Source organism: Prionailurus viverrinus, unplaced genomic scaffold, assembly GCF_022837055.1.
Source record: "Prionailurus viverrinus isolate Anna unplaced genomic scaffold, UM_Priviv_1.0 scaffold_35, whole genome shotgun sequence".
NCBI classification, from domain to species: domain Eukaryota; kingdom Metazoa; phylum Chordata; class Mammalia; order Carnivora; family Felidae; genus Prionailurus; species Prionailurus viverrinus.
The window spans coordinates 2,574,888-3,128,888 of NW_025927605.1; the positions used below are offsets into that span (position 1 = coordinate 2,574,888).

At 50.4% G+C, this 554,001-nt stretch overlaps 26 protein-coding genes and 1 non-coding gene across 58 annotated transcripts; 19 read left to right on the plus strand and 8 right to left on the minus strand.

Annotated features, from left to right (window-relative positions):
* Positions 1-4,500: 4,500 nt before the first annotated feature.
* Positions 4,501-17,424, plus strand: CAVIN1 (caveolae associated protein 1). Its single transcript, XM_047845950.1, has 2 exons — positions 4,501-5,140; positions 14,914-17,424. The coding sequence occupies exons 1-2, from the start codon at positions 4,670-4,672 to the stop codon at positions 15,613-15,615; spliced, it is 1,173 nt and encodes a 390-aa protein (XP_047701906.1). The 5' UTR covers positions 4,501-4,669; the 3' UTR covers positions 15,616-17,424.
* Positions 17,425-28,874: 11,450 nt separating this feature from the next.
* On the plus strand, positions 28,875-97,035 carry STAT3 (signal transducer and activator of transcription 3). 5 transcript variants are annotated; one of them, XM_047845512.1, is made up of 24 exons: positions 28,875-29,118; positions 65,097-65,247; positions 66,164-66,308; positions 67,411-67,509; positions 73,808-73,903; positions 74,091-74,172; positions 74,396-74,490; positions 74,642-74,793; positions 77,894-78,052; positions 78,183-78,275; positions 79,137-79,196; positions 83,685-83,714; positions 83,814-83,907; positions 84,019-84,066; positions 86,689-86,772; positions 87,601-87,699; positions 88,043-88,178; positions 89,463-89,515; positions 89,745-89,839; positions 89,956-90,095; positions 90,596-90,805; positions 93,799-93,841; positions 94,177-94,239; positions 94,912-97,035. In XM_047845512.1, the coding sequence occupies exons 2-23, from the start codon at positions 65,120-65,122 to the stop codon at positions 94,199-94,201; spliced, it is 2,166 nt and encodes a 721-aa protein (XP_047701468.1). In that variant the 5' UTR covers positions 28,875-29,118; positions 65,097-65,119; the 3' UTR covers positions 94,202-94,239; positions 94,912-97,035. The 5 variants fall into 5 exon arrangements, with proteins under 5 accessions (XP_047701468.1, XP_047701469.1, XP_047701467.1 ...); XM_047845511.1 differs by having other exon boundaries at positions 28,876-29,118; positions 90,596-90,808; XM_047845510.1 differs by having other exon boundaries at positions 28,877-29,118; positions 94,127-94,239.
* On the plus strand, positions 84,815-84,887 carry TRNAK-CUU (transfer RNA lysine (anticodon CUU)). Its single transcript has one exon. It is a non-coding gene; the product is annotated as a tRNA-Lys (tRNA).
* Positions 95,883-119,837, minus strand: STAT5A (signal transducer and activator of transcription 5A). Of its 3 annotated transcripts, none has more exons than XM_047845503.1 (21): positions 119,697-119,837; positions 118,734-118,871; positions 118,234-118,390; positions 116,839-116,928; positions 113,627-113,801; positions 108,391-108,521; positions 107,981-108,132; positions 107,352-107,507; positions 106,746-106,925; positions 104,837-104,924; positions 104,613-104,735; positions 104,159-104,251; positions 103,469-103,675; positions 102,792-102,886; positions 102,566-102,696; positions 101,929-102,084; positions 101,159-101,210; positions 100,715-100,822; positions 99,589-99,686; positions 96,460-96,535; positions 95,883-96,020 (listed from the first exon to the last, which is right to left on the minus strand). In XM_047845503.1, exons 2-20 carry the CDS (start codon positions 118,859-118,861, stop codon positions 96,471-96,473), a joined length of 2,385 nt encoding a protein of 794 aa, XP_047701459.1. In that variant the 5' UTR covers positions 118,862-118,871; positions 119,697-119,837; the 3' UTR covers positions 95,883-96,020; positions 96,460-96,470. The 3 variants fall into 3 exon arrangements, 2 of the variants coding, with proteins under 2 accessions (XP_047701459.1, XP_047701458.1); XR_007149407.1 differs by having other exon boundaries at positions 95,958-96,020; positions 99,164-99,686; positions 119,697-119,835; XM_047845502.1 differs by lacking the exon at positions 95,883-96,020 and having other exon boundaries at positions 96,338-96,535.
* Positions 119,838-126,995: 7,158 nt separating this feature from the next.
* Positions 126,996-195,038, plus strand: LOC125158439 (signal transducer and activator of transcription 5B). 4 transcript variants are annotated; one of them, XM_047845505.1, is made up of 19 exons: positions 126,996-127,093; positions 167,562-167,699; positions 171,147-171,303; positions 172,432-172,521; positions 173,715-173,889; positions 177,395-177,525; positions 177,784-177,935; positions 178,409-178,564; positions 178,991-179,170; positions 179,554-179,641; positions 179,720-179,842; positions 181,343-181,435; positions 183,977-184,183; positions 185,232-185,326; positions 185,427-185,557; positions 186,410-186,580; positions 191,363-191,414; positions 191,746-191,853; positions 192,384-195,038. In XM_047845505.1, the coding sequence occupies exons 2-19, from the start codon at positions 167,572-167,574 to the stop codon at positions 192,508-192,510; spliced, it is 2,364 nt and encodes a 787-aa protein (XP_047701461.1). In that variant the 5' UTR covers positions 126,996-127,093; positions 167,562-167,571; the 3' UTR covers positions 192,511-195,038. The 4 variants fall into 4 exon arrangements, with proteins under 4 accessions (XP_047701461.1, XP_047701460.1, XP_047701462.1 ...); XM_047845504.1 differs by lacking the exon at positions 126,996-127,093 and adding an exon at positions 129,261-129,410; XM_047845506.1 differs by lacking the exons at positions 126,996-127,093; positions 192,384-195,038 and adding an exon at positions 129,261-129,410 and having other exon boundaries at positions 186,410-186,588.
* Positions 195,039-201,136: 6,098 nt separating this feature from the next.
* On the plus strand, positions 201,137-207,592 carry GHDC (GH3 domain containing). 6 transcript variants are annotated; one of them, XM_047845518.1, is made up of 9 exons: positions 201,137-201,251; positions 201,444-201,528; positions 201,683-201,994; positions 202,317-202,438; positions 202,586-203,087; positions 203,488-203,680; positions 203,781-204,058; positions 204,677-204,762; positions 205,025-205,785. In XM_047845518.1, the coding sequence occupies exons 3-9, from the start codon at positions 201,727-201,729 to the stop codon at positions 205,241-205,243; spliced, it is 1,668 nt and encodes a 555-aa protein (XP_047701474.1). In that variant the 5' UTR covers positions 201,137-201,251; positions 201,444-201,528; positions 201,683-201,726; the 3' UTR covers positions 205,244-205,785. The 6 variants fall into 6 exon arrangements, with proteins under 6 accessions (XP_047701474.1, XP_047701473.1, XP_047701471.1 ...); XM_047845517.1 differs by having other exon boundaries at positions 201,714-201,994; XM_047845515.1 differs by having other exon boundaries at positions 201,161-201,528; positions 203,781-203,852; positions 203,925-204,058.
* On the plus strand, positions 207,513-208,941 carry HCRT (hypocretin neuropeptide precursor). The gene is made up of 2 exons (XM_047845521.1): positions 207,513-207,648; positions 208,487-208,941. Exons 1-2 carry the CDS (start codon positions 207,628-207,630, stop codon positions 208,859-208,861), a joined length of 396 nt encoding a protein of 131 aa, XP_047701477.1. The 5' UTR covers positions 207,513-207,627; the 3' UTR covers positions 208,862-208,941.
* Positions 208,942-211,162: 2,221 nt separating this feature from the next.
* On the plus strand, positions 211,163-228,535 carry KCNH4 (potassium voltage-gated channel subfamily H member 4). Of its 2 annotated transcripts, XR_007149406.1 has the most exons (17): positions 211,163-211,415; positions 213,310-213,543; positions 213,878-214,024; positions 214,150-214,283; positions 215,112-215,355; positions 215,700-215,857; positions 218,597-218,804; positions 219,805-219,999; positions 220,394-220,593; positions 222,225-222,474; positions 223,050-223,294; positions 223,944-223,982; positions 224,184-224,536; positions 224,811-224,917; positions 225,529-225,602; positions 226,837-227,544; positions 228,335-228,535. XR_007149406.1 is itself a non-coding variant. In XM_047845501.1 (16 exons), exons 1-16 carry the CDS (start codon positions 211,340-211,342, stop codon positions 227,230-227,232), a joined length of 3,060 nt encoding a protein of 1,019 aa, XP_047701457.1. In that variant the 5' UTR covers positions 211,163-211,339; the 3' UTR covers positions 227,233-228,535. The 2 variants fall into 2 exon arrangements, 1 of the variants encoding a protein (XP_047701457.1); XM_047845501.1 differs by having other exon boundaries at positions 226,837-228,535.
* Positions 228,536-230,229: 1,694 nt separating this feature from the next.
* Positions 230,230-253,747, plus strand: RAB5C (RAB5C, member RAS oncogene family). 2 transcript variants are annotated; one of them, XM_047845807.1, is made up of 7 exons: positions 230,249-230,357; positions 231,157-231,181; positions 248,959-249,213; positions 250,732-250,883; positions 251,090-251,212; positions 252,129-252,222; positions 252,960-253,747. In XM_047845807.1, the coding sequence occupies exons 3-7, from the start codon at positions 249,048-249,050 to the stop codon at positions 253,073-253,075; spliced, it is 651 nt and encodes a 216-aa protein (XP_047701763.1). In that variant the 5' UTR covers positions 230,249-230,357; positions 231,157-231,181; positions 248,959-249,047; the 3' UTR covers positions 253,076-253,747. The 2 variants fall into 2 exon arrangements, with proteins under 2 accessions (XP_047701762.1, XP_047701763.1); XM_047845806.1 differs by lacking the exon at positions 231,157-231,181 and having other exon boundaries at positions 230,230-230,357.
* Positions 253,748-254,591: 844 nt separating this feature from the next.
* HSPB9 (heat shock protein family B (small) member 9) lies at positions 254,592-255,338 on the minus strand. Its single transcript, XM_047845808.1, has one exon. It carries the CDS (start codon positions 255,101-255,103, stop codon positions 254,615-254,617), a length of 489 nt encoding a protein of 162 aa, XP_047701764.1. The 5' UTR covers positions 255,104-255,338; the 3' UTR covers positions 254,592-254,614.
* Positions 255,339-256,351: 1,013 nt separating this feature from the next.
* KAT2A (lysine acetyltransferase 2A) lies at positions 256,352-263,951 on the plus strand. The gene is made up of 18 exons (XM_047845805.1): positions 256,352-256,762; positions 256,902-257,025; positions 257,360-257,505; positions 257,612-257,701; positions 257,991-258,172; positions 258,268-258,459; positions 259,352-259,458; positions 259,663-259,773; positions 259,857-259,993; positions 260,080-260,288; positions 260,499-260,625; positions 261,496-261,606; positions 262,072-262,215; positions 262,479-262,593; positions 262,689-262,725; positions 262,805-262,868; positions 263,005-263,089; positions 263,224-263,951. Exons 1-18 carry the CDS (start codon positions 256,424-256,426, stop codon positions 263,415-263,417), a joined length of 2,514 nt encoding a protein of 837 aa, XP_047701761.1. The 5' UTR covers positions 256,352-256,423; the 3' UTR covers positions 263,418-263,951.
* Positions 263,952-264,371: 420 nt separating this feature from the next.
* Positions 264,372-272,667, plus strand: DHX58 (DExH-box helicase 58). The gene is made up of 13 exons (XM_047846050.1): positions 264,372-264,540; positions 264,670-264,838; positions 265,044-265,245; positions 265,632-265,822; positions 266,570-266,686; positions 267,297-267,423; positions 267,581-267,772; positions 268,445-268,698; positions 269,215-269,364; positions 269,452-269,613; positions 270,346-270,536; positions 271,600-271,696; positions 271,992-272,667. Exons 1-13 carry the CDS (start codon positions 264,521-264,523, stop codon positions 272,175-272,177), a joined length of 2,058 nt encoding a protein of 685 aa, XP_047702006.1. The 5' UTR covers positions 264,372-264,520; the 3' UTR covers positions 272,178-272,667.
* A 31,296-nt stretch (positions 272,668-303,963) lies between these two features.
* CUNH17orf113 (chromosome unknown C17orf113 homolog) lies at positions 303,964-313,750 on the plus strand. The gene is made up of 4 exons (XM_047845951.1): positions 303,964-303,977; positions 305,741-305,791; positions 310,235-310,967; positions 312,256-313,750. The coding sequence occupies exons 3-4, from the start codon at positions 310,425-310,427 to the stop codon at positions 313,738-313,740; spliced, it is 2,028 nt and encodes a 675-aa protein (XP_047701907.1). The 5' UTR covers positions 303,964-303,977; positions 305,741-305,791; positions 310,235-310,424; the 3' UTR covers positions 313,741-313,750.
* Positions 313,751-314,452: 702 nt separating this feature from the next.
* ZNF385C (zinc finger protein 385C) lies at positions 314,453-323,555 on the plus strand. Its single transcript, XM_047845952.1, has 8 exons — positions 314,453-314,856; positions 315,133-315,281; positions 317,157-317,267; positions 318,681-318,846; positions 320,926-321,219; positions 321,772-321,965; positions 322,238-322,348; positions 322,827-323,555. The coding sequence occupies exons 1-8, from the start codon at positions 314,463-314,465 to the stop codon at positions 323,061-323,063; spliced, it is 1,656 nt and encodes a 551-aa protein (XP_047701908.1). The 5' UTR covers positions 314,453-314,462; the 3' UTR covers positions 323,064-323,555.
* A 647-nt stretch (positions 323,556-324,202) lies between these two features.
* Positions 324,203-328,436, minus strand: NKIRAS2 (NFKB inhibitor interacting Ras like 2). 3 transcript variants are annotated; one of them, XM_047845953.1, is made up of 4 exons: positions 328,309-328,436; positions 327,236-327,343; positions 326,594-326,835; positions 324,203-325,918 (listed from the first exon to the last, which is right to left on the minus strand). In XM_047845953.1, the coding sequence occupies exons 2-4, from the start codon at positions 327,327-327,329 to the stop codon at positions 325,679-325,681; spliced, it is 576 nt and encodes a 191-aa protein (XP_047701909.1). In that variant the 5' UTR covers positions 327,330-327,343; positions 328,309-328,436; the 3' UTR covers positions 324,203-325,678. The 3 variants fall into 3 exon arrangements, with proteins under 3 accessions (XP_047701909.1, XP_047701910.1, XP_047701911.1); XM_047845954.1 differs by having other exon boundaries at positions 327,236-327,339; positions 328,309-328,433; XM_047845955.1 differs by having other exon boundaries at positions 327,236-327,339; positions 328,288-328,424.
* A 2,313-nt stretch (positions 328,437-330,749) lies between these two features.
* Positions 330,750-379,053, plus strand: DNAJC7 (DnaJ heat shock protein family (Hsp40) member C7). Of its 7 annotated transcripts, XR_007149422.1 has the most exons (17): positions 330,757-331,012; positions 342,259-342,347; positions 343,098-343,222; positions 343,699-343,812; positions 344,463-344,537; positions 348,832-348,950; positions 349,450-349,603; positions 350,135-350,299; positions 351,120-351,211; positions 354,290-354,363; positions 354,757-354,903; positions 355,379-355,531; positions 357,067-357,129; positions 357,569-357,748; positions 357,926-358,090; positions 358,541-358,627; positions 359,003-360,070. XR_007149422.1 is itself a non-coding variant. In XM_047845625.1 (14 exons), the coding sequence occupies exons 1-14, from the start codon at positions 330,936-330,938 to the stop codon at positions 357,604-357,606; spliced, it is 1,485 nt and encodes a 494-aa protein (XP_047701581.1). In that variant the 5' UTR covers positions 330,757-330,935; the 3' UTR covers positions 357,607-357,805. The 7 variants fall into 7 exon arrangements, 4 of the variants coding, with proteins under 4 accessions (XP_047701582.1, XP_047701581.1, XP_047701583.1 ...); XR_007149423.1 differs by lacking the exons at positions 357,926-358,090; positions 358,541-358,627; positions 359,003-360,070 and adding exons at positions 375,748-375,753; positions 379,043-379,053; XR_007149421.1 differs by having other exon boundaries at positions 358,541-360,070.
* CNP (2',3'-cyclic nucleotide 3' phosphodiesterase) lies at positions 359,170-365,932 on the minus strand. Of its 2 annotated transcripts, none has more exons than XM_047845629.1 (4): positions 365,779-365,932; positions 363,926-364,595; positions 362,063-362,202; positions 359,170-360,689 (listed from the first exon to the last, which is right to left on the minus strand). In XM_047845629.1, exons 1-4 carry the CDS (start codon positions 365,779-365,781, stop codon positions 360,240-360,242), a joined length of 1,263 nt encoding a protein of 420 aa, XP_047701585.1. In that variant the 5' UTR covers positions 365,782-365,932; the 3' UTR covers positions 359,170-360,239. The 2 variants fall into 2 exon arrangements, with proteins under 2 accessions (XP_047701585.1, XP_047701586.1); XM_047845630.1 differs by lacking the exon at positions 365,779-365,932 and adding an exon at positions 365,611-365,741.
* On the minus strand, positions 367,238-390,435 carry ODAD4 (outer dynein arm docking complex subunit 4). The gene is made up of 12 exons (XM_047845623.1): positions 390,246-390,435; positions 388,503-388,634; positions 388,150-388,300; positions 387,397-387,458; positions 386,930-387,098; positions 385,384-385,608; positions 385,004-385,211; positions 378,518-378,604; positions 376,529-376,725; positions 374,135-374,235; positions 370,374-370,458; positions 367,238-367,950 (listed from the first exon to the last, which is right to left on the minus strand). The coding sequence occupies exons 1-12, from the start codon at positions 390,357-390,359 to the stop codon at positions 367,415-367,417; spliced, it is 2,067 nt and encodes a 688-aa protein (XP_047701579.1). The 5' UTR covers positions 390,360-390,435; the 3' UTR covers positions 367,238-367,414.
* Positions 390,436-396,560: 6,125 nt separating this feature from the next.
* On the plus strand, positions 396,561-445,276 carry ACLY (ATP citrate lyase). 3 transcript variants are annotated; one of them, XM_047845432.1, is made up of 29 exons: positions 396,561-396,687; positions 405,128-405,309; positions 406,429-406,551; positions 408,482-408,544; positions 409,139-409,329; positions 409,813-409,892; positions 411,053-411,183; positions 411,959-412,077; positions 413,360-413,496; positions 414,195-414,256; positions 415,435-415,552; positions 417,059-417,213; positions 417,818-417,908; positions 419,238-419,267; positions 421,838-421,979; positions 422,277-422,445; positions 424,537-424,641; positions 425,681-425,877; positions 430,265-430,346; positions 431,735-431,845; positions 436,377-436,504; positions 437,155-437,248; positions 439,436-439,590; positions 440,856-441,006; positions 441,206-441,349; positions 442,483-442,596; positions 442,955-443,037; positions 443,578-443,654; positions 444,297-445,276. In XM_047845432.1, the coding sequence occupies exons 1-29, from the start codon at positions 396,669-396,671 to the stop codon at positions 444,389-444,391; spliced, it is 3,348 nt and encodes a 1,115-aa protein (XP_047701388.1). In that variant the 5' UTR covers positions 396,561-396,668; the 3' UTR covers positions 444,392-445,276. The 3 variants fall into 3 exon arrangements, with proteins under 3 accessions (XP_047701388.1, XP_047701389.1, XP_047701390.1); XM_047845434.1 differs by lacking the exon at positions 396,561-396,687 and adding an exon at positions 400,087-400,234; XM_047845433.1 differs by lacking the exon at positions 419,238-419,267.
* A 978-nt stretch (positions 445,277-446,254) lies between these two features.
* KLHL11 (kelch like family member 11) lies at positions 446,255-457,698 on the plus strand. Its single transcript, XM_047845435.1, has 2 exons — positions 446,255-446,949; positions 452,229-457,698. Exons 1-2 carry the CDS (start codon positions 446,405-446,407, stop codon positions 453,808-453,810), a joined length of 2,127 nt encoding a protein of 708 aa, XP_047701391.1. The 5' UTR covers positions 446,255-446,404; the 3' UTR covers positions 453,811-457,698.
* A 182-nt stretch (positions 457,699-457,880) lies between these two features.
* Positions 457,881-463,525, minus strand: KLHL10 (kelch like family member 10). The gene is made up of 5 exons (XM_047845436.1): positions 463,148-463,525; positions 460,536-461,025; positions 459,205-459,822; positions 458,542-458,691; positions 457,881-458,295 (listed from the first exon to the last, which is right to left on the minus strand). The coding sequence occupies exons 1-5, from the start codon at positions 463,339-463,341 to the stop codon at positions 457,921-457,923; spliced, it is 1,827 nt and encodes a 608-aa protein (XP_047701392.1). The 5' UTR covers positions 463,342-463,525; the 3' UTR covers positions 457,881-457,920.
* A 654-nt stretch (positions 463,526-464,179) lies between these two features.
* NT5C3B (5'-nucleotidase, cytosolic IIIB) lies at positions 464,180-472,610 on the plus strand. 2 transcript variants are annotated; one of them, XM_047845439.1, is made up of 9 exons: positions 464,180-464,263; positions 464,512-464,610; positions 465,183-465,252; positions 465,339-465,385; positions 467,678-467,763; positions 468,253-468,342; positions 469,276-469,438; positions 470,561-470,761; positions 471,877-472,610. In XM_047845439.1, the coding sequence occupies exons 1-9, from the start codon at positions 464,252-464,254 to the stop codon at positions 472,009-472,011; spliced, it is 903 nt and encodes a 300-aa protein (XP_047701395.1). In that variant the 5' UTR covers positions 464,180-464,251; the 3' UTR covers positions 472,012-472,610. The 2 variants fall into 2 exon arrangements, with proteins under 2 accessions (XP_047701395.1, XP_047701394.1); XM_047845438.1 differs by having other exon boundaries at positions 464,194-464,263; positions 470,573-470,761.
* A 1,757-nt stretch (positions 472,611-474,367) lies between these two features.
* FKBP10 (FKBP prolyl isomerase 10) lies at positions 474,368-484,005 on the minus strand. The gene is made up of 10 exons (XM_047845900.1): positions 483,673-484,005; positions 479,397-479,542; positions 478,768-478,957; positions 478,503-478,648; positions 477,923-478,112; positions 477,622-477,767; positions 476,700-476,892; positions 476,144-476,286; positions 475,780-475,943; positions 474,368-475,430 (listed from the first exon to the last, which is right to left on the minus strand). The coding sequence occupies exons 1-10, from the start codon at positions 483,915-483,917 to the stop codon at positions 475,245-475,247; spliced, it is 1,749 nt and encodes a 582-aa protein (XP_047701856.1). The 5' UTR covers positions 483,918-484,005; the 3' UTR covers positions 474,368-475,244.
* A 1,033-nt stretch (positions 484,006-485,038) lies between these two features.
* On the plus strand, positions 485,039-491,372 carry P3H4 (prolyl 3-hydroxylase family member 4 (inactive)). The gene is made up of 8 exons (XM_047845901.1): positions 485,039-485,584; positions 485,941-486,093; positions 486,220-486,391; positions 487,064-487,192; positions 488,123-488,268; positions 488,916-488,999; positions 490,470-490,614; positions 490,929-491,372. The coding sequence occupies exons 1-8, from the start codon at positions 485,105-485,107 to the stop codon at positions 490,949-490,951; spliced, it is 1,332 nt and encodes a 443-aa protein (XP_047701857.1). The 5' UTR covers positions 485,039-485,104; the 3' UTR covers positions 490,952-491,372.
* An 11,214-nt stretch (positions 491,373-502,586) lies between these two features.
* Positions 502,587-527,267, plus strand: JUP (junction plakoglobin). Of its 4 annotated transcripts, none has more exons than XM_047845918.1 (15): positions 502,587-502,718; positions 513,490-513,702; positions 515,335-515,594; positions 515,807-516,045; positions 516,805-517,006; positions 517,817-517,961; positions 518,072-518,175; positions 519,604-519,942; positions 521,123-521,278; positions 521,465-521,584; positions 524,473-524,623; positions 524,735-524,856; positions 525,691-525,730; positions 525,978-526,143; positions 526,467-527,267. In XM_047845918.1, the coding sequence occupies exons 2-14, from the start codon at positions 513,498-513,500 to the stop codon at positions 526,127-526,129; spliced, it is 2,235 nt and encodes a 744-aa protein (XP_047701874.1). In that variant the 5' UTR covers positions 502,587-502,718; positions 513,490-513,497; the 3' UTR covers positions 526,130-526,143; positions 526,467-527,267. The 4 variants fall into 4 exon arrangements, with proteins under 4 accessions (XP_047701874.1, XP_047701875.1, XP_047701873.1 ...); XM_047845919.1 differs by having other exon boundaries at positions 502,589-502,718; positions 513,493-513,702; XM_047845917.1 differs by having other exon boundaries at positions 502,664-502,802.
* On the minus strand, positions 502,688-504,033 carry LOC125158621 (uncharacterized). Its single transcript, XM_047845921.1, has 2 exons — positions 503,349-504,033; positions 502,688-503,081 (listed from the first exon to the last, which is right to left on the minus strand). Exons 1-2 carry the CDS (start codon positions 503,802-503,804, stop codon positions 502,689-502,691), a joined length of 849 nt encoding a protein of 282 aa, XP_047701877.1. The 5' UTR covers positions 503,805-504,033; the 3' UTR covers position 502,688.
* Positions 527,268-541,643: 14,376 nt separating the features above from the next.
* Positions 541,644-551,776, plus strand: HAP1 (huntingtin associated protein 1). Its single transcript, XM_047846019.1, has 10 exons — positions 541,644-541,656; positions 543,198-543,428; positions 544,030-544,097; positions 545,192-545,337; positions 545,540-545,645; positions 547,566-547,640; positions 547,952-548,086; positions 548,221-548,309; positions 548,572-548,613; positions 549,365-551,776. Exons 1-10 carry the CDS (start codon positions 541,644-541,646, stop codon positions 549,828-549,830), a joined length of 1,371 nt encoding a protein of 456 aa, XP_047701975.1. The 3' UTR covers positions 549,831-551,776.
* Positions 551,777-554,001: the final 2,225 nt, after the last annotated feature.

Sequence of the window (554,001 nt, forward strand, 5' to 3'; positions counted from 1 at the left end):
AGACTCGTAACCGACTAAGCCAGCCAGGCGCCCCCTGAATTGTACACTTTAAATAGGTGAATTATGCAGTGTGAATTGTGTCTCAATAAAGCTGGTTTTTTGTTTTGTTTTGTTTTTACTTTTTCTTGGAGCAGTTTAAAAACTGTGTTTTTTTAAAGAAAAAAATGAAAGGAAGAAAAAATAGCAAATGGGACAAGGCACAAGTTAATGAACAAAATCTCACAAGGGTCAGGAGGGAGAGTTGCAAGGACAAACTGGTCAGTGGTGCTAAATGCTGCAGGGTTCAAATAAAATTAGAAAAGGAGAGGTAATAGGTAGAATATGGAGTTCATTAGTGACTTTTAAGTGCTCTTGTAGTAGAGAGGAAGCCATACTTTTGGATAAATAGCAAAAGTTTAAGAACTGAATTGGGGGTGAGGGATCTGTAGCAGCAGTTCTAGAAAACACAGAAATTTGAACAGTAGAAAACAGATGGACCCAAACTTGAGGAGACAGGAAGGTAAAACCAATTAAGACTGCAGTTTTTGTTTGTTTGTGTGTTTTTGTTTTTTATTTTTAGGATAAGAGACCAGTGCATGATGAAGGCAGAGAAGGAGGAGAGGTTTTAGGGCATTTCCATTAATTTATTTTCTTGATGTTTATTAGGCCGCATCACTGCTTCCTTGAGACTAAAAACTCTCCCCCCACAGCAAATTTGCCGTGTCCTTTCAATGGTTTCTCGCACTAAACTATGCATAAATTAGCACTTAAAAATAATTTTGACTGTTTTCTGGCTCAGGAAAGCTACCCTATACATTAATGTTTGAAGGAGAAGAAAGGAAGGAATTTTTGAGGCAGAGAAATATACAAATACTATAGGCATTTTTTGTTTATGTCGGAGGGACAAGAATAGTGCCTATAAATCCCGGGAGAAAAACATCGCTGCTGTCTGTGGCAGCTGCGAGCCAGCTCCTGAAGACACATTCATCCCAACCACTTATTATTAACAAAACATACTGTCTACCCAGGATCGCTCCCAGGAGGGATCCAAAACTGAATGGAACATACTGCACACTGTGCCCCTCACACCTTACTGGATCTCCCTAAGTATATACTCATAAGACCTATGGCAGCACCACAGTAAGAGATGAACAATGCCTGGTTATCTCTCGCCCCAGCCCCACACTTTCACAATAAGCGTAGTTGCTGCAGGGTGAGGTGGGGAGGGTGTACCCTTTCTCCTTTCCACCTACAGACTCTCCCCTCTGTGAACCTCTCCCCCCTCTCCCAGAAAGTGGTGGCAATACTCCTTGAACTGCTGGAGCATTTTCCACTTTGTATAAGAAATTATTTATGCATATATCGCCCTTATTACACTTTGAGCTTCTCAACAGGAAGGACTGGGCTTTATTAAATCTCCTTAAAGTCCCCAGTCTGGTAGCTGGCTCCTGTGAAGTAGTCACACTTTCTGAACAAATGAATGGATGGAGGAATATGACAGAGCTCTGTGAGATTACAGTGGCTGACGTGGTTGTTATCCCCGTGTTCTTTTTCTGGGCCAAAGGGTTGTTTGTTTCCATCTCTCCATCCCTTTTACAGACTGCCTCAGCAGCTGAAAGTACACAATGGAACAGCATGCCTTTCAGCAAGTAGAGACAGCAGTGGAAAATGCAAAGCATCAACCCTGAATGCAAGCGATGGCATACTGAACACAATTGCAAATGAAGAGAAAGTGATTATTTTCACTGAAATGGAGTGAAGCCCTCTGGTAAGGCTCTTCTTGGGCTCCATTTCTTGGCCTCAGGATTGATAAAGCCAAGGCAAGAAGGCTCAGCACGCCCCCTGTTGGATTTAGCTGACATCTAGTAGGAAGAAGAGCAGAGAAACTTGTTGATGCACACGTTTCTTGGAGGTAGGAATGCAGGGGTAGGGCCCTTTCTGCAAAATTCTCTGTTAAGGCGTCAGATGAGTCAGAGATGTATTCACTGGACTATCCCGGGACATAATTTGACTCATCCACAAACACTGACATTCCTTTTTGAAGAACAGAAATATTTTCCTAATGTGAGAGCCAGAATGGCATGGACTTAATTCCTTTTAGCAAGCATACAACCACAAAATCAACCACTAAAACTCCTCTTCAGTGTCTCCCTCATCTGCTGTGAGGTTTAAATCGTAATGTCTGAATCTTCTTTGATACAGAATTGGCGAAATTAGTACATCCATACATTGGAAAACAAGTCAGTTCTACACGCTACATGGAACAATCTTCCAGGTATGTTATTAACTGAAAAAAGCAAAGTGCTGAGCATACATATGTAGCAGTATATTTAAATATGTATTTCTATAGACGGTTCCACAAGAAAATAGTAACAGTTTGTCTCTTGGGAGAGAAATTAGTTGTGCAGACAAGAGTAGAAAGAAAAGTTCTTTTCACTCCATTTCTTTGTGTCCTATTCAAAATCTGTATCTTGTATGTCACCTGTGAAAATAATCTAACCAATTAAAAAAAAAATAAGAAACTGGGCCACTAGGCTGGCTCAGTCGGAAGAGCATGTAACTCGGGGTTGTGAGTTCAAGTCCCACATTGGGGGGTAGAGATTACTTAAAAAAAATAAGAACCTTATGAAGGGCTATAAGGTTTTCTACTGTCACTCTTCTTTTTTCTAGAAGTCTTATCAATCCTCAACAGAAGCAACTTAAACTGCTATAATACATTTTCTCTTAAATTCTAAAATAAGTTGGTAATCTGTCAGTTCTTGCAGATATATATCTGCTAGTCATTGGGGCTATCTTGGACTGTCCCAGATACACTGAACTCTTCAGCTCCTTTCTGGCTTGGTGGGTTCTCTGAATGGATTGTTGTGGTCTAAGGCCCCCACTGGGCAGTTTTTCACTCTTCCTAATGATAATGCATGCCAGACTAGAAGTGACCTTTTGCCAAGGCCATCATCTATCCAGCTGGGGAAACCCAAGCTTGGTTTCCTAACCAGGGAAAAGGTTTGTAGCTTTTCTGGGGGAAAGAGGGCTGGTGTCACTCCAGGGAACTCATAGTCCAGTGCTGTGCTGGAGAGCAAAATGGGGGAGCACGGGCAGCCTCTTTTTCTCTAGACTTCTGAGTCCTCCTTGGTTCTGGTCCTTGGTACCCATCACGGTTGAAAATATATCTGTAGTCAATACTCAGGACTGCGTGCTCAAAACCAGCATGCGTGGGTGGCCATGTCTGCCTATCCCTGTCTCAAAGAAAGGTAGAGTGTTAAGGTAGAAAAAGCAAGAGAGGAGTCCAGGGGCCTGATTAGAGCACCAAGCACCAAGCCAAGGCTAACCCGTGGGTACTTCTGGCAAGTCACTTGCCCTCTCTAGGCCCTCGTGTTCCTGTCTGTCAAATGAGGAGGTGGGATTTGATGATCTCTCTTATTGCTAAGGGCCAGTCTCTGGGATCAGAGAGGTAGATAAACTCCTAGGTCCTGCTCTCTGAAGTTAATGTCAGGCCTCTGGCAGGGAGAAACACAGGAAAAGGTGATTATTTTTAATATTTGTTTATTTGGGGGAGGGGGGGCAGAGAGAGCAGGACAGAGGATCCAAAGCAGGCTCCGAGCTGACAGCAGAGAGACAAATGCAAAGCTCAAATCCATAAACCATGAGATCATGACCCGAGCCAAGGTCCCATGCTCAACCCACTGAGCCACCCAGGTGCCCCGGAAAAGTGGTTTTTAAAGAGAGTGAGAGGTTGGTAAAAGGCTTTACTTCCTATTTTACTGTCCATCTCACTCCTACTCTGTTAGCATATTTCTAAGAGAAACATAGAGGAACTTCACAGCCCCTCACCACCTAATCTAAGTTCTCCCTTCCCCAAACCACCCCTCAAGCTTTTATTATTATTATTTTTTAAGATTTTATTTTTAGGTAATTCCTACACCCAAAGTGGGTCTTGAACTCACAATCCCAAGATCAAGAGTCCCAAGATCTGAGCCAGCCAGACACCCCAGAACCCTTCAAACTTTTAGAACACTGGGTGGTAACTTGGTCGTGAGGGAGGTATTGGCACCTTGGAAAATACTGTGAAAGCCATGGATTTTTTTCCCTCTCAAAAACTGTGCACAGGCAAATATGATATTCTCCACACGATTTTAGGATCTCAAGTTCCATTTGACTCCCCGCTCTAGAACTTCAAAGGCTGAGGTGGGTTTGTGGGTAAGCAAAAAAAAAAAAAAAAAAAAAAAAAAAAAGCGGGAGGGAAAAGGAGAGGCCCACTCTAGGACCTGTTTCCCTTTCCAGCTCACATTCCTCCGCCCCAGTCCCGCTGCGCGGCCTCCGCTGGCAGCCGAGGCCCTAGTCTCCGCTCCAACTATTCCAACCATCCTGGGAAGGGTGGGGCGCTCGGCTCTTGGGTCCCCCTCGGTCGCCCCCCTTCCCCACCATCGGTCTCCCCTTCTGCCCCGGTCCCTCCCTTTCTGGGGTGGGGCCAGCCAATGGGCGACGAGATTCCGGGGTTTGGCCCGGGAGCCCGGGAGCTCACCGATTCCCCGCCCCACAGTTCTGGCCACTGTCCCGGTGCGCACGGACGTGGCTCGAGTTTCCTCGGCTCTCCGCTCTTTCTCACTTTTCCCCCTCCCGCTCTTCTTCCTCTCCTGGGCTCGGGCTCCAGCTCTAGCTCCACCCGGCCGGCCCCGCACGGCTCCGGGTAGTCATGGAGGACACCCAGCTCCATATCATCGAGCAGCCGCTTCCCGGGTACCCCGAAGTCGGGGACCCGGGGTCCTCCCCTACGGGGGCGCCAGCGGCGGAGGAGCCGTCAGGGGCCGGTTCCGAGGAGCTGATCAAGTCAGACCAGGTGAACGGCGTACTGGTGCTGAGCCTTCTGGACAAAATCATTGGCGCCGTCGACCAGATCCAGCTGACCCAAGCCCAGTTGGAGGAACGGCAGGCGGAGATGGAGGGCGCCGTGCAGAGCATCCAGGGCGAGTTGAGCAAGCTGGGCAAGGCACACGCCACCACCAGCAACACCGTGAGCAAGTTGCTGGAGAAGGTGCGCAAGGTCAGCGTCAACGTGAAGACCGTGCGCGGCAGCCTGGAGCGCCAGGCAGGCCAGATCAAGAAGCTGGAGGTCAACGAGGCGGAGCTGCTTCGGCGCCGCAACTTTAAAGTCATGATCTACCAGGTGAGCTGGCGGGAAGGACCGCGCCCGGCCCAGCGTCTCCGGGGCTTGGGGTGGGGGGACCTGCCCGCGGTGCTGCGCTCCCGCCAGCCTGGCCTGGCCCGGAGGACCCACCCTCCTTCCGGCGAGCGCCGCTAGAGAGGGGTGGGGTGGGTGGCGGATTTCTGTGGAGCGCGGAGGGGCGCGCTGTGCACCCCGTGCCTGATCACCTAACCCCCTCCTTCGGGTGACAAACTCGCAACCGAGTTAGGGGGCTGGACTCGGGGACGCTCCCCATCACAGACCGCTCCCAGCTCGGCTCTGTCAAGTCTACCTACTTGGCGGAGGTTTTGGGAAAAGCCAGGGGTCCCTGGCGGCCGGTGGGCCCGCTGTAAACGGACACTGGCGACGCGGCCCGGGTTTGGGGCCTCCGGCGCTGTTCGCCCGATATAGCGGGTGATTCAGGGCTCAGGCACGCACCGGCGGGGGCTGCGCCAGGCGAGGGACGCGACCGCCAGCACACGCCCCCGGACCCCGCGCCCTCGCGTGGGCCTCGGCTACCGCCGCGTCCCCTCGCTGCGATCTGCCCCTGGCCCTCCCGGCACTTTCAGGACCTTGAGGATGCTGGCAGCGCGCCCGAACCCTTTGCCGGATGGAAGCAGGCGCGAGGGGAGGGGAAGCGGGGTGCGTTGTGAGAAGTGCAAGAGGGCCCCGGCCGGTCCCGCAATCTAGGCGCGAAGAATCACCCCGCTTGCCTCCCTGACCGCGTAGCAGCAGGCAGACGTGCGGGAGGAGGCTGGCGCGCCCCAGGCCCCGCCCAGGCCGCTTGTTGCTTCCTATGCAACCTCTCCTGGTTTCTCCCGCCCTGTTAAAAAAAAATTTTTTTTTTTTTTATCATAACCCCAAATAAACCTGGAAATCTCAGTGTTGCTGGTCCTCTCCGCTTATCTCTCCCCGATCCCATTAGAAGTGGGTTTGAGCTAAGGGCTTGGTGATCTTTGGTGGGGTGGGAATGTGCCCAGTGTCGCCTGCTCTGCTTCCTGCAGGCCTGGTTGCTGTTCCCACCCCAAGGAGGTGAGACCAAGGGGGTGAAGGGGTTAGTCTATGCTCCCTCTGCCCCTTCCTCTCCCTACAGAAGGAATGTAAGGAAAAGGAAGGCTAGATTTCCCACACCCCCTAGGAGAGAAAACCTGTCAGGGATCTGTGGTTTCACTGACCGCACCAGGGCCTGGTCAACCAGGTTCTGAGTAAACCTCTGGGATTCAGTGAGGTCCTTGCCTTGGTCTCTCTAGGAGGAACTAAGAGAGATGCAGTGTTTGAGACCAGTAGACACAGGGAGAATGGCGAACTGGCACCTGAGGAGGTGGTGTTGGGACAGAGACAGAAGTGGTGCTCTCCCCCTCCTTCCAATGCCCAGGGACTCCTCCCAAGTGGTTCAAGAAGTGAGCCTCCCCCCCCCCCCCCCCCATATAGCACCATCTGGTAGAAAATGTTTGTCTAGAGCTGTTTCCACTTACTCTAACTGCTGCAAGGAATGTGTGTGTGAAAGATTCTTAAAAGAGATCGGATTAGCACGGAGGGGGGGGGGGGGGCACTAAGGAAAGGAAAGAACACCCAGGGGTCCGGGACAGCCAGCCAGCTCTTTTCTCCAGAGCCTTGTGTGCTAGAAGGTTGCCACGAAGGGCTTGGATAGGTTACCCTCCTCACTCTAAATATCCCAGACTGCAGAACCTGGAAAAGTTCTCAGCCTTGAGGTAAACCTGTCAAAGGTTGAGATGCTGAGAGAAGGGCGGGTACTGAGGAGAAAAACTCCTGTGCAGGGGCCAGTGGCATCTCCATGACTCCCTTTAGCAGCTGGCAGGGTTCTATACACCTTGTGTCTGTGGGGGTGGGGGAAGGGGGTCTAATCACAGGGTGGCTTTGACTGCATCTGGACTAAACCAGGGCCAGTGGGAGGCAGAAGGCTGAGGTAGAAAGAATGGCACAAGCCGGGGACCTAAGCCCCCAAACCACAGGAGAGATGGCTAAGAAATAACATGGTTCCAACCTGGAGAGGAGCTCAGAGGTAAGGAAAAGATTCCAGCAACAGGGGTGGGGCTTCCCTGAAACAGCACTTCCCTGAGCTGCAGAGCAGATGTCCCAGGTAGGGGTGAGGGTGTAGGGTACTGTGCTGCTAAAGGAAAAGCAGAGGCTGCTCCTCCCTGAGTCTGGAGGCCTGGGAAGAGAATGAGGTAAAAATAGCTTTGCGCCTTGGCAGACCTAATAGGGAAGACTGGGGGCGGCGGCATTTATGGTAGTCAGGCTGAGGGGTAGGATGCTTGGGTGGCCAAGCTGAGAGAGAGGCTTGGAGAAAGGCCTGGGAGAGTGTGAGTTCTCCAGAGTGGCGACAGGGGAGGCGATGCTGTATTCCCCACTGCAGATGTAGGAGGTGATGATGTGGCACTGGGGGCAGGGTGGAGGGGAGAATGAAAGGAGGGAGAAGGCCCCCGCTGTGGGATCAGGTCATCTGGCCTCCTATATTTTCTTCCTGGGGGATAAAGAAAGGAATGACTTATGTGGCTTCACCCCATATTCAAGGAACTGCTAGGTGCAATGAGTTCATAAGTTAAGTTTATGTTTGATCCCCCCACCCCGCCACCATGAAATTCAGCACCCTCCATCCCAGGATATCAGAGCCTCCACCCTGAACCCACTTCTGAGTCATTACTGTCCTCTGGCATTTCCCTATCTCCCTAACAAAAACTAGCAGTTTGGCATCCCTACCTATCAGGTGACACCTGGCTAGGCAACAGCCAGTGAATGCAAAGAGCAAATTCTACCAGTGGCTAGGGGTCAGCGGACTGAGAACTAACTGCTGGGAAGATCAGGCAGATTGTGGGCACACCACAAACAGGAGGGGTAGTGATCATTAAAGAACCAACTCTTCCTGACAATGATTTGGATACCATTAGTGTTTAGAGCACAGAAAAGGGGGCTAAAATGGAAAGAAACATTTTCTGGAGCAGTTTTGATGGGACAGTGACCTACACATGGACCCATCAGACCTGCTCCAAGGGCTTGAGGATAGAACCAGGAAGCACTTAAGGGATTAAAGCCTCATGGGCTTTAAAGGCGAGGGCACCAAGGCTGGAATGTGGGCTTGTTGGCTTTTCCTCCCAAATCCTAACCTAACTTCTAGCTTCTTCCTGGACTTGAAGCAAATCAGGGCTCCCTCGTTCCAGAAGAACTCATAAGCTTTGTCCCCAAATATTCCAATGTGGGGCTCTTGTCCCTCTCATCCCTCTAAGCCTAGTGGCCACGGAAAGAGTGCTTACCACATTCTTCCTCAAAAAAGCGGAGTTTTTCCTGGTCACTGGCTCCAAAGCAGGAGGGTATTTTGGGAAGCATTCCTAAGACCAAAGGAAAATAATTTTCCTCCCTCTGTTTTTTTCCCTTTCTTTTCTTTCTCTCTCTCTCTCTCTCTCTTTTTTTTTTTTTTTAGTAAGTAAAATGTGACTATTGTAAAGGTCAAAATCAAAAAGGGATGCAATGGCACAGAGTAAGCAACTGATAGAAATGAGAGGATACTGTTGCTAGGCAACCTACCTCAGAGATGAGGGGTGGTTTGTTCCATTTTATTGAACCATACTATTGTGAATATTTCATTATTCTGTCATTACAGACTTTTAAGGTGGAAGATACTTCAGAGATCATCAATTTCTGCTCTTTCATTTTGTAGCTGGGGAAGTGGAGGCCCAGAGAGGGGAAGTCACTTGCCTACTGTCGCTGAAGTTAGTGAGGGTCAAAGCGGGGGCAAGAATCCAAGTGTACCCCTTCTTCTGCTATATTCTCTATTCCCCAATTCCTCCTTCCGTTCCCGGGCTCTGCAGCAGAAGTCAGGGTGCAGGTTATTCCAACAGAAGATTAGTTCTGGCTCCCTTCATTCTGTAAGGGAGATAGCTGCAGGGTTCTGGCACTCAGGCTACTGTGTGTGTGTGTAGATCCACATGTGCACACATATGCAATATTGGCTGAGTGGCTAACGTTGGTGGCCATTAGCTGCTCAGCCTCATAGTGCCGAAGTAGAGGCAATGACCAATGACAGTGGCCCAATGACAGTGGGAGGGGAGGGGTGCAGAGGACAAGGTATGGAGCTCCCTGGCCAGTATGGGGGTGTCCCCTGGCATGGACTCTGCATCTAGTTATGACAGGACCAAGCTGGCTTTCTCCTTGGCCTCCCTGTCACTTGCCCCTTCTCCTTGTACTCCACAGGGGTGGGCTGGCATCTGCTGCTTTGTGTTTTTGTGGCTGTAGGCCCCTACCCTGTCACTGGAGTCTGGTGATGCCCCTAACTGTCCCTCTCCCTGACTTCTGATGGTCCAAAGCAAGAGTGGCAGCTCAGCCCCTCAGAAGGGAGAATAGGAGCTAACACTAGCTACATCCCCAGGATGTAGGACCTACATAGGTTCCCACCTGTCATAAAAATAGCTTGGTTTTTTTCCTGATTTCTCTGTGCATTTTGGGCTTTGATATCCCAGGCGTGGGGAGGGGGAGGGGTGGCAAGGGAGGCAAGAGGTGGGGATGTGGCCAAAGGGAAATAGCCAGAACATCCCTCTTCCAAGCCCCTCCCTCTCCTTATCCGGGGTGGCACCCAGTGCCCACCCTGCCCCACGGGAATAACAAGAACTGGGATCAGCAGCATAGGACTCTGAAGACAGTGGAGTTGTTCCCCTACTCGCCTTCTTTTTCACTCATCAGAGCCTCCACAGCTAGAGTCAATAACTGGCCTCTTAGAGAACTCCTTTTCCACCCCCAGCAGCCTCTTACCCCCTCACGCCAGCCTTCAATAACATCATCCCAAGACCACAGCTGGGTAGGGATAGAAGGTAGGAGGCCAAGAATGGGACTGGGGAAGATTCTAGAGGGAGGGAGAGAGGCATCTGTTTAAATTGTGTTTATTAATCATGGGCTTGAGTGTGTCCCACTTTCAACCCCAGGGCCCTTGTGATGAAGCATTTAAAACGTGGTTCCTTTCCATCCTCATATATGTTGTACTCCCCTCCCCCTACTCACTAGCTCCAACTCCGCATGCCCACTAAGGCCTCTTTCTCTCAACCCCATCTGCACCCATCTCAAGCCCCATTTAAACCCCTTTTCCTCATCTTAGCCCAAGAAGAAGCTGAAAGCACCCTCTGACCCGGCCACACCCAAGATCGTGCCTTTTGACCTTCTGCCTGAGACTGAGCCCTTTGACCTGAAGCCTGAGACAGTGCCTGAACTCCCACCCTTTGACCAGACGCCTAGGACTCTACCCTATTACCCAGAGCCTGTGCCTCTGCCCACCCCAGAGGAGCCAGCAGCCGGTGGGGGCACTTAGGGTCTCCGGGGTGATGTGGGCATGGGGGGTCACTCCAGTCCACCATCAGCTCACTGCTTAGCGGTGGTCAGTGTCCGGATGGCAGGCCTCTTCCAAGCATGGGTGGGTGGCGGGCATGTGAAAACACTCTCGCATTATGCAGAGTTCAGGGGAACGTGTTGTGTGCAATGGGGTGGGAGGTGAAGGGACGGGGCCCTCCCCTACCTCTTGGTTTCTGTCTTAATAGCAGACACTCCGAACACCATCCTTGAGCTGCATCCAGTGTTGCCCTGCATGAAATTGCATGAAACTGTGCCATGGCATCTGATTCTCCTTCCCACTCCCCTTCTGACTCCTCCTCTGGGACAGGCCAGCTTGGCTCAAAGCTTCTCTGGAGAGGGCCCTCATGAGGCCCAGGCCTGGGGTCTGTTCTGTGCCCTGTCCACCCCCTCCCTGTAGTTGAGGAAAACATTTACACTGATTTTTTCCATTTTTTTTAGAAAATGTTTTGCAAAGGGATCCCTTATGTTTGCCAGATCCTGCCTTGGGTGGGGCACCCAAAAGCTGCCAACTCCAAGAGGCCGGATGGAGGGGCATTTTAGCTGCCTCTGGCTTGGATCCTTTGGCTTCCCTATAGCACAAGAGTGTTTCCTCAACTTTTTCTTTCTTTCTTCTTCTTTTTTTTCCTCCCATAACCATCCTTCTAAGGAGTCTTTTTAGACGTTCTTTTCCCCCGGTCTCCTCCTCCACGAAATCTTAATACTACAGATATGCTACGTATCTGTGTATGCACCGGGACTCTGAGCACTACAAACTATTGCACTGAAATCCCCCCTCCCCTCAATAATCCATTTCCACCCTCTTGGGGGCAATATTACCCCTGTTGAGAATCCTACTCTAACAGAAAGGACCCTTTGCCTTTGGTTTCGCTCACCCCTTGTCTCAGCAATCTAAAGTAATGATCCTGAGTTTTTACAACTTTCCCTCTCTTCCACCTCTCCCCAAGTCTAGTACCCTCTTCTAACTTAGTCTCTGAGCAGATCCTAGATCTCTGAATTACCTCTCCAAAGTCGTCTTCTCTGGCCATTCCCGGGCAGAAGTTGGGGACAGAGCTCTAAGCTAAGAAAGGCTCCTGGGGCGCTTGGCTGGCTCAGTCAGTAGAGGATGTGACTCTTGATTTTGGGGTTGTGAGTTCAAGCCCCATGCTGGGTGTAAAGCTTACTTAAAAATTTTTTTTTTTTTTTTTAAGAAAGAAAGAAAAAAGAAAGGCTCCTACTTATATCCATATGACATTGTCCCCTTTTCCCTGACAAATGTGAATGCCTGGATCAGGCACATAATAGGTGCTCGATTAAATTATAATCATATTACAGTCTTCTTCCTAAGCCAGAGGATCTTCAGTTTATACAGCAGGGTTGGAGAGAGGAGTAGAAGGGGCGGGGAGCCTCCCTGGGGCTCCTGAAACTCACCCTGCACTGGTGCCTTCCTGGGTTGGAGAGCTACGTGTGCTTGGTGGGGGGCAAAGGGATCTATGCATGCTTTTGCTCAGACCTGGTCATTAAAGGTAACTCTGGAAACCAATCCTGTTGGGAGTGGTGGTTTTGTTTAATAAAAACGTGAAAACAGAACACACAGAGACCTCCTCCCCCTGCCTGAGGCCCTTCCTTTGGTGAAGGAGCTCTGCCAGAGAAGTAGGGGTGGGACAAGGATGCCTGGCCAGTGTGTGGCCCAGGGTGAGGGGAGGTGCTTTAGAATTGTGCTGGTAGTTGTTGTAGCAACAGGCAGGCTGGGTGGGCCCAAGACAGCACTCCAAGGCTGTGAGTCATAGGGGAAACCTGGCTTGGAAAGGGGGAGAAAAGAGAAAATCCATTAATGGAGGAGAAAAGCTGAAGTCATGGTGGTATACCCTTTCCAGAGCCAGTCTTCTGGACACTGTCCAGGGACTTAGGTCGAGTTGTCTCTTCCCTCATCCCCAGGGACGTTCCACCAAGAAGGCAGCTCCTCCGGTGTAAACCATCACTCTGGAGGAGACCTACAATGAATGGGGTTATTATATTCCCACATACGTTTCTGGACTGGGGGAGACACCTCCAAATCCAAGAATAAACCTCCTTTCACTGGGAATACTCCCTGATGTTATATTTGAGACTTTTCATCAGAAACGAGGAAGATGGAATTGGCTACAAGAAGCCTGCAACGCTGTCCCTAGCCCTGTTCACTTCCAAGTTCAGCTGGCAAACACCTTTAATCTAGGAAGCCAGAGGCCAGGAAAACCAGTCAGCTCAGCCTTTAGGGGGTGGGGAGGGACAGGAGTGGGTGTGGGAGGGGGGTATCAGGGATGCTAGGAGTGGGGCAGGGAAACAATGTTGATTTGTTTTCCAGCAGCTGGGACTGTTTCCTGATTATTCCCCGCCCATCACCCTAATCCTTCCCTACCCCATCCACATTGTCTGAGCTTAGTGAAAGGCGGGGTTCTCCACTACCCTTTGGTGGAGCGTGTGTGGGGTTTTAGTCAGACAGGCTTGTGAAGGAGAGATCAGAGCTGAAATGTTTTTGATAGTGGAGCTGCAGGTAAATGCTGGGTGGAGAGGGATGAAGACGTAGCCCGGAGTTTCGATCATGGAGAGTCGTAGAATGGTGTGTAAAAGACAGGACTCAAATAGCAGGCAGAGAGACGTGACTGTAAAGAGGGCACCCAAAGGGTACAACTGCAAATTAGAAGGAATGTTAAGACAGGTTGGGACACCCTTATACTGAGATCAAGGAAAACACCCTTCAATGCCTCTGTGAATGATAAGAGGCAGAGGGATGGACAGAATGACTATACCAAGCCAGCTATGGCAGGTGGAGACTACAAGTCCCAGCATGCCCTGAGCCCAGATCACCTTGCCTGCTGGGAGGTGTAGTTGAGTAAGGAGAGCTTGAGGTGGCTTGATGCCCAGCAGTGCTGTGCCCAGTTTGGGAGAAGAGGTGGAGCTAGCTTTCTGTCTTTGTCCTTGCTAATGCTATTGACAGGGAGGGAAGGAAGTTGGGAGGGGGTGTTCCTAGTTTTCAGTGTAAACCAGGAAACTGGCGGGGATGTGGATGGGAGGGAAGAGGAAAGAGGTTGGGGGCTGGGGAAGGAATTTCTGTAGCAGGTGGCTCTGAGATACCAAGTGGCGTGTGTGTGTGTGTGTGTGTGTGTGTGTGTGTGTGTGTGTTATGAGAGGGGTCAACTCATGTTGCGTCATTTTTCTCAGATGGGATTTCCTTACAATTCTGGGAAACAATCTTCAGAAAACCCTTTGCAAAACGACTGTCTCTCATTCCTTCATCTGAAGTCCCTAAAAAGAGTCTGGGCCAAAGATATCTGGGTTTATGTTTATGTTCTGGGTTGTGCCCTCTTTCCCTTTCTATAATCAGCCTCCCCTACCTTCTTGTGGGGGATGATCCTGGGATTCTGAAATGTTGGCCCAGAGTCAAGACCTTGGAAAATCTTCCCAGAATGGAAAACAGTGTTGGTGCTAGGTACTCCCAGGGGAAGAGGGAAGAACTGGCTCTGAACTCCAGATCTCAGGGAATCTGGGACCACTACCCTATTCCTGTCTCCTTGAGCTCCAGTCTGGGGGAAAAAGAAACAAGAATGGAAAAAGTAATGCTTCCCTTCCATTCTAAGGCTGGGAAGTCAGAACCATTAATGTCCATGTTGGGGAGAAAACATGCTCTTGGCTGCCAGCCAGCCAGCTTCCTCCTCTTTCCTCCTTCAATTTCTACATGGGGGGGGGGGGCGGGGAAGGGGGTGAATGACCACTGCTGGAGCAAATCAGTATGTGGAGGTCAAGGGTGGGGAGCATGGGCGCAGCACAGCTCTCCTTCCCTACAACTGGTTCTGAAATTATCTGAGGCCTGGGAAACGCACTCCCTTTATCTTGCCTTCAAGCTACCCTACCTGGGGGTCACCTGACACTGGCTGTGAACTCACCCCCTCCTACCTCCACCCCTCAACCGCGTCCCAAACCCCTTTGCGTTTTGGCTTGGCCAGAGCAGTGTGGGACTCCGTGCGCCAGAGGGCGCTCTGCCCATTCCCAAAGTTAAAAGTTGTGTTCCCTGGGACGCAATTGGTAAGGAGTGGTTTTCCTATAAGGTGGGGGGATGTAGGGCATAGGACAGGGTTGGAGGGTTGCAGAGTTAATCAGCCCCAGCGCAATTACACTACAAGCCAATCTCTGACCGGCAGCTCGGTTCCCTCCTCGCCCTGTCTGCATAGTTAACATTCATTCAACACATTTTATTGGACACCGACACAGTGTGTCCAGCTCAGGGTCGAGGCTCTGGGGTTACACCGACGAAGGAGTCAGGCCGATTTCACGGCTACCAGGCCACAGGAGCACCCCCACCCTGCCTCCGGTTCGTCCAGTGTCCCCCACGTCCCTGCCCAACCCTCCGCTCTGCCCCTCACCTCTCCGCTCCGCTCTCCTTTTAGGATGAAGTGAAACTGCCGGCCAAGGTGAGCATCAGCAAGTCGCTGAAAGAAGCGGAGGCGCTGCCCGAGAAGGAGGGCGACGAGCTGGGCGAAGGCGAGCGGCCCGAGGAGGACGCGGCGGCGCTCGAGCTGTCCTCCGACGAGGCGGTGGAGGTGGAGGAGGTCATCGAGGAGTCGCGTGCCGAGCGCATCAAGCGCAGCGGCCTGCGGCGCGTGGACGACTTCAAGAAGGCCTTCTCCAAGGAGAAGATGGAGAAGACGAAGGTGCGCACCCGCGAAAACCTGGAGAAGACCCGCCTCAAGACCAAGGAGAACCTGGAGAAGACGCGGCACACGCTGGAGAAGCGCATGAACAAGCTGGGCACGCGCCTCGTCCCCGCCGAGCGGCGCGAGAAGCTCAAGACCTCGCGAGACAAGCTGCGCAAGTCCTTCACGCCCGACCACGTGGTCTACGCGCGCTCCAAGACGGCCGTGTACAAGGTGCCGCCCTTCACCTTCCACGTCAAGAAGATCCGCGAGGGCGAGGTGGAGGTGCTGAAGGCCACCGAGATGGTGGAGGTGGGTGCCGATGACGACGAGGGCGGCGCGGAACGCGGCGAGGCGGCCGACCTGCTGCGCGGGAGCAGCCCCGACGTGCACACGCTGCTGGAGATCACCGAGGAGTCGGACGCCGTGCTGGTGGACAAGAGCGACAGCGACTGAGCTGACGCGGGGCTCTGCCCAGGAGGCCGCGCCACCCCGCCCCGCCTCTCCCTGCCCCCTTCCCACGCCTTTCCTCTCCCGGCCCCCGCCCCCCGCCCGGAACTTTCTCTATCGCATTCTCTGTCGGCCCCAAACGAGCTGAGATACTTCTAAATTGACAACGCCGCCCCTCCAGGTGCACCCCTCCAAGTCTTAAAGCTGTTAAGATGGGAGAGGGAGGCAGCCTCTTCTACGAACAGCCCCAATTTGGGCATAGTCTGGGTGGGAAGGGAGAGGGGGAGTGATCCGTGTCCTGGTCGTCCAAGTCAGGGATCTTAAAGGAAATTGCTGTCATTTCCATGGTTGCCCCCCCCCCCCTTTGGGGTAGGCTGCCTTCCCCCTAACCTCCACCTCACACTCACAGCCAACTGCTGTCATTCCTGCTCACTGAGCTCTTTTTTCCTCATCCTGATCCCTGGAGACTTCAAAGCCAAAGTTACCATAAAAGGAAAGAGTGAATCTCAAAGAGGACCCTTGCCCACACGGAAGCCCCATACTGGAAGGACTTAAAAGCAGCTTTTGGGAGAACCTGGGGCAGTGGGGGAAAAAGGCAGAGTGAGCTGTGATTCTGGAAAGAGAGTCTAGCACAGGCGGTATCTGTAAAGCGTCCCAACAAGGAAGCCTGGAGCTAAGTACCACCCTGGGGAAGGAGGGCGCTGGTGTGGAGAACACTTACATGTTTATGCATCCGCAGCAGCAGCAGCACATGGCTATGGCTTTAGGAAGGAGAATGGGAAATGGTAGAAAGTGGAAATGGGTGAAGAGAGGAGAATTCTCCTCATTAGCAGCCTGAGAAACACAGGACGAGAATCCCATCTTAGAGGGGTTCTCAGAGGACAGCAGGACAATTTTCAGAATAAGGAGGGAGGACAGTTATGAGAAAGCAATGATCCAAAGGGAAGAGAGAGGGAAGCCTCACCTTTGTCCCTTAAATGAGATGTGAATGGTGGCGCCCCTTGTGGCAGCCCATGTCTCAAAGCCCAGAAAAGGAGGGTCCCAGAAGGGGGCAGCACCAGACTGTGGAGAGCTGGGAGTTAGGAGGGAGGCAGCCAGGAAAAGAGAGCAAGGTGCAAACCGCCAGGGCACCAAGCTGAGAGCTGGAGGGGGGAAGGGGAGGAGAGTGTATGGAGCAACCGAGCCTTGGCTCACTCCTGGCAGTTTCTTCTCAAGATCCTTCCCTAGAGCTAGTATCGGAGCTGCAAAACTTGTCAAGCCCTCCTTACCCTTGTGGGTGCCTCTCCTGAATCGGTGGTGGTGACAGGGATGCTACTTCCAGTCCGAAGGCCTGATTTCTGTAGTCCACTGACAGGTTCTTCTCTGGACACTTCAGTACTCCCTGTTCCTCCCCAGTAAAGGTAGCTTGTCAGAAGGTAGGACAACTCCCTTCCCCCTCAAGCCCAGCCCAGAGAGAGCTGAGGGCTTCCTTCTCCCCCACCTCCTCTGCCTCCTCTTCCCTGCTCTGCTTTTTAGAATTGCAGCTAATTGTTTTAAGGGGTGGAGGGAGGGAGCCTGGGGACACAAACTTTTTTTTTTTACAATACAAAGCTTTGCTTCTCTCCCCTCGTTTTCTTGGTTCCCTTCTCTCTTCTGGACGGTTGGAGACTCTTCAGCTGAGGGAGGATGGGGATTGTGGGACAAGGTCCCTTGGTGCTGATGGGCTGAGGGGCCTGAGTTGTGGGCAGATACAGTTTCCTGTGGGCTCTGGGGAGCCTGTCATGTTGCTGTGTCCTGGTGAGCAGCCCGACCAATAAACCTGCTTTTCTAAAAGGATCTGTGTTGGATTATATTCTCTGAAGGCAGTTACATAGGCTCAGTTGCAGAGGACAGGAGGGGGCCAGGGAGGGGAAAGGGAGACGACTGTTGGTTTAAAGTTATTTATTTATTTACCTGTTTAGGTGGAGGCGGGGGAGGGAGAAAGAGAATCCCAAGGAGGCTCCGCACTGTCAGTGCAGAGCAAGACACTGGGCTTGAGCTCACCAACGTGAGATAGTGACCTGAGCCAAAATCAAGAGGTGGATGCTTAACTGACTGTGCCACCCACGTGCCCCATAGACAATTGGTTTAAAGCTGCCTCATTTGCTTGGGTGGGGAGTGGGAGTGGGTGTTACCATCATCCCTGTTTTTAGAGATGAAGAAACACAGGGTGACTCGTCTAAAGTCAAGTACCCGGTAAAGTCAAGTCCCCGGTAAGTGGCAGAGCTGGGATTATAAACCAGGCAGCCTGGTTCCACAGTCTGACTGATAAGAATCTATAACCCTGTACTGTCTAGATAGATCCACTTCCCTGATGTCAAGGCATTAGCCCTCCAGACACACTCACTCTACTCAGTTTGAGCTTCCTCCCAAATGTACATTTCCAGATCATAGGCCTAGAGGAGGCAGTCTGGGGAGGGGAAAAATCAGAGGCCCTGACTCAGAGGGCTGACTGTCCTAGAGAAAGGATTCCAGTCCGTGTTATATGTGCCAGTCATAGTCACACAGCATATTTAATTCTCCCCCAAATCCTGGGATGGGCACCGATTTCACTGTGCAGCCTCTCTTCCCCATGAGCAAGCAGCCTGCTCTACCTTGTCCACAAGTTATGGGTTTCCTAGAGCAATGGACTCAAATCATCACGTGGGTTCTGCCCGCATCAGAATCACCCTAATGAAAATACCGTCATTCCTGGGGCTCCAACCCAGCCTTCTGCCACTACCTCAAACAAGCTGGGTCTTTCCTCATGAGCCATGCATTTGACTCCCCTGCCCCTGCCCCCAGCAACAAGCACAGTGGAGTCTGGAGTTCTAAATCTCCCAGAAAGGGTTGGCTTCCCACCAAAAGAAATGAAAACTGATGCTGAAAATTCAGAGCACGGGAGCCTGGAAACTTCCCTCTTGCCAGGAGAGGGTCCTTCTTCCTCTGGGATCCAGATGTACAGCTGTGAGAAGCAGGGAATGATGTCAGGACCCCAGCTATGGAATAATAAGGACAAGGGAAACCAGAAAAGCCCTGGGGTAGTGGGGCCATCGTTTACTTCTCCTACCTACAGTAAAGCACCTGACACACACAAACCCCTTTCCTTCTAGAAGCCATGCCCCTCACTGGTCCACCAGCAGCAGAATGACTCGGCTATACCTTCCCTACCCAGTGTTATTCCGGGCACCACTTTGTTAAGAGCAGTCCTAACTCTCTGAACAGCCACATTTCTGCTGGCTCCTGCTCCATGGCATTCCTTCTTTACATAACAGTGTGGGGCCGAAACTTCCTTGAATCAGAATTTACTCCTTTTCCTCTTCCCTTGCTGCTGAGGGGAGGAGGAGGGCTGGTTTCAGGCACTGATGAGAGAGTCAACTGCCTACCAATCGGATTTTATGGAATTCCAAGGTCCCACAGCTACAAAGCCCTTTTTCCCCCAACCAGTCATGAAGTTGCCCACCCATCATTAGCAGTATTTCCATGGGTTAGAAGCAGACAATAAACTAGGGGTATTGTCTCTCGAAGGATCCCATCAAATGTGACTCAGGATCAAAGGGAGTTCCTGTACAGTCTCAGATTGAGTTATCAGGTCTCTAAATGGTACCTTCAAAGTCCTATTCCAAAGAGGTAACTTTTCATTGGGGTCAGAAGGAAACAGCTGTAGTCAGTCTTAGACTGGTCCAGACCTTCATCTGCTCCCACCCAGAGTATTTGAAATGACTTTAGATTCTCTTTCCAGGGCACCTGGGTGGCTCAGTCAGTTGATCTTCTGACTCTTGATTTTTGGCTCAGGTCATTATCCCAGGGTGGTGGGATTGAGCCCACGTCATGCTCTACTCTGAGTGTGGAGCCTGCTTAAGAATCTCTCTCCCTCTGCCCCTCTTCCCTGCTTATGCATGCACTCTCTCTCTCTCAAATAATAATTTAAAAATAGATTATTTTTCCAATCCATTCTCCACACTACTGCCAGACAGAGATAGAATAAGTAAAGATAGAGGAATATATATTTTTCCCTTTATTTTAGAGAGAGAGAGAGAAAGAGCAGGGGAGAGGGGCAGGGGAGAGAGAGAGAAAGAGAGAGAATCTTAAGCAGGCTTCATGTTCAGCACAGAGACTGATGCTGGGCTCGATCCCATGAGCCTGGGATCATGACCTAAACCAAAACCAAGAGTCGGATGCTCAAAAACTGAGCCACCCAGGCACTCCAAGAAATATAAACATATAAATATATATATGTATATATTTGTATATATAAAAATACATATATACATTTTTTAACGTTTATTTATTTTTGAGAGAGACAGAATGCAAACCAGGGAGGGGCAGAGAGGGAGATAGAATCCAAAGCAGGTTCCAGGTTCTGAGGTGTCAGCATGGAGCCCAATTCGGGGCACAGACTGAGAGAGAGGGAGAGAGAGAGGGAAGCAGGGCTCACCCGAGGTAGGGCTGAAGCTCACCTGATGCGGAACTCGAACTCATGAATCATGAGATGATGACCTGAGCCAAAGTCAGATACTTAACAACCGAGCCACCCAGGTGCCCTGTTTTGTTTTGTTTTGTTTTAAGTTTATTTTTATTTATTTCGAGAGATAGAGAGAGAGCAAGCAGAGCGGGCAGAGAAAGAGGGAGACAGAATCCCAAGCAGGCTCTGCACTGTCAGCACAGAGCCCGATACGGGGCTCAAACTCACAAACGGTGAGATCACGGCCTGACTTGAAACCAGCAGTCAGACGTTTAACTGACTGAACCACCCAGGTGCCCCTCCACTGTGTTTGTTTTATTAATAATCAGATTTTCCCCATGTGCTGGTAAAGATGGTCATCAATAACTTCAGGCTTGTGGCTTAACAGCTAAACAACCCTAGTTAAGAGGGTTTCTTTCCAAATCCTTCTGGCCAGAATCACAGATATGATGTCCATTGGCCCTGTTAGGTCATAGATCCAGACCACTGTGCCTCTGACCAAATCTAGGGTATGTATCACTTCTAGAACCGTAGAATAGAGAGTGAGAAAGGCTGATTTCCCAAATGAAAATTGGGTTGCTGTTATCAACAGACAGGGGAGAGGATGATAGGCCGACAAAACAACAGATGTTCTCTCCCAGTGATCTGTTTGTGATACTGTGCTAGGAGCCAAGAACTAAAAAAAAACAACACATCTAGCTCTTGATTTTAAAGGGTTTGCAATTAGTGGGAAAGGCAGATGTACAAAAGAGCTCAAAGAGAAGACTGTAAGAGAGGTAAAGCAAAATGCAATGGCAATACACTGGCAAGGGACTAATCCTGCTTGGGGAATATGGGGACATTTAAAGTAGGAAGGTAGCTTCTAAGCTGCTATCCTAAAAATGGGTAGGATTTCAAACAGATGTTGCTAGAGAGCTGAGGCAGTGTTTTAGATGATTTTTGTGTCACCAGAGCCTAACAGTGTCTCAAATACAATCACAGTGGTTAATGGTTCTTTGGTTGAAAATATAAGAAAAAAAAAAGACATTGGCCAAATGGGAAAAAGGAGCTTACGTTGGAAGGCTGCCAAGATATCCTGTGGACGCCAAGGAATCACTGAATGGCTAGGTTAGGAAGAATAGGCATCAGGGCATCTCCAGGGACTTCTGAGAGGGAGTTGATGGATAGCCTTCTCTAACATGCTGACATTAATGGAACTCCGCTCTAAGGGCTTCCAGGTTCTATGCCTCTCAGTTTCAAATTCCAGATTCCTGGCAAAGAAAATCTGATTAAGGCAATTAACATCCGTGTTCATCCTGGATTTAATAATCTATGGCCAGGAGGAAAGGATCATGTAATACAGACGTGGCTGAAAGGACCCGTTTCAGTATATGATTGCAAGTGGGGAGAGGAGCAAGCCCCAGGAAAGGAGGACTTGTTGAGAGCCAGGCAGGACCCAAGAGATAACCATTAACATTGTAGGTACTCAGAAAGTGGTAATTAAGTGAAAGCAGTGATGTGGGACAGGGAAAGTTCTCCAGGCAAAGGGAACAGTGTGCAGAAAGGCAAAGAGGGCAGGAAAGCAGAAGGCATAACCAAAGAACAGTTAATAGAATTATGGAATGTTGGAACTGAAAGAGGTTTTGTTTTATAGATGAGGCAACAGTAAGAATCATTTTACAGAGGAAGTTTCTGCAGACCCAGGAGATAAAGTAATTTATCTGCACCTAATAAGACTCAGCACAAAAGAGTTGTCAGAAGAGAGGTGTTCCTTTGAGGTGCTAGGAATAGATGAGTTTGCCAAGGGAGGGGGGTCAGAGGGAGAAAAGGATGGAATTTAGAATTAAAAGCAGGAGTGCTGGGTGGCTCAGGTGGTTAAGCGTCCAGCTCTTGATTTCGTCTCAGGTCATGATCTCACGGTTCATGGGTTCAAGCCCCGTGTAGGGCTCCGCACTAACAGCATGGTGACTGCTTGGGATTCTCTCCCTCTCTCTCTCTGCCCCTCCCATGCTTTCTCTCTCTCTCTCTCTCTCTCTCTCTCTCTCTCTCTCTCTCTCACACACACACACACACACACACACACACACTAAATAAATAAATAAATTTAAAAAAAAGTTAAAGGCAGAAGTGTCCAACCTTAGGAAGTCGTGGGGATGGTGGGGTGGGGGCAGCAAAGTCGACCATGGATGTTCAGAGAGGGAAAAGGACATCTTTCTGGGTAAGGCACTTCCATAAACATTATCTCAGGTAATTCTGATGGGTATTGGATGTCCCTCTGCTCAGAAAAGTCCCTGCCCTTTTCTCCAGGGCTGTGTCTCTGCTGGGTGACCAGGACCCTTGCCCCTGTTCACAGCTGCCTTGTCAAGATGGATATCTGGTCCTTTCTGGGCCAATGAAATCCTCTATGCCATCAACTTAGAATTTTGAACCAACAGCCACAGAGACTGAACATTTTCAGCAGCAGCCTCAGGTCATAATAAAGGAAAGGTAGAGCTTTAGTGAGATGTTCTACAAAACCCCTCTCTGGTGAGGTTCCTGAAATTGCTCTTCCCAAGGTGTGGCTGTTCAACTCTTTATTGAAATTTGGGAGCCATCTTAGTTTCTTTCTGATAAGTCTCTCCAATTTTGTGATTTTTTTATTTTGCGTAAGATAATAATAGCTAACATAAATTGAAGGGGTGCAGTGAGCCGGACGCTATATTGAATGCTTTGCTTGTTACTTCATCTAATCGTCATAACAACCTATGAGGAAGATGCTCTCATAGTTCCTATTTCATTGATGAGGATACTCATCAACTTCTCTAATGAGTCTCAGAGAGGTTAAACAGCCAGCCCAGGGGCACATTGCTGCATAGGCGGGGTGCCCAAGCAGTGGACCCTGCCAGGATCTGGGTTTTACCTGCCATGCTTCACAGTTAACTTGAGAGTATCTTCCAATCAAAAACATTTTATTCTTTTATTTAAAAATATTTTAGGGGCGCCTGGGTGGCTTGGTCGGTTAAGCGGCCGACTTCAGCTCAGGTCATGATCTCGCGGTCCGTGAGTTCGAGCCCCGCGTCTGGCTCTGTGCTGACAGCTCAGAGCCTGGAGCCTGTTGCAGATTCTGTGTCTCCCTCTCTCTTTGCCCCTCCCCTGTTCATGCTCTGTCTCTCTCTGTCTCAAAAAAAGAAAAAAAAAACATTAAAAAAATTTTTATTTTTTCTGAAGTAATCTCTACACCCAATGTGGGGCTCAAACCCACAACCCCGAGATCAAGAGTCGCATGCTCCACCAACTGAGCGAGCCAGGAGCCCCATCAAAAACATCTTAACGCAAACTAACCAAGGTCAGAATCATGTTCTGTATTTGAAGATGTGGGTGCTGAGGCTCGGAGAGGGTAAGGAACGTGCCCAGGGCTCCACAGTTTATTCTGTGTCAAAGCCAGGATTCAAACCCAGTGTGTCTCACTTTAGCTCCATTAGCTTTCTAGTTAATGCAATGGCTTCTATGGACTGCTGCAATGGTCAAGGGAGGAAAATATGTCGAGGAGAGAGGAGGGGAAACAGTTGATAGTGCCACATTCTGTAGCAAAGTTAAATAAAATGACAAAAAGAAGACATTAGCTTTGATTAAGAGGAGATTCTTGGTGGCCCTCAAGAGCACAGTCCTATGGAGAAAGAGGGCAGAAGCCACTTTGGTAGCACAAGCGGGGGTGGGGACCTGGGGAACATGATGGGAAAGAGGGATAACTTGAGGGTCGAGATAGGAAGGAAGGAATATCTTCAGAGACAGAAGTGAAGAATAAGTGGAGAAGGTCAGGAGGCAGAGGGGAATTAATAAAACTCAGAGAGGGGAAGAGTGGGACCAAGAGCATTTCCATTTGTTCAGTAAGTCTTTATTGAGCACCTAGTATATGCCCAGCACTGAGGAGGCAAGGGAGCAGCAAACAGGTAAGATCTGTTTTCCTGGAACTGACAGATAAGAGACTGTATACAGGTAAATAAAATGACGAGTATGATAAGAGTTCCACAGGAAATAGCACATAGTGATTAGCACTCTGGGAGCAACTGTAGGTGGGAGTAGTTAGACAAGGCTTCTCTAAGCAAGTGAGACCAGTAGGGTGAGGAGGAACTAGTTGTGCCAAAGCTGGAGAAGGAACAAGAATGGGATGTGCAAAGGCCCTGAGGTGGGAAATGGACTAGCTGGAATTTAGTGGGCAGGAGGCAGGTTGGTGGGATAGGCAGGGCCTTGACAGGAATGAGAAAAAGCAGAACTCCTTTATCCTAAACCCTATGGGAAGCCACTGAAGGGACAGAATGACATGAATGATGTTTTAAGCAGCACAGGGAAAGAGCTTAGCCTTGAAAATATTGAGGAGGGAGGACTGTTCTTCAGACAGGAGGAAAAAGAGATGCTCTTTTCTCTTATTTGAGTGAGGGGGAGTTGGGCAGTCCTGGTGAGCCCTTCTGTTGCCGAGCCCCACGGGGGTCCTATCACATACACACATTGCCCCGTGCCTCCTTTGGTCACTGCAGTGACTCGCCACCCATTTACCACCCCCGAGATTCTTGTCTAAATCTCTTCTTTGCCATGCCTTCTTCTTGATTTAGAGTTCAACTGCTAATTCCTCCAGGGAAGAGGGAGTAAATAAAGTTTCTAGAACTTTACAAAGTCTGATCAGTCTCAGTTCCTGATCTTGCTTATAGTTCCTGAGTCTCTCTGAAGAGATCAATGGAAACTTATCCTCCCTACCCATCGCTGTGTAACAAACCACCCAAAAACTTACTGGCTTAAAACAATGACAACATTTATTTTGCTTATGAATTTGTAATCTGTGTAAGGTTCAGTAAAGATGACTCACCTCTGCTTCACTTGGCCTCTGTTGGGGTGGCTTGAAAGATGGGGGGCTGGAATCATCTGGAGGCTGCTTGCATTCATGGCTGATGCCTGCCGTCGGCTGGGCCTTAGCTAGACTGTTGGCCAGAACACCTTCATGTGGCCTCTACGCGTAGCCTGGGCTTCCTCACAACACTTCCAAGGGCGAGTGTCCCAGGGAAAGAGTCAGGTGAAAGCTATATCGTGTTTTATGGCCAAAACTCAGAAGTCACGCAGCATCATTTCCACTGTGTTCTATTTATTAGAAGTAAGTTACTGAGGGAGTGGAAGCAGACTCTTCCTTTAAATGGGAGAAGGATCAAGGAATTTGCAGACATGTTTATAAACCACCGTATGCTTGAACGAGCTGGGGCTGAGATTCTGCCTTTATTCATTTGTTGGGTGGAGGGTGGGAGTCTCACTTTTCCTCTCCTTTAAACTCTTCCTTGGGGATCCAGGAGGAGGGTTAAGCCTGGGGATATAATCAAGAAAGAGCAGATATTCACGTTCTTGAATCAGACTCACGTAGATTTCAATCCTGTCTCTGCCATTTACCAGCTTGATGTTTTTGGGTAAGTCACTTCACCTTGGGTAAGCCTCATCTTCTTAATCTGTAAAATCACAGTATCCTCCTCATGGGGTCATTATAAGGATTGAGTTAATAGATGGGTTACATAATACATGTTCAGAGCAGTGGCTAGTTCATAGTAAATACTCCATGGCTAGCTATTACTGATATGATTATTCAAAATATGTTTATTAATATTTAATTCATGCTTCGGTGAGTTCTAGCCCAGAACTGGGCTAGATGCTAGCTGCTGGAATTATGAAAATGAGCACGAAGGGGGTTCAAGCTTCTAGGAACCTACAGCTCAGGGGGGATATGTTTGTTTTGTTTTTGTTTTTAAGAAATATCTACACCCAACATGGGGTTTGAACCCATGACCTCGAGATCAAGCGTTGCACACTCACGGACTGAGCCAGCCAGGCACCCCTGGGATATGTTTTAAGCATGTAGGCAGAGTCCAGGCTTTGGAGTCAGCCAGACCTGGTTCTCATTCTGAGTTCGTCCATAGTTTCTAGCTGTGGGACTTTGGACCAGTCTTTCACTTTCTCAGCCATAGTTTTCTCAGTTGAAAATGAGAATTACAAAAGTACCTGCCTCACTGGGGTTCTGGTGAGGATCAAATACAATAATCTACATAATTAGCATAATTCTTGGAACATGGTAATTACTTAATACATGTTAATTATTACTTTTGTGTATCAGGAAGTAGTCTAATGAAGTACAAGGTGAAGAATGCTGTACTAAATGGGGCATACAACCTGTTAAAGGAGTCCAGAAGAAGAGATTAACTTTGCCAGGAAGAATCTCGGAAAGCCCTGAAGAGGTAATGTTGGAACTGCACTTTGAAGAGTTTCCCGGTTGTGAATGAGGAAAGAGGAGGTATTCCAGGAGGAGGGAAGCAGATCTACAAAAGCATGAGGTAACAGAAGGTGTTGACATGTTTGGAGGAAGGAGATAAATTCAGTTTGGGAGTTTAAGGTGTTGTTATGGAGGGAAGGAGGCTGGAAAAGAAAGTTCAGGTCAAAGCATTGGCTTACGTGGGAGAAACTGCCATCTGTAAGCTGGGGGGATTCCGTAGAGGGTGGAGAAAAGCCAGTGGCTGGGCTGGAGAGAGGTTTTATAGGTGGAACAGATAGGCTTAGGGGTAGATTTTATGTGTGCATGTGGGGGAGGGCAGTGAGGGAAACAATGGCCATCTGCTGAGGAGTCAGGGGAAGAGGCCAGGGTTTGAGTGGGTGGAACAAAGCTATGGGATGGGGAGTCCAAACACCTGGCTCCAAACCCACCTGGTATACCTCTGAGTATCTCTGTGACCTTGAGAACATCACACTATTTTGTCCTCAGTTTCCTATTGGTAAATAATATGGCTTCTTCTATTTGCTACACATAATTATTGTGAAAAAGAAGAGAAGTAATGAGTCCGTAGGTGCTTTGTATGCAGTAAATAATGCAACAAATATCAGACCCATCAGTCAACTGCATGGAATAGTACAGCTAAAGCAGAGTTTAGGTGAGATGGAAAGTAGGGGTATCTGTTCTGTGGCGAAATAAACACAGTGATTGATAACACACACAAACATGCACATCAGATAAATTCAGTAATTTCCATACTAGGCTGGGTCTATAGGAGGGCAACGGGTAACTCAATTCCACCATCAGCAACTTTACCACTTGTGCTTGTAGATGTTCTCACCTCTCACTTGGATTATTTAAGGTGGTCCTAAGATCCAAATCGGGAGTCTTTGGCTGGGCTTCAGGTATCTGGGCAGCCATCAGAATTTGTGCGTAAAAGTCATGCTGTGTATTTTGGGGGCTAGAATCCATAGTCTCCAGCAGACTCTCAGAAGGATCTGTAATGCTCCCCCCTTCCCCAAAGGTTAAGAGTCATGGATTTTCTCATCAGAAATTAAGAATAACCATTCTTGGGGTGAAGAACTGGTAGCAGAAGGCAACAGATATTCATTTTTAATTTTTGAATTTCCTGAACTGTATGATTTTTTGAACCATGAACATGTTTCATTAAAACACGAAATGAAAAGTTTCACTGAAAAAAACTTATCGGGGGTTATCTTATCTGGATGGTGCCATAACCATCTTTCATCTTTATACCTTTTTGTATTAAACACAATAAGTACGAATATTAATAGCTGTGATTTAAAAAAATCCTGATAGGGGAGTCTGGGTGGCTCAGTCAATTAAGCATCCTCCTTCAGCTCATGTCATGATCTCACAGCTGGTGAGTTCAAGCCCCGCATCGGGCTCTGTGCTGACAGCTCAGAGCCTGGAGCCTGCTTCAGATTCTGTCTCCTTCTCTCTCTGCCCCTTCCTTGCTCGCGCTCTCTCTCTCAAAAATAAATGAACACTAAAAAAAATTTTTTTTTAAGGAAAAAACCCTGATAGTGACAGCACGTGCGCATGGGCACACACGCGCGCGCGCGCGCGCACACACACACACACACACACACACACACACACACACACACCATTCCATTATGCAAAGTACATCCCCTATTTTGTAAGATAAAATGTCTGTATTTCCTATAAACTACTGGCTTCGATGCAGTAAAACTTGGATTTGAAATAGACGGGACGAAAAAGAAAAAGACAGGCAATTTCAAGTATTTCAGCTCAGACCCATAAAAATAATGTGTATATGTGTCAATCCTCTTATGCACTGTCGTCTGCCTTCTTGTGAACCCGCCAATGTGCGAGCCGTTGGCGTTTGATGCTTGAAGCGGCGGAACGGAGGACAGGGTTAAATCCACTACCCTCTCCCCACGCACTCTAGTAATTACTCTATTTCCACGTCATGTTTCCGGGTGTGTGTGTCCCGACTCACGCAGAAACTGAAGTTCAAAGCAGGCGGGAGTCACCCATGTTCTTTTTGCTGTCCCCAGAAACCCAGTTCAGGCGTTGGGCCCCCTGAGGATCTGGCGATACCTGGGGATTGTCTAACTGGTTGATTCCCACGTGGTAAGTGGCTCGCAACCTCGCCCCCACGTGGAGGCAAGAGCTGGGAAAAGGGAGAGCGGGCAGATGAGAGCCGCATCAGGGGCATTTAAAGTGTCCTGACGTCACGCATTGCCAGGAACTCAGCTGAGTTTTCAGCAGGACATTCCGGTCATTTTCCCTCCCTCCCTCCGGGTTTCTGTGCCCAAGGCCGCGGCTCCCTCTCCGCTGTAGCGGAGGGAGGAGCACTAAGCGCTCGGAACAGCCAGCACTGGGGCGTTCCCAGTCTACTCTTGGCTCCGCCCTTCCCCCAGAGGCTCTCCTCATTGGTTAGCGGGTGGGGCTTCGGGTGTACTGTACTTGCACCAGTGCCTCTGGGTGGCCGGGAAAACTGGCCGTCTCATGAATTATGCAGAAGCGGCGTGTCTGTGCCAGGCTGGGGCTAGGCGGGGATTGGTTGGAGAGGCTGTAATTCAGCGGTTTCCGGAGCTGCGGCGGCGTAGACGGGGAGGGGGAGTTTGGGGTTCCGACGTCGCCGCGGAGCGAGCAAGCCCGAACCGGATCCTTGACGAGCACCCCAGCTCGGCGCTGTCTCTCCACGTCTGCTAGGAGAGGCCCGGCGGCCTGAGTGAGCCTCGCGACCCACATTCCGGCGCAAGCGCAGCCCCGGCCTATCGGGCCTGAGCCCGAGAAACAGGTGAAGGGGGTGAAGGGTGGGGCCGCCCCCCCGACGGCCCCCAGGTCTGGGAATCCCGGAGGGCGCCGGAGGGGCCGGAGCCTCTGCAGTGTTTGGGGGAGTTGTGGATGCGAACTTCAGTGGGGCGGGGGGAAATACGTGGAGATTCGAGGGTCGCTCAGAAGGGACAACTCCCGGGATGACAGGAGCGGGCCTCTGAAAGGACAGGGGGCGCTGGGAGGAAGTTTCGTTCTTTGGAGAAAGGGCTGACGCCGAGGAAGAGAATGGGCTCGAGGGGAGAACAGTGGGGCGAGGGCACTCTAGGGTGGGGGTGGCAGAAGTGAGGGACAGCCCCCCGACTTCCTGCTCCCTGGGGCTCTGGGGACGTTCCGGCCACAGGAGCAACTGTCACGCCTGCAGAGATCACGGGCGGGGGCGGGGGGGCTGTTGGAAAGAGCTTTCTCCCCGCTCCCCTGCGCGCCCGGTGGCTCCCAGCTGAGCCAATTCCTCGGCCTTGCCCTGTTCCCTCTCCTCTGGGAACCAGCTGTACCCCTCTAGAGGTACAAATAGGTGTCTTCCCCCCACGGCCCCGCTGGCTGTGGGTAACATTATTGCATAAGAATCAAGTTTCCTGTAGGGAAATTGACAGTCTTGTACTCTTTTTAAATTCCCTCCCGTCTTTTTTTCTAGGTTAAACCCTGCTTCCCTCCTCCCCTTCTAAAAACAAAGTCCCTATCAAGCCAGTTCTAGAAAGAAATAAACCTCTTTCCTTCTTGACATTGTTCTTTTATAAACACCTGGTAAACTTGGCCAGAAGATAAATAATTGAGCCCTTGCGTTTACTGGATTGTGGTGTTGCTTAATTGCATAGGACAGAATGAACCAATCGAGAGTGGGAGTTTTCTGTCTTAGAGCCAAGATCTTGGGTAAACGCAGAGGGAAACAAAGACAGGCTGGACTTGGCAAAGCCATGTGTGCAAACTTTACCTGTGATTGGGAGGTGTGGTTGGGCTTAAGTTAGCAAAATTCAAACCGTCATCCAAGTTGCTTTTTCCATGTTTAGCGTACATCTCTCTGTGTTATATCAAGTGGGTGTATGGTATTGACACACTTTTTTTTTAATTAAAAATGTGCATAATGTATACCTGCTGGTTTTTATCATGTGTGCATCTGCAGGCTATGTTCTGGGTATGGGTTGTAACTTTTTGGCTTGGCTGTGCTGGTAAACCATTGGTTTGAATAAATCAGAACTATAAATCATCTCAGTCTTTTATATGTGGATTTAGACTGTGTTATGACTTGATTCAGCCAAGTTTCTGTTTTATTTTATATTAAATATGTCTGTGTTCCCTGAGTCAACACATTTATTTCCTTGTTACATGTGCCAGACTGGAATACTAGCAGAATTTTTGCTCAGACATTTGCATAGTGGGATGGGAGAAAGAAGTCTGGAATACAAAAAAAAAAAAAATGTTGTAGATATTGGAGGGTTGATCTTAAAGTCACTATATTTGTTAGCATATCCGGCACAGGGAACCACCAGCAAATTCATGAATCTTCTATTTCTGTATATAGTACTTTTGGGGAGAGTACTTAGAACTATCCACAGCTATGACTTGCCATGCAAGGGGTAGGTTGTTCACCTGACAATCTCATTTTATAGATAAGGAAACTGAGGCTAAAGGAACAAGGTGGGTGCCCAAGGCAGCAGAGTGCCATAGTGGTAGAACTTGTCCTTAAGTATATTTTGTATTATTTTGATTATCTATGTTAAGTATTAGGTCTTTTTTGTTTTATTGCACCCCTATGTTTATTGCAGCACTATTTATAATAGCCAAGATATGGGAAGCAGCCCAAGTGTCCATTGACAGATGAACTGACAAGATGTGTTACAGTTGTACACAATGGAATATTAGTCAACCATAAAAGAGAAAGTATTAGGTCTTAATTTATAGTGATTGTAGGCCCTGCTGGGAAAAGTGTCACTGAAATGCTAACATATATCTGGACAGGGAAATACCACGAATAGGCTATAAGACTCCAAGGGAGATAGCCAACAAACAGGTGGAAAAAGAAGTACAGGTAGGTTTTGTTTAGGTTATTTTTCCGTCTGCTGCATCTGAGTCTGACTTGGGAAGTAACTTTTTAGTTAGCATAATTATCATCAGAATTTAGCTATTTGCTAATGGAAAGAGATCCTTATTTAGGCAAGTTTGTAGGTAAAGGATAGTGGTGACCTACAATGCCGTTTGATCCAGAGTGCCTTGTGGCTTGATCAGTGATCATTTGTGTCTCCAGAAAGTTGCTTTCTCCCCCTTCCCGCCTCTGCTTGACTTTCAGATACGAGATGGGGCAGAGGTAGTGCATTCCAGATGCTGAGTCTATAGCACCTTTTTACCTTATAGTTTCCTCAGAGGTGGAGTACAGATTCACCAGATATTTACTTTTTGGAATGCAAAGTTGCTATGAAGAATCAGAGGCTTTGTTCACAGAACTTGCAGTCCGCTGAGGGGATGTGATAAATGCTTTATCCAGACAGTGCAGCATGTCCTCAAAGAGCTGGTGAGACATTAAGCCTGTACTGTCCAACAAGGTAGCTATTATGTATTTAAAAAAATGTGTGTATATATGTGTGTGTGTGTGTGTGTGTGTGTATACATATATATATGGCACAGCTAGAGAATATTTCCATTATCTTGGAAAGTTCTATTGAACAGTGCTGCACTAAGCACTACAGGTCTTCAGAGGAAGGAAAGATTATGAGGCCTGGAGTGGTCTGGGAAGTCTTCTTGCCAAAGGAGAGATTTGATCTGGGTCCCAAATAATGGTTGGAATTTGATAGGGATAAAGAATTTAGGGTGAAGAGGTATGGTGATACAACACCAACAAAATCCTGATAGATGAGTAAGGTAAGTAGGGGAGGAGTATCTACTCACCAGAGGCCTTGAATGCCAGACCATGGAAGTTGTTTTCGTCCTTTAAAGATTTTTGAGGCCAACTATTGGTGTTTAATTGTGGAGTGCCTACTATGTGTCAAGCACATGCCTGGCATTGGTTAATTTGTACAAAGTATATCAGCACACACAGCTTCTGCCCTGGGGGAGCTGTCGTTGGGCCTGACCTTATAAATTGGGCCAGCTCCCAAAGAGAGGTGTTCTGACTTACCAGATTCATGTTCTTCAGTGCAGAAGTGTCTTTTAGGGTTTTTAATTGGCTGCAAATGACCATTCACATTTTATGTCTTCCATAAGACATAAAACATTCCATATAATGTCCATAAGACATTCCATATTTACTATACAATTTTACTGTAACTTTTAAGTCATTCATAAAAACTGCCAGAAGAACACTTAGGGACATCCCCAGATCTTGAAGAAGTCCTGGTGTCCTGGAGCAGCCTTGGTGAGGTCCAGCAGGATGACATTGCTGGGTTGTTTCAGTCTTTGTTGGTTATGATGAAAAGAACGAATCTCATGGTTACACATCTGTCAGTACGAACCTTGGCTTGCTAGGGCACATTTCAGGATGGTCAGATGGGACTTTAGTGGTCAGCTGTTTGAAGTCTCTAGTTTTCAAAAGGAATAGCATATGGAAGAATGAATTTCTGTTCTGCTCAGTTCTCATTTATCACGTTAGGATTACTGCAGATTTTAGGTGAGATTGGCAAACGGTTCTGTTTTATTTTAATTAATTTATTATCGGCAAGTATTTTATATTGAGAGCCAATTATTGTGCTAGGCGGCATCCAAGGGTAATGAAATACAGTTTCACAGAACTGGAGGTGTTGTGTGGACCAGGGTGTGTGCTGCTTCAGTGTGGACTCAGGGCAGGGGAGATGGCAGGGTAGTGGTTCAAGGCACGTGCTCTGGAGCCAAACAGGTCTGGGATCAGATCCCAGACCTGCTACATCCTAGTCAGAACCTGAGTCTCAGTGGTCTTAGGTGTAAAAGTAGAGAACAATGCCTATCTCCCAGGCCTGTTGAAGATTCGATGAGATAATGTAGGTAAAATGCTTAGCGTAATGCTTGGCACGTTGTAAGAACTCCATAAATCTTTTTTTTTTCCTCTTTTTTTAAAAGTAATCTCTATGCCCAGCATGGTGCTTGAACTCACGACCCTGAGATCAAGAGTTTCCTGTTCTACCAACTGAGCCAGCCAGGTGCCCCAGGAACTCCATAAATCTAAGTCCTTATTAAATGTCCCAGAAGAGAGATTAATTCTCTTCAGGGATGAGAAAAAGGCTCTATCACAGAGGGGCTCTGTCAGGTTGGAATACCTATGAATAGGGTTTTGTAGGATGAATAGGAATTCTCCTGACAAAGTTGAGTAATGAACAGTTGTATTCAAGGCCAGGGAACGAGAATGGGCAGAAGCTTAAAACAGCATAGAGTGTCCAGGGAGCTACAAGTGGAAGTTATTAATTTAGGAGAACAGAACGGAGGGGAAAGGAAGCTGTTACCCCTTCTCTTCTGTTCATTATTGGGTTCATGTTTCATTAAACTAAATTGTTTTGTCCTGCTTACAAAAGAACAGTATGCTATTATAAGCAATTTAAATTTGTAGAAAAATAAACTATGTGTATTTTATATATATCCTGTTAATAGTTTGGTCTGTATTTCTCCCGGTTTTTTCTTTTTCTACTTACCAGTATATCTTGGACATATTTATTGCAAATTTCTTTTTAATCACCTAATGAAAGAACAATAAGGAAGGCAATCTGCCCCCCCCCCCCTCCCAGTACAATAAGTAAAACGCATCATCTGGCTTTTCTGTCTGCTACACTCATCCATAAGAATAAGTGTCTTTTCTAATCACTGAACTTTTACCTGACCTTTGATTTTTCAACTACATTGGACAAGGAACTTCTATTTTGAGCAGTCCTAAGGTAACTAACTGTTCTTATAAGTGTAGAAATGCTTGGGCTGTGTGTTTCAGGGTTTCGTGGTCCAAAGTTGCTATAGGAGGTGAAAGAATGGGCTATGAGGTCAGACTCCTTGGGCTTCAATCCCAAATCCAGCACCTCTTAGACCATGGGTCAGTTGCTTTAACTTCTGTGGGCTTCAGTTTCTCTAGCCATAAAATACAGATACCAGGTTCCATTGTAGAGCAGTTGTGAGGATTAAGTAAGATAATGTATAGAAAGTACTTTGCACAGTGCCTGGCAGATAGCTAAAATGTGAGTGCTAATAATTAATATTATTAAAAACTGCAGTATCTACCTACAAAGTCGGGCAAGTTATGATTCATGGTAGCCATTAATAACCCAAAGGAAAGAAGGAGTAATTAGGAGATTCTAAGCTAATAGGAAAGAAACTAAATGAATAGGGACCAGGGGGATTTACATTGTGGTGGAGGAGATGGAGTCTGTCACGTAAAAGGAATAGGCAAACTGTAAATTTCTGTTTACACGAATGCCCCTGTGATAGGTCTCTTTGAGTCTTCCAAAGCCTATGATTGTGGTCCATTTATTTTAAGTAATACTCAACACATTAAAAATGTATTACCACTTAGGAATTTTAACAGTCCCTTGGAGTTCTTCCTAACACCAAAAGTACAGATAATGTTGAAGGTTTGAGGGGTAGAGGAGTCGGACAAGGAAGGTGGGGCAGCCCATGGTTTGGGGATGTGGCGGAATCCCAAGTGGAATGAATGATCTGTCTGAGGCTGGGAGGTGATTTGTCCCTTCGCGTGCATGTGTGTGTGTGTGTGTGTGTGTGTGTGTGTGTGCACGCGCAAATGTAGTGTATGTGTGTGAGTGCGTATGTTTTCACGGGAGGAGTAGAGCTTTGTTTTCTTGTAACTTTCCTTTGCAAACGCATCTGTATTCAGAATAGCCTTGCGGTTAAGAAGAACCACTCAGCTTCTCCTTGAAACTGGTTTTCTCACACTAGCTCTCCAGTTTGGGATCCGAGAAGTCAGGAAAGAAAGGCCGCCCCGTTGCTTCTGGCCCGAATGTGGGGCAGGAGGAAGCCAGCAGAGCCTGAAAGAGAAAGTAAACTTTCTGGTAAATAAATGGCTTCCCTATTGTGGAGGAGGAGCACAAATTATTAGGGGGATATTTGGGTAGTTTTTGTAGAAGCCGTTTCTGAAAACTGATTTAGATTAGCGAAGGTGAGCTCAATTTAGGAAAACCCTGCCCGGTCTGGTGTTAACCACCTGTTTTCCCGCTTTGTCGATTGATTTTATTAGTTTTCGGTATCCTGACCTCCTGACCACTCATTCTGGTTATGAGAAATGGAGGATTTGAGTCTGAACTTGAGCACCTGCTTAGGTGAAATCTTCCTAAAATGCATGTTTTTTTCACATCTTTTCTAATGTTAATTTTGTTTTTGCTGTTTAGCAAACACTTTTTCTGACCAAACGGAAAGCATCCTTTCCTTTGTTCTCCCTTTTTCTCCCCACCAGTGTAATCCTCAAAACCCCAAAGCCCAGATGTTAGCCGAGTAATTACCTCTCCGGTAAACCAAACAAAGTGCAATATTGCATCAGGTTAGCATTAAAATAGTCGGCCTTTGAATTTTTTTTTCTACTTGTGGTTTAGACACGATAAATATTTAATCTGATTTTGTCTGACAAATCAGTTTTGTATTTGGGCCCCGTTTTATCAATATGTTTAGGGAAAGCGAATTTATTGGAACTTTAACACAAATAAAGCATAGTTAGGGTGGTAACTGTCTTATGGATAGGGGCAGGTGGAATAATTGAAGCATTCTGAAGCCATATCAATATTTATTCTAAATTCTGTGTGTTATTTCCTTTTGTGTTTAAGTGCATAAATAAGGGTGGACTGTAAGTGGTTAGAAGCACGTGGGACACTTTAGGGTCCTAATAACTGTGTTGGAGAATACTGGGTTCATGGAGCCATCTAAAATCCCTGCTTCTCGGTGTACCACTGTGGTGCCACATGTCGATAGTGGGGGAGGATGTACCTGTTGGGGGACAGGAGGTTTATGGGAACTCTTCATTTTCTTTTTTTTTTTTAATTTTTTTTTTCAACGTTTATTTATTTTTGGGACAGAGAGAGACAGAGCATGAACGGGGGAGGGGCAGAGAGAGAGGGAGACACAGAATCGGAAACAAGCTCCAGGCTCTGAGCCATCAGCCCAGAGCCTGACGCGGGGCTCGAACTCCCGGACCGCGAGATCGTGACCTGGCTGAAGTCGGACGCTCAACCGACTGCGCCACCCAGGCGCCCCGGAACTCTTCATTTTCTGCTCAGTTTTGCTTTGAATAAAATTGCTCAAAAAAGTAAAGCTTATTAATTTTTATTTATTTATTTATTTTTTAATTTTTTAATGCTTCTTTATTTTGAGGGAGAGAGAGACAGTGTTGCGAGCAGGGGAGGGGCAGAGAGTGAAGGAGATACAAAATCGGAAGAAGGCTCCAGGCTCCGAGCTGTCAGCACAGAGCCCGATGCCGGGCTCAAACTCGGCAACTGCAAGATCATGACCTGAGCTGAAGTCGAACCCTTAACCGACTGAGCCACCCCAGGTGCCCCAGAGCTTATTAATTAAAAAAAAATCCTATTTCTGCAGAAATATCCCAAGGATCAGAAGTGCCCTCTATACAGCTGTGTGATGCCATAGACTCCTGCCTCAGTTTACCTTAAGATTTACAATGAGAGTACCATTCTTATATACCCAGTGAGAATATCTTCCAAGCAAGGGAGAATGAGGCTGCAGGTGGGGCAGAGAGAAGACCCACACACCATCCAGTCCGTGGATTTAACCACTTCCCCTTTCCCTAGGAAAGATGAATGCTAGTCTTAACCACAGATTTGCAGCAAGAATATATCAGTCTTGTTTTTCGGTGCCCAGACTGCAGGTTTCTTTATGGTAAAAGCAATATTTTAGGGAAAAAAAGTTTAATCAGTATGAAAAGGTTTGTAGTTAGTGGAATTTTCTTTTCACCGTATCCTCTGAAATCTCTTTCCCAGGGACAGCTAGTTACCCACATCTAATTTTTCCACAGTAGCACATTATACACATAACTCTGTTTCTTACTTTTTGTCACTTTATCAAACACTGCATGTGAATGTGTTTATGTCTGCCTCATGTTTTTAAGACCTGCATAGTAGTATTCAGGCTGTGGATGTCATAATTTATTTAGTTTTTTTTTTTTTTTTTTATTTTTAAGGACAGTCTGCCCCTCAACATGGGACTCAAACTTAGGACACCAAGATCAAAAGTCACATGCTTTACAGGCTGAGCCAGCCAGGTGCTCCCCCCCCTCCTTTTTAAAATATTTTTTTATTTTAATAATTTGTTTAATCTAATGATAGTCATAGATTGCAAAATATAAAGACAGAAAACCATATTGTGGGGGCACCTGGGTGGCTCAGTTGGTTAAGCATCTGACTTCGGCTGTGGTCACGATCTCATGGTTCCTGAGTTCGACTCCCACATTGGGCTATCTGCTCTCAGCACAGAGCCCATTTCAGATCCTGTCTCCCTCTCTCTCTGCCCCTCATCTGTTTACACACACACACTCTCTCTCTCTCGCTCAAAAATAAATAAACATATAAAAAAAGAAAAAACAATATTGTAAATATCCTCATATTTGTCTTCAGGCACATATGAATAAATCTGTACATCTGTACTTTAAACGTTTTAATCATCGTACGCATACTGTTTAGAATGTGCCTTTTCTGTTAACAGAATGCACATTCTTCTTCTGAAGCATTAATTCTATCTAGGGAGAAGCCTAGCTGTGTCACTAAATGAAACTCCAGTCTGTCACTTGGGCAGGTAGGAATATTGCAACTCCCCCACCCTCACGTGGTGCCTGCTGCCCACTCAATTTTTTTGAAAGCGTGTTGTTCATATACCTGTGATGCCAGAGCCCAGCTTCCATTAATTTCTACCACGCCAGGCCTAAAACACAACACACTCTTTTGTGTCCTTGGGGAAATGGGGACAGGAGCCGTTTTTTTAGTTTTTGTATTGTTCCCTTGCAGGAGCTGCTCATTGATGTTTTTGTTTGAGTTGTCTATAGGGGCACTTCTCAGAGTGTGGTCCACAGATCTCCACAGATCTCCCGAGGGCGCCCGGCGGGTGATGGTGGGGAGGTGTCTTTGAGTTCAATTTCAAAGCCATTTACATAATGTTACTTGTGCCTTTTATTTAGTTGGCATTTACACTAGTTATTGTACTTAGTGCGCTCTCAGAAAGAAAAACTGACTTCACTTAAGAATGTCCATGATAGGGGCGCCTGGGTGGCGCAGTCGGTTAAGCGTCCGACTTCAGCCAGGTCATGATCTCGCAGTCCGTGAGTTCAAGCCCTGCGTCAGGCTCTGGGCTGATGGCTCAGAGCCTGGAGCCTGTTTCCGATTCTGTGTCTCCCTCTCTCTGACCCTCTCCCGTTCATGCTCTGTCTCTCTCTGTCCCAAAAATAAATAAACGTTGAAAAAAAAAATTAAAAAAAAAAAAAGAATGTCCATGATACAACAGTAAACAATATTAATTTCATTATCTTTCAACTGTGGAGAATGTGCCTTTTTGATACTCTGTGATGAAATGGGAGGCATGTATAAAAAACACTTCTGCTGGGTAAGGAAGTATGATGGTTGTCTCAAGGAAGAGCTCTTGTGGAAACATTTCAATTACACTCTCCAACTAGCTGCTTTTTTCATTTTTTCTTTGAAAGAATGACAGACCAACTGGGATATTGTTAGACATTTTCTCAAAAAAGAAAGAAAAGAAGCTGTCTCTTCAAGGAAAACAACCGATAATGTTTGTTGCCAATGACAAAGTTTAAGCTTTCGAATGAAAATCAGAATTTGAGAAAATTTGCAAGAAAAATTGTGAGTTTGACGGCTTTCCCACATTAACGAATGTAATTTTTTTATGGTAAAACAAATGTGACTTTTTTTTTTTTTTTAATTTTTTTTTTCAACGTTTATTTATTTTTGGGACAGAGAAAGACAGAGCATGAACGGGGGAGGGGCAGAGAGAGAGGGAGACACAGAATCGGAAACAGGCTCCAGGCTCTGACCCGTCAGCCCAGAGCCTGACGCAGGGCTCGAACTCACGGACCTCGAGATCGTGACCTGGCTGAAGTCGGACACTTAACTGACTGCGCCACCCAGGCGCCCCCAAATGTGACTTTTTAATAGTTTTATTATAATGAAATGTGTTGACATCTGGAAAGTCTATGTGTCTCTGAAATAGTGTTTTCCAAATGATTAATGCAGTACATTACTAAATCATGCTTGGGAAAACATTCTATTCAAAATGCAGGATAGACCAATGGCTCTCAATGCAGCTGAGTATGAAAAGTTCATTGAAATCCAACAGAATGCAATCCACATTGCATCAAATCTTTAAGAAACTACCGTTTGCTGGGGCACATGGGTGGGTTCAGTTGTTAAGCATCCAACTTTGGCTCAGATCATGATCTTGCAGTCCATGAGTTCAAGCCCTGCGTCAGGCTGTGCTGACAGCTCAGAGCCTGGAGCCTGCTTCAGATTCTGTGTCTCCCTCTCTCTCTGCCCCTCCCCTGCTTATGCTCTTTCTCTCCCTCTCCCCAAAATAAATAAACATTAAAAAGAAGGAAAGAAAGAAAGAAGGAAACTAACACTTGTTGGGGCACCTGAGTGGCTCGGCTGGTTGAGCGTCTAACTTTGGCTCAAGTTTGTATGATCTCACAGTTCATGGGTTCAAGCCCCAAGTTGGGCTTTGCATTGATAGGGCAGAGCCTGCTTCTGGTTATCTTCCTTCCTCTCTCTCTGCCCCTCCCCTGCTAGCCTGTGCTCCTCGTTCTCTCTCTCTCTCTCTCTCAAAAATAAGTATACATTAAAAAAAAAAAAGAAAAGACACTACACTTGTTGAATTTGGGTGTGGTGTTAAGGAATATCCAAAATTATCTGAAAGGGCTATTAAGATACTCTCCTCCCTCTTCCAACTAGCGTGACGTCACATTTTCTCCATGTGCTTCAAAGCCACATACTGCAACCGATTGCATGCAATAGCAGATATGAGAATCCATCTGTCTTCTATTAAGCCAGGCATTAGAGAAATTTCCAAAACTTTTACAGTGTCACTCTTTCCACTAATTTTTTTTGTTGTTGTGTTGGAAAATAAAGTTATTTTTCATAGAAATGTTACTTATGTTAACATAGGTTTATTATTTTTAAAATGAGTTAATAAATATTTTTTAAATTTCTGTTTTAATTTCAAATACAGTAAATACAGATAGGTGCAACCTTTGGGGTCCTTATTTTTAAGGATATAAAGGGGTCCTGAGAGCAAAAAGTTTGAAAACTGCTGGTCTAAAGATTTTAGCACAAGAACCCCCACCGTACTTGTAAAAAAGAAAGAAGACTCTATGATTTTGCCCCAGGGAGTCTGATTTACTAGATTTAAGGTCATTTTAACAGGCAGTCAGATATTCTAATGCAGGTGGTCCTTAGTTTGAGAAACGCCGCTTTAAAGGCCGATAAGCTGTAAAGTGTTCTTTCAGATTGGTGAAGTCATGTTACAGGGTTTAGAAATCGTTGTTGTTTTAGAGAGAAAGATAAACGATAGAACTGTAGTTTACTAAGAAAAAAAAAGATTTCTTTCTTTCTTTTTACTTGTTTCTCTTCTTAAAGATTTTAAGTAATCTGTACACCCCATCCCCAAATCGAGTCCCATACTCTTGGTGCCTGGCTGGCTCAGTGGGAGGAGCATACCACCCTGGTTGTGAGTTTAAGCCCCATGCTGGGTATAGAGATTACATACATATATACATAAACAAACAAACAACAAACTTAAAAAAAGAGTCACACGCTTCACCAGTTGAGCTATCCAGGTGCCCCTGGAGATTTCTTTTAATTCTGTTTACTCTTCTTGGTATTTATGGACCTTAATATTAATCAGTGGTGGATTATGGTTACCGAAAGAATCATGACCCTTACCAGATTAATGTTTAGTCTTGTTTTACTGATGGGCCATATATATTAAGACAGTTTCTGGCTGCTTTAATTATTTTCAGACACGTCTTTATAATACATTTCAGACGTATCTGTTAAAGACGTGTCTTTATAATGAAGTTAACTTTGATTTATTGCATGTAATGTAAATAAAATTCTCATGTTCCTTTCTTGTAATTGTTTGTATAACCAATTAGAGGAGGAATTTTCGTGTCAGAGATCACACAGTAGAGATAAGACTTAGAAACAGATAATTTGATTCCACTAGCCTGGGAATTTGAAGACTCCCAAGTTTGTGTTCTGCTTGTATAATTATCTTTGTGGTCACTTAACATTTCTGTCCTTATCTGTAAAATGGGAACAAAGTCTACTTGACAGGATTGTTACATTATCTTAGCCACCTCCGGGTTCTCTTTGGCTGAGTGATTGACTGGAAAATCCCACCTGAATTCATGCTTCAGGTCAGGTTCTGCATGAGTGTGATGATCCATCCATCCATCCATCCATCCCTGTGTGGTTTTTAGAATTTAGATCATGAACTGCCCCCGATGCAGTGATGTTTCTAAATTCTTCATTTTTTTCTTTCTCTTTTTAAACCATGTCCACTACCTCACATTGTTGAATTATAATTTCATGAGTAATTGAGCCTTTTCATAACCTCTTATGTGGATGCGATAAGATCATCTTTTCTGAGTGCTTACATCATGCAAAACTATGATGTACATGAGGTGACTTATTTTTCCAAGTATATTATTCATTTTGAGAAGACTCAATAGAACATTTTTATTTATGGGGAGATAGCTCATATTCTATCTTGAATATAATTTGAACTTTGTGGGCCAGATTTTGTTAAAAAATTTTTTTTGATGTTTATTTTTGAAAGAGAGAGAGAAAGAGAGTGCACAAGCAGGGGAGGGGCAGAGAGAGAGGGAGCAAAGGATCCAAAGAGGGCTCTGTGCTGACAGCAGACAGCCCGATGTGGAGCTCAAACTCAACGGACTGAGAGATCATGGCCCGAGTCGAAGTCAGACGCTTAACTGACTGAGCCACCTAGGCACCCCCATGGGTCAGATTTATCTTTAAAGATATTTTTCATAAAGCTCAACTCATACATTTTATTTTATTTTGTTTTTTTAATTTTTTCTTTAAGATTATTATTATTTTTTAATTCTTAGCATTTATTTATTTTTGAGAGAGAGACAGAGACAGAGTGTGAGTGAAGGAAGGGCAGAAAGAAAGGGAGACACAGAATCTGAAGCAGTTCCAGGTTCTGAGCTGTCAGCACAGAGCCTGACATGGGGCTTGAACTCACAAACCATGAGATCATGACCTGAGCCAAAGTCGGATGTTTAACCAACTGAGCCACCCAGGTGTCCCATAAGATTTTTTAAGTATAAGTAATCTCTATAGCCAACGTGGGGCTCAAACTTATAACCCTGAGACCAAGAGTTGCATGCTTCACTGACTGAGCTAACCAGGCGCCCCATCAACTCATACATTTTTTTTGTTTGTTTTATTTATTTTGAGAGAGAGAGTACAAGCATGTACTCAGGGGATGGCCAGAGAGAGTGGGAGAGAGAGAATCGCAAGCAATCTCTGCACTAATTTAGTGCAGAGCCCAATGTGGGGCTTGATCTCATGAACCATGAGATTATGACCTGAGCCAAAACCGAAAGAGGGATGCTTAACTCAGACATTTTAAAAATTAATAGACTATATATATATATATATATATATATATATTCATATATTTTTTAGAGCCATTTTAGGTTTATAGAAAAATAGAGCAGAAAGTACAGAGTTCCCATATACCCTCTCCTCTCTCTCCCCCAAAGATTCTTCAGTTATGAACATCCTGCATTAGTGTGCTGTACATTTGTTATTATTGATGAGCCAGTATATATATGTTTTTAAATACAATTTTTTAAAGTTCATTTATTTTTAAGAGAGAGAGACAGAGACAGAGAGAGACAGAGCATGAGTGGGGGAGGGGCAGAGAGAGAGGGAGACCAGAATCTGAAGCAGGCCCCAGGCTCTGAGCTGTCAGCACAGAGCCTGACGTGGGGCTTGAACCCATGAACCGTGAGATCATGACCCTGGCCGAAGTCAGACACTTAACTGACTGAGCCACCCAGGTGCCCCAATCTCTATACCATATATGGGGCTTGAACTCACAACCCCAAGATCAAGAGTCCCAAGCTCCACTGACTGAGCCAGCCAGGTGCCCCTTGAGCCAATATTGATACTTTATTAACGGGAAGCCTACAGTTAACATTAGAGTTCACTTTGTTACACGTTCTGTGGATTTTGACAAATGGATGAAGACTGGTATCCTCCATTACAGTGTCACATAAAGTAATCTCACTGCCCAAAAAATCCCGTGCTCCCAAACCGTCTCATCCCTCTCCCAAACCACTGGCAGCCAGATCGTTTTTACTGTCTCCATAGTTTTGTCTTTTCCAGAATGCCATATAGATGGAATTAGACAGCGTGTACCAATTTCAGAGTGCCTTCCTTCGCTTAGCAACACTCCCTGTCTTTTTGTGGCTTGATAGTCTCGTTTCTTTGTATTGCTGATTAATACTCCATTGTCTCTGTGTACCACAGTTTGTTTATCCACTCACCTATTGAAGGACATCTTGATTGATTCCAAGTTTGGGCAATTATGAATAAAGCTGCTATAAATATTCACGTGCAGGTTTTTGTGTAGATACACATTTTCAGCTAATTTGGTTAAATACCAAGGATCACAATTGCTAGATCATATGTTAAGAGTATGTTTAGTTTTATAAGAAACTGCTAAACTATCTTCCTAAGTGTCTGTACCGTTTTGCATTCTCGCCAACAATGAATGAGCATTTGCTGTTGTCAGTATTTTGGATTCCGACCATTTTTTTTTTAAGTTTTTAAAGTTTTTTATTTATTTTTGAGAGAGAGAGAAAGAGAGGTAGTGAACGCAGGTGCGAGCACAAGCAAGGGAGGGGCAGAGAGAAGGAGAGACAATCCCAAGCAGGCTCCACACCATCAGCCCAGAGCCCGATGCGGGGCTCGAACTCACAAACTGTGAGATCATGACCTGAGCTGAGATCAAGAGTTGTATGCTTAACTTACTGCACCACCCAGGTGCCCCAGATTTTGACCATTCTAATAAGGGTGTAGTGGTATCATTGTTTTAATTTGCAGTTCCCTATGGGTGTATGATGAAGAGCATCTTTTCATATGCATATTTGCCATGGGTATTTCTTTGGTGAGATGCCTGTTCAGATGTTTTGCCCATTTTTAAGTTGGGTTGTTTTTTTGAGAGAGTTTTAAGAGTTCTGTGTATATTTTGGATGTATTTAATTTTTCTTCCTTAAAACGTTTTTAACTGGCATAAATATCTCTTCTGGAATTCAAGCTCATACAGAAACAAATTTGGGGATGCTTATGGTTAGTGTACTGAGGACAATGAAAGGAAGTACTTGCCTCCCTCCTCCCCCTAAATTTAATTTTCAGAACCTCCTGGGTCTAGGGCTGGCCAGAGGGCCATAGTCCAGAGTACAGATTTAAATACTGATCTTTATGGTTAGAGTAATCTCTCTGCTGTTACATGTAATACGTTGGATAGTGTTGATTCCTTCTTAAGACCTGAACATTTCTGACCCTAGGTAGATTGGAATAGTGGAGAAATTCTGGAGATTTCTAAATCTCTTGAGGGAGAATAATCACTATCTCTAGAGGTCATTCTTCTTGGGCCCTTTTAAATTACTTATTGGGATGCCTGTGTGGCTCAGTTGGTTGAGCGTCCGACTTCGGTTCAGGTTATGATCTCATGGTTTGTGAGTTCAAGCCCCACGTCAGGCTCTGTGCTGACAGTTCACAGCCTGGAGCCTGCTTTGGATCCCGTGTCTCTCTCTCTCTGCCCCTCCCCTGCTCATGCTCTGTCTCTCTCTCTCTCTCAAAAATAAATAAAAACATTTTAAAAATTTAAAAAAATTACTTTGTGTGTGTCAGATTAAGTGACAAAAGTGAAAAAATAGTCTTCCAGTGGGACTTTTCTTTTAGGAAGAAAAGTAACAAGAGTGGGTTGAGTACCTTTGTGATCTTGATGAATTTGTCTTGGGGTTCAGAAACATTAACCTAATTGATGGAAAGACTAGGTATGGTGGGCTGGAGTATTACCAGAGACTTCTGCAGTACCACATTGGATGGGTTCTGTCACCATTTTGTTCACCCTTTTAGTGATACTGGACACAAGTGAATACCTTTTTTCTTTAATTTTTTTTAAATGTTTATTCTTGAGAGACAGAGACATGGCACGAATGGAGGAGGGGCAGAGAGAGAGGGAGACACAGAATCCGAAGCAGGCTCCAGGCTCTGAGCTGTCAGCACAGAGCCCGACACAGGGCTGGAACTCATGAGCTGTGAGATCATGATCTGAGCCGAAGTCGGACACCGACTGGGTGGCCAACTGAGCCACCCAGGAGCCCCAAATAACCTTTTTTCTTTCAACACTGTGGGGGTGCCTGGGTGGCTGAGTTGGTTGAGCAGCTGCCCATATTTCTCAAATGTCTAAATGTATCTCTCTCTCTCTCTCTCTCTCTCCCCCTCCCTCTCCCTCCCTCTGCCCCTCTCCCCTGCTCTCACTCTCTCTCTCTCACAAAACGAAATGAAATGGCTTCTGTGACAGCCTATTCCTCTGGTTTTTTTTGTCTTACTGGGCTTTCCCAGCTTCCTTTCCTGGTTCATCCTCTACCTGAACACTCATGTTTGAAGGACTTGAGGCCTCTGTCTGGGGCTTTCTTTTCCTTCCTTCTTCTATATTCTGTCCCCAGGTTATCTCATCCATTATTTTAGCTTTAAACATCATCTCCATTCTGATGATTACCAGGGGTGTACTCCCAACCTGGGCCTCTCCAGGCTCCCGATCCCTGTGTCCTGCTGCCTACCTGACATTTCCCCTCAGACAGCTTGGTGTTGTCTCCCGTGCATCTTGCCTAAAACACAACTCTTAAAGTTTCTTGTCACAAGCTTGTGCTGTCCTCCCCACTCAGTTTTCCCCAGTCGAAGTAAATGGCATCATCACATACCCCGTTGTGCAAACCCCAAATCTGGGAATCTCTTTCATTTCCCTGTTTCCTCATACCCCTGCTTCTCTTCAAGTCATCTGCAAATCCTGTCAGCGTTACCTCTGAAGTTTTCTTAAATTCCTGTTCTTGTCTCATCCTGACTTCTGTTCCAGCTCTGTGGTAGACTGGATACCCTGAAAACCCTGTTGTCCAAAACACCAAGAGATGCTGGATAAACTGAGCATTCAAAAAAAACTGGGGAAACCTACAGAGGCAAAAAGCAAATGGAACCTTACCAAAAAAAGGGAGAAGACAACGGCTTAACATGGGGTTGGGAGTGTGGCATTTATCTATGTCTTTACCAAGGAGTTTTAGTTTAAAGGCCACTCTGGGCAGGAGACCAGGTCTTTGGTCTTGGTGAGGGGTTGGAGCAGCCAAGTCTCCTAAGGGATGCCTGGGTGGCTCAGTTGGTTAAGCCACACTTCGGCTCAGGTCGTGATCTCACGATTCATGGTTCGGGAGTTCGAGCACTGCATGGGGCTCTGTGCTGACAGCTCAGAGTCTGGAGCCTGCTTCGGATTCTGTCTCCCTCTCCACCTGCCCCTCCCCCGCATGCACTTTGTCTCTCAAAAATAAATAAACATTAAAAAAAAAAAAGAATTCCTATGCATACGCCTGCCATTTTAACATTTGAATTTACACTGTCTTTTTGGTCCTGGAAACTCGAAGCTAAGGTTTTAACATCAAGAGGTCTGTTTTCCTTTAGAAGCCAGGACAAATAGTTACTTCCTCCAAGATGCCTTCCCTGACTATCTACAGCATGCCAGCCTGACCCCAGTCACTCACTATCCTGTCATCTGACTGCTCTTATCACAAGTGGTAATTACTTCCTTATTTACTTGTCTGTCTTCCTCCATCTCAAGGAGGGCAGAGACCTGTTTCGTTCGTCACTCCATACCTGGCTCTTGGTTCCTGACTGGTATGTTTTTCTTTTCTGAATGAACAGATGGATGAATGAGTCAAGTAAGGAGGTTCCTTCCGAGGGACGATTTTATCTTGGCATTAAGCATTTCACTTGAAAACAGAATTATGATTCTTACCCAAAAATGCATATCAATAATTTAGAAATTGAAGACGTTGACTTACATCACAAACAACAGTCCTCTGTCCCACTCCTCCTTACTTCTAAGCAGAGTGCTTCCCAGATTGCCACTTTCCAAGTATTGGGCTTTTTCTGCTCATATTTACTTTCATGCTTTTCAGTAATATGCTTACACTGCCGTTTTTGACCTATCAAAATTTTAGATACTGTTTAACTTCCTGTTGTCATTGGTGAGGATGTATTTCTTTCGCCACCACTGTTCCTTCCCATCCCTTATAGTAGAGTGGTCATAAGTTTTAATCCACTTGGGCTAAACTGCCAACGATGTGTATTATTTTGACTAAATATTGCTCACTGGTAAGCCAAGCAGCATATTATGATTGCGTTTCCTTTCATATACAAATATTTGTTTTTTTCCTGGAGTTAATATTTTTATTTTTAAAACTTGCTTAGTTTTCTTTATATCTACTGCCAACTTCCCCCAAATGCTCTGGCAGGTTTCTCAAATGCCTGGCAGTTTACTTCAAATGCTTAAACACACTGGCCATCTAGTCTTTATTTTCTTGGCAATCACCCCCACCCCCATCCCTGTCCTGCTACAGTCAGGGTCTCCTATGTTGGATTCCCTTTTTCCCAGGTCCCCTGTCTTCTTCATTTGCTGAAGCACACATTCCAGTAACACGCTATCAAGAAAAGGTGTGTGGAAAGTCAGTTTTTTGAGTACCTGAGTTATCTGAAAGATCTTTTATTTTTCTTCGCACTTGAATGATTATTTAGGCGTCACATCATTTGCTCATCATTCTGAAGGCCTTGTTGGCTCAGTTGGCTTTGAATCTTTCAGTGTTTGTGCCGAAAGTCGATGCTGTTCTGATTTCTGATCTTCTCCAAGAGACCCGGTTCTTTTCTCTGGAAGCTTGTATAACTTATTTCCTGTGTTGAAATCTCCCTGGATGTGCCTTAGTGTGGGTCAGTTTTCATTCATTGGACTGGGTAGTAGATGGGCCCCTTTCCGTCTGGAAAGGGAAATTCTTATTCTTTCTTTTGATAATTCCTACCTTACCATTTTTCCCTTCTCTTTTTCTGGGAATCCTCTTGGTCAGATATTGGATCATCAGAGTTTTGTTTTGTCTCCCCTCTGCTTCTGTATTCCATCTTTTTTGTTTTAGAGTATCTTCTAGGATGTTTCCTTGGCTCTATCTTTCAAGCCATCTACTTAATTTTAAGTTTGGCTGTAATTTTCAATTTCCAGAGTCCTTTTTCAGTTATCATTGTCTTTTTCATCTTTATTTTCATCCTAATCCTGTTTAATGTGTATAACTTGTCTCTCTGAAGGTTTCATAGTTTTGTGAAATGTTTATATGCTCCTAGTATTCTCCGATTCTTGGGTTCCTCTTGTGTTCATCTCTCTCTCCCTTCCCCCCTCTCTCTGTCTCTCTGTCTCGCTGTCTTTCTCTCTCACGTTGGGGGTTTTCTTCAAAAGTGTGGTAGTTCTTAGAGTCACCTGGCTGGCTTAGTCAGTAGAGCATGTGACTCTTGATCTCGGGGTTGTGAGTTCAAGTCCCATGTTGGACTTAGAGCTTACTTGAAACAAAAAGTGTAGTACTTTTTAGTTCTCAGTTCAAGTTGAATGGTCTTATGTGCTTGTCGAGCTTCACTGTGGAGTGATTGGGGAAAGCCCTGGCTGCCGGGATTCTGGGACCTGATGTATGTAGCTTCTCACCTAATCTCTGTTGTTTTAGTTCAGTGAACGTCTCGCCCTCATCTGTGTCTGGTGTCCCCAGGTCTGTACTTGGCTTTCTCCAGACAGTAAGTACTCTGTCTCTTGCTGGGTTCAGAGAGAGGTAATTATTTGGGGGAGTTTCAATAATACAGATTTTTCAATGAGTTCTCTTATTTTCAGCTAAACGTTTCATCCCTGCCATCAACCATACCTACCCTCTCCAACTTTGAACTTTTGGGGGGGGTCATACAGTGTACCTCTGGTTAGAAATCCCTTCTGCAGGCACTTACTATTTAGTTTTCTCAGCTGTTCTAGGTCAGTGATCATGTCTCCACTTTCTGGATTCCAGAACTTTATTGATAGCTTTTGTCCACTGTTACGTCATTTCCCATTCTTTGTCCTTGTGGGTTTATACCCACTGCCCCTGCTTTACTACCACTTTCGTGAGGTTTTGGATCATGGTGAACCAAGAGACCTATGTCATGTTCTCTGGAGCACTTGTGTGTTTGCACATGCTAATTCCCAGTGCCGAGACTGGTTACCCCTTCCTCTCTAGCGTTACCATTTCTCCTGGAGAGACTCTATACCTTGTAAAGTATCTGCCTTCTCATGTCCATTTACATGTAATTTCCATTTACATGTAATTATCTTGTTACATGTCTGCTCTTCTTTCAAAACCATATCTTCTTTGACGGTCCGGACCAGATCGTACAACTCCCACGAGCACTATTTGCCTTGTTTTAGAGTTGTGTGGCCCCCGACGTTGTACATTCCTCTTGCTCTGCTGGGGACTATGAATTCTCCAGTTTTCTGTCCCTCGTGGCTTGGCAGAGGCACTCAAGTGTTTAGTGAGCCAGTGACACCTTTACATGTGTCCTCTTAAATGTCACAGATGGGCCAGAAAACCTGTGAGATGGTATAATATATACCAGGGTGGCCATAGTTAATAATACTGTATTGTATTATTAAGAGAATAGATCTTAAACGTTCTCATCTCAAGAAAAAACATTAGCTGAGCTTCTGGTGGTCATTTCACAATATCAAACCATTAGTTCGTGTACCTAAAAGTAGCATGATGTGATGTGTCAATTATATCTCAGTACCACTGAGCAACAAGGAAAGAAAACCTCTGAGAAATGATGCATTTTGTTTCTGTGCATTTTTCTCTGGTGAGGTCACACTTATGTGGTCAACTTTTTTTTTTTTTTTTTTTTTTAAGCCCAAAAACAAAATACCTCTTCAAGAGAATAACAACTATGACCCTCATTTTCTGCCTGGGTAGATGATTTTCTCTTTGCAGTCAGTCGTCTTTTCCTCTCTAACCACATTTTTTCCAGTTATAAAGTTTAAGGCTCCATCCACTCCTTGCCTCTTAAGTCATAGTGTGGTGGAAAGAACCGGAAACTAAGTCAAGAGGCTGCCTGCCGGATTTTGTTCCCGACGCTCACGTCAATGGTCTGTTTCCATGTCTGTAAAGTGAGCAGGTTGGATTTTATATATTTTAAGAGCTCTTGAACAACAATAGTAGAAATGTTTTTTTTGTTATTGAGTTGGAGCCCAAGTGTCTTGAGGGCAAAGCATTGAAGAGCAGGCAATTGATTTACTGTGTAAAGCAGTTTACTATGACTGTAGGTTGGGTCTTAGACCTTTTACTTTGGGAATATCTCAAAATAAACTTACTCATCCAAGTGTTTTTCTGTTTTCTAGGATGCCTTGTTTCAGTGTCTGTATGTCAATATTAAGTTAGGCTGTAATTTCTTAGATTCCCAGGTAACTACCACCAGACACATGCCGTGAAATATACCCTCTTTTAGATGATATCAGGGTGCTAAAGTCTCATTATTGCATTTAAGGAGAAACGACGATATCCGTTTAACTTTATTATATTTTATTTTTTTAAGGTTTTTTCAAATTTTATTTTATTTTTGTTTCCTTAAGTAATCTCTAAGACCAACACAGGGCTTGAACTCACAATCCCGAGATCAAAGAGTCCCATGTTCCACCAACCGAGCCAGCCAGGTGTCCCTAGCTTTGTATTTCAAACATTTTTCTTCTGAGGCTTGCGTTTTAATATAAGCTCTTCTTTTGGGAAATTTTGTCATTTGCTTGTCTCTTCTGGTAAATCTGCATGAATCATTGCACCTATTAGCTCATGCTGAAGGAAGACCAGTGTATGTTCTTCCATGAAGTTCATTAGCTTTTTAAGGCATTTCAGTCTTCTCTGTGCTAGAAGAATGTTGCAGATTAAACACACACACACACACACACACACACACACACACACTTATATAATTTTCATTCATTTAGTCAACAAATGTTTGAACATCCTGTAGGTACTGGGGAAGTAGCAGTGAGCAAAAGAGAGTCTTTGCTCTTGTGCAGCTTACATCCCCTAGCAGGCGGTGGCGGAAGGAGATAAAAAATACGTGGTATGTTGGAGGCTGTCGAGTACCGTGAAGAAAAACTCAGCCGGGGTAGATGTGCTCTCTTCCATGGAGTGGTGTGAAGGGATATTTTGTGCAGAGGTGTGAGTGAGGTCAGAGAGCGAGCCACATAGTAGTCCAGGGAAAGAGCTTTCCAGGCAGGCATGGTATGTTCCAGAAGTAGAAAGGGGACCAGTGTGGGCAAAGGGGAGAGCAGTGGGAAAGGAGGTCAGAGAGGCCTTCAGGAGCAAAATGGGTAGTCTGGTGGGCTGAGGTAGGGGTTTGGATTTTTTTCTGAGTGGGCTTTGAACAGAAGAATGGAATGATAGGACTTCTCTCTTGAAAGGATCTGTAATGTGGAGATTAGACTGCGGAGGGACAAGGGTGAGCACACCAAGACCAGTTAGGAATTTAGCACATGGTGGCAGCGAGGTAGGAGGTGGGCTAGGTGAGAAGTGACACTGGCTCAGATTAAGATTGTAGCAGCAGAGGAGATGGTGAGAGGTGCTCACATTCTAGATACATTCTGAAAGTAGAGCCAACAGGATTTGTTAATGGATTGGATGTTGGAAGGAAGAGGAAGAGGAGAGAGGTTGGAATCGAGGCTTCTTTTCTTTTTCTTTTTTTTTTTAAACGTTTATTTATTTATTTTGAGAGAGAAAGAGAGAGCACAGGACAGGCAGTGAGAGAGAGAAAGAGAATCCGAAGCAGGCTCCACACTAGTGGTGCAGAGCCCGATGCGGGGCTCGAACTCGCAAACTGTGAGATCATGACCCGAGCTGAAACCAAGAGTCAGATGCTTAACCGACTGAGCCACCCCAGCGCCCCAAGGCTTATTTTCAAGGTTTGTGGCCTGAGCCCATGCAAAAATGGAGTTGTCATTTGCGAAAATGGGGAAGTTGGCCGGGAGAGGTCTTTAATGAGGAGGTTGGTTTGGGGTGCTCTTTAGATATCCAAGTGGAGATGCTGAATAGGCAGTCAGGTATAAGACTGGAGCTCGTGAGAGAGGATAGGGCTGGGGATGTAAACTTGGGGATTGTCAATTTGTAGATGGAGAGTGAGTGCACAGAGAGAGAAGGGGTTTACTATTAAACCAGTTTTAACAGTGAAGCCTTTTACTTTAACACTGCAGACTCTTTGCCTTGTAAATATGGAGAACAAACTGAGGGCTACTGGAGGGGTTGGGGGAGGGGGGATGGGCTAAATGGGTAAGGGGCACTAAGGAATCTACTGCTGAAATCATTGTTGTACCATATGCTAACTAATTTGGATGTAAATTATATATTTTAAAAAATTAGAATAAAAAAACCTGCAAACTCTTTTTCTCGTGGAAGATAGACTCCGTAAACATGGATTCTATCACTGTGTTAGTAAAGATGTTGCTGTAGTTATCAAATGCAATAACCCCCTTCAGATTCAGTGGCACAAAGCCCCGACCGTTTTGTTACGTCCACGGATGCCGTGGGCAGAAATTCAGATAGGCACAGCAGGGGTGGCTGTCTTTGCTGCACAGTGTCTGGGCCCACAGCTGCCTTGAACGTCCAGGGCAGCCATCGTCCGGAGGCTGCTTCACCCACAGATCTGATGCCCAGGCTGGGATGAGTCAAAGGCTCATCTCAGCTGGGACTGCAGACCAAGTGCCTTCACATGGCCTCTCCTGCCTTGGGCTTCTCACAGGGTGTTGGCTGGGTTCTGGGGAACGAGCCTTCTAAGAGAATCGGACGGGAGGCTTGGAAGTTGCACATCGACACTTCTGTTGTACTCTGTTGGTTGGAGCAGTCGTGGCCTTGGCCAGATTCAAGGGGAGGGGACAAAGACCCCTTGTCTCAATTGGAGGAGTATTAAAGAAGTTAGGGCCGTGTTTTATAACCACCACAAATGCCCTTTGAATTTGAGGTTCTGCCCTAAACCACAGTAACTTTGAAGGAAGGAGTTCCAACGCAGGATCCATGGATGTGTGTTGTCAGCCCCAGTTGTGCATTGCTGCGTACTAAGTGACCAGGATTACCTTAATATCTCTTTAGGGGAAAGTGGCCTGAATAAACTTGGGAAAAGGTTCTTGCTTCTCTCCAGTAAGTAGTGAGCTATATTATGGGTCTGTGATACCGAGATTCAGAAATTTAAGCTCCCTTTCTCTGGCTTATTTCAATTTCCTGTCTTTGAAGAATATTAATAACTTACATAGCATTCCAGATCAGTGGATGCTTTTCTGACTTTGTAATTGGGGCTTTGTCCAAAGATACAATACCCACAGGCTTCTACCAGCCTCTTGCGCTTCTTCTCCCTTCAGTTGCCCTCAAGCCTGGAAATTTTGACATGACACTTTGCTTGCCCAATCCAGTTGTTTCTCAAGGACTATACTCTTTCTGTTTTAAAGAGTTGGCAAAGGCCTCCTGGCTGGCTCAGTCGGTAGAGCATCCAACTCTTGATCTCGGGGTTTTGAGTTCAAGCCCCACATTGGGCGTGGAGCCTACTTTAAATAAAATATATAATAGGGGCACCTGGGCGGCTCAGTTGGTTAAGCGTCCGGCTTCAGCTCAGGTCATGATCTCATGGTTCGTGGGTTCGAGCCCAGCATCGGGCTCTGTGCTGACAGCTCAGAGCCTGGACTCTACTTCAGATTCTGTGTCTCCCTCCCCCTCTTCCCTTCCCCACTCATGCTCGCGCTCTCTCTCACTCTCTCTCTCTCTCTCAAAAATAAAACATTCAAAAACTTTTTAAAAAAAAAATAAAAATGAAAATTGGGGTGCCTGACTGGCTCAGTCAGTAAAGCACGCGACTTTTGATCTTGAGGTTGGTTGGCCTGGCCCTCAGAAGAACTCTTCCTAGATGCAGTGTCCTCGCCTGGGAGAATCTGGCTGATTCAATAGAGGGATAATATCCCCGCGGTTTATTCGTTCGGTGCGTGTTTTTGGAGTACCTGTCACGAGCCGGGCACTGTGCTGGATGCTGGGGGGTGAGGGGGAGAAGACGCTACTGGGCAGCAGCCAAGGCTCTTCCTGCTCTCGTGGAGCTGGCATCCAGCGGTGGTGGTTACGCGTCCGTTATGGAGTCCTGGTGTTCGGGTCCCCGGCGGCGGCAGGGATAGAAGGAGGGTCCGGTGGGGGGTGAGGGGCGTCTTGGTGTTTTTGAGCAGCTACAAGAAGAGCAGAGCGAGCGCCGGGAGCTCAGCCAGCAGGCTGGGGCCAGCCGAGGCAAGAAAGACAGGGCTCACCAGGCCATCGGTCACATTAATAACACAGACACTTAACATGTTGTGCCAGCTGTGTCTTAAGTGCCTCTACACATTGAGTCATTTAGTCCTTACGGTGATCCTGTGACGTCCTGTTCTCACAGGTGAGGAAACTGAAGCACAGGGAGGCTAACTGGCTGCCACTTGCTCCCACACACCTAAGTGGGGGCACCTGGATCCGTGCCGGAAGCACAACGCTGGTCTGCTTTGATTTTACATATTTTGTTTTTCGGCCCAAGAACAATGCAAAGTCATCAGAGGGATTTAACATAGGGGAGTATTAAGATCAAATGTGGAAAATGGACTGGTGGCAAGCAAGCACATGCAGGGAGACAGTCAGAAGCTCTCATCATGGCCCATGTGTGTTTTGGCTCTGAGCTTTCAGGCTGATTTTCTTTTCCCTTCCTGACTCCTTTTCTGGGCGGGGAATGGGAGAGTTTGTGCCAGAGTACAAGCCCCAGACCCTTTCTGTTAAATAGCAATGTGCTACTTCCCCCAAAGCATTTACTCTTGGGTTGCAGCAATCTTAATGTCTTGAGGGGATGGAGCCTGATTGTAATTTACAGACCGAATAGTCTTTGGAGGCCACCCAGCCCCGCGGCTCTCCCAGCATCAGAGTTACTGCTGCGACATTTCTCAGGGTGAACATTTAACCTGCATTTGAACACCAAAGGCCGCAGGAACCTGGAAGGTTGTCCCTTACTCCTCCCTTTGTCTGGGTCACCTTTGCCCTTGAGACAGTCACCAAGCCCCCTCCCACCTCCCTCTTTAATATCTCTGGAAGACGTCCACCTCAAAACAGCTTTGAGGCTGCTGCCCCGGTTCAGGCCACTGCCAAATCTCACCTTGATTATGGCAGCCTGAGGGATCTTTCTGAAATATAAATCAAATTGTCACCAGTCTGCCTAAAACTTTTCAGACTTCCTTATTGCCCCTGGACAAGGGTTCATATTTCTCCAACCTCATCTCATGCCATAGGCTTTATACAGTCACTGCAGTGTTCTGCTTCATTACAACTGCCTGGATCCCAGGCCTGGAGATAATTATTCAGTACATCCAGAGTAAGGGCCAGCATCTGGCTTCTGAAAGGATCCCTGCTCTCACTCCAGGGTTCTCAAAGTGGCCACACGTTAGCATCATCCGAGAGATGTTAAATAGCAAAACGTGGATCCCTGCCTCAGTGATTCCACTTTGACAAATCTGGTTTGATTTCCCAGGCACCTCTACTTTCAAAGAAAAAAAAAAATTGCTCTTGTAATTCTGATCTGCAGCCAGGGTCGGGAACCTCTGTTGGCAGAGGGCATACTCCAGAGGGCAGGATCTGGGGTAGGTGTTAACGAGGAAGCAGATTGGCTCTGAAGTGTTTCACCCTTTCACGTACAGATCTCCACGTATCGAAGAGCCAAACTTCTGTAATTGTCTTACCCTCTTGGAACCCCACTTCCTGTTCCCCAAGTCTTCTTACTGGGCAAAACATTCAAGTTCTCGGACTCCCCACACTGATTGCTTGCTCTGAATGTGCTTGTTTTTTAGTGCACCGTTTAAATTGTGGTGTAATTAGAGATTCATTCTAGATGTGGGCCACTTACAATGGGACGGATAGATTCTTTCATTCAAACACTGTATGTGCCTGTTTAAAATACCATAAGATGGGGGTACCTGGCTGGCTCAGTTGGTAGATCACGTGACTCCTGATCTCAGGGTTTTGAGTTCAAGTCCCGTGTTGGGCAGACAGCTTACTTAAAACAAAACCATAGGATCACATTGGCTTGATATCATGATTGACTCATGGGTTACTTAAAAATCAATGAAAACTCCCACTCTGGGCTGATGGTGAAGAGCAGGAATTCTGAAAACGGACTATGTGGATTAGGGTTCCAGCTCTGTGCCATGACTACCTGTATGATCTTGGGTAAATCACTTAAAATTCTGTACCTAGTTTCCTCCTCTATAAAATGGGGATACAAATATATCTAGGTCACAGAGCTGTCGTGAGGATGAAATGAGTAAATAAATAGATGGCAAGTGCTTAAAACAGTGCCTGGAACATAGTAAGTGCCATATAAATTTAGTGATAGTCATTGGTTATTTGGCCTGCTCTTAAACCAAGGTTCTTACTTTCCATCTTTTTCTTTCATTTGGATATCACATAGTTGTTTTCACCTTTAGTCTTTTTAGGACCTGGAGCTATCCTTAGGTGAACTATGTAAGGAGATAACTTGATCAAAGAACCACTGGACCCTCTCTTTTCTCCTGTTACATACTTAAACTAAATCACAGTGTTACAAACTCCCTCCCTCAGCATAGGACACAAAGACCCATTAAAATGCACGCATTTGACATGGCAAGGTAAACTGACTTTATTATTTAACATGGCTAATCTGATACATTAATCTGTTCCCCAGGGCATGGAGGAAGTGGATTTAGCATAAGAAGTACCCATGAAAGGAATGTTGTGGGAGGAAGGAAAAAGCCAGCACTACTGTGCCCCCAGCAACGCATGGGGGACATGCTTTAAAGCCATTGTTATTTATTCGTTTTTCTTTTTTTTTTTTTTAACTTTTATAAGTCTTCCAAAAGAGCGGTCCTTCCCCATTTTACTGAAGAAAAAGCCTGTTCAGTAGTCAAGTAATGTCTTTAAAAGAAATAGCTGATAAAATGGCAGGCAGGGTTTGCACCCAGGCCCATCCAGTGTCAGAGCCTCCCGTTGTGCTTGACCTCACACCACCCTGCCTCGGAGGAGTCTGTCTGGTTGGGGGAGTGGAAGTGTCACCAAGTGACGCACACATTTGGTCTGTTTTGTGGTTTTTATCCAGAGCTCAGACCTGTGATCGGGCAACCTCAACCATAAACTGAGTACTGAGTAATTGATGAAGCTTGTCTAATTGTGTTACTTTCAGTTTAGAGGGAATTATGTTTATATTGTTGCGCCTTTCATCTGAGATATTTGTGATCAAATATGGTGCCGATCCCAAATCAAGTATGGAGAATACGTCCATTTTTAAAAAATTCTTTGACACTGGGGCACCTGGGTGGCACGTTTGGTTGAGCTTCTGACTCTTGGTTTTGGCTCAGATCATGATCTGGAGGTTCATGGGTTCAAGCCCTGTGTTTGGCTCCATGCTGGCAGCATGGAGCCTGCTTGGGATTCTCTCTCTCTGACCCTTCCTTGCTTGTGCTGTCTTTGTCTTTCAAAATAGATAAATAAACTTAAAAAAAAAAAGAAAAGAGGGGTGCCTGGGTGGCTCAGTTGGTTGAGCGACTAACTTCGGCCCAGGTAGTGATCTCACGGTTTGTGAGTTTGAGCCTCGCATCGGGGTCTGTGCTGACAGCTTGGAGCCTGGAGCCTACTTCTGATTCTGTGTTTCCCTGTCTCTCTGCCCCTCCCCCGCTTATACTCTGTCTCTCTCTGTCTCAGAAATAAATAGAAACATCAAAAAAAAAAAAAAAAGAAATTCCTTGACACTTACTAGATCTGAAATAACTGGAGACCTTGGTAATTCATAGTTCTCGGAATCCTTTTGTCAAAGATGACTGGATGATATAGGGCAGCTGGGTGGCTCAGTCTGTTGAGAGTCTGACTGTGGCTCAGGTCATGATCTCACGGTCTGTGAGTTCGAGCCCCACGTCAGGCTCTGTGCTGACAGCTTGGAGCCTGGAGCCTGCTTCAGATTCTGTGTCTCCCTCTCTCTCTGCCCCTGTCCTGCTCATGCTCTGTCTCTCTCTCAAAAATAAATAAATATTAAAAAAATTTTTTAATAAAAAAATTGTCCTTTTTCTCACTTTTCTGAGTTCTACTCCCCAGTAATTTAGTACTTCTTCTATATACTCAAATTTGTCACGTTAGTAGGGAACTATAATTCACGTTCTTTTAGATCTCAGTGTCCATTTTTACAAGGAAGAGTTGGTTTCTGACTTTAAAGCAAATCCTATTATTTGTAACTAAATATATTTGAATATTACAATAGGTGTAGTTGGATTGGGCACTCAGCTGTTAATATTTTGTCTTTTAAGGAAATTAAAATTAGATTTATATATAAACTTATTATTAAGGCAAACACTTGATCTTCTACCTTATAAAGGTACTATTTGGATTTGTAAGCAACGATATTATATGTTTACTATACAAGCATACTTATTTTGAATTATCTTTTTCTAATTTGAAATTCCAGAGTCTTAATGTCTAAGGTAATTATGAATAGTTAAATTACAAATGGTTAAATAGGTAAAGCTGTAATATTAAAAAAAAATTTAACATTCATTTATTTTTGAGAGACAGAGAGACAGAGTGTGACCAGGGGAAGGGCAGAGAGAGAGGGAGACACAGAATCTGAAGCAGGCTCCAGGCTCTGAGCTTTCAGCACAGAGCCCGATGCAAGGCTTGAACCCACAAATGGCGAGAACATGACCTGAGCCGAAGTTGAACGCTTAAATGACTGAGCCACCCACGTACCCTAAAGTTGTAATATTTAAATGTAGGCTCTGTGGGGTGCCTGGGTGTCTCAGCTGGTTGAGTGTCTGACTCTAGATTTTGGGCTCAGGTCATGATATCGCAGTTGTGAGATTGAGCCCTTTGTCAGTCTCTGTGCTAAGCATGGAGCCTGCTTGGGATTCTCTCTGTCTCTGTCTCTGTCTCTCTCTCTCTCTCTGTCCCTCTCCGTCTCCCTCCCTCCCTCCCTCCCTCCCTCTCTCCCTCCCTCCCTCTTTCCCTCTTCCCCTCCCCTTCCCTTTTTCCCTCTCTCCCTCTCCCTCTGCCCCCTCCCCCACTCACAGGCTCTCTCTCTCTATATATATATATAAATTAAAAAAAATTAAAAGTGAATATAAAGCTGTAAAATTACAATGGTCCTAATGTTTTAAGATTTATTTTTAAGTAATCTCTAGCCCAATGTGGGGCTCGAATTTACAACCTCGAGATCAAGAGTTGCATGCTCCACCGACTAAGCCAGCTAGGTACCCCTTATATTTTAATTAATTAGTTAATTAATTAATTTTCAAAGTAGGCTTCATGCCCAGTGTGGAGTCTAATGCAGGGCTTAAACTGATGACCCTGAGATCAAGATCTGAGCTGAGATCAAGAGTTGGATATTTAACCTACTGAGCCACCTAGGCACCCCACCCCTAATATTTTAGAAGAGAGAAAATATATACACACTCTGAGTAGGTTAAAAGGTATTACATGAACATGGCAATTGTAGTTCTGGAGAGTGGGATGGTAGGATATGGGTGATTTTATCTTTTTTTTTCCCCTTAAGTTTTTTTTTAAATGTTTATTTTATTTATTTTAGAGAGGGAGAGGGAGAGACAATCCCAAGCAGGCTCTGCACTGTCAGTGTGGGGCCCGACACAGGGCTTAAACCCATGAACCATGAGATCATGACCTGAACCCAAACCCAAGAGTTGGATGAGCCACCCAGGCACCCCTGGGTGATTTTATCTGTTGGATTTCTGTTACTTTACACTTTGGTTGCCTTAGTCACTGGCCTTTTCTAACAGCAAAGAGGATGCTAGAATAGGCAACCAATAAAATATGTCTATGCTCTATTTATAATATAGGTATTTCGAACATAGATTGTGGCTAACACCCAAAGGAGAATCTTGTGACACATTGCAAGGTGGAACAGAAATTATCTTTAGATCACTTTCTGTTTTGGATTGTTGTATGCCCCTGGGTTTTGTCTCTCTCCTCACTTTGGCCCCTCACTCCACTGCCCCTGTCATAAACGCACTGGTGCATGGATGTGAACTGCAAATCTGAATTTAAAATGAAGTTTTATGTAGTGATGTAATGAATCCCTTTCGTAAGCAGTCCTGATTTGTGTTTCTCAACACATCTCTTGGTTTCCTTAGAATGCAGTACATAAATGGGAACTGTGACTTTGGATAAACTTTTTAGTGATCTTTACAGTAATAAGTTCCCCGTTAGACAATAGCTGTTTGCTTTATGACTTGTTGGTAAGTTATCCCCAAGGGGTTGAGAAATTCCTGTTTTGAAAAGTCCGGAAAGTCTTTGGTGACTTACTGTTTCATTTTTATTTTTCTTTTCTGTAAAGTTGTAGAGAACACGATCACACTGAGGTTCCCCTCCTATGCTGGCACCTCCTGTCTGCTAACCTAAACTTAGTACTTACACCTTGAGAGAATGACGCTCGATGTCATGCCCTAAGCCAGCCCCTGTATGGAATGAACTCATTTCTCTCCTGTGCACCCAGAATGATACTTGGCATTCAAATTGTGCAAATCATTTTCTGTGTGTCCTGCTGTTCAGTGAAAGTGGTTATTAAATCACAGGCTTCCCCCTATTCTGCAGATGAGAAACACTTTAGTTACACCTTACATGGAGCTCTTTAGATTAATTTGTGATTTGAAAAACCAGAACTGAGATTGTGAAATAAAGTAGGCTCTTGTAAAACTTTTTCCAGTAAAACAGTTGCCACAAGCTAGTTGGCAATGGTTTTCATAGACAATCTGGCTAGTGATCTCTTAAGGAGATGCAATTCTTATGAAGAGCATGTGGGCTGATTGCCCTGTAGCTGCTGTTAATGAAATAGGGTTTGCAGCTAAGCAGCCTGTAAGGAGATCAGCACTATTTGACTCTTTGCCCATGTTCTCCTTAAAAATACTACCTGCTCTCTGCCTTCAATTTACATTGATTAAAAAAAAAATAGGATAGCTATTACGATATTACCTAGAGTGATTAGGCTAAGAAGCAGAGCATAACGTCAGTCATTTTTGCTTCAATTTTATGGGAAAAAACTAGTAACTGGTTTCTGGTCTAAGTAATGACATAATTATTGTACTACTTAACTATATCCCATTTGTGTTGTCTCCCCACTAAAACCAAAACCTCAACAACAAAAACCCCTCTGAGTTGTGGACTTGAAATGAATTGGGCAATTTTCAAGAACTTGTAATTTTTTTAATGGTTTGAAAATGCAGACATTCATGTGCGACCTCAACATTCATCTCTAATTGAGCAGGTGTGATGGGATGTTGCTTTGTGGCTCTAACATGGAACATCAGGGAATAGACTGTGATGGCTCTACATTTGTATCCAAGATAAGCAATTAAATAATTAGTCTCTTTTTTGTCAATTTATAACACTGAATTTTATAAAAAGTGAGTGTCTAGGGGTCCCTGGCTGGCTCAGTCTGTAGAGCAGGCAACTCTTGATCTCAGTGTTGGGAGTTCAAGTCTCACATTGGGATAGAGTGTACTTAAAAAAAAAAAAAATGTTGTCTATTTCTTTAAATCCTTTATTAGGAAAACTATAGCTTTTTGGTTACACAAGAGCAGCAGTATCCAATAAAAAAAGAATGCAAGTCACATATGTAATGTTAAATTTTCTTTTTAATTAAAAAATTTTTTTTAATGTTTATTTTTGAGAGAGAGACAGAACATGAGTGGGGGAGGGGCAGAGAGAGAAGGAGACAGAATCTGAAGCAGGCTCCAGGCTCTGAGCTGTCAGCACAGAGCCTGGTGCGGGGCTCGAACTCACAAACTGTGAGATCATGACCTGAGACGAAGTCGGCCACTTAACAGACTGAGCCACCCAGGTGCCCCTGTAATGTTGAATTTTCTAGTAGCCACGTTAGAAGTAGAAAGATTTAGTGAAATTAATTTTAATAATATATTTTATTTAACCCAGTACATCCAAGATATTATCATTTCAACATTAGTGAGATATTTTTTTTAATTTTTTTTTTAATTTTTTTTTTTCAACGTTTATTTATTTTTGGGACAGAGAGAGACAGAGCTTGAACGGGGGAGGGGCAGAGAGAGAGAGAGACACAGAATCGGAAACAGGCTCCAGGCTCCGAGCCATCAGCCCAGAGCCCGACGTGGGGCTCGAACTCCCGGACCGCGAGATCGTGACCTGGCTGAAGTCGGACGCTTAACCGACTGCGCCACCCAGGCGCCCCTTTAATTTTTTTTTTAACGTTTATTTATTTTGAGACAGAGAGAGACAGAGTATGAATGGGGGAGGGGCAGAGAGAGAGGGAGACACAGAATTGGAAGCAGGCTCCAGGCTCTGAGCTGTCAGCACAGAGCCCGACGCAGGGCTCGAATCCACGGACCGTGAGATCGTGACCTGAGCTGAAGTCGGACACTTAACCGACTGAGCCACCCAGGCGCCCCAACATTAGTGAGATGTTTTACATTCTTTTTTTTTTGTATTAAGTCTTCAAAACCCACTGTACATTTTACACTTACAGTATATATCTCAGTTTGAACTAGCCACATTTTGAGTGCTCAGTAGCCACATGTGGCTAGTGACCACCATATTGAATTAATGTAAATCTAGAGTTTCAACACATTTGTGTGCAGTAGACTCTACATAAATTGACATATTATACAGATTTCTATGCAGATCACATCCTGAGAAACATAAGGCAGATCTTGACACTTTTAGTTCTGAGGCAGATTTTAACTCGGCCCTAACGTGAATATTGGAAGAGAATTCTAATGGCCTTTGATTTCTTATTGAGGGTGACACACGCCACGGTTATAATGCCTCAGCTACCCCTTTCATTCCAGCCAGTGTTTGGTATACATGTACCACTGCCCAAGCAGCATCTGTCCTGTGGCAGGTTGGTCTTGGGGGTGGCCAGGAGAGGGGCAACCTCAAAGGCATGGTAGATGAACGTGTTTGGGAGGTTCCTAAGAGGATAGAAGACATCGTTTAGAAAAAAAAAAAATTCCCAAGCACCCAGGAAACTTACTTAATTCCCCTCTAATGCTGTTGGAAAATTGAACTTATTTGTGGAAACGTATTGGTCTGATTGGGGCAAATATCTCATTCTGAAATTCTCATCTCTTTGCTTTATTGAATTTTTTCATCAGTGGAATTTAGGCCCTTGGTACATGAGGAGGGAAATACCTCAGGTCTGTGCTATAAGTGTAAAGTACACAACGGATTTAGAGAAGTCAGTACCAAAGGAAGAATGTAAAGTATCTCTTTCATTTTTGTGCAGTTATATGTTGAAGTGATAGCATTTTATACTCTATGTAGATAGATATGTATGTCTATGTATATCTACGTAGATATATATACCTATGTATATATCTACATAGATATGTATATATATACTATATATTTTTAAGTGTTTTTAATTTTATTATTTATTCTTTTTTTAAGTAAGCCTGTGCCCCACACGAGGCTTGAACTCACAAGCCTGAGATCAAGAGTTTCATGCTCTCGTGGGGCGCCTGGGGTGCCTCAGTTGGTTAAGTGTCCAGCTTCAGCTCAGGTCATGATCTCACTCTCTGTGAGTTTGAGCCCCACATTGGGCTCTGTGCTGACAGCTCAGAGCCTGGAGCCTGCTTCGGATTCCATGTCTCTCCCTCTCTTTGCCCCTCCCCCACTTGCGTTCTGTCTCTCTCTCAAAAAAAAAAAATAACTAAACAATTTAAAAAATTTAATTTACTTGTTTCTTTTTAGTTTTTTAATATGGCTACTAGAAAATCCAAGATTCTGTATGTGGCTTGCATTACATCTCTTTTGGATGGTGTTCCTTAGATTGTTCATTGTTCAGTATAAAAGACCACTGCGGGGGGCGCCTGGGTGGCTCAGTCGGTTAAGCGTCCGACTTTGGCTCAGGTCATGATCTCGCGGTCCGTGAGTTCGAGCCCCACGTCGGGCTCTGTGCTGACAGCTCAGAGCCTGGAGCCTGTTTCGGATTCTGTGTCTCCCTCTCTCTGACCCTTCCCCGTCATGCTCTGTCTCTCTCTGTCTCAAAAATGAATACAAACATTAAACATTTTTTTGAAAAAAAAGATATTTCTGTGACCCAAGCTATTCAGAAAGAGGACTAAAGGTGATTAGCCAGGTTGGTTTCTCATACCTGAGCATTTCCCTGGTGTACTCATGAGCTTGTATGCCTGGGGACAAAACTTGTATGCCTGGTATTTAGCATCTCTTCTTTCTCATCCCGGAATGAGAACTTGCAAAACAAAATTACTTTTCATTGAGTGGGAGAATCCCAGGCAGGTCCTTGCTTATACTTTTAAACCTGTATTCCTTGAGTTTTGCTCTCCATCCTCCCTGAGCAGCCACATTCCACATTTTGGTTTTAGTTTAGGGTTTGGTGTATATTCCTTCCAGTTCACCCACTGAAAAGGGGGGACTGGGTGGAAAGGAAGGAGCTAACATCTGTTCAGCATCTGTTGTGTGCCAGGCACTGGGCTGGGTTCTTTGGAAATATCTCAACAACCATGAGAAATAGAAATTATGATCTCTTCCTCTGATGAGGAATTGGAAACCTGGAAGTTATGTAATTTTTCAGCTTCACATACTTCTGGTAGATAATGGATTCTGGAACTTGGCAGAGGCCATGCTGACCTTGACATCCTAGCCAATAAGAAGTTGCGACGTGGTTCCAGAGTTAGAGACTGTGAATGTGTACGTATTGTTGTACACGGGGAGAAACACGCAGGGTCCTTTCCAAAGCATCTTTTATTCCTAAGCGCAGACCTGATGCCTGTGTTGGGTAGGTGGGGTGTTTCTAGATTTTTGACTCCTACTTGGGCTTGCAGTGACCGTATGAACACTTTGGTTTACAGCTGGGACCCCTGACTCCCGCAGGATGGCCCAATGGAATCAGCTACAGCAGCTCGACACACGGTACCTGGAGCAGCTTCATCAGCTGTACAGTGACAGCTTCCCAATGGAGCTGCGGCAGTTTCTGGCCCCTTGGATTGAGAGTCAAGATTGGTAAGTCCTTCCTGAGAAACTCCCCAAGTTGTCAGGTTTTGGTTTGAGTCAAGAGACGTAACGTGCTGTAGCTTCATTCTGTGCTACCTATTTCATCAAAAAACTTAGGGGTGTAGGTGGTGGGGTGAAAGAGATCAGGAGATAAAGAGGTACTCTCGGTCTTGTAAAAACGTTTTCTGTATTAGAAGTGTGTGCGGGCAACTGTCTCTTGGCACACTGAAGCAGCCTGCTTGGTGGTGGATGTTTTGAAGGCTGATTTGGATCTCATTGACTTGGTGAGATCCTCTGTGTGTTCTGACACTCCAGGCATGTGCTACAAATATTTTTTATCTCAATGAAAGTTCTGGCATGGGTAGAGATTCGGGCCCATAATTCTGATTCCCTTTTAGTTATAGGAAGAGACACAGATAAGAGAAATAGACTCTTTCATAGAGGAGATAATGGCACAGATCTCCAATGACTGTTTCCTTCATTTTAATGTGTTCAGATCCACCTATTAATTTTCATTTAATTCCGGCCTGTGACCTAGTTTTTCTAGAGTTTGGTGAGGGGCCAGGGAGATGATGCAGAGAGGATGGAGATAGACCGTGCCAGCCTGGGATTGCTTATTAGCTACTACTAATCTGACCTCAGAGCTAAGAATTTAAAAGCACAACAGCATATCTGTCCACTTCACCTGAATATTTTTATAAGTATAGACTCTGACAGTGGCTACTGGGATCTGGAATAATTGTTAATAATCATCGAATTCATAATATTTCTTGTTGCTCAACAAGGTGAATCTAAGTGATGAGTGGGTTAAAGCATCGGCTTTGCCTTGTTTTCTACCCTCCTTGATGGTGGTTTCCATGTGTGTGCATGCACATGTGTGTGTGTAGGTTTCAGAATCATTCTGTATCCTTCTTCCTTTTCCTAGGGCATATGCGGCCAGCAAAGAATCACATGCTACTTTGGTGTTTCATAATCTCTTGGGTGAGATTGACCAGCAGTACAGCCGTTTCCTACAGGAATCGAATGTTCTCTATCAGCACAATCTGCGAAGAATCAAGCAGTTCCTTCAGGTGTGATGAGAAACTTGACCCCGCAGAGTAGGGTGTTCACTTTCTGTCCAGGAAGTATTTCTTTTCTCATTTGGCTAAGTATTGAGATCCTATCTTGTACTTTCAAAGGAGAAGCTAGTAGCCCTTTCTCAAACCTCTGTATACCCACCCTTGAGCATCTTTATCTGAAATCTACTTCTTTTGTCTGTGGAGGTAATGCTAGGATTGTTATGTTAATTATATTGTGTTAGCATGTTAATAACATGATCAGTAACTAGTGGTTTTGTAGGAAGATGAGTTATTTTTATTTTTTAATTTTTATTCATTTTTAAAGAAACTTAAAAAAAATGTTTATTTTTGAGAGAGAGAGAGAGAGAGAGAGAGCGCACAAGCAGGGGAGGGACAGAGAGAGAGACACACAGAATCTGAAGCAGGCTCCAGGCTCTGAGCTGTCAGCACAGAGCCTGGTACAGGGCTTGAACCCATGAACCGTGAGATCGTGACCTGAGCCGAAGTCGGATGCTCAACCGACTGAGCCACCCCAGTGCTCCAGTGACTTATTTTTAAATGTTAAATGTTTGACCATAACTGGATACTCTTAGACAAAGTCTGTTGCCTTTGACCAGGATAACATACTGTCCAAAGACTCAGACTAACATGTCTTCAGTCACAGGTGTACGGCTCATTGTGACAATCTTTTTCCTGTTCGCCCCTTCATCTCCCGCTGGTGGGGGTCAGGCTCTGAGGCCCTCGTTTTATTGTTTCATATAGTAGATGTAATGCTCATCAATCTGTGAGGAAGTTAGCTTTTTTTTTTTTTTTTAATTTTTTAAAAAATTTATTTATTTTTGAGACAGAGAGAGACAGAGCATGAATGGGGGAGGGGCAGAGAGAGAGGGAGACACAGAATTGGAAGCAGGCTCTAGGCTTTGAGCCATCAGCCCAGAGCCTGACGCGGGGCTCGAACTCACGGACCGCGAGATCGTGACCTGAGCTGAAGTCGGACGCTCAACCAACTGAGCCACCCAGGCGCCCCAGGAAGTTAGCTTTAAGTTAGCAAAATTGGATCCACATTTCCTTAGTCTGCTGCTACTACTTTTCATTCTCTCTCTCCCACCTACAGAGCAGGTATCTGGAGAAGCCAATGGAGATTGCCCGAATTGTGGCCCGGTGCCTGTGGGAAGAGTCCCGCCTGCTCCAGACTGCAGCCACTGCAGCCCAGGTGAGCCGTGGGAAGAAGCAAAGCACTATTGAAGATGTGCTTTCCTTCTGACGTTCAAAGATGTGCTTGCTCTTACCCAGTTGTTAGGGCATGCACCGACCTCCATGGTAGAAGTGGGTGTTTTGGTGTTTTTTCTTCTATCCAACGAAAAGAATTCATTTTTTTTTTCTTGAGTATATAATGCACTCTCCTTTAAAAAAAAATTTTTTTTTAACATTACACAATGGTACAGGGAAGAAAGTTTTACAAAAATCTGCAATGTCACTCCCTTCCTTTATTATCTCTTCCCAGGAAACCAACATTAGTAGTGTGGTATATATGGTTTCATACCTTTCTCCAGACTCATATAGATTACAGAAAATACACACACACACACACACACACACACACACACACACACACATCATATTTAAATGGGTTTACTTCTCTGCCTCTTGCTTTTTTCATTTAATATTATGTCATATAAATCCTTCTAAGTCCAGTAGTGTAAAGTTAACTCATTTTCTTTATTTGCTCTATAATATTCTGTGGTATAGATTTGCTATACTTTATTCAATTATTCTTTCTTTGACATTTGCTTCATCCTGGTTTCCCCCCCCCCCCCATTATAAACACTACTGCAATGTCTCCCTATACAACTTTATGTTTGCACTTTGATTTCTCTATGATAAATTTCCAGGCATGGAATTGCTGGGTCAAAGGGTATATATATTTTAGTTTTATGGATCTAGATTCCCTTCTCTAAAGACTGTACCAGTTCACGTTTGCACGAGTGGGGTATGATAAGGTACTGTTCCTGGGTGCCACCTTGGATATTATTTGAGACTGAATCATTCAGGTTCATGTGCATTTCTCTTTTGTGCTTAAGTTGGAGAATATCCTCACTAGAGCTACAGATGTGGTTAGCCTAGGGGATAGAGAGAACATGACACTAACTTCCACTGGGAAACAGTTCCATGCCACTGGCCCCATCACTTCTGTTGTTATATGACAGACATATCACTTATATTGATATATGATAGACATATCTATCTAGAACATCTAATATATTATCTATGTAGAATATCTAAAATATCTATAACATCCAATCTATTATGTGTGTATGTGTGGATATATCTTACTGTGTTGTGCTAGTTATCATGACCCCTTGCTTTAGAGGAGGTTGTGGTCTGGGAGAAACAGAAAAATCAAACAATTTTATAATGCAATAAAATATAAAATTAAAATATACTAAAAAAGAAGAACGAAACTTAAATAGATCAGTGACCATAAATATATATTGAAAAAGACTTTTAAAAAACTGTACACTCCCTTTCCCACCAAAAAAAAAGCCAATAGGCCCGATGGTTTAAAAGTTTTATTTTAACGGACTTTCATGGTATGGATTGTTCTGTTATCATTCAAACTCTTCCAAAGTCTAGAAAGAAGAGAGATGTTTCCAACTTATTTTATGAGGCTGGAATAATCCTAATATCAAAACCCAAAAAAGACAGTGTAAGTAAAGAAAATGATTACGATTTTGGTATCCTAGTTAGTGTACCAACCATGGTTTATATTCTAGGAGTGCAAGGATGGCTCAACATTAGGAATTCTATTCATGTAATTCATTAAATTAGTAAGATAAAGAAGAAAAACCTTCATTTTTGTTACACAACAAATGTAGTGTCCATTCTAGATAAGAAGTAAGAAACTTTCTTAACCCAGTAAATAATATTTGTCAGAACTTTAGCACAATAAAGAATATTTGTCAGAAATCAAACGGAACAGTATGCACATGATGGAACACTAAACTATTCTCATTAAAAGCAGTTACAAGATTGAGGATGCCTCTTGCCATTAATGTTTTTCTGAAGGATTCAGCCAATACAGTAAGACAGAAAAAAGGAATGAAGGCATAAATGTTGGAAAGCTAGAGACAAAATTGTCATTATTGATAGATGGATAGGGCTTCCTACAAGATCCAAGGGAAATAATTAAAAAGAAACAAAAAACAAAAACACCACTATTGGAGGGGCACCTGGGTGGTTCAGTTGGTTAAAGTGTCTGACTCTTGATTTTGGCTCGGGTCATGATCCCACGGTTCCTGGGTTCGAGCCCTGCATACACCTCTGTGCTGACAGGAGCCTGCTTGCGATTCTCCCTCCTTCTGTCTCTCCCCCTCCCCTGCTCACGCTCTTTCTCTCTCTCTCTCAAAATAAATAAGCTAAGAAAAAAAAAAAAGAAAAATAAATAAACTATTGGAACTAACAAGAGTTTAGGAAGATGAATGCATTCAGGATAAATATTTTAAGAATTTTATCTAGTTTTATTTATTTATTTATTTATTTATTTATTTATTTATTTATGATTTTTATTTTATATTTTTGAGAGAGACAGAGTGCGGGGGAGGAGCAGAGAGAGAGGGAGACACAGAACCCGAAGCAGGCTCCAGGCTCTGAGCTGTCAGCGCAGAGCCCAGCATGGGGCTCAAACCCACGAACCGTGACATCATGAGCTGAGCTGAAGTCGGATGCTCAACTGACTGAGCCACCCAGGCATCCCTATTTATTTCTTTCTGAGAGAAAGAGAGAGAATCCCATGAGGTTCAGAGAGAGAAGGAGAGAGAGTCAGAGCCCGGAGCGGGGCTAGAGCTCACCCGATGTGGGGCTCAAACTCATGAACCGTGAGATCATGACCTGAGCCAAAACCAAGAGTCAGACGTTCAACCGACTGAGCCAGCCGGGTGCCCCACCATCGTAACCATTTTTAAGCGTATAGTTCAGTAGTGTTAAGTTCAATAACATTATTGTGCAACCTGTCTCCAGAATGCTTTTCATCTTGCAAAAGTAAAATTCTGTACCCGTTAAACAGTCGCTCTTTTTCATTCCCCTTTTATTCTAGTCACTGGCAACCACCATTCTACTCTCTGTCTCTGTGAATTTGACTACTCTGGGGACCTTATTAGAAGTGGAATCATAACACTGTTTGTATTTTTGTGACTGGTTTATTTTGCTTACCGTAATTCCTCACAGTTCATCCTCGTTATATCACATGTCAGAATTTCCTTCCTTTCAAAGACTGAATAATGTTCCACTGTACGTATACCCCATTTTGTTTATCCATTTGTCTGTTGAGGGACACGTGGGTGACATCCACCTTTTGGCTCTTGTGAATAATGCCGTTATGAACATAAGTGTACCATTTTTTTCTCTTACAAGACAAAGATGTAGCAGGAACATAGAAGAAAGGACATCTAAGTCTAACTGAGGGAGTCAGGGAAGGTATCACGGAGAGAGAGATTGTGTTTGAGCCAAGACGTAAGGCTGATTACATGTGCACCAGGCTGATGAGGAGAGAGCCCTCCAGGCAGAGAGAAGATCGTGTTCAGACAGGGAAACCTTAACGTGTGTATTCTTGGGAGGAGTGCGGAAAATTCAGCATCTGGTTGGATGAGGAATGATCAGCTAGTCAAGGGCCATATTGTGAACTTCTCTTTAGTCATGCCCAACAGCTGGGCTTTGGAAGAGCAGTTTGCTGCAGGGGTCCTGTGGCCAGACTGCCTGGGTTTGAGCCCCATAGCTATGCCACTTGCTGTGGAGCCTCAGGCAATGGGGGTGTTCCTCTAGTAGGAATGACTATAGTTCCTACTTCATGGAGCTAAATTAATTCATGCCTGTAAAATGCTTAGAACGGTGCCTGACACATGTGAAATGAGCATTAACTGCTTTCTGCTGCTGCCGTCACAATCACTGTCACCATCATGATCACTGTCACCACTCCTGTAAGAAACGGGAACCCACGGAAGAACTTTAAGCGGAAACTGCCGTGCTCCGATATGGGTGAAAGGGTAACTGATAACACTCACTGTTCGAGACACTGGAGATAGGGAGGTTGTCCAGGCATCACTAGAGCTTTCTGTTGGGGAGAACCTTTATGTTTGCATCCTGTCCCATAAGATAAAAGTATTCGATTTAAGCCAATTTGGGTAGAGGCTCCAACTTTATTTATCATGAGAGGTAAGTGCCCTAAGGATGTTCCCAATCTTAGAGATCAGGTGTTGGCAAACTATGCCCGTGGCTCAAATCCAGCCTGCCATGCCTGATTTTGCAAACGAAATTTGGGGGAACACAGCACACCCATTTACGTATGCCTTGTCCATGGTTGCCTTCGTGCTGCGGTGACAAGGCTGAGTATTTACAACAGAGCCTGTATGACCCACAAAGCCAAAAATATTTACCACCTGGCCTTTTTAGAAAAAGTTGCAGCCCTTGATCTAGAACTACAAGTTGGATATTTGAGGCTTCAGCCCAGGCCCTACTGTTATTTTCTCTGTTGTCATCATCTGGCATATTTTGAAGTGTCTCTTATGGGCAAAGCACCAGGAGATAGGAAGACGAGTAGATGTGATCCCTGCTAATTATTGCTCTCAGTCTAGTTGGGATTGAAGGTATACAGACAGTCAAAGTGAGAGAAACATAGAGGAAGATGTGAGTAATCTTGCCTACAGTAGTTGAATAAGGTTTTACAGGAGAGCAAATGGTGGCACTGAGTTTGAAGGTGAATAAGTTCAGGTGTGCTTGTGCAGAAGCACATGTCAGGCAGAGCAGACAGCGTGTGGGGAGGTAGAGTGTGAAAAACATGCTGTATGTGGGGAAGAGTGGGTAGTTTGGGGTGACCGACAGGGAGGGAAGGTTTAACTTGTTACCAGATTATGTGAAACGTCTGTCTGTGCTGGGCTGAGATGATATACCTGGAATCAGTGGGGAGCCAGTAGTTCTTACAAGGGTACTAGAGGCAGGCTTCTGTGGGTGGTAATCAATCACATCCTTTCCCCTTTAAGTGCAATGGCAATTTAGAAATAGACGTGGCAGTCAAACACAGACTAAAATATCCGCTGTGCTGTTGGTCAAATGAGACTGGAAAACATAGTTTGGGTAGGTAACCATGAGGGATTTCAGATGCCTGCCCCTGTGTTAGATGTTGGGATGGAGAGATTGGGTTTGCAGAGCAGTATACATCCATGTGGAGTTTCAGAGACCATAGACTAATACCCACTTAACACTGAGAGATGGATCTCTAGAACCACTTCTAGAAACCAGGCCCTTGCTCCTGCCCTGGGGGTGCCCCAGGAAGGCAGAGGTGGAGGAGAGAGGCACCAGCTAACATGCTGGGTTCTTCGAAGATCTGTGAGTGCAGAGTGTTTCTCTTAATCTCACCGATCAGATGAGTCACTCCCCCTATGAAGAGAATAAATAGGGGTGGAGGTTGCCTTCCCTAAACTTCTCAGGGAAGTTTGTGTTCTCTGGATTTGGATGGGGGCCGTGGGAGAGGGAGAGAATGGATGCCTCTAGAACTGGCATGTTTGGATCACTTTTGAAGACTCCTGGTAGCAGTATAGAGAACAGATTAGAAGTCAGAGAGATCAGTAGTTGGGGCTTGACATGAGCCAGCGGCACAAATAGAGATCTGTTTGCAAGATTACAGAACCTAAAGCCAGGAGAATCCAGTGACTCAGTGTGAAGTCTGTCTTTGCAAATTTCTGCTTTGAAAAACTGGGTCTATAAGGTCTTTCCTAGACTCTCAATTCCGTTCTGTTGATGGATTCCTCAGTCCTATGCCAGCACAGACTGTCTTGATCACTGCAGCTTTTATGTGGTCTTTTAAAATTTTTTTCATTTATTTGTCTTAAGTAATCTCTACACCCAACATGGGGCTCAAATTCACCACCCTGAGATCAAGTGCTACATGCTCCTTTGACTGAGCCAGCCAGGAGCCCAGATTTTCTGTTACTTTGACAGAATTTACCATGTTTATATTCCAGGGGCTCTCCGACCTTTTCAAGGCACCACCCTTCCCTTCTCCCCTGAGGTATTCTCTCTTCATGTAGCATTTCGCCTCTGGAACAGTGGTTTTTTATTATCCCGCAAAAACGTGTCGGGCACCACCTACACTAAATGGGCATCGAAAATCTGCTGTCATAATTGTTCTGAATTTTTTAACATACGTTACCTAGAATGAAGTTTTTGCAGGTAGGGACCATGTCTTAGCTCAACATGTGGTCTCCTAGGGCGACACAGAGTGGCTTTTTAGTGTGGCCTGGGGCAAAAAAAGGCCAGGACACGGGCAAAACTACGGGAGAGCCTCCTGGGCACCGTGCTGATGACGCCCGGCACGCTGCCTCGGTTTCCCTTCCCCTCACGGCGGCAGCAGCACCTCGGCCAGACGGGAAGGGTGTGGGTGGGATGGAGACTGGACAGAGGTGCTTTTTTTCCCCCACGTTTCCTGCATTCACACGGGTGTTCGCTCCCTTATTTGGCAGCAAGGGGGCCAGGCCAACCACCCCACGGCCGCCGTGGTGACGGAGAAGCAGCAGATGCTGGAGCAGCACCTGCAAGATGTTCGGAAGCGAGTACAGGTGAAGCAAGTCGTGGGCAGGAAGCTTTTCCTTGGGGACATTGCCTGTGGGTCCTGCGTGTGTCTCTGTTGAGGTTTTGGCTTCATTTTAATTCTCAGAAACTTTCTTTTCCCTCTTCCCCCGGGAAAATCTTTTTTTTTTTTTTTTTTTTTACTTCTATTTTTCTTTTTTGTTTTGTCTTAAACAGGACCTAGAACAGAAAATGAAAGTGGTAGAGAACCTCCAGGATGACTTTGACTTCAACTATAAAACCCTCAAGAGTCAAGGAGGCAAGTGACTATTAGAGACGTTAAAATCTGCTGTAGAAAGTGAGTGACTTGAGTTTCAGGACTTCTGTGTCTGGCGTCCCGTTCAGACTTTGTGGCAGGGGCGGGGGCGGGCGCTGGCACACGGGGGTGGGGGGATGAGGGGGGGGTAACCGGTGCCTCCGGGAGCCAGATGCGAAGCGTGCCAGTATCCCGTCAGGTCAAGGAGGTTTTCCTTCATCCGCAGACATGCAGGATCTGAATGGAAACAACCAGTCCGTGACCAGGCAGAAGATGCAGCAGCTGGAACAGATGCTCACGGCGCTGGACCAGATGCGGCGCGTAAGAGCATCCCCCTCACCTGCGCGGCCGCCCCGCCTTGTGGCAGACCTTGCCTGGTTTCTAATAAGCTCCTTTTCTGGAAGTGACTAAAGAGTGTGGTTAGAGACGGTCTGAGGAAATGTTTTCTGACTTTGTTTGGGTTTCCGACCAGAGCATCGTGAGTGAGTTGGCGGGGCTGTTGTCAGCCATGGAGTATGTGCAGAAGACGCTCACGGATGAAGAGCTGGCTGACTGGAAGAGGCGGCAGCAGATTGCGTGCATCGGGGGCCCACCCAACATCTGCCTCGACCGCCTAGAAAACTGGTAAGAGATGACAGAGACGTTTTCCCTTTCTTTCAGCTGTGCTGAAATCCTGGTCGTAACTGCAGGCCTCCCGGGCTGGTGCTCCGTCTCCAAGGTGGAGACTTTTTTATATTCAAATCGAGTCTGAGAGTCTAAAGAGTTTCACCTTTTTGGACACCTTTTTTTTTTTTTTTTTAATTTTTTAAATGTTTATTTTTTTGAGAGACAGAGACAGAGCGTGAGCAGGGGAGAGACAGAGAGAGAGAGGGAGACACAGAATCCGAAGCAGGCTCCAGGCTCTGAGCTGTCAGCGCAGAGCCCGATGTGGTGCTTGAACTCACGTGAGATCGTGACCTGAGCCTAAGTCGGATGCTTAACTGACTGAGCCACCCAGGCATCCCTGGACACCTTTTTGATAAAAATGTGTTTATGTTACTATATTTTAAGTATATATGTATGTATGTGTGTATATATATATATATATATGTGTGTATATATATATATATATATATACACACATACATATATATATTTTTTAATTTATTTTCAAGTTAGTTAACATACAGTGTAGTATTGGCTTCAGGAGTAGAACCCAGTGATTCGTCTCTTACATATAAGCATGTTTTATTTAATAGCTTAAATAAAGCTTTTGGTGTAACTATGTGGCACAGACTAAAGTTTGAGTTTTAGTTATTTTAATGATCTAAAATAATACATGCTCTTTATAAAGGAAAAAAATTCAAATACAAAAAATTAATAGAAAGAGGAAAAGTCTTTTAAAAAACCAATCATTCAGGGGCGCCTGGGTGGCCCAGTCGGTTAAGCGTCCGACTTCAGCCAGGTCACGATCTCGCGGTCCGTGAGTTCGAGCCCCGCGTCAGGCTCTGGGCTGATGGCTTAGAGCCTGGAACCTGTTTCCGATTCTGTGTCTCCCTCTCTCTCTGCCCCTCCCCCGTTCATGCTCTGTCTCTCTCTGTCCCAAAAATAAATAAACGTTGAAAAAAAAAACATTAAAAAAAAAAAATAAAAAACCAATCATTCAGAGGTACCTATAGTTAGAATTTCGATGACCATTCCTCTGGACGTTTGTTACTGTACATATATATGTAAAGAGAGTCATCTACGTTTTCTTTCTTTTTTTTTTAATGTTTTTATTGATTCTTGAGACAGAAAGAGACAAAGCATGAGCAGGGTAGGGGCAGAGAAAGGGGGAGACACAGAATCTGAAGCGGGCTCCAGGCTCTGAGCTGTCAGCACAGAGCCCGATGCAGAGCTCGAACTCACAAACTGTGAGATCATGACCTGAGCCAAAGTCAGACGCTTAACCGACTGAGCCACCCAGGCACCCATCTTTTTTATTTAATTTTGGTTATCTTTTTAAAATTTTTAAATAAAAAAAAATTTTTTTATTTATTTATTTTGAGAGGGAGAGAGAGGAAGAGAGAGAATCCCGAGCAGTTTCCACACCATCAGCACAGAGCCCTATGTGGAGCTCGATCTCACAAACTGTGAGAGCACAACTTGAGCTGAAATCAAGAGTCAGACACTCAACCAACTGAGCCACCCAGGCGCCCCTTGGTTACCTTTTTTTTAAATGTTTGTTTGTTTATTTTGAGATGGTTGCAGAGAGAGAGGTAGAGAGGGAATCCCAAGCAGGCTCTGTGCTGTCAGCACAGAGTCCGACACAGGACTCAGGACTCTCATGAACGCTGAGATCATGACCCAAGCCGAGATAAAAAGTCAGACGCTTAACTCACTGAGCCACCCAGGCGCCCCAGTGGGATCATTCTTTATCTGCTCTTCTGCTTTCATTCATGCAGCAGGTCTTGGTGAATATCCTTGATGTGCAAGGCCCAACAGTGAACATGATGCACCAGCTTAAATTATGAGAAACTTGACATAAAGGGGAACCACCAGACACGTAGAGCATGAAATTGGAAATTTAGGACAGCTCTGCCTGAGAAAGCCTGTTTGTCCATATCCTCAGTAACCCTGAGTTTTGTCAACTTACTGAAAGCTGTTTTAAGTGCTTTCTGATCAGGGAACCAAAAAGCTTGAGTTCTGGAAATAGGAGAATGGAAGTGCCAGAAGAGAGTCAGGAAGCCCAGAAATCCCAGCAGCTGCCCTGTTCCTTACCACCCCCAACCCTAAAATCTTTCACTTTCTCTCTTTGAGGTCTTTTAGTCTTTATTAATCATGTAGTTCAACCCCTTCTTTCATGCAAGGGGACATCGAGGTCCGCATGGTGAAGGGACCTGGCCAGGATTGCTCAGACAGTGAGCGGCAGAACGAGCTCAAACCCATCTTCTTGGGCCACCTAATTGTCAGCCTTTCCCCAGTCCCCACATTTTGGTCCAAAGACAGGTTAGGATGAAGACAGTGCCAAATTTCATATTTCGCATTCTCCATTGCTGGGTTCTAATGCTTGTTACCTCCTGATGATAACTCCATTCATGCTTCTTAGGGGTATGTTTTAACACTTCTTCCTTATGCCTAGCTCCCTCTCTGAAATGTTAAATTTGAGGAAGGTATTATTTAAAATAATAATAAAAATAAAAGAAATTCCCTTTTGCTTATTTTCGTTTTATTTTATTTTTTAAACATTTTTTTAATGTTAGTTACTTTTGAGAGAGAGACAGAGACAGAGAGAGACAGAGCGCAAGCAAGGAAGGGGCAGAGAGAGAGGGAGACACTATCCAAAGCAGGCTCCAGGCTCTGAGCTGTCAGCACAGAGCCCGACGCGGGGCTCAAACTCATGAACCATGAAATCATGACCTGAGCCAAAGTCAGACGCTCAACCGACTGAGCCACCCAGGTGTCCCTATTTTATTTTTCAGTAAGCTCTATGCCCAGCGTGGGGCTTGAACTCAGGGCTTGACCCGGAGATCAGCTATCACATGCTCTACCGCCTGAGCCAGCCAGGCTCCCCCCACCCACCTCCACTTTTCCTTATTTAATGCCAATGATTTATGCTATGTATATTTTACCACAGTAAAAAAAAAAAAAAAAATGACCCTTTCTTATTTTAGGGGACCGCATGGTGGTGGGATTCCCTTCCCCTTCTCTAACCCTCACTGGTGCTGCACTCAGGTGACTGGTAGCTTTCTTATTTTATTGGCAGGATAACCTCGTTAGCGGAATCTCAACTTCAGACGCGCCAACAAATTAAGAAACTGGAGGAGTTGCAGCAAAAAGTGTCCTACAAAGGGGATCCCATTGTCCAGCACCGGCCAATGCTGGAGGAGAGGATTGTGGAGCTGTTTAGAAACTTAATGAAAAGGTAACTTAGAATTCTTTCTCTCATCACGGCCCCTCCCCCGCCACATACACCTCCTTCACTTTGGAGGCACAGGACAAAGACCGTTTCACCAGGAAGCTTATGGACTGCCGTCCTTCTCTGTGCCTTTCAGTGCCTTTGTGGTTGAGCGGCAGCCCTGCATGCCCATGCATCCCGACCGGCCATTGGTCATCAAGACTGGCGTCCAGTTCACTACCAAAGTCAGGTGGGCCCTGTCCTTCCTCTTCTGGTAGATACATCACTGAGAGATGCTCTTAGGATGAAAGAGAGTTGGTGGCCAGGGTTGTTCTTTCCAGGCATCACAGGCGATAGTATGGTGGGTATGGAATTTGTTGGCATAATATCAACTTGCTCTTTGACTCCTCTGTCAGAAGTGAAGGAACGGTTACCTCTTTTCGAGGTTACGTGGGCATCTTCCTGAAATGTCAAGCCCACGGTCTTAGTTCGTTGTGTCTCCTTCTGCCCTGCAAGGGAGGCAAAATAATGCTGGTTATTTTCTGTTCTCTGAGCCTACTTTTCCCTGAGGATTTTAAGAGAAAGAGAAAGGCTTAGTGATCTAGAAGCTAAGAGGTAATTAGAGCAGGTGGGTGGTGAGCCTGGAGGGTGGGGTGTGACTTTCACACCCAAGTCAGAACAGGTGCTTTGGGGTTTGCCCTTCCGTAGTGAAATTTCCCTCTTCAGAAGCTTGGTGTATGGCGTTAGGTTTCAGGTTTAATAGAAGGAATACCAGCTGTAGAGCACGTATTCCCGTAATATTTCTCATGAAATGGCTTTTATTATCCTTCGCTGAATCTCTCACAACCTTGTCCAGGTTCGGATTTCTTAGGCTTTCTTTTCAGGAGCTCTTGACCTGAAGGGGTGATACTCAACATAAGGTCAAAGACGGCACTAAGCAGGAAGAGGGATTTGGGATTGTGCTTCATTCACCTTTTGGAAATAAAGCGTTGTGAATTTTATATTCCTTCAAGTAGACGTTGCTGGGGGAGCGCACTGACTTTTCTTTGAAACTGATTTTTTTTTTTTCCTTTACTCAGAAACTTTTTTTTCCCCCTCTTTTTTGAAATAGATTGCTGGTCAAATTCCCTGAGTTAAATTATCAGCTTAAAATTAAAGTGTGCATTGACAAGTAAGTACTCCGTATCTTTGCTCTTTTTTTCTCTTTTTTTCAAATGAGAGACAGAGAAATGAGAACTTTAACAGATACCATGTGAACTTAGAGATTATTTCCATTCAAGGAGCTTCATTTATTGAACAAAAATTGTCGGAAGCCTTGCCCTGACCAAAACCACAAAGCTAGTGGTACAGATATGAGTTTCAATTGCTATTGTGACTCTGGGTCCCTCTTTTTCTTTAATTTTTTACTTGTAAGTGTAATTTATGCATGTCATATAAAACCCTGACTATATGGGGAAAAGTTGACGGTTTTTATTGTTCCACACTTCACCACGCAATGGAATACATCCTTTTCTTTCTTTTTTTTTTCTTTTTTTAACGTTTGTTTATTTTTGAGAGAGAGACAGAACGTGAGCAGGGGAAGGGCAGGGAGGGAGACAGAATCCAAAGCTGGCTCCAGGTTCTAAGCTGTCAGCACAGAGCCTGACGTGGGGATCGAACGAACCCGTGAACCGCGAGATCATCACCTAAGCCGAAGTCAGATGTTTAACCAATTGAGTCACCCAGGCACCCCTCGGGCACATACTTTTCAAAATTTGGCAATACCTTTCAAAAATTAAAATGCACATATACTTTGAAGAGGTTTGAAAAAGGAAAATGTATCCTTAATTTTTGGTGACGTAATTATTTATCTGGAAATCATGAAGAGAATGAACTGGAAAATAATTACTAATGAAATAAGGGACTTGAGGAAGGTGGTGGTCTTTTTTTTTTTTTTTTTTTTTTACATTTATTTATTTTTGAGCGATAGAGAACAGAGCACAAGTGGGGGAGGGGCAGAGAGACAAGGAGACGCAGAATCAGAAACAGTCTCCAGGTTCTGAGCTGTCAGCACAGGGGCTCGACGTGAGGCCCAAACTCACAAGCCATGATATGACCTGAGCTGAAGTCGGACGCTCAACCAACTGAGCCACCCAGGCGCCCAGGAAGGTGGTAGTCTTAATAAAAATAAACAAAAATTAATAACTTCAACCACGTATTAGCATAATCTCACAATAAGCAACAAAAGTAAAAAATATATTGTGATAAACATAACAGAAATGTGTAAGATCTATTTGAAGAAAATTATGAAATTTTATCAGGAGGGGATATTGTAAAAAGTGATAAGACAGATCATATTCCTGGACTGTGGATTTTTATCATAAAGATGTTAATTCTTCTCAGTTAATATGACACCAAGCAAAATGTGAATAGAATTTTTTAAACCTTTGACTTGCTTTTCAAGTTGTATCTTAGATGAGAAAAATAAGCAAAGAAACGTTTTTTAATTTTTTTTTAACATTTATTTTTGAGAGAGAGAGAGACAGAGTGCAAGTGGGGGGAGGGGCAGAGAGAGAGGGAGCTAATCCAAAGCAGGCTCCATAGCACAGAGCCCAATGCTGGGCTCGAACTCAGGAACTGTGAGATCATGACCTGAGCCGAAGTCAGACACTTGACTGATTGAGCCACCCAGGTGCCCCTGTTTTGTTTTGTTTGTTTGTTTTTTTAAAGGATGTATTTGGGGGTATCTGGGTGGCTTAATAGGTTAAACATCAGACTCTTGGTTTTGGCTCAGGTCATGATCTCACAGTTCGTAAAATGGAGCCCAGCATAGAGCTTCGCGCTGGGTGTGGAGCCTGCTTAGGATTCTCTCTCCCCCTCTCTCTGCCCTTTCCCCATTCACGTATGTGTGCGCTCTTTCTCTCTCTCAAAATAAATAAACTTAAAAAAAAATATTTATAAACATAAATAAACATAAAATAATGAAAATAAAAAAGGGTGTGTTATTTTTAATTATGATAAAAAATTAATATATAAAATTTACCTTATTGATTATTTTTAAATGTATGGCATTGTGTATATTCACACTGCTGTGCAGCAGATTTCCGGAACTACTTCCTTGTGCGACATGGAAACTTTACATCCATTGAACAACAAATCCCCATTTCCCTATCCTCCTAGCCCCCCGGGCAACCACCATTTCACTTTCAAAAACATTTTTTTAGTGACTAAAAATAATGGGAAGCTGCTTTGCCAGACATTAAAATGTATCACAGAGTTTCAGTTACTAAATGTGTGTGTTACTAGGGCAGGAATAAACTGATCATGGCAGCAAAATCTTGAGTCCAGAAATGGGCTTCAAGTTTATATAAATAATTAATATACGTTAAAAATGACATGTCAAATCAGTTAGTAAAGGATGGAGTATTCAGGAAGTAGTTTTGGGACAACCTGATATTGGGGGCAGGGGGGATTTGAATGAGAAATTAGAGTCTTATGTTTTGCTGTCCATCAGATGTATTTATATGTTTCAGCTAATGTATCTTAAAAGCATAGGTGAACGTATAACATAATGATGGTAAAATGGCAAAATGGTACAACCATTCTGGGAAAAGAGCTCGGCAGTTTCCTACAAAGTTAAACATGTACCTACCCTATAAGCCTACCATTCCACTCTTCAGTATTAACCCAAGAGAAACGAAAGCATATGTGCACGCAAAGGGCTGTACGTAAATGTCCATTAACAGGCGAGTGAATAGACCCCTTGCGGCATATCTGTAAGTAGCTTGCGCTGACCGATTGCTCCACTGTTGCTTCGTAATTTGTGGTCTATCCGTAAATGAAATATCACTTCCCAATAAAGAGGACTGAACGTTGATACCAGCCACACATGAGAAATCTCAAAATAATTACACTGAGTGAAGGAAGCCAGACCAAGAAAAAAGAATACATACTTCCATTCGTATAGAATCCTAGAAATACGAATGCACCTATAGTGACTGAAAGCAGACCAGTGATTGCCTGGGGACAAAGGTGGGGTGGAGTGTGGGATTGGGAAATGGATTACAAATGGGCTTGGGGAAACTTTGGGGATGTTGGATATGTTCATCACCTTGTTTGGGCTGATGATTTCATAGGTGTGTGTAGTATATATAGGTGTGTGTCAAATCTTATCCAAATACATTTTCAATAGTGTACTTTATTATTCATCAATTACATGTCAAAGCTGTGATGCAAAAAAAAGTTTAAAAAAAAGGCTATATAGGTTAAACATGAGAGAGAATTTCCTGGTAACATGGGCTCCTAAGTTATAAACTGTGATATATGGGGGGGGGGGGGGGGGCGCCTGGGTGTCTCAGTCGGTTGAGTGTCCAACTTCGGCTCAGGTCATGATCTCACCACTCCTGAGTTCGAGCCCCACGTTGGACTCTGCTGACAGCTCAGCGCAGAGTCTGAAGCCTGCTGCAGATTCTGTGTCTCCCTCTCTCTCTCTGCCCCCTCCCCTGCTCATGCTGTGTGTGTGTGTGTGTGTGTGTGTGTCTCAAAACGTAAATAAACATTAATAAAAAAATTTTTTTTAACCTGTGATATATGGAAAGATATCTTCTGAATGGTTTAAAATTTGACCAATTTTAATCTGTAAACCGACACGAAATACTCTATTTAATAAATAGTAGCTATATTCATGAATATGTAGCAATGGAGAAGCACTTTTAAAAGAGTGCTAAAATAATAGGGGCACCTGGGTGCCTCAGTCAGTTGAATGTCCAACTCATGGTCATGGGATCAAGTCTCACGTCGGGCTTTTCACTGAGTGTGGAGCCTGCTTGGTATTCTCTCTCTCTCTACCCCTTTGCCCCTCTTCCCCGCTTACTCGCTCTCACTCTCGCTCTCTCAAAAAAAAAAAAAAAACGTTAAAAAGTAATAAAATACTAAGAAAGGAAAAGACTGAGAAATGTGACTATATAAAAAGCTGTATGTTCAAACACATAGAGCTGAAAGACCAGACAGGCTCGGAAGATTGTTTCCAGCTAATACGAAATGGGACGATTTGAGTTACAGGGAGTAGTAAACCTTTACAGAAAACCCAGTGTGGCTTAAATAATAAGGAAATTTACAGCCCAGTATAACTGGAAATGCAGAGTTAGGGCAAGTTCCTGACAGATCAGTGACTCACTTATGTCATCCTGGACCCAGAATCTTCCGTGTGCCTTCCCCGCCATCATAAGTATCACTGGCTTTGTGAGGTTCCCTTCTGAGCTGCAGTATAAGTAAGGTCATATGCTTCCTTGCTCATGTTCAGTTGAAGCTATGGAAAATAAATCCAGCCCGTGTTGTAATTCCTTCCCAGTCTGAGACAGTGTAGGTCATGTCCTCGCCCTGGGACCACCACACCGTGGAGTGCTATGTTCTGATGTACTTAATGAACAATCAGGATCCCCTGGAGGCGGGGACTGGAAGGATACCTGAGCAGATGCAAGGGTCTATTGGGAGGGGGAAATTGATATTGGGCAGGCTTGTACAGGGTTGTCGTATTTCACGTACAAAATGTAATTGAATCGTTTACAGAAATTCCCAGGAGAACAGTGGTTTTTTTTTCCAGCAGAGTACATTACGGATAGAGTAGACTTTGTGAAGAAACGGGGCCAGTCTTATTAACACCAGTTTATATTCTTAACAGAGACTCCGGGGATGTTGCAGCTCTCAGAGGGTGAGTTCAGCCTAAAGGCTTCCTTTTGATCTGTTTAATCTGACTTTGTCCTCTGGCTGCTCCATCACCTGTGTGGTTGGTTTTTCTCCTGTGATTCAGATCCCGGAAATTTAACATTCTGGGCACAAACACGAAAGTGATGAACATGGAAGAGTCCAACAACGGCAGCCTCTCTGCAGAATTCAAACATCTGGTACATGGAGAAGCCTGGATCCCCTTCTCCAAGGGCACCTGGCGGAGGGAGAGGGGGGTGGGGGTGGGGGGGAGCCTCACGTGACCCACGTGCTCTCTGCTTTTCCCACAGACCCTGAGAGAGCAAAGATGTGGTAACGGGGGCCGAGCCAATTGTGATGTAAGTTTTTTGGGGGACGAAACCAACTGGGAGGGTTTTCTTTAATGGGGAGAGAAAAAGAGCCTTCTTACTGGCCTGAATTAGAGACCCCAACCTGTGGTTAAGCTGTAGTCATTTGGAAAAGTCACCATGTGTCAAAAATGACATGGTCCGAAGTCACTCTGCCGTGGAGTTCTCTGGCTTGGAGCATTTTCTTGATTGTCCTGGGAGTTGGCTCATCTTTAAGGAGGGGTGGAAAGTCCCTGGCTGACTTACCCACACCCATTTAGTGGAAAAGAAGCTTCCACCTTGCCTGGGGCTTTCCAAATTCCCCTTCCAACTCCTGCCCGCTGAGACTGCCTGGCTTCATTTTTGGTGTCCTGATTTTCTCACTGAGGTGGGATAGAAGGTTGTAATAAATCTGAATTAAACATTTAAGAAAAAGAGTAAAACCTGTTCCCCTTATTTCCATTATTCTCTTCCTCCATTTGATTCAGATTACGGGATTCTCAGTGTCAAGAATAAACTTAAATAAAATAGGCAAATGTGACCAAAACTAGTTTTTAATTATTTTAAAAGATTGTGATAGTCTATTCTTTTTCTGGTATTTGTGCCCTGCCCATTCTTTCCTCTTCTCTAAAATGTAGCAGGCCTTTAGCGAGAAAAAGTGCATTTGTAATGCTTGACTGTAAAGAGTGAAGGAGTCTATATACAACAACATAGAAAAATGTATGTGGCATATTTGTTTAGAAAAAGCAAGATGTGGGGTGCCTGGCTGGCTCAGTCGGTAAAGTGTGTGACTCTTGATCTCAAGGTTGTGAGTTCAAGCCCCATGTTGGGCATAGAGCGTACTTAAAAAAAAAAGAAAGAACAAGCAAGATGCAAAATAATTCGAGTAGAATATTAGCATATTTGCTTAAAAAGTGTACTATACTGTTTTTGTTCTATTCACATATGCAAAAAAAATTCTCCAGGTGGGGAGGTGGGGTGCCTGGTTGGCTCTGCAGTTAAGCTTCTGACTCTTGATTTTGGCTCAGGTCATGATCTCAGTTTGTGAGTTCAAGTCCCACGTTGGCGCAGAGCCTCCTTGGGATTCTTGGTCTCTCTCTCTCCACCTCTCCCCCACTCACAAGTGTAACTCCTCTTCCCCCCCCAAAATAAAGAAATAAGCTTTATTTTATTTATTTTTTAATGTTTCTTTTTGAGAGAGAGAGAGAGCTCACGCGTGTGTACGCGCGCAAGTGAGGGAGGGACAGGGAGAGAGAGAGGGAGACAGAATCTGAAGTGGGCTCCAGGCTCTGAGCTGTCAACACAGAATTCAACTTGGGGCTCGAACTCATGAACCATGAGATCATGACCTGAGCCGAAGTCAGATGCTTAACCCACTAAGCCACCGGTTGCCCCAATAAATAAACTTAAAAAAAAGAACATTCTCGAGGAATGTATACCAAACAATGCTTGTGTATTTTGCTGTTAGTATCTTAGACTATGCTGTCTGTGTAATATTTGCATTCTAAAGTTGATTTATTTTTTTTTTAAGTTTATTTATTTTAAGGGAGAGAGAGAATGCCAAGCAGGCTCTGCACTGTCAGCACAGAGCCCAACACAGAGCTCGAATTCACGAACTGTGAGATCATGACCTGAGTCAAAATCAAGAGTCGGGATGCTTAAGCGACTGAGCCACCCAGGCGCCCTGTGATATTTGCATTTTAAACTGAACATATGTTATTTCTATAGTTAGGAAAAAGATAGTGTTTTAAAAACGAATTGAAATTGCGTCTCTGAGAATTCATTGAGAAGTCTTACCGAAAATAAGGTTGCCATATTGCTGGTGGCAGTATAAATTGTCACTTCAGAAAACAACTGGACGTAATAAAAAAATGAACGTACTCTACAAACCAGCAGTGCCACTCCCAGGATTTAACAATAGAGAAATCTTTGCACATGTGCACCAGGGGACATGTACAAAATGTCACAGCAGCCTGATTGTAAACCCTAAATATAACCCAGATACCATCGCTGCTAGAGTAGATAAAGGATTCGTGGTAGAGTCATATGATGGAATACTCTAGAGCTGTGAAAATGAACAACAGAAAATTCATACAACCCCAGGGATGCAAAAAGCGAGTCCTAAAGAATATATAGGGTATGATTTGTGTAAGGTTCACAGACCTCTAAAACTGAACGATGCATACAGTATTTAGAGATATAAATACAGTAAAACCCTAAAGGAAAACTGGGAAGCGATAAACCCAAAAGACAAAATAGCGGTTACATCTGAGGGAGGAAGGACCAGGGAAGGGCATGGGGAAGGGCATCCTGAGCATCTCCGTGGTGATGATCTTTCGCTTAAACTGGGTAGTGGGTACAGGTGTTCATTGTTTTGATTTTCTGTGCACCTTACCCATTTGGTAAATAACCTATTGGGTCTATAGTATTGTAATAAAACCAGTAAAAGATGAGGTTGAAGATCGTAGCACTGAAGAGGGCGTGTTCTCAGTGTTGTGTCCCTGCTGTGTCCATGGCCTCCCGGTGGATCACCCTTCCTGGTGCAATGAGGCTGTGGCATTCACTCTCCTCAGCTACGGCTGTTAGTATCCAAGGCCATTCTCTCTGAGGAAGAGGGTGCCCTTCTCGTTGTAGGCCTCCCTGATTGTCACCGAGGAGCTGCACCTGATCACCTTTGAGACCGAGGTGTATCACCAGGGCCTCAAGATTGACCTTGAGGTGAGTTTTGCCACAGAGTTGGGACAGGGCTGCACGCAGGGGTGATTCCGGACAAGAACTTCTAGTTGGGATTTTTTCTACAGAAGGTAGAATGATGTATATGCTGTATATATTGTGTTCTTACAATAAAGTAAGCTAGAGAAAAGATAATGTTGCCAAGAAAATTGTAAGAGAAAATACGTTTATAGGACAGTACTCTAGATCAAGATAAAGCATCCATGTATAAGCGGACCCATGCCGTTCAAACCCATGCTGTTCAAGGGTCAACTGTATACTCAGCTTTCAGTATATGAAAGTACTGAAATTGTAATTAATTAATATATTATTAATCTGTGCATAGAAATTATAATGGACTCTATAAAGTTTGGGCAAAATAGGCTTTTTAGACAGCCACTGTTTTTAGTGTACAGGAAATCATGGCATTTGCATTCTCTTCTATCAACTTTCTTCATCTTTAAATTAAAGCTATACCCGGAAAAGCAAGAATCCTAGTCTTTGCCTACTGGGACCTGTCTGTTTAACGGGCAGATACAGCTTCAATTCTCGGAGAGTGCCTCCCAGGTTTTATAAACGGGGAGTCTGTGGACTGTGAGTCCAGCTTTGAGCACGTCAGATTTTTTAAGTTCCTGGTTGTGTCCTGTGACCCGCACTTGGCATTCTCTCCACTCTGGGCGTTGAGCTGACTCAGCCGAGTTCCTCCCTAAGGGCTGGCAGCAGGTGTGATTTAAGGCACATTCTTTTATTCGAAACCTGCAGGTCTGACTAAAGAGACATTTGAAGCTGTGAGGGCCCTCTGCCTCCCCAGCTTATTCCCCACTCTCTCCACAGACCCACTCCTTGCCGGTTGTGGTGATCTCCAACATCTGTCAGATGCCTAATGCCTGGGCATCTATCCTGTGGTATAACATGCTGACCAACAACCCCAAGGTAAGCGCCCATCCTTCGGAAACCATTGTCGCGGTCCTAGCGTGGGTCACCAAGCACCACCGTCTCCATCTAAACGAGCAAATGTGTTGGGGCGCCTGGGTGGCTCAGTCGGTTGGGCGTCCAACTTCGGCTCAGGTCATGATCTCGCGGTCCGTGAGTTCGAGCCCCACGTCGGGCTCTGGGCTGACAGCTCAGAGCCTGGAGCCTGCTTCACATTCTGTGTCTCCCTCTCTCTCTCTGACCCTCCCCCGTTCATGCTCTGTCTCTCTGTCTCAAAAATAAATAAACGTTAAAAAAAAAAGTTAAAAAAAAAATAAATGAGCAAATGTGTCGTTTTCAACAGAACGTGAACTTTTTCACCAAGCCCCCGATTGGAACCTGGGATCAAGTGGCTGAGGTGCTGAGCTGGCAGTTCTCCTCCACCACAAAGCGAGGCCTGAGCATCGAGCAGTTGACGACGCTGGCAGAGAAGCTCTTAGGTCAGCATTTCCCCCTTTTCCCTGTTGCCCTCTTCAGAGAAGGAGTCTGGCCTGTGGGGCTATTCATTCAGGAAAATTTGCTGAGCCAGACACTGTCCTGGGGCCTGAAAACATGTGCTCCAGCAGTTGGGGAGGTGGGGTGGAGTAGAGATGCCTCCTGGTGATCATTTCTGAGGTGGGAGGCAGATTTCTTTTCTCTCGGTGGCTGGACCCCTCACCCTTCCAGAGCACTACTTTGGCTAACCTTAGGAAGCTATTTAAATTAAAAAAAATTTTTTTAAGTTATTTTAAGTTATTTTTCATATTTGTGAGAGAGACAGAGATGGAACACGAGCAGAGGAGGAGCAGAGAAATGGAGACAGAATCTGAAGCAGGCTCCAGGCTCTGAGCTGTCAGCACAGAGCCCGACGCGGGGCTCGAACTCATGAGCCGTGAGATCATGACCTGAGCTGAAGTCGGACGCTCAACCGACTGAGCCGCCCAGGCCCCCCAGGAAGCTATTTTTTAAGTGCGTGTTAGAAGACAGAGGCAAAAGCTTGACGTCCATGTCCATTTCTTCAATAAACTGTAGGCTTGTTTTTATTTTTTCCTGTGGGAAAAAAAAATTTAGTGGACTGTTTTATTTTACATGCTACCTGGACTGTAAGTAGCCTTATCCTGTGCCACCGCCAAATGTGACCCTCTAACACTGTCAGTTTATTACTGTGTGCTGCTGGTCCCTGAGCACCAGCTGCCACCACATGAGGCTAGGAAGAGTCGCGGGGGGTGGGGGGACGGACCCTCGATACGTCATCCACCACCTCTGCTAGTCTAAACAACAACACAGGTGATCACACGATGGGATTATGTACATCTGTGTACGTGTGTGTACCTGTGTGTGCACACATACATGGACACAACGGTGGGAACCTTTAAATACGTGAAAACCGATGGTGACTTGGCCCACTGTGGGACAGATGTGCATGAATGTATGTTCTGTCTTAAGAAATAAAATCCTAGGGGCGCCTGGGTGGCGCAGTCGGTTGAGCGTCCGACTTCAGCCAGGTCACGATCTCGCGGTCCGGGAGTTCGAGCCCCGCGTCGGGCTCTGGGCTGATGGCTCAGAGCCTGGAGCCTGTTTCTGATTCTGTGTCTCTCTCTCTCTCTGCCCCTCCCCCGTTCATGCTCTGTCTCTCTCTGTCCCAAAAATAAATAAACGTTGAAAAAAAAAATTAAAAAAAAAAAAAGAAATAAAATCCTTGATTTGAAGCTGGAAGTTACACTGCTTTATTCTTTTTCTTGCAGGACCTGGTGTGAACTATTCAGGGTGTCAGATTACGTGGGCTAAATTTTGCAAAGTAAGCCATCTTGTTAAATCCTTGTCGCTGCCGAGTGGGGAGCGGGAGGGACGCCCACCCGTGAGGTTGTCGGGGACGGCACTGGGCCTGAAGGCTGTAGACTCATGGTCTAGCGGCCCGTAGGCCCTACTTGAGGGTAGATGGGCCTGGGGATTTTGGTGGCACTGTGTCCCTAAGAAGGAAAAGGCTGGGATAGTAGACTTGGCTTTCTCGTTATTCTTCTCTTCAGGAAAACATGGCCGGCAAAGGCTTCTCCTTCTGGGTCTGGCTAGACAATATCATTGATCTTGTGAAAAAGTACATCCTGGCTCTTTGGAATGAAGGGTAGGTTGAAGCTCTTGTGTCCGGCAGAGTGCACATGTGTAACACGTCACCTGCTCTCAGCAGGCCAGGGGCGGGACCCCATCAGCCCAGATCTTGTTGCTGTTCTTTGGCTCCAGGTACATAATGGGTTTTATCAGTAAGGAGCGGGAGCGGGCCATCTTGAGCACCAAGCCCCCAGGCACCTTCCTGCTAAGATTCAGTGAAAGCAGCAAAGAAGGAGGTGTCACCTTCACTTGGGTGGAGAAGGACATCAGCGGTAAGTTTGACTCTCACCCGCCCCACCTGGTGGCAGTTGCTGCTTCCGCTGTGGCCACTACTAGTTTCAAGTACCTATTGCCCCCTAGTGGGCAAAGATGGGCTTCGCACTCCCCTGCCTTGGACTTGTAAAAACATTTTTCAGTGACTTCTTCCAAATTCTTTCAGCTGGAGGATTGTTTGGCAATTTTGTTTTGCTTTCTTCAGGAGCTAATATTTGCCTACAAATTTCCGATTTAAATCTCATTCTTCATCTCCTTTCTAATTTATCCTGTTAATCTAGCTCATGCAAGTAGTTATTCAGGTATATTGCTGACGACCCAACTGGGTAACCTCTCCAGACGCCAGCTGAGCACTTTTATAGTGCCAGGTGACTGGGCAGGATATTTGAGGCTCAAGAACTAGGTTGGCATAAGCCATTCCTTTTCAAGGAAAAATAAATCAGGTAGTTTTCTCTAAGATTACCTGGCCATTATCCTCCCTTCCCATATCCGATGACAGGCAAGACTCAGATCCAGTCCGTGGAACCATATACCAAGCAGCAGCTGAACAACATGTCGTTTGCTGAAATCATCATGGGCTATAAGATCATGGATGCTACCAACATCCTCGTGTCTCCGCTGGTTTATCTCTACCCGGACATTCCTAAGGAGGAGGCGTTTGGAAAGTATTGTCGACCAGAAAGCCAGGAGCATCCTGAAGCTGACCCAGGTAGTTGTTGATTTTCCGCGTTGGGCACTTTTTCTGGGAAAAAATGGGAAATTGCAGGATTCTTGGAGGATAGGTAGGTCACTGCCCAAAGAGCCTGGTGACCTTTATTCCTCTTATGGGAAATAAGCACTCAGTAGTGAGTGCTTTTTGGTCGTGGCTGTTAGGGTTGGAGAGAGGAGGGGCATCAAAGTCACTTGTCTCTGTCCTACAGAGAACCCAGCAGGCTAAACGGGGAAATAGACACACACACTCAACTCACCCCAAACATCTAAAATACTGCCGAGAGAGCGCGAGGACAGAATTCTTAAGTAACAGGATGCCCTGCCAGCACACCGCTTCTTACACTGGAAGGTTGGCGACTCAGCCTTGAGTCTAGCATGTTTCCTTTTCCCCATCGCTGAACAATGTGAGCAGTGTCGAGCGGGATGGAGAAAGGCTTTCTGGAGGAAATGAGTGTTAGCAGCACTGGAACGTGGTTTACGAGCAGAGCGGGGAGGGGTGGGGGGCGTGGTGATTGAAGAGGAGCCTGCAAACGGTGGGAGGGCGCGGAATTGGGATTGAGAACATGCAGCTATTGAAATAAAGCGGTTGTTTAATGTGCAAGAGCACAGGTGTAAGTCGTATAGCAAATGTTTCATAGTAAGCTTGTAACCATTAGTCCTCCGCAAGGAGGAGCAGCCCCTCTGGTCTGTGCCTTTGGCACTTGCTGGTTTGGCTCTCTGGATTCTTCTCTGTCCAGATCCTGTTGGGGAGTCTGTGATTTGCCATTCTTTGTTTTTATTTAACTTCCCTTAGTTGGAGAGCTCTTTGAAGTGATCCTTTGAGGGTAGCTTCCACCCCAGTTGCTTTTGGAAAAATTGTCTTTGTGCAAAGAGCTCACACGCACATTCCCACCTGTTCACAGAGATCCCTGTTCACAGAGATCCCGTGCGAGGAATTTCTTGGATGGGGAAGACTGGGACTTGGAAGAAGGAACTTGAGTTACTTGGCAATTGACTTTCCTCTTCCCTTTGTTCTGGTGTTGGGTTTTATTCATACTGTAGAAGAGCTAACTCTCACTTCCTGTCTGCTACTTATCTTTCTTTCCAGCTGGGCTTCAGTTGGGAGATCTGTTTATCAGCCCTGACACTCTACTCTTTGTTCCTTCTGCTGAGGACATTTAGGTCCAAGTGCTGGTCCCTTTGGCTCATTTTGCTTTCAAGATCCAAGTTCCCAATTGAGGCTGTGTCCTCTGTTATCATCACCCATCCTGTGTGACCGGGAAGCAAGGTCCTTTCTTGCTTGGAGTCACTAGTGTTTTCTCAGGGGCAAGACCCCCCCACCCCCACCCCACCCCGGCACAAGAGAGAGGAACTAGTGACTTGAGTGCTTTGCCAGCCTCCCAGGGAGGCAGGTGTATGCAGTGGGCACTGAGGGGCTTGGGGTGGCAGGAACAAGGTGATGGGGGGGGGGGCGCCCTGCCAGTGGAGCCCCTGCATTAAAGTGGGAGTCCTCGGGGACGTGGATCTGTGCCTGTTTCCTCCCATTTTCCATCATGAAAATATTTTTGTCCCCAGGGATAGATGATCTTCCCAGGACCCTTCCTTCCTCCTTACTTCTCCACCAGACCCCACACAGTATTTCCCGATGGCTTGAGGGAGAGAGTCCCTTTTTAGAAATGACAACCCCCTTACCTTACAAATTGGATGAAGTATATGTACAACCTTGTACACAGCCAGAGCTCGGCGTTTAGTCCTGTTTCTCCTTTGCTTCTGCTCTTGCTGAATCTGAGGCTGAAGCTAGTTTTCTCAGCTACCTTGATCACTGGGGAACTAAATCCTTTTCTGTCTGAGATGTCAGCTCCCCACAGGTCTGCGTCACAGTGGATTTAGAAGACACCAGAACCCTGCCTGGGTACATCTTTGGATTCTGCACCGTATGAATCTATTTCTTGGCCAAAAATAACCTTGGTTGGCAGTCCAACGACCCCCTGACAATGCCTTTTCTCAGATTGTCACCATACTTTCTGATCCCTTGGTCTGTCTATAAACCTCAAACTTTTTAACTGTGCTTCTCTCGGCCCACCCACCGGGCCCCATGCCCCCCAAGTGATTTGTTCACCTGACTCTCCCAGATGTCGTGCCAGTATCTCCAAGTCTCCTGGACCTCTTGGTGTAAACATTGAGCACCTGAAATTCATTTATTCCAGTCCTCACATTTCTAAGTATGGAACAAGAATTACAAATGACGGAGATGGATGCCTCCCTCTTCCGCCTCCCTCTTGGTGTAGAAAGTGCTTTGCTCCAGGTCTCCTAGCTGCCGAAGACATAACGAGGCCTGGGCCTCCTGTTTTCCAGCCCAGAGTCGACGGTGCTGCAATACCAGCCAGCCTCCCTTTATAAAGCGGCCGCTTTTTGTGCGGTGTAGTTACCCAACTGGGGGGTTACTCCTATACTCACCTAAAAATGTGGGAGAGGCAGATCAGTGCCGTAGGAATGGAAGGTGTGACCCTGGGCTTTGGAACTGCATTAGCAATCTGCATATTCTCTTCAAGACTTGGTGGCTTTGGTGTCCCAGCAGGACGGGGGTGTTGGAGCCCAGACTGCATAGGCTCCGTTCCTGCATGCAGAGAAGTTACCTAAGAGAGTCGACCAGGCCAGAATACGATCCTCAGACCACACACGGGCAGTTAAATGTTCACATCATCTAGGGAGAGAATGAACACACAAAGGTGGCATTGGTCTAGGCTCAGGTGGGACAAGGGTGTGTGCTCAGAAGTCTCTGCAGCTCTGGAAGGCATAGCAGCAAGAACTGAACTACCCAGCTGCAAGCACCCAGAACATCAGATAGTACATAGTGGTGGAGGGGGCAGCCCTGAGGGGAGACAGGTTCAAAACGATCTCCGCTCAAGGATGGAGGGAGGGGCAAGTCTGCCCTGATGAGGCGGCCGGCTTCCACCTGCCCTCTACCCACAGTGGGGTCACCATAGTAAGCCCCAGTTTTCTTCTTCCCAGGTGCTGCCCCATACCTGAAGACCAAGTTTATCTGTGTGACACCGTAAGTGGCTTCCCTTCTAAATTTGGCCTTCATTTCTGGTGTCCTCAGTTATTCCGGGAGTAGGACACTGGGTGAGAGCTACCCTGAGAGGGGCTGGAATGCCCTGGGCTACGCGTAGTACTCAGAGTGACCCTGTGTGTTTAAAAAGCTTGAGCTTTTATTTTTCTGTTGGAGACCAGAGTTTGATGGCTTGTGTGTGTGTGTTTTGTTCTTTTTTTTTTTTTTTCTCCATTGTGTCTTGTCAACCCGGCCCTTTCCCCTCCTGCTGCTCCCCATTTCCTACAGAACGACCTGCAGCAATACCATTGACCTGCCGATGTCCCCCCGCACTTTAGATTCATTGATGCAGTTTGGAAATAATGGTGAAGGTGCTGAACCCTCAGCAGGAGGGCAGTTTGGTGAGTATTTGGTCGACAGACCTTGCCCTTGGGAGGGAAGTGTGCCCCCTTTGTGTGCCGGGCCCACGGTCCCACGCACAGAGCCCAGAGCTGGCCACGTAGACCGGTAGAGGGAGGTCCTAGAGCCGCGCTGTCCCTTGGAAACCAAACGTGCACCACGCACGTAAGTGCGACTTTTTTAATAACCATATTAAAACCAGTGAAAAGAAACAAGGGAGGTTAACGTTAATGATACATTTTCTGTAACCCAATAAATCCCAAACGCTAGCGTTTTAACACGTAAGAAAACGTTGATGAGATTTTTGTTTTTGTGCTAAGTCTCTGAAACGTGCTAGGTGTTTCACAGCTACACCCACCTCGACTGGGACTGGCCATATTTTGATGCTCGGTAGCCACCTGTGTTTCCAGGCGGCCACATTCAACGGGACAGCCTTAGATCTTCTTTACATGTGGACGGTTGGGAACGAGTTAAGGGAAGAAGGGGACTGAGCCCTTCCAGAAGGCAAGACTTTGTAGGGAGGAGTGTAAATCTGGACGATCCGACCCTGTCTTGGCCGTGGGGGCAGTGGGCTGAGCCTCTGTCCTTTGAAGGGCTCGGGCGGGGGACGGGGGTGCCCTGCCAGCTGTTGGGGCTCAGGCAACTGAACTGGCTCTCCCGGTCTTCCCCCCCAGAATCCCTCACGTTCGACATGGAGTTGACCTCGGAGTGCGCCACCTCCCCAATGTGAGGAGCGGCGGGCTGAGGCTGCAGACAGAGATGACGGAGGCACCTCCCTATGTCCCACCACCCCTTAAACAGCCAACCCCCAGATCGTCTGAAACTCCTCTAACTCTGTGCTTCCAGATTTTGTTTGTTTTGTTGGGTTTTTTGTTTTGTTTTTGTTGTTTTTTTTTTTTTTAAATCTCCTACTCCTGCTACCTTTGAGCGACCTGGGCACTTTTCACAATAGAGAAATGAATGAATGTGAGTGATACGCTTTGACCTAAATGCAAATAAGAAACGTGTTCTCTGAGACCGCCATCAGGGGATGCGGAAGGGGTGGCAAGAGGGGGAGAAAGGAAACGTTCTTGTCTTTTCTTGCTCCCCCGCCCTCCTTTCTCAGCGGCTTGCCTTGTTAGACAAGTGCCTCCCGGTGCCCGCACAGCCCTCCGCCTGCTCCTGCGAGCGGCCGCCACAGGCTGCCTGTAGCTGTGCTACTGCTGACATTGCACTTTTAACCTTGCTAACATCCAAATAGAAGATAGGACTTTCACAGCCCCGAGGTTTCTTTTTAAATTAAAAAAAAAAAAAAATTTTTTTTTCAAGGGCAAAAAAAACACTGTATCGGCATAGCCTTTTCTGTATTTAAGAAAACTCAGTCAGTAGCCTTCTTGGTGCTTTAGGCATTCAGCTTTCTTCAGGCTGATAATTTATAGAAATCCGGAAATGGGCTTCAGATCCAGCTCTTTAAAAGACATCTGAAGCTGTGGCTTGGCCTTTGGTTTTGACATAGGAAGGTTGAAGGACAACCGGAACATTCTAGACTTTTTTTAATAAACAAAGTTTTTATTTTCCCCTTTAATGTGTCGGCCTGTTAGTAGGTAAGGCTGCGCAGAGGAGTGCTTACAACCTGTCCCCCGTCTGCCTGGACTTGTGCTCCTGTTCCAGAGCCCGGGTTGTTCCTGTGGGTGCCTTATAAGGGATGGGATGATCCTTCCTTCCTCCTTCTCCACCTGACCCCCCTTGTGTGTGGCTCCTTCCAGTGTCTGAAGGCCCCCTTGTCCTGTTTGCTTTAGGAATCCTGGAATAAGAAGGTGAGAGTTAGAGATCGAACATGACTCAGACTGTGGGGCCCCAGCCAAGGGTCTAGTTGAGCTCAGGGAATATGGTTTTTATCCTGGTTTCTTGGTGGTTTCCCGAGGCACCTTTAATCACTTCACGTGGTTAACCCAGGGGCAAAGGCTTAGTGATAAACTCGAAGTCTGTCCCTCGTGTGAGGGTGTGCACCTCGGCCTCCCCCCAGTGCTGGTGACCATCTCCTCCCCATTGAGGCCCCGTGGATGAGGGAGAACAGCTCCCATTTACTGTGCATTTCGAAACACTTCATGGTCTCTGATATTTGGTCCACCCCCCCCCCCCCGCCCCAATCCAGAGGCCCGACTAGCTTGGGTGGTCCCAGACCACCTTATCTCAGTCGGTCAGAGTTTCTGTGGAGCGCTATTTGTTTTACCCACACTCACCAGTTTCAGAATTAAGGGGATGAGGACCTTCTCTCCAAGACAAACAGGTTGCGCTCGGCCATCCCTGTCGTCCTGCCTAGAAACAGTTGGGAGGTAGTACAGAGCTCTCCCTTCTCCAGCAACACTCTTCAGTTTATAATAAGCTTAACTCAGAAATTGAGAGATTTAGATCAGAGGGACCTGGGGCAAGGATCCAGGCTCCCCTGGAGCAGATATTGTAACGTTCATGGCTTTGAGGTAGCATGTGTATCAGGTTTTAACTCTGATAGTAGCAAGAGTTCTGAGAGGGGCAGAGACTGGCCCCTCCCTAAAAGAACGGAGCCCTCCAGGACCTGCCCACTTTCTCTCCACTGTCTCCCCCTGCCCGTCCCCCGCCCAGCCAAGGGGTTCCCATAGATGGCTCAACCTGCCGGCGCAGTGGTTTGTATGCCACTGGCCCGGTCACTGCGTCAAATTCCAATGTATACTTCATAGTGTAAAAATTTATATTATTGTGGAGTTTTTGTTTTTGTTTTTGTTTTGTATATTGCTGTATCTACTTTAACTTCCAGAAATAAAAGTTATATAGGAACTGTCTGAGGGCGTGGCAGCGCTGCCTCTGGCTGCTGGCGAGTCCCCTTCCCCTGCCTGAGTTCTGGGGGGGGGGGGGGGCCTCACACCCAGGCCGAGCCTGCTCCCAGGTTGCCCCTGCTCCCAGGCTGCTACCTTAGCCCACGCCCTGGGGCCCAGCTCTGGGGCACGGTGCCACCCCCATCTCAGGTCGGCCGGCAGCTTCCAGGTAAAGGGGTGGCAGGAGGAGCCAGGTTTGTACTCTTTCTGCACAAAGGTCTCCGCGGAGGCCTCCTTGCTCCCTCTTCCTTCCCCCCACTCTCTCCTCAGGCCTTTGCAAGCTGCACCAACCTGTCTGGGGTCAGATAAGCTACCAAAGGGGGCTTGGGGTGTAGATACTCCCACCCCACCCAGGGCCTCCCCTCCACAGTTGTTCCATTATCGCTTTCTCTTCAGTTCTCTCAGTGGGGATGGATGTAAGCACTTAACTGGCTGCCTCCGACGGCATGGCAGCCGGTGGTGATAATTCACAGACATCAACGCGCCCACTCGGCTGTCTCCCCACCCCCTCCCCTTGTGCCGAGTGCCATGGAGACCGCCGCTGGGTGAGATAGCAGCCAGCCGCCTCCCCCTGCAGAGATGGAAGGGGAGATTAGCGGCTGCTTTCCCTGCCTCCTCACCCCCGCCAGCCCCCTTGCTGGGCCCCTGCGCCTCCTTCGGGCAGGCTGCAAACCCCTCTTCTCTTGCTTTGAGCTCTGAAGAAACCTCACCAGCAGGTCCTGGCTCCCCAGCCCGCTCCCCCAAGGGCCTCAGTGACCTCCCCTGGACCGGCAGCGTGCCAGGGGGTCCAAATGGGGAGACCATCCTCCTGGCCCAACTTCCTTCCCTCCCGGTCGGCCGCCGGTTGGCCGGTTGAAAAACGCTGGTGGCAACGGGATGGTGCCACCTGCTGGTGTTCGGGAAGAGGCCCGGGGAGAAGGGAACACGGTGAGGTTCTCTGCTGCCCCTGGCACTGGCCTGGCCCTGGGCCAAAGACTTCAGGATTGCTTATAGCAGCAGCTGATAAGGCGAGCCCCAAGCACGGTTTTGCCTCCACCCCAGAATTCCTGCCCCACCTTTCCCCAGGCCTCAAACCCTAGTTTTGTCTCCTGAGAAGCACAGACGGCGTTCCAGGGGTGGTGGGCACCCTTGACACACAGAAAAGGGAGCAGGGTACAGGTTACGGCATCAGCCACGCGGGAGGGAAGAAAATAACTGGCTCCAGTGACCGCCCCCCACGCTACCCAAGGCTGCCCAACTAAGAGCCACACCAGCAAATTTATGAAAAAAATACTTTACTCAAAAACACTGGTGGCCTATGTACAAAGTACACAAGAATCCCTCTTCTCGTCCCCACCTTCCTTCAGAGATGTTTAAACCTGAGACTCGACCTTCCGCCACCTGCTGCCCCAGAGGGAGGAGCTCGTGAGGTTGGGAGCAAGGCCTTCTCAGACCTCAACGTTCTGCAACTGTGACAAGGCCTGTTCCAGGCAGAGGGGGAACGAGATCAGCTTTTACCCCTCACTCCAGGCTCCACAGGCAGGCAGCGTGCGGCTGGTCTGCGGCTGTCTCTTGCGGCAGGTTTTTTTCCAGGAGGGGAGGGGATCCACCCTGCAAAGTCCCTGGCCCCCTGTTTGCCCGCCATGGCCTAGACCAGTCCCTGCCCCTCTCCCACCTCTCCTGCAACCAAGGTTGCAGAAAGTCGGGGAAAGAAGGTTGGGGCCGGGTGCATGGGAGGGGATAGCGGTTGAAAAGAGATAGCAGGACCGGGCAACAGCACCACAGATGGGACGCCCAAGTCCCCTGGCTGGACGCCAGGAGGCTAAGAAGCTACGTACTCAGAGCAGCTCTGACAGACCCAGACTCAAATGACCCATCTGCGCTGTGTGAGGGCCGTGGTCTAGATAAGCTCTCCATTCACAAAAAGTCTCGAGTCCATATTCATTATGTGAAGTATAAAATATTACACAAAACTGAACCCCAGCCTCCCGAGCGAAAGAATCAATAGACCAACACACGTGCATGAGAATAGATGCACGTACATAAAAGCGTATGCGCGCATTTGGGAGGCAAAGCTTCTAACTCAGGAGCAAAACTTAAGCTTAGAGGCAGTTACCTGTCTCCGTGCCCCTTCTTGACTAATTTCATTCAAACAGCTGCTAGGCAGTAAAGGCCCCGGCGGCGGAATAGGTTTGCCTGCATTGAGCAGAGGAAGCTGAGCGCCCTTCCACAACAGAGATGCGCCCGGCGGGCTGTTGGGATGCCTTGATCTGAAGAGAAAGGTGGTGGTGCCGCCGCAACCACGTACCCAGAGGGCAAAGGCAAGGCAGGCCCACCTCGTGCGCCCATGCGCACACACACGTGCACATGTGCTGCCAGCAGAGGCATCAGTATGCACAGCAATGCTAACATCACAATTCATATGAACCCCTCACACTGAGCGTTGTTCCCAAAGAGAAGTGGGGGATTCAAGCATTCACGAGAGCGAGCCTCGGGCAGAGGTGAAAAGACCAGCAGGCGGGGAGAGGCGGGGGTCCAGACCGTCCATCGGGCGGCGTAAGAGTTCCTCCACATGCCTGGCTACATCCATGGTCTCATCCAGGTCAAATTCTCCATCCTGGTCAAGGACGGGGTCAGGGCTGGTAGAGAGAGAGAGCGGGAGGTCGGAGGGAGCTGGCATGCGTCACAGGCCCTGGCCCGCTCCCCGCTCAGACCACAGCCTCATGGGAATAGGACCGGCTCTGGCTGGACACCACCACCATTTCCAAGTTGAAAATGTCAGTCACTGGCTCACCGGGAGACACTCAAGCGCTAGTCTCAACTTTTGTTGGCTCATTGAGTGGGCTCAGAGAGTTCATCTCCCCTGTCCCTGTCCCTCCCCTCCTCTGCACAACGAGGCGGTTGGGTCAGGGAGTTCTGCCCACCACAACGCCATTCCATTCAGTCATAGGCTGTCTACAGTGGCCTTTTAACCACGTTGCCCCAATCCCTGTAAGATGGGTATTTAGTCCACTTTACAGAGGGGAAAACTGAGGCTCGGCCAGGGTAGGAAACTTGCTCAGGGCCCCCTGGCTGGGAAACGGAGTCAGGATTGGCACTGCAGTCTTTGTGACCCTCAAGCCTACGGCCATCATCCCACTGTAGCTGGTATTTCCCAGGTACCTAGACATCCAGCTGGGGCCACCCACAGCCCAGAAGAGAATTAATTCTCTACCTTGGGAACTCCAGAGAGAAGCAATTAATACCCTGTTAACACTCAACTCCTAAGAACAACCATCCCGTCTGTAGCCGTCCTTACAACAGCCTCACCTGAGCTAAATGCTTTACCTCGATCCTGACCCCAATCCCATGTGAAAGGTATTCTTGCCCCCATTTTAAAGATGAGGAAACAGAGCATCTGGGAGGTTCAATAATTTTCCCAAGGTCACACAGCTAGTCAGCACCAGGAGTGAGGACCTTGCTATATACAGCTTATGCTCTATGCTTTTTACCAGCTGATCTCCCTCCCTGTACCGGGGCATATGCTGGTGCCTGGCCTGGGTGGTCTCAGACCTACAGGAGCTCTGGGTCCCTTTGTCCACCAGCCCCCCGGGGCCCAGCCTGAGCCCCAGAGAACACAGCCCCAGCCCCAGCTCCTCCCTGCGGAGCCCCAGGGAACACAACCTACTTCTGTGGGTACATGTTATAATGAGCCTGGGGGCACACGGCTGGGGAGGGGGCCTGGTCCATGTAGGTGGCGCTGGCCCCGGCAGAGTCTGCAGACGCATTCACAAACCTGTAGGAGGAACAGGAGAAGCCTCAGTGACCTCAGGGCAGCGGCTGACTTGGGGAGGGCTCAGGGGGGCATGTTTACATCTCTTTGGGGTGTGGAAGCACAAAGCGACCCCTGGGCCTGGGGGTCCGGCTGCGGGAGTGGGGTCCTGGGTCCTGGTCCCATTGAGACTAAGCTCAGTTCCCTCTCCAGGGCCGAGCCAGGTTTCAGAGGGCCAGGGGGTGCTGGGCCCCACCGGGCCTGTGAGCGGGAGGGGCAGCAGTGAACGGTGAGGGGAACCTTGGCGGGGGGAAGAGAGAGGAGACAGCAGGAGACCAGGGCTGGACCCTGGACACTTACTCAGGGACCACTTGCTTGATCTGTGGCTTCACGTATCCGTCCACCGCTTTAGCTGCCGGGGTGGGGGGAGTGGCGGGGGTGGTGCGTGATGAGAACCAAAGTGTCTGGGCGCTCCCAGGAAGGGGAACCTACCCCATGAAGTCGGTCTCCCACACGCACCACTGCGGGGCCTCAGCGGGGATGGGATTTCCCACAGATTCCCATAAACACCTGCCGGTGGACCCAGCCTGACAGCCACCCAGAACTCTGGCTTCAATCTCATCCCTTCTCCTGCTTCATTTTCTGGTCCTTTGCTTTCTCTCTCCCCGCCCCACCCCTGTCGAGGAAACTGAATCAACACAAAGCAGCAAACCCAACAGTGGACTGGGGACAGGTTGAAGGAGAAAAACCTGTCCATTTTGCTTCCTACTCTCCCCTTACAGGTAGGTTTGAGGGTGGGGAGCCGTGAGAGCAGCTGATTAAGATGGGAGTTGTGCACTATCTGTGGTATGATTATCCCCCCTTCCTTTGCCAGTGGGGCAGCCTCCTCCTTCAGGGGTGCAGACGTGAGAATCCACCCAGCTGGGGAGAAAGCCGGGTCAGAAGCTTTGTTTGCCCTCTTCAGTTGTGAGCCCCGATACCCTCTCCACGTGCTCGGCACCAAACCATGGGCCCAGCCCCCCTGGGGGAAATGGCCCCTGGCTTCTTCTGAGGAGTCACGGCTGCCTAAGCCCCCGAGAGCTCTGTCCACGGGCTGAGGAAGGGCTCGGGAGTATCAGGGCAGGACGCACCGAGCACAGGGGTGTAATACTTGGAGAAGACCTCATCCTTGGGTCGGTCGGGAAATACATAGATGAGATAGCTCAGGTCCCCCAGCCGGTCAGCCAGGGACCGGATGGAGAAGTCCCGCGTGGTGAACGGCTTCAGGTTCCAAAGGTTGCGGTCAGCTGTGAAAAGGACAAGCTCGTTCCCACCACTCACCGCCCTCAAGAGGAGGGTCAGGGGGATGGGGTTTGAGATCTGACTTGCAGAGACATTTGGGCCTTTACTAGCCTGCTCTGCGACCCTCCCCCCTTGTCTTGTGCTCCTGGGCATAAGGCGAGTAAGTGACGGCAAGAACATTCTACCCGGCAAACCAAGCAAGTCGATACCAGCAAGACTAGGGCAGGGCAGAGAAGGGAGAACTCAGAACTGCTGAAGAAGTCCCCTGGCAACTCCAGAGGCTATGGGGCCAGTGATCTTAGGTTCTTCGCAATGGAAAACAGTAGAAAGGGAATGTATTTCTGAGCAACACTCTTCTACTCTGAGGTCTGTTTTGATCTTTCCCCTGGGGAACCCTCCAAGGATGCAGGCCTGGTGGAGGATGGGAAGCAAGGAAATGGTCGTCAGGGCTCCTGGGCTGGAGTGTGGGCAAAGTAGGGCACTCACGAGAGTCAAACTTCCAGGCAATGGTGATGCCCCCGATTTCAGAGTCGCTAAAGCGCAATAAAAAGGTTCCATCGGGTTTGTTGATGAGCAGGTCATGGGCCTGTTGCTTATTCACAAAACCTAGGATGGCCCTAGAAATACGGAGCATACAGTGTCACTCCCGGGCCAGCAGCCCGTGTCCCCTGAGCCCATGCCCTCCCAACCCCCAGGCCCCTCCGCTTCTCACCCGTCATTCCAATGAGGCTTGTGATGCTTCTTCAGCACCTCCATGACCCCATCGAACCACTGCCAGAAGGTGTAGTTCCAGCCCGGCAAGTTCTCCTGAGAGCCCCCAGGATACCCCAAGTCAGGGTATGTGGCCCCGCTGTCACAGGTGGCCCAGGAAACAGTGCCCTCTTGTCCTCACAATTACCCTCTCCCAGTTCCTCATCCTACCAGCCCAGCACTCCAGCGGTCCATAAATGGACATGGCCCCCAACCCGTAGCTTAGGGACGAGAGGGGAAACTGCCTCTTGCCTTTCAGACACAGGGGTGCGGGTAGGAGGGGCCTAGAATTGTCCAAGCTGGGCAAGACCTCCGAAGTCATTTCTGCCCAAAGGTTTAGATGGGGAAACTGAGGCACAGAGAAGGGAAGGGCCTGGCCACTTAGTTAACATATCTAGGACAGGGACTCAAGGATCCTGACTCCCAGCTCCCCAGCTCTTCCATTATTCTGCTTTGGCTCTCAGAGCTGAGTGCGTTTTTCTTGCTGCCCCCTGCCTCCATTCCTTGGGGTACTAGCCCTCGTCTCTCCCGGTTGTAGGAGAGGGCAGTTGGGGGTGAAGGATGGGGTGCTGGCCAAAGCCAATAACCTGTCTGTGAGGTGGGGAAAGACTGGTCCCAGTCTGGCGGCGCGTCCCTCACCCTGTTGAACTGGGACCAGGACACGGACATGCCATTATAGTCTTCAAGGTGGCTGCTGCTGCTGTTGAACAGTTTCTGTGCCAGGAACACGAGGTTCTCCTTGGTCAGGCCCCGGTTGCTCTGCACTTCGGCCTTGAATTTCATGTTGAGCGCCTCACACAGCTGCGGCCACAGCACTTTGTCAGGCACGGCAAATGGCACCCTGCCCTGCGAGGGAGAGAAGAAAAGGCAGACTGAAGGCGTAGGAAATACTTACACAAACACACTCAGATACACAGATACCACGAGATGCAAGAAGGGACTGAGACAGACTCGGAAAAGGCGACACAAACACAAGCAAAAAAAAGGCAGAGGGGCTAGACACGCAGTGATAGAGACCCAGACCAGGTGTCCGGGACAGAGATCAGGGACCCAAAACACAAGCCAAAGGAAGATCAGAGACCAGAGCCCAAAGGCTGAGTAAGCTCACAGACCCGGGAGATCCCAGTCCCGAGTCCCGGGAGCCCAGATGGAGCCGAGGACATGCCACGGGCAGTGCACTCACACCAGCTGCCCGTCACCTCAACTCAGCTCTGGTGTGGCCCTGGGGTTGGCGGGGGACCACCCAGCAGGGCCCAAGTGGTTGGGGCTGATGCAGGGAGACTCCTAGGGCCTGGAGGGGGCAGAAGTGGCGGTCCCACGAGTACTCACCGGCTCGGCGAAGGCGTTGTCCCACAGCACAGTGGCAGTAGCGTTGTGGTCCTGGCTGCCATGAACGATGACAACCACGGGAAGGGACAGAGTCTATGGCAAAGGAGTGAACGTAGAAGGCACACGACCACCACCTTGCCCTCACGTAGGCAAGACTCCCAGCCCTCGCTCCTCACCCACAATCCCACCCACAGGCCCTCCTAACAAAACCAAAGCAAAAACAAACAAACAAAAAAACCCAGAACACATTTCTTCTTGGTCCATGGCCTAAGTTCTGTGGCTGGTGCCAGCTTATAACCTAGCGAGCAGGCTTTCTGACAGCCTCACGGCTAAATGGTCCGTGACCGTGTGAGGATCCAGAGCTCTCTGGCTTTCCCCAAACCAGCCAGGTGGCCTCAGGTGGGTCTTCACCTTTCTGGGTGACCCGAGGGGGTTGGCAGAAGCGGGGCCTCACCTTTACTTGGAACACAAGCTCATTGCTGCCGACACTGAACTGAGACTCAAACAGGACTGTGAACTTCTCCTCCGTCACAGACTCTGCGCCCCTCCGGTCAGCACGCTTAATTCTCTTTAGTGACTGCAGAGTGGGAGGTCAGAGGGGGACGAGGAGGAAGCAGCTGGTTATGAGGACTCAGCCCTGGGCAGACCCTCCCTCCAGGGCTCAGGCCCTGTCCTCACCATGTTCCTGAAGTGCGCGCTCAGGGTGCCGGTGGCTTGGTGGTATTCCATCACACAGCAGTTGTTCAGGATCTCTCCACTGTAGTCGCTGTGAAGGACAGGGGAGCCCCATCGCCACATGGGCCCCAGGCCAGGAGCACGGCTCTGTGCGCTCCCTCAGCCAGATGTTCATGCCAGAAAGCCCTGCCAGCAGCCCCTGCCCCATCAACTGAGAGTGTTCCTCGCCGTGTCTCGGGCTTACTTTCTCATTAACCTGAGGGTACAGCAAAGTCTCCAAAGTCTACCCAAAGTCTGGGTCTCTGTCATTAGGTTAAAAATTCCCTCAGCATTGGAACTGACGTGGGGGTCTTCAGGGCCCTCTGGCAGCTTCTAGTGCACTTAAAATAAAAACCATGGGACACCTGGGTGACTCAGTCGGGTAAGCATCCAACTCTTGGTTTCGGTTCAGGTCATGATCTCACAGTTCGTGAGATCGAGCCCAGAATCGGGCTCTGTGCTGACAGTGCAGAGCCTGCACGGGATTTTCTCTCTCTCTCTCTCTCTCTCTCTCTCTCTCTCTGCCCCTCCCCAACTCGTGCACTCTCTCTTTTTCAAGATAAACATTAAAAAAAAAAAAAAAAAAAGAACAGAGGCGCCTCACTGGCTCAATTGGTTAAGCATCAGATGGGCTCAGGTCACGATCTTAGGGTTGGTGAGTTCAAGCCCTGCATCAGGTAAGCTCGAGCCCCGCTTTGGGTGAGCCCTGCTTCTCTCTCTCCCTCTCTCTGCCCCTTGCTCGCTTGTGCCCTCTCTCTCTAAAAAACAAACAAACAAAAAAACCCAAAAAAACCCAACAACCATGACCATAGCCCACAAGGATCCCCATGGTCATGGTCAAACCCTGCCCAGCTCCCTGGCCTCAGTGGGTTCCTCTCCCCTCACTCAGGACCGAGCCATGCTGCCTATTTGTTTGCTGAACATGCAAACTTGTTGCTACCTCGAGACTTGTGCACCTGCTCTTCCCGTTGCCCAGAAACACTTGACCTTCTGGTTTAGGTCTCAACTCAAACATCTCCTCAGAAAGGCCTTCCTTGACCACCCGAGTGGTGATGGCACATCTATCCAGACACTATGATATCACTCTGTTTTCATTATCTTTCAAGAATCTATCACGTTTTGACATCACCGTATTTCGAAAAGCATATAACTGTCTCCCTCCCCAGCCAAACTGTAAGCTCTAAGAAAGTGAGAACCTCTTCACTTTCTTTATCATCCCATTCCCAGAACCCACAATAGACATTCAACGCACGGGACCAGGTCTCCCACTTGACTCATTCACTCCCTCATTCATTCATTCGTCAGTTCATTCATTCCCTGAATCCTTTGTGGGGGGCCGGCCCTCATCCCTGGACTCCAGGTTCTCCAGCCATGCCGACCTGCTCTATGCTCTCCTTCCAGACAAGGCCCATGTTCTCTGTGTCTGAAGGTATTCCCTCTCCTTTCTCCACACTCTCTCACTAGCCACCCTCACTGGTCCTGCGTCCAGAGACTATCATTCTGCCCCACAACTACCAATCTCACTTCCACAGAGCCCTACATCTCTCCTGTCCAACGCACTACATTTCTCATGACTGAGGCCTGCTCTGCTGGCTTGGGTGACCACAGAGCCAAACTCTGCACGGATTGCAGCTACGTCCCAGTGATCAGCCCAAGAACTTGAACAACCCAACAGTGCAACCCACGTTGACCTACTATATGTCAAAGCAGAACAAAGTATACAACAGGACAGACGGGATGAACTGGAGAGACACTGGTCCATGGCTGCAGTGAGGGAGGCTGTCCCCAATGTCCAGGACCCTAGCTGTAGAGTAGATCTGAGATCCCAGTCCAGAGCCTGGGGAGGGGAAGGTAGGGAAGGGGTCACACGTACTTGCGGGTATTCTCATTCTTGAGCAGTGACTTGGCCTGCTGCTCACTGATGATGGTGGCCTTCACCTGGGGGGGGTTCATGTGCACGTTCAGCTTCCCGCCCACCAGCAGGCGCACCGTCGCTGCAAACTTGGTCTGGGTCTTCAGGACCTGAGGGGGCTGCTTCTCGATGATGAATGTGCTGCGGGGACACAAGGACCACACCAGACATGATGCCGGCTCAGGGCACAGGGTCTGGTTCCCCTGTGGAGGGAGGCTGCCGGGGCTCAGCAGGCAAATGAAGGCACATGGCACCGTCCCTGTTCCCAGGGAGGCCACTGAGAGTCAGAGGAGATGGCTGGAGGGGAGGCAGTGAAACGACTCAGCAGCTGGCATGGGCTGCGGGGGACAAGGGCAGTCCACATGGTGTCCACAACAGAAACTGGGCAAGGTCAACACCAAGCAGCTAAAGCAACTGAGGACAGAGCGGGGACGGGGACCCGAGGCAAACAGAGACAAGGACTCAAGCAAGAGCCCACCCACCCCCACCCCCACCATCAGCAAAGCACCGCCTGCCTCCCCCATGCCAACCGCACGGGGGCTGGGTGTGGCCCGAGGCAGGAATTACCTGGTCACCAGGGCTGAGATGATGTCTGTGATGGTGGCATTGACCTCAGCTAGCATCTCCTCCACTGGGCCAGGGATGGGCAGCTGCTGGCAGAGGTGCTCAGCTCTGCGGATCTGCTGCCGGTTCTGCCAGATGATCTCGGCCAACTTCTCGCACCTGCAAGGGAGCCCCAGGCCAACGGGAGGACAATGGCATCACGCCATCCCCCAGGCTCGAGGCTGGGAGGCTCCAGTCTGAGGAGAACGCCCCAAGACCCAGTGCCAGCCTCACCCAGGAAGGCTTTGCGCCTAAGCCGCCACTCCCGACCACGGAGCGGAGCAGAGCAGAGCGCCCGCCTTCCAGAAACACAGAGAAATACACAGAGGCAGCAAGCCTGAAGTGGGTCCAATCGGCCCGAGCGTCACTCTGCACACCCAGCCCTGCCCCACTCCCCAGCACGGTGACTCCCTTCCTGGGCAGGGGGCACAGACGGGGGCCCCAAAGTCCGCATCAGGAACCAGAACCCCTAGTGAACTAAGTCTTGCCGCAGGACAGAGGGAGCCGGCTGCTCATGGAAACGCAGCTGGTTGCACCACTCCCAGCCCCTGCCGCCCCCTCCTGCCCCCCCGCCACCCCCCACACACCATTACCAGGACTGCAGCACATCCAGGCTGCCCTCGGGGGGCCCTCCATTCCCCGCCAGCTGCTGCCGCCGCTTCCACTGGATCAGTTCATCATCCAGAATGATGGTCTGCTGCTTCCGCAGCAGCTGCAAGGTCTTCTGGTGCTTCTCGGCCAGCTCCTGAAGGCAAGTGGGGAGAACACGCCAACTGCAGGCCTCGGGAGGCAGGGCTGGGGGCCAGGGACCAGGCCCCAGGCCCAGGCCTTCCCCTCTTCCCAACCTGCTCTGCCTCACATGCCCCCCACGGGAGAGAACGATCTGGCCTCCAGCTCTGCTGGGTCCTGCTCTCTTCCTGGCTCTAGCCCTCTCTCGGCTTCCCCGCGCCCCTTGGGATGTGCACCTCAAGGCTTGGGAGGAGAGGACGCGGATCCCACTCACCACACGGTACTGCTGCAGCGTCTGGGCCTCCCGCTGCAGCCAGGCCTCCAGGGACACCTGCTTCTGCTGGAGGGCCGTCTCCCGGCTCAGGCGCTCCTGCGGATTCAGCTGGGCCAGCTGGGCAAACTGAGCTAGAGGAGGGGACAGGACACCTGTGACCATCATCTCCCAGCTTCCTGCAGGAAGCCCAGGGGAACGCACACACCTGTTCTGGAGGCCAGACCCTCAAGGGACACATCTGACCGATGGCAAGCTGGGCTTCTGGCAGCCAAGGGTGCCAGAGATGAGCAGGCTCTTCTCTGGCCGCTCGCCTTTGATCTCCCCTCCTGGGGGTGTGTAGGTGGAAACCTGAGGGTATAGCTGAGGAGGATCCTACCCCACGGCCTCCCCTCCCACCTCAGTCTACACAGCTGGCTGCCCACACCTCCTCACGCCACACAGGGTCCAGCTTGGAGCCTCACTGCCTGGTTTGATGTGTGCCTTCACCGTTCACTAACTGGGTGAACTCGTGCATCACGCTTCTGTGCCTCAGTTTGCCCATGTGCAAAGTGGGAGAATCCTGGCCCCTGTCTCGGTGGCTGGCTGAGGATGAAATATGTGGGAACACAGAACACGTTCAAGGAACTGCCCGGCACGCACACGCTGCAGGGATGAGTGTGTCCTTACTGGTTAGGGGGTCCCAGGGCAGGCTTAAAGGGTGACAGAGACCAGTAGCCGCTCAGCCCCACCCCACACATCAGAGCCCCCTCAGGGCAGCCCCTGCCTGCTGGCTTTGTCCCATCTCCAGCTTTGTCCCATCCCCGGGAGCACAGCAGTCTCTCCTAGGGAAGAAGGCATTTCTCTAGGTGCTGGGAGGTGCCTAACGTGTTTGTTTGTCCAGGTCGGGTCACTGTGAGCTCAGCTGACCAACTGGAAGGAGACAGAGAGGGAGAGAGGGAGAGACGGAAAGAGGGAGGAGTGGGGAGAGGGAGAGGGAGGGAGAGGGAGAGGGAGGGAGAGGGACAGAAACAGAAGGGGCGAAAGGGAAAAGGCGAGGGAGACGGGGAGACAGAATGTCCAGGGCCCACTGGCAACACGAAAGCAGCAAGATCCTCTCAGGAGAGGGAAGGTTCTAGCACCCAAGGGTGCCAGAGAGGGAGGCAGGTTCTCTCCACACTAGCTGCTGGGAAGCTCATCCATGGCAGGAAAGGGGAGTCGGTGAGGCCTCAGTACCCTCTTACAAAACATCTATTATGAAATTCTCAAGACCCAAGGAAGGCAGAAAGAACGATGCAAGGAACACCTGTCTTTCAGTAACCCGGCTTAAAGAAATCAAACATTTCTCGGGGTGCCTGGGTGGCTCAGTCGTTTAAACGTTCGACTTTGGCTCAGCTCTTGATCTCATGGTTTGTGAGTTCTAGCCCCACATCGGGCTGTCTGCTGTCAGCACAGAGCCCACTTTGGAAACTCTGCCCCCCTCTCTCTGCTCCATCCCCGCTTGCATGCACATGCATGCTCTCTCTCTCACAAATATAAACAAAACATTAAAAAAAAAAAAAGAAATCAAACATTTCCACATTGAAAACTCCCTGTACATCCTTCCCTGCTTGCACATCCGTCCCTGCCTCCAAAGGTAACCACTATCCTAAATGCTGGGGTTATTACGCCTTGCCGATCACCTATTTGAATATCCCAGTGTCGGGGTGCCTGGCTGTCTCAGTCCATAGAGCATGCAACTCTTGATCTCAGGGTTGTGAGTTCAAGCTCCATGTTGGGTGTGGGGTCTATCTAATTTTTTAAAAAAACAATATTCCAGTGTCCTTACTTGGGCCTGAGTCAAGAGGAGGTGAACATCACCACATCTTGGGCAAGTTCCTGGCAGGCCGCTGAGGGCCCTCTCACACGGACCTAGGTCCTGCCTCTTGGACACACAAGCTGGGGCAGACAGACTAAAGCAATTCTAGACAGCCAGGAAAAGCCCAGAGCTAGAAGACAACTGGAAATACGGTTTGGAGTCCACTCTCGGGGACTGAGAGAGAAGAATACTGTCCAGGCCTGGAACACAGCAGAGCAGTCTGGAGCCACCTCGGAAATCCTGGCCCCACCCCCAGGGAGGTGGTGGTGAGCCCCACACCTGGGCCCAACCTCCCTATGCAGGTGACTCACTTAGGTCTCTCCTGGCACTTTGCAGAAGCTTCTGGGAGGGAGGCCAGCAGACATGAGGCAATTTCTGCTCCACTGGAGGGAGCTGAGCCTCCCCTTGCACAAACAGATGATAGCCTGTGTTTCCCATAGGTGAACTTGATACATGAGACTGAACTGACATGGCATGATGGGTACAAACCCAAACCAGAGTCAAACCCAAATCCATAAATAGGAAACAGAAAACCCAAGAATAGGATTGGAAGTACTACCAACCAGTCAAAGGCTTTGGGTAGAACTAATAGCCTGAATTCTCCCGTTCCCTAATCTAGGAAGAGGGCCACCCTTTCTCTTGCGTCAGTCTGAGATGGATTCAGATGGAAGAAAACATGCTAGAATCATCCCACCAACTTTTACTCAACATCTACTTTGATTTAGGCAATCAGTTGAGGAACCCAGAGTATTGAAAAAACTAACAGGGCATGGAAAGGAGGAGAGCTTAAATAGTATTTAAATAGTTTTTAAATAGTTTTTCTTTGTGTATTTTGAAGCATTGTTATTAGATGCATAGAAATTTATTATCTTTTTAATACCTTAATAGTTATTAAGTGTCCTTCTTCATCTCTGATAATACTTTTTGTCTTGAAGTACACTTTGTGAGGTATTAATATGACTACCCTAGACTTCTTATTCTATTTTGGCACAGCATATCTTTATACGTGTTTTTTTTTAATTTAAGGGGCACCTGGGTGGCTCAGTCGGTTAAGTGGCCAACTTCTGCTCAGGTCATGATCTCACAGTCTGTGAGCTTGAACCCCATGTCAGGTTCTGTGCTGACAGCTCAGAGCCTGGAGCCTGCTTCAGATTCTGTCTCCCTCTCTCTCTGTCCCTGCCCTGCTTGTGCTCTGTCTCTCTGTCTCTCTCTCAAAAATAAATAAACATTTAAAACATTTTAATGTAGGAACACCTGAATGGTTCAGTGGGTAGAGTATGTGACTCTTGATCTTGGGGTTGTGAGTTCGAACCCCATGTTGGGTATAGAAAGTACTTAAAAATTTAAAAAATAATAATTTTTTAATTAAAATTTAAAATGTAGATAGCATATAGTTGAGTCTTGCTTTCATGTGCTTTCTGACAATCTCTGCTTTTAAATGAGGTGTTTAGTCCACTAATATTAAATATAATATATTTTTTAAGTTTACTTATTTTGAGAGAGAGAAAGAGAAAGAGCACAGGTGCACAGGGGAGGGACAGGAAGAAAAGGAGAGAGAGAATCTCAGGTTCCACACTATCAGCTTGGTGGGGCTTGAACTCAGGAACCTTGAGCGGAAAACCAAGAGCCAGATGCTTAAGGATTGAGCCACCCAGACGCCCCTAAAATTGCCACTTTTTAATGAAACAACCTGTGAGACATACATTCTTTTGAAGCCCAAAAGATACGTTCACCAAGCTAGAGTATAAGCTGTGCCATAAAACAAGTCTCGTTACATTTAAAAGAATTGACATCATACAGAGTATGTTCTCTGACAATCGTGGAATTCAATGATAAAAAGCAAATGAAATCAATGATATGACATCTAGAAAAGGAACCCCAAATATATACTTCTAAGAGACAATACACTTCTAAATAATGTGTGGGTAAAATAATTATTCAGAAAAGAAATTAGAAAATATTTCAAACTGGGCATCTGGCTGGCTCAGTGGAGCATGTGACTCTCGATTTTGAGGTTGTGAGTTTGAGCCCCACGTCGGGTGTAGACATTACTTAAAAATAAAATCTCTTAGAAAAAGAGAGAAAATACTTCAAACTGAATAATTATGAATGTACAGCGTATCTAAACTCATGAGATGTAGCTAAAGCATTGCTTAGAGGGAAATTTAAAGCTGTAAATATACCTATCAGAAAAGAAGAAAGGTCTAAAGTCAATGACCTAAAGTTTTATCTTAAGAAGGTACAGGGGCGTCTGGGTGGCGCAGTCGGTTAAGCGTCCGACTTCAGCCAGGTCACGATCTCGCGGTCCGGGAGTTCGAGCCCCGCGTCAGGCTCTGGGCTGATGGCTCAGAGCCTGGAGCCTGTTTCCGATTCTGTGTCTCCCTCTCTCTCTCTGCCCCTCCCCCGTTCATGCTCTGTCTCTCTCTGTCCCCAAAATAAATAAACGTTGAAAAAAAAAATTTAAAGAAGGTACAGAAAGAGGAACAAAAGCAAAGGCCACTTGATACTTTCCTATTCTCGCTAGGTTGGGATGGAACAGCTCTGGGGTCAGTCTGGAATTGGGGGAAGATGGGCCCTGTCTCAAGTCTTCTCAAATTATACCGGAAGTTAATTGGCTCTGAGTTAAATTTTGTTTCCCCACATGCTTATCATGACAGCCGTTGGCAAACTACAGCCCTAGGAGACAGGAGAATTTTCCACTGTAATCTCTTCCCTCCAGCTCCATCTCCTATCAGGGAGGCTCAAGAAAGGGCATTTCTGGAGTTCTGCCTGTCCCCAGCCTGGTTCAACGAGGAGACTCCCAACCTAAGTCCTGCCCTGAATGGGAAACACTTTGTCCACATTCATTCATTCACTGAGGTAGTCACTGAATACCGACAATTAGGGAGAGAATATTATTTAGTAAAGTGCAGGGATTTCATGACATATCTGTAATTGAGATCCAGTTCTGCAACTTATTATTATTATTATTTTTTAGTTTATTTATTTAAGTAGAGTCTACAGCCAACATGGGGCTCAAACTCATAACCCTGAGATTAAGAGTTGCGCGCTCTTCCCACTAAGCCAGCCAGGCACCCCCCAATTCTGCAACTTATAAGCAATCTGGGCCAAATTTCTTGTTCTCTTGGAACCTCAGTTTTATCATCTGCAAAATAGGGATAATACAGCTACCTACTTCCTGGGGCTGTTGTAAAGGTAGGATTGAAAAATGCACGCAAAGGGCTTGGCCCAAAGCCTGGCCCATAGCACGGGCTCAGTCACAGGGGCCATTACTTTTCTAAAGCTTTGGGTAAGGTTTCTATGGAGACAGACGCTGACACTGCCCCAACCCTGCAGGAGCTCACAAAGTGGTTGTCACTCCTGTCCTCACGACACACACCGCCCAGGCGGCCCTGGCCTCACCCTGGATCCTCAGGCTCTCCTGATACTGGATGATGAAGTACTCTTGAGTCTGCTGCAGCTTCTTCAGCTCATTCTCTGTGTCCTGTGTGACCAGTCGCAGCTCCTCAAACGTCTGGTTGATCTGGAGGTGTTTCTGGGACATGGCGTCCACCAGGATCCCAGCTGGAGAACTACCCTGGGGACATCAGGGGGAGAGCGTGGGCAGCAGTGAGCTGGGCTGTGAGGATGGCAGAAAACCTCAGGCCCTGGGGAGCGCTAATACTTCGGACTGCAAAGTTCAAATCTAGGGTAAGAGGTAAGGGTAATTTGAGTCGGAAGGATAGTCATTTGCCTGAATTGGTGTGGAGTTGGAAAGGAGGGAAGCAGGTGACCTGGCAGATTATGGCAACTTCATAAAGCACAGAGAAATTTCTAGTGTGGTCCTGGCCTCCACCAGACTTGCCCAAACAGGGTCCACCTAAACTCTCTTTGGAGAGACTAAAACTCAGTATGTCCCAGGAGCAAGAAACCTGGGGTTTTCCTACTGATGATGATGACCCCTCATTCCACATTCACTCACTGATCCAATGCCATGGACCATGTGAGATGCTGGGGACACAGTGGGGAACAAAGCTGTGTGAACACACATCATCTGTGTCCTCACTCAAGACGTTCTTGTAACTGAGGGGAGTTACAGGGAAGGTATCAATAACACTTTCTTGGATCTGGCCATGTGGGTGACCTAGTCTGATCTATTCCTTGAACATCTGGCTGAGAGGAGACGGTTTTCAGGGTCTTTCCAGTAAACTATTCGCAGAATAAAATTCAAACTCCTTCCACAGCCGCCACTGCGCTAGCTGATGGCCTCTGCCTACTCCACTCCCAGTTCCACTGCTGCCCAAGCACACCGGCTACTTTCTGTTCCTAAATACACAAACACGTTCCTGCTTCAGGGCCTTTGCACTTGTTGTTCCATTACTCTGGGACATCTGGGCACCAAAGCTTCCCGAGGGGGGCATTTCAACTGGCACCCTTTCAGAGTGACTTTCCCTGATGGGCCAATTTAAAATAATACCACTCTTATCTGAAAGTGTCTTGATTTTACATGTGTTTCTTTCTTTCGTGTCTGCCCCCATGCACTAGGATGTAAGCTCCCCAGGTGCTAGGACCTTGTCTATTTTGTGTACCACAAAATCCCCAAGGGGTAGGTGGAACCAAAATCAAAGGTTCTCAAGAACAGCCTGATGGTTGGGAGAAGGAATCATTTCCCCCTGCCCATGACAACACCTGTACATAGACAGGTAGTTCTTAATTGGAGCTAAATTCATTCATATGTTTACAGATAGCTCGGTGGTGGCAATAAGTCAATAAGGGACACAATAGTTTTCCCAGAAGACTCTGTGACCTGCCTTCTGCCTCTTCTCTGGCTTTACCCACTGGGGTTCCCCAGGTGGCCCCCTTCTCCCCAGGATGACGGGGCGGGGTGGGGGGGTTCCTGCAATCCTTCAAATGTGTTAAGATGGTTCCTGCCTTCCTGCCCACACATATACTTTGTGACTTTTGCTCCTGTCTCTTTCTTCTTCCCCTTCCCTCCCCCACCCCCATAGCTTAGACGTCCCTGTCCTCAGGACATCCCCCTGCCAGGCTGCCCCAGTCAGAGTTAGGTACTTTTTCCATATGTGCCTCCTTAGTACCCAGCTTACCCCTAGAGGATCTATCATTTCTTGAATTCCTTTTAGGTGGGAACTGGGCCTTCGTCTGTTTCTCTAGTCCTAGCCAGGACCTCCATAAATGTTTACTGGATGAACTGGAAAATTCCTGAAATCGGTGTCCGCCACAACAAATAAATAAGCTCCAGGCACTATTCTCTGGTCTTTACCAAGTGATGTCATTTTGTGAAAGTCATCTGGCTTTACTGCAGATAATAAAATGTTTGCCCTGTTGTCCGAGCAGGTGTTCAATGCCTTCATGATTGCAGAGTTTGGGGGGTGAGGCCCTTTCTGCCTCTCTGGGCCTCGCCTCTCTGAGCTTGCCAGGGTTAGCTCTTCTGACACAGAACTCAGTCCCATGTCTCCTCCCAGGCACCACCGGAGAACATTTCTAATTTTGACCCCAGCACCATTTTTTTTTTTTTAATGTTTATTTGCTTTTTGAGAGAGAGAGAGAGAGAGAGACCGGGGGAGGGGCACTGAGAGAGAGGGAGAGAGAAAATCCCAAGCAGGCCCTGCACTGTCAGCGCGGAGCCCAACACCAGGCTCGATCTCACAAACCTGTGAGATCATGGCCTGCGCTGAAATCAAGAATTGGATGGTTAACAAACTGAGCCACCCAGGAGCACCACCCCCAGCACCATTTATTAAATGACAAATCTTGGGGCACCTGGGTGGCTCAGTCGGTTGAACATCTGACTTTGGCTCAGGTCATGATTTCATGGTTCTTGCGTTCAAGCAAGATCGGGTTCTCTGCTGTCAGTGCAGAGCCTGCTTCAGATCCTCTGTCCCCCACTCTCTCTCTGCCCCTTCCCTGCTCATGCTCTCTCTTTCTCAAAAATAAACATTAAAAAAAATGATAAATCTTTTCCCTTGTGGTTTGTGATGCCATCTATAACGTGGGTTGAATTTCCAGGTGTGTGTGTGTGTGTGTGTGTGTGTGTGTGTGTGTGTGTAGGGCTTCCTCTTCTGTTTCACTGGTCTGTCTATCCCTGGCCCACACAGTATCTCATTTAATCCTGACACTAACTCTACAAGGTAGATACTATTACTAACCCCATTTATAATTGAAAAAACAGAGGCTCAAGTCACACAGCTAGTAAGTGGCCAACCTGGGGCATGAAGCCAGGGACTGTACCTACATGCACTGCTGCTTCTCACACTTGTCCATGTCCCTTATTTCCCTGGTGCTGTCTTGTCAGCGTTTATAAAACATAGTCGTGTTGGGGCACCTGGGTGGCTCAGTTGGTTAAGCATCTGACTTCGGCTCAGGTCGTGATCTCACCGGCCGTGAGTTTAGGCCCCGTGTCGGGCTCTGTGCTGACAGCTCAAAGCCTGGGGCCTGCTTTGCATTCTGGGTCTCCCTCTATCTCTGCTCCTCCCCTGTTCTCTCTCTCTCTCTCTCTCTCTCTCTCTCTCAAAAATAAACATTAAAAAAAAAAAAACCCCACACAGCTGTGTCTAGAGAAAAAGGCGTGTGGAAGGACTTCCCAGCTCCTCTCCCCACACCCATGGGGCACTCACATTGTTGGCTTCTCGGACCAGCCTCTGTTCGTTGTACAGAATATGCCGGATGCAGCGGACCAGCTCCATGGGGCAGCGGTCATACGTGTTCTGAAAGAACCCAATGGCAGTTACCACTGGCTACCCGCCACTCCCACTACGCCATCACAGTGCCACGTGCTCCCCATCACCTTCCTCTCCTCCAGCCTCTGCCTTGGCTTTTCCTGAGAAACCTCAGGAGCCGTCAACAGACATCTTTATCTCTCCTTGACTCGATTTCCCCTCCCAGATCTTCACATTTGGTTTAGAAACCCACAGTTTACAAAGCACTTCCAATCTGCCATCTCCTTTGACTATATAGACAGTATGACACACACAGAAACTATTATCCGCATTTTGCAGATGAGAAAACTGATGCTCAGAGAGGTTAAGTACTTGCCCAGAGGCAAACGGGTTTGCAGATGACTCAAGACTTGCGGCATCCAATGCCAAGGTCAATGTACTTTCTACCATACCCCTGGCCCTGGGTTCCTATTTTGCTTTCCTCTTCCAGCTTTCTCCTGTTTCCTCCCTCTTCTGGCATGGACTTTTTATTTCCCTGGCACCCTGCTGCTTGCATTTAAGAAGAGCTCTCTAAGAAATACAAGTTAACTTCCAATAAATGCTTGACTGTGACTATTTTATCACCTACACCTTTTTCCTGCTTCCACAGAAACTTTCTCTCTCCTCTATACTCCTCCCCCTTTCTCCCCTAGACCCCCAGTGAAGGAGGAGGTACCTCTTACATCTAAATCCTTCATTAAAGCTTCCTTTATCCAGCTCTTGCCTCCAGGGCAACTCTGTTCCTCTCCTACCCAACTACAGACTTCAGTGGCCCTCCCACCTTTAAAAGAGTCCTAGGAGGGGGTGCCTGGGTGGCTCAGTCGGTTCAGCTTAAGCGTCCTACTTCAGCTCAGGTCATGATCTCACAGTTCATGGGTTCGAGCCCTGCATGGGGCTCTGTGCTGACAGCTCAGAGCCTGGAGCCTGCTTCAGATTCTGTGTCTCCCTCTCTCTCTGCCCCTCCCCCACTCACTCATTCCCTCATTTCTAGGAGCTGTCAGTCTTCTTTTCGCCAGCAAAGGAACTTGGACTCAGTCCACCTCCATCCCTTTTGCTCCATCTGTTTAGAATGCCCATCTTCCTCTTCTTGGGGACAAACACACCCTACCCCTTGCTTTGTCGTATGGTAAGGGAATCTGACAGGTCTGATTTAGAAAGAGGAGGTGGGGGAAATTGAAGAGCAGAAAAGTTGCCGATTAGCTCAGGGTCACATGGTGAGTCAGTGACCAGGCCAGGAAAAAACCCAGGGGTTCTGAGGCTGGAAAGAGAAGGCAGACACTGCTTCCCTGCTGAGGACCCAGCCTTCACACCCACCTGGAGCTGCGTGGCATAGTGCCCCAGTTTGATCTTCAGTAAGAACCCATCTTCCCCCACTTGGTGCTCCGCCTTCTTCTGCAGCTCCTGCACCAGGCCCTCCAGGAGCTGGGTGGCCTGGGCTCGGTCCTGGGGATTGTCCAGGTCGATGGCATCCCTTGGGGCAGGGCAGAGGAGAGAAGCCTACTGTTGTGCTTCCTTGGGCAGAGAGGTCAGGCACCAAGAGGTACTGGGAAATCCCAGGCTCCAGGCTAAGGGCACTCCAGAACCCACAAGCCTTGTTCCCAGCAACTCCATAAGCATCAGAGTCCAGAATCACCCCCTCTCCCCTCCCAGGGTCCCATTTCCTTGTTCCCCTTTCCCAGGGACACCACCCCTTCTGCACGGAGGGACAGACGGGACTAGAATCACTCGAAACCACAAAGAGGAGAGCTAAAGGTCAAGGGGCCTGGGTGGGTGGTAGGGACCCGCAGAGCATGGCGCAGGGGAGGAGCACCTACCACGGCTGGCTCTCGATCCAATGCGCTAAGTAGTGCCGAACCTCGATGGGGAAGTGCTGCCCGTACAGCACCTGCATCTGGCGCAGCGCATCTCCCTGCAGCTGCTGGGCTTGGATCCAGCCCGCCATGTCCGTTCACCTAGGGTGAGCGGAGGGCTGCAGAGGCGTCTCCACGACCGAGGCAAGGGCTGGGCCTGTCTCTGGCCCTGCCATGCCCACCCGTCCCTGGACCGCGGTCAGGCCAGGCCCCTCCCCTCCCACAGACAAGCTTTCCTGTGCGGGAAGAAAGACGGTGAGGAGGGGAAGGCCGCTCTGCCCTCCAACAAGGAACCCGCGGAGGCTTGGGGAGGGGCTCTCGAAAGTCAGGTGCCCTCCCCCTCTTCCTCTCCCCTCGCCCCACCGGGGCTTCCCCAGAGGGGGACAGCTAGAAAACTGAAAGAGAAACTTGACGCGGAGGCCCACGGGCCCTCTGGGTAGGGCTGCAAGAACCCCCCCACCCTGCCTCGAACCCCGAGTCCCCATTTCTGGCGGGAGGGGTGTGTATTATTCCAGACCAAAGTTAGGGCAACGGCACCGACGGCTCCCACTGAACGGCTCGGTCCCCGCGGGCACGTGGCTGGGGTGGTTAAGAAGGGAGAGCTGCGGTGACAGACGCCGCCTTGACCGCCCCCCCAAACCCCAAGCTTGCCTCACGGTCTCCCACTGTCCAGCGCGACAGCGCCCCCTGCCCTCTGCGGGCGGGAACGGCGCCCACCCTCGGCCCCCTCCCTCGGTCCGCGGCCAGCGTCCCGCGTCCGCGCCCGCGCCGGCGCCCGCGCCCAGGCTCCCTCTCGGTCCGGGACAGCGGTTCCCGCGCCCCGGCCGGCCGTCGGGTTCCGGCTCCGGGGTCGCGGAGGGGCCGGGGCGGGAGTCGAGCGTCCCATCTCCGCGTGGGCCGCTCGGGACGCGCTGCCGGGCCACCCACCTGGTGGCGCCGAGCCGTCCGGCGGCGGGGCCGGCTGTCAGCCCCGCGGCTCTCGCTCGCGGCCCGGGCTCCCGGCGGCGGCGGCGGCGGCGGCTGTTACTACAGGAAGGAGCAGAGAGCAGCGATTTCCTCCTCGAAGGTCAGCTGCCTCCGATAGACCATACACAGCGCGCGAGCTCTCGCCAACACCCCTCCCAGCCTCTGTCGCTCCCTCCCTGCCTCCGCCCTCGGTCGCTGGCTCCCCCGCGAGTGCGCAGCGGCGGCCGCGGCCGGGCCCCTGGAGGCGAGGCTGGGCGGCGCCGCGCCTGGGGGCTGCCCCGACGGCGGGGTCCCCCGGGAGTCCCAGGCAGCTCTAGCCGGCGGCCCCGGACCGGCGGGCAGCAGGCTCTGGAGTGGCCGGGGATGGGGGTGGGAGTGCCGGGAAACCCCGGGCTCTGGAAATCCCAAACCAGGGCCTCAGTTTTCTCACCTGTAAAAAGGGAGGAGGGAAGGGGTGGACTAGCTGGAGATGCCTTCTGGCTCTGCCTTTGTCATCTTTTGAGACTCTAGATTAAAAAAGTAAATGTAAATGTGGGTGTGCGTGTGTATGTGTGTTTACGTGGGTTGGGGACACAGCTTTTTGTGACCTCAGCGGCAAAGCCGTAGGGAGGGGAAAGACTGGGGATTCCAGAGAAGGCGGCTCACCACCAGGGCCCTGCCCTCCCCTCCTTCCATTACTCCCACCACCCTGCACTCGCCCCTGCAGTGGAAACAGGAAAGAACCTTGGCAGTCATATGTTTCGAACCCCTCCCCCCAATTTTGCAGATAAGAAATGGAAGTCGGGAGAGGGGAAGGGGCTTGCCCAGGGTCACAGAGTGGGCATATGGCCTAGTTGGCAGACTGTGATCCATAAATGATCCTGCCCCTCTGCTCACCCCGCCCAGTCACATCTGAGGTTGGTCCTACCTTCAGAAAGGTTTGGGAAGTCCGGGAGGGCTGTTTTGAATCCTCACAATCTCACAACTGCCTGTAGGCCTTGCCAGAGCAGGGAACAGCCTCCCTGAGCCTTGCATGGGTCACAGCCCCCTCCCTGAGAGCCCCTGCAGAGTTGGGCAAGGCTGGGCTGGAAGCCTTCCATCACCTTTGCCCAGCTTTCCTCTCCTCTGGTCCTCCCCTCGGCCTGGCAGCCGGCACTGGCAGCACCAAGGGAGGACCCAGCTGGGCCAAGACCATGTGTCCTGGAGGGAATCATTCTCATCTATCTCCCTCCCTCCCTACGCCTTCTTGGATCTGCCCTTTTCTCTCCATTCCCTCCCTCCTCCCCCCCACCCCACCTTCTTGCCCCTCAGTAAACCTCCCCCCCTCCACTTTCATTCTTTGTACTTCAGGGAAAAGGCCAAGTTTCAAGCTGCAGAAGCTGGGATGTCTGGGTCTCACACACACGTTTCCATGTGTGGCTGCAGCCTCTTAGTCTCATGGAGGAGGAAGCACATGGCCTCTGCCTGCTTCTTGCCTCCCTCCGGACCGATTCATTTGGCAGAGGAGGGCCAGACACACAGAGCTAGGAGACCACCTGGAATGAGAGTCAAGTGTCAGAGCTGGGAAGACCTGTAAAGATGATTTTACAAATGGGGAAACAGAGGCTGGAGAGAGGAAGAGACTTGGTCAATGTCACACAACCTGTTAGCGGCAGATCCAAACCTACTGCCACACGGAGGGTGGGCCCACCTTGGCCTCTGTGCCCTCCAGCCTCTGGCTTCCAGAAGATGGGTAAGCCAGTTGTTGGGAGGAGATTCCTTGGGTTCCAAGTCCTCTGAGCCACATCTGGAGGACAGAGGACCACCCTTGCCATGCACCCACTTCTAGGCATCTGGAGAAGGTGCTATTGGGGTGCCAAATCCAGAGTGGGAGCTCTGCCTGCCCACTTCCAGGCAGCTGCCTGTCCAGCCAGCTCCCCAGGGCCTGCAGAGGCCTGCTGCTCCAGCTGGCAGCTGCCCCCACCAAACATCTGGCTATATTGGGCTGGGCTGGACTGGAAGGAGGGTGGTCCTGGGTCCTTAAAAACCAGGACTGAGGTGCCAGCGAACAAAACTGGAAGGGTTGGCCTAAGTGGAGATGCCCTAGCACCTTCTGTGAGCTCACATGCTGTGCCCCCACCTTGTGTCCAGTGGCTGCAGCTGTCCCCCCTCTCCCCCCCCCACCCTGCTGACTCTGACTCTCTCCCCATTTGGCCTCTGCCTTTGAGGCCCTGCATCCCAATGTCCTTCACTGCATGTTGCCTCCTCTTGCTTTTTGATTCTCCTCCTTTTGATTCTTTCTCTCTAGGTGTCTGTTCTGTCTCTGGTTCTTTGATTCTGTCTGGGTTTCTCTCCGTTTCCTTGTGCCTCTGTCCTCCCTTTGCAACACAGTGGGGGAGGAGGAGGAGCTTTGGAGCTTTCCCAGGATGGGCAAAGGCCACCCAAGGGAGTGAAGGAGAGAAGGGTGTCAAAGTTGGGTTGGGGGCAGAGGTGATTGTGGTCGTGGCTCCGGATAACACAACTACCCGGAAATGTCAAATTTGGGGTTTCTTTTTGCTTTCAATCCTCTGCTTTGGTCTCTGCTATTTCCCACCACAAAGCACCCTAGTGGTTTTAGGGGCCCAGACTATAGAGGAGAAAACTGAGGCCTCCGGGATGGGGTTCAGGAAGATCAGAAACTTTCTAAGGTCTGGACTGAGTTGGGATCCCAGGCCTCTGCTAATTGCCTCTCATTCCCAATTCCAAGACATAGCATTACATGGGCAGTGAGGAAGGATTTTTAAAAATCACACGGAATACATTCCCTAAAGGAAGACTGACCATAAAATATTATTAGGAATGACGATAATCCCTAGCCTCGTTTGTAGTTTGCACCCCACGCATACAGCCTGAACTGAATCGTGGCACGTTGATGTGCAAACATCGTTGTACTGATCTTTGCAGCAACCTCAAAGGGAGGCAGAGTCACATTCATCCCCTTGGATTAGTCCAGAAAGGAGACCTGTCCACAGCTGTCTGGCCAGTAAGTGTACAGCTGACACCGGGACCCAAGTGGACGGCCCCACGGAGAGGTCTCGGGATAGCCTTCCTCAACTGCCGGCAACCCCAGCACACGCCACAGAGGGAGGACGTCTCCTTTGGCTGGGCTAGTCCATCACGGTTCTGTGGCACGGAGTGAGGCACACCGTCTCCATGCCAGTCCGTTCCCCTGCTCTGTTGACCTGTGCGTTATATGAAGATGGGTTTAAGTTTATGGAGGAAGGGAAGAGTCATCCCGAGTCCCGTTTCTAGCCTGCCCTTGGAAACAAGGTTAGCCCAGAAGGCTGAGCTCATGCCCCCTTCCCTGGGGAGAACAGATCAAGGTCACCTTGACCTAACTGGCCCTGGGGGTGGAGGGAGGCGGTACAGAGATGTCTTTGTTTCCTCTGCTCCAAGTCCCTTCTTCAAGGAGAGTTCCCATCTTGTGGGAGCCAGAGGGGAGGCAGAGTGGGGGTGAAGAGCCTTCCCAAGAAAGCTGGAGGCATTCCAGGAAGTATCTCTGTGCCGGCAGAAGGGAGCTGAAGCCTTGGGCTTAAACCTCCGGCTTCTCCCACCGCCCCCACCCCCACCCCCACCTTGCCTCTGCTGGGATTGTCTGCTTTCTCTCCAGCCCCGCCCCCAAAGCTCCTGGAAAGGGCGGGGGCACAGGCCCACACTCAGCATATACAGCACCCCTAAGACCACTGTCCCTGCCTCTCCCGTCTCCATATCCTGGTACCTCCCTGTAGAAATGCTGTCCCCAGCTGTTCCCATTCTCATCCCTGGAGACACAGCAGGACCGAGGGTAAGTAATTCTGTGTGAATCTGGGGGAGAGGAAGGAGTTGCTGGGTCCTGGGTGAAGCCTGTCTGCCCTTCCTGCCTCTGTCCCTTGTCCTCTACCCCTCTTCAGGGAAGTCAGTTTACAGTGAAGTTACCAGAGAACACAAGGCCATCCTGCCTGAGGCACAGCGACTCTGCTCTGTTTCTGAGAATAGGGGCGGGAGGGGTTCAGGACTCACTGGGTGGGTGGGAGGGAGAGCCTGTCCAGCTGCCCGGGCCACCTGCCCAGGGAGAGCCACCTGTGGGACAAGGAGAAGAGGGGGTGCGACGTCTGTGCTTAGCACACATTTCCTCCCCAGTCGGGAGAACAGGATGGAACCCAGCCTTTGCTGTTCCTTCTCACTACACAGAAGGGTCCTGGAGCCCTGGAGCCTGGGGGGTGGAGAGAGGAGAGGTGGGCACAGAGCTGGGTCCCCTAGCAGGGCTGCCAGCTGTCTTGAGCAGAGCCCTGGCTGGAATCTGGCTCCCATCCTGTTCCACGAAGACCACCAGGTCTCTCTTCTCACTCATCTCATTTCTCCTCCTTCCGGGCCAACAAGAAATCTCCTGTGCCTTAGCCAGCCCAGTAGCCGACCTCAAGCCCTTGGAGGGACATTCGGGAGAGGACTCCTTCCCTGCTACCCCCACCACTTGGCCACTTTCCTTAGTTATGACTAGAGGGGCTTCCTTTCTCCCTGTCCCTGGTTCTCATTGTTCCCTGGTGTATTATGTCACAAACCCACCCACATCTTCACTGCCGACTCCCCTGCTCCCAGCCTCCAAAATTGGCTCCCAAATGATGTCCAGGCCAATGCTCCATCCCTGCCTCGCTGGCTACTGGCCTGCTCTTCTTTTGGTGCTGAAATCCACCCTACGCATGGGCCTTCCCTTTACTCCTGCTCCAGTCATGCAGTCCCCTAGTGCACTGGCCTCTCTCACTCCAAGCTATGCCCCCCCTCGCCCCCGCCATTCCACCTACCTGGAATGCCATCCTCCCTTGGCCATCGGGTAACATCCTCCCCCCTTTTCATGGGGGTCAGTGTGGTGTAGAGAAAAATGCAAAGGCTTTGGACCTGGTACAAAGCCTGCTCTGCTGTGTGACTTTGGGCAGGTTAGTCCGCCTCTCTGGGCCGAGCCACCTCCTTTGTAAAAGAGGAACAGCAAGACCCATCTCGTAGGATTGCTGTGAAGGATTGTCAGTCACAGCGATGAGCACCTAAGAGGTGTTCAGGGACCCTGGCCAGTGGAGGTAATAGGCATTTTCTCCTCTGCTGTCCTGCAGCTCTCAATCCTGTACCTCAGGCCGCTTCTTGTGGCTCTTAACTAGTTGCTGAAAGGGCTGTGTTCCACTGCTTGGTTCCTAGTAGAGGCTTCACAGATATTTGTTGGCTTAGTGAAGTTCCCTCAAACAGGACAGGGCTTCTCCACGCTCCGACACCTCCAGGGTTCCCTTACACTAGTACAGACCCCTGTTTCCCTTTCACACATCCTGACCCACAGCACCCGAAAGGCTCTCTCCTCTCTCATCCTGGCCTCTGCCAGCTCTACTCCCACTTGACCTGCTTTCCTGCCCATGGCAGCAGCAGCCGCCGCCTTATCCTTGTCTGGTGCTGGGCTGACTTTTGAGTTCTTTTCTTTTTTTTTTTTTTTAAGTTTATTTATTTTTGAGAGAGAGAGAGGCAGAAGATGAGCAGGGAGGGGCAGAGAGACACAGAATCCGAAGAAAGCCCTGGGCTCCGAGCTGTCAGCCCAGAGCCCGTTGCGGGGCTCGAACCCACGAACCATGAGATCGTGACCTGAGCCGAAGTCAGCCGCCTAACCGACTGAGCCACCCAGGCGCCCCTTGAGTTCTTAATCCTACCCAGCGAGCCAGCAAGATATTGCCTGGGGTGACGCTCTCTTCTCTCCTCTGTGTCAGCCCTGCCATCTCCGGATAATGCAGCATTGCCCTGGAGCTCTGGATGGAGAGGGAAGGCTGACCCTGTCCCAGAAGCCAGGTGGGAGCCCCTTCGGCTTTCCAGAGAGCCAGCCACCCCTTTAGTTCTGGCTGGAAGGGAGCCCAGGTAAGTGAGGGGCACAAGGGCAAGACAGAGAGTAAGTGAGAATCCCCAGGCGAGTCTAAGCACCTGCGCCTCCATTGCTCACATCCCATCTCCCCACCCTCACCTCACCCCTGTCCCAGGCCCTCCTGGCCCAGCAAGCTGGCTGGGGTTGGGCTGAAGGAAGGAAAGAGAAACACACATTTATCAAATGCCTTTTCTGCAAGCCAGCCATGACGCTTAGTTACTTTCACAAACATTGTCTCTCCACTTTCTTCACTAAAAGAAAGTTCATTTTCCTAATGTTTTAGTTATTTCTTTAAGTTTTATTTATTTAGGTAATCTCTACACCCAATATGGGGCTTGAACTCATGACCCCGAGATCAAGAGTTGCATGCTTTTCCAACTGAGCCAGCCAGGGGCCCCTTCCTAATATTTTAATAGGTAGTATAGCGCATGATATAAAACTCAGACGATTCAAAATGGTGAAGAATTAGTCTTTCTCCTTTCCTGTCCCCTAGATCCCCTCTGCAGGAACAACCACTATTACTCCAGTCTTGTATGCATCCCAGAAAGATTCTATGCATTTGCAAATGTCTATTATACTTTACTTCCCATGACTCACACATGAGGGAAAATGAGGCCCTCAGAGAAGTGAAGTACTTTGACTAAGGTCACACAGCTGGTAAGTTGGCAGAGCTGGGATTTGGAAGCAGATCTAACTGAAGAACTCAGCTCCTTTCACCGCCCACGCTCTGGCAGAGGTAAGCCCTGGCATTGACAAAGCCTCTCCTGAACCACTGGCTGTGACAAATCTCCATTCTAAGGCCCTGGAGATCTGCCTTCCTGTCCGTTGAATGTCCAATGCCTGTATTGACTTAATAAGGAGGAGTCATGCCCCTATGAAAGAAAAGTTCCCACAAGGGTCCTTCCTTCTGTGTGGCTGGTGGTTCCCAGGGACAGCCTGATTCCCAGGGTTCAGAGCATTCTGGAGAAGGAAACCACACGAGCACGGGTCTCTAACTAGAGGGGGTTGTGGCTGTGGTTTCAATGATGTTTCCAGAAAATGGCCTACGTTCTCCCTGGGGGCAGGCTGGGCTGAGGGAGGTGTGAAGCAGGGAGCTGTTTTCTGTGGTAGCCACATGCTTGTCCTCCAGAGCAAGGGAAGGAGGCTGAAGTCCGTCCCCGGTTGAGAGTAGGCTGGACATATGGACAAGGGCTACCCACCAGACTTCCAGGCTCTCCCCAAGCGTCGTTCTCTCCTGGGTCAGGACAGGGTTGGCTAAGAGATGACCAACTCTCTCTCCAGTGGATGTCACTACATCTCTGGGTATGTCTCTGAGAACTTTCTATATGGGCTCTCTGTAGGGCTTTCTGGATCCTAGCTTCCTGTTCAGTTTCTTTCTTTCTAGGACTCCTTCTGTGTTACGTCTCAGTCTGGTGTCTCCTCCACGTAGGGGACTATGTCCCTGAGGCCCAAGAGAAGAAGCTCTCACCTCATCCGGATTGGCAAGTAGGGAGAGGTAGGTGTTAGACCTTCCTTCCTCTCAGGTTGACAATGTTCTTGTTTTGCTGAGGTAGTCACTCAGAACGTTCTGTCCTTCGTGTCTGTGCACACAGCCAGCCAGATCTAGCTTTGTGCATAGTGGTCAGTCAGAGATGGGTTATGAGACGAAGGAATAAAGAGGTGTACCTGCCCCACCCTCCAGGGCACCCTGCGGCTATCTGTCAAGGCAGCTGGATCCAGTCCTAGACCTGACCAGTCCTAGGAAGAGAGGTGTAAATCTTAGCCTTTACTGAAAACAGTAATAGTAGTTAACAGCTGTATAGTGCTTTAAGGCATTTGAAGCCCTATACACATATTACCTCACTTAATTCCTACAACAATGCTACAAGGTAAGTCCTATTACTATTACCACATTACAATGAGGAAATTGAGGCCAAAAACTTGCTTAAGATCACACAGCTCGAGGAGTTGACAGCAAGTCTGCTTTTAGATTCTTTGCTCTTAATTACTACACAGTCCTCCTGGTTTCCATTTCTACTCCTAGAGTGGAGAGTTTGTTCCTCAAATGTTTATTGGGTGTCTGCTCTGCGCTGGGCAGGGGGTGGATTTAAAGGTACATGGGATATCGTGTGCTGGCAGGGGTAGAGAGACATATAAACAAGAGATTGTCCTTCAACACTAGAGGTGCCATAATAGGGGCATGAACATCAGGGAAACAGGGGGAGAGAGGTTCTCACTGCCTGGACCAACTGTCACCGAAGGCAGGAGGTACATTCCAGGCAGAGGAACAGCACGCGTGCAGGTGCAAAAACTTTCGAGAGAAATGCAGTGTGCTCAAGTGTTGAAACATCTCGCACAGTGACTGCCAGAGAGGTGCCAGAATGCTCAGTGCTGGTGCTTCCATCCAGCTTCCTGCTCCAGCCTGTCCTCCTGCTCCAGCCTCCAAATGCCCTGCACCAACTCTGGGCAAAGCACTGTGCCAGGTGTTGGCCCAGAGTGTGGGATAGAAGCAGTTGCCTGGGTGGGGGAGAAGGACTTTGTGATCGGCTACAGACACAAAGATCTTTGTGGCTGGTGTTATTCTGGAGGGGAAGGGAAGGCTGCTGGGAAGAGCTGCCAAAGGAGGATTATGGGAGAACTTGGGGCCTTGCAGATCTTGGTCATCTCTGGACATGAAGATTTGCAGACTGTAGGGAAGGGAAGCTCTGGGTGTATGTGTGGAGTCCTTCTCCTTCTGCCCCTGCAGCTAGGTTTCTGGAGATCTGACATGCCTTGCTTTGGTGCTGGCCCTTGGCGGGTTGCCAGGGAAACGGTTGGCCAGCTCCAGAGACGTAGCCAGAGGAGAGTGGGTGACTCAGGCTGCCTTCTCAGATACCACACCCCCTCCCCATTACATGGAAAAGGCTCTCAGAGACCCCTTTCCCTGGATCTTACAAAGGTGATGGTGCTTATTCTTCCTTCTCTTGATAACGCAGCCAGTCCCTCCCCCAAGCTCTAACTGGCAGGAGCGAGCAAAAGTCCCCAAGGAAGGAGATGGTGTCAGACGCCCCATCCCCCCGCCGCCCCCCCCTCCCCCATTCACTCTGGAACAGTGGACCTATCCAGTTGACTTGGGCGAGTGTAAACTCCCGCTGTGTCCATTCAGGCTTTCCGCCCGGATGGTAAGCGGCAGTTCTGGCTGAAACGCCCTCCAGGGAGCAAACCCGGGATAATTATTGATGGGGCAGCGGTGGACTTCTGACCTGGGCCTGGGAGGGATAGGACCCGGAACGTGGGCCTCAGCCCGGGGGAAGGGCGGGTGGCGGGCCGCGGAGGGGGGTGCCAATCAACGCGACCACAACAGTCTGGCCCGAGCCCTGCTCGTGGTGGTCGAGTCGACCCAAACAAAGCAGCATGTGCTCGTGGCCCCGGGGGACCCGGCTCGGGAGCCGAGAGGGGACGCCACCCGTCTGAGCGACAAGGGGCTGCGCGTGGCGCCAGCGCCTCCCCCCCCCCCCAACCCCTCCGCTCCCAGCCCGGCGCGCCGAGGGGTTCCGGGTCCTTCCAGGGCGGCCGCGGACCCGGTGCGAGGGACCACGGGGCTCGCGATCGCGCGCCGGGCGGAACCAGGAAGCGGCGCGCGCCGGCGCGGGGCGCGCTCGGGCCTCGGTGCGCGAGCGGCGCGCGCGCCCCCGCGGGTCCCGGCGTGAGGAGACTCGGCGGCTGGAGCCGTCACCCCGGGCGGGGACCCTGCGCAGGCGACTACGCGCGGCGGCCCGGCCGAGGGAGGGAGCGAGCGAGCGGGCGGGCGGCGGCGGCGGCGGCGGCGGCTGGCGCCCGAGGGGCCGAGCGAGGTAGGAGCTGCGGGGCGACTCCCGGGCTCGGGGCCGGAGAGCGAGGCCGGGGAGCCCGCCCGGGCGGGGCCCCGCGCCCCGGCCGCCCAGACGCCCGGCAGGGCCGCGCCGCCGCCATCGCTCCGCGGGCCGGGAGGCGGCCTCGGTGACTGCGCGCCGGGGGCTGGGGGCTCAGGGGGCGAGGGCGCTGGGCGCGCGCGAGGGGCGTCGTGCCGCGGCGGTGGCGGGCCGAGGGTGTGGAGTGTGGGGACCGTGCGGGCGCGTGTGTCGGGGTGGGCGTGTGAAGGGCCCCGGCGCCGACCCCCGCCAGCGGAGGGGGCTGCTGTGGGCCACCTCACACCTCCGGGTTGCAGTGCCAAGTAGCCGCTGGCGTCCCCTTGCTTTTTCTCCTTTTTCGAAAGAAGGATCTGCGACTCCCGGGGGTGGGATGAGCTCGGGGGGTGCCCGGTGGGGTGGGAGGTGTTCGCCTAGCCTCGAGGAACAGTGCCTTATAAGGAGTCAAGACAACAAATACGAGTGTTTCCATACGGCTCTGGGGTGCGGGATCCCACATCAGGACCCGCCAAGGCCCGGGCTGGTGCGTGTGGCGGTGGGATGTGGCGTGCCCTTTTTTTTTTTTTTTTTTTTTTTGCTAGCCAGGGCTAAAGAGTAAAAAAGTGCGCCTGGTGTCGGGGTAGATATGGAGAGTCGGAAGGGCAGTCGTGGTGTCACAAAAGCTGGTCTGAGGCTGAAGGAATCTGGCAAGATGGTCACGCTGATCAAAGAGGAAAGAACTTGTGTGGAGCAAGAGGCGTTTGCAAACACTTGTAGCCAGCAGTGATGGAAAAGGCGAGGAAGAAAAACAAGTGTCAGCTTTTAGGAAGATGAGATTAGTGAAAACCACAAGAATGTTAAAGGCAAAAAGAGATAGCGATCCTCTCTTTCCCGGAGAACCATGCCCAGTTCTTTTTCTTCTTGTCCCCCATGCTCCTGTCAGACCTTTATATCAAACAGATAGTACTGAAAGTGGGTCATGGAATGTTAAGAGCTGGAAAGGACCCTGGCAATGATGGCGCTCTCTTTTATTGTACAAATGAGGAAACTGAGGCCCCTGGTAGATGGAGAAGGTGATCTGCTCGGTTCACGCAGCTGTGCAGTCGTCCTGGGACTGAAATGTCGGTCTGAGGACTCTTAGATCAGTGCTCTGCCCCAAACCCTATGGAGTAGTGGATTTTTGCCTAAATACAGTTCCATTAATTGTCTCTGGAATGTCCTTGGGAAATGCCCCTTGAAAGGGCCATGTGTCACCAAATTATTAAACTGAGCTTTATGTCATTTTCTCAGTCTTCAAATGATGTTTATCATCCACTGATATCTTAGGTTTCCAAAGTGGTTGGATAGCTGCCTGGGCCATAATAAGCTTTCAGCTGTTGTGTATATTACCTCAAATAATTCTGTTATTGTTCGATGACGATAATATAATTTTGCCTCTTTCTTCAACATTTTTCTGTTATGGTTCATTTGTTTATATTGTATTGTTTATATTTAATGGCTGTTAGAAAACAATGTATTTTATTTTGTGTACCTTTCACATTTTTCTAATTTTATGTCGTAACACCGTGAACATTGGATCAGTTCTGATCATTTCACATGGTGGAATCCTATTGACTGACTTTATATCAAGGCTTTGGGTTTTTTATTTGTTTTGGTACCAATTTCCATCTCATGGAAGATTACAGTTGTTAGAATTGATAGTATAAATGGGAGAAGGGGCTGCCAATTTTAAGAAAAATTTACCATGAGACAATTTGTGATGTCTGTCACGTTCAATTAAAACACCACCACACCTTTGGTCAGGTAAGCGTTATCTAGTAGATTGCTTGTGTTCCGTAGCCTTTGGAAGATGAAAATTTCAAGCACCTGGTTGAGATACAGGGAAGGAATGGAGAGATCTTTTTTCAAAAAAGCAAAACCTCAGAAGCAAAAAAAAAAAAAAAAAAAAAAGAGTTGATTTCTATCACTAGCAGTTTGGTTATTGCATAACTTGGAGCTGAACTACATAAAATCTTTGCTGTATACCCAACTCAGTAAATTATCCCACCTTCTCCCTAGTCCTGGCCTTTTCAGCATTCATGTTTTTGCCAACAGGATATTAATATGGATTGTATTAAGAAATTTAAGGTGGATGTATTTCTTCAATGGGTACTCCGTGATATATGTGATAGAAGGTGGGGGGGGGGGAAGTGCTATCATTGTTTGAAGTGTTACAACATAAATATTTTGGTCAGCACTTCCTATTGTGCCCCAACTTCTCATTTCATCTTCATTTGCTTGCTCTCAATTGATTTTTTAAAATGTTCTTTACATATACAAAAACAACATCAAGACTAGCAAAGGGTGTCATTATTGCTCTTTTGGTACTTATGTCAAGTTTTTCAAGTTATATTAGTGTTGGTTTTCAAGTTATTTGTGATTTGTGTTAGGTTTATATTTATGAACGTGCGTGTGGTGGTTCATTTGGCTTGTTTTTATGTAGGTAGGTGATAGAAGCAGTCTTGTAAAAGGAATATGTTATAAATAGGTAAATAGCACATGCAAGATTAGATTGCAGGTTGAAGGTAGAATCAAAGGAATCTTACTACTGCCCTGTAAACATGTATGTATCTCATAAAAGTATTCACAGATCTCTGGATGTGCTACCTGCCAAGTGAGACATTTTTTTCCCCTTCTATTAGAGTGTAGTAGATTACCGCATTATTCCTACAAAAAAAGGAAGCAAAAAACTTCCAGTTTTTATTAACTTGTTTTGAGTATTTGAAACTTATTCTTTTAACAAGTTAATTTGACAGTTCCAGGTTACTGAGTTCATAATAAAGTGGCAGAATACTTTGACTCCGGAACTTAATAAAAATTATCTTGAAAAGTTAGCTCTCAAGTGTCACTGTCCCCAATTTTGTGTAGTGGTTAAAGGAAAAAAAAAAAATTCTTTAAGTCTTGGCTTTGTTAATAGAAATGTTCTAAAATCAGAAGTATTTTTTCCCCTGCAATGTTGGAAACACAACAGTTTTATGCTTATTTCTGGGAATAAGAAAGTCAAATTTAACAGTCTAGTTTCCATTGATCAGACAGTTTTCTGTACATTTAAGTCATGAGTATCACAGTGATAAAAACTTTTTTAAAAAATTATATTCATTTTTAATAATTCTGTCTTTATTTTAAGTAGAATATTGACATCGGATGTTTTCTTCTTATGATGATCCTGTTACTGAAACACTTAAGCCAGTTTGGAGAAGACTTTATGTATGTAAATCTATGCTATTTTTACTGATCAAAGAGAGGAGTACTTTACAGGAGTTAGATTTTTAGGTGGTTAAATACCCTCACTTTTGGTGTTTTCAGGGTTTTAGATGACGTTTATTACTTTTGTTAGTTTTGGTCACACCCATGACTTCCTTGGAAGGTATCTTTGAGGTTTGGTTTCCTTTTTTTTTTTTTTTTTTTAATGGTAATATTGGGGTGGGGGTGCTTCCTGTTTGTATTTTCAAAATTAGGTCCACATATTAAATTTCTTGTAGTGTCACATTTTTATTTTAAACATATAAAGCATCAGATGCCATGTGGTTTATCTTTGTCCATTGTACTGCTTTATGACTCCCTTACCGAACTCAGACTAAATACCCAGTTGGGAAGGCAGGACGTTCCTGAATCTTTTCCCAACTGAAGGACTCTTACAACAACAAAGGTGCAACGAACAGAAAAATGGGGCTGTAGCTATCCGTTTCCTTCCAGGTACCTACATAATGTATAGTACTAAGAGTTGAAATGTGTTCTGTGGAGTCTTGAAGGTCAGAGTTTTAAAGAGGGGTTGCCTTGGGCTTATGTAATATAGAACCCGCCTATTAACTAGTGACTATAGCAGTTTTTCTGACCAACTTAAGTCGTACAAAATGTCATGGAGAATTTAAATAAGAATTAGGACAAATTTACGGTATGGTAGTAGAACTTAGGAGAAATCACCCTCAGCCATAAAACTCTTCCTTGACCCTCCCAGATAATTTTTACACAGTATGTCACCTTTAATATAAATGTTGGAATACAAGTTATGTGGAGCCTTGAGAAGTACATCCTTGAAAGAAGTACATATAGTATTGTTCCAGTGATTAAAGCAAGTGGCCTTTTCCTGACCCTCAACTAACTTTATTCTAAGAAGTATAAATGACTAAATAGATTCCTAATTAAATTGGGATTCAAACATGTTTGCAGTTTAGGGACAGCTTATCTCTCCTAAATTTTATTTTGGATCACATTACTGAAGGCAGTACTGCATTAGCATGTTGCACAGTTATGCATAGTGCACTTTGTAGTCGAGTTTAATACAGAGTGTCTTGACCTCCCACTCCTCCCCCCCCCCACATTCAGTAAAGGAGAGTAATAATTTGTCACACACTGTATATTTTCTTCCCTGGATTTATTTGTAACAATTACATCTATTTCCCATGTATTATAATACTTTTAAGATGAAAAATACATATATTGATTCATAACATTTATCTTTTGGAAGCTAGCTTGCAAGATCTATTCCGACACTCACCCTCCATTTATTCTTCCATTGCTTTTGGCACTCTAACTCTTTTTTTAAAAAAATGTTTTACAGATTTCTGTTATGAAGAGAAATATCTCCACATTCTATGCCCTGCTAGTTTTTTGAGGTGCTTGTGCTGACTCATTTTTTAAATTCTACTAAGATATAGAGTATGGTTTGAGAGCAGTAATGAGATTCTCAGAAAATATGAAAACTTTCCTTTCTGACTAGTTAGAGAAAGGTTGGGGAAGACAAGGGGAAATACATCAATGAGCCAATCAATTATTGTTATTTGTTGGGATTAATTTGATGACTAATATTTTCTTTTTTTTTTCTTCTTTTTATGTTTTATTTATTTTTGAGAGAGAGAGAGGCAGAGAGAGAGAGAGGCAGAGAGAGAGAGAGAGAGAGAGAGAGAGAGAGGCAGAGAGAGAGGGAGACACAAATTCCAAAGCAGACTCTAAGCTCTGAGCTCTCAGCACAGAGCCCCCCACACAGGGCTCGAACTCATGAACCGTGAGATCATGACCTGAGCCAAAGTCGGATGTTTAACCAACTGAGCCACCCAGGCGCTCCGATGACTAATATTTTCAATGTCCATCAGGCTAGTAAAGTGAATTTGGCTTTACCCTGCAATGGTGTAGGACAAACCCAAGTATTTTCTAATACTGCTTGTTTTCCCCTTGTAGGGGATTTTTTCTGCATATGGGAGATCAAGCCAGAGTTACTAATAACAGCCACATCCATGGTTTGTATTAAAAACAACTATTTACCACTGTGGGCTATAGCTCTACCTACCATGGGCTCATCTGGGAAGATGTACTAGTTATCTATATAATAATCATGCCCTCTTTCAAAAAGTGATCAGAAAATTAGTTAAAAAGTACTTCACATTAGGTCTAAAACTTAAAAGTAGAAAGATAATAAAAATGATACCTAACATTGTCCACTTACAGTGTGCCAAGCAGAGACTATTATAAGCTCTTGCCATGTTTTAACTCATGATCTTCAGAGGGTGGGTATTATTTTCAGATGAAAGATGAAGAAGTGGCAACAGAGAAGTTGAGTAACTTGTCCAAGGTCACATTGCTAGTAATAATGGCAGAGCTGGATCCAGACCCAGACCAAGCTGATTCCAGAGACTGTGTTCCTGACCACTGCACTGCAAAAGGACATTTGGTTTCTTTGAGACTTCTGTTTCTTGATTTGTGTTCCCAAATGGACTCTTGTTTGTTTTTAATAGAAAAAAAATTATATGTATTTAGAAATTTTTAAAGTTTATGAAGGTAATTGTAAGTATTTTTCCAACTAATGTATATAATCCTAGTGGAAATTATGTAAAAACAGAGAAGGTCTTAATTCTAACTATAAATTTCCTTTGTTGTTCTTCCACTAACATTACCATATACATCATGGGAGAAGAGCTATAAGCTATCTCCTTGGCCTCTCATTACAAACAAAAGGATCATTTATGCCAGTTTAGCATGTAACATGTGTTTGTTGACTGAAAATGCAAGTATCCAGCTCATTTTATTTACAACTTTGTTTTGAAGGGGTTTGCAGCCCTCTTCCTGTTTTATTGAAGCTTTTTAGAGTTACTGATTGTGATTTCTGAGATAGAAGGACTAAAGAGTTTTAATTTGGGAAGTTAATTTTTAAGGCAACCAAAGCAATTATTCTGTGTTTTAGAGCTATGCAAAGGCCATTGGAAACTAGTCTCAGAAATGTATTCCATTTTATATGTGATGGTCTCAGCATTTTTCGTTGGAGGTAGATTGTAAAGTTAAATCTTGGGGCCAAAATTTATTACCCTAAAGTGTGCTGATTTGAATTTGAGAGGTCAAGTCAGGGAGGAGAAAAACTTCAATTCCCTGAGCAGAGAGTATAAACTTGTTCAAATAAACAGAGGATGTTGTCTTCCAGGATTGTCAAACTGTCACCTTTGACCAGGGTTGAATTTTCTTTGAATGTTGACAGAAGTTACAATGTCAGTGGAAAAAGCTTAATGTGAAGTATCTATAACTCAGAATTTCCTTGTGTTTGTGTCAGTGAGATCCTACAATTAAAGCAGTTTTTTTTTCTTTATGTCTGATGAGTTTTTAAAAACCTTCAGTGGGGTTTTCCAGCCTTTAGGTGAGAGTAAATTAGAAAGTTTGTGAAAAAACTATTTTGTGTTGTCTAAAATTCAGAGCCTGTAACCTGTGCAGTTCGTTACGTTTTTATGAAGAATGGGACTTAAAAATTCAACCTGGGGAAAATGTTTTAAATAAGCTACATTCACAAATGTCATTGTAACATTTATAAATAGAAACTGTTGAGCCCTTAATCTGTTAAAGTACTAAAAATTAGAATTTATCAGGTTTGTAATACAGCATTCTATAATAGTCACTTGTAGTTTGAACTAGGTAAACCATTCTCTCAGAAATAATGTTAATTCTATGTTTTTGTTTTGCTTCATGTATCTAAAATATTTTGGTAATCTTTTAGGCTTGAGAAAAATAGCAAACTAGAGATCTACAGCATTATACAGCTCTTTATAAAATGAGACGATCCACCTTGTGGATTTATGTTTTCACAATTTATGATCTGTTTCTGGTAGAAAGTGAGGGAGAATTATAGTGAAAATTGGACATAATGGAGCCTTATTCCAAAAGGTATGGAAGGTCTAATACCTAGAGATGCAACACACATATTCCTTCTTTTCGTGTTGTTGTTACTGTTTCCATTTTGTAATGATATATGGAAACCCTGAAACATATATATCCTAAGCATATTTTAAGGATGAGTTTATCTTGTAACGAGTTTAAATACCAAGTTAAAACACTAAATTCATTGTCATGTGTATAGATTTACCTTCCTCCTTAACTGTTGAAGGTATTAAAACAAAATAGAAAATATTTGGCTTCCTGAATGACATGGCTACAACTTACATGCTGAGTTGGTGATGAAGCATGATTTCTTGATTTTGCAATACCAGAGCAGAGCACATAATTTGAAAGGAATGGGTCCTTAAGTAAGTTATTACCTTAAGCACACATTTTAAATTTTGTCCTAGAAATGTGACATTGTCAAAATTTATGGTTTTGAATTTTTATTACCCAAATGTGAGAGATCTAGTTTGAAAAGAACTTAGCATTATGTTCCTGTTCTATTGGTAAATTTGAAAAAGACAAACATAAGAAATACCAACCTTGTGGCTTTTATGGAATAACTCATGAAAGGAAAAAAATACATAAGTGCATAAATATTAAAAACTTTCTTATATGAAAAAAAAATGCCAGAAGCCAAAGATAAATGACAAAATAAGAAAAACACTGTAAACATATATGACAAAAGGTTGTGAGTTAATATTATTATATATAAAGACTGTATACCAAAAGTAAGAAAAAAAGTTGGGATGCCGGGTTGGTTCAGTTGGTTGAGCGTCCGACTTCAGCTCAGGTCACCATCTCATGGTTCGTGAGTTCGAGCCCCACATTGAGCTCTGTGCTGACAGCTCAGAGCCTGGAGCCTGCTTTGGATTCTATGTCTCCCTCTCTCTCTGCCCCTCCCTAGCTCACACTCTGTCTGTCTGTCTCTCTTTCAAAAATAAATTTTTTTTAAATACTATAAAAAAAATAAGAAAAAAGATGATCTCCCAAAGAGAAAATGAAAAAAGAAGAGATACAAATGGTCAATGTTCATATAGAATTATGTTCTGCACTAGAGATCAAGAAATGCAAATAAAAACAATGACATGACTTTTCCAGTTAACAGATTTACAAAACTAAAATATCGAAGAAATAAAAGCCATGTTGGTTGGGAATGTGGAGAAACTGGTACCTTCATATTCGTTGGTCAGATGTAAATTGGTGCTTTTTTTGAAGAGCAGTTTGATATATATACATGTATTGAAAGCCTTAAAAGTGTACATATCCTTTGACCTAACAGTTCCATTTAGATAACATAATCTGAAATATGTGCAAAGATTACTATATAAGGATGTTCCTCGTAGTGTTATTGAAAATGACAACAAATTGGAAACAACTACAGTGTTCAGCATTAGAGGATTAATTAACTAAATTGAAGGATATCTTATATAATGAAATACTATTTAGCTATTTCAAGTCATGTTATACAACAATATTTAATGACTTAGGTAAAGTTGACAATATATTACTAAATGAAAAGGCAAATTGCAAAACAATCGCATACAAGTTGTACTTGGAAAAAAGTGTAGGCATTAAAAAATTATTCTGGGTTCTAGGATTCTGAGTGTGTGTATGTGTGGTTTCTAGTATCTTCCCGTTTTTCTGTAATAAACAATAATGAACAGAGAATACTTTGTAGTCAAGAAAAAATGTTAGTTTTAATGAATGGTAAAGAAAATATGAGAGAAATATGTATAATGAAATATTATTTGGCCACAAAAAAAGAAGGAAATCTTTCATTGCCATTCATGACAACATGGATGAATCTAGAGAACATTACGCTAAGTGAAATAAGTCAGACAAAGACAAATGCTGTATGTTCTCCCTGATCTGTGGAATCTAAAAATATCAAACTCATAAAAAAAAAAAAAAAAAAAAAAGCAGATGGGTGGTTGCCAGAGGCAGGGGGCAGAGGACTATGTGAAAGTGGCCAAAGGGTACAAACTTCCAGTTATAAGATGAGTAAGTTCTGAGTATGTAATGTACAGCATGATGGCTATAGTTAACTGTATTGTGTATTTTAAAGTTGCTAAGAGAGATTTTAAAAGTTCTTACCACACAGGCACACATATACAAGTTGTAACTATGTGAGGTGTTGGATCGGTTAACCAACCTTATTTTGACAATCGTTTTGCAATATATATGTGTATCACATTATTACATTGCGTACCTTAAACTTACATGACGTTTTATGTCAGTTATATCTCAATAAAGCTAGGGGAAAAAGTTATTTTTAAAATGAATTTTGTGTGTTGATTTAGAATGAGAAACTTGTTTTATTTTCAGTTAGTATTTCCTTTTTAGGAGCAGAAAATACGTAGTTTGTGATGTTTGTGTTAAATATTTGGCATAGTATACTTATTTGGTATGGTTTATGACATCTTTTGTTGAAGAACTGTATTAAAATCATTCTAATTACATTTAATGTTTTCAGAGTTAAAATAATTTGACTTGAGGACTGAGTTATTTCCTATACTTTGGAATGGTCCATATTTTTATATATAAGCTGATGGTGAATTATATTGTTTTATAAATGTGATAAAGAGATTATATTGCTTTACCTGTGTATGAGCTCTACTAAGTTACCACTCATTTCATATTGAAGATGTGTTTGTTTTTTTTCAACATTTGAAAAAAAAATTTAGGTCTAGTTTATTTTAAGTTCTGGTGACCCTAAACATTGTATTATTTCAGTATATTTTCTGTATTTGCTTTTGTGTTGCTTTTTCTGTCATGATGATACCTACAAAGATTGCTAGGTTTATGGATTTTTGTCCTTGTAATTCCATTAGTCATGCTTAATGACTTCTCTAAATGTTTATTATGTATTCATTTGGGAGTATCTGGTAAAGGAAATCTCTAGTGAAAGATACTTTCTCTTGGGTATATGTCATTGCTAATACAAGAGACTTGTGTTCTGCCTTAATTAAATTCACATCAAGTAGTTTCTTTGTAATTAAATTTAGTGTTTAAAAGCATTTTAACATTTTAAGAAGTTTAAAGAAGAAAGATGAAAATAAGTTACAACTTGATGTTTTAGGAGAATTCTGGAGCACAAGTATGTAGGTCTTAGCACTTTTGCAGCAAATAATATTACAATCTTAAAAAATTATATATATGTACATATATATAATTTTTAAGGTTATATATGATTGTATATGTACATATATATGCACATATATATGATTTTTAAAGATTATATATGATTTTTAAGACTATGTATACATATATGTACATATATGAATGTATATACAATAGGTATGTGTGTGTATATGTGTATATATTATACATATATATGTATAATATATACACATATACACACACATACATATACATATATATGTATATATATACATTCTAGGCTTATATATAATAAGCCTAGAAGATGACCTACTTATTTTTTTATTTTTTTAATTAAAAAAATTTTTTTAAAGTAATCTCTACATCCAACGTGGGGCTTGAACTCACAATCTCAATTTCAAGAGTTGCACACTCTACCAACTGAGCCAGCCAGGTGCCCCCAACTTACTTACTTTATGTATAATACAACTTGGTAAAAATCTTACTTCACCTGGATTGTGCCTTGTAATTTATCATAATGGAACTTGCTGTGACAGAACTTTAAGTCAGTTTTAGGAAAACTAAAACATAAAAGAAATCATATAGTACTTTTTAGTGCGTTTTAAACCTAAATCCATAAGTGGTTAGTTCAAATGTATAAAGACAAATAAATATTTTTGTGTATTAAAGATAAAACCATAAACATATTGCTCAATATGCCTTCATAAATAGATCCTGTTGATATTATGGTTCCTTTTTGCTTATTCTTACCTCCTCTGCCTCCTGAAAATGTGATCAATCTTATTTAACCCAAAACTATGTTTTCCTTTGGCTTCAGTTCATTTATCATTGCTGATTTTCTCTGTAATCTGTTTTATCACTATGATATTATTATGACCAGTTAGAATAATTCTCTTTCTTCTTTTATGTACCTGAATCACTTTTACCAAATCATGAGATATTTTGAAAATCCTATAAATTTAGGGCCTCAAATTTAGCATATATATTTTATAATATGGCATCAGTAAATTGTAGAATATATTTGAATATTAATATACAAAATGATTCATTGCTTTCTTCATTTAGAACTAGATACTTGATTGTGTTCTAGTCTTTATCTGATTTTGAGAGCTTGGTTATCCTCACAAAGACTTCTTTTCCAAGTCTATAAGTCTTACGGTTACCTCTTTAATGGAGTTCAAATATATGTAAGATTCAAAAGTCTGTAGAAAAATTATTTCCTTCAGAAGTTAACATTATAATTTTGTTTGAAACTCTGTAATCTGCTTTTTGTCTCTTAGCTGCCAGAGGGCTTTTTTTTAAATCAATAACTTATTTTTTAATTTACATCCAAGTTAGCATATGGTGCAACAATGATTTCAGGAGCAGATTCCTTAATGCCTCTTACCCATTTAGCCCATCCCCTCCCACAACCCCTCTAGCAACCCTGTTTGTTCTCTATATTTAAGTCTCTTATGTTTTGTCCCCTTCCCTGTTTTTATATTATTTTTACTTCCCTTCCCTTATGTTCATCTGTTTTGTATCTTAAAGTCCTCATGAGTGAAGTCATAGGATATTTGTCTTTCTCAGACTAATGTCACTTAGCATAGTACCCTCCAATTCCATCCATGTAGTTGCAAATGGCAAGATTTCATTCCTTTTGATTGCTGAGTAATACTCCATTGTATGTATATATACCACATCTTCTTTATCCATTCATCCATCAATGGACATTTGGGCTCTTTCCACACTTTGGCTATCGTTGATAGTGCTGCTGTAAACATTGAGGTGCATGTGCCCCTTCGAAACAGCACACCTGTATCCCTTGGATAAATGCCTAGTAGTGCAATTGCTGGGTTGTAGGGTAGTTCTATTTTTAATTTTTTGAAGAACCTCCATACTGTTTTCCAGAGTGGCTGCACCAGTTTGCATTCCCACAGAGGGCTTTTTGAGGTTGTGTACATCTGTGTATTTAAAAACACTTCTGGGGCGACTGGCGTAGCTAGCTCAGTCAGTTGAGTATCTGACTGTTTATTTCAGCTCAGGTCATAATCCCAGGGTCTTGGGATCGAGCCCTGCATCAGGCTCTGTGTTGAGCATAGAGTCTGTTTAGGATTCTCTCTGTATATTTGTCTCTCTCCCTCCTCCTCTCCCTCCCCCTTTCCCCCCTCCCCTGTTCATGCATACTCTCTCTCTCTAAAATAAAATAAATAAAAATAGGGGCGCCTGGGTGGCGCAGTCGGTTAAGCGTCCGACTTCAGCCAGGTCACGATCTCGCGGTCCGGGAGTTCGAGCCCCGCGTCAGGCTCTGGGCTGATGGCTCAGAGCCTGGAGCCTGTTTCCGATTCTGTGTCTCCCTCTCTCTCTGCCCCTCCCCCGTTCATGCTTTGTCTCTCTCTGTCCCCCCAAAAAATAAATAAAACGTTGAAAAAAAAAATTTTTTTTAATAAATAAATAAATAAATAAATAAATAAAAATAAATACACTTCCAAAGTGAGTAAAGAAATTTATTCCAAAATTTTCCAGTAATTGGGCTACCAATCAGGATAAAACTTAGTGAATATTTGTTGACTGGTAAATGAATGGGCTGTATAATCACATATGCTTTTAAGGCAAAATTAGACAAGATACCCCATTAAACTATATTTGCCAGAGATTCTTAACCATTTGGGGATTAGGGGACCTTTTGAGACTCTAATGCAACCATTGACTCTCTTCCCAGTAAAATACACATAAACATAAAATTTTGCATACATTTCAAGAGGTCCATGGACTTAGGCTACAAGCCCCTAATATAAACAAACAACCAGCCCTCCATTAACACAGGTGGTGGAGGTGGGCACATATGGAGAAGAGATAGATGATCTAAATTTATAAAATGTGGACTGACTTAGAAACCTCTAGTCTGATCTTGTTACCTGGGGACTCAAGAGGGACTTATTTTCCCCCAGGAACTCAATAAATATCAATCTACTTCAACATTCTAAAGGTCTGTATTCCATTGGATAGCCCCAGCATAATTTAGTTAATCCACTAATATCTACTCATGGATATTTAAGTTGGGGACACCTGGGTGGCTGAGTTGGTTAAGCGTTGGACTCTTGATTTTGGCTCAGGCCATGATCACAGGGTCATGAGATCAAGCCCATGTCAGGCTCTGTGCTGGTCATGGAGCCTGCTGGAGATTCTCTGTCTCTCCCTCTGACTCTCCCCTGCTTGCTTGCATGCATTCTCATTCTCTCTCTCTCTCTCTCTCTCTCAAAAAAAAAAAAAAAAAAGATACTTAAGTTGTTTCCAGTTTTTCTCTTTTATAGACAACAGTGTGGTGCAGATTCTTAGTCTGAGTGTGTTTTCTGCATTTACTGTACCATCCTCTTAATGTAAGTTCTACAAGTGGAGTTGCTGAGCTCTCTGCATAGATAGTGCCAAACCACCCTCCCAAAAGACCACCCCAGTCAACATGCCTAACAAAAACTAGTTCATGAAGGGGATGGCCATTTCCCTACATCTTCCATAACTGAGCGTTGGTAACCTTCATATCTTTGCTAGTCTCTCATATTTGTATTTCTTTGACTTCCAGCAAGGTTAGATAGTGCTTCACATGTTTATTGGCCATTTTGTTTCTTTGTGATTTGCCTTTTTTTTTTAACGTTTATTTAGGGGGGGGAGGGGCAGAGAGAGGAGAGAGAATCCCAAACAGGCTCTGTGCTGTCAGCATAAATCCCAACATAGGCCTCAATCCCACAAACCATGAGATCATTACCTGAGCCAAAACCAAGAGTCAGATGCCCAACAGACTGAGCCACCCAAGAGCCCCTGTGATTTGCCCTTGTATATAATTAGCCTGTTTTTCTATATAGCTGTTTGAGTTTTCCCACAGATCTTTCTGTCTTGCATATTACAAATAATTTCCTCCCAGTTTTTTCTCTTCTTGGCTTTCAACTTTGTATAGTAGTTTTTGCAGTACAAAATGTTAAATTTTTATGTTGTCTAACAGTTTTTTCTTCTCTGATCTGGTTATTAAGACATGCTTAGAAAAACCATCTCTACTGAGAGATTATAAAATTTTCATTTGTATTTTCTTTTAGAATGTTGTGTGGTTCTGGGTTTGGTTTTTGTTTTTTTTTTTTTTTTTTTTTTTTTTTTGCATAAAGTTTCTCCATCCATCTGGAATCTATTTCTCTGTAAGAAGTGAGGTGGGAATTGTAGCTTTGTTTTCCTGAAAACAGTATATTTAGTGGTCACTCACCATGTGCCAAGCACTGAGCTAAATGTTTTACATGTATTAACAATTTTAACCCAAATCAGTTCCAAATATCTGGCCAATTATCAAAAGAGAAAAATCCACCATTTCCCATCAGCTCCTTCTTTCTCTACTGATAAAGCACATGCTTATCATATATTCTAAGTTCTTATATCTGTTCAGATCCATTGCTTCTCTCTCCTGTTCCAGAGATCAGTTTGTCTCTGCATACAGCACATTGTTGTAATTATTGGACATTTTATTTGGATCATTACATTTTTTTTCAGAGAAGTCAGGTGAGAATTTTCATGGACTTCTTTGTTCTTTTTTTTTTTTACTTTTTTTTTTTTTTTAATGTTTATTTATTTTTAGAGAGAGAATGCGAGAATGCGGGGGAGGGGCAGAGAGAGACTCCCATGCAGGCTCCACACTGTCGGTGCAGGCCCAACGTGGGGTTCTGTCCCATGAACCGTGAGATCATGACCTGAGCTAAAATCAAGAATCGGATGCTTAGCCAACTGAGCCACCCAGGTGCCCCTGGACTTCCTTTAAAATATGCATTAGGACAGATTTTTAATCTGACTCAAAGTGAATTTCACATTCTTTGAGTAGATGGTAGATAATCACCAGTAGTTCCATTAAAGATAACACTAGATTTAGTCTTAAACCTGTCTTCCTACAGAGATGGTAACAGAAAAGTAATTTTTTAAAAACAATACTTTGTCCACTCAACTCAAATAGTGTAATTTCATTCTGACATTTCAGTAAGTATAGTAAAACTTTATTTTTTTAATTTAACTTAAAAGCTTAGGTTTGCTGGGGCGCCTGGGTGGCTCAGATGGTTAAGTGTCTGACGACTTCAGCTCAGGTCATGATCTCACAGTTTGTGAATTCAAGCCCCACACCAGCCCTCTGCTGTCAGTGCAGACCCCGCTTCGGATCCTCTGTGCCCTCTTTCTCTGCTTCTCCCCCACTTGCACACACTCTCCCTCTCAAAAATAAACGTTAAAAAAAAGAAATTGGGGCACCTGGATGGCACAGTCGGTTAAGCATCTGACTTCAGCTCAGGTCATGATCTCACAGTTTGTGAATTCAAACCCCACATCGGGCTGTGTGCTGACAGCTCAGATCCTGGAGCCTGCTTCGGATTCTGTGTCTCCCCCTCTCTCTGCCCCTCCCCACCTCTTGCTCTGTCTCTGTCTCTCTCAAAAATAAATAAACTTTAAAAAAACTAAAAAACAAAAACAAATAGGATCTCTTGCCCTCTGGGAACTGAAGCTATTGCTCTATAAAGGGAACAGAAGCTATTCTTACCTGAAGAAGATGGTATTCCTAAAACTTCCTACCAGACCCCCACTCCAAAGTACACAGAAACATACACATATGCACTTCCTTTTTGTTAAACTGCTACCCTGAGGCATGGTTGAAGCATTATCTACCTCCTGGAAATTCTTCTCTTTTTTTGAGAACAGGAGACTAGTCTGTGCTGTGTGGTAGCTGGGCTGGAGAATAGACAGGGGTAGAGGAATTATTTTGTTACTTAATGGTATTCCTGACTAGAAATTTTAACATCTTTTCCTTCAGAAACAAAATTATAAAGGCTAACTAAGTTTTCTAAGATTGTAGATCAACTGAGGTTTTGGGGTTTACCTAGGTATTTTTGATCTCTCTATAACTTTGTTCCTATGGGAAAATGTTCCATGTTCCAAACAACACATGTACAAATGAGTTTTGGAACATGAGTCCATTTGTAAGGTGATCAGGAAGAGGATATGGGGAAGATGTTGGGAGTTGCCTGTTGTTTTTATTACAGAAAGGTGTAAGGGCCTGAGTATTGAACTTTGATGCGTTGACCTAAATTGTCTTGTCACCTCTATGACCCTACAAACCTGGAACTAAAACATAAAACAGCTCATCCTGTTGTAGGTATAACTCAGCTATCAAATCACTTTTAGGTAGAGTTTTTTGTTATTTTGTTTTCTGTGTGTGTGTGTGTGTGTGTGTGTGTGTGTGTGTGTGTGTGTGTTGTTGTTGTTGTTGTTGTTTAAACTGAATTTTCCTAGAAAAGAAAATTTTTTGATCTTAGCTACTATTCATTTTTATGGTGTACATAAAGTTGGTGCTTGGAATTTGAGATCTTCTGGTTACAGATGAAATTTTTTCCTTTCAAAAGAGAGTTCTCCTCCAATGTTAGTTTAATCTTTGGCGATAACCTAAGGAGGGGAGTAATTTTTTGTACTCTGGAGATGAGATGATAACTCCAACTGTGTGTGAAAGACTGAACAAACAGAGCTTCAGAAGGCTGACTTGATAGATTCTAGAACCTAGTAATGCCTAAGCCCCGCTTCCTTCCATTCTTCAGTCTTTTCTACTTAGTTTATCTTAATGATCTTTTTAGATTTCTGATTGTAGAAGGAACCTTTGAAGAAATGGATGGAACTTCTATGTTGCTTTGAATATTGGCTGACCTCAAAGGCATATTAATTGGCTTCTTAATGTTCAATAAAACATTCTAGCTCTTACTACTAGGTAGGCCTTAGGAACCCCTTTATTTTAGTTTGGTGTCTAAATACGTTAGTTATATTAAATATATATATTTTAAACATCCTGATAAAGTCTACTGAATATAAATTATTCCTCAATAAAATTGAGGATTATTTCCATAAAGAAAAAAATCCTTTTTTCCAAGTATGACAGCCTATTTTAGAATATTTAAGATATTTCCTTAAAAATGAAAGTTTTAAAAAATTGTTATGCTTCAGGGAGTCTGATTCTTTTGTTTTAAAATTCATTCTACTCATTATGTTGCACAAAAGATTGTTGTGTTGAATTGAGAAACAGGTGGGGCATTTTCAAGTATTTCAAAATACTTTTGTTATACCTAGGTTTTCACCCTAATGGTACTTGTTATTTTAGTAGAATGTGACCTATATTTTATTCTATGGGAAAAAGAAGAAACGAAGTGTTTGCTAGTCACCTACCATCTTGTGCTGCTATGCATTGATAGGTAGAAACTTGAGTCCTATGGAGTTTTTAACTCTCTGCCCTATATTTTTAGTACCTTGTAGAGATGGAATCTGCAAATCATCTTTGAAAGGTAAATGATTTGATTTGATTGTATCAGGCAGGAAAGCTATCCTCTATATCAAACTGAGTATCTTGAAAAAAAGCTAGACTAATACCACACTGAAATGATCTTAACTGTGGAATCCTTTACTAGACCTGATTTGTTTTGCATGTACTACATAGCTCCGTAGAGATGACCAGCTTTCAACAGGGATGAACAGATGTCCTGGTTTTATCAGAAATTGCTTTCACATTGCCAGGCCTTTCACAAAAGCCAGTCCTCAACCTCCGTCTGATTTTGTGGAGGTGCTTTTCAAACTTTTCCCCAAATGTTGGTTTGAATACACAGACTTTTAGTGTTTACTTGTAAGATTTTGTAATAGTCAGGTGGTATCCTTTACACCCAACGGAAAAAAAAAAAAAAAAAAAGGAAAGAAAATTAAAAGCCAAAATTAGGAAGTATAGCATAGTGTGTGTTTATTTGAATTTTCAAGTGTTTAATATCTGATACTAGAGTCTAAGTTTAATAAAAATCATGTCTGTTTTTTTCACTGCTGTATCCTCAGTACCTAGAACAGAACCTGGCATCTAACAGGTGCTCTTTATAAATACTTACTGTTTCTGTGAGGGAGTTTGATCCACTTTTGTTTACAGTAGACAGATACAGTAGACAGCCAAAAACACTGGCTGGTGTTGAAGATACCTTAATTCCATTTCATTTATTCCCCTTTAATCTCAATGGACAGGGTGTGTATCCAGAGACCGCTTCAGCCCTCAGTAGGGCTGAAAGTGTATGCCTTTTACTGTGGAAGAAAAACAAGAGAGGGGAAAGCCAATTCCCTATATTTCCTTTGGATTTCATTTACCGGTTTAACTAGTTCAGTTCCATTAAGTACATTTACATTGTCTTGCAACAATTGTCATGCACCTATCACTGTCTATCTCCAGAACTTTTTCATCATCCCAAACTGAAACTGTATCCATTAAACAGTAACTCTCCATTCCCTTCTCCTGCAGTCCCCAGTATCCACCATTCTACCTACTTTCTTTAGAAGTTTGACTATTCTAGGTACCTCATATAAGTGGAATCATATAACATTTGTCCCTTTGTGTCTTTTTTTTTTTTTTTGTCTTTCCCCTGAGTTTTTAGTTTTTGCCTTGTACCTAGACCTAGCCAGTGATGCATACAAAATAAGTATCCAGACACCTTAATTCAGCAGCTTGTTGCATACCACTAGGGGGTTATTAAAGCTTTGAAAATGTGATTCCTAATCTTTATGTCTGTAGGCTTATCTCCTCCAGGGCTTGCTGATAAACCTGCACTGACAGTAATAGCAGAGATTAGTCTTTCTTCATGTTTCATAAAGCAAAGTGTTCTCTTCTTATAGCCTGATGATGAACTGGAAAATTACTGGTACATTGTTGTAATTGTTTATACCGACATTAAGACAAACTCTAAAGGACAGCAGCTCTGAGAGAGGTTTAATTGTTGCTTCATTAAAAAATCATGTTCATAACTTGTTTCTTTTCTGTTTTCTATTCTCATTATATCTTCTCGTTCCTTCCCTCCCTTTCCTTTCCATGCCTTCCTTCCTCCTTCCTCCTTTCCTCCTTTCCTCCTTTCCTTCCTTCCTTCCTTCCTTCCTTTCTTCTTTCTTTTTCATTATTATTTTCCTGAGTAGTTGCTGCAGAGACAAGCAGATGCTATGGCCCAAATATAAAAAAAAAAAAAAAACAGTCCACGGCTTTCTATCATTCTACCTGGAAGGAGAGGGAGAAAGAGAGTAAGAGAACTAAACTGAAGGAGGAAATATCCCTAAGTTTTTTAAAGGACAGAACCTGGTGTGTTGAGAGAAAAGAGAAATGTACTGCTCCCAGTATATCTATATGTGTCTGATGGGTAAAGAACGAAAGAGAGAGGAGGGATAGCCTTGGAGAATGATTTGAAAAGCAACCTGTGCAATTTCTTTATTTATTTTTAAAATTTTTAACGTGTATTTATTATTGAGAGACAGAGAGAGACAGAGCATGAGCATGGGAGGGGGAGACACAGAATCTGAAGCAAGCTCCAGGCTCCAAGCTGTCAGCACAGAGCCTGATGTGGGGCTCGAACTCACCAACCTCGAGATCATGACCTGAGCCAGAGTCGGATGCTTAACCAACTGAGCCAACCAGGTGCCCCGCAACCTGTGCAATTTAAATTTTAAGTAGGATCTTAATCTTAATGTATGTACTGTTTTAGAGCCTCCTAAACAGAACATAGAACATAGAGCCAGTAAAGGGATTTTCTACCACTGTATGCCTTGCTCACTGAGTCTAGGCAGATCTTTTCTGCTATCCTTGACTCCGTTTTCTCGACTTGTAAAATAGAGGGTCACCAGTTAGGTTCATAACCTTCGGAGTTTGGCCCGAAGCCATTAGAATATGAAAGCCATTTTGATTATTTATTTACTTTAAAATTTTTATTTTTAAGTAATCTCTATACCCAACATGGGGCTTGAACTCACAACCCTGCGATCAAGAGTTGTATGCTCTACTGACTGAGCCAGCCAGGTGCCCCTGGAAGGTATTTTTTAAGTTCAACTTTTTTTTTTAATCTGCAAATGCAAGTGTTACTATGCCAGAGACAGAAGTATTGACAATGAGAAATTATCCAAAACCAAGATTAGTTCCTGTTAGAAAGGTGGAAATAGTTGTCATGGAATTCAATAACTGTCTTCTGGGATTTCTGTGACTTTCAGGATGTTGGGGGAATATTCCAGTTCTTGTTTAAATATTAATGAATATAGAGGCCCCTGGGTGGCCCAGTCAGTTGAGCATTCGACTCTGGCTCAGGTCATGATCTCACAGTTCACGAGTTCGAGCCCTGCATCGGGTTCGCTGCTGTCAGTGCAAAGCCCACTTTGGATCCTCTGTCCCCCTCTCTCTCTGCCCTTCCTCTGTGTGCCCTCTCTCTCTGTCTCTTGTAAATAAATAAACATTTAAAGAAGTATTAATGGTTATATGTTGCCATTATTGCCCTGCCCCCACTTCTCCCAAATTTAGATTGCCAGTATTTCTAGTTTACTGGTCATAAGTAGATTTTTGCATTTCCTACTTCTTGTCATAGGGCCCTCTTGCAGTTCAATATGCTTTCATTGGCCTTACTTTGGTTTTCTTTACAGCAGCAGCTGCTAATTAGTGACAGCTTTTGAGCAAGCAGCTTGTCATTTTTGGCAGGGGTAGGGGACATCCATAGCAATTCAAGACTATATTTTCACTTACTAAATTTACTTTGCTCCATGGAAATACATCTTAAATAAAAAATAGTCTGTAGCCAAAGGTGGCTGTATTTACAGAAATATCTTCCTGAGTTGGCATTCGGTCCTATAGTTGAAGAATTCTCAGGAGATTGAAAAATAGGTTCAGTGTCTATCAGACCGATGCCATTAGTCCTGAGTCATCCTTCTAACGTTAATCTACATTCTGGATGTAGAGCCTCATCATCTCGTTTTGGCATAATAATAAAACCTTTCTGGATTGTCTTTGGTAGTATGCATGGTAACCGAAGGAACGAATTGTTGATAAACGTTGTGCCTTCCGTTTATACTCAACTTCTTTCTTGACACATAATTAAAGGAAAGAAATGGTTTGGTTTGCATAAAGGAGAAGCTTTCTTTGGAATTTCAGCTTAATATTAGCACCATCATATTTCATGTAATTCTCTTTGAAATTGCTGCAATGAGGTGTTGGCTCTATTTTACAAACTTGTCACGATATTTATGGAATGGTACATTGCGATTATATTTACCTTGATTAGCACCAATGATGAGTCAAAACCTCCATCACAGTTTCTATAAAGTGTGATTCAGTCCCATTATTCCCGTAATAAGGATTCAAGTTAATGACTTCCACAGTGTTAAAAATAACGTCTGAAGGAAATAACTGACCTACTATTCATTTCCCCCAATTTAGGGTTTTTCTGGTAACACAGAATTCTACAAAAATTATATTTAACACGCAATTATTGATTACTATGCACCATGTACTGTATTGAGGAGATCAAAATGAATGAGACATGGTTCCTGCCCTGGGATAACATATAGTCTAGTAGTTGAACAACAGATAACTCAAAGTTGCCTTGGTTCTTATGTCCAGAGTATAAGGTAAATTCTAATTCTAGAGAGATAAAGCATCGCCTCTTTTTAAAAATAGGATGATCAAAATGATAAAAGGCATAGGATACAAGTATTATGTTGATTCTCTTTTCAGCTAGAGTTATTGAAGACTGTATGGGGCACCTTTCATAAGAGTATGGAATTGCCAGGTGTCCTTGTCCCAGATTTTCCCTTGACTTATTGCACAGCACTATTAAATTCAGAAGTTGTCTTTCACATCAGAGTAACTACTACTGATGGCGTGGCTTAGTGAACCCACATGATCTCCTAACATTGAATTAATATTTATTGTGCACTGTGCACACTCACATAATTGTTTCTGTATTTGTCATATTAGCATGTATCAACTATTGCAGGAATTTATCATTTGTACCTTGTTTGTAACTTCATGTGTGCATCAGTGTTAGGTAAGTCGATGTTTAATTATTGATATAATATAAACAGTTACCAAGATAACTGACTTCAGTAGCTTTTAAGATCCTGTCTTACCTCCTAGAACATTTCACTAGTTGTTGTCTCGTTTGTATTAATGATATTGTCCCTTTCATGAGAAATGTTTTCTTCCAGCAGAAAAACCTGAGTTTAGGATGATCTCTGGTAAATATTGATGATGGATGGTGACGTAGCTAAGGGAAACCCAACTGAGGAATTCAGGAACAAATGTAACAAATGTAACCACTCTGCTGCTTATAGGAAATGTCACAGTGCTAATTTCTGACCACAGGTGGTCAGGATCTAGGTTTTGGCCTTTTTGGAAAGTTACTCACCTCCAGAACAGTTCTCGTTATTCTCCTCCCACTCCATTTTACAATCTGAAGCTTTTAGCTGATTTCTGATTGAGTTAGAGGGGTGAAGGTGAGCCCCCAAACACCTAACATGGCTTCTTTTGATTTGTTTGAAGGTTTGTCATCTCGATGTTCTCTGACCTTTAGGAAAGGGGAGTCCCATTTAAAGCATTTTTGGATTGTCAAATAATTTTTCACACCTACTTGTGAGTTGTACTTTTTATTAATTCATTTTGTAGTGTTTATCATAAAGCAGTCTTGGGCCACAGGTATCATGTCAGGAGCTAGGTGTGGACCATTGAGAGCATGAGCCCCGAAGGTGGGCAGCCTAGGTGCTAATCCCTGCACCTTCACTTGCTTGACGCAGGACTTTGGGCAAATTCCCTCTTGAGCCTGTTTCATCTATAGGAGGGGGATACTAATCATACTGCCTCATATGTTTGTCATGAGTATGTGATATGCATACAGCAGTGTATAATGTAGTAGGAGCTCCTTGAATGTTAGCCATTACTATTGTTAATTATTCTTATTACTCCTATGGCTTGGACCCTCTTTTTTCTCCTTTCCCAAGCTAATTCCTTTGTTATTATTTAAGTTTTGATGATTAAGTATAGGAAAGGCTTGGGAATTTAATAGTTTATTTTGGTTGCAACACGAAACAGTTTTTGTTTCCAACATGAAACAGTTTTATAACCTAACTGTAGTTAGGTTATAGCGTATGTAACAAACTAATAAGTTTTTCCTTAAACCCCAAATTGTCTTCGTTTCAAGCGAGGTATTGTCAAGAGTGGGTTACATTCTCTTCATCATCAAAGCCTAGAATCTTTAGAACAAGTTTGTCTCAGAAAAAGCCTCCTGTCTCCGTTGCCACCACAATCTGAAACTAACGAGGTAGAAACCACATAGAGACCTATGACATGCTGTAGGAGCCCTTGCGAAGGACCCGTCACATTTTCTTCTAGGCTGTACGTAGGTAGTTAAGCCAGGAATCCATCTGGTTGAGAAAACTTAAAGAAGTTTTCATTTTTCCTTCCTTCTCCTTCACTTTTATTCTCAAAAGGGTCTAATTTTGTTGCCTTTAGGAAGATTGAAAGTATGGATGCTTGCTTAATTTAAAGAAGCCTACATGAGAATGCTGTGTTGTTTCTTTGGGAGTGGGAAGACTTCAGTCTTATTATTCCATTAATATTAATTATTCAGTAATTAATTACAGAATTAATATTCAGTCTTACTCCATAACTGCTAGGGGTTACTACCTAAAGAGGATTTAAAATCATATTTTCTGTCCTCTTCCCCTTTTTGTTATTAGTCGTATAGCCTTTCCTCCCCCCATGTCTGATCTAAGAAACTATATAATCATATATGCGCTTCTGCTGATTGTCAGCATTGAACCTGGCCATTGCCTTAGCATGTTTGGCAACTGATGTGACTTCAGTTTGAGAAAAGGAAAGCTAAAGATTTATTTTTATATCAATCAACTAGGGAGCTTATATGTTGTCACATTTATTGTAGCCAAAATACTATTTTATTTTTAGGTGGAGAACTCTGGAGCATTGGTATAAAATCTGGGATGGTTCCAAGTCTGTTCTTTTCCTCATATTAAGTCCACATTAAATCTGGTAGTTCTTAACAGTTCCATTGCCGTTTAAAAAGTGTAGCTCTGTGTGATCTTATTGTCTTTAATTTAGTCAAGTGAGACACTTTACATTGCCTCAGTTCTGGGTGTCACATTTGCTTTGTTTTTCTTTGGAGCTTTACTGGAAACCAAATGCTCTTGCGTACTAGCTGCAGAAGCAGGAGGGGAAGTTGGCAAGAATTAACTGCTTTCTGTTTGGTCTGTCTGAGGCAGCTGACCTTTTGGAAGGAAATCGCTGCTCTTTGCTTCTTCCTGTAACAGTGCAGCCTGTAAAAGAACATATATGCACAGGAGGGTTCTGCCGTTATCCTGGCTGATGTCTTGGGCCATAAGCTGTTATGCTTTCACTGCCTCTGTTCTGTGCACTCAAGTTCACGGTGCTAAGTTGTGTAGAAATATCCTCCTCAGTACATAGCGAGAGAGAATGCTTTTCCAGAAAAAGTAGTCTGTTTTAGCAAAAGTAATTGTATTGCAGAGACCCAATGTTAATGCTGTGGTATACGTGGACAATTACTTGGTGCACAATTTTAACTCATCTTAGTGTTGAACGTTCTGATATCAGTATTACCTCTTATACCAGACAACCTTTTTTCCTGAGAGAACAAATGTTTTGCATTTTAATTTTCTGAGATGTGAGCATTTATTTATATACTTACTTATTTCAGTTTATTTATTTATTTTGAGAGAGAGAGCTTGAGCAGGGGAAGGCAGAGAGAGGGAGAGGGAAAGAGAATCCCAAGCAGGCCCCGCACTGTCAGCACAGAGCCTGATGTGGGGCTCAAACACACAAACTGTGAGATCATGGCCTGAGCTGAAACCAAGAGTCGGACACTCAGCCAACTGAGACACCCGGGTGCCCCAGTGTGAGCTTTTATTTAAATGTCATTTTATCTCAGAATTAGAATTAGCTTCTTAACATACCTGCTATCCATTGTGGGACCACCTTTCCTACAGAACTTGTTTTACTTAAACACAGTGAGCATTTTACCCCACATACTGACATCATTTTCCAAAAGCTGCAGTCGGGCTTCATAAATGGGTTATCAGCCAGTGAGTAACAAAGGAACCAACTGATGGGGCATTTCTCTCTTAAAGAGCAGGTTTTAGTCTTCCCTTATTTTAACCAAAGCATATTTAATTTTTTTTAATGTTTATTTATTTTTGAGACGGAGAGAGACAGAGCATGAACAGGGGAGGGGCAGAAAGAGAGGGAGACACAGAATCCGAAACAGGCTCCAGGCTCTGAGCTGTCAGCACAGAGCCCGAGGCGGGGCTCGAACTCACGGACCGTGAGATCATGACCTGAGCCGAAGTCGGATGCTTAACCGACCAAGCCACCCAGGCGCCCCAAACCAAAGCATATTTAGGTTCATTGTTTTGTTTTGTTTTTTGAAATGATTTATATTTAAGTAACTGTAAGCAAAAATGAAGTTGATTATGATTATTGGTAAATGCAAAGAATACAGCTACATGGAAAGAGGGCAGAATATGGTGTTCTCCATTTAGTTGGGGTTCACTGGATAGGTGTGCTTTTCCAACATATTATTGGTTTCTCTCCTAGTGTTTACTGTTGATAGTAAAGATACTGTTGATAGGTGAGCATTAGTGTTGATGTGCAGAAAAGGTGTAGGGAGGGAGAATTAGCTCAGGGCTTCCTTAGCAGGATTTCCCTACAGTGCTTCTTTTCTGTTCTTGGAAACTGGTCTGATCTGTTCAACCTTCCTGAGATAGTGAAGAATCCCAGAGGGAGTGCAAACCTTGCTTAGGCTTTGGGTGTAGGTTCTTGACACAAAGTCAGTCAATATCAACATAATAGGAAGACTTTCCCCCAGTTCTGTTGGCCTAGGAGCGCAGTGAGGAACTGATGGCTAAGGCCTTCCGGGATCTGATCTTGTAAGTATAATCTATAGCCTTGAATTGTTACCTTTGAACTATCAAGGGCCTTCACCTAGGCCAGTTGTGTTCAGGTGCATCATTAGGGATAATAGAAGTGTAGTTTTTGAAAGGGAAATCTTGCACTGCTGTGAGTAGTTTTCTGTGTATTCCATTCTGTTTAATAATTGGTACAAGTTTGCAGGGACATTTAGTCATATCGTGGATGAAAAATCATTCAAACATGAAGCTAAGTCTGTAGTATTTCTTGTCTTGAAATATGACTTTCCCATTCTTTTTTTTTTTTTCTTTCAATTTTCCATGTTTCTTTCAGAAGTCACAATAAAGCCTTCTAAATTCAAACTCCATTACCCCTGAGACCACTAATAGTCAACCTGATCTAAGTTCTGGTTTACCCATTTTTTGCCCTTTTGGTACTTTGAACTTTTTGGTATGAACATTTTCAAACATACACAAAATAAGAGAATAGTATATAATGAATATCCATAAATTCATCCCTCAAGTTCAAAAATTACCAAAGTGTTCTTAACCTTCTTTCTTCTACTCTCCACAAACACACTGTTTGGTTTCTTCTGGACTTGAAATAAATACTTCAAAGTATATTTTTGTGCCATTTACTTTTATACCATTTTTAAAAGAAGGGTTTGTTAAGCGAAAGAATAACATTAATAAAGTTATTGAATGCAAGGCAATTTAGGGGATTTAAATAAAATATAAATAGATGTCAAAATTACAAATTAATCTTAGCCATTAATAGTCTTGAACTACTACTTGAAAACACGTTGTGTTGCTGTGTATTTGAAAGTGATAGAATTGTGCTTCTTTTGAAAGAATTGCAATTCTGAATTTTTATTATTTCATGCCCTACTTAAATCAAGTCTACCTAACTTGTAAGAAAGTGCCATAACCTGGATATTGTCATGTAGGAAGTATTTGTTTCTATGTCTTTTGTGTGTCCCTTTGTGGTTGGTTCTTGTGGGATGAGTAGTACCAATCGCTCATGCTCATTAAATTTATATTTCAAATTTACATTTTAAACAAAATGTAATAAATCAAAAACTTTATTTAAAAAATTGTACCAAAATGCCTTCACCTAAATGGAACAACTGTTTATAGTTCTCTTTGACCTTGCTCTGTTATTTGTTCTTTAGCATACACATTGTGTATACTTTTCATTTAATATTCTTTTCTTTATATTTAAAAAATATATGTACATTGCCTTATATCTCAATATTGTCTTCATACTTTATTTAAATTGTCACACAATACTCTATCAGATTAATATATTATAGTTTAACCATCCTCCTATGTTGAATTTAGGTTGTTTCCAGTTTCTTACTGTTGTATATTATCTAATTTAACTAATGCTTGTCCCTGGGAATTGCCCTAGTGTAAGGTGCTCTTCAGAGCAAACTTTGTTAAATGGAAACTTAATGCTACTGTAATTCTCAATGGTAAGAGGGAAGATGTGAACTTTAATGAGGAAAATATTGGGAACATATATAGATTTATTAATAAATTGCCCTTTTTGAATCAAAACAAGAAGGAAGGGATTATCTTTCATTTAAATGGTACAGAAACTGAGTATATTGCGGTAGGAATTTTTATTTCCTGAACTAATCCAAACTATACAAAAGCCACATTCTAAGATGAGTTGGTCTTGATTAACAGTATAAAATGGGTACAGCTATAAACATTTATTAGAAATTCTGAGGCTAACATAGGGCTACATGGCAGTCTTACATCATTTCTTACTTTCCATAATGCAGAAGGTCATTATTTGTGGGCTACAGAAAATGTTTTTAGTTATCTGGAAAATGGCATTGATGTAGCTTCTTCCCAAATGGGTTGTTCAGGTTGCTTAATGGATTTCAACACAGATGATAATGCACGTGTATTCGAGCCGTAGGCCAGCGTGGCATGAAGGAGTCCAGTTTGTATAACAGTGTCCTACCAGCTTCAGCACAATGTCTCAGAAGTCCAGACTTTTATGTGCTGCCAGGGACAATTTCAAGATGACAGTCAAACCTTTGCTCTGTTTTTTGTTTTTCTTTCTTGCAATTTTTGCCCTTAATTTTGATTTTGAAAAACTTCTAAATTACTGAAAAATGGAAAGGACAGAACAATGAACGAACGCTCATGTACACTTTGCCTACATTGATCAATTATTACCTTCCCTTTATCACCCTTCCTACCACCACCTTCCTTTCCCTCTTTGCTTTGAAAGCCCGCTGCAGCCATCACGACCATTTTTTATCCTTAAATGCTTGAGTATGTATCCACTAAGAGCAAGTCCAGTATCACCTCAATGCCATTATCGGTCTCAAGAAATTTAATATTGACAGAGTAATATCCAATCTATAGGCTATATTTAAATTCAATTTGAATTTAAAATTTTAATTTTTAATTGTCCCAGTAATGTCCTTTAGAGATGTGGTTTGTTTTGTTTATTTTTAAAATTATGCCCTAGGTAGTTATCATGTCCCTTAGTCTCCTTTAATCTAAAATTTTTTAATGTTTATTTATTTTTGAGAGAGAAGGAGACATAGACTTCAAAGCAGGCTCCAGGCTCTGAGCTATCAGCACAGAGCCTGATGCGCGGCTAACTCAGGAACTGTAAGATCATGACCTGAGCCAAAGTTGGACACTCAACCGACTGAGCCACCCAGTCACTCCTAGTCTCCTTTACCATTTTTCTGTCTTTCATAAGAGTCTTACAATTTGGATTTGTCTGACTGTTACATGAGTAGAAGTGAAACATTAATTTGTGTATTCTTTTCAGTAGATCACATTTGGAGGCATATGCAACAGCCCCCCTTATCCACAGTTTCACTTTCTACAGTTTCAGTTACCCACGGTCTTTCTGACATATTGTCAGAAGGTTAATAGTAGCCTAATGCTACATCACCTTGCCTACGTCATTCACCTCAGTTCATCTCATGTAGGCATTAACATCACAGGATGGATGGGTGTGGTACAATAAGATACTTAGACCACGTTCGTATAACTTTTATTATACTACATTGTCACAATTTTTCAGTTTTATTTTTAGCTATTTTTAATCTCTTACTGTGCCTGATCTATAAATTAATCTTTATCATAGATATGTATGTATAGGAAAAACATAGTATATATAGGGTTCTGTGCTATCTGTAGTTTCAGGCATCCACCGAGGGGTCTTAGAATATATGCCCTGCGTGTAAGCGGGGGGGACTACTCTAATGTCAGTTTGTTCCATGATTGAGGATATTTGATTATTTGGTTGTTCGTCATTTTCTTCCACTGAAAATGTACTTTTCCCTTTGTGAATAATAAGTAATAGGTAAGGTAACACTTTGAGACTGTGAATATCCTATTCCCCAACAAGTACCACCTAATGGTTTTAGTTGCTATGATATGATCCTTGTCTGAGTCCACTCTCTTTATTTTTGAGGTTGCGTTTTTCACTAAGATGCCTTATATTTAGGTGAGCATTTTAAATATATGATAATCCACTAAGACTTGATCTGTATATTTCACAGATAGCTCCCTCTCTCTACCTTTCCTCTGCTTCTCCATCACCCCCTTTCCTCTCACTCTTCTTCCCAGAGTAGTACGTAATGATTTGGCTGTAACATGAAGATTTATGACTGATTGTCTTCCCAGAATATTATCATCTCTATGTTGCCTGGGCAAATTTTTCCTTGTTTGCTTCTTTGTGAGCCAAATGCTTTGATTCTTTCTGTTCTCTTCCCATCTGTTTAATAATCTGATTTTGTTAGAGAATTGCCTTCCTGATTGCTTATAAAGTAGTGTTTAGAAATTTTTTTAAAGAGCAGATGGCTCTGGTATTGACCTACTTTTAGATGGGATCATTTTACTCAAACCTTACTTGATATTCAGTTTAATATGAGTAAAGTTTTAATCCACTGTTACTGCTATTTCACATTTTTCTGTCCCTCCAAGTTTCTACTACTAGGTTAGGTGACTACCACCACTTAGTATATGTAATAATGTTGGTATTGACAGTAATGCAGTAAACATAACTAAGGAACTGCTCTTTATATTCTGTCCAAAGTCTTTAAGTATTAAATGGTGCTGATATAGTTAACAGTTTTGAATCCTGATTCCTTGCCTTAGACTTTTCAGATCAGAAGCAATGTTTATGTATCTCTTATTTCATCTGCCAACTAGTCCAAGCCTTTGCCCAAATCAGAGCCTTATCATATTAGGTTTCTTACTCTAATTTCTTTTTCTTTTAAGTTATGAAATATAATAATAAACATACAGAAAAAGTACAAACCACGACAAGTTCTCAGGGCAAAGGCCACCCGATAAAGCGGTAGACTCCCCAGATCCAACACAGACCAGTGGTGTGGGACCTGGAGCAAATTTTTCATCCCCAAAAGAAATACATACTCATTAAGAGTCACTTCCCATGACTGCAGCCCTTGGTAACCACCAACTTTCTTTGTGTCTATGGGTTTGTCTGTTTGGGACATTTCATATAATGGAATTTATAATAGGTAGCTTTTTGTGTCTAGCTTCATTTAGCGTAATGTTTTAAGGTGCATCCATGTTGTAGCATGTGTCAGTATTTCATTCCTTTTTATGTCTGAATAATATTCCATTTTATCCATTTTATTTTTCCACTTATATCCATATCATCCATCCCTTCGTTGATGGACATTTGGGTTGTTTCCTCTTCTTCGCCATTATGAGTAATGCTGCTTTGAATATTTGTGTACAGATTTTTTTGGACATAATGCTTTCAGTTCCCTTGGGCATTTACCTAGGAGCTGAACTACTAGGTCATATAATAACTCCATACTCAACCTTTGAAGAACTGCCAGATTGTTTTCCAAAGTTGTTATGCCATTTTACAATCCTGTTTAATTTGTTGAGCCTTGATTTCCTCATCTGTAAACTGGGGATAATAATAGTGCCTACCTCCTAATATTTGTGTGAGGATTAAATGAGTAGATTCATAAAAGTATTTACTGTTATAAAATATAATTTTTTTAATGTTTATTTATTTTTGAGACAGAGAGAAACAGAGCATGAACGGGGGAGGGGCAGAGAGAGAGGGAGACACAGAATTGGAAGCAGGCTCCAGGCTCTGAGCCATTAGCCCAGAGCCCGACGCGGGGCTTGAACTCACGGACTGTGAGATCGTGACCTGAGCTGAAGTCGGACGCTTAACCGACTGAGCCACCCAGGTGCCCCTGTTATAAATAATATAGTAGATATCCAGTAAATTATAGTAAATGATAAATCTGGATGGTGGATAATAACAGCAGTAAATGTTATTTTAATTCATTTTTTGATCTGATTTCTGAAATTTATTTTTTATTTATTAGGTGAATCAAAATATTTGTTGCTAACAATTCATACTTTAATTAGTAGGGGTCAGGTGTGTCCTTGGAAAAGGCACAACTTCCTGCTGGCTTGGTCTTCTCTGTCAGAAAAGCACATTGGAATGGATGTTCTTTCCTTCTTTCTTTCTTTTTTGAGTTTATTATACTCAGTCTTGCTCTTGTTACACTACCCTTCACAATTCTTGGGGTTCTAATCCAGTGGTGGGAGAACAGCCCTCTCAGTGTGCTCACTCACTCTTAAAATAAATAAATAAACATTAAAAAACTGGACACAGGGAGAAGGAAGCCAACTTTGTAAGTTTAAGGTTGTAAAGTCAGAATAATAATTGAGAACTTATGATGAACCAGGCACTATTTTAAGCATTTATACATACTAACTTATTTTTACAACTCCCCAAGGGATGTATTATTAGCACTGTCTTATAAATAAGGAAACTGAGGCACAGAGAGGTACAAGAAGTTGAATCTCACAGAACTCTATTTAGGTGAATTTGCCATGATCTGCAAAACTCTAACTCCCATTTTAGAGACTTTAGTCCTGGGATATGATGTGATGGGGTGGTGGTTGTGGTGGGATGGAGAGTAGGAATTACAAAATGCTTTAAGGGGGGCGCCTGGGTGGCTCAGTCAGTTAAGCGACTGGCTTCGACTCAGGTCATGATCTCACACTTCGTGAGTTCGAGCCCCACATCGGGCTCTGTGCTGACAGCTCAGAGCCTGGAGCCTGCTTCCGATTCTGTGTCTTCCCCTCTCTCTGCATCTCCCCTGCTCATGCTCTGTCTCTCTCTGTCTCTCAAAAAATAAATAAGTGTTCAAAAAAAATTTTTTAAATGCTTTAAGGTACACATGAGGGGCACCTGTGTGGCTCGGTTGAGCGTCCGACTCTTGATTTCAGCTCAGGTCATGATCCCAAGGTCGTGGGATCAAGTCTGCATTGGGCTCTGCACTGAGCATGGAGACTACTTAAGATTCTCTTTCTCTCTCCCTCTCTGCCCTTCCTTGGCTTGCATACAGGCCCGTGCTCTCTCTTCCTCTCTTAAAAAAAAAAACAAAAATTATGCACACAAGCCCAGTGCAACAGATCCCTACACACATTTTAACTCCTCCCACTCCCACCCCAAACTAGAATATATTCACTCAGTTGGCGTATATGCATTGGGAGCCTTCAACTGTCATGTACTCTATACTTCTCTTCCTCCACAGTTTAGCTTGGAGGACCTTGGCACCATGACCTTGGCCACAGTGTTCTAGAAGTCTTCAGAGAGAGTGATGTTTTTCTTCTTCTTTTTTTTTTTTTTTTTTTAAAGGTTTTTTTTTCAACGTTTATTTATTTTTGGGACAGAGAGAGACAGAGCATGAATGGGGAAGGGGCAGCGAGAGAGGGAGACACAGAATCAGAAGCAGGCTCCAGGCTCCGAGCCATCAGCCCAGAGCCCGACGTGGGGCTCGAACTCACGGACCGCGAGATCGTGACCTGGCTGAAGTCGGACGCTTAACCGACTGCGCCACCCAGGCGCCCCTTCTTCTTCTTTTTTAAACGTTTATTTATTTTTTGAGAGACAGAGGGAGCATGAGCAGGGGAGGGGCAGAGAAGAGAGAGAGTCACAGAATCCGAAGCAGGCTCCAGGCTGTAAGCTGCCAGCACAGAGCCCAACATGGGGTTCGAACTCATGAACCACGAGATCATGACCTGAGCCAGAGTCGGATGCTTAACTGACTGAGCCACCCAGGCGCCCCTAGAGTGATATTTTTCTTGACAAAGGTTTATATTTTACTTTTAAAAGGGAAGGCATCTAATAAGAGTGTATTTATTATTGAGACAAGATTATTCCTAAATCCCACTCACACATACCATTTTTTAGTGGACATTCATTTTTATGGTTTTCAGTAAGACTGTAACATGATGAGCTATTAGACTTTGAACTTTTTTTAAACAAGTGCCTGACAGTCTGCTTTATTTGAGACTCCTAGGATATATCCAAATATATAAGGTTGATTTCCGCACGTTAGGCTTTTGGAAAGTATGACATTCTGCATCCAAGGCTAATTTGGGTTGTTTGGAATGCTTATGAACACTAAGAATGCAACTAAGCAAGACTCAACTGATTCTCGTCTTTGGCTAAAAATAAGATTGTGAATCCATTTCCCAGTCTTTAGAGAAGCCCCTGTGATGATTTACCAAAGATACAAACCACTTCCTTGTCAGAACATCACACGTTGAAGACAGAGCTGCCTGTAAATAAGCAAAAGAAAGCCTGTATTGAGGACAGTTACTGCATATGTAGAGTAGTATTTGGTGGCAGAATGAATACTGGTGACAAAGGACAGGGTCTCGGCTCATGCCAGGGGCAGGCATAGCTTAATGATGGGTGTGAAGAGTTTGGGCATGTACGAGGGAAAGCGCTACTTAGGTTCTAGGTTCTACTGATACAGTGGGGGTGGGGTGGGTTTTTTCTCCAAATTGTATATTTTAAATTGTTACATGACAATGGCAGTAATTCATCTTCTATTCCATGCATATATAACTCTTAGTTAAAAAGTAAAATGAAAATGATGCTGTACTATTTATTGTACCTTTATTTTATATGTTTTTGATTAGTAGGCAAAATCTACTCTCCAGCTCTATCAAAGCATTTTTATGTAGTGAAATTAAAAGTATTTTGTACTTATCAAAATAAGGTGGTTACCACCTTATATTTACCAGCTATTCTTCAAATAGCATTTTAGAAAATATTACAACATGTTCATATTTAGAACCATAAAAAAATTCTGACAGATTCTAAGAGTTCAGCATTCTGCTCTTTGATAATAAGTGAAAACTAATATAAAACTTAAGACACAATGGCATGATATTTATATAGTACCCCTATATATATGGCATATTACCATTGTACTTCTTTCTTAAAGCAATAATGGATACTTGGAATATGCTCAACCAGCAGGATATGTGAAATATTTACCACGTATGTATTTATTCACTAGCAAATGTGTCTTGATTACTTCCTTACAATGGCAGCCATTATACTTAGGCATTAGGGAACACAGTAGTAAATAAATGTGCTCCCTTCACTCACTGTTTTTTTTTTTTTTAATGTTTATTTTCGAGAGAGAGATTGAGAGAGACAGAGCGTGAGCAGAGGAGGGACAGAGAGAGAGGGAGACACAGAATCTGAAGCAGACTCCAGGCTCTGAGTTGTCAGCACAGCCTGATGTGGAGCTCAAACCCACGAACTGTGAGATCATGAACGTGAGCCAAAGTTGGACGCTTAACCAACTGAGCCACCCAGGCCCCCCTCCCTTTACTCACTGTTCTTAGACTTCAGTGGGGAAGATAAACAAAAATAAGTTAACAAAAACTAAAAAGTAAAATTACACATTGTGGCATATGTTATTAAGGAACAAATAGAGTATTGTTAATACAGACTCATCTGAGTTGTAAAATCTGTTCCCTTTTCTGGCCTTGGTACTGTATTTCTTTCCTTTTTTTTTTTTCTTCAATTTTTTAATGTTTATTTTGAGAGTGAAAGTGAGAGCAAGCATGAGTGTGGTGGGGAGAGGCAGAGGGAGAGAGAATCCCAAGCAGATTCCATGCTGTCATCATAGAGCTGGATGCAGGGCTTGATCCCACGAACCACGAGATCATGACCTGAGCCGAAATCAAGAGTCAGATGCTTAACCAACTGAGCCACCCAGGTGCCCCACCTTGGTATTTTATACTGATACCTTGTTCCACAATAACTTTAAAAAGACCTGATGTATTTGACCAAATTGTGTGTATACATTTATTTGTTCACCAACAACAGAAACTTACGGAATGCTTATGTGCCAGGCACAGTTCTAGGCCCAAGAGAAACAGTGAACAAAACAAAGTCATTGTGTTCATGGTGATTTCACCGTAGTGAGAAGGCAGTAAACAAATATATGATAAATGTCGGGAATGCTGAATCATGTGAAGAAAAGTCAAGTAGACCAAGAGGATACAATGGACCAGAAAATACTACGTTCTTTCAGTGGCCTAAGGGGCCTCTGAGGAGATCAATGTTTCCCCCCAGTTTTTGTTCTTTTGTCTCTTGGGTCAGTTCAGCTAATGAATGGAAGATTCAAGAAAATTTTTGTATCTGTTGGTATTGTTCACATACTCATTAAGACTGCTATAGTGAGCTCCTACTTCTTTCCAGTTCCTTACCACCAAAAGAGATGAGTGCCTGAATTATGTTCTTCATTCCTTCTTTGTTCTTCCATACACTTCAGTGCCTAAGAACCTCCACCCAACCCATCCATCCTTCACCTTTTATCCAAAAAACAAGCCTTTGATATCTTTTCCAATTTTCCAAAATCTTGGGATATGATTCATTTAATTAAAAATTATATTGTACAATTAAATGTCTTCCAGATGTTGGATTATAACATGGGATTGCTTCTGGAGAGAGCTCTTTTATCCGAGTCTTTCTCCTAGTAAACTCCCAGCCATTGAAATTTGATGTCTTGGATGATCTTACAGTGATCCCAGCTTTAATGCCCAAAGCCCTAAATAAAATTGTACACTGCTCAAGTGTTCTATAGCACTGCACAAGTCTAAAATAGGTAACTGGCATCCACCCCACACCTCATTGTTGGCTAACTGACTTGTCCCATAAATAGCTCAGTGTTATACGATCGCGTAACTACAACTAACAGAGAAGGGATTTTTGTTTCCTAACACACATGTGTAGTCTCTGGTACTCAACAAAATCAAGATTTGATTTACTGCACCCTAACCGTAATATACTTAAGAGAATTGTGCAAATCAGTAGCCAAATCATTTTGGATGGATTTCAAGTTAGCCTTGCCTGACATCAAATTCTACACTGTGGATCATAGTATTAGAGCAAGATTCAGTTTTACTACCTTGTGTACATGAAAGTGATGTTGCTGCCGCAATCAGGTTGATCCCAGAGAGTTTCTGCCAAATGAATTAAAAATTCTCTGGTAAGTGGCCAAAATGAACAAATCAGGAGACTGTAGATGCTGGAGAGGATGTGGATAAACGGGAACCCTCTTGCTCTGTTGGTGGGAATGCAAATTGGTGCAGCCACTCTGGAAAACAGTGTGGAGGTTCCCCCCCAAATTAAAAATAGACCTACCCTATGACCCAGCAATAGCACTGCTAGGAGTTTACCCAAGGGATACAGGAGTGCTGATGCATAGGGGCACTTGTACCCCAATGTTTTTATAGCAGCACTCTCAACAATAGCCAAATTATGGAAAGCCTAAATGTCCATCAACTGATGAATGGATAAAGAAATTGTGGTTTATATACACAATGGAGTACTACGTGGCAATGAGAAAGAATGAAATATGGCCCTTTGTAGCAACGTGGATGGAACTGGAGAGTGTGATGCTAAGTGAAATAAGCCATACAGAGAAAGACAGATACCATATGTTTTCACTCTTATGTGGATCCTGAGAAACTTAACAGAAACCCATGGGGGAGGGGAAGGAAAAAACAAAAAGAGGTTAGAGTGGGAGGAGAGAGCCAAAGCATAAGAGACTCTTAAAAAGTGAGAACAAACTGAGGGTTGATGGGGGATGGGAGGAGAGGAGGGTGGGTGATGGGTTTTGAGGAGGGCACCTTTTGGGATGAGCACTGGGTGTTGTATGGAAACCAATTTGACAATAAATTTCATATATTGAAAAAAAATTCTCTGGTAAATCTGAGAAGGCATCTTGGTAGTTTTATAAAACCTTTTCTAGAGTCAAGAGCATGTTTTAAAAATCTACCTACTATTGGAATACAATGGTTCTTGTTTTTAACTCTTAGCTGGAATGTATTGTTTTCATGTCAGAGAGATTTTTAAATACTATAACAGAAGATTGTTTCATAAATTCCTTCACAGTAACTCAGAAAGTGACACTTGGGGCGTTTTTCCAGATAAATCTGTGCCCTTTATGTGTAAAGCATTGCAGCTTAGGTAACTAGTAATAACACATAGGGTTCAATTCATGCTTTAGATATTTTCACTCTTCTTTTACTGGGTCTTTTTCAAAATAGCACATTTATTATATTTCTTAAAAGTCAGAATACCAGATCCAAAACAAGTGATTCTTTTAAAAAATCCCTTTGCTAATTATTTATCCTGTTGAAATGCTGCTTATTATTATTTTTATAATGTTTCTTTATTTTTGAGAGGGAGAGAGAGGGTGGCGGAGGGGCAGAGAGAGAGGGAGACACAGAATCCAAAACTGCCTCCAGGCTCTGAGCTGTCAGCACCAACCCCGATGTGGGGCTTGAACTCATGAACCGTGAGATCATGACCTGAGCCAAAGTCGGACACTTAACCGACTGAGCCACCCAGGTGCCCCAGAAATACTGCTTATTATTACTTCAAGTTTGGAACAAAAGTAAAGAATATGTGATATCAAAGCTATAGGCAGTTCTTCCCCTAATGTTGGCTTTGTACTTTTACTTGTAGGACTTCAGTTTGTTTTACAGTCAGAGCTTCATAGACCCAGTTATATACCTTCCCACGGCCACATTGAATGTGTACATTTTGAAACATTTTTAAAGCTAAAATTCAGTTCAAAAATACTGATCTACCAAGAAGGGCTTAAAAGCATTTGTCTCTAGGTTTTATAACTGTGAATATTTAGTCTAGTGGATTTAAAAGCTGAAGGGAAAAAAACCCAAAAACCCCACCCAAACCACTTATTGTTTGTTTAACAGGTTTCAAACCATGGCTGTGTGGATACAAGCCCAGCAGCTCCAAGGCGATGCCCTTCATCAGATGCAAGCATTATATGGTCAACATTTCCCCATTGAGGTGCGACATTATTTATCCCAGTGGATTGAAAGCCAAGCTTGGTAAGTGAACAGAGTTTTTTTCTATCAGATTTAGTGAAACATGGGCATATGGGAAGGAAAACATGATGGAGACTTTAAAAGTTGTACATTTTTAAAAAAACGACCTGGGGGCGCCTGGGTGGCTCAGTCGGTTGAGCGTCTGACTTTGGCTCAGGTCATGATCTCACAGTCTGTGAGTTTGAGCCCCGCATCCGGTTCTGTGCTGACGGCTGAGAGCCTGGAGCCTGCTTCCGATTCTGTGTCTCCCTCTCTCTCTCTGCCCCTTCCCTGCTCATGCTCTGTCTCTCTCTGTCTCAAAAATAAATAAAAACATTAAGAAAAAAAATTAAAAAAACAACAAAACGACATGACCCATAAGAAGGTATTTAAACCTAGCTTAGATTTTAAGCAGGTGGAATAACTCTTAGGATTTTTAAAATAGGATTTCCCCCCTTTAGTAAACTCTGGCTAACAGCATTAGAGTATTGCTGCTAATAAACAACAGTTAACAAATATGTTTTGAGTGCCTCTAGGGTGTAAGATAGGAACAGATAAAGCCCTTGTCCACAGGGATGCCTGGGTGGCTCAGTTGGACGTCCGGTTCTTGGTTTTGGCTCAGGGTCATGGCCTTGCGGTCCATGGGGTTGAGCCCTGTGTTCAGGCTCTGCGCTGACAGTGAGGAGCCTGCTTGGGATCCTCTCTCTCCCTGTCTCTCTCTCCTATCATTTCTGGCGTGCACTCGTGCACACACTCTCTCTCTCTCTCTCTTAAAACAAATAAATAAATAAACTTAAAAAAAAAGTGAAAAGCCCATGTCCACAAAGAATTTAGTGCTTAATGGGGCAGCTAAGGTATGCATATGCATATCACTTAATAAAATGTATTGATAACAAATTAACAATGGAGATGTTGGTGTTTTTAAAATTTTTTTTAAATGTTTATTTTGAAACAGAGAGACAGAGTGTGAGTGGGGGAGGGGCAGAGAGCGCGTGAGACACAGAACCCGAAGCAGGCTCCAGGCTCTCAGCTGTCAGCACAGAGCCCGACGCAGGGCTCGAACCCACCGACTGGGAGATCATGATCCAAGCCAAAGTCGGACAATTAACTGACTGAGCCACCCATGTGCCCCTATGTTTTAAAGTTTATGCATACCCATAAAGGCTAAAAGCCAGTACACCAAAATATTAACAATAGTCATGTCTTGGTGGCAGATTTAACAAGCGTGTTTATTTTTATTTTCCGAATTCCTGCTTATATGCGCAGAGAGAAAATTGTTTTTAAATTCTTTCAGAATTAGTATAATGTAGTAGATTGACAACATTATTGCAGGCTGTTGCTGCTCTGCTCAGGGTCTGGGAGCATGTTGGGAGGCCACCAGCCTGTCTGTCTGATCTGACGTGCTCATCAGCTACTTCAGGCCCCCCACCATCATGGCGGGGTGGGGTCCTCTCTGGCAGAGCCCAGGAGAAGCTGGCCACTATGCGACTGTCTGGGGAGAGCTGGGTACCTGTCAGTAATGCTGCCTTGGAATAATTGAGGTTATGTGTTAGTAACAGATTTCTGTTTAAAAACTAGAGAGCACCAAAGGAAGGCAATTTTCTGGGCAATTTAAAAAATCTCAGTCTCGTGTAATGAAGTGATAAGAAAAAAAAAGAGCTAAATATAAGCATGTCGGCTGCACCTTGCTTAGTGCTTTTCCATTTCCTTTTCATTTTCTTTTCTGTTTTAATGATTTGGAGAGTTCAGAAAACTGTTAGTAGAAAGTTTCTGGTGATTTAAAATTTCATTTAGTAGATCTCCCATGTAGTTTCTCACCGAATGAATGTTAAAAGACTTGTGTTGCTATGAAGGAAAGCCTGAATTTTATTTATTTTGGTTTTCTTAAGAACATAAAGATTTCAATAAAAAAATGTTCAGTTCTTCATGTTTAAGCTAAGAAAGGCGCTTTTTTTTCCTTTCTTTTCTTTTTTCTTTTAAGCAGAGAATTGGGTTTTTTAATTTTTTTTTCATTTATTTATTTTTTGAGAGACATAACAGAGCACAAGTTGGGGAGGGGCAGAGAGAGAAGGGGACACGGAATCTGAAGCAGGTTCCAGGCTCCGAGCTGTCAGCACAGAGCCTGACGTGGGGCTCGAATTCACAAACTGTGAGATCATGACCTGAGCCGAAGTCGGATGCCCAAACGACTGAGCCACCCAGGCGCCCCGAGAATTAAGTTTTTAAGTACCAGAACCAGTACTTGATTTCCATGAGTTTTGCTCAGAGACAGGATCTTCTCAAGAGTGGGTTCCTCAGACAAGGAGCATTATTGCCAACCAAAACAGAGGTGCAGCTGCCCTCCATTCCTCCCAGCTTTTATTTAGTACATATTTTATTTAGTTCAGAGAGCACACGTATTTAAAATTTGGTTTTCTCTACTGTCTTTGCTTAGAGTGCAGATTTGGGCGTATTACGTGATGAACTACATTATCAGTGTTGTGGCACACCTGTTTGTGCCTTTGTTTGAAATTACTTGCTAACTGACTTCAGGGGTTTCAAGGTGACGGAGCCTTTTAGCTACCTCTAGATCTCTTGCTTGGCTCCAGACCTGGTCAGCAGTAATTGAATGTTATTTCAATCTGACAGCTGTTCAGTTTCTTCAGTGAGCTGAGTTAAGCGATTTCGTACTGCCCAGTAGCAATTGTTGCCTAAATTGTTTTAAAAAATCAAGAGTTGGAGAAGGGAGTGGGGAAAAGAGGGAAGGCAGGAAGGGAGAGAAGCCATCCAACCCCTGTCACCAGTTCAGTGCCTCTGAATGAATACAAAGTCCATGGAATGGTTTCTCTGCCTCACGAGAAGAGTTAGCACTGCCTGCAGGTCCCAGATCTGCAACTGGTAATAGATAGAAATGTCTGATTTGTGTACATAGTTGCAGGCACTTTCTGTCCTAATATCTCATTTCCAGGGCTCTTTAGAAATAGTAGTGTTGTTTCACCTGCCTTTACTTAAGAAATACTATATGTGGAATTAGCACATAGAACTAGTCAAGGCTGGAAAAAGCATGTAGAACATTCTTGACCTTGTGCCCCCTTACACCCTTAAGGGGTAACTATAAATAGGAAGTTATCAGAGCCCTTATTTCCTTCAGAGTACACGAAGCACTTTCCTTTTCCCTTCATTTCTAGAAGCAGATAGCATAAGCACCAGAGAAGTCAGTAGGAGGAAGGAGGAAGGGCAGTACATTGTTTAGAAAAAAAGAAGAAAAGAAAAGAAAATATCTAGTCCACTAAGCTAATTAGTGGATCAGGGATAGATTAACATAGTCGATTAGGCATCTAGTCGATTTGAATTGAACTGCTTCCTAAAATTTGCAGTGAGCATTATGAAGAAATCACTTTAGCTAAAGAAAAGGCATGATGCGTTGAGGCTGCATTTATACAGGCTCATGTGCATGTATGTATACATATGTATGTAATTTTTTTCCCCTAGGGACTCAATAGATCTTGATAATCCACAGGAGAACATTAAGGCCACCCAGCTCCTGGAGGGCCTGGTGCAGGAGCTGCAGAAGAAGGCGGAGCACCAAGTGGGGGAAGATGGGTTCTTACTGAAGATCAAGCTGGGGCACTATGCCACGCAGCTCCAGGTGGGTGTGAAGGCTGGATCACACTTAATCCTCTCCTTCATTCAGTGCTTCCCGTAGAGATTTTCTTTCTCCTCTGGAACCCAGTGTTGTGGACTTACATGTTCGCCGTATAAAGTTCTTACTGTTTGGCTTTGTGGTTGTAGCCTTTTGTTTTTAAACTTTTTATTTGAAAACAATTTCAAATTTATAGGAAGTTGCAGGATTGATACGAAGAACCCGTACATATGCCCAGATCCACCTGCTGTTAACATTTGCTTTGTCATATTCTGTCTCTACACACACATACACACACATTTTTTTTGTCACTCGAGAGTAAGTTGCATACGTCGTGTCCCTTTGCCCCTGAGTACTTTAGTGTGCGTTTTCTATACATAGTTATAGTGCAGTTATCATCTTTAGTACATTTAACATTGATAGAACACTTTTCAGTAATCTTGTATCTGTGTTTCCATTTTGTCAACAGTCAGTTGAGTCACAATAAAGTCCTCTAGGACATTTTTTTCCCACCAGCCCAGGACCATATATTGCATCTGGTTGTCATGTTTCTTTAATCTACTTTAATCTGGAATTGTTCTCAACCTTCTTTGCCTTTTCTTACATTGACATTTTAAAATAATTCAACTCATCTGTTTTTTAAAGATAAAATGAACATCTTTTTGGGTCTGTGTCATGTCTCCTTCTGATTAGATTCAGGTTACACATCCCTGATGCGAATCCTGAGTAAGTGATGTTGTGTCCTTCCCGGGGTATCATATCTGAAGACATACACCGTCCATCTTCCTTGCACTGGGGGTAGTAATTTTGACTGCTCGGTCGAGGTGGTGTCATTTCTCCTCTTACGTGGCCTTTTCGAAATTTATGTATCCTGTTTCCAAGAATGACACCCTAGTACTTTAGGCAAATTAGGAGGCAAGAAATAAAATAACCTTACCTTCTCACTGTAATTGGGTTTCCTATGATGTGCTTTTCTTGTCCCCCATTAGTATTGGAGGAGCCACATTGCTCATGATTATGTCATCATGTCTCCAGGAGTCCCCTCATCATAAAATCTTACCCCTGCTCTGAGATGGGGTTAGGCCCCATAGCACAGAGTGGAACAAAGTGATGTCTGCTATTGGGTTCTTTCAGAACACATATGACCGCTGCCCCATGGAGCTGGTCCGCTGCATCCGGCATATTCTGTACAACGAGCAGAGGCTGGTCCGCGAAGCCAACAATGTGAGTGTCCCATGGGTGTGGGGAGAAGAGCTGGGAAGTCCTTCCTTGCCCCCCTCTCTCTGGACCCAGATCTCTCAAGACAACTCAGTGTGCATCTGTTGATGTTTCTATAAACAGAGCATTGTCCTAAGGGGCACAAAAGAAATAGAACACTAGTCTCTGATCTTAATTGATTCATGACCTTGGTGAGATTACCACCACAAAACAATGTGAACAAGTGCAAAATAATTTAACCCCAACTGAACAGTTTTTGAGTAAAGGCATGCTCATGTTCAGGTGAGATTACTTAAGAGGGATTTCTGCTGAGCCCTCTCTTAGTCAAGCATAGAGGGAATGGCTCAGACCAGGTCACTTAAATGGCTGGATCCATAAAATCCTTGCTGTGCCTGCCCTAGAACTTTGGGGTCTCCATGATACCATGTGTGAGAGATTCAGCCTCTTCCCTCAGTTAGAATAAGGTCTTGAGTGAAGACACAGATGATGTACGTTCACACAGCCTTCTTCCCCACTGTGTCCCCAGCACCTCACACGGTCCATAGCCCTGGATCAGTGCGTGAATATGGAATGAGGCGTCATCATCATTAGTAGAAAAACCCAGGTATATCCTGGATGTGTTCACTTCTAGTCTCTCTGAAGGGAATTAGATGGACCCTGTTTGGGCAACTCTGATGGAGGCCAGACTGTGAAAGAACTTTCTATTATGGCATATGAAGGTGCCACAGTTGGTCAGGTCACCTATTTCCCCCTCCTTTTATCTTCCCTCCACACCAGTTCTCACAAATGATGTTTGCAATTCCTTTGACTCACAATTTTGCTTTTGGGGTTTTCGCTAGGTTATAGGTGCTAGCATTGGCTTTTTCTTCAGTTTAAGGCCTGAGGTTTTCTTTCTCTCTCTCTCTCTCTCTCTTTTTTTTTTTTTTTTAACATTTATTCATTTTTGAGAAACAGAGTGTGAGTGGGGGAGGGGCAGGGAGAGAGGGAGACACAGAACCTGAAGCAGGCTCCAGGCTCTGAGCTGTCAGCACAGAGCCCGATGCAGGGCCCGAACTCATGGATGACAAGATCATGACCTGAGCTGAAGTCGGATCCTTAACCGACTGAGCTACCCAGGGGCCCCAAGGCCTGAGGTTTTCTACCATCCTCACTGCCCAGCTCACTTCCGCCCACACTCTCCTCCCCTGATATGTCCTCAGGGTACTTCTCCAGTTGGAAGTCTTGCTGACACCATGTCCCAGAAACACCTCCAGATCAACCAGACGTTTGAGGAGCTGCGACTGGTCACACAGGACACAGAGAATGAGCTGAAGAAGCTGCAGCAGACTCAAGAGTACTTCATCATCCAGTATCAAGAGAGCCTGAGGATCCAGGGTGAGGCCAGGGCCGCCTGGGCGGTGTGTGTCGTGAGGGCTACAAGGAAGTTCAGGTCAAATTGGAAGAGAATGGGGTTTCTGTTCAGAGGCACTCCCCTTTCTGTGGAGTAGCCGGGAACCATGTGCACTAAAGATCTGGCAGGGAGGATGAGACTTAGGAAGGGGAGGAGTCACGAGCTTGCCTTTGGAGACTGTGGGTCTCACTCAGGCTTCCCACACCCAGGGAGCTCCTGGTCTGCTGGGGAAGAATTTCCTCCTGTGGAAAGAAGCTCACAGTCTAGTAAACAGTACTTTTGTATATAATTGGTGTTTCATAAATGCTGCTTTGCTGAACTGTTAAATTCTCCAAGCAGGAAAAGTATAAGGGCTAAGGGCTGTGTTTGTAGTGACAAACCTTTAATGTTTTGTGCAGTTATTCAGAGAGGCTGTCCTGACACAGAGCCTGCTAATGCACCTCAGTTAGCCTTGATAAGCAAAGGGTCCCTTTCCTGGTATAAATCCTGCTAGGTACTTAAGTACTGAAAACGGCAGTCTTGAGGCTGACGCTTGGAGCCCCACCAGCGCCCCCTATTGGCCTTGTTAAGAATTTGGCAGAGTGACTTTTTTTTTTTTTTTTTTTTTCCAACGTTTATTTATTTTTGGGACAGAGAGAGATAGAGCATGAACAGGGGAGGGGCAGAGAGAGAGGGAGACAGAGCATCTGAAACAGGCTCCAGGCTCTGAGCCATCAGCCCAGAGCCTGACGCGGGGCTCGAACTCCCGGACCGGGAGATCGTGACCTGGCTGAAGTCGGACGCTTAACCGACTGCGCCACCCAGGCGCCCCTGGCAGAGTGACTTTAATGCTAATTTTGTCTCCCTGCAAGCATGCCCAGCTGAGAATCTCAGAAAAGCCTCTGCTGACCAGCTGTACAGACACATACCCATCTATGTAGCATGTGCGCCTCTAATACCGTGCTTGTGGGCTCAATTTTGTGGCGATATTGCTATTATTATTAACTCAGTCTTCCATACTAATTATAAATTTTTTGAGAAGGGATTGTGTCTTATCTCTGTACCCTGAGGTTGGCACATTGGCTGAATCATAGTAGGTATGAATAAGTGTTGATGAGATGATTCTAGCATGTTTTCTTCCATCTGAATCCATCTCAGACTGACGCAAGAGAAAGGGTGGCCCTCTTCCTAGATTAGGGAACGGGAGAATTCAGGCTATTAGTTCTACCCAAAGCCTTTGACTGGTTGGTAGTACTTCCAATCCTATTCTTGGGTTTTCTGTTTCCTATTTATGGATTTGGGTTTGACTCTGGTTTGGGTTTGTACCCATCATGCCATGTCAGTTCAGTCTCATGTATCAAGTTCACCTATGGGAAACACAGGCTATCATCTGTTTGTGCAAGGGGAGGCTCAGCTCCCTCCAGTGGAGCAGAAATTGCCTCATGTCTGCTGGCCTCCCTCCCAGAAGCTTCTGCAAAGTGCCAGGAGAGACCTAAGTGAGTCACCTGCATAGGGAGGTTGGGCCCAGGTGTGGGGCTCACCACCACCTCCCTGGGGGTGGGGCCAGGATTTCCGAGGTGGCTCCAGACTGCTCTGCTGTGTTCCAGGCCTGGACAGTATTCTTCTCTCTCAGTCCCCGAGAGTGGACTCCAAACCGTATTTCCAGTTGTCTTCTAGCTCTGGGCTTTTCCTGGCTGTCTAGAATTGCTTTAGTCTGTCTGCCCCAGCTTGTGTGTCCAAGAGGCAGGACCTAGGTCCGTGTGAGAGGGCCCTCAGCGGCCTGCCAGGAACTTGCCCAAGATGTGGTGATGTTCACCTCCTCTTGACTCAGGCCCAAGTAAGGACACTGGAATATTGTTTTTTTAAAAAATTAGATAGACCCCACACCCAACATGGAGCTTGAACTCACAACCCTGAGATCAAGAGTTGCATGCTCTATGGACTGAGACAGCCAGGCACCCCGACACTGGGATATTCAAATAGGTGATCGGCAAGGCGTAATAACCCCAGCATTTAGGATAGTGGTTACCTTTGGAGGCAGGGACGGATGTGCAAGCAGGGAAGGATGTACAGGGAGTTTTCAATGTGGAAATGTTTGATTTCTTTTTTTTTTTTTAATGTTTTGTTTATATTTGTGAGAGAGAGAGCATGCATGTGCATGCAAGCGGGGATGGAGCAGAGAGAGGGGGGCAGAGTTTCCAAAGTGGGCTCTGTGCTGACAGCAGACAGCCCGATGTGGGGCTAGAACTCACAAACCATGAGATCAAGAGCTGAGCCAAAGTCGAACGTTTAAACGACTGAGCCACCCAGGCACCCCGAGAAATGTTTGATTTCTTTAAGCCGGGTTACTGAAAGACAGGTGTTCCTTGCATCGTTCTTTCTGCCTTCCTTGGGTCTTGAGAATTTCATAATAGATGTTTTGTAAGAGGGTACTGAGGCCTCACCGACTCCCCTTTCCTGCCATGGATGAGCTTCCCAGCAGCTAGTGTGGAGAGAACCTGCCTCCCTCTCTGGCACCCTTGGGTGCTAGAACCTTCCCTCTCCTGAGAGGATCTTGCTGCTTTCGTGTTGCCAGTGGGCCCTGGACATTCTGTCTCCCCGTCTCCCTCGCCTTTTCCCTTTCGCCCCTTCTGTTTCTGTCCCTCTCCCTCCCTCTCCCTCTCCCTCCCTCTCCCTCTCCCCACTCCTCCCTCTTTCCGTCTCTCCCTCTCTCCCTCTCTGTCTCCTTCCAGTTGGTCAGCTGAGCTCACAGTGACCCGACCTGGACAAACAAACACGTTAGGCACCTCCCAGCACCTAGAGAAATGCCTTCTTCCCTAGGAGAGACTGCTGTGCTCCCGGGGATGGGACAAAGCTGGAGATGGGACAAAGCCAGCAGGCAGGGGCTGCCCTGAGGGGGCTCTGATGTGTGGGGTGGGGCTGAGCGGCTACTGGTCTCTGTCACCCTTTAAGCCTGCCCTGGGACCCCCTAACCAGTAAGGACACACTCATCCCTGCAGCGTGTGCGTGCCGGGCAGTTCCTTGAACGTGTTCTGTGTTCCCACATATTTCATCCTCAGCCAGCCACCGAGACAGGGGCCAGGATTCTCCCACTTTGCACATGGGCAAACTGAGGCACAGAAGCGTGATGCACGAGTTCACCCAGTTAGTGAACGGTGAAGGCACACATCAAACCAGGCAGTGAGGCTCCAAGCTGGACCCTGTGTGGCGTGAGGAGGTGTGGGCAGCCAGCTGTGTAGACTGAGGTGGGAGGGGAGGCCGTGGGGTAGGATCCTCCTCAGCTATACCCTCAGGTTTCCACCTACACACCCCCAGGAGGGGAGATCAAAGGCGAGCGGCCAGAGAAGAGCCTGCTCATCTCTGGCACCCTTGGCTGCCAGAAGCCCAGCTTGCCATCGGTCAGATGTGTCCCTTGAGGGTCTGGCCTCCAGAACAGGTGTGTGCGTTCCCCTGGGCTTCCTGCAGGAAGCTGGGAGATGATGGTCACAGGTGTCCTGTCCCCTCCTCTAGCTCAGTTTGCCCAGCTGGCCCAGCTGAATCCGCAGGAGCGCCTGAGCCGGGAGACGGCCCTCCAGCAGAAGCAGGTGTCCCTGGAGGCCTGGCTGCAGCGGGAGGCCCAGACGCTGCAGCAGTACCGTGTGGTGAGTGGGATCCGCGTCCTCTCCTCCCAAGCCTTGAGGTGCACATCCCAAGGGGCGCGGGGAAGCCGAGAGAGGGCTAGAGCCAGGAAGAGAGCAGGACCCAGCAGAGCTGGAGGCCAGATCGTTCTCTCCCGTGGGGGGCATGTGAGGCAGAGCAGGTTGGGAAGAGGGGAAGGCCTGGGCCTGGGGCCTGGTCCCTGGCCCCCAGCCCTGCCTCCCGAGGCCTGCAGTTGGCGTGTTCTCCCCACTTGCCTTCAGGAGCTGGCCGAGAAGCACCAGAAGACCTTGCAGCTGCTGCGGAAGCAGCAGACCATCATTCTGGATGATGAACTGATCCAGTGGAAGCGGCGGCAGCAGCTGGCGGGGAATGGAGGGCCCCCCGAGGGCAGCCTGGATGTGCTGCAGTCCTGGTAATGGTGTGTGGGGGGTGGCGGGGGGGCAGGAGGGGGCGGCAGGGGCTGGGAGTGGTGCAACCAGCTGCGTTTCCATGAGCAGCCGGCTCCCTCTGTCCTGCGGCAAGACTTAGTTCACTAGGGGTTCTGGTTCCTGATGCGGACTTTGGGGCCCCCGTCTGTGCCCCCTGCCCAGGAAGGGAGTCACCGTGCTGGGGAGTGGGGCAGGGCTGGGTGTGCAGAGTGACGCTCGGGCCGATTGGACCCACTTCAGGCTTGCTGCCTCTGTGTATTTCTCTGTGTTTCTGGAAGGCGGGCGCTCTGCTCTGCTCCGCTCCGTGGTCGGGAGTGGCGGCTTAGGCGCAAAGCCTTCCTGGGTGAGGCTGGCACTGGGTCTTGGGGCGTTCTCCTCAGACTGGAGCCTCCCAGCCTCGAGCCTGGGGGATGGCGTGATGCCATTGTCCTCCCGTTGGCCTGGGGCTCCCGTGCAGGTGCGAGAAGTTGGCCGAGATCATCTGGCAGAACCGGCAGCAGATCCGCAGAGCTGAGCACCTCTGCCAGCAGCTGCCCATCCCTGGCCCAGTGGAGGAGATGCTAGCTGAGGTCAATGCCACCATCACAGACATCATCTCAGCCCTGGTGACCAGGTAATTCCTGCCTCGGGCCACACCCAGCCCCCGTGCGGTTGGCATGGGGGAGGCAGGCGGTGCTTTGCTGATGGTGGGGGTGGGGGTGGGTGGGCTCTTGCTTGAGTCCTTGTCTCTGTTTGCCTCGGGTCCCCGTCCCCGCTCTGTCCTCAGTTGCTTTAGCTGCTTGGTGTTGACCTTGCCCAGTTTCTGTTGTGGACACCATGTGGACTGCCCTTGTCCCCCGCAGCCCATGCCAGCTGCTGAGTCGTTTCACTGCCTCCCCTCCAGCCATCTCCTCTGACTCTCAGTGGCCTCCCTGGGAACAGGGGCGGTGCCATGTGCCTTCATTTGCCTGCTGAGCCCCGGCAGCCTCCCTCCACAGGGGAACCAGACCCTGTGCCCTGAGCCGGCATCATGTCTGGTGTGGTCCTTGTGTCCCCGCAGCACATTCATCATCGAGAAGCAGCCCCCTCAGGTCCTGAAGACCCAGACCAAGTTTGCAGCGACGGTGCGCCTGCTGGTGGGCGGGAAGCTGAACGTGCACATGAACCCCCCCCAGGTGAAGGCCACCATCATCAGTGAGCAGCAGGCCAAGTCACTGCTCAAGAATGAGAACACCCGCAAGTACGTGTGCCCTTCCCCCGGTCTGCTTCTTTTCTCCATCCTTACTACAGGAAGAAGTGCTCGGGCCTCCTAGCCCACACGCTGGACTCCGCCATTCATTATACGAGCCCCATTAGCCCCACTGTCCCCTTCCGGCTCTCAGAGAAACAGTGTAAGGAGTTTCTTCTGTGAAAAGAAACATGATTATCTTCCATTTACTAGGGATAAATCAAGAAAATTTCTTTATGTTAATGTATATTTATTTCTTGTATATTTCAGCAGCTATCATTTCCTCTAAATGACGTCGGTTTTTACAACGTTCTTTATTGCCCCCCCTGTATAATTTCTACCCCACGTTTACCGAGATGCATGAGTTTAGAGTCGAGTGTCTCTCTTCTCTGCAGCGACTACAGTGGAGAGATCCTGAACAACTGCTGTGTGATGGAATACCACCAAGCCACCGGCACCCTGAGCGCGCACTTCAGGAACATGGTGAGGATGGGAGAAGAGGAAGAACACATTTTCCCTGGTTGTTTGAGGGCTTTGTCCTCTTATTTCTTTCCTTTGCAGTCCCTGAAGCGAATTAAGAGGTCTGACCGTCGTGGAGCAGAGTCAGTGACTGAAGAAAAATTTACAATCCTGTTCGAATCACAGTTCAGTGTTGGTGGAAATGAGCTGGTTTTTCAGGTCAAGGTAAAGGCCTCCCTCAGCTGTGGGGTGTGTGTGTGTGTGTGTGTGTGTGTGTGTGTGTGCGTGTGTGTGCATGTGTGTGTACTTTATATAAGAAAAAAGTTTTGATCACATAGTGTCTTTACTGTTAATGAACAGAAACTGGGGAGACTTCATCCTTAAAACTGTATCTCTTAGATTCTCTTAGGAGCTACAGTAATAAACTAAAATAGCTGGAGAAATAGGTAGGAATGAATCTAGAGAAACATCACTACAGATGAATTTGAGTAACAGTTTGTAATAAGTTTTAGACATTTGTTACTTGCTCTTTTTTCCTAGAAATGTCTCTATCTTCTTTCTCTTTTCTCTTGTTCTCCATTTGAGAAACTTAGTGTATCCTTCAGAAATATCCAAGCAACATCTTATTTATTTATTTATTTATTTATTTATTTATTTATTTATTTATTTTTAATATTTATTTATTGTTTAATTTAGCATATGGTGCAACAATGATTTCAGGAGTAGATTCCTTAATGCCCCTTACCCATTTAGACCATCCCCCCTCCCACCACCCCTCCAGCAACCCTCTGTTCTCTATATTTAAGAGTCTTTTAAGTTTTGTCCCTTTCCCTGTTTTTATATTATTTTTGCTTCCTTTCCCTTATGTTCATCTATTTTGTATCTTAAATTTCTCATATGAGTGAAGTCGTAGCAACATCTCTTTTAAAGTATCTAAAATCTGGGGATGCCTGGGTGGACTCAGTCAGCTAAACATCCGACTTCAGCTCAGGTCATGATCTCCGGGTTTGTGAGTTCACCCCCCACATCAGGCTCTCTGCTATCAGCCCAGAGCCCACTTCAGATCCTCTGTCTCCCTCTCTCTGCCCTTTCCCTGCTTGTACAGGGAAAAATAAATAAACATTGGTGTGCCTGGGTGGCTCAGCTGGTTAAGTGTCCAACTCTTGATTTCAGCTCAGGACATGATCTCCCAGTTCGTGAGTTCGAACCCTATGTCAGGCTCTGCGCTGACAGTGTAGAGCCTGCTTGGGATTCCCTCTCTCCCTCTCTCTGCCTCTCCCCTGCTTGTGTTCTCTCTTTTTCTCTCCGAAAATAAATAAGTAAACTTAAGGGGCGCGTGGGTGGCTCAGTCAGTTAAGTGTCTGACTTCGGCTCAGGTCATGATCTCACAGTTCGTGAGTTTGAGCCTCACGTCAGGCTCTGTGCTGACAGCTCAGAGCCTGGAGCCCGCTTCAGATTCTGTGTTTCCATCTGTCTTCCCCGCTCTCATTCATGCTCTGTCTCTCTCAAAAATAAACATTAAAAAAATAAATAAAATATCAAAAATCTCTAAGATTGCACCATTGTGTAAAGTCCTGTGATTCTTGGAGCCATTGAGATTCTGTGTTCACGGGTGACATTTACTGAAACTTGAAGAGAGAATGAATATGTTGTGATAGAGGAAAACAAAAGCAAGACAGGAATGTGCCGCTCTGGGTGCTCAGCCCTTTTCCTTTGTCTTTCTAGACTCTCTCCCTCCCGGTGGTGGTGATTGTCCATGGCAGCCAGGACAACAATGCGACGGCCACTGTTCTTTGGGACAATGCTTTTGCAGAGCCTGTGAGTCAATCCCTCGAACTTATGGGTCTCAAGATCTTGATGCTGGTGTCCTGAATCTCTTTTATGTGTTCTTCCCCAGGAAAGCATAGAAAACTGTAGTTTTCTACAGTGGGCGGTAGAGAGTATGTGGAGAATGGAAAGAGCATAGGCTTGGAGTCTGGCCGAGGGCTGAACTCACGCCTTACCGTTTCCTCATGTTTGACCATGGGGAGTTCACTTTCCCTCTTTGAGCCTAAGTTTCCCTAAGTGTCTGCACCACAGGGATAATAATGCTTCATAGTGCTGTTAGGAAGATGAAATTAGGTAACATTCAGGGGCTCCTAGCTGGCTCAGTCAGTAGAACATGTAAATCTTGATCTTGGGATCATGAGTTCAAGCCCCATGTTGGGCATAGAGTTTACTTAAGAAAAAAAGAAAGAGGGGCACCTGGGTGGCTCAGTCGGTTGAGCGTCCGACTTCAGCTCAGGTCACGATCTCGCGGTCCGTGAGTTCGAGCCCCGCGTCGGGCTCTGGGCTGATGGCTCAGAGCCTGGAGCCTGTTTCTGATTCTGTGTCTCCCTCTCTCTCTGCCCCTCCCCCATTCATGCTCTGTCTCTCTCTGTCTCAAAAATAAATAAAAATGTTTAAAAAAATAATAAAAAAAAAAAAGAAAGAAAGAAATGAAATGTAACATACAAAATACAAAATGCTTGTCATATAGTCGATACTTAGTAAATATTAATTTGAATCTTTGGGTGAGACCATGAATGGAATTTGGGACTCCCAGTTTCCTTCCAGAAGTGAGACCTCTCAGGAGGTTACTTTAGCTTAGCAGTTGCTTCCTGTCAACTTCCCTCCAATAAATGAGGGTGCCATTCAATGTGCTCCAAATTTTAGGTTATGTGATTCATCCCACGTCTCTCCAAGAACGAGATGTTTTGTCTGAGGGAATGAATATGGTTTTGTTGACTTATACATCAAATCCTATCAGAAAATCACTAGTGTGTGCTTGTTGAGCATTTTCAGAACATTTCATCAGGAAAAGTTGTAGATGTTGTACATTTACAGTGGAGAGTAGTCCATATGGTAGGTATTCAGGACATAAAAGTTACTGCTTGTCTAACGTGACTCTAACGTGAAGAGTCTAACCGAGTTATCTCAATGGTCCTCTTTAGAGAACAATATTTTGGCTGCAAAAGGAGAGGTTTTTAGCAGAAATCCTACTGTGCCCATTCTACAAATCTTGAGCTTGAGTCTCCTCTCAAAACTCTCTGCCTGCGTTGCTTCCTAATAAGCCTCCTGGATAGAAGTGCCCCTCTTCTCTCATTCCCTTCCCTGCCTGCCCGCCAAGCTCGCTCCCCATGTGACTTCGACATCTCCTGCAGCATGCCATTACTGAATAAATTGCCTAAGTTTATTTAGGCCTGGCCTAAATAAATAAGCATTTTTAACATTTTCAGTTGTGTTAATGACTGGCGTACATCTCACACTGTTTTAAAATAAATACATGCTTGTGGGGATTTATTCTACAGATATATTTGCATATGTGTCAGATGACTTACGTGCATCGCAGCATTGTCTGTCATAGCTGAAGATTGCTAGGCTGACACACAGATGTCTGTCTACGGAGGCCTGGTTAAATATCGTATTGTTCTTCCAGACTGTGGAGTATTTAGCAGCCACAAAAAGAAATTTCTTGAATGTGCTGCTATAAGTAAGGTCTTGCAGAGATAGAATTAAGTGAGCAAAAGGAAGATGCAGAACATGTGGGTTTTATGCTACTACTTATAATTTTTGAAAGGAAAAATGTGTGTTTCTTGGTAAGCATTGAATACCTGTGGAGGCATACACGGTCAACTAGATTACATGCTCTGGGCCTGCTGGGTGGGACACAGGTTTAAGAAAGTGACTCCATCAGATACCCTCCCATGCTTTTTAAATTTTATATCATGTGAAGGAATTGCCTATTCCAAAACAATTTTTTGTAATAATGAAAAAAGAAGAGGAGGAACTATGGCCAAATAGGATGAAAAAAACAGTTTATTAAAAATTAATGTTGTAAACTGTTTCTGAATAAAGTGGTCCAACTCACAGTTTCCACTCTTCTGCATGAAATTTTTTCAGTTTGAGCTGGAGTTCAAGGGCAAAGATCACACCTGTGCACATACGTACGTGAGCACACACCCATTCTTTCTGCCTGCCCTTAGAGAACCAATCTTTCAGATTTCTGTTCCCATGGGGTTTACGGCGTAAACCAGACCTTTGGTCACGTTTTGTTTCTGCGGCCTTTCGAACGTAGGCTCAAACTGTACGTTCAGCAGCTCATTTACAAAACACCATAGACAGTGTGAGGTTACCTTCTAGGCTGTGTGTAAAGAAGGCAAAATGGGACCTTCTGCATCTCACAGAGCTGCATATGCCATAAAAGTCAGAATCTATCCTCAGGCTCAGCAAGACAAATGTGTGTGACTACATTGAGCCATCACTGTTTTTGTTTTGTGGGTGGAATGAATAAATCATGCAACTGTTTTCTCCTAAGATCCTGGCTTCTCTCCCTCGCAGGGCAGGGTGCCATTTGCCGTGCCCGACAAAGTGCTGTGGCCGCAGCTGTGTGAGGCGCTCAACATGAAATTCAAGGCCGAAGTGCAGAGCAACCGGGGCCTGACCAAGGAGAACCTCGTGTTCCTGGCACAGAAACTGTTCAACAGCAGCAGCAGCCACCTTGAAGACTATAATGGCATGTCCGTGTCCTGGTCCCAGTTCAACAGGGTGAGGGACCTGCCGCCAGCTGCCATTAGATCAGTCCTTCCAAACCAGATGCCTTCCAGAGTCTTCCTGCCCCAGGGCACTTGTTCTTCATGATGCTAATAAAATGTGCCCAGCGTAATCACCAGTTTCTGAATAGATGGATAAGCACATAGCTTTTCTTATGTAGAAAACTAGATCTTTGAATATTTAAGTAAGCTGGGCTTTGTGTGCAGCTAGTGCATTTTTTTCCTTTATAAAGGAGACAGAGCAAAGCAAAAGGTAACATATCTCAAAAGAAGTAAAGCTTTTGTGGCCAGAAGTCCATGGCTGTTTCCCATGGACTCGCTGGTGCTCGCTGCTGTGTGACCCTGCAAAACCAGACTCCCCCCAAGACTCTCAGCCCACAAAAGGGAATGCTGGTAGAGGAAACTTCTCCTCTAGCATCGGGGAATTCAGATGTCACCTATCACATCTTTGACTTTGTGTGTGTGTGTGTGTGTGTGTGTGTGTGTGTGTGTGTGTGTATACTTTAAGCATTTTATTTTTGAGAGAGTGCAAGCAAGGGTGGGAAAGAGAGGGGGTGGGACAGTATCCAAAGCAGGCTCTGCACTGACAGCTGTGAGCCCGACGCGGGGCTTGAACTCACAGACCGTGAGATCGTGACCTGAGCTGAAGTCGGACGCTCAAATGACTGAGCCACCCAGGTGCCCCACATCTTTGACTTTAAATCCAACTTTTGTTTCTTTGCTTACGGCCCCCACCCCCCAGGTGTTTTACATGACCTAACTCAAAAACAGCAAAGAAAGCTCAGATCCAGGTGGAGGTGTTTATAGCAGGGGTCCACTGGGTGTTGGTAATCGTTGTCGTTTTTTCCCTTCTTTCCTCCTCTCTCTTCAGCTTTTTGATTGTAGGACCATTTGGTAAAACTCGGACAGGCATGTATGTTTGTACGATTCTGACAGTGTAGATGTTTGTTTTCCATTTGATTTTTTTCAGTTAAATCATATGCAGGCAATATTCCAAGTGTTACTCTTGGCCTTCTTGTGTTCACTGTTGTATCTCCAACCAGGAGAATTTGCCAGGACGAAATTACACTTTCTGGCAGTGGTTTGATGGTGTGATGGAAGTGTTAAAAAAACATCTCAAGCCTCATTGGAATGATGGGTGAGAATCCTTATTTCCTAAGTCAATAGAGGTTGAAGCTCTTCTTTCCTCTGTTAAAACATCACACTCTGCCTCTGCTCCTTTGGCCTTTGCAATCCAGGGCCATTTTGGGTTTCGTGAACAAGCAACAGGCCCATGACCTACTTATTAACAAGCCTGATGGGACCTTCTTGCTGAGATTCAGCGACTCTGAAATCGGTGGCATCACCATTGCTTGGAAGTTTGATTCTCGTGAGTTCCTCCCTTTTTAAAACATATCTCGGCTCTAGTTAGCTGCTTCTGTTGCAAAATTACTTTGACAAATGACTTACTGAATATTTGTGATGCGGTCAGCTCTGAGGAAGGGAGTGCAAAGGTGTCACCAGGACCCAGTTGCTGCTGCTAAGGCAGCCCTTGTAGAATCACATCACGGGAAACACAGTTAACGGATTTTGAGAAACGGAACTGTGTAACCCTGACATGGCTACCTGTAATGCAGCATTGTGTCCACAATCTCAGCTGCTTCCCTTTTGAAATGTCTGCCTCCGTATTCGACCCTGAGCTTATTTCAATGAAGAAATACTTGGATGAGTTGGAGTCATTTTAATTATTCCTTTCTCCTAATCCACATAAAGGCATGGCCACAGATTCTTTCCATCCAAGAACCGTTTTTTCCTCTGATCCTCAACATAAGAGTAGCTTGCTAGTTTTTTTGCAACTTAAAGATATTCCCAGCCTTTCACAGCTCTCTGCAGCCTCTGGCTGTCGGCAGGCTTCCTGTCTCACTCAGATCACTCACTCACACAGCAATCAAGGATTGGAGTCCATAAGAACTATTTCTTCTACAGAGGGACCGAAAAACCATTTGAACTTGAAACTACCTGAGATCGTTGGCTCTCTAGGGAAGTGCCATATGCATTACCTGCTTTTTCCCCCCTGGCTTTGATAAATGACTTGAACTACAACCTGTGGTTAATTTTAAATGGAGATCTTTATTGGGACAGTTTTAACGGAGAGTCTTTAATTTGTAGCATGTTTGGATTTTTTAACATTTCCTGTTCAGAAATCATGTTTAGAATACGATTATTCTGTTTATCGCTCTAGAGGAAAGGATGTTTTGGAATCTGATGCCTTTTACCACCAGAGACTTCTCCATCCGGTCCCTGGCTGACCGCTTAGGGGACCTGAATTACCTTATCTACGTGTTTCCTGATCGGCCAAAAGATGAAGTGTACTCCAAATACTACACACCAGTCCCATGCGAGCCTGCCACTGGTAACAATGTTCGCATTCTGATCTGGTTTTGTTGCGATTTGAGTTTTCTTTTGGTTTTTGTGTGTGTGCGCGCGCGCGTGTGTGTGTGTGTGTGTGTGTGTGTGTGTGTGTGTGTATCTGTCTGTCTGTCTGTCTGTCTTGCATGAAAACCTACACAATCAGGATTTAGTTATTGCTGTTTGAGTATTATTCAAGGCAGTTGTAAATCCTTGGCTATATTCTTCAGTCATATAGAAAACATATCTGCTGCTGACCCCAAACATCAAATTGAAGGGAACAAATTTATTATCTTTTTTCACATTGCTTTTATTTATTCATTTTTTAATGTTTTATTTATTTTGAGAGAGAGAGAGAGAGAGAGAGAGAGAGAGCGCACACAGGTGGAAGGAGGGGAAGGGAGAGAGGAGACAGAGAGTACCAAGCAGGCTCCATGCTGCCAATGTGAAGCCCAGCTCAGGGCTTGATCTCACAAACCCACGAGATCATGACTTGAGCCAAAATCAGGAGTCCAACACTTAACCGACTTGAGCCACCAAGGCACCCCTCAAATTGCTTTTTTTTTTTTAATTTTTTTTTTTTCAACGTTTATTTATTTTTGGGACAGAGAGAGACAGAGCATGAACAGGGGAGGGGCAGAGAGAGAGAGGGAGACACAGAATCGGAAACAGGCTCCAGGCTCTGAGCCATCAGCCCAGAGCCCGACGCGGGGCTCGAACTCACGGACCACGAGATCGTGACCTGGCTGAAGCCGGACGCTTAACCGACTGCGCCACCCAGGCGCCCCTCAAATTGCTTTTAAAACAAGTTTAGATCAAATAAAACTAGAGAGGTGAAATTTGTTCTTCAAAACAGAGATGGTTTTATTGTTTTCTGAGTGTAAAAGTATTCTGTATTAATTGTAAAATTTCCAGAAAAGTATGGAGAAGAAAACAGATAAGCATCTCTCATTCAGAGATTGACCACCAAAAAAAAAGTGTAGCAAATATTCTCCCTGTCTGTGCAGATATGTATTCTTCAGTCAGTCACAAGATGCTTGTTGGGGACTTCCTGTGTGGAGGTTACAACCTAGTAGTGGAAGGACAACAAACAAACAAACACATGTATTTAGTGATGGATGCTGTGAAGACAAGAAAGCACAGTCAAGGGGTAGAGACGGGTTAGGGAGGAGGATGGGGGTAGCATTTCAGTGGAGTGGTCAGGCAAGGTCTCTCTGAGAAGGTGCCGTCAGCGCAGAGCTGAATGAAATGAGGAAGCTAGCCATACAATGATCTAGACCAAAACCCGAGAAGAAGTGCAAAAACCCTGAGGTGGGAGTAAGACTGGTGTATTTGAAAAACCCCACGAGGGGGGCCCAGTAGGCCAGAGCTGAATGAGCAGGAAAGTGTGGGAGGTTAGGGCAGAGCAGTAGGGGTGCCAGATCATGTCAGGCTTGGAGTTCAGTAAACGGTTTGGGTCGTATTATCCATCATCTTTTGTGATCTGATTTTTTTTCCACTCAAAAATGTACCATAGGGAGGGGCACCTGGGTGGCTCAGTCTGTTAATCGTCCAACTTTGGCTCAGGTCATGATCTTGCAGTTCATGAGTTCAGGCCCCGCATTGGGCTCAGAACCCAGAGCCCAGAGCCTGCTTCAGATTCTATGTCTCCCTCCCTCTCTCTCTCTCTCTCTCTGCCCCTCCCCTGCTTGTACGCTTTCTCTCTCTCAAAAATAAATAAAACATTTAAATAAATTAAAAATTATATATACCATAGGCAGAGTTGCAGGTCTGTAAGTATAATCTTACAACATCACTATAATGATTGCATGGAATTCCATGTACAGTGAGTGATTCGATGTCACTGATTTGAGAGACTGACAATTTTTTTTCTTTTTCTATAATTTATTTTTTATAATTTACATCCAAGTTAGCACATGGTGCAACAATGATTTCAGGAGTAGAATCCTTAAGCCCTTTACCCATTTAGCCCATCCCCCCTCCCAAAACCCCTCCAGCAACGCTCTGTTTGTTCTCTATATTTAAGAGTCTCTTATGTTTTGTCCCCCTCCCTATTTTTATATTATTTTTGCTTCCCTTTCCTTATATTTATCTGTTTTGTATCTTAAAGTCCTCCTATGAGTGAGGTCATAGGATATTTGAGACCGACAATTTAAGTTATTCACAGTTTTCTGTTGTGAATTAATATTGAGATAAGCTGGGGACGCCTGGCTGGCTCTGTTGGTGGAGCATGTGACTCTTGATCTCGAGCCCATGAGTGCAAGCTCCGTGTTCAGTGTAGAGCTGACTTAAAAACTAATAATAATAAAAATAAAGAAATAAAAAATATTGAGATAACCTGGTACGTTAATCTTGTTCAACTATTACCCTGGGATAAACTCCTAAAGTAGAATTTGTATCAAAGGATATACATGCTTTTTATTTATTTTTTTTTTAATTTTTTTTTTTTCAACGTTTATTTATTTTTGGGACAGAGAGAGACAGAGCATGAACGGGGGAGGGGCAGAGCGAGAGGGAGACACAGAATCGGAAACAGGCTCCAGGCTCCGAGCCGTCAGCCCAGAGCCTGACACGGGGCTCGAACTCTCGGACCGCGAGATCGTGACCTGGCTGAAGTCCGATGCTTAACCGACTGCGCCACCCAGGCGCCCCTATACATGCTTTTTAAGCATTTTGACAGATCTTTGCAGAATCACCCTCCAGAATGGGGAATCCGTTCTCACTCCCACCGATGTCTGTTGGACCACCTGCTCCTCCATATCCCCTGCCAGTCATAGATTCTGTTCACTGGCTTCATTCTTGCCAGTCTGACTGGCATAAAAATGGTGTCTTGGTTCTTATTTTCATGTCTTTGATTCTAAGCAAGATCAAATGTCTTTTCGCATAATGATAATAGCAAAATTGTAACTAGAGTAATAACAGCTGACATTTGTTGAGTACTTCCTGTGCACTGGGCCCTTCCTGGGCAGCTTTCATATAGTATCTCATCTAATCCTCAGAACAGGTCTGGGAGGTACGTCTGTTACTCTCCTCACTTTACATAGGAGCACTTGAGGCACAGAGAAGTAACATAATTTGCCAAAGTCCACACAGCTAGAAAGTGACCAAACCAGGGTTTGAGCTCACAGAGGCTAGCTCCAGAGTCTATTTCTTCACTTCCACGTTACTGGCTGTTTCTATTTTTTCTGTGAAGTGTGTTTCTATTCCTTGTCCATTTTTCTTTTGGGGTTCCATCTTTTCCTAATAAGGTGTAAGAACTTTTATATAGTAAATAAGCCTTTTATTATATATAGCAAATATTTTTCTCAGTATGTCATTGTTCTTTTAACATTTAAGTTTTATTTTGCTGAAGTGCAAAACTTGTATTTTCTATACAGCCTAATCATTCATCAACCTATTTCCTGTATAGAGCCTTTTATATCATGCCTTCCCACCCTGCAAGGATGATTCTATTTCTAGGTGGGAATATAAGCCAAAATTTTTCAGATTTATGCGGTATTTTGGATTAAATCTACCATGGTTTCTTTTTCTGTTAGCACAGCTAGTTTAGGTTTTTAAATCCTATTTTTTACAGCATTTCTCTGGGTTTTATCTTTTTTGCCAATCCATAAAATTCTTTAGAAACTGTAAAGCACAAAAAGCGTGCAGTATTATAAAAAGGCAGCTCCTGACATTTGAAGGCTTAGAAGAAGCAGGTTAGGGTAACAAGCAACTTGTGCCCCGTGTGCCGTTTCGTTATCTTGGACTGTTTCACTGACAAACTTTTTATCCTCTTGACCTTAGTGTCGTCTTCATTGTCTGACATCATTAGGATTATATGTATTCCCATACTCACATACCCAAGAAATGAGACTTCATTCACCGACTTCAGACTATCACATTCCTACTACTCACTTAACTGGGTTTCTACAGTCAGCCTCTTAAAAAGGTAACTATGGCTGACCAGACCACTCTCCGATCTGTCCCCTAGCTTCCCACATCCCAGTGGGGATTCTGGGGAGAGTGAAAGAGAGACACACGGACATTTTTGTTAACCAGCCACGGGGCGTGGACAGCACTCACCCGGATGAGTGACCATCAGATTACCCGCAAATGTAGAAAGCCCACAGACACAAAAGAGCACACAGACACCTGCGTGACACTCCCTTTCCTAAAAGAGGAGATTCTCAGAGTCAGAGTAACTCCAGGGGCCACCAAGTCAAATTCATTCCTTTCTTTGAGTTCTCTGTGCAGCCCCTGACAAGTGTTTGTACTCCTTCCATTTGAAGATCTCCAGGGGTCGGGAAGTCAGTTTTTCCCAAGACAACCCGTTTCTTTTGTGCGCAGTTCTAATTACGACAGTGTTCTTCTCTCTGTGATTGACAATGTGTTCCCTTTTGTGTTCTCTTCCGATCTCCTCCCAGTGTTGTTGCCTGGGATACAAAGCAAATCCTGCCACTCTGCCACATCTGTAACTTTAAACTTTTAAGATATTTTTTCTTTTTACACTTAGTGTGCAATTAATGTTTGGTTTAGATTTGTCCTGGAGCATACATTTTCTGTGGCTTGAAGAATTTATCAACATATCCAAGCCAACTCGGAAGATACCTTAACTTGCAGTTTTAATATTAAGGCTTCTCCTACACCAGGTCCCCCTAACAGATTCAAATATTAAGTGCTTGTATCAGATCCTAAGATAGAATTAGGTGCTTGTGTCCTGTCATGAGAAAAGCTGTGATTCTTAAGGGAGATTGCATTTTCATTTCTTTGAGAACTTTGGTTCTCATCACCATCCCCCCCTCGGCAGCTAAAGCGGTGGACGGATACGTGAAGCCACAGATCAAGCAAGTGGTCCCTGAGTAAGTGTCCAGGGTCCAGCCCTGGTCTTCTGCTGCCTCCTTTCCCTTCCCCCCGCCCCCCCTCCCCCCCTCACCGCTGCCCCTCCCGCTTATAGGCCCTGTAGGGCCCAGCACCCCCTGGCCCCCTGAAACCTGGCTCAGCCCTGGAGAGGGAACTGAGCTTAGTCTCCATGGGACCAGGACCCAGGACCCCACTCCCATAGCCGGACCCCCAGGCCCAGGGGGCGCTTTGTGCTTCCACACCCCAAAGAGATGTAAACATGCCCCCTGAGCTCTCCCCAGGTCAGCCGCTGCCCTGAGGTCACTGAGGCTTCTCCTGTTCCTCCTGCAGGTTTGTGAATGCGTCTGCAGACTCTGCCGGGGCCAGCGCCACCTACATGGACCAGGCCCCCTCCCCAGCCGTGTGCCCCCAGGCTCATTATAACATGTACCCACAGAAGTAGGTTGTGTTCTCTGGGGCTCCGCAGGGAGGAGCTGGGGCTGGGGCTGTGTTCTCTGGGGCTCAGGCTGGGCCCCGGGGGGCTGGTGGACAAAGGGACCCAGAGCTCCTGTAGGTCTGAGACCACCCAGGCCAGGCACCGGCATATGCCCAGGTGGGAGACAGAGATTTGAACAGAAGGTATTGGTAGTTTAGAATGGGGTTGGGCAAACGTCAACTACTCTTCTCTCTCCAAATGTAGATTTTTCTTGCTTTGTATAAGGAGCACATGGGCTTTACATGTGTGGACAGCCAGGGTTAGGGACAGCTGGGTGGGTGTTCTAGCCTGAGCCTCTCCGTCCAGATAGCAAAGGACTCTACTCCCCACCGTCCAGATCAGGAACATCTTTCCCCTGAAGCCTAGGCCAAGGGCACAGGCCATCTTGGGCTGTTCACCCAGTGGGGTGTGGGGCTTGGGGTGGTCTCTGTGGCTCATCATTGGCCTTGGGCAACCTTCCCCTTCCCTTTATCTCTTATCTTTTTCTCCCAAGCCCTGACCCCGTCCTTGACAATGATGGGGACTTTGATCTGGATGACACAATGGATGTGGCGCGGCGTGTGGAAGAGCTCTTGGGCCGACCTATGGACAGTCAGTGGATCCCTCACGCGCAGTCATGACGCCCCCATCTCCATCTTTAGCTTCTTCGTCCTCGCCAGAGGAGTTACTCTTGTGGATGTTTTAATTCCATGAATCGCTTCTCTTTGGAAACAATACTCATAATGTGAAGTGTTAATACTAGTTGTGACTTTAGTGTTTCTGTGCATGGTGGCACCAGTGAAGGGAACGTGTGTGAGTGTGTGAGTGTGAGGGTGTGTGGGTGTGTGTGTGTGTGAGTTTTCACATTGGGCTGTTTCTCCCCCTTGCTGTCCAGAGTTTAGTTGCAGCACTGGGGCCATAAACAGTGGCTGTGGTTGTTTTAACCTTGTGTAAAAGGCAGTAGTTCCATGAACCCTGGAACTTGGCCATGTGTTCAGAGGGTGGCTGAACTTTGACATGTGGCTGTTCAAGTCAGAGAAGGACAAAGGGAGGAGAAAGCACCTCTCCTGTGAGATTTGTCACTGTGTCTGCCAAGCAATTGATATATAACCGTGATTGTCTCTGCTTTCCTCTGAAATGTACAAATTGCCTTTTGAAAAAGAAAGCCATCCTCCCTCCTTCCCTCTCCCTGACTCCCGTTTTCCTGGGTAGGGATGGGAAAAAGCGGGGACATACAGTGATTGCTGGGGCAAGGGAAGTCACGGGTTGTCTGACGGGTAGTTGCTTTTTAAGTAACACTGAACCCATGTTTTCTCATTCCCTCTCCTTCCATCCACTGTGTGAATTGCCCCTCAGTTCTGTGTGTGTGCACGTGTGCAGACACGTTTGATGAACCAGAGAAAAGAAAAGAGGGTCACATAACCGCAGCTTACAGTGCTGATGTCCTTTGTGTCGCAGCCAGAGTGGAAGGCCAGGCCGTGACCCACAGGCGCTGAGAAAGCTGCCTTGCCACCCGGGGCAGCTGCCCTCTGGTCTGCCCGTCCTTCTGCCCGAGCGCGGCTACCCCGCGGCTTACTGATGGTGGCCACTAGCACAGGCTGACTGGTGTTTTGTTTCTAAATCGGGACTTCTTGTTTTGCTCTTCCCACCCTGATCTGATATCACAGCCCTTTCTTCCTGTGGCAGGTCCTGTGCCATTCACACCCAGGTCACCTCGATTCCCTTCACTGTCCACACGGGCCATCTCAGGGAGGGGCCAGTGGGGGTGCAGTTCGAACCCAGGGCCAGCGTGCTCAGCGACGTTGTTGCCCACTTGGTACGGGCCACTGGGGGTCAGCGTTGGTAATCTGGGGCAACACAGTCAGTGGGTTTCCTAGGAAGTTTGGTAAGCTGCAGAAACCAAACAAAACAGCTTCAGTACAACGTCCACGATTTCTTCCGTAGCTTTACCCCAGAAGGAAGGAACGGTCTATCGCATTCAGGTGGGAAGAGGGGGAAGCAGGTATAGCTTTCCGGGTAGGCCTAAAGGTCACTCACCCCCGGCCCCCTTCTCCAAAAGAAGGAATGACCACACCAGGAGAGAATGGCCCTAAAAACCTTATTTTTATACATGTGAGTAAATAAACATATTTTTTTTACAAAAATGACTTCTGAATTTATCAGTGTTTTGATGTTAAAGGAAAATATTCCTCTGTAGTAAATTATTTATTGGAAGATGACTTTTTAAAAGCTGCTGTTTGCCCTGGCTTGGTTTCATACACTGATTTATTTTTCTATGCCAGGCAGTAGAATCTCTCTGCCTCTGAGGAGCAGGCCGACCCTTCCATGATACCAGCAGTGACATAGGATGTCGCTAAGCCCTTTACATACCCCTCAAGATTTGATTAAAATTCCACCCATGAGGATGAGTGTTGGGGAAGCGGGAGGAGGAGGCCTGACCGCTCTCGGACCCAGTCATAAAGAGCCCTTCCCTGCCTGCCCATTGGACTTCACCAGCACCGGCCCCTGAGTGTCCTGAGTGCCCTGAGTGCCCTGAGTGCCGTGGCAGGCCGGCCGGGAGCTCAGCAGCCCCGACGGGGCGGGACTGACACACTTTCACGTTGGCAGGGACCCAGCCCCAGGGTGTGCTGTGGGCAGAGCTTGCCCTTGACGGTTGGCACTGGAGATTGGGGGGACAGGAGCCAAAGAGCGTGGCTGCCCCGAGCAGAGGGGTCCCATGCTGGTACGGTCGCTGACCTGTCCTCCGTTTTCCTGAGGCTGCGCTGATAGATGGGAGAGATGTTTGACTGAAAGGTATGCTCGCTATCTGCATTGTGTTTTCTCTTTTCTCCCTGTTCCTGCAAACCACAAAAGAGGCAGTGGCAAGTCTTGACCTCCTCTGCCTCTCACTCGCCCCCAGACACGCACACACATAAGTCATCAAATGTTTCAATGTGTGGTATGTGCCGGGTTTTTGTAGGGGGGTGGGGAGACTAAAAGTGAATAGAACTTAAAGTGGAAGTATACTTTTTATAATTTTTCTTTTTAAAACTTTGTGAAATTATTTCAGATACATATTTTAGTGTTGAGGCAGATTAGTATGTAGCCACCAAAAAAGTATTGTGTACAATCTGGGGCAGTCACAAAATTGTGTATTTTATGTTACAATAAAGGCTTCCTCTGAAGGGACCATATTGAGTTCTGTTTTTCTTTCCATCGAGGTGGTGAGGGAGGGTGGCTTTGATAGGGAAATATTTGCGATCATCAGTGTGACTGTGAAAAACGGAACTGGTGGCCTCAGAGAGTGTGTCCTAGCTTTGATGGCAGAGGGGGCATTTCTTACCTTCCTGTTCATATGATGTTTTAAAAATTAGAGTGATCGTCTGTACCCCCTAGCCTCCTGATTCCACACTGTTCCCATTACAAAGCTTACCCTTAAATTTCAAGCACATTTCGAGTTGCCTGCTCTGAGCTGGGCATTGTGAGTGGGAGGAGAAATTGTTCTGCCCTCAAGAGGATCGTGACCCAGGAAAGATGACAAACATAACCAAACATGATAGGAGATCGGCTCGCGCTGCAATAAAGCTGTCCTGAGGCCGTAAGGGAATACAAGAGAACATGGAAGAAGGGCACCAGTTAGCTTGAGCTGACCCCTAAAGAACACATGGGAGTTGGGAGAGGCGCTCAGGTGGAGAGACCAGCGCAGGCAGAGGCTGGAGATGCAGGAGGGCCAGATACGGCTGGATAGAGGGTGACATCTGCTTCTCAGCTCAGGCCTGCATCACAATCTCCTGGAAAACTGGCTAAAGTGCAGATCGCTGGGCGACTCTCCAGAGTGTCCCAGCCAGTAGGCCTGGGGTTGAGCCTCAGAATTTGCATTTTTTTAAAAAAATTTATTTTGAGAGAGAAAGTGAGCAAGAAAGGAGCAGAGAGAGGGGGAGAGAGAGGATCCAAAGCGGGCTCTGTACTGACAGCAGAAAGCCCTTTGGGGGCTCAAACTCACGAACCATTGTTATGCCCAGAATTCGTGATCCCCAAAGACCACCAGGGAGCCGAGTCCGATGCAAAAGCAAAGAGCCTTTATTCGAGCTAGCTCGAGCTCAATCCCCTACCTGCACCGACGCAGCGGTGAGATACCAGGGAAAGAGAGCGAGTTTCAAAAGGACAAAGGTTTTATTGGGGCCTGGGGGCAGTTGGTGAGGTAATGGCTATGGTCTCAGCCGATTGGCTGGGGAGGGGTCCTGGGGAAGGGTCCAGCAGGTGAGGGAGGGTTTACTCAAGGGGAGGAGGTGTGGTCAAGGTGAAGGACACAGAACAAGATGGAGTCGGCTGGCCTAGGCCCGCCCTTTCACCATGAGATCATGGCCTGAGCCGAAATCAGACATTGAACCTCCTGAGCCACCCACGTGCCCCAGAATTTGCATTTCTAACAAGTTGTCAGGTGATACGGGGGCAAGGACCACACTTTGAGAACTGTGGCCAGTGATGAAGCCTAGTGTGCCAGGCTAAGAGTTTAAACTTCACCTGAGCATGATGGCAAGTGAAACCTTACCAGACTTCAAGCAAAGGAATGGCCAGAGTCTCATTTTAGGAAATACTATAGCGACACTGTGTATGATGGATTGAAGGGAGGCAAAAGAGGAAGGCAGGGATCCGGGGAGGCTGTTTCAACAGTGTGGGTCAGAGGAGAGGAGGTTCTAGATGAGGATACCACAGCAGTGGCCCTGAGGCCTACTATGCAGACATTGTGACCAATGCTGGAGAGCAGGATTGGAGTCTAGAGTAATTCCAGGTTTCTGGCTTGGGAAGTAATTGATAGAGATGCTCCTCAGTGAGATGGGGAGGGGAAGATGTGGGAGAGGAGCAGGTTGGGAGGAAGATTGAGTACAAATCCGGATATGTTGGAATGTCCAAGGAGACGTGGGTGTGCAGCTTAAGAATGATCAGGGCTAAGAGATACGGAGGAGGGGAGGGGGGCGGGACAGAGAGGCAGGCTCTGACACAGAAAAATTCGAATCTCTCCTCAAAAGAACGGACTTCATTTGCAAGGGAAGTTCAAGCTTAAGGGTGCTCTCTGAAACCTCGGAGGTTGTGAAAGGCAAGTGGCAGGAGAATGATAGCTTTATCGGAGGTAGAGGTTGAGCTGGGCTAGCGAGTGTGCTAGAGAAAGATGGGGAAAGAGACAGCCGGGAGGAGCTCTCGGGGTCAGAACAAATCTCAAACACTGGCCGTGAAACTGTCCCTTCAAAGAAACCTGAATTTGATTGGATCAGTTTGTGGAGCCATTTCTTCCCCCAAAGCATTGTTGGAAAATATATAGCAATTAGCCAACAATTCGTGTAGCTTAACAGCTGGGTGTGGTCAGGGAAAGAGACAGGTGAAAATCACTGTCATGCTAGGGTGACTGGGCATACTCAAGTCTGCACCCCCTGAATGAGCAATAGCAGAGGCTTTGCACTGTAGGGAGGTGGGGGGGTGGGAAGTATATGGACTCACTAAAATGATCAGCCACTCACTACCCAAATAACAATAACAAGACAAGCCCCGGAAAATTCACAAATATATGGAAGTTAAACAATATACTCCTAAATAACCAACTAAAAAAGAATAAAGTTGAAGTAGTCACATGTCACAGTAGGTCAAAACTTAGTACAAAGCAACAATAATCAACATAGTGTGATACTGGCATAAGGATAGATGTATGGATCCATAGAATAGAATTCAGAGTCCAGAAGGAAACCCATGTGTCCATGGTCAACTGATTTTTCACAGGAGTGCCAAAACTATGCAATGGGGAAAGAATAGTCTTTTCAACAAGTGGTGCTGGGACAACTGGATAGCCACATGCCAAAGAATAAAGTTGGGGGGGGGGGGTGGAGAGGGACGCCTGGGTGGCTCAGTCAGTTGAGTGTCCGACTTTGGGTCAGGTTGTGATCTCACAGTTGGGGAGTTCGAGCCCTGCATCGGGCTGCTGCTGTCAGCCTATCAGCCTGTCAGCGTGGAGCCCGCTTTGTATCCTTCTGTCCTCCTCTTTCTCTGCCCCTCTCCTGAGCATGCACGTGGGCATACTCTTTCTCTCAAAAAAATAAAAACATTAAAAAAAAAAGAATAAAGTTGGAGCCTTATGTTACATCACGTACAAAAATTAAAATGGATCAAAGACCTAAATGTAAGAGATAAAACTATAAAAATCTTAGAAGAAACCATAGAAAACTTCATGACATTGGATTTGGCAATGATTTCTTGGCCATGACACCACAGGCAACACAAAATAAATTGGACCTCATCGGGGTGTCTGGGTGGCTCAGTCGGTTAAGCGTCCGACTTTGGCTCAGGTCATGATCTCATGGTTGGTTGGGTCCTTCATTGGGCTCTGCCCTGGTGCAAAGTCTGCTTGGGATTCTTGCTCTCTCCTCTCTGTCTGCCCCAACCCCATTCGTGCTCTCTCTCTCACTCAAAATAAATAAATAAATAAATAAATAAATAAACTTTTTAAAAAAAGTAGACCTCATCAAAACAAAAATTTTTGTGCATCAAAGGACACTGTTAGAGTGAATAGACAACCCACAGATTGGGAGAAAATATGTGCAAATTATATGTCTGATAAGGTATTAATATCCAGAATATATAAAGAATTCCTACAAGTCAACAACAATTTTAAAAAAATTAATGTTTACTTATTTTTGAGAGAAAGAGAGAGCACAAGCTAGGGAGGGGCAGAGAGAGGGAGACAGAGAATCCAAAGCAGGCTCCAGGCTCCGAGCTGTCAGCACAGAGCCCGATGCAGGGCTAGAACTCACGAACTGCAAGATCATGACTCGAACCAAAGTCAGACGCTTAACCGACTGAGCCACCCAGGTGCCCCATTTTTAAATGGAAAGGATGTGAGTAGACATTTCTCTAAAGATATACAGGTGGACAATAAATACACAAGAAATGCTCAGTCGTTAGAAATGCAAATCATGGGGTACCTGGGTGGCTTAGTCAGTTAAGCATCTGACTTGATTTTGGCTCAGGTCATGATCTCACCGTTTGTGAGTTGGAGCCCCGAGTTGAGCCCTATGCTGACAGCCCGGAGCCTGGAGCTTGCTTCAGATTCTATGTCTCCATCTCTCTCTGCCCCTCCCCGCTTGCTCTCTGTATCTCTCCCAAAATAAATAAAAAGAAACTTAAAAATTTTTTCTAAGAAAAAAAAAATGCAAATCACAACTACAATGAAATACTTCTTACCCATTAGATTGGCTGTTATCAAAACAAAACAAAAAAACAACTGTTGTAGGGGATGCGGGAAAATTGGAACCCATGTGCGTTGCAGGTAGGCATGTAAAGTAGCAGCTGCTTTGAAAATACCATGGGGATTGCTCAAAAAGTTAAACATGTGATCCAGCACTTCTGGGTATATACTCAAAAGAATTGAAAGCGGGACTCAAACAGTTATTTGTACACCCGTGTTCGTAGCAGCGTTATTCACAAAAGCCAAAAGGTGAAAATAACACAAGTGTCCATCGGTGGGTGAATGGGTAAACTAAATGTGGTCTAGACATACAAGGGAATATCATTCAGCTTTAAAAAGGAAGGGAATTCTGACACATGCCACAACATGGGTGAATCTTGAAGACATTATGCTGAATGAATAAGACAGACATAAAAGGACAGACATTGTATGGATGCCCCTATGTTAGCTACCTGGAGTAGTCAAATTCATGAAGACAGAAAATAGAATCATGGTCATCAGAGGCTGGGGAGAGGAGGAATGGGGAGTTAGTGTTTCATGAGTCACACTTCAGTGTAGGAAGAAGAAAAAGTTCTGGAAATGGATGGTGGTGATGGTTGCACGATGGCGTGAATGTACTTAATGCCACTGAAGTGGATACCTGATCAGGTTAAAATGGTAAATCTTAGGCACATTTTACCACAAGAAAAAACAAATCAAAGACCTAAATGTAAGAGCTAATTTTATGGAAGTATTGGAAGAAAACATAGGAGTAAATCTTCATGACCTTGGACTTGACGATGGGTCCCTAGATATGACACCAAAAGCACAAGCAACAAAAGGAAAAGTAGACAATTAGACTTCATCAAAATTTAAAATTTTTGTGCTTCAAAGGACACTATCAAGAAAATGAAGAGACAACCCACAGAATGGAAGAATCCATTTGCAAATCATCTATCTGACAGGGGACTTGACTGCAAAATATATAAAGAACTCTTACAGCTTAATAATAAAAAGACAAATTGCCCAATAAAAAATGGGTAAAGGATCTGAAAAGACATTTCTCCATAGAAGTGTATAAATGGCCAATAGATACATGAAAAGATGCTTGGTCATTGGTCATCGGGGACCATGCAAATTAAAACAGACTCAAGTCACTTCACACCCCACTACGATAGCTGTGATCAAAACGTCGGATAATAACAAGTGTTTGCAAGGATGTAGAGAATTTGAAACCCTCATATACTGCTGGTGGGGATGTAAAATGGTGCAGCCACTATGGAAACCAGTTTAACAGTTCCTTACACAGTTAAACAGAGCTACTATGCAACCCAGCTATTCTATTCATTGGAATGCAGTAAATCCCTTGCATTCATCACATTTTTATGCAAGAAAATAAAAACATATATCCACAGAAAAACTTGTACACAAATATCCGTAATAGCGTTATACATAGTAGCCAAAGAACGGAAATGACCCCAAATGCCCATCAACTGATGAACGGATAAGTAAATGTGGTGTGGTATATCCATACCATGAAATACATTTGGCAATAAAAAGAAATGAACTACTGCTACACGGTACGACGTGGAAGAACCTTGAAAACATGCTAAGTGAAAGGAGCCAGCACAAAAGACCACGTGTTCTGATTCCATTTATATGAAATGTCCAGAACAGACAAATTATATGGAGAGCAACTAGATTTGTGGTTGCTTATGCCAGGGGTGGGGATTTATTTCTCTACCACCTTTGTGAGAGAAAGCTGGTAGATCTTTGTGGACATGGTTTCTGGATTGGGAGAAAAAAAAAAATTTTTTTTAACAGTTCTCCAGCTTGAACCTGCTCTCCTGGGGTGCGCCCTTCTCCCAACTCAAGCTGCTTCCTGAACTCTTTCCCACACCCAGCTTTCTCTTCCTTCACCTGCAGGAGTTTGAAGACAGCAGGAGTTTGAAGTCTCCCGCGGTAGCTTCCTCCCACCTGCCAGCTTGGGCTTGGGCCCTTAGGCAAGCTGCCCCTTTAAGAGCACCCCCCCCCAGCTCCTCCCTCAGGCCCGTGACCGGATTTCCCCATCAGGGCCCCTCCCTTTAAAGCCACGGCTCCATCTTTCTGACTGGCTGTGTACAGAGACCCAAGTACCCACCGCCGAGGGGGCCCTGGGTGCTGAGAGTCTGCGCAAGTGGGCTATGACAGGTGCACGTGGGACATGGAACCACTTCCCTGGGGCTTAGGAGGGACCCGGAGCGGGGACAGGGTGGATCCTGGGATGCAGCAGAGCCACCCAGGAGTGGGCAGGACATGTCATTGAGCAGCCGCTGTGTGCCAGGCACTGTGTCAAACCCTGTCTATATCTTCTGCGAAGCTGTTATTATTCCCATTTTACAGACAGGGGATCGGAGCCCAGAGCAGCTGGCTGACTTACCCAGGGCCCTACGGCTAACCAAGTGTCAGAGCCAGGGTCCGACCTCAGGTCAGTGTGACTCCAAGGCCTTGATGTTGTCTGCTCTGCATCATCTGCCTGACGGGTCCTGGCTTCTTCCCAGACTTCCTTTTTCCTGGGTTTCTTGTGCGGTAGAGGGGGCTTAAGGTGAGGGAGAAATGGGTTATCCTCTCCTCCCCCCCAGGACCAGAACTTGGGTCCCTTCCTCCTCCCAGGAGCTGCTTGGAGATGCTGCTGCTGCTGCTGTTCCTTCTCCTGCTGCTGCTGCTGCCACTGCTGGCCGTGCTCTGGCAGCGGCAGCCCCAAGATGCCAGGCTGTCCTGGCTTGCTGGCCTCCAGCACCGTGTGGCAGCAGGGACCCTGTGCTGGGCGGCCGCCTGGCAGCAGCGGAGACTAGAACAGAGCACACTGCACGCGGGCCAGAGCCAGCAGCAGGCCCTGAAGTGGTGTCTGCAGGGAGCCCAGGGGCCCCGCGGTCCCCTCAGGGGGAACACAGGTGTGTTTCCAAGGGGCTGGGGAGGTGGCCCCAAACAGATAGAAACCCCACAGGATAGTCAGATTTCAGAACCCAAGGATTCCCTCTCACTTTCTACCGCCAGCACAGAGGGGCCCAACGCAAAGACCCTACCCAGGCTCAGGATTGTTCAAGATGAATTTTCCATTCCTGGGCGCCAGTAGTCCCCCCTTGCCCTAGGCCCCAGTAGCCCCGCTCAGCCTAAGCCTATGCTGGGTTCCTTATTAAGGGTCTCACCCATCTTGCCTGAAACTCTTGGGAAACTGTGGCTTCAGGACGAGTTTATGATGTCTTTGGGCTACAGATATAAGCACCTTCCGGAACCATCTCCCACTGACCAAGGCCAGCCAGGCCCAAGAGGAAGAAAGTGAGGGGCAGCTCTCGCCTCCTACCTCAACCCAGTACTACGGGGAGGCCTCTCTGCAGGTAAACGGAGAAGGCTGGAGCCTAGCCCCATTAGAGACCCCTACTTGCAGCCAAACCCTCCCAGCAGGGTGGGCAAAGAACCCCCAAACTGGGGGCTCAGGGACTGGCTCAGGCCCAGGGCCAACACCCTCTCGTGTCTCCCTCCAGGCCACCTTGCTGGGTCTGGCAGCCCTAAACAAGGCCTATCCAGAAGTGCTGGCTCCAGGAGGCACCGCCTGTGTGACCCCTACGTCCCCCTGGCCCTGCCCTCTCCCCTGGCCTTGGCGTGCCTTGGGCCAGGTTAGCGCCCCTGGAGCCAAGCACCCTGGGGCCCTGCTGCTGAAGGCACTGAGGTCCCCAGGGCTGCGGGCACTGGAAGGTGGGACAGCAGCCGAACTCCTGGACGTCTTTGTGGGCCTGGAGGCGGATGGCGAAGAGCTAGCTGAGACAATAGCTGCCGGGAACCCGGGGGTGCCTCTCCCCAGACGGGCAGCTGAGTTGCGGGAGGCCCTAGAGCAGGGGCCCCGAGGACTGGCCCTTCGGCTCTGGCCGAAGCTACAGGTGGTGGTGACTCTGGACGCAGGAGGCCAGGCCGAGGCTGTGGCTGCCCTGGAGGCATTGTGGTGCCAAGGGCTAGCCTTCTTCTCCCCGGCTTACTCTGCCTCTGGAGGTCAGCAGGACTCAAGGCTAGTGAGCTGGGGCAGGGGGCAGAGGTCACACGGCTAGCTGCCAAACACTGAGCCCTACCTAATCATTTAATCCCCCCAACACCAACAGCTCCGTTTATACACATGCAGAAACTGAGGCTCATAGAGGTTATTAAGAAACTTGCACAAATTCACACAGCGCCAGCATTTGGCGCCAGGTCTGCCACCCCCCGAACCACCACCTCCTCCCAACTAGGGCCTCAGAGGCGGCACACTGAGCCTGGGGGAGCCAGGAAGGAGGGGTGGGAGGGCAGCAGTGGGAACAGCTGCTCCGAGAACTGGGGCCTGGGAGCCCGGGGGAGGGGCTACTGCCTAGCAGAAAGCAAGGGCACCGGCCACTGAAGGGCTGCTTGCTCCCCTCAGGGGCGGTGGGCCTGAACCTGTGGCCAGAGCAGCCCCGCGGGCTCTACCTTCTGCCCCCTGGAGCTCCTTTTATTGAGCTGCTCCCAGTCAACAAAGGAGCCCAGGAAGAGGCTGCCTCTACCATCCTGCTGGCCGAGGCCCAGAAGGGCAAGGAGTATGAGCTGGTGCTGACCGACCACATCAGCCTTACCAGGTGATCGCCTGCCCACCCCTCTGGGACCCTATCGAAGGCCAGGGATATGAGCGAATGGGCCCCTGGGGCTGATATCGCCCCCCACTCCTCCACCTGTCAGGTGCTGCCTGGGTGATGTGGTACAGGTGGTTGGTGCCTACAATCGGTGTCCAGTCGTCAGGTTCGTCTGCAGGTACGTGACCCCCTGGGGAGCTGAGGGGCGTCCTTGTGCCCTAGGCTCCTCTGTCTCCTTCCTCCTCCCCAGGCTGGGCCAGACCCTGAGTGTGAGAGGAGAAGACATTCGAGAGGATGTGTTCTCTGAGGCCCTGGGCCGGGCTGTCGGGCAGTGGCCAGGGGCGAAACTGTTAGACCACAGCTGTGTGGAGAGCAGCATTCTGGGTAAGCTTCTCCATCAGCTCCTGCCCCCCATTCTTGAGTTGGCTGCCCCCCCTGCCATTCCATGCGGATGGAAGAACTTTAGAAAAGAGGTCAAAAGACGTGGCCTCTTTGGTTGCTCCTTTTTTTTTTTTTTTTTAATTTTTTTTTTCAACATTTTTAATTTATTTTTGGGACAGAGAGAGACAGAGCATGAACGGGGGAGGGGCAGAGAGAGAGGGAGACACAGAATCGGAAACAGGCTCCAGGCTCTGAGCCATCAGCCCAGAGCCTGACGCGGGGCTCGAACTCACGGACCGCGAGATCGTGACCTGGCTGAAGTCGGACGCTTAACCGACTGCGCCACCCAGGCGCCCCTCTTTGGTTGCTCCTAACACAAGCCCTAGCTCACTCAGGTCTAACTCCCATCCCTCCTGCTGCAGTCTCTCCCCCTTTCCCTTCCCGGCCTGCTTCATATTTACGATTAGGTTTTGGGTTCCTCTCCGTTTACCCTCCTCTCTACCAAGGGATTCCTCTTCTCCCATGAACCTCAGAGTAAGGTGGAACAGGTAGGAGCACCGGCATTGGCGTTGGGAGCTGCCCTGTTGACAAAAGTGTGTGAACATGGGGGTTTGTCTGCAGATTCCTCCGAGGGCTCGGCTCCCCACTATGAGGTGTTTGTGGCGCTGAGGGGCCTGAGAAACCTGTCAGAGGAAAATCGAGACAAGGTAAACAAGACAGGGATAGGATGGGACTGCGTGTCTCCTTTACCCTGCATGACTCCGGGTGCCCTGGGCGCAGTGGAGTGATGGGGAGGAGGGGGGCGGGGAGGAGAGCTTCCCTGAGGCTCTGGGAAGGGAGAGATGAATTCCACAGACACATATGGACACATGAAACACCTACCACACATACCCTGGGCACCATCAGGCATCCCTCATCCACATGCCACACAGCTACACACCAGCCTCACTCAGGCCGTTCTGTTTCCAGCTTGACCACTGCCTTCAGGAAGTCTCTCCCCGCTACAAGTCCTTGCGGTTCTGGGGCAGCGTGGGCCCTGCCAGAGTCCACCTGGTGGGGCAAGGGGCCTTCAGAGAACTCCGGGTGGCCCTTGCAGCCTGCCCTTCGTCCCCCTATCCTCCTGAGATACCCCGGGTCCTTAGGCACAGGCACCTGGCCCAGTGTCTGCAGAAAAGGGTGGTGTCCTGAGCTGAGAGGCCTGCCCACTGCCCCATCCCCCTCATAGGCCACTTGGTACATTCCTCTGTGGCCTCTCTGGATGGGAAGTCTTGGCCAGGGTCTTCGACTCTGTGTCACATGACAGTTGCCCATCAGAACCCCAGGCCTGAGGGAGGTCTAAGCTGTTCAGCCCGTTCTGAGGAGCCCACGTCAACTGGCCCCTGCAGTGCCCTCCCTGAAGTCCCGTGGCGCCCTCCGGAGGACACTGCTAGAGTTCCCACATACTGCCGATGTCTCCTGTGTCTCCAGGCCCAGTCACTGGGCAGGCTGGACGTGTTAACCGTTAATGTTCCCCAGGAGCGACCCTCAGTCAATAAGACACAGGAGTCAGAGAAAGAGACCTCAGCGTCACTGTCCCTGAGTACAATTCTCAAGTGTCTTCTGCACCGGTTGCCTGTAGTGGTAACCCTCTGATTAACACAACTCTTACTGGTTTTCCTTCCACCCTGCCCATCTCCATGTTCTCATGTGCTTTGTAGGATTACCTCCCAAATAAACCACTTGCACCCAGATTCTGGACTCAGGGTCTGCTTATGGCGAAACTGTAGTAGTCTCATTCGTCCTGCTCTTGCTGCAGGCTGGCTTCCCCCACCTTCAGCTCTGGACACCAAGGCTTTCCCCCCATGCTCCACTCCAGGTTGGGGTAGGTCTTGGGGACCCCTACCATGGCCTAGGTCAACCCAGAAGACCCAGAGCCCACTCCTCCTCCCTCTCTCCACTCCAAGCTTACCGTAAATGGGGAAGGACTGCTCCTCAACTTAGCTGGCTTAGCACAGGTGCCTGTCTGGCCCAATACCCACAAATCACCTCCATGGGCAGGGGCTATACTGCAAGTCAGGAAGTATCACAACAGGAAGCAATCTCAGAGACCATTTGAGTTAACTGTCCATCTTAGCAGTGGGGAAACTGAGGCTTCCTGAGGCTGTGAGGCTTGCCCAAGGCCCCACAAGCTCCTCTTAAGTAACACAGTCCCTGTTCCTGATCAGTTGCCAAGTCACCAGTTCTACCTCTGAATTACTGCTGGATTCCATGCCCCACATCCAGGCCACCCAACCCCCCATCAACCCCACAACTTCTTCCTGGTAAAACCCTCCTGTGGCTCCCCAGTGGCCACAGGATTCAGACCAATCAGCTTAGTCTGCAAGACCCTTTGACCCACCCTGGCCCTCACTTACCTGTCCAGCCACCTCTCCCCTGAGAAGGAAGCCGCAGCTACGATGACCACACCCTACTATCCTGCATGAGCTAAGCACTGTCACCTCCAGGTCTCTGCTCAAGCTGTGCCTTCTGTGGAATGCCTCCTCCCCAATCTTAGCTGATGGAAATCTACTTGGCATGCAAGGCCTTTTTGGGGTCCTTTCTCCCACGAAGCTATCATTATGCTAGGTTGCCTCCCCACCTGGACTTTGGAGCTCCTGGGAAATTGGGCCATGTCTGATGCACACTGTCCCTCCAGTGCTGTGCAGGGCCTGGCTGAGAGCAGGTGCATAATGGACATGCCCAGAATAAAAGAGACTCTGGCTTGGAGATGGCGCGGTCCTCCCCACCCCGGGTCGTTCACTCTCTCCTATGGTGGGATTGGGACTCTATCCCCTACTCCAGGCCACCTGAACAGGAGGAAAACTGGGCAGGTCCAAGAACAACACCAGGTTTGGCTGTTTCCTCCCCCTACCCAGGTTGAGTTTTCAAGCTTTTCCCCCTCGGAGGTTTGTGGAAGGGGCAGAGGGAAGGAGAGAACTGGGGGAAGGGAGAGGTGTAAGAAGACTTTTCCATTAAGGAAGAGGGCCGTGGAGCCTGACAGACCCCAGGGAGAGCAACAAGGAGCTAGGCCTGCTGCCTAGCTGCCCTCCCCCCACCACATACACCATGTGGAGAGTGGGTCTCACAGCTGCCTTCTCTCCTGCCCTAATTAGCAGTTGCCCCCCCCCACCCGCCCCAAACACACATACATTGTCCCAGGCCAGCGCCCCAGCCAGGGCCTCTTTTGTGCTCCCAGATTCCTGGGTGCAAGGTGGCCTCATTAATGCCCGGAGACCGCCCCATCTCCAGGGAGCAGGCAGACAGACAAGGGGGGGACCCTGGGCACAGTGATCGAACTCCCGCTTCTGAGAGCCTTGGCGGCCATTCTTTGGGCCCAACCTGGAGACGGCTGCCCTGTGGGAAGCTAATCTTAGACTTGCCTTTGTCTGGCCCCAGAGTAGACGCAAGTACCCGTCTGTCCTGCACCACCTCAGAGCACTATAAACCCCAGGCCCTTGATCAGTGGTCACAGTCAACGGCCTCAAAGTTCCTGGCTATTTGGACCACTGCAGACAACACCTCTCTTGGCTACCCCACTCTGAGCAACAGACGCCATGAACCCTCCCTCTACAAAGGTAAAGATACCTGGGGATGGAGGGGTAACTCATCATCCCAGGGGGGCAATGAGACTGCTTACTCAGCAGGCTGGAAAGAAGTCTGAGATGTCTCTACTCTTGGTCTTTTCCCGGCAGTGGGGGCTCTGAGGCAGGGGACTGGGTGGGGCCTTGGCGGAGGGTCGGCCTCTGCTAGCATGGGACTGTGCCCAGCTCCTGAGAGCTCTTGTATCAGGTGCTGTTTGCAGTCTCTCATGTCCTCCTCCTGGCAGCCTGCACTAGAGGAATTACTTAACCCGTTTACAAGTGAGGAAGTTGTGCCCATAAGAGGGTAGGAAACTGGTGCAGAAGCCACAGAATGCAGTTTCCCCTGTGAGGGAGCAGGCAGACAAGACAACCTGGATCCTGCCGGTCCTTGACTGCACCCCAGTCCTTGGTTTGCCCATGTTGGGGCTATACTGGGTCTGTTTCCCTGAGTGAACAAACTTCCGGTGCAGACTCACACACCCTGTTTTCAGGTGGAGTGGTAAGCGCTCTAATGGGGGTAACGAGAGACTTAAGGGTACCCAGAAAAGAGGGAATCACTCTGCCCAGGAGTCTCAAAGGGCTTCCTGGAGGAGATGGTGTGCTGGGGCTTGAGAGATGAGTAGGTAAAAGAGCCAGAGAGGAGCCCTCTAATACAGTCTTGCAGACAGAGGCCGGGGAAACTAGGGGATGCAGAGTGTTAGGACCGCAGGAGGGAGGGGGCGCAGAACCAAGTGGGCGGGGCCTGGGCCAGGGGGCTGAAGGTGGGCGCGGCGGGAAACCCTCCGCCCCCCTGCCCTCCCCCACCCCAGCGCCTGGCCTCGCGTCTCCCTAGGTCCCCTGGGCCGCCGTGACGCTGCTGCTGCTGCTGCTTTTGCTACCGCCCGCGCTCCTGTCGCCGGGAGCGGCAGCGCAGCCCCTGCCCGACTGTTGCCGCCAGAAGACGTGCTCCTGCCGCCTCTACGAGCTGCTGCACGGCGCGGGCAACCACGCGGCCGGCATCCTCACGCTGGGCAAGCGGCGGCCGGGACCCCCTGGCCTCCAGGGCCGGCTGCAGCGCCTCCTGCAGGCCAGCGGCAACCACGCAGCCGGCATCCTGACCATGGGCCGCCGCGCAGGCGCAGAGCCAGCGCCGCGCCCCTGCCCCGGGCGTAGATGTCCCGCCCTGGCCGCTCCCTCTGCGGCGCCTGGGGGAAGGTCTGGAGTCTGAGCCATTGCTCTGGCCGGGTTCTGACCCTGCCCTCTCCTCGCTGCCCGCCGGGTGTCAGCCCTCAGAAAAAGGGCAATAAAGACGAGTCTCTGTTAGTGAAGCTGGTCTCTGTTCCTTTGCTGTCGCATCCCTTCCTGCAGGGGGCGTGAGAGTCTGTAAAGAGCCCGAGGGCCTGGCAGCCCGGCCCTGGAGCACCTCAGTTCTGGCTGGTAGAACACAAAACAGAGCAAGGAACTGTGCTAGGCCCAGTGGTACGGAGAGAAACGCACGTGTGCACGCTTGGAGGGGGAGGAGGGGGGGGCAGACTCATCTCTAAATGCTCTCTCCTCGTCATTCTGTATCTCGACCTTTACAGACAGACAGGGATGGGAGGTAGCTAGGAATGTTGCACAGAGGAGCGGAGTCTGGCTGGGAAAGGGAGAGGAGCCAAGCTTGCCCAAAAGACCGAGAATTTGAGATTCAACATGAATTTTCCCGAGTGGCTGCAGCACGGGGTTGATGGTGTGGGGCGCGGGGAGACGCTGGAGGGGAGGCTCTTAGGTTCCTGCAGCCTGGACTGTGAAGGCTTTATACTTCATTCTGTAGGTACCTGGGAGTCAGGAGTTCTTCATCAGAAATGGGGCAAGATTTTCCTGCAACTTTAGCCGAATGCACCTCCCCACCCCCAATTCATATGTTGAAGTCCTAACCCCCAGCACTTCATAATATGACCTCATATAGAAATAGTAGATATAATTAAGATGAGGTCATACTGGAGTAGAGTGGACCTCTAATCCAATATGACCAGTGTCCTTGTAAAAAGGGGGAATGTGGACTTACAGAAACACACACAGGGGGAACCCATGTGAACATGAAGACAGAGGTGGAGTGATGTATCTACAAGCCAAGGAACACCAAAGATTGTCAGCAACCCACCAGAAGCTAGAAGAGAGGCATGGAACAGATTCTCCCTCACAGCCTTCAGAAGGAACCAGCCCTGCCTTCTCTTGATCTTGGACTTCTAGCCTCCAGACATAAATTTCTCATAAACTGAGACATAAATTTATGTTGTTTAAGCCAGTTTGTGGTACTTTGTTATAGTAGCCCTAGGAAACTAATATAACATCCAAAAGTAGAGACACAGAAGGATGTGGGACTTTTAAGCAATCTAACATTCCAGATAATGCCCAGGTCAGACTTGGGGATGAGGAGCACTGGTGAGGGCCTGAGATGACCACCAGCCTATCTTCCCATTCTCACTGGCTTTAGCTGCTTTGTTCTGGAAAGCAGCCACCCTAAGCCACCACCCTCAGCTGCCCCCCACCCCCCCGCCCGGTGATTTTCTGCTTTTGTAGTGAAAAAGTCCGATGTCTGGTCTCATCTGGGTCCTTCTTGCTGCTGCACTGGTTCCCTCTTGGAGAAGATGGAGCTCAAAGACCACCAATACACCTTTAAAGATTTGCAAACTGACTCTGCCTAACTTGAAACTATCTTTCTCAGCCCCCAACTTGCCTCCAGCCTCTCTTCCACTTGAATGGCAGCTGAGAGAAGGAAGGTTAAATCAAGACTACAGGAAGAGAGAGACAATTGCTCTCCAGCACACTTATTGTGTACCAAAAACATGCATTATGCTATTAAATTCTCACAACCGCACGAGGTGAAAATTATTAGCTGAATTTTACAGATAAGGAAAGAGAGGCTTGACGAGGCTAAATCACACAATCAGTGAGTAGCAAAGCTGGGATTCTACCCCATGGACTCCAAAGCTCTTTTCATCCGCCAGGCTGCACTCAGAGATAGAGCTCGCCAAGGTTCCCTACCTAAACTGGGGCGCGAGTGAGGGTTAAGCTATTCTAGAAGTTCATTTCCAGCCGTCCCGTCGACCCCCCACCGGCCAAACGAATCTCTTTAACCTTGCTATCACACTTTGGAGCGCAGGGAACTGAAATATCCCAATTCCAGCAGGCGGCACTGCGAACCAAACACCATCCGCAGCGTGGGCGGCTCGCGGGGAAACCCGTAGGGCGGAGCCACAAGGAGTCGCCTGGGAACCACGCGTGGGGGCGTGGTCACCCCGGAAAGGGGAGTGTCTGCCAACCAAGCCCCGCCCCACCTCCGTGGTCTCTGCTCCAGGTGGGCGTGTCCCGAAATCTCTCTGGGAGAGACACGCGTGGGCCGCTCCCCCCTGGGAGGAGCAACGCGGAGAAGGGTGAGGGTGTCGCTGGCGGCCCCTCCCCGTACCGGCCACGTGGCGGGTGCGGGCCGAGCCCGGGGGAAAGAACTTGGCCCGTGGGGAGGTGGGGGGACAGAGGCGGCGCCAAGCCTAGCCGAGAGCTGCAAGGTTCGGAACCGAGAGGCAGCGGCGGCGGCGGCGCTGAGAGGAGGGGAGGAGGCAGGCGGGCGCATGGGGCGCCCCGGCTCCGCCGGCAGCGCGCCCCCTCCGGCCCCGCCGCGCTGAACGCCCCCCAGCGCCGCGCCTCGAACCCCCGCCCCGAGGCCATGCCGGTCATGAAGGGGTTGCTGGCCCCGCAAAACACCTTTCTGGACACCATCGCCACCCGCTTCGACGGCACTCGTGAGTGGGGCGAGGCTGGGGCTGGGTGTTGGAGCTGGGGCCAAGTCGGCTTCGGCGCCGGCGCCGGGTCTCCTGGATATGGTGACACCCGAGGCGGGGAGAGTGGACTTGACGGTCTAGGAACTCCCGAAGTCGCCGGGAAAGGAACAGGACTGGCAGTGTCCTGTGAGGGGAGGCGAGGAAAGGGCCAAGAGTGCAGGGGGCTAAGACTGGGAGTGTGACTGAGTCAGGAAATGCTTTTTGTGCCGCAAAACGGAGGAGGGGGCCGTGGGAGCCTCCCGCTGCGGGGCAGAGCTCTGCTGGGGACGTATGGGGGGGTATCCGAGACGCAGAGGTGGGACGAAGCGGTCAGGCGGTCTGGAGTCTACTTCCAGAAGGCTCCAGCATCTCCTTCCCCAGGAAAAAAAAAAAGAAAAAAGAAAGAGAAAAGATCAGACTTAGGCAGCACCTTGCTTGGATTAAGGTCACGCGCCCCCAAATCTTGGCGCGTCTGCATCTGAGGGAGGTGAGGCAGGAGGAGGGGGTGGTCCCTGTGACGGAGGGAACTCTCTGCTCACCCACCCCCAGCTTGGATTCCAGGTTCAGCACCTTGGACAGCCACATTCCTCCTTCTCTGCCACTTCTCCCGCCTTTCCCTTTTCCTACTTTGGAGCTGAGAGATCTCCCCCTGCCCCCTTGGGGTACCCTAGCCAGTATCTGGAAGGTAGCGGGAGCGGTACCCGCGGGCGGAAACCGAGCCGCCGGGGCCTTAGCCGCCTCCCCACTCTCCCCCCACAGACACCTCCCTTGTTTCCATAGCTCCCATCACCCGGGCAACGGGCCCTGGGATGGAAGAGGGAGGCTGCTGCCCAGGGCCCAAAGCCTCCCAGGCACCTTCAGCCCCCATCAGCCACTCCACCCCCAGACAGTCACCCCTCTTAGCTCCCAGTACTGGTTGTGTCTCAGGCCCCTTCCCTCAGTGGAGACTCTGCCCCTGGATGGCCCACAGAGCCCCTCTTCGACCTCCACACATTGGAGCCATAGGGAGCCAGCTCAGGTTCTGCTGCTGGGGTTGCTGGACTAAACTTCAGCGCCCAATCCTGTCTGACTTTGAGCACTGGGACAGACCCCCTGAAATTACCTAAAGAGATGCTAAAAAGAGGACCTTTCCTGGAAGGCAGAGAATGAGGACACTACTCATCACTGTCTCTCTCCCCCAACAAAGGAGATTTGTGAGTTTGGATAATCCCCATCTTTTGGTTTCCTATCAATACAATGGGTGTGATATCACCAGAATCCCTGCCCTGTCCACTCTCTAATAGGATGACAGGGTAGCAGCTATGCATGTGTCTTGCAGGCTGTGGGAATGTGGCGGGCGGTGGGGGGTGGGGTGTGGGGGGGGGGTATTGTCGTACCTTGTCAGTGTAGCACTTAGTGAGTGCTAGGATCTGTTTTCCCCAGGTAACTCATATAACTCTCACGACAACCATGTGAACAAGATATATTACCTCCCACTTTGCAGATACGAAAGCTGAGGCACAGAAGAGAGTTCATTAACTTGTCCAAGGTTATGGTTGGAAAGCGGCAGGGGTGTGGTGCTGGAGCCCATGCTCTTACTACTATAGGTCCTCTGTATAAGCTCACCAGCCTGAATGCAGGCAGAAGGACTGCATGACCTTCTCCAACCCCCCAGTGATCCCTGTGCCAGTCCTGGGCCACCCTTACGTCCTTGTCCTTTAGTTCTATCTCTTCGCACTCTCATTTCAGAATATCCCAAAGGGGACCCAGGAATCAAATGAAGCCTGGGAAGTTTCTGGCTCTGACTTCTGACCACAGCCTGGGGGAGGTACTTACCCACCTTGAGGCTAAGCTCCCCTCCTGGCCTTGACCTAACCTTGAGCTCTTCTTCCCACAGACAGCAACTTCCTGCTGGCCAACGCACAGGGCCCACGGGGCTTTCCCATTGTGTACTGCTCTGACGGATTCTGTGAGCTCACAGGCTACGGCCGTACCGAGGTCATGCAGAAAACCTGCAGCTGCCGCTTCCTCTACGGTCCGGAGACCAGCGAGCCAGCACTGCAGAGGCTGCACAAGGCCCTGGAGGGCCATCAGGAGCACCGGGCTGAAATCTGCTTCTATCGAAAGGATGGTAAGGAGGCCTGGCCTGCCCTGCAGTCCTGCAGCCCCGCAGCCCTGCCTAGGTGCCTTACCCAGAATTTGCCTGGCATGGCAGAAGTCTGGGTGCTGGTCCACCCACTGCCACAGGCTGACTAGGTGACGCCAAGTACATCCCTGATCCTCTCGAGGACTTTGTTCTCCCATCTGGAAGAGAAGGAGTCAGCTAACATAATCTCTGGGGTTCTTTCCAGATCTAAACCTTTGCCAAGCCCTTTGACTATGCTCAGGAACCATGGGAGGTTAAGGGGAAAGGGGTGCCATGGACTGACTGCTCACCCTCCCATTCCACCTCTCCACATCTCCAGGCTCAGCCTTTTGGTGCCTCTTGGACATGATGCCCATCAAGAATGAGATGGGAGAGGTCGTGCTTTTCCTCTTTTCCTTCAAGGACATCACTCAGAGTGGAGGCCCAGGACTTGGCCCCTCAGGAGGCCATGGTGACAGTAATCATGGTAACTGCAGGCCTGGGGAGGAGGCATCAATGGTCAGAGGTCCTTGCTGAAGGTCACACAAGACCTCTCCCTACCGGGCCTCATGGGATGCGCCCCCATTTATCTTGCACCCTTCTTCCCAATAGAAAACTCGGGCGGTTTTGGTAGGAGGGGAGCCGGCTCAAGACTTCGATCTGCCAGGAGGCAGAGCCGTACTGTCCTACACCGGCTGACTGGCCATTTTGGCCGCCGGGGCCAGGGAGGCATGAAAACCAATAATGTGAGTCCTGCACCCCAACGTCTCTCAGCTGTGATTCTGAGACAGCCTTGCTACTGTCTCCCCGTCTCCCTGCCTATCTGATCTCCCTCCCGTGGCTTATTCCTCTGCCTACCCGTTTCTCATGTATGACTCTCTGCTGTGTCCCATCATGTCCCCTCACATCTTCCAACCCCATTTCCCTTGCTTCCTTCTGATTGACGTTACTCTACTATGATGATATCATAAGGGCAGGGACCTAGCAGCAATTACATCACCTACCTCTGGATGATAGAGTTACCTTTGCGGGGGGGGGGGGGGGGAGTGAAATCACAAGCTGTGGTCCTAGGGAGAGAGCCCCCAGTGGGGTCCTGCTGTCTAGCCCTAAGACCCTGATAAAGCCTTGGGATCAGTTGTCCAGCCCTCTGTGTTGTTTTGAGGGCTACAGGGAATGGGGTGCGCCGTGCCAGCCTCCCCTCATCTCTGGGATATCCCCGTCCCCCACAGGGCCCCCAAATACCAAGAGAAACTTAAGGGAGATGTTAATGACCCCTCAAGCTAAGGCGTGTGCCTGATTTGTCGTAATCTCCCTCTCAAGTAGGGGAAAGGCCCATCCTTATAAAACCCCCCTCTCAAAACATGATTGATCAACAGGGGGCCTGAGCAGTTGCTTGGCAGAGGAACGAAGTGTTAGGTGCCAGCCCCTGACCCCCTCCCCTGCACCTTCTATCTCCTTTCGTGGTCATGTCTGCAGCACCGACTCCCCCCTTCCCCATCCGCTGCCTCTCCCTTCCCCAAGCCTCGGCTCCTCTTTCCCTTAAATGTCCCCAACCGCCACCCCTCTCCCCCTAGAACGTGTTTGAGCCAAAGCCATCAGTGCCCGAGTACAAGGTGGCCTCCGTGGGGGGGTCCCGCTGCCTCCTCCTCCACTACAGCGTCCCCAAGGCCGTGTGGGACGGCCTCATCCTCCTCGCCACCTTCTACGTTGCGGTCACCGTTCCCTACAATGTCTGCTTCTTGGGCGATGATGACACCCCCATCACTTCCCGACACACCCTTGTCAGCGACATCGCCGTGGAGATGCTCTTCATCCTGGGTTAGACCTTCTGCCCCACATACCCTGGTGGGTGGGCTGGAGGGACCCACTCCTCCAACCTTTGCACGATCCTGGGCCTGCAGTACCCAGGCATTCAGAGCCCAACCATTTCTGGGTCTTTAAGTCCTAATGGTCCATGTGCCCTGACCTCTGACCCCTTCAGCCTTCAACCTTTAGACCACTCCTCCCTGGAGACCAGCCAGAAGCCCGAGCTCTCTTCCTCTTCCCTGCCCCCCCTCCATTCTGGGCCTCAGGCTTGTTCCCAGCTACTCATTTCCTTGGCCCCTCGGCCTGAGTTTCTGGGCACAAAGCCCCTAGTAACCAACAGCCTCTTGCACCCCCAGATATCATCCTGAACTTCCGCACCACCTATGTGTCCCAGTCCGGCCAGGTGGTCTCTGCTCCTCGTTCCATCGGTCTTCACTACCTGGCCACCTGGTTCTTCGTTGACCTTATTGCTGCTCTGCCTTTTGACCTGCTTTATGTCTTCAACATCACCGTGGTGAGTGACCCCCAGGCCACCCTGCAGCCCAGCCTCCCAAGTTAGCCCAGCATCTCCTATGAAGGCACCGACCCCAACTCAGACTCAGTCCTTCCCATCCATCCATCTGCATGTAGTTGTCAGGCACCTGCCGTGGGCTGCTCAGAAGGAGCTGGGAGGGTCTGCGCTCTCGGGGAGCTCAGCTCACAATCACTGAGGGAAGCTGAGACAAATGAAAAGCTAACTAGGGCTACCAAGGCGGCATTGGTCTGATGCCAAATGAGTGGTACTTTTCACATTTTTATTTAACAAACAACCGATGAGCATTTAGCTGTCTGCAAAGCACTGTGTGGAGCATGGTCACGGTGGGGAAAAGGGACAAGGATTCAGCCTCCAGGCAGCTAAGCTGGTGAGGGGGCAGGACTGGTGGAGGGGACAGCAGGAACAGAAGAGGTGAATGGAGAGGAAGATGGGGCCCAGGTGTTGCTGGCAGCTGGGCAGGAGCTAGCCGACCTTGGAGTTCCAGGCAGGAAAGTGGGCGTGCGTACAAATGATCTGAAATCTAGCCAGCACCTGGGAGGCCAAAGCACTGCAGTTGGAAAAAGGCCAGGGGTGGTCTGGGAAGGATTCCTGCAGGAGACAGAGCAGAGCTAGACCCTTGACAGAGAGCAGGATTTGGCTGGCAGAAGATGGGGAGAGAGCATCTGGGGGGAGCGTTGTAAGCCAAGACAAGGAGGCAGAGGCTGTGGGGTGGATTTGGAGGCAGACAGTGCCAGGTCCTGGGCCCTCTCAGCTCCCCGGGGACCGCCTGGAGGTGCCCTGAGTGGTCAGCTCTGCACCCAGCCAGCAGATAGCAGGTGCTCTCGAGTCCAGGGTGAGGGAGTCCCACCCTGTGTCCCCAGACCCCCTTGGCTGTTGGGTGGGGAGGTGGAGAGCAGTTTCCCTGTGCGCTCCTCTCTCTGCCACACTCAGCTATAGTGGGAAACCACCTACACGCAGCCGGATTTAACTAGCCGCCAACGGGCTGTGGGCCTCTTCTCCTGGCTGGGTACACGTGTGTGCACACTCCCACACACGTGCATGTGTGTATGTCTGCCCTGAGGCTCCGGCCACTCCGAGCAGAGCTCCCCACCCCTCCCTGTGACTGCACTCTCCCATCCCGTGCCCACCAGGCTGTGTCAGCCAGCCGGACAGCTGTCCTGGGGAGAGCTACAGAGAATCCCCTGTCTCTCCTCCCAGGCAGTCCCCTCCTCTGATACCTTAAGGAGCATCTTACATTTACTAAGTCCTTTCGTCCACATCATCACATAGGAGCCTCACAGTAACCCTTCAGGGCAGATTCTCTTTTTCAGAGGTAGCTGCAAAGGCTCAGAGAGGTTAAGTGACTTGCCGCAGGTCACACAGCTAGCAGCGGCAGGCAGGAGATTGGAACCAGGCCTCCAGACTCCTAGTCTATTCCTCTTTCTAACGTACCACCCCGGTTCTCAGGAACCCCATGCACCCAACTCGATGATGTGGCAGAAGGGGGGAGGAGGAGCAGTGTGGGGCTGGAGGGAGACAGAGCAAAGACAGAGGATGAGTAGGCACTGGCAGAGCTGTGGACTTGAAGGAGCCAGGCCTGGGACACTCTGGTCCAAGGAGAAGGAGAGGAGGGCCCCAAGGGAGTGGGGCTCAGAGGCAGGTGACTAGGAGAAACTCTGAAGGACTCAAGTTTGGAAGCAGAAGCTCTGGGAGCTGGAGGCAGGCGTTAAGCCCTGGAGACGGTCCATGTGGAGGAAGCAGGGCCACCTCCTTTCCAGCTCCTTCACCTAAAATTAGAGAAAAGGACAGGAGGTGGCTCAGGAGCCGTGCCGGGCCAGGGCTGTGGGGGATGCTGGCGGAGGCTTCTGAGAGGGTCTTCATACCAAGTTCCCCCGGCGCTGCCCCAGAGCCCCCAGCCCTAGCTTCCAAGCTGCCCCCTCCCAGAGTAGTGAGAGGATAAGTTTCCGTACCTGCTCCTCGTCTCCAAGATTTGGAGGGCTAATTGAAGCACTGGTGACCACAATGACAACAGTCGTGGTGGTAATATTAGCTAACACAGGATGCTTACGAGGTGCCACCAGCTCCATAACCCCCACCTAAGCCCCACAATGGCTAAGACCTTGAAACCCAGGCTCCTTCACTTTCTGCTCTCCTTCCCCCAGCACTTCGGTATGCGCCTCTCATCAGCAGCTCACCCACCATGGCCATGGCCCCTAACCTCCCCCTGTCCCCAAGCCTCTTGCCTGTTCGCGCCTTACCTTGCTACTCTGTGGGTTGAGGACGGCTCCCATCACAACTGCTGTCATCGCCAACAACCAGCTCTTGTCCACAGCTGGTTGTGCCTAAGACTTTGAGGGCTTCAGGCAGGGGCCAGAGATCATTGTGTCTGTTCCCCTGCCTCTGAGCCTTAGTTTACTCATCTGCAAACTGGAACAATGATGATAACTGAACTGAAGGCATGAGTGTGTCATGAGGATCGTAAGTGCTTAGCCCAGAGCCTGACACACATATAGTAAGTACTTACATAAGTAAGCAAGTACACATATAGTAAGTGTTAGCCTTTATTGGTTTTAGTATTATTCTCTCCTGGCCACATTCCCTGGTCACTTTCTCAGGACAGCAGGGACGGTTTCCCCTGCTGCAGCTTCCCCTGGCTCCAGGGCATCTGGGAGGGGACACAGGGGCTCCGAGGAGGCGGAGGCGTGCCTGCTCCCAGCCTCCCCCACCACACTCCTGCAGACATCGCTGGTGCACCTTCTGAAGACGGTGCGGCTGCTGCGGCTGCTGCGGCTGCTGCAGAAGCTGGAGCGATACTCACAGTGCAGCGCCGTGGTCCTCACACTGCTCATGTCCGTCTTCGCGCTCCTCGCCCACTGGATGGCCTGCATCTGGTACGTCATCGGGCGCCGGGAGATGGAGGCCAATGACCCGCTGCTTTGGGACATCGGTGAGCCACCGACCCCAGGCTTTCGCTGACATTCGTCCGCCTGTCTTGTCCACTCAGGCCCCCGGGCTGATGCCTCCTCTGGCACCACACCCACCACCCCACATTCTTCCCTCTGGGTCAGGCACGGGGGTACTGAAGTGAAGACCAGGGGTCTGCCTGGGCAGACCTCACAGCCTAGCAGGGGAGCAAGACCGGTGACAGGCAATCAAAGCAGTACAGGAAACACTCTCATGGTCAGGAGGGTGTTTGGGGCAGAGGTAGTGCTCCTTCTCCCCCCGACCCTTTCAGTGGCTCTCCACTGCCCTCAAAATAAAGTCCACGCTCAAGAAAAAAAAAAAAAAGTCCTCACTCAATCCACACCCTGCATAGCCCTGCTGCCTTCTCTCTCCCCACTTGGTTTCCCTTTCTTCCCTGTGCCCTGTGCTGCAGCCACGCTGGCCTCCTTCCAGCCCCCCGGGATGCACTGCTTTCTCACAACGGCCTTGAACCTGTTTTCCTCTCGGGAATCTTCTCCCTTTTTCTTCCCTCCCTTCTTCCCCTAAGTGACTTTTCTATTCCTTGCAATCACCACTAAGCTAACTCTCCCTAACCCATCATGGCTCCTAGGACGCCCCGTACTTCCCTTTTAGTAGCTCACTGCCCACCTGTCATTTATTTCATGTGTCTTTCCCCTCCAGATGGTAGGTTCCATCAGGGCAGGGAGAATGGTGGGGTCAAGTGTCAGCACCCTGTACACAGGGGTGCTCAGTAAACTGTTAGAGTGAGGAGGGTCCCCCAAACATTCAGGAGCTTAGGAAGTTTGCAGCTGTAACCAGTTCACTGTGGGGAGTCCCAGGCCCAGACCACCGGGGACATTTTCTGTCCCTGCGGGTGCAAACCTCCCCTCGCCTCTGTAAACACTTGCCCAAAGTCAAGCGCAGGCAGCTCAGGGAAGGCCAGCTCTCCACTGCCTGGGCCGCCGCTCCTTGCCTCCCTCCACTCCCCCCCCCCCCCCCCCCAGGCTGGTTGCACGAGCTGGGCAAGCGGCTGGAGGAGCCCTACGTCAATGGCTCGGCGGGCGGCCCGTCACGGCGCAGTGCCTACATCGCTGCCCTCTACTTCACGCTGAGCAGCCTTACCAGCGTGGGCTTCGGCAACGTGTGCGCCAACACCGACGCGGAGAAGATCTTTTCCATCTGCACCATGCTCATAGGCGGTGAGGCCGGGCCCGCCATGCCCCAGGGTGGCCCCGCTAAGCCCAGCGTGCAGATGGGGAAACAGGCTCAGAGAAGGCAAGATGCCCACCCACGTCCAGACAGTCGTGCATTCATTCATAGCCGTTTCCTCAGCATCTACTACATGCTGGTCCCCGGGGGGGGCCGTGCTGGCCTTCTGCCAAGGGAATGGGAAACCCAAGTTCATGACCTAGCTGGAGGGCAGGAGAGGAACATCAGGTCTGGCTATTCCCTGCGCCAACCCAAGCCCCCTGGCTCTCCTGCGCCTCCCTCCCCAGGCGCCCAGAGCCGTCCACCGGCAGGGTGGGTCCTGGGGCGGGGGAGGAGGCGGGAGGGGTGGCCGTCCCTAACCCGCTGCCGCTGCCGCTGCTGCAGCGCTGATGCACGCCGTGGTGTTCGGGAACGTGACGGCCATCATCCAGCGCATGTACTCGCGCCGTTCACTCTACCACCGCCGCATGAAGGACCTCAAGGACTTCATCCGTGTGCACCGCCTGCCGCGGCCGCTCAAGCAGCGCATGCTCGAGTCCTTCCAGACCACGTGGGCTGTCAACAGCGGCATCGACGCCAACGAGGTAGTGTGCCCGGACCCCGGCGCGTGGCGTCAGAGTGGGAGAGGGGTCGCCGTCTCTCTGGGGTTGGGATGGAGACACCTGGGGTCCCGGGAGGCGAAGCCCTGCTCAAAGGGGCACGGCACCGACCCCCATCCACATCCCTTTTCCTTGGCACTAGAACACGGGAGCTGAGAGGGAGCTCAGGCCTTAGCTAATGCCATCCCCCACCCCCACGCCCCTCAGCCAGCCTTTCCTGAGCGCTCGCTTTGGGCCAGCCTCTGTGCGGGACACAGGGAGCTCAGAGATGATGACACTCAGCCCTTGTCCTGAGGGAGACACCAGTTGGGTGAAGGAGGCAGACAGGTAAACAAATAATTACGCAGTGAATAGGACTCTGCTGGAGGGATGGCAGAGCAATTAGGGGACGTTGTGCCTGGGCCTAGAGGAGTCAGGGAAGGTGGCACGGAAGAGGGGACATCGTGAGGGGCAAGAAGGAAATCAGCCTGCTACCAGAGGCCATTCCAGGCAGAAAGAGGAGTAGGAACACAGACCCGGAAATGTTGACACAAAAGAGCAGGGGAGTTCAGGGAACTGAAAGTCAAGTCAGTGAGCCTTCAGGACTGGGTGTGTGAGTGCTGTGGAGGGGAGGAGGGAGACCGGAGTGCAAGAGACAGGGCTGGGGAGGCGGGTCAGGCCAGCTCATGGGTGGTCTTGAATTTATATTGTATTCTGCAAAACTTTTAGGCTGGTCAGTGACCTGAGGATCTAGGAGGTATCTCTGAGAGCTGGAGCCAGAGGACCTGGTGGTCGGCTGGTTGCAGGAGAGGAGCTCAGAATGGGCCCCAGGTCCCTGGTTTGGGCAAAGGGGCATGATGGGGGCATCACAGGAGGAAGGTGTGAAAATGAAAGTCCAGGATTAGGCCATGATGAGGGTGTGGTGCCTGTGGGAGATCCAGGTGGAGGCTGTTCCATCAGTAGTTGAAAATACAGGTCTAGACCCATAGGTAGGGCTCCAGGCTCACAGGGAGTAGGGAAGTCATGGAGCTGGCTGCCATGATGCGGGCAGAGTGTGGAAAGTTAGAAGAGGAGCCTGGGGAGGAAATGGGGACAAGAGGGAGAGGTCAGCAAGCCCAAGTGGCCTAGGGGCTCCATAAGATGAGGATAGAACTATGAACATTGTTTGGCTCCTCAGAGATCATTGGTAATGTTCAAGGTCTTGTGTAACCCTGCGTTTTACAGATGGGGATATTGAGGCCCAGAGAGAGCAAATGGATTGCCCAAGGTTCACAAGGACTTAGGGGCAGAGCTGACTTCTAGTTTCCTGACTCCCGGTTGAAAGCTGACCCACCAGGGCCGATCCTTGTACGGGGTTGAGTAACCAAGGACATGTGTGAGTGACCACCGTGTGTAGTCACAGGCAGTGGACACATAGGAAAAGGCCTAGTCTCTGCTCCTGAACTTGGGTTGAGAGGTCCACACACAAGCAAAATTGAGGTTTGATACACAGAGGTCTTCTTGAAGGTCAAACACAGGTAACTTCAAAGCAAAAGGCAAGTTTTGGAGTTCTCTCCTTGGAGACAGCTCAGCACATTTATAGAACTCAAGTAGCAGCTGCAGGGGGATGGCCAGAATGACCTATGCCCCTTATGCAGTTACTGCGTGACTTCCCAGACGAGCTGAGAGCTGACATCGCTATGCACCTGAATCGGGAGATCCTGCAGCTGCCGCTGTTTGCAGCAGCGAGCAGAGGCTGCCTGCGGGCCCTCTCCCTGCACATCAAGACCTCGTTCTGCGCTCCAGGCGAGTACCTGTTGCGCCGTGGGGACGCCCTGCAGGCACACTACTACGTCTGCTCCGGCTCGCTTGAGGTGCTTCGAGACAACATGGTGCTGGCCATCCTGGGTGAGGATCCCACCACCACCTACTACCTACCCCCAGAGGCATTGGGTGTGGCCAGGAATCTAGGGCCTGGGATACCCTAGTGGATATGTGGAATTCCTGCTGAGGGGGTCCTCTTTCCTGGTGTCTTCACCTTACTACCATCCCCTTTTGACCATACGCTCAGATTCTCCCCTAATCCTATGGGCCATCAACCCGTCAACCCTTCCCCAGTGACTCTCCCCCAACTCCACTGATCCTTTCCTGCTGCACCATCTCCCAACTCCATTGACTCTTCCCCACTGACCCTCAACTCCATTGACCTTTACCCTTTAGCTGACCCCTCTGGCCATTCTTTACTGATCATCTAGTTCCATTGATTATACTGACATTTCCCATTGACTGTCTCCCAACTTCATCAGTCACTCTCCACTGACTTTTTCCCAACTCCATTGATTATTTCCACCAATCCTATTGATTGATCCTTCTCTGACCGCCCTTCAAACACACTAACCATCCCCCAGCTCCACTGACCACTTCCCGCTGATATCCTCTTGGTCCCTCTGCCCCAGCTGACTATCCCCATCCCTTACCCACAGGGAAGGGGGACCTGATTGGGGCAGATATCCCTGAGCCGGGGCAGGAGCCTGGGTCAGGGGCAGTCCCAAGCTGCGTGCTGAAGACCAGCGCTGACGTGAAGGCACTGACCTACTGTGGCCTGCAGCAGCTGAGCAGCAGAGGGCTGGCTGAGGTCCTGAGACTCTATCCTGAGTACGGGGCTGCCTTCCGGGCTGGCCTGCCCCGGGACCTCACCTTCAACCTGCGCCAGGGCTCTGACACCAATGTATGTAGACCCCCTATGGCCTCCACCTCCCCCGAGGTCCCCTCCTTCAGGGCAGACCTCCCCATCCCAAGAGAGAGTCTCATGCATCTCCTTCCACCTGGAGAACATCATTTCTCAATCCCCGGCACCCCCTTCCATTGTCCCTTCCACGCTTAACATCTTCCACCCCCACCTGACCCTTCTTCATTGGCCATCACCCAACCCCATGGACCATCTCTCACCACTTCTACTTCCGACTCCTCTGACCCATCATTTCCTGTTGGCCACCCCTCAGCACCCCCCTCAGACCCCTCAGAGGGACCTCACTTTGGAAAGAGTCCCCCTCGCGTGCTCCTCCTCCAAGTCCGTCTCTGAACTGGGCATCATCCCCTGGGTTTCCTCTCCGGCACTCACCAAATATTTCCTGACCCCATTTTGGCTTAGCCTCTGGGCCAGGTCTACAGTTTACACCCTAGGCCTTTGTCTTTCACTGCTTTTCAGACTTACTTTGCCACTCAGACATCTCTGAGTTGGAGTTGGAAGTATCTCTGACTCAGTTCCACAAAAAGGCCCCACATTCTCAAAGCCCACAGCACTGATGGGGAGGAAGAGCTGCACCAGGAGAGGGGGGAGGTGTGAGTCAGCTTGAATCCCCCCTATGTCCCCGCAGGGCCTCAGCCGCTTTTCCAGATCTCCTCGCCTCTCCCAGGTAACACCATCTTCCTGGGAGGTGTGGGGTGGGGTTTGAGGTTGCATGGGGGAGTCTGGGAGCTGGAGGCACCTTTCCGTGGCTCCTCTGCTGCAGGGAGAAGGGGGGGGGGATGGGTGTCTGCATCTGCCAGTGAAGGCTGTTGCTTAATGAAGGGGCCTATTGTTCACTGTCCTGACATCAGCTGCCCTCTGCCCACAGCCCCACTCTGAAAGCCTTGGCTCCTCCTCAGACAAGACCCTACCATCCATCACAGAGGCCGAGACTGGGGTGGAGTCTGGGGGTGGTTCCAGGCCCCGCCGGCCCCTCCTGCTGCCCAACCTCAGCCCAGCGCGGCCCCGGGGCTCCCTGGTCAGCCTCTTGGGCGAGGAGATGCCCCCATTCTCAGCCCTTGTCTCCTCCCCTTCCCTGTCCCCATTCCCTTCCCCTGCCCTGGCTGGCCGGGGCCACAGCCCCTCCCCTCATGGCCCCCCCAGGGGTTCTGCTGCCTGGAAGCCCCCCCAGCTTCTCATTCCCCCACTGGGAACCTTTGGACCTCCGGACCTCAGTCCCCGGTGAGACGCCAGCCTCCCCTGCCTTCCCCATACCCCTGCTGGCTTCCAGAACCTTCTCTGGGCTCCGTCCCCAGCCTTCCAACCAGTGCTCTTCCTATCTCTGCTCCATCTGCCCACCCGCCCGTCCTGATCCACCACACTTGCAACCCCACCCCTCTTTGACTGCTGCTCCTCCCCAGCTCCCTGGCACTGCTGTCCCCAGTTACCCTCCGCCTGCTCTGCTCTGGCCCTTGCCCTCTCCGCATGGGACTGATGATCACTGCCCCCATCCCAGGATAGTGGATGGCATTGAGGACTCTGGCAGCACAGCGGAGGCCCCTACCTTTCGGTTCAGCAGGAGGCATGAGCACGCTAGGCCCTGCTCACAGGCCCCTCCTTCAGGTAAGGGCCAGCCCTAGACCTCACTCTCCGTCACCCATTCACCCACCATCCGTCCACCCGTCCGTCCCTTCCGCCGTGCATCCCACGTGTAGTAAGGGCTGACCACGTGCCGGACTCTGTGCTGGGAAAGCATAGATGTGTCAGACCTGGCCTGCACTCTCAGTGAGCTTCCAGTCTAGTGGGGGACACACCTGTGTCCTCAGATAAACGCTTCCAGAACAGGGTGTCAAGTGCCACAACCGAGACAGGAACAAGGCTCTGAGGTAGGAGGGGAGGGCACCCCTAACTGTCCTTCTTAGAGGAGGGGACCCTTGTAGGGGGTCTTAAGGGTTGGGTAGGAGTTTGAGGGGTGGAGCAAGGCAGTTGTTGGGATAAAGGCAGGAGAGAAGAGCATGTTGTGTTCAGATGCTAAAGAGAAGCTTTTGCATGTACAGCTGGGGCAGGGGTCAGGGGAAGGGGCAGGGAAGAGTCTGCCTTTCCCATCATCCTGAGCCCAGAGCTGCTTCTCCGCTCTTCTCTGCCTGCCCAGCAAGAGGAGGGGACCCAGCCCAAGCCGTAGACTCCCGCTCCTTGCACTCACCCTGCACCCTTCCACCCCATTCTGGCTGCAGGGACCAGGCCCAGCCAGGAACTGGCCACTGAGGCTGAGGAGATGAAGGAAAAGGTCTGCAGGCTAAACCAGGAGGTAGGTTGGGGTTGACTCCTTCCCTCCAACCTTGGCAGATAGCATCTTGGGATCAGCGATGTGCCTCGTATGTAAGAGCGTTTGAGGGTTTGGAGCCAGAGTCCTGAGTTCAGTCATTCACACTAGCCGGGTGACCTTGGGCAAGTCCCACAACCACCCCAAACTTCAATTTCCTCATCGAAAAATGGGAAAAATAACCTGTTTTTGCCAGAGTTGTTGAGCATGATATAAGAGTGCTCACATGCCTGGCCCAGCCCCTGGCACAGGTAAGCACTCAGTGCCTGCTGCCTCCACCCTTTCCCGGCTGGCTCAGGCTATCTAGCCCGCAAAGACAGCCTCTCCTCCCTCCTCCACTGTGGGGTTCTCTCCTTTAGGGACCTGCCCCCTACCAAGTCCTTTTCCTTCCCCAGCCCTGGGAAGGGAATGCTCAGCAAACTTAGGGGTCAGAGGACAGGGAGGCTGAGAGGCCTTCAACCCTGGGAGACCTGGATCCTCATGTCTAAACCCTGGTCAGGAAGAGCCCAGATCTTGTATGCCAAGGCTCTGTGTCTGCCTCCTCCCAGGGGATCTCTGAGCTGTCATCAGGGCACAGTCAGGCCCAACCCTTAGGGAGTGGGCCTTCCCTGGGTTCTGATAAACATCATCTGCATCCCAGGAGGGCAGCCCCTGGGGCTGGGGGGCGGGACCAGGCCCTGTTGGGCCAGATGGAGGGCCAGTCCTGCTTGGGCTCACTGTTCTAGGTGGTGTTTCCCACACTTGAGTGTCTGTCAGCACCATTAAGATGCAGACTCCTGAGCCTCACCCAATTTGGAATGGCTGGGGCGGGGCCCAGGAATCTGCATTTTGACAAGTTTCTCAGTTGATTCGCATTCCCTGAAGTTTGCAAAACACTGAATAGATGCTTGAGCTTGTGTGCGGAGGTGGGGGGGGGGTCACCTGAGAGTAAGGCTGCTGTGTCTGTCACTTCCAGCTTTGTGGCCTCTTTGAGCCTATTTTTCTGCCTCTTGTAAAAGTGAAGGAGAGGGGATAGCAATACCTGCTGTCCCAAAGCCTTTTTGGAAACAAGCTGAGTGTTTACATCTAGACAAAGATAACCCCTGCCCTGCCTTTTTCTCCCAGTGGCCGTGAGCAGGAGTGGCTGGGAAAGAGTTTTGTACACAGTGGAGGGGGGGCGCACCCGGGAGATCGGTGATTGTTGTGGCATCTGGGAAACGATTTGTTGTGTTTTCAACAGATCTCCCGCCTCAACCAGGAAGTATCTCAGCTGAGCCGGGAGCTTCGACACATCATGGGCCTGCTACAGGCTAGGCTGGGTCCCCCAGTCCACCCAGTAGTCTCGGCTCGGCTCCCAGACCCTCCTGGTCCCCAGCTGAGGCCTCCACGCATCTCACCCTGTCTATCTGGACCACCGCCCAGCCTCCAGGATACTACTTTTGCTGAGGTCCACTGCCCAGCCAGTGTGGGGACAGCAGAGATGGGGGCCGCCCCCTCCAACCTGAGGCTCTCCGTGCTGTCCCCCTTCCCCTCAGAGCCTGAGCCTCTGGGACCTTCCCCAGTGCCAGAGGCCCCATCCCCGACCCCAAGCCTCATGCAGCACAGCTTTCGGTCCAGGTCAGACACGTTCCACTGACCCTGGCCCTGGGCCCAGGCCCGTCTGGGGTGGGCACTGCTGCTTGCCATCCAGGGAGGGACTGGGCCCCTTGGCCTCCTGCCTCCGGTCAACAGCCACCGGCTGGTCTGGTTGGCTCTGCATTCTCTGGACTTTTTAACAAAGCCTGGTTACTTCGGACCCTCTTCCCTTTTCTAAACCTTCCTGTATCCTTCCCCTCTGTGAGGGGGAGCCACCTGAGGCTGTGGAACCCAACAGGCATGAGACAGAATGCAGTGCCGATCCGGCTGGGCAGATGACATGTCCTGCTTTCTCCCCAGGATCTGGAGGCAGGTAGATACCAGGGAGCACCGGGGGTTGGGGAAGGGTCCCAGATCAAGCCCACGAAGACTGAGGCAAGAGCAGGCAGGATCTTGGTGTCTAAGGCAAGAGGGACAGATTGCAGATTCTGCAGCAGAGATAGCTTAGTGATATTGTGAGGCCTTCTATCCCAGCCCCTGGATTCTGCTGGACACCTTGGAAGCGATGTCACCTTGAGACAGGTAGGTTTGAGATCGCAGCTGGCATCTGAGGAACCCAAGACTCCTTAGACCTCCCCCTACCAGCCCAGGCTGGAGAAGCTTACCCCATCCCTCAACCCACACAAGAAACAAACGGGTGGCCCGCAGATATGTATTCTTCGGTTCTCGCAGATTTGTGTGTGTGTGTGTGTGTGTGTGTGTGGTAAAATACGAATGAGTTGCTGACACTAAAAATCAGAGTTCACACAAATATCCAGATATTCCAGTTTCTCTAAAAAACTTGGGGCATTCTGGCAACCCTGGGCCAACATTCCACTGGCAATAATCCACTGGTGTTGAGTGGCCACAGTCCCCTTGAGATGGGGCCTGTGCTCGCCACTTTTTCACAGTCGCCACATTTCTGGATCATCTCCTGACACTTAGCTGGCTTCCCTCCTTTGACTTCTTTGTCTGGTCTCTGTAGGTATTTGGATTTGCAGTTCCTGCCTTAGAGTGTCCTCTCCGGGTTCCTGTGCTCCAGAGAGTGCTTTCTGGGCCCAGAAATGTCAGCTTCTACCCCTGGGCCTGGGCCTGTCAACATCTCTGTTTCTGTGTTTCTGCAGGCTGTCCCTGAAGGTGGTCTTTTCTGCTGCCAGCAACTTGAAACAGTCCCCACGGCACTCCCTACCCCTCCCCTCACCAGACCTCTTCCGAGCCTGTTCTCCCCACACCCAACACGGTCTCACTCAGGGCCCTGACTTCTCACAAATCCACCCTGTTCTCCAGTTCTCCTTTGCCACCCAACACCCAAGGCTCACTTTTGGATAGGAAATAAATGCTTTATTTTTGTAGTTGTTGGCTCTGGCTGTTTCTGGGGGTTGGTCTTGAGAGCTCCAGGGCTTTGGAGGAGCCTACAGGGCAGTCACTCCCCACCGCACCCCAGGGCCCTGTTGCTGTCTCTAGGAAGGGCAAAGGCGCCGAGCAATCCACTTGGCACCACATTCACGCCACCAGAAGCCCCAGGGATGAGGTAGAAACCTTAATGAGTCACTGCGGGCCCGTTATACCCCTCCTCCTCCCACCCATGACAGCCACAGATTCAGACAGTGTGTGAGAGGCACAGAGTCCTGACTCAGACCCACCTCCAGCTCTGGAAAGGTAGCCAGTGGGACGCCCCACTGATCTTGTATAACCAATCCTGTACCTGTTACAGGCTAGGTACAGCAGGGTCTGGGGGGAAAAGCTTGTCACTAGCCAAGAACCTGCTAGGAATTCCACTCTGCCCGTCTCCTTTGCTCTCTTAAGTCCTCTCTTCCCTCTTAGCTTTCACTTCTCAGATGATCACTGCAGGGATGCAGGGGTGGGGAGATGGGGGTTACGGCTATTGTTAGAAAGCAGCGCTCTGGTGACCAGATGGAACTAGGTGTGGGCAGTTTTGCGGCAGGCGGTCCCAGACAGGTTGATTCTTCAGCTCGGGCTCCAAAGCATGACTGGTGTCAGCAGGTGTCACAGGAACAACGCCCACAGCTGTCTCTGGACTGAGCTTTGATTCCATACAAGTTTTGAGTAGTATTACTGGGAGTGGGATGCAAACGCAGAGGAGATACCGGTCCGTGTTGGGGGAGGGGGGTGGGCGGAGACAGAAGTGGTCCTAATCCACATTAAGGGAAGCAAAGAAAGAAAGAAAGAAGAAAAGAAAGAAAGAGAGAAGAAAAGAAAAAAGAAAAATAGAAATAGTCCTGATCCATATGGAGGTCAAGGTGGGGGAGGCAAACAGAAATGGTTCTAATCTGTGTTTATGGATGGGGAGAGCCAAAGCAGAAGTAGTCCGGCTCCATATTTGGCATCAGAGACAGGAGCTGGTTCGGGGTCGGGGTCGGGGTCGGGGGAGGCAGAGGTAGAGGTGATCCTGGTGTGTCTTGATGTTCAGCCAAAGGAGGAGGGTCCTGGCTTACGGCTGAGCAGTGGCAGGAGCTCTCATTTTGATCTCTCTGGTTCACCTCCAGAGAACCCTTCCTATAACACTTCCGTCACCTTCCTCATTACAGAATGTCCCCAACAGTCGGGCTCCCAGAGCTGACTTGGCAGCTCTGTGCAGACAGAGGCTTCTCCGGTTTAGCCAGTGCTCAGGACTGCGGCCTCATGTGCATTATTCATTCACACCATATTTTTCCTTTCCCAATTCTGCTCACACAGTCGTCTGCCCTCTTCCAGCGCTCTGCCACCCGCCTCCCCTCGGGGCTCCTGGAACCCAGGGTGACGCGTTTGGCAGCCCTGGCTTTAAAATTTTCCCGGCCGGGCTCCGCCTCGCCGGCAGCGGGCTCCACCCTAACCCTAAGTCCCAGGCGGCCACCGGCTCCTCCCAGTTGTCTGAACTACAAGTCCCGCCGTCCCTCGCGCGCGCTCTCCCGCCTCGCCCGTGCCCCCCACAGGCGTCGCCTGTAAATCGGTCAAGAGTGCCTCCCATTGGTCTCTCCGCCCTGTCAGTCACCTGGGAGTATTGAGGGGCGGGTCTGAGGTGGAGATCCGGATCCGGAGCGGCTGAAAGGCGGAAGTGGAGGCCGGAGCCTGGGACACCGCCGGGGGGAGAGGAGCGGAGCCTGTCCGAGCCCCGGCCCCAAGTAACGCCGCCGCCCCGGAGCCGCCGTGAGTGTGCCTGTCCCGCGACCCAGTGTCTCGTTCGCGTTGAACCCTCTTCGGGGCAGCACTTCCTCCCGCCCAACCCCGGCTTAGGGGGATAGTGACCCCTCCCCCGACCCGTAGCCCCCTCTTAAGGGGCTCCCCAGGCGTCGGGCCAAAGGGGGGCCCTTCTTACCCACTCTAACCGGCTCTTTATGAGCCTTGGGACACCCCCAGGGCTCTCCTCTGGCCTGTCCAGTCCAGTTGTGGGAGAGAGAGACCCCAAATTCTGCTCCCTCTGCTCCCAGAACTGGAGGAATCTTTGCTAGGTATGAAGGAGGCGGTCTTCCTTCTCTATAGAGGTGGCGAGGAGTGCTGTCTGTCGCGGTTTTCCTCCCCGCCGGCCCACACCGTCCCACAAAAACAGTTGTCCCCTCCAGCCCTAGGGAAATTTTATCTCGATTTCCTGGGGGGGGGGGGGAGGGCGGAGGGGTCCTGGGTGACAGCGTTCCACTCTCACAGGCTCCCATAGCTCCTCCCTTCCCCTCTTTCCTCGAGCCAGGGAGCCAGCCAGGATCTCAGCAGAATTTGAAGTCTTGGCCACTTTTTAGGGATGAACTGCCTTCTTGTCTTGCCCCCTCCACCCCCATATCTGTCCTCTAGTTATATTGTTCCCTAGTTGTGTTTTCTGAGTGTATTTCTCTTCCTGCCTCTGAAAAATTTAGCTGAGGTTTGCTTAATCCTAGCTACAGATCACAGATCAGGGTGGATCTGCCCATTCATTATCTTCTTTCTCTCCCCCCTCTCCCCCTCCCCCTTGCTCCAGGCTCAGCCCTGTCCTCCCAGAGCACGTGAGTGGTTTCCAAGCTGCTTCAGAGGGACTGCTCCTCCTAGGACTGCTGTCTGTTGGTCTTTAGGGCGGAGGGAAAAGACCAAAAATTAGGAATCTGGAATCAAAGGGTCCTGGCTCATCTCTTTCCCACTCTCAAACACACACACATCTCCTTGATCAACAGGTCTATGCCACTTCTAGTCCTAGGGCCTCTCCAGTCCCTTCTGGGCTTGGACAAATTGTAGATTATAGAGGAGCAAGGTGAGAGCACAGTGGCACCTCTGGCTTCTTGATGTGCTGATTTTTGTAGCCCAAGGGATTCCCATACATGCCAGAAAGGGCTGATTCCCCCCAGCCTTTCCAAGAGGCAGCCTGCACTGACATCTGATCCTTGTCTAGTGCTTGGGACTTAGGTGTGTGAAATGGCTGTTGTCTCAGACCAGCCTGGGAGGTTCTTTGTTATGTGGCCAAAGTACAGGCCAAGACTGTACCTTAACGAGAGTAGCCTGACTCTTTGAGGCCATGACCGACCCTTGCTATCACATCCGAGGAAGGGAGGAAAGGCCATGCAGTCTTTGGGAATTTCTGTAGCTCTTCAGTGTTCTGCACCGTCTTTACTGCCCTTACAGGTGCTAAACGTTTTTTTTTTTTTTTTTTTTTTTTTTTTTTTGCCTTGAGACCTTTCTGACTTCTTCTGGATAGTCAGTCACCAGTGTCTCACTCCTACAAACTTTTGAGCTAGACCTGGGATGCACTCATTTCGTTTTTTATTGGACAACAAAAAAGCCTACCTTATTGGGGTCAACAGTTGGACCACTAGTGTGGTCTTCTTTGGAAGGTTATTGGAGACTTCTGTGGCCAGTCTAGTTTCTCTAATCTGGTCAGCCTGTGCCTCTGAGGGGCAGGGCTGGAGAGGCCTGACTGCTCACTGGCCATCGGTCTCTGACCAAACTTATCTCGCCTGTCGAGGGTTGTGGTTTCTGGAACTCTTTGAGAGTCACAGGATGAGGCTGCCAGCCTTCTGAGGGGACCCTCTTTGTCTAGACATGCTCTCCCGGCCAGAATTCTGAAACAGGTTTTTGAAGGCGAAGCTCTCCCTTTCAGAGAGATGTGGAAGGCATCAGTGCCCCCGGTAGTCAGGCAGCCGCTTCCGGTATCCAGGGATTGTAGAGTCCAAGCAGAGATCTGACATTGCTTGGCAAAAAGAGGAAGGGCTCTGTGTGCCACAGAAGCCTCTCCTCTCTTGCCTCTTCCAACTAGTTGGCCTTTTCTGCCTTCATGCAATAGAGAGGTGGTAACGATGGATTTTTAGAAATCATTTTAAAGCTGCAGGGTTTTTTCACACATGATCCTCCCAAGAAACAAAGTTCTTTTCATACCTGTTCCTTACAAGAGTCCTGGGAGATCATGAGATTTTGTATCTCCATTTTAGAGATGATGCTGAAGGAATTTAAAGTAGCTAGCCTTAGGTCATCTGGTTAGAAGGTGGTAGAACCGGGGCTTGGGATTTAGGAATCCACGTGCCTCTTTTTCCCTAAGAGTGGGCCCTTCTTCGGGCTGCTTCAAGGAACGGGCACGCAGGGTGAGCAGGCAGGGGCCCCACTGCAGACCCTTTAGCGTCCGTGTCATTGATGCCCTCCTCTGCTTCTGTTTTTTTCCCCACCCCCACACCACCTTCCTATCCTCCATGACCCCCATCTCCTCTGCCTCTGGGGACCATGGTAGTTATGAGTCCCAAGTCAGTACTCTTCGGGGCGGGAGTTTGCTGACATCTGTAGCATTCACTTCTGGGAAAGTCGTGATGGCTAGAAAATGAAAGTAAAAGTGAGTGGGCTCAGGGGTCTCTCTGGGCCGGGTTATGGGTGTTGGGAGCCAGCAGCGCGGCTTCTGCTTCACCCCCTGATTCCCCTTGCTGCTCGCGGGTGGGAAGACTGTGGCTGTCCACCAGTAGCTCCTTTCACTAGAATTTACGTGGAAACAGCAAGGTCAAAATTCAAATTCAGCCCCACGAAGCAAGTCCTTCTTAGAGACGTCCTTCTTCTGAGCCTTGCCCAGTAAACAGAGAGGTAGTACGGTAGGGTGGAAAGCACAGCTTTATAGAGTCAGCCAGAGCTGAGTTGTTGTCTGGACTCCCCCACTTACCAGTCGCCTGGCCTTGGACTTGTGACTCGATCTTGTTGAGCCTCTGTTTCTTCCAGTAAAATGGGGATACGAAATATTTTGCAGAATTAGAAACAGGGTAAAGGAGCTAGTCCGGTGCCTGGCACAGGATAGCCAGATACCCACAAATAGCAATTTTATGGATCAGTGGGGTTTCGAAGGCACATTATAATTCATCCCGAAGATTCTGCTTCAGCATTTGTACCACAGCATAAGTGTTGCTGTGTCGCCTGGTGCTCTGCTTCATGGTTTCACATGTTGTCTCATCTCACCGATACCAGTCAGAATCGGTGTGGGTTGTATTCCCATTTTGCAGAAGAGAATGCTAAGGCCATGACTGTGCTTCTTCATCTGGGGTTCTTGGACCCTGTGGGGGTCCTGTGCTGTGGGTGGTCCAAGCCACCGACTAAGAGGGGTCTTTGCATCTTCTAGGCACTTCCATCTTATTTTAAGCATTTTTGTATTAAAAGAGTCATGGATCTATTACAGATTGGAATGCAAAGTTTACATGAGTTTAAGCTAACACAAGAAACTTAAAGACAATATTTTGTTTGTGGCAGGCTGCTTTGGGTTCGATTCCCAGATTCCTGGAGTTTTGCATTTCCTCTCCCCTGACTTTAATCAGGGGTGCTTTTGTTGGGGCTATTTGAGAAGCACTGCTTCAGGTAGGATTTATAATACTTTTTTTTTTTTTAAGTTTATTTATTTTGAGAAAGAGAGAGAGAAAGAAAGAACATGAGTGGGGGAGGGGCAGAGAGGGAGAGAGAACCACAAGCAGGCTCCATGCCATCAACACAGAGCCTGACGCAGGGATCCAACTCATAACCTTGAGATCATGACCTGAGATCATGACCTGAGGCGCCCTGTAGGGTAGGGTTTATAAACTGGGATGTCACCAAGTCCAGGTAATAGTGCTTCCAAGAGTCATGGCAGAGAATTGGAATATATCTTAAGGAGTCTTCCACATTAATAGCCTGGTATTTTAAGAGAGTAGTTCTCAGATTAAATACCCCGTCTCCTGTATATTGGAATAATAATACAAGTAAAAACGCAACTTTTTGAGCTTTGCTACGCCCTTCTTAGCCATTCATATGTCCTGACTCCTTAATCCTCCTGACAACCCCAGGAGGGTGGTACTGTGTTTAATCCCCTCGTTATGGTGGGGAACTCCCAGTCCGGTCAGAATCGAGTCTGTGCTTGGATTCCCCTCTTGTCCCATTTCTGGGCTGTGTGCTCCTCCCTTTGCCTCCAAGGCTCTTCTCCGCCTCACCTGCCTCCGAGGCACATTTCCTGACTTTTCCTCTTAAAGCGCAGTTGGCTGTTGGAACATCACTTCCTCTGTGAAGCCTTCCCTTCCTCTAAGTAGGCTGAGGGCTTTTCCCCTCCCTGCACTTTGGTCTTAGTACCCCTTGTCTAGTGCCTGAGCCCTGGAGGGGTCATGTCCTGTTTTATCTGTGTGTCCAGGCCTCCCATGGTCCCCATCATGGAAGGCCCCCTGCTGGGGTTGTTAAAGAAGAGGGCAGACATTCATAGGTGCCCTTGAAGCACATGTCTGCCCACGTCTTTTAACACACACTTTCTGAGCTCACACAGTGTGGATCCCGAAGCCTGGCCCATATCTTTGGCCTGTCCTCCAACAAGTTGCTCACACGCAGGAGAGCAAACAGGTGAACGGGATGAATGTTACAGTGCAGATGACATGGGGGTGGGGACAGGTCACAGACTAAATTTCCAGAGGGTTGCCGTCTCCCAGTCTCCAATCTTTCCAGTGAAGGGTTTCATGGGGAAAGGCGGCCATGGCTTTGGCCATCCACAGTTCCGCTGGCCACCTTCTGCAGCACGTGTACCCAGTAGCTGTGCTTCGGTGGCTGCTTGTGGCGAGGTGGCACCAATGGCAGGCTGGGACTCAGCAAGATCACTGGGGGTGACTTCACCTCTGATGCGGGGCTGCTGCTTTGCACATCTGCATGGGCTCATTCGTGAAGGGGGGAGATCTTAAGAAAGTGGCACCAGCAGCTGTGTGGACAGAAGTGGTGAGAGCAGCCTTCCCTCTGTGACCTACTCCCATGGCCTTCAAACTCTCAGGCCCTGTGCCTGTGGGGTGGGGCACCTCGGGACCACTGATGCGGCTCCTGCCACCCCTCTTCCCACACACCCCTCAGTGTGGCTCCGTGGAGAGTTCACTTGTCTTAGGAACATGAGTTCATGGTCACTGGTGTCCTTGGATCTCATTTTGCCACAAGATGAGCCACTGCCTTTTTTTTTTTTTAATTAACTTTATTTCAGAATAGTTTTAGAAAAACTCCATAGGTAGCACAGCTTTCAGTTTTCTCATCTGCTCACTTTCTGCTACTATTAACCTCTTACATCAGTATTGCACATTTGTCACACTGAGTGAACCAATTTTGATACGTAATTATTCGTGAAAGGTCCGCACCTCACTCAGATTCCTTTCGCTTTTATCTAAGGTCCTTTCTCTGTTCCAAGATCCCAACCGGACACCACATTGCATTTAGTTGGCGTGTCTTCTTAGGCTCCTCTTGGCTGAGCCAGTTTCTTAGGCTTTCCTTGTTTTTGATGAGCTTGACCATCTTGAGGAATACTGCTCAGGTATTTTTTAGTGTGTTTTCGGTTGGGATTCGTCTAACGTTTTCTTCGTTATGAGTCAGGGGAAGGAAGACCACACAGGTAAAGTGCTGCTTTCATCACACATCGAGAGTACATGCAGTTAACGTGACTTATCTCTGTTGATGTCAGCCTCGGTCACCTGGCTGAGGTGATGTTCGTCAGGTCTCTCCACTGGAAAGTCGCTGTCTCCCCTCCCCTTTCTGCACTGTCCTCTTTGGAAGGAGGCCATTATGTATAGCGCACACTTGAGTGGGGGACTGTGCTTCTCTCCTCGAGGGCAGTGTATCTACGTGAATTATTTGGAATTCTGGAATAGGAGAGATTTGTTTGCTGTCCCTCAGTTCTTTGTTCTTTTTTTAAAATTTAATTAATTTACTTATTTTGAGAGAGAGTGAGCAGGAGAGGGGCAGAGAGAGAGTAATGGAGAGGAAGAATCCCAAGCAGTCTCTGCACTTAAGCACAGAGCCCGATGCAGGGCTCGATCCCACAAACCGTGAGATCATGACCTGAGCTGAGATTAAGAGTTGGATGCTTAACCGACTGAGCCACCCAGGCGCCCCGATTTATTCATTTATTTATAACAGTATGGACTCATGGATATTTATATTTTGGTTTGTAATCCAGTACTACTTTATTTTATTGCTCAGATTGTTCCAGGTCTGGTCACTGGGAGGTCTCTCAGGTCCCTTTGACCCACCCCATCATTGGGGTGGGGGGGTTCATTTTTTGAGCACTTTTTTTTTTTTTTTAATGTTTATTTTTGAGAGAGACAAACGGAGCGGGAGTCGGGGAGGGGCAGAGAGAGAGGGAGACACAGAATCCGAAGCAGGCTCCAGGCTCCGGGCTGTCAGCACGGAACCAGATGTGGGGCTCGAACTCATGAACCTCGAGATCATGACTGGAGCCGAAGTCAGACACTTAACCACAGAGCCACCCAGGTGCCCCTTTTGAGCACTTCTTTATTTTTCGTCACTACTAGATGCTCCAGGCTCACCTTGCGTATTTCCTGCCCCAGTCCTAGAATCGGCTGTCTCTTCAAGACCACTGCCTTTTTTTTTTAGCAACTGTTTCCTCTAAGTATGTTGATATGGACCTGTGTGGCTGGGTTCAATTAGTTTCTTGTCTTGCTGGTTAGTCACTGAAGACACCAGAGTTCAACAAGGTGAAGATGCCCCTGGGAAATGTGTGTGGGAGACTTCTGGCAGTTGACCCCAGGAGCAGGCTGTTGCTTCTCGACTCACCCATTCATACTTCTTGTACCCCTGCCTGATGTTTTGACTGATCCAACAACTCGACTGATCCCCGAATGGTCAGATTTGGTGTTTGCCTCGGAGTTCACTATCCATTTAGGAAGATACGATACATGACTGTCCTCTATTTCAGGTGCCAAGTGCTCCAGCCAGACCTTCCAGAACTCGGCCTTAGAAGGGAGTCCCTGTGGCCTGGGCCAGCGTTGTTTTGCTGCCATTCAAGAACAGACCTCCCCTTTGGGAGGGTTTGTGGCTCTAGGCAGGCCCAGGGCAGGCTGTCACTTTGAGCTGTGATCCTGAATCATTGAATAGCTTAAATCCTTCCGTTGTACTGTCAGCCCTCTGAAGATGTGTAACTTGAGCCCTTCTGGCAACACTAACTTGGGATCTTAACAGGAGTTGGTTTACAAGCCTCTAGTCTTCTATTCCTAGCTGCCTGTGTGTCCTCTTCAGGTGGCTCTGTCAGAGCATCCCGGGAGTGGGGCAGGGCGTGGGTGGCCTTCCTCACCCTGGCTGCTCTCCTAGTCATCACATTGCTCTCTGAGCTGCTCAGAGGCTGTGGTGATTAATGACGCCAATTTCCAAACCTCTAGCATTTCCAGCCTGGTTCTTTAAAAGGAACTCTGGTTTCTTTGTCAGCTGTCCTGGTCCTGCCCCCTCCCCCCCCTCCACAACTGAACTACTTCTTCCCTTTCCTGAAAGAGGCTTTGAAATGGAAGGAAGGGCATTGGGCTTTGAGATGCTTTCTCTTGTGGGGCTTTTTCTTTCTTTTCTTTTTTTTTTAAGGGGTTATTGTTTACCTGTTTGAGGGTTCAACCCTGCTGATTTTTCCGGATAGTGGTGGTCCCCTCTCCATTCTTGTGGCTTTGGAAGCCAGTCTCCAGAGAATACAGGGTGAGGGTTATTGACAGGACACAGGACATCAAGGGTGAACTGGTCCTTTTTCTAGGACACTGTTAAAAGTCGCCGTCTTAGTCTGTTCAGGCTGCCATACCCAAATGCCACAGACCGCCCGGCTTATAAACAAGGACATTTATTTCTCACAGTTCTAGAGGCCGGAAGTCCAAGATTAGAGGGGCAGCCAGCGTGGTCGGGCTGTGGTGAAGGCCCTTTTCCAGGCCAGCTTCTCTCCATGTCCTCACATGGCGGGAGGGGCAAGGGAGCTCTCTGGAGCCTCCTTTAAAAGGGCACTAATCCCAATCATGAGCGTGCTGCCCGCATGGCTTAGTCACCTCCAGATACCATCACGTTGGGGTTAGGATTTCAAGGTATGAACGCGGTGGTGGGAGGGGGGGCGGGGCACAGACTTTCAGACCGTAGTCGGTGTGTTCAGCATTCTCTCCAAATGAGGGACATTGAAGAATGGGGTCCAAGGAGACTGCAAGCAGAAGGAACGTGTGAACAGGGAGTGAACATACTGATTGAGAATCTCCTTCCTTCGTAGGGACCTCCAGGGTCGGGGCTTCCCCGCCCCAGGAACATTTATGAAGGGCTTGCTCGGAGCCAGGCCCTCTGCCAAGTCTCACGTGTATCCTCTTCCCAGCAGCCTTGGGAGATGGGCGTTAGTCTTTCTATCTTATGTATCGGAAAATGGGTCCAGTGACAACACCAGGTCACCCCAGTACGTGGTGGCTCCGGGACTTGAACTGGAGTTGGTCTGACTCCAAGACTTGTGCTCTTAGCCCCTATGCAGAAGGAACCTAAGAGGTCCTGTCTGAGGTAGTGAAGAGGTTCCTTGGCTGGGCTGGGCTGGGCTGTGGCTTGTGATGGGGTGTGAGCAGCCTGGCAGGTGGATGTGGATTTAAGCCTTCGACTGCCGCATCACTTGCCAGACCCAACCAGGCCTGTGTTGCAGCTCCGTTCACCACCTACTGTGTGTGTATTGCAGACTCTGTTTACGAGCACCTACTGTGTGTCTGGCTTGATATCATGTGCTGTTAAAACAAAGGAAACCCATAGTGCAGCCTTGGAGAATGTTGTGTGCTCCTTTTCATCTGTAACAGTGCCCTTAATTTCTCTACCCTCTTCACTCATCTCAAGCCCCCAAGTTCTCCAACCTCTTGCCACCTGTACCAGTCTTATGATAATTTGGGGCCATGGAAGTAGAAGTAGGACTCATTCATTGAAACTTGTTTAGACGCATTCATTGCTTGGTTTCTTCACCTGGCACTCTTTCTGCATTTTGTTCAGCAAAGATTAGGGAAGAAAAAGTCAGGGGCGCCTGGGTGGCTCAGTGGGTTGAGTGTCCGACTTTGGCTCAGGTCATGATCTCGGGTTCCTGAGTTTGAGCCTCGCATCAGGCTCGCTCCCGTCAGCACAGAGCCTGCTTGGGATCCTCTCTACCCCCCCTTTTCTGCCCCTCTCCCGCTCTCTCTCTCTCTCTCTCTCTCTCTCTCAAAAATAATAAACGTTTACAAAAAGAAAGAAAAAGCCCGCCTAAAATACTGTGCTTTGTATCCAGGCTCTTGAGAGTTGCCTTCGTCCCTCAGCTCTCACAGTGGGAACTTTGACCTTGTTTCTTGTTAGTTGGGCGGCCTCTGAACCACAGTGTATGTGGTGTCTGAGCAAGAGGAATTTGGTCTGCTGGTGTCTGATACCTGATTCTCTTTTCCCCATTCACTACTCAAACACGGTCTCTGCCCTCTGCTCTCTATTTAGGAGCTGAGGGCAGTGAATTCACTTGGCTTTCTTTTGTTTTCATTTTTTTGGTAAAGACAGGAAGGGTTTGTGAGGGATGTCAGTTGCTGGTCACTTGTTGGTATGAGTAGCCCAACAAGCAGGTGTGGCTGATGACCCTGACATTCAGCAGAGGTTCTTGGCATCTTTCTGGGCATGTGGCAGGAGCAGAAGTGGCAGCTGGCCCGGCTGGTGCTCCTGGCCCCCGCAGAGACCCTCCAGAGCCAGAGGGGAAGACGGGCTCTGCGTTGCTGAGATCCCAGCTAGAACTGTCCTAAGTAAATAGTAACTGCATGAGGGCGCCTGGGTGGCTCAGTCAGTTAAGCATCCAACTTTGGTTCAGGTCATGATCTCATGGTTCGTGAGTTTGAGCCCCGTGTCAGGCTCTGTGCGGACAGCTTGGAGCCTGGAGCCTACTTCGGGTCTGTGTCTCCCTCTGTCTCTGCCCCTCCCCTGCTCAATCTCAAAAATAAACACTAAAAAAAATTTTTTTTAATAATTAATAAGTAAGTTAATTAATTAATTAATTGATTAATTAAGTAACTGCATCAGCAGAACAAATACAGGGTAGTTGTGAGGCTTGTGGGTCAGCAGGGCTCCCATGTCTGAACTCACTGGCTTTCACGTAACTCGCACTCTGTCCTGGGATCACAGCAGGGAAGAACCTGTGCCTTGGCCGGCTCTCTTCGCATCCTCTCTCTGGCACTAGCAAGTGAAGAGCTGGGTGGTGGCCCGTGAGCCACTGCTCTGCTTCAGTCCTGTTCCCACCACATCTTGTAGCTAGCTGCGTGTGGATTTGTGTCGCAGAAGGTACCAAACTTCAATCCAGCTTTTGCTTGAGACTTCTTAGCTGCCCCGTTGGGGCCAGGGGGTCCACCGCAACCCTGCCGACTGGGGTGTGCTGAGTCGGGAGATTGGGTCCCCTTAGGGAGAATAGTCTCTTAGGAGTGTCAGTGTCAGCACCTAGGGCCCCTAGTGCCTCTTAGAGTCAGGAGACAGGACGAGTTTTGCCTGGTGCAGCCGCAGGTGGTCCCCTGTCTGTCTGGCCTTCCTCACTACCTGCCGCCCGAACGTCTGGCTCTGTTGGCCAGCACGACCAGTGAATGAGGTTCTCAGAGCTACCCATGACTCCTGGGACCCTTCTGTGGACAGTACAGGCAGCCCACAGTGACCAAGCTGTGTCAGCAGATATGTGATGTTCCCCCCACCGGCCCGGCCCCCATCAGTCATCCTCCCTATAGGCACAGGGGCTGGAGGTTTCCATCCTCTGCCTGAAAGTTAGCGCTGAGTCTGCTTCTGTCAGCTTCTCAGGATCGTCTGTTGTCGAGAGCCAAGAAAGCAGCGCGAAGCTCAGGGAAGGCTTTCTTGATGTTCTTAATGGGGCAGGGCTCTAGGAAGCTGGGGATCTGTTCATCAAGGGTGGCTTCCGCCTCACTCACCTTGGCATCTTCCTGCCCAGGAGAAAGGGCTGTGGAGCCCGGTTCTGCCTGGAGAGTGGAAAGGACCGCTTGGTCATGTGCCTCTAGGGTTTCAGACTCCTGGAGCTCCTGCACCCTGGCCCCTTTTGCAGGTGTTAGTGCTGTTAGTGTCTCCAGCAGGAGCCCCTGTGGACAGTGTCGGGCCCCGTTGTGGTGGGGAAGTCCAGGCAGCCAGCCCCAGCAGAGTTCTCGTTGAAAGGGGAGTGAGCTGAAACTGATCCTAGTTAAGGGAGATGGATTAAGGGCTCGGGCAGATTCAAGGGCATCTTGCAGTGGTAGGGGGCACAGCTCACCCTGGGCAGCTCTCTGGGATGCTTTCCTTCCCTTCCCCCTGGAAAGGCAGTCCTCTTACTGTGACTGTGTAAACGCGGCACCCCTTCCTCCCCTGCTGCCAGCTCTCCTGATCCTGAATCCCCTACTTTGTGGTGGGATGAGGGGCCCCAGCCCTGGCCTGACACACCCCATCAGCGTTCTCCCCAAATCTCAACCTGGCCTTCTAAGCTTCTGGCTTCCAGGGCCAAGATTCCTCTGTTATCCTCCAGGTGGGACACAGGTCCTCTGTGTTGCAATCCCATAGTACTGGTCACACGGGAAGATGCCTCTCTCTTTGATTCCATCCCCCAGCCTGCACCCCCTAAACCCTGCAGACTCTGCAGACTCCCTCTGGACTGATTGGAGAGTGCACAGCGTCACTGTGGTAACCTTTCTGCTCACTGAAAAGACATAAATGTCACCTTCCCTTTTTATTATGAAGCTTTAAGCAACTTTAAAATTCTTCAGCCCACAGTTAAGTATAAATATATTCTTAGTATGTGTGTAGCAGTCCTATTTGTATTGAATCCTATTAGCTTGCGCCTTGTTAGCTGGGTACTTTTGTTCTTTCTCTGCCCTCTACTTTTTTTTTACGTTTATTTATTTTGAGAGAGATATGTTCTTTCTCTGCCCTCTATTTTTTTTTTTTTATGTTTATTTATTTTGAGAGAGAGAGCATGAGCACATGCTTTCGTTGGGGAGGGGCAGAGAGAGAGGGAGAGAGAGAAAATCCCAAGCAGGCTCTGCACAGTCAGCACAGAGCCAGATGCGGGGCTTGAACTCATGAATTGTGAGATCATGACCTGAGTCAAAACCAAGAATCGGACGTTTAACTGTCTGAGCCACCCAGACACCCCCTCTATTTTTTTTTTTTTTTAAGCAATCTCCACACCCAGCATGGGGCTCAAACTCCCAACCCCGAGATCAAGAGTTGCGTGCTCCTCTGACTGAGGCAGCCAGCCTCCCCTCTTTTAGTCCTCTTCTAATTCAGGCATCCATCTTTTTGATTGTCTTTATTATTCTGAATTTTGTTATACTAAAGAGGAGGCAGAAAATATCTTCTATACAGGGAAGCTAGAATGGTTTCATAGCATTTGTAAGCTTTACTTTCTCACTGTTGTATGCAAAATTGGATTCCGGAAACATTCTGTATTGACGTGTAACTTACACGTAGTAAGATTTATACATCTCACTTGGACAGCTTGATAGATTTTTACATTTGTGTACATCTGTGTGTCTACCTCCCAAATCAAGATATAGAATATTCCTGTCTAGCAGTATTTTTTTTTTTTTTTTACAGTTTGATACAAACTCATTTTTCCATTGTTAAAAGCCATATTCCATTAAAGCCTACATAGAAGGCTGTTATTTGTACATAGAACCCCTGTTATTTGTAGTGGCTGTGATGACACTGTTAATATTCTCGGGTTTTCTATCTGTGACGAGGAAGCCCTGCTAGAATTACAAGTCCTGGGCTTGGGTTCTGCCACCACCTGACTGTGACTGCAGGCAGGCCACCTCACCTCAACTTCATTTCCTCTGTAATTGGAAAGAGGAGGATGAGGTCTTCAAGGACCTTGAGCTTTGGCAACCAATGAGCCAAAACTAGTTAGTTAGGCCCTTAGTACTGTAAGAAACCTGTCATTTGCTAGAGCCTCGCCCTCGGCCTAATACTGTGTTACGTGAACTATGCATTGTTTCATTTAACCTTGACAACAACCCCATGCGATTGGTATTAAACAATACCGTTTTATAGATAAGAGACTGAAGCTGACAGTAGTTACCTGTCTGACTTGGCCAAGGTCACTCGGCTAGTAAACGGTGGAGCCAGGCTCTAACTAAACCAGTCTCCCAAGTCCTAATCTGTGAGCTGTGCTGGGGAATGGTGAGTGGGTACCTCATGTGGCTCATGGCTTGTGTTGCTTCAGATTTTTCTTCCTTCTGAGTCTGCAGCCAGTCAGAGGCCCGGTAGTCCTTCTGTGAGTCTGCCCTCTGGTCCTGTGTGCTGGTAGTGGTGATTTTCCCCTTTGAGGAAGGCCTGTGTTCTGGAGCCTGTGGGTAAATCATCTCCCTGGCTGACTCGAGCTTTTTAGTGTCTTCTAGCTTCACCTTTGAACCTAACTACCTCTTCTCCTGTGCCCCACTTTTCATTCTCTGCAGGCTAACACATTGCTTCTGCTCTCATCGTTTCTTGCCCAGCTCTTGTGGTGTTAGATATTCAGGAATGCTTTCATCTAGAGTATAGCTGAAGAGTCACTGGCCAGGACCACCTTTTAGGGGGCCCTGGGCAGGGTCACTTGGTTCTCCGTCCTTCCCCCCCCAGGGGCTAACCTTGAGTGAGCCCTTCTCAGCCTCTGGTCAACGGAGTCTGATTGGTTTCCCTAATCAGCTCACTGTCCAGGCTGTGCCAGGACTGTCAGCTAGAGGAAGTCTCTGAAGCAAACAGGAAGTGTGAGAGACGCCCATCAGCTGGAATTGCTCACTCTTTTACCAGGAAGGACAAAAAGCATGAAGTGGGTGACTTCACGGTTAGAGAAGAGACATATCTAGTGGAGGCTAGGGTGAAGGGCAGCAGCATCTGGCATCTTAGAGGCTTCAGTAGTTGCATGAAGCCAGGAATCAGTCCCCACCCACGGTCTGATCCACCTGTGTTGTCCATGGCACTGATCTGGAAGGGTGCCTTTCTGTCTCTGGCATTCCTCCCTCCTTCCTGTATCAGCTATGGCTCTTTAATGTTTATTTATTTTTGAGAGGGCGTGCAGAGAGAGAGAGGGGCAGAGAGAGAGGGAGACAGAAGACCTAAAGCACAGGCCCCATGCTGAAGAGCACAGAGTCCGATGTGGGGCTCGAACTCGTGAACTGCAAGATCATGACCTGAGCCGAAGTCCAACAATCAACCGACTGAGCCACCCAGGTGCCCTCAGCTGTAGCTCTTGTGCTTAAATCGGCTGCCTAGAATCCCTGGGGGAACTTACTTTAAAAACATTTTCTGGACTCTACTTTTAGAAATTTTAATTCAGTTGGTCAGGGTTATTTCTAAATGCCCTGGTGATTCTGATAAAAAAAAAAGTTTGGTACCCACTGACCTTCTAGTGTCCAGAGCAGAGAAAAGCCAGAGTAAGTCTAGTATTTTGCTGTTTATCTCTCTCTCCCCCCCTTGGCTCCAGAACTGGCTGGGCATATATTTAGGAGCTTGGGTCCCTCTGCCCTTTCATGTACATTGTGGGGGAAAGTGTCAGGTGCCCCCCAGTCCTTGTGATCTCTTCCATTTCCTATGAAGATAATGAGATTGGAGATGGTGCTTATACTCCATAGCCTCTGAACAAACGAAGGTTCTGACTTGGAGCATAAGGGGAGCAGTCACGTCAAGGTGAGTCGTTTGCCATGGGTCTGAAGCTCTGCCCATTTTAGCAGCTTGGTGAAAATATCCAGGAGGAAATCCATCCTACTGGTGTGTTTTTCCTGGTGTTGGAGAAACTGGTTTAAAAAAAAAAAATCTTTTGGCCCATTCTGTATCTTACAAGAAACTCTGACTACAACTTTACCTCTTTTTTTTTTTTTTTTTTAATTTTTTTTTTTTTTTCAACGTTTATTTATTTTTGGGACAGAGAGAGACAGAGCATGAACGGGGGAGGGGCAGAGAGAGAGGGAGACACAGAATCGGAAACAGGCTCCAGGCTCTGAGCCATCAGCCCAGAGCCCGACGCGGGGCTCGAACTCACGGACTGCGAGATCGTGACCTGGCTGAAGTCGGACGCTTAACCGACTGCGCCACCCAGGCGCCCCCAACTTTACCTCTTAAAGAGAATTTGATTTTTATCTGAAAGAAGATTTTTGCTATGGCATTTTTGGTTATAATTCCATTACCTGCCCGTACCCGTGGGTAATTCTTGCCTCTGGTTCAGAAGATTCCCACAGCGAGATTCCCTCCCCCAGCTGGCAGGCCAGCTCAGTGTGCGAATTCACCTTTTCCACCTGCCTGGGTGCATCCTCAGCTTCCCAGTCTTGGGAGGGGAGGGTATAAAGCTTCCTGGGGTTCTGGGCGTGGCCTTTGCCTGTCCTAAACACGCCCATGTCTTCGCGTGCCCTTTGTGGCAAAATCAGCTTCCTCCGTGTCTTTATTGTCTTGGAAGGTCAACACCTTTGTTCATGTGATCAGCCAGTGGGGCCAGGAATAATACCACGAGGCAACGGAGGCCATAAAAAGTGCCTTGTGTGCCTGCTCATGTGCCTCTGGAAGGCAGGATCAATATCCAGGCAGAATATGTCACCTGCCAGTTTGTGCCGGGGGGGGGGGAAGCACCTACAGCGCTTTTAAAAAATACAGATACTTCGGGTTCCTGGGTGGCTCAGTTGGTTAAGCATCCGGCTTTGGCTCGGGTCATGATCTCATGGTTTGTGAGTTCAGGCCCCACATGGGACTCTCTGCGGTCAGCAAGGAGCCTGCTTCGAATCCTCTGTCTCCCTCCCTCTCCACCCCTTCCCCACTTGGGTTCTCTCAAAAATAAACATTAAAAAAAAAATACAGATCCCAGGCCCTCCTCCAAACCTTTGTAGGAACCTCCAGGGGCCGGCTGCACAGGTGATTTTGAAGTACAGACAAGGTCAGGAACCACTGGATAAGAGTTACTTGTCTCTCCTGGCTTGTTAAAAATACAAGTTCTGTCTGGGCAGGTTTGGAAACCCACTGATTCGATGGGGACAAGACTTAGATGTTATCTCTGTATTTCTTGACTTATGGGTGCTGATTACTTCCCACCCCAGGAGCCCTCAGCCCCAGCTGCTTTGGTTTGTTGGAATCGGGGACTTGATCTTCCGTTCCCCTCTCCCCACTCCTTCATACCTCCTCCTGTAGTGCCCCAGCCACACTCTGCCGCCCAGCCGGGACGATGTGTCACGTGGATTTGTGGTAATAACCAACTTGTAATTCCATTGTGGTTTCCCTCTGCTGCTGTCGCCTGCCTGGCCCTGGGCGGCTCCTCCCACAGTTGGAAGGAGTCAGGGCCTGCAAGATCACTGTGACTGTGGGCTGGAGCCACACCTTGCAGGCCAGCCGGCTGCTGCCGCACAAGAAGGTCTCAGGGTCTCGCTCACCCAGCGACCGGAAACAGGGTGGGTGTTGTCTCCAGCATTCTTCCCACTGCAGGGAGACGGGCCAGGAGCACACAGGCAACCCGCATCCAGGTCTTCACCTGTATGCTGGGTGGCCTTGAACAGGGCATTGAACACCTGAGAGGCAGGCTATTTATGTGAAAAAAAGTGGGAGATTGTTTTAAAGCTAAAGGGAGGTGATGGTTATGCAATTGCTCGGTGAATGCTAGCTGGCTCTGAAAAGGATTTCTTTGGTAGGCCTTATGAGGAAAGCTCTCAAAGAAGCCAGAAGCACAGACCCTGCCTCAAGGGCTGGAGAGTCTCGCAAACATCAGTGACTGGGGTGAAAAGAGAAAGTTGTAGGGGCACCTGGTGGCTCAGTTGGTTAAGAGCTGACTTTGGCTCAGGTCATGTTTTCGTACTTTGTGGGTTCGAGTCCCGCGTCAGGCCCTGTGCTGACCGCTTAGAGCCTGGAGCCTACTTGTGATTCTGTGTCTCCCTCTCTGCCCCTTTCTTGCTCATGCTCTGTTTTGGTCTCTCTCTCAAATATAAGTAAACATTAAAAAAAATTTTTTTTAAAAGAGAAAGCTGTAAAACTGTAAAATATCATAGCACTAGCATTTCTTGTTACTAATAGGGATTCCCCAGCCCCCCCCCCCCCCCCCCCCCCCCCCCGCGTACTGCCTGCCTTCCTGTATTCTTGGGGAAGAGGTGGCTCCCGGTTCAAACCTCTTTTCCCTTGGTGCGATCCAGAAAGGAAACTGTTTTTCCTGGCTAGTGAATCATGCTTCCTGAAGCTCACTTTTTAAATGAGTTGCTAGGAGGACGGGGATGCGAAAAGGGATTTCAGACTGAACAAAGCAAGCCCTTTGCCTTCAACTTCTTGCATGAGCATAGCCCGTCGCTGCCCACGGATACCCTTCTCTTCATTCACGCCCCCGTCCTCTGACTGTAGGGGGATGCACTCCCTTTGCCGAGGGGCCAGCTCTGGGCTGTACTTCCTTGGGCTCTTGTTCTGAAGACCCCTCTGCATTGACTCCATTCTGCTAAGGGTAGTTGAATCAAAGCTTTTTCTTTCCAGCTTAGGTTCAGACGCTATACAGATGTTTAGGATGAAATACCTCGTCACGGTACTCGTCTGTAAACGTTCTGGTATTTTTTAGTATAAATCTTCTAGAGGCTTCTGGAAATAGGCTCCTCATCCTTCTTTGCGCCTCCAAAGCTATCACTAACAGAGTGACTAAGATGTCAGTGTGGAACACCGGCTGCTTGGGGTGCAGGTCTCGGTGTCCCTCATTTGTGTCTGCCCTCCCGTACTTCCCTGTTCCTTCTCTGCGTCACCTTCTGCCTCTGCCAGTAGAGAATGGAACTGAGGTCTCTGTTGAAAAGGGAAATTTGGCAGCCGTTCTGACTGCCAGCAGAGCTCTCTGGCTTGGGTGTGTGTTTGGTTTTGTGTGTGTTTTGTGTTTTAATGTGTGTGAGACTTCTGGTCCATCAAAAATGAGAGAACCAGGGGGAAGAGGTTTGGGATGAAGGAGTGAAATGGGACTTTGATTCCAGTGCACAGTCCAGCCTCCGACTGAGAAAGTTAGTCCTTCTAGAGACAGCAGGACAAAATGGCTATTTTGAATACAACTTGCACTGGCCAGTCCCTGGTCCCTGAGTGCCCACAAGGTTGGCCAAGCACCTTGTCTGATGAGCTTTCTATCTGGACTCCCTGTGCCCTGGTCAGCCTCACCATCCACTCTGGCTTTGCACCGAGGTGCGCTGTGATCTTAGCTACGGGACCACAGGTTCGTTGTTTGTTCATCTGGATCCTGGCATCTTCCCGCGTGATTTTTTTGGTACTCCAAGGAGCCTGTTGACTTAACTGTCACCAGGCTGCCATATGCCCATTGTTCTCCTGTGTGTGCGTGATACTTGGGATTGGGAAGTAATACGTTTGCTCAGAACCATGAACCTAGAGTTGGGAGACCACTTTTCACTGCTGAGATGATTGTAGGGCAAATAGATGTGTAGTACATCCTAGTTCGGGCTCTTCTCCTAACTTCTGGGAGGTGGGGGCCAGGGGGTTGGCAGGATGGGAGGATTTAGGTCCTCAGGGAGGGCAGCGGGAGACACCTGTGATTTAAGAGTGATTTAAGAAGGCCTTGCTGTGCGACAGTCTCTGGCCTGACCAGTACTGCTGATCTCTCTTGCAGTTGGAGGTCCCCCGTCCTCACTAAGTGCCTCTTCGCGCAGCACCGGCCCCCGCCCCACGCTCACTGGTACCACTACAGCAGGACGGGCCATGGCGGGTCGGGGAGGTGCAGCGCGACCCAACGGACCAGCCGCTGGGAACAAGATCTGTCAGTTTAAGCTGGTCCTGCTCGGGGAGTCTGCAGTGGGCAAATCCAGCCTCGTGCTCCGCTTTGTCAAGGGACAGTTCCATGAGTACCAGGAGAGCACCATTGGAGGTGAGTGGGCACAAGGGAGTGGGGCAGCCTCAGGAATGCCAAAGAAATGCCTTGGCGTTGAGAAGGGAGCCGCCTGCCCAGAGGGACTAAACGTGCCTGCGGCGGCAGCACCTCTTCCTCACCTGGGCCCTGGAATCAAATCCAACAGCTGGTCTCCATGCCGGAGTCCCCACCGCCACCCAGTAAGACTTAGGTGGGAGTCCAAAACTGGCTTCTCCTCCCGATTATGCCACTGTACTGTTGTGCGGCCTTGGCTAAGGGCCTTCCACTGACCCGGCCTCTGGAAGGGAGAGGCTCGGTCTGGATCTCTGAGGGTCCTTCTGACCGTACCAGGCAGTGCGTCTGTCCTGGCCTCTCCTACTTTGCAGAATGGGGAAATGGCCTGGTGAGCGGGCCAGCGTTTCTGAAGTTGACCTTTACCCTCGAGCTCAGAGCCTATCATTGATTTCCTGGTGGTCAGCATGTAGCCCGTGAGGGTGTGGGCTCAGTTCCCTGCCTCAGTGTCCTGTACAAACCTTAGGGGCCAGGGCGGACGTTGGGCTTGAGTCACCCTTTCTCTGCCCTCTTGGTAGGAGGTTTCCAGGCAGCTGGAAACTAAACGGGCCGAGTCAGCAGTCCTCTGCTGCCTCCTCAGCACCCGAGTCAGGAGCTGGAGACAGGGAAGTGAGGCAGTTTCCCCCACCCTGGGCCCTCAGGGGCGTGGGGGGAGGGCAGAGCAGGGAGCCGGCTTCCACTCTGAGCTCTCTGGGATCCTCCCCTGGTTCCCAGCGGGGAGGGGACTCCCACCTGCCTGTCCCGGCTCTGGGACTCCTCCTGAAGCATGTGCACAAGCACCACATGCTCCCTTGTCTCCTCAGACCAAAGATAGGGTCACTGTGTTCCCTGAAGGTCGAACCACAGGGTGGCCAATCAGGAATGGGTCAAGGTCAAAGCTGGGGGTGGAGGCTAGCCAGCATGCCTGGAGGTGGCAGGGGCAGCCGGGAAGCCAGCCACCCAGCCTCCGCCTGGCAGCGGAACAGCGTGTACTTTCAGGCGGCCCCAGTGTAGCTAAGTGTGTGAGTGTCCTCAGGAAACCGAAGGCCAGTAACACCCCTGGGCTGGAGCAAACTGAGGGACTATGGAGGCTTCCAGCCTGACTGTCCCCTGTGAGGGGAGGTGGGGAGGGGGACGGGGGGAGTGGTGGGCCCACCCTTCTGTGCTTGGGAGTCCATTTTCCCCTGGGCTTTTCCCTCTCCTGCCCCTTGCCAGTCTTCCTCGGAGGTGCTCCTAAAGCGGTTCAGGTGCGGGCAGACATCCCTTCTGCCCTTGCCTAGTGTGGGTCTGTAAGGCCTGTGCAACCCCCAGTCCCCTTGACACATGGCAGAAAAATACAAACACCACCTACCCTGCTCCAGCCGCTGGGCTGGGGGCTTTTCTGGGCCCATCTCAGCAAAGAGTCCACATGCAGTACTGGGGAGATATGTGGGGGTGGCTTCTTGAGCTCCTTCTTGCCTTATAACACCACCTTCCCTCTTACAGCGGCCTTCCTCACACAGACGGTCTGTTTGGACGACACAACAGTCAAATTTGAGATCTGGGACACAGCTGGACAGGAGCGGTATCACAGCCTGGCCCCCATGTACTATCGGGGGGCCCAAGCTGCCATCGTGGTCTATGACATCACCAACACAGTAAAGATTTCCCCTTACTTCTCAACACTTTGTTCCTGGATGGGGTGTGGGCAGATTTCCTCTGTCGTTTGGGGGTGTCTCACCAGAATCTCCAGGGCGGTAGCATCTTAGACACTTGGGCTCTGCCAGCTCGAGTTTCCCTAAGTGAGTGGCCCTGGGCAGAATGCCGCCTCTGTCTCTCTGACATTCTGGCCTTGTCTCCCCAGGATACATTTGCACGGGCCAAGAACTGGGTGAAGGAGCTACAGAGGCAGGCTAGCCCCAACATCGTCATCGCACTTGCAGGGAACAAGGCGGACCTGGCCAGCAAGAGAGCCGTGGAGTTCCAGGTGGGGGCAGGACAGGACTTGGTGGGGAGGAGTAAGCCGGCTCCGCGCTTGGCTCAGCCTCGGCTGCTCAGGGGCTGTGCGGAGGGCCAAGTGGGGAGGCCGGGGCGCTTTCATCTGCTGTCCTCTCGTGACTTGAATGTGGGCCTGAAGGACTTCTCTGCTTCTCCTTGTTCTTTGTCATCGGCTGGTGGCGTGTGTATGCATAAGGATGGCTGAAGCTTCCGCTTATTTTTTGTGTAAACTGACTTTTCAATGAAACTTACTGAAAAAGAATTACTTTTATCCACATAAAACACGCACGAGTAAAATTTACGCAGTACAGGAAGATACATGGAATGAAATTTAAAGCTCCAACCCAGACACTCAGTCTCCCTTCCCCCAAGTTCATCACAGTTTCTTATTTTTCTAAAAATATACCCATGCGAATGAATCCCTTTCTTTACATCGATGGGGGTGTGCCCCATAATACTGTGTATTTTTTACCAGGCCCTTAACCAATGGACTTGTAGGTTGTTTGTAATAGCGAACGACTGGAAGCAGCACTGCGGTCAACATCCACATGCTTTTGTATTTTTTCCAAATGTGCATGTGCATTTGTAGGATAACTTTCTAGAAGTATTTTTTTTAGCTTAGTGATTTTGAAGGGCAAAAGGCAGAATGGACTTAGGAAAACCTGAGTAAAACATCTGCCAATGTTTGTGAACTGAGAGGTGCTGGATGTGAAGTGGGGGCCTTGGGTGTGGTGCAGATTTGGGGGGGACCCAGAGCAGGAGAGCCTCGGGACTGAAAAATCCCTGCATTGTCTCTATTGTGTATAAGGCGACTGTGAGGAGGGAAGATTTTTATCCTGGGCCCTGGCCCCTGCCAACTGTCATCATTTCCCTCCTACCCACTTTCTCACCTCCATCTAAACCAGGAAGCACAAGCCTATGCGGAAGACAACAGTCTGCTGTTCATGGAGACATCAGCAAAGACTGCGATGAACGTGAATGAAATTTTCATGGCAATAGGTGAGTTGCTCTCCTTCCCTCCCCTCCCCTGACCAGGGTCCTGTCCTGTCACCTGGCTGCTGTTTTGTAGTATGTGGTAAGTCTGTGGGGTCACTTTATCTGACTGTCAGATATAGAGAGTTCACCCCGGAAGTTTCTACAGCCTGGGCCAAAGTCTCAACATTTCACTTTCTGACCCTTTAGATTACCACCCACTGAAAACCCTACATCACCATCCCCCTACCCACTTCTTAGGATCTTTAGGCTGATCTGGCTCTGTAGTGAGTCATCCTGCCCGGGTTTGAATCCTTATTTTATCATTTAACTCTGTGGTCCTGGGGCAAGTTATTTAACCTCTCTTGGCCTCAGGTTTGTTTTTTTTTAATGTTTGTTTATTTTTGAGAGAGAGAGAGAGAGAGAGAGAGAGAGAGAGGCAGAGAGAGAGGGAGACACAGAATCCAAAGCAGGCTCCAGGCTCCGAGCTGTCAGCACAGAGCCCGATGTGGGGCTCGAACTCATAAATGGTGAGATCATGACCTGAGCCGAAGTTGGACACTTTACCGACTGAGCCACCCAGGCACCCTCTTTGCCTCAGTTTCTTGAAACACTCAGAATGCATGCACCTGGCGCAAAGAAGCGAAGCTCCCCCATGGGTTATCCCAGATTGGGTGGTACAAAGGCCAGCTCCCACTCAAGCATACTTGGAAGAGTATTGGGGTAGCCCCACAAATGCGTATTTCCCCTCCTCTTCCAAACAGCTAAGAAGCTTCCCAAGAACGAGCCCCAGAATGCAGCTGGTGCTCCAGGCCGGAACCGAGGCGTGGACCTCCAGGAGAACAACCCAGCCAGCCGGAGCCAGTGCTGCAGCAACTGAGCCCCCCTTGCCTGCCCGCTGCCCCCACCTCCTCCCCCTGACCGACCCGACTGGAATCCACTCTAACCAATCGCACTTAACGACTCGGGCTACCACTGGGGGGGGCAGGGGGAGGGGTCCGCCATGATTTCTCCATAGAATTTTGATCATAGGCCGGAGTGAGTTATTCCACCTGCACCTTTCTGTACAAATACTAATTCAATTTTAAGTCTTAAGTCACTTTTTTAATATATATGATCTTCTGCTCTTCCTACTTCCAGCCCTTTCTACTGCTCTCCCACTCTTCCTCTGCTGGTAGTAGCCACGTGCCCCTGTTCCCCCCCACCCTTGTATGTGGGGAGGCGGGGGTTGGAGCAGTTACCCTTCTTTCCCTCTTGCTGATTAGCAGACTCAGCAAGAGCATCCATATCCTTACTGTGTTTGGAGTGGGTTTGGTTCTGGGTGGTGGCCCTAAGGGGCGAGGGAAGGGAGAAGCAGCTCTTCCCTCAGCTGGCTGTCATCAGGCTGCAGCCCCCCCCTCACCCCCTGACGCACAGCTGGGAGAGAAACCACAGCATTACCACAGCATTATTGTGACAGCCACCAACCCATTCCCCATAACCCCCCTCCCCCTCCGTCACCCTGACCTCTGGCTCTGAGCCCTGTTCTGACCAAATCACGATGATGAGTATTTGGGGGTGGGTGGGTAAGGGGGGGGTGGGTGGGAGGGGATGGAACCAACTTTTTCTGTATTTTGTATTGTATGTTTTCTTCAACATGTAACCAATCAGTATCTTGTCAATATAGTCAGCCGATCGATCGACCTCCCACTTGTCTTCCTTGTCTCTCTCTGGCAGTTTATCAGACTGCATCTGCTCTAGCTTACTTGAACTAACTTCACTCCCCCACCCCCCACCCCACAAAAGTGAAGGGATGCTGGTGGTGATGGTAACCAAGAGAAATAGGCCCTTGCTCTACCAGCTCTAAGGGGTAGGGTAGGGTGAGAGTGACCTGGGGCTGAATCTCACCAAGTTTGAAGTTGAGGGGCCCGCATTTGCCTCTCCCCGACTCCCTCCAGATTCTACTGGGGTGATGTACAGTTTGTATTTGAAAATAGTTGGTCTCTGAAACACCAGAAACAACCTCTTTGGGGTTTTTCGGTTAGTCTGGACCAGGCTTGTGAAGGACTCGGTCCTCTTGCCCTCCGCCCAGGTGACCTCTGAAACCTTGTGTTGTTTAGAAGGCCAAGACCACACCAGGTCCAAGCCATCTGGTCCCTGGTCTGTCAGGGCCCTCTGCTGGTTGTGGAGCCTCCTGGACCTCTACTGCTCCCTGCTGGAGCTACTGCTCCAGGCAGTGAGCTAAGCTGAGTGGGCCACACTGAGCGGGCCCCCAGCTTCTCCCAGGACCACAGAGGCCCGATTCTTGGTGGACTGCCACCTTAAAGTACCTTTCCTGCCTCCCCGAGCCCTCTTTACCTCCGTTATGCCTCGACCTCTGACCCCGACCCCAAGAAAAGACCACAGAACGCCAAGACTGCTGCTGCACACCAGGGTTGTTTTATCGGGTCAGGCTAGGTTGACCGTTATTAGAGCCACGGCCCCGGAGTCTCAGGGATGGTCCTGTTTGGGCTTCAGGGGGAGGCAGCGCCCGGCACTGGCCTCGGACGCACAGCTGGCCCGAGGGAGTCAGGCTGCAGGTCATGGCGGCTGGATCCAGGTCCGGTGGTAGTTGCATCTGCGGGTGCACCCTGTGCGCTACGCGGTAGCCGGCCCCGTCCGGGCTGCAGCCCTCCAGTTGCCGCTTGCCCGTCACCATCAGACATTGGCCGTCCACTTGCACCAGCAGCTCGTCGGGAGTGAAGCCGTAGGTATCCACCTTCATCTGGAAGCCATCCTCCACGGGGAAGTTGTTCTGCGAAGCTGCCGAATCGTCCCTGAGCAGCCGTACCGGTAGCGTGGCCACCTGGTTCTGTTCAGCGAGGGCTGCGCTGGGACAGGGGGATGCCACCCGGCTCCTGCTGGGGAGACCACTACCGTCCCGCTGCATCCGAGTGAGCAACTGCTATCCAAGGGCAGTGGCGCGAGGCACGCGGGCAGCGGCGCGCACGTCCGGGGAGGCACTCGCGCAGCCCGGCTCCCTCAGTGACCCCGGGCCGGCCCGCTTCAGCAGTTTGGGGTCAGCCACGCGAATCCTGCTTCCACAGGCCAGGTGGTCAGCCACCATGGGGCACCGCTGCTGCTTTCATCCTGACTCCTGCCCCACTCTCATGCCCTTCCCGGCTTCGGTCACAGGGCCCCACGGCTCTGGGCTGTGACCCGCCTACGTACGCTGAACGATGCCGGACGTGAGATCCGGACCCTGGAGCGCTCGCAAGCACCGGGCGGAAGACGAGATTGAGCCGCTGCGCTCTTGCCCTTCCAAGAATCTGTCCCGAGGACAAGGATTGTCCCCTGGGACAGAGCCAACGGGATGTGACCATGGGGTCTTACATTCTCCGAAACCCCTTTTTCTGACCGCGCACAAATCCTGTGATGACAGATGGGGCTTGGGAGATGAACGCGACTTCCCGGTTTCCTGCATTCATCAGACCCTGGGCCTTCTGTGGCAGGCTCAGGGCTGGGTTCCGGGACAAAATTGAAGAGGTGGGCCCTGCCCTCGAGGTGCCCACGGGGTTACGGGGAGAGCCATTCACAAACACTGGGATGTGCCCTCCTTTACTTCTACCTCATCCCCGTCTCAGTATCCCTCGTGATCATGGCCATACCCCTGGCGCTCAGTGATTTTATAATAATCCTTTATTGCTGAAGTATCACGTATATACAGAAAAGTCCACCAAAGAGTAGAGTGGAAGTATCCCAAAGACAACACCACCCTTGCAACTTCACAGGTTCAGAAAGGTAACTGCTGCGTTTTAATCTCCATCATAGGGGCAAGTCTGTGTCCGCAGTGCAGGCCAGGGCCGGGGTTGGGGCAGGAGGGGATGTGCCAGGAAGCCATCACAACTCCAGGCCCCAGAGCTGCACTTGCACCCTCGTGGGCACAATCTACAATTCCCCTCAACTGAAGCCTGTTTTCTCAGATGCTTCTCCAAGTCCCCAAGAAAACAGCAATCTCCACTGTCCCAGAGGCCTCCAAGAGAGAATGAAGTGAGGAGGAGCCAATCTAGGGTAATGGCTCAGGCTTCACTCGCTTGTCTGGGACCAAGAGACAAGACAGAAAAGTCTGGAAGCCGGAGGCAAAGAGAGCGGCAGTGAAAGACTACAATTCCCGTCATGCCCCGGCGCAGCGACGCCTGCGCACAGTGCGCCGGTTGCCCATGCGGCCCTAGGGCTGGGAGCGCCGTGCCGCTCCGCTGCGGGGGAGGCCATGGCGGAACCTACCCAGGCCTCAACCCCGGCGCCGGCCACGCAGTCCCGTCCCCTTCAGTCTCCAGCCCCTGCCCCAACTCCGACTCCTGCCCCCAGCCCGGCTTCAGCCCCGACTCCGGCTCCCACTCCGGCACCAGCCCCCGCCCCAGCTGCAGCCCCAGCCGGGAGCACAGGGACTGGGGCTCCCGGGGTAGGAAGTGGGGGGACCGGGAGCGGAGGGGATCCGGCTCGACCTGGCCTGAGCCAGCAGCAGCGCGCCAGCCAGAGGAAGGCGCAAGTCCGGGGGCTGCCGCGCGCCAAGAAGCTTGAGAAGCTAGGGGTCTTCTCGGCTTGCAAGGTGGGGGCGGGGCCTGGGGTGAGAGGGGGCGGGGCCTGGGGCATCCCAGGGCCCGGGTGGGAATAGGGGCAAACCTCTGGCTGGGGATCTGCACCCCCTTCCCGGTTACAGGGTTACTGACTGATTCTTCTGCCTCCAGGCCAATGAAACCTGCAAGTGTAATGGCTGGAAAAACCCCAAGCCCCCCACTGCACCCCGCATGGACCTACAGCAGCCAGCTGCCAACCTGAGCGAGCTATGCCGCAGCTGTGAGCACCCCTTGGGTAAGGCAGGTAGTGCCCTTGGAGCTAGGGCGGGGTCAGGCTGGGTCCTGCTCGGACAGGATGATTTAAGTGCCACAGAGCTTCATTTGTGCAACCAAAAATACCTCCTAAGGAAGGATTGAGTTGGGAACATGTATCCCCCAAGGGAAGCAAAAGGAAATTTGCCAGCCCTGAAGAGACAGTGGCCACCCAAGGACTGATGTAGGAGCAGTCAGTCTCATTGCTGGTCACGCTGGTTGGAGGGACCGAGGGTGTAAATTGCCTGGTGGTGAAGAGGGACAGGAAGCTCTGGTGATCTGTCCATTCTTCCCAACCCTACCACCTATCCTTGCAGCTGACCACGTGTCCCACCTGGAGAATGTGTCAGAGGAGGAAATTAACCGGCTACTGGGTATGGTGGTGGACGTGGAGAACCTATTCATGTCTGTTCATAAGGAGGAGGACACAGACACTAAGCAGGTGTATTTCTACCTCTTCAAGGTGAGCTTTGTCCAAGTGAGTGTGGATGAGCACGGTAGACAAGGCTAGGGAGTCGGCAGCTCTGAGCTCTGCTGACCTCTGCCCCTCCTTCTTCCTCTTCCTCCAGCTTCTGCGGAAATGCATCCTGCAGATGACCCGGCCAGTGGTGGAGGGCTCCCTGGGCAGTCCCCCGTTTGAGAAGCCTAATATTGAACAGGTGGGATGAGGAAGGTAGTAAGAGAATTGGGGGCATCTTGGAGGACTGAGGAGGCTGTGTTCCCTATCCTGTCAAGTTGAGAATAAGGGAGAAGTTCAGAGAAGAGAGGATGTTTTGTGCTTCAGGTGGACATGGGGGTGGGAGTGGGCCAGAGTTTTTCTTCACCGGGAGCCCCAGAATGAGAGGAGAGCTTTACCCTGCCCTCGGGAAGCACCAGTGTTTGGATTAGAAGCCCCTGCTTGCTGCTCACGTCTCCTTCCTGGTTCTGTCCCCTGCCCGCCCCTTCTAGGGTGTGCTGAACTTTGTGCAATACAAGTTTAGTCACCTCGCCCCTCGGGAGCGGCAGACGATGTTTGAGCTCTCAAAGATGTTCCTGCTCTGCCTTAACTACTGGAAGCTTGAGACGCCTGCCCAATTTCGGCAGCGGTCTCAGGCCGAGGACGTGGCTACCTACAAGGTCAATTATACCAGGTAGGTCCAGCCAAGGGCAGCATGAGGAGAGGCTTGTAGGCCCAGCCTAGGTTCAACGTCTCCATTCTCACTTCCCACCTCCCCACTGGCTCCAGATGGCTCTGCTACTGCCACGTGCCCCAGAGCTGTGATAGCCTCCCCCGCTACGAGACCACTCACATCTTTGGGCGAAGCCTTCTCCGCTCCATCTTCACTGTGACCCGGCGGCAGCTGCTAGAGAAATTCCGGGTGGAAAAGGACAAGCTGGTGCCTGAGAAGAGGACCCTCATCCTCACCCACTTCCCAAAGTAAGGCTCATTCTGGCCTATCAGGATTTTGCCCCAGTTCACATCCGCCTGTTGTCCCCTTTTTTCCAGGAAGGCTTCCTGGAATGGTCCCTCCTTTCCCTCCATGAGCCTTCTGGGATCTGGGTGTCTACCTGGCAGACTTGTCCGGGGCCCAGATGCAACTTGCTGGCATTTGCCTTTGCGTGTACTAGACTGGGGATGGCAGGTACATTGCCCGAGTGCTAACATTACCCCTGCCCACGCCCCTGGTAGATGTGACTAATCATTTCCCACGGGGCCTGGACACAGCCTCAGAACCCTTCCCACCACAGCCTGCCGAGAAACCAGAGATTACACTCGAGGTGAAACCGATTTCCACTCCTGTTGTAGACCTTTCTGTAAAATTCTCCTCTGTTTTGCAACACTTTCTTCTCATTTGAAACCAGGATCGTAGCTGCTCAGCTTGAGAAGCCGTTACTGACTAATCCAGGCCCTTCAGTGCCCCCTCTGCCACCAGGTGGGAATATGAGGTGACAGGAGGGAGTAGATTCTGAGCCCCCATTTTGATACTGAGGTGCAGGGTGGCTCGGTGCCCTGCCTGGCCACATAGCACAGGATGGCGCCGGCTCACACACCCGGCCGCCCTGTGCTACACCCCATGGCAGACGGGGCCTCTGATCTCTGTCCTGGATTGTCCAGTCCTGCTACTTTTGACTAGGGGCTCAAGAGAGGCAGGGGAGTGTCTCTCCCCGCCGCCCCCTGCCCCCAGACCAAAGGTTGTTTCTCTTCTTCAGCTCCCAGCCCCCTGAGAACACGGTTTCTTTGACCTGCCTCCAGTTCTTCTGGCATCTGGTCCAGGCTGCTGTGTGGGTCGGAGGACAGGGTTGGGAGACAGACTGTATCCTCCCCACAGATTCCTGTCCATGCTGGAGGAGGAGATCTATGGGGCGAACTCTCCGATCTGGGAGTCGGGCTTCACCATGCCGCCCTCAGAGGGGACCCAGCTGGTGCCCAGGCCAGGTACACGCCCTGGTAGGCTCTGTAGGCTTTCGGCTTGGCCTTCCTGGCTGAGCTTGGCCTCCTGCCGGGGAGGAGGCACTGTGGATGGCAGCCGCGGGGACATGCGGGAGGGTGCGTCTGGGGCTTAGAGGGCCCGGATCCCTTTGTGGGACCCATCGCCACCTTTGACCACCCCCCGCTCCCCCTGATTTCGCTCACCCTCAGCTACGGTCAGCGCGGCAGTTGTTCCCAGCGCCCCCATCTTCAGCCCCACCATGGGTGGGGGCAGCAACAGCTCCTTGAGTCTGGATTCCGGAGGGGCTGAGCCCATGCCAGGTGGGTACTTGACCCCTGACCCTCATTCACCCCTCCCCTAACCTCTTGCTGTCCATGGGAGACCCTGCCAACCTTCCCGGCAGGTGAGAAGAGGAAGCTCCCAGAGAACCTGACCCTGGAGGATGCCAAGCGGCTCCGCGTGATGGGCGACATCCCCATGGAGTTGGTCAACGAGGTCATGCTCACCATCACCGACCCTGCCGCCATGCTGGGGCCTGAGGTGGGCAGCCCGGCTCGCTGACCAGTGTGGGGAGGGGACCTCACCGGCCTGAGGCCCTGGCTCACCAGCCCTCCTCTGGTGCCCAGACGAGCCTGCTGTCTGCCAACGCAGCCCGGGACGAGACGGCCCGCCTAGAGGAGCGCCGCGGCATCATTGAGTTCCATGTCATCGGCAACTCACTGACGCCCAAGGCCAACCGGCGGGTATTGCTGTGGCTCGTGGGGCTGCAGAATGTCTTCTCCCACCAGCTGCCGCGCATGCCCAAGGAGTACATCGCCCGCCTCGTCTTTGACCCGTGCGTCCCCAGAAGAGCCCCAGCCACACCTGGGCACCTGTCCTTGGCCCCCCTATGTCCCCCCACCCCCTCCTCTTCCTCCAACCTGTGGGAATACTTGTTCCTCCGCTCTCGGCACTGAGTGCGGCCCCGCCCTCCAAAGCTGTGGGGATCCCGGGAGCATTTGGGGAACAACAGGTAGGGGCAGTGACCTGTCCCCTCTCCCCTTAGGAAGCACAAGACTCTGGCCTTGATCAAGGATGGGCGGGTCATTGGTGGGATCTGCTTCCGCATGTTTCCCACCCAGGGCTTCACAGAGATTGTCTTCTGTGCTGTCACCTCAAATGAGCAAGTCAAGGTGAGTGCGTGTTCCTGGCCCCAGCCCCTTCCGGCCACCTGCTTCTCAGTTTGGACTGGGTCAGAGCAAAAATCCCAGTAGGTCTTCTAGTGGCCAGGCAGTTCTTCCGGGCCCCACAAGGTGGCATTTGTCCTTTGATAACTGCATATTAAGACACTTGTTGACAGATGGAGGCCCCAAACCAGTAATGCTTTTAAATGGACCTGAATTTCCTTCACAAGAACATTCACATCCACTGGGGAGTTAATAATTTTTACACTAGCCCTGGGCTGGGTGATCGTCCTGGGTTCTGTCCTGGAATTGTCACAACAGACCCACTGGTAGGGTTCCCGGTTCTCCTATTCTACATAACCCAGATCTGCAGGGTGCCTCCCTGGTCTAGACGTGTGTGGAGGACACTCTCTTGAGGGTTCAAATGTTGCACTGAGTGGGGCTCTTGTGATTCCTCTTCCCCTTTCCCCCCAACTCTGACGCCTGGGAACTGGGAACCAGTGACACGTGGACGGCAACTTCCTGGTTGGGATTTCCATCCTGGCCTTAACCGTGGCTGGCTGTCTGACCTTGGACACGTTTCCTAACATAGTTGAGTTTCAGTTTTTTGTTTTTGTTTTTGTTTTTATAAAAATGGAGGTAATAATATTTACCTCATGGACTGACTTGAGAGTTGGTCTGTAAAGTACCAAGCACCACACCTGGCCCAGAATAAGTGCTCAGAAAGTCTCCTTCACCTTCTCCCCACAAACTCCCCTTCCTCTGCCAGTTGCCTTTTCTCCTGTATGTCCAGGATCCCCTAGCTGTCTCTACATCCTATCCAGTCTGCTCCTTCCTCTCTGGGGCCCCCCTGGTAAGCCCTGCTCGCCTCCCCCACAGGGCTATGGGACTCACCTGATGAACCACTTGAAGGAGTATCACATCAAACACAACATTCTCTACTTCCTCACCTATGCCGACGAGTACGCCATTGGCTACTTCAAAAAGCAGGTGACCCTCCCCTCCCTGCACACTTGCCTGCTGCCTGGGGCTAGGGGTCATTCTGTCCGGCCCCCTGTTGTGGACGGAATGGGAGTCCCTTCATGTCCCCTGCTTCATCCAGCACCTGCGAGGAGATCTTTCTCGCCCATCTTCCTGCCCCTCCTCCCCCCGCCGCGCTGCTGCCCCAGTGAAGAGTGAGGGCCTGGAGGGCAGTAGGGCAGGCTGGAGGAATGTTTCCCATCCAGGGAAACATTGCCAGGGAGTCGGGAGGGGCAGCTGACCTGGAACCTTTCTGGGGACAGAGTGATTGAACCCACACAACACAGAGCATTGTACCAGCCACCACAGGAGGGGATCCAGGAACCCGGGAGAACAGACAAGGCCTGCACCGCCCCTCAGAGGCTCCTGGGGGAAGAGCTATTCAAGTTGGAAAAGCCTTGTCGACGGATTGGGTCATAACTGTCCACTCCCTAGGGCTTCTCCAAGGACATCAAGGTTCCCAAGAGCCGCTACCTGGGCTACATTAAGGACTATGAGGGTGCAACATTGATGGAGTGTGAGCTGAATCCCCGGATCCCCTACACGGAGCTGTCCCACATCATCAAAAAGCAGAAGGAGGTGTGTGTGCACATGTGCGTGCACTCATCGTTGGGGCTTACCGTGTGCACGTGGGGGAGAGCACGCATGTGTGGGTGTGTACCACAGGTATGTGCGTGTGTGAGCCAGGCCTGGGGTGGGCCGGGATCTTGGTTCTCGCTTTCCCTCCCAAGGAAGTTAGGAGGCGAGGCGCCTGGACTCAGCCGCAGGGCCTCTGACTGTGGCGCTTGGGAGGGTTTCCGCTGGGACTGGAGTCGGCCCCTCAAGACGCTGCCTTCCCTCAGATCATCAAGAAGCTGATTGAGCGCAAACAAGCCCAGATCCGAAAGGTCTACCCCGGGCTCAGCTGCTTCAAGGAGGGTGTGAGGCAGATCCCTGTGGAGAGTGTCCCCGGCATTCGTGAGCAGGGGTCTTGCTGGGGGAGGGGGCACCCTGCTCGGTGTGTGTTCTCGAATTCTTAGGGATGCTCTCCCCACCCACTCCCCACTTTGCAGGAGAGACAGGCTGGAAGCCGTTGGGGAAGGAGAAGGGGTGAGTGCTGTGTGGAGGGAGAGGGTGTTGGGGGAGGCAGAAGGGCCAAGGGCCTCAGACGTCGTGTCTCTCACCCCAGGAAGGAGCTGAAGGATCCAGACCAGCTCTACACAACCCTCAAAAACTTGCTGGCCCAGATCAAGGTGGGGAGACCAGGTTCCCTTCTGGGGGTGCCTGCATCAGCGACTCTGGCTTTATGACCCATTCTGGGGCGGGTGGCGGTCACGAGGTGGGCTTGGGGCACAGTGGGCCTGGCTCCAGCTCAGCTTTCCTCTCTAGTCACACCCCAGTGCCTGGCCCTTCATGGAGCCTGTGAAGAAGTCAGAGGCCCCTGACTACTATGAGGTCATCCGCTTCCCTATTGGTGAGGACACTCCATTCCGACCCTTTCCTTCCTCTTTGGCCCCCAAATCTACTCCTGCTCCTGCCTTCACTGGACCCCACAGCCCCGCTCGCCTCAGCCTCTTAAAAGCATGCCTTTACTTCCTGCTGCCCCAGACCTGAAGACCATGACGGAGCGACTGCGCAGCCGCTACTATGTCACCCGGAAGCTCTTTGTGGCTGACCTGCAGCGGGTCATTGCCAACTGCCGCGAGTACAACCCCCCGGACAGCGAGTACTGCCGCTGTGCCAGCGCCCTGGAGAAGTTCTTCTACTTCAAGCTCAAGGAGGGGGGCCTCATTGACAAGTAGCCTCTGGCTTTGGACCGCAGCCTTGACCTGGAATGTCTCCACTTTGGGTTCTGATCCCATCCTGAGGGGTGCCCCTGGCGCCCAGGTTCCTCTCAGCTTAAAGCACTCCAGCCCCGGGCCCTGCAGCCCTTTCTGGATCCTCAGGCCCCAAGCCTGCAGCTGTGTCCCACTCTCTGTTGTATCTGACCTTGGGCAGGGATCTCCTGGATCTGGGGTTCAGCCCCTCTACAGTGGCTGGTGGCTAGAGGATAAACCCTGCCCGGCCCCGGTGGCCCCCAGCCCTGTCCCCGCAGAGCCACGAAGTTCTGGAGGCCTCGGCCTCGCCTGGCCCACTGTTTGCTTGAGGGCTGAGACTGCCACTTTTAGCTCGTGGGAGGGGGCTTCAGGGTTTGGAAGTTCAACTGGGACTGGAGTGGCCATGCCTCACCCTGCACAGTTCTGTCTGTCCCCCAGGGGTGGGGGACCTGGGGACCATTCATTTCCTGGCATTAATCCCTCAGAGGGAACAATAAAGCTTTTTTTTTTTTTTCTTTTTCCCCTCTGTGTGATTGTTTCTTTGGTAGAGTCCATAGCCTGAACAGGCTGACCCTGTTCCCCGTACCTCCTACAAGCTGGAGTCTATTAAACCCCAGATTGTCCTGGGGCCACCCTCCCCAACAAGCCTCATACCTAGTGCCACGCCCCTGGGACGATGGCACCTGCCTGGCCACAGCCCTACTTCCACTCCTGCCCAGGTGTGGGTGCTGCAGCGGTCCCAATCACCGGGCCACCTTCACCTGGGTGGACATGGTTACAGCTGATTCAGAAGGGGGGGGGGGGTGGGGTGGAGACCACTCTTGGAGGAGGGGCCGGCAGGACCCCGGAGGAATGAAAGGGTGCTTTCCTGCAGGTTTTTCAGGCAACGGGGATTTCTAAGCAGATCTCTGACAGAGCTGGCTCCTCCCCTGAGTTTCAGTTTCTGTTTCCGATCTCAGCACAACCCCGGGCGGGCGACCAACACCAGGCATTGGGGCTAACCACCCTCTGTGCCTCGGCAGGTGGTGCAGATAAGAACTGGCAGGGCAGGGGTCAGGTGTAGTCTGTGTTACTCGTCTCCCCTTCAGATGATCAGATCAGATTCCAGGTAGGTCCCTTCGGTGCCCTGCTCCACCTCCCTCCAGTGGGATGGGGACGGCTCTGCACCAGAGGGGGCTGGCCAGGAGCGGGGAGGGAGCCAGGATGGCCAGTCATCTGAGCCTCCTTCCATTCCCAGAAGGGAGCTGCGACCCTACCAGTGGGAGGTGATCATGCCTGCCCTGGAGGGCAGGAATATCATCATATGGCTGCCCACGGGGGCTGGGAAGACCCGGGCAGCTGCTTATGTGGCCAAGAGGCATCTAGAGACTGTGGACGGAGCCAAGGTGGTCGTACTGGTCAACAGGGTGAGTAGCCCGCTCTCCCCTCGTTGGGGTCTCAGCTCCTCAGGTGCCTCACAAAGCCCACCAGATCTCCAGGGCTGCTGTGGCCACCTCTAAGCTCACCTGGCTTTTCTCCCCTTCCCGTCCCCAGCCAGTTCCTGGGGGTCACGTTGCCTCCTCCCCATCGCCCCATCCAGCTTCCTCTCCCTGACTCCTTCCCCACCCCCAGGTGCACCTGGTGACCCAGCATTGCGAGGAGTTCAGCCGCATGCTGGACAAACGCTGGGCCATTACAACCCTGAGTGGGGACATGGGGCCACGAGCTGGCTTTGGCCACCTGGCCCGGAGCCATGACCTGCTCATCTGCACAGCCGAGCTGCTACAGATGGCACTGACCAGCCCCGAGGAGGAGGAGCACGTGGAGCTGAACGGTGAGGGCTGAGCCAGGGGAAAGAGTACACACCTGAGGCACCTCGACCTGCCAACCCCAGGGCATCTCTCCTTGTACGGCTGTTGGGATGTTTTGTGGGAGGGAGGGGATCCCCATTCGCCAAACCCCAGCATACACCCTAGTAGAAGCAGATCTGGCTAGAATGCAGGATCTGGGGCAAGCCTCAGCCCCACCGCTGAGCCTCAGTTTACTAATCCACAGAATGGAGGTAAATCATCCCTGCCTCTGCTCCCAGAGACCGGAGCCTGGCTGCGGGTTGTGAAGGGAGGAAGGAGTTAGAGGAACTGTGGGGACTACATGGAGAAAAGCTGATGGGGGAGGAAAAACTTTGCAAAGGTCACAGCCTTCCCCTGTGTTCGCCCCCAGCCTTCTCCCTGCTTGTGGTGGATGAGTGTCACCACACGCACAAAGACACCGTCTACAACATCATCCTGAGCCGGTATCTACAGCACAAACTCCAGAGGACACGGCCCCTGCCCCAGGTGCTGGGTCTCACAGCCTCCCCAGGCACTGGTGGGGCGTCCACACTTGATGGGGCGATTGACCACATCCTGCAGGTCAGCTTGGCTCCTATGACCCTCCTGCCACCAGAGTCCTCCCTGCCCTGCCCCATGCCCACCAGCCCTACCCAGGCTCTCCTGGGTGACCGTCCGGGCCCCTTTGTCACTGAAGCTGCAGCCTCCAGTGGCTTCTTCCTGCACTTAGAATAGACTCCCATCTGTCTACTGTGGCTTACACAGTTCCATACGACCCAGCCCTGCCTACCTCCCAGCCTCATTTCCCCACACACTCCCCTCACCCCTACCCCACAGGCCTTCTCCAGGTCTCTGGAGCATGTCCTGCTTGTCCCCCTTCTCAGGACCTTTGTGGTCACTGTTCCTTTTGCCCTGAATGCCCTTCCCCCTGCACTTGGCCTGTCTGGCTCCTTCTTGCCTTTCAGGGAACAGCTTAGTTGTCACCTCTTCAGAGTTCTTCCCTGACCTCCCCCACTGCACGCTATCACATCATCGAGTTTCATTCTCCTCAGAGCTCATTAACGCGGCCTGAAGCCCTCTCATTCTGTTATTCTTTCCTGCTTTGTCGATCTGTCTCCCCGACACCAAAATAAGACCTTCTGGATCCCCACTGCCTCCAAAAGCACTGGGCCCAGAGAGGACGAGCAATAAATATTTTGTTGAGTAAATGAATCCCCACTTCCAATGGCCCTGCTCAGTGGTAGCTGGGACCTGTCCTGTCCCAAAGTTCTGCCCGTTGTCCTCATAGGACTCTACCCCAGTCTGGTGAACCCCCATCTCTTGCCCCAGCTCTGTGCCAACCTGGACACGTGGCGCATCATGTCACCCCAGAACTACCGCCCCCAGCTGCAGGAACACAGTCCTCAGCCCTGCAAACAGTACAACCTCTGCCATAGGCGCAGCCAGGTGAGTGGAAGGAGGGATACGGGCAGCGGGGGGTGGGGGGGGGTGCTGGCATGAAGTTAGGGCACCTGGGGTTGAGCCCTGATTCCACCTCCCCTAGCTCTGTGACTTCCCGTTACTTGCGTTTATATCCGAGCCTCTGTTTCTCCCTTCTGTGAAATGGGGAAGTCGCAGCCCATGCCCACAGCCTGCTGTTTGGTTTGACTCCGACGCCTCTCTGGGCACCTGTCAAAACCCTCCAGCACCCTGTCCGGTGCTTTGCAAACTTTAAACCTGGAGCACTTCGTGCTGAGGCTCTCCCACGGTGCAGACACTGTCTGGCGTCTGCTATGACAGGGCTGCACAAGGGCTTAGAGATTGCTGTTCTCAGGCCAGAGGTCAAGGGCACGTAGCGGGTGGAGGCAGAACAGGAACCAGGGGCAGCAACCTGACCCCTGCCTCCAGTCGGGACTCATTCACATCCCGGCAGGCCTCCCTCCGGAGCTCCTTCTCAAACACCACGGGGCAGGGGCAGCAGGAGCGGTGAGGCTTCACGTGGAGATCGGCGCTCCCGTTGGGTGCTCCTTGCTCCCCCATGTGTATGGGAATCCCTTCACTCCCTCTTCTCATCCAGGACCCATTTGGGGACATGCTGAAGAAGCTCATGGAGCGAATCCACAACCGCCTGGATATGCCGGAGTTGAGCCGGGACTTCGGGACGCAGACTTACGAGCAGCAGGTGGTGGAGCTGAGCCAGGATGGTGAGAGGGGCTGTGGACGCGGAAGGCAAGGAGGCGGGGACCTGCCTGGGCGGAGCCTTTGGGGGCGGGGCTTAGCCTCTCGGGGGGCGGAGTCTAGGCCGCCGGAGGCCTGAAGGGGCGTGGCCGCTCAAACCCTGAGGCCTCTGCCCACCTGCAGCGGCCGAGGCCGGGCTCCAGCAGCGCCGGGTGTACGCGCTTCACCTGCGGCGCTACAACGATGCGCTGCTCATCCACCACACGGTCCGTGCTGTGGACGCACTGGCCTCGCTGCGGGAGTTCTACGACAGGGAGCGCGCCACTAAGACCCAGGTCCTGCATGCCGAGCGCTGGCTGCTGGCACAGTTCAATGGTGAGGCTCGTGGGAACTGTACTGGTCGGGGCACAGGAGTCAACACAGGAGGGTGCCAGTGAGGGTACTGGGGCCCTATTTTTTAACCGAAAGTCGAGGCCGTGGATAGGGCAAATGTATGTATGCCTTCATCTGTGGAAGTTTGCATAGCTATGAAAACGAATTCATGATACTGCCAAAGATTTTTTAAAAGCCATTGAGTTCAGGGACTGTCCCTTGAAAGTCTGGGGTGTGTGGTACCTTTAACCTGAGCAAGCGAGGTGGTCAGAGGGTAAAGTTTAATGCAAGAGACCTCAGCAAGGTTGAGGGGCTGAAGGGAGGGGGGCAAGGATCTTTCTGAAGAGACCTGAGGTTGAGTTAGTTAATCCTGGGTGGTAGAGGTCAGCATGGAAAGGTCAAGTGTCATCCTGGTAGCTGGGTTGAAGAGGGGTGCTGGGTGAGCTATGTCTGCAAAGGATTCTATACTGTAGGTCCCTGTGGAAGCCTGGCTGGCTGGGTGGGAAGAGGGCGGCCTTAAATGTCCTTTTGGTGCCGTTCAGGCAGAATTAGGAGCCGAGATCCTCAGGCTCCCTCTCCACCTGCAGCCCTATCCCTGTGAACCACGCCCTCTCCCATTGCCCTGCCCACCTCCAGGCCTGAGTTCTGTGCCTCTGTTTTGGGCTTTTCTGGCAGACTACAAGAATGAGCTGGCCGACCTGGCGACACGTAGCCCGGAGAACCCCAAACTGGAGATGCTAGAACAGATCCTGCAAGAGCAGTTCGGAAGCTCCGACGGCCGCCGGGGCATCCTCTTCACCCAGACCCGCCAGAGCGCTCACTCTCTCCTGCTCTGGCTTCAGCAGCAGCCGGGCCTGCAGATACTGGACATCAGGGCTGATCTGCTGATTGGGGCTGGGAACAGCAGCCAGAACACCCATATGACCCAGGTGTGGGCTTTGGGGAAAGGAGCCGGGGCTGAAGGAGTTCCTAGGGGAGAAAGGGTGGGGACGGAGTCTTCAGCACAGAGATATGGGGGACTGATTCTCCCCAGGCAGAGGGCAGAGAACTGGGGGAGAGAGGTGGACACTGAGATCCCCAGTACTGAAGGTTTCCTCCATCTGGGGGTCCCTGGGGGCAGAGAGGCAGAAGCTTGAAGATCTGTAGGGAAAGAGGGAAGGGATGTTTTCAGGACAGAGGTTCAGAGCTCTGGGGTCCCTTGCTAGAGAAGAATAAGTCCTGAGAGCTCTAGAGTAAAGCGGTGGGGATCCTTAGGAGTCCTTAGGGGAGACAGGGGTTAGGTGGTCACCTGGGAAGATGGGCAAGGCACTGGGGGTAGCAGTGGAGTCTTAGGCTCCCTAGGGAAAGGGGCCAGGATTGTGATTAAACCGGAACCAGGTGAGGCTGGGCTGGCAGGAGGGCAGGCCTGAACCCACCTGGCCTACCATGCTCTTTCTCCGCCCCAGAGAGACCAGCAAGAAGTGATCCGGAAGTTCCGGGCTGGCATCCTGAACCTCCTGGTGGCTACAAGCGTGGCGGAAGAGGGGCTAGACATCCCCCAGTGCAATGTGGTGGTGCGCTATGGGCTCCTGACCAACGAGATCTCCATGGTCCAGGTGTGTGAACCCCGTGATGCCAACAGCCTTCAGAGATCCTTGTGGGACCCCAGGCCCGCTCAGGCTCCTCCCTATCTCCTTCCTCAGGCCAGGGGCCGTGCCCGGGCTGGTCAGAGTGTGTACTCGTTTGTGGCGACCCAAGGCAGTCGGGAGCTGCGGCGGGAGCTGACCAACGAGGCGCTGGAGACTTTGATGGAGCGGGCCGTGGCTGCCGTGCAGAAGATGGATGAGGCCGAGTACCAGGCCAAGGTCTGTGGGCAGCCTGCATGCCCTGCGGACAGAGGGGGGCTGAGGATGCTCTGCCTGCAAGGTCTACACACACCCCCACCCCCACCCACCCCCCCACCCACCCCTGCTCCCTCTTCCTCTGGGGGCTAACTTGGCCCACCTGGGAAGGCTTAAATGGACGTGAAGTGTAAAGGCCAAGGGTGGGGCTGCCAGGGAAGGCAATGGTTCTTCTCCAAACGCCTTGAGAACAGGCCTCGTCTGAGCTTTTAATTCCTCATCACCAAATACTTTGTGCATCTGTGAGAGCTGTCTTACAGCTCTTCTGCCACCAGGCGGGGGGAGGGAGGGACAAAGACACATGTACAAAATAAGCCCAGAACCAGGACTTCAATCTGTTCCCCTGAGGCAGGGTCACCATCATCCAGCCTTGCCCGAGACGGCCCCCGTTTACACCTGTTATCCAGCGTAATTATTAGTGATGCCCCGTGTTCGATCCAAAGAAGCAGCTTTGCATGAAATCCTCCAAAGAGGAGGCAGAGACTCAGTGACAACACTCGCTCTGCTCCCACCATGCCCCCATTGCATACTCTTTTCCTCCACAGGGCTGCTTCTAAAAGCCCCAGGGAAGGTTGAGGAAAGTTTCTTCTGGGTACTAACGATCTGAGGCCTCCAGGAGCCCTTTGTCCCCTGAGCACATTCCGGGGGGCAGGCCTCTAGGGGCCCCACCTATGTCGTGTCCCCCTCCGACTCCAGATCCGGGATCTGCAGCGGGCAGCCCTGGTCAAGCGGGCCGCCCAGGCAGCCCAGCGGGAGAATCAGCGGCAGCAGTTCCTGGCCGAGCAGGTGCAGCTTCTCTGCATCAACTGCATGGTGGCCGTGGGCCACGGGAGTGACCTGCGGAAGGTGGAGGGCGCCCACCACGTCAACGTGAACCCCAACTTCTCGTGAGACCAGCGGGAGGGGCCGGTGGGATGGGAGGGAGGGCACAGGCGGGATGGGGGACCGGGAACCCCTCCCATCCAGACAGAGCTCTGAGGGTTTGCGAGCTTAAACAGCGTTTTGACAAGTACCGAGTCTGCGGACAGGTTTTATCGCCACCCCGTTTTGCAGGTGAGGTGACAGAGGCTCAGAGAGGCTACATGACTTGTCCAGGCTCCCACAGCCACTATGTGGTTGAGCAAGAGCTGGAATTGAGGACACCAAATGCTGAGGGGCCACAAACTCCTCCCCCTGAACCCCCGCCGTCCTACCTACTCTGAAGGCAGAAGGGCTGGTTGTCCCTGAGCCACTCTGTCATCCTCCATCCCCTAGAGGGGAACCTTCCGTCCCCCTCCATTCGTCCATCCATTCATTAAGGATTGATTAGGGACCCGCTGTGTGCCAGGCCACTGTGCCAAAGATCTCCACGCAGGCTCTCTCATTTAAGGAGGTAGCACTTCAACCAGGACGTGCAGGCTGGATTGGGCTGGAAGGGGGGATGCGTACAGGCAGGGATGATGTGATAGGACTGATTCTGGTTGGTTTGAGTGGGAAAGGCCATGAAGGATGAGACTGAAGAAGACAGACTAGCCTGTGGAGAGCATTGAAGGTCAGGCCTGAAAGTCTAGCCTTTGTCTGGGAGGCAGTGAGGAGTCTTGGATGAATTTTGAGCAAGAGAATGTCAAGGTCAGATTTGCATTTTTAGAAGATCACCCTGGCAGTTGGCGGAAGGATGGCGTGGGTTGGGAGTGCGGATGGAATGGGATGGAAGGGTGGGGCAGGGAGATCTGTTGGGGGGTAGTTGGAATCATCCCGGTGGGTAGTCCTGAGGCCTGAACCTGGTGGGAGGGCATGCAATGAGGCAGCACAGACAGGGCTGATTGAAGGTTGGGTCTTCTGCCCCTGGGAAGTCTCTTTGCCTCTTGGCAGTCAGAAAAGCCCAAGGTCCAGGTGGAGGCCCAGCAAGCAGGAGGGCACAAGACCGGGGGCTAAGTGGGGGGTGTCCTGAGCACTCCCATTCCCCTCCAGGATCTACTACACTGTCTCCCGGGGGCCTGTGGTCATCGACAGAACCTTCAAGGACTGGAAGCCTGGGGGTGCCATTCACTGCAGGAACTGTGGGGAGGTAAGTATTGGGGCCATGGCCCTAAACTCCAGTCTTCAGAAGTCCCCAGTCTGAGAGAGGAGGCCCAGCCTCTGCCATCAGGACATCCTCACGGGGATGGGGGAAGCAGCTCTGCCCCAGGAGTCCCTCATCTGAGGAGAGAGGTCTAACCACAGTGTGACTGGGGAGACGGCTCTGAGGTGGGAGACCCAGGCCCTGCGTTCATGGATGCATGATTCTCTCCTCCCCCAACTTGAGGAGAAAAGCCCAGTCTGAAGACGGTGGCCCAAACCAGCCATCTCTGTCCCACCCTCAGGCCTGGGGTCTGCAGATGATCTACAAGTCAGTGAAGCTTCCAGCGCTCAAAGTTCGAAGCATGCTTCTAGAGACACCCCGAGGGAGAGTCCAGGCCAAGAAGTGGTCCCGCGTGCCCTTCCTCGTGCCTGACTTTGACTACCTGCAACACTGTACCCAGAACCTGTCTGACTTCACCCTGGATTGAGCCTCCTGTCCCTGCAGTGCCTGGCTCAGGCTGCAGGGGGCAGGAGAATCCGTGGCAGCTGCCGTCTTCCACGGGGCGAAGCCCGGGCCCAGGCCCCTCTTGTCTGAGTCACCAGCTCGGGGTGTTTTGCTGACCAGCCACAGACAACCCGGGCACCCAGGCTGGCTGAGACTCCCACGCCAAGGAAGCAACTGGAGAGCCACAGCTCAGCCTCAGTCTCCCTGCACACTCACAGATATTCCAGTGCACTAGATGGACGTGCGGGTTGGGGGGGCATTGGGAGGGAAACTGAGGCAGGAGGCTAGCCCCACTAAACTAGCAATCACCACAACTTCCCTTGACCCCCTGACATTCCTTCCCTGCCAAGGCCACTTCTATTTTTGGAGGCTCCTCATAAGTTGAAAATAAAGAAGTAGAAAATTGGTGTAGAAAAGTTACAGTTTTTTAAAAATAGATTTGTTGAGGTATAAATGACATAAAATAAACTGTAATTACAGTGTATAATTTGATAAATTTTTATTAAAAAATTTTTTTTAATGTTTATTTTTGAGAGAGACAGAGACAGAATGCAAGTGAGTTAGGGGCTGAGAGAGAGGGAGACACAGAATCCGAAGCAGGCTCCAGGCTCTGAGCTGTCAGCACAGAACCCGACACGGGGCTCGAACTCATGAACTGTGAGATCATGACCTGACCTGAAGTCGGACACTTAACCGACTGAGCCACCCAGGTACCCCTAATTTGATAAATCTTAACCTGTCTTCCACAATCAAGACAGCAAACATAGCCATCACCTTCAAATGTTTCCTTGTTCCCATGTATTCCCTCCCTCCTCCCTCCTCCCCTTCCCCCTGCACTGATCTGATATTTTTAAGGTTAAACGTTGTGGTGGTGGTGGTGGTGGTGGTGGTGTTTTAACCACCCCTCTTTATGGCTCTCAGGTAACCTTATTTGGAGAGAGCACCCCAAGCCTCCATTTGAGAGCCATCCAGAATGGTCCCCCTGCCCCCTCCAACTCCTGAGAGTCTCCAACCCCAGCAGCACCCCTCCCTCTTCTCCTAACCCCCGAGGTCACCTCCCTGGGCTGGGGAGAGGCTGAGAATCCAGGATTGGAGGGGTGGTGCTCAGGTAGGCACTGGAGCGGGGGAACTCGTAAAGGCCTACATTTTCTGTTCTCATTTTAACAAGGAAGAAAAAGAAAGGCAAGATCTAGGTTGATTCTTCAGGGAAAGGGCTATTTCTGTAGTAAGAGGCCCAGCAGGCAGGAGTCACCTTCAAGAGGAAGGGAGGGGGCTAGAGCAGAGATTTGAAAGCAGGATGGCAGTCCTTCCTGCCGTCTAATCTCCTTCCTTCCTGCTACATCCTGGGTCCTGCCTAAGGGTAGATGGAAATAAGGCACTTTCTTTTCCCCAGCACCTCCTTTTGGATCTGTCTCTTGTCTGATTGAGGCTGAAAGTCCAGTTCCAGTCTTTTTTGGCCTCCATTGCCCCAGAGGGAACCCCTTTCCCCGGGGCCTCTCTTCCTCCTCATCTTCTCCGGGAGGCATCCCTCGGCCTTGGTTCCAGGAGTCACCCTTCTTCTCCCTGCTGTCACATCTCCGCCTCCTGGGGCCCGTCCTCTGCCCATCCGGTCCCCACTTCGCCTTCAGTTGTTATCTTCCCCTGCCAGCAACGTGCCTTTTTCAGGTCAATAAAATTAGCGACTGGGGGCAGAGGGGGGGTGGCAGGGGCCCAGGGGTGCTAAGCTCAATGGCCTTGAATGCGGCTGGACGCACGGAGTCTGGACGCCTGTCATTCCAGGGCTAAACAGTGACAGCTGAGGGGCCTGAGCTGGTGTTGGGGGCAGGGGATGGTGTTGCAAGGAGTGATGGATTGAGGATAAAGATGACCTGGGCACCTAATGGTCCCCCTCAGTGGCCTGAACCCCTACACAGCTGACCCCTGGATGGGGGACCCTGACTTCAGAGGAGGTGTCCTCTCACCCACCTTGCCAGGCTGGGAGAGCTTTCTTGAGCTAGGATGAAAGGGGGAACTCAGGCAAGGAGGGGTTCCTAGGCTTTCTTCTTCTGGTGAAGGGTCTTCACGTGGTCATTCCCTCCAGGCCATGTGGGCTAGGCTGCCCGAAGCGGGGGGGATCCTACCTTCTCAGCCTTCGATAAGCCCTGCTCCAGACCCTCCCTAGTGGCCCAGAAGCTCTCCTCGCTTTCGGTCCCCCTGAATAAACCCGCCCACCGTACCCGACCGCGGCTCCGGGAGGGGCTCCGCCGCCGCTCCCTCTCCCCGGCCCCGCCCCCCGAGCCGGGCCCCGCCCCCTCCCCCGGCCAGCCGGGAGCCGCGGCGCTCCCGAGCGCAGCGAGAGCAGGTGGCCGCGGCGGGCTCCGTCTCTGCCCTGCAGGTAAGTCAGCGACGCGGGCTGGTCCACGCTGAGGACCTCGAGGGCAGCGCGGGAGAACAAGGTAGCCCCCTCCACCTGTCCTGTGCCCTCGCCTCAAAACTGGGGGGCCCCACGAGACGATGAGGACAACCCTTTTGGTTCTGCGCGCCCCGACGCTGGGCATCTAGCTAGTGGGACTAAAAACTCTGGCGAAGTTTAGAGGCTCCTGGCTGGCTATTCCTGATGCCGGCGTGGGCTCTGAGGGATGAGAAGAGACAGAGCATTAAGCACGCAGCTTTCTGAAGGAGAGCGGGTTGGGGATGGTGACTGCAGGGCTCCGGGTGAGGACCCTTTCGCTGACTCCGGGTGCCCCGTGCCTCATCCAAGTGTAGCATCCTATTCCCACCCTTCGGGAGGGATAGGGTGAAGCAAACAGCTTCTGTTCTGTGGGTAAATGAGGTAAGAGCACATAGCTGAGCTGGGACCTGGGTTTTCCCGTAAACCCAGGGCGCTTCCGCATCATTTGTTACACCTGGGTACAGATACACGTGGGTAACGCGGATGAGGGAGCAGGGGATCATCCAGAAGGTCTGGGGAACCCAGAGAGCCGGGGGACTGAGTAGATCTTTTCTGTGTTCATGTCCCAGAGCCAGTCGGAGAAGATGATCACAGAAGGGAGCCTTACTGCAGACGTGGGGTGCATTTGTACCTTCCGTGTTGGGATTTGGGTTGTAGGAAAGGGGTCCTGCCTCCTAGTACTCACGGAAGGCTTCCTGGAAGAGGAGGTCCTGTACTGACAGCTCAGATGTCATGCTCAGAGCTCTGAGCCACAAGGGAAGGTCAGACTCTGGGCCCTGATGCTGGGCTGGGGTACAGCAGAGGATCCCAGATTGTAGAAAAAAGAGAGGTGAGGATGCTGCCCTCTGGATCCAGCCAGGACCCCAAGACCTTCTAGAGACCATCACAAGCTCACGGACGGAGATCCAAGTTAGGCGGGAGGGCTTCTTTTGTATGTCTAGTTTCCCCATTCCATTGTCTCCTCCCACCACACAAACTGTCATTGTTGGGAAGTTCTTTCTCATAGCTGACCTTCATCCCTTCTGCTTCTGTGCCTGCCTCTTCTGGAAGGCAATGTGCTGTAGTGGAAAGAGTGGGGTCATTGCGGTCAGTTAGACTTGAGTTCTATCACCTGTACCTACTGTGTGACCTTGGGCAAGTTACTTAACCTCTTTGAGTTTGCTTCCCCACCTGTAAAATGGGGATAATAATAGAACCCACCTCATAGGGTGGCTGTAAGGATTAAGTGCGAATACGCATGTAGAGCGCTTTGCATACTGCCTGGCGCCTGGTAAGAGCTCAACAAGTGTAAGTGTCCCCTCCTGTGTAGGACAGCAAAGCCGATCTGCAGGGGGTGGGGGTGGGGGTTGGAAGGTTTTTTTTAAACTTGGCCAGAGAGAGCAGTGCCCTTCACCACCACCACCCCTCCAGCCCCTGCCCCCTGCTGGCTCCTGGATCCCCATTGGACTTGTCTGGGCTGCCCAGGGACCCTCTCCTCCTTCTCTTTCAGTCGCCGTGGTTTTTTGCGTCCAGAGCGAAGAGAGGGACCCCGACAGGTCAGGGACCAGTGGCAGCAGGAGCCCACTTGGGGCTAAGCCTCAAGGGAACAGACTGGCTTAGAGAGCCAACTGAAAAAAAAATGCCCCATTTGTCATCACCTCCCTGCCCTCCCCACCTCCAGAAATCCACAAGTTGGGATCAAGCCTCACTAAATTTTTCCAGGAAGATAAATAATACAAGTGACTGAGAGTCCTGTTTGGGGATTGTCCAAGCTGCCCTCCAAAGGCAGCTTCAGTCCCTGGCCCGCGCTCTGGAAGCTGCTGGGAAGGCTGGATCTAGTAAGCACCCTTAAACCTGGGCAGGGGAGGGAGTGTCCTTGCCCTCACTGGGTGCTTTCAAGGGCTCCGCTCTCATCCTCCTGTGGCCATTCCTCTCCCTGTGGGGTGAGGAGTCAGGAAGGCCAAGGGGATGAACCTGTGCATTCCCTTCAAGATCACATTCCCCGTACCTGTGACTCCGGAAGTCCCTGCCCAGATGGTCACCCAGCCTGCTCCCAGCCCCTGCAAGCCTCCACCCCGGGCCTGTTCTCAATGTAGGTCGTGCCACTAGCGTGTGCACCCCTCGGCCTCAGGGGCGACTGCAGATGGCTAAGGGGCAGCTGTTTGCAAGGTGTAAGGATGGAGCCAGGATGTGAGGCTCGGTGTCCACACGCACGCATCTGAGTCTCTTGTGGTGCAGAAAGGAGCTCTCCCTCCATAGCGTCATTCTCCTGCAAAAGTCCCGGGAGTCAGAGAAATCTAAGTTGGAACCTGGTCTTCCAGGTTGTTATGGAGTGTACTTGTCAAGATGCGAGGTTAGAACATATTTCAATTCAGTTTGTTGGCTTGCCCCAGGCCCTGCAAACGTTCAGGGTGGGCCCGGCAGCATCCGTGACTGAAACTGGTATTTGGTGAATTTCCTCCCTGCCTCCCTGCTCGCGCTGCCCCCCAGTAAAGCGGCACGCCCTGTGAAACTGGGCAGAGGACACGCCCACCTGGACCAGGAAGGAGTTTCAAGGTGACATGAAGACTGTCAGCTGTCACTAACAAGCAGTCCCCGCTTGGGCCTGCTGACCTCATTCTCCACCCCAAAAGTGGGACAGTGTCTTTCAAATGTCCTGTGATGCTTAAGAGGGAATGGATGAGAGGGGCACGGTCGCTTTTCTCCTGAGTGGGGGCAGGGCGTGGGCCCAGGAGGTCAGCGGCGCTGCAGCGGGATGGGGGATGGATGTGACAGTGGGGGCCGGGGGGAGGTCAGAGCTGGACCCCACCACCCTTCCCGCTGCCCTGCTCAGAGGGAGACGCGCCCGGAACCAAGAAGGAGCCGTGGGTCTGTAACGAGGGTCCTCCTGTAAGTTTAGATCTTGGGCTTTGGATGGAGAAGAGCGTGGAGGCCAGCTGGCCGGGCAGTGGGAGTCATCCCCGGCGGGAACGAATGGCACACTGGTCTCGACTACAGCTGAGTGCCCCGTGGCACCTGAACACACCGTCTGTTCGCGGGAGAGAGACACGCGGCCTTTGTGTGGCCGTCTCTGACGCTCATCCGTTGTGATCGGGCTGTTTGCGGGTCAGACCTGCCGCTTTGGCCTCATTGGCACTGGTCGAAGGCTCACACTCAGATGCCCTCGCATGGCCAGGCACACATGCCCGTTTGCACCGGCTCACGGTTGCACGCTCAACACGGCTCCGAGTGCAATCTCGGGGAGGGGTCCCCGCAGACCCGCCCTGACGTGTGCGCCTGGGCCACCCGCGTGCCTTCGCCACAGCCACGGTGTCACCCTCCCCTATCGGTCGGTGACTTTTCATTCACCTTGGGTGACCTGCCAGCTCCAGTGGCCAAGGGTTGGCTTACTCGAGGGTGGCTGGGGGCCAGATGCCTGCAGCGCTTCAGTGCCGGGGACAGAAGACGGCAGCAGTGCCCTCCTGGGACTCCCCACAGACCCACTGGACCCGACATTGGGGGACCTCTGGTCCCCCAAATCTGTCAGGGGGGTCCCCAGGCCCTGAGTCTCAGTCTGTCCGTCTTTGGGTAGCTCTGTGAGCCTCTTTCTGCCTCCCAGCGTATAAGCGCGTCTGTCCCTGTGTCCCCCGCGTGCTCTCTGCTCAGTCCTTCTTCCCCAACTCCTGTGCCTGTCATTTCCGTCTCTCCTCCCTCCCTGTCTCTGGTCCATCTCTTTTTCTGTGTGTCTTTCTCTCTCTTTTTCTCTGTATGGGCACCTCTGTCTCTCTAAGTCTCTTTTTCTCTGCGTGTCTCTGCCCTTTTATCTCTGTCACACACACACACACACACACACACACACACACACACACACACACACTTCCTCACCCTCAGTCTCTCATTTCTGTGTCTCCAATTGTGAGACGTCTTTCAGGTTCATCTTTCTGTCTTTACAGCTCTCCATCTCTGCCTCTGAGTCGGGTTTGTGCCTCTGCGATCTCTGTCTTCCTCTCACGAGGCGTCCCAGAGGGACAGGACAGCCAAGTGTCTCTGAGTGTGTAGAAGAAAGTGACAAAGCATGGCGGGGGAGTGGGGGTGGGGGTGTGTGTGCTGCTATGGCTTGTGGGTTGCTCCTCTGCCAGGCGAGGAGCGGGGAGAGTAGGATCAGGTTCGGGAGAGGACGGACGGACGTCAGCCCACCTCCCCCACGTCTTCTGTCAAGAACTTCAGAACTTGGGGGGCTTTGGCTCCAGACTCCTTCTTCAGCCACCAGGCCCAGGGTCACGGACTGGGAACAGGGCCGGGGCTTCAGAGTGACAAAGAGGAGAGCCCCTTGTCTGTCCGGTTGATCTGATTGACCCGGAGCCGAAGGAAGGGTGTTGGGGCTTTGGAGTCCCCACTCCAGAGAGGCGCTGACCAGAGTGGGGCTGGACTCGATGCTTTTCTTTCCCTTGAAGCAGCCAAGCCCCACGCACCCACCCCAGGCCCCCCGCTTCCTGCTCCAAACCACCGGCTACTCCCCACCCTGTTCCAGAGGTTTCCGCTGACTGCCCCAGGGCGAGGGGCCTGCCCAAACAGCCTCCCTGCTCTCTCCTCGGGCATCCCCACCTCAGTGGGCCTCTCCTCGCCACTGCGCTGGCCTCTCGCACAGGAGCGGCTGTGTTGGCTGTTTGTTTATTTGACTAAGGTTTCCTTGGGTGGAGTGAGGGCCGAATCCACAGATACTTCTCCCCAGTTCAGATGCCCAGGCAAGAGGCCAGACTGCCCTCCCCCAGGTCCCACTCGCCTCTTCTCTATCCTCAGGCCCCAGACTTTTCTATCCTCCTGGTCTCGGTCTGTGATTCCTCCATCCGAGGCTGGCTACCCCCCATCTCACTGGACGGGCAAGTTGGGGAGGTGTGAGCCACACCCCTCACCACCCCTATCCCTCACTGAGGGGAGGGTATTGGGAACTGGATCCCTTGGGTTCTCCAGGGGATTCCCAAAGAGGAGCACATGGGGTATGGTCTTCAGAGGGTGGGAGAAGGTCTGCCCCCCCTGCCTATCCGCTCTCACAGCTGAGCCTTGAGCCAGAGCTAGTGTGAGTCTTCAGCAGAGAAATGATGCTCTAATGGGCTCAGGGCCTCCCAAGATCTGTCCCAGAATGACCTCCCTGAGATGCTGAGGTCCATTCCTGGATTGTGGTACCGACCCATACATAGAACTGCATCATCCTGCCCTCTGAGCGCCTGGAGAGGTAACGAAATCCCCACTGAGGTGGAGTCTGGACTCGAACCCAGGACTCCTCACTCCCCAGCCTGCACCAGAGCTGCCCGTTGGGCAAAAAGAACCCACTTCTCCCTGCATTTGAGCCTCCCCCACATCTCCTCTGTCTTCACTGGCCTGCAATGGAGACTCCTGGTCCCCACCCGTGTCTCCTCTCCGGTTGGGAGGGGATTATAAGGGCAGGTAGCATTCTTGTGACCTCGTTCTGAGATCGGCTGCCCTAGTTAGCAGCTTCCTGAGGGGAGAGGGACAGGAGAAGCTTTTAGACATGGTTTCAACCATCTGGGTGCTAATTGGGAACGCGACTGTTCCTAGGTTGAGGCTGGGACAGCTATTCCGGGGCTTCAGGATGAGGGGTGGAGGTAGAAAGGCCAGAGGGGACATCAGGAAGTTTCCCCAAATAGCCCGGCCCACAGCCAAAAGTGGGAGCGGGGTTAGGGAGGGGGGCAGCTGGCCAGCTGGCACAGGGACCTGGGCCTTGGGAAGCTGAACAAGGAGCATGAATGAAGCAGGTCTGGTATTGTTTTCTTCTCTCTCCTGCTAACAGGCTCCTCTGGAATTTGGTGTCAGGAGTAAGAGGGCGGGGCGGGGGGGGGGAGGGGTTGAGGTGTGGGGGTAAAGGTAGAATGGAAGGATATGTCTCTGCTCTGCCCTTTTCCCTTCCAGGGGCCCTTGGAAGCTCCAACCCATTCCCCTGCCCCTCACCCTAGTGATACTGTTTTATCCATTCATTCAACAAATATTTACTGAGCGCCTACTATGTGTTAGACTTGCTAGGCTTGCCCTGGGGATTCCAAGGGGGAATAAGACAGGGAGAGGTTGCCCTGGGAATTCAAGGGGGGGGGGATAAGACAGGTCGAAGAGTGAGTGCCAGGAGGCAGGAAGGAAATCTGACTTAAGGAGGGCAGTGAGGGAAGGCATCTCCAGGAGCTGTTATTTCAGCATCAGCCACAAGTAGGGGAGGTAGGAGCTGGGAGGAAAAGAGTGTTCCAGGCAGAAAGAATGGGTTTTGAGAATATGCTCTGCTCTGAAGGGGGACCTTGCTGTGCTCTGGGGAGAGAAAGAGCCCAGTGTGGCTGGAGTTCTCATGAGCGGTGTAGGGAGTGGTAAGAAAACATCGGAGGGGCACAGGATCTTTTGACCTGGACATTTTGACCCCAGGATGTTTTGAATGCAAACATTGTAAACCCAAACATACCAGCCCTGAAGACGTTTTTAGCAAGTGGTTTCCAGTTTGAACTCTTTTCATCCGATTTAATTTCTTGATCAGATTTTTCAATTTTTCCTCTATGGTACAGTTAAACACATTTCCATTTTTTTCCATTCCATTTTAATTTTACTGGAATTATTTTCATTGGCATCAATGCTGTATAAATTTGGCTGCCGAGATTTGATCCATCAGTCAATGTGGCATCAGTCAAAGGCTCCTGACCTTAGTCTCAGCCATTGTGTGACTGGGTAAACTCATCCGATTTGGGAAGGTTGAAATTTTAAACAAGATTTGCGGTCAAGACTGGATTCTTCTGTCCCTTTTAGTCAATAAGGAGTGTTTTTGTATCTGATTCTAGCCATTATCAGCGTTAGCTCTACCGGTAGTATTCTTAGGCGGAGACTTGTATTTATATCTCCATTAATCTGTGGGAGGAAGCCAGTGGAAGGGTAGGTTGGAAGAGGAAAAGGATTTGGGGGAGGTGGGCAGAGGCCAGATCTTCCAGGCTACGATAGGAATTCTCTAAGGTGAGGGAGAAGCCTTTGGAGATTTGGGGCAGGAGAGGGATGTGATTGGATTTGCCTTTTTGCAAGACTCCTTCTGGGACGTGGGGAACAAACTGGGAAGGTGAGAGATGGAGAAGTGGAGGCAGGGAGGCCAGTGAGGAGGTTGTCATGCCAGTCCAGGTGGTAAAGAGAAGCAAACAGATTGAAGAAAGATTTAGGGAGATAGAAAGGGTAACCAGAGTAACCTCCATGTCATGCCCCACCCCCTCAGCTCCTGCCTGTCCCTTCCTCTGGGGCCCCAGACACCTTAGAGTCTGGTCACTTGGAATTTGCACAGGGTGGAGACCAAGAATGGGGGTGTTTTCCTTGGGGCTGCCTCCCAGTCTGCCTCCTGGCTGAATGCAGCCCAGGGAGGGTCAGGGATGCCCTGCCGCGGTTGAGATGGGGGGCTGGAAGGGGTGGGGGATGACCCTCAGATCCGCCCAGCCAGAGCACGTGGCTGGAGCGGCCAGGGTGACCGCAGACCTGGCGGCGAAACAGACCAACACACAGGGCGCTTGTCTGGCTGTTGCTCTGAGCTCAGGGTGTGGCCCTGGGCAGGGGTACAAAGGGGCCTCTGTCAGTGCAGGGCACAGAGCCCACCTGGGCCAGGGCAGGCGCCTGAGGAGTGAGGGAGGTGGGCCCAGGGGTGCTGGGAGAGACCGACTTGAAGTGCCACAGTCCCGAGACTCGGGTGTCATCTGACACCGTCCCTTTCTCTCCTGAGCTTCAGTCTCCTAGCCTGTAAAATGGGATCTTAATCCCTGCCTTCCAGATCTGGTGCATTGTCAGGACCCACTTTGCTGACGGACGAAAGCATGGCCTTCAGAGAATCATGTATTTTTAAACATTATTTAACAAACACACGCAGTGGTTACCATGTGCCTGTTTGCTGAACACTTTATGACCATTGGCTCATTTAATCCCATAGCGACCCTCTAGGAGAGGTACTATTTATTCTTATTTTGCAGATGGGGAAACCAAGGCACAGACCGAGGTCACACAGGAAGTGGCAGAGGTGGGATTTAACCCAGGCATTATGGCTACACTATGTTGCTTCCCAAAAGGAAGGGGTGGGCATCATGCCAGGCGCCTGGAGTAGGGTGACCCTGATTCTTCGGCAGGGATAGGGGTATATTCTGGCACACCTTTGCCTTGGGGAGTACAACTGGGCCATGTCTCCCATCTCAGGGCCTGGCCCGTAGGGCAGGGCTAAGGGTGAAATAGGAGAGAGAGAAGTCAGACTCCACAAGAGGAATCCGGGATCAGAGACCCAGGAGAAGGAGCGGAGCACGAATCTCTCAGGGCGGGTCACAACTTTCCCACCTGTGGCTCAGTTGTGGGGGCAAGTGCGCCCAGCAGCGGCTGGGGTAGATTTGGTACTCCTTCAGCTAAGATGAGGCATACCCTGTGGGATGCCAGGCTCAGCGCCATGTGGTTGGAGAAGCCGGCCCTACCCCTGAGAGCCCAGGGTCTGGCCAGGCATGAAGCATGGACAGAATGGCACAGGGGCTTGGGCCCAGGGGCCGAGCGAGGGTAGTAGGGAAACAGACTGTACATCAGGATCCCCTGGGCAGAAATTAAATCAAATCCTGTTGCCTCAGCGCCACCCCAGCCCCATCCGGTCAGAATCCCTGGGGAGGGGCCCAGCCATCCGAAGTTTTCAAAGCTGCCCCGGTGATTCCAGGGAGCAGCTACAGTCGAGGACCCGCAGGCAGGCCTGTCCCTCAAGTCAGCCAGGTCTAGGCTGAGCTGTCCCCTCCTGAGAGAGGCTTATTCCTGGCCACTCATCTTCCCTGACCTGTGTGGTTAGCTTCTTAGTGGCTGTGACCATTGTCCCTGGCTGGCAAGCTCCATGAGGGCTCCTCAGGACTGTTGTTCAGTGCTGGGTCCCCTGGGCGAGGAATGGAGGGAGGGCCTGGCATATAGTAGGTGTCCGACAAATGTTTCCTTGGTGAGTTTATTGAGCCCCAACTCTGTGCTGGGCACAAAGGGAGGCGTTCTCCTTACGTTATCTCTTAATTGTCCCAACAATCGCACGAGGTAGATACCGTTGGGCCCATTTTACAGATCAGAGAGGTGAAGCCACTTGCCCAAAGTCTGACGACTCCAGAGCCTGGTCTCTGTCCCGGGTCCCACGATGCCCCCTCCCCCTCCCCGGCTAAGGTCACTGAGCAGCCTTGCTATAGGAAGCCAGACAGAGGATCTGGAGCGGGGCATGGGGCATGTTGACAAAGCCCAATCCAGGAGCATTCTTGGAACCTCTCAGCTGGTTTTGAAAGGCCTTCTTCATGGCCTGCAACGGCCATGTGGTTCCACCCACCAACCAGCCAGTTTGAGAGGAGGACTCCTTGATGTGGTCGGGACTTCTCCCTGGCCGGCAAGGTGGACCGTGGCCACCCCACCATCTCCCTCAGCCACAGTGGGCTTGGAGGCTCTCCCTCCCTCCTGCTCAGGGTGACCCCGGCATCTCAGGGCCATTTGCAGCTTCTCCCCTGCCTCCATCCTTCTGGATTCGGCTTCTTATACTGAGGAAGGGGAAGGGCCCCAAGGTCTGGTGGGGTGGGCTGGGCTGGGAGGATTCTTTCGAACAAACTAACTAAATAAGAGCATCAGGAAATGAAGGGTGGGTCGGGAAAATCCAAAGATCTTAATTTCTGCAGGGTTGATCCTGGCTGGTAGTCAGGGCCTTTCCCGGCCTGCTCTGAATGCAGCTCTTTAAGTAAGAGGGAAGGTAGCCAAGGTCCCGGTGAGACCCCGGGGCCTTCAGCCTTTCCCTTCCCTCCCATGGGGCAACATGGGGAAGTCCCCCCAGTAGGCTGACTGCCTTCTTGATTGCTGCTATCGAAGTTAATATTCTGGGGAGGGGGCCACCCTGCTGTGGGCACCCCAGTTCCCAGCTTCCTCTCCTCCAGCTCCAGCCTCTCCTATACAACCCAGGCAGCTTTGCCAAGCTGGGTGAGGAGGTTGAAATAATTTCCGTTGCGTTGGCAACAAACACAAGCTGGATACAGCTTTGGATTGGGAAAGACTGGGGGTGGGCTGCCAGCCTTGCGAGGGAAGATGATGGGCAGAAGGGGAGGGGGTCGGTCTGGACACGGGGATGGGCACCCTGGGTGGGAGGGGGCATCGTGGGTGACATTTTGGGGGTTCCCCCCAGGCCCATTTGTCTCCCCTCTCTTCTTGCCCCACTGGTTTCCAATGCACAGCCGTGAGGAAGTTCCTTCTGCAGCCTTGTCACCGTCCCTCCTGCGGTAACTAACAATGCCATCCTTCACACCGCGATGGCTCTTTCCAGCTTGCAGGGAATTGTCCGTATGTTATCTTATTTAATCTTCTCAGCTGTCAGCCTCGGGTCAGGGGAGTTAGTAGTAGTTACTGTTACTGCTGTCCCCATTTCACAGACGAGGATACTGAGGTGTGGAGCAAAGGGGCGTGTCCCCAGTCACAGGATAGTAAGTGGCGAAGTTGTAATAAGTGCTGATCCCAAGTCTCTTGGGCTCCCCCGAGGCCCTGCAAACTACTCCCACAGACAAGGCTCATCCCCTTCCCCTGGCTCCTCCCCCTGCCATCTCTCCACGACTCAGGAGCAGCCCAGGCCTGGAGAGGTCATTCTGTCCATCCCCCTGCCTCTAGCCCAGTGCAGTGGAGCCGCCAAGTGGCCAGCATCTGCAGCCATGATCCAAGAGAGGATGATGGTGGCAGTTGGGGGAGTCAAGGGTGTCAGCTGCTGCTTCTTTTTGAGCAAAGACTTTTAAAGTTTAATGTGATAATCTCATCCTGATCACTGCAAACTGAGGCCCTTATGCTCATCCAAGAATCCATCACCGGCCTCATACCATGAGCAGGAAGGCTACACTGGGCCCTCCCGCCTCCCCACCCCCACCCTGATGCGTGCCGAGGTGGACTGAGCCTTTCGGCTTGGTTTTAGTGGAAAGAAGGTGGTTCTAGATCACGGTAAGGATAATTTGGGTCTCCCTACCTCGAGACCGGGACAAGTGGACCCCACTTCCTCCCTTTTACATATGCGAAGTTAGTGTTCTAGGAAAGTCAGAAGGGCTGCTGGAGAATCTGGGTGGGAGACCCGTCAGAGGGCATAGAAAACCCCGGCCAGGGATGTCGGAAGTCAACACAGCCCCCCACTCCATTTTACTGGCTGGGAAACCGAGGCCTGTTGCTACTGCCTCTACATCACGCCTGCCCAGAAGTAAACCAATTAACACCGTGTCTGGTTCTGTGTTCCCAGCGCCTGTCTCATTATTTGGGGATTTATGTCTCGGTCACCGTGAAGGACAACCGTCCCAGTTTCCACTGGGGGGAGCCTGGCCAGCCCTGGAGCTCAGCAGGGCTGGAGGTGGTGCCATCCTGCTTGGGGCAGGATGGGGATTTAATTTCAGGGGGATTTGCAACCAGTGGGGAGCCGCCCTGGGCACATGGTGGCTCTGGGCTATTTTAGGAGGCAAAAGGCTGGCCCCGTTGGGGGAGGGATCATGGCGAACTTGTTCAAGCCATTAGTGATTCTGTCCTTTCGGTGGGCATAGAAAGGACCTGTGGTGGAGGAGACAGGCCCACCTGAGGGTAAGGCTTCTCTCACCCTCCTGGATCCCGGGGGCCCAGAATTACTCTGCACACCCCAACCTAGTTGGGGCCATGATCAGAATAGAAGCCTGAGCCCTTTTGCTACAGGCTTTGCTTTAGCTGGAGCTCTGGGTATTATTCACTAGCAGGAATGATTAGCGTAGCCATCTCATAATTTAGTGGTAGAAATTAAATTTATTGAGCACTAAGGGAAGGCCCCGTGGGGCTGGGAAAAAGACTCAGCCTTTAAGGCAGGCACAACCAGGCTCCTGTCCTATATAGGCTGCTTCCAAGCTGGTACCATGGGTTACGTAAGTCCCTTCCCCCTCTGAGCCCACTGCCCTGTCTCTCAAGCGGGGACCATAACACCTCATTAATGATACTCATATCATTAATTGGACACATATTACGTCAGGCACTCTGCAGGGATGATCTCACATCACCCTGTGTGTTGTTATGTATTAATGGCCCTGTTTTACAGATAAGGAAACCGAAGCTCAGAGAGGGAAAGTAATTGCCCAAGCCCACACAGCCAGAGTAAGGAACCCACTCCATTTCTGGTGCTCACAGTGAGGGGCGGTTCTTTCTTCAAGTCCAGCAATAAGTACTGGTTGCCTTTGGTGAGCTAAGCATTGCTTTGGGCTGGGCATTCTTCACAGACAAGACAGAGGGAGAGGAGATAACGGGATGAGTGAGACTGGGCTGCCCTGAGAATTGAGTGGCCCAACTAGAGACTAGCAGCTTTATTTAGACTAAGGGTCATTTTCTGGCCAGGAGAAGGCAATACCCAGGGCCTGAATCCCTCCTTGGACGAGTGGTAAGTGGGCAAGGGAGCACAGCCTGGCCCCTCCAGCCCTCATGAAAATGCTTTCCATGCTTCCTTCCTCCTCACCCCACAGGTGAGGTTACAGGAAAAGTCACCAGGCCTTTAGAGCCACCATGACATGGAGCAAAGAGAGCCTAGACCTTGGAGTCAACCAGATGGGTTCCAACTCTACCCCTTTCTAGCTGTGTGACCTTGAGCAGGTGAACTAACCTCTCAGAGCCTCCCTGTCCTTATCTTCAAAGGGAGAAGAGGAACACTCCTCAGGGCTAGGGGAGGGATAAAGGTGTGAGAAGAATACAGAATACAGAAGGGCCTCAACTAATGGCAATGTTTTTGTCTGTGTGTGGGGTTGGAGTTTAGGGGCATGTTATTCCCAGGTGTCTAGGTGAAGCCACGTCTTTGCGGTGGCACTAAGCTGGCACCTGTGTTCCTGCTGAATGATTTCAACAGGCTGGGCAGAAACGGAGCGCCAGTAAGCCTAAGCATAAGGCCTGGTGCTCCCAGTTCAAGAAATCACTCTTTTGGTGACGAGATGGGGTGGCTGAACTTGCCAGCATATCATGTGAAATAGCCCTGGGGTGGGCGGGGGGGGGGGGGCGGTTCGTGGACCCTCAGTTCTGTATAGTGCTGACTCGAGAGTGCAGAAAAGTTAAGGACTGGGCAGCATTAGGAGAAAACAGGGTTGAGGATCAGGGGAGTGATTCTCTCTTTTTCTGTCCTAAAAGAGGACATCGAAAGCCTAAATTAGCTTAGAGGGATGTGACTAGGATAATAAAGCCCCTGGAAACAAATGTTTATTAAGTTGCTTAGTTCAGCTCAGTTGGTCACCATGCAAGGTATTGGGTGGAAGAAAATAAATAAAAGCCTGGAACTACCCCACTTGGTGCAGAGGGGTGGCTGGGGCAGGATTTGGGGAAGACACGTCAATACAGTGTGATAAATACCGTGTTAGGGACCTATACAAGGTGTCCAGGAAGAACATAGGAGGGGCTTCCTGGAGGAGGTGGCCATGTCAGGGGAAGAATAGTTGGAGAAGAGACCCCTTAGGACGAAGCTGCCAGCCGTGTTGAGCTGGCTGTGGAAGGTGGTGTGCATTCCTTCGGCACCACCGAGGAGCAGATCTAGGGCCTGTGCATGAGCATGAGCGTTACAGGGAAACAGCTTCCAGGCCTCCATACTTCTGTCACTGAGAACCCTCCAACAATGGGATAGGCCGTCTTGTGAGGCAGTGAGCTCCCTGTCATTGGCATGTGCGAGCAGAGGCCAGAGGGTAACTCTGGCAAGTTACAAAAGGGACAGGATGACCTCTCAGACCCCTTCCAAATCTGAGCAACTGTGATTCTCCGTGGACAGACACAGGATGTGGACTGGGACGGACAGAGGTGTGACTGGATCAAGTGAGAGGGCGGGTGTGCTGCCGGATGGGCTTTTTTTTTTATAATAGCCGCTTTATTAAGATATAATTCACACAGCATCCACTTCACCCAGCTGAAGTGTGCAACGCACTGCGGATTTGCTTGTAGAGTGGACATGAACTCATGCATAACTGTCTACCCGGCGTCTGTGTGCTAAGCATCCAACTTTGTGCTGGTGCCTCAGGCACCTGGGAAATAAAGACTGTGTCCTCACAGAGGAGACAGGTAAGTGTCCAAGCAAAAGAATGACATCTTGGGAGATGCGCCAAGAGGGAAATAAAGCAGGGGTTGGAGCAAAGAATGATGGCGCTAGGGCAACGGGGCCTGGGGAGGCGACATTGGAGCTGAGGCCTGAGCGACAAGGAAACAACCCTGCGGAGGTCAGGGGAGAGTCCAGGCCGAGGGAGCAGCAGGAGCAAAGGCCTCAAGACAGGAGTGAGTTGGTGGGTGTGAGGCCCAGCAAGCAGTTCTGGGAAACTGAGTGGCTGCCAGGTGCCCTGCCCCAGTGGGCGGGGTATGGCCAGGGCTCTTCGTGGTGGGACCTCCTCTCTCCAGGCCTGGTCCACAGGAGGCCTGCCCTACCCCAACCAAGGGTGAGCAGCATTGACACCTCTTCTTTGGATACAAGAACCATTTCTGTCTCCTTCCTCTGAGACTAATTTTCTGACCCTGTGACTGCCTCCTCATTAACAGCACTCTCCAGAAGTCCTGCCTCCAGCCCCTCCCCTCCCCTGCTTGGCTTCATGCTCCTGCACTGTGCCCCCACTCTGGGCCAGACACCATGCACTGACTCCCTGGGAGAAATCAGAAAAGACCCCCAGGGGTGTGTGTGTGTGTGTGTGTGTGTGTGTGTCACACCCCGGTGAAATTTCCTCCCCCTGCCCCAGACCCCCAGAGGGGGATCCTAGGAGCAGTCTGGAGTCTCCCACTTGGTGCTCACTTCCTGTGTGACTTTGGGCCAGTTAACATCGCAATCTTTTCGGTTTCCTGGTCTGTAAAATGGGGATCAAACCCATTCAGGCAGAGTGGTTATGAGGATTGAATGCGATCCCTCCTGGCACCCAGTGGGTGCTCCCTGAATGTCAGCTTCCTCCTTCTCTCTGCGCTGTCCCCCAAAAGAGGGGCAATTTGCGGGGGGTGGGGAGATCACAGCAGAGCAGTGGGACGTGGCCACTTTGGGGTTCCCTTCCCGGAGCTCTAGGACCCCTCAGACGCTGAGGAGCGTTCTATGCCTAGCGGGCCAGGGGTAGTAGGGAGGATACTCACCAAAGGGCCCAGCCCTTTTACAGGGAGCACCGCTTGGTCCCCCCTCGCCTTTCTTCCTGGGAAGAGCCGCCGCGCAACTCCTTTCCGGGGTCTCTCCTGCGCTCCGCTCGCAGCGGCGCCGCTCCTGGCACCTGCTCCGCACGGGCCGGCCGGGGGCGGGCTCGGGAGACCGGCGGCTGCCCCGGGACTCGCAGTCCGGGACTCCTCCGCCACGCACCTCCAGGAGCCGGGAATCCGGATCGCCCTGGGTGGCGGGTGGCCGTGGGCCGCTAGATGCAGCCCCGCTCGGGTCCGCAGCGCCCTTCAGGTAGGCGCCGGCGCTGGGCGGGGGCCCGCACTCGGGCTGCGTCCCCATCCCGGACCGAGCGCCGCTGGGGCTGAGCGCCTGAGGGGGCCCGCGCGCGCCGAGGTGGGGGTGTAGGGCTGCGGGCAGCGGCAAGGACCCTGCCCCACCTTGGCGGGGGTGGGTGCAGCGGGGAGGGGGGGGGGGGACAGGCAAAAAACGGCAGCTTAGCCAAACGCGGACGCTGGGAGGGGGGCAAGAGTGATGGCAAGAAGGACTTCCAGTTTCCCCTGGGGGGAGGGAGGCTGGGAGCCACAGAGCAGAGAGGGTGAGACTCCCACCCTAAGGAGGGGACCATTGTCTGGAGACGGGGAGCTGGACAAAATCATTCCCCTTTTCCTAAGGAGTTTAGAGAGAACCCCCAAATCACCCCACCCTTATCAGCCCCTGGGATAGAATAGAATGGAGGGAGTAGGGGAGGGGAGGTCTCAAGCCCAATGCCTCATTTTCAGCAATGGGCATAGGTTGGGCCCTCCTGGCTGGCCTCCCACCCACAACTCTCAAACAGTCTGGGGACTCCCAGCCATCCTCCCTCCAGCTCCCTCTGGCTCCCAGCCCTAGTTTGGGAGTGCTGATGGTGGGGCCATCACCCGCAGGGAACGGGGTTTGGGGGAGCTACTGCTCGGCCTGGACGGGGAGAACAGGCTGTGGACAAGGAGGCCAGTGCACCAAGATCCTGGGCCCTGGTGCTAAGAGGGGGGGAGGGGGCAGAGGGGATCTCCTGCACAACAAGTCAGGTTTCCCAGGCCTTGCCTGGCAGCGGAGGCTAGGAAAAGGGGTGCTGAGGCTAATATTCCCTTCCTTACCACCCCCACCATCACAATCTTAGAAGCAGCTGCTGTGCGGCCACTGTGGCCCCTGCAAAGAGAGATGCAGGTTAGATAGCAAGAAGGACTTCCTTCCTGAGGGTGGCTTGAGGGTCTTTTGAGGGAGTATCGCTGCCCAGAACAGGCAGCCCCTGCCTTTGGGGGTGTCAGGATGGCAGGAGGCCCCCCTGGGACACCCAGCCAATAGGGGGTGAGGACCGGGCAGACTGGGGGAGGGGAAGTGGTAGGAGACGGTGACCTCATCTCTGGACCATGGCTCTCCCTCTCCTCTCGTGCCCTCTCTCTCCTTTCCTTGGGGCTGAGTGTTGACTTTCAGCACCTCTTAGTTCACTCTTGAAATCCCCAGCACCCGGCACCCCCAGGAGAAGCTGATGGGCTTCCTCTGTCACCACTTTGAACGGGAAGACAGACATGGACACTTTGGTTTGCCTCATGGAAACCCCCCACCTGGCCCCTGACATCTGGAACAGCTGTTGCCCAATCCCAGGGCCTCCTGTGCCTCTCAGGCCACCCTACTCCTCTAGGTGTGGGCCTCTGGCTCCTCTGGGGTGTGACCCTGGGGTGACGCCAGCTCTCTGAGTCCACAGGATGGCTGGGGTGGTTGCCACCCTGTGGTTGGTGGCCATGCACCAAAGTGGCTTATTCCCCCTTGCTCACCCTAGACAGGTGTCAGCCTTGGGAGAGGGGAGGTGGGGTATTGAGGGGGGCAGCTGGGCCCAGGAAGGCTCACACTCTTCTAGGCCAAGAACAGACCTCTCTTCTTCCAGATACTTCTCTCTGCAGCTGGGTCGGTGGGTGGGGCAGGTTCCCCAACCCCTGCTGGTGATCCTGTGAGCGACTGGGATGGGGGCTGTTAGGGTACACCCCCTGCTCCCGCATTGTAAATGGGAGAGAACTCGTCCTACTCACCTGCCTCTCTCTTTGACTCTGAGCCTCAGCTTCCCCATTTGTAAAGCTTCACGGGGTTGTTGTGAGGGTTAACGGAGAGGGTGTTCGTACAGTGGCCCAGAGGGCAGTGGGCACTCACCGCGGGCAGTTCTTTCCCCGTACCCGCCTGCCTTTCTCTGGTGACAGAAACAGATACAACCCGGCCTTCTCTTTACCCCCTGCTTCAGAGACAGCTGCTAGGTGCTTCAGTGGTGACACTGCCTGCAAAGGACCTAAGAGATTAGCCCAGCCCAATCCTCCCTCTCCAAAGACAGAAAACTGAAGCCCAGAGGGACGGGGACTAGCCAGAGCTTGGCCAGCCAGCCAGGCTCCCGCTCAGAGGCAGGGCCTGGGACCTGGCTGGGAAAGGTGGGAGGGCAGATGTTGGCAGACTCGGGGGGGGGGGGGGGAATACCAGAGTGTAATTGGGCTCATTAAGGGTTTAGTGAGGGAGCCCTTCATGCCCTGCCAAAGGCTGGGGACAGGCCTAGAACCTTCCTCTCCCGTTAACCCTCTGGCAAAAGCAGCTCTTTCCTGAGGACCCCCTTCCCCAGACTGCATCTGAAACAACTCCCTTTTCTGTACCTTATAGCTTCCAAGGTCCCTTTCCATCCAGCCCTCTGTGGGTGGGCAGGCCAAGAGCTCTGCCTCACTGCAGTGCCTGAGGGCCCCACTGAAAGCCAAGTCCCAAGTCCATTCATCACTAAGCAAGAGAGTGGTGGAGAAGGAGCCCTGGGGTCCTGCCTGACTGTTCCCTCCACTCCCCACCCCCTCCAGCTCCGTATGGATGGACAGACACACAGACAGACAGACAGACAGACAGCAACCCTGGCCCCATCAGCTCTCCAGCTCTGGTGTGAGCCTGCCTTTAAGAGGGTGGTCCCCTCCACCGTCCAGCACCCTCACCCCACCCCCCCGCATTAGCCCTTAACTATTTCTCAGGGAAGGTGGGAGCAAGGAGCTTTATCCCCTTCCTTTGCAAATCAGACAGACAGACACCTGAGTACATGCATGCACTTTTTCTCTGCTTTCGCTTGGTCTTTTTCAGAACTCTGTTCAGGTTCAGTTCTCCTTTCTTCACGCCCCCCTCTCCCAGCCTCTCTGGCTCTGGCCCCTTCCTGCCAGGGTGTGGCACCTCCCTGTCTGGCCCTCCAGCCTGTTAGGGGCTGGGCACCCCCAGGTGTCCCCAGGAGTCCTTCCCAGAATTTGTAACCACCCCCTGCCCCACCCAGAAGTTCAAAAGAGGGCTTGGCAGGCCTTAAAGACAGGTGGGATAGGGCAGTGGCTGAGGACTTGGGCTCCAGGGTCAGACCAGTGTAGGTTCTGGTCTGGCTGTGAAACTTCTCAATGCCTGTTCTCGAATCCATAAAGTGGGATAATAGGTTAATAATAGTGCCCAACTCATGGGGTTGTTGTGAAGCTTAAAAGAGATCCTATGTGTAAAGCACCTGGCACATAGTAAGCTCTCAATAAACAGGGCTGTAATTATAAAGAGGTGGCCTGGGTAGCTGGGTAAAGGGGGAGGCAAGGAAGCTTCTAGAAACAGCTCTTCACTGTCTTTTCATGTACTTTATTTTTTAATTATTGTTTTTTAAATGTTTACTTATTTTTGAGAGAGAGAGAGAGAGAGAGAGAGCACGCGTGCGCAAGTTGGGGAGGGGCAGAGAAAGCAAGAGACACTCAGAATCTGAAGCAGGCTCCAGGCTCTGAGCTGTCAGCACAAAGCCCAACGTGGGGCTTGAACCCACAAGCCGTGAGATCATGACCTGAGCCAAAGTCGGATGACTGAGACACCCAGATGCCCCTGTCTTTTCATGTACTTTAAAAAAAAGTCCACTCCCCTACCGTGGGACTCAGTTTTCCTCTTCTGTTAAAGAGAACGTGTGAACCAGGTCCTGTCCAAGTGTAGGTCCAGCTAGGGTGAGTCGTGCTGCTTCTTTACAGGGGCCAGGGCAGGGGGTGCTGGCCTGGGGTTAGACCGATGTGTACATGCCCTAAAAAATGCCCACCCCTCCACATTTTCTGGCTGGGAGTCAGAGCTTGGCTGGAGCAGGGTGGCTCCTGAAGGGACAGCTGGGAAGGCTGGGTCAAGCAGGGCAGGCCACAGCAGGCCAGCAGCCTGGCCGGGGGAACACAATTAGCCCCGGAATCCAGGCAGGCCCTGTGAGCCCAGAGGCTGTATATCACAGGGGTTTAATCAGCCCCGTGGCAGATATTTGTCTGCTCTCGTGGCCCGTGTCCTCGGCCCGCCTGTCATAAATTGCTCCGAGATTTCAAAAACCCCCTGTCTCCTCGCTGGTGGGCAGGCCGTGCTCCCAGGCGTGGCCAGGAAAATCTCATTCCCCTGAAGCCTCTTCCCCCCTTGGCAGGTTGGACCCCCGCCCCCCACACACACCTCCAAAACACTTGCATCTGATACTCTCTTCCTGCTCCTTCCTCCTGCTGGGAGGTGGGGGGAGAGACTTGGGCAGGCAGCCACATAACCCTGATGACCTCCACCTAGAGGTGAGAGAGAGCCCAATGTAGGTGGGGGCTCAGTGCTGCATAAGAGGGGCGTCAGTCACAAGGTGAGGGGAGTAACCTTCCAGTGTGCCCTCTGTGGACAGAACTGTGCCCCGGACCCCAGACAGTGCACAGGAGGTTTGGTGTGGTTCAGGGTGGGGAGGCAGCCTGGTTCCCCCAAAAAGTGTGGAGGAGTGGGGTCCTCCCTGCGGGGAGGGGTATAGAGGTCCACCTCTTAGGTTCCAGCTAGATGTTCGCTGCGCCGCCTGGAGCCTGTCACTGGTACTGCACCCCAGCCACCCCACCAGGCTTCTGGGACGGCTGCCTTGAAACCTACCAAAGCCCAAGAGTCAGACCTTCCCTGGATTCGTTTTCTAGGGCTACTGCAACAAAGTACCACACGCCAGGTGGCCCAAACAACAGCAATGCATTGCCTCACGGTCCTGGAAGCTAGAGGTCCAAAGTCACAGGGTCATCAGTGTTGGTTCCTTCCGAGGGCGGCGAGGAAGTCACAGGTCCCTGACCTCAGGGATTCTCTGGCCCCCGAGGAAGGCTCAGGCCCTGTCCTCAGGAAGCCCCCAGGATGCAGCACAGGTGGAGAGCACGCACACTGATCCAGGAAGGAAGTGAAAATTAACACAGCTCGGTGTGAGAAAGGGGATCGACCACCCCCAGAATAGAGCCAGTGAGAGGCTGAGGCAAGAAAATTTCAGAGAAGTGAGCTGGAAAGGGAAGACTGTGGGTGGCAGATGAGGGGCATGGAGGGGTGGGGTATGTGTCTGCAAGAGAGGGGGGAGGGGGGAGGGAGGAGAAACTGTGTTCAGCAGACGCAGGCAGTAGGGCCCAGGTCGCAACTGAAAATATCAACTGTTGCCACAGCCCTGGGTCACCAACACAGCAAGGGACATCTGGAGCCACGTGGGGCCGGGGTGGGGATGGCTTCACACACTGTCAATGTTTGTGAATGTCACCCGGCCGGGCACTGGACACAGGGAGGTAGGGTTTCTGCAGTCACCCCTCTGGCTAGCGGCCGCAGCAAAAGCGCCACATGCCTGCCTGCATCAGGACTGTCAGCGCCTACTGTGGGGCCCAGAATAGGGCCCTGGCTTCCACGAACGTGACTCCCCTAACCTCACTGCCGCCTGCCCCTCGGTGCCCGCCCAGTCTGGTCTCCAGGTCTTCCTCTCTGAGCTTTGCCCAGCGGCCGAGTCCCCAGCTGTCAGCCTCTTGGTGTGCAGGCATTTGTGACACTCTTCCAGACAGTCCTGTATTTTTTTTTAATTTTTTAATGTTTATTTTTTGAGAGAGAAAGAGAGACACACACACACACACACACACACAAAAGGTGTGAGTGGGGGAGGGGCAGAGGGGCAGAGAGGCAGAGAGAGAGGGAGACAGAATCCGTAGCAGGCTCCAGGCTCCAAGCTGTCAGCACAGAGCCCCACGCGGGGCTCAAACTCACAAACCGTGAGATCGTGACCTGAGCCAAAGTTGGACGCTTAAGCAACTGAGCCGCCCAGGAGCCCCAATATTCCTGTATTTTAACGCTGCTTTGGTTGAAATGGACCCCGTTACGCTCCCTTTTGCCACCCTTGGGTTGGGGATGCCCCAAAGCTGGGGAGTTTCATCTGGGACACGGGACTCAGGTATCTCCTGAGTCCTGAACCCCTCTTGCTCCTTCTCTGTATTCACAACACCCAGCCTTGGTTCACTTGTCTCCCTCTCTATCTGCTCAGGTATGAAGCGGCCACTGAGCCCATCTCCCCCGGGTGAGAAGGAGCCGCCCACATCTGGAGCTACTGAGTGCCCCCCTCGGCCCCCAGAACTGCCTAAGCCCAAGCGGGAAAGAAAACGGCCATCCTACACGCTCTGTGACGTCTGCAACATCCAGCTGAACTCAGCGGCCCAGGCCCAGGTGCACTGCGGGGGGCGCGCCCACCAGAGGCGGCTTCGGCAGCTCAGCTTGGGAAAGACCCCTGCCGGGCCAGGTCAGTGTCGAGAGGCGCTGCTCCCACAGGCTTGGTCTGGGCCCCATGAGCGGCACTGGGTCTGTGGGCTCTCTCTGTGGGATCTTGGGTCTGGGATCCCCCCAAGGGGGTCTCAGGGTGTGAAGTCCCCCTGATACCGTAGAGTTTTATTTTGCATCTGGACAACCCTCTTTGGGGTCTTTCAGGATCTTGAGGGTCTTTAGGGCTGAAGACTTCTGTTGAGGTCCTTTTGGGATCTGGAATCTCTCCCTGGGGAGACTTCTGGGGCCGGACCCCTAAGCAGCATTTCTCCAATCTGGAGCCCTCTGGCAGGGATAGGCTATCTGACAAGGGTCTCACCTGCGGGGTGTCCTGGGATCCTGAAGGCCGGGTTCAGCAAGCTGTGGAACACTCCAGCTGAGGGACAGGCAGGGGAAGCCTCTCTTCCTTTGGCCGCTGGACTCCTGGCCGGGATTTCTGCCTCTCCCTGGCTGGGGTGACTTTGCAGAGGTTTGGCTCGAAGCACTGAAGGGGCCGCTGGCTACAAGACAGATTTCTGGGGGAAATGGGTGAATGCATTCGTGAGGGTGATTCCAGCTGACAGGCACATAGGGGCCGTGGGGGAAGCAAGGAGAGGCAGGCTGCTGGCTGACAGGGAGAAAAGGTTCAGAACCAGGCCCAGTGTGGGAGGTCGGAAGGGCCAGAACTTCCGCCTGGTTCCTGGGGGCAGCACCAGAAACCTACTTTGCAGCCCAGGTAGGCAGCTTTGCCAGAGGGCTGTAACAAGCCTGCCTGTTCTTACATTTTCATTTATTCCTTTTAATTTTAGAGAGAGAGAAAGAGCACAAGCCGGGGAGAGGGGCAGAGGGAGAGTGAGGGAGAATTTTAAGCAGACTCCACACTCATTGTGGAGCCTGACACGGGACTCGATCTCATGACCGGGAGATCATGACCTAAGCGGAAATCAAGAGTCACCCAGGTGCCCCAAGGCCACCCGTTCTTTGGGTGAATAGTCATGGGTCACCCATTGTGTTCCCTGCACTGTGCTGGGGACTGGAGACAAATCCTTGTCCTGCCCCTCACCATCCTGCGCCAGGATTGAGTCCGTCTTTTGGTCTGAGACAGACACAAAAAGAGCAGCTGAGTGTTGTGGGTGCCACATGTGGGTACAAAGGAGAGAGGGTAGTTATACCTGGGGACACCAGGAAAGGCCTCCTGAAGGAAGGGGGATGTGCTGAACTCTGGAATAGGCGCACGGGAAGAAGGGACATTGCAGGCGGAGGTCACTGCGTAAAGCAAAGGCAGGGAATGGTCTGATGGCTGGTAACTACTGTCCACCTGAGCACTTGGGGCTGGACGCCAACGCTGTGACTCTGAGTAAGAGTGTATCTGACTGTATGGATGTTTCCAGAGTGTGTGTGTGTGTCTATATACGTCTGAGCTCAAAAGCCACTCACTAATTCATTAGATATTTATGGAAACCTATGTGCAAGCTGCTGTTCAGAGGATTCATAGTTGTACTTCTATCCAGCTGTACTGAAATATTATTGACACGGAACATATGTAAGCTTAAGGCGTACAATGTGATGACTTCATGCATATATATATATTATAAAACAATTACACATATACACGATAAGGTTAACACCTCCATCCCCTCGCATCTTTATGATTGTGCATGTGTTGATAGCCTTTTTTAATGTTTATTTTTGCGAGAGAGAGTGTGTGAGCGGAGGAGGGGCAGAGAGAGAGAGGGAGACAGAGGATACAAAGTGGGCTCCGCACTGATAGCACAGAGTCCGATGCGGGGCTCGAACCCACGAACTGTGAGATCATGACCCGACCCAAGATCAAGATTCAGATGCTTAACTGACTGAGCCACCTGGACTCAGTCTAAAGACTCGCTTTTTTAGATTCTGCGTGTAATTGAGGACATACAGTGTGTGTCTGGGAATTCATATTTTTCAAAGGTGGCATACCTACCTGTCAAAAAAGAGTTGTCTGAATACACACGCAGACAAGTTTGTCCAAGATAATAACAGTCTTCACAGAGGTGGGTATATGGTGCTTGGAGAAGTGAGTCACTGTCCCTCCAGTCATCTGTCTGTGCTGGCCCATGCCGGGATTCTGCACAGAGACGTGCTTGGTGCCTGCAACCCCTTGCATCTTTATGATTGCATATGTGTTGATAACATACACGGTCAGGCACACACACAGTCTAGAGGGGGAGACAGCCATGGGGCCAGACCTTTCTAACCGTCTTGTTGAGGGAGTGAGCAGCACTGTGGGAGCATGCGACAGGGATGGCCGTGCCTCGGGCAGGGATGAAGGGTCCTCGGATTTCCAGGAACCCTGGAATTTAGGGGCTCCAGCCAAGAACCTGCTCTCCATTGGCCTCATTGTTTCTGAGTCTACTCCAGGCCGTGACCCCCCAACACCCACCCACTCCCGTGGATCTCTCCTGTCTCCTTGTCTCTCTGAGGGCTGGGGTGGGAGAGGCAGGCCCCCAACTGCCCTGCAGTGAGGGGTGGGGGTAAGAAGACCTCAGGCATGCGGAAGGCCTTTCCCAGCCCTTGGCGGGGACTGGGCCAGAGCAGAGAGCCCTTGGGGTGCAGCTCCGGAAAACCAGAGTCACACCTCAACTTTCAAGAGGCTCCAGGCCAAGTATAAGGAGGCTTTAACACACTGATTTGTTCCTAGACACGTGAGGTCTCAGACCTGCGGCAGCCAGGAGGACCATGCTTCCCTGGCAGGATGCTGAAGGTGTGGGGGTGGGACAGACGCTCTGGGAGGCCTCCTGGAGCTGTCACTTTGATTAGGGGTCTGTGGGGCTGGCGGCCTGCACAGCGACAGGCCGTCACAGGCAGCGAGGCAGGGACCCTCTCCTGCTCATGTGCCCGAGGCCATCCTTGGGCGGGGGAGGCAGGGACTCTTCCCTCTCTGAGCCTGCTTCCCCATGCTTGGGTCAGAGGCCTCCTGACTCTGCCACACCTAGGTGAGCCTCGAACTCTTGGGACAGGGCACAGGATGAGGAAGTGGCAGGTACCCCACACTCCCCCAACTCCCCTCTCCAGATACCTCTGCAACTTCCCCTGCCCATGCTCCGCCCCATCTGTCTCCCACACAGTGCGCCCTTTCATTCTTCAGGAATGTGTCTTGAGCCATCTCTCCCCAGCTCCTTGCGCTGCCTCCCACAGGGTGGGGAGTGTGGGCACCAGGCACCTCCACCCCAATAAGGCTGAACTCAGTGACCCTACTGACCATCACACATACACACACACACACACACACACACACACACACACGCGCGCGCGCGCGCGCGCCTCTAAACAATGTTAGGTGGTTCCTGAACATCCACGGAAAGGTTTGCCGGCTCAATCCTCTTAGCTCCAACCTCTAGTGTGGATGTTGGGCTGGCACAGGGAACACGTAAGCATCTACTTAGGACCTGAGCTGTTTGGAAAGCACTGCCACGTGCAGCAAGGCATTCCCTCCTCACCCAGGCAAGCCAGGAGTAGATGATGGCATTCAGCCCTCACTTTATTTATCTGTTTGTTTGTTTATTTGAGAGAGAGCACGAGTAGGGGATGGGCAGAGGGAGAGAGAATCTTAAGCAGGCTCCACGCTCAGCACAGAGCCTGACACGGGGCTCGATCCTACAACGCTGGGATCATGACCTGAGCCAAAACCGAGGGTCAGACGCTCAACCAACTGAGCCACCCAGGTGCCCCAGTCCTCACTCTACATTGGATATTGGAGCTTAGGGTGTTTAAGCAACATACCCAGCTGGGTTCAGATCCTAGCATGTCTGACCCACCCACCCTACCCACTTGGCTGCTGAGGAGAGCAGCACTTATTAAAAGATATTGGGCCTAGGGGTGCCTGGGTGGCTCAGTCGGTTAAGCGTCCGACTTCAGCTCAGGTCATGATCGCAGTTCATGGGTTTGAGCCCCGTGTCGGGCTCTGTGCTGACAGCTCAGAGCCTGGAGCCTGTTTCAGATTCTGTGTCTCCCTCTCTCTCTGCCCCTCCCCTGTTCACGCTCTTGTCTCTGTCTCAAAAATAAACAAACATTTTAAAAAATTAGAAATAAGTAAAAATAAAAGATATTGAGCCTTAATATTTTAGGAATGAGGAGAAGGGATGTCCAGAGAAGGTGGACTGGCTCCCACATGACTCCACGGTGCTTAGAACCCATGGCCTCTCCTCTGCCCTGTGCCTTGGTATCCTCCACTGAAAAATGGGGAGATGCCAGCCAACTCCTCCTTGGCCTTGCCCAGCTGGGGAGGGGAGGGGAGCCTCCCAAGGCCAACCCATCCCTCCCTTCTCTTGGCAGGACTGACCCAGCCATACAATTCAGGGCCCACCCCCAGGTCCACCGTGAGGACTGCAATATGACACCAGAGCAGAGAGAAGGGGATTTCAGAAATCACTTAAGTTCCAGACAGGCCAGGGGGGCCTTGAGTGGGGAGTGCAGGGTAGACACTAAGGGGGACAGGAGAACAAGAGATGAACTCAGACTATAATGGATTTCAGGGCATAGACGCTGTGTCTTTGGGGGCAGGGAGGGATCAGAGTGGCAGGCGGAGGCTGTCCCCTGCCCTGCACCCTGAGACCTCCCCCAGCTCCTGCTCTAATCAGACCTTCCATCTCTTCTCCGATTCTTTGCACAAGCCTCTCGCTGCATTCGGAGCCTCAGAGATCAAAGACCTTGAACTCAGGTCACGCCTGAGTCGCTGGCTTGATGAGCTCCGCACCCCCCATTCCCCGCAGATGGATTAATTTCAGTCCCATCAGGAAGCCCCGGAAGCCCTCCAGCCTGTGCCCCCATTGCTTCAGTATCTCCCTGGGCTGCCGATTCCTCCTCAGTGCCCCCAACCCATCCCGAGGCCTTTGGGTACAGAGAAACTGTGCTCCCCCAAGGCCACTGGGAAGTTCTTCTGGCAGTCTAACCACTACCTCCTGCTGCTGTTCTCCTTAAATGGCAGGTGATAGAAGTGCCCCTTGCTGTCCCTGGACAGCCATCACATCCCCCTCCCCCAGGTGTGAACCTGACCATCAGACACTTCCTCCCCCCGCCCCCCCCCCCCAGGGACCACCAGGAAATGCAAGGTTGTCTGGGTAGAGAATTAGGGGGCTTAGCTCAGATCCCTGCCCTCAAGAAGACAAAGATTCTGTCTGTGTCTGGGTGGGTTAATTAGCTCTGGGCTTGAGTTTCCTTCCGCTCCCCAAACAAGCAGCTCCTTCCCCCTAGAGCCTCTTCCTAACAAACCTGTTTTCGGGAGCTGCTGCCACCAACCCCTCCCCAGACCCTTTGCCGGCTGTACTGGCTGCTCCAGAGATTACAGGTTATTGTCTGGCGGAGACAGGACGCTGAGGGGGTGGGGGGCTAGCGCTGGGACTGGGCTTGGAATGCCAGACTGGATCCAGCTGTGGGGTTGGCTGCCTTCTCTCCCCCATTCCGCCCCCTCCCAGCCACCAGGTGCTCAGGTGAGTAGAGAGCTGGCCCTCAGTCAGGAAGAGGAGGGGGAGGAGGGAGCAAATGGAGAGACAGAGACTGAGGCGTAGGGAAGAGTATGGGCAGGGGAGGGGTGTCGGAAGTTCTAGCTGATCAGATGACCATGCCCCACCCCACCTGGCATTGCCCAGGGAGCAGGTCCAGTGGTCCAGGTACTGGACTAAGAGGGGCAAGCCGCCTGCGCTCCCTTCCCCCACCTCCATGGCCAATGCTCTGGGATGAAATCGGGCCTCAGTTTCCCCTTCAGCAAAAGGAGGCCAATGTAAGGGGACGGTGGGGAGAGGATGAGTGAGGCTGGACAGGAGAATGGGGGCTCCTGTAGCAGCAAGCCCTGAGGCAAGGCTTCAAAGTCCAGCAAGAACTTTCTGGCAGGCTGAGAAGTGGCTGGCAGAATCTCCTTTCTGGAGGTCTGTATGGGCAGGGTCAACTCTGTCCCTTGTCCCCACATTTGCCCCATATCCCACCGTGGGGGCAGGAAGTGTCCTGTGCCTTCCACCCTGGTCAGGATGGGAGAAACTAGGGAACAGGCAGCTCCTTCCAGGCAAAGGGAGAAAGGGCCCTGCACCCACTGCTTTCCAGCAGCAACAGGAGTCCCTCCCTCCGCCCTCCCCTCCTGTCCCTCACATCCCCACCCCTTCCCTCTGTCACTCTCTGGCTGGTTTCATTTGCTCCTCAGACGGTGCGCTCTGCGGTGCCTCTGCCTCCGAAGGCAGAAAATGCTCTTGGGTGAGTGCTGAGGATGCCGGAGCGTGGGGAGGGGGCTCAGACAAGGGTGGGTCTCTCCTCTATCTGCCCTGTCCTCTTCCTGCTACTGCTGGCCCCCAAAAGTTGGCTGTCGAAAGATTCTGGGAGCCAGTTGACTCTTGGTACCTTTTCCCAGGTCCAGGGCTGGGCCGGGGCGGTGGGCGGGGGGGGGGGGGGCGGCATTCTGGCTGGGAACAAAGGCAGGGGTGGGGGTGGCGGGCAGGGCCAGCTAGGAAACTGGAGGTGTTCCCTGCAGGAGGGAGGTGAGCGACACTTTGGGGCAGATGCATGTTCAGGAAGCCTGTGCCAGAGGTTCCTTGTATCAAATCATACCTTCTGCTGCCTCCAAGGGGCTGCCAGGAGCCTCCAAGGAGGGTTGTGTGTGTGCTGGGGGTGGGGAGGGGTGTTGAAAAGAGAGTTATTAATTCAGCAGAGAGAGAGAAGTGGACAGAGAGACAGGCAGAAATCTGAGTGGCTCCTAACTGAGGTCCAGCCACCGTGCTGGGGTCACTGTGCTGCCCCCCACCTTTATCTATGGCACACTGAGGGAGACAGCCCTTATGTTTTAAGGGGTATTTTGGGGAACCCCTTCCATGGGGGCAAGGGCTGGAGGCTGTGGGGCTGGGGCAGAGCTCTTGTGACTGGCCTTGGGGTCTTCCTCCAGCCTGGGGAGAGGGGAAAGTCTGGAACATCAACACGTCCCATCCCAGGTGCTGGGTGACTCTAGAGAATGTGGCTGGGGTGGGAATCCTAAGCCTACAGGGGAGTGGGCAGGCAGGAGATGTTGGATCAACCCTCCCTCCCCTCCCCCCACCTTCCCTGCCTTTGACTCTCTCTCCCTCCCATTTTCTTCACAGAGTTTTTGGTTTCATCTATGATAGGAAGGGTAGCTTCACTATTTGAGGGTGTGTGTGTGTGTGTGTGTGTGTGTGTGCGCGTGCGTGCATGCGTGCGTGCGTGCGTGCGTGTGTGTGTGTGTGTGTGTATGTACCGCCTCAGGGAGGACCCTCTCATCTGCCCCTATGAATTGTGGTGAGGTGAGAGAGAGAGAATCTGAGTTTGGCTACATGAGCTTGTGTCCATGTCTGATGCATTTAATTTTGTAAGGGAGGGTGTGCGCCAGGCACCTACTACCTCTGGGTAAATGTGTCTGTATATGGATCTTCGTATATACGTATCTCTTTGTAACGATACCTGCCGCTGCCTGCCTGTGGTTTCGTAGTATGTGCATATCCCTTAGTAGGGGTCTGGGTGTCCTCGTATGTCTGTCTCTCTGGGTATATGCGGTCTGACTGTGTCTTTGTTGATCTTGCCTGTCTGTGTGTACGTGCATGCTTGTGCGTGGCCTCTGGGTCCGCCTTTGCCCCCAGCCAGCATGGGTATCTGGCCATCTCTGCGTGATACCACCTCTGTACGGGCACACCTCAGTGTGCCAAGATGGACTCATCACGAGGAGATGTGTGTAAGTGTGTGCGTGGTGTTTGTGCCTATTGCCATCTCTGTGGGTGCCCACGGATCTCAGGGTGTGAGTCCCTGTGCTCTTCTGTGTATCTTTCCAAGTGATGGCGAAACAGCAGGATGTGGTTTGCCCAGATCTTCTCCCTTGGGTGGCAGCCAGAGTGATGTTATTTCATAAGACACCTGCTCTGTGCCCCTGCCTCGGCCTCAGGTGGACCCCCAGGGGTGGCCTCTTCTCTGCCACTCTGTTTGTATTTGACCAGAGCAATAACCCACCCTCTTGAGGCAGCCGTCCAATGAGCCGTGGGTCCCAGCCGTGGACCTCTGGCTAGGGTTGGGAGGAGAGGGGCTTAGCGAGGGTGTTCTGCTGCAAAAGACCATCACAGAAGACCTCCCCTCCCCCTCGCACACACATATCTGACCCTATCGTGGGTGCCAGGCTGTGTGGTGCTATCCTGGGGCAGGCTTGGGGTCTGCAGTGTCTCCCTTCATTTGAGCGTACCCACAGCCAGGCGGTCACATGTGTGTGCATGTGACATGACTCATGCATCATCCCAGCGGCCCTGGGGGCCAGGGTTCACTGTGAATGTCAGGAGCAGACGGTGGGTGGCACAGAAGAGCGATGTGGGAAGGGTGCTGGGGGAGTACCCAGACGCCACCGGAGAGGTCCTGACCTCAAATCAACGTGTGTCCTAGGCTTTGTGTGGGGGAAAAGTGTACCCAGTTGGGAGGAGGGGCTGGAAGGCATTTCTGGGTGACTGTGTTGACTGGAGGGAGAGACTAAATCACCAAGTGCCCTGGCACCCCTTCTTCAAATGGCCTCCACACCTAGTTCCTTTGTTCCTCAGACCCATTCCTGTCCTGCCCTTTCCTCCACACCCAGCCATAATTCCCACTTCACAGATGAGGAAACAGGCTCATAGACTAAGTGTACAGCCCAAGGCCTCAGAGTTCAATGTCTCTGGAACTCCAGTGCAGGCCTCTGGACTGCAGGTCTGAGAGGGATGGTCTGCCACAATTCCACATTCCTCCACCTTCTCCTCCCCTCCCCTGGGAACCCACATAGGGGTGAGGGGCTTCTGTGCGTCTGAGAATTCTAGGAAGAGGCCCCTCCTCTCTCCACCAGCCCTCCCCTTCTGGCATCCCCATTACAAATAACTCATTAGATTAAAGATTGAGCTCCCGGCTCCAACACCTCCGGAGGTTCCCCACGAGGCCTGAAGGTCAAAATCCCCAGTATTCACTGCAGAGCCTTCCAGCCGCCGGCACCTCCTCCTCCCCTCCACACCTCCACTCTGCCGTGACTTCGTGAACCTGCCCCGCGCTTTCAGCTTGGGCCAGGCCCACCCACTGCCTGGGATGCCCCTGTCCTGGTGAAACTTCACTTTTCCTGCAGTGAAACCTAATAGACTCTCCCCCGCAGACCTACGGCTTTCCACGCGCTCCTGTGTGATCCCAAAGCATTTTGCTGGTGCCTCCCTAGCGCCCTGTTTGGCTCTCGCCTGTGAGCTCCTCTAAGAACTGACCGGTGCACGTGATGAATGAATGACTCTGTCCCTCCCGCTGGCGGGACACCTTTCCTGAGGTCTCGCCTCCGTCGCTCCGGCTGCAGCGCCCGCAGCGGAGGAGGTCGAGCGCGCGCTGGGCGACAGCCGGGGCAGGTGAGCCCCGGGGCGCCGCCACCCGGCCCGCCACCCCGGCCCTCGCCGGCTGCTGGCGCCTCTTCGCCCCGGTTACCGCTAGTGGCTGCTGTCGCTCAGTGGAGCCCAAGGAGACCGCGGCCAGAGCGTCCACCGCGCAAGATGGTGGCTCCCGAGTCTCCGTGAGTGTGTGCGGCGGGCACGGTGGCCGGGCCGGGCGGGGCGCCCCCTCCAGGAGCTTCGCGGCAGGGGGTGGGAGACGGGTGGGGGCCCTGCGGGCGGGGCAGCGGGGGGGGGGGGGGGCTGCGGGGGGGGGAGGGGAACTCCCCCACCACGCGCCCCCCAGAGGAAGTTCCCCAGCCCTCCGTGTCCGGCCCAGGGCGAGCAGAGAGCCCCTACCTCGCCTGTCCTCCGCCTTGAGCGTGGACCTTCCTAGGGGCTCCCGAAGGGAAGGGGCCCAGAGGGGACTAGGGAGGAGGTTGGGGACTGCCATCCTGGGGCCAGGTGAGCACCGTGTTTGAGGCTGACCTGCCAGGGTGGAATGGGGACCGCAGAACAACCCACAGTCACACCAGGGGCCCCACAAGTTGTGCCAGCTCACGTCCAGGTGGCCAGGGCGTGGAGAGAGAGGTGTGAGGGACCTGGGTCTGACAGGTGCACACCTCTGGTCAGCTTTGGTCATATAGTCACATTTGATTTACACTCCACCCCATCCAGCCTGGTTCCTTCAGGTTGAGGTAGGGAGGGGAATGCCAATGCTTTGGCTGGGTTGCTCTCGAGCAGCACCGTCCAGTAGAACTTTCTGGGATGAAGTAAATGTTGTCTGTCCGGGCCATTTAATACGATAGCCAGTAGCCACGTGTGGCCATTGAGAACTTGCAATGTGGCTAGTGAGACTGAGGAATTGAATTCTAAAATGTTTATCTAATTCTGATGAACAGCCACATGTGACTATTGCTACCATATCTGACAGAGCAGTTTCGGAATCCATCTTCCCATGCTTCCTCCCTACCAATCTTTTGTTCCTTTATCAAAAACATCCCAGGTCCCCTAGTAACTTTATCCCTCTGCAGAATGGGACAGGATAGCCAGTTTCTAGGTATATGGAAGGGACTTGACAAACTTTGGAAGAGTACCACCTTGGACTTGCACCTCTTCCCCATCCTAAGATCCCTTGGGTGGTAGGCTGGATAGGGTCACACAGAATCATGGGATCTTAGGAGGAAGAGAGGTCAAAGGCAGCTGTTTTAGCCACCCAAGAGGTACCCAAGGCTTCACTCCATTGTTCTCTCTGCCCCAAAGCTGGTGCTTCCTTACTCATTCACTCCCGAAATTTTGTGGAGCACCTGCTGGGTGCCAGGCAGTGCTCCCTTCTCTGGGGTCCAGATGTGAACAAGTTGGTTACGTTTCCTGCCCTCAGGAAGCCTGCTTTCTTGAGAGAGAGGGAGACAGAGAGTGGGGGTGGGGGGGAGGATGCCAAGCAACAGAAATGCAGAGAAAATAAGCAGATTTGTAAACTGTGGGGAGTACAATAGAGGAAACAAACAGGAAGCAGCAACAGAAAAGAAGGGGACCTCCTGGGAAGGGATAGAGAAGTCTCCTGGGAAGAGGCGACAACTAAACTAAGACCAGAGAGGAAGTGAAACAGGCAAAGTATTGAGAAGGGAGGATAGAAACATTCTGGAAGAAGGTACAGCATGTGCAAAGGCCCTGGGGATGGGAACCTGGCACTCTGGAGGAACTGAGGGATGTAGCTGGAAGGGAAGAGAGGCACAAGTGGCCACCAGAGAGGTCAGCAATGCCTGGACATTTGGCAGACCTCGAAAGGGATCCTGGCATTGGCCTCAGAGAGCAAGAGGTCATAGAGGGTTTTAGGCAGTATGTTTTAAAAAGCCCCCTCCAGCTGGTATAGGTCCAGATGGCTCAGAGAGGGTTAAGAGTGGGTGGAAACCCAGAGTGCTGTCAGGAAATGACTGCTGTAGTCCAGGCAGGAGATGCAGGTGCCCTGGATGAGGCTGGTGGCAGCGGAGAGAAGAGACAAGTGAGAAGCTGATTGTGGAGATGGAAGTGACAGCACCTGTGGATAGACTGGGTCCAGGATGTGGAAGAGAGCAGGGGCTGAAGGGGCAGGTTTCTGGCCACAGCACCCGGGTAGGAGAGCAGGTATTTCCTGAGCTGGGCTGACTGGGAGAGGAGCATATTTGTAGGGACAGATCGACAATTCCATCTAGACGAGCCAGGAACGTGGTTTGATGGAGAGGTATGGAGCCCAGAGGAATGGCTCAGGCTAGGCTTGTTTATTTCAGGGTGACTGGCAGGGATGGTTCTGAACTTTTTGGACGGTTTTAGGTTAGGAAGAGGAGGAGGAAGTGTCATCAGAGGTGGAGGAGTGCTGATGGGGGAAAGGAAACCCAGGGGACATAGAGTCTTGGAAGCCAAGAGAAAAGCATGTTTCAAAGAGGGTAGGGTGAGCAGTCTAGGGGGAGAGAACTGATGAATTTCACCACACGTAGCAACAGAGAGCACCTTCCCTTGCACTGAACAGGCTACCCCTGGGATTCTGATCATCTGCCCTTGTACTTACCCATTAAATGCTAGGATCCATTGCAGGGTGCTGGGTATATCTGGAGGACAAGACAGTTACCGCTTTCTTGGAGCCCAGAATCATCTAACCCATAGCCTCAGACACATGAGGTTCTTTCATAGGGCCCAAGTAAATCCTTTTAGTCTTTTAAACAACAAACTTGTGCTGAAAGGCATCTGGATGCCCAGCCGTGCATGCCCAGGGACTTAGGAATCCCAAACTGAACAAATGTGATCTTAGCCTTCTGGGAACCAAGTGCAGAGATACACAGAGAGTCCCTGAGTTTACCATATTGTATCACCAAGACCCATGCGCAGAGAATTATGGGAAGCTACAGGATAAGCACCAGCCCCGCCTGGGGGCTGGGGGCAGGGGAGGGCAGGGTGGCAGAGGGGATGCAGAACTGCTCTCCAGGAATGAATGGAGATTAGCCAGGGAATGGGGAGGGATAGGAAACTCCAGGCACAGAGGATGGAGGCAGGAGCAGAGTAACAGCTGGGTGTGTGGGGGGAATGGTAAGCCTTTGGAGCTGCTGGCCGAGCAGACGGGAGCGGCGGGAGGCTGGGGAGGGCCCCGCTGGCTCATGGTGAGGTGTGTAGACTCAGGCAACCATTTAGGATGCCACTGAAGAGGTGGAAGCGAGAGAGGGATCTGTGTCTGAGCTCGCCCTCTGGCTGCTGGGCAAGGGACGAATCTGGGGGCATGCCTGCAGAGGTGGAGGCAGATGTATCATCCAGGTGTCACCAGAGTCTCAGCATGGCCTTTGGGGTCAGGAGGACTTAGATTCTTTTTTGTTTGTTTGTTTGTTTGTTTTAGAGTTACTTTATTATTTTTTTAATTTCATTTTTTATTTTTTAAAATGTACATCCAAATTAGCATCTAGTGCAACAGTGATTTCAGGAGTAGACTCCTTAGTGCCCCTGACCCATTTAGCCCATCCCCCCTCCCGCCACCCCTCCAGTAACCCTCAGTTTGTTCTCCATATTTATGAGTCTCTTCTGTTTTGCCCCCCTCCCTGTTTTTATAAGGAGGGCTTAGATTCTAACTCTGCCTCAGCCTTACTCTAACTTACTGCTCGTGGAACCCTGGGCAAATCACCTGAAGTCCCCAGCCTCGGTTTCCTCCTCTTCAAAATGAGGATGATACCACCCTCAGAGTACTTGCAAGAGGAATCTTGGCTTTCTCATGGAGTCACTGTAAAGTCCTTAGCACAAGGCCCGATGAAGTTCACATCTGACAAATGGTAGTTACTGCTGTCGTTATTAGTAGGCGTGGAGAGGTGGGGACAGGGTCGAAGGACAGTTAGGAAGTTGGCTGGTTTTGGCCGCTGGCTGGACGTGGCCTTCTGGTCCTGAACGGCTCACCTGTCATCGTGCCTGGGGCGGTGGAAGCATGAGCGAGGTACAGGCAAGCAGCTAGCTCCTTTGGTCTGGGGTCTGGCCCCCACTTCTGGGCTTCCCTTCCCAGAACCCCACTATCAGGGAGTGTGTGTAAGTGTGAGTGCGCCCATGTGAACGTTCAGGGAAGGGAGGTCCAGTGAAAACAAAGGACATTCCTTGGTGCTGTGACTCCGGGAGCTCAGCTTTGTGCTAACTTCCTTCTGATGAAATAAGCGATGGTGGACTGGAGAGACTGGCCATCCTCTTGAGTGAGGAGTCAAGGTCTGAGTTTGAGTCCTGGCTCAGTCACGAATTATTCATGGGCCCTGAGAACCGTTGTCACCTGGACTCAGTGCCCTCACCTATAAAATGTGGTTGCATAGATGATGCCAATCTTTTCAGAGCTGAGTTCTGACATGTTCCAGCAGTCAAAGTTAGCCAGTGCCTTGTCCTGGATGGAGGGAGACCCTCAGAGTGGGCTGGGGACCCCCAAACCTCCCCCACTTTGGATAACATTCTATGGCCCTTTGCATGACCCCACCCATTCCCAATAGCCCTTCCCCATTAGGTGCAGTCCACCCGTCAGCTGGGGAGTGCTCTGTGGGCAGCATGAACCCACCGCGGACCCCCTAACGCCTCTCCCTTGTCTCTTTCATCTCCAGTCTCCCACCGGCAGAGCGGGACTAACCGTTCCCAGCTAAGTTAGATGGATGGTCCCCATTAGCCTGGAGCGCTGCTCCCCTCCTCCCCCCACAATTTCCATTGTCAAGGGAGGTGCTGCCGTGTGTGGGGGGAGCCTGGGGGACCAGAGCATTTGGGTGGGGTCGGGGGTGCCCTGCCCCTTGAGCAGGAATGGTACCCCCGGGGAAGAAACCAGCCGGAGAGGCCTCCAACTCCAACAAAAAATGCAAGCGTTATTTTAATGAGCACTGGAAAGAGGAGTTCCCCTGGCTGGACTTCGACTACGAGCGGAAGCTGATGTTTTGTCTCGAGTGCCGCCAGGCCCTGGTGCGGAACAAGCACGGCAAAGCCGAGAACGCCTTCACCGTGGGCACCGACAACTTCCAGCGCCACGCCCTGCTGCGCCACGTGACCTCGGGGGCTCACCGCCAGGCTCTGGCTGTCAACCGGGGCCAGCCCACTTTTGAGGGCCAAGCCGAGGGAGGAGGGGCCTACCCAGACCTGGCCACCACCCCCACCCCCACGGGCGTCAAGGTGGAGGTGGACCCGGCCAAAGTGGCGGTGCTGACCACGGTGTACTGCATGGCCAAGGAGGACGTGCCCGACGACCGCTGCTCTGCCCTGCTTGAGCTGCAGAGGTTCAACCTGTGCCAGGCGCTGCTGGGCACAGAGCATGGCGATTACTACAGCCCCAGGAGGGTGAGGGACATGCAGGTGGGTGGCAGCCAGAGGTGTGGGGGAGGGCTCGAGGAGGGAGGACATGGAGCTGTCTGGGCACAGCGCCAGCATGCCAGGCCCCCGGGCAACAGCCAGAACGCTCCATTCATACCTTCACCCAGCAGAACCTTTCACTGAGGCGTATCATGTGCCAGGCCCTGGGCCAGCTGCTGGGGGCACAGCTTGGAAGAGGCCAGACCAGGCCCTGTCCTCAGGGGCACAGAGGTTTTCCCTCGCTGTCTAGGCCAGAGGTTGCAAGCCTGGAGCCTCGATCGGCCCACAGATACATTTTGTTGATTTTCACAGTGCTTTTGGAAAACCTGAGTTAATTTCCAAGTTAAAAAAAAGAAAGAAAGAAAAAGTGAGAGATTACACATAAAAATGTGGATTTGTGACTTCTGAAAAGCTAGGTCCCTATGCTCTCAGGGCATGAAGAGCAGAGCCGGGGCTTCTCCATTCCCTTTGGTGTATCCCTGGCCCACTTCAAGCCCAGTGCCGCCCATGTGGCCCCAGGGGGCATGCAAGTTGCAGCTCTGTCCTAGGTACCAGTTGTGTGAGTCCTAGGGGCTGGGGTGAGGGTGGGAGAGTTCGATATCCTACAGAGTGATCAATGACAGACAGACAAACGGAGCACACAGTTGGGGTTCTATGTAACTGGGAGGGAACATGTCTATCAGTTAATCCCTGAGCAGCAGAGTGGAGGGAGACTCCCAGGAATAAGGCAGACTAGGGCAATGCCATAAAAGCACACATAAAATGCTATAGAATCTTTATGGTTCCTAAAGCATTTTTACACTTACAAGCACAGCAACATTTGTAATTGCTGACAACCCTTTTTTTTTTTAAAATTATTCATTTTTGAGAGAGAGAGAGAGAGAGCATGAGCAGGGGAGGGGTGGAGAGAGTGGGAGACACAGAATCTGGAGCAGGCTCCAGGCTCTGAGCTATCAGCACAGAACCTGACGCAGGGCTCGAACTGGCAAACCAGGAGATCATGGCCTGAGCCAAAGTCAGACGCCTAACTGACTGAGCCACCCAGGCGCCCCAACTGATAGCAACCTTTTAAGAGCTTAGAGGCAGGCAGTGGCCTGATTTCAGAGCTGAGGAAACTGAGGCTCAGAGAGGTGAAATAACTTGCCCAAGATCACACAGCCAGTAAGATGCAAAGCTAGGATTGGTCTGTCTGCCCCCAAGGTCTGTGCCCTTTCTTTCCCCAGTACTGCTGCCTCCCCTTTGCAGGAGGAGCCTAACTCTGTCCCTTCCTTTCTCTCCCTGGCTGTCCCAGGTGGCCATTGCCAGTGTCTTGCACACAGAGGCCTGCCAGCGCCTGAAGGCATCCCCATATGTGGGGCTGGTGTTGGACAAGACCAGGGACTGGCCCGAGTCCCACAGTCTGGCCTTGTTTGCCACTTCGGTGTCCCCCTGTGATGGCCAGCCTGCTACCACCTTCCTGGGCAGTGTGGAGCTACAGGAGGGTGAGGCCACCGCTGGCCAACTCCTGGACATCCTGCAGGCCTTCGGCGTGTCTGCACCCAAGCTGGCCTGGCTCAGCTCGAGCCTCCCCAGTGACCGCCTTGGGCGTGTGGGCCCACAACTCCGGGCCGCCTGCCCGCTGCTCACCGAACTACACTGCCTCCCTGGCCGGACAGATCCCGAGCCCCCTGCCTACCTAAGCGAATATGAAAGTGTGCTGGATGCCCTATTCCGCCTCCACGGTGGCCCCAGTTCTCACATGGTCCCTGAGCTGCGGGCAGCACTGGACCTTGCAGCTATTGACTTGGCAGGACCGCGGCCAGTGCCCTGGGCCTCCTTGCTGCCTATCGTGGAAGCAGTGGCTGAGGCTTGGCCTTGCCTGGTGCCCACACTGGAGGCCTCTGCTCCAGCCTCCCCTACAGCCAGGGCACTGGCCCTCGCCCTGCGCCAGTTCACCTTCGTGGCCTTCACCCACCTGCTGCTGGACACTCTGCCATCCATGCAGAAGCTCACCCTTGTCCTGCAGCCTGAAGAGCCGGACTTGGCCTTGTTGCAACCCCTGGTGATGGCAGCCGCAGCCTCCCTCCAAGCCCTGCGCAGCTCGGGTGGGGCGCGCCTCCAGGGCTTCCTGCAGGAGTTGGCGTCCTCCAGCTCTGACTTGGGCGGTGGGCGCTGCACCTACCGCGGCGTGGAGCTGGTCGGCTACTCCGAGGCTGCGGTGCGGGGCTTGCAGCGGCTGCGGGGGGCCTTCCTAGACTCCATGCGGCGGGGACTGCGGGACTCCTACCCCGGGCCCTCGCTGGACGCCGTGGCCGCCTTCGCGGCGATCTTCGACTCGCGCGGTTACCCGCAGGCCCCCGAGGAGCTGGGCGCGCACGGCGAGGGGGCACTGCGGGTGCTGCTGCGCGCCTTCGCCCCCGCCGTGGTGCGCCAGAGGGCGCTGGGCGACTTCGCGCTCTTCAAGCGCGTGGTGTGCAGCCTCGGGCGGCTGGGCCCGCGGGCCTTGTGCGCCAAGCTGGCCTGCGAGCGCTCCGAGCTGCACGAGCTCTTCCCGGACTTCGCCGCCCTTGCCGCCCTGGCCTTGGCGCTGCCCGCGGGCGCCGGCCTCCTGGACAAGGTGGGCCGCAGCCGGGAGCTGCGGTGGTGGGGGCAGAGCGGGGCAGGGGAAGGCCGGGGCCGCCCGGCGGTGAAGATCGCAGTGGATGGGCCCCCGCTGCACGAGTTTGACTTTGCACTCGCCGTGGAGTTCTTGGAGAGTGGGTGGGCGGAGGGGCTCCTGGGGTCACAGCTCACGTGAGGGCGGCCCCCTTCCCTCCGCCCAGACAGCCTGGGGCCCTGAGCACTCTAGGGGCCAAGACAGACTCTAGGTGACCGTGCTGCACCCAAGCTGACCCCCTAACTGTGGCCTTCCAACCACCTGCCCTGTGCTTCCTCCGCTCCACGCTGAGTACTAACCCAGCCCCGTGGGCTGTGGAGGAAGGGCTGTGTCGAGGGGGTCCTGGGCGAGCCCACGGAGATGCTGGGTTTGGGGACACCCTCAGTATCACTCCTGCCCTTGCCAGAGTTTGGGGAGGAGTAGCTCACCATTTTCCCTCTGGACCCAGCCCAGGTTTGGGCCATAGAAAAGCTGAGGAGTCTTGGTTGGAGGGAGAAAGGAAGACTGGGTCTGAGGGATTGAGGGAAAGGGGAATGGGTCCTTGGCTGTTAGCTCCCTGCCTGGCAGCATCTCTTCTCTTCAGATAGGACTAGACGGCAGATGACTTCCTTGGTGTCGACACAGCACAGCACCCTCTCTGTGCACAAGCTACCAGTTCAAGGGAGGTGGGGGTGGTGCCCTACCTCCCCACCCACTGGTAGGCTGCCTATATGTGGCTGTGTATATAGATATACACATCTACAAATGTAAAATAAATCTATCCTATCTTGCATATCTTTAACACACAAAAAATCGAAAAGGACTTCTTCCGGCTTTGCAATGACAGAGTCCAGAAAAGTTTCAACGGACTGCATTTATTTCTAATGTTTTTCTTCCTCAAAGTCTGGTTGCTCCCCAAAGTTCTGAGCCTTCCCCCGCCCTTGCCTCAGACCTTTAAGACCAAAGACTGTAAAACCACAGGGCTGGAAGGGCCAACTCTGAGGACCAGCCTCGGGCCACACCCAGGAGCTGGAGGGCTTTTTGCCTCCCGGGAGAAGGAGTTGGGGCCTCGCCAGAGCTGGGGGGGGAGGGGGGGGAGGACACATCCCTTCAGATTCCAATGGGTTTCCCATCCCCTCTGTCAGCCTTGCTGTGACTGTGTGGGCATTAGTGAGAGGGGTTTGGGTTTAACTTGCAATAAACTGGAAACCCAGTGCATCTCGCAGTCTCCATGGTGCTGTGTGTGTGTCAGGACTCCTCTGGCCTGGGATTCATGGGGTACTTCTGCTACCTCTATAGGGGATGGGAGGGGCATCCTCCTGGACTGGGAACCACAAACTGTGGGCTTCTGCTCCCCCGGTTGTGGAGAGGAGAGGCACAGAAATGGGCGGTAATTGCCCTGGGCTTAGCCAGTGCTACTTTGTGAAGAGGGAGACAGGAGTTTCTGTCCCAGCTCCACACCGGAGAAGCCCATCAGCCTCTTTTTCCGGCTGTGGAGGTAGATGTGAGCCCCATGGCTCCCCATTTCAGACCCTGCCCTTCTTCCTCCTGCAGCAGGCCCGGCCTCCAGCGCCCCCAGCCCCCTGCTGGCCTCCCTGCCCCTGCCTGCCAGGCCTCTGCAGCCCCCGCTGGACTTCAAGCACTTGCTCGCCTTCCACTTCAATGGCGCCACCCCGCTCAGTCTCACCCCCAACTTCAGCACGGTACGGGCTGGGCTGGCGGGTGGGGGCATGCGGCCAAGCTTGGGGTGGGCAGGGAAGGTGGGCTCAGAGGGGCTGGCTCTCAGAAGCTGGGTATAAGTAGAAACGACATCCCCAAGAGTGACTAGGTGCCCCCCAAACGGGGACCCCTGGCCCAGCTTTTCCTTAGGCCAGGGAATGAGGATGGTTCCAGTAACACCTGCTGGGCCTGTCGTCTGTAGGTTATACTTGAATTTTTGTATAGGGACATCTATGGGTGATCTGTGTACGTCTGTGTGCATTTGGGGTATGCCCTTCTATTTTAGTCTATGTGTCTGTGGGTCTTTGTGTGTTCCTTGTGGTTGTGAATGTGTGTGTGTGTGTGTGTGTGTGTGAGTGTGTGTGTTTGTAAACATCTCTTTGTGCCTGGGTCCTTGTATGTAATTAATGTGTATGCCTGTGTATCTGAGAGATATTTTTGTGTCTTTGTGTCAACTCTGTATGTGTTTGATGTGTGTGACCTCTGAGCGTGTGTGTGTTTGTGTGGTTTGGGTGATTGTGTGTCTATGCACGCGTGCCATCCGTATGCATGTGAGTGTGTATCTTTCTGCATGGCTCTGTGATTTGTAACTGCCTGTAGGCTTATGTGCTATGTGTGTGTATACCAGTCTGTGTATTTCCATGTGTGCATGTGTGTGAATGAAAGTGTAGGGAGCATGAATTTTACTTCACTCCATGAGTGATAAGGAGTAACTCCCTGCTTTCTTTAATTCTGGAAAATCAAATGTAATCATCAAGGAGCCCACCCTACCTGACAAGATGGTGGGAAATTCAGTCTCAGTCACTCTTTGGAGCCCCTTTCCAACCTCCAAGGTCACACAGAGATCTGAAGGAGCCTGAGTCCTTTGGGGAGGGTCCCCTGTTCTTCAGTCCCCTCTGTCACTTGCTGACACACTCACTGTTCATGCACACAGTCCCTTGGGAGTGGGTAAAGCTTCTGTCGCCCTCCTCGGTGGGGGCCCTGCTGGCCATTCTCCTGTCCTCTGCCTTCCCCCCAGCCCTCGGTGCTGTTAGGTGAGGGTTAGAACCTCTTTCTGTTCTCAGGAAAGTTTCTGAAGGCATGCTTTTTTCTCAAAGCCTCTGTTCTCTTCTCTCAGGAAGGTTGAGAAAGTTCCTCTTGATAAGCAAGCCGAGACCACTTCTGCTGTTGGTCCAACAAGCCAGGCCCTGAGAAAAGGGAACAGGAAGTCTTGGTTTGATAGAAGAGAAAAAAAAATAGTTAAAATAAGGAAAAGGGAAAAAGAAACCACACAAATTAATGTTCCAAAGAAATGATCCTGCTGCTCAGGGAACCTTCTGGCCTCCATGTGCTGCTGCCTGTCCTTTCCCGGCCCCTCACCTGCCCCAGCCCTGCTCTCACTCCCCTTCTCAGGCCCTGTGACAGTGGCAGAGCTGATGAGATCAGCCTTCTCTGTCCCAGCCCATGGGCCCAGCGCAAAGCTGGGTTGTGGGACAGGATTTCCCACAGAAGACCCTTTGTCCCTTCCCTGCTTCTCCCTGCCTCTAACTCTGTCCCAATAGTTGTGATTCTTGTGAATGAGGAAAACAACAACAACAACAAACCAGAGACCAGAGGGGCTGCAAGAGATGCCAAGGTGATCACCAGGACATGGTTCTGTTTCTCCCGATCATGGAGGCCACCCTGGCCGTCCCACTGCCTCCAAGCAGAAACCCGGGGAAGAGATTGTTTGTGTGTCTCCTATCCACAAGGATGGGGAAGTTCTTCCTACGGCCTGATTCCTGCCCTCCTCAATAGTCTCTAGTTTTTGGCATTTTGCACTGCCCCTCCCCCCACCAAGCCGACCCCAGAGTTATTGTGCCCTCCCACCCCCTTCACAGATGGACCCAATCCAGAAAGCTGTCATCAGCCACACGTTTGGGGTCCCCTCCCCTCTGAAGAAGAAGCTCTTCATTTCCTGTAACATCTGTCACCTGAGGTTCAACTCAGCGGTGAGAGGGAGTAGTGGAAACAGATTGGGGAGGAGGCTGGGCAGGGAGGGGGCTGGACAGTGGCTTCCGGGGTCTTTCCTGGAGGAATAAGGCCGGCAAAGGGACTGGGGTCCATATTTTCTGTCCCTGGGTGCAGAAGAGGCACTCCTGGTCCTTTACCCATCCCACCCTCTCCTCTCCCCAAATTCCTCTGCCTCTTCCCTCCCTCTCTAGTGGTCCTGGGACTCCATTTCCCTCCCGCTTCTCTCCTGTGTCCTGGATCCTTCTGCAAGAGAGAAGACTGACCTTTCCTGCTCTGGGTCCCAAGGGACACCATCAGCTCTTGGTCTGGAGCTGAGTTCTTAAAGCATCTGACAGTTAACGTGTTGAACGTTTTCATGCCCATCATCTTAATTAGTTCTCATGACACCTTGTTAGATGGATAGAGGCCCTGTTATCATCCCCACTTTTCAGATGAGGAAAATGAGCCTCAGAGACGTTAAGTGACTTGTCCGAGGTCACACAGCTGGTGAGTAGCAGAGCTGAGATTTGAGCCCAGGCCTGGCTGACCCCAAGGCCCACATACTTTCCACCACAGCCTGCCCCTAGATAGTGGAGAAGCCTCATTCTGGCCTCCCAGGGAAGATTTACCTTCTATCTGGACAACTGTGGGGCTTGGAGAGATCTGCTCTGGTGAAAGGGTCTAGGGAGGGGCCATGGGGGCCTGTCTTTCCTATACTTGGGAGCAACAAGCAGGGACCCCTAGGTGAAGGGGGGAGGACACGAACAGGCCAGATTCAGGGGTTTCCTCCAGGCTTTCAGGTTATATGAACCTTATAAGAGATGGACAGAAAGACCTCGCTTTGAGGGAAGGACCATGTCTTCTCCATGCTGGGCTCCTGGCACAGAGCCTGGCAAAGAGCGAATGCTCAACAACTATTTGCTGAAAAACTGAACAAAGAGATGAATGTTCTGGGGTGCACATACCCGAAGCATGAGGACTGCTCTATTTTTTCCATTTGTGCATTTTTGAACCTGGTAACTAACATCGTTGAGCACGTGCTGTATGTACTAGGCCCCTGTCATTCATGTTCTCTTTTTAATTCTCACAACCCTTCAAGGTCAGTATTGTCATCACAAAGTTTACAAGTCAGCAAAATGAGGCTCAGAGAAGTGAGGCGATTTGCCCAGGGATGCACAGTTCATCAAGTGGCTGAGACAGAATTTGAAGCCAGAGGCTGCTTGCCTGGAGGTTCATGTATGAGAATGAGTTCTGTAAACCTCAAGGCCACACAAATGCTGTGATGACAAGGATTCACCTCTTGTCTGCCCAGAGCCCTGTCCCCTCTGACCTGCCCCCTGCCCCTTGCCAGCTCATGGATGGGGCATGTGGACTCAGCAAAAAATGGTGACCCCGAGTCCTCCCCTCCCCAGAACCAAGCTGAAGCACATTACAAAGGCCACAAACATGCCAGAAAACTCAAGGCTGTCGAAGCCGCCAAGAGCAAGCAGAGGCCACAAACCCTGGCCCGGGATGGGGTGCTGGTGTCCCCCACCCTGACTCCAGCCAGTGGATCCCCTGGAGAGCCGCACAGCAAAGGTCAGTCCTGAACTCTTCTCCCCTCTCCCCAATCCAAATCTGGTTTCTGGCGAGGGGTTGGGAGATTTCTGCATATTATTATTACTTTTAAAACGTTTATTCATTTTTTTGAGACACACGTGCGCACGCGCACATGCACACGCACACACACACACACACACACACACACACACAGAGTTGAGTGGGGGAGGGGCAGAAAGAGAAGGAGACACAGAACCTGAAGCAGGCTTCAGGCTCTGAGCTCTCAGCACAGAGCCCGATGTGGGGCTCGAAGTCATGAACTGTGAGATCATGGCCTGAGCCGAAGTCGAACACTTAACTGACTGAGCCACCCAGGCGCCCCTGCATATTGTTACTATTTTTGCGTGTGTTGGGGTATTCCATACATACAGAAAAAGGCACACATCACAAGTGTTGAGCTCGATGAATTTTCCCAGTCTGAATATACCAAGATCAAGAAACAAGCACCCAGAAGCCCTCCTTGGTCCCCTCCGGGTGACCACCTTGTTGTAGTAGCTTCCTAGGCTACCATAATCAATGACTGCAAACTCGGTGGCTCAAGTCAGAAGTTTGAAATCCAAGTGTTGATGGGGTTGATTCCTTCATGGGGGCTCAGATGGAGAGTCTGTCCCGTGCCTGTCTTCTAGTTTCTGGCACTTGTTGCCAAGCCGTGGCGTTCCTTGGTTTGTAGATGCATCCCTCCAATCTCTGCCTGTGTCTTCACATCACGTTCTCCCCGTGTCTCTGTGTCTCCATGTGGTCTTCTTATAAGGACACCAGTCATTGGATTGGGGCACACCCCAGTCCACTGTGATCTCATCTTAACTACTTAACATCTGCACAGACCCTGGTTCCAAAGATCACATTCTGGGGTTTCATGCAGATGTGAATTTTGGGGTGATGCTAATCAACCACTTGAATTCAACCACCCTCCCCCAGGTGATCCTGACTTTTCTTGCCATCGATCCGTTGCACCTGGTTTTGGTGAATCCTGTCGCATGGAACTTTTGTGCCTGGCCTCTTCCATGCTGTTGCATACAGCTGTGGTTTGCCATTTTTATTGCTGTGTAGTGTTCCATTTAATGACCGTACAACGCTGTCTTTTTTTTTTTTTAAGTTTTTTTGTTTTGAGGGGAGCCTGGCTGGCTCAGTCAGTTAAGCGTCTGACTGCGGCTCAGGCCACGATCTCAAGGTTCATGGGTTCGAGCCCTGCATTGGGCTTTGTGCTGACAGCTCAGAGCCTGGAGCCTGCTTCGGACTCTGTGTCTCCCTCTCTCTCTGCCCCTCCCCCCACTCATGCTCTGTCTCTCTCTCTCTCTTTCAAAAATAAACATTAAAGAAATTTTATTTTATTTTTTTTTAACGTTTATTTATTTTTGAGACAGAGAGAGACAGAGCACGAATGGGGGAAGGTCAGAGAGAGAGGGAGACACAGAATCCGAAACAGGCTCCAGGCTCCGAGCGGTCAGCACAGAGCCCGACACAGGGCTTGAACTCCTGGACTGTGAGATCATGACCTGAGCCGAAGTCGGACGCTTAACCGACTGAGCCACCCAGGCGCCCCTAAAGAAATTTTAAAAATATATATTTTTGTTTTTAAAGTAATCTCCATACCCAGCATGGGACTTGAACTCACAACCCCGAGATCAAGAGTCGCCTGCTCTACTGACTGAGCCAGTCAGGTTCCCCTCTCTTTTTTTGGTTAAATCTATTCTCCTGTTGATGGATTTTTGGACAGTTTCCAGTTTTATGCTATTGCGAATAGTGCTCTATGAATATAACAGCACATCTTATTGGCAACTTCCGCTTATTTAACAGTTAGCAAAGAACTGTAAAGTATCGGGGCTGTGAGGTCTATCTGAGACCACTCTGTCCAACTCTACATTTTCAGATGGGGAAGCTGAGGCCTAAAGAGGCCCAAGTCTGCCCAGTGAGTTGGTGGGAGAATGGAGTCTGGAACCCACTGCTGGTCATCCCGACACCAGGGATGCTTCCACTCTGCCATGCCACCCCCAATATGTCACTACTTAAAATCATGGCCTCCAGATGATTCTAACCCGATGCGTTCGATCTCCCCAGCTGTTCCTGCAGCCCCACCCCCTGGCCTCCAACTCCAGCCACCGCTGACTCTGGACCCCACGCCGAGGGAGCCGGCTCACTCAGATCTCTTGGATGCTGCCTCCTCTTCCTCTTCTTCCTCCTGCCCACCCTGCTCCCCAGAGCCTGGGAGAGAGGCGCCAGGGCCTGAGCCCGCAGTGGCTGCTGTGGGAAACGGTGTGAACGGGGAGGGCAGGAGCGAGAAGGGGCGCCTCTATTGCCCCACGTGCAAGGTGACAGTGAACTCCGCCTCCCAGCTTCAGGCTCACAACACAGGTCAGTGCCGGGCCCCTCTCCCTCCCCCACTACCCTCACCCCCGAGTCCAGGGAGGAGTGGGGCAGGGAGACTCCCTCCACAGCTGCAGGCAGGCTGGAGTTTCTGGGCACTTTGCCCAAGGGCTTCATGACAGAGGTGTTGTGTTCAGCTGTGATTGGGTGGGCATTTGGGGTCCTCCCACTAATGCTTGAGGCGGGAGAATTGGGAAGAGAAGTCTGTGGCAGCAGGAACTGAAGGGTCGCTGGGAGAAGGCAGGAAGGTCCTCCACCATCTATCTTAGACCCAGAAGGAAAGCACTGAGATAGGAGCAAAGGGAAGCCACAAGGCTCCCCTGCAGGGAGGCGTTCTGGGGAGGCTGGGGGTGGGGGGGACAAGAGAAGCTGGGAGGCCCCGGCGGAGGTGGGGAAGAGAACGCTCAGGTGGCTGGAGGGGAGAGCGTGTGCATGCGGCTTAAGGGGGCAGCCAGCATGACCTGGTTCAGAGGCATCTCCCCTGCCCTGGAGCCCTTCTTGGGTGCTGACAGGCTGGGGCTGTCGTTCCTTCTCTCTCAGGAGCCAAGCACCGGTGGATGGTGGAAGGTCAGCGAGGTGCTCCTCGAAGGGGCCGGGGCCGCCCTGTGCCCCGGGGAGGCGGACACAAGGCCAAGAGAGTGGCAGGGGGCCAGGGCGGCCGACAGGGGCCCAGCCCCCCCTTTCACTGTGCCCTATGTCAGCTCCAGGTCAATTCGGAGACCCAACTCAAGCAGGTGGGAGAAACCAGAGCAGGGCTGAGGGGTGGGACCGGTCCCAGGTGACAGGAGGGAGCCAGGGAGGAAGAAGAGGGAGGCTGGAGGGGCAGTGGGCTCCTGGAGGGGCCAAGGCTGGGTCTCACCTCCCCTTCCCACGGTGATACCCAGTAGGTGTGCGTCTGACGTGTGACTCATGGGTGAGGAAGGGTTAGCTAGTGGAAGATGATAGAGTCATCTAGGGGTCCTTGGGCTTCCTTATCCTGTTGCCAGTTTGTCTGTCTGTCCATTAGCACCTGAGCAGCAGGAGGCACAAAGACCGCCTGGCTGGGAAGCCCCCCAAGCCCTCCAGCCAGCACAGCAAGCTGCAGAAACATGCAGCGCTGGCTGTGAGTATCCTCAAGGTATCTGTCTCCCGGCGACAGGGCTGGGCCCTGGGTCAAGAGGGGAGAGGATGGGCCAGAAGGGCAAGCTGGGGGGGACTGGTGGGGACTGGTGGGGGTGGGGCAGGAAGGAAGCCACCCCCCCTTTAAGGCTGCCTGGGCAGAGAGTTGGGCTGGGGTTTTGGACCATCTTGGGATCTGCCCAGTGGAATTTCCGGGGAGGTGGACCGAGGATAGTAATCTCTGGGTCAAGAGCGAGGAGTGGGCGTGCATCTCCTAGAGACCATCTCTGCCCCCACCCCCCATAGCCTCCTTCCTCTGGGCAGGAAGACAGGTGCTGGAGAAAGCCCTTTGGAATGATGTTTTGGGGGTGGGAAGGGTTTAGGTTTGGAACCCTAAAAGGCACGTCTTTCCTGCAACAGAACGCCCAAGGATGGGGCCCCGGGAGGGCTGGGATTTTCCTGGGTCAGACTGTGTCCATTCTCTCTCTCCTCTGCAGTCGAAGCTAGCCTTGCAGAAGCAACTCACCAAGACACTTGCAGCCCGCTTCCTGCCCAGCCCGATCCCCGCCGCTGCCGCAGCCATCTGTGCGCTGCCAGGGCCCCTGGCCCTCAGGCCTGCCCCCACAGCAGCCACCACCCTCTTCCCAGCTCCCATCCTGGGCCCGGCTCTGTTTCGCACCCCAGCAGGAGCCGTCCGCCCTGCCACAGGGCCCATCGTCTTTGCCCCCTACTAGGCTTCCTGGGGAGGCCGGGGCTTGGCACCCAGCAGTCGCTGTCCTTGCCTCCTTTTCCCGAGATGCCTCAGTTTCCTCCATCCCCTAGGAGACTGCTATTTACAGCCAAAGCTTCCTGCCCAATCTAGGAAGAGCTGGGCTACTTTTAAGGGCAGCTGCCCTTTGCCCAGTCTGGACTACGGATTCAACTACAACCCTCCTGGCCCAAGACCTTCCAACCCTCCTCTCCCCAGCCTCCTCAGGCTGGCACTGGGCTCCCCTGCATTGCCCAGCCTGATTTGCAGGGAGCAAACTGAGAAATCCCAAAGATCTATGCAAAATCCTAGCCCCAGCCCCATGGTGCTCTCATTTCCCCCACCTGAGACCTAGAACCCCATGGTCAGAGGTCCTAGGAATCTTAACTTTGAGCCTGGCAAGAAGTCTAGAGAAGAGGCCCTCTCCATTCACTGGACTCTCTGGAGAATCACTGGAGGTGGCAGATGGGGTCTCAAGCTGGACAGGGTTCAAGGCTATCTGGACAAGGTGACCCTGGGGGAGTGGAAAAAGACTGTGGAGGAGAAAGGAGGGGGGGGGCAGGGAGCAAAGCCAGGGTGGGGCTGGGGCTGAGAGATTTTGGGGTTCCTCTGCTGTGATCAGACAGGGCTGGGAGAGGGGTAGGGGAGGGTGATTTTCTGGCTGGGCCCAGTTTTAACAGAGGTCATCAATCCCACACAAGCTCTCTCCTCAGCCTTTCACTGATTTCTCCTGAACCCCAGCTGGGGGTGGAGGGTGGTGGTGGGCATTGGATCTCTCCAGACTATGGACCCAGCTAACACCAACCCCCCCCTCCCCCAGGGCTCCCAAAAGAAGAGCTTTCCCCTCAGGCTCCTCACCCCAAACCAGTCCCCAGCACTAAATCCAGCTTCCCCTCCTCCCAAGCAGAATCCTGCCCCCTCACTGTGAAGCTGAGTGTTGGGATCCAGGCTGACACACTCAAGACCCATTTTCATGCTGTCAAAGTTAATGTCACAACCTCCATCCCACCCCCCAGCACTGCTCTGTCACCCCACAATATGGGACTTTGCCAGTATCCACCTGTATCTTTTCCTTTTTGAGATATTTCCAATGGGAGGACAAGAAGGGGGGAGGGGAGGGGAACCTTTTGATAACAGTTGTGGTTTTATTGTGTCCAATGCATCAATAAATGAATTCAAGCCCGAGCCTGTAGATGCCCTAATTCGACTCACCCAGCCCTGCCCTATTCACCTCTCCCATCCCGGGGAGAAGGGGTGTGGACTAGAGGTCACCTGGCTCTGGCTCTGGTGTCTCATCTCTGCTGGGTGTGCACATTAGAAGCATGAAGTGGACACGGGAAGTCGTGGGTTACAAGCTCACTTGATAGCATGTTGAAAGTGTAACCACCCTTCTGAGCCCCGACAGATCTGTCAGCTCCTGAGAAGCTGCTACTGGTTTGCCTTGTTCTATTCAGGCATCTGAGGTAAGGAAGGGCTAGAGGAGCACCTTGTCCAGCCTTCACCATGGCAGCAGGCATATAAACACAGGTAATTTATAAATAGGAGTCCAGCTATCAGCTGAAAACAACCACAGGAAGGGGTGAAGGCCAGGCCCCACCGGGTGTGAGGTGGGCTGATCGGGCACTGGGCGGGCGGCCGCTCTGGCAGCTAGAGGCAGTGCACGCCTGCCCCCTGGTGGTTGGGGGAGAGCAGTGTCTCAGCCTCCAGGGCCAGTGGGCATAGCACCTTGAAGAGGAAGAAGCAAAGGGTACAGTAAGAGCCAGCCCCAAGCCACAGGTATTATAAAATCAGAGGGCTGGAGAGGATCCAGATCATCATCTAAGCAACTCCCGTCACCTTACAGATGAGAAAACTGAAACCCAGAGAGAGGAAAGGACTTGCAGGGTCCTAAAACCAGCTGGTGAAGCCCAGCCATCCTTCCTTTCCACCTCAGCCAATAAGGGCCATGTGCTCCCTGAGCAGGAAGAAGAAGCAAAACAATTGGGGGTGGGGGGGGGTGGGGGGGTGAGTTAAAGCAGAAAATTACACTTCCCAGGAGGCTGGCTTCTTCCAGCCAAGGAGAGGACAGGAGAAAGGTGAGGGGGTCAGAGTTGGACACCAGCATGCACACACCTGCACATGTGCACACGTCTACACGCACATACATAATACCTGGACGCCCTTCCTCTGGAGTCCAGTCTGGTGCCATGAGTATGAGTGTGTGTGTGTGTGTGTGTGTGTGTGTGTGTGTGTCTGTCTGTCACTGGCAGAAAGCTCACAGGTGGGGGACCCCTGTGACAGGAACCAGAGCCTAGACTGGGCACTTGTGCATGGCAGCTCAGCTTCCCGTCCAGGGCAGGTGGAAGGGGACATTGACCACAACTGCCCCAGGTCATGGAGGGCAGGTATGATAAGAGCTGGTGGGGAAGGAGGCTTTGGGGGGACTAACCTAGATTATCTCCACTTCCCAAGGCTGGGAGGGAGCAAAAGCGACCTGAGCCTGGGACAGCCCAGCTGCCTGGCCTGGGAAGGACAGCTTGTCTAACCCCACCCCTGGATATATCTCCCAGAGCCCCAGAAGCTGGAATGAGGCTGGGAAGGTGGAGGAAGGATGGCAGGTCTTCAGCCATCCAAGGAGCCGCTGCCCTTGTTCTTGCGGCTGAGAGGGAAAGCAGACTTGCTCTGGGGCTGGGTCATCTTGCTGGCCAGGTAGACGAAGGGCTCCAGCAGAGAGCGGCGGTCAGCCACAGATACCTCCCACAGCTTCACCTTCTCGGACTTGGCCCAGTGCTGAGCCACGTCTGGGTCTACACGCCGCTGCTCCTGTAGGTCACACTTGTTGCCAAGGACCACGATGGTGACCTGGGGAAGAGGGACAGAGTAGAGGCCTGAGGATGTACCACGGGCCTCAGGGTGTGAGGGATGGCAACGACCTAGAAGTCCTAACAGAAGAAAAAGTCTCAACAGCTAACGTTTTGCCTCTTCTTATATAGGAAACAATGACTGGGGAGAGGGAGATGGTTGCTTTTTACTCTCCTTCCTCTGTTTAAGTTCTACCCTCCATCTGGCCCTCCCTCCAGGAGTTCTCTTATAAGCCCTGTGTCACCCGTGCCTGCTCATTACGAGCAATCAGTCTGTTTCTGGCTAAACAACTGGTGAGGGAACATTCCCCAAACACCTGCAGCGTAAAGGGGGATTTGGGAACAGAAGGATAAGAGCAAAGAACCATCATAAAGAAAGATTAGTGGGGGCTCCCAAAGTTAGGTCAGAAACCTCTAAAACTAAAGGAAAGCCCCTTTGGTTGAGCTGCCTCAACATACAGCCACCTGTAGGGGTGAAGACACCCTCCAGTGGCCTCCATCCCCCCTCTAGCTCCTACCCTACCTCCTGGGATATGAATGAAAAACAGCCACGCCAGGCTCCCCAGAGCCAGCCCAGGGCCCACTCTTTCTCCTAACCCCACCCGTGGATATGTCTTTCAGAGCCCCAGAAGCTGGAATGAGGCTGGAAAGGTGGAGAAGGGATCCCCACACACACCTCCTTCTTGTCCTTGGATTTGTCGATCTCCTTCTTGAGCAGCTCTACACGCTGAAAGGACTCTCGGCTATCCGTGCTGTAGACCAGGACATAGCCGTCAGTGCAGGAGAAGCAGTGCCGGGGTAGCTCGGCCCCATCCCGGAGCCCCCGGGTGTCGTAGAAACGCACCTGCTCCCGCACCCCCCGGTCGGTCTCAATGGAGCCCACGTAGATGTCTTCCTGTGTCTCAATCATCTCAGAACCTGGGGCAAAATGAGGAAAAAACTTGTTTATAGAAAGAAGGAAGATGGGAAACGTGGGTGACTGAGTATATCCTAACAGGCCAATCAGCCAGGGAAGGAAAGGAATGTGGGGCTGGGGACAGAGGGCCAGGGACTGACAGGCAGGACTGGATGACTTGGGGAACAGCATGGATCTCATGCTAACGCCATACTAAGCAAAAGCGTGACCTGAGAGCTTTTCCTTGCTATCTCAAATATTGGGTTTCCTCTTTCCAGATTTCAATATGCTGGGGTTAAGGTCGTTATGTAGATTTCACTCTTTGGGGGTACAATAACCAGCAGCAGCAGCTTTTAGCCTTTTCATGTTATGATCACATCCTACTTATTCTTCCACCATGTCCCTACCCCCAACAACACTCACCTACTACATGGTTCCCATATAGAAGCTGCTCCAGGATTGAAGTTTTGCCCACAGATGCTTGACCACACACGACCACCTTGCAGCTCTTCCCCATGCTTAGCCTTCTGCCTTGAAGAACAGAAGCACACTGGGTGAGGTGGGATGAAAACAGAGGGCAGATCTCCTATAACTGAGAGCCAGGTTCTGAACCTCAGAACTTCAGGGATTCAGCACTGTCTGTCCCCTACTGTGGTCAGGGTGTATTGGAGTGATGTGTCTCTGTCCGCTACTGGACAGTGGGCTGTACTTTACTCATCTTTGTCATTCCAAGCACCTGATCAGTAACTGGCTCAGAGCAGGTTTTCAGTAATTGTTGCCATAAAGGGGAAAGAGAGTCTTTGGTTTAAAGGAACCACTGGCCGGGTTCCTTTCTGTGCACAGGATGTGGAAGACCAGTAGCTGGAGGGAGCTCCACTCAGCTTCCTGTCTTGAGCCATGCCTCCATGGAGAAATAAACAAGAATGCTATATTGTGTGGACTGGTCTTAAGCCGCTCTTCGTCTGGAGAGCGAGCTAATGAGAATGGGATTTTGCTTTCCTGTATGATTCATCTGGACAATTAATTCCCTCTAATTCCCAGTCAAGTCCCTGGCTAAGATGAAGAACATCACACAAGAAAGAGTGAAAGAATCTAAGGGGAAAAGGAGAAAATCTGTGATGCCCTTGAACTCATAAGCCAAAATGAGGCTCAGACACAGAAACCTCCCGGACAGAGATCTCGTCGAAGGCATTCCAAACACAAGCTTCCCAGAAGAAACCCCAGACAAGGATTGCCTCAGAGAGCAGATACAGAGGGCACTCCCAAGAGGTGTCTTAAACAGAGACCTCTCGAGTAAACTCCCGATATAGACCCCCTCCCCGCTCGGGGCCCAAATAGTGGGCCCCACAATGAAAGGATACCCCAAGTGAGACTGCTAGAGGGGCTTCCGCCACCGATTTACCCCCGAGGGGGCCCCTAGAGGGAATCGGAGGCAGAGACCCGCCACCTAAAGCGGCCCGGATGCGGTGACCGACCCTGGCCTGCCACCTCCGTACCTCCCGGAGCCCTCGCAGCACCCCGGCTGGGCCCCTCCAGGCGCGCCGGGACTAGGGGAGGGGCAGCACAGCCACAAGCACTCCGCTTTTCCTCCCGGGTCGTTCCAGGCTCCGTCTGGCCCCGCCCCCCAGCTTCCGTCCTTCAAGGACCAATTCCGGCTGCAGCTTGCAGGAGCCGGGCACACAGCGCCCCCAGAGGCAGGAAGGGAGAATGAATGACGGGGAGAAAGCCGGCACCAGGGCTGGCTGCACACGTGAGCACAAGGTTCTAGGCAACTTGGACACAGGGGGCTGGTGTCTCTAATGCCCAAATGTTCTTTCTCTAAAGGCTACCATAGTGCAGTAATGCTTCATTTATTCAATCGTTTATTAGTCAGATGTCTTCTGAGCAGCTACTCTGTGCCAGGTATAAAACCACATGCTGAGAAAAAATGTAATTAGACAAGGTAGCTGCTCATGAGAACATCACCGTCTAGAGGAGCTAGATATCTACAGGGCAGCATGGTAAAAACTATTTTGGAGGTGCTATGGGACCACAGCAAAAAACATTGGACTTCAGGGACAGTGGGCATCACAGAAAACTTCCTGGAGGAGGTTATGTCTGTTTTGAGATTGGAAGGGTCTGGGAGGAAAGAGTGGAGGAAACATGGCAAAAGTCATGGCATTTTTCTGGAACTACAAGTGTTTTGGTTCAATATTGTTGGTGGAAAGGAGGCAAATAATCGAAGACCTTGTGTGTTAGGTCAAAGAGTTCAAACTGTATCCTAACAGCAGTGGAAAGCCATTGATAGGTTTTATGCCAGTGAAGTGACATGATCATTTTTGCTTTTAGGAAGGTCATTGGCAGAAGAGTAAAGAATGGAGATGAGACAAGGGGCCAGTTAGGAGACTACGGTAGTATTCCAAGTTTTAAAAATAAAAATGAGGAGAGCCTGATTGGTATGGAATGGAGACAGATAGATTTGGAAGACATTTGGTAGGAAAATCAACAAGATTTGGTGATAAGTTGGGAGTCAGGAGTGAGAAAGGGGGCGTTCATGATGTCTCCTATCTTTCTAATTCGGTGACCAATTGGTGAACCCACTTGACAAGATAAGGAATTCAGGAAAAGAGAAATAAGTAAAGCATTTGTTGTTGTTGTTGAGGAATGAGAGAATGACAAACTTGACTTAAATATAAATGTCTCCAGGATTTGTGAAACATACAAGACATCCAGTAGATAATTGGATATAGAGATCTAGAACTCACAAGTGAGAGGTCTAGGTTGGAAATATCGACAAAGTTGAGGGTCATCTACAGCTCAAATGAAAGCTATGGGAGTAAATGAATTGGCTTAGATGCAAAGAACACACAGTGGGAAGATGGTCCACAGATAGGTTGGCTTCCTGCATTAGACCATAGATTGTGACCCATTGGCAGGCAGGGCAGGTGGTCTGTGAGTATCCGCCCAATCTAGCACACTCCCCAAGTAGGCCATTTGGAGAGACTAGTGAATGATTGGCTGGCTGAATGACTTCTCTCTTCCCACCCACTGAGCCTCTCCCAACCTTCTCTAGCCAGTGGTGGGTGTGGTTTCTGCTCCCTTAGCACTACCATAGGCAGAGGCCTTTCAAGAAGCCTACTGAGGATGACACTATTTTACTGGAGGAAAGGAGTAGATCCTTTCCAAATTCACTTGTCCCCTTCTTTAGTTCTCAATTAAAAAGTTTTAACCTCAAACTCCTCCAATTTAATTTAACCTCAGAAAACCCCGGTTTTATTCAAACCCACGAATACTATTGGTTCGAGTTCCCAGTCCAGACTGCATTCGGCAAAACAAGCGTGCCGAGCAGGGTCTTTCCATAAAGGATGAGTACTGGGGACACTATGGAGCAGGGACCTCACCCTGAGAGCTGCCTTATAAACTCCAGGGCAGGGTCTGGGGCGCCGTGCCACCCTTCCTAGGCTTAATGCTGAGATGGCACTCCCAGGCAGCTGACATGAAAGCAGCCTCATTAAAGGGTCAGCGTCATTAGGGTGATGAACCAGTTGTTGCTTGGAGATCCAGTGGGGATGAAAGGCGCGGGGTGAAGACGCCCTGCGTTCCCCTGGCTTGGTTGGGCAGGGCTTCCAAGGGCCGATGAAAGCTAGGGGAACTGGGCTCAAAGTGTCTCTTCTTGCCTTTCCCGGTAGGAAGCTGTGAACACACTCCAAGGTCAGGAAGGTAGTAGTGGGGGCTCTTTCCCTCCAGAGTCCTGGGTCACCGAGTCCCCAACCCAACCCAGACTCTACTGAACCTTACTGGAGACTCTCTAGGATTGGAAGTTGCTATGGCAACGAGGCTCTCAGAATACTGAGAAGAGCTCAGGCCTAGAGAGGCATCACCCTCTTGTACTCTTCACTTCCGACGCACGGGTAAAGTGGCGCCTCCTACGCACAGGAACCGTCCCTGGGCCACCGGCCCGGCACGGAGACCACCGTGGACCTCCGGAGGCGGGAGGCCTCTCTGGCCCCAAGCGGAGCCTCTCGATGGTAGACGGGCCCGAGGGAGCCCCTCTGGGCGCAACGCCGCCGAGCGGCTCGATGCTCCAGCCGGAAGTGCTCTTCACCGCCTGCCTCCCACCCGCCTCTTTGGTCCCGGCGGTAAGATGGCGGCTGCCGCGGAGTGCGATGTGGTAATGGCGGCGACCGAGCCAGAGCTGCTCGACGACGAGGAAGCAAAGAGGTAACCGGGTAGCAGGGTAGTGGAAGGGGCGAGCTTCAGCTCCGTGGCCCCGGGAAACCCGTCCCTTCCGTGATGCAGCCCGTGTTGAGGCGACGCCCCGCCCTCCGCGACCCCCCCCCCCCCCATCTCAGATAAGTCCGGATGGACCCCCTGAAGGGGCGCTCCCGGAGGTCGGCCCTCCCCTCCTGCTTCCGCCTGCCTGGAGAGCTGAGGCACGGCCTGGTTCTCCAAGCAGGGAGGAATGTCGCCCTTAGTGTAGAGGCCGGGTCTCGGAGGGGACCTCAGAGGTCTGTTGTGGGGTGGGGGAGGCTGCGCGGCGACGATGACGACTTCCTTACATCGCCCCCGACCCCCGCCTGCTCTTGTTAACTTCTGTGCATTGTTGTCTATCAGCACTTTGCATCTCCGAAGCCCGTGTTCTCCTCACCCCCTCTCCTCAGTAATGTATCCCAGCGACCACGAGCCTAGGTCCGAGCGTGTCTCCATTATTGACCTGGTGCCCCCTCCCCGTACCCCAGAAATCGGAGATGAGAGAGAAAGAAGCAAGAGTGAGGGGTTTGTCTCATGCTCTACACGTCAAACTCCGGCCCTTCCGTCCTTCCGGAGTAAGATCCTCATTCTTCCCAGGACTGTTCTTTCTTAAGTTAAGCAGCAGAGAGGAAGGCAACTGCTTGGGCGCTGTTGGCACCGCTGGGCCGCCGCAGTGGCTCGAGATTGCCAGTCTGGACTAGCCAAGGGAGCTGCTGAGTGAGTGGTTTTCGAGAACACTCTGGATTCTGGCTATAGCTAAGGCAGGTTATTGGAACACAGTTGTGGGTAGTCATACTTGTCCTAATCCTGAAGGAGAATTAACGAAATGGTTCTGGAAGCGCGGGGCCCTTTCCTTATCAACTGCAGATTAATTGACTACAGTGCCCTCAGTCTCCTTCCCTTGTCTTTCTTATCTTTGTACCAAACCCTGTCTGTATGGCTTCATTCTGGCTGCCTGAGATCTGAAACCAGGGTTCTGAGGATTTTTTATTATCCAAGTTAAAATACAGGGAGGTACTCAGGGTGGCAGAATGAATAGTTCTCAAGCTTCAGGGTAGTTTACTGCAGCCTGTGTCTCAAGGTCTGTTGAGAACTGAGAGACTTGACACAGTGTTGTAGTAAGTCCTTGGGACGATCAGAGAAGGCAGGACACCAGAGTCTAGTCTCTTTCTCTTCTTGGTTTTGAGTTTTCACAGCGTACCTATTTCTCAGGTGTTGAGGATTAGGCATCACTAAGGAACTACACAACGGGAAACAACCGCCCCCTCCCTCTCCCGTACATACGGGGCTTACGTTAATTGCAAGGATTTACTTTACTTGGGGTTGTGAAGAATTCACTGGGGTTTTTTTGTTTTGTTTTGGTTTGGTTTTTTTTGGTGCTATAGAGACTCAGGCTATGTGTAGTAATTTGAAAAAAACCTTCTCTTACATAATATAGATCTCTGATGTAGGGACTGTCCCTAATTTGGGTTTTACTTCAAAGCCCTCTATCTGAAGCAGGTCCTTTTCCTTAAAAAACAAAAACAAAACAAAAACAACACACAGCCTTCGAGGATATTCTAACATAAAATTATAGTAAATGAACCTGAAGATACATTAAGAAACACAAAATGGGTGATGCTGTAATGTGACCACATCACACAAAAACATGGTATTTGGTAGAAGAGGTGTCAATGTAGGTTAACTCTGCCTTATTACATGGAATTTAAGATGTCATCGATTGTAAAACGCACAGTTTTATCTGCCACTAAGAAAAGATACATCCTTGCTAAATAGACTTCCATGTTACACATATTTATATGCTCTCTTTTAGATACGGCTAAAAATGGATATTTATATCACTTATGTGAGCCAATCAAAAGGAAAGTATAGTGAAATTTAAAAAAAATTACAGTTTGACTTTCTGCCATATAAGGCATCCTTGGAGAGTAAGTAAGCACTGGAATCGAAGGAAAAAACCATGTTATGTATGGTTTTCCAATGCTGAAAATGGAGTGATGATGTAGAAGTTTTGGAGGAAGGTGGTTTTACATTTTTCATGTGTCCTGGAATCCTGTGTACCCATAGCAGAAGGCAGGGATAGTAACATCCCTTACAGATGCCCTTTACTATCTGGCTTGGTTAGTCATTTGGCCAAGTTTGTGTCTCTTATTACAGTCCTACTACCAGTTCACTTGGGGACACCGGAGTTGATGGGTCTCTTGGGTTGTTTTTGTGAAGTCCAGCAAGGAATCCTTCCTTCTGTGCATCTTGGTTCAAGGGCTTGCTGCTGCTGCTAAATTGTTATGGTCCCACAGCGGCAAAACGAGAGGAGCTTTCAAGACTTGGGGCCTCATGGTTGCAGCATTTTAAAGGGCTACATGTTTTATTTCATTAACTAGTGTCTCTAGAGAGAAAAGAAATGTACTTCAATTTTTTTTTTGCTTGTCACTCTGACAGGGTTCTTTTTCCTCCATAGCAGCTGAGAGGCTAAAATAAAAGATGTATTAGTTGGCATCCAAAATAGATCAGGGTTCTGAACATGAAGATTATTTGTTTCTCTTTGCCCACCAAAACAGATAAAGCTACTTAGGGAGCCAGAGAGCTAAATTTCAGAGGTTTTACAATTCAGCTAATTTAATTTAATTTCAAGCCTTACATTTTCCTGGGAAGATGCTGATTGCTTTATGTAATGTGTGAATACCGGTCTTGAATGAAGGCTGTCTGGTCACATTTCCTGGGCTGGGGAGGTCACCGTAGGTAGTCTTTATTATGGTAATATCGAAGGATTTCAAGTTGTTCCTCCACAGAGGAAACACTTCTGTGTCTCAGCGTGTATCAGGCATGACTGGACAGTAGGGTCTAAAAGAAAACAGAAGCCATAAGTTTAGAAGACAGAGCATCCTTTTCTGATTCTTTGATAATCTTTTCCATATCTGTGTGAATGCACGCAAGAACATTAGGTCCCTTCTTAGTATCCAGGATTGTAAGCTCTGTAGAGTTTGCTTTTTATTTCTCTTCCTATTGCTGCTGGGAAGCACTGAACCCTGAATCCATATCCCAGGGTCTGCAGTAGGTGCTATTTATTTTACTACAGATTCCTGGCACATTTTGGTGTTTGTGGCCATAGCCGAAGAGCTTGTAGCGTTCGTTGTCTTCCCCAGCTCTTCTTCCTCACTTTGTTTTAAATTCTTAGACATTTGTCTCTCTAAACTTTGTCTTCAAGGTCATGAAATGAAGCTAGACATTTCAGTAAGCCTGCAAGCTGAATGGGATATTATCTTTGACCTTAAACCCAAATCAGTGAAAACAGTGTTTGCAGCCTTCATTTTCATTTTGGTATACTCTTAAGTGCGGGGTCAGTGGTGAAGAAATGAGAGGCGGGACAAATAAGTCATGGTTAAGGAACGGATAAACCTAGGAATACAAATCCCAAACCAGCAAATTAATTGAATCTGATTTTAACAAGTGGCAAAATTGTTAAATCAGGGGCACGTGGCTGGCTCAGTGTCACTTTTGATCTCAGGGTCGAGTTCAGGCCCTACGTTGGGTATAGAGATTACTTAAAAATAAAATCTTTGAAAAAATTAAGTCATAACTAGAGCAAAGGTAGAGCACAGAGGAAGGGTCTCTCTGTCCTTGCTGCTTTAATTCAGGTCCACATACTAACCAGAACCAGATACCAACCAAATGGAGCCAAGTTGAGTGGCAGTTGCTCTAGTGTCTAGTCCGTTCCAACGACCTTAACTCTGATTGGCTTAAAACCCAGGCTTTTTGAACATTCTAGCCAATCAGGGATGAGTGTAGTCATCGAAGCTAGTATTTTAAAAGTTTTTAAAAGCTGAGTACTGGGCACTTGCCTTTGCTTTTTTTCTCTAGGACTTTAGAAGATTGGAGAACAATGGTCAGCGGCTGCCTAGGTGCCTTGTGGTCTGATGCGCAGTCCCTCTGAGAGCCCATTTCTCCCTTACTCCACTAATGTTTGGTCCCTTTTCTTCAGTGCTGAGTGATGTGGAAGTTACTTAGAGGTCGTTCCAGGTATTCTTTTAAACTGTCTGAATTTCAGCAGTAAGACCGGATTCATCGTGCAAATTATCTCAGTGTTTATTCATTTTATTGGATTGACAATTTGTTTTCTTCCCCATCCAGATCAAAATAACAGTTCCTCTGTTTTATCTCACCATTGGCATGGGGATGAATGTTTGAGGCTTTTGAGAATGAAAATATGAGGAGGAATATTTGACTTTCAAAGTCTAATTCTGACACCTAATATTTTGGTGTTGTGTGACTTAAAGTTTTTGTGGGGAAGCTAGATTGTCAGATCAACAAAGTGTTAACCATTTCTTCTGATTCTATTGTTAGCCTTTGGGGGAGGGGTGTATGAGGCAAGCAGCATTTTCTCTTGTTTTTGGTCTGTCCTGAGTTTTTCCTCTGGCAGTTGGAGATAGTCAACCTCCTGTTAAAATAAGGAACCAAGAGAACTCTGGAAGCAACATACCAGTTGACAACCTAGACTCCGCACTCTGGTTTTCATCTCTACCCACTCACTCCCTCCCCTCCCCCCAAGAAAAAAACCTCAGCAGCTTTTTTCTTAATTATAGTTCCTAAGTTCTAGATTTTTGTTGTGTACTAATGTCCCCATGAGGGAAGTAGTGGATCTCACAGAATGGGGAACCAAGGGATAGAAAATGGTGGGTTTGGGAGTGTGTTATGAAAACAAGCCTCTGGCTATTGCTGAAAGGCCAATGCCATGTGGACTCAAGAGTGGCTTCTGAGAAGCTTGTTTCCCCAGGTCTCCTCTCCCCTGGAGTAAAGAAGATTAGGTAGATGCCACAGATTGTGATACCTCCCATTTAAGGAACTAGCATAAATGTATTACGGTTGAGTCAGCTATTTCATATGACTATCTTTTCTGCCTGCATTAATGGGATTTCCGTCTGGATGGATCCATTAGTTGGTTGCCTTTTCCCCCCCACTGAATAAGACATTGCCAACTCCATGGTGTTGCCTGGTGTCCTTCCCTGCTTGAGCAGTAGAGAGTGCTACTGCCTTGTGTAGCCTGTATCTGTGACTCCACTTGGTGCCTCTTGGTCCCTTCTGGTTCTGCCCCTGTTGAGGCTTCCCCCTGAATGTCCAGAAAGAGAACACTTTGAACTGGTATGTTGTTAATGAGTTTTCTTCATCTCGATCTCCTCTCTTTTAGGAGAAGGCTGGGTATTTTAATTGTGCTTTAAAGTGAAAGCAGAAGCTGTTTATTCTAAAGCAAATTGGGTAAAGGATGCTGGGTAGCCCACTTTTACCAACTGGTAGCCATTGGACAGCCCACCCTCTGTTTTCGCTGGACCATTATGAAGCCTTTATTCACACTCAGCATATAGCACTTGCATTTAGCAAGCACTGAATCTGTGGAATTGTTCCAAGTCATATGTGGCTTCCGCCTATAAAACTTGTCGCTTCATCCCTAGACTGGTTACAAAAGAAAGAACAGTTTACTCATTTGGTGAGATGGAATAAAAATAAGGCTCCTGGGCTCTTTTTACTTTATTGTCATGGAGGTCAGAGAGAGTACAGCATGAAACAGGCCCATGACATGTCTTCGGGGACAAGAGGTCTTGGTCTGTGGGAAGGAGGAAGGAATTTCTACTCTGAGACTGGCCAAGATCCCATAAATTCTAAAGGGTGGAGGACATTTCTAGATCAACGGGCAACTAGTAAACTTGACTGAAAAAAAGAAATGGGTGCAACAATCACAGAGTGAAGGTGACATTTTGGAATTAGTAATTATAATAAGATTGCATAAAGGTTGATTTATGGGCAATATAAAGTATTGTTCGTAGATATCTTTTTTTTTTTTTTTAACGTTTATTTATTTGAAATAGAGTGCAAGTGGGGGAGTGGCAGAGACTGAGGGAGACAGAGAATCCGAAGCAGGTTCCAGGCTCCAAGCTGTTAACGCAGAGCCTGATACGGGGCTCAAACCCACCAACTGTGAGGTCATGACCTGAGCGCAAGTCAGATGTTTAATCAGACTGAGCCACCCAGGCGCCCCTAGATATCTTTTTTCTAAGATTCTTTCTGCCAATAAAATAGTCTCCAAAATCAAAGGCCCTGAAACACTCCTTTGCTCTAACAAAAGAAATCATCTTGTCCTGAGTTGTAATTTTAGCATTTAGATGTTTCTTCCACATTAAGGGTAGCAGGATACGTCAAGAAAATGCAAAAAAAAAAGAGGTGCAAAAAAAAAAAAAAAAAAGATTTCAAGCTTCTGCATTTCTTTTGATTTAAACTATTATAAATGGTTTTTGGAGAACTGAATGTTATTAAAAGTATATTATTGTAGCCAAATACTTGAAATAGATAAAAGCAGTCTGGTATGTTTTTGTCATACAAAAATCAGATTAGTGTTTCCTAGGTTGCAAATATTACAGAATAGTGACCTATGTTAGTCTGTATTTTTCATGCACTGAGGTAATTAAATCTTAAAATGATACGGTACAAGTGATGAAGCATCTCATCCCTCTTTTAATAATTCACAAATACTGAAACATGAAACAGTTCCAAAGAGAGCCAAGTCATTGAGGATGTTTTAAAAACTGCCACCCAGTGAATCCTGCATTAATGAAAGCGGATGAGTAAAATTCTCTGCATAACTCTTTCATTGCTAAAAGACAGACTAGTTTGCCTAAGGCAAAGATCTTGTTTAAGTGTTCAAGTTGGAATATTTAGAGAGAAAATGAAAATTTTTGTAGAGCATCTAATTGGGGTCATGTTGCAATGTCAGCTGCAGTGTTTTAAGGTATGTTTAATTTAGCTGAGCTGTAAATGTGCAAAGTTGACTGGTGATTGTAAGCCCTAGTTGTCTGACTTGATCACATAATGCTGAGCCCTACTAAGACCTGTGTGATACCAAATGATTCCCTTGGCCTTTTGTTGGAGTAATTAGCATCTGTGATGCTAAATTGGGAGAGAGAGTATAACTGCATGATCAGAGGACACACAGATTTTTCACACGTGTGTAGTGTAGAAGAGCAGGTTATGAGGCTGCAGTTTTCTGAAGTTTGATGAAGTTATTTCCAAAAAATAAATACATTTTAAAAAAGCAAAGCAGACTAAGAGCAGAATGTAGTCTGCTTATCTGTATGTTTGAGAGAAGGCCTGCCGGGCCCTCTGGTGCGATCCTGTTGTTTGGGACCCTCCCTATAACCTCCAAAGAGGATAGAGAGTTTTGAAAATCTTTCAGTGGCTCTTTTCACAGGAATTTGTTGCTGGCTGTTAAAGGGAAAGGACTGGTTTGGTGGAGGCTAGAGTCTTTCTTTCCCTGTGTCTCCTGGTGAGTCAGAGTGGCGAAGCTTATTCTGCTTAGAGATTGGGTGGGAAACTAGATAAATTAGTTTTTTTTTTTTTAATTTTTTTTTCAACGTTTATTTATTTTTGGGACAGAGAGAGACAGAGCATGAACGGGGGAGGGGCAGAGAGAGAGGGAGACACAGAATCGGAAACAGGCTCCAGGCTCTGAGCCATCAGCCCAGAGCCTGACGAGGGGCTCGAACTCCCGGACCGCGAGATCGTGACCTGGCTGAAGTCGGACGCTTAACCGACTGCGCCACCCAGGTGCCCCAAATTAGTTTTAATCTAAAAAACCTTGATGCCAGCTGACAGGATCTAGTGGGCAAGAAACACCAGACTGTTGGAGTTAGGGAACGTGTGCAGCTGCCTTGGATGCCTCTCCGGCTCTTCCTCTGCCGAAGGACATGTGATAGTATCACCATAACCACTTCAGGAGGCCAGGATCTTCCTTGGAAATGCTTTGAAAATCTGAAAAAGCACTAGAGATACAGTGTGGCTATTAATAGCTCCATCAGGTCAGTCAGTTAGGGCCAAGTCTATATTTTGATGTGATATTATATTTCAAGGTTTGATCTGAATTTCGTTTTGTGGCCTTAGAAAATAAGTGGTAGCTTAATCAGTCCCTTTTGGAATCCTTTCCTCTTTTTGGTTAGTCCAGGTGAGCCTAATTAATCCTAATTCTTCTTTCTCAGTGCCCATGTGTTTTGGTAGGTACGTGTTGTAACCTCACTTTGTTACCCGTCGACTCTGGCAGCGAGCGGTATGACAGATACCAGTGCCAGATTGCCCTCAATTCCGGTGTTAACCAGCTCTTCTCCTTCTTTTCCAGTCCCACGCCTTTGACACCTCATCCTTCAGTTCCTTTGCTGTAAGGGCAACTTGAACAAGCTTCAGCCCTTTCTCAGACTCCCAGGGCAGGACTTGAATGGATTTGACCCTGGAATTGTTCCTGATGCAGCCTTGTTCAGTTCTTGCTGCTGCCATGCTGGATTCCAAAGATCCACTTTTTCCTCGACTGGTCTCACAGGGTCAGGCCCATTGGTTAAAGCTTGTCGCGTACTTGGTGGGGAGGTTCAAAATGGAGGAGGGACTCCACTTCGGGAGTTGGACCTGGAGGCAAAAAATAAGCCTTCAGCCTAAAAGCACTAAGTGCCCATTGTTTAGGCAGCTGTTAATCAACCATGTTTCTATGAAAATAAGTCCTTTTCATGAGGCAATTGTGTGGGAATAGCTAATTCTGGCCTGATGCTGTGCAGTGTGAGGTTAAAAACATGGTAACTTGTCACAACACAATTCTTCTTGTTCTTTCTGCTGTGGGCTGACTCTACATTACTCGCTTTGTTTGCTCTAGAATGGAATCTACTCACCATTTACTAAAATGAAATGCATTTCTTGGGGGAGGCAAAGTCCAGTTCACTAGGTCTTGCATCTTAAAGAGAAAGGAGCCCTGCTCTCTGTGACTAATTGTTAGGAATGTCATTTAGCTTGTTTAGATCCAGATTGTAGTCCTGGAGTTGGATTTTACACGCTGTGGCTGTTTTATGTCTTAGTTTGAAGAAATTCACGCTCGTTGCCCATGTCTTGTTCCTAGCAAGACAGATTAATTTTTAAAGTCTTAGTTAGGCAATAGATAGAGATGAGCATTAGAGAGAAAGCTAAGCGTAGTAGATAGCGCAGCGCACAGGCTTTGAAATCTGACAGGTGTGGCTCGACATCCTGACCTTGGGCCAGTTTTTAACCTCTACCCCTTATTTTACTCCTATGAGAAAGGGGAATAATGTGAAACACCTGATGGGAAGATAACATATGGAAAGTACCAGACTTCAGTAATTAATACTGACTTTCCACAGAAATCATCCTTTGCCTTTTTACTAAGAGCCAGTGCTGAACTTCCTTGTATCCATGGGTGTTAGTGTTTCAGGAAAGAAAGAGCACCTTTCTGTAGCTCTGCAGATTGCTTCACCTTTGACTAACAAGCTTTATACTGCTGATACAGTGTCTGTTCACATGCCTGGATGCCTTTGGCTTTCCTCTAGGATTTGCGTATTCTTAGCCACTAGCCTAAAAGAGAAGGCTAGATCTTTTCAGGTACATCTTCAGTGTTTCCTTTGAATTTACCACTTCATGTCTTCACAGTGGTTTGACTCAGCTTCTGGCATCCAGGGTTGAGGAAACCATTTCTTCAGATCTCTTGGCATGTCTGCTCTTAAAAGATAGGCTCCTCATAGTTTTTATAGTGCCTTGCTTAATTTATAGAGTTACAGGATGGTGTCTGCCATGTAGAAAGGTTGCAGTTGGTCCTGTAAATCTTGCAGCTGGGGGATCCTTCTTGAGAACTTAATAGCAGATGGCCTCTTTACAGCATTGTGACAGTTGGTGTAATAAAATTATTCAAACAGATTCATGTCCATCACAGTTCAAATCTGTCAGCATTTGTAGATCATTCCCATTTTCTTTCTCCTTTCTTCTGGCAGCCTTTTCATGTTAGTAGGGCTTGCCAGAACAGTGATGGAGAAGAATAGAAAGGGAGAGGGCCTCAATTTAAAAGGAGAGCAGCTTTGCTACTTTGTAGTTTAAAATATGTAAATAAAAAAATCACAAATCTTCCCAATGCTGATGTCTGTAGAATCAAGCTGTAAACTCCCATACCATCACCAAAGTTAAGAACTAGGTACTTTTGTCCTTGCTTCCCTTGAACTGGGTTCTCTTGTGTGTGTGTAGAGGACAGAAAAAGAAACAGATTCTTATAGCAAAAGTGCTCAGATATTTAGTTATATTGCAGTAATCATTTTGGTAAAGAATTATCTTTGTCACTCAAAGATAATTGAGTCATTAGAATGATTTGGGGTATCTTTGATAGAGGTTAGTAGTTCTTTTGAAACATTGTCGGTCATGTCTTAATTCTAGTTCCTTGGTCTGGAGTATAATTCTCACATAACATTGTTCCTTTTGGAAAGAACAATTTGTCCAATGGTACAGCTTCAAAAAATGGATCTTGGAGTAGGGCAAAAATTCTGATACTACCCACTTGGTTGTTATACAAGGTACAGTAGGAACGGTATAGGGGGCAGTAAGAACCCACCCAGATGTGATAGACAGAGAGAGTGTCAGTAGATGGGTACTTCTCAAAGCATATCCCCGGCAGGCTGTACCTCGTATGTCCCTGTTACCCACGTTCTTGGTCTCTGCTGTCACTCAACTCCGTCCTCCATCTTAAACATCAGTATGCTCTGCTTTTAACTCCTTTGCCACCTGCTTTTGCTCTGCTTGTCCTTTCAGTGACAAATGCATGAGCCAGTTTTCAAGAGAACAGATCATTAGAACTCTAAAGATGTGACCCATTTCATATTAAGAAGTCATTGCCCCAGAATGGAATGATTTGTAACTGATTTTTTATGGTTGCTAAAGAGGCAGAGTTGTGGCACAGTGGAAAGGAAATAAATAGAAAAATTCTGGGGCTCCTGGCTGGCTCTGTTGGAGGAACATGCAACTCTTGATCTCGGGATCACGAATTCAGGCTCCATGTTGAGTGTAGAGATTACTTAGGTGGGTGGGTAGGTAGGTAGGTAGATAGATAAACTTTAAAAAATTTTTTAGTTTCTGTGAGAGGATGTCTAAATTTGCCTGTTGTATGGGGTGTGACTGTAGGCCAGAATAGTGAGGAAAGGCAGGCAACACAAGAGAGGTTTTCTTCATTTAGTTTAAACGTATCTGACCCAAAAAAGCCCCCCCAAAAAAACAGCATCGAACAAATCTATAAATTCCTTCAAGTATCGCACTAACTTTCAGCTCAATATGCCCAGAGCTGTAGACCAAAGATTGCTCCCATGAGATTACAGAGGTTATTCCCTGTGTAAAATAACGTGCCCTTCTTTCTCTTTCCTTTTCAGGGAAGCAGAGTCTTTCAAGGAACAAGGAAATGCATACTATGCCAAGAAAGATTACAATGAAGCTTATAACTATTATACAAAAGCCATAGGTGAGAAGGACCTACTGCCTATGCTGAAAGATAAATTTGCTGAATACCATTATAAGTAGCCCCTCTCGAAGAAGTAGCCTTTGGCGTAGGGGGTTCATAACTGTTATGAACTCTTTTGGACTTAATGGCATGTGAACTCTTTTGGACTTAATGGCTTCATGAGGGATGACGCTTTCTAGCTCAAATGGGTAGTTTAGAGGCAATTCCAGAAATTCTAGATCTAATGGCAAAAAGATAACCGCCTAAATGCATCTCAGCCATTTCCAGTTCATTTAACTATCTTAGAAAATGGCCCTCGTAGATATTATCAAGCCTTAACTACTTCTGTGCTCAATTTGCCAGCATATTTTAATCCCATGTCAGCATGTTTCTCACCTAACTTGCTTACAGGTTCTCTACCCCTAATTCAACAAATGCAAATTCATTTTCATGTCTTATTACATAAAATACAATTCATTAAGAAGATGAATATGCTGACATCTCCCAACTTTATCCTGAAAAGATAATCAGAGCACTTTAAAGCCAAGTGTAAATTATTTTAAGCAACTTCCTTTTTCATTGGTTGCACCATTGCTGCTGTCCATTTGCACAAGTAGTCAAAAATTTGGCCGTGGCCTTTTAAACAGAGTATGTCAGCATTCCTGTTAAGAGTTTGATTGCCTTGATACAGTTCTGAGGGAGATGGCCCCGCAGTTTTTGAGGCAGTGACTTGGCTAAGCTGTATTTTACTTTCTTCTGCCCTTCCTGTAGATATGTGTCCTAAAAATGCTAGCTATTATGGGAATCGAGCAGCCACCTTGATGATGCTTGGAAAGTTCCGGGAAGCTCTTGGAGATGCACAGCAGTCCGTGAGGTTGGATGACAGTTTCGTCCGGGTACGTGATGTGACCACTTGGCTGGGGCAGAGGGGCGGCGGAGTGGGAGGGGGGGATTGACTGGGGAGAAATGGTTGGGGAAGGATCAGCTGGGGAGGACCGGTTGTTTCAATTAAATTCTCTGTCCCAGAGCTTCTCAATCTAGACACTGTAGACATTTGGGACCAGATCATTCTTTGTCATGGGGGGCTATCCTGTGCATTGTATGATGTTTAGCAGCATCCCTGGCCCTTAACCACTGGGTATAAGTAGCACCCCCCCACCCCCACCCTGGCCTCAGTGGTGACAACCAAAAATGTCTCTAACATTGCTAACCATCTAACCATCCCATGGAGGGCAGAATCTCCCTTGGTAAGAACCACTGCTCTGGCCATTTTCATCCCATGTCGGTTTTCTGTGGGTGTTTCTTGCTGCTGTTGATTGCTTTTTGCTTGGCCAATCATGCTCCTTTTCTTCCCTCTTTCTGTTTCTTCTAGGGACATCTACGAGAGGGTAAATGCCACCTATCTCTAGGGAATGCTATGGCGGCATGTCGTAGTTTCCAGAGAGCCCTAGAACTGGATCACAAAAATGCTCAGGCACAACAGGAGGTATGGTTCTGATCTTGTGTGTAGGGAAAAAGACAATGTGGTATAGTGACCTGAAAGTCAGAACTGAGAGCGGGGGAAAAAAAGAACTGAGCTAGTTTCACTCCTGCCATCGGCCACACCTGGCTAACTGTAGGCAGTCTCATAGTCTGTCTGAGGCTTGATTTTGTATATGTAGACAGTTTTGAGTATGATTTATAGGTTTAGGAATCTGTGAAAATTGGAGGGTTTCTGAGATTCCTGGGGTGGGCAGATGCTGCAAGGAACTGATTTGAATGAAGTTGAAGAATCTGAGTAAATTCAAATCCTGATTAAATTGGTAGCAGCTAAAACATGTTTTAGTTCCGTTTCCATATATACCCTGTTTACCTCTGGTTGCATTTTAGTGAGAATCTGGAAACTTCTGCTCGACCTCTGACAATGCCTTGCCCTTATTTTATATCTTTCAAGGCATGATTCTTGTATTCTTGACTTTAAGTTCAAACTGAGGGTGCAGGTTGGGCTTTACCCTTTTAGCTGCATCTTCACCAACTTGATTTGTAAAGTCTGTGGTTCTGATTTTCTTGAACTAATAATTCATCAAAGCCTTAATTTTTGTGTTTGTTGAACCTATAACTTCATTAAAACTTTCCTTATCTGATTTTCTGGTATAGTTCAAGAATGCTAATGCAGTCATAGAATATGAGAAAATAGCAGAAACGGATTTTGAGAAGCGGGATTTTCGGAAGGTAAAGTATAACTATGGGGAGATCTCACCTACCCTTTGTCACAAGGTTTCGTGTGTGTGTGCCTGTGTGTGTGCGTGTGTGTGTGTGCGCACGCGCGCGTGTGTGGTATAGTACACAAGATCCAGAATAATCAGTTACCACTTTATTTTGACTTTTTTTTTTCTTTTTTTTTTTTTCTCTCTCTTTTAAAGACTGTTTTTTTAAGAGCAGTTTTAGGTTCACGGCAAAATTGAGAGGAAGGTAAAAAGAGTTCTCCTATGCCCTCTACCCCCCCTCCCCACATACATAGCCTCCCCCATTATCAACATTCCCCCACCAGAGGTACGTTTGTTACAGTCACATTTTTGACAGTTGTGAATAGAGCTGCTCTAAACATCTGTGTGCAGGTTTTTGTGTGGGCATAAGTTTTCACCCCTTTTGGGTAAATACTAAGAAGTGCAGTTGCTGGATCGTATGGTGGAAGTATGTTAAGTTTGCAAGAAACCACCCAAATGGCTGTACCATTTTGTATTCCCGCCAGCAATGAGTGAGAGTTCCTGTTGCTCCACATCATCACCAGCATCTAAAAATTTTTTGGGCCAAGGTACTTATTTTCTTAATAATATTTGGCTTTATGATGAAAAGCAATAATAGTCTACTTGAGTTTGTTCCTGGTTTTGATATAAGATGGTAGCCTAAAAGTGTGCTGCTAATAGAGGAAACACTGGTTGGAATTAAATATTATGTTTGGATAATCCATTTTTATTTAAATAATGGGAGCTAGCTCTAACTCTTGCTTTATGTGAACTGGATGCAGCTGTAACTAAAAAGTAGAGGCTCCTTTTAGATTCTTGAACAGTGTATGTAACCTGTCATCAGTACCATTTTGATATTAGGCTTTTTTGCTTTTTAAGTTTTTATTTAGAGAGAAAGCGTGAGTGGGGGAGAGGCAGAGAGAGAGACTCCCTAGCAGGCTCCGCACTGTCAGTGCAGAGCGCAGTGTGGGGTTCAAACCCACGAATTGTGAGACCATGACCTGAGCCAAAGCTGGAAGGTTCACCGACGGAGCCACCCAGGGCCCCCATTGATGTTAGGCCTTTCTATGAAAACCCACTAGTCTCCTTTATGGCGCCGTGTGACAGTCCCATGAAAATTAACGTGCCCAAAAGATTGCCCTGTCTGAAAACATGCAAAGGATATAAAAGTTTGAGATCTCTTTCTAGATCTTGTTTATAGTGGTTATGCCTCATCTGTATAGTTCTGAATTCCCTTCTCTAGATGATATTTTGACGTAGCTTTCATTAGTTTCAAAAGGGACGGTGAATGGCTCCCAAAAAAGTTAAAAACCACTGATCAGGATCAGTTTTCAGGATCACTTAAAAGAGGTTTGTATTGGATCGGTTGAGTGGTCGACCCTTGATTTTGGCTCAGGTCATGACCTCATGGTTGGTTTGAGCCCTGAGTCAGACTCTGTGCTGACATTGTAGAGCTTGCTTTGGATTCTCTCTCTCCCTCTCTCTCCCTCCCCTGCTTGTGCTCATGCTCTTTCTCAAAAATGTAAAATAAACTTTAAAAATTAAAAAAAAAAAAAAAGTTTGTATCATCCAGGGAACATGTGAGAATTTGCTCAGTGCTTTCTGTAAAAGGGACTCAATAAATGTTTGATAAAAGGATACAGTTAAGAATGATTCATAAGTCAAAAACTGTGCAGGTCTTTTATTTGGTAATAAATATTTCTGATTAGCTTATGCAGAGTCCCAGCATTAACTTATCAGCATCCCTCTTCTGTCCATTGGTTTTAATAACCACAGTGTCTTTGTAATAACCACGGTGATTCATAAGTTTTTTTGGTGTGTGTGTGTGTGTGTATTTGGAAAGCGATTCTGCCTTCTGTCATGTTTTCTGAGGTTTACATAGGCAAAAGCTTTGTCTCAAAAGGCAATCTTTTGAGTTTCTTTTCTCTCTTGCCCACTCTGGAGCCAGAATCCCCAGTTTGTGACAGAATCCTCTGTTTGTGACATCCCAGCCCCCCCACTGTAGCTCATGGTGATGTCACAAATGAAGAATTATGATCCTGGCAGGGGAAGCAGATGAACTTGGAAGAAACAAAGATCTTCTTTGCCTGCAGCTGTCCCTGGTCGTGGGGAGATGGGGGTGGGAAGTGAGGCACTGAGCTTCGGCTCACACTCCACTGACCCGATGGGCAGAACCATCTCCGCACAGAGCGTTGCGAAGGCAGCAGGGTGTGGCTGCTTACATTTGACTGCTTCACCTCCCCCCCCCAATTATTTTTCTGTCGAAGGGAGAAAAAGTCAGCACCATGACTCTACTCTACATCATACCTAAAACTTCAGACAGTCCTGGGACTTCCAGGATAGTAACCCGTGCCCTGAAAGAGAGGTGCCCCACCACTGCTCTGAACCCTGCAATGAGTCTTCCCAGTGGAGCAGAGCAGCTCGTGGGGTTTCCCTGTTTCCACATATTTTCAAATTAAAATTCTTGAATAGGTGCCATTCATCGTTAAAAGAAGTGGAAACAGATACTCAGTGATAGGTATTCCCCCCGAACTTGATTTCCATCTGCCTAGTTCTCACCCACTAAAGTAACCACTGTTCTTGTTTCTTCTGTTCCCTTCCAGTTTAGTTGTACACATATAAGCAAAGAGAAGCATAGATTTCTAATTTTTTTTTTTTTGCATGAGAGGAAGGAAATAATGCTGTATACTGTTCTATACCTTTTGTTTTCCCCCCTCCCCCACTTAGACCTTGAAATCTTTATTAATATATGGAGAACGTCTTTATTGTATTTTAGAGGCATGTAGTATCCCATTATATGAATGTCTAACCAGTTGCCTGTTTGCTGAAATTAGTCCTATTTCTGCTTCTGGGTTTTCAGACTTCATCTCTTCCTGATCCCCAGGGCCAGATTCTGAGAGGAAATGGGTGTCCCTTAATTCCACATTTCTCCTTTGGGTCATTTATTACTGGACAAGAAGGTGATTCAGCAAGGATCTCCCAGGAATAGCAGCTAACCCAAAACTGAAAGCTCAGAGAACAAACTTCTGAAAAGAGAAAAAGGGTGAGGGCGGGGGGCACCAGTTTCTGCTCAGGTCATGATCTCACAGTCCGTGAGTTCGAGCCTCGCTTCGGGCTCTGTGCTGACAGCTCAAAACCTGGAGCCTGCTTCGGATTCTGTGTCTCCCTCTCTACCCCTCCCCTGCTTGCGCTCTCTCTCTGTCTCAGAAATAAACAAACATTAAAAAAAAAACGGGGAGGCACCTGGGTGGCTCAGTTGGTTGAGCGTCCAACTTTGGCTCAGGTCCTGATTTCTTGGTTTGTGACTTCGAGCCCCACGTTGGGCTCTGTGCTGACAGCTCAGAGCCTGGAGTCTGCTTCGGATTCTGTGTCTCCCTCTCTCTCTGTTCCTCCCCTGCTCATGCTCTGTCTCTCTCAAAAATAAAGTTTAAAAAAAATTTTTTTTAAAGAGAAGATGGGAATACATGGAGAGTCTTTATCAAGCTGAAAGATTGAAGTAATCCCAGCCATGTGCGTGTGTGAGAGAGAAAGAAACTTGCCTTTTAGTTTGTGTAGCGACATGTTGGGTGCAGTACTCTGATTAAGTCTATTAGGACCATTTAAAATGCGCCATTTTATTGGTATATTTCTGTACTAAGATAGAAGTGGAAGGGTAGCCACCAGGGTACTTAGTGAGCCATGAGGCTCATGGCACAGGGAGGAAGGAATTGTGAGCCATTCTGATCATACAAGGAGTAATGAGTCTACATCAGGTTATTTGGGGTATCCTTGTCTTACATAATAGGCTAAACATGGTGAGTTAGGCAGAGTAGCAAATGAGTCTACATTAGCAAAATGTGATTCTGACCACAGTCACTGGATATGATTCAGTGTGGAGGCAGCTTAGCATGGTGATTACAGTTACAGGCTCTGGAGTCTCAGTGTGAGACCCAATCCTGTTTCTATCACTTACTAGCTTTGTTGACCTTGAACACATTACTTTATTTCTGCGTTTTCATTTAGTTTCTCATTTACAAAATAAGGAACTTCATGAAATTACTGTATAAAATTGTTGTGAGCATTAAGTGGGTCAGTATATAAAGTACTTAATGTTTGCTGTCATCATTATCGTTTGGATCACCTGCTCTCCTTGTTTCAGTGGTTTAATCAAATGACTTAGATATGTTCCTAAACTCTGATATCACTTTCCTTTGAATCTGTTGCCTGTGGCGAAACTAAAATGAAGATGTTTCTGTACAGTCCAGAATGAAGAGAGTTATTTGCTTTCCTTCTCCCCATAGGTTGTTTTCTGCATGGACCGTGCCCTAGAATTTGCCCCTGCCTGCCATCGCTTCAAAATCCTCAAAGCAGAATGTTTAGCAATGCTAGGTCGTTATCCGGAAGCACAGTCTGTGGCCAGGTATGAAGTCGGGCCAGTTCGGCCTTGACACACCAGATACCACTCGACAGGTGCCGTCTGGCAGCTCTTGACAGCAGGAGCTACCATATGTCCTGTAGGTAGGCCAGCTTGGGCTGATCAGTCCTTTGCAGGTCATATGGTCTCTGTTGCAACTGTTCACCTCTGCCACGATAGTGCAGATGTGGCCATCGATGATAGATAAGTGGATGATGTGGGTAGGTTTCAATACAATTTTATTACATAAACAGTAGCAGGGAGGATTTGGTCCTGTGGGCTGTAATTTACCAACCACTGTTCTAATAAAGACTGAGATGCGTGAAGTGTATTAGAGATAAATATAGGTGGTTTATTTGGGGAAGGTATTGGGATCTGTCTACTTTTGGATACTTCCATACTAGACACATGGTCAGGAGAAAAACTGGCTATAGTAATCACAAATGTTAGCGTTGGTGGAGAGATCCAAACCACAGCTGAGCATGTCCCTTTACGGCTATTGCAGTGACATTCTACGAATGGATTCTACCAACGCAGATGCTCTGTACGTACGAGGTCTTTGCCTTTATTATGAAGATTGTATTGAGAAGGCGGTTCAGTTTTTTGTACAGGCTCTCAGGATGGCTCCTGACCATGAGAAGGCCTGCGTGGCTTGCAGAGTAAGTTCTAGGCCCCACATCTGAGTAGGAAAGAAAGCTTCCTTTTTGAGCCTTTAAGAAAGTCACAAATAGAAGATTCTAGGACCACATGAAATGTGAGCATGCTGGACATGCTTTTTCCACCTTGCCAGGATGCTTGGTCCTTTCCTTAGAAATTATTTCAGAACTACTTTTATTTGCCTAAAGGCAGATGTGATCATATATGATCCTGCTAATACTAGGTGTGTTTTTTTTTTCTTCCCTCAGTAAAGAAAAAATAGTAATGCTTATTCTGGGAAGTGGAGGTAAACCCTGGGTGACACAGGTCTCATTGGTATTCTCTTGTAAATCTTGGTTTCCCCTGTCCACTCCGTAGGAAGCACTAGTGAACAGCAAATAGCCTAGGTGGTGGGGTTGGAGGGGAGGGGGATAAGGATCTGTAAGATGCTAAACAACAGGGATCTGAGAAATTGAAAATAGACTCGGGCCTCTCTGTACGGTGGTCTGAGATTTCCTGGATGTGAACTAACCTCCCTTTGCTTTTCCCTGTAGAATGCCAAAGCACTTAAAGCAAAGAAAGAAGATGGGAATAAAGCATTTAAAGAAGGAAATTACAAGCTAGCCTATGAACTGTACACAGAAGCCCTGGGGATAGACCCTAACAATATAAAAACAAATGCTAAACTCTACTGTAATCGGGGTACGGTTAATTCCAAGGTAAGCACTCGGTCTGGGTCTTGGGGCCTATGGAGATATGTTTAAGGGGCATCTTGGGGAGTCTGCTTAATAAGGACAAGCCACACGAAAGGAGAATAGTGGTTTTGGTTGAGATCTCAGCTTGTTAGGAACTTCCTTTTGAGAAGCAAGCTTTTACCTTTTTCCTAGAATTTCAGGGCACTTGAGGGACAGCTGGGAAGGATATTCCTATCTGGTCTTCCTCAAGATCCCTTCCTTCCACTAAGGGAATGGCTAGAGGCTTTGGGATAATTTTTTAAGCAAATATTGTTGCTACTTTTTGCCAAAGCAAGTGATTGTGGCTTTCTCGGGAGTGATTTGGAGGAAATTAGAGTATGAAGCAGGCTTAGTTTTTTTTGTCCAGCATGCTCAGCTGAAAATGGTCTGAGCGCCTGCTGCAGTGCTGCATACCATGAGAAACCAGAGCAAGCTCTTGCTCTTGTAGCGTTCCAGTGGTCAGAAATCAGTGATTCTTACTCCTGTAGTTAGCCTTTTGGAGAGTGGAGGGCAGGAACCACCCTTACTATTTCCATGTCGTGTTTGGGCACCACCCTGGAATGGCAGAGGTGGCTTATCCTTGCCCATAAGTGTGCCTGGCTTCCATCCCTTAGAAGAGAAACCAGTTTTGAACCCGGTGTCCGTAGCCCTCTGAGATACTGGAGGGCTTTCTCAGTGACTAGAAATGAGTGTGACAGGGGCCTGGTATGACTGATCCTCTTAGAATTGTGAAGCCGTGCTCACAGCTTCTGGGCTCCCTCAGTCACCGAAGGTGTGAAGTATGACTGCTCTCTCTCTCCTGAAGCTTAGGAAACTAGATGGTGCAATAGAAGACTGCACAAATGCAGTGAAGCTCGATGACACTTATATAAAAGCCTACTTGAGAAGAGCTCAGTGGTAAGTGGTGCTGGAGGGTGAGGGGAAGAGGGAGTTGCTGCCGGCCTGCCAGGGGGATTGCGTTATGGATGCTGAAGCAGCCCCAGGGATGTTGTGAGGTCATTTGGTCCTTCCCCCTGCCTCTAGGTGGGATTGTTCCAGCCCTAGACTCTCTTTATAGACCTCCAGCCGAGGAGATTGCACAGCTCCCTCAGTCTCCCATGCCTGTGTCTTACGCCCCTCACGGTCAGTAAGTTTCCTCTGATGCCTGACCCAAATTCCTTTTGTTAAAGTTTAAATCCATTTCCTTTGGAGATTGTATTTTGTATTGTACACTTTTGCTCTAACTTGGCACAGTGCTTGGCACACAGTAGGTGCTCACTCAATAAATGTTTTGTCGAATGAATGTATGTTGCTTGAAAGAGGAAGACAGAGACAGAGTTCTGCTTCTTCTGTTTGTTCCGGGTTACAGAAGACAGAAAGGAGTTTAAGCTGGCTCAGCCTCCCAGCAGTATAAGGAAACCCTTTTTGAAATACCTCTGTGACTTGGAGACTTATGAGCCAGGATGTGCCTGCCTAGATCTAGTGCCCGGATTCGCCTTCAGAATCGGGGTGCTCCCCAGCTTACATGTCCTTCTTACTCTTGGACCCACCAGACTCTTTTCTGCAGACAGGAACCTTAGCAAGGGCTAGGAGAGACCTCCCCCAAATCCATTTCTTCTTATTTCAGATTATTTCCCAGACAGAGAAGAACAATTCTATCTTAAAATTCCAGAAGGAAGACCTATTTGTTGTAAACTAATTCTCCAGCATTCGTTCATTCCGTTCCTTGTCCTGAAATGTCACATCCAAAGAGGTGCTGCTACTGATGCCTGATGAGCCCTTCATTCTTCAAGCTCCTCAGTCTCATTGGTGCAGGGTGTGGCCTGCCTCCCTTTTAGTTTTCCCAAAATGATCCACTTTTTTTGAAAACAGGAAAAGTGCTTCTGTATGTGGTGCTTTTTTTTTTTCCAAGTGGATTTCTAAGTAGATGAGTAAGTCTATCAAACAGAAACATACACAGAATTGTATTATAGATCCTGAAACTAGCTGTCTATCATCTCATGTTTGCAAACTGCTGGCAGGCAAACATGGAAGCTTTGGAAGACAGCAAGTACCCTATGATCCAGCTAAAGACTAATGTTAACAGATCCAGAATGCTATGTGCACGTTTACTGTGATGTTATCTGAAAGAGCAAACAAGGAGAATCCCCTAAGCATCTAGTGGGGCGGGAGTGGCTATATATATGACACTGTGTCAACTCAGTGGATACTCTGCTGTGTTTGAACAGAGAATGGGGAGAGAATATTCTTGGTTTGTTAGCAAGATAAAGGGGTGGACAATTCTATCTTGATATGTGTTCAATAAAGAAAAATCAAATGGCTTTAATCAGACAACTGACAGTTTATCTTTGTGGTAGAAACAGAACTGTCCTCTGAGTGGCTCTGCCTTTGAGATCCCACCACGGGGCACAGCGTGCACTTTGGGGCACAGTTGGCCAAGAACTTGGCAAACAGTCCCCTCAAGCAGCTGGGACTGACATGAAGTAGTGGAGATTAGTTCAGGCCAAACCCTTACCAGAGTCCTGACTGCTACCTCAACTTATCCCTAAAGACGGGGAGATGCCAGATTTCTGCTACATCTCCCATCATGCATTGCAGTTTCCCATTTTCCCTAAAGCTCTACTTCTCTGCATTTTCTTCAACTTAAAAAAAATACTTTTTAAAAAATAGATGTATAGTTTTCATACAGTGTTGTAATGTTTCAGGTGTATGACAATAGAAAAAAAATTTAAATGGAAAGATGTCCTTGAATTTAAAAAACACGTTAAGTAAAAATGTAAATCATTGTAATAACAAGCTTGTTTAATACATTCCAAAAGGGCATTGAAAGTTCATTAAGGTTACTTATTTGACAGATCATTCTACACCCGGGACCATCAGCTTAATACTACTCTTCATGCTGTAAATGGGTTCTCTGAGCTCCTGGTAACATTTGTGCCCAGTGTCCACAGGGCACTGGTTTTTGTCACCATTGTTTAATTAAAATTGTAAATCAAGATGTTGCCAGAAAATCAGAGATGCCTAAGAAGTTGGGCTCTGTCTTGCCAGCCACATCAGCAGCACCCCTCTGCTCTGGCCTCTAAGCCCCCCGGGGCTCTGATGTTTGCACAGATGGGATGTGTGGTGGCAGTGTAGTAAACTTGGTCTTTGTTGGGCAGCAGCTAGCTGTGCCGCACAGTCACTCCTGCTCCCCAGCCGATGGGGTCTGTCTCTGGAACTCCTACACAGTCTGTTTAATCGGTAGGCCAGTCTTGGCACCAGTGATCTCTTCGGGACATGGAAAATGCCACTTTGCTTCTGTGGAAAAGAAGGTCTTAACAGGTCTGGCAATCAGCCTTTCAAGCTAGATTCCGCCCATCTTGGGGCAGCCCCCCCCCCCCCCCCCGCCTTTCTTCTACACTCCTGAAATAAAAGCAAGCCTGCGTTTAGAGTCTCCTTTTTCTCTCACTTACCTCCATCTCTCAGATTGATTAGTCTTAGTGGAGGCATTTGCCAGCAGCCACCATCTTGAACTCGATCCTTCTAGTGGCTCACTAATCCCACTTGTACTCTGGATTGGAGCTGGCCCTGCATGTTTATGGCACTGCAGGTTTCAAAGCTTTTCCATATTCACCGCTCTCACTTCATGATCTTTTCCTCTTGCATTTTAATCCCAAGTAATCAGTCAAGTAGGAGCCTTCACATTGCCTTGTCCTGTGGCAATCCAGATGCCTTTTGGTGGCTCTGAAAGCAGAGGGAACTTTCTCCCCTTAGTTGCTTTCTGCTCAAAGCAGAGTATCACTTCGCTGGTTGGGTGCAAGTGGCATGAGACCTGTCTCTTTTTACTTGAGGAACTGGTAGTTAATTTTTTCTCACAGCTAGCTTAAGGATTCCTGTTTCATGAAGCATCTCAACCGAAAGTGTGTGTCTCTTGCTTGAGCCGTGCCTCTTCTCCCAGAGTGATACTGAAGGTGATTGCTATTTATGTTGATGGACCCCCCTGTATTTCCTTTTCAGTTACATGGACACAGAACAGTATGAGGAAGCAGTGCGGGACTATGAAAAAGTGTATCAGACGGAGAAAACAAAAGGTAAAGGTGTTTGAGAGCCTGTTTCTCAGGGAAATGTGAGGTCTTACTCATAGGCCCTAAAACTGGACATAGGAGTAGTTTGATTCACAGATCAGGGACATCCCTGGGGCTTATTTGATCACCAGCCAGGAAGAAATTAACAGAGACCCCAAGTGCAGGACAAGGCACTTATTTTCTGGCCCTATATCCTATCGCTTTTACTTCCTTTTATGTGTAATGAGGCTGATGTGCAGAACTGAAGTATGAGTAGATTTGTTTTTTAATATTCAGAAAGAAAACACCATAAAAGCACCTGGTATGTATGGTTAACAAGGCTTCTGACTGCAAGGCATCTGGGTTAGTAAGGGAAACCAGAGTCAGATTTGTCCATTGACTCTAGATGTCTCCTTCTAGAACACAAACAGCTCCTAAAAAATGCACAGCTGGAACTGAAGAAGAGTAAGAGGAAAGATTACTACAAAATTCTGGGCGTGGACAAGAATGCCTCTGAGGATGAGATCAAAAAAGCTTACCGGAAACGGGCCTTGATGCACCATCCAGGTAGAGTGGGTGTGGGGAGGGGACTTGGTGGGAAGAACGAACCAGGAGGGCCCTGCTGCACTCGGTCCAGAAAGTTCCCAGCTCTTGGGGCGCCTGGGTGGCTTAGTTGATGGGGCATCTGACTCTTGATTTCGGCTTAGGTCGTGATCTTGCGGTTCATGGAATTGAGCCCCGCCTCAAGCTCCAGTCTGACAGCACGGAGCCTGCTTAGGATTCTCTCTCTCCCCCCTCTGCCTCTACCCTGTGCTCACCTGCTCTCTCTTTCCCCCCTCCCTCCCTCTTTCTCTGAAAATAAATAAACTTTTGAAAGGAAGAAAGTTTCTGGCCCTTCAGCTGATAGGTAATAAGGTGTTGCTAAGTTCCATACCCTCCAAATTTTGGAAGTACCAAATTCTAAAATTGGACATAAAGTGGTCTTTCTCTTCAACTTTTATTTTCTTGTGACCCTGAGTTCTTCCTATACTCCTCCCTTTAGATCGTCACAGTGGAGCCAGTGCCGAAGTTCAGAAGGAGGAGGAGAAAAAGTTCAAGGAAGTTGGAGAAGCTTTTACCATCCTCTCTGATCCCAAAAAAAAGACTCGCTATGACAGTGGACAGGACCTGGATGAGGAGGGCATGAATATGGGTGGTGAGTTGGTTGGGGCAGCCTGGGATGAACCTGACCAGTGTGGATCTTTAGAATTTTTCTTAAGACACTCCAACGGGGAGTCTATATAGTAGCTAGTGATGCATAGTGATTTGTAAGGCACACCCTAGATAAATACCTGTAACGTGTGAGGCACTGTGATGGGTGCTGGAAATAACAAAGGTGAATCAAACAGGTTCCCTGTGCTCTGAGAAGCCAGTCTAGGGTTTTGCAAACTGGCCCACAAGCCACTTCTGACCTCTGACCCCTGGGTGTGAAATCCCAACAAGTAGTCAAATGTAGTGGGTGCCCAGGGTGCAGAGGACATATGCACTAGCAAGGGAAGGCTTGGAAGTGCAGAAATAATACCGTTGGGGAGCTGTAAGGGGCTGAATGTAGAAGAATAGAGGGTGTCTGAGGCAGGGGGTACTAAGGCATGAAGCCCCAGAGTAGCTGGATCCCCCTGCAGGGGCTAGAGTAGGCAATATGGGTTTTTTTCCTGTTGGTTAGAAGTTTCCCCCACTGTTGAAGGATCCTAAGTAGGGGAACTATGAACCAGAGTTAGGTGGCAGAATATTTGTGGTGGCGGTGAGGAGAGGCGCTTTGGTGCAGTGAAGGGGGAGAGAATCGGAGGGCACAGTGGGAGGGCAGGGCTTGATTCCTGTCTGTGTTGGAAGAGGGGAAGGATGAACTTGAGTGGCTTTGGACGGCTGACTGGATGGAGCCATTACCTGAGCTAGGGGGCCCAAGATGAGCAGATACAGAGAGGCAAGGAAGAATTTGCATCTGGATACAATGTGCCTGCTGGATCAGCTGATGGAGATGCGTCCTCTGTGGGCTTTAGCAACGGAGGCGCGGGTAGGGGCAGCAGACCTGCTGTGGCCTGGTGATGAGGGCACAGTACTGGAGTCAGGCAGGAGTTGGAATGTTCAGTTCTATTGCCTTCACTGGCCACGTGATCTTGAGCAAGTTACTTGAGCTCCTACCTGGTTTTGTTGAGTATAAACTGGGGATGATGTAAGGCATGCAGAGTACCGAGCACCACGACTGGCACCTAGTAGGTACTTCATAAGCCATGGTGCTTTTTTTCTGGCATTTAGTCTAGACAGCATGGAATCAAATGAATACAATAAATCTTAGAACTTACTCTTACATTTAGTGTTGGTAGCACTGAAGTGATAGATTTTAGCCTTTTCAGTAGCAGCCCAGCATTATAGAGAGTGTGAGGAAAGTCTTATGTAAGTGCAAATGGCATCCCACTTGTTGTGAAGAAGGTCCAGCAAAGTAGGTGGAGGTGAAGAAAGCTTTCCTTCAGGTTTGCGCTGGGAAGGAGAAGGGAACATGTGCCAGGAGTGGGATTAGGCATGGGGGGTGGGGATACGTGTGCCCACCCCCATCAATGACTTTAGGGAAAGGAGGTGAGGGGTGTGTCTGGGAAAGCTTGGGGGCCCATCTGCCATGTCATCCTAAGTTCCTTTTCAGACAGGTCTAACTTGTTCACCTTTTGCCCCTTCCCTGTTTCTCACTTTGCTGCACAGATTTTGACGCAAACAATATCTTCAAGGCATTCTTTGGCGGTCCTGGGGGCTTCAGCTTTGAAGGTGGGTATGCCCGCTGCTCTTGGGAGCTTCCAGATCACAGGCCCATAATGCAGCTCCCCGCTATGGGAGAGTCAGGGGGGCCCTTAAGTAGAGGTGACAGAACCCCCTCCAGCAGGGTACCGATCCACACAGGTGCTGCTGAGGATGGCGGTAGGGAAGTTCCTGGGTGCACCATGCCTCGGGACCATTGGTGCCACACCTCTGCAGGGCCAGGGAGGCGTTCACGCGGTCTAGTACCAGGGCCTCTCCAAGAGTGAAGGTTAGAAGCTGCACAGACAACTGCTCACCTGCTCCCCTCATACCCCCAGGCCCAGGCTGTTGATTGACTTGGCAGCTTTTCTGTTTGAACTTGAAGCAGCCCTTGAAGACTTTCCCATAATCAGAGCAAAGTGATCTTCCCACACAGATTCAACTAACAAGCCCTTCTTTTCCCTTACAGCATCTGGTCCAGGGAATTTCTTTTTTCAATTTGGCTAAGGAGAGGAAACCATCCAGAACCCAGAAAGTGGAGACTTGCTCAATGTAACCTTGAACGTGGGCACAGTTCACCTCCTCCCTTCATCTCATCTCCCCATCCTTAGAGCAGTTTCGTTTTCTTAGTTGGATGCCCTGTGTCTGTGTGAGTGGGGGGAAGGAGAGGGAGCCAGCGCCGAAGACTGCGGGGAGGGGAGGGAGGCGGGGGGTGGACAGGGAGGCAGCTTGTGAATTTTTGTTTTACTGTTTAACTTTATTAAAAAAGAAAAAAAAATTAAGAGAATAAAATGTTTTGACCCTTTCTGGCACTTTGCTCTGGCAGCTGCTTTGTGTCACTTCAGACTCGGTGGGCCAGAAGCTGAGCCCCCAGCACGGAGCTGGTGCTGGCATGGATTTTAGGCTCAGCAAGCTGCCCCACAGGGCATGTGGGCACCTAGGGCCTGATGGCAATGGGATGCTGGCCGCCTCTCCCAAACCTGTTGAGCATGTGAGTACCCAGCAGGCCCTGAGTATGTTGTTGGGCCCAGCCTGATGTCAGTCATGGGGAAGTTGAGTTCAGAGAACGGGCTTATTTGATGTAAGGGCCACCACAAATCACCAGAGGCTGTGTGTGTCCAGAGCTCACATGGAACGTGGCTGGGCTGACCCAGACCCCCTTGCTGCCCTATTGCCAGTGTAGGCTAAGGGAGCTGGGGACCAGGACAAAATCCTGGCCTCCCTGACCCCCAGGCCCATTCCAGGTGGGACGTGCAGCTCCTGGGGCACAGACCTTAAACTCACACGCTTAGAGACAGCATTCTTAGCATATACTCCTCACTTTCTCCACTGGTGTCCCTTTCTGTGTGGGAGGCAAACTGGGGAAGGAAACAGTGGTCAGGGTCCTGCTATCCGGGTCAAGTTCAGTGTTTGTTGCAAGTAATCTTTCTAGGAGTTCCAGGCAGAGACACTTGAGACTTTGGCTGAAGCTTAGACTTTTGGCGCTTCGATAGTAGCGATGGCTGGGGAAAGACTGTGGACCAAACAGGTAACTTACGTTTCTCTTCCTTCTGAGCCCCTGCCCCTCTCTTTCCAGTCTTCCCCCTTTGTCGCCGAAGCCATGGTGACAGGATGCCCGAGGTAGGCCTGATAAGCTCCTACTGGCCTGTACAGAACTCCTCAGTGTCAGGTGTTGCCTTGTGTTTAAGGGTGGCCCGTCCCTAGAGGACTGAGGGACCCAGGCTAGGGACTGTGGGTCTTGCTGGGAAGGCCCTCTCCTTGCTTTGGGCTGGCACACCTGTGGGCCCACTGCTGCAGTCAGTGGGGGAGACAGGCTCCACTCCACGTCCCTCAGACCCAGGCAGCCCCCACTTTCTGTGCCCGTCTAAGATCAGCCTCTCTCCGTTCTGCCTCCTCATGAAAGCCAACACTGTTCAGCTGCCCAGCCTCACCACAGCTGTGCCCGGCCAGCAGAGGGGAGACAGGACCGATGGCCCCACGCTGCGGGACAAAGCCAGTCCTGATACGCCAACCCCGGCCCCAGGGAGGCCTGAGCTGGGCACAGAAGGGGTGAGAGAGACTGCACGCGGCCAGGATTAACACGGTTTATTTCACTGTCAGTCTTACAAGTCACTGAGGTTGGGCAAAGCCAGGATAGTAACTCGAGCACTTTCGTCCAGTAACAACTCAATGAGCAAGGCCCTATTACTGAGCAAGGGGCAGCAGAGGGCACCCCAGGAACCGCAGCACAGGCACCGATGTTCCAAACCCCTTCCCGGAGGCACCAGGCAGGGCTTGGCCCTTAACAGCCAGGCGTCCACCCCACTGGCTCATGGTCCCCACCAACTGACGCCCTTTGGAGGAGGCACACGGGCCTGCAGAGGCATTAAGGAGGCAAGTTGGGCTGGGCAGACGGCAAGATTGGAGCTTCCCCACCGAGGTACTTTCTCTGGCTTTGATCTCCCCATCCCCACAGCAGAGCCACACGGCTGGAAAGGATGGCCAGCCCGTCCCCATCCCAGGAAGGGGGAAGCCCTGTGGCCATCCGGGAGTGGCTGTTGCTGACTGTTCTCTTTTCTCCCCTACTTATCCAACTGTTCCCTAGTTACAGTGTGGAGGAGGAGAGGACAGGCACTTAGAGCCAAAGGTGGGACGTACACCCCTTTTTCTATTCTGGTAAAAAGCCCCAGACTTCCTGGGGCTGCAATGATTAAGATCCAGGGTCTAAGCCCAGGGATTCCCCCCCACCCTGAATCCATCGCCGGTTTCCCACAGCTGCAGTGACCGCCCTCTGGGTACCTGCAGCTCTGAGGTGACCCCCTCCACCCCACTGGCCAGCTCTGGGCAGGGGCAGGGGAACCAGTAACAGGCAGCTGGGCTCGGGGTTGTGGCTGCAGTTCCAGGCCCAGCTTGGCTCAGCCTGGGCAGCTTTGCTCTGGGTTCCTGAATGGTGCCTCCTACCCCACCTTGTGTTGAAAGCTTGGGCATTAGCGGGACGAGGGTGGGCAAGAAAAGTTACAAGTTTTTAAAAAGTTACAAGAAGGTTAACTTTGAGTAAAAAAAAAAAAAAAAAAAAAAAATCTTAAAGATGAAGCAGAAGGCATGCTTCCCTCTCCCCGCTCTCCCTGTAAGGAGCAAGGGGCTGACCGCAGCAAGGACACTCAGATGACGGTGCAGGACTGGAAGGCACCCCCCTTGCGGCTGCCGTGCGTGGGCACAGGTTTGCCCTTCCCGTAGTACCCCGTGAAGATGGCCCTGACCTCCATCTTCTTGGCCAGGCTCAGCAGCCAACGCCCGCTGCCCAAGGAGTAGAGTTTGCCCCGGTGTAGCTCACCCACCTCCTCGCCTCGGCTGCCCCCCTTCTCCTGCCGCACAATCTCCAGGAGGTCAATGCCCGTCTGCACGGCCTCTACGTCCCCCGCGCAGCCGAGGGTGATGTGAGCACGGCTGCCCCGGGGCAGGCTGTCAGAGGGGGACAGCTTGTCCACGTCATTTGGCCACAGCGGCAGCTCCTGCTCGCTCAGCTCCACCCGGGCTCCGGCAGTCTTGGGCGTCACGAAGAGGGCAGTGACGGTCAGTGTGAAGGCCTTGCCGTAGGATTTCTTCACCACCTGTGGGGAGAGAACGACAGCTAAGCTGGAGGTGGTGGCCCCTGCGGTGGACAGCTGACCAAGGATGGACCTGACAGAGGTGAGCACGAGGCAGCCGAGCCCTGGGGGGAAAGCCGCACGCAGCCCGTGTGTTCCAGGAGGACATCTTTCTACAGACACCGTTCAGGCTAATGTGACAAAGCCAAGGTACCAGAGGTGCCAGACATGGGCGGAGTTGGAAGCCAGACCTCCTGAACTCAGCCATCCCCCTGCCCCTGCCCACCAGCTGCAGGGCTCCGAGCAAGCTGTTTAACCTTGCCGTGTTGGCTTATTCACCTGTAAAACAGGGATACTAGAACCTACCTCGGTGCCTGGATTAAAGGAGTATCTGGGTGAAGACTCTAGAAGAGTAACAGGCATGTGACAAGTGCCAATGCCATTGCTATCCGGTTCATCCTGGTAATAAGCCACCCTGGTACCCAGGCAATATCCCAGAGGACAGGGTGGGGCCAGAAGTCAATGCCTTCAACCAGAGTCTACCCCGTACACCTTGGTTTACATCTGATTACATGTCTGGTTATATCTGATTCTCTGAAAAAGGCCATCTTTCCCGACTGACCATAAACACGTCTCCACTTTTGCTCACAATCCCTTGTGTCTAGCGCAGGACAGGTGCTTAATAAATACCGTTACACGCATGAGTGGTTGGGATGGTAGTGGACAATGTTACGTATTCGTTCATGCAGCTGTGCTAGGTGCCAAGAACACTACCACAAACCAAAGTAAAGAATGCAAGTTGGGGAGACCAATAAACAGGAAGATGGCTGCCGCGTCAACCTAGGCAGACGAGCAGGGGAGACACCGGGGAGGCTGGAGACAGCAGCGTGCGGCCGGGCGACACCTGCTGCGTAAGGACCACACGGCAGAGGCTGGGGGCGGCAGCAGAGCGGGAGGGAGGGGTCTGGCACCTCAAAGCCAACAAGCCTCACTATCCCTCCATGCGCCCTACTCCAGGGCAAGACCGGGCCTAGGACCCAGGGACAGGGACGTCAGAGTACCAGGCTCCCTGGGGGCAGGGGACACCTGGCCTTCGGGACTCCACACAAGCTTAGGCCAGAGCACAAGTCTGCTGCTGGGCATCAAAAGTAAAATGCTCTGGTGGGCGGGCCTTCGGGGTGAATGCACAGGCCAGTGGCGTGCTGGGCAGGAGGGTGCTCCCCAGAAAGGGTAGGTGACATCTGTGTGACTAAGCCTGTGGAGGGGTGAAGGGAGCAGGAGATGCCATTTCTTCTGAGAGGCTGTCTGGTTTCTGGTCCCTGCCTTGAGCCGGCACCCATCTCCAGGAGACCCTGCCCTCTCCCCACCTCAGCTGGGTGTCCCTGGGGGGCACTCACATCCTGCTGGGCATACTCTTCTGCCCCAGCAGCCTTCCCGTAGTCACAGAACTTGGTTGTGCAGTGCAGCACGCCTGGGGGTCTCTTCCCAAAGTAGGTGACCAGTTCAATCTTCTCCCTGGGCTCATCCCCAGAGACAACTGCAGGGAGAGAGAGTGGGGCAGTCAGGGCAGGAGAGCAGGGGCCATCCCGACATCTGTCACCACAGCCATGGAGGCTCAAGAGGAAAAAAAAAAAAAACTGGAGATCAAACAGAAGTTCCTTAGTAATCCACGATAATTCACTCATTTACTAGGTGGTCAAACAGCCACGCCAGAGCTACAAAAAGGTGTCTAAATTCCCTGACTTCACGTTAGTTATGCAGATTTTTATAGCTCTTTTCCAGATTTGAAAACTAAGGCACTTATAACCCAGGGACAGGCAGCAGAGGCCAAGGGAATCGGCTTCAGCAGCTACATGTCTGAAAGAGGGAAGCAAGTCATGAAAAATAGGGTAGAAAGGCAAAGGAGTGTTGGAACTGTGCGGCACAATGGAAGGAGTCGGAGCATAATTAATATCCCAGCCCACTCACAAGCCCTTCGGCCTGGGGCAAGTGATCGACCCTTATCTGTCTTTATCAAGTACCATCAGGGTGACTATACACCCATTTTCCCAGGGTCACTCCGAGTCGTGCCCCACTGCACTCGGAGCTTCCTGGACAAGAAGTTACCTGGTCACCAGAGCATGTACCTTGCAGGCCTGTTTGGTGGAGGAGACCATGCTTGGGATATGAAGAGATATTACGTGGCGAGACTTGGAGTATCTGGGGTTTCAATTTCCAGACTCTAGGCCTGTGGCTAGCTTCCGAGTCACTAGGTCTGTCCTATTTACTCCCAGAGTCTAGTCCCTGCGAGGATGTCGCTTACCCTCCCCAGGGGAGGGAGACCCGAGAGCAGGCCCATTACATTTCTCCTGCTGTGTCGCAGGCAGAAAAGGATTGTAGTTTTTAACGGTAAAAGCAGTTTCAAGAGGCAGCCACTCTCCAAGGCAGAGCCACCAGCTCTAACCAGGAGCCCTGCCTGGCCGGTGCTTTTCTGCCAAGCCATTCCGGGCACAGGGGTCACACCTGGACGATGTCACCATAGGCTCCACGGCTCCCTGGTTTCCCAGCATTCCAGCCTTAGGAGCCAAGAAGGGTCTCTGAGCAACGCGCAGGCACAAATCACCTGCCTCTGAGTGGTAACACAGAAACATGGGTGGGGACACTGCAAGTAGAAAGATGGTCCAAAATGGGGGGAAACCAGCCTGAGACCTGGGACCCATCCTCAATGAGGTCACAATAGTCCTGTCAGTTTTGGGCAGCTTAGGATTCCATGGAATATTTTAAGTTTATATTTTTCGTAATCTCTACGCCCAACATGGGGCTCAAACGCATGACCCTGAGATCAAGAGCCGGGTGCTCTTCCCACTGAGCCAGCCAGGCGCCCCCTCCGTGGAATACTTTATCTCAAAAGATGGTTCTGCGGCTAAAAACAAGTTAGAAGACAACGGGACCAGATCCTCCCTCTAAGGTTATACGAAATGTTGATGCACTTCCTGTCTGTGTTTCCTGCCCCGAAGACAGGGTCAGTGGTCTCTATGGGCGGGGGGGGGGGGGGGGGGGGGGGGGGGGCAGGAAGGGAGCAGTGAGAGGAGAGGTGCCCTGGGGAGCGCCTCCCCCCAAAGCCCACCGTGCCTCACACCAGGTGAGCTTCCACCTGCCTGGCACAGCCGGCTCCCGACGCGGGGACACCACGCGGTCCCGGGCACACAGCACCCCGTGCCCAGCGAGGGAGGCTCGCGAATGAGGCTAACCACCCGCACCCTGGCCAGCCGGCCACCTACAGTGTCGCAGCTCCTTCTTGAAGGCCTTGTGGTTCCCCAGCTCCTCCAGGAAGGCCTGGCCGGCTTTGCGGAGGCTCTCGGAACTCTTCTTGGTCAGGAACCAGCCGAAGTAGAGCGGCAGGAAGTCCTTCTCCAGCCCCGGCTTCAGCTTCTTCAGCTCATCGGCCGACAGCTGCCACTGATTCTTCTCCTTGAGCTGGGCACAGTCCAGCCGCCACGCCGTCTTGGGCTCCACCAGCACCACCTGGTACTGGTACTGGTCGGCCATGTCAAAGAGCTGCTCCAGCCGCTCCCGCTCGTGGTTGGTGTCGTCCAGCACCAGGACGCGGATGTCCCGGCGGCAGTAGGCCGCCAGGTCCTCGTCCAGCCGCTTGTACTCCTCAGAGAAGTCTCCTCGAATGCCGGGGTTAATCTTGTACGCGTCGGCAGACACCATCTTGGTGCCGTCGCGGTACCTGTCCACAATGACCCGCGCCAGCGTGGACTTGCCGCTCCCCGGCAGGCCTCGCAGGATGAAGAGCGTCTTGCACTCTTGCAGTGTGGCCACCGTCTCCTCATCCTGCAGGAAAGGAAACTGCAGCTCAGGCTTGTCCTTGGCCCCTGAGGATGACATTTTGCGGAAGAAGATCTTGGGCAGGAACGCGTGGCTCTTTCGGGAGAAGCTTCTATTCTGTGTGAGGAGGGGAAGAGCAGAGTCAGCCAGCTCGCCTGGGGCCACCCCGCCAGTCTCTCGCCCCTTGTCTCTGGCCTCCTACCAATCGAGGCTCCCAGCCCGGAGTTACAAGCAGCCCCGGGGTTGCGGGCACCCTGCCGAGCTCGGACCTTTCCCTTCTCTGTAGTATGTAGCCGTAGGCTTCTGGTTGTAGAGGAGGGAGGGGAGAGCTTGTCTGGGCGCTCCTCAACTCTTAATTCCCTCCGGCTGGAGCTATAGCTTCAAGGATCCCCCACTGCTGCCACCTCTCAAGGGAAAGCGTGAAGTGTGCGCCTGTGGTTCTAGGAGCGGACCCTAATTTTATATTCCTGGCACCTATTAAGGATGACCTCTTTGGAGGTGGGGCTGCTATGTCTGGGCAAAGCCACAGCTGCCCTGGCTCTGGGTGTGCAGAGGAGGGTGGGGGTGGAGAAGGGTTACCCAAAGACTGCCTCCCTCCCCCGAACAAGGGCAGCAACAGATAATACTCTCTTGTCTGGGATGGGGGGGGGACAATGGTCCCACAGAAGGCCTGGTGGGGGGCAGGGCAGGAGAGCGCCGCACAAAGGGCCTCATTCACCACGCCTGCCACCTCCTCCTCTGCCCTTGGCCCCCCCAACAAAGTCGTGGTCTTTGTGCCTGCCCCAGGACCGCGCGGTCCAGGGCACCTGAGTCCAGGGTCCAGTTCTGTCCACCACTTTGTCAGCGGCACCTCCCTGAGCCACTTGTTTGCCGCCCCGCTAAAAGCCACAAGTGGTAACACTTGTTGCGGTACGCGGTCTCCCACAGCGGCTCCGCCCCCAGGCAGCAGCACTCCGAGCGCTGCGCTGGCCCTCGCTTTTCTCAGACAAGGCCCGCGGGCCGGAGAAGGCGAGGAATGCCCACCCCGCGCTACCCCCGACCCAGACTCGGTCTGCCCGGCTCCCGCGGCGCCCGGCACCCGCCCTCCTGCGGCGGCCGTGCCGCCCTCCCACTCGGCTCGCGTCTCCCCTACCTCGGGCTGCACTCCACGGCCCAGAAAGCCAGAGCTCAACTCCGGAACTTCGAGTGCTCATTTGCATGGCACTTCCTCCCGAAAATCCCCCCACACTCCCGTTTTCCGTAAGGGTACTTCGCCGGCCCGGCCCGCTCCCTCCGCTCCCGCCTCCCCGCGCCCGCTCACCATGATGAGGGGGGCGCCGCCGTCGCCGCCTAGGCAGGCACTAGCTCTCCGGGACCGCCCGCCTGCGCGGAGGGACACGGAGCCCAGCGGTGGCACGACCCCCGCGGGGCAGCCTTATATAGCCCGGGGGGCGGAGCGCGCGGCGGGCCGGGGCGGGCTGGGGCGGGGCTCTCGGCGCAGGCGCGGCGAATCGAAACCCGAAACTGACTGCGCGCGGGAGGAAGCGGCCGCCCAGCGCCCAGCTGAGCCGCGGCGCACCTGTGTCCTCCAGAGTTCCAGCCGAGCTCTAGAAAGAGGGAGGCAGTCACCCTTCCCTGGTCCCACAGCGGGATTAGGGTGAAGCCAGGGAGGCAGGGTCGTGCAAGGGCAAAGGCAGATCCTGTCTTTATTTAAAATTTTGGTATTTTATTCATCGTGGGGGTTTGCGTTAATTTGTGTGTGTTTTACAATATTATGTTAAAATACTGTTATGTCGCTTACTGAGTTTCTTGGCACCTTATGAAAAATTGCATCTGAAATGCCTCACTCGCCTCACCCTAGTCGGGGCCTGGTCCTAGCTAGCGTCACGTCAGCCCTAACACCTGCAAGGACTGCAGAAATGGAACAAGGATGGCAATAGACAAGGGACAGGTGGATAACGTAGTGAAATCCTAGCTTATCCCCTGAGGTAGCTGTTCAGCCACCACCACCTCTGGGAAGCCACTGAAAGCTCGGTTGGATTTTTGAGAGCTTCCCGTGTACCAAGTGCTGTTGCTAAGCACCCCTAGAAGCCTCACACCAACCCGGGAGACAGATACCCATTCTACAGAGGAGGAAACAAGCTTGCGGGAGCCTGATTTACTTGACCATGCCGCCCGGAAGTGGCGCAGGTGCAGGCGAGCTGCCACTCCTACTTGGGGCTGCTCCCTGTACTTGGGCAGGAACTTTCTCCAGCTGGGTTTCTAGAACACAGTGCCCCTGTCAGTGCCAGCATTCACTTCTTTCTGCCTTCCAGGCTTCAGGGTTTACAAGTAGGGCTTCCTCACTGTGACGGCTGAGGCTGTCCCATCATTATTTCTTCCATAAAGCCTCCCACAGTGCCCTGAACACAGTAGGCACTCAGCAAGATGAACAGATGACCGGTGCCTGGGCAGACATACCTCTATTCCCCTCTTTAAGTTAGCCTGGTTCCTTGGAGCTTACCTGTTTCTTCACCCTCCTGAAACCCTTTCTTCTTAGCACCTCTCTCATTTCTTCCATGCGGTCCTTGGACAGGGCTTGGGGGAGAGGACCACCCGTCTCACCTTGAACACGCTCTGGGTCAGCCCTTGCTTGGGGTCTGTGTTTGTCACCTGGTCAGGGTCAGGTCAGAGTTTCGCTTGGAATGCGGTACCTCGAGCTGGGTTGAGCTGGGTTATTCGTTCTCTAAGGCTCTTGTGGGAGAGGAGGGAGGCACAATGACAGACTTAGGGTTTGTAAGAATGAAAGGTATCTATTTAAAGGGAAAACAGTAACAGAATTAGGCAGAAGTGACCTGCGGAGCCTAGGCCCCATGTTCTCCCGTTAAAGACAAATCTCAGCTCGAAAGTCCAGTTTAAGATCCCCACAGCCCCTGGGAACACAAGCCCCCTGATTCTAATGCCAGCTGCTGACTGCTTCATTCATCTGCTTTTTCATCTTTTTCCATTTCTTCAGCATCTTCTGCTGTGGTCATTTCTGCTGTTCCTCCCAGTTCAGTTTGCTCTACTTCTGACTCTTTTCTGCTGGCTTCTGAAACTTTCCTCTCCAGTCCCTCCGACTCCTTTCCCCTTAAGTCCCCTGAGAGTTTCTGGTCCAGCTCTGAAGGCCTCCTGTAAATTTCTCTCGATTCCCTTCTGCTCACATTTCCCGCTCTTTCTGCGCCTGCTTCTCCAGATGCTTTCTTGGCAAAGTCTCTTGAATCTTGGCCCGTGGCTCCCAGCCCTGTTCTCTGAAAGGAACGGGCTCCCCCTACTTCTCTCTGCCCGTTTTCTTCTTGTCCAGTTGCTGTGATCCTCAGAATCTCCTGAGACAACTTGTCTTCTGTCTCTTTCTCGTTCTCAACTGGCTCTCGTTCCCAATGCTTCATCACCTTCTCAGGCTCGTTTCTTTCTCTTCTCATTGTTTCCTTCTCCCTTACCATCATGATCTTATTTTCCAATGCAATGGCCTCTTCTGAAAAACAGGAAATAGGAGGGAAGAAAAGTAAAAGTTTGTTCATCTCTGGGCCTGGGTGAACCTCAACCCATAGGGGCCTGTGCTTCTGAGAGATAGCATGCCTTTCCAAAAGCAGAGAAAGGGGATCATTGTTTCCTGAGCGCCAGCCCTGTTCCAGACATCGTGTGAGCTGCAGAGGTGATACCATTCGGTTGTCATGGAATTGCATAGCGTCAGTGATTCAAGTTCGCAAAGGACCCGAGACTGATGACAGAAATCACAGCCAGTGGTCACACTGCAGATAAATAAATGGCTGCACCAGAATTTGAACCCAGGACGGTCTGCCCTCGGAGCACATTCTCTTTCCCTACGAAAAATAACATAGGAACTGGAAAATCACAGAGGGGTTCTTTTCTCCAGCACCCTTATTCTGCATTTCTCTTTGTCCCTGGGAAACACATTCATCATTTTTTGGGAGGTTCCCTATCAAAATATGAGCAGACTGTTAGCAGGAAGTTCAGCTGGAGAGCTGTTTACAACCAAAGTGATCCTTGCCCCCATGTTTTTATGAGCTACAGAGAAAAGTCACAATCCCCTCCTGAGTTCCTCCATATTCTCTTTCTGGAAGCCCCTGGTCTCTAAGATGCCTACAAGCACGCCCCCCCCCCCCCAATACCCGAAGTTCACAGCAGGGAAAAGGCCGCTATTTGGTGGTGAACACATGTGCAATGCTGCCGCCTGCTGTTCCCGGAGGGAAGTGCCAAGCCGTACCCGGCCGCTGGCCCCAGGGCCTTCCCAGTGGGTTTTCAGGATACCTTCCCGGGCACATGGCCCGCCAAGGGTATGGGAAGCTGCAAGGTGCATCTGCCCTTTCCCTGCTGTATCTCTTCACATCAATTGCCCCTGCGGCTTCTGAGAGCAGCTCTAAGGGCCTGTGGGAGCAGGGGCAGATGCCCTCCCTGGGGAGATCCAGCCACCATATGGCAGGCTCTGGATAATAAAGGGCTGTGATCTGGCTGCTTGGGTGCCCAGAAACCTCACACCCAGCTTCCCGCTGCTGCTACTGGAGGACTTCGGCCTCGGTACCTGGAGGGGCTCTGTCCTCCTGGGGACACAGAGCCCAGACCTGGCTGCCTCTCACTGCGATGCAGCTGGAATGATACACCATCACAGAGGGGGAAGCAGAAAGTGGGCAGAAGTATGGGTTCTGGGCCAGGCTGCCTGAGACTGAAAGCCACGGTGGGACTTGAACCCTTCTGCCTCTGTGTCCTCATCCATAAAACCAGTAATACTTATTTCATAGTGTTCTCGAAGGGATCAGGAGAGTCAGCTCACATCAAGCCCTCAGAGGAGGGCCTGGCACACAGGAAGCACTGAATGGAGAACAGCCTCTTTCATCACCCCAACCCCCTGGGGCCCATCCCTGCTGACTACCCTGGGGCCTGGGGTTCCAGCCACCTCCTCTTCCCTCAATCCTTCCTAGAGCTGGGGGGTGGGCAAGGGGGGAGGTTTCAAGGGGGGTTTTCGAAGCTTCCCTGGAGGCCAGACTCCTGCGTGCCCTCACCTGGCCCCTGCCTTAACATGCCAGCCAGGAGAGCAGTGTGATGCAGCAGGGGACAGTGTGGCTCCAAGTCAGACTGCTGTGTGACCCAGGCAGGTTACCCAACCTCACTCAGCCTCCACTGCCCCCCCCCCCCAAAAACACCTCCTTAGCTACTCCTAAGGTGGTGAGGACTGAGCCAGAGCCTTCCTGTCTGATGCTTAACCCTGTGCGGGAATGCAGGAAGAGCCCCCAAAGTGTAAGTGTGCTTACAGCGTAAGCTGCTGTCATTCTGCCCCTGTGTGTTCGCCCCTGCTATTTCCCACCAGAAGTGCCCTCCCCCTTCCTCCTCATGCCTAGAAAGCCCTTGGGCATCTTTTGGAGCCTAAAGCAGATGATTCTTCCTCCTTGGAACCTTCCCGCTCTCCCCAGAGACAGCCGGAGTTCTCTGCTGGTGCCCACAGAAGAGCGATGCCTCCCAGTCAGTAGTGCTCGCCCGCAGGAGCCCATTTGCTGACAACTCAAATCGCCTGACTTCGCCCCCGGGGCTGTGGGCTCCTCTGGGGCAAGGGCTGAGCCTCTGTCTCCCCCAAATCCCACACCTTCCCAGTGCATGGCAAGTGTTTAACAAATATCTGATGAATGAACTGGAGAAATACAGGGGTGGGCTCTCGGGGAACACGGTGTGGGCTCTGACCCCCCCGCCCCCAGATGGGCTGGACCGCCCGCCTCTCCTGCCCCAGGGAAGGCCTGGGGTTTGCAGAGGGAGGGGGGGGCACCACAGCCAGAACGCTCAGTGGGCCATGCCAACCCGGCACTGGAGGAGCTGCTGGAAAGTGCGGCAGAGGACTGACAGAAAAGAAGGCAGAAGAGAATCCTGAAGCTATCCCCTGGCACTCACCTTTCTCCCTCTTTTCTTTCAGTGTCTCCCTGTAGTTCGTTTTCTTCAGCTCTTCAATGATGCCCTTGTTGGCATCATCCAAGGCCTGTGGGTGGAGAGGAGCCGGTGAACCCTTTTTTTTTTTTAATGTTTATTTATTCTTGAGACAGAGACAGAGTGTGAGCAGGGGAGGGGCAGAGAGAGTGGGAGACACAGAATCTGAAACAGGCTCCAGGCTCTGAGCTGTCAGCATAGAGCCCGACGCGGGGCTTGAACCCACGAACTGTGAGATCATGACCTGAGCTGAAGTCAGACGCTTAAGCGTCTGAGCCACCCTGACGCTCCCCCGGCCCCCCCCCAGTGAACTGAGCCACCCAGGCGCCCCCCCGCCCCGGTGAACTCTCTTAACCCCTGTTGGCATCAGCAGCTCCCTTTCTCCACCCAGGCCCCTTCCCCAGCAGGCAAGGCTCTGCACCAGCCTTGCCACCCTCCCTTGTCCCCTGGCTCCTCTGTAGACTCCTGCCCTGGGGCTAATTTAGACTTCTGGACTTGGAATTACCCACACTAAGCGGCAGGGGATACACAACTGCGGGGAACTCGGACTTCACCTCCCTTGGGCTGAGCTGTGTATTTGGGAGCTGTCTCTGCTCATTCTGACCTCCTTACCAAAAGCTTCTTTTGGCTTCAGCCAGTGTAGAGTGGAAAGCCTCTAAGCACTCAGCAAGGCAGTGAGCCATGGAGAGGCCTCAGAAACACACCATGGGTGGGGCTGGGGTGCTGGCCTGTCTTCAGAGGGGCTTCCGGGGCATCTGCAGCTTCCCCAGGGGCCTGGGCCTCAGCCTGTGCGTGTGTTGTTGCGGGCAGAGCAGCAGTAAGCACGCGGGAACCATCCACAGAAAGACCACAGGCCTGGATGCTCCTGTTCAGCGTTGGTCTGCCCGCTAGTACACATTCCTGCCCAGGGCTGCCGGTCCAGGAAGGTGAGGCGGCAGGGACCTGGTCTCCTGAGGTGTCACCTAGGGCCAAGACTTCCCCATGCCTCTCATTTTCAAAACACTGCCCTGCCTTCAAGGCGACCCCAGACCCTCCAAGATGGGAAAGCCCAGCCCTGCCTCCCGCCCTGGGCTCTCTCACTCCAGATCCCCTGGTCCCTGCAGCACTGGTCAAGAATAGGGATTTTTGCCTTAACCTTCCCACTGACAGCAAGCTTCCCGAGGGCCAGGACCATAGCTATCACCTTTGGGCTGGGCAGCTCAGAGCTAGCTAGTGGTCAGCAAATATGTACTGGACTGAACTGTCAAGCTCCATCTGCAGGGCAATCGCACAGAAGGACATCAAGTGGGAGAAACCATGAGTGTGACTGGAGAGCTCTTCCTCTGGAGGGCAAGGTGCACATTTGGGGAGTTGACCCCCCAACAGAGGAAGAAGACAGCGGTATGACGGGCCTGAGCTGCCCTGGGACAGGTGAAGGGAGGCACAGACTGCCTCATGATGGACTCTCTTGGGAGCAATTTCCCCCTGACAGGAAAGGGGTAGTCCCACCAGGGTCCTCACAAACCACAAGCTCAAGTCCCAAAAAAACCGAGTACATCAGGTCTCTCCTCTGCCATTCCCAGCCCTTCGAGTCCAAGCTGGTCCACTGACCATCTGGGGTCCTCTGGCCCCACTCCTGCCACAGTGAGCCACCCCGTGCACCCAGTCCCAGGACCTCTCCTCTGCCTCCCACAGACTCCTCAGTGCCCATGGCCTCCTGTGCCTTCAGAGCCCTCACCCCTTCTCAGCCCAGCCAAACCCTGCTGTCCTGGTCCTTTGAAGCCCAGAATGAGGCCCGCCTCCAACTGCAGCATCCTTGGCTGTCACTTCCCAGGGTCCCTGCTCCCTTTCGTGAGTGCCTGAACCTTCAATCTGGTCCCTAAGGCCACCCATGCCCTTCGTGGTACCCCTAGTTACCATGTCTGGCCTCTCCTGACCACGGGGGCACGCTCCCCAAGGACAAGGCCCTGCTTTTTGTTGTTGTTGTTAAGTAAGCTCCATGCCCAGCATGGAGCCCAACTTGGGGCTTGAACTCACACCCTGAGATCAAGACCTGAGCTGAGATAGGAGTGCCTGGGTGGCTCAGTTAGTTGAGTGTCTGACTTCAGGTCATGATCTCACGGCTTGTGAATTCGAGCCCTGCATCGAGGCTCTGTGCCGACAGCTCAGAGCCTGGAGTCTGCTTCAGATTCTGTGTCTCCGCCTCTCCCTGCCCCAACCCCAGTCACACTCTGTCTTTCTCTCTCTCTCTCTCTCGAGAATAAACATACATACACACATACATACATACATGCATACATACATACATACATACATACATACATACGTAAAAGACCTGAGCTCAGATCGAGAGTTGGACGTTCAACCAACTGGGCCACCTAGGTGCCCCGGGACAGGGGCCCTGCTTAATTCACACCAGCAGATGCTTACTGGGGTCCAGCCAGGTGCTTGCTGGTCGTAGCTCTGGAGTTTCAACACGGGGCAGCCTAGGTGGGCAGTGGGAGGTGGGGAGGCCAGGGGATTCATGCCAAACTGCCTGTGTTGTCGAGGGTCGGTGCGCAGACCCTACTGAGGGTGTGTATTTGCCTGGAGTGGTTCTGGGAGCAGTGGCTGGCCTGACACACCTGCAGGCTTCCCTGGATTCCCCTCTGGTCTCTGCGTCCTGAAGCTTGCAGTCTAGGCCGGCACTATCCAACAGAAATTTCCACCACCGTGAGAATCCTCTAGATCTGCGCTATGTGGTACCTGCAAGCCACATGTGGCTACTGAGCATTTGAAATGTGGCTCATGTGACTGAGAAACTGAATTTTACATTTTAGTTACTCTTAATGCGTTTTAATCTAAATAGCAGCATGTGGCAGGCGGCCGCCTTAATGAGAGTGAGCAGTGCGGGTCTAGGCGTGGGAGGCTGTCACACTGTATTTCTTGTTGTCTCCTGGAGGAGGCAGCATTTTACAAACTGTCAAGTCCCAAAATCAACTGAGAAGATTTCAACCAGCATTAAAGAAAAAATGAAAACTGTAAGAGAATATAATAGGAAATATCAACATACATAGTAATGGGAAATATGTTTTGTAAAACGTTCGTTTCTGTTATTTACTTCAACTAAAAAAAATTTTTTTAATGTTTATTTTTGAGAGAGAGAGAGCAGAGCAGGGAAGGGACAGAGAGGGAGAGGGAGAGAGAGAGACAGAGACAGAGAGACAGAGAGACAGAATCTGAAGCAGGCTCCAGGCTCTGAGCTGTCAGCACAGAGCCCAACGCAGGGCTCAAATTCACGAGCTGTGAGATCATGTCCGAAGCCGAAGTCGGACGCTTAACCGACTGAGCCACCCAGGTGCCCCTCTATTGTTTATTTCAAATAGAAATAGGGGCGCTAAGCGTCTGCCTTCGGTTCAGGTCACAATCTCACGGTTCGTGAGTTCGAGCCCCGCATCAGGCTCTCGGCTGTCAGCGTGGAGCCTGCTTGAGATCCTCTGTCTCCCTCTCTCTCTGCCCCTGCCCCACTCATACTCTCTCTTAAAAATAAGTAAACTTAAAAAAAAAGAAAGAAAGAAGAGTATCGGGGTTGCTGAATAAACTGACGGCAGTAGCAAGCATTCGAAAGCCACTATCCCTCCTGGAATGTGGCCTGCAGTTGGTGGGTAATAAATACCTGTGGACTGGCTAACTGAGGGGCTGAGGGGCTGAGGGGCTGAGGCCCACCCACCCCTTCCCACAGCCAGGGCCCAGGGGGGTGGGCAGCTCACGCTGATGATGGCTTGCTGCGCCTCGTTGTTATGAACCAGCTTCGCTCTCTCCAGGGCCTTCTCAAAGTTGCTCACGGCCGACTCGAAGTCTCTCAGCTTGACTGGAAAGCAGGGAGGAGGCACGGCACAGGTAGATTGTGACACTGTGTGTTGCACAATGCGGCTGCCTGGCTGCTTCCGGGGTCAGTGAGAAGCCCCAGGCCTCAGGCAGCATCACTGGCCAGCACCACCCTTTCCGTCACCTTCCTGGGCCATCTCACCACTAAGGACCAGAACCTAGGAGCCTGAGTCTTGGACAGCAGGCCATTCAGAGAGGTCAGAGAGGAAACTCCAGGGCAGTGGGACAACCCCATCTTCTCCCAACTTAAGATTGTTCCAGACGTGGAAATCCGTATTTTAAAAATGTTCATTCAAATTGCGCTAAAACGCTGCGAAGGCCACGGAAATATCAAAAGGCTGGATGCGACCCACGGACCAGCAGCTGGAGTCTAGCCCCTGCACCTGCGCGATCTGAACCCAGAGAGGAAGTGGCGCTGTCTGAGCTCACTCACCCAGCTCGTTAGTGCTGGAGCTGGAACCCAGTCCCTGACTGACTGGCCAACTCCCCAAGGTTCTGAGCCTGGAATGCCCAAAGCCCAAGCTCTGCCCGCAGGGCTGCACGGCCTCTAGAACTCGGTGGCTCCCAGGCGGCTGCATCTGATTTTTTCTATCCCAGAGTGGGGAAGCTGAGAGGGGCCCAGCGGCCCTCGGGGGCAAGTGAGTTGAGAGTCGAGAGTCGACTCAGGGCAATGTCAGCTCTGACGGGCACACTGCATTTCCCCTTGAGGTTATACCATGACCTCCTAAGAAAAGGAAAGAGTTCTAGGAAAAGCTCCAGTCATCACACCTTCCCCCAGCTTAAAGCTTCCACTGGAAGTTTCTACCCATATTTTTAGGGAAGAATCTGACTTGTAAATGAGGCCCATGAGGCCCTGTGGATCTGCCCCTCATCACCCCCACCCCCGGCCCCCAGGGGCTCCAGCTGGAACTGGTCTCCCTCAGCTTCTTAAATCAGCCGAACTCCTAAATGCTTCTAAATGCTGTCCCTTTGGCTGCAAAGCTCTGTCCTCAGCTCTCGGAGCAGCTGGTGCCTTCTCATCCTTCAGGTTTCTGCTTAAAAGTGACTTCCTTGGAGATGAAGGCAGGAAACGGTTACCAGTGGTCGTCCCTACTGTATGCCCAACTTGGCGCCTAAAAGGTGCCAAGGAAGTATTTGCAGTACGAGTGAGTGAATGATGATGCCCTTGATTATAGCACCCGCTGCATTTCCCTCCTCACTGGGGATCAGCTGCTCACCTGGGGCAGGGCACTGAGCTCTGGTGGCGGCTTCATTGCATCCTAACCCGTGACCTGCAGCCATTTCTTTTTCAACTTCGTGTTATGAAATATTTCAAATATACACGAAGTAGACGGAGTAGTTTGATGAGCCCCCACTACTCACCCAGCTTCAACAATGATCAAGCTCCCACCGATCTTGTTTCATCTGTTCCTCCTCACCCCTGCCCCTTGCTGGCTTGCTTTTTACGACTCCATTGAGATGTAACTATCATATTATAAAGCGCACCATTTGTAAGTATACAGTTCAGTGATTCTCGGCAACTTTATGGAGGCGTGGGATGATCCCCATGACCCACTTTCAGAATACTCCGTTACTCCGTTACTCCGTAAAGGTCCCTCAGCAACCTGCTGAACCACTCAGCGCCTCGTTTACCCCTACCCCTCCCACCGTCTGCAAAATGAGGAAGATAACACCTTCGTCATTGGTTCACATGGTGAGTAAGTGCTAGAATGCATGTGCACAGAGCACCAGGGCTGGGGGAAGTGGCGCTCTTCTGACGATGGCACAGTGCTATGCTGGTCTGTGGCCGAGCTCTTCGACGGCAGGGCCAGCCTCCGGGGTGCCCCAAGCTCTATCTGAGCCTAGCTTAAAGAAGGCACTTACCACACGCTGGGCAAAACAGAGGGGTTTATCGTCCACCCTCAGAGTCAGAATTAACCTGGTCAGACTAAGGGGCACCTGGGTGGCTTAGTCGGTTGCGCATCTGACTTCGGCTCAGGTCATGATCTCACAGTATGTGAGTTTAAGCCCCGCGTCGGGCTCTGTGCTGACAGCTCGGAGCCTGGAGCCTGCTTCGGATTCTGTGTCTCCCTCTCTCTGCCCCTTCCCCACTCGTGCTCTGTCTCTCTCTGTCTCTCAAAGATAAATAAACATTAAAAAAAAAATTTTTTTAAACAAATAAACATTAAAAAAAATTAACCTGGCCAGGGATACATTGATGGTAAAGCTTCTGGCCATGGCATGGCAGCGGGCCCTGAGGGCTGGGAAAGGTAGGACAGTCCTCTCTGTGCCCATACCTTGTGCCTGTGCCACCAGAACGCTGGCGTTCAGCTGCCACTCGATGTCCCCTTCTTCCTCAGCACACTGCTGGGACTTCTCGCCGTAATGCTGGGCCTGCCAGGCCTGGTCCAGCTCCAAGTAGCAGCGGCCGATCTCGTGGAACAGCCAGGTCTTCTCCAGCGTGGTTTTTGCCAGAGGGATCTTCTCCTCCCACCTGGGAACACGAAGAACCAGGGTCGGCTCTTTCCACCCAAACCCTTTACTCGGCCACAGGAGGCCAGGGCTCCTTCCCGGGGCAGAACAGAACTTGTGCTCCAACTACCAGCTCTTTCAGACACGGGGATGGAGCCATAAGCGTTAAGATATTTCCAAACTAACAAAGCTATTTTGGTACATTTACGGAATCGAATCTGATACAATCGGAGATAATGTTTACAAACTTGCGTTTCAAATAACATAGGGGCACCCAGGTGGCTCAGTGGGTTAAGTGTCCAACTTCGGCTCAGGTCATAATCTCAAGGCCCCACATCAGGCTCTGTGCTGACAGCTCAGAGCCTCAAGCCTGCTTGGGATTCTGTGTCTTCCTCTTCTCTGCCCTTCCCCAGCTCATGCTCTCTCTCTCTCTCTCTCTCTCTCTCTCTCTCTCTCAAAAATGAATAACCATTTTTTAAAAATCTTAAGGGGTGCCTGGGTGGCTCAGTCGGTTGGGCATCTGACTTCAGTTCAGGTCATGATTTCACAGTTCATGAGTTCGAGCCCCACATGGGGCTCTGTGCTGACAGCTTGGAGCCTGGAGCCTGCTTCAGATTCTTTCTCCATCTCTCTGCACCTCCCCTGCTGGCTGTCTCTGTCTCTGTCTCTCTCTTTCTCAAATATAAAACATAAAAAAAAATTTTTTTATCTTTAAAAATAACATAAAAATAACATTGAAGAATCTCATTAAGTATACAGAAGACAAAATCAATACCGAGAAAATATTAGAATAAAAAAAAACGCGAGACCTCAATAAAGTAAGAGCAAGATTAGAGTTAATCATTGTCTTCGGGGGGGTGAGATCGAGTAGTTTTTCTGCTACTTTTCCATATTTTCCAAGTTCATATTTTAACAATAAGCACAGATTTACTAGAAAACATTGTAGAGCCCAATGCAGGGTATGAACTCATGACCGTGAGATCATGACCTGAGCTGAGACCAAGAGTCTGATACTTAACGCACTGAGCCACGCAGGAGCTCCTAAAACATTTTCTTATAAAAAGATGCACATGGGTGGGTGAACTCTCAAACTCCTCCATCTTTTGGCACATAGACACCAGGGGCCATTCAGGAAACCAAGTTGCCTGGAGCACAGGGTCCTGGTGAACGAGTCTATTTCGATCCAGCACTGAGCACCGGTAGGACAGCTGCTCTCAGGGGTAAGCGAATGGGCCCGTGGAACCTCTCCATGCAGGCTGGTCGCCAGGCGGGCCAGGCTCTCTCCGGAGTCTCCCCGGGGCCGAGCTGCCCCATTGGAGCAGACTGTTGGCCCAGGGTTGCACATCAACACTTCAGTGATTGGGTCACCTGGAGAACTCAGCCTCCCTTCCCAGCGAGTCCACGTTGACTTCCCAGAGTCACAGAAGAGCCTCAGAAGAGAGGCTCAGGTCAGGCAGTTCCTGAACTTGCCCAAGGTGAGAATCATCTGGAGGGCTTTGTTAAAACTAGGTTCTTGGGCTCCAACCCAGACCGGTAGAATCAGAATTTCCAGTGCAGAGACAGGTCTTCATATACCTGTACTGCAGGGGATTCTTGTCACTGGGAAATTTTGAGAAGATGCTGATTCCAGCCAATTAACAAATGAGCCTCAGAGCTTACAAAACGGCTTGCCCCTGGTCACCTAGCAGAGCCTGGAGCCAAACTTGGGTCTTCTGATGCCTCTTTGCCTGGCATGCTGGCCCCTGGCTGGGAGTCGGGTGGGAAGTGGGGAATCCTGGCCCGAGGGTGGGGCAGGGACAGCCCTGAGCACTCACGTGTCGATGGCTTCCTGGAATTTCCCAACTCTGGCAAAAACCCTGCCGATGTTGTCAAGGGCTCTTGACTTAGCATCAGGAAGGTCACTGTGGGGACGAAGCAGAAGAAGTTGTTCACTAGAAGTTGGCCATTCTTCGAGCTGTAAGAATTGAAAAGAAGCAAAGACAGGGCCTCTGGCCTCCAGGACTCGGGTAGGGTGGGTTGGAGGAATGATATCCAGGAGGCGAGGCTGCGGCACATAGGCCCTCTCGGGCCCTGTGGCCATGAATGAACACCTTTGGAATCTTTCCAGAGAATAATCACTCAAGAGCTTACCACATGTCCTTTGATGCAGCAATTTCCCTTCTAGGAATTTACCTGGAGAAGGGCATTCTTTAAAGCACTCTTTATAATGGTAAACATCAGAAACAATCTAAACCAGTGCCCTAGTGCTGGCAATTTTCGTGTATAAAAAAAAAAAGTCCCTCACATATTAAGTTAAAAAGCCAGATTATAGGGGCACCCGGGTGGCTCAGTCGGTGAAGCATCTGACTCTTGATTTCGGCTCAGGTCATGAATCTCACAGTTTGTGAGTTCGAGCCCAGAGTCAGGCTCCATGCTGGCAGCATGGAGCCTGCTTGGGATTCTCTCTCTTTCTCTCTCTCTCTCTCTCTCTTTCTCTCTGCTCCTCCCCTGCTTGCTCTGTCTCGCTCTCAAACTAAATAAATAAACCTAAAAAAAAAGTCAGATTATAGGAGCATATACTAGGTCTATTGCCCTGTTTGTGCCAAAAGTAAACATGCAGGCCTGAGGCACGACGCTGTGCCCCTGGCCTGACGATGGAGGAAGGAGCCATGGATGAGTTACGCTCAATGCACGGAGTACAAGTGTAGAAGGTGGAAAAGGCTGGAAACAGATTCTCCCTAGAGCCTATAAGGGGAGCACAGCCCTGCCAACACATTGGTTCTGGCCCAGTGACAATGGCTTACGACTCTACCCTTCAGATCTGTAAGAGAATGAGCGTGTGTTATTTTCACTCACCAAAAAAGAAGTGAATGAATAAAAAGTGGGCATTTTTTAAAAGATTTTCTCTCTTTTTTTTTAATAAGGTTTATTTGTTTACTTTGAGAGAAAGAGAGAGAAAAAAAGAAAGAGCACAAGCATGCGTGGGAGGGACAGAGACAGGGAGAGGGAGAGAATCCCAAGCAGGTTCCACACTGTCAGCACAGAGCCCGATGTGGGGGTCAAACTCATGAACTGTGAGATCAGGACCTGAGCTGAAATCCAGAGCCGGATACTTAACCGACTGAGTCACCCAGGCACCCCTAAAGATTTTATTTTCAAGCAATCTCTACACCCAACGTGGGACTTGAACTCAACCCCGAGATCAAGAGTTGCATGCTGCATGGACTGAGCCACCCAGGTGCCCATTTTTTGGCACCTAAAATGAGCACCTGGGTGGCTCAGTTGGTTAAGCGTCCGACTTCGGCTCAGGTCATGATCTCATGGTTTGTGGGTTCGAGCCCCACATCGGGCTCTGTGCTGACAGTGACAGCCCCGATGTGGGGCTCTGTGCTGACAGCTCAGAGCCTGGAGCTTGCTTTGGATTTTGTGTCTCCTTCTCTCTCTGCCCATCCTTTATTCTCTCTCTCTCTCTCGAAAATAAATAAACATTAAAAAAATTTTTTTTAATGGGCATTTTTAAAAGAAGTTGAGAGGTGGGCGCCTGGGTGGCTCAGTCGGTTAAGGGTCTGACTTCGGCTCAGGTCGTGATCTCTCGGTCCGTGAGTTTGAGCCCCGCATCGGGCTCTGTGCCGACACTCAGAACCTGGAGCCTGCTTCTGATTCTGTGTCTCCCTCTCTCTCTGACCCTCCCCCCATTCATGCTCTGTCTCTCTCTGTCTCAAAAATAAATAAACATTAAAAAAATTATTTTTTTAATAAAAAAAAAAGAAGTTGAGAGGATGTAAGTCTAACTATTAACAGTGATTACCCAGGGGAAATGAGAGTATGAGGAAAACTATTTATTTATCCATATTGTTTAAATTGTGTACAGTATTCCTGTAACAACAGAAAAGAGAGTAAGATAGTTCCATAAAGAAAAACACAATTGTTCCCCTTACATTGGTTCTTTACCATCACCACCATACGAACACTCTGATCTGTCAAAAACTTCCTCCCCAACAAAGAAAATAAGAAAACCTTCCTCCAATGCTCCCGTCACCCCCAGCATCTCCTCCCACTCTTTCCCTCGTCCCCACCCAAGGCCCTGCCATCCAGCGGGCTCCTGTGTCCCCCATGAAACTTGGCACCTTGGACTCATTCTCCCCAGTGTGAACAGAGCCTGCCTTTCAAACATGCACATCTCATCAGGCCATTGCTCTCGCCGCAGAAACATGCACACAAAAGCACCGAGTTGCACTGTATTGCTGTGCATGATGACAAAAATGGAACATCCTGCATGTCTGCCCACAGGGACACAGTGCAAGAAAGTACGTTGTGTGCTGAAATTCCTTTCTCTGGAGCCATTTAAAGGACGAGACCCTTTCCAAGGCACATGCTTTTTAAAAACCACAAAAACGAGTTGCTTTTGTTTTGAGAATCCTAGGTATGTGCTTATGTACAGAAATACACAGGTAAATATATGGCAAAGGGACCAGAAGGCCACATGTCTACATGACCCCCGGGAAGTGAGGGGGGTGTGGTCCTGGGAGGTGGGGGAGGAGGGGGGGACTTCCAAGTTCTGCTCTCCGTGCCACAGAGCTCTGGACCAAGTACCACACTCACACTAGTACTTGTGTAAAAACAGACTCGGCCCTCAGTCCTCTTCAGCATGGGATCTAGACTGCCACTCCCCATGGGTCCTGCCCCACCCCCCGCAGCTTCCACCCCTGCTGCTTCTCTCTCTCCGCCTAGGGTGCCCTCCTCCCTCTCCGCTGGTCCACTTGGTTGACCTGTCCTCTCCGAGGCCCCCTCAGCTCCCGCCAGTGCTCCCACCTGCCTCTCCTTGGACCTTCACCCACATTGTGCACCTGCTGCTCTGATGGCACCCCCGATGGCAGCCTCCCCCTTCTAGAGAGGGTGCTCTGCTATGGTGTGATGAATCGATGAATGAATGAATGCTAACTTATTCATAATACCGTGTAACAAGAAATAATAGCAATGATAAAGCATGCAATCTAGAGTGTCTGAAGGGAGAAATGAGGGCTGGCAGGCTCTGGAGGTGGGAGGCACATGTGGGGCATTGCTGATTACAACGAGGGAGGACCTGAACTCACAAACAAGACTGGAGGCCCCTTCATGGGTGTTAAAAAGGGCCTAACATTATCAAAAGAACACCTCTATTTGTTTAGCCACTTGGCGTGCATTTATCACATGCCCACTAAGTGGCAGCTGCTGGAAAGGGAAAGGGATATATGATAGTCCCTTCCAAAGTCCAAGGGGAGCCAAGATCCACATGGAGTGTGGAGAGGGAACATTAAAGGGGGATTTCTATTATCACCCAGGGGACACACATTTAAAATTTGAAGGGGGTGGTGGTGCCTGTGCCGGAGTGGCTCAGTTGGTTAAGCAGTGGACTCCTGATTTCAGCTCAGGTCATGATCTCGCGGTTCAGGATCAAGCCCACATTGGGCTCCACAGTGACAGTGCATGAAGCCTGCTTCTGATTCTCTCTCTCCCTCCCTCACTCATGCTCGCTGTCTCTCAAAACAAATAAACTTGAAAAAATTGTCTTAAATAAACAAAATTTGAAGGATGGGAAGGAGGGAGCTGATAAAGAAAGTGCTGGCTAGAGAGAAGGAAGTCCTCTTTAGGGGCTGTAGGAACAGAGCCACAAGGTGCTGGCTGAGGCCCAAGACGCCCAGGGGCCTGGAGAGAACTAGGTCAATTGGGGCCAGGACAAGTCAGGTCAGGAAGGGCAGACCAAGCTGAGCAGAACTGGGAGCTGGAACTTCATCCCGACCCACGACTGGACTTGTTTTGCACAGAAGGGCCAGGTGGGCTCCAGGAAACCCAGGATGGAGGAATCAGTCTAGGAATGAGGAGGGTCTGGACTGAGCTGTGGGAGGGAAATGGAAAAACACCGAGGAGACAGGAAGGAGGAGGCCCAGACAAGACGTAGGCTGGCTGGGCATGAGCACGGAAGGGAGGGAGGAATCTGAGAAGCTGCCTGGGTTCCTTCTTGGGGACTGAGTGGCCAAGACAGCCATCCCCGCAGACAGAGAACCCTGGAGCAAGAGGTTGGGGAGGAAGATAAGGGGTTCTACTTTGGACATGTTAAATTTGGGATTCCTGTGGGACACCCAAGTGAAAATGCCTGGGATTCGGTTGGCTATGCGGACCTGGGGCTCGGGAGGGAGGGGTGGTGAGAAGCAAAGGTGATAAGTAAGTCCTCAGGGCCTGGGAGACAGCTGGATTCACGGCACTGTCAACACATATCTCATTTCATCCTCATAGTCCCTGAGTCGGTATTATTATGCCTTCATCAGAGATGAGCAAACCGAGGAGATGAGCAACTTAATCAAATCCACACAGCCTCAGAGTGCCAGAGCCGGGAATCAAACCTGGGAATCAAACCCGGCCATGTCTCCAAAGCTGCTGGGTTGTTTTCTACTTCCAGAACAGCCGCTATGGGATACTTCTGCTCAGTAGGCAAAGGCCAGTGAGAGATGAACTGGGAACGAATAGCACATGGCGCTCTGGTGAGTGAGGAGAGGGTGGGAGGCAGGAGCCTTCAAGGAATATGGCTTGACCCAGGGGCGCCGGGGTGGCTCAGTCGGTTGAGCGTCCAACTACAGTTCAGGTTATGGTCTCGTGGTTTGTGGGCCCCGCGTCGGGCTCTGTTCTGACAGCTCAGAGCCTGGAGCCTGCGTCAGATTCTGGGTCTCCCTCTTTCTCTGCCCCTCCCCCACTTGCACTCTGTCTTTCTCTCTTTCTCTCTCTCTCTCTCTTTCAAAAATAAATAAACATTAAAAGATTTTTTAAGAAGAAGAAGGAGGAGGAGGAGGAGGAGGAGGAGGAAGAGAAGGAGAAGAAGAAGAAGAAGAAGAAGAAGAAGAAGAAGAAGAAGAAGAAGAAATAGGGTTTGACCCAAATGGAGGAGTGACAGGGAGCGCTGTGCAGAAGTGGGTTCACAAGAGGCCTTGGGTGCCAAGTGAAGGCAGGTGGTTTGAACCCGCAGACAACAAGGGGCCAAGGCCAGTGTGTCAACAGAGTTAGAAGGGTTGGGGGATGAAATGCAGGTCGCTGGAGGTGAGGTGTGGGAGCAGCTGGAGGCAGAGACAGCCGAGCCCCTGACCTGTGACCGGAAATGGATAATGGGAGGTGGGAGAGAGGCTCAGACTGTGGGCAAATGGGAACCGAGCAGGGGAACGTCATGGAGGGCTCTACAGGTTAGATTCAGGATGACTGGAAACTGATGGCACCTTGAGAGGGACCCTCAAGTCTTGGGAAGAGCTGATAGCTGGTATTCGTACTATTATGGATACCTGGCACTGTCCTCAGATCTTTACATGGACTTCTGCGTGGCTTCTTCCTTCCCCCCTATCAGGAAGGGGCTACTGTTATGCCCATTGACAGAGGACACCCAGCTGGGACAGGGGAAGTCCCTTGCCTAAGGCCCCACGGCTGCGGTTTTGGCTGCGAGGTACAATTCCAAAGCCGAGGTGAGGCGGACTCTAGAGCCCCGTGCTCTTGGTCAGCACCATAGTTTCCAAGACCCTGCTCGATCTGACCCCTGCCATTTCGCCTGGCTTCCTCTTGGTCACTCTTCCCCTGGCAATACTCTGTGCTCTCCAGCATCAAGCTTCCATCGGCCTCCTTCAGGGTCCTCCCACAGACCAAGTGTGCTCCCCAGGGCCCAGTCCTATCCTCCTGGAATGTACTCCACATAGCACTGGGTCCTGTACTTCTCCTTTGTGACACGTCTCACAATTACCATTTATTAGCTATGTCATTTTTTTGTTTTACATCTGCAGGGAGATGACCCTTATTTTGGGTCACTGCTGTGTTCTTAATGCTAGCAACATGTGGCAAGTCTGGGGTTGATATACGCTTGTGGAGATGATTTAAGAACAGAAATACCTTTGGGGCACCTGGGTGGCTCAGTCGGTTAAGCCACCCACTCTTGATTTCGGCTCAGGTCATGATCTTGCAGTTTGTGAGATAGAGCCCCGAGTCTGGCTCTGCACTGACAGTGTGGAGCCTGCTTGGGATTCATTCTCTCTCTCTCTCTCTCTCTCTCTCTCTCCCAAAATAAATAAATAAAAACTGAAAAAAATAAAGAATAGAAATACCCCTCAGAGCCAAACCTCTGGGAGCTTTCTGGCATTGGGGCCACTTCCTTCCTCTTTGTGGCAAAAAAGCTGACAGTCTAGGTCCGCCTCTTAGCCTCGGTCCTAGGAGCTCACCCGCCAGCAGTCCTGGCAAAAGGCCAGGCACGGCCCCTGCCCCCCTCATCTGCAGGCCCATGGGCCTCAGCTGCTCAGCTTTTCCCGGACACTCACTGTTCCTTGGCGATCTCCAGGTCCTTCCGGTGGCTCTGCAGGGCTGCGACCATCTGCCCCAGCTCAATCTGGGCGTTCCCTATGCAGCTGTACAAGTTTCCAAGCAGCTCATCCTTGTTGGGCACCTCCTCTTTGTTCCATTCCAGCACCTTCTTCAGCACCTTCTCAGCCTTCTGAAGGCTCCCTTCAGCATTGCCGCTGCTCAGCACTAGGAAGGGGAACAGGGGACGTGGAGGTGGGAGCAGCCTCCTCAGGCTGAGGGGAGAACCCACCTCCCCACAGGGGATACCATCCACAGGCCAGCGAAACCAGGGTCTCAGGCCACAGTGCTGCATTCCACCGCCTGGCGAAGGCCTCGCCCTTCCAAGAACACTACCCACACATGTCAATGTCCTCGAGGCTCTTGAGGATGTAGCGGGCTGTCTGTGAGGGCTGCCGTTTGCGGTCTCGCAGCCATTTCTCTTGCATCAGCTTCCGGTCCCGCTCCCTGGCATAGATGGGCTTCTGCTGTCTCCAGAAGTTACTGCGGGTGTCCAGGTAGTTGATGCCTGTCATGATGAGGTCCTCCACGGTCAGGCCATGCTTGATGGTGCCTTTGATCAGGTCTGGGGAGAAGGGTGTGAGGAGAAACCAACTAGAACAGGCATGTAAGGGAGCTACCTCCTCTTGGCTGGGGATCCTTGCTGCGGGGGCCCCTGTGGGGCTCTCTGTTTTGAGTTGAAGAAAGCAAAGGCACATAGGTGACAGAGTAGCTCTATGTGGACCCAGGTGAGGCCAGAGCCCCCTTTCCAGGCACTCCCAGGGTGCCGAATTCAGTGCACAGGCCTCTTATGGCAAGATAGAAGGAGCTAGCAGAAGGGGCAGCTGGCGGATAGCTTTCTGAAAGGACCCCAACCCGCAGGGCTCTCTTATTTCAGGTTGTGTCCTCTGAGAAGACTAAGTATGAATGCACAACCTGGTCCAGGTTACCAGTGCCAAGTGATTCCCCAGGTGCCAGTGGGTCAGTGCAAGCTGGGAGCCGGGGTGGGGGAGTGGGGGCGTGCCCAGGCTCTGCCCGCCTGCCTGATCCGAGGTTAGAGCTGGTAGCAAAACTGCAGGGCTTCTTGGGGATAAATTTCAGGCTACCCCTTCCTCCACAGAAGATCCTCTGGAGGGAAAGAAGTTTTCAGGCCTCTTTCAGAGATGGGCCAGCAGTGAAGCTGCTCGAGACACAGACCTGCAGGGCGTTCTGCAGATGCCCTCAGGAAGTCAGTTCTGGAGAAAAGGCATTTGATTCAAGGATGAATCCTGCTTAGGCTTATCAGCTAACGGCAAGACTCCCACCCTCCCATTTCATTTCAAGGCTCTGCCCTATTTTCTGCCACCGCCAGCACAGTATGGTGGAAAGAGCGCTGGACCTGAGGTTAGGAGGCCGGCCTCTGGTGCCAACTTTGCCATGAACTTGCTTGTCACCTTGGACTAGTTACTCCCCATTCAGGGCCTCTCTTTCCTTATCCATAAAAGGGGGGGATTAGACCAGATGAGGTTTCAGAACATCCGAGTACTAGTATCGTAGGATTCCCCCCAGCAAGTCCCAGCTAGATTCCTTTGCCCGTTGTACAAATTGAAGGCTCAGAGGATGCCCCTCCAAGGACCCACATCTCTGGTGTTCCCTCGCAGGGCACCATAATGCCAAGAGCACTGGTTCTGAAATGGGACGTCTTAAGATTCAAGTCCACTGTTTACCTATGCGCCACCTTAGGTGAGTTACTTAACCTTTCTGCACCTGAGTTTCCTCATCTGTAAATGAGAACGCTAGGAAAACCTGTCCATAGGAGCATATCGGCTCATGTTACACGACAGGCTCTGTCTCCCGCTCGTGCATTAAGCACCCGTCCCAGATTTCTTCTGCCCCAAGTTCCCTGTCGCAAACAAAGTGTCTGAAACCTTCATCCAAAAGGAGCTTCTCCAGATACTCCTTGTCCACGTAGAGCTCGCCCAGGAGCTGGCGGACAATCTTCTCACTCTTCAACGAGCCCTTCCGCTTGGACTCTATCTTGGGGTGGTGGTGTACGAGGTGTCTCATGGGATGAGGCTTCTGCTGGGCTTTCATACTCTGGGAAGATGGAGTGACACCCGACAGAGCCTCAACAGGGATCACAGAGTACCCAGTCATGGCCCCAGAGTCTATGATCCCAGACATCTCCTCCAGGGCCCTCTCTGTGCACCCAGAACCACGGAGTGTGTCTGGTCTGGGAACAAGACCGCTCTGGGGCTGGGGCAGAATCCCATGGCCGCCCGTGATGGGCAGGAGCTGACCGTCCCCAGGTAAGAAGGTCACCGAGACCTGTGCTGCTCAGGCCCATGTGGGCTTCTCCTTGGGCAGGCTGTGGTGTCAGAACCAAGGCCCTCACCTCAGCCTGCTTGCTCAAGAAGGAGACGTCCCCTTTGTTCTTCAGCTTAATTGAAGAAGGACCTGCAAGGAGAGAAGTCTGGCTCAGGTCTGCCAGGCCCTCAGCATGATCTATCACCTACTTTTATGTAGAAATGGCTGCCTTTGGCAGGGGGTGGTGGAGGTTGTGGCAAAGCTGGCTCTGAGCGAGCCCAGCAGGTTAATGGTACCCGGGTGCTTGGAAGGAATAACAGCCTCCTAAGAGCTGGGCACCCCCCTCTAGCCCAAGGCCAAGGCCGCCAAATTTCCAAAAGAAGGCAGTCCCTAAGCACTGGAGGAGCTCTCTATCCCCAGGCATTTCCACACTCTGCCGCCCACCCAAGGAGGCAAACTCGTGCTCTCCTCCCTCCTCCCCCTGCCACCAACCTGACAGGTAAGTCCAGTCCTTGGTGCAGATGTGGTAAGAGAGGAGGCCAGGTCCTAGGGCAGGCTATGCTCAGAACCCCAACCTACTCTATGAAACCAGGCCAAAGACAGGCCTAATGTGAACAGCCTTCTCATCTGGCTTGGAGGAGAACCAGAAGTTGCAGAGCTGAGTACAGTGGCTCAGGAGCTGGTCCTCTGGGTAGACAGTTCCTAATCTCCAACAAAATCAGCAGCAGCTAAATCCAAGCATGCTCCCTGCAGGCCTGGTGGTGGCTGCTCACTCGTATCTCCAAGCCTAAGGATTCCAAGAGCCTCCCTGGATAAGGGCACAGGTCCAATGGTCACTCACTTCCCACTGAGTTGTTGATGGCTTCCTGGGCTTTCTGAATTCCAACTTTGAATTCTCGGTCAGGCCGCAGTTTGTAGCCTCGATGATAGAACACCAGCGCAAACTCAAAGTCCCCCATGGTGTACAAGGTCTCAGCCTTTTGTAAAATCCCCTGAAACGAGAGAAGTCAAATTGAGGGGGACAGACAAGGCTTTATGGGACTTAGGCGTGGTGGAACAGAGAGGGTCCTGGGTTGAGGATCCAGGTTGGGATGCAGGGGCAGGTAGCTAGGTAAGCGACCTAAGGCGAGAAAACGGCATCAAACCCTAGGCAATCTGGTTAGCCTGAGTCCTCCCACCCATATGTAAAGTCACCTTACAGAAAGTCGGGTCACCCTGGAGCGAAGCCTCAGCATCCTGCAGGGATTTCTCCAACTCTCCCATCTTCAGGAAGCATTTGGACCGGGCAACCAGGCAGTTCTTATCTCCATTCTGAAGGTGAAGAGCCTAAGAAACAAACCACCCAGGTCGACAGGCACCAGGCAGCACGAGGTAGAAGCGGGACCGGAAAGGGCCTCCCAAACCCTCCTGCCAGGGCTTCCGGGGGATTCCTCAGGCCAGCAAACATGTCTCTGGATCTGATCAGACCAGAAGCAGCATAACACTGATCTTCGCTCCGCCAACTTGACTGTCTGCACGTAGCTCCTTTCAGACAAGGTCAAATCACTAGTTGTTGTGGAAGCGACTGGCTGAGAGAGATGCAGATACCACTCTGTGGATATATGGAATTTCCCCAAAACGTCTCGGATTCCTCCGGTCCACTCAGGTGACAGAAGCTTAGGATTTTTTTGTGCCTACTGAGTTCACCTACAAACCTCAAAAGGCTGCACTACACTCAAAATACATTTGTGAGGCTAAGCACTCTGAAGGCTAACGAAATGGGTTTTAGGACACCTGCCACTTGAGGCATCCATTCCCCAACTCTCTCTTCCTTACTCCCTTATTGAGAAGGAATCACTATTTCAGGAGATCAAGATGAAAATGCTAGCAAAACTGAAACTGTGATTTGGGGAGTAAGGCGAGAATGGAACACTTCTCCCCATGTCCTCTCTTCTGTCTGAAATCATCATAGGTGCTTTGACGTACTGTCCTTCCTGAGGCATCAGACTCTACTCACACCTTTCTAAGACCTACTTTTTACAGGAAGCAGCTACTGGCTTTTCCGGAAGAAGGCTACTTCTCAACCAAAGCTATTTTCCCTCAGGGTGTTCTTTTCACTCTGCCTGAGCTTCCCTAGGATGGAATGCGATCCTGAAAGAGGAGACTGGGTGGAGGCAGGGATCCTGAACTCAACCCTTAACCCATCTGGCCAACCAGTTCTGGTTTTAGGGTGTGGTTGGTGAGCCAAAGGGACGAAAGACTTTGGGTAGCAGTGGAGAAGCTTGACTTTAGGGGGAGTCTTGGGACTGGTTAGAGGGCTATCCTGCCACTCCCTTTGGAATAAGAAGGATTGGTTGTAAAAGAAATTGTGGTAAGAACATCTAACAGCTTACTTGTGAGGGAGTATGTATGGTGGTTAGTATCTAGCACTGGAATCTGACTGCCTGGGTTTGAATCCTTTCTCTTTCCAGTTCAGTGAATCTCGGACATGTAATCCACTTCTACATCAGTTTCCTCGTCCATAAAATGGATTCATAACAGAACCTCCCTCATAGGGTCATACTGTGCTTAGCACCGTAGGACGGGGTGGATCGAGTCATACTAAGGTTATGTACAATGTTAGTGATATACTGACCATCTGTGAGCAACTGTGTGCCAGAGATTGCGCCACTTGTACATGCAGCCTCCAAGGGTAATAAAGGCTGCTCTGTGGAAAGAGGCCAGTGAGTCACAAAACATTCAGCAAAAAGTAGAAGTCACTGTTAATGCAGAGAATGGTTATTAACAGCAGAAGGCAAGTGAGAATTGGTAGAAAATGGCCGAGCGGTGCCAGTAGTGCGTCAATTAGGCACAATTGAATCATAGAAACAATAGGGTCCTCCAGCACCACGGGGACCTCAGTGTCACCGGGAATTAGAAGGGGTGATGGGTAATCGGTACTTTCAGAGCGCGACTCACATTGCTGAAGCTCTGGGCAGCTTTAGAGAACTCCCCGCACAGATACAACCGCTCGCCTTCCGCCATGTAAGAGGGAAAGGTGCTTCGCAAGGTGTCAGCTTCTGGGTCCGACATGGTGACCGCATGCGGTGACGCTGAAGCAGAGAAAGGGAGGAAAAGAAGCCGGAGAACCTGTGTGTGGCGTGTAGAAGCCCCGTCTCCTAGCAACCGGGAAGCGTAGAGGTGCTTCCGGCCCCTCCCCTCGCTCCTTAGGGGCGGGAGTCCCCGGGACAACCGCTTCCAGCGTGCGCATGCGCCGGCCCAGCAGCGCACTGGGTGAGGGCGTGACCTGCGCGTGGCTGGTGACTGCAAGGTGGCTGCAAGGCGGCTGCGCTAGGCCGTGTTTACTGTTGCCTGCTCCGTCGGTTTTCTCCCAGGTTGCATCGTGTCCAGAATTTACCGCCAGCAAAGTGGAAAGAGGATTGGAGGCAGAATTCCAAGTAGGGATAAGGCATACGTGGCAAGGATGTGTGCACCATGTACGGCCACATTCAGGATGTGAGGATTTGCAAAAGACAGCGGAAGATACTGTTGGGTTGAACCTTACTTTAACCCATTTATTGAGCACCTGCTAGGGGCAGGGTCTGATCGAGGCCTTTCCTGACTTTCCCCATTCCCTCACTCTCTCTGTCAACAAGGTAGACTAGATTATTTCCGATTACAACAAACAACCTGCCTTTGCGACATTACTTTTTTTTTTTTTTTAAGTTGATTTTGAGAGAGAGAGAATCCCAGGTAGGCTCTGCACTGTCAGAGCAGAGCACTGTGACGCTGGGATCCATTTCACAATCATGAGATCATGACCTGAGCTAAAACCACGAGTCCCGGACTTAACCGACTGAGCCATCCAGGCACCCCTGCGACGTTACTTTTTAAACGTCAACTTCCAGCGGCCCCTGAGGCTCAGTCGGCTGAGTGTCTGACTCTTGATTTCAACTCAGGTCATGATCTCGCTGTTCTTGGGTTCCTGTGTCCGGCTTTATGCTGGCAGTGTGGAGCCTGCTTGGGATTCTCTCTCTCTCCTCTCTCTTTCTCCCCCCAACTTGCACTGTCTTGGTCTCTCTCAAAAGTAAATAAATAAACTTTTAAAAAAAGTATAAAAAAACCCCAAAACCTCAACTTCCAAAGCCAATGAGATTGTGACCTCCATTAAGGCAGGGGCCTTGTCATAACCTTGTATTTCCAAAAGTCAACTGTCTGGCACATAGTAGGAGCTAAATAAATCATTGTTAAAGTTTAAATAGTAAAAAGATGGTCTTAACCACACACATGTACACACAAATGGATACATGGAAAACTGAGGAAATCTGAGTAAGATCACTGAATCCTATCAGCGTCTATTTTATGTTGTGTTATTGACTGTGCTCAAGTTTTTCAAGGTGTTACCATTGGGGGAAAATGGGTAGAGGGGTACCTGGAATCTTTTTATTATTTCTTACAACTGCCTATGAATCTACAATTATCTCAAAATAAGTGTAATCAAGAATGTCTTTAATATCAAGATAAAAAATAATATGTTTCCGGGGTACCTGGGTGGCTCAGTTGGTTAAGCATCAGACTCTTGATTTCAGCCCAGGTCATGATCTCATGGTCCATGGAATTGAGCCCCACATCTGGCTTGGAATTCTCTCCCTCTCTCTTTACCCGTCCTCTACTGGCACACACACATACTCTCTCAAAATAAATAAAACAAACTTAAAATATTAAAAAAAAAAAATTAAAAAAACGCCCACAATCAGAGGTGGTGCTGGGCCACCTGACCCGCCAGCTGATTCAGTTCGGGTGGGGAGCTGGAGCCCCAGGCCCGGCCATGCTGGAGCGGTGTTCCACAGGTGTTCACGGAGGACCTGAGGACATGATGGTGGCATTGCACAGGTGGCTAATGGCCACTGGCTGAGGAAGCCGCAGCAACTTCAAGGATATCACCCCTGACAAACTTCTCCTGGCCGTCAAGACCACAGTTTCCCTGGCCGTCAAGCTAAGCCGGGCCCAGCTGGGAGCTATCTGCGTGGGAAATGTGCTTCAGCTCAGGGCCGGAGCAATCATGGCCAAAATCGCTCAGTTTCTGAGTGACACCCCAGAGACTGCCTTTGTCCACTGTCATAGACAGTTTTCATCTGGGCTCCAGGCAGTGGCCATCATAGCTGGTGGCCTCACAAATGGGTGTTATGATATTGGCATGGCTTGTAGGTAAGAATTTCTTTCTGCCGGAGCTTACCAACCAACTTCTAACAATAAAACTAATCTTCATCTCCAAAAGCAAGCAAACAACAACCACCAAAAAACACCCCACAATCAGGCACCACTACACAGCCTGACTAAAAGACTGACTTTATCAGATGTTGGCAAGGATGTTGAGCAACTAGACTCTCAAACGCCGCTGGTAGGAATGTAAAACGGTATGATCACTGTGAAACAGTCTGGCAGCTTCTTAAAATGTTAAACATATGCTTACCCGATGACTCAGCCATTCCTCAATTCTTGGAAATTTATCTAAGGGAATTCAAAGCTGTACACAAACATGTATAGCAGCTTTATTTTTATAGCCTCAAACTAAAAACAAACCATTGGCAGGTAAATGGATCAACAAACCGTAGTTAGACCACATAATGGGATACGACTCAGCAATAAAAAGGAAAGAACCAGTGGTACATACATAATATGGATAAATGTCAAGCTAATAATGCTGAGTGAAAAAATGCAGATGAAAAAAACTCTATGATTCCACTCATATAAAATTCCAGAAAATACGTGGGCACCTGGGTGGCTTCGTCAGTTAAGCCCAAAAGAAAAGGGTGCTTCCTAGGAATATGGACAGAGGGCAGGAAGGGATAGAAGACGCAGGAGCACAAGTAGCCTTTGGGGGGCGGTGAAGGATATGTGCGCTATCTTGATTGTGGTGATGTTTTCATGGTGTATACCTGGGTTAAAACTCATCAAGTTGTACGCTTTAAATATGGACAATTTATTGTACATCAATTACGTATCAATAAAGTAATAAAAAAAAAGCACAGTTAAATAGCAATAACGATGTGTGCTTTGGGCAGGTGACAAAGTATTTTGTGGTCTTGACAGTACCCAGATGAAGAAGGGAGCCAGGCACTATTTTCCTGGTTTCACAGATGGAACAGTGAGGGTGAGAGAGGTAACAGGGTTTGCCAGAAGCCACAGCACCAGGAAATAGGTGATCTGGGCTGGGGCCCATGCCTTAGGTTGGATTGGTTAGGGTTCAAAGCACTGGCATTAGTTCCCAACATATCTCAGCCATTTATTACCTGGGCTCCTTATGTTACCTCTTTATATCTCCGTTTTCTCCCTTTACAGCTCCTTCTATGGTGAAAAATAGCACAAGTACAAAAACACGCATAAAATACACAGTTTATTAGATAATTATAGAATGAACACCCATGTAATCATCACACAAGTAAGTCAAGAAACACTGCCAACAGGGGGCACGCTATGAGGCCTCTCCTCAATCACAATCTCATCCCTGCACTAGCTCCTCCCTAGGTAACCACCATCGTCCTGGTTACTACCCTAGTCTGAGCCCACATGGGCTCCCTCCAGGATTACTGCAATATCTTTTTTTTTTTTAACGTTTATTCGTTTTTGAGAGACACAGAGACAGAGCATGAGTGGGGGAGGGTCAGAGAGAGAGGGAGACACAGAATCCAAAGCAGGCTCCAGGCTCTGAGCTCACAGCACAGAGCCCGACCTGGGGCTCGAACTCAACGGACCACAAGATCATGACCTGAGCCGAAGTTGGTTGCCCAACCAACTGAGCCACCTAGGTGCCCCTATTGCAATATCCTTTTAACTAGATCTCTCTTTTTTTTTTTTTTTTTTTTAACCCTTGCCCCCTTCTTTCTCAGCATAGCAGTTAGGATATTTCTTTAAGAGGCACCTGGCTGGCTCAGTGGGTAGAGTAAGTGACTCTTGATGTTGGGGTCATGAGTCCAAGCTCCACGTTAGGCATAAGCCTTACTTAAAAAAGGGGGGGAGGGGCGCCTGGGTGGCGCAGTCGGTTAAGCGTCCGACTTCAGCCAGGTCACGATCTCGCGGTTCGTGAGTTCGAGCCCCGCATCGGGCTCTGGGCTGATGGCTCAGAGCCTGGAGCCTGTTTCTGATTCTGTGTCTCCCTCTCTCTCTGCCCCTCCCCCGTTCATGCTCTGTCTCTCTCTGTCCCAAAAATAAATAAACGTTGAAAAAAAAAAAATTAAAAAAAAAAAAAAAAAAAGGGGGGGGGATGTAAAAAAAATAAAGTCATCCTATTAAAAAATATATGTATTCCTTTTATTTTTTTAATATTTATTTTATTTTTGAGAGACAGAGAGTACAAACAGGGGAGGGGCAGAGAGAGAGAGAGAGAGGGAGACATAGAATTCAAAGCAGATGCCAGGCTCTGAGCTGCCTAGTGCAAAGCCCAACACGGGGCTTGCACCTATGAACTGTGAGATCATGACCTGAGCAGAAGTTGGATGCTTAACTGACTGAGCCACCCAGGGACCCTTATATACAGATATTCCTTGTAAAATACAAGTCAGATCCTGTCACTCTCTGTTCAAATCCTACAATGGTCCCCCATTTCATTCTGAATAAAAGCTACTCTGTCCATCACTCCCTGTGCCACGTGGTCTCTTTACAGTTCCTTGAACAGGAAAATAGCAGACACGCTCCTTCACAGGGCTCTGGGTGTTCTCTCAGCTTCAAATGCCTTGGAATTGATCTGGAATGCTCCCTCCTAGCCACTTAACTGACCCCTTCCCCTCGACGTATTTGTTCAAATTTCTCCTTTGTAATGAGGCTTCCCCCTACCACCCTATTTAAAACTGCAACCTACTTGCCGTGTTCATTGCTGTTTCCCCTGATGAAATGTGAACTACACAAGGCTTAGCATCTTTGCTTATTTCATTCATTGGTGCCCCAGTGTCTAGAATAGTACCCGGTACACTGCAGGCATTCAGTAAATATGTATTAAATAAAAGAACTAGAACACAGTTTTTGGTGATAATCATTTCCTTGCTTTTCTTGGTAGTTTTTCCACCTTTGTGTATCCATTCTAAATAATATAATTTAGGTTTGTCTCTTTTTTTTCTTTAAATGTAAGGAAAGTGATTTAACTTTATATGTGATGTATCGGGGTTTTTTTAAACGTTTATTTATTATTGAGAGACAGAGCGTGAACAGGGGAGGGGCAGAGAGAGAGGGAGACACAGAATCGGAAGCAGGCTCCAGGCTCTGAGCTGTCAGCACAGAGCCCAATGCGGGGCTCGAACTCACAAACCACAGGATCGTGACCTGAGCAGAAGTCAGATGCTTAACCCACTGAGCCACCCAGGCGCCCCAAGGTTTGTCTCTTTTTAACTCTATGTAAATTGAAGCATCCTATGTACACACCTTTTATGTTCCACTCTTTTGCTCAACATTATGTTTTTGAGATTCATTCGTGTCGTCGCATGTGGCTGCAATTCATTCATTTCCCCCAGCTGTCAAGTTTTTCCTTGTATGAGCATATCACAACCCATCCAACCATTCAGCTGTTGAAGGAAATTTGGACAATCTCCCATGTATCTCCTGACATGTATGAGATTCTCCTGGGTACATACCTAGGAGTGGAGCTGTATGGCCTTCATGTATGTGACTCTTTAGTTTTATGGGATAATGCCAATGGTTTCCAAGGTAATTGAATCCATCTGCCCTCCTATCTGCAGTATGGTTATCTCTTTGGGCGTCAATTTACCCTGCACCTCCTTTGTAAAATAAAAGGATTGGACTAGGGTATTTCTGAGGTCTCTTTTGGTTCTGATTTTCTGTGGTTCTGTGATCAAGGAGGCCTAAATAAGCAGCACTCATGGCTTCACAACCTCAAGGCAGGACCTAAGTTATTAGGGAGAGAGGCAGACACAACCTGTGCTCGGGATGAGGCCTTCAAAGCCCCCTAGGGTGAAGCACAGTCCTAAACTCTTAAGACTGGTGTCAAGGTAGAGACAGCTTCATGGAGGCTGACAATTCTCATTCATATACCATGACTCCTGTTTCTTTCTTTCTTTCTTTCTTTCTTTCTTTCTTTCTTTCTTTCTTTCTTTCTTTCTTTCTTTCCTTCTTTTTCAGGCAGGGAGGGGCAGAGAAAGAGGGACAGAGGATCCTAGGACCTGAAGCAGGCTCTGTGCTGACAGCAGGGAGCCTGATGCGGGGCTGGAACTCACAATCCGATCTGTGAGATCACAACCGGAGTTGAAGTCAGACACTTAACTGACTGAGGCACCCAGGCGTCCCCATACCATGACTCCTGCTTCTGCCTGCCCTTGAGAGAATTTCCAAACACAGAGCGTGGCAAAGAGAGACAAGCAACAAAAATGAGTTCATTTAGAGAGAAGGTTAAAGATGTCAAGTGAAAGTCAAGGTTAAGTAATGTGGGAGGGGGGAGGGGCTGTGTAGGTTCTGTTTTAGGATAAGAAGTGATAAAGTGGAGGAGTGCCTCCTGAAAGAGGAGGCAATTAAAGAGGAACACACCTGGTGAACACGAGGCAGTGACAGTTTTTAAGACAGGGTGAGGGCAGAGTTGGGGGGGTGACTCTGGAAAGACGCTGGACAGGAGCTGGTTGGGCTGGCTGGAGAATGTTTCCTGAGCACAGAAGCTGGCTCTGGCTCTGGCCATACCTCCCTGGGGAGCTTACCCCAGGATACACGGGCTCTTGGCCCTTGGCTCCAATTAGAGACTGCTCAGTGCTGGGCAAAAAGTGAATGCTGCAGGAGTGAGAACTTCCCTGGTTCCTCACAGGGTGGGTCATGATGGGCCTCTGCTGTAAGCCCTTGTCTCTGGTTGTCGCAAGGAGACAGGTGGGTTTAGAAGCGCACACTCAGGTAGACCCCCATCTTGGCTGCATCTTCTCCCTCTTCCCCTGACTTCTACAATTTCCTTCCTTCCTTCACATGTTCTTTCCAGCATTTATTCAGTCATGTATACAGTGAGTGCCTAACGTGTGCCTAGCACCATGCTAGGCCCTGGGGATGCCAAAAGGAACAAGGCATGGTCCTGGGTCTTGAGGAGCTTCTAGCCAAGTTGGGGAGACTCACTGGATATGATTTCCTTTTCTTCCTTCTCACCTGCAGCAGGAGGTAGTGGACAGGGCAAGGGACCTGGCAGCAGAGGGCCAGTTGCCCATCTGCAAAATGATGACGCTTAGCTCAAGCGGTTGTTGTGAGGAGTATGCATTAGCACCCATGACTTTGACATAGTAGGTGCTCAATGAATATTAGCTAAAGTGGATTAAAATCCAGGAGGGAGCCACTGGATAGTCTAAGGCCACTGAAACTGTTGTGGTGTGCCTAAATTCCAGGCACGGAGATGGTGTCCATATCCTATGTCGGGGGGCATGGACTAGTCTTCCAGCTCAATCTAGAAGAGGAGAGAGGTGATTCAAATGGCAAAAACAGAGGCACCTGGGTGGCTTAGTCAGTTAAGGGTCCGATTCTGGATTTCGCCTCGGGTCATGATCTCACCGTTTGTGAATTGACCAATTCAGAGCAGAAGAGCCTCTGTGGGAACATGATGGAGTAATGAGAGAGTATTTCCTGGGGAGGTTGAAGGCTGTGGGGAAGGACCTAGCACTGAACCACTCAGAGAACTGAAAAATCCCAGTGCTTGGCTGGCTCACAGCCCCTCGGGCCAGCACCTCTCCTCCCCTCACTCCCTGCACAGTTCCTTTCTTGTTGCCCCCACCTGGGGCTAATCACATTTGGGCCCAGCAATACCTATATGGGGGACTTAATCACTCAGCAAATATTTATTGAGTGTTTATTATGTACCAGGCCCTATTCAATGTGCCGGAGACACAGCAGTGAACAAAGCAAAGAGACTCATCTTCGTGCACATATGCAGGTATATGTGAAGGATAAATTGTTCGTAATGAAATTGCTGGGGCAAAAGAATGTGCATTTAAAATTTTTATCGATATTGCCAAATTGATGAACATTTCTTACAGTTTATGTTCTACCTGGGTGACTGTTTCTGGATGAGTTGTATCTTTCTAGCCAGAGGGATAATCAGGGCACCTGACTACAATCTTCCTGCTAGCCCCTGAAGACCTGGAATTTCTGTCCCCCAAGGCTAGGAGATGTTTTCTTTCTTTCTTTCCTTTTTTAAAAAATGTTTTAAATGTTTATTTATTTTTGAGAGAGAGACAGAGACAGAGTGTGAGCGAGAGAAGGGCAGAGAGAGAGAGAGGGAGACACAGAATCTGAAGCAGGCTCCAGGCTCTGAGTTGTCAGCACAGAGCCCATTGTGGGGCTTGAACCTCTGAACCACGGGATCATGACCTGAGCAGAAGTTGGATGCTTAACCGACTAAGCCACCCAGGGGCCCCTCATAAGAGATGTTTTCTTTACCTACTGAGAGGTGACACTTCCCTGAGATTTGTGATCTTTGGGGAGATTCTTGATAGGGTTGGAGCTCAATCCATAGATTGATTGTTGGTCAGTATCCAGGACCAACAGGAGAGAGGATGTGAGGAGTTGTTCTTTGAAAAGGACCATTGAGAAGGAAGCAACCAGAAAGTGACATCATCGGGGATCACTTAGTTCAGGCATGGGCAGTGAGTGACTTTAGCTGACCCACTCCTGGCTACAGCTGAATTGGAGGAAGGAGGGCTTCCAAAAGTTTTTGTCCACAAGAATGTTGCAACATTGTTGCAGTGTGTCAGTGGGACCTGAGTGGTTGGCAGTGGCTCAGGCATGGTGATTCTCTGCATACTGGGCTGACCCCTTCACCTGAGTTGATCAGTGCTCCATTGATTCTCCTTCCTGGAGCTAGTTAGGCAGCTGTTAGGGTCCTGGAGCAGCTCCCGAGACCTTCAGGACTGGGGTGAAAGCTCCAGAATGTCAGAGCAGTAAATATATGTCCTGGTTTTCAGGACTGCTTGATTTCAAATATTCTGCTCCACCTAATTCACCAGCACCTGTCAGACCGGGTGTCCCAGTTTTTGGTTTGGAAAATAGCCTGTCTCACAGGTAATGGAGAAGGAGGAGGCAACAGTTCATTCATTCCAGTGTGGAAGCTTGCGATGGTGGGTAAGGGAAAGGAGACCTGCAGAGATGACCCCAGCCTTGTGCTAGAACCTCTCCGTTGAATTCTCAGCTCCTCCTGGAGGTGAGGCGAGTGGGACGCAAAGCGATGTGACTGGCACCCACCTAGCCCCACCCGCTCACCTCATCCCCTGCCCTATCCCACATTGGCAGGTTTACCTGATCTCTCAGTCTAGCCCCACCGGCTCAACAGAGAGAGCCCACGTTCAAATGCAAAAGCAGTCTGCCATCGCTACGTAAAAAGCGGGTTTAAGCAACCGTGTTCAGTGTCACCAATTTTAGGAGGCTGGGATGCGGAGGTTAGTTTCTCCCAGGGGAAGAGAAGGAGACTCCAGGTCTCTAAAACTGTGCAACAGCCTGTTCTGCCAACCCTCCCCCTCACCCCCCCACCACCTCTTCCTTCAGAGTGGCGGTCGGCCCAGCCCCTAAGTGATCAGGCCACGGCCCCCCGCCCCGTCCGTTCTCCTCCCGGCATAGCCCGGCCCATCTCCCCACCCGAGACCCCGCCTCCGGCCCCGCCCCCGGCCCCGCCCCGGCCCTACCGGATCCGGAGAGGCGGCGCCCACCAGCCCTCCGGACGGACACGCCAGCTGGACTTCAAGTCCCAGCAGCCCCTGAGTCCCGCCTCCGGGGGCAGAGCTATCCCGGGCAGCAAATTCGGAGGAGCCTTGGCGCTCAGGCTAGGGAACGCGTGTGACCAATCGCGGGGCCGCTCGCGCCGTGTGCCGATGGGGGCGGGGAGAAGCCCGCAGGGGCCCGGACAAAAGCCGGCTCCCGGGCGACTGCTGGAGGCTGGAGCGCTCCGGGCACTGGGCGGCGAGGCGGGGCCTGCGGAGGGAGCGCTGCGCACGGGCTTTCGCAGAAAGGTGAGTGGCGGGCGGCTGCTTTCGCGCGGGGTACTCCACCTGCCCGAGGAGCTTCCCGCCTCCCTCCCCCAACCCGGAACCGCTTTCCCCGGCGCCGTCTTAGTGCTCACGCGTCCTCCCTGCTTCTGCTTGGAAGTTTTTTTTTTTTTTTTTTTTTTTTTTTTGGGTGGGTGGGTGGGGACTTCGCTTTAGGTTAGCCTTCGCTCGGAACCCCGACTGGTGGCAGCGAGCGTGTCGACCACCCCACCCCCACTCTCCCACATTCCAGTTTCAGGGAGTTTGCATAGGGTGTGCCGCCGCCCTGGCTTCTTTTCCCTCCGCTAAATTGCATTTGCACCAACCAGGCCCCTCTCACCCCGACCGGGGCCAGTCCTCGAGCCTCTTCGGGCTTTAGCGGGCCTCCCTCTTGTCCCCATCGGGGTCACCGGTGGCCACTCGCCCCACTCCTATCCGGGCTCGGGCGCTTCCTCTCTTTTTTTTTTGTGAAGAAGCGACTGAGTCCCGCGCCGAAAGTGGAGGGAGCGAGCCCGGCGCGTAGCCTTGGCGGGCCACGCGGCGCCGGGCTGTCCCAGGGTGCCCGAGGCCTGGCCTCGCCCGCAAGGACCGGGCCGTGGAGCACCGGCGCGGGAAGGACCCTCCTCGCTCAGGAGGTGCCGTCGGGCCCAGCCTCTAAGCGACAGATGGCCGGGGTGCCCGTCTCCCTCCCACCCCTGGCGCTGACGCCTGGCCAAGGCAAGGTCCCGGAGAGGGCTGAGGATGCTGCCGCCGCCCTCCTGTAGGGCCTGGCAGAGGGCCAGACCCAGCGCCTGCTGCCCTCTCCAACCTTGGCAGATACTGTGCAGTAGCGAGGAGTTCTGCCATTGGGTGGTCCCCAGGGTCGGCCTGGCAGAAGGATTTTGGAGAGGGGAGGAGCAGTGCATGGCACCAGTTTGGCCAACCAGCCCACGCCTTCCACCCACTAACTTTGCTCTGAGGTCTCTCAGCCAGCTCAGATCTTGGATTTCTGAAATACTGCTTGAGGAAAAGCTGGTAGACCCCAGCTACCCAGGGCGGGGGTGGTAATTTTTATCTCTTAGAGAACTTCAGAAGCTTGGGCCAGATGACAGGAAGAGCCCTTGGAAACCAGGCAGCTGGTGTCTCCATCCCATTCTGACATGCTTGCTGCACTAGGGGGACCCTCACAGAATTCTGCCTCTTCCCTTTATTCCAGGAATTGCTTGTCCTCTTAAAAACAACCCCCCCTCCCCCCCCCCCCAAAAAAAAGAAAAGAAAAGAAAAAACAAAACACAAAAACCAGTCCTATGGATACTGACCTATAAAGGAGTACTCTGTCTTTCCCAGGGGGAGACCCTAAGTAGCATCTCCAGTGGTTCCTCTGCACTGGCTATGTCCCAGGGATACATTCCTGGGAAACAGTCTGCTTTCATTCAGCCTTCCCTGTGGGCTGCTTCAGTTCTCAGTGGCTGCTGTGGATGAACTCAATCCTGGGTCACTCACCCTGTCTGCAGAAAAGACCCCATTCAGCTCATAAAGTCCTTTCCTTGAGGGGAGAGAGAGGATATGTGTGATGTGTGTGTGCGTGTGTGTGTTCAGGTTCCTTGGCATGATATCCCCCAAATGGTTTACACTTTACTTGTTATTAGGTGACAGTTCCTAGGGCCCCAGAGCGGACCCCTGGGGTCTTAGCTTTGTTCTAAAATCACCTATCACCAGTTCGAGAGCATATTCAGCTCCTGAGGAGGCAGCCTAGGACTCTGGGGGAGTGGATCCCCAGATCCAGATTGGTACACACTTTCAGCCGCACTGTCACTACAGTAGATGCTCTTAACTGGTGGTCTGTGGTCATAATCATAAGCATCTTGAAATGAGGCGCACATTTTTCGGGGCTTTTCTTCATGCGCTCAGGAGTCTGAGACCTCAAGTAGGTTAAGACCCACTGCCCTAGAGAGACTTCCAAGACCCTTCTGAATGATTAATTTTGCGAATTTTCTCCACCGAGACCCCTCCCTGGGTTTGTGAGCCTTCTTTCCTGCATTTGGTGAACATGCAGAGGCCAGATTCTTTCCCCACTTTTATTCCATCATATAAATCCTGTCTTGGCCTTGAAAGGGCCTGCCCAGCCATCTACGCCAAAGTGCTCTGGTGGCATATCTTATTTTGGTAAGCTGGCGAATCTGTTCTATCCTGTATCATCCCCTCGTTGTGTCCACCCCCTGCCCCCCTCCAACCATCCTGTGGAAATGAACTCTTGTCTTGCCTGGGACTCAAGAAAGTTGTGATTTTTCAGCTGCAGAACAGCCCTTTTCTTACCCCTTTCCTTTGTCTGCTTTGGGAGGTGCCAGCTTTGAGGGGGTAACAACCCTGGTAGTGTCTGGTAGTGTCAGACTGTCAGACTGTTCTCTGCTTGGGGAGGCTTAGCAAACTCCTGGAGTTTGTGATCACAGGTGCTTGATGTTTCTGAACCACGGAGCGTGACCAGCAGCTGCCGCCTCCTTTCCCTGCTTCATCTGCCCTAGGTTGCGCTCTGTTTGGGAAGGGGGTGGGGGCAGGTGTACCCATCTGATTTCAGGACCAGTTTTTCTGGTCTGAAGTCAAGAAGGTTGGGAAATAGAGCTGGAGTGGGTGGGGGGGGTGGGTGGAGGGCTGCAGGACCCAGGGGCTGGTTGAAGCATCACCTTTGGAAACTCTTGCTGAGGAGGAGCCGGAAGTCATCCCAGGGGAAGGCCAGAAAAGGGAACATCTCTTTTGAGCCCCTTCCCAGCTACCCCATTTTGGGCCAGACACCAGACTGAAAGCACCCATTGTGCTGAGTTGGAGACTAGCTGGGAGGCCGAGGGGGCCAGCCAAGCCGGTTGGGAGGGAGGTGGAGAGTAGCCTCTGAAACTTTGGCCTTCCCTGAGCTGGGGATGGAGACCCACCTTCCTGTGTGTATAAACCAGCTAGTCCCCCGGGTCCGCCTTCTTTTATTTGAACTTGACTTTTCTTCTCAGCAAATTCAGCAACTTCAGTTCTGGATCTCTGTGGAAGAGATTGGAGTGACTTTTCCTGATGAGGCCAAGTTCTTAGTCTGAATGACTTGGTTTCCTTTCCCTCCCCCTTCCCCTGATCCTCTCCCCAACTTGCTACCATGGGAGAATGGGTGTGTCAGGACAACGCGGTGGGGACGGAAAATGAAGAAATTGTCATCACAGACCCTTCTGTGAAGTGAAGGGGGGGACATGGCCTGGTCCTGGGAGAAATGGTCTTTTCTCTCGGGCTGACGAGTGTGGGGTTTTCTGGGGAGCAGGAATAAGAGTATTTGGGTTCAAGTCCTGGGTCCCCTGCTTGTTTGTTTGGCTTTTTGGGCAAGGTATGGTAGCTCCTCTGAGCTGCTATTCCTCATCTAAGAAATAGGATTATGAACCTCTGTGTACCTCACAGGGTTCGTATGAGATGACTTCTATATCCATGTGACCTGGGATGACTGCTGCCTCCTCCCCCAGCTTCGGCTCTGCTAGAAGTGACCAGTACAGGGTGGTCCCCAGAGAGGCCTCTGTTTTGCTCTAAATTAGCAAGCTGAGTGACTCAGTGGGGCGGGTGGGATGTACTGAAGGTCACAGTTTCCCTGCCCAGTGCCTGCTCTGAACTCGGGGGTGGGAGTCTAGTGTCCTGGGAGAAATGGACTCTGAGGTGACTCTCTGCTCCTCGAGGGTTCGATCCTGCCTGGGGTTAAGTAAACTCACCTGCCTGGCCTACAGCCTGATGGTGAGTGTAAGTGCGTGAAATGGGTGAGTCTGGATGTGGGGGAGACGAAACCTGTAGGGGGAGGGGAGTAAGGGCAGGATTGCACAATTCTGGCTGTGCGCCCCGTAGGTCACAGAACCAAAGGGTGTGTTTCAGTGTCTGTGTGGGACCTCGGGTGGGACCAGCACATGGGTTTGGGCCATACCACTGGTATTCCTGTCTCCCCAGCCAGCTGCCTTTTGCTCCAAGATGAATGTGAGCTGGTTTGTCGAGAGGAAGTAGAGACAAGGTTGAGGCCAAGAGACCTGGGGAACATGCCACCTTTGTTTATCTCCACCTTCTCTCTCCCTTCACTTCCTGATCCTCCTTCCCTGATGTCAAAAGTGCTCATTGAGTGGGAATGCAAACTGGTGCAGCCGCTCTGGAAAACAGTGTGGAGGTTCCTCAAAAAATTAAAAATAGATCTACCCTATGACCCAGCAATAGCACTGCTAGGAATGTACCCAAGGGATACAGGAGTGCTGATGCACAGGGGCACTTGTACCCCAATGTTTATAGCAGCACTGTCAACAATAGCCAAATTATGGAAAGAGCCTAAATGTCCATCAACTGATGAGTGGATAAAGAAGATGTGGTTTATATACACAATGGAACACTACTTGGTAATGAGAAAGAATGAAATCTGGCCTTTTGTAGCAACGTGGATGGAACTGGAGAGTGTTATGCTAAGTGAAATAAGTCAGGCAGAGAAAGACAGATACCATATGCTTTCACTCATATGTGGATCCTGAGAAACTCAACAAAAGACCAGGGGGAGGGGAAGAGGGAAAAGTTACAGAGAGGGAAGGAGGCAAGCCATAAGCGACTCTTAAATACTGAGAACAAACCGAAGGTTGATGGGGGGTGGCGGGGAGGGGAAAGTGGGTGATGGGCATTGAGGAGGGCACCTGTTGGGATGAGCACTGGATATTGTTTGGAAACCAATTTGACAATAAATTTCGTATTTAAAAAAAAAAAGAAGAAGTGCTCATTGAGATCTCACTTCCTTCCCTCCTGCTGGGCCAGTCCTCCTTCCGCCTCCTGAGAAGTGCTGAGATCTGGTCTTACTGTCTGGGGGCAGCTGGACACGGGTCTCTTCCCCTGGCCACCAGCTCCTGTTCCTCCCAACAGGTAGAGCAGGTCCCTCTGCGGCCATGTCGGCCAAGGCGATTTCGGAGCAGACGGGCAAAGAACTCCTTTACAAGTTCATCTGCACCACCTCAGCCATCCAGAACCGGTTCAAGTATGCCCGGGTCACCCCTGACACAGACTGGGCCCGCCTGCTGCAGGACCACCCTTGGCTGCTCAGCCAGGTGAGCCCACCCTCCCCAGGCCCTTCTTCCGGGCCCAGGGTCAGAGGAATAGAGACGGTCGGTTTGGTGGAGATGTCCCACCGGGTCACACGATGGCAGACTGCCCACATCAGTGGGCAGCGTGCAGTGGGCTGAGCGAGATTTTGTGTTCGGCTCCGGGCCCCACGTGTTGAGGCGCCCCAGCAGGGAACACAGCGCAAGGGCTTGGAGCTTGACTGACTGGAGTCCAGACCAAAGCTCTCTGTCGATTAACCGTGTGGCCTGGAGCAAGCTGTTTTACCTCTCTTGAGTGGCAGATTCCCCATCTGTCAGATGGGCGGAACACTCACCCTGTGAGCTATAAAGATTAGCAGTAATGTCTGGAAAGCATTTGGTGTGCCACCTGGCACTTGTAGGTGCTCAGTAAAAGTGGGTATGGGCTCCACTCGCCCCAAGTGCAGCATGTTAGGAATGTGTTTGGGCCGTGAGGAAGCGTGCTGCGGACTTTGTGTGGCAGCCAGCCCAGAGTAGAGGCTCCTTTGTCCGGGTCCCTGTGGGACCATTGTTGGGAGGCAGAGACTTCTTGGGCAGGGCCAGGAGAGCGGGTTCTGGGGGTACATGTTCCCTCCCAGCGCAAGGTAGCCCACCCGTGAAAGGAGCTGCCTCGGGAGGTGGCACATTTCCTGGCTGGCAGCGTGTGAGCAGTGCTTAGGGGCTGCTTGCTGGGCCTATAGATGGGGTGAGGCCCAGGGCTGGGATTGACCAGACTTCTAAGGTCCTTGGTCACCACAAGGCTCTGTCCCCCTGTTCTTCCTTTTGGAACACAGGTGCTGGTCCATATTCTGAGGGCTTCATGGTTTAGTGGAGTTAAGATGTCGCATAGGGAGGGTAGGGAATCACTCATGTGGCAGGTATGTGGTAAGTATCTACACTGTGCCTGGCCCCATTCGGGGCACGGATGGCTCCAGATTCCTGGTTGTCAAAAGAAAGGTATAGGCTTGGATAGGTGAGAAAAGCTTCCAGGAGTTGACACTGAAGAATGGATGGGTGGATAGGGAGCCATGCAGGCTGTCCTGTGCTTCGGGTCCCCAGACTGTAATCTCTTACTCTCCCGTTTCTTTCCTTTTCCTCTTGTTCCAGAACTTGGTGGTCAAGCCAGACCAGCTGATCAAACGGCGTGGAAAGCTGGGCCTCGTTGGGGTCAACCTCACTCTGGAAGGCATTAAGTCCTGGCTGAAACCACGGCTGGGACAGGAGGCCACCGTGAGTACGGCTATAGGTTGGGGTGGAGGTGCTGTGGGAACAGAAGTGGATGTGGTCATCTCCAGATGAGCAGCCCTGTAGGCTCACTGCCTACTCGGCCACACTGCGGCCTGGGGAAGGCCACACTGCAGCCTTGGGTCCCGCAGAGCTGCCTGGTAGCAGGGCCAGTCTTGGTGCTCGCTCCCAGCTCTGCCATCAGTGAATGGCAAGATCGGCTGCAAAAGTAACCCCAGTCCAGTTCATGGCCAGGTAGAAATGGTCTGTTATTGGTTTGTTTGTTTGTTTATTTAGAGAGGGAGAGCAGGCGTGCAGGTGGGGGAGGGGCAGAGGAGAATCCCAAGCAGTGTCCATGCTGTTGGTGTGGAGGCCGGCGTGGGGCCCCAACCTGAGCTGAGTTCGGACACTTAACTGACTGAGCCACCCAGGCGCCCCGGAAATGGTTTGTTTCTTTAACAGACCCATCACGGAGATGAGACTCTGAGGCTCATTCTGGGAAGTCCTTTCTTTTCCGTTTCCAGAAAGGGCACAGCAGCTTGTTGTGGTGTGTATGCCTAAGAGGGCCGGCAAGAAAAAGTTGCAGAAGGCAGGTGCAGAATCTTTTAGGCAGAGACGTTATTAGACCAAGAGCCGAGGACGAGACTGGTAACACTGAAGAGGAAATTCACTTCTTGGCTTCCCCCAGCTTGGTGATTAATGTCAACTCTGTAGATGAGAGAGCTGAAGTGAAATGTGGTTTAGGGAGGCTAGGAGAGGCTCAGAAATAAAATTGCACTTCTTTTCCTTTTTACTCCTGGACGGGGCTGGAGAACAGGCGAGGGGGAGCGGGCTGAGGCGGGCCTGAGGCCGGGAAGGGTGTGCTGTCCATGCACAGCTTTGCCCCATCTTGGGTCACTGTCACCAGGGCTGAGCTGTTCTCTTCTTTGGCCGTCCTGGAAGCAGGGTGAGGATGACAACGAAGCTGTCTTCCTCTCTTCCTGGGCTCTCTCCAATCAGTTCTTTGTGGTAATTTCCCAGTTTTTGGCTCTTGAACTAAAGAGGGCCTCTTAAACTCGTATGTGGACCTGGGGCCGGAGGGATCTCTACTGGCCTTTTTGCTTGCAGGCCTTTGGCGAGAGGACGGCAGGACTAGGGACTGAGTGGTGTCCCCAGAGAGGTCCTTGTGTTCTTTCTCCTCAGCTGCTGTTGGGAGGGGGCTGTCGGCCGTGTCGGGGCCGGCAACAGTGTCCGCCTCGGCAGGAGCGGCTCATTACCTCTGAGGGATCACTGTCTGGTCCCTGACTCAGCAGTGACGCACGCGGGCGGCGGGGGGGAGGGGGCTTTGAGACACTCTGGGATGAGGGCTGTCTCGCCTCGGCAGCCGCCAGGGACCCACTCAAACTGATTAGCTCTGCAGGCCTGTTGTCCTCAGCCAGGAAAGTGTGCGTGAAGTTTTCCCCGTCAAGCTCTCCCTGCCCCCGCTCCCCCCATCCCTGCTGTTCCCAGGCCCAGACTTCTGTCCTTGGGCTGGGTCTCTCTGCTTGAGCTCAGGGATGGAGAGCCTTGATTTGTCTTGTGCTCTTTAACTTGTGCTACTGATGGCAGGAGGGAGAGGAGTCCTGATGTCTGTGCTGTGGGGGCGGGGGCAACATTTGTTAGCCTAGCTCATTTGTCACCCTCCAGAGGAGGCAGAGAAAGAACGTGTGAGGTCAGTACACTGCAGTGTGGCTGGCAGTGGGTGAAAGAGTATCTCGTGAAGACTTCTTCAGCTTAGGGTCTGTGACCCCATTGCCCTGGTTTCTGGAAAATCTCTCTCTGCCAGATGTCGTGGCAGTAGTACCTGAGCCCCGGCTCCGGTGGGACAGCCAAGTAGAGGGAGCAGAGGGCAGTCCTCCTGCCCTGGGGGACAAGACCCGCTGGTCCATCTAAGCTTTATTTTTCTCAATCTCCATAGGTTGGCAAGGCCAAAGGCTTCCTCAAGAACTTTCTGATCGAACCCTTTGTTCCCCACAGTCAGGTATGTGTGACGTGACTCCAAGCCGGGTCTTCTCCCCCACTTTGTGTTTGTCGACTCTAAAATGATGAAAGGAGAAATCAAGCTGCTGGAGAAAAGTGAAAAGGACCAGACTCTCTGAGGGTCTGAGGGTGCCATGGAGCAGGGAGTCCAGAGATGAAGGGAAAGGCTTAGTTTGTAGCAGGGAGGAGTCAGGGCTGGTAACAGGGGACTTCTCTGTGCTGGGATGAGAAAGACTTGAAGGCAGGCACCCTCCCCCAGATCGGGTCACAGTGGCTGAGTCTGGACTGTCAGCTAAGCAATGGCCTCTGCTCTCCTCTTGTCCCCGAGGGGAAGACAGTAACTTTTTACATTTATTTATTTTGAGAGAGAAAGGGAGACAGAATCCCAAGCAGGCTTCCCACCGTCAACGCAGAGCCTGCCTCAGGGCTCAAACTCACTAACCGGCTCATGACCTGAGCCGAAACCAAGAGTCAGATGCTTCACTGACTGAGCCACCCAGGTGCCCCTTTACTAGGGTTTTAGAAACGCACCCAAAGGGGTTGGGCTCGCCAGTTCAGTGCCCCTCCCCCACGTGCTACTGTCTTCCCCTGCAAGGCGGAGGAGTTCTACGTCTGCATCTATGCTACCCGAGAAGGGGACTATGTCCTGTTCCACCATGAAGGTGGGGTGGACGTGGGCGACGTGGACACCAAAGCCCAGAAACTGCTCGTTGGCGTGGACAAGAAACTGAATGCTGAGGACATCAAGAAACACCTCTTAGTCCACGCTCCTGAAGAGAAGAAAGAGTTGAGTGAGAGGGAGGGCAGGCAGGTGGCAGCGGGGGAGCGGGGAAGGTCGAGAGCTCCGGACACAGGGCAGGGAAAGCAAGGTGGTCTTCCCTGTGTGTGTGGGCATCCACTGCCCTGCCCCAGCATCTGGGTGAGAGGGAAGGCACAGCGCCTCCCTGTCCCAAGGAGGGGAGCAGGGGGCAGACAGGAGGCTGGCTCAGACTGAAATATGCCATAAGCATCCCTCACCCCACTGGCCCTGTCTGTCTGGTACCAACACCTCTGGCTGCGTGCCTGACAGCTCCTTTCCGCCTCAGTGGCTAAAGAGTGATGTCCAGGGAGCAGGGCTTACAGAGGGAAGCGAGAGGTTGGCAGGGCAGGCTTTGGGAAGAGGAGCTGTCAGTAAGAGATGGCCTCGGGGAGAGGGAGGTTTGGGACGTGCTGCCGAGCCTGTTCCCCCTCCCTGAAGATTGACCGTCCCTCTCTCCTTCCCCGCTCTAGGATTCTGGCCAGCTTTATCTCTGGTCTCTTCAATTTCTATGAGGATCTGTACTTCACCTACCTCGAGATCAACCCCCTTGGTAACTGGCTCTGCTGGCGTGGGCCTGGGCAAAGGACAGTTATAACAGGGTCTCAGTGCCTGTGGTAACCCTGGCCTTGACGTTCGACACACCAGACCCCCCCCCCCCCCCACTCGTAGAGGGCACTACCGGGTGTGTGGTGTGTAGAGGGATGTCTGGGCTCGTGGAGTGCAGTCTCTCATTTCCGGGCTCTCCAAAGACAACGATAATTCCTGTTTAACCACCTCCAGCTTTCTTTGCTCTTATTTTGTTCTGTGATGGGGAAGTCCTGATTTTGATCGGACTCTGCTTAGTGGCTATTCCTGGCAGGGGTTAGGCTGTTCTCCCAGGACCTGGGCTGCCCCTTCTCTGGTTTGACCGTTCAGGCCCTTCTTTCCTCTTCAGGCCCTTGGAGCACTCCCCAGGAATTGGTCAATCATTGATCCCCAAGCTGGGAAGATCTTGGTCCAGGCCCCTCAGGCTGTGAGGGAGGCAGGTGGTGTGAGCTGGCTCTGGCCCGGGCTGCTCAGGGCAAAGTCCAGATTCCAGATTCCAGCTGGGGATGCAGCCCCTCTAATGGACCAGATGGCTGTTTGCTGACTTCATTAGTTAAACGACCCAGGGGTAAAGGGAAGATGGATGTCCAGTTAATGGGCAGTAAATGAATCCTGCTGGCTGGGGGCTCAGTGTACCCAGTGGTTTCCCACTCCCCCAGGCAACTAAGGCTTCTCCTGGCCAACCTCGAGAAACCCAGATATACACACCTAAGGGTTGGGGTGGGGGGGGCGCCTCCCAACAGCAGCTCGTACCTTAACACTTTATGTTTTAGTGGTAGGGCTGTGGATGGGTGAATGGTTAGATATTTAAGGCGTAGAGTGTAGCTTTTCAAAAAATGTTAAAAAATTGCCATGGCAACTAAACACGACATCCCTGTCACATTACCTGTAAGTCAGGGAGGGAGGGGAGTGCTCTTAATTAATTTATTTCTCTTTTAACGGGGGAAAAGCTGTGTGGAAGGGCCGTCCGGTTTCTTGCAGAGCTGGGCAGTTGTTAGGTCTGGGTGGGACCCCGGGAGGTGGTGGTGGAGAAGCCTGTGGAGGGGTTTGGAGGTTGGTGGTAGACGCCTTTGCCGGGGGGGGGGGGGGGGGGCTGGCATCTGAGTACCTCTGCTTTTCTCACAGTTGTGACCAAAGATGGCGTCTATGTCCTTGACCTGGCGGCCAAGGTAGATGCCACAGCCGACTACATCTGCAAAGTGAAGTGGGGTGATATAGAGTTCCCTCCTCCCTTCGGGCGGGAAGCTTATCCAGAGGTAAGGCTGGCTGCTCTGGGGAGGAGATGGAATGTGATGGGGACCTGGGGGAGGGTGACTAATCTCAGAGGAGCATCGGGCCCCCCTTGTGCGCTGTTTATTTGGCAGGAAGGGAAGGTCGAGAGGCATTTAATTTTCTTAAAACCCCCAAAGGAGGTGGGGGTGGGAGTCAGCCAAGCCTCTGAATCCCGGCCAGAAATCCTTTTAGACTTCTCTCTCAATCAACCTCCCTGGGCTCTTAACTTGATTTGTTGATAATTCCGAGTGGATCTTGCTCATCCTGCCGGGGGAAGGTAGTTCTCTTGGCCACTTGCTGAGAATTTTAATTGCTCTTTCCCACCGCATCATCTGAGAGGTCTTCACAGCAGGATTAGGCCTGTGAGTCATAACCCAGGCCAGGGCAAGAGGCTGGGCCGGAAGAAGGGGCGTGTGGTGAACCAGGCAGGCAGACATTGGGATTGGGGGCTGTTTAGAAGCAGGGTGACCTAGTGAGACTTGGGACTTGGGCAGAGGGTCAGGGACTTGAGGACAGAGAGAAAGGAGTTGGGAAGTTTGTCCCCAGGCAGCGACTGTGGCTATGGGTGGTTCTGGTCCTTGAGGACATCATCGTGTTTTGTCCCAGGTACTTAGGACCCTGCACAACCCCTCTCCCTGACCCTCTTGAGACAATGGAGGACCTCTTCATGTGTCTTCAGGGAAAGGGACAGGGTCCCAGGTGCTGGGACCTGGTGAAGGGGGTATCCTTAGGACCCACCTGTTGCTGTCTGGTCCCTAGGAAGCTTACATTGCAGACCTGGATGCCAAAAGTGGGGCAAGCCTGAAGCTGACCTTGCTGAACCCCAGGGGGAGGATCTGGACCATGGTCGCTGGAGGTGGTGCCTCTGTCGTGTACAGGTGACTGAGGGGCTACTGAAAGGATGGGAGCTGGGCCTACCCCGAGTCCATGTGTGCACAGCCTGGATCAGATTGCCTTACCTTGGAGTGGGGATGGGGGGGGTCTTCATCTTCTCCCCTTGGCGTAAAGCAGGGCTCTGGTAAAAGCCTGCCCTGTACACTGTTCCCTGCAACTTTCTTACTTAAAAAAAATTTTTTTTAATGTTTATTTTTGAGAGAGAGAGGCAGAGCACGAGCGGAGGAGGGGCAGAGAGAGGGAGACATAGAATCCAAAGCAGGCTCCAGGCTCTGAGCTGTCAGCACAGAGCCCGACATGGGGCTTGAACTCATGGACTGTGAGATTATGACCTGAGCCGAAGTCGGACACTTAACTGACTGAACAACCCAGGCGCCCCTCTTATTTTTTTTTTTTTAAGTTTATTTATTTGTTCTGAGAGAGAGAGAGAGGGAGAGAGTGGGGGAAGGGCAGAGAGAGAGAAGGAGAGCTAGAATCCCAAGCAGGCTCTGTGCTGTCAGCAGAGTCCAATGATCCCATGAACCGTGATATTCCGACCTGAGCTGAAGTCAAGAGTCAGACATATAAGCGACTGAGCCACCCAGAAGCCCCTTGTTTATTTTTATTTTTTAAAATCTTTATAGTTAGTGCTATGGGCTTCCTGCAGAGATACAATAAATGCAGAAAAGAACCCAATAGTAAACATCGCTTGGCTGTTTCCCCATCTCTCCTGCTAGTAGGTCACCACAGTGAACACGTTGCTGTGTGTCCTTCCAGCTGTTTTAATGCCTGTATAAGTATTCATACTTTAACAGTTTATAAGAATATTGGGATCATATTCCACAGTCTTTGCAGTAATTGGTTTTTCACTTAAAGCACAGTAGACATCTGTTTGTTTCTAGGCAGTAATCTGCCACGTTCCCTTCCACGCCTGGCTGAGCTCTCCTCTAGTTGCAACCATTTTACTTCTCCGTTGGGCAGCCAAGCAGGGACTCCTGGAATATGTGATTCTTCTTTGTGTCGGAAGGTGCTCCTTGTTCCTTTTACTTAATGTTGTCAATCCAGGACCCCACTGTGGCTGGGGGCTGGCAGAGAGTGCTGCCCGGGAGAGCCTGATGCAACTTCAAGTGTGACTTCTGTGGACCTTGAGGGTCTGAGGCCCGAGAGGTCGGTTCCATAAGCTGACTATGGGGCTTTCGGGGCATCTGTGTGTCCTCATCGGCACCAGGCTGCCACCCTCAGCCACTAGAGTCAGAATCAGCACTGACTTCCGTGTCTCCCTGACAGTGATACCATCTGCGACCTAGGGGGTGTCAATGAGCTGGCAAACTACGGGGAATACTCAGGCGCCCCCAGCGAGCAGCAGACCTATGACTATGCCAAGACGATCCTCTCCCTCATGACCCGGGAGAAGCACCCAGATGGTGAGACACACACGCTCCTTCCCCAGGATGGCCCATTGTGCCACAGTGGGAATAGCTTTGGGCAAGGAGGCACTGGGGTTGTGGTCCTGCTCCTTTGCGGCCTGGGGCTATTTAGCTTCTGGACCTCTGTTTCTCCAACTGTACAGTGGGCAATGTGGCCTCTGTCAGATGGAGGCTGCGGGGAGGCAAGGAAGCGATACGTACATAAAGTCCTGTAGGCAGGTGCAAGGGAGGAGGTAGCAATGTGCTCTTACTGACTTGTAGAAACTCAGTTCTTAGCGGCCCACTTCTACACTTACTGTTTGGGCTGTGGGATTCCCAGCTTCACTTTACCGCCTGTCTAGTGTTTGGGGGCTACACATACCAGTTCCCTTTCCTTTGAGCCAATAGAGATTCCTACCAGGAGTATCCAGAAATTAAACCGGGTTTCTCAGTGGCAGCCAGGAATGACGTAGAGGTTCTGTGGGTTTGGATTAACCACCTGCTCAGTGGCATGGGTAATGGAGAGCTGAGTTGGTTAAGACTGAACGGATGTCAAGGGAGGTCAGCCTGCTCCCCACCCCACCCAGCCTCTGCACTGACACCTCCTAACAGTTGAGGGATCCGTGCTTAGAGAAGAGAGAACTCCCTCGGTTGGATTTCTAGTAGGATGTTCTACTTTTCTAACCCTTTTTTGACCTCTCTTACTCCCAACACAGGCAAGATCCTCATCATTGGAGGCAGCATTGCAAACTTCACCAATGTGGCTGCCACATTCAAGGTAACCAGCCACCGGGGACCGTGTAGTCTCTGGGGAATGTGGGTTTGGGAAAAGCCAGGAAGGGAGGTTTCTGCAAGCAAAGTTTGAGGCAGAAGCAGGTTTCCATGACTTACCCAGCTGAGTAGGGGCTCTTGTCCCAGGGGCCCTTGTTGGGGATGCAGAAGACGCTGGGATAGATTTGGGTCTTCTCCAAAAGGTCAGAATGAGGAAAAATGGATCGATGATCTGAGGCTCTTGCTCATCCAGCTGAGGCCTGTCAGCCTGGTCCCTGTGCGCAGGTCAGGGGCGAGGGCACACAGTTCTGAGTGTGACTGCTGGTCAGAAAGGGTGACAGAGCTAACCTGGCTCGAGAGTCCTCAAGAGGCCATTTCTTGTTCTGTACTGTCCGACGCTCAGGGAATGTCCCTTCTGGTAGCGCATATTTGAGAATGATGGATAAATAAATGTCCACCTTGAAAGTCTGAGCTCTCATGAAGTGGGGGACCAGGCCTCGTCAGTCTTGCCAAAAACAGAGTCTCTCTAATGGGTCCTGATTCAACAGACCAATCTGAAACAGGTGAACCTTGGCAGTTTTATTTTAACTTTTGAGCAACCCTATGACAAAGGCAGCCCTGTCGATATGGGTGGTTACTTCTGGAACAGCAACCAGGTGGCATGCCTTGGGGGACAGAAATTAGACTTCTGACCCAGGAGAGACCGCATTGGTGCACACCTGTTCATTCTCCCAAATTGTTTCCAGAGTTGATACCCATTGCAAGGGCTGTTCTCCAAAATCGCTGGAAGAAGCTTTAGTAGGACTTTGATATTTAAGTGGACTAGATCCTGATACTTCTGAGAACCCTTGCATAGGACCCTGGTCTAGATCCCCGCCACCTGCCCCGGCTACAATAAGAGATAGCAAGAATGACTGGAGACGGCACCCTGTGCATTGAGGGGTGTGACTCCCAGGGACTCCAAACTGCTGCCCCAGCAACATCACAAGTGACTGCATATCCTGGGCCTTTCGGTTGCTTGTGCGTAGTCCAGTCCACACGTGTGAAATTCTTGACTGTCGGGGCCTGCCATGCTTCTTCGCGAGAAGCAGTCCTTGTTAGGTACACCTGGGATGTTCGTTCATCGTGATTATAAATAATTGCCTTATTTTTAGGCACATGTCTGTCGTCCCTTCCTGCTTCCAGGGCATCGTGAGAGCAATTCGAGATTACCAGGGTCCCCTGAAGGAGCACGAGGTCACGATCTTTGTCCGAAGAGGTGGCCCCAACTATCAGGAGGGCTTGCGGGTGATGGGAGAAGTCGGTAAGATGGCGACCTTTTCTGTCCCCAGCGCTCTGTGCCGGGTCTTCGGACACTTGCTTCTACTTCCAGTGTGTGCACTCCTCTGATGCAGAGCTCGACCTGAACTTCACAGTGGCTCAGAAAACATTTCCATTCAGCTGTTCATTTAACAAATATTTGCGGAACACCTGCTCTGGGCTGTGTGCCAAGCACTGGGGTTGCAGCTGTACATTTGACCGACAGCAATCCCTCGTGCTGTTAAAAACATTGACAGTAATGTCAGGTGGCGCTAGGTGACATGAAGGCAAACAAAGCTGAGTAAAGGATAGCTTGCATGGGAGGGGACAGGGCCGGTTTTAATGGGGTGATCGGTGAAAGCCCCACCAAAATGGTGACATTTGAGCAGTGACCTGAAGGAGAGGAGAGAGCACTTAGCAGTGTCTGCAGAGAGAAGGCCAAGTTCCAAGGCCCTGAATGGGAGTGTGCTGCTGTGCAGGACCAGCAGGCAGGGCCGAGGGAGCGAGGGCAGGGTGTTGGCAGGTAAGGGTGGGAGGCAGTGGGAGCTATGTGGGACTGGTACAGGTACGGGTGAGCACTTGGCCGTGACCCTGGGCTGGCAGCCTCTGGAAGACTTTGAGGAAGTGGCACAACTTGATTTTGGGTTAGAAGGGTTTTGGCTGCTGGGTGGAGCTCGGGCTCAGGGGCAGGAGGGTGGAGACCACTTGGGCTGTGGGGGGAGAGATGGGGACGATCGGTTAATTGGTAGAACAAGAGAGCAGAGTGCAGACCTCATTGCTAGGAGCACTTATGTGGGGAGCAGGGATTCACATGAAGCGTTGGAGGGGTGACAGATGCGTGCCATGCCCTTTGATTGGAGGGGCAAAATCTTGCCATCTTCCCATTTTTGCAAATCTGGTATCTGTGGCAAATAGGAACCTGCCTCAATCACCTGAAGGGGTGCCAGGTCCTCGTTTTCACCTACAGCTGAGTTCCTGTCATGGGCCCAGCCTTCGGGACAGCATGGTGAATGTTAGTCACGGTCTGGCCATTAAACTCACAGAACATTAAATAAGTAAACACTTACTAAGAGGTTGATCCCTCTCAGTTAGGGATGTGTACAGTGAAGTGGCAGGGGAGACGGAGGAGGAGGTGGCGAGTGACGAGACAGCTCCACACAGAGGACCGAGGGGGGCTGGAGCCCCGAGGAAATGAGCCCAAGGCTCAGGCAGAGGCCAGGCCGGGTGGAAGTTGAGGTCGAGGGATGGGAGGGCCAGGGTCTCGCTGCCCACAGCAGGACGGTGCTTGTGGCTGCACTTCAGGGTGTCGGTAAAGCCAGGTCTTGCTCTTATCGAAGCAGGTGGTCTTTATGAAGATTTGTTTGGTGGTGAAAATATGACGGTTGGTCTATCCTGGATAATTGGCCTTGTGCCGAAGGCACTAGATGCCAGGCGGGGCCCCTTGCAGAGAAGTGTGGATGTGAACACTTATTTGAAGACTTGAATGGTGGATTCTTTTCTTTCCTCACAGGGAAGACTACTGGGATCCCCATCCATGTCTTTGGGACTGAAACTCACATGACAGCCATTGTGGGTATGGCCCTAGGCCACCGGCCCATCCCCAACCAGCCACCCACAGCGGCCCACACTGCAAACTTCCTCCTTAATGCCAGTGGGAGTACCTCGGTAGGTGCCCCCTCTCCTCTGCCTTAAAACATCTTTGTTACCCTCTCCTACCTCCCTCCCATCCAGGACACAAGTGCCCCTCTTCTGTTCCTAGTCGTCTGTGGGCATTGGAGAAAGATGGGTTGGTTTCTAGATCTCTGCTGGCTTTTTTTCTGCCCAATCAAGGTAGTATAATGGAAAGCCTACCGGGTTTTATTAGTTTAGTTTAGTTTCTTAAGTAAGCTCTTTACCCAACATGGGACTTGAACTCACAACCCCGAGATCAAGAGTCTCATGCTCCACAGACTAAGCCAGCCAGATGCCCCAAGACCAGGGGTTTTTAAATTAGACTGGAGTTCAAATCCTGTTGAGAGAGAGACCTTGGCAGGTGTCTTACCCTCCAGAGCCTCAGTTTGCTTATCTGGGACATAGAACAATACTAATTCCTATCTCAAGAGGGTTGTTGTTGTAGTACTTTTGCAAGCACTTAGTAGAAGATGGTGCTGTACAGGATTCTTATTACCTGATTTCTTTGGGGCCTTAAGGCTCCAAAGCTCAAGGACTAATAGTTCTTTTTCCCAGTTGCTACCTGTGACTCTTATCTTGTCTCCTTGTCCCACCCCAGACTCCAGCCCCCAGTAGGACGGCATCTTTTTCTGAGTCCAGGGCTGATGAGGTGGCACCCGCAAAGAAGGCCAAGCCTGCCATGCCACAAGGTAAGTGGCAGCCAGCAGATTCAGGCACTCCCTGTCTGCCTGTCCTTTCTGGGCCCTGCTGGGGTGGGCCCTGCTGGGGTGCCGGAACATGGTTTGGGCTGTGCTGTAAGAGTGTGCATGGCACATGGGCCAAGTGGACACAAGGACATGAAGAGTTGAACCTTCCTGAGCCTTTCTGTGGGCTCCCCACGCTGCACCTGGGTCACCTCGCTCCCCACTGTCTTCCCCTCTGTCCCCTTACTTCCGTGGGGGTGTGTGAGGTGGCAAAGGAGACAGGGTGACAGAAATACCTGGGGGTGGTGGCAAGGCCTCCCAGACTCCACTTCTTTTTTTTCTTTCCTTTTTATTTTTTTTAATGTTTATTTATTTTTGAGAGAGAGAGAGAGACAGAACATGAGTGGGGTAGGGGAAGAGAGAGAGAGAGAGGGAGACATAGAATCCAAGGCAGGCTCCAGGCTCTGAGCTGTCAGCACAGAGCCTGACTCAGGGCTCAAACTCATGAACCGGGAGATCATGACCTGAGCCGAAGTTGGTCATTTAACTGACTAAGCCACCCAGGCGCCCCTCCCAGACTCCACTTCTAAGTGGAGAGCAGGAGCCTAGAGCTGGTCCAGCAGAGCAAGGGCCCTCACAGTGGTTCCTGCCCGCCCAACCTCTTGGGGCTCCTACAAAGAGCCCCCTTCCTGTGAGCCCACCGTAAGAGCACACGTCATTTACCAGCCCATCCGCAGTTTGCCTTCTGTGTCTGTCCGTCCTCTGGTTCATCAGATGCAACCCCTGCCACCACCCAGCTCTTACAGCCAGTGTTAATTAATGCAGCCCCTTCCTGGTACAGGAAGTCTGCACTTGAGGCATTTTGGGAAATAGTTACACTGGCTCCAGGCACTCAAGATTGTACACTGTTTCCCCACAGTCCCCAGACCAGCAGCTTTGTCCACAGAATGACAAGTCCAACCCTACGATAACCTGATCCTCTTACTGGGCTTCATGGGGACAAAACGGGATTGGCATTATAAGGGTGTGATGGGGCCAGCTGTCCCTCCACCAGGCCTGGGGGCTTTGGTGTTCACACCTTCCAAGCCTTCTAGCTCCTCCTGCCCCCTCTCTGCCCCTTTGGCCCTTTGCTCTCTCTTGCTTCTGCTGTGCTGATCAGCACTCTCTCCTCTTCGGTCGGCTTCACTCCTGTCTATTGTGGAATAGACAAGACTTGGTGAGGGCGTCAGCCCTATGAGGCTTGTCCTTGGGATCCTTCCCTTTTCCCACCCTCTCCCTCTAAAGCCTCCAGCTACCAGCAGGTGACTCAGTTGCCTTGGTCATTTTCTTTGACAGATTCAGTCCCAAGTCCAAGATCCCTGCAAGGTAGGATGCCCCTGCCCCGCCCCAGCTCTGTGTGTGGCTTTGTTAGTGGGTTATAGTCTTAACTGTGTGCTTTGTTTCCCCCCCAAGTCCTAGTCCTTGCTCTTCCTCCCCTTCCCACCCCTGCTTAGTCACTCCCACCCCCACTCAGCACTCTCCTGGCCGGCTGTCTCTGGCTCTACACTCAGGACAGGACATGGTGTGGAGCGCAGGAGCAACAGCTGGGCCCAACACCTTGGAGAGTAGGGGTGGCGCCTGCTGAGGAGGGAGGGGAGTCCTGGGAAGGAGGGAGCCATGGACACTGAAGTGGGGTGGAGGGTGGTGGCAGCACAGGCGCACGGAGGGCAGCCTCAGCTCTCCCGATTCCCATCTGGGTCTCATGGTCTCTTTTCCTGCCAAGCCACCCCTGCCCGCTGCATCCCTGAGCTCTCAGTGCCAGCCATGGGTTTAGATTTCTCTGGGTTTTTGGGGAAGACAGGCTGGACAAGGGGAGATGTAGAAGCCTGGATGGATGTGCAGTAAATCTGTGGAGGGGATCTGGGTTTGGTCTGGTGAATGAGGTCACTGCTTATGAGGGACATTTTCAGTGCTCACTCACACGTTCACGCAAAGACACATTCACCTGTTGCCTAAAGTGAATGGATTCATTGCTTCAAAGTGTCAGGGCTTCTGCTTCTGCTTGACTTTTTGACTTTCACAGCTATGAGAGATTTTGCTCCAGGGGAGGGGGAAAAAATTTCTGATGATGACCTTTGATACCTTGCTAAGGGGAGGGGAAGGGGCACCTAGGCTAGTGTCAGGTATCCCCCTGGAAAGGCCAGGAATGCAAACCTCTGACCATCTGCCTTTAATCCTTCTGGTTCCTGTCTCTGGCGAGATCCTTTATTACCTGAATGACCCAAGCACTGTGCCAAGAGAACAGGGGTCTACTCCAGTTCTGAGAGCTCTTCCACCCAAGGGGTGGGCTTATCTTATTGTTAGTTCCTGAGCCAGACTTCGGAGGGAGAGGAGGACAAATAGTGCAGCCAGCAGGGGAGTCTGGTGGGGGTGTTAGGCCTGCAGCAGGGGTTCTCTGAGGCCCTTGCTGCTGGTTAGCTGAGGATGACAGCCTTCTCTGTGTTCTAATTCTGCGCCTTTCACGCTGGAGGTACAGTTGGGCCTGTAGAGATTCCAGGCTGTGTCCCCTTTCTGTAGTCTTTTGGGTAGACAGATGTGTGTATGTGTGCTTGCTGGCACTCTGACTTGGGTCCGTCTGGGCCCCCCTCCTGCGAGGGTGGGGAGGGGCCAGGCCACCCTGGTTTGTATCTCCCCTCCTCCTTTGCACAATTGAGCTGCACCTTAAATTAGTATATAATCTGGCTCTGATGCTAGATGACAGGATCTCTGTCACTTGTCATCTCCAAGCTTCCGGTTCCTGGGACTGGGAAGTGAGGGTACCGGATTAGGTGGCTTCCTTTGTTCTGTGATCCCGTGTCTTGTGAGAACCCAGATGGGTCCGGTGACAGTAAGTCCCAGGTATTTGGAACAGCAGGAGCCTTGTGCTATGGGAAGCTTACAGCTGGAAGGGAAGAAGCAAGCCTGTGTAGGGATGAGAACCCCACATGCCTTGGGAGAGTGATCTTAAATTTATTAAATCACATCTTGAGCCTGATTAGCAAAGCCCACACTAGACTAGTACGCTAGGTTAATTAATACCAGATGGCCACGGAGCTCAGTGCATTGATTTCCCTGGGGGAGCTGAGAACCTCCCTGGGGGGCTACTTTCCTCCAGCAGGACTTGCAGAGAAGGGAGAGTCCGGTCACCTGCCTGCAGGGTGGTGAAGGAGCGTTTCCCTTCAAGGCATGGAAGCATTTCTGAGCCCTTCCCCCCCCCCCCTTCTTTTGCCTCTCCTTTCTGCCCTGTGGGACCAGCCAGAGCATTGTTCTGATCAGGAAAGGGCCAGAGGGAGGAGGGCAGGAGGAACAGCACAGAGAATGTGGGGAGGTGCTGAGAACCAGTGTGCTTAGGCCAGAACCTCAGGTAGAAATAGTAAGGCCATGGCCAGCCTCTACTTTGGACCTACACTGACCTAGAGTCATGAGGATTCGGATCCTGACCCAAGCTGATTTATGTCCAGCTTTAGAGGTGGTGATTGTTGGGTTATTTAAAATCCTGCAGGTACTAGAATTAGGAGAGCTTAGTTTTTTCTTGGTGACTTTAAAAATAATTTATCAAGCCTTTGTTGGCATATAAGCAAAATGCTGATTATACTCTTTTCCTGTGAAGGTGAGCAGGTCCTGTAGGGATTCTCTGCCTGTGGACCTGTTCTCTGCATGGGAGTCCTTTCTGTGTTCGTTGCTAGCTCTTTACCAGCCAGGCAGGTCCTCTTAGCTCTCTTTGCTCTCTCTGCCCCCTCTTTCCAGAAAAAACAAGGCACCTCTTCCCCAAGTTCTCAGAACCCCATCCTCTTGACGTTGCTCTGTGGTGGTGATGAGCCCCCCTCCCTGGACTGGGCATGGAGGGGTGTGGCAGCCCCTGAGGGCCCCCCGGGGGTGTGTGTTCTGGGTGCACTCGCTGTGTCTTTGCCCACCAGGAAAGAGTGCCACCCTCTTCAGCCGCCACACAAAGGCCATCGTGTGGGGCATGCAGACCCGGGCTGTACAGGGCATGCTGGACTTTGACTACGTCTGCTCCCGAGATGAGCCCTCCGTGGCCGCCATGGTGTACCCTTTCACGTGAGTCCCACCAGGGCGGGAAACTAGAGATGGCTGCCATGTGGGATTTCCTCATCTCATCCCCCTCACTAAGAGCTGGGGGGAGCCAGCAAGATTATCCGCTTGGCTGGGGAAGCACCTGCCATCCCAGACTGGGGCGATCCATATTCCTGGGGGATCTTTCCCCCAGAGTTTGGAACTCTTTGAGGACAGAGGCCCTGTCTTTCCACCTTCTAGAGGAAGCTCCTCCCTTGGCTCCGCCCTCCCCAGCCCCAACAGTTTGGGGCTGTTCTGACCCCTCCTCCTTCTCTCTCACAGCGGGGACCACAAGCAGAAGTTTTACTGGGGTCACAAGGAGATCCTGATCCCTGTCTTCAAGAACATGGCTGATGCCATGAAGAAGCACCCAGAAGTAGACGTGCTGATCAACTTTGCCTCTCTCCGCTCAGCCTATGACAGTACCATCGAGACCATGAACTACTCACAGGTAGATCACTGGGTCCTGGGGTAGGGAAGCAGGGAAAGCCCTTGAGTGGTGTCAGCCAGCACCGCCACCTGGGCTAAAGGGCTTGGCACTCGGGACTGGCTGGCGATCGAAAGTGGTTGGATACACTTGATCTTCGGAAGGTAGGGTTAGGGAGGTAGGGTGGTAACTGAGGGTGGGCAAGCCAGACAGGGCTGCGTACCTGGGCTAACAAAGAGTCCGTTCGGGATCATCTACCTCTGCCAGAACCTCCCTGTGCTGCTAGGACTGGCTCTAAGAATAGAATCAAAAGCAATTTCTTATGAAGTCATTACATATTTATTACAAAGAAAACTTAAATACTGTTAAATAAAAAGAAGAACATAAATGCTTCAGTTAAGTAAGTCCTATTTCTCAGAAACACGGTTGCCAACGTTTGAGTGTATCCTTATCGGTACCTTTCTCTGGATTTGAACAGGTGGAATAATACTGCATGTAACTATTTTGTAATCCATTGTTTTCAGTTACTTTTTCTACATCAATAAATATTTATTGGCAACATCGGTTTTGCTTTTTCAGGTCTTATGGTGAGCATCTTAGATGAACATTTGCATATATCCTTAATCATTTCCCCAGCACAAATGTCTAAACCAGTCAGACTGTTGCATCAGAATGTACAGATTTGAAAGCCTTTGTTTGATCCATCCTGCCCAGGTGCCCTCCGGAAAAATTGTATGGACATAATCTCCATCACTAGTCCAAGAATGCCTGCTTCCCTGTACCCTGGCCAACACTTGAATGTTTGCGTTATAAAAACACATATTTGACCTGTGATAGCCATTCTACTTAACTTGTGTATCTTTGATCATTAACTAAGATGAACTTTCAAAAACATTTATTGACCATTTATATTTTATGAGTTGCTCTCCCTTCCTTTTTTTCTGTTGAGGTATTTGTCATTTTTGTTACTGATTTGTACGAGCCTTTGTATTTTTTTTTTACATTTTTTTAACGTTTATTTTTGAGAGAGAGAGACAGAGCGCAAGCGGGGAGGGGCAGAGAGAGAGGGAGACACAGAATCTGAAGCAGACTCCAAGTTCTGAGCTGTCAGCACAGAGCCCGATGCAGGGCTTGAACTCACGAACTGTGAGATGGTGACCTGCCAAAGTCAGATGTTCAACTTACTGAGCCACCCAGGTCCCTCTGTACGAGCCTTTATAGATTAAGATATTGATTCTTCTGTTCAAAATTATTGTCTGATCCCAGACTGGCCTAGTTCAGCTTATGACTGGAGAATGTAAACTTTTGTTCCCATCTCAGTGAAACAAAAACAAAAACACACCTGCTGAAAATGAGTTGTTTTTTTATTCTTGAGCAAAGGTTAACAGACTATAGCCTAAGGGTCAAACTTAGCTCTCTGTTTTTATAAATAAACTTTTATTGGAACACAGCCATATTCATTCATATACATGTTGTCCGTGAGTGCCTTCGTGCTACACAGGCAAAGTTTAGTAGTTACTGCAGAGACCATATGACCGACAAAGCCAGAAAAAGTTTGCTGGCCCTGAGAGCCAGATAGAGATGGTTCTTGATCTTTCCTGCCCAACCCTCCTCCCCACCCCCCCACCCCTACCCCTTCTGGCTTTCTCCCCCAGCCCAGTCTCTGGTCTGTGTGTGGAAGCAGCTCGTGTCCCGTGCTGGCCCTGGGACACAGAGTCGGAGACTCAGAGAGTACAGTGGAGAAAGCTGTAGATACTTGCTTTATGAGCAGGCATCAGGACAGGTGGGGGGGACAGGTGGGTCTGAGTCTTGAGGGTTTTTGGATGGGAGAGAATGTAGCCACTTTGATGGTCATGGGTTTTCAGAAACATTTGTTCCTGCTCAGGTTACTGAGTTACCGTGGTGTTAACCAATGGAGATTGGTTTCGGGCATCTATGCCCCTCGCCTCTCCTTTTGGAAGAGGATTGGAGTGATAAGGCTGGAACAGAGGTCTATGGGAGGAAGGGGTGCATACTGTTAGCCTGGAAGGGGGCATGGAAGGTTGGTCCTGTATAGGTTGCTGCCTCGTTGCTTCATCTGAGGCACAGAGTTAACAGGAAGGGACTGTTCTTTAGATCCGGACCATTGCCATCATAGCTGAAGGCATCCCTGAGGCCCTCACAAGGAAGCTGATCAAGAAGGCAGACCAGAAGGGAGTGACCATCATTGGACCTGCCACTGTGAGTGTCCTTTTCCAGAAACCTTTTTCTTTCTTTCTTTCTTTCTTTCTTTCTCTTTCTTTCTTTCTTTCTTTTTTTTTTAATGTTTATTTATTTTTGAGAGAGAGACAGCGTGTGCGTGGGGGAGGAGCAGGGAGAGAGGGAGACCCGGAATCTGAAGCAGGCTCCAGGCTCCCAGCTGTCAGCACAGAGCCCGACTCGGGGCTCGAACTCAGGAACTGTGAGACCATGACCTGAGCCAAAGTCAGATACTTAACTGACTAGGCCACTCAGTTGCCCCAAGCCTTTTAAGTTCAAGGCTATCTTATAAAGTTCTGGGCCCACAGAAAACTAAGTTGTTGACTCTTCTGTTTCCCTGTTAGGTTGAAAAGATTCAGAGAGTACCTATTGAAAGTGCATATCTACTTTAATGGGCCATATCTACTCTCTGCAGGCCATGTCACTTTTATAGTTTTAAGGGGCTAACTGGGAGATTTTCTCTGTCCACCTCCATACAACCATAGCATAATCTTTATTACTTTAATTGTAAACCAAAGGAAAATCTACCTAGGGGTTTTATTTGCCCAAAGGTCTTCAACATAGAAAGAAACTGCTCTGTGACTATTTTGTTGTTGTTTTTACTTAGTGGTTGAGTTAAAATTTTGTCCGAAGCTAAGATCTTTTAGTTTAGCAAGGGGCCTTTTATCTCAGAGGCAAGGGTGATTTTGAGCAGAGGCATACACCTGTGTTTCACACTTTAATGGGTGCTGTCACCCTTTTAGAGCCAAGGTGACTTAACCCTGAGTATACATATCTGAACGTGCAGTAGTAGTGAGCCGTGTTTTACAAGTAAGTTTCTCTTTTTTTCCGCATAATGTCGCTCGCGGGAGAGATGAGATTCTTAAGCCAGAAACTCCGTGTGTAGGTGTTAACTCTCTTGGAACATTTTCTCCCCGTCCTGACCAGAGGGGGTTGAGCAGGTAGTGTTGGGCTTTGGGATTCTCCTGAGCTCTGTGGGGAGCTTACCTTTCCTCCCTGACTGCTGTTTCTGCCCTTGCAGGTTGGAGGCATCAAGCCTGGGTGCTTTAAGATTGGGAATACAGGTGGGATGCTGGACAACATCCTGGCCTCCAAGCTGTACCGCCCTGGCAGTGTGGCCTATGTCTCACGTTCCGGGGGCATGTCCAACGAGCTCAACAATATCATCTCTCGGACCACTGATGGCGTCTATGAGGGTGTGGCCATTGGCGGGGACAGGTGATCAGCTGGGCCAAGGCGGGCCTCTTACATTTGGGAGGGGCAGGCTGGGAGAGGGGAGTGGGATCCTCCAATCTCTGCTTGCTACCACTGAGTTAAGTCCATAAAACGGGCCATCTCTACCCTGTCTCAGGTCTGACATGGGCATAATATCAGAAGAAAACAGGAAAAGGTGTTTTTCAAAGGTATTTGGGCTTTGGGGGTAATTCTGTGCGCTGTCTCTGTGTTGTGGCCATAGGGAGGCAGCAGAGTGCAGGGGTTGGCAGGACCAAATCTGAAATCAGACCATGGGGTTCGAGTCCCAGTTGCTCTGTTTACCAGGGAGGCGTTCTGGACAGGTCCCTTACCTTCCCTGGAGCTCTAGCATCCTTACAGATCACGTGGGTAAAACAATAGCACCCACCTCATGGAGTCGTTGGGAGGATTTAGTGAGGTGTTTCTAGAAGGTAGCCTGGCACTTAGCAAGTACTCAGCAGGTGTTAACTGTAGTTGGTAATACTGAAAGGAAGAACTGTTTCTTTACTGTCTACCATGACCACACTCACACTTCTGGCTACCAAATGTTGGGATTTTTTTCCCCCATACCAAGCAGTTCTCCAGTTCTCTGCAGATACCAGCTGGGTGTTCTACAGTTCATTTCAGTTTTAACAGTATCTACTTGGAGTCAGCACCAGATCCCACAGGTGAAGGGCCCAGTCCCACAAGACTGCCCCCACTTCAGATGCCAATCATGAGTCTGCGCTTCCGGTACTCCTGAGCAACCGGCTATACACTGGGGGTCCCTGCGCCCCACTTCTTGGGTTGGTAATTTGCTAGAATGGATTGTAGAACCTAGGAACAATCAGATAAAAGAAATGCATAGGGCAAATTATAGGGGGCAGTACATGGAGCTTCTGTGTCCTTTCTGGGCATGCCACCCTCCCAGCACCTTGGTGTATTTCCCAACCCACAAGCTTTCCAGACCCCTTTCTTTAGGGATTTTTATGGAGACTTCATCATGTAGGTATGATTGTGATTATTAATTCAATCTCTAGCCCTTCTCCCTTCCCCATAGAGTGGTGAGTAGGGCTGAAAATTCCAGGACTCTGATCATGTCTTGGTCTTCTAAAAAATTTTTTTTAATGTTTATTCATTTTTGAGAGAGAGAGAGAATGGGCAAGGAGCAGAGAGAGAGAGAGGGAGAGAGAGAATCTGAAGCAGGCTGCAGGCTCTAAGCTGTCAGCATGGAGCCTGATGCGGGGCTCAAACCCACGAACCATGAGATCATGACCTGAGCCAAAATTAGACGCTTAAGTGACTAAGCCACCCAGGCGCCCCATGACTTCAAGGTCTTCTAGAGACCAGCCCCCATCTAGGAACTATGCAGGCATCCACCAAGTTGCCTTGTGAGAACAAGACACTCCTGTCACCCGGGAAATTCCAACAGACTCAGGAGCTCTCTGTAGCACCCCTGTCACTCAGAAGATTACAAGGGTTTTAGGAGCTCTGCATCAAGAACTGGGGCCAGAGACCCAGTAGATATTTCTTATTTCACAAATAGCATACTCATTGTATTTGCCGGTGGGAACAGTAATAGTAATTAGTAGGGTCATCAATAGGGTACTATTTTGGAGTAATGCCTAGTACTTAATACCATAACATGTGTTAGCCATTGCTTTTTTTTTCTTTTTTTAATGTTTATTTTATTTTTGAGAGAGTATGAGTGAGGGAGGGACAGAGAGAGAGGGAGACAGAGAATCCCAAGCAGGCTTCACGCTGTCAACGCAGAACCCGACTTGGGGCTCGAACTCAATGAACCTGTGAGATCATGATCTGAGCCAAGATACAGAGTCAGACACATAACCACCTGAGCCACCCAAGTGCCCCAGCCATTGCTATTCATTATTACTGCTGCTGCTGTTTGCCTCAACCAGACGCTGTTGGGAGAGCCTGTTACCTTGTTCATCTCCTGGCTCTCCCCTGTCATGTCAGATGGACTTCCCGAGTGAGGAAGGTCTCTTGCCCAAGTCTTGGGGGCTATGGCCTGTGGGACCCTTGTCGCTGGTGCTCCCTGACAACGGGCTCCGGCTCAAATAAGTCTGGGCAGTTTCACTGTCCTCTTGGGATTTAAAATGCTCTTGAAGATCTGTAGAGAAGCATCCTTTGCCTTAAACAATCCTTTTGTAAACTCCTAAGACAGGAGAAAAAAAAAATACAGGTGACCCTCGAACAACATGGGTTTGAACTGCACAGGTCCACTTATAATATGCAGATTTTTGAAAATATAGTACAGCACTCCACATGTATTTTCTCATGGTTTTGTTAATAACATTCTCTTTTCTCTAGCTTTCTTTAGTGTAAGAATACAGTATATAATGCATAAACATACAAGATGTGTGTTAATTGACTGTTTTTGTTATCAGTAAGGCTTCTGGTTAAGAATAGGCTTTGGGGCACCTGGGTGGCGCAGTCGGTTAAGCGTCCGACTTCAGCCAGGTCACGATCTCACGGTCCGTGAGTTCGAGCCCCGTGTCGGGCTCTGGGCTGATGGCTCAGAGCCTGGAGCCTGTTTCCGATCTTGTCTCCCTCTCTCTCTGCCCCTCCCCTGTTCATGCTCTGTCTCTCTCTGTCCCAAAAATAAATAAACGTTGAAAAAAAAAATTAAAAAAAAAAAAAAGAATAGGCTATTAGGGAGGTGCCTGGAGGGCTTGGTCGCCCGACTCTCAGTTTCAGCTCAGGTCATGACTCAGTTTGGTGAGTTCGAGCCCTGCATTGGGCTCTGTGCTGACACTGCGGAGGCTGCTTGAGATTCTCTCTCTCTCTCTCTCTCTCTCTCTCTCTCTCTCTCCCTCTCCCTCTCCCTCTCCCTGTCTCTTTCTCTGCCCCTCCCTTACTCATGCTGTCTCTGCCTCTCTTAAATAAAGAAACTTAAAAAAAAAATCTTTAAGAACAGGCTATTAGGGGGCTCCTGGGTGGCTCAGTCAGTTAAGCATCTGACTTTGGCTCAGGTCATGATCTCATAGTTCATGGGTTCGGGCCTGGTGTTGGGCTCTGTGCTGACAGCTCAGAGCCTGGAGCCTGCTTCAGATTCTGTGTCTCCCTCTCTTTCTGCCCCTCCCCTGCTCGCTCTCTGTCTCTCTCTCAAAAATAAATATTAAAAAAAAAAAAAAAAAGAATAGGCTATTAGTAGTTAAGTTTTTGGGGAGTCAGAAGTTATAGTTTGATTTTCAACTGCATGTGGTGGAGGGTTAGTGTTCCTAACGCCCACATTGCTCAAGGGTCAACTATGTGTATGGACCTATATATAGACCTAGCAATAGCCTGTCTATCCTGGGACATCAGGTGGCACACTGTATTATCTATTACTGTGTTCGAAGAAAATCATGCAAACCAAGTGACTTCAAACTATAGTAAAACACTCGTGGGACACCTGGGAGGCTCAGTTAGTCGAGTGTCCGACACTTGGTCTCAGCTCAGGTCATGATTCCAGGGTCATGGGATAAAGCCCCTCTCTCTCTCTAGAATAAAGGTTTGAAACAACAAGAAAACCCCACATTTGTCCTTATAGTTTCCGTGGGTCAGGATTCAGGGCAGCTCAAGTGGGCATTTCTGGCTTGGGGGAGGGGTGGGTTGCAGTGACGTGTGAGGTGTCAGCGATGCTGACGGCGGGCCCGAGGTGGACGTCGCTCATCCACAGGGCTGGCAAGGTGGTTCTTCTCTGTGGGCTTCTCCACAGGCTGCTTAATGTCCTCAGGACATAATGGCCAGCATCCCCCAGAGTGAGCAGTTCAAGACAGAGTGCCAGACAAGCTAGTCTTTATAACCGTGCCATGGAAGTCACTGTCCTAGAATCGCTTCTGCCACATTTTGTTTATTAGAAGCTAATCATTAAGTCTGACCCGTATTCAAGAGAAGCATGAGGTTCTACCTTCTTAAAAGAATTTGCAGCCATATTTTATTTAGTTATTATTTTAGAGAGGAGGAGGGAGCGAGAGGGAGAGGGAAAGAGAGAGAATCTGAAGCAGTCTTCACGCTTAGCTCGGATCCTGACATGGGGCTCGATCCCATGACCCTGGGATCATGACCTGAGCTGAAATCAAGAGTCAGACGCTCAACTGACTGAGCCACCCAGGCACCCTGCCGCCATATTTTAAAACCCCCAAACATGTGCTCTCCAATCATCTTACTGCCAAGCGAACCTCCCCTCCCCGCCTTCTCTTCCCTTGTGCCTCATTTACTTACCACCCTCCCCACCCCCGCCATTATTCTTGAGGCATCTGTGGGCCTTCACCGGACACCCACACTCACAAAGAACCTCAGCGCATTCCTGGTACCAGCATGCTTCCCACACATGTACACATACCTCCCCGAGCCTCCTGACCCTGTGTGTTCTCTCTGCTGTCACCAGGTACCCTGGCTCAACATTCATGGATCACGTGCTACGTTACCAGGACACGCCAGGTGTCAAAATGATTGTGGTTCTTGGAGAGGTGAGTTTTGGGTTTCTTTAGAGAGAGTGGTCGTGATCGGGGGAGAGGGGCAGAGGGAAAGAGATACCTAAGCAGGCCCTACGTTCAGCATGGAGCCCAACATGGAGTTCAGTCCCATGACCCTGGGATCATGACCTGAGCCCCTGTTTTTTGTTTGTTTGATTGATTTTAATTTTTTTTTTAACATTTATTTATATCTGAGAGAGAGAGTACATGTGCACGCAGGGGAGGGACAGAGAGAGAGAGAGAGAGAGAGAGATGATCTGAAGCAGGCTCCATGCTGTGAGCACAACTTGATGTGTGGCCCAAACTCATGACTGTGAGATCACTAACTGAGCCGAAACCAAGAGTCGGATGCTTCTGACTGAGCCACCCAGGCGCCCCTGGTTATATATAACGCAAAATGACGGTCCCTGGTAATTCTGCTCCCTGCCTACACTCTGGGGCTTAGAGGTTGTCACTGTTAACACTGAAAAAGTTCTTGCTTCTTGGTGTCACAAGACATTTTAGTGCCAGTAGGGGGCGCCTGGGTGGCTCAGTCGGTTGGGCGTCCGACTCATGTCTCATGATCCGACTCAGGTCATGATCTCACGGTTTGTGGGTTCGAGCCCCGCATCAGGCTCTGTGCTGTCAATGCAGAGCCTGCTTCAGATCCTCTGTCTCCCTCACTCTACTCCTCCTCCAGCTTCTCTCTCTTTCTCAAAAATAAACATAAAAAAATTTTTTTTTAAATAAATAAAAACAAAAAGAAGAAACTTTTGGCTGGCCTTGGTCTCTTGGGAAGTGCATAGCTGGAGTAAGAAGTGTACTTTTTTTTGTTTGCTTTTTTATGTTTATTTTTGAATGAGAGAGAGAGAGAGAGAGAGAGAGAGAGAGAGATGGAGCACCATGGTGGGGGGGTGCGGGAGAGGGAGACAGAATCTAAAGCAGGCTGTAGGCTCTGAGCTGTCAGTACAGAGTCGACATGGGGCTCGAACTCCTGAACTGTGAGATCATGACCTGAACCACCTGAGTCGGATGCTGAACCGACTGAGCCACTCAGGTGTCCCAGAAGTGTACTTTTTTAGTTTGACAGAGTCCTAGGACCTCTGTCCTTGCCTGTGCCTCTGAGCAGGTCAGATCCAATCAGATTAGATTCTGGTTAGATCAGGGACTTCAGAGGGTACCCACTGCCCTTTCACAACTCTTCCTTGCACCCCATCTCAATTTTCCAGGCTATTATTTGACCAAAGCCAGCGTCTCTTCATTTTCTAGCCAAGTTGTCAGTTAGGACTCTTGGTGCCTCTGAGCCCTGCCTGATTTGGAACAGATTTTCCTGCTGCGGTGCTGCCCACAGCAACTCTGGATGGGTTCCACTAACTAATGGGCTTTTTTTTGTTCCTTGGCAGATCGGGGGCACTGAGGAATATAAGATCTGCCGGGGCATCAAGGAGGGCCGCATCACCAAGCCCGTGGTCTGCTGGTGCATTGGGACCTGTGCCACCATGTTCTCCTCTGAGGTACGGCCGGGACAGGTCACTCCTGGACAGGAAGCCCGAAGAGGGGCATTCGAGGTGAACCGTGTGGTCCTCTCATTAAGCAGCTGGTTCCTGCAATGAACATATTTACTTGCTTGGTTACTGCAAGGTCTGGTCAGGGTCCTGCTCTCTAGGAGGTTAAATCCAGTTGGGGGAGGCAGTCGTCAACAGATTAAGGCCAGAACAAGGCTCTGAGTCCCTGCTTGGCGTGGGGCACACTTCTGTCTGGAGGAGTTGAGATGGCTTCACAGGGAAGGTAACGCTTGCACTGCGAAGGAGTTTGCTGAGCGAAAGGGACACAGAGGAGGGAGAGCACGCACCCCAGACGCATTGCTGGGGCAGGGCGTGGGGAGAGGCTGTACGTGAAAGTGCCCGGAGGCATAAAGTGAGTGCAGCTCGTCACCGGCATCCAACAGAAATGCTCCCGGGTCACCTGGCTCCTGCTGAGTATGGCAAGCCAGGCTGCGGCCCCAGTACTCCAGCTCACAGGACCCTCTGTCGTGAAGATGGTCCATCCAGTGATGACAAAACCGAGGAAACAAACACTTGTCCTTGATGAGTGATCAATAGTTGGGCAGGCTCTGAGTGTGAGGCCATAAGTGCTGTGTGCAGATGAAGATAACAGTTGGCCAGAAGGCTTCCTGCAACAGTGATAATCCCTACGCTGAAGCCCTCCACCCTTCCTGCCAGTAAGCCTGTCACCCTGTTCTTTCTCCCTGGAATGCCTGCCTTCCCCTCTGATATTCCATACCCACGTCACAGGGACAGTATTTGTGTAGTTGCAAAATGCTCCTCTCCTTCAAAGCAGCGGTTCCGTTCCTGCAGATTTATCATTGGGGTCTGCATGCAAAAATATTTCAGCATGTGTGCAAGGATACTCGCAATGTTGTAAGGGCAGAGAGCGGAACGGCCTGAATGCTGCTGGCCAGGAGAGGGTATGTCATCCTGGCGCCAGCCATGTGATAGAAACCCGGGCAGGCAGGAGAAGAATGAGGTAGATCTTGATGTGTTGGCATAGAAAGAATATGTTACATCAAGTATTAATGGTGCGAGTTTTTTTTTTTTTTTTTCTTCCCAAGTAAATAAGAGGAAAGGTCATAGAATCATGCCTGTCTTTCAGACGTGACCTCTACTCTCACAGGCTAGAATCAGCTCTAGGTGGATCTGTGTGACCAGGGCAGGTCATTTGGCCTCTCCGTGCCTCAGTTTCTTGAGGTGTAAAATGGGGCTGATTCTGGGTTGTTGTGTGGCTTACGTAAGAAAGTAATTGAGGGGCGCCTGGGTGGCTCAGTCGGTTAAGCAACTGACTTCGGCTCAGGTCGTGATCTCACGGTTCATGGGTTCAAGCCCCGCATCGGGCTCTGTGCTGACAGCTCAGAGCCTGGAGCCTGCTTCAGATTCTGTGTCTCCTTCTCTCTGTCCCTCCCCCACTTGTTCTCTCTCTCTCTCTCTCTCTCTCTCTCTCTCTCAAAAATAAATAAAATGTAAAAGAAAAAAAATTTTTTTTAAAAGAAAGTAATTGGAAAGGTCTGGCACATACAGGTTTTAGCAGATACTTGTTTCCATTCTTTAATTCACCTATTCCATGAACCTCTTCATGATCCTTCTGGACTGTTTTCCTCTCCACCTCAGCAGCCAAAAATAATTCCTCCCTCCCCCTGCATTGTTTCTCTTAACCAGCTCTCCATTACCAGCCCTTCACCTCCCAACCCCTACTATGCTGAGGACACCCCCAAGAGGTCAAGGACCTAACTCTTCTGTTTCTGGCTGGGCACTGCTCATCACCCCAGGGATAGGACAGGTCCTCAAGGTGTTTTATTTTTGTTTTTCCATTAATTTTTTTTTATTGTTTTATTTATTTTTGAGACAGAGAGAGACAGCATGAGCAGGGGAGGGGCAGAGAGAGAGGGAGACGCGGAATCCGAAGCAGGCTCCAGGCTCTGAGCTGTCAGCACAGAGCCTGACGTGGGGCTCGAATTCACAAACCGCAAGATCATGACCTAAGCGAAAGTCGGACGCTTAACCGACTGAGTCACCCAGGTGCCCCTTTCCATTAATTGTTTAAAAGTTAATTTTAAGAGAGAGAGAGCACATGTGAGTAAAAGCTGGGGAGGTGCAGAGAGAGAATGCCCAAGCAGGCTCTGCACTGCCAGTGCAGGGCCCTCTGTGGGGCTCGAACTCACAAATTGTGAGATTGTGACCTGAGCCGAAACCAAGAGTCAGATGCTTAATGGACTAAGCCATCCAGGCATCCCTCAATTAATTTTTTAAAACATTACAAAATTTCAGGCGTATACAAATGGAGTATAGTACAGTGACTACCCAGCTAATGAGTGATTTTTGATTTCTTAAACAGGCCACATGACCTTGCAGAACTTTCTGCCCTGTAGAGGAGGTAAGATAGGTATACAACAAAATCTCCACATGTTGGCCAGCAGAGTCTGCTCCTCAGGAAGACAGAATTCAGAACTGGGCAATGGGAGTAGAGACCAGGGGTATTGGCGAGGTGGCACTTTTCAGAACTGTGTTCCATAGAACACCGGTCCAGTAGCAGTGGTCCTCAAAACAAAAACCAACCAGAAAGGGGAGCTTCTATAAATTATGAATATGTAGTGTAACCTCCCTTTTTAAAACTTTGATTTTAGCTTTGAGGAATCTCAGAATTAAACCTATTGAACTTCCTTGAACTCAGCATTTTCTATTTGTTTGCATATAGAATCTCTTTTCCTTCCCACCCCTTCCACCATGCAGGTTCAGTCCTATAAAGAATGCATTGGGAGCCTGCAATTTAAAGCATACGTTTTTGGGTTGGGTGTTGCTAACCAGAGCTGTAGTTCAGACCTGATTTTCAACACTTAAGGCCCCTTTTGTTATGCCTAGTGGGTAAGAGCACTGGGAGAGGCCCTATTGCCTGACTTCAGATGCTACCGTATCCTACCTGTGTGGCCTTGGGCAGGTTACTTTACCTCTTTTATTTACCACTTTTATTTCTTTTCTTATTAGAAGTAGCCGTAGCTACCGAAAGATGAAGTGAGTAAAGCACATAGGAGAGTGAGTGGATGTAGTTATTCAAACAGATTAAGTATTTTTATGATTACCTGCCTCACCCCACCCTGACTGGGGCTTTGTAGTACATCTCATGTCGTTACCTCATTTTCCCCATTGCGTGGTCAAAAGACACAATTACTTAGCTCTTCGCGTTGGTTTTCTCTTCCCTGTTGCTCCCTTCCCGTAGCCAGTCACCCCCTGTGCCCTTGGGCTTAGAGTTTACCTCACTGTGCGCCCAGGCAGAAGGGGGCATTGCTTATCGGCTCCAGGTGATTGTTGCCCTGTGGGAATATAGACCTGGTGGTGCACGATCTGACTTTTTATTTATTTATTTATTTTTATTTTTTTAAAACCATTTTATTTTTTAAGTACTCTGCCCCCATCATGGGCCTTGAACTCATGACCCCAAGATCAAGAGTGGCATGGTCCATGGATTAAGCCAGCTAGGCGCCCCACAATCTGACTTAGAAAAAAAACTTTTTAATAATTTTTTTAAAATGTTTGTTTATTTTTGAGAGAGAGACAGAGCTCTAGCAGGGGAGGGGCAGAGAGAGAGGGAGACACAGAATCTGAAGCAGGCTCCGAGCTCCAAGCTGGCACAGAGCCCAACACGGGGCTTGAACTCATGAACCGTGAGATCATGACCTGAGCTGAAGCCGGATGCTTAACTGACTGAGCCACCCAGGTGCCCCTCCACAATGTGACTTTTTAAAAAGAAGCTAGGGGGCGCCTGGGTGGCTCAGTCGGTTAAGTGTCCAACTTCAGCTCAGGTCAGGATCTCGTGGTCCGTGAGTTCGAGCCCCGGGTCGGGCTCTGGGCTGATGGCTTAGAGGCTGGATCCTGCTTCTGATTCTGTGTCTCCCTCTCTCTCTGCCCCTCCCCCGTTCATGCTCTGTCTCTCTCTGTCCCAAAAATAAATAAACGTAAAAAAAATTAACTTAAAAAAAAAAAAAAGAAGCTAGGAATTTGTACTTTTACGTGAGATTTTTTTTTTTTTTATTGGACTTATTTTATTACAAAGTATGTGCAGGACAATCAGATCCTGTTTGTGAGGATCAGCTCAACCTCTGGTTGCCAGCCTGCGCCTTCACTTCTCACAGTGGTTCACAACTACCAGCCGTTCTCCATCCTCCCCATCAACCGCTGCCAGGGGGGCAGGGGGAGCTGAGTGCAGGTGTTTGTGGAGTTGGGCCGCCAGGCTTTATGTTCTGGCTCCCATACACACCAGCGGTGTGACCCTCAGTAAGCTCCTGAACTTCTTGGTGCCTCAGTTTCCTCTTCTGTAAATTGAGCGTTATTTGGCGTCCCTGTTGAATGAGCCTGTGTGAGGCTTGAATGAGGCGGTTCACTATAGAGTGTTTAACAGGGTCCGGCCTGTAATCGGTACCGACATTCCGGAGCCTTTGTGGCCTTTCCCCGGAGGGATTCACAAACTGGGTAAAAGCTGCTCCCCGTTGCCTTCCAGGTACAGTTTGGCCATGCCGGAGCTTGTGCCAACCAGGCTTCTGAAACTGCAGTAGCCAAGAACCAGGCTTTGAAGGAGGCAGGGGTGTTTGTGCCCCCAAGCTTCGATGAACTGGGAGAAATCATCCAGTGAGTGGACCGTGGGGAGGACACCAGCCTCCGGTTCCCTTTCCGGAACACCCCCTTCCCCCCCCCTCCCCCCCCCCCCCCCGAGGATACCAGCTGCTGTGACACAGAGGTGACACAGTGTGTCAGCGTGCTGGAGTGTTAGAGGTGTTAGGTGTGGAGTGTAACTGTTGAGATAGTCTGAAATCTTTATCCTCTTTTCGGTTTTTGTTTTGTTTGTAGGCACAGCAATTACAGGCCATTCAGACTGCTATTAAAACATGTTCACTTTCTGAGCCTACCTACTTGGCTGTCCCTTAAATAAGAGATGAGCATAGAAACATTTAGAAGGTGTCAGCCCTAATTGATTGATAAACAATGGCTACTCATTGTGTCTTCTCCTTCCTCCCCTCTGTCCTTCCTTGGCCTCCAGATTCAGCTTTCTATAAAGCCCCATGGGGTTGGGTGGGGGGGTGAGGGAGAGTCTTGGCCAGAACCTGTTTTCATTTAGGAATCCACCTGGTGTAGGGCATTGTCAGGAGGGGCTACAAAGCTAGGAAACCTGGAGTTTTGGGGTTAGATGGAGCAACGTTCCTAGGATGGCTTAGAAGACCCCAGAGGCATAAAATGCACACGGATGTCTTCTTCTCTCCTTCCCTTCCCCTGCCTCTCAGGTCTGTGTACGAAGATCTTGTGGCCAAAGGAGTCATCGTACCTGCTCAGGAGGTGCCGCCTCCAACGGTGCCAATGGACTACTCCTGGGCCAGGGTAGGTTTCGCTGAGGGGTGGGTTTCCTGTTGATTTGGCTGCAGTCCCTGGAAACCAGGCCCTGCCCTACTAGCTGGGGGCAACCCTGTAATCACTGCTCTGGCCTCCAAACCATTCCCCCGACGGCAGCTCTACTCCAAGGGCATAGATTAGAAAAAACCCACAGCAAGTATTCTTTGATTCCAGCCCCTCCTTGTGTGCTGGAGCTTGTGAGCTGGCCCCTTCTGACCAACGGGTAAAACAGATACAGGGCCCAAGAGGGCGAAGAGCAGCATGTATGTCCCACAGCCTTGTGGCCTGGTTGGAAATGGGGGCTGAGGACAGACAACGCCCCCTAGAGTTGTTTGCACTTGCTGAGGGGTTTCCGGGTGAAGTAGAGTGTCTACTCTGCCTGCTTGTCTAAGCGGCAGAGATGAAGAGCTAATGTTTGAAGTACACGAGAACTCTCTGAGATCAGATCAGTTTTTATTTGTTTATTTATTTTTAATGTTTTATTTATTTATTTTTAAAAAATGTTTTATTTATTTTTAAGACCGAGAGACAGACCATGAATGGGGAGGGGCAGAGAGAGAGGGAGACACAGAATCCGAAGCAGGCTCCAGACTCTGAGCTGTCAGCACAGAGCCCGACGCGGGGCTCGAACTCACAAACTGTGAGATCATGACCTGAGCCGAAGTTGGACGCTTAACCAACTGAGCCACCCAGGCACCCCAATGTTTTATTTATTTTTGAAAGAGAGCAGGAGCAAGAGCGGGGAGGGACAGAAGGGAGCAGAAGATCCAAAGCGGGCCCTGTGCTGACAGCAGCAAGCCCAATGTGGGGCTCGAACTCACAAACAGAGATCGTGACCTGAGCTGATGTTCGGACGCTTAACCAACTTAGCCACCCAAGTGCCCCTGAAATCAGTTTTTAAAAGACCACTACAAAAATGGGTAGGAAATGGCCTTTCAACTTGAAAAAATGCTCAGTCTCACTCATTATAAGAAGGTGCCAAAGTAAAAGCTGTGATACCAGTTTTCCCCTTTTGAGGTCAACAAAGAAAACAGTTCTTTGATAATATGTTGTGTTTGTATGGGTGTGAGGAACTTTGTGCGTTTGTTCCCTGAAGGTGGGTGTGGAACTTGGCACCACCCTTTCTGAAAGGCCATTGGGTAATCTCAGGTTTCAGAGCGCTGGCACCTGGGGTGCCTGGCTGTGTCTGTTGGTGGAGTGTGCGACTCTTGATCTGATACTTGTGAGTTCAAGCCCCGGGTTAGGTGTAGAGATTACTAAAAAAAGAAAAGAAAAGAGAAAAGAAAAGAAAAGAAGTGCTCACACCTGATGGCGTAATTCCTATCTAGAAAGCTATTTCAGGGAAGTGCTCGCACATTCACACAAATGTGTTCAAGATTTTTCCACCTGATGGTTATCAGCAGAAGAACAGCTAACTTGTGGTTTTGCCATAGGATAGGATATCATACAGCAGTTAAAAGGAATGAACCAGATCTATGTATGTGCCTTCATTTATGGAGCTCAAATTCATTGAGTAAATGGAGTATTATGAGATAGTATATCACGATTATGAAAAACCTATGTACACAAAAACACTTTATGTATTCTCCATGTGTCTATATATAGATAAAAGTGGAGAAAGGCCAGACAGATGGCCCTTAAACTGACAAACACTAAGGCAGAAAGGCATTTTACAATGAAAATTGATCAGGGATAATTGGAGAAATGGGCTTATGCAGAGTTGGCATCCATGTCCCCATTGTACCCCAACTGTAGAAGCTGGAAGTTCAGCTCAGTCCCTTCCCCTGGGTGAAGGACATCTTGAGGGAATCCCCTATTTGCACAGCCCCCTGCTCATTACGTTTTGGTGGGGGCTTGGCAACTGAACGTGGAGTGCTAGAAAAATTTCCCTTCAGATTCATTCTTGCATTTCTAAGCCGGGTGAGTTTGGGTTGGCTTCTGCTGGGACATCTTTGTGAGGCGAAAATGAACCTGTGGGTGGAAATCGCACATGGCACTCCTATTTTCTATGACTGAAATGATACAACGAAAGGGTTTTTGTGCTTCTTTCTTGGGAGGAGTTTGAGCGTCGGTACCTGGAACACTTTGGTTCTGGCAGTGCAGACAGTGAGGCAGTCCTGGAAGAATCTCTGTGGTCATATCGTGCTGCTTCCCCCTGCCCCCATCTTTGCTCAGGAGCTGGGCTTGATCCGCAAACCTGCCTCATTCATGACCAGCATCTGTGACGAGCGAGGACAGGAGCTCATCTACGCGGGCATGCCCATCACCGAGGTCTTCAAGGAAGAGATGGGCATTGGCGGGGTCCTCGGCCTCCTCTGGTTCCAGAGAAGGTGAGGCATGGAGGTCAGAAGATGGCTGGACACTGCCATCTTTGACTCAGAGTTAAGGATTTTCCCCTGAAAAGGGAGTGGGGGCTGGGTAGCCTTGGGGAATACGTCCAGGACTAATCTTTATGGCCACAGATCAATTGCAAGGCCAGAAGAGATACTGGCTGTTCCTGGGTCTTCCAAGGACAGAAAGGACAGTCTCAACTAAGTAGAAAGCAGTGACCTCATCAGGGATCTTGGATCAGCCCCTGTCCTTGGCACTCTTAAAGAAATAAGAGTAAATGTAGGCCTCTTGAGAGAGGTCTGGATGGGTCTGGTAGCTCAGAGTGCAGGCCTGATAGAGTTGCTAAATAGGCATGAAGTACCTTATATATTAGGTTGTCTCTCTTATCAGCCTGAGTGTTAGAATAAATTGGTTTCTCTGCAACTCCCAAACATAGCCCTCCCCTGGGACTGACAGCTGGGCAAGGGGGCCAGTGAATAATACTTAATTCACAGAGCCCTGGCTTGGGGTGGCCTTGGGCTCTGCCCAATGTCTTGGTTTGTGTCATGCCCTCAGCTGCAGAGATAGTTCTCGGCCCAGTTTTGGGCCCTTCCTGGGAGAAGTTCATGGCGTTGTAACACCTCTGCAGATTTCCCTGTCTGTTCTTGCATCCCTATATCTCCAGACTTCATTTTTTTTTTTTTTTTTAATTTTTAAGTGTTTCTTCATGGGGCGGGGGGGAGGGGCAGAGACAGAGACACAGAAAGCAGGCTTCAGGCTCTGAGCTGTCAGTGCAGAGCCCGACGTGGGGCTCGAACCCACGAATTGTAAGATCATGACTTGAGCCAAAGTCGGACACTTAACCAACTGAGCCACCCAGGCGCCCCCAGACTTCATTCCTAATCATCAGTTGAGAGGTTGAACACTGCAGGAGACCTGGGGCTTACTACACTGGGAAAGGGACAGGAGTCTCACTTCTCCATATGGCACGTAGAAGGAAGTCATAAGTACAGGTTAAATTCTGTTGCAACGACTCATGCTGGAAGCCATTGTCTAAAGAAGAGATTGTCAACCCCCAGTGGCTAACTCTGTATTAAAAGCAGTATTTGCTATCAGTGAGTTAGGAGCTGCTCAAGAATTGGAGGTTTTTGCCTCTAGAGTTGCTTGATACAGTAGTAGACATGGGAGCCAGCAGGTGCTTGGCTTTGTGGGTCAGCGTAGCTCCTGTTCAGCGGCTCGCCTCTGTTCCAACCCTCGTCTTAGTGCCCCTTTCCTCCCCCTCTAGGTTGCCCAAGTATGCCTGCCAGTTCATTGAGATGTGCCTGATGGTGACAGCGGATCACGGGCCAGCCGTGTCTGGGGCTCACAACACCATCATCTGTGCTCGGGCTGGGAAGGACCTGGTTTCCAGCCTCACCTCGGGGCTGCTCACTATTGTGAGTACTGGCCTCCCGGGAGATGAGATCCGTAGGGGACACATGGTTATGCTGACATGCACTTGGCTGTCACAGGGTCCTAGAAGGAGCCTCAGAGTGTAAAACCCCGTGCTGGGGCGGTTCAGGGCATGCTGGATTGGTCTGCGAAGCTGAGGGAGTCTCTTCCAGCTCAGGGCATGTGGGCTTGCTTGTCCTACAGGGGGACCGGTTTGGGGGTGCCCTGGATGCAGCTGCCAAGATGTTCAGCAAAGCCTTTGACAGCGGCATTATCCCCATGGAGTTTGTGAACAAGATGAAGAAGGAAGGAAAGCTGATTATGGGCATTGGTCACCGAGTGAAATCGGTAAGTCGTGGCTCTCCTGAAGGACTGACCTGCATGCAGGTGGAGGCATTATTTTAGTGGGGAACACCCAGGCCCTTGACTCTCAACGTGCAAAGCTTTGGCTGTGTTGACAGATGTCAAAGATCAGGCAGCTGTTTTTCCGTTATACTGCAGAATGCCTTTAAATAGATTTCCATTAGAACCACGTCGGTATGGACTCCAGAAAGGAAGGAACGTAGAAGCCTGAGCGTGGCAGTATAAGTGTGATGTTCTGTCTGAAAGAGGCCCTGTGCCGTGGACTGGAGCAGTGCTATCTGCTTGGGAACTGGGTGTTGGGAGTTGGCTGGCATCTGAACCATTTCTCTGCCCCACTGACCGATTATGGTTTAGTGTGGGTGTCTTAGCAGACGGTGGAGGCGCAGAGCTTTTCTTGAGATTTCAGGGGTGCTTTGCTGCCCCACGCCAACAAGTGCTTGCCAGTCTAAAAACTAAGAACTCTGTAGAACTTTGTTACAGCTGGAGGAGGCCGGGGCCACTGAACTCTTGGGCAGCATGGTTCGTGGCTAGAACCTAAGACTTTTGGTTGGAGAGTAGGTGAGCTGCGAGCCCCCTGCTGCTTAAACCGAGGCCTGTTGTTGAACTCAGTTAACATCTCCAGGTCTCAATTCCTTGTCTGTAACATAAAAGGCAGAACCTACAGTTTGTTTTGAGGCTCAAGTGAGATTCAAGAGGACTTTAGAAACCTTAAGCCCTACAGCAGGGTCATAATCTGTGCTGCATGGAATCAAGACACATGGATCAGGTCCCTAAAACACACCTCCTGGATAAAATATAAACATTTGTGTTCATCTGTGGCAGGAGCACAAACATGTCTTTTTTTTTTTTTTAAGTTTATTTATTTATTTTGAGAGAGTATGTGGGAGGAGCAGAGAGAGAGAGAGAGAGAGCGAGAATCTGAAACAGGCTCTGCACTGTCAGTGCGGAGTCCAGTGCAGGCCTTGAACCCATGATCCGTGAGATCACGACCTGAGCGAGATCACGACCTGAAACCAAGAGGGGGACGCTTAACTGACTGAGCCACCCAGGCGCCCCCAACAGGTCTCTTCATGGCAGTGTCAGGGTGGGTTCCTCTGTAACTTTGGGTCACTTTCTAGATAAACAACCCAGACATGCGAGTGCAGATCCTCAAAGATTATGTCAAACAGCACTTCCCTGCCACCCCCCTGCTTGACTATGCGCTGGAAGTCGAGAAGATTACCACCTCGAAGGTAAAGGAGAAAATATCCCTAATTTCCAACTCATTGTTGTGGGTGAATTTCTTGGGGAAAACAAGAGCCAGCCTAGCTTCTGATTGTGCAGCCAAAATCAAATCTGGTGTTCTGGGAAATTTTATTTCTGTTGTAGTACTAAGTTCAACAAATACATACTGTCAGCTAGGTGTTGGGTCCTTTGCTAGACATTGGGAATTGAACTGACTCTCTCTTTCCTAACCAGCTATGATGTTTTGGTGGGAGGTTTTTAAATTGTGGTCAGAAATTGTAGTTCTATTACTAGTAGTAATTGTGGAAAATTACAAAGAAAAAATGAGAAATGATGAGAAGTGCTTTGAATTTTTTGCCTTCCCAGAAACCAAATCTTATCCTGAACGTAGACGGTTTCATCGGAGTTGCCTTTGTAGACATGCTTAGAAACTGTGGGTCCTTCACTCGGTGAGCTCTGTGGTCATTTTCTTCTACTTCCTTCCTTCCTTCCTTCCTTCCTTCCTTCCTTCCTTCCTCCCTTCCTCCCTTGAGACGGACAGACATTGAGCGTGTTGGACAGAGGCAGAGAGAGGGAGAGGGGGAGAGAGAGAGAGAGAGAGAGAGAGAGAGGGAAGGAGACAACACTCCAAGCAGAGCCTGATGTGTGACTCAAACTCACAAACTGTGAGATCACGACATGAGCTGAAGTTGGACACTTCGATTAAGCCACCCATTTTCTTCTTCTTTACATTTATTGATGCTTGCTTGCGGTTTCCTTCCAGTTCTGAAAGCAATACATGATCATTACAGAGGATTTAGAAAGTATGGAGAGGTATAAAGAAGAAAACAAAAATTGTCTGCAGTCCTACCACCCAGAGCACCCTTTTTCTCCTTTGATACCAAAGAGATCTACTTTCTCGTTCCTGGGCAGAAGTCGTACTGTCTGTGGGGAGGAGGGGGGGGTCATGTGGGCCGTTTTAAAACCACAGGTTGATTGTGTGTTTGCAGGGAGGAAGCTGATGAATATATTGACATTGGAGCCCTCAATGGCATCTTTGTGCTGGGAAGGAGTATGGGCTTCATTGGTGAGTTGGTAGTTGTTGTTATTAAGAGTTTGGTTTGGTCCCCGCCCCAGCCCCCCCCACCCCCATGGTTCAGCTGTAACACCTGGGTGGCAAGTTTCTACTAGGAAGATGTCACAGGATCTTCATCATCGTTTCTAATCCTTCCTTTCTTACTCTAACTTCCCCCTTTATATTCATTCCATGGTTCCTTTGTTCTTGGAAATGGCTGAGTGCTAGTCCAGGCAAACAGAATGAAATCCCACAGTTGCCTTTTAGCCAGGCTGGTATCCGCTTGTGTGGTGGATCTGGATTTACTTCATTTTTTTTGTATTAGATTTTCTGTCCTCATCTTCTCCCCCTCGCCAAACTTTTAGCAGATCTCTCACCAACTCTCTTTTTGTTTGTTTGTTTGTTTATTTTTGAAAGAGAGAGAAAGAGAGACAGAGTGCGGGCAGGGGAGGGGCAGAGAGAGAGAGGGAGACACAGAATCTGAAGCAGGCTCCAGGCTCCGAGCGGTCAGCACAGAGCCTGACGTGGGGCTCGAACTCAGGAACCGTGAGATCATGACCTGAGCCGAAGTTGGAGGCCTAAGCGACTGAGCCACCCTGGCGCCCCCGACTACCCACCAACTCTTAACAAAAAGATGCCTTTGCCCCATTTCAGGACACTATCTCGATCAGAAGAGGCTGAAGCAGGGGCTGTATCGTCACCCTTGGGATGATATTTCATATGTTCTTCCGGAACACATGAGCATGTAACTGAGCCCGGAACCATATGTCAGTGAAGTGAAGACAAGAACTCATCCCCTGGGAAGTAGCGTGCACACGGCTGGCACTGGAGCTTGCTAGAAAATGGGCCTGGAATGTAAACAGCTGCTGGTGTACAGGCACTGATGACACCCACAGGCTAACACTGTTCATTCCACACCAGGAAGCTTAGTACTTTTTTTTATAAGCATAGAAATAAAAACCAAGCCAATACTTGTGACCTTTGCTCTGCTACCTGCTGTATTTATTATATGGAAGCATCTAAGCACTGTAAGGATAGTGTTCCTCATTGTAGGGTGTTATGACGTTGCTTTCTTTTTTCCTTTAGTTAAAATTTTTTTCCCTTGGAGGAAGAGAATGAAACTTTTAAGACCTCAAGGTACTATCAGTTTAAAGCATCCCTAATGTCTTATTTTCCCACTTTCCTTTCCTCCTCATATAACCTGAAGAACATTGTGTTAATCTGATTTTTAAAGATCTTTTTGTTATGTTATGTGTTAAGGGTTTGTTTGGTATCTCACTGTAATGTTCTATGTTGCAGACCAAACTCTGTTTACGTCAGGGGGATGGGACCGTTGCATCCTTAGCCATTGTCACAAAACATGTGGAGTAGTAATTTAAAATGTAAAGTTGTAACATACATATGTTTAAAATGGAAACGCAAAGCAAAAAAAAAAAGCTGTGAAATGTTTCGTGTTCTATGTCCTCTGTATTTATGCAACTGATTTATCAGTCTGCTAATGAAGTGTGGGTTCAAGGATTCGTCTCCAGCCAGTTTGCATCTATAATCCAGCAAGATTCTGGCAGCTGCCAGCTCAGTCTCTTCTCTGTATTATCAGTTTGGTTTCAATAAACTATATAGTAACAATAAAGACACACTACTGTCTCATGCCATCCATATCCTTTCCTCTCCATTCCTTTGAACGGTGCTAATTGTTTCACTACATGTCATTTTAAAAATGTTCATCCATCTCTACACACACACACACACACACACACAGAACTCATCAAAACACTAACTTCAACCCCCCTGCTCAGGGGGGCCCTGGCTGGCTCAGTAGGTGGAGCATGCAACTGGATCTTGGGTTCGTGGGTTCGAGCCCCATGTTGGGTGTAGAGATTACTAAAAAAATAAACTTCTTAAAAATGTTGGGGGAAAAAAAAAACAACCCTGCCTTCTCCCTTGAATCGGTACCTCTCCATTTTCAGTGAATAGGAACAAAGCTGTAACCCAGATGCTTAAGCCAAAAGCTCGAGTCCTCCTCTCTTCCACTTCTCTGGTTGTCCCATCTTACGGATTCAGCCTTTCATTATCCCTCTGTTCTATCTATATGCTAACTAATGCCCCTACTTCCACTTTTTCATTATTTCTTCAGCCACCAGTGATATTTTAAAGCATGCATCTAATGGAGCCACTCCCTTGCTTAATAAAACCCCAAAGTGACGTTTATTCATCTTTTAAACAAGTATGTTTGCAACAGTAACTACGGACCAAACATTACGTAAAACACAAGCATCCCTAAGCGTTCTCCTAACAGATACTATCCAATTTGTGGAAGATGAATTGGTTCCGAGATACTGAGTAACTTGCTCGCCCTCGTCCACTGAGCGGGGGCTCGGTCTCAAGTTTTTTTTTCATGTTTACTCCAAAGCCATTTTAAATCTTTAAAAATACACTGTCGCCACCCGAGACACTAACAATGGGTGACGGGCCAGGGTGGCTTTTGTCCTACAAAATGACCACGAAGAGCGTGCCACTCTGACGGGTAGGAGACCCGACACGTGGGAGGGAGGTCGGCGAGGGGGGGTGGGGGGGGCAGCCCTACCCAGCTCTCTCCAGCTCTCCAAGGTGGCGCGGCTCCGGGCGGGAGCGGCCGCGCGTGCGCACACTAGCGGCGCCCAGCTCCGCCCTGCGCCCACTATTTATTCCCAGAATTCCTCTGTGTCGCACCAGAACGGCTGAATCGTTCCGAGACTGCGGAGGTCGGGCGCGGCGGCGTCAAGATGGCGGCGGCGGCGGTGGCGGCGGCAGCGGCGGCGGCAGCGGCAGCATCTCTTCAGGTGCTGGAGATGGAGAGCATGGAGACGGCCGCCGCCGGATCGGCAGGGCTGGCCGCCGAAGTCCGAGGCAGCGGCACGGTGGACTTCGGGTCTGGGCCCGGCATATCTGCAATGGAAGCGAGCGGGGGCGATCCGGGCCCGGAGGCCGAGGATTTCGAGTGCAGCTCTCACTGCTCGGAGCTGTCTTGGAGGCAGAACGAGCAGCGGCGCCAAGGCCTCTTCTGCGACATTACCTTATGCTTCGGCGGCGCGGGCGGCCGAGAGTTCCGGGCCCACCGCTCGGTGCTGGCCGCCGCCACCGAATACTTCACGCCCCTGCTCTCGGGCCAGTTCTCGGAGTCCCGCTCGGGCAGGGTGGAGATGCGCAAGTGGAGCTCGGAGCCCGGGCCCGAGCCCGACACGGTGGAAGCCGTTATCGAATACATGTACACCGGGCGCATCCGCGTCAGCACGGGCAGCGTGCACGAGGTGCTGGAGTTGGCCGACAGGTAGGCGGGATGCGGGGGGCCGCGCGCCGGGCGGCGGAGAGGCTCGCCCACCGAAGGCCGCATCCCGGGAGGGGGCGGGGGAGGCGGGGAGGCAGGGCCTGCGGGTGGGACTCGAGGGAGCCCGTACAAGATGCGTTTGTTTGCGGCTTGTTGAGCGTCTACTGTGTGCTGTGGGGCGGCCACTGCGCTGGGCACAGAGGATGCGGCCGGTCTGATGAGGGCGCCCTGCGCTTAGGGAGCTCAGATTCCAGGTGGAGGGACAAAGGCAATGAAAAAGAAAATCAGCGCTGTGTTGACATTTAAAAAGGATGAAAGGACAGTGATTGGTAGAGGAGAGACCTTTTTGAGGAGGTGACGTTTAGACCGATCTCTAAACGGCAAGAAAGAACTGGCCATGCAGAGATGGGGGTGAACATTCCAGGCAGAGAGCGCCAAGGCCCTCAGTCAGGATCCAGTTCGGCTTGAAGAACTAAAGGAAATACCCAATGGAGCTGGGTCTAATGGGTGAAGGGTTTGCGAAATGCTCTGGAATAAGGAATTTGGTTTTTACTATGAGGTGGGAAGCTGAGTAAAGAAACTTCCTGATTTCATTATTTTATTTTATTTTATTTTATTTTTAATTTTTTTAACGTTTATTATTGAGACAGACACAAGAGTGTGAGCAGGGGAGGGGTAGAGAGAGGAGGAGACACAGAATCCGAAACAGGCTCCAGGCTCTGAGCTGTCAGCACACAGCCCGACGCGGGGCTCGAACTCACAAACTGCAAGATCATGACCTGAGCCGAAGTCGGTCACCCAACCAACTGAGCCACCCAGGTGCCCCTATTTTATTTTATTTTTGATATTTATTTATTTTTGAGACAGAGCATGAGTGGGGGAGGGGCAGAGAAAGAGGGAGACAGAATCTGAAGCAGGTTCCAGGCTTTGAGCTGTCTGCACAGAGCCTGACACAGGGCTTGAGCTCGTCAACCGCGAGATCATGACCTGAGCCGAAGTCAGATGCTGAACGGACCCAGCCACCTAGGCGCCCCTGATTTCATTATTTTAAAAGAGGATTCTGCTACAGTGGAAAATGGATTGTACGGAGCAGGAACGGATGCTTCAGAGACTGGTTAGGAGGCAGGTGAATGCCATTTTTAGAGATGTGGAGGACTCCCTTTTGGCAGTATTATTTTACCAGGAACATGATTTTAACAAATACCTATTGAGTGCCTGTTAATGCATCAGATCAGACACTGGGTTCTAAGGTGCTGGGACTTCCTGGTGAACAAAACAGACAAAAGTCCCTTTCCTCATTGCGCTCACACTGGTAGATGGGCAATAAATAATTAAAATAGATGGCGTGTTGGATGATTGTTACAGCTTTGATGAGAAATTCAGCATAGAAAGTGCTCGTAGAGAGGAGCTGTGTTTTTTAATTGGGTAGATAGAGAATGCCTCATGAAGAAGACATTTTGCAAAGAACTGAAGGAGGTGAGGTAAAGAGTGTTTCAGGGGGCGCCTGGGTGGCTCAGTCGGTTAAGTGTCCGACTTCGGTTCAGGTCATGATCTCATGGTTCGTGAGTTCAAGCCCCGCGTCGGGCTCTGTGCTGACAGCTCAGAGCCTGGAGCCTGTTTCAGATTCTGTGTCTCCCTCTCTCTCTCACCCTCCCCTGTTCATGCTCTGTCTCTCTCTGTCTCAAAAATAAATAAACGTTAAAAAAAAAAAAAAAAGAGTGTTTCAGGTTGAGGACACAGGTGGAAAGGCCTGAGGTGGGGCTTATCTGGATGTTTGAGAATAGCGGGAGGCCAGCATGGCTAGATCAAATGGGTGCAGGTTGAGAGGGGTGGGAGAGGCCCCAGGGTGGTGATGGGGGATGGATCCAGATTCCATAGGGCTTGTTGGCCTGGTGAAGGACTTGAGCTCTTATTTTGAATGAAATAGGAAGGTTTGGGGCAGAGGAACAATGAAATGTGATTTGAAGAATTCTGTGATGAATAAAGGATGGGGCAGTGAGGAAGGGGCTGCAAAGGCAGAAGCAAAAAGATTAGGGGGTTGTTGGAATGGAATGGTGACAGAGGCTTGGATTGAAGAAGGAGAAGTAAAGATGATAAGTGCTTCAGTTCTAGATATGTTTGGAAGGTAGAGGGGACAAATTTGCTGATGGATTTGATACAGAGTGTAAGGGAAAGGACTGCTGGTTTTTGATGCAAGCAATTGGAAAGATGGAGTTATTTATTTATTAAGATGTGGGAGAGTGTAGGAAAGCAAGTTTGGGAAGACCAGGAGTTTGGTTTGGGTCCAGGAAATGTCTGAATAGGCAGTTGGATATAAGAACATTGGGAGGAATATGGCATATAAGATGGTAATTAAAGCCATGGGACTGGATGAAAAATTACTTAGGAAGAGAGTGTAGACAGAGAAGGGGCAGGATTGAGCCCTGGGGTTCCAAAATGTTAAAGAGGAACCAGTAGAGGAGATGGGTCTCACAGGAAGCCTTAAAAAAAAAAAAAAAAAAAAAAAAGGTATAGAGGAGGGAGTAGCCTATCCTGTGAACTGTCAACCGTAAGTGATCCCCGCATTTGGCAATATAGAGACCCTTGATGGCATTAGCAGGAGCCATTTAAGTTAAGTCTTCCTATAAAGAGGGTCAGAATAATGGTACACACGGACATGTTTGGAGAAGAGTCCAGGGAGGTCTTTTTCCCCTATCTAAGATAGATACTAGAGCTTGTTTGTGTGCTGAAGAAAAATGAATCAGTGGAAGAGGAGAACTTCATGTTACAGGATGGGGGAATTCTTGCAGGAGCAAAGTCCTTGAAATCAAGAAGGGGATAGAATCAGTATTAATAATGGAAAAGTTGGACTGGGAAGGCAGAATATAGGGTAAAGCTACAGGCACATTGGGTGGTGGTAAGATGAAGTTTCTGATTGCTTGTTTTCTCATAGCCCAAGTTTGGATCATTCATGAGAGGGTGGGGTAGGGTGGGGCAGGTGTAGATTTGAGAGAGAGGTTTGTTGAATGAAAATGAGTAGAGAAAGGTCATTGCACCCACTCAAGCTATGTTTGTGTCTCACGTGGGCTCATTTTTCAGATTTGCTCCTGCTTTATAGGGGAGTTGGGGGTTAGGAGAGAACATCTCAGGCAGTTGAACTTCTGTCCATCTGTCAGCTGCTTGAGCAGCTGCCTTGTGATGGGCACTAAGTGCCTGGCAACCGTCATATCTAACCTTACCCATGAGCTCTGAGGCAAGAGCTCTCTCCCTACCGCCTGAGTACTCTGTCGATCATACCTACCTTCAAGGGCACTTACAAGGAAATAATAGGAAGTGCCTAGCACATGGAACATGCCTAGTATACGTTAGCTATTATTGTCATCGAGCAATGTTTCTAAACACCCTATCCAAGGGAATATGTCAGAATTATCTGGAGCGCCATGCCAAAGATAGGAGCTCCAGGTAGGGGGTGCGAGCAGCCTGGGAATCTAGTGACCCTGGCACCCAGACATCTTTGAGAGTCACTAGAGCTCTTACCACTCTACCTTGTCTTTGTCTTCTAAGATGGTATGTTCCCTGAAGATGGTGAAGGAAGCCTGTCGTACTCATCTTTATATCCTAGTTAGATGGGTACTAAGCGCGATAACTGTAATAACAAATGGTTGAATTGAGAGCCCTGAATTGAGAGGCCTGGACTGATAAAGTCCATATTTTGTTTAAAGTTCTCAGTTCTGGGGACTTACTCTTATTAAAGCAGTGGTCTCAAAGTGGCCATCCTTGGGACTGAGTTCTGCTAGATTTATGGATTTAGCTGAAACTTGTGGTATGTAATTTAACTTCAAATGAATTTAGGAGGTCAGACAACTTCTAGTCAGCAACATGCCAGACCCCTTCCATATGTTCGTTACTGTTGTTTGAGTTTGCCTTGCCATCCCCTCCCCCCATCATCTGCTGCCCAAGGAGAAAGCTCTAGTGAAGAGGAGATTGAAACCTTCAACACAAGGCCTCCACTGCTGTTCCTTCTGATACTGGACAGAGCCTCCCAGGAACCACAGTTCCTATACCATCTAGTCAAGGCTTAATAAAGTATCTTGCTGAGACCCTGCCTCAAAGAAAAGGCTGGTGACTGACAAGGGATTAGGACAGGAATAGCATAGACAGGTTTGGATTGGGAATTGCCTTTGCCAATAAAAATAAAGTATGGAACTATTGTACTTTATTTTTATTGGTTTTTTTTTTTTTTTAAGTTTATTAATTGATTTTGAGAGAGACAGAGACAGCACAAGTGGGGAAGGGGCAGAGAGACAGGGAAAAAGAATCTCAAGCAGGCTCCGCACAGAGCCTGATGCAGGGCTCGAACTTGAGAAACTATGAGATCATGACCTGAGCTGAAACCAAGATTCCGATGCTTAACTGCCTGAGCCACCCAGGTGCCCTTATTAAGTTAATTTTAATTCCAGTATAGTTAACATACAGTGTTATATTAGCTTCAAGTGTATAACATGGTGATTCAACAAGTCTGTACATTACCCAGTGCTTACCATAATAAGTGTACACTCCCCAATCTCCATCACCCATTTCACCACCCCCCCACCATCCAGTTTGTTCTCTGTAGTTAAGAGTCCGTTTCTTGGTTTGTCTCTCTTTTTTTCCCCTTTGCATGTTTGTTTTGTTTCTTAAATTCCACACAGGTGTGAAATCCTATGGTATTTCTTTCTCTGACTGTTGTACTTTTTATTAAAGGATATGTTCCAGAAAAACTTACATAATGAAAAGCACCACTGTGTGTATGTTACATGTATCATGTATAGTTGTATATATATTATATAATATGCATAATTAAAAAATATATATATATATAAAGATGACTTTATATATGCTTTTAAATATACTTTTCAGCATAATGGGGCGCCTGGGTGGCTCAGTCAATTGGGCATCCGACTTCGGCTCAGGTCATGATCTTGTGGTTCATGAGTTTGAGGCCCACGTTCGGCTCTCTGCTATCAGCACAGAGCCTGCTTCAGATCCTCTGTCCCCCTGTGTCTCTGCCCCTCTCCTGCTTGTTCTCTCTCTCCTCTCTCTCAAAATAAATAAACTTTAAAAAATTATTAAAAAATAAATACGCTTTTCAGCATCATCCTTTTTAATTTGGGGGGATTTACCCTTTTTCAGATGTTGGGCATAAAATGAAATGAAGCTTACCATTTCAGTTTGTATAAACATGTTAACATGTATAACATGTTCTCAAAATGCAGCCACATAAAATGTGCACATTTGAAAATTTTTTCTTTTCTTGATTTTAGGTTCCTGTTAATTCGTTTAAAAGAATTCTGTGGAGAATTTCTCAAGAAGAAACTTCATCTCTCTAATTGTGTGGCCATTCATAGCTTAGCTCACATGTATACTCTGAGCCAACTTGCTCTGAAAGCTGCCGATATGATACGGAGAAATTTCCACAAAGTAATTCAGGATGAAGAATTTTATACTTTACCTTTCCATCTCATTCGAGACTGGCTGTCGGACTTGGAAATCACGGTTGATTCTGAAGAGGTTCTCTTTGAAACAGTGTTGAAGTGGGTTCAGAGAAACGCTGAAGAGAGAGAGAGATACTTTGAAGAACTTTTTAAATTGCTCAGATTGTCCCAGATGAAACCTACTTACCTTACTCGGCATGTCAAACCAGAGAGGCTGGTGGCCAATAATGAAGTTTGCGTCAAGTTAGTGGCCGATGCAGTGGAGAGGCATGCTCTGAGAGCTGAAAACATACAGTCTGGCACCTTCCAGCATCCTGCCTCTCATGTCTCATTATTACCTCGCTATGGGCAAAACATGGACGTGATCATGGTTATTGGAGGCGTGTCAGAAGGAGGGGATTATTTAAGTGAATGTGTAGGGTATTTTGTCGATGAGGACAGATGGGTAAACCTGCCCCATATTCATAATCACCTTGATGGACATGCGGTTGCAGTAACAGAGTCCTACGTGTATGTTGCTGGATCGATGGAACCAGGGTTTGCTAAAACTGTGGAAAGATACAACCCAAATTTGAATACCTGGGAACATGTTTGTAGTCTGATGACAAGAAAGCATTCTTTTGGGTTAACAGAAGTCAAAGGGAAGCTCTACAGCATTGGAGGGCATGGCAACTTCAGCCCTGGCTTCAAAGACGTGACTGTTTATAATCCTGAGCTTGATAAATGGCACAACTTGGAATCAGCACCAAAGATCCTCCGGGATGTCAAAGCGCTAGCCATCGAAGACCGGTTTGTGTACATCGCTGCCCGCACTCCCGTGGACCGGGACACCGAAGATGGGTTAAAGGCTGTAATTACCTGCTATGATACGGAGACTCGACAGTGGCAAGATGTGGAATCTTTGCCGCTTATTGACAATTACTGCTTTTTCCAAATGTCTGTGGTCAATTCAAACTTTTACCAGACGGCATCATGCTGTCCCAAGAGTTATTCTTTAGAAAATGAAGAGGCAGTAAGAAAAATTGCCAGCCAAGTGTCCGATGAGATCCTTGAGAGCTTACCTCCCGAAGTCCTAAGCATCGAAGGAGCGGCTATCTGCTATTACAGAGATGACGTTTTCATTATTGGAGGCTGGAAAAACAGCGATGATATCGACAAACAGTACCGGAAAGAAGCCTACCGATATTGTGCCGAAAGAAAGCGGTGGATGCTTCTTCCTCCCATGCCACAGCCTCGTTGTAGAGCCACTGCTTGCCACGTGAGGATCCCGTACCGGTACTTGCATGGCACACAGAGATATCCTATGCCTCAAAACTTAATGTGGCAGAAGGACCGCATCAGACAGATGCAAGAAATACATCGGCACGCCCTGAACATGCGAAGAGTGCCAAGCTCTCAGATTGAATGCTAGGTGCTCTAATAGGTGCAGCTTAAAACAGTTGTGCCTGTCTTGTGAGGCTGAAGATCCCCAGACTGTTACTTGAAAAAGTATGTCGATAACTTATTTTCTACCTAACCTGATTATTGCCCCATATAAAGGAAACACAGTTAAAAACTGAAGAATGGGAAACACGATTTAATATGTGGTAATTTTTGTTGGTGTGCAGTCTTTGTCTGTCTTCGGTTTGTGTGGATGTGCTAGCCAAGTTAGATCTTATTAATGACAAGTGGAAGAACCAGGTATAGTTACTTGGCTGTTTTTCTGCCAACAAGTGAAAACTCCTTTGTCTTAGGGACTTGATGTTTTGAACATGCTTTAAGCAACAGTTTTATTTGCACGTTTACTTTGATACTCCTTTTAATTTTTTCCTGAATGGTTGGTGGTTTTGAAAAGAGCAGAACTTACGCATTGAGCCCTCATCTGCAGGAGGTATGTGCAATAGTGAGACTGAGATTTGAAGGGAAAAGCACAATGTTTCGGCAGGATGGTTTCTGAATATTTGCATTGATGTTTTGTTGTATGTGTTTATCTAGAAATGTTGTTGTGTTTATTTTTAGAAGAGATGACTAGTGAGAAATTTGTGATTGGCCCCATTATTTTTTGAATATTTTCCATTTCTTCAGCAACCGTTCTAGACTGGGAGCCATCACTCTGAGATGATGGTAGTTGGCAAGAGTGTTGATCTTTAGCTCATTGACTTAATACGGAGGACGTTATGTATATGAAATTTGTTTTTCTAAGAAGAAAAGTAGTATTATTAGGTAGACTGAGCAAAGGCATTAAAACATGTAAACACTTTTTTCAGAAGTTGCAGGCGTATTTGAAGATAAGTTAATGAGTGTAAATAATGCCTATGACAATCGATACAACAATGCCTTCAGTTTTAAATTGTCCTCTAAAGTATATTGTATAGAGTCCTCCTCATTCTTTCTAAAAGAAACTTTTCTCAAAATGGGAAGGAAGTGACAATTGAGAGAAATGTTGCGTAAGAGAAGCCTTACTGTTTCTCAGCCCTGACTGTTCTAGTAGTTTATCCAGTTTCCCTAGACTTTTATTCAGACTTTACCTGAGCCTCGAATACCAAATTTAGATGCATAATTAAGGCTCTTAAAAATTTATTGCTTTAGTTATCTTTTATTTATTCTTATGCATTCTTCTGATTCTCTAACACACTCCCAAGTTTTATACAAATGAGAACTCAGTTAACATAAAGGACTCCTGCTCTAATGGTTTGCAAAATGGCTCCATTGTATATGTTTCTTATTTCTTTCAGAATATCATCTTCTTAGACATTCCAGGATACTGTTTTAGGAGTTGAACTCCAAGTGCAGTGATTATTTTTTTCCCTAGACCATTATACTTAACCTTCTTACTGTATCAAACATCAAAAGGAAAAAAGCACAACCAGAAATTTTGGCTCTCAATTTGCTGCAAGACTATTAATATCTAGTCCCTGGACTCTATACTAAGAGCTTTCCTGAAATTTTTAAGTTGGTATCCTTGCCTAGGACAAAGTTTTTCAATAAATGTGTCGGAAATCTGCTTTAAAACCATTTAATTTAGATTGGAGTGGGGGTCGTAAACTTTAAGTCCTATTTCTGTATGAGGATATATTATCCTACACCACCTCTACCATTTTATCAATTTCCATTTGTAGTTATTTTAATAAAAGCCATTTCAATTCTGAGAAGTGCTCATTCTTAGTTGTGAGAGGTCTATGCACATGAGGCAGAAAAGCTCGTTGAGTGATGTTCTCGTCTCTGATAGACTATGCCGCCTAGCAAACTTCCTCTTCTTAGTGGTGAAGTAACTCAGCAGCTCACTAAAATGGCAGTTTCTGTCTAGGAGGTGTGATGTAAGGTTTTTGGATCTTATCTCTGAGTTGTCTTCTGAGACTGTCACTACCAAGTTTTTGGAGGGTGGCCTTTTTTCACATGATGCGACAAATTATAACTCATAAGATTTAGGTATAATCTGGTTCTGAAAACTTGATTGAAACTGTTGTTTTTTAACTCAGCAGGCAGCGTAGGCCATGGCTGAAAAGAAGGGGTAAGTCCTTCCTTGCATGATGATGTGTGCAGGTTTTCCTGATTACTGAATTTCTAATTTTCATATTTGAATTCACACGTCTGACTTCACATCAATAACTTGTGTCTCTGAAATATCCTAACTAACTTGTTAATAGGAAAGGAAACCAGATTTGCTTAAATCTGTTCAAGGCTGACATTCTGAAATTCTAAACTGGAAATAACTTCCAGAGTATTTGGAAAGGTTTTGATTATGACAACCAGCCTAAAGTGGCTCTTTGGGAAAGAAATTTCCTTTCTGATGAAAAACTTAAAGAATGTGTTTGGTCATTTAAACTTCTAAAAAGACAGCTTCACATGTATTCAAGCGAACCTTTTGTTGTTGTTGCTTTTGTTTTTGTTTTGTGGAAGGATAAAAGAGGACCAAAAAGTAATACCTTTACCTAACCCCTGGCGTGACTTCTATCTTGGAATGGAGGTCCTCCACCTCCACCTACCCCACCGTGGTTTTTAAAAAAACAAACCCGTGGTGTATATTGAGAATGTCAGTCATGAGCTTAGTGTGTAAGTAGTACATCTCACTTGCAGACGTTTGCATGATGTCTTGTAGATCTTGTATATCCAACTTTGCTTTTGCTGTGCCAACTCAAAAATATTTTGCTAAAAAAAAATCTCAAAATTGATTGACATCAGTTTTGTTTTTATCACTTAGTTTTATATAGTATTGCTGGGACCAAAAACTTTTAAAATACATAGAACAGAAGTTTGAAGCTGGAAAGATAGTGTTTATCGAAGACTTGTGTGCTTTTGCTCTTTAAACTCTTCAGGCTACTGGTAAGGCAGTTTCTAGGGCACTCTTTTTTCTCTGTTTCTTGACTAGTGTAGCATGTCATATGTTTAAATACTTCATTCTCTGCTTCATAATTCTAATGAGACACTGTACTGCAGGTAGACAAGTAAACTAAACATAAATTTTAGTTACTTGGCCTAATCAAACATAGATAAAGGGACTTTTTTGTACTTTCCTCAAATTAAGCTTAAATTAAAAGGGTGTGTTGGCCACATTTCCTGTCTTTTGAAAGTCTACAGAATTGTGAAGTAGGTTCCCTGCCTCCATTAGCAAAATAGGGTATTTCTAGGTTGCCATTTAACTGTAGAATATTTGAGAAACGCTTTGGTCTCTCCTTTAATTATCAAACATTTTGGCACAGTCCATCACTGCAGTTTGTTGCTTTCTTGAGAATAGTCCATTTTTGTTGTTATAATGCCTACATTATAACGTGCTCTGGTCATTGGAAACCAAACAGCTCATAGTTGAGTGACATAATACAATAACAATAACATAATATAGTAGCCATCTCGCTTCAAGGAATTTAATTAGATAGCCAAATAACTGCTCTTTGTTGATTACCTTCGTAGGGCTTTTGTCTTACTCTCTGAGCATCACTACGAATGTCTGACACTGAAGCACATACAGTAGAGCACTTGTTCACTTAATCCTCCTGCATAATGCACTTGTGAAAAATTAAGCTTGCTAGATGTTTGAAGACTATGGTCCATGTGCTAGGGCTCACTGAGTTATTTGTAAAATACATATTTAGTTCAAGCTGATACACAGTGACTTTTGGGGGCTATCAGTATCCAAGCCCCTACTCTACTCAAAGTATAAACTTGGCTATCTCCCTTTAAGTCAGAGGAGATGTAGAATTTAGGACGCTTTTGAGACATCACATTGTAAAATAGCCTGTTTTATGTTCCTAAAACTATCTTGTTCTGTGTTGAAGCTATCAGTTGTCTCAATGTAAGTTTTAAATAAACATATTTCTTTAGAGCTGGTTTGTACCGTGTGACTTTTCCCTTTTAATGATACACTGTTGGATACAAATGCTTACTTCCTTCCCTCTTACTCCCTCATTCATCCAACCTTTGGCTCCCTTAAGTTGAACATTTTCCAGTACTCTTACAAGTTTAAACACTGCATTTATTAAAAAAAAAAAAAAAAAAAAGAGGTAATTCTTATTGCTTAGACTCTTTATTAGCTAAATGAAGAGGCTCATACAGGTAGGGTACTTGTCGAAGCGGAGTATTTTACTTCATCTCGCAGTGCTAATCCTGTGAAGTTGTCCCGTCTAGCCGCATATTCCCCAACGTTGGCCAGCCCCGGCACCACACAGCAGCTCAGGGCACTGCGGTAGATGCTCATGTCATGGGCGTCATACCACTCGTCTGTCTTTTCATCATAGCATTCCACGTTAAAGGTGGTGGTAAAGCCGTTAAAGCCGCCCACCACAAACAAGAGGTCGTCTACCACCTCGATGCCAAAATTGCTACGAGGATTAAACATAGTGGGTATCGTGCGCCAAGTGTTAGCTACTGGGCTGTAGGCTTCCGCACTCCTAAGTCGATTTGCTCCGTCAAAGCCACCTACCTATGGACGGCAAGGGAAACATGGTTGACTGTGAGCCATTGCTTCTGTTCACCAAGGAAGAGGCCTTCAGGCCTTCTTGGCGGGGGGGGGGGGGGGGGGGGGGAGACCAGTGATTTCATACCTCCCGCTTTCCATTATTTTCCATGGAAAATAATGCTTTCCAAATGCTGGCCGATAATAGCGTAAACCAATTTGCGAACAAAAAATCCAGAGCTATCGTTTTTGTGTGGTACAAGATAAACTCACCGCATATACGTGTTCTCCGTAGGCAATTACGCCTATTCCACTCCTCCTGCTTCTCATGGGTGCTATGACTGTCCACTGATTGCTCTCAGTGTTGTACACTTCTGCTGTGAACAGGCACTCATTTCCATTAAAACCACCACATATGTAGACCTGTGTGACGAGGGGCCCATGGTTATTAAAATCGTTACCTCTGGGGAGCAGAAAGAAAGGGTGTACGCATGGTGGTGGCAAAAGGACCCCTCTGATACCAGTCCGTACACTCTGAGTATCTTTTTCCCACGTGTGCACGCGTGGCTTTTTTCGTTGAATGTTTATTTTGAGAGCGCGTGAGAGGGGAAGGGGCGGGGCGGGGGGGGAGAGCAGTGGACAGAGGATCTGAAGCGGGCTCTGCACTGACAAGAGAGCCCAATGTGGGGCCGGAACCCGTGAACCGTGAGATCATGACCATCGTGACCTGAGCCGAAGTTGGACGCTTAACCGACTGAGCCACCCAGGTGTCCCGCCCCGCATGTATTGCTTTTTAGTGAGTAAAACCTAAAAGGACAGTTACAAAGGGGCACTAGTTGCGGAGTCAGTACTGCAGCGTGGGTGCTGCCACATCTATTTTCCATCCACCCCCAAACAAGTACTTCTGGGCCTGGTCTGCCCCCTCCCAATTCTTACCTTCCCATAGAGCGTGGTGGCACTGGCGTCACTCCTCTGCTCGTGCATGGGGGCGATGAGCGTCCACTGGTTGGTCTCTGGTTCATAGCGCTCAGCAGTGTTGAGACGCACGTAGCCGTCAAATCCTCCCATGGCATAAATAAAATTGCTGAGGACTGTCACACTGACGTAACAACGACGGGAGTGCATCGGGGCCACCTGGTGCCACGTTTTCTTGACTGGGTCAAAACGCTTAACGCTATTGAAATAGTCTACACTGTCAAACCCCCCAATGATATAAACGTAACCTTTCAAATAGGCTGCCCCATGGTAGGCACGGGGACTCTCTTCCTCACAAGTGACATTCACCCATCTGTCTGCCCGAGCATCATATGCCTCAATGGCATTGGTGGGGCTCCCACCACTCCAGCCACCGATTGCAAATAGGATGGCGTAGGGCAGGCGGGGCCTGGTGAGTGGGTTGGTGAAGTCAGAATTGGAGGGTCCATTCATGTTTAGATCATACATGGCCTTTAGGGCATTAATGATGACTGGCTTGCATTCCTCACTGTCTTTGACGTAGTCGTTCATCTTAACATTGTTCATGAAGTACTCAGCATGCATTAGGGCCAGGCGAACCTGAGAAGGAAACACAGAAAGTCAGATGAGGTGAAGGAACCTGGAAAACCCATGTCCTTAACTCCCTGTTTACAGTCTGCCTTTGAATTTCAGCAGGGTCCTATTTTACTTTGTGTTTGTTTACTTGTGTTTACTTTGTGTTTACAGCTCACAATTTTAAATATTTGTTTTTCAGATGTGGTATACATTTGGATGCTGACGATGAGCTAGATAGAAGGTCACAGAGCTAGCCCCTTCCTTGGCCACTGGGCAGTACTATTAGACCATAAAAGGCTGTGGCAATTGTTCAGTCATTGAATATTTACGTTTCTCTGTATAAATAACACAAATTAGCCCCGGATGGCTACAATTGTGTATAACACTCGTGGTTTGGTGTCTAGTCCCACTTCTGCCTGGGGTTTGGGGAAACTCACAAGAAAAAAGGGTGAAAAGAAGGCCCTTTAGAATTCTTTTGAAGGCCTTGCCGTCTCTTTCCCCCACTACCAGGGAGAATTTTGGTCAAAGAATATAACAGAAGGAACTAGCAATGCCAAGAGCAAAGAAAATTGCACAATTCCGCAGAATAGTAGGAGATGGCCTTCTATGTAAGTGTGTGTAAATACGGCCCCGGAATCTGCCAAACATCTGAACGTGGCTCTTTGCACAGTCCCTCCGGGATAAATGAACCAAACATGAGCAAGTAAGCATCCCACAAAAAAATAACTAAACTTGACCTTGGGAAGCAAAACTGAAATATGCTGTTTCCTGTTTTGGGGGTCATGAGAAATCCATTTTAAAATGGCCTCAAATACAGCATCTTCTTGTTTGACGTTGAGCTCGTCTTTCTCAATGATATCCTTCAGTTCACTGACTGAGAGCTCTAAAAACTCGGCCGAGACTTTCACCATCTCCTCAAAGTTGTGCAGTATGAACATGTAGGCCTTCTGCCTCAGCTCGGGGCAGTAGTAGTAGTCTGTGAACTTGCAGATGCCGATACAGTTATCCAAACACAGCTCCGACTTGAGGAACTCACAGCAACCCCTAACAATACCCATGATGTTGAATTGGTCTGCAGCAGCCAGCAGTTTCTCCACATTGTCCGGCGTGATAGGGATGGTCCGGGTGTATGCATATTCAATAATTAGCTTCATCATGTCCGGGGAAATGCCAGGGATGTTGTATACCTTCTTTTCAGTGTTGTTCCAGCCACTTGTAAACAAAGCTCTGGAAAGAAGAAAGAAACTGGTAGCCACTGAAACATTTCTCTCCAGTTTCTCCCCCACCTTTGTTTGTTGAGAGTTTGGAAATTTCCCAGCTAGTGCACAGTGAGTATGCCGGAAACAAATTGGTGCGAAGAAGGGGAAGGGGAGGGTAGAGTGCGTGCTTTATACAGTGGGCAAGAGAACCTTGCCAAGAACTTTGACTTTGGTCACTCTTCTTCTCCTCATGGTAACTAAAACTTTCCCCCATTTTGTGGATGGAAAAGTTGGGCTCTAGACCTGGAAGTAAGACCTAGGTCTCTTCTATCCCAACTGAAGTCTACCTTCCTTCAGGAAATTAAACTTGAGCAGTAACGCTTTTTTAATGAGCACTGTTAAATTGACACATAACCCAGAATCTGATCACACCTCTTACTGCTATCTCCTGGGTCCAAGCCACCACCATCTCTCACCTAGATGATTGGGAGTAACCTCCTAACTGATCCCCCTGCTTCTGCCATTGATGCCTCTGGAGTTTACAGTTCTACCCCAACCTCCTTACGAGTTTATGTTCCTCTTCCACTCAGAACCTTCCACTGAGATCCCTTCTGGCTCAGAGTATTAGTATATAAAGCGCTTCTCAGGGAGCACAGAAGTCCTCTGAGATCGGGACCAGTAATACCTCTGGCCACTTCCTCCCACCTTCCCCCTTATTCCATTCCAGTCCCACTCGCCTTGCTTTCCTTGAATGCACCCAGAGGTGCTTCATTTTTGGTCCTTTGTGCATGCTGTTGCCTCTTCCTGGAAGACTCCCCCTCTGCAGACCTCATTTCTCACTCCCACATCCCCTTAAAGTCTTTGCTCAAATGTCATTTTGTCCGCAAAGAGATCATCCTATTTAAAATCACCACCCTCCTCTCCATACCTTCCTTTTTTCCCCCAGCACTTAATCTGCTTTGTGTTTTATTTATTGAACGCCTGTTCCTCCTACTAGAAGGTAAGCTTCATGAGAACAGAAATATTTCTCTCTTTATTCATCATTTCCAGTACCCAGAATAGTGCCCGTCACAAAATAAGCACTCAATAAATAATTATCGAATGAACAAATGACTACGATCCCAAAACTATGTATTGGGCTCCTACTGTATAGCTAGGTACTTTTTAAGTTGTTGAACAAGACAGAAGTCCCTACCCTAATAAATTTTTGCTTCCTTTTTCTAGGTGGTTTAAAGAAATATGGATCAGATTCTTCTCTAGAGGTCTACAAACCCTCTCTTTTTTTTGTACCGCCCATAAGCTAAGAATGTTTTTCACATTTTTAAATGGGGGGAACAGAATACAAAGATTCTGTGACACCTGGAAATTGTAATAAATTCAAATTTCTGTGTCCGTAAATAATTGTATTGGAACACAGCCATGCCCTTTCATTTAGTATTGTCTATGGCTGCCCTCCCACTCTAAAGGCAAAGTATAGTCATTGTGACAGAGGCCGTATGGCCTGCAAGCCTTAAAATATTCACTCCCCGGTCTTTTTGTAGACCCTGTTGTAGGTCTAGATGAATGAGCATTTTTAGCAACAGATGGGACACATTTATCATATGTTTATCGGAATTGATTACTCAAACATTTTCGGCTCATGAACAAAATAGCTCTGCCATTTCCTGGGTGACAGTGGTTGTGGCCTAAACTCCCTTTATCTTCTGGTAAATATTTCCTTGATGCTTTCCCGAATCCTCCTTCCCATCTCCTCAATCCTTGTTAATTCATCACCCTGTTTGAGATGGTCTCTACTGGGATAGGGGCACACGGGGCAGCTGAAGGGGCACTGTCCTCTAGGTTTAAGTAGGAAATCCAGTATGGTTGCCTTCCCAAAGGTATGCTAGGGTGAGAATCAAAGGGAAAAAAGCACCTGGCCCACCAATAGTCGGTTGGAATCCAGTTGAAAACCGGAGAGAAGAGGCCCCAGCCCCAGTTGTGTCTCTTCAGAAGAGACACAGGAAGACAAAGGAACCAGGCTACAGGAGCCCAGGGTTTTGACAGTGTCCCTCATGTAAGGTGACAGGTTGGGTGGGAAACATGAAATGAACCAAAATGTCTCAGAATAAGCCCAAGTACCCCTTCGGCTTAGTTTGGCAACCCTGTTATACCTAAAGTAGGAACTGCAGCTACAGAGGATGTTCTTGTGGGCATTGAACTCAAAGCCATTGACCTTGATGACCACGTCGCAGAGCTTGCCCTCCAGTCTAAGCTCGTTAAAGATCTCACAGGTCATCGCGCTCATCTTCCTCTCCATGTGAGGCTGGTGGAAACGTGTGGAGGCCGCCGCGCTCTCCATCTCCATGGCACCCTGGGACCAGCGGAGAGAGACTGCTCTCCTAGGGTGTCGGGAGGGTTGTGGGGGGCCCCTTTAGCCTGCTGTCGCTCCTTTTCCCTACTACATCTTTCATATAGGGCCCATCAGGCAGCCCAAGTTCCAGGATCCTGGGCTCGCAGTGAGCTCACTCTCAGGATTGTGCTCTCAGATTCTGGAACTCTCTCCTGTCCCTGTCTTCCTTCCTTCTCCCCTCCCCCACCATTCAGGCTGAAGGCCACCCCACACCTGCCGAGCCCTTGAATCCAGAACAGGACTGTGATCACCCACACCATATAAGAGTTTTTATTTATTCTAGTTCCTGTTGCCCACTTCAGTTGTCCAGTTCTGGATGAGTGTAGCATCAAGCTGCCCTCTTCCACTGCTGAGCACTTGTCTCCCCAGACCCTCAATTCCAGGAAACCAAGTCAGAGGAGGCAGAAGGGAGTAAAGCTGATTAGAGTTCACGCTGGCCCAGCTGTCCAGGGCCTTCCTGCCCTGCGGACTTGTGTCAGCCGCGCGTTTTCTTCTGTGATGAGGAGTGGGGCCGGTTAAGGACCTTCTGGATGTTTTCCAGAAATCGCTCTATGGCTCCTTCAGATCCGCTCCTTTCCTGCGGCTTTTTTGTCATGCAAACTTTAAGTCGGGAAACGACCTCTCCGGCCAGGGGTTTTGCTCTAGGCAGTGGTACCCGGTACCCCCAGCTCTTGGGACCCTCACCCGCCTCAACACAGAGCCCTCAGCCGGGGTGCTCCCCGGCGCGGGCGCCTCCCGCCCCCGGCCCCGCCTGCCGCCCGGCCCTCGGCCCGCGGTCCCTCGGCCACCGGCGGCCGGCGACGCCTGCGCAGTGCGGCGGCGGGGCGGTCGTTGTCCCGGCGCCGTCGTCCCGGCAGCGAGCGCCATGGCAGAGGAGGTGAGGCGGGAGGAAGCGTCCGGCGTGGGGCGTGGGGCGGGCCCCGACCCCCGGGGCGCTCCGAGGCCCCCAGCGGGCCGCCTGGGCCGCGCCGCGCCACCCCGGCCAGTAGGCGCCGCGGGCCAGGCCGAGCCCCTCCTCCGCTCCCCGCACCCCGCCCGGCCTCGCAGGCCTGTCGAGCCGGCCCCGGGCTCCCCCTGGGCCCAGCGCGGTGCGGGGGTCAGCGCTTCTCTCGGGTCTCGGGACAGGTGAGCACCCTGATGAAGGCCACGGTCCTGATGCGGCAGCCCGGGCGGGTGCAGGAGATCGTGGGCGCCCTCCGCAGGGGCGGGGGAGACCGCTTACAGGTACGGCCCGGGGGCGAGGTGGGGCGGCTGGGGAGGTGACCTGCCCAGGGGGCCTGCCGGCGCTGCGGCGGACACTGCATGCCCTCAGCCCCTAGAAATGGCCAGCGGCCTGGGGGGCAAGCAGGCTGCCCCGCCCGATTTGCCCTGGGTTAGAGCCCACCTGCCCGAAAACCTAGATTTCAAATTTGTCAGTCATGCCCTGTGGCTGCTTCCTCTAATTAGGTCGAAAGCACCCAGCACCAGGCCCTGAGGCCTTATTTCCACACTAGCCCGACCAAAGGGCTCCCCAGGAAGCTGCAGATATGGAGATGGGTCACCTTGGGAAGGACCCAGGGCATAGAGATGGCAAGGCAAGAGTCAGAGTCCTGTCAGCCTCCAGCAAGAGGCTGGGCCTCCTAGGGCTTAGCAGGCTACTACCTAGGATTAGTTCTCCCTTCCCCCCTCTGGCCTTTCCTAGCTCCTGCAGGGCTTTGCCCACTGGCTGGGCCCTGAGCTGTTTTGCCTTGCATAATCTTCCCCCACCAGACAGTGGAAGGAGCCTGTGTAGACAGCATCTCTCTTTTGCATTTTAGGTTATTTCTGATTTTGACATGACCTTGAGCAGGTTTGCATATAACGGAAAGCGATGCCCTTCTTCCTACAGTAAGTCACATACTAGCTTGCTTTGTGGGGCTTAACAAGATGGTGGCTCCTAAGTGGCAAATAAAAGGAGTTCTGTGTTTTTGCAGACATTCTGGATAACAGCAAGATCATCAGTGAGGAGTGCCGGAATGAGGTACGTCACCCCCCTTTGTTCAGAGACTGCTATCAGGTGCTACTGCAGATGGTTCTTGGTGGCTCAGGTGGACCTTGTGTCATACACTGGGGTAGTGTTTCCTTTATGTCCAACACATGTGATGATTGGTGGTTAGAATATGGATGTGATGCCTGTTGCTAGCTGTGGAGTTTACAAGGGACTTCAACATTTTCTATTTAATCCTCTCGCAACTCCGAGGGGTGGATAGAACCATTATTACCTCCATTTAACAGATGAGAAAACAGGGGCGCCTGGGTGGCTCAGTCGGTTAAGTGGCCGACGTCGGCTCAGGTCATGATCTCGCGGTCCGTGGGTTCGAACCCCGCGTCGGGCTCTGTGCTGACAGCTCAGAGCCTGGAGCCCGTTTCAGATTCTGTGTCTCCCTCTCTCTGACCCTCCCCCGTTCATGCTCTGTCTCTCTGTCTCAAAATGAATAAACGTTAAAAAAATTTTTTTGAAAACAGAGGCTTGGAAAGGAGAAGCATGTCATTCAAGGGTCATATGGCAAGACATGGAGAGCCTGGTTTTCCCATAGATCCGATTCTGTCCCAAACTCACTTGACTGCATTGTGCTATTTCTTTGATGATATAAAGAATAGAGCCGGGCCTGCTGTGCATTTCTCTGCTGAGCTCTTGCTGCCGAGTACCTCTGTCATTTAGCTTCATTTCATTAGGAAATTCACTAAGTTATATACTAAGTGGTCTTTCGGTCTGTCATATTGGTCAGCTTTTCCAATACTCCGTCATGATTGCTTGCTGTTAAGATAGGCAACAAATTCTAGATAACTCTTCCTTTTCTAAAACCTGTCTCTCTGAGATACACTTTTAGCTTTACATAAGTTCTCACACCAATTACCTTTAGCAAGTCACTTTTTGTGGCTCCTCATGTGTCTGATCTTATCAGCTTCCAGAAAGCTGTATCCACAAATAAGACAGCAGGTTTGGGTCCCCTCTCTAGGATAATGAGGCTAGGGAAAACTAAGATTCTGGGTGTTGATGAGCTCCTGAAAAAAGTCATAAAGCAAAGCTTATGGATGAAATCTTTTTTCTTTTTTAAAAATGCTATTCTTCTGTTGAATTCTCTTATGCTTTTAGAAGACTGTTCTCACACCCCCAAAAATGCACACATTGAGAACCTCAATACATTTCGGGAGCTTTCTCCCCTTGTCTGTGATCTTTGTACTTAACTCTCTTTTGGAACTGTGGTCAGGGACTCCACATTTGCTCTCATAATATTCTGAGATTGTGCCTGTATTAAAATTAAAATCCTTTACCCAATTGGTTCCCGTTTTTATTGGGTGCTGTTATTGACGGACTCTGTGTGACACATGGCTCCCGACATGGCCTCCCTAGCCAAAGTGCCTGGCCTGTGGAAGGAAATCTTAGTAAGAAGAAGTACATGTACCTACTCGCGAGGTGGTTCACCCGATGTTGGTGTTGTGTTGGTTATCCACTAACACGCTGGGTCCCAAACTTGACTTCTATGATTTTTCTACTTCCATTTCCATGATTTTTGCCATATCTTGGTGATTTTTACTACATATTTTACTTTAAATTGGCCTATTATTAAAAATCTGAATGCAGGGGCGCCTGGGTGGCGCAGTCGGTTAAGCGTCCGACTTCAGCCAGGTCACGATCTCGCGGTCTGTGAGTTCGAGCCCCGCGTCAGGCTCTGGGCTGATGGCTCAGAGCCTGGAGCCTGTTTCCGATTCTGTGTCTCCCTCTCTCTCTGCCCCTCCCCCGTTCATGCTCTGTCTCTCTCTGTCCCAAAAATAAATAAAAAACGTTGAAAAAAAAAAGTATTAAAAATCTGAATGCAGTTCACTTAGAAAAGAAACAACCTTTGTGAAAGCATGAGTTTGATGTGCTAGGGTGTTTTTTTTTTTTTCTTTTTTCCTTAATATGCACTAGAATGAATCTAAAACTACTAAAATGAAAACTGTTTATCCACGTACCCCCTAAAGTCACCTCGCCTCCCCCCTGAGAAAGTGTATCCCGTTTGGGGAAATATAGCATTAATCCCTTCTTACTGGTCAAACCCTGCTGACTGAGCTGGTGAGAACAACAAAATCCTAGTAAACTTCTCACCTGATGGCAAAAGGTCTTCGTTGATTCTTAGACCTCATGGGATGACCAGCTGTGCAGATCGGTCACTCCCTTACACAGAGTTGCGTCTTCTAGGTGATTCTTTTTCTCAGGCTAATCGGTGGGACTTTGCTGGGGAAAACTTGATGCAGACTAACGGCTTTTGTCTTCATTGGGATGTTCCAGCTCAAAGCGCTCCTTCACCACTATTACCCAATTGAGATTGACCCACACCGGACCGTCAAAGAGAAGTTACCTCATATGGTAGAATGGTAAGTGACGATGGTGTTGAGCCGCTCCTGGCCCTCATGGTAGACTGGTCCACCTATTAGAACAAACTGTCCAGCCACAGTGGGGCGACCTGTGGCCACTGCTAGAGTGGGGCCCCACTAAGAGTCTTTGGAATGAGGTAGAAGCCCCTTGGTTTGGGGGGCGGGGATAAGTGCTTTGGGAGATAACTCTCCTATTGGAACCAGTATTGCTGGATGGAGCCCCAGTTCCCCAGAACGTGGGGGTCACCGAGGGAGGGATTCAGAAGAGTTCTGACTTCAGCAGTTAGCTCACCCAACCCTTGTTCCTCTGGCTGTGGTGTGGCTTTCTTACCCTCTTCCTTTTAAGGACAGCCAGAGTCTTCAGGAAGTGGCGTGGTGGATGAGGCCTCCCTTAATCCTTCCAGAAGGGGACTTGGCCCTGAAAAGAGAAAGGACACTTTACTTACTTAGTGATTTGAATTTGGTCTTTGGTGGGGTGTCCGTTTCTAGGTGGACCAAAGCTCACGATCTCCTGTGCCAGCAGAAGATTCAGAAGTTTCAGATCGCCCAGGTGGTTAGAGAGTCCAATGCAATGCTGAGGTGAGCTTCTTGCTCTGGAAACCATTTGAAACTGGTTTGCTCACCAAAAAAAGAGTCTAGGAAGGAGTAGAGGGGAGTTAGTTGCTGGGGGAGCCAGAAGAGACATAGCACCATGAGTGGCTGTTGCAAAGAAGGTCTTGCTTTTCCTCTCGGGATACAGCTGAAGGATTTCCTGCCTTGGGTGCATCCTAGGAAGCTGTCTATTGCCAGTGGAAATATTATGAATATGACCAAGCCTTGCTCTCCTAGAACAAACAGCATCTAGCTCATTTTCTCCAATGGTAAAAAGACACTGGGGTCACCATGGTGGCTGGCGTTCTTAATCTAGACATGGGAGTTGGCTGGCCTGGGACGCTTGATCATTAGTGGCCTTCCCAGTGCAGCTCTCTCTGCTGGCATGTTTACTGGAGGAGGGGTGAGGGCACAGAGAGGGAAGAGCCTGCTCTCGAGGATTGGGTGTCCTAACTGGGGAGAGCCATGAAAAGCCAAGAGAGTAGAGACACATGCAGATCCAGTAAGTGCCTGGGTGGGGTTGGGGTGTTTCCTCAATGAAGCTGCCCCAGAGAGCTGCCTGGTTGTATTTTGCTGGAACAAAATAAGGCAGAAACAAACCAACCAACCAAAAGCCCATTTATATGAAGTTCAAGGATAGGCACAGCTAATCAGCAGTGATATGAAGGGAGAATGAGAGGGGATGGCGTTGGTTGGGAAGGGACACAAGGGAACCTTGATCTGGTTAGTAAGTACACGGCTGTATACATATGTAAATATTAGTTGAGTCGAACACTTAAGATTAGTGCACGTTAACCATTTACTATATGTATTTTATGCCGCAATCTAAAATGTTTTTAAAAAGAAAAAACTTAAAAATATATCACCCAAGGAGAAAAGAAAGAGTGGTGGAAGAGGCGGAATCCATTCATCTCTTTTCAGGGAGGGATACAAGACGTTCTTCAACACCCTCTACCAGAACAACATTCCCCTGTTCATCTTTTCTGCGGGCATTGGTGATATCCTGGAGGAGATTATCCGACAGATGAAAGTGTTCCACCCCAACATCCACATTGTGTCTAACTACATGGACTTTGATGAAGACGTGAGCCAGATCTTCTTTAGGCTGGGGATGGAGAGGGATGGGGACCGCCAGCCCTGGGGGCAGCACCCGCAACGTTAGCCCTGACCTGGGGAGGGAAGGGAGGGAAGGCATGCTGGCTTCTTGCTTCAGGCAGTTATTTCTTTCTTTATGCCAGCTAGAGACCGTTATTTCCTCTTTATTTTTGTTTTTGTTTATTTTTTAGAAAGAGAGCACGCGCATGTGCGTGCACAAGTCGGGAAGGGGCGGGGCGGGGGGGGGGGGCGCCGAAGCAGGCTCCAGGCCCTGAGCTGTCAGCACAGAGCCGGACGCGGGGCCCAAACCCACGAACCCGTGAGATCATGACCTGAGCTGAAGTTGGATGCTTAAGCCACTGAGCTATCCTGGCGCCCCCTAGAGACAGTTACTTCTGAAGGACCTACCTTTTGGTGTTTGGCTGACAGCTCTCTGCCCCGGGGTTCAGCCAGGCCCCATGTCACTGCCCTAGGTCCTATGCCATCTTAGGTACTCAAGGGCTTAGACTTTGACTTGTTTTCCTAGAGCCAGAGGTCAGCTGCTCCAACTCACTCTTGCTCTGACTTCTTCCCCTTAAAACCAATGGCTGGAATTTTCGTCCCTTAAACCTGTGGCGAGGACGTGGCCCGCAGCTGGGGTTAGCACACATGTAGCCTGAACAGCGCCTGTTTCATGGGTTTCATGCTTCCACCAGAGTAGGTGATCAATACTATTTGGTGGTCCTTGTTTGTTGGAATCAGGGGTAACAACTTCTTTTTTTGTAAAAGGCCAGGTAGTAAATATCTTGGGCTTTGTGGGGTGGACTTTATGATCTGTCACAACTGCACAATGTAAATTTACGCAATGTAAATTCACTCTGCTGTGAAAGAACAAGCAGCCACAGACAAGATGGAAACAAATGAGCCTGGCTGTATTCCAGTAAAACGTAATTTAGAAAAACAGGCCCAGTCTGGCCTATAGGACCCAGTTTCCCGACCCCTGGTTTAGACTACAGCGAGGTTTTGGCATTTCTGTGGCTCGCAGGATTCCCCTTTCTCTGCGACAGAGACAGTGGAACACTGGCTCTAGCTGGGTCCCTGTAGCCCTTCTGTCTGTCTCCTGATTATTTAGGGTTTCCTACAGGGATTCAAGGGCCAGCTCATACACACATACAACAAGAACAGCTCCGTTTGTGAGAACTCCGGGTACTTCCAGCAGCTTCAGGGCAAAACCAACATCCTCCTGCTGGGGGACTCCATGGGGGACCTCACTATGGCTGATGGGGTTCCTGGCGTGGAGAACATTCTCAAGATTGGCTTCTTAAATGACAAGGTGGGTATGGGACCAGACCCTATCTTAGTGGCTTGCTTCTTTTTCTTTTTAAATTTTCTTTTAAAGTTTATTTTGGGGGAGAGAGCGAGAGAGAGAGAGAGAGACAGTGCACACATGTGAGCCCCTGAGCGTGAGCAGGGGAGGGGCAGGGAGAGAATCCCAAGCAGGCTCCGCCGTGTCAGCACAGAGCCCAATGCAGGTCGATCTCAACCCAACCATGAGATCATGACCTGAGCCGAAATCAAGAATCAGATGCTAAACCAGCTGAGCCACACGGGCGCCCTGGCTTGTTCCTTTTTCAATCCCTGTTAACTAATGCCTAGCGAACACCTTCTGTGTGCTAGTCACTGTTAAGTATTAGAGGTACTAAGGTGAGCTACGAGCCATGTTCGCAGGAAAACAAAAGAGATACCCCGTGATGACAGCTGGGTTCGGCACATGGCATGACAGTGGGACTCAGAGACAGGGTCACTGGAGCCTGCACTTACTATTTGGTGCCACCATGTTCCAGGCGTTTTAGCCCATTTTAATCCCTACAGCAACTTTTTGAGGTAGAGACTAACATGCCTTGTTTTACAGATGGGGGAAACTGAGGCAAGGAGGTTCATCTGCCCACGGTGACATAGTTTAGGAACTGGTAGAGCTGATTAAAGTCCTCCTAAGTCATACCTGTAAGATATGATTGAAATAGGAGATGTCAGTATTCAGGAGGTGGGTTTGCAGTTCAGAGAACAAAAACACAAGGACAGACCAGAGGCTCACAGGGGGTGAAATGGTCAAAAGGGGGCACAGTATGGTGTCAGGGTCGAAGGCCACCAGTCCTCCCCTCAGCCAGCAGGGGCTGAAGACCTCCAGAGTGCTTGAGCCTTGGGAAAACTCAATCCAGATGGGTTAGAAGTACATCTGGTTTTTAAATTTCAATCCTTGTGCTGTCCTTTGGACATTGACCCAAGGGTCAATTATGGCACCCTGTACCCACTGCCATCCAAAGGACCGGTCCCTGTAACGTCGAGCTGCAGCTCGGATGCCCTCCCTCCCCTGCCCCGGGTGCCAGGGAGGCAGAGGCAGAAGTCAGGGCATTCTGGGGCCTCTCGATCTTCCCTTCCCCGGGGCAGGTGGCAGAGCGGCGGGAACGCTACATGGACTCCTATGACATCGTGCTGGAGAAGGACGAGACGCTGGACGTGGTCAACGGGCTCCTGCAGCACATCCTGCACCGCGGGGACTGGATAGAGATGCAGGGCTCCTGAGTGCAGGCCGGGGTCAGGCGCGGGGGGCTGCGGAGAGGTGGGAGCCTTGCCAAGAGGCCGTCCTGCCGAGGGCGCTGCTTCTCCCAGGGCGGGCAGTGAACAGTCCAGGGTGGTGCGGCTGGGGAGCCCGTGCCCCTCCCTCCCCCTCCCAGCGCCCAGGCTCCAGGCTCCGGGAAGCCCTGCCCGGCGGTGGGAGGGCCCACCAGGTGAACAGGGGACCTGCAGGGTGTTACCACTCTAACTAGGGACCATCTAGCCCAGGGGTTCTTTTTTCCCCAAATTTTTAAACACGGAAAGCTGTTCTTCAAACAAATCTAATGTGTGAAACAGATCTAAATAAAAAAAAGGGAAAAAAAGCCAGCTGTTCTGATTCAGGGGGTGCAGGGCAGAGCCCGTACCTGTTGGTTTTGGAGGAGCAGGAATCTCCAAGAAGCCACTAGGGCTCTATGGCACAGAATTTCAAAACCACCGAATTCACAGGCACCTGGCTGGCTCAGGCAGTGGAGCGTGTGCCTCTTGATCTCGGGGTTATGAGTTCGAATCCCACGCTGGCTGTAGAGATCACTTAAAAAAATAAAATATTAAAACAACAACAACAACACTGAATTCACCCACAAGACCCTCTGAACATGAAACGTGCTTGGGGGTCAGGGTGGGCAGGCGGGGTTGGAAGGGTGTGTTTCTGACCTGGAATGGTTTGACTTTAGGCTGAGGTATCCATTAAACTTGAAATCCCACTGGGATTGGTGGGATCTGGCCAATCCTATCTGCTGAGTTCCCTCTTTATGGATCCTCAGAGGGATCCAGGACCACCAAGATGGGTGACTTAATTAAGGGGAGTCAAGACCGGGACCTGAAGGGAGAAGATGCTCTGTGACAGGTGGGAGTGATTTCTGCTCTGACATCTTGCATCATTAGGCTTCCTTCAGAGCTCCTGTCCCGTGTCCCTTCCCTGTTGACTTGGATGGTCAAGGACTAACTGAATTCTCTAGGGTACCTTTTGAAGAGAAAATGTAAAGCAGCCAGTTTCACCCGGCATTTTTTTAGCCTGTCCTCTGAGAGATTCACCCCCTCATCCTGCTGCAGAGGATGCTGGCTGTGGGACACTTGCGTTTACCTGCAGGTGCGAAGGGAGAGGTAGTGCTTGCTGTAGGTGCGTGCCATTTAATCCTCCACAAGGTCCCTGAAAGCAGGCATGCTTCTCATTTCCGGGTGGCTTCAAGAAGACCAGAAACTTGCCCAAACTCCATAGCTAGGAGCTAGAGCCAGGATTTGAGTGTTCCTGACCCAAGCCATACTGTTTCTTCTGCATCGTGCCTTCAAACGGGCTTCAGTTCAGGGCTGGCCTGTTAGCTTCTGGGAAGGGGGCGGTTACCATGCAAGGCCAGATCTGTAGCCACCGTCAGATCCGGAGGTGCCTTCTGGATGCTTTGGGTCCGGGAGTGTCTATTACTGGCCATGGGAAAAGTCATGTGTCTCAGGGTGCTGGATAAGAAACAGGTGCTTGGGGCGCCTGGGTGGCGCAGTCGGTTGAGCGTCCGACTTCAGCCAGGTCACGATCTCGCGGTCCGTGAGTTCAAGCCCCGCGTCAGGCTCTGGGCTGATGGCTCAGAGCCTGGAGCCTGTTTCCGATTCTGTGTCTCCCTCTCTCTCTGCCCCTCCCCCGTTCATGCTCTGTCTCTCTCTGTCCCAAAAATAAATAAACGTTGAAAAAAAAAAAAAAAAAGAAACAGGTGCTTGTGGGGATAGGTCGGTCCAGGGAGTCCAGCACCAACTTTTTCTCTCCCAAGCTTCCCCTGCTCCCCCGTCCTCTCTTGGCTCAGGTCATTTTTGTTGCACTGGCCAGAGTCCAGCCAGGCAGGTGAGGGGCAGATGGCCTGCAGACTGCAACTCTGTTACGTTTCCTTTAGGCAGGAGGGTGGATCCGGCAGGTGGGAAAGGCTGGCCGCCAGGAGCAAGGAGAGGTGGGGATAGCTGAGTACTGGAACCAGTTTACATGGAAGAGAGGATTCTGACCTGTGCGGTTTGATCTAACCCCTGAGTCATGTTTGAGGTCAGGGACCGCCTCTTTGTTCAGCTGGGATGGTTAGGAGACCCGGATCATCTCTCCACACCTTCCTGGCAGGCCCCTTTGTAGATGCCCACTCTGCACCCTCCCTCCGGCAGACTGGGGGTCCCTTTCCTTGGGGAGGGCCCCGGTTAGGCCTCAGGAGGCAGGAGGCTGAGACCGAGGGACACAGTATCTTGAGCTGATGAGGTATGAAGAGACGGCCCGCTTTGTTCCCCTTTCTTCCCCAATCTTTGGGTCGGAGGGCCTCCCCGCCATACACACAAGGAAAGAGCACAGCCTGAGGTGTTTGGTTTAGTCTTTTATTTGGCACAAAGGAGAAAGGGATCTGACACCAATTTAGCCTTTCGAGTGTGCAGAGCTCTGTCCACTCCCCTCTCACCCCAAACGAGCCCCTCTTCCAAGTTCAACTCTGCCCTGAAACCAGGATTTCCCAAGGATTTCATGGCCCTAAGACCCATCCCAGTAGTTACCCTTCGTACTCTTCCGGTTCTCTGTCCCTTTCGAGAAAGCAGCCTTCCTTAGGGATGAAAGGCAACGCAAACCCAGCCCTGACTGCAGCACCCCAGGGGCCTTCAGCCGCTACTGGATGTAGTGAGGGGGGATGGGATAGGTGTGGGGGAACAGGTAAGGGGGGAGGCCCTTCCTAGAAGCCAGCCAGAGCTGAGAGAGGAAGGCTGAGGGTCTGGACAGTCCTGGTTCATGCTCCTGGGAGCCGCTTCGACACAGAAATGGGGGCTGTAGGGGCGTGCTTGGGGACGGCAAGGAAAAGTACAGCTAAAAGGGAAGCTTGGGGAAATGAAATGGTGAGCTCGGCTGGCCGTGTTCATTGTATGGTGATGCGGAGGGGAGGTATGGGTGAGGGGCCAGCAGTGGCCGCATCCAGCCCCTAGACTCCACCAATCACCGGGTTGGCTTTGTGACTCCAAAACTTGTAAGTGAGGGGTGTGGGGTGGGAAGAGAAAACCTGAATAGAGGTCTGTGCTGTAGATTTTACTCTCGGGCTGGTGGCAAGACCAGAGTCATCTCTGACCACTTTTTAGATGCTCCCAGCCAACATGCCAGCACAGGGGAGGGTGACCCTTGGAAGGTCAGCGCCACCGCCCACTGTCCCCCCACCCCCCCGAGAAGTGGGCCTTTGCATTTGGGCCCAGGCCCCTGCCCTTCAGAGCTCCTCATGGACTCGCTCCTGGTCTTCGTCTGACTTCAGTTTGAGCTCCTCGACAGTGATCTTGCCATCCTGGTTGCGGTCCTGGTTCTGGAACATGTCTGCTATGGTCTTCTCTGGGTCCTGCCCAGGCATGAGGCGTCCTTTGCCCTCACTGACTTGAGCTTTGATGAAGGCGGAGAACTAGGAGCCAAGACAGCCGAGGGGAGAGGGGAGAGGGGGGTGAGGGTCTCGCCTGAGTGGCGGTGGGTGGCCTTGGGAAAGGCCCTGGGGCACAGGGAGGCACAGAGGAGAGAAGAGCAGGTGCTGGGGGCCAGGCAGAGGGTGGGTGTGGAGGACAGGCAGCATTGGGGGGGTGGGGTGGGTTGCATGAAGAAGAGGCAGGGACAGGGGACCTAAGGCGCAGTGACCCAGCGCAAGGGCAGAAACAGGCACAGACAGGACAACAGACGTAGACTGTGTTTGCTTCATGCCACCACACGGGGTGGTGGTTTCTGTTGGGGTGACCGCACGGAGTGAGCTCCTCACCCACCTCCTCCGGGGGGACCTCGCCATCCTTGTTGAGGTCCAGGCCTTCAAACAGGTTGACAGGAGGGTCCTCGTGCCACACAAACAGGTAGCCGGTGGGCAGCCCCTCCTCCCGAGACACCAGCTCCACCTCAAACAGCAGCACTGCGCTGCCCGGGACACCCCGGGCTGGAGGGAGGGAGGACAGAAGGAAAGCGTCCCGATCAGGCCAGGGTCTGAGCCCAGTGTGCTCCCTAGCCCACATGCCTCAGTTTCCCCTACTGGGCACACGGGATGTTTACAGAACCATTGGGAAGGCTTCCCTCACTCCTCCCACCAACCGCCCAGGCCCAAGGCGGGCGGGGGCAAAGGACCAGTCTGCCCCTCACCTCCGCTCTCTCCGTGCGCCAGGTGCGGGGGCACCACGAGCTGCCGCCTCTCTCCCACACACATGCCCTGCAGGCCCGTGTCCAGGCCTTCGATCACCTTATTGGCCCCCAGAGTAGCCTCCTGGGGGTCCCCGTAGTCGTGGCTGGGGTGGGGGGAGAGCAGATTCCCAGTTCAGCACCCATCCTCGTCCCAGGCAGGTTCACACCCCAGCGAGCCCGGCCCTCCCCGTTTCCCAGTCACTTCTGGTGCCCGCCCCACACAGCAGAGCGTGGGACCGACAGTTCAGAGATGGGGCGCCCTCCCCGTCTTGCCGCTGCCCCTGAAGTGTAGCCTGGAGGGCTCCCCTCTCCCTGCTTTGGTTTCCCCCCCACAAACAGACCTCCAGACTGCCAGCCTCACCCTTCCAGTCCCGCCAGTAAAGAGTCTCAGCTCCTCGTGCCCCACCCCACGCTCGCTGGATGGGAACTTATGGGGGAAGCACGAGTGGAGGTGCTGGGGGACTCCCCACGCCTGGGCCCACCCACCTGCCCAGCCCTGGCCCCGCCCCGGACCCACGAGGAGAAGAGCTTGGTGCCATCCAGCAGGGAGCAGTTGTAGTGGTAGCGAACATAGTCCCCAGACTTGGCGGTCTCGTTGCAGGTCTCAGGGGGCCGGGACAGTATCTTGATTTCCACTGGATCCTCAGGGTTGTGGAAGTCAATGACGTGGACGTCAAAGATCAGCACCGCGGAGCCAGGGATCTTGTCTCCTGGGGCCAGAACGGGGAGTGGATCGGCTCAGAATCCAGGAGGGGCTGCTCAGGCCTCCACGGAGGCCCCTAGACCTTCCCCGCCCTGTGTTTTCCAACGAGGATGGGATGGGGTGTTCGTCCCCAGGGTCAATTCTTCTTCAGTACCTCTTGTGGGGGCGAGGGGCAGGGGAGGGGAGGGGAGGGCCATGCCAGTTAGAAAGCCCTTTACACACATCATCTCGCAACCTCCCAGTAACTTACCCTGTTGGTCAATGTCCTTAGTCCCATTTTACAGGTGAGGACACTGAGGCTTCCAGCAGAGCTGGGTCTCAAGTCCAGGTGCTTTCTTTCTTTCTTTTTTTTTTTCTTTTCCTTTTTCAATCATCTTTTTCTTCCTTTTCTCTTTTTTATTAATAACTTATTTATTTTTCAATTTACATCCAAGTTAGTTAGCATAAGTCAAGTCCAGGTTTCTTTGCTTCCTAGGGCTACACTGTTTCTGTCCTCCCATAGCCACCCCCGCCTCCCCAGCTCAGGAGTCGGCTGCCCTTCTCCAGGATTGAAGGGAGAAGTGAGGGGAGGGCCCCTGGAGAAAAGGATGGAGTCTGTGTGGCAGAAGGTGGGTGGGTGATGGGTTTCGAGGTGAGAGGGGCAGAGCGGTGGCTGGACCGGCCCTGTGCTGGGGAGGTGGGGGAGCAATCTGTGGAGCTGCCGAGGCGGTGACCGCGAGCACAGGGACATGCCTACCAGTCCCGTTCTCCCCATAGGCGAGGTGGGGGGGTATGGTGATCCTCCGGCGCTCCCCCATGCAGGCGCCCTGCAGCCCCTGGTCCATCCCTGGGATGATGTAGCCCCGCCCCACATAGGTGTTGTAGGTGTGGTTGCGGGAGTAGCTGCAATACAGGGCGGGGAGGGCGGGCCAGGGGGTCAAAGGGGCCCCTGCCCTTCCAGGCAGGATGGAGCCACCTCCAGCTGCAGCCCAGGTGACCCCAGATCCTGCCTCAGCTTCTTCGGCCTTCCTCCCGCCTCCCCACCACCAACCACACACCTGGAATCAAAGAGGGTGCCGTCCATCAGTGAGCCATTGTAGTGGTAACGCATGAAGTCTCCAGCCACAGCTCTCCGGACGCAGCCAGGAGGTAGCTCCAGTGTCTCCAGCTGGACGGTGTCCTTCGGATTGTGGACATCAATCAGTAGCACGTGGAAGACCAGGGAGGCCTGTGGGGGGATCACAGTCCCTGGGGAAGGGATAGACTTGAACCATACAAGTGGTACAACTGGAGAGCAAACCAGGGCTCCTTCTTGACTCAGGAAGGCCCATGTGGGCACCCTGTAAAAAGGTGCTAATTCTGCTCTCCAGAGACCTTTCCATACCCTCAGCAGCCCTGTTTCTTGCTCTCCCTGTAAGGCGTGAGCTGGATTTTCCCCCGGGCCACCACCAGCCCATCCTAAATGATTGTGTGAATCAGAATAAAGCACCCCTTCTTAGTGAGATCACCACCAAGAGCTAGATTTCACCCCTACCCTACTTGCCTCCTTGGCTGAGTGCCCTTGTGCAGTACACAACCTGAATAACTGTATACGGCAGCCCTCTTCTGAGGAATCCCCGAGTCTCTGTCTGCCCTCACCATAGCCTTTCTCGCCATAGGCCAGGAACGGAGGGATGATGATCTTTCTTCTCTCTCCAGGACACATGCCCAGCAGCCCCTGATCCATGCCCTTGATCAGCCAGCCAGAGCCGATGTAGGTGTCATAAGTGCCGCCCCTACTGTAGCTGCAGAGAATGAGGTAGAAGTGATGCTGCTGGAGATGGGAGAGGCCGGATGGGACCCGGACACCCTCCACATCATGCCACACAGTCCCCGGCCCCCCAGGACTCCCTCCAGCCCTCACCTGGTGTCAAAGGCAGTGCCATCCAGCAGCGTGCCATTGTAGTGGTAGCGGACAAAGTCGCTGTCCTGGACCGTGCGGGGACAGTGGGCTGGGTGCAGCAAGGTGCTCACCTGCACAGTGTCTGCCTTGTTCCACACATCCAGCAGGACCACATCGAAGTACAGGGTGGCATCCGGGGGAATGAGCCCCGCTGTGAGGGTCCAGCAGCCACAGCTCACGTTCGGTGCAGCTCCCCCAGACCCCTCGCCATGCCACGGTCCCTAGGGCCCCAGGACTCCCTCCGGCCCTTACCTTGTATCAGAGGCGGTACCACATTTGCTGCAGCCCCAGGGTGGTGGGTGGAATGGACGTTTGAATGTCCAGCTTGGCCCCTCCCTCCACCACTCCTAGTGCCCCTTCTCCCTAGTCAAGCTTGGATCCCACCCAGGGCCCTGTCATCGCCTTTCCCCCGACTCCAGGGCCAGGGGACTGAAATTCTAGTCCCAGACCTGCCACTATCCACACTGCATATTCAGTGTGACCTGGGGCAAGTCTCTCTCCTGCTCTGCGCTTCAGTTTTCTGGCCCTGGGGTCCTCGATTCTGACTCCTGTCTCCTCCATCCCCGTGCGGGTGCCCCGACCCTTCTCACCCACACCGATGCTGCCGTAGCCCAGGTGGGGAGGCACAATGAGGCGTCGCCGCTCGTTGACACACATGCCCATGAGGCCTCGGTCCATGCCGGTGATGAGGCGCCCCACGCCCACCACGATGGCCACTAAGGTGCTTCGGTCATAGCTGGGGGAGAGCGGAAACAGATGGGAGACACTGGCCTCGGGCCTTGATCGCATACATGCACAGGTGCACGCACGCGTGCACGCACACACACACGCGCGTGCACACACACACACACACACACTCAAGCCCCCTCCCTATCACAGGTGTAGGTCCACATGCTTCTGTCTCGCCTTCATGCCTCCCCCTAGGTCAGCCATGACCCCCACCTTAACAGGATGGGCTGTTACACAAGAGGAGTCCCCCAGGAGGCCAGGAGCTTTTATTTGCCCGGGATAGGGGAGGGCTGTGCAGGCCCGGGAGCTACCACCATCTGCCGACAGCAAAGGGGTGCTAAAGGGGAAGGAAGCATTTATTGAGCATTTACGATGTGCCAGATAAATGCTTAGCCTGTTTTACAATCACCTACTTAATCCTTTCCCCTGTGAAATGGGCATTACTGTTTTCCTTGTTCTGAAAAAAAATTTTACATTTATTTTTGAGAGACAGCGTGTGCAGGGGAGGGCAGAGAGGGGGAGACAGAGGATCGGAAGTGGGCTCCAGGCTGACAGACGAGTCATGACCTGAGCTGAAGTTGAACGCTTAACCAGCTGAGCCACCCAGGGGGTCCCTGTTTTCATTTTTCTTATGACAAAAATTGAGACAAGAGACTGAATGACTTGCCCAAGGTCACACAGCTAATATGCAGTCTGCTCAACTCCATGTTTGTGCCACTGCACCAATGGCTTTTCCAGGGAAAGGAGGGGGAAACAGAGCTGAGTGAGGGTAGGGATTGGTTTCCAATTTTGGAAAGGCCTGTTCTAAAATTGCCATGGCTTTCATTTTTATTTTATTTTACTTCTATTTATTACTTTTTGTTGCAGTATAATCGACATACAAGATTTAGTTTCAGGTGTACAACAAAGTGATTTGACATTTACATACGAGATCATACTTATTGTGTAATAAGTGTAGTTAACATCTGTCACTGTCCAAAGTTAATACAATACTATTTTCTATACATTATATCCCCATGACTTATTTATTTTATAATTGGAAGTTTGTATCTCTTGACTTTTTTTTTTTAATTTTTTTTTTATTTGACGTTTATTTATTTTTGAGACATAGAGAGACAGAGCATGAACTGGGGGAGGGTCAGAGAGAGAGGGAGACACAGAATCTGAAACAGGCTCCAGGCTCCAAGCTGTCAGCAGAGCCCAATGCAGGGCTCGAACTCACAGACTGTGAGATCATGACCTGAGCTGAAGTCGGTCGCCCAACTGACTGAGCCACCCAGGCGCCCCTGTATCTCTTGACTTTTATTGGCTTTTTTTTTTTTAATTTTAGAGAGAGAGAGCTAGGGAGAGGGGCAGAGGGAGAGAGAGAGAGAGAGAGAGAGAGAGAGAGAGAGAGAGACTCTCAAGCAGGTTCCATGCTCAGTGCAGAACCTGATGTGGGGCTTGATCCCACAACCCTGGAATCATGACCTGAGCCCAAATCAAGAGTCAGAAGCTCAACTAACTGAGCCACCCAGGCACACCAGGCTTTTATTTGCTTTTAGCTACAGTTTTAAGTTTTCAGAAGTTAAGGGAGGATGGGAGATTTGTGTTTAAAACAATTTTTTTAATGTTTATTTATTTTTGAGAAAGTGCGCACAGATGGGGGAGGGGCAGAGAGATCAAGGGAGACAGAATCTGAAGCAGGTTCCAGGCTCCGAGCTGTCAACATAGAGCCCAACATGGGGCTTGAACTCACGAACCTCGAGATCATGACCTGAACCCAAGTTGGATGCTCAATGAACTGAGCCACCCAGGTGCCCCTAAAATTTGTTTCTATTATTTTATTTTTTACTGTTTTAATTGTTTATTTTCAAGAGAACATGCACACGTGAGAGTGGGGGAGTGGAGAAGAGGAGGGGCAGAGAGAGAGGGAGACAGAAGATCCGAAGAGGGCTCTGCAAGAACTGAACCAAGAGGGGCGCCTGGGTGGCTCAGTCGGTTAAGCCTCTGACTTCGGCTCAGGTCATGATCTCATGATTCGTGAGGTGGAGCCCAGCCACAGCGACAGGCTCTCAGCACAGAGCCTGCTTCAAATCCTGTCTCCCTCTCTGTCTGCCCCTCCCCCGTTTGGGCTCTCTCTCTCTTTCTCAAAAATGAAAAAAAAAAAAAAAAAAAAAAAAAAAAAAAAAGAAACATTAAAAAAAAGAACTGAGGGGCGCCTGGGTGGCTCGGTCAGTTAAGCGTCCGACTTCGGCTCAGGTCATGATCTCACGGTCCGTGAGTTCGAGCCCCGCGTCAGGCTCTGTGCTGACAGCTCGGAGCCTGGAGCCTGTTTCGGATTCTGTGTCTCTCTCTCTCTCTGCCCCTCCCCTGTTCATGCCCTGTCTGTCTCTGTCTCAAAAATAAATAAACGTTAAAAAAAAAAAAAAAAGAACCGAACCATGAGATTATGACCTGAGCCGAAGTTGGATGTTTAACTGACCCAGGCACCCCTAAATTATTTTATTTTTTTTCAAGTTTATGTATTTATTTATTTATTTATTTATTTATTTATTTAGTAATCTTTACCTCCAACATGGGGCTCGAACTCATGACTCCAAGATCAAGAGATGCATGTTCTTTTGACTGAGCCAGCCAGGCGCCCTGAGAGATTTTCATTTTGATCAAAGGGGTTAAGGGGTTAGGAAAGTCTTCCAAGCTCAGCACTGCACAAACTGGGGCCAGTCTGGCTCCTAGAGTCCCACCAAGGAAGTCATCCCCTGCTCCCAACCCCTCCCTGGCTTGGGCGGTGCTTCTGGCCACTGTCCACACCTCATTCTGCCCACTAAGCTGCTTCCTTCACGGTGCTCTTGTGAGGGCCCAAGCACTGCACAAAGTTCCTACCAGTTAAACATGATAAGGGCACCCAGTCCTCCCCAGAGTCAAGGCTAATCTAATGTTCCCTGAACTTGCCTTGGTATTTGCAGGCACTATGTGAAGTTCTTTCATTCATCATCTTGCTTAAGCCCTATTATCTGCCTTAGGAAGGGAGGACTTAATTTTCCGGATTGTTTTTCATCTCCATTTTTTCAGATAAGGAACATGAGGCTTAAAGAGGCCTAATTCCTTGTCCACGGTCATTGGCTGGATTTGAACCCAAGGTCTTGGACTCTGGAGTTCAAGTTCTTAACACACTGCCTGCCTTCCAAAGCCATGGAAGCTAATTTCCCGTGGGCTGAGTTGTGTGCTTTGGGAAAGGGTCTAAGAGGGACTGACTTCTAAGGATGCGGTGTGACTGGGACCTGAGGTTTAACCGAACAGCCCTGCCCTGCCCCCACCAACAAAAGTGACTTGCCAGAGCAGACTAAAAGGCCTGATCGGATCAGAACCCCATCCTTCAAACCCCAAGCCTGGCAAGATGGGTGGCAGCACTGGCCTGATAGAGCTAAGATGGAGGGAGGTGGGGGGGCGGTGGTGCAGGGAGACCCAGAGAGGGAGGTACGAGAACCCTCCGGGAGCCCAGGGGGGCAATGCCCAGCCATGTGACACGTAGACAGATAGGGTCCCTATCTGTCCCACACGGAGCTATGCCCTACACTCCTAGATCCATCCTGCTGTCTTACAATGTTCACCCTTCTTTAACATGCTGGTTGCTTATAACCCCCACCGCCTCCAAAAAAGTTCTATTGACTCTTCTCTGGTTACAAAGGCACTGAAACCTGGGGCTGGAACCAGAAGGGATTCAGCCCGGGTGGAAAGGGAGGGGGTCCCAGGCTGAGACCACTGGAGGATTCACATGCATCAGGGACCATGCCCTTCCCCCCAACGCTGGGGACCAGAACCTCCTCCCTGCCATGTCTTTAAATAAAGCACTGTTGAGTAAATAGAGCAGTTCACCCTGATCATCAAACACTTTGGGGAATGTGGGGAGTTTGTTGTGAAAGAAACTGGGGTCCTCTTAAAGAAGAGGTGAGGGTTTGAAATTAAGGGCAGGGAAATCTTTGGGAAGATGGATGTCTGGGAGCCCCCAGCCTCAGGGTGCTGTGTTAGGGTTTAGGAGATCATGGAGTAAGTAGGGGATGCAGACACATCCTCAAAGGGCAATTAGGGATCCCCAGGATAGAGACAGCCTGGCCCCAAGGGGAGGGGCGAGTCTGAGGGCACCCAACCCGTTACCTGGAGTCAAACTTCTTGCCATCCTCGAAAGTGCCGTTGTAGTGGTAGCGAACAAAGTCCCCCATCTGCACTTCCCGGGGACAGGTCCTGGGGATGTGGTACCTTTCGATGACTACATCTTCCAGGGGGCCCCCGGCCGGGCTAGCACGGCCCAGCCCCCTCCCCACTGCCTGTACCAGCAGCAGCAACAACTGCAGCAGGGGGAGCCGGAGGAAGGTGCGGCTGGGGGGCACCGTGCGGAACATAGCGCCTGGAGCTGGGACCGCCGGCAGTGAGGGCGAGCGAGGGAGTCGCCGCCGACAACCTCCTTTCCCCCTCCTCCCGGAGCTGGCTCCCCCCCTTCCTGTCCTTGGTCCCCACCCCCGCCCTGGCTAGTCCACGTGGAATGGGGGCAGGGGAGAAAGAGCTGGCGGGGCGGAGGACGGAGGGTGGAATGGGAGGAGGGGGCAAGGCTGAGTGTAGGAGTCCAGGAATGCACCACAAAGAACTCCAGATCCAGATCCCCCCTCCCTATCTCCCGGGGCTCAGCGTCCTGGGGCCTCAGCCTGGGAGGGAGGTTCGGGAAAGCGGAGAAGTTGGAGCTGACCCCCATTAAAAGAAAAAAAAAAGAAAGAAAGAAAAAAAAAAGAAAAAAAAGTTCAGTGTCTTTTTTTCCCGAACCCCTGGGTCCTAAAGCCGGACTGAAGTATCCCTTGTTTCTTTCGTTGGCCTCCCCCCCAATTCTAGGCCTCTCCAGGTGGCTGGTGAGGCTCCAGAATCTGAGGGGGTGTCTCAGTACCCCCCCCCCCACATCCCCACTGTCTCAGCGATGGCCTCTCCAGGATCGAGCTGCGTGGTCCCGCAAAAGCTGGACAGTCAGGACGATCCCGCGCGGGGATGGACATAGGTGGGCGGCAGCGAGAGTGATGTGTGCGGGGTGAAACCAGGAGTGCGCCTCCGTGTCGCGGACTGGAGCGGAGGGACACTAGAAGTGACTGCTTCAGGGCTAGGGGCGGAGAAGGAGCAGGAGGGACTCCGTAATGGAAAGAAGACCAGATGCCAAGGTTTGGGCAGAGTGGTGGAGGCGGCGCTCCCTCAATGTCTTGATCTTAAGGTGGGGGACTGTCTTTGCGTGGGGAGAGGCTTTGCGGGTCCCCTTCCCTGCGGGAAGCGTTCCTCCACCCACTTACCTTCTTTCAAGGGGAAGACCCCACCCCACCCCCCCCACACACACACCAAAGGGCAGGAGGTCGGCCAACGTAGGGGCCTCAGGGCCCCGGTGGGCCCCGTGCCCCTCGGGAGAGCTGACCCAGACCTCGACTCCGCCCTCCTGCCGTCGCTGCCGGGCGCTAAGACCCAGCGGGCGCCCCGCCCGGCCCCCTCGGCGCCCCCGCCCGCCCGCGCGGCCTGGACGCCTCCTCGGCCGGGGAGAGCCGGCCGGCGCGGCGCGGCCATGGGGCGGGCGGCGTGGGGGCTGTTGTGGCTGCTGCTGGGCAGCGCCGCGGGGCAGTACGAGAAGTACAGCTTCCGGGGCTTCCCGCCCGAGGACCTGATGCCCCTGGCCGCGGCCTACGGGCACGCGCTCGAGCAGTACGAGGGCGAGAGCTGGCGCGAGAGCGCGCGCTACCTCGAGGCGGCGCTGCGGCTGCACCGGCTGCTGCGGGACAGCGAGGCCTTCTGCCACGCCAACTGCAGCGGCCCTGCGCCGCCCGCGGCCTCCTTCCCGGGGCCCGAGCCCGGCCCCGACGGCGGCCGCGGCGACGAGTGGGCCCGCGAGCTGCGGCTCTTCGGCCACGTCCTGGAACGCGCCGCCTGTCTGCGGCGCTGCAAGCGGACGCTGCCCGCCTTCCAGGTGCCCTACCCGCCGCGGCAGCTGCTGCGCGACTTCCAGAGCCGCCTGCCCTACCAATACCTGCACTACGCGCTGTTCAAGGTGGGTGCCTTCCCCTGCGCCCCCACCCCCCACCCCCGCGACCCACCGGCCCCACCCGGGCTCCCCCAGTCCCGGATCCTCCCGCCCTGCCTCGCCCTCCTCCAGCCCCGCCGCGCCCCCGGTCCTGGAGCCACCGTCCCATCTCGCCCCCCTAGGCCGGGTGCCCCTCGCCCCTGGCCCCCCCCTGTCCCGCCTCGTCTCCTGGGCGCAGCTGGGGCGCGTCGTTCGGAGCCGGCATCTGGTTCCGTCCGGTCTCGGAGCAGCATCGATCGCACAACCAAGGACAGCCAAGCCCTCTTGTGCACTCAGGGCTTCAATCTCTGGCCCTTCCGACCCTCTCTGTCCCTGTCCCGCAGGCTAACCGGCTGGAGAAGGCGGCGGCCGCGGCCTACACCTTCCTCCAGAGGAACCCGAAGCACGAGCTAACCGCCAAGTATCTCAGCTACTACCGGGGGCTGCTGGACGCCGCCGAGGAGCCCTTCACGGACTTGGAGGCTCAGCCCTATGAGGTGGGCTGGAGGGGTAGGGCTGGCCCTGACGCTCCTTCCTGACCACCGTTCCCCCGCCCCCCGTGGGGCTTGTACCGGAGGGGAGGTGTTGGGGGTCTCCCTGACCCCTCTGACGCACCCCTCTAGGCGGTGTTCCTCAGGGCCGTGAAGCTCTACAACAGCGGAGACTTCCGCAGCAGCACCGAGGACATGGAGCGGGCCCTGGCTGAGTACCTGGCCGTCTTTGCCCGGTGTCTGGCTGGCTGTGAGGGGGCCCACGAGCAGGTGGACTTCAAGGACTTCTACCCTGCCATAGCAGGTATTCCCCTCCCCCTCCAGATCCCTGTGGGTGACCCTCTCACCCACAGGGCCCTGCTTCCCAGCGCTCCTAAGGCCTCTTAACGTGTAAGTATTCATCCCATACGCGTGTATGGAGCACCCAGGAGGTTCTTGGGAGGTGCACAGAAGTAAGGTGTTATCCCTGCCCTGGGAGCCTTCATTCAGTGAGAAAGGCTACAGTCCTGAGTGTCCAAGGTGCTAGGCGTTGGTGCAGAGAGGTGGTGACATCCCAAAAAGGCCTGAGGACGTTGGTTTCACAGGCCTCAGGCGGAGGGCAGTACAGGTGCAAAGGTGCCGTGGTCATGTGTACAGAAACAGCCCAGCAGGTGTGTGCAGAAGGCAGTTTGTGGCCAGAAATCGCACCTGGTTAGGGATCCCTGAGCACGGGGTACCTCAGCGGGGACAGAAAGAACTCTCCTGAGCTTCTCTACCTAGGCTTCCCACCTCCAAACCTCATCTGCCTCAGAATGCCCCAACTCCCTCCGGTTTTGGGGTGGGGGTGAGCTGCGGGGGTGGTAAGGTGGCCCAGGCCACAGTAGTTGCCCTCAGCACTGCCCTTTGTATCCTGAGCCAAGTCTTTACTGGCATTATCTCCTGTGGTGGCATCGGCTGGGCAGGCACCAGCTCCTCACCACTGCCTCCCACCCCCTAGATCTCTTTGCAGAGTCCCTGCAGTGCAAGGTGGACTGTGAGGCCAACTTGACCCCCAACGTGGGCGGCTATTTCGTGGAGAAGTTCGTGGCCACCATGTATCATTACCTGCAGTTTGCCTACTACAAGTGTGAGCATCCTGGTGGGCTTGGGATGGGGGGGGGGGGGGCGGGGGAAGAGAAAGCATTGCCCTGAGAGTTTTACAGGGTCGTGGGGAGCCGTCCCTCATATGTGAGGACCCTGCGTGATGGCAGGGAAGGCTGGGGGTGGCAAACAGGTGAGAGGAGGGGAAGGAACAAAGAGCAACCTTAGGAGAATTCAGAAACCTCTTGGGTAAATGGGTAGCCAACGACTCCACCACAGTCGACAGTTTACAAAGGCCTACCACATCTGTTGATCTCACTTGGTGCTTTCACCCATCCCCTGCAGCTGACATTACGGGACCCATTTTTCAGATGAGGAAACTGAGGCTCATAGAGCTCAAGGGGCCATTAGTCACATGGCCAATGAAAAGTAGCGCCAGGATTTATGGCTCTCCTCGTCTGGGGGAGAGCCTGGCATCCACGGGGGCCGGGATTGACGAACTCCAGAGTTCTTGCCATGCAGAGCTGCCAAAATTCAGATGGAGGCTGGAGTTGGAGTGGAGGAGCTAAGGACCAAGGGGCCAGGAGACCATTCATGGGTCCGTTGGTGAAGAGGTTGAGGGCAAGGCTGCTGGGCTTTCATTCTCAAGTGCCATTATTCTCCAGCTGTATGAGCTTGAGCAGTTTACCTAACCTCTCTGTACCTCAGATTTCTTGTCTGTATATTGGGGATGATGATAATGGTGAGGCTTAAATGAGTTACACGGGCTTGGCACGTGGTAAGTGCCCAGTACATTCTAGCTTGCATTATCATTTGGGTGGGGTGAAGGGGCCAAAAGATACTGTGGGGGGCGGGGGGGACAGCTGGGGAGCCAGGAGCACTGGACTGAAGTGAGAAAGGGGGACGGTCTAGGAAGGGCTTGTCCCTGAAGGCGGGGAAGTGCGGGGGCTACTCCTCACTCCTGTCCTGCCCGCAGTGAATGACGTGCGCCAGGCCGCCCGCAGCGCCGCCAGCTACATGCTCTTCGACCCTGACGACAGTGTCATGCAGCAGAACCTGGTGTATTACCGCTTCCACCGGGCTCGCTGGGGCCTGGAGGAGGAGGACTTCCAGCCCCGGGAGGTGGGCACTGCCTTTGGAGTCACTCTTGGGACAGGTGGTTTAAAAAAAAAAAAAATTCTGGCTTCTTTGGAAGGCAGGGTGGGAAGTGAAAAGAAAGACTATGGGTGGTGATTGGAGTCCTGGGTTCAAAGCCAGCCCCACCCGCTGAACGGGCCTGGGAACATTACTGATCCTTGCTGAATATGTTGCCTCACCTACACAATGGTAGCACAGCGCCCAGGCTGTGGGAGGTGCAAAAATACCCGTCCATTACCACCTGCTCCCCTCCCCACCCTCACCACTCTCACTGCTGGCTTTTGCCCTCCTTCCCAGGGACTCCCTAGCTTGGACACACTAAGGAAACCCCCCGGGAATCTAGGGCAAGACTGGCAGCCATGGGGCACATGGTGCCACCCTTGATTTCCTTACTAGTGGCAGACATTGCTAATCGATTAAAGAGCTCTTTCTAACAGAGCCCTCCCAATCCTCCCTAACCTCTCCAAACAGCTATGATTTTTCAGTCAGCATGTGACTGATACCTGTTCCTTGCTCGTTGAGCTGAAAAAGCGTGCGGGGGGGGGGGGGGGGGGGACCCAGATCCCAACTTGGCTCCTCTACCATCTGGTGGCAGGCTCTGGCTTACCTCACTTTCCCCCCCTTCCTCTCAGGAGGCCACGCTCTACCACAATCAGACAGCGGAGCTTCGGGAACTGCTGGAGTTCGCACATATGTACCTGCAGCCAGATGATGAGGTAAGTGGCCACCTGCTCTCTAGGCTGGGCCATGGCGGGGACCCTTGATCTCTTCCTGGAGGGCCTCTGTGCCAAAGCTCGGCCCTACCTCCGGGGGCAGTCAGCTGCTCCTTATCTATACCTGCTCTTTGCTCCCCACTCAGTGTTCTCATGCTCTCCTTCTCTGCGTGTCTGAATGTTGCCACATAACTCCCCCAGCCCAGCCCAAGTGGAGCTCCTCCGGGAAGCCCTCCCTGCATGTTCTGGCTCTGCCTTCTGGGCTTGCAACACCAACTGTGACCCTCTGTGCCTCCCTGGCCCTGGAGTTACTTGCAGCCCTGATCCATCCCTTCTCCAGCCAGTCTCTCAGAGGCTCGTGCTTTGGGATGGGGGGCCAGGTTATTCCCAGCTTTTCCACAGTGCCTGCCCCAGAGCTGGCACCGGGAAACTGAGTTTGAATGAACCGGTGAATGAATGAATGCCGGTGCCAGGAAGGAAGGACTGAAGTGTGATCCCTTGATCCTGAATGAGGGTTTGGGAGTCCAAATTTCTGTGAGGTGTGGCTGCTCGGCGCTTATTTATTTTTCCATCCCCCACTTTGTTCACTCACCCGTGCCCCCACTCATCACGCATGGGGGAGGGGCTACGCTGTTTGCACCCCGGCTTTGGTGACAGCCAGACTTGGCCCCTCTGCTTACCAGCTGGGCAGCCTCCAGGCAAGTCTCAGGTAGCTCTTGAACTTCGGTTCCTGCATCTCGAATGGGGAGGGTGATGCCGGTGTCACAGCATTGTGGTGACCGTGAAATGAGATCAAGTATGGAAAGCATCTTCCCCAGAGCTGACCCAGAGCAGGTGCTCAGTGGATGGTGGCCATTTTTATTACACTTATTTGTGGCCTGCTGTTTGCCAGACAGTGTGTGGGGCTGGGGTAAGTTGATGAAAAGGTACAGTCCCCTTCTCAAGCAGCTCACAGTCTAGTTGGGGAGGCACAAACAGTGCTCGGGAGAGGTCAGCACGGGGCACCAGAGGAGGGCTCCAGATCCAGCCAGGGTCATCGGCCATGGCTGAATCCTGGAGCTGATGCCTGGCATTGGTGAGTCAACGAGAGCGATCCAGGCACGGGGTGGGGGTGGGGGGGCAACCGTGTTTCTGGCCAAGAAATTGCATGAGCAGACAGCATGCAGGGAGTAGCAGCATCCGCTATGGCTATGGAATTTATGCTTAAAAGGATGGCCTTGGAGAAAGCAGTGCTCACGCTAACATTGACTCTCTGTCGGGGGAGCCCCATACATCGGTGCGGGGAGTGGCAGTTTGGGAATGGGACCTTGTGGGAGAAACCCTCAGATCAGTCCTGTGTGGGATCTTGAGACTGGGGAAGGAGGGGCTTTGGGGGCTGAGATGGGATGGGGGGCCCCTCGGCCAGGAAGGGAGCCGGTCTGGGTTTGTGCCTGCTGTGACCTCCTTTCTTTTCCTACCCCGGGGCTGCTGTAGATGGAGCTGGAAGAGACAGTGCCGCCTGTGGAGCCCAAGGATCCCCCATCCGATGCCGAGTTCGAGGGGGAGGGGGACTACGAGGAGGGCATCTATGCTGACTGGTGGCAGGAACCGGATGCCAAGGGTGATGAGGCGGAGGCCGGTCAGTGACTCGAGTCGGGGTGGAGGGTGGGGATGCGACCTGGGATGGAGGTTGGCCACAGAAGGATCCACACACTGGGCTGCAGAGGCAGTCGGAGCGCCAGGACCTCCCGCCTCGGGGGGCTTCTAGCCTATTAGCCACCCCTGTCCCACTTTGTGTGTGAGGGGGTGGCATCCTTCTCAGAGCCGGGACCAGCTGAGACCTGTCCTAGGGAGCCTCGCTCCTGCCTGCCCCCTTGCCCCCAGGACAGCCCCCAGATGCTCTTTGGGAGTGGGTGGGGGGACTAACCTGATGCTCCCTCCTTTCCTTTTCAGAGCTGGAGCCTGAACTAGCATGAGAAGAGAGCTACCCTTGCACCCCTGAATTGCTGGGGAAGCCTGGGCCCAATGGGACCACCCTTACCAGCCTGGGCAGCAGCAAGAACTATTTATTAAAAACGTAAAATGGACATAGCTGACCAGGCCCCATCCGGTCCCACCTGTGAGCGCTGCTCCCCGGGTCCCTCCTGTCTCCTCTCTGGGTCTCTGGACCCCAAGTTGGTGGTGCTACAGCTGCTGATGGCCCTTCCTCCTCCCCAGGGCTCTCCTCACCCGGACAGTCTCCTGAAGAAGGTTCCTGCTCCTCCAAGTTGGGGTCTCAGCCTGAATTTCAGAGACAGCAGAGGGGCAGCCAGTGTCACGAAGAGCACTGGACCAGGAGTCCAGTGGTTTCTGGCACGCTGGCAGTGGGTGCTCAATAAAAGTTTCTTGTTGAATGAATTGCAGCACCTGGGTTCCAGGCTCCCCTGGGCTGAGGGTGCAGATCCTTCCTTGCCTCCCTCTGCGTCCATCTCCCCTCATCTGTAAATAAGTGGTGGGCGAGGGGGCCAAAGGCACAGTTTTGGCCTCGGGGGGACCCTGGGTGGTTGTGAGAGCAGAGTGCAATTGCAGATCTGCCACCAGGGGGCGTGAGCACACAGTTCCTTTCCTGGTCCCTGGAAGATGGTTTCAGATTTCTAACATGGGTTGTGCTGTATTTTCCTAGTCCAGCATTACTTCCCCTCAGGGAGTGTGGTGAGCGTTGGGAGGGGGCTAAGGACATTTACTTCCGGTTTTTACTTTCAGGCATTTACTGACCCAGGTTCTCTAGGGTCTGAGCGAGCAAGCCCTGCCTTGCTGTGTGCCCATTCTCCCATTCCTCAGCAGAGGTTGGGGCTCCATCGGAACAGCCAGAGGGGCTCTAAGGACACAGTCTGATAACATGAGACCTAATGGTGGCATTGGGACTGCCAGATCCTCTTGCCCAATCTTGCTTCAGCTCCAGGGGGGCAGAGAGTCCTGAGGTGCAGAGGTAAGGATGATTTCAGGTGGCTGTTCGGCGCTGTGACTCACCAGCGTCCTCCTCATGTTCCACAGTGGGAAGGTGGGGGCAAAAAGGGCCTCTCTGGAGAGGGACCCTGGGCCAGGACACAGCAGGTAACAGTTCTGCCCGATTCCCCATGTTTCAGGCCGCCCCGGGGGGCAAGGTGCTGTAGGAGGCTTCTTTTGCTACTGGAGGGTGGAGCTGATGCTGGGAAGGCCCAGTTCTCACTGCCCACACCCCTGCCTTCCCTACTGATGGGCCAGGGGACCTGTTCTGGGCCCTGCCCATCTCTGTGCCCGGGAGGACTCTCTGCCTCACCCCAAACCCCTCCCCTGGGTCTTTGGTGGAGACAAAGACAGAAAGGCCAGAGTCGGGCTGCAGCAGGGCTGGGTCAAGGCTGAGGGCACCGGTGACCTCACTCCCTTCTCTCCACGTAGGTGGGTCTAAAGTGGCAGCGTCTCCTCAGAGCTCCCGGGTGCCAGGGTGGCCCTGCCCCGCCCCACCCCTTTCTAGCTGCTGTGCTGTCAGCTTCCACCGAGGCCCCGCCCCCTGGTTCTGGGAGGGGCTGCCCTTGGGGCTGGCACTGCGGAGGAGGGGAGCTGGGATGCGCTGGAGCGTGCCTGCTGTGAGTAGGAGCTTTGGAATCTGGACAGCTGGGTGTGAGTCTGAAAGGGTGTGTGTTCAGGAGCGAGAAGGTCTGTGTCTTGTGTGCTGCGTGGATGTGTGGGTCTGGGTGTGAGCCTGTGAGCCTGTGTACCTGTGTCTGAGAATATCTGGCAGTTTGGGGGGTGACTGTATTTCTGCACATGAGCGTGCACATTCATGAATGTGTTTCTAGAGGGGTTTGCTCACTCAGCACACGTTTATTTGTTTTAAGTTTATTTATTTTGAGAGAGAGAGCATGCACAAGTGGGGTAGGGGCGGAGAAAGGGAGAGAGAATTCCAAGCAGACTCCACACTGTCAGCACAGAGCCCAACACGGGGCTCGATCTCATAAACCATGAGATCATGACCTGAACCGAAATCAGGAATTGGACGCTCAACCGACTGAGCCACCCAGGTGCCCCTCAGCACATATTTATTGAGCACCTAGTATGTGCTAAGCCCACTGTAGGTTGCTGGGCTTAGCAGCCCACTGTAAGAGTGGGCCAAGCAGACCAAGCACCCTGCCTTCATGGAGCTTATGTTCCAGCAGGGAGCTATGCAATAAGCAATAGGTGTTATAATAAATAAGTTACATGACTAGTCTGATAAATCAAGACAGGAAAATAGAGCTGGGTAGGAGGGAAGGGGAGACCTGAGAGGTGGCCATTTAAGACGTGTGTTGTGTGTGTCTAAGTGTGCGTCTGCGAGTGGCTTCTCTGAGCATGTGGTGGCGAGACAGAGTGCGGGTGTGACGGGGATGTCCCCAGCTCCTGCCTAGATGCTCCCCCCACGTCCAGGCTGTTGCCCAGGCCCTGTAGCCCCGTGTCCCTTACTCAGCTCTCCTTTCCTAGGCAGCCACCAGCCCCTCCCGCCTCTCCCTGATGCCAGCGTCTCCCCATTGCCAGGCCAGCTCCCCAAACCGGTGAGACCGAGTCCCAGCGTGGGCCCTCCAGCCCATTCTCCCAACCCCACCCCGTGGGGATGCCCTCGCCTCCTCCCCATCTGTCTCACCTGTTCCCTCCTTACCCTACCCCCCACCACCCCACCCAGCACCTCATCAGTCATAGCATCTGTAGTATAATGGGTAGAAGGTTAGGGAAGGCCAAAAAGGCACGGGGGATGATGACCTCACACAGTAGGGCCAGACAGATGCCACAGAGGTGCCCAGACCCGGAAAGACCCCATCCTAAGGCAAGCATCACTGCTACGATGTAGCAAGTGCCCACCACGTGCTGGGCACTCAGCAGGTGCTCAAAACAGTCTTGTGACATAGATAGCAATTCCCTTGTGCTACAGGTGAGGCTGAGGAATGAGAAGCAACTTGTCCAAGGTTCCTTAAGTTGAGTGGTGGCTGAGCTGGGTTTGAAACTGTTCTCCCCCAAATCAGTGCTGCTCAGAGAAAGAGAAAGGTGTCGGCTTTGGGGCGAGATGTGTGGACAAAGCCCCCACATTGCTGCAGCCCACGGAGGGAGACGAGGGCTTCCGGGAAGGAGGGGGAAGGAAGAGCAGGCGGTCAGGTTCTGCGTCCCAGCCTGGATTCCTGAGCCTGCCCCCTCCCCCACCATTGTCAGCTCCTGGTAATTGGGCCCACGTTAGGGAGCCCGGGTACAGACTCTTGGGGGTCTTGAATGCTGAGAAGTCACGGCCAATGCAGGGGGAAAGTCCCAAGGCTCTTCCAAAATTCCAGTGAATTCCAATGGAAAAAATTCCCCCCTTAGGTTTGAGAAACAGTTCTTTTTTTTTTTTAATTAAAAAAAATGCTTTTATTTGTTTTTGAGAGGCAGAGAGACAGAGCGTGAGCAGGGGAGGGGCAGAGAGAGGGAGACAGAATCCGAAGCAGGCTCCAGGCTCTGAGCTGTCCGCACAGAGCCCGATATGAGGCTTGAACCCATGAACCAGGAGATCATGACCTGAGCCGAAGTCAGATGCTTAACTGACTGAGCCCTCCAGGTGTCCTGAGAATCGGCTCGTAAAGTCTCACCCTGGTGTTCTCCTTTCTCTGGGAGAGTAGGATCCCCCTGGGGACAGAGAGTGACTCCCTGTGGCGGAAGGCCGTGTCCAGTTGGCACTGGTACCAACAGCGTAACCTGACAGAAGTCCCGGCAGCCGCGGGGCCCGAGCGCCCCCACCTCCCTGCAGCTTCCCTATTCTGGGCTCTTCATCCAGGTCTTGCAGCTCCTCTCCAAGGACAGCCCTGGCAGATGGCCCTACCTTCATGGATGGGGAAACCGAGGCCCACTGAGGCTAGAAGGCTGGCTTGGCCCCAAGATGGCTCGAGGATGAGGTGGGAATATGTTGGGGCCCCAGGCTACCCACCAGAGCCAGCCCCGGCCCAAACCCCGGGCCGACCTGCGGACACGTCACCTGTAACCACCACCTGCCTGGGTCCCACTTGGCGCCAGGGCACCTGGATAGCATCTCTTCTGTCCCCTAAACAGCCCTTGGGGTGGGAGCGCCTCTCATACCCATGACTCAGGTGGGGAAACTGAGGTAAGGGGGAGGACAACCTGCTTTTTCATACACACCCCACCTTAATCCTCTGAATCTGGGAAGAACTCACTAAGGTAAGTCACTCCCAAAGTCCAAGAGAACTTAACGTTTTCTATTTGGGGTCACCTTTTTCACCTTTCCTATTATTTATTTATATATCTGTTTTTATTTTTATTTTTTGAGAGTGTGTGCACTAGCAAGGGAGGGGCAGAGGGGGAGGGAAAGGGAGACTCTTAAGCAGGCTCCAGCACAGGGTTTGATACCAGGACCAGGAAATCATGACCTGAAAGGAAATCAAGAGTCAGAGGCTTAACCACTGAGCTACCCAGGCGCCCCTTATCTTTTCTTTTAGAAGAATGGGATGCTATGTTCCTGGAGCAAAGTAAGGAGTGGCCACGTGAGATGCCCTCCTTTTCCCTTGACCACTTGGTCAAATCCTGGTGGCCTTCCTGGAGGAAGCCGGGAAGGAGCAAGGTTCAGCCAGTCTTAGTGGTGAGTCTGGTCTCTCTCCCTGGCCGTGGTGGTGTGGAGAGCAGGGGGCCTTTTAGAGGCCTCGTGGCCATGAAGGACATCCCATTAAAAGCTTTTGAGGTGCACCTGTCTGGCTCAGTCGGTAGAGCATGTGACTCTTTATCTTGGGGTTGTAAGTTTGAGCCCCCACATTGGGTGTAGAGACTACTTAAAAATAAAATCTTAAAAAAAAAAAAAAGGTTTTGGTATCTCCAAATGAGGTTATGCTCATAGTTACAGAGACACAGGGATACGAATGAAGTCAGAAAATGCTTGTCGTATGACTTTAACCTTTAGCACAATTATTTTGACAAACCTGGTTGGTGATGGTGGTTGGTTTTGTTTTGTTTTGTTTTTGTAATATATTAGAATCCTCAAAAATGGAAATGTCCCTGGCCTCGGAGCAGCCCCCCCACACACACACACACACAAACACACACACACTTTGGATGGATCTGGCTTCTGTCCGGCACCCTCCGCACAGTGCAGTCCAGGCCTCACCCGCCCCCACGCTCCTGCCCCTCCCTCCCACCACTTCCAGACTCTCTTCTGAGGCCATAAATTATCCATGGGCTGTAAGTTGGCTGCGTCTTCAACGGGAGGCTGAAGTGCTAATGAAATATTCAGAGATCTCAACTCTCAAATTCCCTGGTGGCCACAGGATGGGACTGGGGAAGACAGCATTACGGTACAGGGTCAGGGGCCTCCAAGCCCTGGCCCCAGTTCCCACCCTGCCGGAGTCTGGGGCAGGGAGACTAGGGAGGTGGGGGAAAGGTCTCAGCACCGCCCTCAGCTGTGCCTCTGGGTGGCACCCTCCCCCTCAGAGGTTTCAGCGCCAGTGAGCAGAGGTTACTGATTTTGACCCCTGGGGTCAGCAAGTCCCCACTAACCGCACCCCACCCCCCAGCCCTGGCTCTTGAATCTGCAAGTTTTTCCCCTCAAGTCCCACTTTGAGCTGACTTCCCACAAAATTGGTCTTCATCTCCTCCCAACACACACACACACACTGCACCCCACCTTGTTTGGGATGGAAAAGACCTAAACTGGTGGGCTGGTGGGCAGGAAACCAGGTTTGTTCGAGTCCCAGGCCTGCCAGGAATTTGCTTGTGTGACTTGGGGAAGTTCCTCTCCTGGCTCTAGCCTCAGTTTCCCCATATATACAAAGAAGGGGGCTCTGATTGTTTCTCCTTCCTCTTCCCAAGGACTCTCTACAGGTGTGGGAGAAATTCCTGCCATCAGGGTGTGTGTGTGTGTGTGTGTGTGTGTGTGTGTGTGTGTGTGTGCTTGTACACGTGTGTGCCAGGGGAGGGGTGGCCTGTCCGTGGGAAGGGCGCCTGTCAGGGCAAGCATCTCTCCTGGCTTGTTGGGAGAGGGAGGGGCAGGCAGGCTGGCAGGCGGGTGGGGCCTCAGCTGTGTCAGCCTGTTCCAGGAGTCGCCCAGACAAGGAACAGCAAAGGGGTGACTCAGGTGGCAAGGTTCCCCCCCCCCCCCCGCCCCGAACCAAACTCTCAGAACGGGGAGGGGTTACTCAGAAAGCCAGGGAGACACAACTCTAGAATACAATCCCAATGCATGGAGCCCACCCTGTTGAGTCCCTGAAATACTGGAATTGTAAATTGTTGAAGGGTGGGGGGGTTAGTGTAGGTGAGGGGGTACCTGCCCGGATATAGTCATTCCCTGGAGAGGTCCTGACCCTCTCTCTTCCACCTCCTCTCCCTCCACCGCCACCTCCAGCCCCTGGTATCTCACCCTGGCCTGGGCTATTTCTAGCCACCCTATCTCTGTTTTCTTGTCTCCCTGTTTTCCCTTTGACATTCCATCCCCGCCCACACGCCTTCCAGTGAAGTGTCTTGGGAGCTACCTCTATAATTAAGAGCCCTCCCCTGGGCTGGCTGGGCACACACCCTCAGGACCAGGCAGTAGGCAGTCTCTGGCCTCCAGGCTCCTCCCCTGGACAAAGGGCAGCACAAAAAAACCCGTGATCACGATCACTTCCCCCACCCCAGGCGCCATGCACCATTCTATGTGCTCTTGCTTTCAGGATGCCTGGGCCCCCTCCAGCCAGACAGAAGAGCTTAGGAGCTAGAGGCTCTTTTGCCACCAGTGTCTTCTCCCCAGCCCTGAAGCGATCACAGTGAGCAAGTCCCCCCACCCCAACACCAGCAGGCAGGGGCCGGAGGGCAAATGGAGGCCCACATACAGAGATCTCAATTAGTTACAGACCAAGCTGCCACACTGTTAAGTAAGATGTACCTTGACAAGTATCGCCCCACGATGATCTGAAAGGCCAGGATGGAATTGAGAGTTCTGACTCCTTCTCAGAATGGGAATGCAGCGGCCTGGGGAGAAGGTCCCCTGGCCCTGAGCCCCTGGGTCATCTGCCCTTCCATCCCACACCCAGCAGGCTACAAAGGGCTTCCAGCACATGTGTGTTGATTCCCCAGCTGCATGTCCGTGCTGTGTCCATCCCTCCCCCATAACTGCCCCGTCACCCCTTTGCCTAAGTGTGCACATAACACGCATGCTCCTGCTGCCCATTGTTGGGAGAAGGAGCCAGAATGAGAGAAGTGCAGACTCCCAAAGCAGGGTCAGCTGGGTAGGGAATTCCTTTCTGGTCCGGAGTGTGGTCTCAGACGGGAGAGGGACGAATGCCGTGTAGGCTCCAACCCCTCTGTGGCGGAGGCGGGAGGCATCCCTGGGAGGACCAGAGCAGAGGCAGGACCCAGGGCAGAGGTGCCTTCCCTGTGGCTATGGATGACTCTGCCCCAAGGCTGAGAGAAGGCCCAGGCTCAAGATACCGCTGGCTCTTTGCGTTGCCTTTGATTCCAGTCTGGCCCACCAGGAATAACTTCCAGCAGCTTCTTTCCTGCCGTGGGAAGGCAACATCATCAACCTGAAGCTTAGCTACCCATCTGTTCACCCCATCCTCATTTATAGAGGTGGCCATCCCTGAGACCACCGTAGGCGGAAGAGGAGGGAAGAAGGATGTGTGTGAGTGCATGTGTGTGCACGCTGAGGAGACAGCACTGACATGCCTGGTGTTTGTGTGTCTGAATCTGTGTCCATCGATGCATACCCCTGATGTGTGAGGACAGAAGATTGTCTGTCCAGATCTAAGCCCCTGCCTGCCTCCGTGTGGGGAAGGAGCCCCCAGAGAGACAGGGCTAAGAAGACAACGGCATCCCTTCTACCTCCTTCTGTAGCCCCGGAGGTCTGTGGAGGACGAGCTGAGGAGGGTGGCCTTGCTGTTGTTCTTTACCTTCCCCCAGGGAAGCACCTCCCATCCCCCACCAGCTCCCTTGCCCCAACACTGGACCCTCATCAGACCCCTCTTTGCTAGTAACTTCTGTCTCTGGGGAAACTTGGGATGAGTCACTGGGTGCCCCTTCCTTCTTTACTTGGAGAACCCAGGGAGCTGCAAGGTTGAATTAACCATTTGTGTTCTTAGCGGCTCAAGAAGTCTGCTTCCACTGAGCTCTGGGCAAGAGAAATGAGTTTAAAATTCAAGAATAAGTCGGGGCGCCTGGGTGGCTCAGTTGGTTAAGCGTCCAACTTCAGCTCAGGTCATGATCTGGCCGTCTGTGGGTTCCAGCCCCGCGTCAGGCTCTGTGCTGACAGCTCAGAGCCTGGAGCCTGCTTCGGATTCTGTGTCTCTCTCTCTCTACCCCTCCCCCGCTCGTGCTCTGCCTCTCTCTCTCTCAAAAATAAATAAACATTAAAAAAAAATAAAAGAGGGGCGCCTGGGTGGCTCAGTCAGTTAAGCATCCGACTTTGGCTCAGGTCATGATCTCACGGCTCGTGAGTTCGAGCCCTGCGTCGGGCTCTGTGCTGACAGCTCAGAGCCTGGAGCCTGTTTCGGATTCTGTGTCTGTCTCTCTCTCTCTCTGACCCTCCCCCACTCATCCTCTGTCTCTCTCTGTCTCAAAAGTAAATAAACGTTAAAAAAAAATTTTTAAAAAAATTAAAAGAAAAACACAAAATTCAGGAATACAAAGTGAAGCTAGCCATAAGAAGGAGCTTAGAATAAGGAGACAAGGGTATTCATGTAAGGGAGGCTGGAGAATCTCCCTTCCTGGAGATGTGTCAGAGAAATCCCTGCCTTTAAAGGCTTGGAGGCAGGGGACTGGGTAGGATGTTCTTGTGGCCTTTCCTTCAAGTTCAAGCTACTGAGGAGACAGTGGTTGCAGTGATTCTCATCCCTGTCCCTTGGCTCCTCCTCCCCCCTTGAGACCAAATCCCCTAGACAGACAGCTCATTGGAGTAAACATCATTTTCGGATTCTTTTCTGTATCCTACAGATGATTCCTCAGTGCCTGGTGGGCACACAGTAGGTGCTTAATAAATGTGCAGAAAATCCCTTGATCTGGGAGGAGACACAGCTCTTATTCCAGTCTTTCCTGCTGCTATGGGTGTTACCTCCACCCGGTCCCACCCTGAGTGCTTAGCTTTGGGGCCAGCGTGTTGCAGCATGTTCCAGGCTGACATTAGGGAACATTCTGGGAATACACACACACACAGAGGCTTTATTCTGAAGCCCTATTTGTGGCCCTCTATTCCACCAGGCTCTTCCACCCCTCTGTAGTCAACCAGTCCTCCCAGCCTGTATGCTGAAGGGGGAAGAAAGGACTTAAGCCAGGCTTGGGTCTGGGGAATGTGTGTGTGTGTGTGTGTGTGTAGGGGTGGGTGTGGGGAGGTGGGTAGGGGATGGGGAGAGGTGGGAGAGGAAGGAAGTGAATCCCTAAGGTTGGGAGCTCTATTCTGAGCTGAGGGCTGGCTACTACTGCCTGGCTGGAGCAGGGGAGGGAGAGAGCAGGTGGGGCAGGGGTAAGGTAGGGAGGAAGACACTTAGAAAAGCAAGAGGAGGGGGAGTCAAGGAAACTAAGCAAAGGGGAGTGACCCTGGCATGTGGGATGGTATCTGGTTAAGGATGTTGATGGTCTCCCTGGCCTCCTCCAGGAAGGCTTCTTGGATGGCACAGCCTCAGAAGTGAGACCATTTTGGCCTTCATTCCTTTCTTTGGTGGGAAAGTGGTCAAGGATACTGCTAGGGTGCCTTGACCCAGACCACCCTGGGTGCTGACTTTGGGGCTATAGAACTTGTCTGAAGGAGGACCTTTTCCTGAACACCCCCACCCCCACCCCCGCCCCGGCCTGCAGATTCCCACACACTCCATGTGGCTAAGGGGACCTGTTTCCACTTAGCTCTCTGGGAGCCCTTTGAGGGTTGGGATCGTTTTGGTTTTCTGTGTTACCAGGGTCTAATTCGGTGCCTGGCATACGGTTGGTGCTCAAGACTTCAGTGTTGATGAATGAATGTCTATGGTACACTCAGCATGCTGTACATCCACCGGCAGGCATTCATCTCATTAACCACAGAAAGGAAAGACCCTCATCTTCCTAACTTCCTGTGGGGAAGTTCTTTCTGATACCCAGCCCACAATCTTCTACCACGGAGGGGGCTGTGAGATCTACTGCCTGAGTTTTTCCAAATCCACCATACTTTCTCTATCTTTGTTCCAAATCATTGTTCTCTGTCTCTGCCCAGATTATTTGTTTTTGCCTTTCCCCCCACCCCTCCCTGCTGCTTTTGCATTTTATGTCTATGCTATTATCTCACCAGGAGACCATGTGTTTGGTGGGCCTTGAAATGAGAAGAATGGGGTTCTTGGCCACTTTCTTGTTTCCTGAGTTCTCTGAACCTCACTTTCCTTATCTTTGAAATGAGGTTCATTTAGATGTCCTAAATTTTTTTTTTTTCAGAATTGTCATGAAAATTTAAAAACACCCAACTCTTGGTTTTGGCTCAGGTCATGATCTTACGGTTCAGGTTCATGGATTCGAGCCCCGAGTCTGGCTCCTTGCTGTCAGGGTGAAGCCTGCTTGGGATTCTCTCTCCCTCTCTCTCTCTGCCTCCCCCCCACTCACTCTTTCTCTAAAAATAAATAAACTTAAAAAATTAAAAAAAAAACCCATATCATTAGGGGCGCCTGGGTGGGTCAGTCAGTTGATCATCGACTTCGGCTCAGGTAATGGTCTCACGGTTCCTGAGTTCGAGCCCCGCATCCAGCTCTCTGCTGTTAGCGAAGAGCCTGCTTCAGATCCTCTGTCCCCCTCTCTCTCTGCCCCTTCCCCGCTGGTTCTCTCTCTCTCTCTCTCAAAAATAAACTAAAAAAAAAACAACAACCCATATCATTAAATTCTAACGTTTAGCAGTCATCCAAGTGATTTCACAAAGCTTAATTTTATTCCCACCCCCCCATGAGAGAGATCCAGATAATGTACCCATTTTACAGATGAGGAGAAACAGGATGAGAGATGAAGGTAACTCGCTTGCGATCATATAGCTACTAAGTGGCAGAACCCAAACCCAGGCCTCCTAATGCTAAATCTCATGAGCGCTCCATATTTGGGGGGAAAAAAATCCCAACCCAGAAAAAAAAAGCCTATGAAATGCCATACAAATATGTTATTACCACTCTGTGACAAGGGTGAATAAGCCCAAAGAAGCATCATGCCTGACGCTGAGTTGGCTGCCCTGTGAAGGCGTCTGTCCTTTCCCATGGCGCCTCCTGACTCACCTGTTGGACAGGTAGGGGGAAGGGGAGAGTAATGAGTCTCACCTGCTCAGAGCTAGGGTGGGGCAAGACACACCCCATCCTCCCCATTTGTTCTTTCCTTAGTCTTACTGACAATTCCTTGTCCAATCAGGAGGAAGTAACGTTCTGTCTGCCAATAGGTGCGGAGTGAGGATGGAACCTCAAGTTGGAGGCCGTCCCCAGAGCCGACTAGCAGTCCCTGGGGCCAATGGCCAGCGGATAAACAGAGGCGGCGGTGGAAGAGAACTGGGCGTGAGGCTCCGCCCCTCGATGGGACAGTCAGGGGAGGCAGCCAGTGAACCCTCATCAGCGGGTGGGCGTTTTCCTTGGGGGCGGAGCTTCGAGGGGGCGAGAGGCGTGGCTTGGCTGTCAGGTCCCTTCGCCTTTTGTTCGGTTACTGAGTTGCTGCCTTGGCCAGAGTCCGGAGCAGCCGCCGCCCGAGCGCGCCGAGCTCAGTTCGCTGCCCGCGCCGGCTCCCAGCCCGGCCCGACCCCTACCCAGCCCGGCCAGGCTCCACACGCAGGTGCGGACGATCGGGGCAGGGATCGCTGGGGCGAGGGAAGGGCGGCAAGCGGCCGAGAGGCCGATCCCCGCCGTCACGGGGCAGGTGAGGGCGCGAGCCGGGGAGCGCCACCCTGCACCGGCGGCAGGGGGCGCGCTGGGACCCTTGGGCGCGGCCACTTAGGGGGCGCGAGGTTCGGGCCGACTGCGCTGGGGGCTGCGTGAGCTGGAGATCTGAGAAGGGCGGGGAGGGATGAGCGCAGGTGGCTGTGGGGTCGCGCCTGACCTGGGGCCCGTGGAGCTCGCCCGACGCCGCGTCCCCGACTCTCGCCCCGACGCTGGCGAGGGAGACTTTGCCCTGCTCGTCTGCGTCCCAGGGCTCACTCTGTAGTCAGGAATGCACAGTTCGGGAAACTTGCTGCCGCTGGTGTCTTTGGGGCCACTCTCACCCCACCTCACGCGTCATCCTCGCTTTCCCTCCCTCTCTACTCCCCCAGGCCTGGGTGGGGCCCTATTGTCTGCGCCCGGCTTGCCCAACTGTGGGGGCCGAGCGCACATTTTCCCAGCGACGCGGGCCCCACCTGCGGAGCAGGTGAGCACACGGAGTCCAGAGGCCCTGCCCTCCAGCTCCCGGGCCTCGTCGGTACTGTACCTGCGGCGACTCCCTCCGCCCCGGTGGGTGCCGTGTTAGGGCTGCGCCGGCCGAGGTGGGATGCGATGACAGCGGGACTGGCGCGGGGCCCGGCTCCGCGCCCAGCTGGTGTCTGGCACCCGTGGCTCGGACTGGGGTCTGGGCGGAGGGGTCGTGCATGGCTGGAAAATTCACCGGCCCAGTTTCCAGTAGCTGCTGCTTCCAGAGTGTCGATAGGGGAACGGGACTACTCTTCTTCTCTAACCTCTTATTGTCGAAACAAATCACCCCAAACAAACTTTCCAGGAGGAAGTATTCACGGCAGCTTTCACTGCGGGGTTTCCTGCCTCCTTGTTCCAGGGCTTTCCCCAGGCTTAGGGGGTCCGTCTTGGGGCAAGGCCTCCACTCCCAGCTGGCCAAGCTGAACCGGGGCTGGTGTCTGCGCTCTGACCCTGTTTTCCCTGCCCCCACATCCATCCTGTTTGCTGGGCCCCTGGGGCCCGAGGGGGCAGTGGGGGGAGGGGGGCAAAGGGGAAGCAGCTTCTTCCTTCTCTTCCTGTCTCCGGGGACCACCACACCCCCTCGCTTGAGGCCGGCGCCAGTGGCTTTCTCCCCAGCTTTGCCCCCCTCCCCAGGAATGGGGGTGGGGCAGGGCAGGGCCAAATTGACGAGGGTGGGGGGAGCGATTGTTCTAGCCTTTTTTTCCTCTACCCCATCCCCCCACGTTATATAGCTGTCTGGGTTTTGAGGCGGAAGAGTGTGGAGCTTGGGGCTTGGTTTCCATTTGATTTCTGAATCTTTTAAATTTTTTTTTTTTCAACGTTTATTTATTTTTGGGACAGAGAGAGACAGAGCATGAACGGGGGAGGGGCAGAGAGAGAGGGAGACACAGAATCGGAAACAGGCTCCAGGCTCTGAGCCATCAGCGCAGAGCCCGACGCGGGGCTCGAACTCACGGACCGTGAGATCGTGACCTGGCTGAAGTCGGACGCTTAACCGACTGCGCCACCCAGGCGCCCCTGATTTCTGAATCTTGAAGGTGCATTCCTTCTGGAGGCTTTTGCAGTCCGTTCCCCAACCATTCCTTCCTGAGAGAGCTGCGTGGGGAAAGTGGGACAGGAGGAAGGTATGGAGGCAGGGGGAGGTTTCAGGAGAGCAACATGAGCACGGGCCCTCACCCTGGTTTCCTGAGAACCCCTTCCCTGGGCAGAGCTGGAGATCACCAGGCTTTCAGTACTGGTTTTTAAAAATCTAAAGTGTGGTCTTTTTGTAGGGATTTGGATGCCAGCCTCCTGGGGAACAGAGGGGAAATACAAAAAGCCAGACTCTCCCTTGGTCCTGGGGTGAAGGGAGTATTGGGGGGAATCAGGGCTGCTTCGCCTAACTCCTTTGGGAAGACCTACCACCTCTCTGGTGGTTGTAGTTGGGGCAGTGGGAAGGGGTCAGACCAGCCCCCATAGAATGCCCTGGGTTAGGGGGAGGCGGAGGAGGGAACCCATTCTTTTGCTCTAGTGGGTAGTGTACCTCTGGGGAACCACAAGGAGATGGAATTTGGGCAAAAATAACCTGTTTTCCCTCTTCTGTGGGCCAAAGTGGAGGAGGGGCAGGCATTATAATTACATCGGTTAAATGATTAGTTTAGCTAATCTGGTTTGTGGCTGTGATGAAAAGATAATACTGAGGAGGTATCTCTAGGGGTACCTGGTGGAAACTGGTGATTCACTGGATGGGAGGTAGAGGGGGGAAAAGGTAGGACCCAATTAGTCATTTTTTTTTTAATGTTTATTTATTTTTGAGAGAGAGAGAAAGGCTGAGTGAGAAAGGAGCAGAGAGAGAGAGAGGGAGACAGAATCCAAAGCAGGCTCCAGGCTCTGAGCTGTCAGCACAGAGCCCGACGTTGGGGCTTGAACTCACCAACTGTGAGATCATGACCTGAGACGAAGTCCAAGGCTTAACCCCCTGAGCCACCCAGGCGCCCCCCCCCCCCCCCCAATTAGTCATTTCTTGCTAGATCAAGCCCTAGCTTGGGTGACAGGAGCCTTCTCTACCCAGCCCCAGCCCCGCCCCCATCTCCAGCCCTCTGGAACCTCTGTTTGGGCTTCAGGGCTGTGTGTAGGAAGGATTCCCTCCGGGGGCAGGTACTGATGAGGGGTTGCGGAGAGGATCCACCTGAGAATGAGACAGAGTGATTGTCCGTGGACAGTTGGGAAGATGTCACAGTAGGGTGGTTCTGAGCGCAGTGATTTGGGCGTGGACTGAGCTGGGTTTGAATCCCAGCTCTGTCACTCATTAACCTGTGTGGTGTTGGTCAAGTCACTTCATCTCTCTGAGCCTCAGTGATCTCTGCAAAATGGGAATAATCAACCCAATAAGTACTTGATAAATGGTGGCTAAAAAAGTAAGGGAGGACTTTACAGATGCCAAGCACTTTCGTCAACTGTTCTCACTTCATGACTATCCCTAGAGGCAGGTATCATTATCCTATTCAGCAGATGAGGAAATTGAAACTCAGGGAAGTTAAGTTAACTTGCTCAAGGTTGCATAGCGAGACCCAAGCAGGGCCAAGACTAGCCTTTGGATCCTCTGGTTCCAAGCCCAGATCTCATCCTGCTGTATCGCCCCACTACAGCCCTGGGATGAATCTGTGATCTCTCTTTGAGAGCCTCTGCTTGGGAGTTTGGGGAGAGGAGAATTCTGAATGACCCAGGAAGGTATGTGTGGGTGGTGAAGGTGGGGGCAGGTTGGTCAGGAGGGGGTGACTCATGTCCTAGCCTCCAGCCCTCTGAAACCTCCCTGGCTTGGGTTTTAGTTCCTGGGGGAGGGGGCTATCTCCCCAAGGCCAGGGGCAGTGGCCATGTCTGGAAGAGGCTGGTGGGGGAGAGAGGAGGCAGGGGTCAAAATTGCTGCTGCCTCCGGGCTTGTGCTGGGCCAGACCCTGGGCTGTCCTGGGTTTGTCCCTGTAGAGGAAGTGGGGCTTCCTGCTTTGCTGGGGGCTGGGCCTGTGCCAAGATAAGGGAGGGGGGAGGGCTGGTCCCTGGAGAGTAGACAGAAATGAGAGTCAGATTTAGGACTGGGCCACGTCCTGCAGGATTGTACCAGTCCGTGCTGCCAGGCTGCTCTGGGGCCAGGCGACTGAGGGGCCAGGAGGGCCTTTCTGATGATGGGAGTTGGGTCAGCCAGAGCCTTGGTCCCTGAGGGAGGCACTGGTGTCACGGTCCTCTCAGAGCTACCTGGTTCCTGGCACCTCTGCCCACTGGGCACCTGACACCAGGATGGGCCTGGGAAATGGGGCCTCCGTCTGTGTGGGTGCAGCCTGGGCTCCAATGTCATCAGCACTGGGCTTCTGGATCCCTTGAGGTCCAGAGGGGACCCAAGACATGGCGATCATTGATCCTGGAGAATGGAAGGCTGAGGGCACTTGATGTGACCGAGAAGGAAAGAGAATGATCTCAGCCCCGGCTGATGCTATAAAGGGGGTGCCAGGCTTGCAGTTTTCCATCACCCCTGGGGACACGAGCAATTGGGACTGATGCTCTTAGGGATGGAGTGGAGGCTAGACAAGAGGAAGGACTTCCTGTCTGTTAGAGATGAGATCTTGCATTGCTGAGTGAGAGAGAGCAATGAAAGATCAGAATAGACTCTTCTCTGAGGAGGATGAAGCAGGGCTCTGTCTACGGGAGCTGGAGGGGGCCGTCCTGCCCAGGAGAGAGGGCAGGCAGGAGTCAGTACCTCTGGTGCCAGTCTGAGGTCTGCAGGGGTCCCTGGGGAAACTCCTAGTCTTGTGTCTTTGGGGAGAAGAGAGTCCTGGCAGTGAGAGGGACAGGTATCCATGAGCCGGCCGGCCCTGTGACTCCTGTGAAGAGAAAGAGAAGTGTGGCTGGGCCAGGTCACCTGGGTTTGTGTCCCTGCAAGTGACATTTTGAGGCCTCTCTCTTGGGACACGGTTGAATCTGGTGGAGGTCTGGGGGCATGGACTGCCTCAATGTCTAGCAACTTCCTTGGCCAGGCCTGAAGAGAAAGCTCTTTGCTCAGCCTCCTGGCACCTCAGCCTTTGGGGGACCTCAGGGCAGGAAGCTCAGCTTTCTGTGACCCGCAGAGTATGGGTTTAACAGGTCTGCATCCCTTCCCCACTGTGGGGACACTGGACTGAGTGGCAGGCCTGGACAGGGACAGGAGAGTTGGGATGACACTGGGCAATCAGTCTGCTTCTTATTTGGGGGTGAGGAGGAATTTGGTCCATGTGAATCCTCCTCCCTCTTGATTGAAAAAGTAATATCTGATCATTGTGAAAAACAATTGGAAAGTTTAGAAAAGTTTACAGAAGAAGAAAAAGAAAATCACCCATGATCCCACCGCTAACATTTCTTTCCTTTCTCTTTTTCTTAGCATCCTCTCCTTTCTTAGCCTTGATCTTGATGATCTCATGCTGTGACTGCAATAACAAATTTTTAACCAAACCTTCTTCCGAATCCTAGTCTTCTCCAGCAAATGCAGAACAGGAAACTAATAGTGGGCTTTTTCCTGTACTTCCTGGAGAAGGTCGGGGGCGGGGGCAGCGGGTGGAGGGGGCAGATCCTCACAGAATGAAACCCTGGGGACCCACCCCCTAAGGAGAGGATACCAGCTGGGGTCAGGGCTGCCCGAGTCGCCCCATGGGGGCACTTGTGTGCCATACGGTCCCTGGCGCAGGCCCACCCTTGGCTATTTTCTGAGGCTGGGTGAAGTATTTTTCCATTCCCAGGAGCCCCGGTTTGGGGTCATCCGCTGGTTTAGGTTTTTGTCCTCAGAGGGTCACCAGCAGAGACCGGAGCCCCAGCTGGAGCCCTCTCCAGGGGGGGAGCCCGGAGGTTCCCAGGGCCAAGCCACCTGGCCCCGCATTTCCCTCTCCTCCAAGTTCCCTTCATTTCCCCACCCTGGTTTGTTTGCTTTGGGAAGGAGCCCAGAAGGAAGAAAACAAACAGCGGCTGGGACGGTCTGACCTGAGCCTCCCCCACCCCCAGCCAGTCCTGGGCAGCAGCTTGGGCTGTCCTCCAGACTGGAAGTGAGGGTTTTCCTCTGGAAGCATCCGGGAGGATGGTCTCCTCTGTCTTGTCCTGTCCCCAGGGCCCTGGCCATAGGTGGCACCCATTTCGGTCTCTGCCAGCTTGGGACGACCATTCTGAAAGGAGAGACCGCAGTCTCTGTTAAGGAACCTCTAGTCTGGTGGGGTGTTTCCTCCTGGAGCCCCTAGTCTGAGGGGAGAGGCCTAGTTGAGAAGTCCCAGCCCGATGAGGTAGACAGGGCTCACAAGGGAAGCAGTCATGTCTGTCTCTGGCCTTTTCTGGGGTCTGCTTCTGTCTGCTTGGGACGGCTGGTCAAATCTCTGCTGGAGTCAGAGACAGTGGGGAAGGGTGGGGGCTGTGACCCTGCTCAGCCCAGCCTCTCCTGGGGCTGCTATGTGGGGAATGTCCAGGCCTCACTGGCTTCACCGCCCCTGGCTGCAGGAAGCAGCACATGTGACCGGGGAGAGGGGAGAGGGCAGAGCAGTGTCTCCACCTGGCCTCCTCTCCCAGACCGGATATAACTCCTCCTACCCAGCCCCCCAACCCCACCCCGGGGCTCTGGCTTAGGGTTGGGAGGCGGATCTCCCTGGGTCCTGGCTCCCAGGTCCCCAAAAGCAGGCCCGACTCTGCTGGCCGCCTCCTCTGCCATTTCTTTGCTTTGCTAATAGAAGAAGGCTTCCCTGGGTCTTGACCGCCAACAGAGGGCTTCCATGGTCACGGCTGTGTTAGATCCACGATCCACATACGGTCTGAAGAAAGGGGCGGCTTGATCATCTCTACTTTGCAGATGAGGAATATGAGGCTTAAGGAAATCGGGCGACTTGCCCATGGGCACACAGCCAGATGGATGGATCCCCTTCCCTGACTCACATGCTCTTCTGCCCTACCCATAGCCCCCTTCCTCTGTCACTGTCGGAGCCCGTGATCGGAGTTTGCATAGGATGCTGGCCACTGGCCCAAGGAGCTTCTGGAGGGCTCTGCCTGCACTTCTAGCTCCCTCGTGCAGTGTGTCTAAGCCTGCTTCCAGCACGCTTCTTGGGCGGCCCATTCCTATGCTCGTTCCCAGGTCTTTTAGTGACACTTGGCATCCTGCAGCCCAGCCCAGCCCAACCCCGATGGCGGTGCTGGTGGTGGCAGGGGCCTGAGGTAGCTCTGGTGGCAGTTTTTTGTTTTCAAATTTTCTTTAAAGATTTTTTAAAAGATGTTTCTTTCTTTTTTGTTTTTTTTTTAATGATTATTTTTGAGAGAGAGAGTGCAAGCAGGGGAGGGGCAGAGAGAAAGGGGGACCGAGGATCCAAAGAGGGCTCTGCACTGTCAGCACAGAGCCCGATGCAGGGCCTGAAGTCCCGAACTGTGAGATCATGACCTGAGCCAGAGTCAGATGCTCAACTAACTGAGCCCCCCCCCCCCGGCACCCCTAAAAGATTTTATTTGTAAGCAATCTCTACACCCTAAGTGGGGCTCGAACCCACAACCCTGAGATCAAGAGTCGCATGCTCCACTGAAAGCCAGCCAGGCGCCCGGTGGCAGTTATTTATTTTTATTTTTATTTGTATTTTTACTTTTTAACATTTATTTATTTTTTGGAAGACAGTGTGAGTGGGGGAGGGGCAGAGAGAGAAGGAGTCACAGCTTCCTGCCTTGGCAGGAATCAGGCTCTGAGCTGTTAGCACAGAGCCCAACAGGGAGCTCCAACTCTCGAACTGTGAGATCATGCCGCTGGCAGTTGTTTTTAATGCCCGGACTGGACCACACTCTGCCGGGACTGGGACCGTGTTGGACTTAGAGTGCCTACTGCTGGCCTGCTGGGTTGGCCATGCTGGGGAGGAAGCAGGAATGAAGGGCAGGGTGTGTCCAAAGCTTGCTTGCAGATTCCTACCCAGCGTAGACCAGTGGAGGGAGGCTCCTTTGCACTCCCCATCCAGGGCCCAGGCTTCTCTTCCTGCCCCTTGTACTGTCCCCCACCCCACCCTGTGACCTCTGAGCCGGCTTCTCGGCCTCCTGTGTGGGCAACAATAGATCGTGCTGCTCAACAAAGGCCCCCCATGCAACTCAGAAAACCGCCCTGTGTCTGGCGCTGCCCATCTCTGGCCTGAGTGCGTGGGCAGGGCCATGTCTGTCTCACCCACTTCCACCCTGGCTCTGTCCAGGGGCATTGTGGCGGGTCTCACTCCAGGTCCAGGGCGGAGAGGGGCGACACCAGGCTGGGTGCGGCCCCCTCCGCCCTGGGAACTGCCAAAGCGGCACTTTTGCTTCTTGTGGGAGAATTCCTCCGCCTCTCCTGGGAGTCGGTGAGGAGAAAGGTGGGGCGCGTTGACTGTCCTGCCTGCGCCGTCTGACTTCTAGACCTTCCTGTTGCCGGAGTAGCTCTCTCTCCCCGGATCCTTTCCTCCAGAAGAGTTCTGGAGTGTGTCCGCTCTGAACTGTGTTCCGACTCTCACCTTGCCCACCCTCTCGGCCTTCTCGTTGGTCGTGGGAAGCGGGGTCCCTTATGCCCAGAATCTTAGGGATCATCGTTCCTCCCAGATCAGCTGGGCCGCCTTCTCTTCTACACCTGGGCCTGGCTGCCCCTCCTTGACTGCAGGGTGTCCCTCTTTCCCCAGGTCCCTTGTTAGGAGCGAGGGGAGCTGCCCTGTTGAGTGGGCTGGTGTGCAGTGAGGCAGGCCTGGATTTGAACGGAACACTGCCATTTTCTCAGTGTGGTGCCTTAGTCTTCTCAGCTGGAAATTGGGAATAATAAAATGCCTGCCCGGTAGCCTTGAGGCAAGCATGAGACTCATTTGATAGTAAAAGCAGCTGAGTGTCCCCTCCCCCATGGATCCTTTGACCTCCGTGTGGCCCCTCTCTGGCCCTGGGCAGCTGCCCAGCCCTCAGCTTCTCTTGGCTCCAAGCCTGAGCTGGGAGGGGTGGTGAGAGGCCTGCTGGCAAAATGCCCACCTATGGCCAGCCTTGACTTTGGTGGTCCCGGTGGATATGGGGGTGGCGAGGGAAGGGTGTTTGATTCCTGAGGTTCAGAGTGAGGCCCGCGACCCCCTGCCTGGGCCCAGAAGCTGCAGGGGTAGGCTTCGATCTCTGCTGGGGAGGGGCTCTTTCTGGCTCAGATGGGGTATTCTTCCTGATCAGGACTGGAGATTTCCAGTTTGTCTGGAGCAGATCCGACGGAGGTTCAGTGCCCAGATGTCCGCTCAGCCCTCTGCCCCCGCGTGGTGGCATTTACAGGGTTAACGCAACTGCATATCCTGATACAGTTTCACCTTCTTTCTGCAGAGCTTGGATGTCCCCTGCCCCCTCCCTGGAGGTTTCTCCTCCCCAGGGCGGCTCAGTGACAAGCTTGCTCCTCCAAACTTCTCTCTTCTTTCTGTCTCCCACCCCGGAAGGCAGGAGTGCTGGGCGGTGTGTGGTTAGGGTGGGGGCGGGGGAGGGGGCTCCTCCTGAAATAGCCACACTTGGCCGAGGCCTGGGAAGCAGCTGGGTGCATCTGGTGGCACGGAGCCTGCTGTCTGGTGTTCTGGGCCTGCTTCTGTTTGTCAGCTCGAAACTCTGAGTCACTCGGGGTGAAGGGAGGAGAGGAGGAGGCGGCTGGGAGCTGGGCTGGCTCCTGCCTCTGCCTGCTCCAGGTGCGCTCACAGGCAGGGAAGGAGCCCATGTCGCCATAAAAGGCAGGGAGGCCCGAAGGCTCAGTCAGCCTCCTCCTCGAGGGTAGCGCTGGGAAGACGTATCCCTGGTGATCTTTGTTCCTGGGGTGGGGTCAGGCTAAACCAGCTGAACCACCCTTGGCCTCACCCGGTCCGCATCACGACGGGACCATGGGTTTGAGGTGCTGAGTACTGTCCACTGTCATGGGTGGACTGGCCCGTGGTCTGCTTGCTGTCTGAGGCCACACTGTGTGCGCAAAGGCCACAGACTTGGGGGTCACTCAGGCCCGTGCCTGGTCCCAGCTCTGCCATTTCTCCACTGTGCCACCTCACCTGGGGAGCCTCAGTTTCCCCGTCTGTAAATGGGGCGGGGGCAGAGCATATGCTTCAAAACCCGCTTGTGGGGCTGAGGCATCAGTGAAAGCTTTGGCACGAGGCCGGCCCTCAACCAGAGCACGCCTTGCCTCGCCTCTCCTCCCGAATCAGCTCCCAAGGCCGGGAAGGCAAGTGGGCCAAGTGGGAATTCACCACCCTGGAACAGAGTAGGGCCAGCGGTTCATTAACCTCAAGGGTCCCCAAGTCCCTGCAAAGAGCAGGAGGGGTGCCTGAAAAGCAGTGACCCCTCCTGAGGCCTGTCCCACCCCTCATCTCTAGCCTGGGTTCTAGGAAGACTAGAAATGGGAAAACATCCCTGAGAGAGAGGAAGCCCTGATACATGGCCGAGGCCGCCAACACGGAGCACCTACTATGTGCCAGGCACCAGGCTGGGTCCTTCACCAATCTGGGCCTCACAACAACCTGCGAGGGAGGTGCTGTTACCCCATTTTGCAAACGAGGGCTGGGCTCTGCGGAGAGGTGAATTGGTATGTGGCTGTTACTTGAACCGGTCAGTGGGGCACGGAATTCTGGAAAAGCCTGGCGGGAACTGGGGTGCTGGAGAGACAGGGGTCTTAGGGCTCAGGCCTCTGGGATCACTTGTGATCCTGCCCCATCTTCAGGAAAGATCCTGAGATCCCAGAGTCTCCAAGGGAGCCTTGGACTTCTCCCAGCAGCCTCCGGGGCTGTCCAGAGAAACCTGTCTGACTGCTTCCCTGCCCCACCCAGTTTCCTGTCCAATGCTCAGAGTGCAGCTGCCTCACCACAGACTTTCCCAGGGAGCCCCAGTGCGTGGGGGTGGGTCTGCAGAACCCCAGAAGCTGCTGGAGGCCCCGAGTGCCTCCTGCTCTGGGAGCATGGGGCAGGGACGGCAAGGTGAGCCTGCCGAGGGCTGGGTTGTGGTAACTGCTCTTACTGCCCCACTCCCCATGGGGTTCACTGCACCCTAGCCTGGAGGTCAGAGGTCGAAGCCCAGGACTCACACCTGGGTATCCTACTGTGGGCAGTCCCTCCCTGGGCCTGCGGATGGGCTGAAGCTGGGGGCTGGGCCAGATGATGGGATGCCTCACTGGAGCCAACTGATTTCCTGCCCCTCCTTTGTGTCCCCAGCAGCCACCATGGAGGTGATGAACCTGATCGAACAACCCATCAAGGTGACTGAGTGGCAGCAGACATACACCTATGACTCTGGCATCCACTCGGGGGCCAACACCTGTGTGCCCTCGGTCAGTAGCAAGGGCATCATGGAGGAGGATGAGGCCTGCGGGCGCCAGTACACGCTCAAGAAGACCACCACCTACACTCAGGTGCCCCAGAGCCAAGGTCAGGATCCCTGGGGACTATTTCATGGAAACTATTACATCGAAATACCTCAGCAGAAAACCAGCCTGGACACTGGAGGGAAGTCAGGGCCAAAGGAGACAGACTTTAGGGGGCCTCCCCTCTGAGGGAGGAGGCGCAGCTACTTCAGGGTGCCCCCATCTGAGAGGGAGGCAGATTCCTATTCCTTGAACTTCTAGCACAGAGGGGGAAGCATAGACTCTGCCCACCTGTGTGGTCCTTGCCCTCAATGAACTTACAGTATAATAAGGAGGCATCACTGTTGCCCTCAGGGGACCCCTGCACTATAGGGGAAGATGGTCCTTTTGTTCCAGGAACCTCAAGTTTGATGCAGATACAGGACTCCTGGTGGGGCTAGGAGGAGACCTGTAGATAGGCTGAGGCCAGGTGGGGGGGTGACAACCTGGCTTCTGGCTCTGAGCTCTGGGGCTTAGGAGTGGGGATGCACACCAGCCAGGGTACAAGCCTCTCTCGGGGAGAGGAGTATCCGAGCCCTAGGACTGCTGTCTGCAGCTGCCGCAGGGCTCCGAACATTGAGCGGGATGAGCTGTGGGAGCTGGGGAAGGTGTAGGGTGGGCCATGTGGGTGGAGCTCAGCCCCTGCCCCTGGGGGTCTCCTCCCGGACTGCAGGCTTGGCAGGGCCAAGTACAGCACCGAGGTGGGAAAGCCCAGCGGTGTCTCCTTCCCCCGCTAACTGGGGGTTGGAGCCTTCGCCTGTCTCCCCCCAGGGCATTGGGACACTTGCCAGGGTAGGGCTGCCTGGGGAGCGTGGGCACCTATCCGTGGGACTCCTGGACCCACCCAGGGGTGGATGGAACCTGCAGTCTGAGCTGAGAACCCACCTCCTGCTTTCTGAAACCCACAGTCCCGACTTTCCCTCTGATCTGCTGTGTGATACTGGCTGGCCCTCTGGGCCTCTATTTGCTAGCCTATGTAATGGGAGAGTTGCCTCCTTTAGAGATGATGAGGATATAATTAGAGTCATGAGATATCAGACTTGAAAGGAGACTTAGGTTGTCTCATGCTACCCCGACCTGATTGTTAAGGGAGGGGCCTTGGGTTGGGGTTTGGGCTCTGGAGTCAGGCTGTCTGAGTTCACACCCCAGCTTGGGCTCCTATAAGCGCTCTGTGCCTCAGTTTCCCCATCTGTAAAGTAGAGATAATAATAGTACTTATCTTGTAGGGTTATGGTGGGACTAACTGAGAAAATAGAAGGAAAGCATTTAATTCACAGCTAAGCACATAGCAAATACTCCAAAAATGTTAATTATTCCTATGAATAGTAATATTCACTCACGGTTTTGTAGTGACATTTGCACTACATCTTTTCTTTGCAGAGCAGTTTACAACCATTATCTCACTTAATTCCCATAAGAATTCCCTGTGATGGGCAGAACAGGTGGCACCCCATTTTACAGCTGATGTAACTGAGGCGATGGTGACCTCCCCTCTGTTAGAGGCAGGACTGCGAGTGGTGTCCCGGGGCTTTGGTCGGCGGGAGGGTGAGCGAGGCCACAGAACCCAGGTGGGCTGTCTGCAAGGCCTGCCCTGCTCCCCAGTGTCCCCCCACCCAACCCACCTCCTGCAGCTCAGTCCCTGCCCGTTGGCCCCCAGGAGACCTGGAGTACCAGATGTCCACGACGGCCAGAGCCAAGCGGGTGCGGGAGGCCATGTGTCCTGGCGTGACAGGTGAAGACAGCTCACTGCTGCTGGCCACCCAGGTGGAGGGGCAGGCCACCAACCTGCAGCGGCTGGCCGAGCCGTCCCAGCTGCTCAAGTCAGCCATCGTGCATCTCATCAACTACCAGGACGACGCCGAGCTGGCCACCCGGGCCCTGCCCGAACTCACCAAACTGCTCAACGATGAGGACCCGGTCCGTGAGGGGCCTGGCCAGGGTGGGGGCAGGGCAGAGAGGGGGGTAAAGGTGTCTGCAGGGGATGGCCCTACCTGGGGCCCCATCAGCGGGGAAAGACTGACCCGGGTCCCTCCGAGCTCTGTGGAGGGGTCACCTGGCCCCTCCATCTCCAGTGTCAGCCAGCCCGGCCCGTCTGCTCACTTTTTCCCATCCTTCCTTCTACCGCTCAGGTGGTAGTGACCAAGGCAGCCATGATCGTGAACCAGCTGTCCAAGAAAGAGGCGTCGCGGCGGGCGCTGATGGGCTCACCCCAGCTGGTGGCAGCCGTGGTGCGTACGATGCAGAACACCAGTGACCTGGACACGGCCCGCTGCACCACGAGCATCCTGCATAACCTCTCCCACCACCGCGAGGGGCTCCTTGCCATCTTCAAGTCAGGCGGCATCCCTGCCCTGGTCCGCATGCTCAGGTGACTGCCCCTGCTTGCTGTGGGATACTGGGGCTTTCCTCTCCCTTTCATACATTTACTGAAGCCCTTCTATGTGCCAGGTAGAGAACCATGCCCAGTCCTGGTGCTCAGCTACTCACAGCCCAGCAGGGGAGGCAGGCACGTAACTGGCACATTAGTTATTAGGATACAGTATAGGCTAGGGCAGAGGTCTGTCCAGGATTTCTCAGAGCCGCGAGACACTGTGCACTTTAGCAGCAGGGGGTTGACGGATGAGTGGGGCTTGGCCTGTGTAGGTGAAGGGAAGGCCATTCCAGGCAGAAGGAACAGCATGTGCAAAGTCCCTTGCCACCTTTCTCTTTCCCATCCTGTTAATATTGATTGGCCTTTTTCCTTATCTCCATCCTGGGCCGTGAGTTCCTTGAGGTTGGAGATACTCTGACCACCCCCCCACCCCCGCCTCGCCCTTTGCAGGACCTCTCTAGCACACGGCCTCCCATATGGTAGTTAGTTAGTAGAGACAGATGTCCAGGGGACCTACTAGGCACTCAGCACTGGGCTAGGAGCCCAGAAGCAGGAAGAGTTGTGGTCTCCCAGTGGGGAGAGGGACGGTGCTGTGTGCTCCATGCATAAGAGTGGGGCTGGGCTCAGGGGACAATGAGATTCTAGTAAAGGGCTATGTCTACAGGGGTGTTGGTAAGGGGAGGGCTTCCTGGGGGAGGTTAGCTTGCATTTATGCCAGGGACCCGACTCCTGTTAACCCCCTGCCCACCCTCGCAGCTCCCCCGTGGAGTCGGTCCTGTTCTACGCCATCACCACGCTGCACAACCTGCTACTCTACCAGGAGGGCGCCAAGATGGCAGTGCGCCTGGCAGACGGGCTGCAGAAGATGGTGCCCCTGCTTAACAAGAACAACCCCAAGTTCCTGGCCATCACCACCGACTGCCTGCAGCTCCTGGCCTACGGCAACCAGGAGAGCAAGGTGGGCTGTGCCCCGCCCCCAGCCGAGAGCCGCAGCCTTCCCGCGCATCGCCTTCTGTCCCGCTGCAGCTTCCGGCCACTGCCCCCTCACCATTTTTAGGTTAAATACATGAGTACATGCAGCTGTACATGTTTCATTATGTAACTGAAATATTTTGAGGATTAGGAAAAGGAAAGGAAAAAAGGCACCGTCCTCACACAGCCACTGCTGTCTCCGCGTGCTTCCTGCAGTGCTGTCCTGTGGGCATATTTGTCCGTGGTTGTAGTCATGGCAAATGTGCAACTTTGCATCTGTTTCCTACGTTTTCTTTTTTGTTTGTTGTTGCTGTATCATCCTCAAAACCACCCTGTGTAGGGGCAAATAGCATCTCATTAAGTGGAGGCCCGAGACTTTTTTCTGAGGGCATTTAGATTGCTCTCAATTTTCCACCCTTATAAACAGTGCTGTAGCGAACATCTTTGGGCACACAGCTTTTCCCAGGGAATAGAAAATTTTTTCATCAGTGGGGCGAAGGATTTTTAATATTTCTGAGCTTTTACCCAGATTTCCAGATCGTTTTCCGAAAGGATTGTATTATTTACAATGTCATTGTTGGTGGTGTATGTTAGTACCATTTCACCTCATCCTTGTCAGCGTTGTGTATTATCCTTTTTTCAAAATTTTGGATTTCTTTGCCAGTCACAAAAGCTATTCGGGTTTTGGCTGAAGCTCAGTAATGACAGCTCTGTCACCCCCAATCCTTTCCTTGTTCCTTGTCGTATTTCCTGTCTGTCTCACACTTGTTCTCCACTGTCTCCCCCGCCACCCCAGCTCATCATCCTAGCCAACGGAGGACCCCAGGCCCTCGTGCAGATCATGCGCAACTACAGTTATGAGAAGCTGCTCTGGACTACCAGCCGCGTGCTCAAGGTGCTGTCCGTGTGTCCCAGCAATAAGCCCGCCATTGTGGAGGCTGGTGAGTATGGCCCATGTGGCCAGGAGGGGCGGGGTGAAGGCCTTGTCCAGCAGCCAGGCTTGGCCAGCCATGCTCCCCGTGGCTGACATGCCCCCTGTTCCGTGCCCCAGGTGGGATGCAGGCCCTGGGCAAACACCTGACAAGCAACAGCCCCCGCCTCGTACAGAACTGCCTCTGGACCCTGCGTAATCTCTCGGACGTGGCCACCAAACAGGTGAGGGAGGCGTTCGGGCCTGGGTCCACCTCTTCAGCCACCTTGTCCTCCCCTCTTGCCACATGCACGCTCCTGTCTGGGACTCTGACCTCAGGAACTGTGGGAGGCCTGAGGCCTCACAATCTTGCCCTGTTGTGGCTGAGGCTGGTAATACCCTGCAGACCCTCATCCCTTTAGCTTAAGGTTCTAATCATTGTTAAAGATTCAGGAAGGAGAGGTGCCTGGTGGCTAAGTCAGTTAAGCATCTGACTTCGGCTCAGGTCATGATCTCGAGGTTCATGAGTTCGAGCCTTGCATTGGGCTCTGTGCTGACAGCTCAAAGCCTGGAGCCTTGTCTGAATTCTGCGTCTCCCTTTCTCTCTGCCCCTCCCCTGCTCACATTCTGTCTCTGTCTCTGTCTCTTTCTCTCAAAAATGAATAAACATTTAAAAAAATTTAAAAAAAAAAAGATTCAGGAAGGAGAATAGATGAAGGCACTGATGTTCCTAAGCCACACGTTCCCAGATGGTACCAGGGGAATAGTTTTGACCTAGACCCAGTGGTGAAGAACAGTAATATACCAAGAGACAGCTTGGGGCCTCTGCTGGCTAAAAACACAACTTAAAGAAAAATGCAGTTTTAGGACAAGACTCCTGGTCTCCCTTTCCAACCTGACTGCCGTTCCTAAGAGGCCCCCACCCCCATCCGTAGGCTGTTTATTCAGCTCTGGCCACTTGCTGGACTCTGCTAGGCACTTGTGAACATTGGCTCGCTTATGTCTTTCAACAACTGGAGGTGGAATGTGGGACCCAGTTGGTTAGGTGAAGAAACAGAGTCCCAGGGAGTTACATGATGGCCCTCGCTCACAGCTAGTAAATTGGCCGAGATGGGATTTGAACCCAGAACCGTCATCCCAGAGCCTGGGGGCCTTCTGTTCACAAGGCCCACGTGGCTCCGCTGGGAGAGGTGCGGCTTCTGGGGCAGGAATGTTTCCTGAAAGTGGATTTGGTCTGGGGACCGCTGAGGGGGCAGCAGCAAAGGCCCAGAAAGATGAGAAGCCGGGAAAAATGGGTCAGCTGGGCCACCAAGGCATGTGGCCTCCTCAACAACTTCCTCCTGGCCCTGCCTGGCTCTGAGGATGCAGAGAGGGGCAGGAGGGGGGTGGAGGGAAGAGCACGAACTTGGAGTCAGGCCTGGCTTTGGAGCTGGCCCGCCGGCGGTGGGTCTGTGCGCAAGCCCCTCAACTGCCCTGATAGTACCACCTTCCGTGAGGTGTCGGCAGAATCACAGGGATGAAGATTCCTGGGCACGCAGGCAGAACCCAGTGGCTGTCAGCTGGGTGGGCTTCAGACCGTGAGTTCATCTTGCTGCCCTCGGACGTATTTGGGAAAGACTTCTGGGAGCGGGGGATCCCCCCTCACTCTCCACTGCCTCCCCCACAACCCGCAGGAGGGCCTGGAGAGCGTGCTGAAGATACTGGTGAACCAGCTGAGCGTGGATGACGTCAATGTCCTCACCTGCGCCACGGGCACGCTGTCCAACCTGACGTGCAACAACAGCAAGAACAAGACGCTGGTGACCCAGAACAGCGGCGTGGAGGCTCTCATCCACGCCATCCTGCGTGCCGGCGACAAGGACGACATCACGGAGCCTGCGGTCTGCGCCCTGCGCCACCTCACCAGCCGTCACCCGGAGGCCGAGATGGCCCAGAACTCCGTGCGCCTCAACTACGGCATCCCGGCCATCGTCAAGCTGCTCAACCAGCCCAACCAGTGGCCGCTGGTCAAGGTACCTATTGTGGCCGCCGTGGGGGCCGGGCGAAGGGAAGGAGCTCTCTGCTGTCGGGATTAGGTGCCGAATCAGTGCAGGCAAAGCCGCTCTAATGGGCCCTGAGTCCATAGGCTGGAGTGGCCGCCAGACGCTGCATTTCTAACGCGTTCCCAGGCAATGTTGCTGCTCCATGGGGCGCGTGGCTTCAGCTCACAGTTTGGAACTTGATCACGTTGCCACATCTAGATACAAGGAAGCTGGTAAAGCCTCATGTGTCCTGAAGGCCTTGTGTCCCGCTACAACTCAGAAGGGATACTAAAAAGACAAAAAGCAGAAAGGGTTCTGGGGGTGGGGGGACACTTAGTGTCTGCCATAGGGATTAAGGGCGTGAAGGGGTGCAGCCTTCTCTGTAGGTTGCTGCCCGGGTAGAGGAGGGCCAGCTGGCAGGGACTCCCACTGGCGAAATTGTAGACAGTTTTGACAGTACAGATAAGAATGCCTCTAAGTAGTCACACACTGAATTTTTAAAATCCATAGTGAGAAAAAAAGCAGTAGTGTGTGGCCCCTCCCGCCGGTTGGTCCCTGCTGCGAGCCCGAGGTGGGGGGAGGGTCTGACTTAGCAGCTAAGTGGCAGAGTGACCTTGGCAGGTCATCTACCTTGTGCTGACGTCCCCAGCTCTCGTGATTTTTGTCCCTGCTCTCTTGGCTGCTTGTTTTGAGAGTCAGATGAGATGAGAGCTTGCTTTCCCGAGGGACCCTGGGAGGCCAGAGTGGCCCCTGGGAGACGGGCACCCTGGGGAGGAGGCTTCTTCCCAGAGCAGCCTCACTGAGGATTGATCACAATACGAGTGTCACTAAAGCAGGAAGCTTGGGGGTCAACCAAGCAGGGTTTGGGAATTACTGGGAAAGGGGTAAGACTCTGGTGTCTGGGGGAGAAGGGGTACTGAGAGAAGGGGCAAGGGTGAGAGTCAGGGCCTGGGGCTGGTAGCATGTTCTGGAATGGGGTTTCGTTTTAGCAGGGGCTGCTAGAGTTAGATAGGAGCACCCACCGATCCTATGGAATAAGGGACGTGGGCTGGGAGTGGTCTCGTGGTCTGGCAAACGGAGACGACAAGGGAAGGAGGAGATGGTGCTGGGAAATTGGGATTCTCCAGATGCCCAAGAAATGTCCCTGATTGTTGTCCTTTTTGCTTGTCAGGCAACCATCGGCCTGATCAGGAATCTGGCCCTGTGTCCAGCCAACCATGCCCCTCTGCAGGAGGCGGCGGTCATTCCCCGCCTCGTGCAGTTGCTGGTCAAGGCTCACCAGGATGCCCAGCGCCACGTGGCTGCAGGCACACAGCAGCCATACACGGTCAGTCCCCGGGGGTCAGAGTGGGCTTTTTGTGAATGTGTGTGCACGTGTGTGTAAATGGGGAGGCAGGTTGTGGTGGGTGCACACTGTGAGGACCAGTGAGGTTTGTCAGATCGTCACGGTGGGGGCGTGCGGCCACGTCCAAGGGCCATCTGTTGCAATGTCCCACCGCCTCCTCTTATGCAGGACGGCGTGAGGATGGAGGAGATTGTGGAGGGCTGTGCCGGAGCCCTGCACATCCTCGCCCGGGACCCCATGAACCGCATGGAGATCTTCCGACTGAACACCATCCCCCTGTTTGTGCAGGTGAGTCTGGGGCAGGGAGGCAGGAGAACTCCCTCCAGTCCCCGCACATCCCCGTTGCTAAAAGGGGGAGCTTGGCAGCCTCTCTGGGCCAGGTGTCAAGAGGTGTTTGGAGGAGTTTGGAGGAAAGTGGCCACGCCAGGAGTGACCACTTAGCAAATCCCTGCATAGGAACGGCTTTCCAAACTCAAAAGCAAGGGAAGAGATCACAAGTGAAAAAAAATAGCTTAAGATTCAACCACATAGCCACTAAAATCATCTACATGTCAGAAACAGCCTTAAAAGCATTAAAAAGTCGACACCAGGGGTGCCTGGGTGGCTCAGTCAGTTAAGCATCTGACTCAGTTTTGGCTCAGATCACGATCTCACCGTTTGTGAGTTCGAGCTATGTGTCAGGCTCTGTGCTGACAACACAGAGCCTGCTTGGGATTCTCTCCCTCTCTCTCTCTCTCAACTGTATCTCCCCCACTCATGCATGTGCACGCACACACACACAGACACACACACACACACACAGACACACACAGTCTCTCTCTCTCTCTCTCCCTCTCTCTCTCAAAATAAACTTAAAAAAAAAAGATTCTCTCCCTCTGCCCCTCTCCCCCACTCATACTCTTTTTCAAAATAAAAGAATAAGATAAATAATAAAATAAATAAAATAAAAAAATAAAAATAAAAATAAAAAAATCAACAGCAAACTGGGAAAATGTTTCCAGGTATCACAATAGACAAGAGTCTAATATCCTTCATATAAAAGAGCTCATTAATACTAGACCCCGGGGGTTAGATGGGCAGAGGCAGAAGCAGTTCCCGGGTGGCTCATAAACAGTGCCCAACCCCAGGAGTTTAAAGAAGAGAAGCTCACATTCCCAGTGAGATCCTATTTTCCACTATCAAAATGGCAAAGGCAAAAAAATGGGAGTGCCCTGTGCTGGCAAAGATGTGATGAAATAGGCAGTCCCATATCCTGCCGGTGAGGAGAGAAGATGATAAAACCTCTCCGGCAGGCAGTTCTACAATCTATATAGAGAGCCTGAAAATATTCATATCCTTTGACTAAGTAGTACAAGTCTTATGAGATAATTATTTATTAATTTAAAATGTGGCAGAAATGTATACCTATAGCCAACAATCGCAATGTTACTTATAAGAATTGAAAACAAAATGAATGTCCAATGATAAGGGAATGGTTTAAAAAAGAATGGCCATTATATCATATGGCCATATATAGCGATGTTAATGAATTTTTGCTTTTGAAATGTTCCTATTTATTTATTTATTTTTTAAATTTACTTTTAAATGTTTATTTTTGAGAGAGAGAGAGAGAGAGAGAGAGAGCACGTGTGTGACCAGGGGAGGGGCAGAGAGAGAGGGAGACACAGAATCCGAAGCAGGCTCCAAGATCTGGGCTGTCAGCGCAGATCCCAACCTGGGGCTCAAAGCCACAAAGTGTGAGATCCTGACCTGAGCCAAAGTTGGATGCTTAATCGACTGAGCCACCCAGGCTCCCTGAGAAATTTTTTCCCTTTAGAGTTCAGAGTGAGGGATTGGCACTGTTGTGACCTCCTATTGTGACCAATGGGGTTTTTTTTGTTTTTGTTATTGTTTTGCTTTTTAGCATTACTCTTTTTCTCTTGTCAATATGAGCTCATAGATTTCTAGGAAATGGTTAGGAAAATGCCTTATGCTACAATGTTAGGTAAAAAAAAACAAAACCCAAACAAATAGGAATCAAAGTATCAAAATACACGCTATGGGGGGGGGGGGGTGCCTGGCTGGTTCTGTTGGTGGGGCATGAGACTCTTGATCTCCGGGTTGTGAGTTTGAGCCCCACGTTGGGTGTAGAGATTACTTAAAAACAAAATCTTAGGGGTGCCTTGGTGGTCCAGTTGGTTAAGCCTCCGACTTCGGCTCAGATAATGATCTCACGGCTTGGGAGTTCGAGCCCCACGTCAGGCTCTGTGCTGACCGCTCAGAGCCTGGAGCCTGCTTCAGATTCAGTGTCTCCCTCTCTGTCTCTGCCCCTCCCCCGCTCACACACACACACACACACACACACACACACACACACTCTCTCTCTCTCTCTCTCTCTCTCTCTCTCTCTCTCTCTCAAAGATAAATAAACATCCAAAATGTTTATAGATCAAATTTTATAGATAATGAGGTGCCTGGGTGACTCTGTCAGTTAAGCATTTGACTCAGGTTCGGCTTGGGTCGTGATCTCCCGGTTCATGGGTTTGAGCCCCATATGGGGCTCTTTGCTGACAGCGCGGAACCTGCTTGAGATTTTCTCTCTCTCTCTGTCTCTGCCCCTCCCCTGCTCATGTGCACGTGTGTACACGCTCTCTCTCTCTGTCTCAAAATGAATAAATAAACTTAAAAAATTATAGATAAAAAAACAGGACTATGATAAAAATCTGATGGAAATATGCCAGTGTATTTTAATTTTTTTTTTTTTTTCAACGTTTATTTATTTTGGGGACAGAGAGAGACAGAGCATGAACGGGGGAGGGGCAGAGAGAGAGGGAGACACAGAATCGGAAACAGGCTCCAGGCTCTGAGCCATCAGCCCAGAGCCTGACGCGGGGCTCGAACTCACAGACTGTGAGATCGTGACCTGAGCTGAAGTCGGACGCTCAACCGACTGAGCCACCCAGGCGCCCCTATGCCAGTGTATTAAGAGAGGCTGTATGTGGGTGGGGAATCATGGCTGGCTTTCTTTCTGTTTCTTTATACCTTTCTTAGGCTTTCTACCCTTTCTAGTATGAGCTTGTGTTAAATCCAGAAAAGGGAGGCAGAGATGGACAGGGCTGGGAGGCAGGCTGCCCCCCTGCCTGCCTTACCCCTCATCCACCTCCACCCCTTCCCCACCCTGCATGCCCTCTCCCCAGCTCCTGTACTCATCAGTGGAGAACATCCAGCGTGTAGCCGCCGGGGTGCTGTGTGAGCTGGCCCAGGACAAGGAGGCAGCTGATGCCATTGATGCCGAGGGGGCCTCGTCCCCACTCATGGAGCTACTGCACTCTCGCAACGAGGGCACAGGTGAGGGGCTGTGCTGTGGGCGAGAGGGTAACAGAAGAGGGCTGAGTGTTAGTCCTCCAGCCAGAGTGGAGGCAGGCACCTGAATTGGTCTTTCCTTTCCTCTCTGCTCAGCCACCTATGCTGCCGCTGTCCTGTTCCGCATCTCTGAGGACAAGAACCCAGATTATCGTAAGCGTGTGTCTGTGGAGCTCACCAACTCCCTCTTCAAGCATGACCCAGCTGCCTGGGAGGCTGTGAGTATCCTGGGTTGGACTGTGACGTCTGGTTGTGCAAGTTGCACACTGCACAAAGACAGCACTTTTAAGGGGGCTCCCGTCATACTGTCTACCTCATAGATTTTTATTTCGTAATTATTTCTTTAACTTTTTTAATTAAAATTTTTATTTTATTTTATTTTATTTTATTTTGAGAGAGAGGGAGTACATGTGAATATGCGCACAAGTGGGAGAGGGGCAGAAGGAGAGGGAGAGAGAAAATCTTAAGCAGGTTCCATCCATGCTCAGTGTGGATCCCCAGGCAGGGCTCCATCTCATCACCATGAGATCCTGACCTGAGCCGAAATCAAGAGTCAGGCACTTAACCGACTGAGCCACCCAGGCACCCTGATTTTTATTTTATAATTGGATCATCCACGACAATTTCTAGCAGACGGAAGTAATAGGTTGAACTGTCTTTCTGATTTTGACCTGCCAGAATGGTAATTTTATTTTGTCCACACTATACATTCTAAGCATTTGAGGCAGGGTGCCTTTTTCTAACTTGCATGGAGGTGCTCTATAGGCTAGCGGCTGCCCTGATCCCGGGTCCACTCCCGTGCCCAGGGCTGCTCTAGTTCTGTGGGTGCCCCCAAGCATGAATGGTGGGACCTTCCACGCTCGGGAGGTACCTGACAGGAGGGGTCCTCGGAGGCACTGAATAACCGCATTCCATCCTCTGTTCTTTCAAGGGGTCTTTGTTTTCCCCCGGCCCCCTTTTCTAGAAGCACCTCCAGCTGCCCACCCTCAGCCCAGAGCCTACATTTTCCACCCTTCTCCCTTCCCTCAATGTTTCTCTGTCTCTTTCCTTAGGCCCAGAGCATGATCCCCATCAATGAACCCTACGCAGATGGTAAGTGTGTGCAGAGTTCCTCAGGGACCCCCAAGAGCCCGGAGCGTGGGGCGTCTGTGGGTGTGAGCGAAGGGGGCATTGTGTCCCCGGTGGCAGACACCATATAGAATCCACAGATATCCCCGTGGAGGTCCCCTGATGTGGGAGTTTGAGGACGGGGTCAGGCCCACGGCAGATGGATGGAGGGCTGTCCAGCAGGGTGGTCTACAGACTTTAGAAGGTCCTCCTTCCTTCTCCTCCCCCCCAGACATGGATGCCACCTACCGCCCCATGTACTCGAGTGACGTGCCCCTGGACCCTCTGGACATGCACATGGACATGGACGGAGACTATCCCATCGACACCTATAGCGACGGCCTGAGGCCCCCCTACCCTGCGGCGGACCACATGCTGGCCTAGCTGGCTCCTTTCCAGTACGGTGCCCTCTGTCGTGCCTGCAGGCTGTGGAGACACGCTTCCCCCCCACCCCCTGCTGAAACCTGCTTCTCATGGAAGAGGCCCTCTCATGTTTCCTTGGAACCTTTGGCTCTTTTCTGGGGGGGGGGGGATGAATGTGGGTCCCTTGCTGTCGAGCACCCGCCAAGGAAGGTGTCTGTGGCCTACCTTACTCTCTTATCTTGAGGGGGTGGGGAGTCCTGCCCCTTTGTGGGTAGTGGGTGGGTGACCTGGCGGGGGGGACGAGCTCCTAGGGGACAGAGGCCTGCCCTGACCTCTCTGTGTCTGCCTCACCCCCCAGGTGCGGTTCCTCATCTGAGAGGCTCTCCGTGCAGGCGATGGGGTGAGACAGAAAAGTGCCTGAGCCCAGGGGAGCGGGGCTGCGACTTCTCGCCGAACCCCACGCCTCCAGAGGTCCTCTGTAGCGTCTTTCTTGGGATGGTGATCTGCTCCTGCTTTTCTGTCCTGGGCCATGGGTCCAGGGCCCAACACCCCCTCCCCACCTCTGTGGCCCCGGAACTAAAGCTTTAGACTCAATCACCTGCTCTCTTCCCCCACCTGGCAATCACCCCCCGACCCCCACTCCCACCCCCCAGCCCAGGCGGCTTGACTCCAGCAGCCTGGGCCCCACAGAGCTTTGGTTCCTCCCCCGGGCCTGATTTTCTCACTGAACTCCAGCTGACCGACTGTTCCGAGCCCCTGGGGTGTCCAGGACCCAGGTTCAAGGCCCCAAATCCCAGAATCCAAAGCTTGTCTTGAAAAGTTCAGGGACCGACAAGGAGATGGGATGGAGACGCGGAGAGTGAGTCCCCCACTCCAGGACACTGCCTGCTCCTCTCTCCAGGACCCTCAACCGGACCTGGCCCCTTCCTGGGAGCTCTGGGGACAGCTCCCTGGCACCCCATCCCGCCCCGTCCCACCCACTCCACCGCCCTAGCTGACTCCTGAGAAGTGCTCTTGGCTGACCCCTCTGGTGTGCGGTGAGGGGCTTTCTCTTCCCCTTCCTGTTTCGAACCCACCACCACCTCCTGCACATGGGTGTGGGGGGCTGGGGGAGGTCCCAGCGGAGAGTTTTATTATTATCGCTTTATGTTTTTGGTTATTGGTTTTTGTTTTTTTTTTTTGTATAGACCAAAGCAAAGGAAATAAAACTAACACACAGATCCAATGGAAGCTGTGCGGGGTGGGGGTGGGATGGGGCGTTGGGGGCTCCCCTAGCAGCCCGATGCCTCCTTGGCTGGGTCCCACGTGCACTCATGACCACCTTGTGTGTGGGAAAGACACAGGGAGGAGAGTCAGGGAGAAAGGCACATTTGAGTATCTGGAGTAGATTTAATTCAGTCCTTACTCACAGGGCTCCGTCTTGGAACCTTAGGGAGTGGGAGGGGTAAAGAGATGCCTGGAGGTGCGTCCCCCCTTCAGGGACGCCAGGCCTCACTTTTTTCTCCAAGGGGCGCCCTCCCCGCTGGCCTCATCCTCTGGCCCTGTCCCGTCCAGCCTTAATGTGCCTTTGGTGGATTTCTCCTGGGCGCAACACTTCCTGTGGCCTATGGCTTCGAGTCTGGGCCCTTTTTGAAAGTCTGTGGTGGGCCCACTCTGGCCCCTGCCCACCTCCCTTCTGTCCCCTCAACCAGCATCCTCTCTGCTGGTTCTTGCCTCCCAATCTTTGTCCATGCTGTTCCCTCTGCCCGGAATACCTTCACTTGCTCACGCACTGGGGTCCAGCTCAGCCCTCACTCCAGGAATGCTGCTTCCTCCATGACCTCCCACAGCTCCCAGCCGGGCTGAGCTGGTGCCCCTTCTCTGCCCCGTAATGCCCTGTGCACGCCATCATCTCACCCACCACACGTTACCGTTGGCTTGTGTGACGGTTCCCCACCCACATCCCCGAATTCCCCTTCCCGGGGACAGCTAATCGCAATGGTCCTGTGGCTCCAGGATGGATGTGCTGGGGCAGGGACAGCGAGCCCGACTGCGAGGCAGGTGTGGGGTGCAGGCAAGAGGCGTTGAGATGCTGAGCCGAGCTCCCCTGAGGGGAGGGGACAGGACAGTTTTCAGACATCACAAGGACTTTTAGGGACAAAGCACTTCCTCTGTGCTCTGTGTTAAGGGCCTGTCTTATTCTGCTTGGGTGGCTACAACAAAATACCATAGGTTGGGGGCTGGAAGTCCAAGATGAAGGTCCCAGCAGATTCCATGCCTGGGAAAAGCCGGCTGCTTGGCTTGTACAAGACAGCTGCCCCCTGGACGAGTTCTCATGTGGCCTTTCCTCAGGGCATGACCCTCACAGAGAGATCTCTCTCCCTGTTTGAAGGGGGCTAATCCCATCACGGGGCCCCACCCTCAAAACTTCATCTAAACCTAATTACATCCCCAAGGGCCCACCTCTAAATATCACACTGGGGGACTAGGGCTTCAACATACGAATTTGGGAGGATGCAGACAGCCCCCAACAGGGCCCTGGCAAGAACCACTCAGCTTGGGTAACTTGAGAATTTGGTAAAGGGACAGTTTACAGAGGTGTGGGCAGGGAGAGGGACCAGCAAGAGAGAGGGCAGCACCCTGGGCTAATTATCGTGGCCTCAGGCAAAAAGGCAGGAAGTGCTTCTTGGGGTCAGGACTCTGGACAAGGCTACTGACGGGGAGGTTCCTTCCTCTTCCCACGGCTCCCTGTTGGTCAGACTGAGGCAGAAACCAGGGAACCCAACCATGTAGTCCATTGACATCACTGCTGCCCAGAGCAGAGTGGAGAGATCTGCAGAGGCCAGGGAACGATAAGCTGGGCAACCCCAAGCTTTCCAAAAGAGAAGGAGGCAGCTTAGCAGAAAGGATTGGCCTCTTAGATCTCATGAGAGACATTGAGGACAAGGGAAAGGAAAGGGCAGTAAAGCACCAGTGTTAAGGGTTAATACCAGCCATGATTGAGCTTTATATTAGGCCCTGATCTTCCTGGCAGCCTGGGCAAAAAGGGAAAGTTAAGTTAGTTAATCTCAACGAAGTGAGTTGATGCTTCTAGTTTTCCTGTAGGAGTTATCTGAGCCTTGTGACCTTGAAAAAAATCAATTCATGTCTCTGAGCCTCAATTTCCTCACCTGTAAAATGGGGATAATGCACATGAAGATGGGATGAAAGCACAGGGCTTCCAGGCAAGAAGGGGAAAACGCAAAAGTCTTCTTTTTCCCAGAGGAGTTTTGCCTTTCTGTTTTCCAGAAGGGCCATCTACCCCCAGAGACATTGGCAGGAAACTGCCACATGACCCTCGCTGCAAGGGAAGCTGAGGGTAGTTTGTTGCGCATGTCGCCCCTCGGTAGAAATCAGGGTTCCGATGGTATGAAAGGAAGGAGGCATGGAAGGCAGGGGTTAGAGCTCCAGTCTTGTCTGCTGTGACTCAGAGCTAGTCTCCCCTGCCAGCCCCTTCCTTTTACTGGGTGAGCAGCCATGGCCAAGGGGCCGGAAACCTGGCCCTGGTGCTCTGGGGGAATGTCAGTGTCTGCACTCACCACACTCAACAGATCTACCCTGGTGTCAGCAGTACCAATGGAAACCAACACCCACCCATCACAATAGCAGGTGCCACGCTGAAGGCAACCCCGAAATGGCAACGAGCCAGAACGAGGGGCAGAATCCAACAAGGTGGTGTTGGGGCGGAGGACCTTCCTCGGCCCTGTGGTCCTTCCAGCTGGACGTACAATCCAACTGACACAAGACAGATTAACAGAAGGAAATCAAATTGAATAGCTGTATGTATGGGGAGTCCACACAGACATGAACTTCCAAGCTGATGAGGCAACAAGAAGTTTATCTAAGGAGAGAGGAAGGGTCTGGGGGGTTAAAAGGGGGAGAAAGCTCATTAGCAGGAAGGTGAGAGAAGATGTTTGGAAAAACAAGGTTGCCCAATTACGCAGATAAGATTCCTTGGTGAAGCTCTCTTCTTGGTACAGGCTCTCCTTTTCAATGTAAATTTTGGTAGTTAAGTGGGAGGCAGGGAGTTTTTCCTGCATCTGCTGGGTTTTAATTACTTAAAAAAATTTTTTTTAATTTTTAATGTTTATTTATTTTGAGGGAGAGAGAGAAACAGAGTGTGAGCAGGGAAGGGTCAAGAGAAAGAGAGAGACACAGAATCTGAAGGAGGCTCCAGGCTCCGAGCTGTCAGCAAGAGCCTGATGCAGGGCTCAAGCTCACGAACTGCGAGATCACGACCTGAGCCGAAGTCAGACGCTTAACTGACTGAGCCACCCAGGCGCCCCCCCAAAAAATTTTTTAGGTTTATTTATTTTGAGAGGGAGAGAGAGGACGTGCAAGTGGGGAAGTGGCAGAGAGAGAGGAGAGAGAAATACAGAGAGAGAGACAGAGAGAGAGAGAGAGAGAGAGAGAGAGAGAATCCCAAGCAGGCTCCACGCTGCCAGTGTGGAGCCCAACTCGGGACTTGAACCGTGAGATCATGAAGTTGGAAGCTTAATGAATGGACTGAGCCACCCAGATGCTCTATGCTGGGTTTTAATTACTTTTAACCCGAAATACTCTTTATGCCCAAGTGGCCCATCTAGGGGCAGACTGCCCTTGGACCCTACAGTGGATTGCAATATCAAATTATCAGGGGGCACCTGGCTGGTTCAGCTGGTGGAGCATGTGACCATTGGTTCCTACACTGGGCATAGATAGCACTTTAAAAAACATCAAGTTAACAAAATAAATCCAAAATAAGTTATCATCTGTGAACCTAAAGCTACTCTTAAAAATGTAGCCTGTTGGGGGTGGGGGGGCTCTGCGTGGCTCAGTTAGTTAAGTGTCTGACTTCTGCTCAGGTCATGATCTCGAGGTTTATGAGTTCGAGCTCCTCATCGGGCTCTGTGCTGACAGCTCGGAGCCTGCTTTGGATTCTGTCTCCCTCTCTCTCTGTCCCTCCCCCACTCATGCTCTGCCTCTCTCTCTCTCTCTCTCTCAGAAATACATAAACATTAAAAAAAAATTATTTAAGGGGCGCCTGGGTGGGTCAGTTGGTTGAGCATCCGACTTCGGCTCAGGTCATGATCTCCCAGTTTGTGGGTTCGAGCCCCGCATCAGGCTCTGTGCTGACGGCTCAGAGCCTGGAGCCTGCTTCGAATTCTGTGTCTCCCTCTCTCTCTGATCCTCCCCTGCCCATCTGTCTCTCTCTCTCCTTCAAAAATAAATAAAAACATTAAAAAAATTATTTAAAAAAAAAAGAAAAGAAAATATAGGGAAACTTGGTAACACCCAGGACGCGTGGGAAAGATTTGAAAAATTCAGTTGACTCCTGGTTCACAATAATTACTGGTGCAACGAAGCTGTGGAAAACCGGTCTAAGTGCAGTCCCGGTCTGTACTGCTTCCTAAGGACCTGCTCTCTGCCAGGCTTTGCTCCAGGCCCTGGGGATAGAGATGCCCCACATTCTCGTCTTCCTGTGGGAAACACAGCAAAGCAATGCTAGCAGCAGAGTGCGCATGTGCGCAGGGGCCTGAGTGGGTTCAGGGAGCCTGTGGAGGCGGAGGTGACATCTGAGTCGCCTTGCCTTTCAAATAAGGAGGTGCTCGATGGACATCGTGGCGTTTACCTGGGCCAGATCCTCAGCAGAGGGGGCAGCCAAAGACGTGAAGTTGGGAAACTGAGCACAGAGTTCAAGAGATGACAGTGGCTTGGAGGGGTGACAGCGAGACACAGGCTGGAAAATGAGGCAAAAGTCAGGGAGTTGGAGGGCTTTGTGCGGCTGGGCAAAGTGTCCAAACGAACTGGATCGTGGATACGAAGGGGGTGGGGACCACTGAAAGGCCTTTGTGGAAGGCGGTTACGACCCTGCCTGGAGGGTAAGGTTTTCTGTCCTGGGGTCGTTCAGGGACAGCGGCCCTAGCAATCCTGATCATACCCATCACTGGCTGAGCTTTCTCTGTGCTGGGCCCTGTGGCAGGCGACATCCTCAGAGCAACTGAGGTTGGAGATTTTTGCCTTTGTTTTACTTTTGAGGCCCAAGTGACAGGTGACATTGTTAAAAAATTTTTTAATCTTTATTTTTGAGAGAGAGAGAGAGAGAGAGCGCATGAGCAGGGGAGGGGCAGAGAGAGAGGGAGACAGAATCTGAAGCAGCCTCCAGGCTCTGAGCTGTCAGCACAGAGCCCGACATGGGGCTGGAACTCGTCAACCGTGAGATCATGGCCTAAGCCGGAGTCAGACGCTCAACCGACCGAGCCACCCAGGCGCCCAGGTGACATTGTTAATAATAATGTGAACATCAACAGTTATCATTTGCTGAGCCCTCGGTAGGTATTAGGTGCTTTACTGCATAATCTCAGGTAAGCCCTGTGAGGTGTGTAAAATGGAGGTAAATTATACACGGTGAGGCTGCTGAGATTCAGAGAAATTAGGAATTGTGCGGAAGGCAGCACAGCTTGTGAGAGTCAGAGCTTGGATGTGGATTCAGGATGCCAGAAGTTTCATCCCATGGCTCTTCGATGCCTCCAGCCTCCACCTTCTGAGCCCAGGCCACCTTCCTTGGCTGGCCTGGAGCATCCCCCTGAGATCAGAAGGGGAGGGGTTCAGACCTGGCTGGAGGATGGGGAGCTTGGAGAAGAGCAAACTAGCAAAACACCCCTCTGGTGTGCACAGAGCACAGGAGGGCGCAGCCTCGTTCTGGGGATCCCTGGAGGGCACAGCTGGAAACAGAAAGTGGGATGGGGGTGGGGTAGGGGTAGGGGTGGGGGCGCGGGTGAGAATTACAAAGAGAAAAATTTTATTCTAAGCAGAAGTCTCAAGGAAGCCCTTTCTAGAATAAGAGCTATCTAGAAGTGCCCAGACTATTCTACTGAGCTCCCCATTATGCAGGTATGCAGGCAAAGGCTGGAAGGCCACTTGGTAGGAAGGTCATGGGACAGATTCCGCAGCATCTGGGAAAAGCTCTCCATGTCAGGTGGCGCAATGGGGTCCCTCTGATAAGTAAGGTTTCCTCTGTCGGGAATGGCTGAAATGCCAGGAATCCTCACTCAGTGGTCAGTGGTGCCAACCCGTTTCTCATCTATGAAAAGTAATATATTTTTTTCCTCTGGGTGATGATAAAATGAAATAACATATACAAAGCATAGACTAGTTGGGGCTCAGTGAATTTGTGTTTCTCCCTTCTTTGCTGTCCCCCGACTCGTGAGTTGTCCCCAGAAGGGCTCAGAGTCTAGACATGGACCCAAGGATCAGAAGAAGTCATTGACTCTGGGGACAGAAGTCAGGCAGTGAAGGGCTCCTGGGTCTTCTCCCTGAACCTGGCGGTAGCTGACAGAGGCCCAAGAGCAGTAAAAAGTCCTCCCAAGCTCGCCACCTGTGTCTGCCCAGCAGGCTGGACACGGCTGATTGCCCTGCCCCCCCCCCCCCCACTGTGTGCTTGGTTCCCCCCACCTGGCTCCCAGCTGCTTCCCCTGGAGCGCCGCCCCCCTCCCCCCAGGCCAGGACAGGCCCTGTGACCTGCCACCTGCAGATAGCTCCTATCCCACTTAGGCCTCAGAGCTGGTGCCTGGAGGAAGTGAGTGGGGGCTGAGCTGAGGGGCTCTAAGTGAGGAGAGGGGAGGGGACTATGCTGGAGTCCCTTAACACCGCCCACCCCCTGAGGGTCTGCTGTCCCTGTGCCCCTGGGCAGTTTCCTGGTGGAGCTCACCTGTGTCGGGGGAATGTGCAGCACTCTCCGGGGTCCAGGGACGCAGAATCTCTCCCTGACTGGGTACGTCTCTCTGGAGCCTTTGGGGACCACTCCCTGCCCCCGACCCATACCCAGACTCACCCGGAGAATCCATCATGGTTCACTCGACAGATACTGAGTGCTTACTCTAATTAGAGCCCTAAGGCTACAGAAGTGCCCTCTGCGTTAAATAATTATCTCATAAGTAACAGAAGCTTACACTGTCAACAGTGAGAGGCAGGAAGACGCCAGGAGAGGGTAGAACAGGGAGACGTCCCTTCTGGGAGCCTGGAGGGCTTCTCAGAGGAGGAGGCCGCCCTCAGCAGGAGAGCTGGAGACAAGCTGGAGTGAGCCTGCAGGCTGTGTGGGTGGCAGGTGGCGGGTACTCCGGGAAGGCAAGCCCCACCCCCCCCAGGTGGGAGGAAGCGCGGGTGGGGTTGGAGTGGAGGAAATTGCCATCTTGTAGGAAGGACCCTGGCCATCCCTGCTAGATCCCCACCCCCACCGTCACTGCAGGTACTTCCTCTCTGCCGTCTCTCTGGCTTCTCTCCTTCCCCTGTCTTGACCAGAGGGGGACCTAGGAACCCAGAGGACAGCAGGTGAGGGGCTTAGGCCCCCAGCACGCCCAGTTCCTCGCCCCAGGTCCCGGAGAGGCTGGCTCAGGGCCTAGGAGTCTGGGCGGGGTCTGGGGAAGAGGAGTAAAGGAAAAGAGGCCTGACGTCGTGGAGGGGCCTGGGCATTGGTAGGGAGGAGACGCCAGGAGAAGGAGGAGAGCTCCTGGGAATCCCACAGGAGAAGAGCAGGAATGGGGGAGAGGGTGAGGCTGCACCCCCGTCCATGCTCCCTGGACGCTCCCCTCTGCCCTGCTCCCTGGTCTGCAGGGATTGGTCCTAGTGTTTGGCCCCGCCCAGATCCCAGGCACACTCTCAAGGGCTCTAGCCATGGGGTAGCCTGTCCTAGGTTCATTTTCCAGGGTCAGGCTAGGGGAGGTGGCCTGAGCCTGTGTGCTGTCTGAGTGACTGTGCCCTCAAGTTCATGGGTGCGGTGGGTCTTGAGCCCCTTCCTGTCCTCTCTTCCTGTCCCCTGTCTTCAGCAGGGGTCAGTGGGTTCATACTGGAGGGAGGGCAGAAGGTCTAGGGTGTCTGTTCTGCCAGCCTCTCTGGTTAGAACAGCAGCAGGGCAGAGGGGAACAAGACTGAATGACACCGCTGGAGAGGGGCCTGCTGGGTCTCCTGGGCAGCCCTGGGCTGTGGCAGACATCCATCAGCCAGGCCAAAATGCTTACGTGTGGAGTGACCAGGGGCCTGAGCTTTGGCTTCTCTGTCTGCAAAATGAAGCCACCATCCCTACTCCGCCTCTTTTGTGGGGTTACAGATGTGCGGGTGAAGGGCTGGGTGGGGGTGGGGGGGGTATGTGGGCCGACACTGCCCTCTGGTGGCTGTAGCTAGAGTTGCTATGCACTGGTGCTGGGAGCTAGAGGGTGCAAGTCAACTGGGAGCCTGTGGGGTCCCCTTCATCTCTGTGTCTTTCTTCTTCACCCCAAACTTCCCAGGGGCCTCAGGGCTGCTTTCTCATGGGCAGGGACAATCCAGTTCAGCAAACATCCATTCAGCAGGAATGGAATGGGCCCCTATTTTATGTCCCCTTCTGTGCTTGGAGCTGCAGAGGTGTCTAGGGCACAGTGAGACTGTCCAGGAAGCTGTTCAGGGGACTAGTGAGGGAGCGGCCTGGCCAAGCTGAAGTCTGGACAGGTGACCCTGTCGTGGCCACCCCTGAGGTTCTCCAATCTCACCGTCCACAGCAAACCCTGGGGTTGGGTTGTGTCTCCTTCAAACTTTTTGGTGACAAAGACACCATAGAAAATACGCATGCTTGAGGGGCGCCTGGGTGGCTCAGTCGGTTAAGCGTCCGACTTCAGCTCAGGTCATGATCTTGCGGTCCGTGAGTTCGAACCCCGCATCGGGCTCTGGGCTGATAGCTCAGAGCCTGGAGCCTGCTTCCGATTCTGTGTCTCCCTCTCTCTCTGCCCCTCCCCTGTTCATGCTGTGTCTCTCTCTGTCCCAAAAATAAATAAAACGTTAAAAAAATTAAAAAAAAAAAAAGAAAATACGCATGCTTGAGCACAGAGGAGAAGGGATTTGGTTACCAGGGTTCGTCCATTCCCAGAATGATCTCAGAATGATCCCTGGGCTCTGGGTTCTGTCTTTGGCATTAGTTTTCTCCTCCCTGCGGGAACATCCCCATCAGCACATAAACATGTTGTCACCGCACTCAACCTTAAATGCTTTTTTTGTTTGTTTTTTGTTTTAGTTTATTTATTTGAGTAAACTCTACACCCAACGTGAGGTTCGAACTCACAACCCTGAGATCAGGAGCTGTGGTCTCTTCCAACTGAGCCAGTCAGGCACCCCTCATCTCTCGTCCTTAAACCACCTTCTCTAGGGGCAACTGGGTGGCTCAGTCGGTTAAACATCTGACTTCGCTCGGGTCATGATCTCACGGTTCATGGGTTCGAGCCCTGTGTCGGGCTCTGTGCTGAGCACTCAGAGCCTGGAGCCTGCTTTGGATTCTCTGTCTCCCTCTCTCTCTGCCCCTCCTCTGCTCGCGCTCTGTCTCTCTCTCTCTCAAAAAATAAATAAACGTTAAAGAAAAATTAAAAAAACAAACAAAAAACCCCCAAAAAACCACCTTCTCTAGTGCCTCTGTTGTCTTTCAGTGACTGTTCTCTTTCAGCTCCCCTTCTCTGTGAAACTCTTCAATAGTTTTCTATATTCTCCATCCTCACATCATCACCTCCCATTACTTCCTCACCCTTCTCAGTCTCTCTCACCTCCATCTCTCCACCGAGATGGCTCTTGCCAAGGTTGTCCATGGCCTCCATCTTGCTGAGTTGATTCTCCGTCCTCATTGGTCTCCTGTGGCAGCACCACTCAACACAGGTGGCTCTCTCTGCTTGAAACACTTTCTCTGGAACCCAGCTTTTCCCTGGTTTACCTCTTCTTCAGGGTCCCATCCATCTTGGCCACCTTAGATGAGTCTTCCTCCTCTCCCTGCCCTCTACGTACTGAGGGTTTAACCCTGGGCCCCCTTATCTATCTACACTCAGTCTCTCAGGGGTCTCACCTAGTCTCATGGCTTTACATTCTCACCTTAGAGCAATGAGTCCCCAGTTGAAGTGTCCGGCCCCCATCTTTCCCCTATGCTCAGATTTATATATCAAGTTGTTATATTTATATATCCAGTTGGGATAAACCCAACTAGTTGTTTATCCACTTGGATACTTAGTAAGCATTTTGGATTTAACTTATTTAAAACTGAACTCCTGGGGCACTTGGCTGGCTCAGTTGGTAGAGCGTGTGACTCTTGATCTCAGGATTATGAGTTCAGGCCCCACGTTGGGTGTGGAGCTTATTAAAAAAAAAAAAAGATATTTAGATAAATCTGAACTCCTGATTTTCTCTACCAAAGCTGACTTCCCCTCAGTTTTTCTCATCTTCGTGTATGGCAGCTCTCTCTGGCCCAAACAGTTGGAGTCATTCTTGACTTTTCTTCTTCCTTCACACTCTTCATCCAATCCTTCCGCAAGTCCTATGGCTCTACCTTCAGGATAGGCTTCTAATTCAATGTCTATCCAAATAGATGGAGTAGCTAGCTCCACATTTCCCTCCTGCAGAAAATAAGTAGAAAACTGGATAAAATGTGTGCAACAAAGGTTTAAGGCATTGGACAATAAGCATCACAGGACTGTGGTCTCAGGGAGAAACAAATTAAGTGAGTCCTATGATGACCTTGGGTTTCTGTCTAGAGGCAATTTCCGAGGGCAGTATAGGGAGGGGGAACCCAAGCAGACTCTGGTGTCTACTGACCCGCAGAGACAGAGGTCAGAGTTCAGGGAGGCTGGAATTTGTGGAACAGATTTTTTCCCAGGAGGAGAGAGCCATGCAGTTCTCAACAAGTCCCAGAAACCTACAACGGAATGTTCTTGAGTCTTTGGTTGAATACGAAGCTGGAGGTGTGTAGGGTGAGACTCCATGAGGCTGAGAAAAGAATATCCACCGGGGAGAGAACAACTCCTAGAAAGTCGTACGTGAGTTCCCAGAGCTCACACAGGGCTGGGAAATGTTTAGGTTCTGATCAGCCAGTGAGGAGAGTCCTCACTGAATATTTGGGGCATTCAGTAGACACCCCAGAAAGATTACTCCTTTGTAATAGGGCTAAAATATCTCTAAAGACCTTTCTGGATCTGCCCTACAAAACTTTAAAAACAAGCCTCAAGAGGATCAAGCTGATCCACAACTTAGCTGCCTGGCAAGATGAAACCCAACAAAGGAGGATAAAAAGCTGGCATCTCAGCAATGTAACATCCACAATATATCCGGCATCCAAAAGATTATTGAGCAAGAAAGATGTAGAAAATGTGACCTGTAGACAGGAGAAAAATCAGTCAATAAAAACAGACCCACAAATGACAGAGATGATGGCAGAGAAAGACTTCTAAAAATTCCTTATAGCTAAGTACAAGGATTAAAAAAATATATATGAGTATAATAAGGAGAGAAATGGAAGATGCAAATGAGGACCAACTAGCATGCCTGGAACTGGAAAATACAAGATCAGAAATGAAAAGTTCCTGAATGGCCTAAAAGAAGATTAAAAAGTCAGTGGAGGGGCACCTGGCTGGCTCAGGTCAGTCAGTAGAGCATGTGACTCTTGATCTTGGGGTTGTAACTTTGAGCCCCATGTTGGGTGTAGAGATTCCTGAAAAATAACGTCTTTAAAAGAAAAAATCAGTGGACTTGAAGATATACCAGTCACAACAACTGAAATGGAAGGACAGAGAGAAAAAGGCTGGAAAAAGAAAATGAACAGAGTCCTAGTGCCTGTGGTTCAGTATCAAGTGGTCTAACATACATGTAATTGAAATCCCAGAAGTGGGGCTCAGAAAAAAAATATTTAAAGAAATAAAAGTTGATGAGGCACCTGGGTGGCTCAGTCAGTTGAGTGGCCAACTTCGACTCAGGTCATGATCTCACGGTTCGTGAGTTCTAGCCTCACATTGGGCTTGTTGCTGTCAGTCTGTCATTGCAGAACCAGCTTCAGATCCTCTATCCCTCTCTCTCTTCCCTGCCCCCACTTGTGCTCCCCCCAACCGAAAATAAAAATAAATATTAAAAAAAAAGAAATAAGAGTTGAAAAATTTCCAAATTTTGATCAAAGCTATACACCCTCAAATCTAAGAAGCTCGATCAGCCCCAAGAAGGATAAAAGAAAAATCCTACTAAGACACATCATGATCAAATTGATGACATCCAGTGATGAAGAGAAAGAAATTTAAAGGTATATAGTGGAAAAAAGACAAATTATATTTAGAAAAATAAAGAGAATAATGAATTTGAGTCTCAACTGAGATGGGCCGTAAGAATAAAATGCACTCGATTCATTATAAAAAATGGAAAATATAATCTCATTAATAATTTTTTATGTTGATTACATGTTGAAATGATAATATTTTGGAGATATTGGGTTAAATAAAATTATTATATTATTTTATTTATTTTTATTTATTATTATTATTTTATTTTTTAAAAATATAATTTATTGTCAAATTGGCTTACATACGACGCCCAGTGCTCATCCCAACAAGTGCCCTCCTCAATGTCCATCACCCACTTTCCCCTCTCCCCCATCTACCTTCAGTTTGTTCTCTGTATTTAAGTTTCTTATGGTTTGCTTCCCTCCCTCTCTGTTTGTAACTATTTTTCCCCCTTCCCCATGGTCTTCTGTTAAGTTTCTCAAGATCCACATATGAGTGAAAATATATGATAACTGTCTTTCTCTGACTTATTTCACTTAGCATAATACCTCCAGTTCCATCCACGTTGCTGCAAATGGCATGATTTCATTCTTTCTCATTGCCAAGTAGTATTCCATTGTATGTATAAACCACATCTTCTTTATCCATTCATCAGTTGATGGACATTTAGTCTCTTTCCATAATTTGGGTATTGTTGAAAGTGCTGCTAGAAACATTGGGGTACATGTGCCCCAATGCATCAGCACTCCTGTATCCCTTGGGTAAATTCCTAGCAGTGCTATTTCTGGGTCATAGGGTATTTCTGTTTTTAATTTTTTGAGGAACCTCCACACTGTTTTCCAGAGCGGCTGCACTGGTTTGCATTCCCACCAACAGTGCAAGAGAGTTCCGGTTTCTCCACATCCTCACCAGCATCTATAGTTTCCTGATTTGTTCACTTTAGCCACTCTGACCGGTGTGAGGTGGTATCTCAGTGTGGCTTTGCTTTGTATTTCCCTGATAAGGAGTAACATTGAGCAGTGTTTCATGTGTCTGCTGGCCACCTGGATGTCTTCTTTGGAAAAGTGTCTATTCATGTCTCTGCCCATTTCTTCACTGGATTATTTGTTTTTAGGGTGTGGAATTTGGTGAGTTCTTTATAGATACTAACACTTTATCTGATACGTCATTTGCAAATATCTTCTCCCATTCCGTCGGTTGCCTTTTAGTTTTGTTGATTGTTTCCTTTGCGGTGGAGAAGCTTTTTATCTTGATGAGGTCTCAATAGTTCATTTCTGCTTTTAATTCCCTTGCCTTTGGAGATGTGTCAAGTAAGAAATTGCTGCGGCTGAGGTCAAAGAGGTTGTTGCCTGTTTTCTCCTCTAGGGTTTTGATGGTTTCCTGTCTCACATTTAGGTCTTTCATCCATTTTGAGTTTATTTTTGTGTATGGTGTAAGAACTGGTCTAGTTTCATTCTTCTGCATGTTGGTGTCCAGTTCTCCCAGCAGCATTTGCTAAAGATACTGTCTTTTTTCCATTGGATACTCTCCTGCTTTGTCAAAAATTAGTTGGCCATACATTTGTGGGCCCAATTCTGGGTTCTCTATTCTGTTCCATCAGTCCATGTGTATGTTTTTGTGCCAATACCATACCATCTTGATGATTACAGTTTTGTAGTAGAGGCTAAAGTCTGGGATTGCGATGCCTCCTGCTTTGGTTTTCTTCTTCAGTATTACTTTGGCTCTTCGGGGTCTTTTGTGGTTCCATACAAATTTTAGGACTGTTTGTTCTAGCTTTGCGAAGACTGCCGGTGCAATTTTGATTGGTATTGCATTGAATGTGTAGGTTGCTTTGGGTAGTATTGACATTTTAACAACATTTATTTTCCAATCCATGAGCATGGAATGCTTTTCCATTTCCTTGCGTCTTCTTCAATTTCCTTCATAAGCTTTCTCTAGTTTTCAGCATACAGATCTTTTACCTCCTCGGTTAGCTTTATTCCTAGGTATTTTATGATTCTTGGTGCAATTGTGAATGGGATCAGTTTCTTTATTTGTCTTTCTGTTGCTTCACTATTGGTATATAAAAATGCAACCAATTTCTGCACATTGATTTTGTACCCTGCGACTTTGCTGAATTCATGTATCAGTATTGGAGACACCGGATTAAATAAAATATTATTATTATTTTTAATGTTTGTTTATTTTTGAGAGAGAAAGAGACAGAGCATGAACAGGGGAGGGGCAAAGAGAGAGGGAGACACAGAATCCCAAGCAGGCTCCAGGCTCTGAGCTGTCAGCACAGAGACTGACACAGGGCTCGAATTAGCAAACTGCGAGATCATGACCTGAGCTGAAGTCGGGCGCTCAACCGACTGAGCCACCCAGGCACCCCAAAAGCTGGTGGGTTTTTGTTACTGCTGTTGTTTTGTTTTTAAAGAGTGATAGGGTTGTTATGGTCTACGTGTTGGTGTCCCCCTGCAATTCATGTTGAAATCCTAACCCCCAGCGCCATGGTGTTAGGAGGTGGGGCCTTTCTGAGGTGATTAGGTCTTGAGGGGGGAACCCTCAGGCGTGGGAACTGGTGGCCTTATAAAAGAAGCCCCAGAGAGCTCCCTCCACCCTTCCACTACGTGAGGACCACAGTGAGAAGATAAGACAGCGCCTGGGTGGTTCAGTCGGTTAAGCATCTAAGTCTTGATTCTGAGGTCATGATCTCACTGTTCACGATACAGAGCCCTGCGTTGAGCTCTGTGCTGACAGCGTAGAGCCTACTTGGAATTCTTTCTATCCCTCCCTCTCTCTTTCTCTGCCCCTCCTTCGTGGGTGGGCATGCTCTCACGCTCTGTCCCTCCCCTGCGCTGTCTCTGAAAATCAGTAAACATTAAAAGAAGAAGAAGAAGAAGAAGAAGAAGAAGAAGAAGAAGAAGAAGAATTAGTGCCATAACCATCTCTTTTGGGCCTGCAGGTTCTTCCAGTCTAAAGGCACAGAAATGGCCCCACGACTCTTCGGCCCGCCTCCCGTGGTGCACTCTGAGGGACCCGTTCCCTGCGCTGAAGGGGCGCAGGTCTGGATTGGAAATAGACACACTCTTGAGCACTGCCGGCCGCCGGATGAGGGACGCTCTGGGGCCACAGGGGACGAGGTTGGAGGAGTCTTCAGGGGGAGCCCTCTAAGCGGGGTCTGCAGCAAGAACAGGTGTTTGCCAGGGTGGAAGGAGGTGGGCGAAGCGAATGAGGGCTAGAGGTAAAGCACGAGGAAAGGTAGTAGGACGAATTAAGAAAGAAGAAGGGCTGTCAAACGGCTGGAGCCCCGGGAGCGTGAGCGCGAGGACCAGCGTGTGACGCGCCGGACTGGTCAGCGCGTTGAAACAGTCCTAGGGTTGGGATGCATCTCCCAGCCACCGGGGAAAGCACTACCCTGCGCTAACTCCCAGATCACATCCAGGGAGGGCAGCCGGCAACCCCCCGCGGGAATGGAGGGAGGCTGTGCCCCCCAGGTAGGGACCTCGGAGTCCCGGTACCCGAAGTCCAGGGAAGCCGCGACTTTGGGCAGAACCATTCTCCGGAGGTGGAGAGGAGAGTAGAAACCCTGCACTCAGAACCAAGCCCATGGAACCGGCCGGAACCGCCATTCGACTCTCTCCTTGTTCTGATTTTTTGCGCTCTGCTCTGCCACCTCCGTCCCCTCGCGCGCAACTCCCAGTCCCGGGCACCACTGGTTGCTCCCTGGCTGCCCCCTCCCGCGCGTGGTACGGGCCGGCGGGCGCGCACTCCAGGCGCAGGTTATAAAGGCGGGGCTGCCGCAGCAGACTGCGGACTCAAGTTGCGCCGGAAAGAGCCCGGGCAGGGCCTCGTGGGGCACCGCTTCAGAACCCGGGCTCCAGCGGGAGTCATCCCCGCACCCCCACCCACAACCCATTCCTCTCCAGAGCCCTCAGCGCAGCCTGCACCCGCCCCTGCGCAGGCACTGACGGAAGGACCGCGAACGGGATCCAGATCCCCATCCGTCTCGGTACCCGCCCCCGCCGGAGCTCGCCCGACCTCCAAGGCTGGATCCCCGACAGGAACACCGCGCGCGTCCGCATTCGCAGCCGCCCAGCGGAATGCCCAGTTTGGGCCCGGCAACTCGGACGCGCAGTGGACTCGCTTCATATTCCGAGGGCCCTTTGGTCCCCGGGCCACTGGCCTGGGGACTGAGAAGGCGGCGGGCATCTGGAAGACGCCGGCTGCCTACATCGGACGGCGGCCTGGGGTGTCGGGCCCCGAGCACGCCTTTATTCGGGAGCTGGAGGAAGGTAAACCGGGTCCCCGGGACCCCAGAGCGGGTGGGACCTGGGTATTTCCAGGCAGAAGGGGGGGGGGGGCGGCGGTTCCAGGCGCCCCGCCCCCTCTGGCGCTCAGTCTCACCCTTCCACCCACTTGCGTTGTCACTGCGGTGCCTGTTCGGACGCCTCTTGCCCTTCTTCTCCAACCTTCTGTCGTCCCCTGATTGCTGTCGGAGCGTCAGGTCGGCGCACCCGCGCACTCGTCCGCCCGGCTCTGCGCGTCTGTTGCTCCCCAGATCTGCGCACTCTCACAGTTCCCCCTGCCCCGCCCCACTCAGTCAACCGCAATTCCAGGAGAGGGGCGGGGGGCTGCGGGAGGGCGCTGCCAGGCTCGCTCTGAGCGTGTGCTCGCCCGCCGCACCAAGCTGGGGAGGTGGGTGGGAAGGTTTTGTCAACCTTTTGGCTGCGGGTGTCGAAGCCCGGCTTTTCCCAGCCTCGGGGTGGGCGGGGCCTCAGGTTTCTTCCCCTAGTACCCTCTCCTGGGTCGCGGGAGATCTCTGATTAGGTCTAGAGGCTCAGGAGCCCCTACTGCGTGCTGGAAAAGTCTCTCCCGCCTCTCCACACGCAACAGGTGCAGGGTGGGTGACTGCATCTGTTTCACGACCCATGAGGCTCCAGTCGGCCGAGAGCGCCCTCCGGGTAAGAGGTGATGAGTCAGTCTGGGGCTGTACTGTCGCTAGCCTCCTGCATTCCCCTGGTACCAGGGACCTGGGCGTCCTGAGAACTCATTTCCACCTGAGCTTGGAGGACTGTGATCCCTTGACCTCACCCAGACGCCTCCAGGGCACAAAAGAGCCCATTTGGCCCTGGGAGCAGGGGAAAGGAGTGCTGGGTACTGGGGGTGTCTGGAGAGAATAGTGGGGTCAGGAAGGGAGCTCTCTTGTCGCTGACTCTTGTTGTTGAGGGAGAACTGAGGATCGGACAGGAAACAGTGGGATGTGGGGTAGCATATGTCCTCCCTTTTCCTACCTTGGCCTCCACTCCTGCTTTTGCAGCGCTGTGCCCTGACCAACCCCCGCCAGCCGGGATCACCCCAGAAGATGTCAAAGTGATGTTAAATTTGCTAGAGAAGCTGTGTACTGCTTTCCCTGTCCAGCCCAGCCTGAGCCTTAGCCAGGCCTCTGTTTTCATTCTCCCCTGGAGGGGTAGGAGTCTTGTCTTTTTCCTGCTTGATTATTTCTCTGGGAGCCGAGCCAGGGGTCCCTCTTATGGAAGGCAGGTATATGCCGGATATCCAGGCCGGAATTGCTTGCAGAGCCATCTGGTCTGATGTGCTCTTCTCCATAAGGGGAAGCTGAGTCAGGCCCCACAGTGTGTCGATGGCAGACTTTTTTCTAGTACCCTGGAAAACTAGGGTGTGGGGAAGGTTTCCCCTAGTGGCCTAGCTTCCCTTTGACCCCTGTGTACTCCCTTGCTTCTCCCACCTGTCTGGGAGAGCCCAGAAAACAGGAAAGTATTCCCTGTGGATGGGGGTCCCTCTGCAGAGAGAGTGGGACCTAAATACTGCGGCTCGCATTGGCCAGTCCCTGGTGAGACAGAACAGTGTTCTGATGGGGGAGCACAGCAAACTGGAAGCCATGCTGGGCTCAGCCAGGGAGGACGTAACCGGGCAGGGAGGAGGGGAGGGAGTGTGCCATCTCAGACCTACCTACAGCACCCCCACCCCGCCCCGTGCCTGGACCTGTGCTTGCCCCTGCCTGCGTTCCGACGGGGCCCCTCTCCCCCACTGCCAGATTTTACACCTCAGATACCAGGTGAGCTTGAGAGATGACCTCCTTCAGCTCTACTCAGATTCTGAGGAGGAAGAGGAGGAAGAAGACGAGGAGGAGCCGGAGGAGGAAGAGCAGCCGCACTATCATTCCTATGGAGCCCCTGAGCCGTGAGTGTCCTGCCTTTTCACCTGGGCAGCCCCTTCTCTGTGCCTCAGTTTCCCTGTGTGCAAACAGGAACACTGACGGTGCACCTGCCGGCAGGGTTGCTGGGACTAATGGAGACCGCCACACTGAGCCCGGGTGGGCAGCCCCTGGGTGGGCTGGGACCTGGGTCCCCCACCCCTTGGCTTCTGTGGCTCTCACCCCTAGGACTTGTCTGCGGCAGACGGAGGTCCTGCACGACTGGCCGCAGCTGGAAGCCCTGCAGGAACAGCTGAGGCTGCTGGAGGAGGAGAACGAGCAGCTGAGGGAGGAGGTGAGCAGGTGGGCAGAGGGCACATCCGCGGCCAGGGGGTGTTAACTCCTCTGCCCCTGCCTCTCGCCCTCCCTCCAGGCCTCTCAGCTCTACCCCCTTGATTGTGTGGAGCAGTTTTGTACGTGAAGTTGTAACTTGGGGTGGGGGGAAGAACTCAGAACTCGGAGTTTGGAGACCTGAGTTCGAGTCCCCACTCTGGCATTTCTTAGCGGTGTGAGCTTGGACGGTGTTCCTTGACCTGCTGAACCTCCGTCGTTAGCATGGGGAGGAGTACTCTCAGCCCTGTGGACCCTTCCAGAGGCACAGCTGAGGAAGTGCTTTCTGCACCCTGTAAAATGCTGTACAGAAGCCCCAGGGTCCCTCTAAGCCTGTGGCCTTTTGTTATTTGGGGCACAGGAAGAAAGGGCCTGGAAGCAAGGAAGGGAAGGAGCCGGGAGCTGCCAGAGACCAGGCGCTGAGGCACCGGGGCCAGGCCAGGGGCTGTGCTGCTACTGTGTGTTTATGAAGAAGAGGGAGGCATAGCGTTGGTCCCTGGGGAGCTCAGGTCTGGCTGTGAGCTGCAGACACAAGATGGCTGAACTCATGCTGTTCCCCTCCCCCCAGGCCTGACCTTCCTTCCCCCTGGGTTCCTCAGCTCCCCCGTTGGCCCACGGGTCCCCAGGTCCCTGGCATGGGAACTGGTCCCTAAGTTCTGTTGCTTCCACCTCCTCAGAGAGACTCAAGTGTCTTTTCTCCTCCTCACCTCCCTGACCCTAGCCTAGGCCCCCCGTCTTAACCGGTCTCCCTGCCTGGATTGCTGCCCTTCCGGGTCATTCTGCACACAGCCCAAATAAGTTTCCTAAAACCAAATCTGACCACGTCATCCTCTGCCTAAAACCCCAAGTTTCCCATTGGCCAAAGGGTAACCTCAACCCCCACCCCAGCCCCAGCGTCAGAGCCCTCCCAGTGTCTTGTGATTGCCTCCAGGCCTCTCCACCCCCTGTCTGGGCCTTGTTTGCCGTTCTGTGCCTGGTGGAGCCCCGCTTGCCCCGCAGAGGCAGACCTCATAAGGCAGGACAGGGTGTCGCAGCTGAGACCCCCAGCGCGCCCATTGTATTCGCTCCATCGGAGCCCAGACTACGCACTGGCAGGATTTCCTCGCCCATCACTTTCCCCACTAAACTTGAGCCCCGTGTGTGCTGGGACCAGGCCTGGCAGACTGGTCACCCAGGGCCTTGCTCCGTGTCAGTTAGCTAACATTTACGGAAAGGAGACCAAGTGAGGAAGGCGAATCCTGCAAAGACGGACCCCCCCCCCACCCCCCTGCACAGGAGCTGAGGGGCGGGGTGGGCAGAGGCAGTGGGAGGGCCAGACTGGTCCCCGAAGGCCAAGGGGACCGGAGCCGACCTTCTGTCCCCGCTTGTCGCCAGCCGAGGCCAGCCAGCAGATGGCTGAGCTGTCAGAGGTGCTGGCACTCAGGAGGGAGGCCCAAGACCAGTAGCAGAGGGAGGTCACCCAGCTGCGGGCCCAGGTCCTGAAGCTGCAGCAACGCTGCCAGTCGGTGCGTCCGGGTGTGCCCAGGGCTCCCTCTTGTCATGGCCCCGCCACACTCAAGCCGCCTCCTCCCTGTCCTCACCTCATGGGGCTTTTGGCTCGGCCAGGCCCCAGACCCCTCTCTGCGTCAGAGTCCGAGTTGGAGGGGATCTCAGAGAGCCCTCATTCTGCCCCCTCCTTGTCCCAGGGAGGGGACCAAGTCCCAGAGAGGGTCACAACGTGTTCCAGGAACCAGGCCGCATGACTCTCCTGCCTTACGTGGCCTCACTCTACGTGACTTCTTACTTAAAGGGCTGCCAAAGCCTCACCCATGTGCCTGGGAAGACCTGTCGGAAGTGGTGAGGAGGCCTGGGGGGAGGGGTGCTTACCAGTCTTGGGTCCTTCCAGCATGGGGCTGAGACTGAGAAGTTGCAGCAGCAGCTGGCTTCGGAGAGAGTAATCCAGATGCGGCTCCAGCATGAGGTGAAACTGCCCTCGGCTCCTGCCCCTGCTCTTGAGAGACCGTGACCCAGAGCGGGGAGCTCGGGGCCCTTGGTCGGCTGCCTGACTTTCCTGGGAGGACAAGCTCCTTGAGCCGGGACTGGGTCTGTCCCTTTGCACACCCTCAGCGTCTGGCATGGGGCCTAGCAGGTGGTGTCTGAGTGGAGTAGAGTCCAGGGACCTACCTGGGGGCACCCTGTGTCAGAGTCTGGGCCTCTCGCCTCTTAGCCCCCTGGGGAAAGGGCGGGCTGGGTGGGCCTGGGTCCCAACAGAACCTGCAAGTGGCTTTCCAGCTGCAGGACCTACAGGAGAAGTACACGGAGCGTGGGGGCATGCTGACCCAGGCTCAGGAGGAGGTGAAGACCCTCTGCCAGCAAGCGCCGGGGTCCACTGACCCTGTCCCCCGCTACACACACGCCGTACCTCTGGTGAGGACCCCCGGCTGCCCGCTTTTGCCTGTGTGCTTGTGCCTCAGCCCCGCTGGCTGATTTCCTTTCTGTGCCTGGGAGTAGGGGCTGGAGTTCTGTGGGGATCCCCTGGTAATACCCCTTCTCCACCACAGGAGGCCCTTCCTAGTTTTCAGGAGGCCCTGGGTGAGGAGCTCAGAAGGTCTATAAGGATTATCTCGGACCCTGTGTTTTTTATGGAAAGGTGCGCTGCTGGGACCCCCAGGCCCTTGCCTGACCCACACTCACTTTCCCAGAGAGGGGAGGGGGTTTGCTTCTGATCTTCCTTCACTCCTGGCGCCCCTCGTTCGCTGCCCCAGCCCCTCCCCCGCCCACCCTTTTCTCCGTCCCCATGTCTGGGCCCGTCATTTCTCCCCAGGACTTTTTCACATGTTGGGGCCCACAGGGACTTTGCGGTTTCAGCTAATGTTGCCTTGGGACAGTGAAAGCCCTTTTCTCTGTTGAAGGAATCATGGGAAGACTGAGAAGGAGGAGATGTCACACCTGGGGTAAGCTGGCTAGGGGCTCTCCCATCAACCACCCTCACTTTTCAGCAGTCAGACAACCACCTGCAATCCTGCCGCCCTAGAGAAGGCCCTATGCTCTGGGCTGGCTGGGTTGAGTTGTTCTGGAAGGGGCTGCTCCCTTTTCCTTCAAATCTTGCCCCATAGGTGGTCATCTGATTTAGGCTGTTCCAGGTGGGGACCGAAGCCTTTCCTTCACCTTGACAGAGGCTGAGAGTGAAGGAGCACTGGCCTGGGAGCTGGAAACATTTGGGACCGCGTCCCAACTTGGTCCTTTTATTGGCTATGTGTCCTTGGCCAATGGCTTGAACTGTCTGAGCCTTACTAAAACGGATTTGTTCCTATGGCAACTAGCTGTGGGATGGGCTGTAAAGGTTAAATCATGGAGGGGAGCAGAAGGAATATTATTATCCTTGCTGGTCTGTTCTGTGCAGCAGGGTGGGGGGTACTAGGAGAAAGCAGGGTTTGTGCAGGGTTTGGTGACCCTCCTTCCTACCTGGTGCCTGGGCTGGGTGTTTGAAGCCTCGAGGCGGGTACCCAGCTCCCTTTTCCCCTAGTTGGGACAGAACTGAGAAATAGCCATTGGATCTATGTGTAGACTGGGGCAGAGAGCAGGAGAGCTCCTCAACCCTGGTGGCTGGAGATGTCCTAGGGGCAGGTGGAAGGGGGGCGCTGGGGGCTCTGCCTGGGGTTGGCCTTCAGGGGCACAGAAAGACTTTCCTGTCTCCCTGCCCAGATACAGGCTGTGCCGCAGTGAGGTGCGAGAGCAGGACCGGGGCTTAGAGGCTGAGAAGGGGTTACTGACAGCAGAGGATTTTGTGGTGGAAGATTTTGTGCTTGTGGAGGAATTGGTGCCTGAGGAGGAACCGGGGGCCACAGCAGAGGTGGCGTCAGCTGAGGAGGGGGCAACAGAAGAGGCAGAGCTGGTGTCTGAGGAGGCCGAGGCCTGGGAGGAGGTGGAGCCAGAGCTGGATGAGGCAACGCAGGGGAACGTAGTGACCTCAGCGCTGGAGGCTAGCGGCTTGGGCCCCTCTCGCCTAAACATGAAGCGCGTCCTCCAGCAACTGGCTAACTGGCTGGATGCGCGTTATAGTCGGCAGTTGAGGCTGAAGATGCTCCAGAAAGGTGAGTGCTCCCACAGGGGCCTCCCTCCGGCCAGCCAGACCAGCTACAGATCATCAATGAAAGGTGAGGGTAGGTGAGCCCCCCAAATGCTCACTTACCCCAGCTTGGCCTCACCCAGTGTGATGATTTGCATGGAATTTGCATATCATTTGCATAGGCACCTCCAGGTTCCTTCAGTGGGAACTATGGCCCCAGGGCTCATTTATGTGGAATTTGCTTAGGATTCCAGATCTCTACCCCTTTTTCGCCTGGGGGTCTGGGCTGAAGGTCATGACCAGGACTGCAGCCCCCTACTGTGCCTCTGCTTCCCGTCTCTGCTGCCCCCTTCTCCCTGTCTCCCACTCTGCCACCTGATCCCCGAGGCTCCCCAGCCCTGCAGTAGTGACAGCAACAGGTACAGGGAGTGGATCAGAGCAGCAGCCCGGGGTGCTGACCCAGCCCTTTCAGAGGCTGGAGGAGGACTGGGCCAACCTTCCTCCCAGGGCCTGGGAGGAAGAGGGGTGTTCTGGGGCCACCCAGGTCATTGGGACAAAGGCCTCTGCCAGCAAGGGTCGCAGCTGGACCAGCCCCCTGGGTGAGTCTGAAGATGGGCTGGGTCTCCTTCAGGGTGCCGGGGGGTGGGTCGGGGTCTCCTCTCCCCAGCTGGAAGCCCCAAAGTTTGGGGAGTTGCACCTGCTGAGTGTGAGCCCTGCCTTCAAGGAGCTCACAGAGACAACAGAGGTGATTTAGTGACTGGCATTGTTTCCTTTAGTCCTCGCACCCCTGAAGGTAGCTGTTACCAGCCCTTTGTTAGGTGAGAAAACTGAGGTTTGGAGAACTTAAGTAAGAACTTAAGATCATTTAAGAACTTAAGATCACTTAGCTGGAGTGGGTCTGAGCCTGTTCTCCTCACTCCTATGCCAGAATGACTTTTCCTGGCCTGTCCCTCCCCTCTGACCCTGTCCTGGTGCCTGCCTGGCCTGCTCATCAGCCGTGAAATTTGTAGCCTCACCGGCATGTGTGGGCTGCCCCCACTCCAGTGGCCGCTTGGTCACTGCTGGGCAGCCTCATCAGGGTCACCGTGTAAGGTTGTGCAGTTTGGAAACTGAACGGTGACCTCTTTGGCCAGCCAGTGGGCATCCTGTAAAACTATCAATCGCGGCTGTCTTTCTGATACAGCGACAAGGCCTCAGCCCCTGCCTGCTGTCCAAGCCCTCAGTTTACCCCTCCCTTCTCTTCCAGGCTTTGCTGGTTCCCAGCAGCCTTCAGAGGCCCCACAGACAGCCTGAGGCCCCTCCTTCAGCTGCTTGGCCAAGTCCCACCTACCCCAGACCCTCCTTCCCATCCTCCCAAACAGGACCCCCCTGTCTGTTACCGGCCTGCCTTCTGTCCCCATGAACCTGGGCTGGGGCTTGAGGACCCAAGCCTCCACCCTTTGCAGCTGGTACAAAAGCTAGTTCTGGTTGCTGGGCCTGGGGTCACATGGCAGCCCAGGGGATGGGGGTGCCTGAGGGGAGGTCTGTCTGCTGCCAGACCTGGCTTTGAGCTGGGGGTGGGGCTCAGACACTGGTGTAGGAAGGTGTTCTGACTACCTTTCTAACGACAGGCCCTTGACCCTCAAGTTAAAGGTGGCCCCTGAGTCCTTGCTGACTTTTAGGGACCTGGCCTTCTTCCTCCATTCTTGGTCCTTTCTTCTCAGTCCCTAACTACTGTTGGTAACCAAGAGTATCTCTGTGTGTGGGTGAGGGGTCCCTCCGCCCACTGGGGGCCTCCTCCCGCCCCACCCCCATCTCCCTGCCTGTGGCCCATGTGTCCAGGCTCCCTGCCCATTGCTCCTTCCCCCCGGTCCTCCCCTCAGTCCTCTGTGCCTCTCCTTTCTTCATTCTAGATGTTCTGCCCTCTCCCACTCTTTACTCCTAAACAGCTGGAGTCTGGGGCTCCCCCACCTCCTGCCCACTTCAGTCTGGCTCTGTTCCTGCTGTGTTGCTCACTCTCCCGTTGCTTGTCAGCCTGTGCACCTGCTGGTGCAGGAAATAAAGGACCCATGCACTACCTGGCCTGGACTCCGGCGTCTTTCTCTGGGAGCATGTGTGCATGTGTGTGTGCCCCTGCATGCAGCTTTGCTGGGGCAAAGTTGTAGAAAGAGGATGGGCTCCAATACTGAACCATGTGCCATGGACTTTTGTTAAATGCATTACTTAGTCATATCAACAACCCCTGGGGGGTGGTGGGTGATCTGGTAAATGGTTATTAGAGGATGAAACAGGCCCAGGCGGGTCTAACAGCTAGTTGCAGAACTGGGATGTGAACCCAGGCCCTCAGGCCTCTGGAGCTCATGCTCAGACAGTCTCCTTTCCCTGTTTTTCTGCTCCAGGGACTCTGGCCCAGTGCCCTGCCTGTGAGGGGAAAGGCACGGGCGAGAATCACCCACTGTCTTAGGTAAATGTCCCTGAGACCTGGAATCAGACCTGGAACAGCATTTGAAAACAAGTAGTTTGTTTGGAAGATGATCCAGGAATCACTCTTGGGGACAGTGGGGAGTTGAGAATGGAAGGAAAGCTAATGAAAGGGAGTGCTAGGCACCGAGGCTAACCCTACAGGGAACTCTGGGAAGAAGTGTAGCCTTTTGCTACTCAGGTGTGGTCTGTGGACCAGCGTCACCCACATCTCCTGGGAGTTTGTCAGAAATGCAGATTCTCAGGTCCCACCCCAGACCCAAAGAGTCAGAATCTCCGTGGTAACAAGGACCCCGGGGAAGGCACATGCATCCTAAAGTTTGGGACCCACCGAGATGGACCCCACCCAAAAGGGGAGGAGGCTGGGCATGCCTCGCCCAGCTGACATTTGTGTCTGGCAGTCTTGGGGGCATTAACATGTTGTGTTCTGTGCCTTGTACGTGGGAGAGGAAAGCCCCCTGGTACAAAATACCAATGCTTTCAGTGGAATATGGACAGCACATGCTGGAGTGGATATATATTTTTAAGAGTTTATTTATTTATTTTGAGAGATAGCATGAGCAGGAGAGGGGCACAAGCAAGAGAGAGAGAGAATCTCAAGCAGGTTCCATAATGTTAGCGCAGAGCCCAACATGGGGCTCGAACTCAACAATGTTGAGATCATGACCTGGGCCAAAATCAAGAGTCAGATGCTTAACCGACTGAGCCACCCAGGTGCCCCTGGAATGTGTATTTTTAAATGGCTACGCTATATTTTTAAAATTTTTTTTAAAGTTTTTATTTTTGAGACAGAGAGAGACAGAGCATGAACGGGGGAGGGTCAGAGAGAGAGGGAGACACAGAATCTGAAACAGGCTCCAGGCTCTGAGCAGTCAGCACAGAGCCCGACGCGGGGCTCGAACTCACGGACCGTGAGATCATGACCTGAGCTGAAGTCGGATGCTTAACCGACTGAGCCACCCAGGCGTCCCCCAATGTGGGGTTTGAATTCACAAACTGTTGAGATCATGACCTGAGCCACAGTTGGATGCTCAACTGACTGAGCCACCCGGGAACCCCAAGGTTTTCCAGGTTTAAACAAAGTAGACCTCACCTTCCCCACTCTTGATAAAGAATACCGGGAGGCAAAAAGACACTAAGACATTATGCGGAAGAAGATAGGGTCTAATTATACATAAAACTCATTATGGTACAAAAAAAAGCCCAAGTCCTTAACACTAAATCCCTGGAAGAGAACATAGGAGTTCAAAATTCTTTTTTTTTTTTTCTTCTGTTTATTTACTTATTTTTGAGAGAGCATGAGCAGGGAAAGGGCAGAGAGAGAGGGAGACAGAGAATCCCAAGCAGGCTCCATGGTGTCAGCACAGAGCCCAGTGCAGGGCTTGAATTCATGAACCATGAGATCATGACCTGAACTGAAACCAAGAGTCAGACACTTACCTGAATGGGGCACCCAGGTGCCCCAGGAATTCAAAATTCTTTTTTTTTTTTATGTTTATTTATTTTTGAGAGAGAGAGAGAGAGAGAGAGAGCAAGTAGGGGAGGGACAGAGAGAGACACACACACAGAATCTGAAGCAGGCTCCAGGCTCCGAGCTGTCTGCACAGAGCCTGACAGGGGTGCTTGCTCGAATTCACAAGCAGCGAGATCATGACCTGAGGCGAAGTCAGGTGCTTAACGGACTGAGTCATGTGGGGCCCCTAGGAGTTCAAAATTCTTAAGGGAATCTTCTCAGATGTCCCATGCAAGGTGTCATGGTCTCATGCCTTTCATCCTATGACTTAAAAAAAAAAAAAGTTTATTTATTTACTTT

Bases quoted from the DNA above. Each gene is read 5' to 3' on its own strand.
- P3H4 (XM_047845901.1), top strand. From the start codon at position 485,105: ATGGGGCGGGCGGCGTGGGGGCTGTTGTGGCTGCTGCTGGGCAGCGCC. The intron at 485,585-485,940 runs GTGGGTGCCTTC...CCTGTCCCGCAG, and splicing joins TGCACTACGCGCTGTTCAAG to GCTAACCGGCTGGAGAAGGC. The intron at 489,000-490,469 runs GTAAGTGGCCAC...GGGCTGCTGTAG, and splicing joins ACCTGCAGCCAGATGATGAG to ATGGAGCTGGAAGAGACAGT.
- STAT5A (XM_047845503.1), bottom strand. From the start codon at position 118,861: ATGGCGGGCTGGATCCAAGCCCAGCAGCTGCAGGGAGATGCGCTGCGC. The intron at 118,391-118,733 runs GTAGGTGCTCCT...CCCTGCCCCAAG, and splicing joins TGGATCGAGAGCCAGCCGTG to GGATGCCATCGACCTGGACA. The intron at 104,252-104,612 runs GTGAGGCCCCGC...CCTTTGCCATAG, and splicing joins AGCTTGTGTTCCAAGTAAAG to ACTCTGTCCCTTCCCGTGGT.
- NT5C3B (XM_047845439.1), top strand. The intron at 465,253-465,338 runs GTAAGTCACATA...GTGTTTTTGCAG, and splicing joins GCGATGCCCTTCTTCCTACA to ACATTCTGGATAACAGCAAG. The intron at 469,439-470,560 runs GTGAGCCAGATC...CTGATTATTTAG, and splicing joins ACATGGACTTTGATGAAGAC to GGTTTCCTACAGGGATTCAA.
- NKIRAS2 (XM_047845953.1), bottom strand. From the start codon at position 327,329: ATGGGGAAGAGCTGCAAGGTGGTCGTGTGTGGTCAAGCATCTGTGGGC. The intron at 326,836-327,235 runs GTGAGTGTTGTT...ATTTTGCCCCAG, and splicing joins ATATGGGAACCATGTAGTAG to GTTCTGAGATGATTGAGACA. The intron at 325,919-326,593 runs GTGTGTGTGGGG...CCTCTTCCCCAG, and splicing joins AATCCAAGGACAAGAAGGAG to GTCACCATCGTGGTCCTTGG.
- KLHL10 (XM_047845436.1), bottom strand. From the start codon at position 463,341: ATGGAGATGGAGAGCGCGGCGGCCTCCACACGTTTCCACCAGCCTCAC. The intron at 458,692-459,204 runs GTAAGAATTGGG...CTCGTCACACAG, and splicing joins CCACCACGCTCTATGGGAAG to GTCTACATATGTGGTGGTTT. The intron at 458,296-458,541 runs GTGAGTTTATCT...TGCCGTCCATAG, and splicing joins ACGGAGAACACGTATATGCG to GTAGGTGGCTTTGACGGAGC.
- HCRT (XM_047845521.1), top strand. From the start codon at position 207,628: ATGAACCCTCCCTCTACAAAG. The intron at 207,649-208,486 runs GTAAAGATACCT...GCGTCTCCCTAG, and splicing joins TGAACCCTCCCTCTACAAAG to GTCCCCTGGGCCGCCGTGAC.
- KLHL11 (XM_047845435.1), top strand. From the start codon at position 446,405: ATGGCGGCGGCGGCGGTGGCGGCGGCAGCGGCGGCGGCAGCGGCAGCA. The intron at 446,950-452,228 runs GTAGGCGGGATG...TCTTGATTTTAG, and splicing joins GTGCTGGAGTTGGCCGACAG to GTTCCTGTTAATTCGTTTAA.
- JUP (XM_047845918.1), top strand. From the start codon at position 513,498: ATGGAGGTGATGAACCTGATCGAACAACCCATCAAGGTGACTGAGTGG. The intron at 521,279-521,464 runs GTCAGTCCCCGG...CCTCTTATGCAG, and splicing joins GCACACAGCAGCCATACACG to GACGGCGTGAGGATGGAGGA. The intron at 524,624-524,734 runs GTGAGGGGCTGT...CTCTCTGCTCAG, and splicing joins CTCTCGCAACGAGGGCACAG to CCACCTATGCTGCCGCTGTC.
- DNAJC7 (XM_047845625.1), top strand. From the start codon at position 330,936: ATGGCGGCTGCCGCGGAGTGCGATGTGGTAATGGCGGCGACCGAGCCA. The intron at 331,013-342,258 runs GTAACCGGGTAG...TTTCCTTTTCAG, and splicing joins GACGACGAGGAAGCAAAGAG to GGAAGCAGAGTCTTTCAAGG. The intron at 354,904-355,378 runs GTAGAGTGGGTG...TCCTCCCTTTAG, and splicing joins GGCCTTGATGCACCATCCAG to ATCGTCACAGTGGAGCCAGT.
- STAT3 (XM_047845509.1), top strand. From the start codon at position 65,120: ATGGCCCAATGGAATCAGCTACAGCAGCTCGACACACGGTACCTGGAG. The intron at 88,179-89,462 runs GTCAGCATTTCC...TTTTTCTTGCAG, and splicing joins GCTGGCAGAGAAGCTCTTAG to GACCTGGTGTGAACTATTCA. The intron at 90,809-93,798 runs GTTGTTGATTTT...TCTTCTTCCCAG, and splicing joins TCCTGAAGCTGACCCAGGTA to GTGCTGCCCCATACCTGAAG.
- ODAD4 (XM_047845623.1), bottom strand. From the start codon at position 390,359: ATGTCGGACCCAGAAGCTGACACCTTGCGAAGCACCTTTCCCTCTTAC. The intron at 388,301-388,502 runs GTGACTTTACAT...CTCTCGTTTCAG, and splicing joins GTGACCCGACTTTCTGTAAG to GGGATTTTACAAAAGGCTGA. The intron at 385,212-385,383 runs GTGGGTAGTGTT...TCCCCTTCCTAG, and splicing joins CCTCGAGGACATTGACATGT to TGCTGAGCAGCGGCAATGCT.
- LOC125158439 (XM_047845505.1), top strand. From the start codon at position 167,572: ATGGCTGTGTGGATACAAGCCCAGCAGCTCCAAGGCGATGCCCTTCAT. The intron at 173,890-177,394 runs GTGAGGCCAGGG...CCCCTCCTCTAG, and splicing joins AGAGAGCCTGAGGATCCAGG to CTCAGTTTGCCCAGCTGGCC. The intron at 185,327-185,426 runs GTGAGAATCCTT...TTTGCAATCCAG, and splicing joins AAGCCTCATTGGAATGATGG to GGCCATTTTGGGTTTCGTGA.
- ACLY (XM_047845432.1), top strand. The intron at 431,846-436,376 runs GTACGGCCGGGA...GTTGCCTTCCAG, and splicing joins CCACCATGTTCTCCTCTGAG to GTACAGTTTGGCCATGCCGG. The intron at 437,249-439,435 runs GTAGGTTTCGCT...ATCTTTGCTCAG, and splicing joins TGGACTACTCCTGGGCCAGG to GAGCTGGGCTTGATCCGCAA.
- LOC125158621 (XM_047845921.1), bottom strand. From the start codon at position 503,804: ATGGATGTGGGGGCAGGGAAAACAGGGTCAGAGCGCAGACACCAGCCC. The intron at 503,082-503,348 runs GTACAGTACCGA...TCCTGACTACAG, and splicing joins GGCGGAGGGAGTCGCCGCAG to AGTGAGCCCTGGGACGCAGA.
- ZNF385C (XM_047845952.1), top strand. From the start codon at position 314,463: ATGTTTTTCTTCCTCAAAGTCTGGTTGCTCCCCAAAGTTCTGAGCCTT. The intron at 318,847-320,925 runs GTCAGTCCTGAA...CGATCTCCCCAG, and splicing joins TGGAGAGCCGCACAGCAAAG to CTGTTCCTGCAGCCCCACCC. The intron at 322,349-322,826 runs GTATCTGTCTCC...TCTCCTCTGCAG, and splicing joins TGGCTGTGAGTATCCTCAAG to TCGAAGCTAGCCTTGCAGAA.
- CNP (XM_047845629.1), bottom strand. The intron at 362,203-363,925 runs GTAGGTGGCCGG...CTCTCCCTGCAG, and splicing joins CAAGAAGGAGCTGCGACACT to TTGTCTCTGGGGATGAGCCC. The intron at 360,690-362,062 runs GTGAGTGCCCCC...CTCTCCCCACAG, and splicing joins AAGAGTATGCCCAGCAGGAT to GTGGTGAAGAAATCCTACGG.
- FKBP10 (XM_047845900.1), bottom strand. From the start codon at position 483,917: ATGTTCCGCACGGTGCCCCCCAGCCGCACCTTCCTCCGGCTCCCCCTG. The intron at 476,893-477,621 runs GTAGGCATGTCC...TTCTGGCCCCAG, and splicing joins CTATGGGGAGAACGGGACTG to GAGACAAGATCCCTGGCTCC. The intron at 475,944-476,143 runs GTGAGGGGCAGA...CCCTCCCTCCAG, and splicing joins GGCGCACGGAGAGAGCGGAG to CCCGGGGTGTCCCGGGCAGC.
- RAB5C (XM_047845806.1), top strand. From the start codon at position 249,048: ATGGCGGGTCGGGGAGGTGCAGCGCGACCCAACGGACCAGCCGCTGGG. The intron at 250,884-251,089 runs GTAAAGATTTCC...TTGTCTCCCCAG, and splicing joins TCTATGACATCACCAACACA to GATACATTTGCACGGGCCAA. The intron at 251,213-252,128 runs GTGGGGGCAGGA...CATCTAAACCAG, and splicing joins AGAGAGCCGTGGAGTTCCAG to GAAGCACAAGCCTATGCGGA.
- DHX58 (XM_047846050.1), top strand. From the start codon at position 264,521: ATGATCAGATCAGATTCCAG. The intron at 266,687-267,296 runs GTGAGTGGAAGG...CTTCTCATCCAG, and splicing joins TCTGCCATAGGCGCAGCCAG to GACCCATTTGGGGACATGCT. The intron at 268,699-269,214 runs GTGTGGGCTTTG...TCTCCGCCCCAG, and splicing joins AGAACACCCATATGACCCAG to AGAGACCAGCAAGAAGTGAT.
- HSPB9 (XM_047845808.1), bottom strand. From the start codon at position 255,103: ATGCAGCGGGACGGTAGTGGTCTCCCCAGCAGGAGCCGGGTGGCATCC.
- HAP1 (XM_047846019.1), top strand. The intron at 545,338-545,539 runs GTGAGTGTCCTG...TCTCACCCCTAG, and splicing joins TCCTATGGAGCCCCTGAGCC to GACTTGTCTGCGGCAGACGG. The intron at 548,310-548,571 runs GTGCGCTGCTGG...TCTCTGTTGAAG, and splicing joins CCTGTGTTTTTTATGGAAAG to GAATCATGGGAAGACTGAGA.
- KAT2A (XM_047845805.1), top strand. From the start codon at position 256,424: ATGGCGGAACCTACCCAGGCCTCAACCCCGGCGCCGGCCACGCAGTCC. The intron at 257,026-257,359 runs GTAAGGCAGGTA...CTATCCTTGCAG, and splicing joins CAGCTGTGAGCACCCCTTGG to CTGACCACGTGTCCCACCTG. The intron at 259,994-260,079 runs GTGGGCAGCCCG...TCTGGTGCCCAG, and splicing joins CCGCCATGCTGGGGCCTGAG to ACGAGCCTGCTGTCTGCCAA.
- CUNH17orf113 (XM_047845951.1), top strand. From the start codon at position 310,425: ATGGTACCCCCGGGGAAGAAACCAGCCGGAGAGGCCTCCAACTCCAAC. The intron at 310,968-312,255 runs GTGGGTGGCAGC...TGGCTGTCCCAG, and splicing joins GGAGGGTGAGGGACATGCAG to GTGGCCATTGCCAGTGTCTT.
- GHDC (XM_047845514.1), top strand. From the start codon at position 201,357: ATGTCATTGAGCAGCCGCTGTGTGCCAGGCACTGTGTCAAACCCTGTC. The intron at 202,439-202,585 runs GTAAACGGAGAA...GTCTCCCTCCAG, and splicing joins ACGGGGAGGCCTCTCTGCAG to GCCACCTTGCTGGGTCTGGC. The intron at 204,763-205,024 runs GTAAACAAGACA...TTCTGTTTCCAG, and splicing joins CAGAGGAAAATCGAGACAAG to CTTGACCACTGCCTTCAGGA.
- CAVIN1 (XM_047845950.1), top strand. From the start codon at position 4,670: ATGGAGGACACCCAGCTCCATATCATCGAGCAGCCGCTTCCCGGGTAC. The intron at 5,141-14,913 runs GTGAGCTGGCGG...CTCTCCTTTTAG, and splicing joins TTAAAGTCATGATCTACCAG to GATGAAGTGAAACTGCCGGC.
- KCNH4 (XM_047845501.1), top strand. From the start codon at position 211,340: ATGCCGGTCATGAAGGGGTTGCTGGCCCCGCAAAACACCTTTCTGGAC. The intron at 220,000-220,393 runs GTGAGGCCGGGC...CCGCTGCTGCAG, and splicing joins CTGCACCATGCTCATAGGCG to CGCTGATGCACGCCGTGGTG. The intron at 225,603-226,836 runs GTAGGTTGGGGT...TGTTTTCAACAG, and splicing joins TCTGCAGGCTAAACCAGGAG to ATCTCCCGCCTCAACCAGGA.